Below are 576,716 nucleotides of genomic sequence, written 5' to 3' on the forward strand. Positions count from 1 at the left end.
TGAACCAACTTGTCATATCAGAAATAATCCCATTGTATTGGGATTGAATTTATACAATTATTTGGGGGAATATTAACATCTTCATACCACTCAGTGTTTCTCACTAGGAAAATATTATGTTCCTCTTCCATTCAGGTTTTTTTCCTATGGCCTCAGCAAAGATTTATAGTTTTCTTCCTAAAGGTCTACCATGCTTGCTTGTAAGTTTATTCCCAGATACTTGATGGTTCTGATGGATAACGTATATCAGCTTCTTCTTATTGCACTTTTAATTGATTATTGCTGGGTTTATCAGAGTTCTTTGTTGTAACCCACAGATACTAACTCTGACCAACATAAGCTAGAAGGAAACTGAATGGAAACAAACGGGGGCATTGGTTCAATTAAAAGGAATTGAAGAATCAGACTCAGAATATGGACTACTTTTATAATAATAGGAAAAGCCAATCTAATAAATGAAAGTAAAGTACATTAGTTAGGAAATTTAAAATGGGAACACAGTAATATCCTTATTATATAAATAACTCCTACAATTGGTAAAATTGAAAAACACTATGATCCCAAAAGATAGGGACAAAGATAAACATTTTACAAAGTAGAAAAAATAATTAACAAATATATGCAAACTTATTCAGAATCACTAGTAAGGAAAGAAATGTCACATAATGAGATACTTGTTTTTCATCTGTCAAATTAACAAAGTTTTTCCTTTGTTTCTTTGTTTGTTTGTAAATGATCCATTCTGTCAAAGGCATAGGAAAATGTTATTCTTATTCACTGCAGGTAAAAAATGAAAATAATATATGAAGTGTCAAAAGCCTTGGAGGTATTCAGCAATTATACTCAGTAATTGACTTGGTAGTTATATATTTGAGGGCTCTAGTTTTTGAAGGTGATCCCAAATATAGAATAGGTTTTATGTGCAAATATATTCAGTGCTATTTTATTCATAAAATATATTAAAAAAAATTGGGGCCGGGCGTGGTGGCTCGCGCCTGTAATCCCAGCACTTCGGGAGGCTGAGGTGTGGATCACTTGAGGTCAGGAGTTCAAGACCAGCTTGGCCAACATGGTGGTACTACATGGTACTTCTATAATATAATAAAAATATGAAAAAAAATTCCAGTGGTGCCTGTGTCCATCCACTTTGAACTTATTGCATTTTAAATTATTATTTCCTAAAAGCAAGGACCTCAGACATGAATTTTCCCATTTCCCTACCCTCTGCCTCTAAACCCAGTCTCTCTGTGCCATTTTTGGTGTTATTTCCCTTTTCAAGGCTAGCCTGTCTTCTCTGGAATTCTGCTCTGTCAATTTCCCCCAGTCTCCGGCATCTTTAATTTCTTCCTCTTCACTGCCTTCTTCCCCTCAAGCAACAATATACACAGTTGTCATCTTTCTTGAAACAATCATTATTTGACCCTGTTGCTTTTAATGCTCCTGATCCTTTTTCTCACCTTTTTACCGACCAACTTCCTTTCTTTCATTATCATCGTTTTTTTTTCTTTCTCACCCTCTACTCAAAACATATCCTTGGAAGGTCACTAGCAACCTTCTAGTTTGTAGATATTAAAATGATGAAGCTAGCAGGTCCTTCTACACCAGGCAAGCCACCTCTTGGGACAGATTCTGGCACTGCCATTTATTGACTGTATCACTTTAGACTGTCCTTCACAGGTCTCTGTGCTTCAGTTTCCTTACCTGTAAAATGGGGATAATATTGGAATTCTATAATGAAGTTATTGCGGGAATAAGTGAGTTAATTGTACAGTGCTTATAGCAGTGCCTGGCATATAGAAACAGTCCATAAAACATGATTATTGTCTCCATAACAATTCTTATCACTGCCACAGATGAGAAAAAGCTTCCCCAAAGTAAGGTGCCTTGCCCAACGAGTGGTCACACCAAGACTCAGGACCTGATTACTCTCTTCCGGGTCAGTCTTCTTTGCACCACATTCCTTTAAATTATTTTCTAGGTTCTCTCTTCCTTGACCCTTCTGTAGCATTTGAGGTTATTGATTTTTTCCTCCTTGAAATCCTACTTAACTTATGATACTACTTCATATGTCTTTTGATAATAGAGTTTCTCTTCTGCCTCCTTACATTTTTCCCAAAGTGTGGTCCTAATCCTGTGCTCTTCTGGTTTGCTCTCAGATTTATTACATCTTGGCTTCATTTATTTCCTCCCTGTGATATTTCCCTGCCCTGACCAGGATTACAGCTTTGTACAGCTCCAGGGGATGCCTTTTACATTCTAGTCTATGTGAATGCCACCCCCTAGAGTTACGCAGTACACAGCCTGTGTGTCTGTCCACTCTGACTCTGGTCCTGACCTCCCTCCTGACTTTCTATCCAATGTGTCAGACTTCATGTTAGACAGACATTTGGATGTCCTGTTAATACCCTCTAATTTGTGTGAAAAGTGATTGCCTCACCTTACCTCTCAGACTAGTGGCTTTTTCTTACTTCCATATAGAAAACTCCATTCCCCTAATCCTGAACCCCAGGATGATATCCTCCCTCCTAATGTCTTATCACTCATGCTTGAACAATGTGAGGCAATCAAGGTCTATTTTTTTTAAAAGTTCAAATTCATTATTATTATTTTATTTCAATAGCTTTTGGAGTACAAGTGGTTTTTGGTTACATGGATGAATTCTATAGTTGTGAATTCTGAGATTTTAGTGCACCCATCACCTGAGTAGTGTACACTGTACCCAATATGTAGTCTTTTATCCCTCACTCCCCCTCCCAACCTCCACCTCCTAAAGTTCATTATATCACTCTGTATGTCTTTGCGTCCTTGTAGCTTAGCTCCCACTTATAAGTGAGAACATACAGTATTTCATTTTTCATTCCTGAGTTACTTCACTTAGAATAGCAGCCTCCAGCTCCATTCAAATTGCTGCAAAAGACATTATTTTGTTCCTTTTTATGACTGAGTAGTATTCCATGGTGTGTGTGTGTGTGTGTGTGTGTGTGTATACACATATATATACACATATATGTGTGTGTGTGTGTGTGTGTGTGTGTATATATATCACATTTTATTTACCTACTTAGCCAATGGGCACTTAGGTTGGTTTTTATCTTTGCAATTGCAAATTTTTCTGCTATAAACACATGTGTGCATGTATCTTTTCATATAATGACTTCTTTTCTTTTGGGTAGATACCCAGTAGTGGGATTGCTGGATTGAATAGTAGGTCTACTTTTAGTTCTTTTAAGGAATCTCCATACTGCATATTGTTTTCCATAGAGGTTGTACTCATTTATATTCCCACCAGCAGTGTAACAGTTTCCCTTTTCACCACATCCATACCAACAGCTATTGTTTTTTGACTTTTTAATTATAGCCATTCTTGCAAGAGTAAAGTGGTATCTCATCGTGCTTTTGATTTGCAACATCCTGATTAGTGATGTTGAACATTTTTTCACATGTTTGTTGGCTGTTTGTATATCTTCTTTTGAGAAATGTCTGTACATATCTTTTGGTCAATTTTGATGGGATTATTTGTCTTTTTCTTGCTGATTTGTTTGAGTTGCTTGTAGATTACGGATACTAGTTATTTGTCAGATGCATAGTTTGTGTATATTTTCTCCCACTCTGTGCATTGTCTGTTTACTCTGCTGATTATTTCTTTTGCTGTGTGGCTTTTTAAATTAAATCCCATTTACTTATTTTTGTTTTTGTTGCATTTGCTTTGGGGTCTTAGCCATGAATTATCTGCCTAGGCCAATGTCCAAAAGACTTTTCCAATGTTATCTTCTAGAATTTTTATTGTTTCAGGTCTTAGATTTAAGTCTTTAATCCATCTTAAGTTGATTTTTTATAAGGTGAGAAATGGGGATCCAGTTTCATTCTTCTACATGTGACTTGCCAGTTTTCCCAGCACCATTTATTAAATAGGGTGTCCTTTCCCCAATTTACGTTTTTGTATGCTTTGTCAAAGATCAATTGGCAATGAGTATTTGGCTTTATTTCTATTGGATCTCTATTCCGTTCCATTGCTCTAAGTGCCTATTTTTATACCAGTACCATGCTGTTTTGGTAACTATAGCCTTGTAATATAATTTGAAGTCCAGTAATGTGATGCCTCCACATTTGTTCTTTTTTTGTTTGTTTGTTTTTGTTGTTTTTTTTGAGACGGAGTCTTTCTCTGTCACCCAGGCTGGAGTGCCATGGCACGATCTCGGCTCACTGCAAGCTCCGCCTCCCAGATTCACGCCATTCTCCTGCCTCAGCCTCCCCAGTAGCTGGGACTACAGGCGCCCACCATCTCGCCTGGCTAATTTTTTTGTATTTTTAGTAGAGACGGGGTTTCATCATGTTAACCAGGATGGTCTCGATCTCCTGACCTCGTGATCCGCCCACCTCAGCCTCCCAAAGTGCTGGGATTACAGGCGTGAGCCACCGCGCCCGGCCCTTGTTTTGTTTTTGTTTTTGTTTTTGTTTTTGAGATGGAGTCTCACTCTTGTTGCCCAGGCTGGAATACAGTGGCGTGATATCAGCTCACTGCAACCTCCGCCTCCCAGGTTCAAGCGATTCTCCTGCCTCAGCCTCCTGAGGAGCTGGGATTACAGGCGCCTGCCACCATGTCTGGCTAATTTTTGTACTTTTAGTTGAGACTGTGTTTTGCCATGTTGGCCAGGCTACTCTCGAACTCCTGAGCCCAGGTGATCCACCCACCTTGGCCTCCCAAAGTTCTGGGATTACAGCGGTGAGCCACCGCGCCTGGCCCCTTTGTTCTTTTTGCTTAATATTGCTTTGGCTGTGCGGGCTCTTTTTTGGTTCCATATGAATTTTAGGATTGTTTTCTCTAGTTCTGTGAAAAATGATGGTGGTATTTTGATGGGAATTGTATTGAATCTATAGATTGCTTTTGGCAGTGTGGTCATTTTCACAATATTGATTCTTCCCATCCCTGAGTATGGGATGTGTTTCCATTTGTTTGTGTCATCTGTGATTTCTTTCAGCAGTGTTATGTAGTTTTCCTTCTGGATATCTTTCACTTCCATGGTTACGTATATTCCTAGGTACTTAATTTTTTTCTGCAGCTGTTGTACAAGGGATTGAGTTCTTTATTTGATTCTAAGTGTGGTCATTGTTGGTATATAGCAGTGTTACCGATTTGTGTACATTGATTTTTGTAAACTGAGACTTCACTGAATTAGTTTATTAGATCTAGGAGCTTTTTGGATGAGTCTTTAGGGTTTTCTATGTATACGATCATATCATCAGCAAACAGCAATAGTTTGACATCCTCTTTTCCAGTTTCATTCTGTTTTTGAAGCCAGTACAAACCTAGAGAGAATGCTAGTTAAAGTCACCTGAGCTGCGGCTGGGGTCCGGGAACAGATGCTTGACTGGGTGAGACAAGCATCATAGTCAAGGGGACAAGGCGAACTGTAGTGACAGAGAAAGTCAGAGGTCAGAACCAGAGCCGCAGCGTCAGGGTCAAATCCAAGGCGTGAAGAAGAGGTATATGAAGATAGTGAGGCAAGGGATTGGTACAGGAACAGATGAGAAAATGGTAAAACTTACTGAAATCTCAGGCTGTGACAGAGTTGGGGTCTAATCATGAAAGATGCTGCTTATGTGGCATGAGGACTCATCCCTGGGTCTTCCTTTAAAATGTGCCTTACATTTGTCCCTACCCATTCCCACTGCCATTACCTTAATTCATTGCCTGGTGCATTTGCTTCCTTTCATGTCTCCTTGTCTCTAATTACATCCCTCCCCACCTCCATTAGATTAATTTTCTGAATTCCCTGCTTTGAGCATCCAGTTGTTACATCCTGGAGCAAAGAAACCCAAAAGAAATGGGGTCTGCGATATGGACTGGGGTAGTGTGTTTTTCCACTTTAGGGTTTGTTCGGGTGGCAGCAGCCTGGGCAGGCAGTGGGGCCCCCCGTGGGTGTTTAAATAAAAAGGACTGCCAAGGCATCACAGATGGGGGTCTTAAAGGGGAAACTAAGTAAGGAACCAGAGGCTTTATTCAAGGAGAAGACAGAAGACCCAATATCTCTAATGAGAACAGTGTGTAAGCAAAAGTGGAAGGGAGAGGGAGGGAGGAGATTCAGACACTGGGGTGATGAGGGATTCCAGGAGCATTCCTCTGTCTCAGCTGGCTTGTGTGGACACTGTCAGGCACGCATGACCTTCAGCATGAATGGCACCTGTGATGGGGAATTTTATGTATAAACTTAACTGGGCTAAGGGATGCCCAGACAGCTGGTAAAACATTATTTCTGGATGTGTCTAGAGGGTGTTTCCAGAAGAGGTTAGCATTTGAATCATACTATTTGTTTTGTTCTTCTACAAAACCCTGAGTAATACATCACCTAAATCGATACTGCGCTGTAAACCAAGGCTTAGAAACACCTGGCTTTGGGGCTTTTCACACTGGGCTCTAAGTCACTTTTTTTCAAAAGCAGAATGTACCAATATCAATACCCGCATGCCACAGGATGAATGCTCATGGAGGTCAGGTGTGAATCTCATAAGTAATCATGAGGCATATGGAAGAAGCAGTGTCATGACTGTACAGATGATGCTTTGCCATGCACTGTTTTTTCATTAGGTCCCTACAGTGCAGTTTCCTGCCTTGGACAGTTCCTGGTCAAACTGGGGACTTGGATGGATGCCAGGCAGCTGAGGGTACGTCTAGATAAGATGGAAGGTGATGGTACTCAAGGGAAAACAGCTGGCTAATGTTATTTAATTCATCTTGGCTCCCCTACCTGCATAAAAATACATAATTTTCCACTTTCATAAAACTTCAATATCTGAGTTTTTAATATCTGGGATTGCTTTTGAAGTCTCAAATGATTGTTCAACAAGCTAAGAAAGCAATGTCATGATGTATAGGAATATATATGGACAACTGTGTGTATTTCAGGCCACCAAACCTTAAAAAAGACAACCTGGGTAAAAAACAACAACAACAACAAAACAAACAAACGACAACAAAACAAAACAAAAACTGATTCTTGCAAGGACATCTAAGGTGACTAAAAGGCATGGCAGTTTTCGTTATGAGAACCGACTGAAAAGATTAGAGCTCTTCATCCTGAAAGGGACTCAGACTGCAGCCTATGAATCAAGAAGCAATGTGAAGGCTGGGGTAAGCACTCTTTGTCCAACAGACCCCTTGGTGAGGCTGCTGAAAGTGCCATTTGATGCTCGACAAAGCTCCTTTCAGAACACGGAAAGGTAGATGACAATTTACCCATTAGGTAATAAACAAGAACTGTTTTATTTCATGGATTGTGCAGACTGAAAATATAAATATGCTTGATAAGAGTTTGCAAACACTGATCAATGGTCCATAATGGGCACATTAGGGGAGTTTGGAAAATACTCCTGGTGTAGACTCTTGAGATCATGGAGATGGATTAATCTGACATTCTGGGTTGGGCAGATCAAACAGGTGACCTAGTGTGGCATTTCCTACATAATGTTGAGGCATCTCTTTGTATCTCTGGCATGGAAGTTGTAACCTCACTTCTTACCCTCTACATCTGCATTTTTATTCCGACACTTTTATTCTAAAATGAAAAGTCATTTAGGAATTGGGGTGCTGCTTTTTTTAATAGTAAAGTGGTTTAAAATATATATACTTCTTTATGCCTTTATGCTTGGTTGAGGGAAGATGAAGCCATCTTCCAAGTAATTGAAAAATTATGTTTAAATAGAATATAAGAATTGCCCGGTGAAAGTTTATTAAATATGCAGAGTCCAAGATCTGCCTCCATATCCTGAGATCCAGAACTCTATATTTTTGAGACAGCTCCCAAAGCATGCTAACACAGTTAATCCCAAGACCATGGTTTAAGAATCACTGAAAACAGAGGATTTCCTTCAGCATTGTTGCTAGCCCATACAGTGCCTTAGTGCAAATCAGAAAAAGGCACCCTTTCCTCAAGAAACTTGATTTCCGTCTGCCAGAAATTAACTACACAAATCCACGGAGGTGAACAGCCCTCCAGAGCTGGGCAGTGCACAGCCTGCACGCATGTATGCACCCTTGTTTTCTTTCAAGCTTTCTGTTGAAAGCTTAAGCGTCCTTTGTGCACAAGAAGCACCAGAGAGCAAGTGCATCTGTCCCTGGCAGGAGGCCCTGGCAAGAGGCTTCTTATTCCCTTTTCACCCTTGTTATCATAATTGACTTGTGGCCAAAGCATGGACATGAGCAGAGACACCTAGACAAAGAAATGGATAGGGGAACTGAGAGGAAGCTGTAGTTTTTTTAATTTAAAAGGTAATATGTCCATTAATAATAACTTATACTAATAATTTAAAAATAAAATAGTACCAAGATTGTAAGCATAGTGTTTACTTTTTAAATAATACCAATAATAAACCCCAAGTGTTACTTGAAAAATAAGTTGCCACTTTGACTTGACATTTTGGGATATTGTCCTTTTCTTGTTTTCCATCTACAAAATGGCAGCTTTCAGGGCAATTTAAAATACTTTATACTGTAAGTTCTATACACACAGTGGCAGTTTACATTTCTGGATGTGACTCTCTTTTCTTACCATGCAAGTTCCATTATGATTCTCTCATCTACTTTCCGTCTGTCCTGCCTTATTTCCTTCTCTTTCCCTGTGCTTTTCTCCTTTCTCACTAGTGACACACGTGATAAGCCATGTGGCAGTTTCAAAAACTGTCACTCAGTTTCATCTACTTTTCTCCATCCCTTCGGTTGTCACCTCAGCCATCTGCCATAATCCTATGCTTGGATTACTGTGTTCGGCTCTTCTTGGTGTCTCTGCCTCTAGTTGTTTCTTCTAGGCTATTCTGGACATCACAGAAAAAATTGTGTCCTAAAATAATGTTTTCAGAGTGTTCTTTTCTTGTTCAAAAGTTAATTGACCCAACCTATTGGCCCCGCCTTACCTGTCCAGCTTTTCTTTTACTGCCTCCTATTCTGTTGATTTTAGCAACATTCACCAAGTAAGTGATTTTATTTCTAGCTCAGTTCCTTTGCTCAAGTGGCTCTCCTTCTGAAAACAGCTCAGGGCAAAGATGTTTATATATATATATATAAACATATATATATATAAACATATAAACATATATATATGTGTATATATATATATATATATATATATGCACCATTCAATGGTGGCTGCCTAACTTGGCTTTGCATCAGAATTGCTGGGAGAAATTTTTTAAAACACACTACTGTTCACCTGCCCTAGGGATTCTAATGGGGTAGATCTGGGTGGGGCCAAGTCTCAGGAACTATTTATTAACTCCCCAGGTGATTCTGCTGAGCAGTTTCAGCCAGTGCTGGACTTGCAGCAAGTGTTTGGTAATTTCTCAGGAAATGAATGAATGTCACTCCCTCCCCGAAAATCTGCCAATGGCTCCCCATAGTTCCTAGGACATATATCAAACCCCTTGGCTTAGCACAAAACACCGGTCATGATCTGACCCTCGCCTATCTTTCTTGCTCTGTCTTATGCTTCTTCCCCACATTCAGCCTTTGCTGCATTCATTCTGGAGGTTCACTCCCCTGAATTCCCACAGCGTCCAAGTTTTTCTTATGGCATATCACTTCTCTTTTGCATCAGTCATCTGTGCCCAGGCCTTTTATCTCTTGCTAGGCTGTGAGCCTCGTGAGGACAGAGCTCTCTTTGATGCATCCGTCTCTCCCATGGTGCTAGCACACACACGCACACACACCACACACACACACACACACCACATATATATATTTGTTGCCTAAATGGATGCATTTCACTAATGTTGTCACTAATATATACTTGTTGGATGAATGAACACATTTCCCTTTCCTTTTATTGTCGATTTTCATTTTAGATCAAACCTTATTGTAGAATGCAAACGTTCTTTGCAGTTTTAAAAAAATGCCCCTTTTGATGGAATGTTGACATGCTTTTTAGCACATACTTTGTGTGTGAAACAGTAAATGAAGTAAACACATATACATTTTTCATTAAAATTGCCATTGTTGAATATATAACTGAGAGTGAAAAAATGGGAGCCTATATACATTTCATGGTATAATTATACCCATGGTAAGCATCCTGACAACATTAGGTATGTTTCCATTTGAATTCAGAATAAATTGTTCTTCAAATTTGCTTGAAACCTAGAATAGTGTTTCTCAAATTGTGATCTACATCAGGATCCCTTGGAGTGTATTTTAAAAACAAAAAATCTGGCCCCACCCCAGATGCCTCCCCAGTCAAAACCCCTGAAGGTGGGAATCCAGAATTTGTATTTTTAACAAGTTCCATACATGAGTATTAGTGCCAGGAAAGTTTGATACCCACCTGTCTAGAATTAGAGTAAATGCTTCACTGCATTAATTTAGTATAGATAATAGTCCAGATTTTAGAGTATTATCTTATTAATGAGAAATACTTATGTGAAGTTGTATTAAATTAAGGGCTAGCTTGAGTCTAAGATAAAGTAACAAGATAAAAAATCTTTTTGGTTTTCATTAGAATGACATCTACAGCTAAGTTTTTTATGCTTCTCTTGAAATATGAGGTACTTCCTTAGTAAGAAAAATTTTGGAAAGGTCCCATGAAACACACATCTCAGCAGTCTTTTCACAGCAGTTTAAGATTTTCAAAATATATCTGCTCAGGGATGGAAAATTTAAAATTCTTGAGACTTCAACTGTGTTTCTGACTTATTTAGTAGGTTTGTGTCACTGTTAAGGCATGAGGACACATTCTCCATTATGTGTTGTCACACCAGTAACAAAGGAAGGTGGTTAAAAACCCACGAAAGTGGTTTTGTAAACTCTCTATGGAATCCCCTTTAAGAGTTATATTAGTCTTCTTTTGGCCAGCTGTGGTGGCTAATGCCTGTAATCCCAGCACTTTGGGAGGCCAAGGCGGGCAGATCACTTGAGGTCAGGGGTTCAAGACCAGCCTGGCTAACATGGTGAAACCCCATCTCTATTAAAAATATAAAAATTAGCTGGATGTGGTGGCACAGGCTTGTAGTACCAGCTACTCAAGAGGCTGTCACAAGAATCGCTTGAACCCAGGAGGCAGAGATTGCAGTGAACCAAGATTGCGCCACTGCACTCCAGCCTGGGTGACAGAGTGAGACTCCATCTGAAAAAAAAAAAAAAAAAAAAAAAAAAAAAGAGTTATATTTGCCTTCCCTGGGCTGCCATAACAAAATACCACAAGCTGGATGACTTAAACAACAGAGATTTACTTTCTCATGGTTCTGGGGGCTAGAGGTCCACAATCAAGGTGTTGGCAAAATAAGTTTCTGGTGAGGGCTCTCTTCCTGGTTTGCAGATGGCTACATTCTTGCTGCATCCTCACATGGCCTTTCCTTTGTGCTTGCATGGAGCGAGAGAGATGTTTTGTGTTGCTGCTGCTTCTTATAAGGGCACCAATCTTATCAGATTAGGACCCCATCCTTGTGACCTCATTTAACCTTAATTACCTCCTTAAAGGCTCTATCTCCAAATACAGCCACAGGGAGAGTTAGGGATTCAACGTAGAAATCTGGAGTTGGGGATGAGGGAAGCACATAATTCAGTTCATAACAAGGGTGTTTACAATGCCATTGACCTTATTTTTCAGTCTTCCAACTCTAGGGGCTCACAGACTTATTCTTTCCATTTTCAGGGATTTTTCTCTTTCAAACTGGGCCAAACGATATCAGTTCTTAGTGGCCATAGGATCTTCCTGGGAACATCTCTATAGTTTATCTAGTTTAGTATGCTAGCTCATGGAGGTGAAGCCATGAAAAGGTCTGTTAGAGGACTGTGTAACTGTTTGTAAGTGGCCTCATTTTGTAGGCTTCATTATAGTGAGCCTTATTTGGAATTTCAGTGCAATGATAGAAATTTGGTTTTATTTATGGTGGGTGTTACTATTTTTTTTTTTTTAGAGATGGGGTCCCACGATGTTGCCCAGGCTGGAGTGCAGTGGTGCTGTCATAGCTCACTGCAGTCTCCAACTCCTGGGCTCAAGCAATGCTCCTGCCTCAGCCTCCCAAAGTGCTGGGATTACAGGCGTGAGCCACTGTGCCTGGCCCATCATTGATCTGTCTCATAGAACACTGAGTACAGTGACGATCACTTATTAGAATATTAACCCTGTTGGAGGTAGTATTAGTGAACATTTTATCTAAACACAAAAGGGCTAGCTCCAGGTTATTATCTGTAAATACAGTTATATCTAAAATAGAGCTGACCAATAGAATTATAATGCAAGTTGTAAATGTAATTTAAAAACTTTTGAGTAGCCACATTAAAAAATTATAAAGAAACAAATGGAATACTTTTTAAAACATTGTATTTAACTCAAAATATTATGATTTCAGAATGTGGTCAATATTTTAAAATATTCATGAGATCTTTTACACTTTTTATTTTTAATGTCTTCGAATTATGGTGTTTATTTTACACTGAGAGCACATCTCAATTCTTACTAGCCACATTTTAAATTGCTAGTGGCCACTGCATTGGACAGCATAGGTCTAAAATATCCATATGTAGATACAGAGGTCACAGTTTCAGAGCTGGAATAGAAATCTAGGATTTAGAAGATTTCATTTTTTGGTCACATTAAATACATCCGTCTTGTATACACTTCCATACAGTAGGGAATTACCCCTGTTGTTTTTTCTCCCTGTGGTAGAAAGGGTCTCCCTTCTAGGTGTCAGGATTATGACTTAAGTTCCTCCTGACAATCATTTGGTCAGGCGTCAATTCTGATAGGAACCTGTCTACAGTGTGTCTACTTGTCACCTTCCATCACAGGACAAGATGATTACACATGCTTATTAGGGAAGCCATGTTCTTCCAGTCCTGGCCATTGACCGATCCAAGGAAGGAACTTATTGAAAAGGTTAATGCAGCTTTCAAAAGAATCTAACAACTTGCTGATAGTTGTGGCCCCAGGAGATGATGACTCTTCATGGGCAAGCATATACTCAATATAAACTGCTTTGAATTTTTATTCATTTTCCCTAAAAATAAACCTCACCATCATTTGTTAACTTTTGGGAGCAATTTAGTCTTTTCTTTTTATTTGTCTTAGCCTCTCATTGTTCTAAGTTAGATTTTTAAATGTCAAGTTGCAAAATGTAGAAGGTTTGAGGTTCTTTGGAGGAAGATACTGCAACTGGACTCCTTGGCCATCTGTTTCAGGTGAAAACGTGTCAAATCTCATGCCTGAAGAGCTGCCTCTAATTCCTTCCTTGGTCTGCTGCAGCCCCTAGCACAGCAGCCTGCACATAATAGGTACTCCAAAGGTAGTTTTGAATGAATAAGAAAATATTTTGTAGTTTGATATCCCAGTTGAGCCAAAACTGGAATGCAGACATCAATGTATCAAGTGATATGAATGGGGAAAAGAGAAGTCCTTTTTGTATCTGGGGCTGGGGACAGAGGCAACAATGAGATGGAGGGGACAAGATGACATCAGGTCATCCAGGCCTGCTCAGGGGCCAGGACTAATCTGCATGAAGGAAAGGTCATTGTCCCCATTTTTGCACCTAAAGGGCTTGGCTCCAAAGGAGGGAGGATTGACTGTGTCACTATGACATCTGAAATATTTTGCCACAGGAGACAGAATCCTAGGCAGGGCAGCTTCCTTCCTGAGGAGCAGCAGGAGTGCCTATTGGAGGCTGTGGGACCCACAGCAAGTTTGCAGACTCAGTGGATGTAGAGAAGAGATTGGGTGTAAAAGTAGCAGAGCATGGGCTCTTAAATATGTCTGAAATACCCCCGGGGGTCCCAGAACAACTTGTAGTAGAAGGAGACATGGTCAAGGCACTATGGTTCTATGGTTAAGAAAGTCGATGGCAGTCTCAAATCACATAGATAAGGCCTTGGGATGTTAGATTTACAGTTCCAAAACATCTCAAGATCAGAGCTAATGCTTAACCCTCAGATCTCTACTCCTATCCATACCCTGAATTCCTACTCCCTTCTCTTTCTCTAATAACATAGACATTAAATAATTCATCACATAATTCATACTGTGTTAGGTATTAAAGGGGGTATCAGAATACAATTTTAAAATAAAACCAACAAACATGACAACTTCTATTAAAGGCCAGTAGTTGTTGAAGAAACACTAAAAAGAAAGTTATTATTTTGAATAAAAGAAGCTTACCAAGCTATGTGTGGCTTGGTAAGTATGTAATTAAAGATCCAGGGAGTTGCATAATTTTATTAAAATGGAACTGTAAATCAAATGGCTTAAACTTTTATAATGTCAAACATTGGTTGTTACAAATGAGGGTGTTCATTGAAGGCCATATAATGCCTTTATAAAATGTGTAGCAAGAAACTTCAGGAACGTACACCTGAACAAGTAGGCTGCAGCTCTTGAATTCTAAAAGGAATTCAATTTTAGCTCAAATAACATATTGAGCTGCTTGAATAACAAAGTTCCATAATTCTCATCAGAAGAGTGATTAACTTATATCAACAAAACTCACACACATAGACACACACACACAAACACATTTACATTTTTTAAGGTAGAATTGAATATGGCGAAGCCTGAATTGAAGGTTCTTTTTTTTTGAGATGGAGTCTAGCTCTGTTGCCCAGGCTGCAGTGCAGTGGCACAATCTCAGCTCACTGCAACCTCCGTCCCCGGGTTCAAGAAATTCTTCTGCCTCAGCCTCCCGAGTAGCTGGGATTACAGGCATGTGCCACCAGGCCCGGCTAATTTTTGTATTTTTAGTAGAGATAGGGTTTCACCATGTTGGCCAGGCTGGTCTCAAACTCCTGACCTCAAATGATCCCCCTACTTCAGCCTCCCACACTGTTGGGATTATAGGCATGAGCCATTTGTGCCCAGCCTGAAGGTTCATTTTTTTTTTTCTTTTCTTCTCTTTATGAGATGGAGTCTCGCTCTGTTGCCGAGGCTGGAGTGCAGTGGTATGATCTTGGATCACTGCAACCTCCACCTCCTGGGTTCAAGCGATTCTCCTGCTTCAGCCTCCTGAGTAGCTGGGACTACAGATGTGCACCACCAGGCCCAGATAATTTTTGTATTTTTATTAGAGACGGGGTTTCGTCATGTTGGCCAGACTGGTCTTGAACTCCTGACCTCAGGTGATCCACCTGCCTTGGCCTCCCAAAGTGCTGGGATTACAGGCTTGAGCCACTGCATCCGGCCTCATTTCTCTAATGAGGATTTGCTTTTGCTTCTGTCAGATGCTCTGGGGCATCACTGAGCCAAAAGCACCTGGTGTGAACTGTCCTAGACCATGCAAATTAATGTGAATATCAAACAGTGGGTGGGCAGGTTTGTACTTATGACTGTACCAGGTAAATTTTTTCTCCCTCACCCCGTGCAAGATCTGTGAGTGTGAGTTTTCCTTCAATGGTTCTTTTTTCCAGCAGAGATTTTTTTCTCTCTCATCCTCTTACTATAACCCTTTTAGGATTGTGGCTAATGTTTGGTAAGGCCTCAACTTTGACTCTCCATTCATGAAATTCAAGGTTTCTTATCTCCTGTGTTGTCATTAATCACGAGGCTCCAACATCCTTTTATTGGCAGATTCCTGAGAGTAGCCTGTGGTGTTTCCTTACTATGTGGTTTAAACTCTCTTTTCAACCATGGCTACTATGGATTTCCCTTTGTTGTACAAAGAGGCTTAGGGTGGACACCAGCAGTGGCACTTGGCAAAGGTGTTCAGCAGGTACACAGGTCCCGCTGACTCTCAGCACCTGGTGAAGACATGAGTTTGGTCTAGGCTATGGCTCGGCCACAGGCAGGGATGCTACCTCCCTCTACAGCAGTGAGTGAGAGGATAGCCTATCATGAGGTGGGAGTGGGGGTGTTGCCTTAACTTCCAAATGCTAACTGGGTGTAGAATCTATCTGGCAAGTTATTTCATCTCAGGCCTTTAAAATTATTATTGTATTGACTTCTACATGATATTTGTATTATCTTCTGCCAGTCTACATTTTGTTCCTTTGTAGGTAACCTGTTTTCTCACTATGATAACTCTGAATAGTTACACTTTATGTTTGAGGTCTACAATTTCACTGTGATGTGTATATTTCTTTTTATTTCTGTTTCTTGGTATCTGTGATCCCTGAATCTTAAAGTTCTTATTCTGTTTTTCTTACAACTCATATTCATCAATTCTGGAAAATCCACATTATCTCTTCAAGTATTTCCTCTTACCCATTTTTAATATTTTTTCATGTTGGAATTCTTAAGTTGGACTTTCTCATTCTATTCTGTCCTTTCATTTGTATCTGTTAATAGAGTGACTAACCATTCAGATTTGCCCAGGAAAAAGGGGTTTCTTGAGACGTGGGACCTTGAATACTAAAACCAGGCAAACCAAGGTCGTTGGTACCCTACTCTTCTCATATTTTCCATCTCCATAGTTGCTGTATTTTCTGTAATTGTTTCAGATCTACCCTCCAGTTCACTAATTGTCTCTTTAGCCGTGATTATTAGACATTGTAGTAAGTGTATTTTTTTTGCTTCTTCTTTTTTTAATACTTTAAGTTCTAGGGTACATGTGCACAATGTGCAGGCTTGTTACATGTGTATTCATGTGCCATGTTGATGTGCTGCACCCATTAACTCGTCATTTACGTTAGGTATATCTCCTAATGCTATCCCTCCCCCCTACGCCCACCCCAAGACAGGCCCCTGTGTATGACTTTCCCCTTCCTGTGTCCAAGTGTTCTTATTGTTCAATTCCCACCTATGAGAACATGCGGTGTTTGGCTTTTTGTCCTTGTGACAGTTGCTGAGAATGATGGTTTCCAGCTTCATCCATGTCCCTACAAAGGACATGAACTCATCCTTTTTTATGGCTGCATAGTATTCCATGGTGTATATATGCCACATTTTCTTAATCTAGTCTATCGTTGATGGACATTTGGGTTGGTTCCAAGTCTTTGCTATTGTGAATAGTGCCGCAATGAACATATGTGTCTTTATAGCAGCATGATTTATAATCCTTTGGGTATATATCCAGTAATGGGATGGCTGGGTCAAATGGTATTTCTGGTTCTAGATCCTTGAGGAATCGCCACATTGTCTTCCACAATGGTTGAACTAGTTTACAGTCCCACCAACACTGTAAAAGTGTTCCTATTTCTCCACAACCTCTCCAGCACCTGTTGTTTCCTGACTTTTAAATGATTGCCATTCTAACGGCTCTGAAATTGAGGCAATAATTAATAGTCTACCAACCAAAAAAAGTACAGGACCAGATGGATTCACAGCCGAATTCTACCAGAGGTACAAGGAGGAACTGGTACCATTCCTTCTGAAACTATTCCAATCAATAGAAAAAGACAGAATCCTCCCTACCTCATTTTATGAGGCCAGCATCATCCTGATACCAAAGCCTGGCAGAGAAACAACAAAAAAAGAGAATTTTAGACCAATATCCCTGATGAACATCGATGCAAAAATCCTCAGTAAAATACTGGCAAACCGAATCCAGCAGCACATCAAAAGCTTATTCACCATGATCAAGTGGGCTTCATCCCTGGGATGCAAGGCTGGTTCAACATACGCAAATCAATAAATGTAATCCAGCATATAAACAGAACCAAAGACAAAAACCACATGATTATCTCAATAGATGCAGAAAAGGCCTTTGACAAAATTCAACAGCCCTTCATGCTAAAAACTCTCAATAAATTAGGTATTGATGGGACATATCTCAAAATAATAAGAGCTATTTATGACAAACCCACAGCCAATATCATACTGAATGGGCAAAACCTGGACACATTCCCTTTGAAAACTGGCACAAGACAGGGATGCCCTCTCTCACCACTCCTATTTAATATAGTGTTGGAAGTTCTGGCCAGGGCAATCAGGCAGGAGAAAGAAATAAAGCGTATTCAATTAGGAAAAGAGGAAATCAAATTGTCTCTGTTTGCAGATGACATGATTGTATATTTAGAAAACCCCATCGTCTCAGCCCAAAATCTCCTTAAGCTGATAAACAACTTCAGCAAACTTTCAGGACACAAAATCAATGTGTAAAAATCACAAGCATTCTTTTTTTGCTTCTTAAAATTATATGTTTTATCAACCTTTTCTTTTTTTAATAATTTCTCAATTTTAACAATAGAATCTGTATTTTTAAACATCCTTACTATATTATCACATTTTATGTCATAGTCTCTATTAGGTTTTTCTATTATATAATGAAATTCTTAAGGCTGAATCTTACGATTTATTTTTCCGCAGACTCTAATTCATAGTGCATTATTTTCACATATGTTTTGTAAATTTAGATTTTGAGGCTCATTTTCAGAGAAGTTTGATCTACAGAAATCCTGGATAGTCTAGTTCAGGGGTATCTCTTTAGAGAGGTTTTGAATTTTCTTCTTTGAGGTGTCCAAGGGATATCAGTAGCCCAGGATTACTTTTTATGCTGATTTCTCAGTTTGAAGGGCTCCAGGAGTAGAGAGTAGTATAAATTTGAAGTCCATAGTCTGGGAATCAAAGGCCTATGGTTATAGATTTCTGAGGGAGACTTTTTCTATTCAGAACTCAGCCCAAAGTAAACTAGCTTTCTTATCTGGTGAATGGAAGCTTCGTTGACTCTTATTGGCAATATAGCTTTAGGCAGCTCTCTACATAGGCATAAAAACTCAAGCCCTTAGATTGCAAGCCACAGTGCCTTGACTGGTTTCATGTTCTATTTTAGTTTAAATGTCTGCATATTCCCATATTTTTTTGGCAGATAACAATATGATGATAACAACAACAACAATAATAATAAGAGTAGCTAACACTTGTACAGAATATACAGAATGGGCCAGATATTATTCTAAACATTTTAAACTTAATTCTCATATAACCCTCTGTAAGGCATGTAATAATATTTTCCCAACTTTACAGATGGGGAAACTGCCACAGATAAGTTAATTAACTTGCCCAAAGTCCCACAGCTATAAAGTGGCAGACTAGGTAACCAAATCCAGGCATGTGATTCGAAAGTCTATGTTTTAATCATTAAAAAACACTGCCTCTCAATTAGAGCGTTAATTTTTTTCAGCAATTCTTATATTTTCATAGTAATTTTCAGGTTATTTAAACTGCCATATTGCCAGAAAAGGAAATCCTAAATCTTGATCTTACCATTTTATCATACTCTAATTCTAACCTTTCACTTTCCCATCCTATTTTCAAGGGGATGCAGTAAAAATATATGTTTATTACAATGATAAATGACTATTTATATCTGAGTAATACTAAGGGATTCCCAAATAGAAAAATTTATTAAAGAAAATCCTGAATTTTCTAAGATGAGGATTGCTATTTAAACTTAAAGGAAGAGTGGAAGGATATACTAATAAGTGAAATCACTAAAGCTTTGGTAAAAAAATGAGGAGTTGCTGTAGTCCAGTTGCTATCAATGGATAGCCCTCAAAAGGCAGCCTTAGCATACATGAAAACTTGTTAGAGATATACATTATTGGCCTCACCTCAGATCTACTTACTAATTCAGAAACACGGGGGCTGGGGAAGGAGGAAGAGGGGTAGGGGATGTACCCAGAAATTTGTGTTTAACAATTTCTTGAGGTAATTCTGATGCACTGTAATGTTTGAGAACCACTGCTATCATCTATTTAGGATTTAATTTATTGCAAACACCAGTGTCCTTTATAGAGTGGGATGTTGTTTTACATGTGACCACAGTAAGTCTCCATGCATCATAAAGCGTTAACCCTCAAGGTGAAGTTTATTGCTTCTTGGGTGAAAACAGGGATATTAGATTCCCTTTCAACCTCTCCTTCCTGTTATGTTGTAGCATGTAATAGTTCCCTTTAAACATCTGGATGTTAAAAAAGGCATCCTTGCCAGTTAACTTAAAGGGAAAGTGAAAAGTTTGGAAATTAACCCTTCTTTTTTATGAAAAAGAGATAAGAACACCATTACTCTTAATGTCTTTTGCATTTCTATTTAGGAAGCAGTAGTTGAATCTCTGGATTTTTTATAGCAGATCAAAGATACAAGCTTTACGACTTTACTACCATAAGTACTGACTAAAAATAGATTATATACAGGCTGCCTGTAAAGTTTAACAGTATTTTAACTAATTGTCAAGATTGTTTCTCCAGCAGTTATTTCTAATGTCTATGTGTAAAATGTTTTTGATGTTGTTCTCTCGTTTAGCAAACATTTATTTATCACCCTGTGCCAGGCACTGTGCTAGATGCCAAGAATACAACTATGGCCAGGACTGACATGGTTCCTGTTACCACAGAGTTGACAGGTTAGTAGAGAAATAGACAAGAGCACAGGTAATTACAATACAGCATGACAAGTGTTATGATAGGTCAAATAAAGGGCACTATTGGAACTGTTCTCAATAAAAATGCAACATAACTGCTGTCTGAGTGATTTATTGCTCTTGATTATAAAATATGCTTGCAAGATAGAAGCTAACTCCTACTCATCCTTCAGAAGGCAGCTCAAATTGTCATGTACCCATATCCTCCAGTGAATTTTCCTTTCCACCCCACTACCCTGCCCCTTACACTTGAGATTAGGATCCTTTTCATGTGTGTCCATCAAACTTTATCTATTTGTATTACAGTACTTCTCACATGCATTCCAATGATCTATTCAAATGTCTGTCACTCTGCTATACTCTAAACTCTTGGAGGGCAAGGACTCCATCTTATTTGTTTTTGCAATTCTAACATGGTGCTAGCACCAAAACCCATTTATACTCTTTTATGGCATGCTTTGGGTTTGTCTGTTCACTATGGATCACTATTGTATTCTTTATCAGTTTAAATAATGTACTTTTGGCCAGGCACAGTGGCTCACGCCTGTAATCCCAGCACTTTGGGAGGTGGAGGTGGGTGAATCACCCGAAGTCAGGAGTTCAAGACCAGCCTGACCAACATGGAGAAAACCTGTCTCTACTAAAAATACAAAAAATTAGCCGGGCGTGGTGGTGCATGCCTGTAATCCTAGTTACTTGAGAGGCTGAGGCAGGAGAATCGCTTGAACCCAGGAGGCAGAGGTTGCAGTGAGCAGAGATCACGCCATTGCACTCCAGCCTGGGCAACAAGAGCAAAACTCCATCTCAAAAAAAAAAAAAAAAAAAAATATATATATATATATATATATATATATGGATATATAAAATGTTCTTTTTTTAAATTTTTTATTTTTTTTGAGACTGAGTCTCACTCTATTGCCAAGGCTAGAGTGCAGGAGTGCAGTGGCGCGATCTCGGCTCACTGCAACCTCCGCCTCCTGGGTTCAAGTGAACCTCCCGCATCAGCCTTCCAAGGAGCTGGGATTACAAGTGTGCGCCACCACACCCGGCTAATTTTTGTGGTTTTAGTACAGATGGGTTTTCACCATGTTGGCCAGGCTATTCTCGAACTCCTGACCTCAAGTGATTTGCCCGTCTTGGCCCCGCAAAGTGCTGGGATTACAGGTGTGAGCCACTATGCCTGTCCAAAAATGTGCTTTTTTATTGATCTTTTTGCTGCTAGGAACATGAGCTCATCATAACCCCCTTCCCTTAATATGAATACTTATATAGAACATGTGTCTTAATATTACCTTGAAATCAGAATCAGTAGCACTTGTATCTACAGAGAACAAAAAACAAATTTTAAGGGTTGGGGAGGGAATTATGAGAATGTTACCTGGTACAACATCACAACCTCACTTAGTGATTTTTTGACCTGGTTGATGGTCTCTCCATTTTTCTCCCATTCCACCCAAGCCTGTCCTTTGAAAGCAAGAAAACTAACCTAAGCTGCATATGTGGTGAGGTCTAAAATAAGGAAAGTATAAGATGCTATTGGAGTACCTCGCATGACACCTAATCCAGACTGGCTTCTTAGAGGAAGCAACATCTAATGTAAAATATGAGGAGTAAGGGAGAGTTAAGAACACCATTACTCTAGATGAAGAGGAGAAAGGTAGAGGAAGTTTATGCTATTCTGGTAGCTTTTACCTGATACCCAAAGTAAAAATTTAATTTTAGTTTATGGTTCATTTTACACACACACACACACACACATACACACACACACACACACACACACACACACACAGTCTTATATTTCCAAAATAATTATTCTCCAGACCTTTACTAAAAATGATACACCTTTGTGATTTTCTATCTTTTTCTATGTCATTTTTTTTTTTTTTTTGAGATGGAGTCTTGCTCTTTCGCCCAGGCTGGAATGCAGTGGCGCGATCTCCACTCAGTGCAAGCTCCTCCTCCCAGGTTCATGCCATTCTCCTGCCTCAGCCTCCCGAGTAGCTGGGACTACAGGTGCTCACCACCATGCCTCGTGGATAGTTTTTCGTATTTTTAGTAGAGATGGGGTTTCGCCATGTTAGCCAGGATGGTCTCGATCTCCTGACCTCATGATCCACCCACCTAGGCCTCCCAAAGTGCTGGAATTACAGGTGTGAGCCACCACGCCGAGCCCTATTACCATTTTTAAAAAATGTTTGTTGGGTTTACAAGGAGAAAGCCACAAGAAAATGTTACTCCTAATCTAACAGTAGGAAAAAGCCGGCTGGGCACGGTGGCTAACGCCTGTAATCCCAACATTTTGGGAGGCTGAGGCAGGTGGGTCACGAGGTCAGGAGTTTGAGACCAGCCTGGTCAACATGGTGAAACCCCATGTCTACTAAAAATACAAAAATTAGCCAGGAGTGGTGGCTCAGGCCTGTAATCCCAGCTACTCGGGAGGCTGAGGCAGGAGAATCTCTTGAACCCAGGAGGGGGAGGTTGCAGTGACCCGAGATCCCGCCACTGCACTCCAGCCTGGGTGACAGAGGGACACTCCGTCTCAAAAAAAAAAAAAAAAAAGCCATATAATCTACAAAATCATGATTTTTTTTTAGCTTATCAGAGAACTGAGCTATGAAGACAATCGGTTGAATTGAATTACAAAGTGTGACAAGCCTCTCTGATGGGAGATGAGACACACAAACTGTTTTATCATCTTTTTATCCAAACTAAAGAGGGGTGAATCATAAAAGTGGGTAATAAGAAAACAAGTTAAATTTTAACAAATTATTAAAGGACAAGTTAAGAATATCTGGATGCTCCAGACATGAGAGGAATCTGCAACTCCTGGCCAGCCAGTTTCTTTTTTTTTTTTTTTTTTTGAGGCGGAACCTCACTCTGTCGCCCAGGCTAAAGTGCAGTGGTGCAATCTTGGCTCACTGCAACCTCTGCCTCCTGGGTTCAAGCAATTCTTCTGCCTTAACCCCCCGAGTAGCTGGGACTACAGGCATGTACCACCACAGCTGGCTAATTTTTGTATTTTTTTTAGTAGAGATGGGGTTTCACCATGTTGGCCAGGCTGGTCTTGAACTCCTGATCCACCTGCCTCCACCTCCCAAAGTGCTAGGATTACAGGTGTGAGCCACCACGGCTGGCCTATAAGGCCAGCCACTTTCTATGAGTCTACTCTGGATGCCCACAATAAAGACTGGATGAGGAAAGCACAAGCAAACAGATGTGAAAGAGTCCCCTTGAGAAGCACAGGTATGTAAGCACTGCCAATGTTTGAGGATGCAGTAAGGGTACCAGGAGAAATGCATCCATGCTTTGGCCCCAGCATGATTATAAAGCAGTGATCAGCTGCTGACAGGTTACGGGAATGGACCCTACTTGTGCTGGAGTGAAACCGCCTTTGCAAACATGACAGTGAGAGAAATCTAACATGTCTAACATGGCTGACTCCCATCTTGCTTCTAGCCTCACAGGCTGGCTGTCTTTTCTCATTCATAGGGTATAGGCCAGCTAACCATGGGAAGAATTTAGTTTATAGTTTAACTTTGAAGCAAGGATTATAATAGTCCCTCCCTAAAACTGCCCCCCAACCCCATCCTTGTTTGGTGGCTGAAATTGCCTTTGTAAATCAAATGAAAGGCCACAGGATTAGGATTATGGGAGGGGCCTGAATTCTGCCAAAATGTAGGAATGGTTTCTAAAATCCCTTACTGCTTAGAAGTCATGTGGCCAGAGGTTACAAGATTTGTGACTCCTTCAATTGCTCCTATTGATAACATCACTACTGTAAAACCTAAGATTGGTGGGGTTTTTTTAAAGGGAGTCTTGTTCCGTCACCCAGGCTGGAGTGCAGTGGTGCAATCTCAGCTCACTGCAACCTCCGCCTCCTGCGTTCAAGTGATTCTCGTGCCTCAGCCTCCCGAGTAGCTGGGACTACAGGTGTATGCCACCACACCCAGCTAATTTTTGTATTTTTTAGTACAGATGGGGTTTCACCATGTTGGCCAGGCAGGTCTCAAACTCCTGACCTCAGGTGATCAGGTGATCCACCTGCCTTGGTCTCCCAAAATGCTGGGATTACAGGCATAAGCCACCATGCCTGGCTTAAGATTGGTCTTTTGAGATGTTTTTCAGACTGACTGCCCACCTCCAAACTTGTGACTCACCTCACCCAGGGGAGGACTGTTTTCCACACCCCTGTGATTGCATCCAGAACCAATCAGCAGCACCTATTCCCTAATCCACTGCCCACCAAACTATCCTTGAAAAACTCTAACCCCCAAGACTTTAGGGAGACTGATTTGAGTGATAACAGCCTCTCCTATGGGGCCTGGACCCATGTTAATTAAACTCTTTCTTTGTTGCAATACCATTGTCTCAGTGAACTGTTTTTTTTTCTGGGCAGTGGGCAGGAAGAACCCATTGGGTGATTACACTAGACTCTTCTGTGATATAAAGTAGGAAGGCTGCTCATGGCCAGCATCTTTCACTGATACAAATCTGCCCCTGGGGAGCAGGACACTTGCTCACGTCTGAGACCCCCATCTGATACAAGGCAGAATTTGCCTGCTATGTGGGGCGAGAGGCAGGAAACTCCTCCATGCTCTTGACTACGAGTTGGCAAACTATAGTTCATTTGGCCAGCTCAGGTTAGTTTTCTTGCTTTTGTAAATACAACTTTATTGGAACAGAGCCACACCTGGTTTTTTGTTGTTTTTTTGTTTGTTTTTGTTTTTTACTTATTGTCTGTGGCTGCTATTATGCTATGACCTAAGAGTTAAATAATTGGGTTGGAGACTGTATGGCCCTTAAGCCTAAGATATTTACTACCTGCCCCTTTAATAAAAAGATTCTTGCTCTTGACTCTGCTCTGAGGAAAAGGAAGAGCTAGTTTACTGCTGGAGGAAGGGAAGAAAAGCTGAGAAAGTCCCACTCCTGGGCTGGGCGTGGTGGTTCACGCCTGTAATCCCAGCATTTTGGGAGGCCGAGGTGGCGGATCACCAGGTCAGGAGATCGAGACCATCCTGGCTAACACGGTGAAACCCTGTCTCTACTAAAAAAATACAAAAAAATTAGCTGGGTGTGGTGGCGGGTGCCTGTAGTCCCAGCTACTCCAGAGGCTGACACAGGAGAATGGCGTGAACCTGGGAGGCGGAGCTTGCAATAAGCCAAGATCACGCCACTGCACTCCAGCCTGGGCGACAGAGTGAGACTCCATCTCAAAAAAAAAAAAAAAGAAAGAAAGTCACACTCCTGAAGCTCAGGTTCTCAAAGACCATCTAAGACTGAGGCTGGAAAAGAAGTGTGTTAGTCCGTTTTCACACTGCTATAAAGAACTGTCTGAGACTGGGTAATTTATAAAGGAAAGAGGTTTAATTGACTCACAGTTCAACATGGCTGGGAAAGCCTCAGAAAACTTACAATCATGGCAGAAAGTGAAGGGGAAGCAAGGCACTTTCTTTACAAGGTGACAGGAAGAAGTACCAAGTGAAGGGGGAAGAGCCCCTTATAAAAACCATCAGATCTTATGAGAACTCACTCACTATCACAAGAACAGCATATGGGAAACCACTCCCATGATTCAGTTACCTCCACCTGGTCTCTCCCTTGACACATGGAGATTATGGGGATTACAACTCAAGATGAGATTTGGGTAGGGACACAAAACCTAATCATATCAAGGAGAACCAAAAAACTATCTACCTGTATGAGCACTGAGTAATAAGTAAAAGCACTACAACTGGGATGAAAGTAAGGGAGCTCTTCTATGGTGCAGGAGATCAGGGCCTGTGAACACTAACAGTGGAGCCCAGGTACTGAGGAAAACCCTCCAAAACTCTAAATCTTACATTGAGCACAAGGTAGTCCACCACTGGTGCAATGAAACCCAATATTGTGAAAAGAAAACCCCACCTCAGCTCAACTCCCAACTAGGTTGACCAACTCTGCACACCAGTAACTCAACAGAAAAAGAGACTTGCCCAATTTGAGACATAAATATCATTTACCTTAATTTCTACTTTTCTTTTTTCATATTCAAACCAAAAATATGAGATGCACACAAAAAAGCAAGAAAAAAAGAATACATCTTCAGAATACCAAACAGTCAATAGAACAAGACCTAATGGTGACTGAGATGTTAGAAATATATAGATAATCATGACTGATATGTTGAAGGATCTAGTGGTACAATAAATGAATGAACGGTAGGGAATTTCAGCATAGAGAAGAAAATTTTTTTAAAAAAAAATCAAATAAGAATGCCAGTAATGAAAAACATGTTATCAGAGATAAGGAATTCCTTAGATAGGCTTATCTGCAGACTGGATAGAATAGAGGAAACAATCAGTGATATTGAAGCTATGTCAATAGAAATTATCCAAATGGAAGTGTAAAGATTTAAAAAAAAGACCGAGGAAGTGGGGGAAAGAACAGTACCTCCAAGAGTTGTGGGATAATTAATTGTGTTTTTAAAATAGCATCAAAAACCATTAATAGTTAGATATAAATGTAGCAAGAGTTGTGTATGACTTCTGCATGGCAAAGTAGAAAATGTAGATGAAATTAAAGAATAACTTTAAAAATGTAGAAATAGACAATGTTCATTGATTGGAAGACAATATTTTTAAGATGTCAAAATTCTCTCTAAATTTATCTGTAAATTTAGTGCTCTTCCAATAAAATTTTTGGCAGGCTTTTATGGTAGAAATTGACAGACTGTTTCTAACATATGGATAGAAATTCAAAGGATTTAGAATAGCCAAAACAATTTAGAATAAGGAGAAGAACGTTGGAGTACTTAACCTACACAATTTCAAGATTTACTATAAAGCAACAACAATCAATACTGTGTGATATTTGTATAAGGATAGACATATAGATCAGTGGAACAGAATAGAAAATCCAAAAATAGGACTATGTGTTCAGACAGCCCCCAATTTACAATGGTTAGACACAATTTTTTAACTTTATGATAGTATGAAAGTGATATGCATTCAGTAGAAACTGTGCTTCAAGTACCCATGTGACCATTCTGTTTTTCACTTTTAGTACAGTATTTAATAAATTACATATAAAACATTCAATACTTCATTATAAAACAGGTTTTGTGTTAGATGATTTTGTCCAACTGTAGTCTAATGTAAGTGTTCTGAGCACATTTAAGCTAGGCTAGGCTGGCTGGGTGCAGTGGCTCACGCCTGTAATCCCAGCACTTTGGGAGGCAGAGGCGGACAGATCATGAGGTCAGGAGATCGAGACCATCCTGGCTAACACGATGAAACCCTGTCTCTACTAAAAATACAAAAAATTAGCCGGGCATGGTGGCAGGCGCCTGTAGTTCCAGCTACTTGGGAGGCTGAGGCAGGAGAATGGCGAGAACCCAGGAGGCGGCGCTTGCAGTGAGCCGAGATAGCACCACTGCACTCCAGCCTGGGCGACAGAGGGAGACTCCGTCTCAAAAACAAAACAAAACAAAACAAAACAAAACAAAATGGTAGGCTAGGCTAAGCTATGATATTTGGTAGGTTAGGTGTATTAAATGCATTTTCTTTTTTTCTTGTACACATGAGGTCTTACTATGTTGCTCAGGCTGGTCTAGAACTCTTGGGCTCAAGCGATCCTCTCAGCTCAGCCTCACAAATTGCTGAGATTACAGGTGTGAGCCACTATGCCTGGCATTAAATGCATTTTCAATTTATGATATTTTCAACTTATGATGGGTTTGTCTAACATAAGTCAAGGAACATCTGTATATGATTATTTTTACCAAGATAATTCAATGGAGGAAAGGATAATTTTTTCAACGAATGGTGCTGAAACAATTAGATATCCATATGTAGATACACACATATATATCACATACATATATACATATGATCATATATATATATATATATATATATATGATCAGAGACCAAATGATGCTCTGAATGAGAATCTCCTTAGCATACATCTGTATATTTATTGGCCATTTGTTTATCTTCTTTGATGAAGTGTCTGTTCAAATCTTTTGCCTATTTAAAATATTGGGTTGTATGTCTTATTTTTAAGTTGTGTTATTTATCTATTCTGTATATACAAATATTGGCAGAGCAGAAACTTTTCTTTCCTTCCTTCTCTTTCTTTCTTTCTCTCCTTTTTCTTTTCTTTTTTTTTAATAGAGTTTCACTCTTGTTGCCCAGGCTGGAGCACAATAGTGTGATCTTGGCTCATTGCAACCTCTGCCTCCCAGGTTCAAGCAATTCTGCTGCCTCAGCCTCCTGAGTAGCACCTGCCACTGCGCCCAGCCTAATTTTTGTAGTTTTAGTAGAGATGGGGTTTTGCCTTGTTGGCCAGCCTGTTTTCGAACTCCTGACCTCAGGTGATCCGCCCTCCTTGGCCTCTCAAAGTGCTGGAATTACAGACATGAGCCACTGTACCTGGCAGAAACTTTTCATTTTAATGGAGTACAACTGAAAATTTTTTTTTTTTGAGATAGAGTCTCGCTGTATCTTCCAGGCTGGAGTGCAGTGGCATAATCTTGGCTCACTACAACCTCCGCCTCCTGGGTTCAAGCGATTCTCCTGCCTCAGCCTCCTGAGTAGCTGGGATTACAGGTGCCTGCCACCATGCCGGGCTAATTTTTGTATTTTTAGTAGAGACGTGGTTTTGCCATGTTGTCCAGGCAGGTCTCAAACTCCTGACCTCAAGTGATCTGCCTGCCTCGGCCTCCCAAAATGCTGGGATTACAGGTGTGAGCCACTGTGACTGGCAAAAAAATATTTTTTTTAAAAGGAAGGCTCATACAATTGATGTTGTAATTTAAGAAATCATTACCTAACTCAAAGTCACAAAGATTTTCTCCTATGTTTTCTTCCAGGAATTTAGAGTTTTAGACTTTACTTTTTGATCAGAATACCTATATCTGACCTTTCCACACAGACTGGGTTTTATCAAGCATGGCGGCTAGGTTCCGAAGATGAGCATCCCCAAAGGACTAGGTGGAAACTATATTGCCTCTTATTGAAACCTCCCAACAGGTTCTTCTTGTTCACTGTTCAGATAGAGGCAATTTATCAAGGCAGGGGAATTGCAATAAAGAAAGAGGAGATTACAGTTTTATTATTACTCAGCCTCTCTGCAAATTCAAAGGCTACGGTTCTTTAAAGATAGTTTGACAGGCGGGGGGGGGAGGGGGGGGGCTAAAGAAAGGGGAATGCTGATTGGCTGGGCTGCGGATGAAGTCATAGGGAGTTGGAGCTATCCTCTTATGCTAAGTGGTCCCTCAGTAGGAGCCACAAGACCAGAAGAGCTAGTTTACCACTTTGGGTGGTGTCAGCTGATCCATCGAAATGCAGGGTGGAAAAAATACCTCAAACACCAATCTTAGGTTGATATGGTTTAAATTTGTGTCCCCGCCCAAATCTCATGTCAAATTGTAATTCCCATTGTTGGAGGAGGAACCTGGTGGGCGGTGATTGGATCATGGGGGGAATTTCCCCGATGCTGTTCTCATGATAATGAGTAAGTTTTCACAAAATCTGGTTGTTTAAAAGTGTGCAGCACCACCCCCTTCACTCTCTTCCTCCTGCTCCAGCCCTGTAGGACATGCCTCCTTCCTCTTTGTCTTCCACTATGATTGTAAGTTTCTTTTTTTTTTTTTTTTTTTTTGAGACGGAGTCTCGCTCTGTCGCCCAGGCTGGAGTGCAGTGGCGCGATCTCGGCTCACTGCAAGCTCCGCCTCCCGGGTTCACGCCATTCTCCTGCCTCAGCCTCCCGAGTAGCTGGGACTACAGGCGCCCGCCACCACGCCCGGCTAATTTTTTTTTTGTATTTTTAGTAGAGACGGGGTTTCACCGTGCTAGCCAGGATGGTCTCGATCTCCTGACCTCGTGATCCGCCCGCCTCGGCCTCCCAAAGTGCTGGGATTACAGGCGTGAGCCACCGCGCCCGGCCGATTGTAAGTTTCTTGAGGCCTCCCCAGTCATGCTTCCTCTACAGCCTGCAGAATCGTGGGCCAATTAAACCTCTTTTCTTTATAAATTACCAGTCTCAGGTAGTTCTTCTTCTTCTTCTTTTTTTTTTTTTGAGAGGAGTCTCGCTCAGTCCCAGGCTGGAGTACAGTGGCACGATCTCAGCTCACTGCAACCTCCGCCTCCCAGGTTCAAGCTGTTTTCCTGCCTCAGCCTCCCAAGGAGCTGGGATTACAGGCATCTGCCACCATGCCTGGCTAATTTTTGTATTTTTAGTAGAGATGGGGTTTCACCATGTTGGCCAGGCTGGGCTCGAACTCCTGACCTCATGATCCGTCAGCCTTGGCCTCCCAAAGTGCTGGGATTACAGATGTGAGCCACCAAGCCTGGCCATTAGGTATTTCTTTATAGCAATGTGAGAATAGACTGACACATAGTTTTATAATAGTAATGTTAACTATAGTAGTAATTGGGAAGGTTAGTGATCTTGTGGCTCCTGGCTGCATGACTCCAGAGCCATAATTTCTAATCTTATGACTAAAATTTATCAGTTTACAAAGGTGGTCTGGTTCCCAGGCAAAGAGGGACTTTGTTTTGGGGAGGTGCTATTATCATCTTTGTTTCAAACTTAAACTATAAACTAAATTTCTTCCAAAGTTAGTTTGGCCTGTGCCCAGGAATGAACAATGGCAGCTTAGAGGTTAAAGGCAAGATGGAGTTGGTTAGGTTATATCTCTTTCACTGTTATAATTTTCTCACTATTATAACATTTGCAAAGGTGGTTTCATTATGACCTAGACTTGGAAGTCATATAGCTTCATATCCCCCATATTCCAGATTCAAGGGAAGGGGGAACATCAACCCTACCTCTTAATAGTAGGGGAATCAACATCACATATTAAAAAGTGTATGTGACTGGCTGGGCACAGTGGTTCACATCTGTAATCCCAGCACTTTGGGAGGCTGAGGTGGGAGGATCACTTGAGCCCCGGAGTTTGAGTCTAGCCTGGGCAACATAGTGTTACCCCATCTCTACAAAAAATAAAAAGTTAGCCAGAAATGGTAGTGCACACTTGTAGTCCCAGCTACTTGGGACGGCGAGGTGGGAGGATTGCTTGAGCTTGAGAGGTTGAGGCTGCAGTGAGCCATGATCATACCACTGCACTCCAGCCTGGGTGACAGAGTGAGACCCTGTATCACATAAAATAAAATTAAATTAAATTAAATAAAAATAAAATAAAATAAAGTATGTGAGATGGAACATCTTTTTGTGGCCATCTTGGAAAATATAATCTGCCACATCATTCTACAGTTTAAAAAAAAGTTGCTTTATCTTATGCCTTATATTTTTTATTTCTATTTATTTATTTTTATAGAGATGGGGGTCTCACTATGTTGCCCAGGCTGGTCTTGAACTCCCGGGCTCAAGTAATCATCCCACCTCAGCCTCCCAAAGTGCTGGGATTACAGGCATGAGCCACCATGCCTTGCCTGAACCACCATGCCTTGCCTTCTATCGCCAAGAAAAAAGGCATAATACTTGGTTAATCTCTTTAGATTTTGGAGATTATGCTGCCCCAAATGGTTTGTAAACCATTTACCATTTACCATGAAAGGCTGCCAGATTTGTTGAAGCTCAGAACAAGGGAAAGCTCTCTAGATAAACGAGTGATTGTGGCAGATTGGGCAACTATAGAGAACTTGTGGGAAAATCCTAAGAAGAATCACAACAGAGGCCCCTATGATTTGGAGGAAAGCCATGTACTCGTTGCCAAGTTACTATTATCCTTTTGAGAAATGGCTCTTAGCTTGCTAATCACCCGGATAGGAGCAGAAAGCCTGATCATTAGGAAACTAGCTGATCACATGACTTTAGCTGCTTATTGCAAAACAGTTTACCTGATATGCCAAGCCACAAAGTCCTCAGCAGCACTCCAGAATTAAGTGGTGAAGGTATAAGCAAGTATATTGAATAGGTCGCTTAAATTCCCATGGTGAAATTTCCACAACACTTCTGACCCACCCTTGGCCTACCTATATGGACTCATGAGTTGACGTAAAGATCTGCATTGATTCAAATTATGTTCTTTGGTCAAAAATTTGTTTGGCTAGGTGCAGTGGCCTATAATCCCAGCTACGTGGGAAGCTGAGGCGGGAGGATCACTTGAGGCCAGGAGTTTGAGACCAGCCTGGGCAATACAGTTAGTGAGACCCCATCACTAGACAGAGAGAGAGATTGAGAGAGAGAGAGAAAGAGAGAGAGAGAGAGATTGAACTTGCCTGATTGGAAACAAGCCTTGAGAAAAAGGTTATGGATGGATTCTTAGAATGGACTCAGATAATGTCATTATTTGTGCCCCACATGAATGGTCATCAAAAGATCCCTACTGCGGAAGGTAGGTAAGATGACTTATTCTATGGATAACAGATAATCTTCCCCAATTACCTCAGTGATAGGTAAATAATCTATTTGTGGCAGAGATGGAAGTGATACTTTGGCCCAATTCTCTTGGTGAGAATTCCTCTCTCTAAGGCTGACCTATGTGGCCATAATGAGTGTCTCGTCTGTCAATTGTAGCTTTCAATCCTAAACCCCCTGATGTGGCACCATAAATGTGAAGGTGAACGCCTGCTAGCAAGATGACTACATGGGACCTTTATCATGGAAGAAGCATTGATTTCCTATTTCGAATAAATACCTATCCTGAATATGTCTTTCTTGCCCACCATGCCCCTTCTCACCCATCACTGTGGGCTTATTGAATGTCTCATAAATTGTCATAGATTCTCATTTGCTACTGACGAAGGAACTCACATTACAGAGGGAAAAAAGTAAGGCAGCGTGCTAATGCCCACAGGAATTCTTTGTCTTATGACACATCTCATCAACAGAAGCAATAAGTTTACTTATAGAATATGAACAGCCTATTTTTAGTTACAACTCCAGCTGGGAGAAAAAGACCTCGTAAGGCTGAATTATGATTCTGCAGTATGGTCTGAGCCAGCAACCATATATGATGATGTTTTTCCTGTAAGTGAGTCAAGTAAACAAGGATTGAAAATGGGCATGAAGATTCTCACAATTACTCCAAATGCCCATTCATATAATATTGGCTTCTGTTCTCCCAACTCTGGCTATTTGTGGTTTAGAAGATGAGTGAAGCTTCCAGAGGACACAAAAATGGTTGTACTAGAATAAGAAGTTTAGGTTTCCACCAGGTCATTCTGGCTCTTTTCATCTGGGGCAAATGGGCCCAGAAAGAGATTCCAGTCTTGGCTGGGATGACTGATATTTATTATCAAGGGAAAATACGAATGCTATATATAATGGAGGCAGGGAAGGGTATGAACTAGGAGATTCCTTGGCATACCTGCTTATTTAACCAGGCCCAGTGGCTGAAGATGCCTACAATCTCATACAGCAGGAGGATTGCCCCATTGTGTAAATAACTTTCATCAGCTGAAGGTAAGGAAACCTGGAATGGGTAGGTTAGGAGGACTTTATAAAATTCAAAATATGGTGTGCTGACAACTTGCAGCAGCGATTGCCGTAGCATCTCTTTGGGGAAGTACAGGGAAAAGAGTATGTGTTTTGTGATCAAACTACAGATTGAAGTGAACATTTAAAATTTCTCTGGCCAGGCCGGGTGCGGTGGCTTATGCCTGTAATCCCAGCACTTTGGGAGGCCAAGGCGAGTGGATCACCTACGGTCAGGAGTTCGAGACCAGCCTTGCTGACATGGTGAAACCCCATCTCTACTAAAAATACAAAAATTAGCTGGGCATGGTGGCGTGTGCCTGTAGTCCCAGCTACTTGGGAGGCTGAGGCAGGAGAATCATTTGAACTTGGGAGAGGGAGGTTGCAGTGAGCCAAGATCCTGGCATAGCACTCTGCCTGGGCGACAAGAACGAAACTCCGTCTCAAAAAAAAAAAAAAAAGTTTCTCTGACCGTTGAGCATTCAAACTTGTTTCCTACTTTGAGAGCAATTCCACATTTTGTGAGTCTTGGTAGGTAGCAGGACCCTAACTCTCTCTCCAGAAGTCAAATTTGCCAAATAGTCCTTCTTCCCAACCCCAGCAGCTGGATTTCATGAGCAAGAAATCTAGGCTTGGCCAATCAGACTGGGGACTTAATTCTAAAATGAATCACGCAAATGGGAAAGAATGGTTAAAATATATTCCCAGTGGCAGTGGTTCCAGCACATTGTCTGGCAGTATGTTTACCTGTGGCAGGGCCAGCAGAAGCAGCATCCTAACCAAACTTGGATGTGACCTTGTGGTTCCTGCTGTCTGACTGCCCTTGGCTCCTGCCTTTTTTTTTTTTGTTTTTAGCCTTGTTCTTCAGTCTTCCTGTTGATTCTATGAGCTACTTGTTATTCTGCCAATAAATTCCTTTTCTGCTAAAATTAGCCAGTTAGTTTCTATTGCTTGTGACCGAGAATTTTATCTTTATGCTGCTTTGCTCAAAGTGCTTTGCACTTAGTAGTTACTGAGTAAGCAGTTGTTGAATGACTACATGGCTATCATTATTTACACCCTGCTGAAGTATGTTTTCTCTGGGACTAGATCCTTGATCTTATTTCATGTAAGACAGAAGAAAACTTATTTTATGACATATTAATATTTTCTGGGAGGTATATATTCTCTAAGATAAATGGTTCCAATACAAAATTTGCAAAGCACCAGGAAGGTAGTGGGCCTCTGGCACAATCAAGTGGAGTTTGGGGAAGCAAACACAGGACTGAAATCTTTAAATCTATCCTAAGCCAAAGCCTTCTTCCTAAGGGAAGGTCAGCTTGTTTTTCAGCCTGGTATTTGTTCACTGAGCCTTATCCACAGTGAAATTCAAGGTGGCAAGCCTCCCAAAGGCTTTACTGGGCCCTAAAAGCTTATGTTGAAGCCTCTGGTTGTGAGGATGTGCTAAGAAGGCTAAAAGGGACTGTTGGCTTCAGGATTTGAGGCTTGAACATTCTTGTACTCTAGGAATACGGTATCTTGTGATAAGTTTTTGTTGCTTCATGTTTTCTTCTTCCTTCTTATTCTCTCCCATCTTCTACAGCACATTATAATCCATTTTTTAAAGTTTTGATTTTCTTTTGTTTTCAATTTTATACCTTATTTTGTTACATTTATTCATGGAAAGTGTTATCTCTGATTACTTGACATTGCTTACATTTTATTTTCCTGGTATATTGTGCTTTTTAAAATAGAAATTTATTAATACACTGATTGTAGACACGGCGATATAAGACAACTTTTTTCAAAGTGGATCTAAATAGTTGAATGTTTCTGTCTGAAATTTACTAATTGTAATTGAAAATACTCTTATTGGGTAAAGCTTTTGGTGTGTCAAAAGAAAGATGATCTTACATGTAATTTACGTGCAGTTGTCACATATTATCTACCTATAATTCATCTGTAGTTCTTTTCACTGCTCTTATCATTTGGTACTCAGAATAGCAATCTGTAATAGTGTTTCTAAAAGCGTCTAGGAAATTTTCCATCTTGCATACATATAACATTTAAATTTAACTTTCATGTGGTTCTTAGGTATTCTGTTTTGGAAGAACATTATACAGTTCTGTGGTTGTTTTGCTATTAAAGCGTTCTTAACTGATTTCCATATCAATAGATTCTGTGCCTTGTTGTAATGTAAATAATCCCTAAAGATACAATATACTAGTGTTTGCTTTTTAGTAAACAACTCTATCAGTGACTTTTTTAAAGACCTGAGAAGGCTTATCAACATTATCAACATTATCAATATCAATGCCTGCCAGATTGTATGCATATCTTTACTCTTGGGAAAGCTTTGGTGGATTTAGCCTTTAGCATTCCTCCAACAACCAGATCTAAACAGCCTCATCACATGTTCAGACTCAAAATTTTTTTCTGCTTGTTTGTGGAGGGTCTTGTGTACAGACTTAACCTCCAATAAGGCAGGAGCAGTGCTTGTCTTGTTCATTGCTGTATCTCTAGCACTTAGCACAGTGCCTGGCATATGTTATATTCTTGATGTGTTTTTGAAACAAATGAATGAATATTAATTGGCTTAACACTTCCATTTTGCACAGAGAGCCAGTATGACATGAACTCACCTATTTGAAACAGGTCTCCTTGAGATCCCCAGTTTACTCTAGCCTGACTCCCTTCCTTATAGCCTAGAGGTATTGCTGATATTCTCTGAGTGCCAATGTGCCGATTCCAGACCATTTTGTTTGCCTATTATGTAAAATTTTTCTTCTGTTGAGCTCTATACCAACCCATTGGTATTATTATTATTATTATTATTATTTTGAGATGGAGTCTTGCTCTGTCATCCAGGCTGGAGTGCCGTGGCATGATCTCAGCTCACTGCCACCTCCGCCTCCCAGATTCAAGTGATTCTCCTGCCTCAGCCTCCCAGGTAGCTGGGATTACAGGTGCCCACCACCACACCCTGCTAATTTTTGTATTTTTAGTAGATGGGGTTTTGCTATGTTGGCCAGACTGGTCTAGATCTCCTGACCTCAAGTGATCCGCCAGCCTCAGTGTCAGGCCTCTGAGCCCAAGCTAAGCCATCATATCCCCTGTGACCTGCACGTACACATCCAGATGGCCGGTTCCTGCCTTAACTGATGACATTGTCTTGTGAAATTCCTTCTCCTGGCTCATCCTGGCTCAAAAGCTCCCCTACTGAGCACCTTGTGACCCCCACTCTGCCCACCAAAGAACAACCCCCCTTTGACTGTAATTTTCCTTTACCTACCCAAATCCTATAAAACGGCCCCACCCCTATCTCCCTTTGCTGACTCTTTTTGGACTCAGCCCACCTGCACCCAGGTGAAATAAACAGCTTTATTGCTCACACAAAGCCTGTTTGGTGGTCTCTTCACAGGGATGTGAGTGAAATTTGGTGCCATGACTCGGATCAGGGGACCTCCCTTGGGAGATCAATCCCCTGTCCTCCTGTTCTTTGATCCATGAGAAAGGTCCACCTACGACCTCAAGTCCTCAGATGGACCAGCCCAAGAAACATCTCACCAATTTCAAATCCGGTAAGCGGCCTCTTTTTACTCTCTTCTCCAATCTCCCTATCTCTCAACCTCTTTCTCCTTTCAATCTTGGTGCCACACTTCAATCTCTCCCTTCTCTTAATTTCAATTCCTTTCATTTTCTAGTAGAGACAAAGGAGACATGTTTTATCCGTGGACCCAAAACCCCAGCGCTGGTCACGGACTCGGGAAGGCAGGGACGCCTCTCTGATTATTCACCCAGGTTTCAGAGGTGTCAGACCACGCAGGGATGCCTGCCTTGGTCCTTCACCCTTAGCGGCAAGTCCCGCTTTTCTGGGGGAGGGGCAAGTACTCCAACCCCTTCTCTCCGTGTCTCTACCCCTTCTCCGCCTTTCTGGGGGACAAGAAACCCCCAACCCCTTCTCCTTCACCCTTAGCGGCAAGTCCCGCTTTTCTGGGGAAGGGGCAAGTACTCCAACCTCGTATCTGTGTGCCCCAATCCCTTATTTCCACTCCCCGACCTCTTATATCTCTGCACCCCAATCCCTTATTTCCACGCCACAACCTCTTATATCTCTGCGCTCCGATCCCTTATTTCCACACCCCAACCTCTTATATCTCTGCACCCCGATCCCTTATTTCCCCACCCCAACCTCGTATCTCTGCGCCCCGACCCCTTCTCTGCTTTTCTGGAGGGCAAGAACCCTCCCACCCCTTCTCCGTGTCTCTACTCTTTTCTCTGGGCTTGCCTCCTTCACTATGGGCAAGCTTCCACCTTCCATTCCTCCTTCTTCTCCCTTAGCCTGTGTTCTTAAGAACTTAAAACTTCTTCAACTCTCACCTGACCTAAAATCTAAGCGTCTTATTTTCTTCTTCAATACTGCTTGACCCCAATACAAACTCGACAGTAGTTCCAAATAGCCGGAAAACGGCACTTTCAATTTTTCCATCCTACAAGATCTAAATAATTCTTGTCGTAAAATGGGCAAATGGTCTGAGGTGCCTGACGTCCAGGCATTCTTTTACACATGGGTCCCTCTCTAGTCTCTGTTCCCACTGCAACTCATCCAAAATCTTCCTTCTTTCCCTCTCACCTGTCCCCTCAGCCCCAACCCCAAGCGTTGCTGAGTCTTTCTAATCTTCCTATCTGACCTCTCCCCTCCTCACCAGGCCGAGCTAGGTCTCAATTCTTCCTCAGCCTCTGCTCCCACACTCTATAATCCTTTTATCACCTCCCCTCCTCACATCCGGTCCGGCCTACAGTTTCGTTCCGTGACTAGCCCTCCCCCACCTGCCCAGCAATTTCCTCTTAAAAAGGTGGCTGGAGCTAAAGGCATAGTCAAGGTTAATGCTCCTTTTTCTTTATCCGACCTCTCCCAAATCAGTTAGCGTTTAGACTCTTTTTCATCAAATATAAAAAACCCAGCCCAGTTCATGGCTCGTTCGACAGCAACCCTGAGACGCTTTACAGCCCTAGACCCTAAAAGGTCAAAAGGTCGTCTTATTCTGAAAATACATTTTATTACCCAATCTGCTCCTGACATTAAATAAAACTCCAAAAATTAAATTCCGGCCCTCAAACCCCACAACAGGATTTAATTAACCTTGCCTTCAAGGTGTACAATAATAGAAAAAAGTTGCAATTCCTTGCCTCCACTGTGAGACAAACCCCAGCCACATCTCCAGCACACAAGAACTTCCAAACGCCTGAACCGCAGCAGCCAGGCGTTCCTCCAGAACCTCCTCCCCCAGGAGCTTGCTACAAGTGCCAGAAATCTGGCCACCAGGCCAAGGAATGCCTGCAGCCCAGGATTCCTCCTAAGCCACGTCCCATCTGTGCGGGACCCCACTGGAAATCAGACTGTCCAACTTACCTGGCAGCCACTCCCAGAGCCCCTGGAACTCTGGCCCAAAGCTCTCTGACTCCTTCCCAGATCTTCTTGGCTTAGCGGCTGAAGACTGATGCTGCCCGATCACCTCGGAAGCCCTCTAGACCATCACGCACGCCGAGCTTCGGGTAACTCTCACAGTGGAGGGTAAGTCCGTCCCCTTCTTAATCAATGCGGAGGCTACTCACTCCACATTACCTTATTTTCAAGGGCCTGTTTCCTTTGCTTCCGTAACTGTTGTGCGTATTGACGGCCAGGCTTCTAAACCTCTTAAAACTCCCCAACTCTGGTGCCAACTTACATATACTATTATAAGTACTCCTTTTTAGTTATCCCCACCTGCCCCATTCCCTTATCAGGCCGAGACACTTTAACTAAATTATCTGCTTCCCTGACTATTCCTGGATTACAGCTACATCTCATTGCTGCCCTTCTTCCCAATCCAAAGCCTCCTTTGCGTCCTCCTCTTGTATTCCCCCACCTTAACCCACAAGTATAAGAAACCTCTACTCCCTCCTTGGTGACCGATCATGCACCCCTTACCATCTCATTAAAACCTAATCACCCTTACCCTGCTCAATGCCAATATCCCATCCCACAGCATGCTTTGAAAGGATTAAAGCCTGTTACCACTCGCCTGCTACAGCATGGCCTTTTAAAGCCTATAAACTCTCCTTACAATTCCCCCATTTTACCTGTCCTAAAACCAGACAAGACTGGCAGGTTAGTTTAGGATCTGCACCTTATCAACCAAATTGTTTTGCCTATCCACCCCATGGTGCCAAACCCACATACTCTCCTATCCTCAATACCTCCCTCCACAATCCATTATTCTGTTCTGGATCTCAAACATGCTTTCTTTACTATTCCTTTGCACCTGTCATCCCAGCCTCTCTTCACTTTCACTTGGACTGACCCTGACACCCATCAGGCTCAGCAGCTTACCTGGGCTGTGCTGCCACAAGATTTCAAGGACAGCCCTCATTACTTCAGCCAAGTTCTTTCTCAAGTATCCCCCTCCAAAGCTCAAATTTCTTCTCCATCCGTTACCTACCTCGGCATAATTCTTCATAAAAACACACGTGCTCTCCCTGTCGATCTTGTCCGACTGATCTCTCAAACCCCAACCCCTTCTACAAAACAACAACTGCTTTCCTTCCTAGGCATAGTTAGATACTTTCGCCTTTGGATACCTGGTTTCACCATCCTAACAAAACCATTATATAAACTCACAAAAGGAAACCTAGCTGACCCCGTAGATCCTAAATACTTTCCCCACTCCTCTTTCCGTTCCTTGAAGACAGCTTTAGAGACTGCCCCCACTCTAGCTCTCCCTGATTCATCCCAACCCTTTTCATTACACACAGCCAAAGTGCAGGGCTGTACAGTCAGAATTCTTATACAAGGACCAGGATCGCGTCCTGTAGCCTTTTTGTCCAAACAACTTGACCTTACTGTTTTAGGTTGGCCACCATGTCTCCGAGCAGCGGCTGCTGCTGCCCTAATACTTTCAGAGGCCCTCAAAATCACAAACTATGCTCAACTTACTCTCTATATTTCTCATAACTTCCAAAATCTATTTTCTTCCTCATACCTGATGCATATACTTTCTGCTCCCTGGCTCCTTCAGCTGAACTCACTCTTCGTTAAGTCCCACAATTACCATTGTTCCTGGCCTGGACTTCAATCCGGCCTCCCACATTATTCCTGATACCACACCTGACCCCTATGACTGTATCTCTCTGATACCACACCTGACCCCTATGACTGTATCTCTCTGATCCACCTGACATTCACCCCATTTCCCCATATTTCCTTCTTTCCTGTTCCTCACCCTGATCATGCTTGATTTATTGATGGCAGTTCCACCAGGGCTAATCGCCACACACCAGCAAAGGCAGGCTACGCTATAGTCCAAGCCACTAGCCCACCTCTTAGAACCTCTCATTTTCTTTCCATCGTGGAAATCTATCCTTAAGGAAATAACTTCTCAGTGTTCCATCTGCTATTCTACTACTCCTCAGGGATTATTCAGGCCCCCTCCCTTCCCTACATGTCAAGCTTGAGGATTTGCCCCCACCCAGGACTGGCAAATTAGCTTTACTCAACATGCCCCAAGTCAGATAACTAAAATACCTCTTACTCTAGGTAGACACTTTCACTGGATAGGTACAGTCCTTTCCTACAGGGTCTGAGAAGGCCACCGCAGTCATTTCTTCCCTTCTGTCTGACATAATTCCTCAGTTTAGCCTTCCCACCTCTATAGAGTCTGATAACAGACCAGCCTTTATTAGTCAAATCAGCCAAGCAGCTTTTCAGGCTCTTAGTATTCAGTGAAACCTTTATATCCCTTATGGTCCTCCGTCTTCAGGAAAAGTAGAACGGACTAAAGGTCTTTTAAAAACACACCTCACCAAGCTTAGCCACCAACTTAAAAAGGACTGGACAATACTTTTACCACTTTCCCTTCTCAGAGTCAGACCTGTCCTCAGAATGCTACAGTGTACAGCCCATTTGAGCTCCTGTATAGATGCTCCTTTTTATTAGGCCCCAGTCTCATTCCAGACACCAGACTAACTTAGACTGTGCCCCAAAAAAACTTGTCATCCTTACTATCTTCTGTCTAGTCATACTCCTATTCACCGTTTTCAACTACTCATACATGCCCTGCTCTTGTTTACACTGCCGGTTTACACTGTTTCTCCAAGCCATCACAGCTGATATCTCCTGGTGCTATCCCCAAACTGCCACTCTTAACTCTTGAAGTAAGTAAATAATCTTTGCTGACAGGACTATGTTGAATCTCCTTAGGCACTCTAATTAGATGTCCCAGGTCCTCCCAATTCTTAGACCTTTAATACCTGTTTTTCTCCTTCTCTTATTCCGTTTAGTTTTTCAATTCATACAAAACCGTATCCAGGCCATCACCCATAATTCTAAATGACAAATGTTTCTTCTAACAGTCCCACAATATCACATCTTACCACAAAATCTTCCTTCAGCTTAATCTCTCCCACTCTAGGTTCCCACGCCGCCCCTAATCCTGCTCGAAGCAGCCCTGAGAAACATCGCCCATTATCTCTCCATACCACCCCCAAAAATTTTCACCATCCCAACACTTTACCACTATTTTGTTTTATTTTTCTTATTAATATAAGAAGACAGGAATGTCAGGCCTCTGAGCCCAAGCTAAGCCATCATATCCCCCGTGACCTGCACGTACACATCCAGATGGCTGGTTCCTGCCTTAACTGATGACATTCCACCACAAAAGAAGTGAAAATGTCCTGTTCCTGCCTTAACTGATGACACTGTCTTGTGAAATTCCTTCTCCTGGCTCATCCCGGCTCAAAAGCTCCCCTACTGAGCACCTTGTGACCCCCGCTCTGCCCACCAGAGAACAACCCCCCTTTGACTGTAATTTTCCTTTACCTACCCAAATCCTATAAAACGGCCCCACCCCTATCTCCCTTTGCTGAGTCTCTTTTCGGACTCAGCCCACCTGCACTCAGGTGAAATAAACAGCTTTATTGCTCACACAAAGCCTGTTTGGTGGTCTCTTCACATGGACGCGAGTGAAACTCAGGGTTCCAAAGTGCTGGGATTACAGGTGTGAGCCACTGCATGTCGCCCTTGGTATTATTTTCTACCTTCCTCATCACCATCTTTTTCTTAATCCTCTACATTCATTTAGACTTTTTGGTTCTTGGCTCATTGTCTTTCAACCTCACCCTAAGGCCTCCATGAATGACCCTTCCACTACTTTACTCTCATAGTTCTGTGCCTATTCAATGGTTAGGGCCTTTACTGCCTCTCTATATCGGCAACTCAGCTTGGATTGATCTCTGAGCTTTGTGCCCAACTGGAACAAACTGATATATCTGTAATTTCAACATCAGTCTCCTCCTCTCCAAACATGTCCTCCTATTCTGCTAGTTATCACTCTCTATTTCTTTTTTCTTTTCTTTTTTTTTGAGATGGAGTCTCACTCTGTCGCCAGGCTGGAGTGCAGTGGCGCGATCTTGGCTCACTGCAAACTCTGCCTCCCGAGTTCAAAGGATTCTCCTGCCTCAGCCTCCCAAGTAGCTGGGATTACAGGCGCCTGCCACAATGCCCAGCTAATTTATATATTTTTAGTATAGACGGGGTTTCACCATTTTGGTCAAGCTGGTCTCAAACTCCTGAGCTCAGGCAATCTGCCCACTTCGGCCTCCCAAAGCGCTGGGATTACAGGCGTGAGCCACCACGCCCAGCCTCATCTCCCTTTTATACTCTTTCTCCCAACCAGAATGAGTGGTACTGGGAAAAACAGTCACATAAAATTTAGGAATTAGGACCTCCACAAACAGAGGAATCCAGTCTTAGCTATACTCTCAAATCCTATATATCTGTTCTCAGCTTCTCCTCTTTCAAATCTATTTTAAAAGTTTACTTGTTTTCTAAGCCCCTCTCCTCACTTTTATTTTATTTTTTTAATTTCAATAGGTTTTGGAAGAACAGGTGGTGTTTGGTTACAAGGATAAATTCCGTAGTGGATTTCTGACATTTTGGTGCACCCATCACCCTCTTCCCCACTTTTAGAAAATGGCTGTGCTTGGCCAGGCGCGGTGGCTCACGCCTGTAATCCCAGCACTTTCGGAGGCCAAGGCGGGCGGATTGCCTGACCTCAGGAGTTCGCGACCAGCCTGGGCAACAAGATGAAACCCCATCTCTACTAAAATACAAAAAAATTAGCCAGGCGTGATGGCGGGCCCCGGTAGTCCCAGCTACTTGGGAGGCTGAGGCAGGAGAACTGCTTGAACCTGGGAGGCAGAAGTTGCAGTGAGCCGAGACTGCGCCACTGCACTCCAGCCTGGGCGACAGAGTAAGACTCAGTCTCAAAAAAAAAAAAAAAAAAAAAAAGGAAAATGGCTGTGCTTACTTCCCATGTTACAGAGAAAGTGGAAGCTATCAGAAATGAAGTTTCCTCAATCCTTTCTCTCTGGCATTTCTTTCCTCTCAAACACAAAGCATCTATTTCCAGTACATCTTTCTCCTTTGCCCTTCTTCCAGTTAATACAACTAAGTACTTGGGACTCACCCTGTGTCTCTTCAGGGGCTGTGTTGTCTCAATTATCTCCTCTTTTCTTCTGGTTCTTGTGCTTGGCCTACAAACTGGATCAAAGTCACACCCATTTAAAATGTGAAATACAAAAGTACCCCCCACCCCAACACTCCTTGGCTCTTATTCTTCCCTACCTGCTACCCTTTTTCCTTCTCTTCATAGAAAACTTGAAGTCTCCACTTCCTTGCCACTCTGAACATTTTGTTGTTTTTATTTTATTTTATTTTTTGAGATGGAGTCTTGCTCTGTCAGCCAGGCTGGAGTGCAGTGGCGCGATCTTGGCTCACTGCAACCTCCACCTGCCAGGTTCAAGCTATTCTCCTGCCTCAGCCTCCCGAGTAGTTGGGATTACAGGCACCTGCCACCACACCCGGCAAATTTTTGTATTTTAAGTAGAGACGGGGTTTCACCATATTGGCCAGGATGGTCTCGAACTCCTTACCTCGTGATCTGCCCACCTTGACCCCCCAAAGCCCTGGGATTACAGGTGTGAGCCACTGTGCCAGGGCTACTTATTCTTTTAGAGAGGCATCCGCCATCATAACACCCAAACTGCTTTTGCTAAGGTCGTCAGTGTCTTCTTAATTTCCAAAGCCAATGGTTGCTTCTTAGCACTTATCTTCCTTGATTTTCTTTGCTTTATTTTTGACAGTTAACCACTCTCGGGAAAATTCTCTTCTTGGTTTCTTATGATACTAGTCTTTCCTCATGCCCCTCCTAATTCTAAAAGAATCTTTAGAATTTGAGCATCTTTTCAAATATTGATGTTCCCTAAGATTTCACCCCCAGGTCTCTTCTTCTCTCACTCTATGTACTCTCCCCAGAATAGCCTCTTCTGTGACCAGAACTGCAATCACCTGTAAATCAATGACACCCAAATACAGGGACTGACTTGTTCTGAGGGGGTTAGAATCTAAAGTCAGCGTGAAAGGCAAAAATAAAACCGAGTTAAAATTATCTTTGAAAATCTTTAAAATTTCCTCTAAAATACTGTATACACGATTTTGAATGTATATACTATCAATCAAGAAATCCTACACAGCCAGTTTTCCTCCGCTATTGGAACAGAAGGTTGTTTCTTTAGTTAAACGCCAGATGAAGTTGTTGGCTTGCATTTAGCGGCCATGTTATAAGAAAAATATGTTTTTGTTTTTTGCCAAATGCATATAGTAGAGTTAATATAAGTTAACTAAGCACAGGAGATAACTTCACTGTATATATTTTCAGCTTGACCTCTTCCATGAGCTCTGGACTTATACACTAAACAACTGTCTATTGGATATCTCCTTTTGGATATTCCAATCCAGATTGTTTTAATTATATTTCTGAAAGCTGAAGAAATGAGATACCCACATTCCATTTAGCAAAGGCATTTATTGAAAGGATACAGGGATGTGACATGGGTGCAGCACACAGGCAAAGTGTTTTCATAACATCTTGACTGTTGCCCTTATTCCAGGCAGATGTCCTCTAGCACTGTCCAGCTGCCTATGCCCCAGTCTTCCCGCCTGGGGCCTTAGGCAGCTTCAGATTTGTGGAATCTCTAGGCCGAGCATTACACAAGCCGATAACCTCAGTCTGAATGGCCTTAATGAGACTAATGGAATTCATAAGGATCTGGGAAGGCATTGCAGTTCTTTATTTGTGTCTTTTCAAGTGCTATACTTCACCTATTGGCTGTTACATCACTCTCTGGACCATCTTCATGAGGACCTTATGACCAATTAGCCAAGTGAAATCCCAGCATTTCCCCATTTACCAGACTGAACATCTGACTTTTACACACAGCATGTGTATTATGTATATTAAGAACCAATATCAGAGATAAGTCTGTGAGGTGATGCATGTTACCTCCTCTTTATCACACCCATCAAACAGCATAAAGAATTAAAACCATCATAGTATTAAACAGTTAAACATTACATAAAAAATGTAGCAATACTCCTAACTGTGGGCAGCCTCACTCCAAATTCAGCATTCTGACAGCATGTAATTTTAATGGGATTGGACAGTTTTCATGGTATCCTCTTTCTTCCCTGTCGTTATTCACGTCTCATTGTATGCCTGCTTTGTATATATATATAGAAGGATGTTTCTTTCCATCTTTCTACTATCTATCCCTTCATATTTATACGATCAGCCCCTCATATGAGGAAGACTGAACCACAAAGGGGCATTCTCCATGGCCAACTCTGGACTGCAGAAGGTAGACACTGCCCATCTGGAATGTCCCATTATCATCCTTTGCTGGCATTACATTTTGGCTTTTTTCCCTTTGAAGTTGACCTCTTTTCCTCCATTGTTACTCCCTTTACAGAACAATAGGATACAATTTATACCCAGATGACAATCCTTTCTTTCTGTCCAAACATAGTAAAGATTATAAATAATTTGTTGTCATTTAAAACCACAGATATAAATTTTAATTTTTAAATTGAAGTTAACATTTTTATTATAAAATTTTTATTTTTAGTATTTTATTTCTTTATTTTTAATTTTAATTTTTATTATAAAATCATATCAGTGATAATACATTATTTTGCTTAACTCAAATACCAAAAACATATGAAGAAAAAAAAAAAATCACCCATGATCACCTGAAGTTAGAAGTTCGAGACCAGCCTGGCCAACATGGTAAAACCCCATCTCTATTAAAAATACATAAAATTAGCCAGGCATGTTGGTGGGCACCTCTAATCCCAGCTGCTTGGGAGACTGAGGGATGAGAATTGCCTGAACCTGGGAGGTGGAGGTTGCAGTGAGTTAAGATCCTTCCACTGCACTGTAGCCTGGGCAACAGAGCGAGACTCTGTCTTAAAAAAAAAAAAAAAAAAAAAATCACCCAAGATCTTCCTACCTAGAGGTCACCATGATTAATTTCTGATTATAACCTTTTACTGTTTTTCTACAAGACAATCAATGAGGTAATTCTTTAACACTCTGTTTTGTACCTGGTCATCTTTCCTTGTTAGAAAATACAGATTACACAATCACAGTAACGATTGTTGGTATGATTTCATTGTCTCTAGGTATCAATCCCTTAAATTAAAAAATGTATATATTTTGGTTTCCACAGCCCTGCAAAGCTGGGATTATTACCGATTCCACTTCATAGAAATATAGATCCTGAGGTTCAGAGAAAGTAAGTGACTGCCCAACATTTACATACCATGGAAGCGACAGGACTAAAGCTTGCCCTATGACTTCTTGACTTCAAATTGGTGCCCTTTCCACAGTATGTCTCTTGTCTCACTAATGAGATAATGCAGATGAAGGGGCTGGGCAAGTGCATATTATTGTTATTGCCTCAGGAGGCAACTCCTGATTTGATCTGAATCTAGAGCAGCTTCCTGAATTAAATCTGCCCAGAGGCTCCCAGGTTTGCAGACTAAACTTGTCTTTATGCAAAATATCATTATAACACACTAATATCAACATGCAGTTGAATCCTATAATCATAATTAATTCCTGATTAGTAAACATAGCCACACAACATTTAAGGAAACAGATCATTATTAAACAAGGACATTCAAGCCCTTACTAACAAAAGATGGACCCTGGAGCATGTGCATTGATCTTATCTCATTAACCCTGTGGTATTTTCTTTGCTGGATGGTGAGTGCAAAGTCCAGTACGAAAGAATATCTTGATGCATGGTACCAGGGAGTCTATCCTGGGGCCCAGAATGCACAGTGTGTTTGAACCAAACTTCTGAAGAATTTATGAGATTCTGTAGTTCTTTTACTGTCTAGATTATTTTCCACCAACTGCTTTCCAAATCAGTGAATTATGGATACAGCGTGCTGCAAATATCCTGTTGGACTCTTCTTTTCTGCATTGTCCAAATGTGTTATACATTCTTCTATCACAGTTTGCTATTGATCTACTTTATCATTTACTTCTTCTTGAGCCTTTCACCATCTTTCACCATTCTTCATTCAAGGTCCCTTTGGTCAAGATTTGGCTCATTTTCCCACGCCTGTGCCTACAAAGACCCTGGACTGCCCTTCCCTTCAGTGGTCCTGGACACTTCAGTGAGGATTAGGACTGAAAAGCCACAGGGGTGTAAATTGCCAGGCCATTATTAAAAGATAATTTCAGAAAAGGGTGAAATCATGACTTTCATACAGATATACCAATGAACATGTTTAAAAATTCATTTTACTCATATGAACCAGGCAAAATGGGATAGAACTGGTTTTTCCACTGGAGGGGTGGGGCAGCCAATTCAAATCACTACCAGACAGGATATAATTTACATATTTACCAATAACCTACAACTTAGCTCAATTGTAACAAATGTACCACACTAATGCAAGACGTTAATAAAAGGTAAAACTATGAGTCGGTTGCAGATAGAGAGATAGATAGATAGTAATTATCCATAATATCTGCTCAATTTTCTGGAAACATAAACATTTTCTACAAAGTAAAGTCTATTAATTTAAAATAGTGATATGATACTGCCAAAAAAAAGGGTCTATATCACAGTGAAGTTGAGAGAACTGATAACAGTAACAGCAGGGTGATTCAAGCTCTCCCTTACACTTTATTGTTGCCTTTAATACATATGAAGTACATATATGTTTTTGGGGTTTTGTTTTATTTTTATATTTTTAATAATTTTTGAGGTATAATTTATATACAATAAAATGCTCCCAAATTAAGTCTACAGTTCAATGTATTTTGATAAATGCATACACCCCATATGCTACCATGGTCTGAATGTCTTTCCCCAAAATGAGATCTTAATCCCCAAGGTGATGGTACTAGGAGACAGGGCTTTTCAACAAACTCAGAACCAGGTCCTCACTAGACACCAAGTCTGCTAGTGCCCTGATCTTGGACTTTCCAGCTTTCATATCTGTGAGACATACATTTCTGCTGTTTATAAGTCACCCAGTTTATGGTATTTTGTTATAGCAGCCCGAATAGACTAAGACAACATGTAACCATGGCCACAATCAAAATATTTTCATTATCCCAAAATGTTACCTCATACCCTGTGTAGTTAATCCTGTCTCCAATCCTCAGCCCTTAGCAACTACTCATTTATTCTAGATTAGCCACTCTAGATTAGCTTTGCCAGTTCTAGAAAATGGTATCATACAGTATGTATATGTCTGGCTTCTTTGCTCAGCATGATGTTTTGAGATTAATTCATGGTTGTATTTAGCAGTAATTAGTTTCTTCTTACTGCTGAGTAGTCTTCCATTGTATGAACATACTGTACCACAATTTGCTTCCCATTCATCTGGAAGGACGTTCAGATTGCTTTCAGCTTTGGCTCTTATGAATAATGCTTCTATGAATAATCACATACAAGTATTTTTGTGGATATATATATTTATTTCTCTTGAGTAAATATCTAGGAGTAGATATACATTTTGTGATCAATATGAAAATAAAAATTGTATTCTACTAGATATACATTTTGTGATCAATATGAAAATAAAAATTGTATTCTACTAGATATACATTTTGTGATCAATATGAAAATAAAAATTGTATACTACTAATATTCTATATTGATCACATTCCTTAGCTTAGAGCTTGACTTAGTTGATGATTCTAATTTAGAAACATTTTTGTTTCTGAATTTGGTTATTTTTATGTAATTAAACATGTTTGAAAATTATACGTTTTATTTGATTTTTTTTTTTTTTTGAGACAGAGTCTCGCTCTGTTGCCCAGGCTGGAGTACAGTGGCACGATCTTGGCTCACGGCATGCTCCGCCTCCCGGGTTCATGCCATTCTTCTGCCTCAGCCTCCCGAGTAGCTGGGACTACAGGGGCCCGCCACCATGCCTGGCTAATTTTTTGTATTTTTAGTAGAGACGGGGTTTCACCATGTTAGCCAGGACGGTCTCGATCTCCTGACCTTGTGATCCACCCTACTCGGCCTCCCAAAGTGCTGGGATTACAGGCGTGAGCCACTGCGCCCGGCCTTATTTGATTTTTAATAGTATACATATAATTACAGTATATAAAATTGGAGACTGTGACTTGAGACTTTGGATTCAAATATTTGTATGGAAACAGCAATGGAGAATTGTCATATTTTAATGACAATCTATAGTTATTTAATTATCTGTGCTGCCTTAGAAACATTAAAAAGGCCAGGTGTGGTGGCTCACGCCTATAACCCCAGCACTTTGGGAGGCCAAGGCGGTTGGATCTCTTGAGGTCAGGAGTTCAAGATCAGCCTGTTCAACATGGTGAAACCCCCTCTCTGCTAAAAATAAAAAAAATTAGCTGGGCATGGTGGCGTGCACCTGTAATTCCAGCTACTCGGGAGGCTGAGGCATGAGAATCACTGGAACCTGGGAGACAGAGGTTGCAGTGAGCCCAGATGGTGTCACTGCAGTCCAGCCTGGGTGACAGAGCGAGACTCCATGTCAAAAAAATAAAATAAAATAAAATAAAATAAAATAAAATAAAATAAAATAAAACATTTAAAGTCCCAAGGTTACTGAGAATTATTTGTAAAGGTTTTGATGTTAGCAAAGGATAAAGATAACGTAGAATTACAGCAGTGATGTCCTATAGCTAAGAATGCGTGGCAATGAGGCTAGCGCAGTGGCTCACGCCTGTAATCCCAGCACTTTGGGAGGCCGAGGCAGGCAGATCATGAGGTCAGGAGTTCAAGACCAGCCTGACTGACATGGTGAAACCCCGTCTCTACTAAAAATACAATAATTAGCCAGGTGTGGTGGCACGCGCCTATAATCCCAGCTACTCAGGGGGCTGAGGCCAGAGAATTGCTTGAACCCTGGAGGCGAAGAAGGTTGCAGTGAGCCGAGATCATGCCACTGCACCCCAGCCTGGGCGACAGAGCGAGACTCCGTCTCAAAAAAAAAAAAAAAAAGGATAGTAATGGGATTATAGCTTCTGCCTGTGCTTGAGTTTTTAGGATCTTATTCTTGAGAGTCTAGTTTGTACTATGAAGGTTAGAACACATTTCCAGAAATGATCAATTTGAGCAATCTGAGTAAGAGTCGGAATAAGTTGGAGTATTTCATGTAGTGAATTTTGGTATTTGCTTTGTCTCCAGTTTTTCCTTCTTTTTTTTTTGGAGACGGAGTCTTGCTTTGTTGCCCAAGCTGGAGTGCAGTGGTGCCATCTTGGCTCACTGCAACCTCTGCCCCCACCCCTACCCTACTCTCTGCCACCATCCCCACGTTTAAGCGATTCTCATGTCTCAGCCTCCCAAGTAGCTGGGATTATAGGCATGCACCACCACGCCCAAATAATTTTTGTATTTTTAGTAGAGATGGGGGTTTCACAATATTGGCCAGGCTGGTCTCGAACTCCTGGCCTCAAGTGATCCACCTGCCTGGGCCTCCAAAAGTGCTGGGATTACAGGAGTGAGCCACCACGCCTTGTGGTGTGCAACCTTCATGGTTGGACTTTTTAATCTTTCAAGCGTTTGAGGATAGTTGGGAACTATACACTGTATTTTAAATTTATCAGGGGAACCCAATGTTCTGCAAGGATCATTCTGGCAGTGGTCTATTATTATCCAGGTGCTTTTTTTTACCCCCATTGGAATTAGTTGAGAGGGCCCTATGTTCTTTTACTTTTGGGGATGTAGAAAAACTGCATGTCTATAGCATATCCTTCTGGGTTACCAGATTCTAGCCTTGTTCCTTGTCTTTGCAATATGAGTTCTGACAAATGCATAATGTCATATATCCACTATTTCAGTATCATATATCATAGTTTCACTGTCCTAAAAAATGCCCTATTCTCCATGTATTCATCTCTTCCCTCTTTGCCTCCCTTCCCCCAAACTCTTGCAACTACTGATCTTTTACTGTCTCTATAGTTTTGCCTACTAGTGTTTTTTTCTCTCACACTTTTAAGTAAGTGCTATGCACACACAGCTTCAAGACAAGTTTCTTATCTCTGCCATCCAATCAGATTACCTCCTCTAACTCTTTTATATAATTTATCTTTTCCTAAGAACCTCCTGGAGGGTGGTGGAAGAGATCTGCCTACTATAAGCTGCAGTAGAGATAGCTTTTGTTCCCTAGTATCTATTCTTCTCTTCTTTCTTTTAATAATAAAACAATCCCACCCTGTCAAGGTTTGACTGAGCCCATGGCTAGATGCTACATTTTCTTCCTTCCTTGAATATAGATGTGACCTATGGGATATGAGCAGAAAGGATATATGCATGCAAGTAATAAGAACTGACAAAATTGAGAAAATAAGACATTTACCATGGAACTTTAAATTTGTATCCCTTTATAGGACCATACTATTGAAAGGATATTATGAATTATATTTTAAAATAAATCCTGTAATTATATTTTGAAAGACACATTTATACTGCTTTGTAATTTTTGGTAATAAAAGTGTTTATTGGTTAAAGGAAAATGACTTTGAATGTAATGCAGTTTGTATAACCCTGTTTTGAATTAAAAAAAATTTACATGAGTATCAGAAAACTAAAACAAAAAACAAAAAAGCTGAAGTTTCAAGTTTTAGAAGACTCTGTGTGAAACATGAGCATTAAAGTATAATGGACAAACAAAAGCCTAAAACAATGAGAAAAAAGAATGGCCGCATCTGTAATCCCATCTGTAATCCCAGCACTTTGGGAGGCTGAGGTGGGAGGATTGCTTGAGGCCAGGAATTCCAGGTTACAGTAAGTTATGACCAGGCCATTGCATTCCAGCCTGGGTGAAAGAGCGGGAGACTTTGTCTTTAAAAAAAAGAATGGCCACAGAGCTGGAAGGAGAATCAGGGGACTGGGTTTTACGTAAGTGAAAGGAAGCAAGACTTTTTAGAAGTGAGCAACATGTCCAAATGAAACAGAGAAATCTAATAAAATAAGTATTAAAAGAATTTAATAATTAAGATATTATAAAATGGGTATGTCATGAAGTTATGAGATTAACTATGTACATATAAATCTTCTGGAATATAATAGGCGTTCAATAAATTTTGTGATCAATTCCTTGTTTTATTCAAAGAATACTTACTACTAGTTAGGAATATTGGGACTAGAAAATAATACCCCACAATGAAACTCTCAGAAGCAGCCTCAGAAGCAAAAGTTTTTCTCTGACCTTCTCCTGCCTTCCTGTCTCTTGGTCCCATTCTCCCCTGACACTAGCCATAGAAACTAGGCAGGCCATAGAAACTAGAACCTCTTTTCCCCAAAGCCAGTCATAAATCCTGGAAATATTACTTTAATTTTCTCCCGCCTTTCTTTGTAAAAACTGGCCATAAAGAAATTATCTGATCTACCTTTTTTGACTGTAGGTCCTAAGACCCTCATTGCAGAGAGGGTCCCGCCCTACACCCAGAAGGAAGGAATGCATGCCCAGAGAGTCCAAGAAGAATCTAGACAGACAGGCCTTGCTGGGTTTCCCCACTCAGGCTATTAGCATTAGAGCATACCCTTTTGTCCAATCATATTTCTACATGGCTGTCCATACTTTGTTGGATGTACAAATGAACATTACAATTTCCCCTGTATCTTTGGGTCTTCATTCTGAAGGTTCTCATGTATATATGCTAAATAAACTTGCATGCATTTCCTCCAATTACTCTGTCCTTTGTGAGTAGATTTTTCGGTGAACCTCAGCGATCAGAGAGGAGAGCTACAGGAGCCCTGCTTGAACCTTGAAATGCTATGATGACAGACCGTAGCCTTAAAGCAGTTTATAGTGTTGTAGGGTAAACACATAAACAGGCCAATATCATTCTTTGCCATGAGGGATATGATGAGAGGAAGTACATGGAGGTTAACTGAGTTATTTCTTTTAGTTTCTTTGTTTTTGGCATGTGAATTATGAAACTTTAAAACACCTCCAGTGCAAAAAAAATTTTTTTTAAATTAACATGGTGGTTGGTGCACTGTGTTTCTAAAATATGGAGTACAATGTAAAGCAATGCATTCTTTTTTTAAAAATTTATTGTTATTTTGAAAAATTTTTGTAGAGATGAGGTCTCACTGCCTTGCCCATAGCTGGTCTTGAACTCCTGGGCTAAAGCGATCCTCCTACCTCGGGCTCCCAAAGTGCTGGGATTACAGGCGTGAGCCACTGCGCCCAGCCGCATTCTTGTTTTCATCTGTGAAATACGTTTTTAAGGTAAATACTTAAAGTTGATGGAGACACCTGGTCTACTTAAGCTCTCATTCAGAACACACTGCCTTGTGCTTTTAAAAAAATTAAATGGATAATCTAAATTGGCAGCTACCAATTAATTTATATCCATAGTTGCTAAAAAATGTTAGTGTAAGTTCATTTTTATTAGTCGCATCATTTTGAGTTTTAAACTATTTCACATGCAGTAAAATTTATACCTCTTATGGGTTTTGTCAAACAGTGGTTTAGTCACCAACACAATCACGGTATAGAAGCTCTCAAGCTCCTTTTCAGTCACCCCCTTCCTCCAGCCCTTTGCCCTGGTCGCCACTGATCAGTATTCTCTCCTTTTAAAAACACTTATTATTTGGAAATAATTATAGACACAGGAAATTGCAAAAATACTACAGCACCTAGAGTCCCGTGTACCTATCACCTAGTTTCCTCCAATGGTGACATCTTACACAACTGTAGTACAAGATCAAAAAACTATGTCATGTAGTTTGAAGGCAGGTTTTCCTTTCACTTCTTCGCCTGCATTTTCTCCTTTCATTTCCAACAAATTTAACTCTGTTGTTAGAAGGAGCAGATGCTAGTTTTCTTTCAGATGTCTGCTATTTCAGTTCGATTACCCCTGTTACTCCTACATTTTTTCTAGTCTTTATCCCCATCGTTTCGCCCCAATTTAATTTTGCTGCTAGTTTTTTTTTTTTCTCCTCTGGGATATGTGCCACAGATGGTACTATTGTCAATATTCGAATTCCTAACTTCTCCCTCCATCCGTAAGTTTTCAAGGGGTAGCCGTGCTTGTGCTTAATTGTGGTGTTTACAGGACTTTTTGTAGCGTAAGCATGCTGGCATGGTTCCCCAACCTCTTAGGGGGATGCTAGTAACCCGCTCCCCCGTCAACGAGCCGCCTTTGTGCTCCGCGGAGGGCACCGCCTGCGTTGGGTTGGAGGTGGGGGTTGGCGGGGGAGAGCTGCCCGCCAGGCGAGGGGCGGGGCCTTGGCGGGGGTGGTCGCGGGCGGCGGGGAGGTCTCGCTTCCCTCCTCTCCACCCGCTCCCAGTCCCGGCCTGGGTCTCAGCCCCGCCCTGCCCAGAGCGCGCGGCCGATCACGTCACCGGCCTGCGCTAGGCGGCCCCCACGGCGCGGGAAGGCGCAGTGCGCACGCTCCGACTCGGCCGTGGCGGACCTGACTGAAGGAGGCCGCGGACCTGACTGAAGGAGGCCACGGCCACTTCTGGTTGGCCTCGGGGCGCGCTGGCTCGGCTCTTCCTCCGCCCTCGAGGCCCCCGCAGTCCCATCATTCAGTTCCGTAGGGTCACCGGCGCGGCAGTGGCCTCGCAGGGCGCTGGGTCCCTCTCCCCAGCTCTCCTCCCCCTGGCCCCGTCGCCCCGCCCTCGCCGGGCTGGGCTGCGGGGTCAGGGGCCGAGCGGAGAGGGGTGAGTATTCCCCACAGCCCTTGCCGGTTGTCTCCTCCCGGCTCTGCTTCCCACACGGTCCTTGCCCCACTCCTAGGACAGGGAGGAAGGGCACGCGCGGGTAGGCGGGAAACAGCCCAGTCCTGAACAAAAGGCCGGGGAAGCGGGTCCCCGCCGGTAACTGCAGGCCTGTGCTGGCCGCCGCGAGCGGGGAAGGGCGAGGACACTCCCTCCTCGGGGACCCGGTCCCCGTCGCGCACACGGTGTCACCAGCACACCTGGCCCAGTACCCAAAGCACCCTCGAAGTGGGTAGTAACTACTTTGTGTTTAAAATCCACATACTGATAGCAAATCTTTGGTTGAAACAGTATTAAATTACTGGGGCTTCCAGTGGCTGAGTCCAACTTAATTTGAAGTTTCAGATTAAGTATCAGGAGGAATAACTTGATATTTAGAGCCAACAGGTCTTTCTTTTTTTTTTAAACCTCCCAAAAAACCTATAAAATCAAGAATTGGCGGGGAGGACCGGAGAATGATAAAGGAATAGTTGACTGATTTATAGAAACTTTTAGTGGCGGTAAAAATTACAAAAGTATTGGAAATAAGGCAAAAGGACAGCATGTTTTTTTCAGAGTCAAAATGGAGCCTAACAGGCCCACCTGAAGATGATTTAGATGTCTAGGGGACTATATTTTGTTTGGCATGATGATATTGATTAGGGCCTAGGCTTTGTAGTTAACATCTTTTTCATTAATGGAGATGCAAATTATTTCTGAGTGGGAGAGAAAAAAATACAGTACTCCTAAAGGTTGTAGTTTTAGTGCCTTGTAGGATATTAGCCATTTTTCTTTTCTTTTTTTTGAGACAGAGTCTTGCTCTGTCGCCCAGGCTGGAGTGCAGTGGCACGATCTCGGCTCACTGCAACCTCTGCCTCTCGGGTTAAAGCAATTCTCCTGCCTCAGCCTCCCGAGTTGCTGGGACTACAGGTGCCCGCCACCACGCTCAGCTAATTTTTGTAAGTTTAGTAGAGACGGGGTTTCACCATATTGGCCAGGCTGGTCCGGAACTCCTGATTTTGTGATCCGCCTGCCTCGGCCTCCCAAAGTACTGGGATCACAGGCGTCAGCCACCGCGCCCGGCCAATATTAACCATTTTTCTGTCTAACCTATCAAACTTACCATCCTTTCTTCAGTGTTTATGCTCAGTTCCTGAAATGCTTTTGAGCACACTAAGCCATTCAGCTTGTTCCATTGTGAGTTTAATAAATCTTTGTCACAGGTTCATTTTGAGTCATATTTATAACTTTTGTTATTGGACAATGGTCTCTATTCTTTAGTGGCAAAAACAAGTTTATGCTTCTCAGGATGGAAGGACATAGGCCCTGTGTGGTACTCAAATACATCTTAGGACTCCAAGTAGAATCCTTTCTCATTGCTTCAGAAAGGTTAAACAGTGACCAGAGGAAATGTTACAGAACTTTGACCAAAAAATAAATCCTGAGTATTGAGAAATTAAAATTAAAGTCTTGCAAATTGCAGAGTTTAAAAATTGTTATTGATATTTTAAATTGAAGAAATTAGTGGAAATAGTAGTTCTAAATTGCATACATTTGAATGTGGAGTGTTAAAAGATTATTTCCCTTGTCTCCTGTTTTATTTAGGATAAGGTTAACTGAGATTTTGGTACATGGTGGGCCATTCAAGTTATGTATAATGTTTTGTGACAAACTACATGTCGACAGTAGTTCCTGATGCCTAATACATTTCTGAGAAAGGTAAAGCAGCCCTTTAGGAAAAACAAGGAGAGTAAAGCTTACAGAAGATTTCTTAAGATGGGCTTGATTTGATTATCTTTGAAACCTAGAGATGTGTTTGGGACCCAGGAGGTTGTGTTTGAATCATAAATATAATCAGGGAACCTTAAGAAAAAAAAAGCCATGGAGATCATTTGGTGATTATCTATTGAAAACAAATGTTTTCAGGGGACAAGCAGCCTGAGTATAATAAAGCAATTAGAAAGTTGGGGAATGGAGAATAGGAGAATAAGCTGTACCTGAAGGAATCTTAATTAGGGAATGGTTGCTGAAAACTGCAGAGACAAGACTTCTCTAATGTGCTTACCTGATCACATAGTTTTATAGGATCCAGGAAGAGGGCTTAGTAATAGGAGTGTAGCTTTGAAGCTAGGGTTATTTCATATCACTGTCATGTAACATCTTTCTGAGAAAACCTTTTTATCATCTCTTCTGAGCTCAAGAACCTACACTGGTTTCCTATTGCCAATTGTTTTAAATGGAATCTCCTTTGGGTTTTTTGGTTTCTTCTTTTGGTTTTTTAAGAAGTGGGGTCTCTAAGTTGCCCAGGCTGGAGTGCAGTGGCTATTTAGAGGCACAATTAGAAGGCACTACACAGCCGTGACTCCTGGCTCAAGCAGCCCTCCTGCCTCAGCCTCCTGAGTAGTGAGGACTAAAGGCGAGAGCTATGTCTCCAAGCTTCCTTTGAGTTTTAAGACTGTAAACTTCCTGCACCCTGTCCCCAGATTCTCAATATCCCTCAATCTATACTCTCCATTCAGGTTCTTTACTGGTCTACCTCATTTCAATCTGTTCCAAGGTTCACTGCCACTGCCCCATCCCTTCTATTTCTTTCTTTCTATATCCTCCTATAATTCAAGGATTAACTGAAATCTAACTACTGTAGGGCCCAGGCTCTGGTTCCAGACTTCCTTAGGTCAAATTACTACACTTAACAGCTGTGTTACCTTGGACAAGTTACCCTCTCTGTCTCAATTTCCTTATCTATAAAATAAAGAAAATCCTAGTAATTTACCTCAAAAAGTTGCTCTGAGGATTTGTTACTAGTTCTTAATACATAGTAATATATGCAATTTTAATTATTTTAATCCATACTAATTCTTTAAACAGTGGTTGTACAATTTATCACTGTTTTTTGTTATCCATTATTCTCTGATGTTCTTTTCAATGTGAATCTTTACTTAAAAATTTGATTACTTTGAGAAGAATGTGTATTCTGAAAAATAAAAAAATATTTGGTTACAAACTATTGAAGGCAAAGACTGTATTATACTTCTTTTTGAAAGTCTCTTAAACCAAGGCTGGGTACAGTGGTTCATGCCTGTGATTCAGCACTTTGGGAGGCTGAGGCAGGCAAATTGCCTGAGCTGAGGAGTTTGAGACCAGCCTTGGCAACATTGCAAAACCCTGTCTCTACAAAAAATACAAAAAATTAGCTGTGCATGGTGGTGCACACATGTGGTCCCAGCTACTCAAGAGGCTGAGGCGGGAGGATTGCTTGAGCCTGGCAGGTGGAGGTTGCAGTCAGCTGAGATGGTATCACTGCCCTCCAACCTGGGTGACATAGTGAGACCCCCCTCTCAAAAAAAAAAAGTGTCTCAGACCTCTCAGGATGATTTGGGGGCTCAGTGTAATATTTTTTTCTTCCCATCTTACTATCTAGTTTTCTTTTTCTTTTTTGTTTTTTATTGTACTTTTGTAGCTTAGAGTTTTAAATTTAAACTCAATTTTGTTCCAAAAGTATTTGAGGTAGCTTAAACTATATAATATATAATAACATACAAAATAAAGAGAATCAAGATCATAAAAATATGAAGCTTGAATAGAAAGATGTGATTAGGGTGAGTTATACTGAAAATATACTGTGAATGTTGTAGAGTTATTTATTTATTTATTTATTTTATCTTTTTTTTTTTTTGAGATGGAGTCTCACTCTGTCGCCCAGGCTGGAGTGCAGTGGCGTGATCTCGGCTCACTGCAGGCTCCGGCCCCCGAGTTCACGCCATTCTCCTGCCTCAGCCTCCCGAGTAGCTGGGAGTACAGGCGCCCGCCACCTTGCCCGGCTAATTTTTTTTTTTTTTTGTATTTTTAGTAGAGACGGGGTTTCACCGTGTTAGCCAAGATGGTCTCGATCTCCTGACCTCGTGATCCGCCCGCCTCGGCCTCCCAAAGTGCTGGGATTACAGGCGTGAGCCACTGCGCCCGGCCTGTTGTACAGTTATTAAAGGTAGGCCACAAAGTTCCAAGCTTCATGGTGGTCAAAGGAAAGAAGGAAACATATTTATTGCCCAGCAAAAACAGCTTCCTGTGTTAAAATAATTAATTGGGAGGCCATTGCCTGAGGAAGCTCCAGTGCCCTGGGTTCCTACATAAACAGACTTACACCAAACTCAGTGTAAATGGTTGTATTCTAGGAAAATGAAACTTTAGCTTAACCAATCAGAAACCATCAACTAACCTCTAACCACTGACTTTTACTGGAATGATCCAAGTAAGGCTACTCCACTTTGACCAATCACAGATTTTCTTGGCCTTGCTTCTGCCGTTCACTCTTCAAAAGCCTTCTAACTGTGTCCTTTTGGTGCAGCCCCATATTGCTTGCATTCTGGAGCTGACCAATTCATTAATATGCCTAGTGTTCCATTATTGGAACGCTAAGCTTGTGGGAGTTATTTATATCCTGCTCATGGTCATCGCCAAGGTCTGATTTTTCACAAAAAAAATTTGCAACCTCCAGCATAAATGGGTTAACCATTGTCTGCTTAAATAAACATTTTCTTGTTTTTGTTTTTTGAGACAGTATCTTGTTGTGTCGCCCAGGCTGGAGGGCAGTAGTGCAGTTATGGCTCACTGCAGCCTCAATTTCCTGGGCTCCAGCTATCCTCCCACCTCAGCCTCCCAAGTAGCTGGGACTACAGGCATGCACCACTATGCCAGGCTAATTTTTGTATTTTTTTGTAGAGGCGGGATCTCACCATTTGCCCAGGCTGGTCTTGAATTCCTGAGCTCAGGCAATCCACCTGCCTTGTCCTCCCGAAGTGCTAGGATTACTTTGCCTGACCTCAAATAAATCCTTTAAAATTTTAATGTGCCTTGGTTTATCTTTTAGCACCTAGTAAATATTTAGTGAGTGAAATGGAGATTGTGATCACAGATTTTAAAGGATACGCTGAGGCCCTAGAGTTAAATTCTCTAGACTTTGTTAATTCCTTACCTACTTCCCAGTATTTCTCAAAGGGAGCTCTACTGGCATTTTTACAGACAACTCTTCACTGTGTGGGATTGTCCTGTACATTGTAGGATGTTTATTTTACCTGGTCCCTCAGCACTAAATGGCAATGGCAAACTCTAACTTCTTTTTAACAATCCAATATGATCCCATTTATTTCCAAGCAGCCCCTTGAAGAGCGGGTTCCCCATAAAGTTGGGAACCATTAGACCTTATTTGCCCATACTCTTCTCCACCCGAGCTATGCTCCATCCACTGACATTTGTTTTATTTTTAAACCTTGCATTCTTTTCAGACCCTGTCTTTGCAGGAGCTCCTCAATCTTTTTGGAGTGACTTTGTCTCCACCTGGTTGGCCCTTACTCAAATTTCAAAATTCATTTCTTCAAGAATTGAATTCATGTGTTCAGAACTCCAAGTTTTGGAGTCTTCCCCAGTTTTGCCAGGAAGTTTGACATTCTTTTCTAGGAGGACACTCACAGCAAGCACTAGGGTATTGTAGGTACTGAGTGAATGAATGAAAAACTTGTGGAAATAGAAGGCACATTAGTCTCATCTCTGAACAAAGACTTTTGCAAGAAGAAAAATTTAAAGGGAATGTGCCTTTCATTACAAAAATGTCCAACCATTTCCTTTTTTTATTTTCCAAAATAAAAATATGGCACTTGGTAGTATATTTTAAAGACACTTTGCTCTGTAATCTGTATTCAGACTGGCACTGATTCTGTAGCTTCTGATATTGTGTTGGTCTTTTTTTTTGAGGCGGAGTCTTGCTCTGTCGCCCAAGCTGGAGTGCAATGGCATGATCTCAGCTCATTGCAACCTCTGCCTCCCAGGTTCATGCAATTCTCCTGCCTCAGCCTCCCAAGTAGCTGGGATTACATGTGCCCGCCACCACGCCCAGCTAATTTTAGTATTTTTAGTAGAGATGGGGTTTCACCATGTTGGTCAGGCTGGTCTCAAACTCCTGACCTCAGGTGATCCATCCACCTTGGCCTCCCAAAATGCTGGGATTACAGGCATGAGCCACTGCTCCTTTCTGTCTCTTCTTATTTTTTGGATACTTTTGGCCAAGGATACCCCATTATCTCCTTATTTCCTAATTCTGGATACTTGGCATATGTGCTGACTAGAGTTTGTTGTACTAGTCCTACTACCCACTGTTCAAAGGCAGCAAGAGAGTTTGAGCTGTGGATCAGCTCAAATTGTCATCAGTGGTGGAACATTTTTTCTTATGTGCTTGCAGAGTTTTATTAAAAAATTATCTTTTGATAAAAGTAATGATACTGGTATCAGAAAGATTGGATGTCATATAGATCTGTGGTTTTTTTTGTTGTTGTTTGTTTGTTTTAGAGACAGGATCTTGCTGTCTCCCAGGCTAAAGGGCAGTGTCACGGTCATAGCTCACTGCAACCTTGAATTCCTAGCCTCAAGTGATCCTCCTACCTCGGCCTTGCAAAGTGTACATCAGTTTGTGTAAGAAAGGTCCAAGAAGTGAACAGGCCTGAAAGTTGAAGAAAGGTACTATAAATGAGAAGAGGTGTATAGAATAAGTCCATTCAAATTTTTGAATTTTTCTTTTTTTTTTTAAGATGGAGTCTCGCTTTGTCGCCCAGGCTGGAGTGCAGTGGCACAATCTTAGCTCACTGCAACTTTCGCCTCCTGGGTTTAAGTGATTCTCCTGCCTCAGCCTCTGGAGTAGCTGGGACTACAGGTGCACATCACTGCACCTGGCTAATTTTTGTATTTTTAGTAGAGAAGGGATTTTGCCATGTTTGCCAGGCTGGTCTTGAACTCCTGACCTCAGGTGATTCTCCTGTCTCAGCTTCCCAAAGTGCTGGGATTACAGGCGTGAGCCACGGTGCCTGGTCTGAATTTTTCTTTTATTCATTTACAACTTAAAAAAAAATGTTTACTGGCTGGGCACGGTGGCTCACACCTGTAATCCCAGCACTTCCAGAGGCCGAGATGGACGGATCACGAGGTCAGGAGATCGAGACCATCCTGGCTAACACGGTGAAACCCTGTCTCTACTAAAAAATACAAAAAATTAGCTGGGCGTGGTGGCGGGCCCCTGTAGTCCTAGCTACTCGGGAGGCTGAGGCAGGAGAATGGCGTGAACTCGGGAGGCGGAGCTTGCAGTGAGCCGAGATAGCACCGCTGCACTCCAGCCTGGGCAACAGAGCGACACTCCGTCTCAAAAAAAAAATGTTTACTGTTTGCCTATCTGTTATAGATGCTAAGATACGAAGTGTAAATCAAATCCCCAGACATTGCAGACATTGCTCTATCATCTGGCATTTGTTGCAGTGGGTGAAGATGGCAGAGGCTACCCTGATTTTTGCTAATTGTAGGTAAACCTTTTTTTTTTTTTTTTTGCCTGCATCTTTTTTTCTTTCTAGTCTTTAAATTAAGATATTCCTGTAGGCTATGTTTAGGCATAAGTTTCTTTCCAGCAGCTTTGTTTTTTTTAGAAACATGGTGAATTCTTTCAATTTATAGGTAAATATTTTAAATCTTTTTTTTTTTCCATCTTAGAACAGTTTTTCAGTTGTACATTTGCTTATGATTGTAGTTCAGAAATTCCAGTTATTTGTAGGTTGGACCTGTGTTCTTTGTCCTTCCATCAAACAATATGCATTATTTTCATCATGGTCTTTTTTCTTTTGTGTGTTTGGAGAGGATCTTATGTGCTTATACACTGAAACACGAATGTGATTTTTTTCCAGCTTCTATACATCTCTCTGTTGCCTTGAATGTAGAATTTTTATCTCTACTGTTACGTGTTTGAATTTCCTTCCAGTTTTTTCTTATCCAGTTTCCTTTTTCATCTCAGCTGTTTTTCCTTCCTCATCTCTTGCTTTTAGAGGTCTTTCCCTTTCTCTTTTTCTTTTTAAAATTGGGAACATAGAGTAGATAATTCCTCGGTTTGATTTCCATATTCCTAGTGTAAGTCCATTACAGGAGCAAGCTTTCCCTCTTCCTGTTTATGGTAGTTCCCCTCTTTTCTTATGCAAGAGCTTCTTAAAGGTCTTGTGTTGTTATTAATGTTTTTGGTTTACTTACCTTGACAAAAGAGGGGCATGTTGACTGGTCAGAGTGACCAAGTGTTCCTTCGTCTCTCTCACTACACTTGGAAGCTGGAGGAATCTTCCTCTTTATGTTAGCTTGGAAAGCAGATGAATGGGTACAACGAAATTTATGAAGGATAGATCATTTTCTATACTTAGGAGAGGTCTTCCTTTCCTAGTGTTGAATCTTTCGGTCCTGTAACTATAATGAGGGGAGTGTTTTTGTGTGATTTGAAATAATTTATAGTTTTTTTTTTTTTAGTTTTTTGGGGTGTTAGTGGTGAGACTGTACTATGCTGAGAGCTCATTCTGTTCCTGCAGCTACCTGTCGCTCGCTGCACAGTACTCAGTGCACCTCAGGGCTTTACCTTCCACATCTGGCCATGCACACTGCACTACTGGGAGAGAACTGCCTTGAAAGAGAATTACCAGTGGAGCTAGAAACCAGGAGGGGAGGGGCAACTCAGGATCTGTTTCTCTGAAGGGAATGGGAGAGAGTGAAATGACCCTCTTTCCCCTGACCTAGTGATAGAGAGGTCAGAGCAAGCCTCAGCTACCAACAGAGATTCCTCATTTCCAGCCAGGTACAGTGTTGCCTCTCATTTAAACTTTGATTTGGAATATGTATTCCAATGGGAAGGCAAGGAGGGAGAATTGAGCCTGCTGGTCATCTGTTGTTAGGACTGATACGACTTCTCTTCTGATGTGTCTCTGTGCTATTTTATTGGATTGCCCAGGGCCATGCCTTCTGTGTCCCACCCAGGCTGCCAAATGTCTTGAAATCCAGGTCTTTTACCAGCCCTGTCAAAGTGATTCATCTTTTGTCTAGGGATCATGCTAATCTTTTAGCATGATTCCCTTTGAAAGTATCCCAGGTGCTAATTAAAAGTAATTATTTTGGGTCTTCAGAATCAGGTTATTTTTCTGGCCAAGGCCTAGGATTCCACATTTGAATTTGCACTGTGGGTGCTTCTTTGCTGTCTAAAATTTGAGGACCACTGCCTAAGGACCTTGCTAGGTAAGTGATTAAATTAATCTGAATCAATTCAAGCCAAATTGCCATAAAAGTAGTGGGTTGATGTTTAACTCTCCTACCTGATAGTGCATGTTTTTTAAAAAAGAGTCTACACTTAGAGTTATAAATAATGTGGAATTGTTGCTAGGAGGGACAAGTATTCAGGAAATTGCCTACTTTATTAGTCAAAAATGATTTTTAATGTTTAAATGTATGCATCGCATGTTCTGTGGTAATCACATTTTTGTAAATGATCTTAAGTTCTGGGAAATTCAGTTATATTTCTTATAGTGTTTTAGTCCTATTATGACTTTGATGTACATTGATTTATAGATTCATCAAATCAACGTCTCCAACTAAAACAATAACAAAGAATTAGTTCTACACACATTAGATTAAAAATCACATTAAACAGTATGGAGAGTGGTAGTGAAAAAATTGTTTTCAATTAAAAAGGATCATTTAAACAATGATTATATACAGTGTTAGAATTCACTAAGGCTGCTTTTCTGGAAAGATATATTTGAACAGCAGCAGAATAAGCTTCTTCTATCCTTCTAGTCTAAGGGCTAACTTACAGTTTGGAAAGACTACCCTCACTTGGAAAAACAGAAAATTATTCTATTTTTCCAATCTTTAGTCTCTGCTAAAGCAGTTAGAAAAAGGTTTTGATTGAATGTCACAAAACAAAAACAAAAACAAAACAACACAACTCTTCAGCCAGAGTAAGACTCAAGCAAAATGGATGTATTAACAACTTATGCCAGGCGTGGTGGCTCACGCCTATAATCCTAGTACTTTGGGAGGCCGAGGTGGGGTGGTGGGTGGATTGCCTGAGCTCAGGAGTTCGCAACCAGCCTGGGCAACACAGTGAAACCCCATCTCTACTAAAATACAAAAATTCAGCCTGGTGTGGTGGTGTGTGCCTGTAGTCCCAGCTACTTGGGATGCTGAGTCAGGAGAATCGCTTGAACTCGGGAGGTGGAGGTTGTAGTGAACCGATATCATGCCACTGCCTGGGCGATTCCGTCTCCAAAAAACAAAACAAAACAAAACAACTTATACTTTATGACATGAGGAGCGCTGACTCATTTCTAACCTACTTACAACTAGAAATGAGAGATTCATTGTTTTTTTTTTTTCCCCTTTTATTTATTTATTTATTTTTATTGATCATTCTTGGGTGTTTCTCGCAGAGGGGGATTTGGCAGGGTCATAGGACAATAGTGGAGGGAAGGTCAGCAGATAAACAAGTGAACAAAGGTCTCTGGTTTTCCTAGGCAGAGGACCCTGCGGCCTTCCGCAGTGTTTGTGTCCCTGATTACTTGAGATTAGGGAGTGGTGATGACTCTTAATGAGCATGCTGCCCTCAAGCATCTGTTTAACAAAGCACATCTTGCACCGCCCTTAATCCATTTAACCCCGAGTGGACACAGCACATGTTTCAGAGAGCACAGGGTTGGGGGTAGGGTCACAGATCAACAGGATAAGAATTTTTCTTAGTACAGAACAAAATGAAAAGTCTCCCATGTCTACCTCTTTCTACACAGACACGGCAACCATCCCATTTCTCAGTCTTTTCCCCACCTTTCCCCCCTTTCTATTCCACAAAACCGCCATTGTCATCATGGCCCATTCTCAATGAGCTGTTGGGTACACCTCCCAGACGGGGTGGTGGCCAGGCAGAGGGGCTCCTCACTTCCCAGTAGGGGCGGCCGGACAGAGGTGCCCCTCACCTCCTGGACGGGGCGGCTGGCCGGGCGGGGGACTGATCCCCCCACCTCCCTCCCGGACGGGGCGACTGGCCGGGCTGGGGGCTGACCCCCCCCCCCACCTCCCTCCTGGACGGGGTGGCTGGCTGGGCGGGGGGCTGACCCCCCCACCTCCTTCCCGGACGGGGCAGCTGACTGGGCAGAGGGGCTCCTCACTTCCCAGTAGGGGCGGCCGGGCAGAGGTGCCCCTCACCTCCCGGACGGGGTGGCTGGCCAGGCGGGGGGCTGACTCCCCCACCTCCCTCCCGGACGGGGTGGCTGGCCGGGCGGGGGTCTGACCCCCCCCACCTCCCTCCCGGACGGGGCAGCTGGCCGGGCGGGGGGCTGACCCCCCCCACCTCCCTCCCGGATGGGGCCGCTGGCCGGGCAGAGGGGCTCCTCACTTCCCAGTAGGGGCGGCCGGGCAGAGGCGCCCCTCACCTCCCCGGACGGGGCGGCTGGCCGGGCGGGGGGGCTGACCCTCCCACCTCCCTCCCGGACGGGGTGGCTGCCGGGCGGAGACGCTCCTCACTTCCCAGATGGGGTGGCTGCCGGGCGTAGGGGCTTCTCACTTCTCAGACAGGGCGGCTGCTGGGCGGAGGGTCTCCTCACTTCTCAGATGGGGCGGCCAGGCAGAGACGCTCCTCACCTCCCAGACGGGGTCGTGGCCAGGCAGAGACGCTCCTCACATCCCAGACGGGGCAGCGGGGCAGAGGCGCTCCCCACATCTCAGACTATGGGCGGCCGGGCAGAGACACTCCTCACTTCCTAGATGGGATGGCGGCCGGGAAGAGGCGCTCCTCACTTCCTAGATGGGATGGCGGCCGGGCAGAGACGCTCCTCACTTTCCAGACGGGGTGGCAGCCAGGCAGAGGCTGCAATCTCGGCACTTTGGGAGGCCAAGGCAGGCGGCTGGGAGGTGGAGGCTGCAGCGAGCCGAGATCACGCCACTGCACTCCAGCCTGGGCACCATTGAGCACTGAATGAACCAGACTCCGTCTGCAATCCCGGCACCTCGGGAGGCCGAGGCTGGCGGATCACTCGCGGTTAGGAGCTGGAGACCAGCCCGGCCAACACAGCGAAACCCCGTCTCCACCAAAAAAATACGAAAACCAGTCAGGCCTGGCGGCGCGCGCCTGCAATCGCAGGCACTCCGCAGGCTGAGGCAGGAGAATCAGGCAGGGAGGTTGCAGTGAGCTGAGATGGCAGCAGTACAGTCCAGCTTCGGCTCAGCATCAGAGGGAGACCGTGGGGAGAGGGAGAGGGAGAGGGAGAGGGCGAGAGATTCATTGTTTAGGATCAGATGAGAATTGAAATTCATCTTTTTACTGAGAGTTCACTTGAGTGACTGTTGTCACCTGTAGTCTGAATTTAGTTTAAGATAGCTTAAGTCTGGAAGAATAGGCAGTTCACATATCTAAGATTTTTCATTTGCAAAATAAGGATTATTCTTGCCATTATTGCTCAATAAGCCACAGTTGTGGTTATTTCCATTTTTAGCCATATTTTCATCCATCTCATAGGAAGTTCTGAGATTCAGATTTCTGCCTCTACTAGTTTATGAATTTGGTAGAGGACCAGAAAGTATTACAACTTGAAAACTATGTATAAAAATGTTGATTGAATTATATTTACATTTTTGAGTTGAAATATTCTTGCTTGATCAAAAAAACAATAATTATTCCATGATATTTCATTATGGTACATTATGATGAATCCAGTTGAGATGGATATATTTTTAATATACCATACTTCCTAATTTTGTAATCAAGCCATAAGTGTTTGTATTATTGTATGTAGCATCCTTCAGCAAAGCCTAGTCCTTAGATAATTTTAAAAGTATTCAACCAAATATCAATTAGTGTTTTGATGTTCAGTCATCTTGCTTGTAGCACAGTGCTGTTAATTAGATAAACTATGGCTATTGAATGAAATTTTATGTTTAAGTATTTTCAATAGTTAAGTAAATCTCAAGTAACTGGAGGGCTTAGGCTACTTTGTTCAGTTTTGTTACTAAGTAAGAGTTTGTTGGAGTTTTAAAAATATTACTAAGTATATTAGTGTTCTTTATGAATGAAAGTTAATTTTTCTTTGATTTGGTATCTTTCAGTATATGTCAGGATCATCATACAGTTGGAAAAATTTCCTCTGGCTACACCATATTAGTCTTCTCTTGCTAGTCTAGTTTTGCATTCTCTCTGATTGATGAAATGGGTTCTGTTACCATCTATGTAACGTTGATATAGAATCGGTATTGCCAGCCCGGATTTCTCTTTCCTTCTGAGTTCAAGGCACACCTCAAAATGCCTGCTAGACCCCTTTACTTGGACATTCCACGGGCATTTGAAATTCAAACTCAATATGGCCAAATTAAACCCAACTCTCTTCCCAAACCTGCTCTTCCTCCAGAGACCTCTGTCTTACTCAATGCACCACCACCTAAAGGCAGAAAGCTTGGAATCTTTTCTCTCCCCTGTCCCTCACCAATCTTTTCAGTTGTATTGTCCATACCTAGTTCAACAGCAGTTTATTTTTCTTAGAGAGACTGACTTTTATCGAGTCTTTCCAAGGCATTTGCTTATAGAAATAACAGTTGTCTTTTTTACTTTTTTTCTGAGACGGAGTGTCGCTCTGTCGCCCAGGCTGTAGTGCAGTGGCGCGATCTCGGCTCACTGCAAGCTCCGCCTCCCGGGTTCCCGCCATTCTCCTGCCTCAGCCTCTCGAGTAGCTGGGACTACAGGCGCCCGCCACCACGCCTGGCTAATTTTTTGTATTTTTTAGTAGCGACGGGGTTTCACTGTGTTAGCCAGGTTGGTCTCCATCTCCTGACCTTGTGATCCGCCTGCCTCGGCCTCCCCAAAGTGCTGGGATTACAGGCGTGAGCCACCGCGCCTGGCCACGCCTGCCTAATTTTTTGTATTTTTAGTAGAGATGGGGTTTCACCGTGTTAGCCAGGATGGTCTGGATCTCCTGACCTCGTAATCCGCCCGCCTCAGCCTCCCAAAGTGCTGGGTGAGCCACCGCGCCCAGCCCTCTTTTTTACTTTGATGTTTGGTTTGTTTAACGTTTAATTACAGTATATATTTATGATAGGAGAATAAGGTTTGTGAACACACAGTTAACTGATGGGAGCAGAGGCGCTTCGTGATCAGCATGCTGTAGACATGAGTCAGTGTCGATTAATCTGGCAAGTTGGTTAGATGGAGGTTGGATAAGAGAGTTTCTACTGTAATTATTTGTGTTTTTTATCTCCCTTTGTTAGAATATGAGCTCTTACAAGGCAAGGACTATATATTTTTTCATTTTTGTATACCTAACCTTTACTTATGCACAGTGCCTGCTACTTAATAGATATTCACTATGTATTTGTTGGATGAATGAACAAACTCTTACATAGATTATACTGAATTTGAATAATCAGAAATGACACTGGTTTAGGAATTATCTAGTATAGACAGATCATTGGCCTTGAAGCCAAACAGGGGTTTAAAATCCTTGCAGTTTATATGATTTTAATTCAATTGAACAAAGGCATCTAGAGTGTTTACTATGCTAAGCACCAAAGATATAGAAACGGGAATAAAAAAACAAAAACAAGCTGGGCACTGTGGCTCATGCCTGTAATCTCAGCACTCTGGGAAGCTGAGGCTGGTGGATCGCTTGAGGTCAAGAGTTTAGGACCAGCCTGGCCAACATGGTGGAACCCTGTCTTTACTAAGAATACAAAAATTAGCCAGCGTGGTGGCTTGCAACTGTAATCCCCGCTCCTCGAGAGGCTGAGGTGGGACAATCACTTGAACCTGGAAGATGAAGATTGCAGTGAGCCGGGATCATGCCATTGCACTCCAGCCTGGATGACAGAGCGAGTCTTCATCTCAAAAACAACAATAACAACAACAACAAAAATAAAAACAACAAAAAAATGGGGATAGGTGAGAAAGATAGAAAAAACAAAAATACTTTTTTATTTTTTTTGAGATGGGGTATCACTCTGTCGCCCAGGCTGGAGTAGAGTGGCATGATCCTAGCTAACTGCAGTCTTGAACTCCTGGTCTCAAGTGATCCTCCTGCCTCAGCCTCCTGAGTAGATGAGACGACAGGTGCACACCACTATGCCTGGCTAACTGTATTTTAGTTTGTATATAGACAGAGTCTTGCTGTGTTGACCAGGCTGGTCTCGAACTCCTGGGTTCAAGCTGTCCTCCTGCTTTGGCCTCCCAAATTGCTGGGATTACAGATGTGAGCCACCACGCCTGGCCAAAACCATTTTTTAGTGGCCTTGAGGCCATTCTACATCCCAAATTTTGGTTTATTGACAGAAATAAATCAATTGGCAGAATTCCTTTCAATATAATTCTAAAGTTGATGCTAATACTTAGTTTTTGTATTGCAGTTATCATTTAACATGGAAGAAGATGAGTTCATTGGAGAAAAAACATTCCAACGTTATTGTGCAGAATTCATTAAACATTCACAACAGATAGGTGATAGTTGGGAATGGAGACCATCAAAGGTAAGAATGGAAATGTTTGTTTTCTGTCTCAAAAGAGGATTTTTTGTTTTGTTTTGTTTTGGTTTGTTGACAGGTAAAACCTCCATAATTGAAATTAAGGTATGAAAACTGGTTTGATTTAGTAAAAGTCTTAAATTGAAGAATGTCTTACAACAGATGTCCATTTTCTTACTTCAACTATATATATTGATTATTATCAGGCTAATGAAGTATTATTTTGAAAAGTCCTTACGTAACCTGCTTAATTTAATAGATAAAAATTAGCATATTAATTATCTGAATGTAAACAGATGTTTCTGTGGTGCTTCAAATCATCAATCCTAAGTTAATATTCTTAGGAAACTACTTTCGTCTGGAGAGTAAAAAGACAATCTTGAAACCAAACCATAAACAATCACAAATTCTGAAATATTGAGGACTGTATTAATTGGGAATTTCCTATTAATATAAACATATTTCAAAATATTTTTTCTTTTTTGAGATCATCTCACTCTGTCCCCCACGCTGGAGTGCAGTGGCATGATCTTGGCTCACTGCAACCTCTGCCTTTGGGGTTCAAGTGATTCTTGTGCCTCAGCCTCCCTAGTAGCTGGGACTACAGATGTGCACCACCACACCTGCCTAAATTTTTTGTATTTTTAGTAGAGATGGGGTTTTGCCATGTTGGCCAGGGTGGTCTCGAACTCCTGGCCTCAAGTGATCCACCCGCCTCAGCCTCCCAAAGTCCTGGGATTATAGGCGTGAGCCACCACACCCAGCCCCAAATTTTTTTGTCTTTTTGAGATGGATTCTAGTTCTGTTCTGGAGTACAGTGGCGCAATCTCGGCTCACTGCAATCTCCACCTCCTGGGTTCAAGCGATTCTTGTGCCTCAGCCTCCCGAGTAGCTGGGACTATAGGCACACACCACTGTACCCGGCTAATTTTTGTATTTTGAGTAGAGACGGGGTTTCACCATGTTGGCCTGGCTGGTCTTGAACTACTGACCTCAAGTGATCTGCCTGCCTCCACCTCCCAAAGTGCTGGGATTACAGGCGTGAACCACCACGCCTGGCCCAAAGTATTTTTTTCTCTTGGTTCGATTCAGTAATAATGTAAAAGGCCTATGTACTTATTTCCACACTTAGAGTTAGTTCTCTGTCAAAAACTGTTTTTTTGTTTTGTTTTGTTTTGAGACAGTCTTGCTTTGTCACCCAGGCTGGAGTGCAGTGGCATGATCTTGGCTCACTGCAGTCTCTGCCTCCTGGTTCAAGCAATTCTCATGCCTCAGCCTCCCAAGTAGTAGCTGGGATTTTAGGTGTCCACCACCATGCCTGGCTAATTTTTGTATTTTTAGTAGAGACAAGGTTTGGCCATGTTGGCCAGGCTGGTCTTGAACTCCTGACCTTAAGCCACCCTGCCTCAGCCTCCCAAAGAGCTGGGATTACAAGCATGAGCCACCACACTTGGCCTCTGTCAAAAGCTTTTTAGAGTTCCTTGAAATCCCTTCCTTAGAGAATAGGTAAATTTTCTCTACTTAACATTTTACCCGGTTCCCGAAAAGTGATGAATCCTGATTCTCTGCTGGTTGGATATGTTTCCTGTATGCACTCTGAGGAACGAACAGTTTGGGTTGGATTTCCTATGATTCAGAACTGGGCCTGGGAGGCGTAGGTTTTGATCAGGTCCAGAGTGTCACTGGGGAAACAAGCCATGATTTCCTCTTGGGTCATGTGCAGGCTGAACTTTGACAGGGTGGTTTATGCATAGTTCAGAGGGAGGGTCGATGTGTTGTGGTAGAGTCCAGTCCCACTCTCTAAATAGTGATTAGACAGTTGATCAGCCCTCAGGAAGTCTCCCTCTCCAGGATGATGTGACTGTGCTAGCAACTTTCATTGGTTTTGTTCTTGGGTATATTTTATAGTTTTGTTTGCTATTATGTTTCAATTTTTTTTTTTTTTGAGACGAGTCTCGCTCTGTCGCCCAGGCTGGAGTGCAGTGGCACGATCTCAGCTCACTGCAAGCTCCGCTTCCCGGGTTCAGCCATTCTCCTGCCTCAGCCTCTTCGAGTAGCTGGGACTACAGGCGCCCGCCACCAGGCCTGGCTAATTTTTTTTTAATATTTTTAGTAGAGACAGGATTTCACCATGGTCTCGATCTCCTGACCTTGTGATCTGCCTGCCTCGGCCTCCCAAAGTGCTGGGATCACAAGCGTGAGCCACTGTGCCAAGCCTGTTTCAATTTTTATTCATCTTATTTTTTCTATGATTATTGCTGAGTTGAAACAACTGTAATTTTGTATATTAATTTTGTAACCATTCAGTCACCTTATTGAATTTCCGTATTTGTTTTCATGGCTTTTCAGTGGTTTCTCTTGGGTCTTCTAGGAATGAGGTCATCTGCAAACTAAGAGGTTTATTTTTTATTGTTTTTTAAATTGACTTCTTTGTGATAGTTCTCTCTATTATTTTATGCATTGACTAGAAAAATGTTAGGTGATGATGATAAATCTTGCCTTGAACCTGATTTAATATTAATGCTTTTGTTATAAAATGATTAAATAAAATATTGGTTGTTTATTCATTGAATGAGTATAGGTTTCTGACCCCTTTTGACCTGTAATAATTTGTGTGATTATTCCTTGGGGACTTTGCCTTTTCACCAGTTTTTTTTCTTTAAGAAATTTTTCTTTATCTTAAGCTGGAGGCAAGATGATAAAAATTCCTGTTAACCATTCCATTACCTGGCAGAATGTGGGAGGGGAAGGCTAGGGAAGGAGCTGGGACTGTGTATGCATTTGTGTTTGAAGGGTGAGGAGGCTGGTGCTGAGAAGGATCTTTAGTAGGGAAATTCTGTCTGTCAGAAGCTTCTCCACTGAAGTTGTAAACTAATGCCCCAGAACCAGTTTTCAGGATTTGTTTCTATTATTGACCTTTCTCTAAAAAGGGATGTGTAAGTCTAGCCTTCTGTTGGCTGCCACTGGTTGCTTAGGTAGGAAAGTTCCTTACCCTTTGGAGTGGGAGTTACACCCACTGCAATGATGAGCACTGAGATGGTATTGAAACATTACAATAAATGGGTCAGGCTTCCAGGGACAGATCAATAGGAAGACTGAGTCTGGAAATCTGTGGCTGACCAGAGTGCATGGCCTATTGCTAGGCTGGAAACAGGAGTCCAAGTGTTACCAGATCTTTTGATATTTTGAGAAAGGTTAAGCATTCAGATTTGGGTGGAGAGATCTCTGGATTTTTAGATGTTGGCAACTAATTAAAAAAGATTATTTTTCCAACAGTGAGGACCAAACGAAACATGTCAGTGATGCCCAATGGGATGGTCATTTTATGACCTCTGGGATTGGGTGTCTGTCTGGTATGACTGTGGTTTCTCTTCCAGCCCTGCCTCAGCACATGCTATTGAACTGAATTAGTGAAAGGGGCTCTAGGCAAAGCAGATTCCTGTGTTCTCAATTTGGGCATATTAGTATTTTTGCCACCTAATTTCTGCAATCCTGTGCCATTTTTCTAAAGGGAATTGTGAATCAGTCGCTTGGTTATATCCTTAAACCTTTCATTGTATTATGTAGCATCTCAAATCTTTTTCTGGTACTGTTTGGAGACAGTATTCTTATACTATTGTTTTGCTTTTCAGGCCTCAGAAATTTATTTTTTTTTAAATTGTTGTATTGATGTATAATTGGCATACAATAAACTACATATATTTAAAGTGTGTAATTTATTAAGTTTTGACGTATCTATAGACCTGTGAACCTTTACTAAAATCAAGAGTGAACATATTCATCACCCAATAAAGTTTCCTCATACTCCTGCTTTCCAATGCCTCCCTCTGCCCCTTTTTGCTCCTGAAACTTATTCTTAAAAAAAGTCTTGTTTACTTTGGGAGGCCAAGGCAGGTTGATTACCTGAGGTCAGGAGTTCGAGATCAGCCTGGCCAACATGGTGAAACCCTTTCTCTACTAAAAATACAAAAAATTAGCCGAGTGTGGTGGTGCATGCCTAAAATCCCAGCTACTTGGGAGGCTAGGGCAGGAGAGTCGCTTGAACCTGGGAGACGGAGGTTGCAGTGAGCCAAGATCATACTATTGCACTCCAGCCTGGCCAACAAGAGTGAAACTCCGTCTCAAAAAAAAAAAAAACTTATCTATACCTATGTATAGGGCTCCTTTATTTTATTTCATGTTTTTAGAGACAGGGTCTCTGCCACCCAGGTTGGTGTGATCATAGGTCACTGTAGCCTCAACCACTACAGCTCAGGTAATCCTCCCACCTCAGCCTCCTGAGTAGCTGGGACCACAAATGTGCATCACCATGCCTGGCTAATTTTTTTTTTAAATCGAGACAGGGTCTCGCTCTGTTGTCCAGACTGGGGTGCAATGGCATGATCATGGCTCACTGCAGCCTTGATCTCCTGGGCTTAAGTGATCCTTTCACCTCAGCTCTCTAAGTAGCTGGGCCACAGACACATGCTGCCACACCCAGCTAATTTTTTAATTTTTGTAGAGATGGGGGTCTCACTATGTTGCCCAGGCTGGTCTTGAACTCCTGGGCTCAAGCTGTCCTCCTACCTTGGCCTCTGAAAGTGTTGGGATTACAGGTGTGAGCCACCATGCCTGACCAAGGCTCCTTTAGAGTGTATATTGTCCCTCATACCTTCAGGTTTTATGGTCACTCATACAATCACTTTGGCACCATCCATTTTATTTTTATTTTATTTATTTATTTTTAAAATTAAATTAAATTTTTTTTTTTTGAGACGAAGTCTCTGTCACCCACGCTGGAGTGCAGTGGTGCGTTCCTGGCTCGCCACAACCTCTGCCTCCCAGGTTCAAGCAATTCTCCTGCCTCAGCCTCCTGAGTAGTTGGGGTTACAGGCATGCGCCACCAGGCCCAGCTAATTCTGTTTTATTTTTAGTAGAGACAGAGTTTCACCATGTTGGCCAGGCTGGTCTTGAACACCTGACCTTAAGTGATCTACCCGCCTTGGCCTCCCAAAGTGCCGGGATTACAGGTGTGAGCCACCGAGCCTGGCCCATTTTATTTTTTTTGAATTTGAACAGAATCCTGACAATATTTAGAGAACTGCTATAATTTAACTTTATAGAAAGGTGTAAAACATTACTTTTCAGGCAAAGTTGATGAGAAAAGCAGTGCGAATTAATGAAACATAAATTATTAAAAAGCTTAAAGTAGGCAAAATATTTTTAATATTTTTAATTTTTATATCTGGAGCTATACAGAATAAGAATACTTTAAATCAATATTTTTCAGTGAGGGTGGAATGCTCTTGACATCTAGGCAGGATAATTCTTGTTCCCCTACCTCTAACCTTTCCAAAATCCTCAGGAAGGTGGTACACTTGTTACACCCATTGTTTACCATGATGGTCTGTCAGATATTAAAGATAGTGGTTAAGAGCATGGTCTTCACAGTCAGACAGATCCAGGTTCAAATACCTTCTTTACCATTTACTAACTGGATTTTGGACATACTACTTAATGTCTCCAAACTCTATTTTCTTTATCTGTAAAGTAGGAATAACAATAATACTTACTTTATATGGTTGTTGTATAGATTAAATGTTATTTTGCATTCAAAGAGTTTAGCCTGATTTCTTTCCTTCTTTCTTTCCTTTCTTTCCTTTCTTTCTTTCTTTCCTTCCTTCCTTCTTTCTTTCTTTCTTTCTTTCCTTCTTTTCTTTTCTTTTCTTTTCTTTTCTTTTTTTTTCTTTTCTTTTCTTTTCTTTTCTTTTCTTTCCTTCTTTCTTTCTTTTTTTGAGGCAGAGTCTCGCCCTGTTGCCCAGGCTGGAGTGCAATGGTGTGATCTTGGCTCACTGCAACCTGTGCCTCCCGGGTTCCAGTGATTCTCCTACCTCAGCCTCTGAGTAGCTGGGTTTACAGGTGCGCACCACCAGTCCTGGCTAATTTTTGTATTTTTAGTAGAGATGGGGTTTCACGATGTTGGTCAGGCTGGTCTCAAACTCCTGACCTCGTGATCCGCCTGCCTTGGCTTCCCAAAGTACTGGGATTACAGACGTGAGCCACCGTGCCCAGCCTTAGCCTGGTTTCTGACACATAGAAAGCTGTGTCAGAATTTTTAGTTAGTTGTTTGAAAATTTCAGTGTCTTTTATTATAGAAATAATGCTATAAATGAAGTTGTAGTTTGGTTTTCAGAAAACTCTGTAAAAGTGTATTTAGCACCAAATACACTGTACTGGTTGATAGTATATTGTCTGAGTTTCTCTAGGATTATAAGGGGGAGCCAAAGAAGGAGAATTCTCTCTTCCTTTTTCAAGAGGAGCCTTGCCAAAATGTTTACCATCTTTTCTTTGGCAGCCCATAATCTCAGTGTTTCATATCGGCTGCCTCTACACTAATTCAGGACCATATAGCTTCTCACCTGAACCATTTCAATGGCCTGACAACTCTTCTCCAATTCATTCAACACATTTCTGTCATGGTTAATCCTTTAAGAAGTATCTTTGTAGAAGTCCCATTTTCTATATGATTTTTTTTCTTTGTTTCAGTTTGGGCTCTCTCTTGTCACAGAATAATATAGAAACTCCATCACAGAGTATTCCAGGCCCCGCATTGTGGCTTCCTGCTACCTTTCTAGCTTCATTGTCTACTCTAATTCATTTCCTTTCACGCTGTCTCCAGAGTCCTAAAAATGAAGGAAAAGCTATTTTGAAGAATAAGTAAGTAAACTTTTATCAGCACTAGAAAACAAAAAAATGTATCATCAAGGGATTATAAAGCTTGATGAATTTCTGAAAGGTAGAAAGAAGGAAAAATTGGACTGAAGAAAGAAACCAGATCCCAAAGCAGGGTTTAGAGAGGACTGTGGTGAAAAAGTGGAGGGTAGGGGAGCAGAAGGGAGGGCTCCAAGTGCAGAGATTGTGGATCCAAATGCAATTCTGAGTTCCTTACTCTCTGCTTATATAAGTTGTTTAGAAGTAAGCATATTAAGCTAATAAGCTTTAATTAAAGCCTCTTTTTTACTTAATTTTGGGTAATCAGTTTTACCCTTGATATCTTTATAGTCACTGCAGTTTTTAAGATTCTGTCTTACTCTAGCCTTCTTAGTTTGCAGAGGTGGTTCTTTTTATATTAGGAAAAATGTCAGGAGCAAATATGTGAATTATTAATGTTCTCCTAGAGTCACACTATAATCACATGGTCAGTGCATGTTTGTCATGGTGAATCATAAAAATACATCTAGAAGCCAAGGTGTTAGAGTTGTTTTAGTTCATCAAGACTGACATTGCATAAATGAGTCCCTAACATTCTTTGGACAGAAAGAATCCCAGGTGGTTCTCCTGCTTTTGTGCCTTCATGGATTCCTAGATCTGCTTTCTGTTCTAGAGAGCTGAAAAACATTGTATAATCTCGAATTTCACCTTGTTTTTGAGATGCAACCTTTGAGGATATTTTTCAGAAATTTCATGTGTGTGTATGTGTGTGTGTGTGTGTGTTTTGAGACAGAGTCTCACTCTGTCACCTAGGCTGGAGTACAGTGGCACGATCTCGACTCACTGCAACCTCCGGCTCCCAGGTTCAAGTGATTCTCATGCCTCAGCCTCCCCGGTAGCTGGGACTACAGGCATGCACCACCATGCCTGGCTAACTTTTGCATTATTATTATTTTTTTTGGTAGAGAGGGGGTGTCGCCATGTTGGCCAGGCTGGTCTCGAACTCCTGACCTCAAGCGATCCGCCCATCTCAGCCTCCCAAAGTGTTGGGATTACAGGCGTGAGCCACCATGCCCAGCCTGAGTTTTTAATGTTCTTTACCTACACAACTGAAAACAGTAGAGAACTTTAAGTCTAATATATCAATCGAGGCAAAAGATTTGCCTGTTTTGTGCTACCTTATGATTTCTCACTTTGTATTCCCTTTGAGCCCTATACTTCTTAAGTGTCATCACTTTCATTTCCTGTTTTCTACTCATTAAAAAAAGGGGGAAAATGTGCTAAAGTATTCACATAATTATATAAACACTAAAGTACAGACAAAAATGGTGGCTGAGGTGAAAATGATCTGCTGGCAGGCAATGCCACCCTGTAGAAGCTCAGAATGTCCTGTCATCAGCTGATGAAGAAATGTCCTAAATTGGCAAAGATAGCAATTTAAGTATCTTAATGTAACAATTCATAAATGTGTAGGTTATTTAAAAGTCCAGTGTATAAAACTTGAGAATTGCTTGCATGGATTTTATTTCTGGAGATAATTTGTGTTGTGGAGAAATTATATAGACCCAGAGAGGTGTAATTACAGAAGTTGTTTTCATAAATGGAGATTTTGATGCAGATCTAGATAACTAGTTGCGATTCTGCTGCGATTGCTAAATATTTGATTTTTACTTAAATTTAATTATTCACTTTAAATTTATTTTACTAAATCAATTTAGTTTAATTTACTTCACTACTTAATTTTTGCTTAACTTTTATTCTTCTTCCACTAATTTACCTTTAAAATGTTTACATCTACTTATGTTTTTAAAGTCTTCACAAGACCCACTTTACCAGTTTAGTTCTCAGTTTCTTTGTTTGTGATATGATGGTGCAGTTACTAAATTGTTAATGGTGCTAAGGTCAGTGCTTAGGTGCTGGAGTGCAGTGCAGTGGAGTGATCATGGCTCACTGCAGCCTTGACTTCCTGGGCTGAAGGGATCTTCCTGTCTCAGCCTCCCCGAGTAGTTGGGACTACAGGTATGTACCACCACACCTGGCTATTTTTAAATTTTTTTTGTAGAGATGGGGTCACACTATGTTGCCCAGGCTGGTCTCGAACTCCTGGCCTCAAGCGATCCTCCCACCTTGGCTTCCCAAAGTGCTGGGATTACAGGTGTGAGCTACTGTGCCTGGCTATGCCTAGTTGTCATTAATTGCCAGGCCATGCTCTAGACTCCAGGGCCCATGGCCTCTAGTGGTTGCTTTTCAAAGAAGCACATCAAAAGGACTATGCATCAATAGCAAATGGCAATCATATGCTGAAGGTAGGTTAAGTTTGCAACTGAAAGTAAAATTTGTAGACGGAATATCATAGTGGTTAAGACCTTGGCCTTTGGAACTGTTTAGAACTGGGTTAAATCCTAGATATGACTTGTATCCTCATGCAAGTTATTTTTTCTTTCACATCCTTAGTTTTTACATCTAGCAAATGTGAATAATAACAGTTACCATGTACATGATTATAAGGATAATGAGAAAACAAATATGAAAGTACTTAGCAGAGTACCTGATATACAGGAAGCATTCAATATATCTTAACCTATAAAAAGTAATAAGAAGTGAATGTGCACATGAAGGCTGCCAGTCTCGTGTCTGCCAGCATCCCTCTGACACCAGTGCTGGTGCACACACACACATGGATGCCAGTGACCCTACCCCCTCACCCTGTGCCACCATTGTGAACATTCACATGGAGGCCATCAGCCCTGCACCCTCCAGTCCCCAGCCACATCTAACAAGTATGCACCCTGCCACACTGCTGTTGCTACTAGTACGTGCAAATGAACACAGATCCCACTGCCACCGCCCAACGAAGGACTTTGGTTGGCATCACCCATTGGAGTGTTGTGGCCAGTGGTCTGGGAACACCTTGGCTCCTCCAGTGCAGCAGGTTCATAACCTTGTGGGGCCAGAGAACAAAGCTGAGGGCCCAATACCCAACCCCTCAGAATTAGAGCACACAGCTCAGGAGGGCTGAGGTGAGCCTTGGCCCCCTAAAATCTTCCAGATTGAAGGAACATCAGGCCACACAGGTGAGAAAGAACTAGTGTAAGAACTATGGCAACTCAAAAAGCCAGAGTTGTCTTCTTACCTCCAAACAACTGCACTAGTTCCCCAGCAATGGTTCTTAACTAGGCTTAAATGACAGAAATATAATTCAGAATACGGATAGGAATGACGATCATTGAGATTCAGAAGGAAATTGAAACCCAATTTAAGGATTCTTAGAAACACAATAAAATAATACAGGAGGTGATAGAAGAAATGGCCATTTTTAAGAAAGAACCAAACTGATCTGATAGAGCTAAAGAACTCACCTCAAGGATTTCAGAATACAATTGTAAGTATTAACAGCAGAATCGACCAAGCTGAGGAAAGAATCTAAGAGCTTGAAGACTGGTTCTTCAAAATAACTCAATTAGATAAACAAAACAAAACAAAAATAAAGAAGAATGTACAAAACCTTTGAAAAATATAGAGTTATGTAAAGAGATCACCCCTGTGACTCATTGGTATCCCTGAAAGAGAGGGAGAGAAAGCAAACAACTTGGAAAACGTATTTCAGGATATCGTCCATGCAAATTTCTCCAACCTTGCTGGAGAGACCAACACTGTATTTCAGGAAATGCAGAGAACCCCTGCAAAATACTACACAAGAACACCATCCCCAACACATAGTAATCAGATTCCCCAAGGTTGAAATGAAAGACAATATTTTAAAGGCAGCTAGAGAGAAGGGGCAGATCACCTAAAAAGGGAACCCCATCAGGTTAACAGCAGACCTTTCAGCAGAAACCCTACAAGCCAGAGGAGTTTGAGGGCCTATATTCAGCATTTTTGAAGAAAAGAATTTATAATCAAGAATTTCTTATTCAGCCAAACTAAGTTTCATAAGTGAAGGAGAAATAAGATCCTTTCCAGACAAGCAAATGCTAAGGGAATTCATTACCACCAAACCTGCATTACAAGAGGTGCTGAGGAAGGGCTAAATATGGAAAGGAAAGACTGTTACTGGCCACTATAAAAACACACTTAAGTACATAGACCAGTGACACTATAAAGCAACCACACAAACAAGTCTGCATAATAACCAGCTAACAACATGATAACATTGATCAAATCCACATATATCAATATGAACCATGAATGTAGACAGGCTAAATGCCCCAATTAAAAGGCACAGAGTGGCAAGTTGGGTAAAGAAGCAAGACCCAACTGTGTGCTGTCTTCAAGAGACCCATCTCACATGCAGTGACATCCATAGGCTCAAAGTAAAGGGATGAAGAAAAATCTACCGAGAAAATGGAAAACAGAAAAAAGCAGGGGTTGCTATTCTAATTTCAGACAAAACTGACTTTAAACCAACAAAGATAAAAAATGACAAAGAAGGATATTACATAATGGTAAAGGGCACAGTTCAACAAGAGGACCTAAATATCCAAAATATGTAAGTACCCACACAGGAGCACCCAGATTCATAAAGCAAGTTCTTAAAGACCTACAAAGAGACTTAGATAACCACACAATAATAGCAGGAGACTTTAACACCCCATTGACAGTATTAGATTGTTGAGGCAGAAAACTACCAAATATTTGGGACCTGAACTCAACACTTGACAAAGCAGACCAAAAGACATCTACAGAATGCTGTACCCAGAAACAACAGACTATACATTCTTCTGCATATGGCATATACTCTGAAATTCACCACACACTCAGACATAAAAAAATCCTCAGCCAAAAAAAAAAAAAAAAGCAGAAACCCACAAAATCATACCAACCACACTCTTAGACTACAGCATAATAAAAATAGAAATCAATGCCAAGAATATCACTAAAAAACATACAATTAATGGAAATTAACCTGCTCCTGAATGACTGGGTAAATAATGAAATTAAGGCAGAAATCAAGACATTCTTTGAAACTATTGAGAACAAAGATATAACATACCAGAATATCTGGGACACAGCTAAAGCAGTGATAAGAGGGAAGTTTACAGCCCTAAATGCCCACATCAAAAAGTTAGAAAGATCTCAAATAAACAACCTAACATCCCAACTAGAGGAACTAGAGAAACAAGAGAAGACCAACCCCAAAGCTAGCAGAAGATAGAAATAACCAAAATCAGAGCTGAACTGAAGGAAATTGAGATGCAAAAAAAGCCATACAAAAGATCAGCAAATCTAAGAATTGGTTTTTTGAAGGAATTAATAAGATAGGTAGACTGCTAGCTAGACTAATAAAGAAAAAAGAGAGAAGATCCAAATAAACAGAGTCAGAAATGACAAAGGGGACATTACCATTGACCACACAGAAATACAAAAAAAAAATCCCGCAGACACTACTACAAACACCTCTGCACACAAGCTAGAAACCCTGCAAGAAATGGATAAATTCCTGGAAACATACGACTTCCCAAGACTGAACCAGGAAGAAATTGAACAGATCAATAATGAGTTCTGAAATTGAATCAGTAATAAAAAGTTTACCAACCAGTAAAAGCCCAGGACCAGATGGATTCACAGCTGAATTCTAGATGTGTAAAGAAGAACTGGTACTATTCCTCTTGAAATTATTCCAAAAACTTGAGGAGAAGAGAACAACAAAAAAATAAAACTTCCAGGCCAATATCCTTGATGAACATTGATGTAAAAATCCTCAACAAAATACTGGCAAACCACATCCAGCAGCACATCAAAAAGCTAATCTGCCATGATTAGGTAGGTTTTATCCCTAGGATGCAAGGTTGGTTCAGCATATGCAAATCAATAAATGTGATTTGACACACAAACAAACTAAAAAAACCCAAAACCACATGATTATCTCAATAGATGCAGAAGACCTTTTGATACAATTCAACATTTCTTCATATTAAAAACCCTCAACAAACTAGGCACTGAAGGAACATACTTCAAAATAATGAGAGCCATCTACGACAAACCCACAGCCAACATCATACTAAATAGGCACAAGCTGAAAGCTTCCCCTTAAAAACCAGAACAAGGGAAGGATGCCCTCTCTCATCACTCCTATTGAACATAGTACTGGAAGTCCTGGCCAGAGCAATCAGGTAAGAAAAAGAAAGAAAGAGCATCCAGATAGGAAGAGAGGAAGTTGAACTATTGCTGTTTGTAGATAATATGATTCTATACCAAGAAAACCCTATGGTCTCTGCCCAAAAGCTCCTAGATCTAATAAACAACTTCACCAAAGTTTCAGGATACAAAATCAATGTACAAAAATCAGTAGCATTTCTTTTTTTTGTTTGTTTTTGAGATGGAGTCTCTGTCGCCCAGGCTGGAGTGCAGTGGCACAATCTCGGCTCACTGCAACCCCGTCCTCCCAGGTTCAAGTGATTCTCCTGCCTCAGCCTCCTGCATAGCTGGGATTACAGGCACCTGCCATCATGCCCAGCTAATTTTTGTATTTTCAGTAGAGATGGGGTTTCACCATGTTGGCTACCCTGGTCTTGAACTCGTGACCACAGGTGATCTGCTCGCCTTGGCCTCCCAAAATGCTGGAATTACAGGTGTGAGCCACTGCACCCGGCCAAAAATCAGTAGCATTTCTATGCACCAACAATATCCAAGCTGAGAGCCAAATCAAGAATGCAGTCCCATTCACAGGAGCCACAAAAAAGAGTAAAATACCTAGGAATACAGCTAACTAGGGAGGTAAATGAGCTCTACCATGAGAATTAGAAAACACTGTTCAAATAAATCAGAAATTACACAAACAAATGGAAAAATATTCCATGCTCATGGATAGGAAGAAATAACATTGTTAAAATGGCCATACTGCCCAAAGCAATGTACAGATTCAATACTATTCCTGTCAGTCTACTATCTTCCTATCAATCTACAATGACATTCTTCAGAGAATTAGAAAAAACAGTTTTAAAATTCATATGGAACCAAAAAGAGCCCAAATAGCTAAGGCAATACTAAGCAAAAAGAACAAAGCTGGAGGCATCCCATTACCCAACTTCAAACTATACTATGAGGCTACAGTAACCAAAATAGCATGGTACTGGTACAAAAGCAGACACAAAGACCAATGAAACAGAATGGAGAACCCAGAAACAAGGCCACACATATACAACCATCTGATCTTCAAGAAAGTTGACAAAAACAAGCAATAGGGAAAGGACTCCCTATTCAATAAATGATGTGGGATAACTGGCCTGCCATATGCAGAGAATTGAAACAGGACCCCTTACACCATATAAAAAATCGACTCAAGATCGATTAAAGACTTAAAAGCAAAAACTATAAAAACTCTGGATGATAGCCTAGGAAATATTATTTTGGACGTAGAACTGGGCAAAGATTTTATGATGAAGATGCCAAAAGCAATTGCAACAAAAACAAAAATTGACAAATGGGAACTAATTAAACAAGAGTTTCTGTACAGCAAAAGAAACTATCAACAGAGTAAACAGACAATCTACAGAATGGGAGAAAATGTTTGCAAACTATGCATCTGACAAAGGTCTAATATCCGGAGTCTATAAGGAATTTAAACAAATTAACAAGCAAAAAACCCAATCCCATTAAAAAGTAGGCAAAGGACATGAACAGACACTTCTCAAAAGAAGAAGACATGCACATCGCCAAGAAGCATATGAGGAAACACTCAACATCACTAATCATTAGAGAAATGTAAATCAAAACCACAATGAGATACCATCTCCCACCAGTCAGAATGGCTATTATTAAAAAGTCAAAAAATAACAGATGCTGGTGAGGTTGAAGAGAAAAGGGAATACTTATACACTGCTGGTGGGAATGTAAATTAGTTCAGCCATTGTGGAAAGCAGTTTGGCAATTTTCCAAAGAACTCAAAGCAGAATTACCATTTGACGCAGCAATCCCAATATCAGGATTCCAAATATATTCCAAAGGAATATAAATCATTCTGCCATAAACACATGAATGCATATGTTCATGGCAGCACTTTTCACAATAACAGAGACATAGAATCCTAAATGCCCATCAACAGTAGACTGGATAAAGAAAGCATGATACACATACACTATGGAATACTTATGTAGCCATAAAAAAAGAAAAAGATCATGTCTTTTGCAGCAACATGGATGGAACTAGAGGGCATTATCCTAAGTGAAGTAACACAGGAACAGAAAACCAAATACTACATGTTCTCACTTATAAGTAGGGGCTAAACATTGAGTACATATGGACACAAAGAGGGCAACAACAGACACTGGGTTCTATGTGAAGGTGGAGGGAGAGAGGAGGGTGAGGATCCGGAAACCACTCATTGGGTACTGTGCTTATAACCTGGGTGATGAAATAATCTGTGTACCAAACCCCTGTGACATGCTATTTACTTATATAAAAAAACCTACACAGGTACCCCTGAACCTAAAGTAAAAGTATTTTTAAAAAAGTAAAACTACCTATCGGATACTATGCTTATCACTTTGGTGGCAAAATAATGTGTACACCAGACCCCTGTGACATGCAGTTTACCTATACAACAAACCTGCTCTTGTACCCCGAACCTAAAATAAAAGTTCAAAAAAACGAGAAAAAAATTATTTCACGTGACCTAAGAACACAGTATTTTGACTATCCTTAATGGGATTTAATTGAAGGATAAATAGTGCTATAAAGAAATTGTAAGCTTTAAAAAATAACCTGGTTGTTAATAGTACTCTCAATATCTTATGCTTTTGTGATTGTTTTATACCTATTTTACAAAAATGCAAATAAGTACTTATGTATTTATGTTAAGGTCATCAGGAGCCAAGATTTACAATGTAAGATAAAAGTGATTAGTAGAAAATCAAAGAAATTAAAGTACCGTAATATTAATCTGCACTGGAAATATCAGTAGGAATGCAAACTACATATTTTCTAGCTTTGTCTACTGAAGTGCCCAGATTGTGATCTATAAATACCATTTCCCACAAAAAGGAGGCAGAATTTCTTGCAGGAATGGCTGACTCCAGGTCTGAGGGAAGAAGTGTACAAACTCCAGGTCTGAGGGAAGAAGTGTACAAACTGAGCCTGGGTTTTCTTATTGACTAACCAGAATGCAAAGAAATCAAAGACAAGTTAGCTAGTGTGGTCTTGTTAAAAGGACCTAAGAATTAACATTAAGAGGCTTCCATTGGTCAAAGATAAGACAATTTGAGTACCATAAATAACAATGGATGTAATTGTTTGAAACACATGTATCTTAAAAAACCATGTATTCATAATGTTAGAGAGAAAAAGAGCAGAATAGCCTTCCAATCCAACCCATTGAACATCATTGGAAGTTTATAGGACATCAACTCCTTGGTATGAACATTGGTAATCAAATGGAAAGAAATAAGTATTACCTTTTTCTTACATGACCTATTTCATGGTAACCAAATAGCCTGATTTGATGAGGGAAAGTCCTTCTCCCACAATTTTATCTAATAAATATAAAAGGATAGTAGAGGCTGGGAATGGTGGCTCATGCCTGTAATCGCAGCACTTTGGGAGGCCAAGGCAGGCGGATCACTTGAGGTCAGGAGTTTGAGACTAGCCTGACCAATATGGTGAAATCCCATCTCTACTCAAAATACAAAAAGTAGCTGGTCATTGTAGTGGGGGCACCTGTAATCCCAGCTACTGAGACAGGAGAATCACTTGAAGCCGGGAGGTGGAGGTTGCAGTGAGCCGAGATTGTGCTACTGCATTCCAGCCTGCTCTGTCGCCCAGAACAAGACTCCGTCTCAAAAAAAAAAAAGTATGGTAAAATTAAAAAATTATCACTTTAAGCCCCTAATGAAATGAATTAGGCAACAATAATTGGTGGATGAAACAGTTAGATGAAAGGTTGAGGGGGAATTTACAAAGGAGAGATTGAGCTATTACTACCTGAGCCTAGTGATCAGTCTTTGCATTACTAAAAATGGGGGAACCAGATATGATACACTTTCTGAAGTTTTATAACATGAATCACAGAGTACCCTGTATGAAGTATTTGCGTCCCCGAAGTTGAATCTGAATAGAATCAGTTATAGGAAATCAGGAGATGGAGAACCAAGGTAATTGACACTATGGGAAGCAAACACAACAATCCATGAATCTAAAGGACACCTGACCCTATTTCTTCAAAAAGTCAATGTTAGGATAAAGAAGTGAGGAGAAGGACTGTGTCTCAAATTTCTAGGATTAAACACTGGGTTTTTTGTTTTTGTTGTTTGTTTGTTTTTTAATATCCTATCCAGGCAGCAACCAGTAAGTGGTCCTAGGGTGCATGACGAGTATGCAGTTCAGGTCACGTGTGACTCACGGTGAGTCTGACGACTGCCAGCTGGTTCAGTGAGATGAGTCCACTCATCATGCACTTGGATGTCTTGACAGTGTCAACTTGCTATGAACGTTTCTAAGTGCTCACTTTCCTTTTCTGTATTTATCTTGTTGACCCGTAACAAAGAGTTGAGGACCAGTAAACAGTTTTTGGACTGGTAACAATTAATTCTCAAAATGGCACCAATTGAAAAATCACACTTGAGTAGCACTACCCTAGATTAAAAGAAATTCAAGAGATATACCCTAATGTAATATTTGAACTTATCTGGACCCTGACTCAAACAAATCAACTGTAAAAGGACTTTTTTTGAGTTGATTAGTGATATTTGATTATGGACTCATGTATAAAATGATACCAAGGAGTATAGCTAAATAAAACAAAAACAACCAAATAAATAGGGATAGATGAAGCAAATGTGGCAAAATCTTCAAATGTGTTGAATATGGATGATGTGTTTATGGGTTTGATTTTGGTACTATTCTCTTTACTTTTTTTGTATGTTACATATATGCTTCCTTTTGTCTCACAACAATTTACTCATGTTTTCTAAACTTAATTTATAATTATTCTTGTTTTCTTTTGTTTTGTTTTTTGAGATAGAGTCTCACTCTTTCGCCGAGGCTGGAGTGCAGTGGCACTGTGTCGGCTCACTGCAACCTCTGTCTCCTAGGTTCAGGCAATTCTCCTGCCTCAGCCTCCCGAGTAGCTGGGATTACAGGCATCCACCACCACGCCCAGCTAGTTTTTATATTTTTAATAGAGACGGGGTTTCACCATGTTGGCCAGGCTAGTCTTGAACTCCTGACCTCGGGTGATCCGCCTGCCTGTGCCTCCCAAAGTGCTGGGATTACAGGCGTGAGCCACCGCACATTTATAATTATTCTTTTTGGGATTTGTGCAACATTGAAACTCTACCTTGCTTTCTAGAAATTTTGTTTTGTTTGATTTTTGTGTTTCAGTTTAGGATCTCAGTTTTCAGTTCTGTGATTCCACCTTTCATAAGTGATTGATAAAATAATTTCCTATAGATTTTCAGCTTCCTTCTCTCACTTTTGTATAGCAGAAACAGGAAGAGAGAACGTTCAGATTGAAAACAAAATATCCTACTTTCTTGAGATTATATTTTATACAATTAATACTAGATCATTTTGTGTGTTAGTCTTTCAGAAGAATTAAAGAGCCTCTTCTCTCTGTTAATCCCTTGTCTCTTCTAAACATACTTGATTATAATTTGAAGTATACGTGGCAACATACCAGAAATATTTTATCTCCATTACAGTTTAGGAACCGCTTATTGAAAGGGCTTGTTTGCTAATTTATATATAGTAAAAATTTTAAATTTCATTTTATTCTGAGTATAAATTTAAACTGATTTTTATGATTTCTTCTTTTCAGTAGCTTTTCTCTTTCATATTACTTTCCTTAAAACCCTTTGCCATTATGCTAATACATTAAATTCATATTTTTAAAATGGATTCTAAAAATCTCCATATTTTACTGTATTTCATCTCTGAGTACAAAGCCCACCATGGACCTTCCCATCATTTTTGTTGTCCTGCTGAATTTCTTACTTTGTTTATTTGCACAGCAGATCTTTATTTTTAAATGTCTTATTATGAAACATTTCAAGCATACAAAAGTAAAGAGAATAGTATAATGAATTCCCGCATACCCATCACCTAGCTTCCACAATTATCGACTCACAGCCAGAGATGGTGTTTCAAAGCATCTGTGGCATATATGAAGTGATGTAATATATTTCAACCTAATTAACTTAGCTTTCTTTATTTTCCCCATATGTATTCAAATTATAGGCTGTTCATGTGTGCTCTGTACGTTTATAATTATATATTAAAATTAATGAATGAATTCAAGAAAAGACTCTAAAGCCATGAAATATTGTTTCTATAAATTTTTATATAGTTTTAAAAATTGTGGTAAAATGCACATAATGTAAATTTACCATCTTAACCACTTTAAGTATACAGTACGGTAGTGTTAAGTGCATTCATATTGTTGTGCAACCAAACTCCAGAATCCCCACAGCCCCTGGCAACTCCCCTTCTACTTTCTATCTTTATGAATTTGATTACTCTAGTTATCTCAGGTAAGTAGAATCATACAGTATTTGTATTTATTTTATTTTATTTTTTGAGACAGAGTCTCGCTCTGTCACCAGGCTGGAATGCGGTGGCATGATCTCGGCTCACTGCAACCTCTGCCTCCTAGGTTCAAGTGATTCTCCTGCCTCAGCCTCCCGAGTAGCTGGGGCTACAGGTGCGTGCCACCATGCCCAGCTAATTTTTGTATTTTTAGTAGAGATGGGGTTTTACCATGTTGGCCAAGGTGGTCTTGATCTCTTGACCTCGTGATCTGCCCACCTCAGCCTCCCACAGTATTTGTCTTTTAATGACTGGCTTATTTCATTTAGCATAATGTCCTCAAGGTTCATTCATTATTTCTACAAATTTTGATTTACAATTTTATGAAGGAAACAGCTAAAGAGAGAATTTGGAGTGAATTTCTATTAGATGATGACTTCTTGAATTACATAGCCTCGTTCTATTAGGAGATTACATTTTTATTTCTGAAATACATTATTAAACAGTATTAAAAATGCTTTCCATGTGTATTTGACAAGAGTAGTTTTCACCATGTCTCACATTTGCTAATATAAACCCAACTGAATATTTCTATCAGAATATAATCAAATTAGAGAGTAAGTAATAGAATTCATATTTTATTTTATTTGAGACAGGGCCTTGCTCTGTCACCCAGGCTGGAGTGCAACAGTGCAATTTCGGTTCACTGCAGTCTCCGCCTACTGGGCTCAAGTGATCTTCCCACCTCAGCCGCCTGTGTAGCTGGGACTATAGGTGTATACCACCACAGTTGGCTAATTTTGTAATTTTTTTGTAGAGATGAGGTCTCACTGTATTGCCCATGCTGGTATCAAACTCCTGGGCTCAAGTGATCCTCCTGCCTGGGCCTCCCAAAGTGTTAACGATTACAGCCATGAACCACTGTGACAGGCTGGAATTCATATTTTTAAATACAATTACTTTACTTTGCCTACCCATTTACTTTTGTGTCATATATATATATGCACACACATATATATATTTGTTGGAAATAATTATTTATTTTTACTTCAAAGGTGAAATATTAAGTATCCACTTAAAATTTTAATCTTTATAAAGACAATATGCTTATATAGATTCTTTCCTAAAATTTAGTTACAATTTTAAGGTTCACTAAAAGAAATAGATATTTCTCACAGGTTTTTTAAGAATAATATTGCTTTATTTGAGTGACAAATAAATACATTTGTTGTTGTGAAATACTTTTTGACTAACATTTATTCTTCCAGTTTACCTTATAGATCTTTCCATATCTCCTTATTAATCCTTTTTAGGGGGGTCATGAGCATGTTACTGCTGTGGTTTTAGTGTAATACTGTATTTGTTTAAGTCATCTGCTGTGAGTTAATGAAATATCATTTCTAGCTCCAGATGTCACTAGATAAAGATTAAATATATTGCATTCATATAATCTCTTGATGAAGCTAGAGTAGATTTTTTTTTCTTTACCTTAGGAGATTAGGAGAAAAATGCACTTGGAGCAGTAGGCTGTGTTTTTGTAATAAACACTAAATCCTAGTCAGTTATACTAGATTTTTCCATTCATAATTTATTGAGTGTTATGATTTGTCACTTAAGCATATGCAAATCTTAAGCAATAATTTCAAGAAGAACAGGTTGTATCACTTGTGAATTAAATACCTTTGAATACTATTTTTAAAGATTATCAAAACTATCTGAGAAGGAAAGCTATAATACTTCACAAATTTATAAATGAAAAATTTTAAAATGATAGTAATTGTGCAAGTTTAACAAATAAGAGCACATGCCTGGTTAACAGTGATGTTTTAGTTCAGCTGTATTTCAAAAAGCCTTGTAGGAAGTTATCTTTACACTGGTGAGTTTATCAAGCCCAGGATCTGACCCTCAGCTTTTTGGGTTCAGATGGAATGGAATGGAGCTGTCTCCCAAAAACAGACTCACATTAAACAGTGTCAAAGGACAGATTATGTCTATATCTAATCTGACTTATATATACTAGACATATATATTTTATTTGTTTATTACATTTATATATGATTGGATGTATATCAGAATCAAATGTATTAATTTATAATAAGTAGAATTGTCAAATGAACTGAAATCACCATCTCAGCATGATAGCTCATTTTTGTTTTGTAGGTGAACAAAACCATAATCGTATGAACCTAGAATGAGTTCAAATTTTTTCTCATAGTTGCATAAATGGAATATTTAATGGCATAATCTAAACGTGGCATTAGTACATCTTGCTCCACAGTATGGGTAGTCTTACCATTGAGGCCAAATTGTTTAAAGGGTGTACGGTTAAAAGACTCTTTCTCCTGAACAGTGTAGTGGACACTGCTGATGTTTGTTTCACTGATCTAATTTTTTAAAGTATTAATTACTGATTAATTGCTCTTTTGGTTGCCATTGAGTTCCAGTTAAATCTTGCAGGCTAGGGAACCATTTTTTTTCTCGTTAAGGTAATTTGCCTATATCCTCTGATCTATGATGAGTTAATTTCATCTTTAACTCAGAAAGAGTTTTCTTATATATATATATTTTTTGTTATTTAGTTTTTATTTCATAATCATAAACTTAACTCTGCAATCCAGCTAGGCATGGGAGGGAACAAGGAAAACATGGAACCCAAAGGGAACTGCAGCGAGAGCACAAAGATTCTAGGATACTGCGAGCAAATGGGATGGAGGGGTGCTCTCCTGAGCTACAGAAGGAATGGTCTGGTGGTTAAGATAAAACACAAGTCAAACTTATTCGAGTTGTCCACAGTCAGCAATGGTGATCTTCTTGCTGGTCTTGCCATTCCTGGACCCAAAGCACTCCATGACCTCCACAATATTCATGCCTTCTTTCACTTTGCCACAGATCACATGCATGCCATCCAACCACTCAGTCTTGGCAGTGCAGATGAAAAACTGGGAGCCATTTGTGTTGGGTCCAGCATTTGCCATGGACAAGATGCCAGGACCTGTATGCTTTAGGATGAAGTTCTCATCTTCAAATTTCTCCCCATAGATGGACTTGCCACTAGTGCCATTATGGCGTGTGAAGTCACCACCCTGACACATAAACCCTGGAATAATTCTGTGAAAGCAGGAACCCTTATAACCAAATCCTTTCTCTCCAGTGCTCAGAGCATGAAAATTTTCTGCTGTCTTTGGGACCTTGTCAGCTAACAGCTCAAAGGAGACGCGGCCCAAGGGCTCGCCATCGACGGCAATGTCGAAGAACACGGTGGGGTTGACCATGGCTAATAGTACACAGTTTTCCTCGGCGGCGTCATCTGCAAAGCCGCTTTCTTATATTTCTTGTCCTCAAGGTCTTGGAGAATGTTTCCAAGTACAGACAAAATTCTGATTATGAATATCTGTAAAAATGGAGGGGAAAAATAACCAATTATTTCACTTCCTTAATACAATTGTGATTATTTTGGCTAATTCCCCTCATATGTGGGGAATTTCGTTTTGGTACCTGTACTCTTAATTAGATAAATAAGTGTTGCTATGTTTTCCAATTGGGATTTTGATGGCTGTCCTTTTAAATTTATAAATTTGGAGTGAAATTATGTATCTATAATGTTGTCTTCCCTTTTAGGAACATGCTAGGTGTTCACTTTTTAAAGTCTTCAGTGAAGTTTGAAATTCACGGTTTGAATGGGGCTTTAATTAATTAATTAACTAATTTCTTTAAGTCGATCCATGATAGGATAAAATAGCGATAGATTTAGCTTTATTTAGAGAGACTGGGTTTTCCCCATTTTAAGGTCTAAGGTTATTGCTGATATGCAGGTAAGATATTGATTTTACTAGGTATATTTTGTAACTGGTTACCTTACTGAACTAACACTAGGTCTAATAGTATAAAAAGTAATTCTTTGGTGCTTTCCATGTCATCTGATATAATGAAAATATGGTTTCTTTTCCAATATTTATGGCTTCATTTTGGTCATATTGTATTAAAGCTTCCAGAACAAGTTGTGCACTATAGCAGCAATTGCTTGTGTTCTAGTTTTACAGCATTCTTTTTATGCACACAGTGTTCCTGTGAGTGTATAGGACAGTCTTATTTTCTTTATTTTACATAAAGATAGTTTAAGTAAATAAATAAACTTAGCACCAAGGTAACAATTGACTTGTCCAACTTGGAGCTAAAACTGAAATAGAAACCCAGGTCTTTGGACCACTGCGTTCCCATATTTCTGTATGCTACTTATCGTTTTCTAAGTAATAAATTTTATACAAAGTTTAATTATGTAAGCAGTCTCATGGATTAAAGTTCTATAAATCTCAAACTCAACATGATTAAAACTGAGCTGATCATTTTTTGCCCTCAATATCCACTGCTCCTTCTGAATTCTTTTTTTTTCTAGATGGCTCCACCAACCTCCGACTCAGGCCATGACCCTGAAGGTTTTACATTCCTCTGCCTCAATACATATACTGAATGGATCATTACATCAATTTATTCCATCTTTAAAAATCTCTCAAGTTGGCTTACCTCTGCCCTCCTTGCCCATCACCATTCTTTTTGTTCAGGCTATCATTATTTCTGCTCTTTGTCTCTAATCTTGCCCTCTGCCAACCTGCCTCTAAGCCTGCCAAGGTGATCTTATAAAATGCAATTCCACTCCATTACTCTCTGGTTAAAATCCTTTAGTGATTCTTCATTATTCAGGATATAGTTCAGTCTCCTTAGCTAAGCACGCAAAACTCTTGCTTAAAAAAGATTATTCTTTTGAGCCTGGCTTCGTTCTCTCAACGTTACATTTGTGCATAGCTTAATTGCTGATGATTGGTCAGAGGTTATGCTCAAACACCTGGAGCCAGTAGGCTTCTCCACTTCCTGATGGTTCTGTGTGGGTTGGGGAGCACATTCGAAGTTTAGGCAGTGTTCAAGTCTGCCCTGTCTTTTAGTTTCAACCATGTCCTCTGCGTCTACACAAAGCCTCCTCATCAGCCAGGATGTGTGGACAGCTTGGGTCCCCTTAGCTTCCCCTACACATGTGAGTGGAAGGCTGCCAGGGTTGTGTGTAGTTTCTCAAGCTTCTCTGTAATCCTTCATTTCCAGAATCTCCCTATTACTATTCCTATTATGGTGCTGGTTGGTTGGTTGCTTGTGCCAACTGGGATGACTACTACCTCAGGCTTGCTACAGAGATTGCTACTTTTACTGATGATGCTGCTGGATGGCATATTTTCATTTTCAGCTTCAGATCAGTTGAGCCTCTCTGGCAGTAAGGCTGCTGGTTTCACAGCCTGTGGTCCTGGTAGAACCACCATACTGACCCTCTGGGAGGGATGGGAGCAACCTCAGGGAGGAATGCCACAGACTCCCACTGTTCTTGCCTGAATTTCAACAGTTTTTCATGAATAAGTGCTTCTTAATATGTTATTTGCCTTTGGTTGATTCCCAGTTCCCTGAAATGGTTGTTTTTAACAATTTTGTTCAGTTTCAAAGTTGTTTTTTGAAGGGGATTTGTAGTCCTGCCTCCCGAGGCCACATGGTTTTAATTTGCATTTTCTAAAAACTAGCTCATTTGAGCATCTTTTCATATGTTTATTAGTTATTTGGTACTTTCTTTTGTGATTTTTATGGCTGTCTTTTGCCCATAATAACTACATATTTTTTTAGATTGAATCTATGCATCACTTAACTTCACATAGGCAACCCTGACCTCCCAAGTTTGGCTTAGATCCACTCCTCTGTGTTTCCATACAATTGGTGTACAATTCTGTATGGTGGTCATCTATATACTTGGCTAATTCCCCATAGTAGTCTGAGAGCTCCTTGACAGCAAGCACTATGTTTTTGTTTTTACTGTTTTTTTTTGAGACAGGGTCTCACTGTGTCATCCAGGCTGGATGCAGTAGTGCAGTCTCGGTTCATTGCAACCTCCACCTCCGAGGTTAAAGTGATTCTCCCACCTCAGCCTCTCGAGTAGCTAGAATTACAGTCATGTGCCACCATGCCTGGTTAATTTTTGTATTCTTTAATTAGAGACAGGGTTTCACCATGATGGCCAAGCTGGTCTTGAACTCCTGACCTCAAGCGATCCGCCTTCCGTGGCTTCCCATAGTGTTAGGATTACAGGGGTGATCCATTGTATCATTCTTTCATTCTTTTTTTTTTTTTTTTGAGATGGAGTCTCGCCCTGTTGCCAGGCTGGAGTGCAGTGGCACAATCTTGGCTCACTGCAACCTGCACCTCCCGGGTTCCAGTGATTCTCCTGCCTCAGCCTCCCGAGTAGTTGGGACTACAGGCACACACCACCACGCCCGGCCAATTTTTGTGTTTTTTAGTAAAGACGGGTTTTCACCATATTGGCCAGGCTGGTCTTGGGTGTGATCTGCCCGCCTTGGCCTCCCAAAGTGCTGGGAGTACATGGGTGAGCCACCGCATCCGGCCCATTGTATCATTCTTATGCCTTTGACTCCTCATACCTTAGCTCCCACTTGTGAGTGAGAACATACGATGTTTGGTTTTGCATTTCTGAGTTACTTCACTTATAATAATGGTCTCCAATTCCACCCAGCTTGCTGCAAATGCCATTATTTTGTTCCTTTTTATGACTGAGTAGTATTTGGGCTGGTTTCATATTTTTGCAATTGCAAATTGTGCTGCTTTGAGGGTGTGTGCGAGTATCTTTTTCATAGAATGACTTCTTTTCCTCTGAGTAGATACCCAGGTTGCTGCATCAAATGGTAGATCTACTTTTAGTTCTTTAAGGAATCCCCACACGTTTTCCATAGTGGTTGTACTATCTTAAATTCCCATCAACAGTGTAAAAGTGTTCCCTTTTCACCACATCCACACCAACATCTATTTTTTTTTGATTTTTTGATTATGGCCATTTTGCAGGAGTGAGGTGGTATTGCATTGTGGTTTTGATTTACATTTCCCTGATAACTAGTGATGTAGAGCATTTTTTCATATGTTTGTTGGCCATTTGTATATCTTCTTTTGAGAATTGTCTATTCATGTCCTTAGCCCACTTTTTGATGGGATTGTTTTTTTTTCTTGCTGATTTGTTTGAGTTCCTTGTAGATTCTGGATATTAGTCATTTGTCATATTTACAGATTGTGAATTTTAGATCTATCCTGCTTTCTCTTGCGGGCATTTAGTGCTATAAATTTCTCTCTACACACTGCTTTAAATGTGTCCCAGAGATTCTGGTATGTTGTGTCTTTGTTCTTGTTGGTTTCAAAGAACATCTTTATTTCTGCCTTCATTTAGTTATGTACCCAGTAGTCATTCAGGAGCAGGTTGTTCAGTTTCCATGTAGTTGAGCAGTTTTGAGTGAGTTTCTTAATCCTGAGTTCTAGTTTGATTGCACTGTGGTCTGAGAGACAGTTTGTTATAATTTGTGTTCTTTTACATTTGCTGAGGAGTGCTTTACTTCCAACTATGTGGTCAATTTTGGAATAAGTGCGATGTGGTGCTGAGAAGAATGTATATTCTGTTGATTTGGGGTGGAGAGTTCTGTAGATGTCTATTAGGTCCACTTGGTGCAGAGCTGAGTTCAATTCCTGGGTATCCTTGTTAACTTTCTGTCTCGTTGATCTGTCTAATGTTGACAGTGGAGTGTTAAAGTCTCCCATTATTATTGTGTGGGAGTCTAAGTCTCTTTGTAGGTCTCTAAGGACTTGCTTTATGAATCTGGGTGCTCCTGTATTGGGTGCCTATATATTTAGGATAGATAGCTCTTCTTGTTGAATTGATCCCTTTACCATTATGTAATGTCCTTCTTTGTCTCTTTTGATCTTTGTTGGTTTAAAGTCTGTTTTATCCGAGACTAGGATTGCAATCCCTGCCTGTTTTTGTTTTCCATTTTCTTGGTAGATCTTCCTCCATCCCTTTATTTTGAGCCTATGTGTGTCTCTGCACGTGAGATGGGTCTCCTGAATACAGCACACTGATGGGCCTTGACTCTATCCAATTTGCCAGTCTGTGTCTTTTAATTGGAGCATTTAGCCCATTTACATTTAAGGTTAATACTGTTATGTGTGAATTTGATCCTGTCATTATGATGTTAGCTGGTGATTTTGCTCGTTAGTTGATGCAGTTTCTTCCTAGCCTTGACGGTCTTTACAATTTGGCAAGTTTTTGCAGCAGCTGGTACCGGTTGTTCCTTTCCATGTTTAGTGCTTCCTTCAGGAGCTCTTTTAGGGCAGGCCTGGTGGTGACAAAATCTCTCAGCATTTGCTTGTCTGTAAAGTATTTATTTCTCCTTCACTTATGAAGCTTAGTTTGGCTGGATATGTGATTCTGGGTTGGAAATTCTCTTCTTTAAGAATGTTGAATATTGGCCTCCACTCTCTCCTGGCTTGTAGAGTTTCTGCTGAGAGATCCACTGTTAGTCTGATGGGCTTCCCTTTGTGGGTAACCCGACCTTTCTGTCTGGCTGCCCTTAATATTTTTTCCTTCATTTCAACTTTGGTGAATCTGACAATGATGTGTTGTGGAGTTGCTCTTCTCGAGGAGTATCTTTGTGGCATTCTCTGTATTTCCTGAATTTGAATATTGGCCTGCCTTGCTAGGTTGGGGAAGTTCTCCTGGATAATATCCTGAAGAGTGTTTTCCAGCTTGGTTCCATTCTCCCCGTCACTTTCAGGTACACCTATCAGACGTAGATTTGGTCTTTTCACATAGTCCCATATTTCTTGGAGGCTTTGTTCGTGTCTTTTTATTCTTTTTTCTCTAAACTTCTCTTCTCGCTTCAATTCATTCATTTGATCTTCCATCACTGATACCCTTTCTTCCAGTTGATCGAATCAGCTACTGAAGCTTGTGCATTCATCATATAGTTCTCATGCCATGGTTTTCAGCTCCATTAGGCCATTTAAGTACTTCTCTACATTGGTTATTCCAGTTAGCCATTCATCTAATCTGTTTTCAAGGTTTTTAGCTTCTTTGTGATGGGTTCGAACTTCCTCCTTTAGCTCAGAGAAGTTTGATCATCTGAAGACTTCTTCTCTCAACTTGTCAAAGTCATTCTCCGTCTAGCTTTGTTCCATTGCTGGTGAGGAGCTGCGTTCCTTTGGAGGAGAGGCACTCTGATTTTCAGAATTTTCAGTTTTTCTGTGCTGTTTTTTCCCCATCTTCATGGTTTTATCTACCTTTGGTCTTTGATGATGGTGACGTACAGATGGGGTTTTGGATAGATTGTGAAGATTTTCTCCCAGTCTGTGGGTTGTCTGTTTACTCTGCTGATTATTTCTTTTGCTGTGCATAAGCTTTTTAAATTGTCTCGTCTATTTATCTTTGTTTTTGATGCATTTTCTTTTGGGTTCTTGGTCATTAAATCTTTGTCTAAGGCATTGTCTAGAAGGGTTTTTCCAATGTTCTGGAATTTTTTATGGTTTCAGGTCTTGAATTTAAGTCTTTGATCCATCTTTAGTTGATTTTTGTATAAGGTGAGAGAGAGGCGAGGATCCACTTTGATTCTTTTACATGTGGCTTGCCGATTATCCCAGCACCATTTGTTGAATAGGGTGTCCTTTCCCCACTTTATTTTGTTTGCTTTGTTGGAGATCAGTTGACTCTAAGTATTTGGCTTTATTTCTGGGTTCTCTGTGCTGTTCTGTTGGTCTATAGGCTTATTTTTTACGAGTTCCATGCTGTTTTGGTGACTATGGCTTTATAGTATAGTTTGAAGTCAAGAAATGTAATGCCTCCAGATTTGTTCTTTCTGTTTAGTCTTGCTTTAGCTATGTAGGCTCTTTTTTGGTTCCATATGAATTTTAGGATTGTTATTTTCCAGTTCTGTAAAGAATGATGGTGGTATTTTGATGGGAATTGCACTGAATTTGTAGATTGCTTTTGGCAGTGTGGTCATTTTCTTTCTTTCTTTTTTTTTTTTTGAGATGGAGTCTTGCTCTGTTGCCCAGGCTGGAGTGCAGTGGCATGATCTCAGCTCACCGCAAGCTCTGCCTCCCAGGTTCACACCATTCTCCTGCCTCAGCCTCCCAAGTAGCTGGGACTGTAGGCGCCTGCCACCACGCCTGGCTAATTTTTTGTATTTTTTTAGTAGAGACAGGGTTTCACCGTGTTAGCCAGGATGGTCTCGAGCTCCTGACCTCGTGATCCGCGCACCTTAGCCTCCCACAGTGCCTGGATTACAGGCGTGAGCCACTGCGCCCAGCCCCAGCAGTTTGGTCATTTTTATAATATCAATTCAACCCCTCCAAGAGCGTGGGATGTGTTTCTACTTGTTTGTGTTGTCTATGATTTATCTCAGCAGTGTTTTATAGTTTTCCTTGTAGAGATCTTTCACCTCCTTGGTTAAGCATATTCCTAAGTATTTTATCTCTTTTTTTTTTTTTGCGGCTATTGTAAAAGGGGTTGAGTTCTTGATTTGATTCTCAGCTTGGCTGCTGTTGGTGTATAGCAGGGCTGTTGATTTGCGTATGTTGATTTTGTATCCTGAAACTTTGCTGAATTCATTTACCAGTTCTAGGAGCTTTTTGGATGAGTCTTTAGGGTATACGATAATGTCCTTAGCAAACAGTGACAGTTTGATGTCCTCTTTACTGATTTGGATGCCCTTTATTTCTTTCTCTTGTCTGATTGCTCTGACTAGGACTTTCAGTACTATGTTAAATAGAAGTGATGAAAGTGGGCATCCTTGTCTTGTTCCAATTCTCAGGGGGAATGCTTTCAACTTTTCCTTATTCAGTATAATGTTGGCTGTGGGTTTGTCATAGATGGCTTTTTTACCTTAAGATATGTCCCTTCTATGCTGGTTTTGCTGAGGGTTTTAATCATAAAGGGATGCTGGATTCTGTCAAATGCTTAACAAAAACTATTTGTTTTAGAAGAATTTAAGTAGTAAAATTTCTTTTCTTATGGAATGATCCATTGGGTCCAATATTATTATTAATGTTACCAGTGATATCTAGGCTGCTAAACTCACAGGTAAATTATTTGATCTTCTAGCATCACTTGACAGGATTGATCATTCTTTCCTCCTTGATATACTTTCTTCAATTGGTGTCCTTACTCTCTTAGTTCACCTTCTATATTACTCTTTATTCCTTTTCAGTCTCCTTTGCTGTTTCTTTATTTTTTCCCCACAGTCTCATAATATTAGTGCCCATGAGCAGTCCTATGTCTTATTCTCATCTCTAGCTAGTCTCATGACCATGGAGGTCTCATCATTTAAATTCCATCCAAATGCTAATTACTCCTAAATGTATATCCTCTGCCCAGATGTCTCTCCCTTAAGGCCAACTTCTTGACACTTCTACTTTGATGGATTCACTTAGATCCCGAAGCTAACATGTCCAGAATTAAACTCCTAGTCTCCCCGCTCCCAAACTTGTTCACCTACTACCACCCAAACCAGCCCTCTTTGAATTGATGACAACTCCATCCTTCCAGTTGCTCAAGCTACTGGAACTATCTTTAACTCCTTTATTTTTTTTACACCCCACATCTAATCCATTAGGAAATCCTGCTTGTTCCCTTTTCATAATATCCAGAATCATACCATCTGTCATCATCTTCCCTGCTACCACCCTGGTATAAACTATCGTCAACTCTTACTAGGATTACCTTCCTAATGATCTGACTGTTTTCACTCTTGCCTTCCTATGACATAACTCTTAAAATACAAGTCAGATTGTGTCACTTCTCAACTCAGATTAAAAGCCAAAATATTTACAATACACCATAAACTGTGCAGTTTGCTTCCTTCTCCACTTTCTTACTCCCCTGATTTCACCTCCTATTTTTCTTTCTTTCATCACAACTGTCCAGGCACGCTGACCTTGCTGTTCTTTAAACACTCCAGACAAACACTGCCACCCTGGGGCCTCTGAACTGACTGGCCCCTCTGTCTAGAACACTCTTCTTCCAGATATAGCTAAGTCATCCAGGTCCTTTGTGTGGTTGCTCACATGCCACCTCCTTAATGAGGCCTCCCTGCCTGCCCTGTGCAACATTTCAAACCATCTGCTAGCCACTGGCTTGCCTATCTGACAGCCTCACTCTGGCACTCCTGCTTCCCTTTTCCTACTCTGCTTTTTTTCATACTGCTATTTTCGTCTTCTTACATACTATTTAATGTACTTATTTATTATGTTTATTGTTTAATATCTCTCTTTCTTTGCCCAGTCTGTGAAGGTAGGAATCTTTGTTTAATTTGTTGATATGCCCAAAGCAACTAGAATATCTCTGAGTATATAGTAAGCACAAAAACAAAGTTTTGTTAAATGAGTGAGTGAGTATCTGATTTTCCAGAAAAAAATAAAATTCACAATTTGTCTGAAGAATTTTATTAGACAAAAGTTTTATTTGAAAAATTTTGAGAAATTAAAAAACAAGTCAGTATTCCTTTTTTATCCCTTAATTGATGAATTAGGATCCATGAAAACACCATAACATTTACATAAAAAGTTAATAAATATAATTCAAATAACCTCTTCAGGGCAGTCTTTTTAATAAAACCAGCATTTCAGTAAAAATGGATTTTTTTCTATAATGATATGCAGCATAGTAGAATTTAATGCATATTTTAGATTTAAAAATAACCATGTAACAGTGTGTTGAGTGGGACCTTTTTATCTTGTTCCAGAATTGCAGCTAAAGCCTCAAGCTGAAGACAAAAGACTCTAAGTAACTAATTTTCTATATTTGGATTGCTATGAATAATCTACTAGCCACTGGGGCCAGAAATCTGCCTACAGAGACTGCCCTGGGGAACCATTCCTGAAGAACTGAGAACCTCCACCCCGATATGAGAATGAGTTTCGGCAAAGGGGGAGTGCAGTGTTCTTAATGAAAAACCACTCTCTCCTCTCCCAGTGCCTCTCTTCCCTCTTCAAATAACCACTTGTAATGAGTTTGGGGTACCTACAGATGGGGAGGGAGGGAGGAGTGGTCATTTCATTGCTTAGTTGGGTGTTTGCTTAGCTGCTGATTTGCTCATCTGCTCTTTTCTGCCTGAGCAGAGGTACAGGGAGTTGAGAACAATAGTGGGGCTATGGAGGGGTTAGTGTTCAACCTGTTTAATATGATCACTTCAAAGAGTAGCCAGGCTTGACCTATTTTATCTCTTGTCCTGTTCTAGAAGGCTGATAGTCAGGTAAAGGGACCTCAGCAGTTGTAGAAGGGGGATGGTGACTGCCTGGATTAGGGAAGTGTGCCAGGGGTTGGTCTCCCTGCAGGCGCCTCTGAAGCGCCCATGCAGTCACCCCATGGGGGAGTTAGCAGCTGTGTGTCTGCCACGTGGAGAGATATTGACAACCAGGGAGTGTCACAGAAGCAACAGCAAACAAGAAGAGGACTGTGACTGCATCCAGTTAAACCAGTCGATGTCCCTCCTTCCAGTTTTTAAGCCATGGGCTCCTAGAAGTAGTGAGGGGCAGGAGGCTTTTCTGAGTAAGAGCATGCTTCATTTTGAGAAGCTTATTCAAGCTGCTGAGGTTATGGGTTGAACTACAGGGAGAAAAGGGCTTCAAATTGATTTTGAGACAAGTCTTCAGAGTAACAAAACTAATAGTAGGATTGAGTCTTAATTATCTGGAGAAGGATAGAGTTCTAATAATTGGAAGCATCTAAAAAGTTACGGACTGGGACCAAGTTGTTTTTAAGCATCCCTAATATATCGGTGAGATATTGCTACATAATAAACCATTCCAAACGTAGTGACTTAAAACAACCATTTATTATTTCTCGGAAGTCTGCAAATTGACTGGACAGTTTTGCTGATCTGTGACAAGTTCAGCTGATGTGCACAGGGCTTGCTTATGCATGTGCTGTCAACTGAGGGTTGGCTGGGGGCTGGCCTAGGATGGCCTCAGTTGGGATGATTCTGCTTGGTTCCATGTTCTGGCAGGCCAGCCTGAGCTTGTTCTCATGGTGGTGGTAAGGGTCTGAAGAGAGAAAGTAGAAATACTCAAGTACTTTTTTAGACCTCTACTTGAGCTTTTCAAAGAGGCCACATTCAGAGTTATTGCGAGAAGGCAATACCAAAGGACATGGATATAGGGAGAGAAAAATTGAGGTCATTAATGAAATCAGTCTGCCACAATTACCAGGTACAAAAGGGGATTCCACATAGGAATGTTAAGGACAATTACTGGAAAAAATAAAACCATTTCATGTTTGTACTCTGAGGAGTAGAGGTCCCTTATAAACACCTTACAATTGATTTGTATCACTTAGGTTCCTAAAACAGAGATTACTTCTTTTATAGATGTATTCTTTCCAATGTATGAGTTTAACAGAAGTCATTTTTTTTAATAACCCTGGTTTTAAAATTCAGGGGTCATGCTGAATTCAAATATATATAATCTCCACAATAACTCAGTAGGTAATGTGTAAATTTGTTGTATCAGAAAAAAGATATAGATAAAATGTATGGAATTTGGTATTGAATAGTAGAAGAAACAAGGAAGGTTGCAAGTGGTTGCATCTGGATAGGCTGACCAGGGTATGTGGAGGGGTGAAAGAGGGGCTGCTGACTTTTATTATATAGTCATCCCTCAGTATCCCTGGGGGGATTGGATCCAGGACTACCTTCCCATACCAAAATCTGCAGATACTAAAGTCCCTGATATAAAATGGTTTAGTAGTTGCATATAACCCATGCACATCCTCCTGTATACTTTAAATCATCTCTAGATTACTTACAATACCTGATACAGTGTAAATGCTATGTAAATAATTGTTATACTGTATTGTTTAGGGAATAATGACAAGAAAAAAAGTCTGTACATGTTCAAAGCAGATGTAGTTTAAAAATATTTTATCAGCCGGGCGTGGTGGCTCAAACCTGTAATCCCAGCACTTTGGGAAGCTGGGGCGGGTGGATCATGAGGTCAGGAGTTTGAGACCAGCCTGGCCAACATGGTGAAACCCTGTCTCTACTAAAAATACAAAATTAGCTGGGCGTGGCTGGGCACAGTGGCTCACGCCTGTAATCCCAGCACTTTGGGAGGCCGAGGCGGGCGGATCACAAGGTCAAGAGATTGAGACCATCCTGGCCAACATGTTGAGACCCAGTCTCTATTAAAAATATAAAAATTAGCCAGGCGTGGTGGCGGGCACCTGTAGTCCCAGCTACTCAGGAGGCTGAGGCAGGAGAATCGCTTGAACTCAGGAGGCAGAGGTTGCAGTGAACCGAGATCACGCCATTACACTCCAGCCTGGGCGACAGAGTGAGACGCTGTCTCAAAAAAAAAAAAAAAAATTAGCTGGGCGTGGTGGCGCATGCCTGTAATCCCAGCTGCTCGGGAGGCTGAGGCAGGAGAATTACTTGAACCTGGGAGGTGGAGGTTGCAGTGAGCCGAGATTGCGCCACTGCACTCCAGCCTGGGTGACAGAGCAATACTCCGTCTCAAAAAAAAAAAAATTTTATCTGAGGTTGGTTGAATCCGTGGATGCAGAGCTTGCTGATACAGAAGACTGGATGTATATACGTATTTTAATGCATGTTTAGTTTTTAAAATATGTGGTGTATTACTTTGATTAAAATGAGTACTTTTTTTTTTTTTTTTGAGACGGAGTCTCGCTCTGTCACCCAGGCTAGAGTGCAGTGGCATGATTTCAGCTCACTGCAGCCTCCACCTCCCAGGTTCAAGCAATTCTCCTGCCTCAGCCTCCCGAGTAGCTGGGATTACAGGTACCCACAATGCCCGTCTAGTTTTTGTATTTTGAGTAGAGATGAAGTTTCACCATGTTGCCCAGGCTGGTCAGCTCCTGACATGAGGTGATCCTCCTGCCTCAGCATCCCAAAGTGCTGGGATTACAGGTGTGAATCACCATGCCCAGCCAGTACTCTTTTTTTTTTTTTTTTTTAAAGAGGAAAGTCCATTTTCAAAGCACCATTAACTGTGCTGTTATTTACATATATCTCATTTAATTTAACCCCACAATATCTCTGTGAGTTAGCCATTATTATTTCTACTTTAGACAGGCATATAGGCTTAGAGAAAGTAAATGATTTGTCCAGGTTACATAGTATTTATGTTCGAGGCAGGGTCAAGACTGGAACCAAGGTGTGTCTGCCTCCAAAGATTATTGTCTTAACTCCTAACCTATAGTTTAATATTTGAATATTCATTAACTAAGTTAGAAGCTGAAGTTTTATCTATTCCATACCACCATTATGTAGCCAACACAATGGATCTGGAATATGTATATATACACACACATAAAATATATATATATATATGTATGTATATATATTTATTTTTCTTCTCAATGCTCCCCCCCTGCCCCAGCAAACTTTAGTTGCCTCTTATCAATGTGTAGAATTGAAACAAGAAAGTAGCAATTGGGCAGATTCTTCCAGTGGGAATATGATGACTATCCAGCATGACTAAATTTGTTCTAAGGAAAAAAGAATACTTTTATTTAATACTTTGTGTATTATATTAGGCGCTTAGATTTGAGATACTAGATTATAGTAGCACATATATTTAGATTTTTTTAAGTTTGCTTGTATTTTTTAAAAACACATGTAATCATGAGTGTTTCAAGTTATCAATATCCAGCTGCATTATCCTACTTTAGGTGTTAAATTTGATACAGATTTATATAGTAATTGTCTTTAACAGATGCTGTAGATATTTATTGCAAAATGTCATTGAAAAGACAGATTTAATATATTAGTTTAGTACACATGGTGATTTAAAGTTTAGAATACATTAAATAAACTGTGTCAGAAATTATAAATAAACTAAAATGAGTAAAATTATTCTTAAATTGCTAGACAAGTCTTCACATTTAATGTTACATTAATGAGTTTTGTACAGAGACTGTTTGGAATAAAATCCTTTTTCATCAGATGTTGCACATATGCTTTCACTGTTTGTTTTTCTTCAAAGTAAAACTTAATGAAACAGCTAATAAAACCCAGTTTTGCTCCTGATTCTTGAAAGAAACAAGCCCTTGAAGTGCACCCGCTGTTTATTCTTTTGCACTGGTTTTTGCTACTTTTCAGCATGTAAATTTTCCAGTAATGGAAAACAGTCAAAGCCGTAAACCTTTTCTTCCAAGTCTTATAAACCCAGTGTTTATTTCTTATTTGTAGAGCGATTGCACAATGGAGACATGCTTTGCACACATACAGAGAAGTTTGGTCTCAGATCTTCATGTGCACCTCCTGCTGACTTCACCAGGGTGTAGTGCATGTGCATTTAAATGGCTGTTTATTATGTAAATGACCAAGAACCAGAATAGGGGTTTTAACTAACCTAAAAAACTGAGAGGTTTCAAAGTAAAAGACATATATGAGACTGCAGCCCTATTACTCTCATAAACCTCAAAGTGTGTTAGACTGGTGAGTAGTTTATGAAAAAGGATCAGCTTCTATGCATTAGAAGTGTATAGATGGCAGATGTGTATGTATCCCAAGTGGCTCTTTCACTAACCATAGAGTATACTATTCTGTCTTCCAGCTTCTTTCCGAGATGGATTGTTCGACTCTCTTGACAGGGTAGAGGTAGATATTTGGGTTGGGATGAGAGACTGTATTCTAAGGCAGCATTACTCAAAGCGTGGCCTACACTGGTAACAGTGCAAGGACATCAGTACAGAAATGGAAAATTAGTGACTAAAAACTTTTAAGCAGTTTGACAGAGTAATTTCTATGTCTGTTTAATAAAAGAATTGAGGCTTGTAATTTGTATGTTTTGGATTTTTTAATTTCATTTTTTTCTAGTAATTCAGTTTTAGTGTTTTTCACAAAAATATGTCTATGACAGATTGGAAATAAAATCCTGATCTTTCACCACAGATGGTTTGAAAAGCATTTGGTCTAGGATAAGATTTTCAAATGTTGATTTTTGTCCCTTTGCCCTATAACATAACATTATGTATTGAAGTTTGACTAAAGAAAAAAGGCCATGATTTATAATTCCAGTACCCTGAGAAAACAGCCTGATGACCCTGAATGGTTAATAAGCTAAGGGCTGGGTGGCAGAACCTCAAGTAGAGATATTCTGTGTTTTCTGTTAAGGGCAGGTCCATATGCTGTAGTGACCACTGAGTGGAGTTGGTGTTGACATTCTCGTATGAAAATTAGCAAGTCTAAGCAGGATTTATGTCTGAAGGAGGTGAGCTGTTGCCAAATTGAGATTTTAAAAACTGGGACAGGTTTTTAGGTGGAGGAAAGGAAAGAACAGAGAAAATTGAGTTGTGTACTTTTTGAAAGGTAATGTAAGATAGTCAGGAACTTTGGACTGCCATGGGGCATTATGTGGGTCTTGACAAAAAGTGAAGATAGGAATGGGAAAGCATGAATGACAAGTTTCATTTACTTCTCAGTTTTACCTCGGATAGCTTAGTGCTACTAAAAATCATGAGGCATGCCTTTTTGCTATGTATTTTATTCATTGCTGATACCCGGACAAGCAATCATAATATAAAGCTGAGATTAATGTGTTATATAACATAGGGTCATAAAAATGTACATAAGTCATAGAAATAGAGGTTTAGAGTTAGAAGGTCATATAATTCACCTTGTTCCAGATATTGCTTCTGTTAAGGCTGCTTATGATGCATTAGCTTTTTTGTAGCTACTCTATGGGTTCTGCTTATGAGGGTGGGGTGTGCTAGAAGGGAAATGTCCTTCAGTATAGCATTCAAGAAACAGAGGTCCCAATCCATGGTTGAACTAGGATGAGATTTACCCAGATGATTGTCTAAGAATGTGCTGAGCCTGGGGGAGATAGGAGGCTGATAAGGGAGAAAGCTGAAAGTTGGGGATGAGATCAGAGCTTCTTAATTACTGTGCCGTGACATGTTACTGTGCCACAAATAGGCTATAGGTGGACTCAGTATGCCGGTAGTCATAATTAACAGTGTTTTGTACAGAAACTTATAGCAGTTGAAATATTTGAGTAGTATTTGAAGGACTTCCTATGTAAACACCCTAGATTCACTAATTATTTTGGACTAAAAAGCTTTAGGTGTAGCACCTGTGCCCTGAAAATTCTCTGTAGTAGCAGTACCAGGTATTACCTGCCCCTGACCTTGAACTTTGAATCATCCCAGTACATTTGATTACACATTTCTGATAAACTTGTCATCATCAGTAATTTTATTTTTTAAGATTATGGTAAAATATATATAACTTAAAACTCACCATTGTAACCACTTAAAATTTAAAGAAAAATTTTAATTTTGGTAAAAAACATGACAACTCACTGTCTTAACAATTTTTAAATGTATACAGCTCAGTGGCATTAAGTACATTCACATTGCTATGTAACCATCAGCACCATCCTTTTCCAGAACTTTCCATTTTCCCCACTGAAACTTTGTACCTATGAAACAACTACTCCTCATTCCCATTTCCTCCAGCCCCTGGCAACCACCATTCTACTTTATGTCTCTGTGAATTTGACTACTTTCGGTAACTCATATAAATGGATTCATATATTTGTCCTTTTGTGACTGGCTTGTTTCACTTAGCATAATGCCTTCAGGGTTCATTCATGTTGCAGCGTGTATCAGAATTTCCTTCTTTTTTAAGATCGAATAATATTGTATATACGTGCCGCATTTTGTTTATCCATTCTTCTGTTAATGGATATTGGGGTTGCTTTCATCTTTTAAAATTTTGTTTTTTAATGCATGTACAATATTTGTATTTTATTTCTATTTTGTTTCCTATTATTATTTTATAGTTTTGCTGACTTAGAACATATGTATAATTATTTTTATTGCTTTTATTACCACTTTCTGATACTAGGTGTTGCTAAGTAAAACATTGATTTTGTTACTTCTTGACTGACTTAGTTTTTGCCTTTGGTGTTAATAATTAGCCAAAGTTACATTCTTGATAGAATTTCATAATGGTTTATTATTTGTTTTTGGGAATTAAAAAATACTTTTATTTCTAAAAATCATGTAATAATTCAATGAAATTTAATTAAGCTGATTCATTAAAAGGCCTTTTACGTTAGAAAATAAATTTACTGGTGCTGGGTGCGGTAGCTCACGCCTGTAGTCCCAGCACTTTGGGAGGCCAAGGTGGGTGGATCATGAGGTCAGGAGTTCGAGACCACCCTGGCCAAGATGGTGAAACCCTGTCCCTACTAAAAATACAAAAATTAGCCGAGCATGGTGGTGGGTACCTGTAATTCCAGCTACTCGAGAGGCTGAGGCAGGAGAATCGCTTGAACCCAGGAGGCGGAGTTTGCAGTGAGCCGAGATCACACCACTGCACTCTAGCCTGGGCAACAGAGCAAGACTCCATCTCAGAAAAATGAATAAATAAAATAAATAAATAAATAAATAAATAAATAAATAAATTTATTGGCAGGGCATGGTGGTTCATGCATGTAATCCCAGCACTGTGGGAGGTCAAGGTGGGAGGATCACTTGAGCCCAGGAATTTCAGACCAGCCTGGGCAACGTAGTGTGACCTCTTCTCTACAAAAAAATTAAAAATTACCTGAGCATGGTGGTGCATGCCTGTAGCCCTAGTTACTCAAAAGGCTGAGGTGGGAGGATGGCTTGAGCTTAGGATGTTGAGGCTGTGGTAAGCTATGATTGCGCCGCTGCACTCTAGCTGGGGTGACAGAGTGAGACCCTGTCTCAAAAAAAAGAGAAAATCAATTAATCAAAATATTTTAAATCACACATGAGTATATGTATTGTACATATTTTTGAATATTTCAAAGTTTTAATTTTTGAAGTAAACAGATATAAATGATTACTTTTATGAATTTTGATGAAGTTTGTTTTAAAAACATTTTAATGAATGCAGAAAGTTCCCTAACTCTATAAATAGATTTTATGTAGTTGAAAAAGCCTATAGTCCCCATTAGTTCCTTACACTTAAAAAATACTTATTTTTTTACAGATATTGTTCTTACTTTTCAATCTTATTGAATAACTTTTCATTAAAGCTACAAAGCCAGCATATTCACAAAACAAACACAGTATCAAAAAAGTTAGTCACTAGTTAGGTAATGAAATGACAATCGTCTCAAATTTGGATGTATGTGCTCAGTAGCTCTTTTTTTTTCCTCAGCCTAAATGCCTTACTGGCAAGGAAAAGTTACGAGTTGAAGACAAGGTGCCAAGCAAACTGCACTGGCACCTCACTACAAAAACTCAGCAGGAAAAGATTTGAACATTTTAAGGTTCTGCAAAGCAACAAGAAAAACCAAAGCTCTTTTTGAGATTGGTTCCAACAATGTTAGATTAAGCTAAATAAACCAGTTACAAGGTCACACCATTAAAAGCTAAAGCCAAACTGTCTCAAACAAGGATAGAAGCCCTCATTTTACCACCTAGTGTGAAAATTGTTTGAGGCCAATAAAGAAAAGGAAGAAGTGGTACTCTCAATACTAGTGAATGTATTGACGTTATATTGGATGGGATAAAGATAGCATTAATCCAGATTATTATCAAATGAGTCAGGTTTTATTTCAGATTGATGAATCTATACACATTAGAAAATGCTGAATTGCTGTATGAGTTATGATTCCTAAAGAGAAATTCTTGGAAAAATATCAGTTCTTTGTAAAGAAGTACCAAAACAAATTACTGGGGATGAAATATTGAAGGTGGTAAATTCATACTTTGAAACAAATAAAGTATGGAACCAGGCTTGAGTTTGTACACTGATGGGTGACTGCAAAAAAAGGCATAATGGCTTCACATCAAGGGTATTGTGAAGACATTGAATAGGATTCAAATAATTCAATGTTTTATTGACAGAGAAACTCTTGTGTAATATACTTTTCCTGTGTAAGAGTTCCACACTCTGATGTGTCTAAATGGAGAATCTACTGCAACTGAGGCTGCTTCACTTATGTCTGTTTTCAGTTTTATGTATACAACTTTGCACTGTTTCATACTAAAGTGCAGTAGATGTCCGAGGAAAAGTTTTGTCAAAAGTTTGGGAACTAGAAGGAGAACTGGAACTTTTTTGGTAGACAGTTCTTACTTTGAGTATTTGTTGAAAGGTAGTTCTTGGCTTGAAAATTAGTTTAATTAGATGAATAAATAAACCTAATAGAAAATCACCAGGACCTTTCAATAATATATTCATATGTATTGATAAAGTTTATGGATTCAGAAATTAAGGCAAACATTTGATCTTGGAAATGTGAGGTTAAAAATGATACAATTGTGGTTAGGCTGTGTCACTGAATAGAAAAGAATAATTATTAAGACAAGTAGAGCAACATTTGTATACGTAAGGAAGAGATACATTATTGGTTTGAAATGTATGATTTCAATTGTATTCACAATTTATTCATATTGTCATAAGAAATTTTCAAATCACATTTGTCCATGAAAATAAAGGAAGATCTATTTGATTTACTGAATGATGGCACTTGTAGAGTACAATTTAAGTTTGAATTATCCAAATTCTGGTTAATGATGAGAAAGGCATTTCCATCATTTGGAGAAAAGTGATAAATATTCTCTACAGAGACAGAAAGTAGATTAGTGGTTGCCTAGAGCTGAGATAGGAATGGGGATTGAATGTAATAATTATACAATATAAAGAAAATGTATTTAAGGTTTTATACAAAGTTTCATATAAACACCACAAAATCCCCTCCAGTTTACCCTATTATTCAAATATGAATTTCTATGTATGTCATGATGGGAAAAGGGTTAGAAAACATTGGACTGAATCATATGACAACCAGAAGGCTGAGTCAAGAATGTCAATTATGACAGGTCCCAAATTCAGCAGCTTAAGAAAATTCAGAGAATGGAATAAAAAACAAGGACTGGGAGAGTATAACTTGTCTGTGTCTTATGACTTACTGATGTGGGGGATAAGGGTCAGCAGTAGTGGCATGATGGGTAGATGTTGCAGCATGACGAACCAGACTAAGCTGGACTAAGCCAATAGCTGTTCAGATGGCTTCTGAATTATGTGGAAGAATAAAGGCCTGGAAGGAGAAATAAATTATACTAACATTTTATATCTCACTCATGGGTATAGATCAAAGTAAGTTAACTCTTGGAACCTATTTTTTGTGAAAAAATACTCACTAGCAATTACTTTGTACTAGGATCTATTTGCCTATATTCTCTGAGCTTATCTTCACCTTGGTTAGTAATAGTACCAATTATAATTCACATTGGTTAGTAATAGTACCAATTTATAGATGAGGAAACTAAGGTCACATGTATTGGTGGCAGAGTTGGATATCAACTCAGGCAGTTTGTCCTTAGAGTCTGTGAAGTCTGTAGTGACACTAACCACCAGTCTCCTTCTAAATTCCCACCACTGGTCTCAAGGCAGGCTGTTCTTATGGCCTGAGGCTTCTTCTGTGTAGGATGTGGCCTACAATGGATGCTACATACAGTAGGGCCTCTTCACGGACTGTGACTTGGGTGTTTCTGGGCTTCATCGCAGTTGTTTGTGGGAAAGCTGAAGAATATGGTCTGATCTTAAAATGTTCTGGGAGAATATTTAGTCTGCAGCAGCCCATCATCTATGTAGCTGTGCTTAAGAATATGGTAGCCACTAGCCACATGTGGTTATTCAAACTGAAATTTAAATTAAGTAAAATAAAATAAAATAAAAAATTTTGCTCCCTAGTTGGATTAGCCACATTTCAAGTGGCTACTACCTACATTTTGGACAGCACAAAGAACAGTTCTATCATTGCAAATGATTTTATTGAACAATAACATTCTTACTTGTCCGCTTCTCCATGTCTGCCACATCAAAAGTGGGAACTCATTTCCTAGTAACTTCTTACTCCTCAGTTTTGCTAACTTCTCATTGGCCCCACTGATTCTGTCTTTCCTCATATGGCAAAAGATAGTGATACCAGAAAATAATATATTATTTTGGTGATCATTAGTTGCTGGTTCATACAAGATTTCCTTTCTTAAAACAGTTCTGCAGTACTATTGACCTTGCTCTCCTTACCTTTTCCTGCAAGTATAACAATTACCAACTAAATTCTATATAATCCCTACGTGACAGCCTGTCACATTTGGGCTCTTGTTGAACTTGATAGCATCTGTAGCTCTTGTGTCTTAAAATTGTGTGTTACTGTTAAGCAAGAGCTCCTGTTTTTGTGTAGTTGGATATTTTTTAGCCTACATTTAGGTTTTTATTTTTATTCATGATAGGTATCATCTCATTTTTGCTTGTGACTTTTTAAAAAATTAAATCTTAAATTGTTTACCTCACAATCATTATTATTATTATTATCATCATCGTTTTATACCCAGCTTTGATAAACAACATTCCTTTGTAGGTTGGTCAAAACTAACTTCTTATTTTATTTTTATTTTTTGAGAGAATTACCAGATGGGCAGCATGCTATAGAAGTGGTGAGTTTGATCTCAACCAAATCATTTAGAATGCTTTCAGAGGTGGGCAGTCATGTGAGTAAGGACTCCAGAAATCATATCAAATTTGAAGAACCTGACAATATTGAATGTGGAGAAAAATAGACTATTTTAGATATTCGAAGGACTGTGTTGAATGAGCAGTGTTGATCAGAAGGAAAATTTATTATATTGGGAGCAAATTTATCAAGGTTAATTATAAAAAAAAATGTGTTGCTAGTGTATCCAGAGCAACACACATAGGTTATCAAGACCTTGGAGCAACACCAGATAAGAAGGGTAACTGTAGGATGTTTCCATTCTTGGGGCCACAGAGGTGAAGTGAGCCAAAAAAACACAGTGGGAATTAAACAAAGTAGGGTTAAGTTTTCATTAAAGGCTGTGCCTGCATTCACCACTCCTGGTTGCCCTGGCAACGGGGCTCCCTTGCATGCTAATGACATTATAATGTGAAAAAACACATGCAAATGCAGTAAATAGTAATTAGAGTCAGAGGCATACATGGAGTAGTGAGCTCCACCTTGGGAAGGTCTGCGAAGAGCTGGTGATGGATTTGTACTGAAGACAAAGAAAGAGGTGGTAAAAGAAGGGCTTTGAGTTACACATAAAAGGGTTAAGTTGAGTCTGCATAAAGCACACTCTTGCATTTGTGTCCTGCTGATGATACCTGTTGTTTCTCCAGCAGAATGTAGTCAGTCAGAAGTCATGCTACTTGTACCTCCAAATTGTGCTAACTATTCTACCTGTTGGCAACACTGTATGGAAAGAATCTGAGCTGTATTTTGGCTTAGATTTGGAGCAACTATAGCAGCCTGCTGCTTGGAATGCTCTCTTTGCCTACGCTGGCAGGGCTGGGCCTGCCCAGACAAGGTAGTGGGACCAGAGTATGTAGCCAAAAGTCTGTCTTGGTGAAGAAAGAGAAGACTTAATTCTATGTTGCTTCAGATGAGACAAGTAGGACCAATGAGAGACTCTGGTTAGTATAAGGTGTAACTGACAAATATATGCTGTTTGCCCCTGGAAACGTGTAAGGAGATGATGGTTGACTGCCTGTCTCAGGTGTGATAGATATGGTTTTTGATTTGCCTGAATGGTTAGACTCAGAGTTTATATATCTGTGCTCAGTTTCATTCTTCCCTTTCTTTCATTTTATTCAGGCTCTTTTCTGTCTTTTCTATTTTTATTGTTATATATCTGTGTGTTTTTCTTGAAATTGCTAGAAAATGTTATATTGCCTGCTTCACAATATTCCAATTCTTTGATTGATCTTTTTGGTGTCAGTTGAACTATAGGTCATTGACTAAAAATTGCCATGAATAGCCATTCAAATCCATAAACTTTTACTGTTCTTTTTCCTCTCTCAATTAAAAAAAGGTTAAAAATTTCATAAGGAAAGCACATATGCTTTTACAAAAATTTGCATTCATATATTATTAAAAATTCAAGCAATATAGAAATATATATGATAAACTGTTTAAGTATCTTTCTGTCACCTTTCACCCTGTCTGCTAACTCCCAATCTCAAACTCCTCCTCAGAGATTACCAGTGTTAACAGTTTGGGATTTGACTTCAAAACTTCTTCCTATGCCTTTATATATATTGTTATTATATATTATAATATATACTATTAAGACATTATTAATGGCTAATACTTATTTAGTGATTGCTATGTGCCAGACATTGTTCACACCTTTTTAATATATTAATTCATCTAATCCCTTTGAGGGATTTTGAGAAAGGAAGGCCAAGAGGAGTTTAGAAACTTGTCCAAAGTGGCACGCGAAATTTATATGCCAGGAAATCTGTTTGGGATGGAGCTCATGCATTTTCTAACCATACTATCCTGCCTGCTTTAGTGGTAACATATACATATAGAATGATCATTCTTCAAGTAGCCTTTTTTCATTTAATATTTAAGAAGTCATTCTATATCAGCAACTTTCTTCTACCAGCTTTTTAAAATTGTTGTATTTTATTCTCTTGTTCAGATGCACCATAATATAAACATTCCCTTATTGATGGGCATTTAATTTGCTATTACAAAAGATAATTTAATAAATATCAATGCAATACAATTTTTATATGTACATATATATTTCTAGGGGAGTAGACGGTTCAAAATAGAATTGCTGAATGATAGTTTACATTTTGATAGATAATGCAAAATTGGCACAATTATTGCTCCTTTCTTCTTCTTCTTTTTTTTTTTTTTTGAGTCAGAGTTTTGCTCTTATTGCCCAAGCTGGAGTGCAGTGGCACGATCTCGGTTCACTGCAACCTCCACCTTCTGGGTTCAAGTGATTCTCCTGCCTCAGCCTCCTGAGTAGCTGGGATTACAGGTGCACACCACCACACCTGGCTATATTGCTCCCTTCTTGAAGCACCCTTCGCTTGGCATCTGGGATGCTGCCCTCTTGGTTTTCCGCCTGCCCCAGTGACTGTCCCTTTTTGGCTTCCTCTGCTGGTTCTCTTCATCTTCCAACAACTAGACATTGGAGTGCATCACTGCTCAATTTTTGAACTTCTCTTCTCCAATTAGACTCACCTTGTAGATCTTATTCAGTTACTTGGCTGTAAATACTATACAAACACACACACACACACACACACACACACACATATGTGTGTATATATACGTGTATGTTTGTACTATATGTGTATAGATACACATATGTATATATCTGTACTATATGTATATCTATACATAGGTATAGATGTACTATATATGTGTATCTATAAACATATTTATAGATGTATATATGTACTATGTATATATACTATATGTGTATATGTATGTGTACTATGTATATGTATATATACATATATAGTATATATACATACATGTATATAGTATATATGTATATATGTACTATATATATACATATATAAAATATACACTATATATATTGTGTGTATATATGTGTATATTGTATGTGTATATATATATCATATCATGATAGGCACTGGCATTTTAGTGCCTATCATGAACTTCAGGCTTTTGTATCCAACAACCAAATTGACATTCCATTTGAATGTCTGCCAGTCATCACAAATTTAACTCATTTTTACTACCCAGCCCCCAACCTGTATCTTCCACATACTTCCCTATGTCAGTAATCATTAGCTTCCAATTGCTCAAGACAAAAACCCAGTGTTACCCTGGACCACTCTTTTTCTCTTACATTCCATGTTTGATCCATTAGCAAATCCTAATAACTCTATCTTCCACATATATTCATACTCGACCACTTTTAACACCTTCATTGTACCACCTTAGCGCAGGCTGTCATCTTTTTTCACCTGGCTTCCTAATTAATGCCCTCTTAGAATCTGGTCTCTAAACAATAGCTAGAGTTATCCTTTTAAAATGTGAGTTCAGTCATATAACTCTTTTACTAAAAACCTTCCGGTGACTTCCTATTTAGTCTGAGTGAAAATCAAAGCTTTAACCATGGCTTCCAAGGCCTTCAGTGGTTCCTCTCGTCTTTCTTCTCTAATCTTTGTCTTCTATCATTCTCCCACTCCTTTATTCTGCTCCAGCCATCCTAATATCCCTGCTGTTTCTGTGGCGCCTCGGCCCTTCCTGTTCCCACTATCTGTTGTGTTCTTCCCCTAGATAGCTTTATGACTTGCCCCCTTACTTTCTTCATATCTGTGCTCAAATGGCACCTTATCAGTGAGATCACACCTGCCCACCCTACGTAAAATAGCATCTTCTCAACACTATCATTTTTAATCTTTCTTACTCGGATTTATTCATTTATTTGTTTATCTATTATTATTATTTTTTTATCTGAGATGGAGTCTCTCTCTGTCACTTAGGCTGGAGTGCAATGGTGTGACCTCGGCTCACTCAGCCTCCCAGGTTCAAGCGATACCCCTGCTTCAGCCTCCTGAGTAGCTGAGATTACAGGCATCTGCCACCATGCCTGACCAATTTTTGCATTTTTAGTAGAGACAGGGTTTCACCATGTTGGCCAGGGTGGTCTCAAACTCCTGACCTCAGGTAATCCGCCTGCCTCAGCCTCCCAAAGCGCTGGGATTACAGGCATGAGCTGCTGCACCTGGCCAATTTATTTAGTTTTATTGCACTTAAAACCACTTGTTCTACATATTTAGTTGTTTGTTGTTTATCTTCTTCATCCTGCACTCTACCCTGCCCTCCAGAATGTAAGCTCCATGAAGGCAAGAACTTGTCTGTTTTGTTCACTGCTGTATTCTTAGGACCTAGCACAGCACATTGCATGAAGTAAGTGCTCAATAATATTTATTGAATGAGTGAATGAACGAGTGAGAAATTGGAGAGCATTTCCCTCCAAACAGACTGTACTAATTTATACTCCTATCAAAAATAAATGAATATGCTCATTTTTCTCATATGCTCTATAAAATTGGATATTGCTGATTTCTAAATTTTTTTATTCTAAAAGATGAAAAGTTACATATTTTTAGATTTGCATTTTCCTTATTAATACTAATGTTGAGCATATTTTTATATGCGTATTGGTCATTGGTATTTCTTTTAGGCATTTATTGTTTATGTCCTTTGTTTTATTGTGAGTTTATTTTTAAATATTGATTTGTAAAAATAACATATATGATTATATATTATATAATAATATAAAAATATATAATCCTATATAATAATATATAAAAGAGTAAAATATATTATTATAGTATTCTTCATTTTCTATAGGTATTGCAAATATTTTCCCCAGTCTGTCACTTTTCTTTTAACATTGTTAACAGTATCATTTGTCATATAGAAGTTTTTAAGTTTTAATAAATCTTCCAGTCTTTTGCTCAGTGGCTTTGGGTTGGTGTTTTGCTCAGGAAATCTTTTACAACTTCAAAATTGGAAAATATTCTTTTGTATTTTCCCCTACACCTTTATAATTTTAATTTTTGTATTTAGGGTTTCAACCCACTTGGAACTTATTTTGGGGGGTTTTGTGATGTGGTAGTGTAGCTTATTTATTTTATTTAATGGTGAGCCAAATGACTTCATACTGATTACTGACCCATCTGTTTGTTCATCTCTGACCCCAAATCCCCAATTTATCATATATTAACTTCTAACATATATGGCCCTGTTTTCTAGAGTCTGTTTTCTAATTTCCTGATCTGTTTTCTTCTCTGTCACAATAACATGTTTTAATTTTTATGAATGAGTCAGGCACAGTGGCGCATGCATGTAATCCTAGAACTTTGGGAGGCTGAGGCGGGCAGATCACCTGATGTCAGGAGTTCGAGATTAGCCTGGCCAACATGATGAAACCCCATCTCTACTAAAAATACAAAAATTAGCCGGGCATAGTGGCAGGCACCTGTAATCCCAGCTACTCGGGAGGCTGAGGCAGGAGAATTGCTTGAACCCAGGAGGCGGAGGTTGCAGTGAGCTGAGATTGTGCCATTGCACTCTGGCCTGGGTGACAAGAGTCAGACTCCATTTCAAAAAAGAAATTTTTTTTTACAAATGCACTTTAGTTGATTTTTATATCTGTTAATTCTACATTTTTAAATTGTCTTTACTCCTGTGCATTTTCTTTTTCAGATACATTTTAGAATTACTTTACAAGTTTTATAAAAAACTTGTTGGGATTTTTTCCGTATTCTACAGTAAAGTTGTGCAGTTTTCTTGATATTAGGTATTTTCCTGGATATTTGACATATAACTCTCTTAATTATTCTATTAATTTTTCAATTGAAGGCCAGGTGTGGTGGCTCACATCTGTAATCCCAGCACTATGGAAGGCAGAGGCCGGCACATCACACGGTCAAGAGATCGAGACCATCCTGGCCAACATGGTGAAACCCCGTCTGTACTAAAAATACAAAAATTAGCTGGGCGTGGTGGTGTGTGCCTGTAATTCCAGCTGCTTGGGAGGCTGAGGCGGGAGAATCACTTGAACCAGGGAGTCGGAGGTTCCAGTGAGCCGAGATCATGTCACTGCACTCCAGCCTGGCAACAGAATGAGACTCTGTCTCAAAAAAAAAAAAAAAAAAAAAAAAAATTCAGTTGAGTCCCTTAGATTATTTAGGTGAATAAATCATCTGCAGTTTTATCACTTTTTGTAATAAGATCTCATTTACTTTTTTTTTTTTTTTTTTTTTTTTTTTTTTTGAGACGGAGTCTCGCTCTGTCGCCCAGGCTGGAGTGCAGTGGCGGGATCTCGGCTCACTGCAAGCTCCGCCTCCCGGGTTCACGCCATTCTCCTGCCTCAGCCTCCCAAGTAGCTGGGACTACAGGCGCCCGCCACTACGCCCGGCTAATTTTTTGTATTTTTAGTAGAGACGGGGTTTCACCGTTTTAGCCGGGATGGTCTCGATCTCCTGACCTCGTGATCCGCCCGCCTCGGCCTCCCAAAGTGCTGGGATTACAGGCGTGAGCCACCGCGCCCGGCCCCATTTACTTTTTATGTCTAATGTTGAACTGTAGTCATGATAGTGAGCATTCTTCTATTTTTCTTTGCTTTAATGGAAATGTTTATAATATTTAATCATTAAGTATGTATTTTTATTAGATTCTTTTCATCAGATTAAGAGAAATGTCTTATAGGTTTTTTCAGAGCTTCAAAAATTTGAGATTGAGTGTTGAATTCTATTCAAAGTTTTAACATCTATCAGTGTAATTATATGGACTTTTTCTTTTAATTCATTAATGTAGTGATTACATTGACAGATTTTCTAATGTTGAACCATCCTTGCATTTCTATTGTAACTCTTTCTTGATAATGAATGCATTATTCATTTGTGGATTCAACTTGATATTATCTCATTTAAGATTTTTTCTGCTACATTTCTCTTATTTTTAAATATAGTTTTTATTTTTCTTTCTTTTTAGTCTTTATTTAGTAAGATTGCTTTTGATTGCCAAAGCAATAGATTCTGGCTAACCTAAGTAACAACAGTGATGTATTTTCAAGATAAAGATTGTCTTAGCCTGAGTTTCCTCTAGAGCCTGAGATAAAGGTTAGTGTGATGATATTTATTTTGGAAAATAATTTCATGAGCCAAGAATACAAGACAGGGAGAGTAAAGCAGAGGAGGAAGAGTCACTTATAAATATGTGTTATTGAGTCCCTACTGGTGCCTGGTTCTTAATTCTTCTAGAATCTTCTGAGGAGACTCATGAAATAAGGCAGTCCATTCATGAGATGAAAGGGAGAGAGCATTTATCCATTGGTTTCCTTTGCTTATAGATCAAAGGTGGCCCCATAGTGTTTACTACCTGCAGTTCCAGATTATGCACATGTACTGTATGAGTGCGGAGTTAAGTGTGGAATTCCACAGCCAGAATGGCAGGGTCACAGTGTGAGGGTTGACCAGTTGCACATGTGTGAAGCTGGTTAAAGCCTCCATGGAATGGTAGTGGGAGCTGTGGCTAGAGTAAAAGGTAGAATTGAAAGGTTTTGGAATGGTGCTCAAGAGGTGTCCAATACACTGGGATTCTTCACACTCTTGATATGCGCTCCCCTGGCCAGTTCTCTCTTTCTAAGCTCTTCCGAGCAGAAGCTATATTCTAACATTGTAGCAAGCTTTTGTTGTTGCTCCCATACTGTCTCTCAAAGTTGTGAGAGCCTAGGTCCTTCACAAAAAGCTTTCTAATGTCTTAAGTAGAGCCTAATGTCATGTTAAAATATGTTTGACTGGATTTTTAGCTTTTTATTTCAATTATGATGTACTCTCTTCCTATATAAGTGATATTGTTTAATTAATTAATTTAGACTGAATCTTGCTCTGTCGCCCAGGCTGGAGTGCTGTGGCATGATCATAGCTCACTGTAACCTCAGACTCTTGGGCTTAAGTGATCCTCCTACCTCAGCCTCGTGAGTAGCTGGGACTATGGCATGTGCCACTATGCCTGGCTGATTTTTAAATTTTTTGTAGAGATGGAGTCTCACTATTTGCCCAGGCTTGTCTTGAACTCCTGGCCTCAAGCAGTCCTCCCACCTTGGCCTCCCAAAGTGCTAGGATTACAGGCATGAGCCACCGTGCCTGGCCCCCTTTTAGTTCCCAGGAAACAAACACCCTTCAAGCTTTGGGAAAAAGTTAGTCATACTCAGAAAAGGGGACATTTATTTCTTTGTATTTAGGGATAGAATGTTACATAGATTAGCAATATCATTCATTCCATGAGTCACTTTATTTCTGCTTTGTCATAAAAATAGGAGAGAAGCAGGGAATTAAGAAGAGAGAAGTTGGAAATATTGATAAGATTTTTTTTCTCTGATAAACTATAAGCAAAATTCATTCAAAATGGATTAAAGTTTAATCCATTTATACAGATTTATTATACATTTCAGAAATACTATAAGAAAATAGAAATGAATATTATTGTCTTTGAAGAAGATTTTCTTAAACTTTGAAATGAAATGGTAAAAATCACTTAAAATGTAGCATACAATTACGGTTGTAATCAAACTGTAATAAAAATTAAAGGGGAAATACGCATTAGGAAATACTTGTTAAAAAGTATGCAAGATAAAGATTAGTGTCTTGATTCTATAGAAACTTAAATATATTAGTAAAAAACATTAACACCCAAGTGTATTGCAAAGCAGATAATTCACAGAAGAAAGTATGCAATTCATGTTTCAGCTATGTCTTGCTTTGTAACAAACTATCCCAAAACTAGCCTCATGAAACAACAATTAAATTAGTTATATCTCATGATTTTTTTGGTCAGGACTTCAGCCAGGGCTTTGCTGGGCAATTCTTCTGCTTTATGTAGTGTTACCTGGGATCACTTGGTAGTGTTCACTTGGCAGCTGGGCTGGTTTGGAGGGCCTAAGATGGCTTCACTAACATGCCTGGTGCTTGACAGGACAACTGTTAAGGGTATACTGGGATCTTATGGGGTCGTGGGGCCTGTTTATGTGGTCTCTTCAGCAGGAGAGTTGGACTTCCTACATAGCTTCTCAGGGCTCCAAACACGAATCCAGAAACATCTGGTCCTCTTTAAGGCTAGGCCTGGAACTGGCAGAGGGTCATTCCCCTGGGATTAGCTGAAGTAGTCACAGGCTAGCCCATTTTCAGGGGGAGGGGAAATAAAACCCTCTCCTCTTGATGGGAGGAGTGTCACAGAACTTGTTGCCATCTTTAATTTGCTACAGTTATTAATAACAGAAATACAAAATAAAGGCAACATTGAAATACAGCTTTTGATACATCAAATTAGCAAAGAATAAAAACAAACTGTATAGATTTATAAAACAACCAGAATGATAAAAACCAGTCCTGGCATAGGTGCAGTGAAACAGGCATTCTCATGCATTACTGGTGGCATTGAAAGGCAGATTTTGAAAAGATCTTGGCACTATAAATCATAAATGTTAAAAATATCAATATTTGACTAAAAATTGTACTGTTTGAATTCTCAGGGGAAAAACTATTGGCAAGGATACACATTATTTGTGAAAAACTTATTTTAAAAAAATAGATTACAAAGTTGTATTTATAGTATGACTTAAACAATTCCTAAGAATTAAAAATGCACTAGAGGAAAATACATTACAGTTTAATCAGGCTTCTCTTTGTGTGATTAAATTACAGATTTTTTTCCACTGTGATTTTACTTGTTGAAGAAAAAAGCAATAAGTGTTTTATGACCTAGTATTCTAATTTAGAATAATTTCAGCATAAATCATTACAATCAAATGGATAGAAATATAAACCCCTTGTCATGGCCAACAAGTCCCTAGATGATCTGGCTCTATTGGCTTTTTTGTTCTTCATGTACACCAAACTCATTCCTGCCACAGGACCTTTGCAAAGTTATTTTCTGTCCAGAATTCCTTTCTCTTAGATCGTGGTGTTGCTTGCATTTTTACTTTATTTAGATGCCTTTGTTTTATTCAAATGTCAAGACTTATGAGAGGGTTTTTCAGGTTATTTATATGAAAAGACTGCTTTCTATACCTTTCCAGTAGCTATTCTATTTTAATCTTCAGTGCACTTATCACTATGACATAATATTATATAACTTCAACTTTACTTATTATCTATCTTCCTTCATTCCTCTCATGTTTTATGAGGGCAGAGACTATGTTCTGTTCGTGTTGTTTTCATTGTAAAAGTTACTATAGTTTAAATATGTTTTATTGTTTATGTATTTATTTGCTGTTTCCCATATCAGAATATAATCTTGCCAGGGCAGAGATTTTATGTATCTTGCTCACTAGTGGTTTCACTAGTACATAAAACATAATAAGCATTCAATAAGTATTTTTGGATAAATGAATGGGTTTAGGATTCATATAAAATAACTAGGTTTTTGAGATATTTGTGACATATTTACCTCTTGTCAAAACAGTGATACCTGAAAATTGGGAACAAACTTTGGTATATTTCAAGTATAAAAGACCTTAGAGTACTTAGGTAATAAGAGCGTTAAATGCTCAAAATTAAGAAAATAGAAAAAGGCTCCTAAAAAGATACAGAAATAGATCTAAACATATAGTATGTAAAACACATTTATTTTTATGAATACTTATTACAAATATGAAAATACAGCTGAATTGCTTCAGGTAAATGAGCTCTAGAAATCTTTGATGTGCTTAAAGTTTGATAAAATAAGAAATGATACTTAGAACTCCAATTACATGTTTTTTTAGGCCACTTATGTCTCACAGCTCACTATGCTCTATTGATTTTTTCAGTTTTTTTTTTGGTCTGTTTCATTTCGGATAGTTTCTATTGCTGAATTCACTAAGTTTACCTTCTGCAGTCCCTAATCTCCTGTTAATTATATCCAGTATATTTTTCAGTTTAGATATTGTATTTTTTTTTATCTTTAGAAGTTTGATTAGGGTCTTTTTAATATCTTCTATTTTTCTGCTCATTATTCTCATGCTTTCTTCTACTTTCTGGAACATGTAAGAGTATATTTATGATAGCTATTTTCATGTCCTGGTCTGTATTAGTCCATTCATCACACTGCTGTAAAGAACTACCTGAGACTGGGTAATTTATAAAGAAAAGAGGTTTAATTGACTCACAGTTCTGCAGGCTTATCAAGAAGCATGACTGGGAGGCCTCAGGAAACTGACAGTCATGGCAGAAGGTGAGGGGGAAGCATGCACATCTTCACAATAGTGCAGCAGGAGAGAGAGAGAGAGCAAGAGTAAAGGGGGAACTGCCACACACTTTTAAACCATCAGATTTTGTGAGAATTCACTCACTATCACAAGAAAAGCAATGGAGAGATCTGCCCTCATGATCTAATCACCTCTTACCAGGCCCCTCCTACAATTCGACATGAGATTTGGGCGGGGATACAAATCTAAACCGTATCATTCCACCTTGGCCCCTCTCAAATCTCATGTCCTTCTCACATTGCAAAATACCATTATCTCTTTTCAACAGTCCCCAAGTCTTAATTCATTTCAACATTAATTCAAAAGTCCAGAGTCCAAAGTCTCATCTGAGACAAGGTAAGTCCCTTCTGCCTATGAGCTTGTAAAATAAAAAACTAATTACTTCTAAGATGCAATGGGTATACAGGCATTGGGTAAATGCTCCCATTCTAAATGGGAGACATTGGCCAAAACAAAGGGGCTACAGTCCCCATGCAAGTCTGAAACCCAGCAGGGCAGTCATTAAATCTTAAAGCTCCAAAATAATCTCCTTTGACTCCATGTCTCATATCCTGGGCATGCTGATGCAAGGGGTGGGCTCCCATGGGTTTGGGCAGCTCCGCCTCTGTGGCTCTGCAGGATACAGCTCCCATGGCTGCTTTCCCCGGCTGGTTTTGAGTGCCTACAGCTTTTCCAGGTGCATGGTGCAAGCTCTTGGTGGATCTACCTTTCTGATGTATGGAGGACAGTGGCCCTTTTCTCACAGGTCCACTTGACAGTGCTCCAGTGGGGACTCTGTGTAGGGGCTCCAACCCCACATTTTCCCTCTGCACTGCCCTAGTAGAGGCTCTCCATGAGGGCTCCACCCCTGCAGCAGACTTCTGCCTGGACATATAGGCATTTCCATACATCCTCTGAAATCTAGGTGTAGGTTCCCAAACCTCAATTCTTGCCTTCTGCACACCTGCAGGCCCAATACCACATGGAAGCTGCCAAGGCTTGGGATTTGCACCCTCTGAAGCCGTGGCCCTAGCTGTACCATGGCCCCTTTTAGCCACAGCTGGAGCAGCTGGGACACAGGGTGCCATGTCCTGAGGCTGGACAGAGCAGTGGGGCCCTGGGCCTGGCCCACAGAACCATTTTTCCTTCCTAGGGCTCCAGGGCTGTCATGGGACGGGCTGCCCTGAAGATCTCTAAAATACCCTGGAGACATTTTTCCCCATTGTCTTGGTTATTAACATTCAGCTTCTCATTACTTATGCAAATTTCTGCAGCTGGCTTGAATTCTTCCGTGGAAAATGGGTTTTTCTTTTCTACTGCAATGGTTGGGCTGCAAATTTTCCAAATTTTTATGCTCTGCTTCCCTTTTAAATATAAGTTTTAATTTCAGACCATCTCTTCCTTCATGCATATGAGCATAGAATTTTAGAAACAGCCAAGTTACCTCTTGAATACTTTGCTGCTTAGAAACTTCTCTTGCCAGATACCCTAAATAATCTCTAGGGCACGGGCAAAATGCTGCCAGTCTCTTTGCTAAAGCATAGCAAGAGTGATCTTTACTCTGGTTCCCAGTAAGTACCTCATCTCCAGCTGAGAACACCTCAGCCTGGACTTCATTGTCCATATCACCATCACCATTTTATTCAAAAACCATTCAACAAGTCTCTAGGAAGTTCCAAACTTTCTCACATCTTCCTATCTTCTTCTGAGCCCTCCAAACTGTTCCAACTTCTGCTTGTTATTCAGTTCCAAAGTTGCTTCCTCATTTTCAGATATCTTTATAGCAGTGCCCCACTCTCCTGGTACCAATTTTCTATATTAGTCTGTTCTCACACTGCTATAAAGAACTACCTGAGACTGGGTAATTTATAAAGAAATGAGGCTTAATTGACTCACAGTTTGCAGGCTTACCAGGAAGCATGACTGGAAGGCCTGAGGAAACTTACAGTCATGGGGGAAGGTGAAAGGGAAGCAGGCACATCTTCACAATGACAGAGCAGGAGAGAGAGCGAGCAAAGGGGGAAGTGCCACACACTTCTAAACCATCACATCTTATGAGAACTCACTCACTATTATGAGAACAGCAAGGGGAAAATCCAACCCCATGATCCGTTTACCTCCCACCAGGCCCCTCCTCTAATTCAACATGAGATTTGGGTGGAGACACAAATCCAAACTATATCATGGTCTCTAATTCTATCACCTGCATATTTATGGGTCCAATTCTATTGGCTGATTTTTCCTTCCTGTTTCAGTCATATTTACCTATTTCTTCTCATGCTTGGTAATTTTTTAATTGAAAGCCAGACATTGTGAGTGCTGGATTTTTTTTTTCATTTAGATATTTTCAGACTTTTTCTGGAATGCAATTAAGATCCTTGGAATTGGTTTGATTCTTTCAAGGGTTGAATTGCGACGGCAAGTCCTGAACAGCGTTTAGACTAGGTCTGATTTGGACCACAGCTAAGGCATTTACTTTCTGAGGATACTACTCATTGCTGTGCATGTTAGGATGGTTTTCTATTCTCACTGGTGGGAATATGAACTATTCCTAGCCCTATGTGCATTCTGAGGATTGTGCTGCATACTTATTTTTACTGTTTCTTGCTAGGTATCAGTAGTTTCTTCACGTCCATGTGCAGTTTACTACTTAGTGAAAGACTCACAAAAGGCTCCTCTGAGGATCTTGAGAATTATTTCTTTCAGTGCCTCCCTTGTACTCTGCTGCACAGATTCTTGTCAATCTGTTTCTCCAAAGTCTGAACTCTGTCTCCCCAAGTTAGTAATACTCAGGGCTCTGTTTGGATATCCTATCCCTGTAGTGTGGCCTAGAAACTTTCTCTAGCGGGGATACTTATCAGGCTCACCTTGTTTATTTCTCTTCTCTCAGAGATCACTGTTCTGCGCTGCCTGTGTTCAGTGTTTGAAAACTCCAATTTTATATTTTATGTTTGGTTTTCTAGTTGTTTAATGTGGGAGGGTATGTCTATTTTGTTATTCTATTATGGTTAGTTGGCCAAAGAAACACTTAATACAGAAGTATTTGAAGGATACCCCATTTATGTGATGTGTAAAATCAACAAATACAATTTTAGGTTAAGACATTATATATGTGATCATATATATATATGATCATCAGTTTAAGGTCGCCAGTTTTCAACCTTAAAATTAGGAACACAGCAGTGGGAGAACATGATCAACTCATGGAACTGAAGGAGAGGAGATATTTAAGGAAGATTCCCTAAGGTGTGTATGCCTTTGGGGTGGAGTGAGGTGATGTGCTTCTCCTCCTTCTGCTGTTCTGTTGTATGCTTCTGTCTTGATGCAGAGGCAACAGCTTTTCTCCTTTTTCTGAGACATTAATGCCAAGCTATGGGAAGCAGGAGTTCTGATAGATGACACAGAGAAGGAGGGAATTCAGTATAAGAGCTTTAAACCTTCACAGACTTGGAGTGGAAAGGACTAGGAGGGCAGAGATTGTGACTCATTCTGGGAAATATGTCAAGAAACTTTTGTTACATTAATAAAAAAGGCTGAGTGGATTCTATCCTCCCTCTTTCCTTCCTTGTCTTCCCTTCTTGTCCCTCCTCTCTGCTAACTATGTGAGTTTGCCGTGTGTCTGGTACTGATCCAAGAAGTGAATATTGAATATTCTTTTTGGCAAGCAGAATGACCTCAGTAAAGTTTTCAATCTCACCATATCCAGGCTCCATGGATAAAAAGCAGTGATTGTACTACCGTGCAGCCTTCTCTCAAAGCTGTTAGTACCCTCTGCCTCATTCTTGGGTAAAGCCCTTTTGGCTTCCAGCAGTAGCCCTGAGAATCTGGCCTATTGTCCCCAGGTTGGAACAGCTTCTAAATCACTGGCCATCAGCTCTGTCCTACCTCAGCTGTTCTCCTGTGTGAGCTGTCTTCAGGTTAGATGAGACAGCTGTGGGGCTGCGTTTCTCCTACCTCTTCCTGCTTCTCCAACTGTATTGAGTTGAATAATGTCTCCCCAAATTCATGTCCACCTGGAACCTGTGAATGCAACCTTATTTGGAAATGGGATCTTTGCAGATGTAGTCAAATTAAGATGAAGTCATGCTGGATTAGGGTGAGTCCTAAATCCAATACGACTGGTATCTTTATAAGAAGAGGGAAATTTGGCCACAGAGACCCAGACACACAGGGGAGAAGGCTGTGTAAAGACAGAAGCAGAGACTGGAGTAATAAGTTTCCAAGTTGGCAACAACCAGAATCTAGGAGGAGGCAACAGCCTAAAGAGAGAGCACGGCTCTGCCAACTCCTTGATTTCCAATTTCTAGCCTCCAGAGCTGTGAGAAAGCAAATGTTTGTTGTTTTAAGCCACCAGTTTGTGGTACTTTGTACAGCCCATCCCAGGGAGGCCTTTGTCACTTCCCCTGTTCTCTTGACCCTACAGCAGGATCCTTTTCTGAGGAGTTAAACTGCTTAAGCTCAGGTATCCTTCATTTCACTAAAAACTGGGAAAGTTAATTAATTATTTGTACTGCTTTGCAAGGATAGTGCTTTGAAATCAAAGTGACAACTTGCTACCCTGATAATTTTTCTACCATCAGTACTATCAAATTTCTTTCCATTTAATAAAATATAAAATTACTTTAATCTCTTAATTCTCTTGAGTAATTTTCATAAAATAGCCAATGGTTCAAAAAGCAATAATTTATGAAAGGAATAAGATTGGGAGTAACTTTAAATCCAGAAATCAAGATGAAGAAGGCCAACATTTAGGTCATCTGTGTTTTTTTTTTTTTTTAAATTTTATCTACAGTATTGGAAAAGCAAAACTAAGCCTTTAAGAATAATTCAGTGAGCAAACAAACATAATATGGCAAAATGTCTCCAAACTTAAATTGGAAGCAGGAACAAAGAGAGAAAAAAAATAACTTTCGATAGCAGGCCCCCCATGTCCCCTCCGATCAGTTATAATATCCGTTGGCCATTCCCCTGGCACAAATAAGCAGGAGCATTCTCAGAGCCAAAACCAAATTGTTTAATAAAAAGTATGAGGGCACATATGAAGGTCTCACGTCTATGAACTGAAAATTGAGAACTCAAAATGGGCAAGTTGGAAAACCCGACAACAAACTATTATTAAAAAATGAAAGAGGGAAAAGAAAATGCTTAATAGTGAAACCTAACATTGTGGAGATAACTGTTAAAAGTAATTAATAAGGAAAACGGAACTAGTGTGTTTAAACTTACTTTTGATGCTTTGGCTCTAAGAAGGGGAAGAGACTTAGCATTATTTAAACTGTAATAATTCTTTAAAAACTTGCGTTTGATAAACAGGCTGTGGAAGAATATATAAACACATATGCATGTGTGCTTCTCCCCACATCAGGTCACCAAATTCCCACCTGTAACCTTTTCTAGCCTGACAAGTGGCTAATTTTTTCTGCCACTTATTCCTCGGGGCCTCTGTCCTTGCTGTGCTCTGACCTGCATTACAGGGATGGGGAAGCAGTGTTATACTACTCATAGGAAGTCAGGAAGGTGCTGGAGGTGAAAAGAAGGGGGACTTGGTAGGTTCGAGAGCTTCCAGGAAAAGGGAGTAGGAATATTGTAAGAAAACTAACTTCTTTTCTTCTAGGGTTTTTATGGTTTTAGGTCTAACGTTAAAGTCTTTAATCCACCTTGAATTGATTTTTGTGTAAGGTGTAAGGAAGAGATCCAGTTTCAGCTTTCTACATATGGCTAGCCAGTTTTCCCAGCACCGTTTATTAAATAGGGAATCCTTTCCCCATTGCTTGTTTTTCTCAGGTTTGTCAAAGATCAGATAGTTGTAGATATGCGGCATTATTTCTGAGGGCTCTGTTCTGTTCCATTGATCTATATCTCTGTTTTGGTACCAGTACCATGCTGTTTTGGTTACTGTAGCCTTGTAGTATAGTTTGAAGTCAGGTAGTGTGATGCCTCCAGCTTTGTTCTTTTGGCTTAGGATTGACTTGGCGATGCGGGCTCTTTTTTGGTTCCATATGAACTTTAAAGTAGTTTTTTCCAATTCTGTGAAGAAAGTCATTGGTAGCTTGATGGGGATGGTATTGAATCTGTAAATTACCTTGGGCAGTATGGCCATTTTCACGATATTGATTCTTCCTACCCATGAGCATGGAATGTTCTTCCATTTGTTTGTATCCTCTTTTATTTCCTTGAGCAGTGGTTTGTAGTTCTCCTTGAAGAGGTCCTTCACATCCCTTGTAAGTTGGATTCCTAGGTATTTTTACCATTCAGGACATAGGCATGGGCAAGGACTTCAGGTCTAAAACACCAAAAGCAATGGCAACAAAAGCCAAAATTGACAAATGGGATCTAATTCAACTAAAGAGCTTCTGCACAGCAAAAGAAACTACCATTAGAGTGAACAGGCAACCTACAAAATGGGAGAAAATTTTCACAACCTACTCATCTGACAGAGGGCTAATATCCAGAATCTACAATGGACTCAAACAAATTTACAAGAAAAAAACAAACAACCCCATCAAAAAGTGGGCGAAGGACATGAACAGACACTTCTCAGAAGAAGACATTTATGCAGCCAAAAGCACATGAAACAATGCTCACCATCACTGGCCATCAGAGAAATGCAAATCAAAACCACAGTGAGATACCATCTCACACCAGTTAGAATGGCAATCATTAAAAAGTCAGGAGACAACAGGTGCTGGAGAGGATGTGGAGAAATAGGAACACTTTTACACTGTTGGTGGGACTGTAAACTAGTTCAACCATTGTGGAAGTCAGTGTGGCGATTCCTCAGGGATCTAGAACTAGAAATACCATTTGACCCAGCCATCCCATTACTGGGTATATACCCAAAGGACTATAAATCATGCTGCTATAAAGACACATGCACACGTATGTTTCTTGCGGCATTATTCACAATAGCAAAGACTTGGAACCAACCCAAATGTCCAACAATGATAGACTGGATTAAGAAAATGTGGCACATATACACCATGGAATACTATGCAGCCATAAAAAATGATGAGTTCATGTCCTTTGTAGGGACGCGGATGAAATTGGAAATCATCATTCTCAGTAAACCATCGCAAGAACAAAAAACCAAACACTGCATATTCTCACTCATAGGTGGGAATTGAACAATGAGAACACATGGACACAGGAAGGGGAACATCACACTCTGGGGACTGTTGTGGGGGTGGGGGGAGGGGGGGAGGGAAAGCACTGGGAGATATACGTAATGCTAGATGACGAGTTAGTGGGTGCAGCGCACCAGCATGGCACATGTATGCATATGTAACCAACCTGCACATTGTGCACATGTACCCTAAAACTTAAAGTATAATAATAATAAATAAAAAAAAAAAGAAAACTAACTTCTTATACAAGTGAGCACAGTTGTGGCATTATTGAATGGCATTGAAAATTGAAAGCCCTAAGTGACATCAAAAAATGTTTACTTGAAAAACAGAGTGAAGGTATGGTGTAATTAGGTAGTAACCTAAGAAAGAAGTATTGGCCCCATTTTGGGTTAGTAACTAGAGAGTGAGTTCAAAAAGGTAAGAAAATAAAAACAAAAATTAGTTTAACACTTCATGGTTCTTAGAATCATATTTATCACAGAGTGAAAGGAAAGTTTTAATGAAGTTTTCTTACTCCTGATTTAGATCTCAGTCTCCCTAGTGAACTGTTACTTTTTCTTTCATGGATTGGGTTTTTATTTTATTTCTACAAGAAAAAATAACACATGATTTCATTTAAAAATGTTTAATAATACATAGAGATATAAAGTAAAGATGAAAATCTTTCCCTCCTTCTCCTCTGACCCAATTTTGTAATTTGTTTTCTATGCACATATAAATATATTTATACACATTTATATATGGGTTTATATAAATGGCATTGTTGTTCTATAACTTACTTTTCCACCTAACATATCAGTGACATCTTTCTTTGTAAGCATATACAGAATTACCTTATTATTTATAATAGCTATGTAGTATTCCATTGTATGGATGATTTTAATTTGCTTAATGGAACCCCTATTGATGATGAATAATCCCTTAGTTATTCTCATGGTTACCCCTGTAACTTTAAGTAATATATTTCTCCTTCCTGATTTCTCATCTTTGGACAATAACTATTGATTCCTGCTATAATAGATGAAGAATTTAGTTTATTACTTCTACCTCCCACATTCCTTCCTATTCTTCTTTCTGATTTTTGATTATATTATTATTTTTACATCATCAAGATTCATAATATTTAGATTCTATTCAGTAACTATAATTTAGTCCTCTGTGCTTTGTTTATAGGTTGATTCGAAATTTGAACCTAATAAAAGTATATAATGAGTCTGTTTAAATAAACAGATTCATTGCAGAAGTAAGTAGTATAATAGGGGGTATAATTCTCTGTACTATAATAGATGATATAATCCTTTGAAGGTGGTATAATCCTCTGTCACACTGCTGATTGATAGAGACTATTTCAAGTCAAAATCCTACAAATTCTTGGCTGGGTGTGGTGGCTTACACCTGTAATCCCAACACTTTGGGAAGTTGAGGCAGGAGGATTGTTTGAGGCCAGGAGTTTGAGACCAGCCTAGGCAACATAGCAAGACCCCATCTCTACCAAAAAAAAAAAAAAAAAAAAAAAAAAAAAATCAGCCAGATGTGGCAGTGTAGTCCTAGTTACTTAAGAGACTGAGGCAGGAGGATGGCCTGGGCCCAGGAATTAGAAGCTGCAATGAGCTGTGATCATGCCACTGCTCTCTAACCTGGGTGACAGAGTAAGACCCTATCTGTTAAAAAAACAATTCTACGAACTCTCTTTTAGTTTCATACCATGACCGCATTAAAAAAGCTCTTTTAAACTGTGCACGGGCAGAAAACCACCAATCAAGGATCAAGTGTCACAGTGTTTTTCTGTGGTTTAATTCCCAGCTAGAGAACAAATGTGTTCAGTAGGGATTCACAAATTAGGTCACAGAAATGAAAGCAATAATTGTGGATTATACCATGGAGATGGTGAATCGAGGGGGTGCTAGCCTCTATTGGGCTGAATGCATCCAGAAGGCTTAATTCTTTCCCAGAAGGACAGGCTCAGCTTCCTTAAGTGGAATTTAGTATCTGAGATGTAACTCCAGCCCTTTCCCCCAAGAAGTTCTGAGGTATGGGTGGACTATTTAATTAATGAGGTGTCATGTTTAATAAATCCCAAAATACTGCAGGACCAAGGGAAAATTAAAGACGTGCAAATTTCTTTATCAAAGATGAAATGTATTATCTCCTTATTTTCTTTCATTCTTGAGTTTTTGTCTAAATGAGCCAGAGGCTAGCAGTACTGATGAATCACTTTGACTAGAGCTGGTCACTCTTTATACAAAGTTACCTTTGTATATAACATAACCAGAGGCATCAGAGTTCACCCTGGCCAGGATCCTCTCATGCATCTGGAAGGTGTAACACTATGAGAAATTGAAGTCAGTGTTACTGGGATTGGGTGGATATTTGGGGTATGGGGAGGAGTCGTATTAACACATTCAGCATTGTGTTCTGGAGGATCTTCTACATCCATAACAGTTCCTTGCCTACATTACTTACCTTTAACTTTAAAAAATGGATGGATATTGGTTTAATGTCCGACCTACCTAGTATAAACTTTTCTACTTAGCAGTAGTTTCTAGTTTCTTCTTTTTACCCCAAGGTTAATCAGTTTTGAACAGCTACTGATAGTATTGGTTTGATCTTCTACAGCAGCAAAGAACAGTCACTTGAGATCTGTGGCCTAGGTTTGACCTATTCCTCAGGGCTCCACTGACCTTGAAGGCCTTGTTTGATCAGTGCTGGCATTGACCTAGAAACTTCAGTTGTCTTCCTCCTTTATGGACTTGTCAAGCCCTTCCTGCAGTTGATCATTCTGGGCAGTTAACTTGAGTTGAAGTCGTATATAAAATGCCTTATTCTGAAGTAGAGCTTAGACCCTTAGATAACCACCCATTTTCTTTTAGATGTGTCTAGAGAAGATCTTGTTAAACTCAGCAACAAAAGCCCTATAATTATTTTGTTAGCTGGATTCCAGCAGGCATAACATAGCTTGCTGGGTGGCATAGCCCTATGACAGCTTGTACTAAAACAGACCCAAACGTGTTCTATCAGGAAATCCTTAGATCTCCATCCAAAATGCAATCGGCACTACACTAGAAAACTTGCTTGTCTCTCTTGGATTCTATAAGACCTATAGGACATTTTCTCCTTAGAAGTTTAAGATTGGAATCTACTCTGGCAATGTGGTGGCCTGGAGGCATATGTGCAAAGGGCAATTAATTATTTGTTTAAAATGAAGTGCCATGTATTTATAGGCACAAAAGAGGTTTTACATTAAAAAGTTAAGTCTCCTTTCTAACCCTTCTACTTTCCTTACTCAAACCTTTAGAGGTTGCCAGTGATACCATGGTCTTGGGTATCTTTCCGGATATATTCAGTGTACACATAGCCTGTACAGTTACATTTAAACATATGGTAGCATGCATATATTCATACTGTTCTGCGCTTTAAAAAATAACTTAATGGTCAGCCTTGGTCATTACTCAATATTTACAGAACTCATTCATTATTTTTGTGGTTACATACTATCCCATTATTTGGACATAAAATAATTTATTTAGCCAATCTTCACTGATGGAAATTTAGGTTGTTTCCAACCTTATACTATTAAAATAATATGTTAATAATCATTTGTATGAATTTTATTTACTACATATGTGACTATATCCATAAGGTAAATTATTAGAAGTAACATTTCTGGATCCAAGGTGTGTGCATTTTAAATTTTGATAGTTTTTGCCAACCTGCTCTTCAGGGATCTTATGCTAATTTTAACTCCCCTGCCCCAGCAATGTATGAGAGTGCCTGCTTGTTTTATCCATGTCTTTGTCTATACATTCCCTTTCATACTTTTTGATCTTTGCCAATCTGATAGGTAAAAAATGTTATCACAGTTTTTAATTTGCATTTTTCTTATGGCTAACATTGAACATATTTTTATCTACATGTATTTCCTCTTTAGTAAACTATCTGTGTATCCTTTGCTCATTTTCTTATTGGGCTATTGGACCCCTTCCTGTTGATTTGGTGGAACTATTTATATTTTGAGGAAATTAAAGCTATTTTATATTGAAAAAATTAGTTCTTTTCTATGATATGAGCTACAAATGCTTTTTCACATTTTGATATGTCTTTTGACTTTATGGTGTTAAGAATTCGTTGCATGCCGTAGAATTTACCAGTCTTTTATGACTTCTGGGTTTTTATCATATTAAAAAATATGTGTTCTCCTATATTTTCATCTAGCATATTTGGGGTTTTTTTCTCATTTAAATATTTCTTATTTTGGTCTTAGGTGAAGGGCATTCTATTTAGATAACTGGAAGAGTTTTGGCTGTGAGGAAGTATTCTCTTTATAATGAAAGTTGTTTGGGTTATAACAGCTGGACATTTCTTATTAATTATTCTTCTACAGTGACAGAGTGAAGCATCATGCTTTGTGGTGAATGGACAGCAAGGAGACCTAATAGCTGAAGTGTAGTTGGACTTGGAGCAATTTTAAGTTACAAGACTACTGGCAGTTTCAGAGGGCCAGGTCAAGACTGGCCAAGTTGCCAGAAATTAGTTTTTCGGGCAGTAGTAAAGACCACTTCAAAGGCAGTCTCAGCATGGTCAAAGCTCCAAGAAGAGAGCATTAACAGAGGTGATTTTAGCATTTGGAGAACTCCAGATGAGCTATGGTGTTCATGAAGATCTTGAGTTGTTTGTGGACTTCTCTCCTGAGGTAGCTGCAGATTACCTGATTGACTCTGTTCATTGAGTTCAAAAGAGGGTCTCCAAGGAATTGAGTGCAGTGGTTCTCAACTCTGGCTGCTGTGCTGGAATCTGCTAGGTAGATTCTGACTTAATTGGTCTGAGGTGAGACACCAGCAACAGTTTGAAAACTCCACAGGTGGTTCTAATGTGCAGCTTGGATTGAGAACCATTGTTAATGTAGTCAGTTTGCTGTCTCTTTGAGTCAGGGATTGCAGTACATGCCTCAGTGCTTCCAAAATGTGCATACATATCACCTGGGGATTATGTTTTAAATGCAGAATCAGGAGGTCTGGGGTGAGGCTTGAGATTCTGCCTGTCTGTCTTAATGAGCTCGCAGCTTATGCTGTGGCTGGTCCCCAGACCACACTTGAGTGGCTTGAGTTTGTTACTTGAAGTGCAAAGCACTGGCCCACACCAGTCCACGAGAGTCAATAAGCCATGGTCCTGCTCTCTTGCAGAATTTGCTTAGTGTACTACAAAGAATACTCAGGTCAAGAGATCCGCTTTCCACTTCCTGCTCTGCCTCCAACTAATTAGTGTAAGACAAGTTTCTTAGAAGTGCTTTAGTCCTTCACCCTCTTATCTCTAAAATGAGAGGCTTGAATTGGATAAACTTGAAGGTTCCCTTTGTTTTTAAATCCTCTCATGCTTGTCCAGGATGTTTTCAGACTCTTTCTGGATCAGGTTGTTATGTGGGATGGAATCTGGATCCTGTAAAGACCTTGTCATCCCTTAGAGGATGGAGGCCTAGGCCCTGAGCTTATGATCTAGTGGGAGAAATAAAACTAACAAATGTTAAAAAATTAAAGAAGAGTTAAATGTTCAAGTGTAAGCTATGATAAGTACAAAAAGAATGCAGGGAAGCTAGAGAGGAGTGTTAATTGGAATGGTCAGGAAAACTTCATTGCCAAGGGGGAATTTGAGTTGACATCGTTTTTTCCTGGGCTGGGTGGACTGCAGGGCTGACAAGAGTGGTGGTTCTCCTGCTTTTGAGTTTGCTTGTCTCTAAAAAAGCATCCTTCAACAGTGAAGCACAAAACATATTTTTCTGCCTTAAATTAAAACAAAGTAGAAGAAACATCTAGTTCTGTGGAAGTCTTTAAAGGGAAATCAAAATCCAAAAAACTCTATATTTAATTTTTCAAGGCTAATCTTGACTGAGAAGATTGATACTGAAAAAAAATCACCACTACCAAATATAGAGCAAAAAACCCAGCGTACTTCCGTATCGATAATAAAAAAATGGTATTAGAAATTACCTAAAATGTAAGTAAATTCCTCAAATTATAAGTATTATTGAAAGTGACATATCTCTTTATCTTAACTAATTGGGAAAGAGACCAGATAATTTATTTAGATTTTATAACATAGGTGCACACGAATTTTTGACTCACCTCTTTTAATGTCAAAGGAGATGTATTTTGCATTGTTATTAGAATTTTACTAAATTTTATGTTCCCTTAAGAGGAGGTTATGTGACCAGGGCTCAGGTATTGAAAAATACAAAATAGAGCAGTTACCCTCATTTAATGAGCTATATTTAGTACACACAGTGCAGCTCCGTGTTCTCTGAATATCCTGAGAGTTTTGGTTTTTATCTCTATGGCTAGATCATTTTGAAATTGCAGACTTTGGGTAATTTTTCTCTCAAACACATGCTATTATAGTTTTACCGTATAGTCATGCTGCATAATGACATTTCGGTCAAGAACAGACCACATGTACAGTGTTCCCATGAGATTATAATACTGTATTTTTGCTGTACATTTTCTTTGTTTAGATATGCTTAGATACACAAATACTTACAAATTTTACACAAATTTTGTTACAATTGCCTGCAATTAATACAGTAACATGCTGTACAGGTTTGCAGCCTAGGAGCAAGCAACTATGTCTATAGCCTACGTATGTAGGAGGCCATACCATTTGGGTTTGTGTAAGCACAGTCTATGATGTTTGTACAATGACAGAATAGCCCAATGACGTGTTTCTCAGAAGGTATTCCTGCCGTTAAGTGATGCATGACTGTATATGGTAAATCTTTTATATAATCAACTATTGATTATCTATCTCAAGATTGACAATACAATAGAAATCTTCTATTTTTAAACTAATAAACACAAATTTATGTTACTTAATAGCAAAATTATTTTGGTTGCAAGTGACAGAAAACCCAACCCATTGGGTGAAGCAAAGAAGGGACTTTTTGGGGCCATGTAATTGAAAAATCTGAGATAGAACTAGTTTCAGATATGGTTGGTGTAAATAATGTAGTCAGAATGTGGTTTCTCTGTATCTCATGGTCTTGCTTTCCTCTGAGTTGCAGAGCCAACTTCGTTTAATTACATGATGGCTGCCAGGTTTTTTTTTTTTTTTTTTTTGTGGTCTGTCTGGCTCAAACCTAGTGGAGAAGAGAACAGCCACCTTTCCCAACCCCCCAAAACCAAATCCTGAATTTCATCCCATTGGCTGTGATGTAGATCATTTGTCCTCCAGAGTCTCTGGGGCCGGCAGTACTGATGGGCAGGATCAGAGATCTGTGTCTATCCCTGGAGCTGTAATCATTTGTCCTCCAGAGTCTCTGGGGCCGGCAGTACTGATGGGCAGGATCAGAGATCTGTGTCTATCCCTGGAGCTGTAATTAGTGTAACAGTAGCCAATGCTCCTCTAAGGAACCATTCCCTTCTCAATCAGGAGAATTGAGGAGCAATTGTTCCTTAGAGGAGCAATGACTACTGCTCCAAAAGAAGGAAGAATGGATGTTTGATGTGAAACAGTGGCAATGACAACAGTCATTACATATATCTTTCTCAGTTTAAGCCAATGTTAAATTTACATTTTTCTAAATACGAAGGTTTCAATGGTAGAAGACCATTACAGGATCTGCTTTGTGGTCAGATAGTGTAGAGCTGGAATTTAAAACAGTAATTCCATCTACAAAATGGATATCCTTAATGAAATAATTAAAAATGACAGTATTGGATATCTGATGGCCTACTTTCCAGGCAGGAATGATATTAAAAATATTTAGCAACCTGTGACAGAGGCATCAACCAATCAGAATGAGTTGGATCTAACCAATCAACAACTAACCAGTGCAGCCCCCTGAGTGAGAGCTGGCTGTTTGTCAGCACAACTTACTGGGAGGCATTCTTAAGGTGCTGTCAAGTGTCTTAAAAAATAGAGTTACTGTATTAGTTTCCTAGGAATGTTATAACAAGGAACCACAAACTGGGTGACTTAAAGTAACAGAAATTTATTCTCTCACAGTTCTGGAGGTTAGAAGTCTGAAATCAAGATGTTGGCAGGGTCCTGCTCCCACCAGAGGCTTTAGGGAAGGACCATTCCTTACTGCTTCTAGCTTCCAGTGGCTGATGGCAATCTTTAGCTCCTAGATGCACCGCTCCAGTCTTCATCTTCACATGGCTTTCTTCCCTGTTTGTGTCACTGCATCCAAATTTCCCTCTTCTTATAGGAAGATTAACCCCTTAGTCCTTATTATTTTAATTCTATTAAAATGTAAATGTTGGTATGACAATGTGGTGGGGAATTAATATTTATTGGCATGTATGTTTGTTCTTGGGGAGGTATTATATTCTTACACATGACTTTATTGAATTCAAAAAAGTGTTACCTTAAAAAAATGGAACTGGCCACAATTAGATGAACATCATTCATTAGTGTATTTAAGAGCAAGTACAAGAAACAGGAGACAAATACTGGTAAAGGGCTCAGAAACCATATTTTGTAAGGAGTATTTGCAAATGGTGGTCATTTCTTCAGCGCTTGGAAGAACAGCTGTGTGGAAAAGGGATTAGACTTCAGAGGGCAGAACTAAGTAAGTTAAAGGATGTGAAATACAGGACAAAACTTTCTTAATGTACAATGCACTAAAATGGAAATGACCGCTGTGTAAGGGAGTAACAAGGGCCAGTTCCTGGAGGTACTCAGGCAGTTGCTGAGATGCATAAGTACCTTTCTGGGACATTTTCATAGAGATCTTGCCTTGAGAAAGAAATTGAAATGGAAGCTTTCTTGCAGCTTCAAGATCTATTTCAAGTCCTAAAATTGTTCTCTATGTGTATGCCATGAAAATCAATATTAATTATGTGACAAGCTATTTCTATAAGCTTAAGTTTTGTTCTGTGATCTTGGTGCTATGGACTAGTCAGGAAAAAAGGGAAAGGTTTAATCTAGGAGGGTGGAAACATCATTAATAAATAAGAGAGGTAGGAGAATAAAACTTGCATTTATTGAGTACTTACTACGTACAGGGTGTTGGACTAGTCTCTTTATCCATATAGTCTCATTTAGTACATTTAGTTTTTCACTGATCAGTTTGGAACTTATGGGAAGTGGTTCTTAAAATGATGAATTCTTAAAATAATTGGCATTTTCTTATATATTTTTTGGTGATGAAACACAGGACTGTTCTGATGGCTACATGTGCAAAATACACTTTCAAATTAAGAATGGGTCTGTGATGTCACATCTAGGAGCATCTACCCATGGACAGACATGTCTTCCCATGGAGGTGAGTAGTTTAATGCATCATGTTCTTTTCAGTCTCCGTAAAGTATACATTTAAAAATGTATACTTTAATGACTCCATCGCATTCCATCCTATGGAAGCACCACAATTATATGGCACTCATATTGAAATAAAATACTTTAATTCTGTTAAGTAAATATTTTAAAAACTTCAAACTTCTTCCCACTGGAGAGAGATCCAATTGCCATTGGATCCTGGGCCTGTTGTAGGGGGAGAAGGAGGTATTTTCCTTTGTAATACTGAAAGCAAGAATTGTGGTAAAGTTATATAAGATCCACTCTGACTCCAGATTGTAGTGAGCCGTCATACTTTTGGTTTCTCTTGGACCTGAATACCACAGATGCCTTCTGTTGTCTATTGATTTTTTTTTCCAAGTAAAATTCCCTGAATATAGCCCTAGCCCCAGGCTGCTTAATACTTGATTGGAGACCTCTTTGCCTGCTCTGCCTTTAGCCCCTTTTCCCTTGAAAATATGCTGGATCTGGGTCTTATTCCTTAGGGGACTTTAACCTTGACTTGAAAATCTTGCTGAACCAAATTTTATTATGGTACTAATGACTGAGTGGTTTTCTGAGATATTTTCATTTTTCTTTTTATCGAAATGCAAATAGCCTTATTGTATTTCTTGTGAAAAAAATTGTATATACCCATTGTAAAAATAAATAATAGAGAAATATATAAAAAGGATTTAAAAATATCCCATATGTCCTTCAGTAGTTTACCACTGGTAACATTTTAGTAAGTATCCTTTCACATATTTCTATCATATACACACACACACACACACTTTTTTTTTTTTTTGCAATGAACAAGTATATCATGGACATCTTTCCATGTCAGTAAATGCAGATTTCCATAGTTCTCTTTAATGCCTCCATTGCATTCCATCCTATGGAAGCACCACAATTATATGGCACTCATTGAAATAAAATACTTGAATTTTGAAAGAGGATTGGTGAGGACCTAATTATTTCAGCACAAAAGAAGAAATCACTAGTGTTTGAATTCTGAGCATCCTGGGGAAATGAAAGAGGTGAATTTTTGTGTGTGTGCAGGAAGAACTGTTTCTCAGAACATGTTAAATCAGGCCCATTTGCCAATCAGACATCAGCCCCCTTGCCTGTATATGATGCTGGCCTGCAAGTAACTTTCACCTATTTATAATTAGGTTTGCAAGTTATTCTTGAGAGTATTGTGCTTGGTAATAAGCTAAGTGCCCCCAGATGGGTGCTTGAATCTTGATTACTGCTTCATGGTTCCAATAACCAACATCAAATTTGAAGCCAAGCATATTAGGAAGCTTTTCAATTCATTATATATTAACTTAAAAAAAGTTTTAAAAATTAACATAGAAATGGTGATTTTAAAAATGAATTACTAGTTTTTGCCTAACAAGTTGGCAGAGATTTGAAAAGCACTAAAAAGTGGTGTTGACAGTGTGAGGGAACTGACACTTTCTGGTTGATGTTTTAACTTCACAAAGTTTAAAGATGTGCACATACTATGAATAATCTAGTCCAATTCTAGGAATTTAGCCTCATAAAATATAATTTTTTTCAACATTTTTCATTTCCAACATTTTCCAATAAATTTGAAACATATGGAAAAATTGAAATAATTTTGCAGTGAATATCTATATACTTACCACCTAAAGTCTACCATTAACATTTTGCTGTGCTTGCTTTATTATATGTTGATCCCTCTGTCTATTAATACATCTTATTTTTTGATGCAATAATTTTAATAAAAGTAAATTGCACACAAATACTCATAAAATATTTGAGTACACAAAGATTTACCTGCAAGTATATGAGCCCTTATTTATAATAGGAAAAATGAAAACAATGGAAATATACAATAGTAATGGATTGGTTAATTATGGCACATCTCTAGATGGATACAGTCATTAGAAATGATATTCTAGGTGACTGTTTAATTACGCAGGTTAAAGGTTCATGTCGGCCGGGTGCGGTGGCTCAACGCCTGTAATACCAGTACTTTGAAAGGCCGAGGCAGGCGGATCACCTGAGCTTAGGAGTTCAAGACCAGCCTGGTCAACATGGTGAAACCCCCATCTCTACTAAAAATACAAAATTTAGCCAGGTGTGGGGGCTTGCGCCTATGGTCCTAGCTACTCGGGAGGCTGAGACAGGAGAATTGAGCCTGGGAGGTGGAGGTTGCAGTGAGCTGAGATTACATCATTGGTGGGTGACAGAGTGAGACCTTGTCTGGGAAAAAAAAAAAAGTTCATGTTAAGTGAAAAAAAGGTAGATTATGTGGTATAAACAATAGAATCCGAGTATGGTTAACATTCTTCAAACTACATTGACTATTACAATTTTAAATTATGATTCTTTTTAAAATTTATCTCTTCAAAGAGTGAAACCTATAACTCTTTTCTCTCACTCCCTTGAAATCCCTAAGGTTATTTTTGCTTGGTCCAGTGATTTCATTTGGAGTCACTATCCATCCTTGTAAGCTTCCATTACTGCTGTAGCTCTGGTAGGCATCCTTCTCTTTTTTTCCCAGGTAAGAGCAGAAGATTTTAACAGCAGAAGTTTAGAACAAGACAGCCCAGTACCCCATCTTTGTGTGTCTCCCAGCTTCCCCACCTCTCTATAGCAGAAACAGTAATTGGAAGATTACATATACATATACAAACATGTAATATTCACATAAGGCCTAGAAATAATTTCCCCCCTTCCAATCACATAAGATTTTCTTAGAATGTTTTTTTTTTCTTTTTCTTTACATTTATTCTTACTCTTTCTCTTCAGGAATTTGCTTTAAAAGTATATGTCCTTTATCTCTCCTTCTTGGTACTCCTCAGACTTATGCTTAGTGTTTTAAAAGCCAGATTGCTTCCTTAGACTGTAAACCCCATGGAGGTAAGATGACTCAATGAGTATCTGTTATTTGACTAAACCTTCAGGTTTAATTACCCATAGAACTAGCTCACTTAACAAATCAGATGCCTCTGTATTTTGATATAAACTGGATAATCTAGTGAATTACTTAGAATTGATTAATTATATGTGTATTATACATATATACTACATATACATAATGTATTATATATAATATATGTAATATAGTATATTATAAAAAAGTATGGGTGTATGTGTATATATGTGTATATACATATATATACATGTACACATATATATATATACGTATACATACATATACACACATACCTTTTTTTTTTTTTTTTTTTTTTTTACAGGCAGGGTCTTGCTCTGTCTCGCAGGCTGGAGTGCAGTGGCACAGTCAGTCATAGCTCACTGAATCATCTAATTCCTGGGCTCAAGTGATCCTCTCACCTCTGCCTCCCAAGTAGCTGGGACTGCAGGCATGCACCACCATGCCTAGCTGATTTAAGAATTTTTTTAGAGATGTGGATCTTGCTCTGTTGCCCGGGCTTGTCTCAAAGTCCTGGCCTCAAGTGTTCCTCTCTCCTCAGCTTCCCAAAGTGCTGAGATTACAGGCATGAGCCACTGTGTCCAGGCTGAATTCTAAAAGAGTTTATTTTCTACTAGAATAACATATTTTTTTTCAACAATCAATTTACATAGAAAAATCAACAATGTTTAAAAAGAGAGGTTTGCAGGGAGTTTTTAGTAGTTTGTGTTTCTGAGTTGTCACGGGAATGGAATCGGATGATAAACCCTTCATCTTCCAGTCAACTCCAGTGTTTTATTTTTAATATTTGGCAACTCATAGTAAATTTAGGCTGCCTAATTTACTCAGATTATAACAACAGCACAAGTAGAAGAAAGAGTGCTAGACTTGGAGATAGAAATTGTTTTGTAGTTCTCTTCGCCATTTACTAGTATTGTAACCTTGAGTAAACTTCAGTGTTCTCATTCAAACTGTGGGCCCTTCTTACTTCCTGTTTTGGTTGGATATAACAAGCGTACAGTGCTATTATTAATACTAATAATGTCACACTTATAATTATCTTTTTATGGTTATCTCATAATTATGCAAGAAGAAGCAGGATGTGAATGGAGAAACATGAAGGAGCAGGAAGAGAGCAGAGAATGTAACACTTCCTTTCTTTCCATATTCTATTCTTACCTTTAGACGTTGGGAATAATGAGTAGCCTCCAAGTTGGAAACTAACCCTTATTCAGCCACCACCACCAGTTATCTCAGAGAGTGGTACAGAGACAAGTGAGAGTGACTCTCACTAAAAAACAGTGGTAGACTAATTAGAGCATTTAAAGCATTCCATTTGAACTACATATATAATGTCTTACTTTCCTAGATCAACATTAGACAGAGATGTATTTTCCTCTTAAGTTCTCTCTTTCTTCATCATAGATTTGTTTATAACTTTTATTTAGTCAATAGTATAATTAGAGGTATGGCAATTTGAATTTTTTTAGTTTTTCATTTTAAAATACCTCAGATGGCCAGGTATGGTGGCTCACACCTGTAATCCCAGTGCTTCGTTATGCCAAGAGGGGAGGATTGCTTGAGGCCAGGAGTTTGAGATCAGCCTGGACAGTATAGTGAGACTCCATCACTACAAAAACAAGAAAAATTAGTTGGGCCTGGTGGCATGCACCTGTAGTCCTAGCTACTCTGGAGGCTGGGACAGACGGATTGCATAAGCCTGGGTGTTTGAGGTTACAGTGAGCTATGATCACAGCACTGCGCTCTATCTAATATGGGCAACAGAACAAGACTCTGTCTCAAAATAAAAACAAAAAAACCAAAAACAAAATACCTCAGAATTAATGTTTTATCTTAATAGATAGTACATTTGTGATACCAGTAGAAGATACTATGACAATTTAAGTGGAATGTAATTAGATAAGGAACAGCCATCTACTGTTTGTTTAAAAAATGCAATGAACTGCTAACAATTTTTTTTTTTTTTTTGAAATAGAGTCTCACTCTGTTGCCCAGGCTGGACTGCAGTGGTGTGATCTTGGCTCACTGCAACCTCTGCCTCCCAGGTTCAGGTGATTCTCCCGCCTCAGCCTCCCGAGTAGCTGGGATTACAGGCACCCATCATCATGCCTGGCTAATTTTTGTATTTTTGTAGAGACGGGATTTCACCATGTTGGCCAGGCTGGTCTCGAACTCCTGATCTGAGGTGATCTGCCCACCTTGGCCTCCCAAAGTGCTGGGATTACAGGCGTTGAGCCACCATGCCCGGCTGAACTGCTAACATTTTAAAAACTGAGACCTATCAGAGGGTAGAGGGTCAAAAGAGGGAGAGGATCAAGAAAAATAACTAATGGGTAATAGGCTTAATATCTGGGTGATGAAATAATCTGCACAACAGACTCCCATGACACAAATTTACCTGTGTAACAAACCTGAACATGTACCCTGAACTGAAAAGTTAAAAAAATTGAATAAGCAAATTTCATGAAAGGGATTGATTGTGCTCATGATAGATGAACTCAAAGAATAATCCTAATTTGTACAAATTATCAAATTTAGCTGTAAGTGATTTTACAGACTAGATTATCTATCATGAAAAATTATTGGTAGTTTTGTGATAATTAATAAGTTTTATAATCTTGTAAGCAACTGCATAAAACAACATTATTTTTCATTTCAACCATCGCTGATCAAAAGATACTTCAACTCTGCACTGAAGAGTGATAAATTCTTATTTTACTATGGTCCTTGGGATTCCAAAACAGGGTTTAGGTAAAATACATCATCTTTTGATCCTAAATATATGATGATCAAAAGTCTAAATTTTTTTTTTTTTACATTTTTCTTCTAAATTAGTTGTATTTGTAGATAGTTGAACAACCATACCAAAGATATGTAGATATGTGAATGGATATCAAACTTGAGGGAAGGGTTTTTGTGGAGTTAGAGAGTACTATTTGCTTAGCTCCCGATGTTTTTATTGGATGAAATATTAGATTAATTTTTTTTATCAATGACTTTAACAGGTTCTCTTTCAACACACATTTATGCCAGCATTAATGCCTTCATGTATTAACATTTTAATTCCCCCAAAATAATACTTATCATGGTCAATTACTTCTATTACATACCAGTTCATCTTACTAGTTGCTTTATTATCTTATTTAATCTTCAGAAAACTCTTATGACAATAGATATTAATATTAATATGGCAAATAAATGGATAAGATTAGTGAAGGTGGATAAAAACAGTTATAATAATAATAACAATAACAATATTATAATAAAGACAGCAGCCTAAGTTTATGGAGGACTAACTATAGGTACTGCACTAAGTGATTTGCATATATTAATTCATTTCAACTCATGATATTGATATCTTTATTCTCTTCACTTTATTATGAGGAAACTGAGACATGACACAAAGGTTAAACTTGCCTAAGGACAATAGCTAGGAAGTGATTATGTTCTGGCTTTTGTTAAGTTCTGGCTTTGGGAAACAGTAGTTCTTAAAAGTTAGTCATATTAATTAAGACATTTATTGAGAGTAGGTAGTATGATTTTGCATGTGACATTTCTGAATTTGTGAGATGAAAGTGAGATGCAGTTTTTGAACAAGATATTTTCTTTACCAGTGACCAACAGAAGTATGTTGCATCAATTTAAAATCCTCTAAATATAGGGCCGGGCGCAGTGACTCACGCCTGTAATCCCAGCACTTTGGGAGGCCGAGTCGGGGCGGATCACTTGAGGCTGTGAGTTTGAGACCAGCCTGGCCAACATGGTGAAACACCATCTCTACTAAAAAAATACAAAAATTAGCTGGGCGTGGTGGCAGGTGCCTGTAATCCTAGGGAGGCTGAGGCAGGAGAATTGCTTGAACCCAGGAGGCGGAGGTTGTAGTGAGCCGAGATTGCACCACTGCACTCCAGCCTGGGCGAGAGAGCAAGACATTGTCTCAAAAAAAAAAAAAATCCTAAAAATATAAATGAATAATTTCAACAGAAGCAAACATAATCGATGCTGGCTTGGGATATCTTATTTTATGTGACACTTATTTTCATAAATGGGTATTGATACTACCATATCACTTTATCAATTTATGATTTTTTTTGTATTTAATTGAAGACTTTTCTTAGAGAAATTGAGATATCATTTAATAGTAGTGAAAAACGTGATTTAACAATTGATCTACTTTAATAAACAGGAGCATATTGTCCTTATTGAAGCCTTATTTCTATACATGAAACGATAATTTACAAATAGAAGTGGGAACCAAGCCCTATACTTCAATTAGACAATTTTTGACGAAAATTAACCATTATTAACTCTTAAAATTTTTGTGGATATATTATTGCAAAATAGCTGCTAAACTTAAGTTTTTTTTTTAAGGTTCTAAATTAACTTACTGGCTAATGAAGACTAGAGAGACTAGAGTTGAGAAATAAGGTGTAAGTTTTTTTTAAAAAAATCGTGTCCAGCACTCATCCACTCAGTAAAAGGAAACAGTATCTAGTTAACTTAGATACTGATTTTTAATAATAAGTAGTAAAAATTATTAATGAATGCTCAGAAAGGGGAAATATCTGAAAGTATTTCCTATGTAACTCGTGTTCTAGCCAACATTGCTTTGTATTTTTTTGTCTCTAATGTCTTCATTTATGAAGTTTTGAGTCATTTTCCATAGAATAGAGATAACCTAGATTTTGTCTTTTGATTCACACAATTCAGCTACCTATACACACTGACTTTAAGTTGGTCAGTAATTTTTATATTATTGAAGTTTGTGTTCTGCTTGAAGTTCGATTACTGTAGTTCCTCATCCTTTTGCAGAGGTATCAGAGGTGGGTACCAAGCATATTTTATTTATCCATTTACTATCCTTATTACTTCAGAGCCTCAGGTTGCACCTTCAGATTACATTTTTAAAAACTATGAAAATGATAGAGTCATAAAAATGGCAATAATATACTAGTGGAAGAAAAGATTTTTGTCTTAGGGCCTTGTAGTTCACTAACTGGGATTTTCCTTAGACCAGGGCAGGTAGAATATTATAGAAAGTGAGGCCCTCGACAAAAAACAACCTATCATAAATTTCCTGAAGCATAAAACTGAGAATCAGTAACAGGAGATGATCTCAATTGCCAAGGAACATATTCAAAGAATGATGATCTTCTGAGGTAACCAGGCCTTGAAATACACTCATTTGCCCTAAGGATTTTATTAGGTGGCTTCTAGGATGAGTTCTATTTTATATGTCCAAAATAGACTCATATGTCAGAATATTTTTTTTATAATGGAATAAATGGTGAGCCACAGTTCTCAGTAAGCATTAACAATTTATCTGTAAAGCAACTGCTATTTTTGGACTGAACTATAGATGTATTGATAGATGTAAATGATGACTAAGAAGCATGATTACCTCTGTATTTGGGAATGTAATTTTAAAGCAGTGTTAAAATTCCAGGAAGTCTGTTATGTTTAATGTGCATAGATGCAAATGGAAGCATGTGGAGTAGTCAGTATTTATTTATTGAATGAATGAATCTAATGCTGACAGATAAATGGATTTTTAAAGGAAATAACTGTGAATGTAGCAGACCCCAATCCCACTTTTGTGTTTTACTTAAGATATTATTAAAGGGTTCAAAGACAAATTAAAATGTAATTTAATTTAAAGTGTAAGTGTATGCTATATAGTAGTGTGGTCTGTGAGAGGGGAGAGTATGGAATATTCTGAAAACCAGTCATGTCAGATTAGGATCTTTAATTCCAGTAAAACTGGGGATTATTGCACTAAATATACTATTTATTATACAAACTATATTTTTTTAACTAGTATATAACAAAAGTGTTTGTTTACTCATTCTTGAAACTAATCAGAAAGCAACATGTAGAGATGCGGCACTGAAACTATTTGAACCATCTAATGAAATTTGTGACTTAGGGGATCTTAAAGCAGTTTAGTGTTCTGCTATAAAGCCAGGAGTCTTAGATAGAGGCAGGGCCTTGCTTCATATTCTGCTGAATCTTCTTTTTACTTTAAGCCCTTGGTACCTGAGTAATAGCACTTTGCAAAATTCAGAGTGTGTTAGGTTCAGTAAGAGTCTGTAACCTAAATGGCTTCTTAAGGTTACTTCTATCTTTGAAATTGTCTGTGCTATATTCTCCTTGGCAAAGCAAAAAGAAAATCTACTTTTTGAAATAAATCAAGTTGACTAAATATACATAGGTAACTAATTCTCTTTTTATGTATTAAGCTAGTAGAAAAGCCTTTGTAAAGATACGTGCCACAGCCATTGTATTTTAACTCAGCAGTAAGTTATATCAGAAAGTTTTCTTTACATATAGTTGTAATTTTGAGGTATTTTTTTAAAAATCAAAAGTAAGATCATTTCTAGCAGCAGCTGTATACTTAAGAGGATACTGAGCTGATGTTTCTGTACAAAAATCGGACAGGCTTTCATTGTGGAGCATTTATGTCCAATTGTAAAGGTCTAACTTAGGAAGCAGTTGTTTCAGAGGAGGGCCATTTAATACATTATTTTAATTGCCCTAATTATACATTTTCCCCATTTCTTTTAATGAATTTGGGATGCTTTTCATAGCAAAGACTTGGAACCAACCTAAATGCCCATCAACGATAGACTGGATAAAGAAAATGTGGCACATATATACCATGGAATACTATGCAGCCATAAAAAGGATGAGTTCATGTCCTTTGCAGGGACACGGACGAAGCTGGAAACCATCATTCTCAGCAAACTAACACAGAAACAGAAAACCAAACACCAAATGTTCTCACTCATAAATGGGAGTTGAACAATGAGAATACATGGACACAGGGAGGGGAACATAACACACCAGGGCCTGTCATAGGATTGGGGGAGAGGGGAAGGATAGCATTAGGAGAAATACCTAATGTAGATGACAGGTTGATGGGTGCAGCAAACCACCATTTCACATGTATAACTGTGTAACAAACCTGCACATTCTGCATTCTGCACATGTATCCCAGAACTTAAAGTATATATATAATTCTTATCTGAAAAAAAAAAAGACACTTAATAGATTGTTGGGGGTTTCAAACTTTAGGTGGCTCTTTTTTCATGAAGAATTTCTGAGGAAGATATGTTGACTTTATAACCGAATCTAAACTTAAATATATATATATATCTTATATATATATCAAGTATATATATATATAATCAAATTTCAACTTAAAGTATATATATATATAATTCTTATCTGAAAAAAAAGACAATAGGTTGTTGGGGGTTTCAAACTTTAGGTGGCTCTTTTTTCATGAAGAATTTCTGAGGAAGATATGTTGACTTTATAATCGAATCTAAAATAAATGAAAGTGAAACCACTACTTAGAACTCTTTTCTGCCCCTTTGATTTTTTTTTTTTTGAAGCCAGTAGAAACTCCATATGTGGAGGGAGATACGTTACTTAGAACATATTACAGTAAGATTTGATCTCACAAAAGATTAAGTAGAATCTAAAATTTGAGTTTTCAAAATTATTTTATTAAGTATATTTACAATTTTATTCCTTAGTTAAAAAGATTAATTTAAAAATACTTTATGGAATGAAGGGAATTCCCATTAGCATAATTTTCTATGGAGGGCTCAAAAACAATCTTCTCATATATCCTAAAGGAATTCATTGTTGAAGTAGCAATGTAGAATCTCATGATATGAATGGCAAGCTTCAGATATTAAAATGATTGTTGAATTTTTTTGGTAGCTTGAATGAGATTGACTACTTGTCTGGATTTTTTTTTAACTGTTGGGTAAAGACTAACCATTGCATAGAGTATCATTTTTACATAAAATCATTGGCCAGAACAATGGCTTATATAGCCCCTGATATTTCATCCACTAATACCTGAAATGCTCACTATGAAAGAGACTTTATTAAAAATGCAGATGAATTATTTTGGGAAAAGGGAACAAAACATTTTCAAACTGGAATAGTGGTTCTGAACCCTGTGACTGGACTCTAAGCTCTGACTTGGTTAGATCACTTCCATCACAACTGTGTCCTTAGCATTTAGCACAGTGCCTGGCACATAAATGCCAGAAACTGATATCGCTTGTCTCTTGATTTTTCTGGGTTAGAACTATCTAGAATTTCTTCTCTCCTCAATATACTGCGAACTTAACTAAAAGTCAGCAATATTAGTATAAATATTTTGTCATTATCAGTTTATTATCTATTTTATTAAAGGATACTTATTAAATAAAGTGGCCAGGAATAATTTGTTAAAGTTTATTTCTGAATTTATGTGCTTAAGGGCAAATAATAATTTTACCTTAAAGCAAAAGGAAATAACCAAGGATTGCATTGTTAAAGGTTTTCAAAAGGGAGACATCAAAGTGTTTTAACAATATTGTTTTTGATTGCATAAATGTGATATGGGAACTTCAATAATGCTCTTCCATATGGTGCCTGCGAATTTGCTGTTTTGGATTGTTTGCTCTTAGCAAGTATAAGTCTTACGTATTTGTGATAAGCATTGAGAGAAGCTTCATGCAGTTCAAGCTAACCTCATAGGAGCCTTAGGATAGAGATTACATGTTTGTCTCAGCTACAGTTCAGAATGCATTGAAAAGACCCAGGAAGGCTGTCAAGTTGGCAATGGCACCTAAAGGCTGTCCCGATGGATGCCTGAGAAAATGCATTTTTTGGTCAGTGAATGGGAGGGTACAACAGCCTGGCAGACTAAATCTCGTCTCTATGCTCCAATTGCTCAACTTTAGCTTATTTTGAAGGAAAAGAAAAGTAGTAATCTGGAAGGGACAAGATATTTTTAGATAAGATTATTAAAATGACTATTGGCTATTCTGAAATAACATTATTAATTGTTCTCTTTCCAATAAGTATTTGTGAAGCATTTCACCCTCAGCCTTCCTTTAAGTTTTTTAGATATGAAAAAGAAGGGGAAAAATATCAATGTAACAATTATCTTAAACTCTGAAATTCTTCTCTCTGTCCACAACTTCCTTATTTTCAACTGTATTTATGCTTCTCTCTGAACATTCTTTGTATATTCTTTTTGTCTCAAGGTCCTCAATGACATCAGTCCTCTTTTATTTCTCTTGCTTTCTTACTTAGTCTTGACCTTGGCTACTTCAGCAATGCCCACAACAGTACCTAGGTTCCATGTCCCTTGGCTGTATGCTTCATGTTACACCTCTATTGCCACTTCCCAATCCTCTTTTACAATCCCCTCTGTCTTCTTTCTTTCACTCCCAGGTTTTGTGAATAAGTAATCTATAGTACCTGGACTTTTTCGTTATTTGTTCCAACTTCAACTCTTTTTCTTTTGGCTTCTACCAAAATCAAGCTATGGAAATTGCTTCCTTCTAAGTTACTAGTTACCTTACAATCACCACATCTAATGGCTTCATCTTTCTTGACCACGTTGTAACATTTGACACTACTGACTAAGCCCCTTCCTCTTGAAATTATCTCATTTTTGTCTCTGTGACACTGGTGACAAGGAATATATTTTTTATTCCCCCCTTTCTAATAGGTCATTTAACTGTTGTTCTATGGCAGTAGTTTGAACATCTCCCCTAACTCAGAGTCCTTGCAGGAGGGTTGGAGGTCAACCTATGTAAATCAAGATGAATCCAGAGAGGAGGCATGGGGCTGAAAATGAGAATCTGAATCAAGAGTCATGAATATAGAGCTGATCGTAGGGGATCTTGGGAAATTACCTCCAATAAAGCAGAAGTGCCCCCAGCTTTCCATTTTGACAGCAGGCATCCTGATAAGTCAGACTGACTTAAAAACACATGGTTGGAATCTGGCAACAAGAAACTTGGAGGCTGAGGATGGATTCCATGTCTCCCTCTGTCTACCTTATGAACCTATCAACCGATCCTGGCTTCCATAATCACTCAGCAGTTGGGAGAGAGGCTGCAGGAGCACACCTTGGGTGTTTCTGAGGTGGGATGCCAACTTCGAAAAATGTTTCTTCAAATCATACTTCTTTGATCACGCAGGGTATTGGAATTAACCTTACTGCCAGAGGTATCTAGTACCTTTTCCTCCATGTATTATACCTTGGGTCCTTGGGGATGGCTGAGAGAGGTGCACATGGTGATACGTGTAGAGGGTAGTGGTGGGAAGCAAGAGGGGCTCTGCACTAAGGAAAGTAATTGTCAGTAGAAGGTGAAGAATGTTAAGTTGTGACTTTAGATTGGGCTGTGAAATAGTCAGCGTTTTTAGCAGTTTGTCTGAATCTCCCCTCCAGAGGGGTATTAGGCTAGCTGTGCTAGGATATTAGCCAGGTTGCTTGTGTGCTGTTAGGTTCCTGAATCTGGGATTCCTGTTCAAGTTAGCAGGGAGTACTCAAAATCAGAGAGATAGAACAAGTCAGAATCCATTAAGGAAAGCTGAGTTTTAAACACCAGGAAGTGTCCAAAGAATTGGAGGGAGTGATGGTGTCAAGAGTTTGAAGTTAGGCAGAAGTAAGACTGCAGTGAGATTAGGTGGGGATAAAGTGAGGAGGATCCTAAGCGATTACCCTCACTAATTTCAAGTATGCTGGAACTTCTTTGCAGTTGATGGATGGATGGTATTTGACTGTGTCAAGAGGTTTGAGGGGTTAGGCAAAGCTAAGAGGTAGTATGAACATGTAGGTAGAAGAACCAGATGGAATCTGTAATTTTCATGCTTTCTTCTGGCCTTTGTCCTTGTCTATGTATTCTTTGTGCTAGTCTCTTGCTTGCTAGAGGTTATCTGCTGAGTCTTCCTGGATGGTATATAGCTGTTGCAGGGATTGTTTGGTAGCTACGGGTGACAGCTCTGCCCAGAGGTTCTGGGAAGCAGCTGAGTGGAAGCTGTAGTGTCTAGGGTTATATCTCTCCTAATCAGCTGCTCGTTCCTTCAGTGTAAGATCCATAGCTTATTTATCTTTGCAGCACTTTCCCAGGGGATGATTTTGAATGAATGACATACTGGAAGGTGTATTATAAAGAACAATGAAATTTTACTCTGTAGAAAGGCTTTTTGTGAACATAACCAATGTGACATTATTGCTCTACAATGGGCATTTTATGAAATAATGAAGAAAAAATTCAGAATATACATACATGCATCTGCTCCAAGGTATATTAAAAATGAAATTTTAATTGCCGTTTATCCCAAAGGACCAAAAGTGTCTTATTGGACACAAGATCTTTTTAAATAAAAGTCGATCCACCTTCCATACTGGAACTTTTACATATAAGATGATGTAGTTTAGTGTTCTTTTAAAAAATAATAAACGAATGTTTCAGGAAACCTGTGATAGACTGAATCAGGTGGAACTGATTTAATGTTATGGATAATTACATAATTAGTGATGTAAAAAATAAACCATACTATCTACTTGATGGACTGGAGCTGCTGTGAAGGAGGTACATAATTATATAATCAGCATCCTCCTCCTGTGCTGATTCTAGGTAATACTTTTTCTGACTTGTCTGAGAAGGGATCTCCTGTCTTATATTTCTTGATGTTATTTAAGTGAAGAGAGCTGAGTGTTCAGTAATTCTCAATTCATGAGCTAGGTCTATGTGAGAGCATCCACTGAACCCAATGACTTTCAAACTTTTTAAATATAAACCCATAATAAGAAATACATTTTACATTAAGACCTAGAACACTCCACACATGCATACCTGAAACCAAGGTTCATGAAACAATTCTTACTCTTTCTGATCTATTCTACTCAATCTACCCTGCGCTATTTTGTTTTTTAAAAATGCTGGTCAAGGCCCAGCAATTGATTTCAGAACTTACTAATGGCTCATGAGTCACATTTTGAAAATACAACCTTTGACCCTTAGTGGTTGCTAACATCAGCAGAAGGGATTTGGAAGGTAACATATGGGTCTGCCAGGGGCTTTGTGTAGCAGGTGGTGTGGCATGGTTGAAAGAACAAGGGCTTTAAAATTAGGGAAATTTGGTTTTACATCCCTGCTTTCCCTCCTTCTGTGTGACTTTGAAAATATTACTGAACCTCTTAAAGCCACAAATCTCTTATCTAGAAAATGGGATCCCAAATACAGGAGTTGGGAGGTTGGGAACTGGGAGCTGTATGTAAGCATGTATGGGTGTGGATGTGTGTATTAAATATCATGAAGTAAAACAGTTGGCTAATGCTGTGAAAGTAAAACACATATGTGGTAGGTGCTTCATTAAGTTTAATTTGCTCTCCACATCTTTCTCAACTACAGACACCTCAATTGGAGAAAGATGTCATTACAATCCCTACCTCGCAGGGTGGCTATGAGGATCAAATAAGATGGTGGGAGCCAAAGGTTTACAAATGTTCACTTTTATTAGAGTAACCTTAAGGCAGCTTTACTGTTTCAGAATAAATCTTTGTGTGAGTAGAATGGTGAGTCCTGCAAATGGTAAGTGACAAAACTAGAAAACAAAACTGGTTTTGAAATTCTGTATCATAACTGTTAGTAGCAAGACTTGTTTGGAGATACAGTGGTACTATGTGTTGACACTGAAATGCTGCTCCCAAAACTGTTGAAGGATGATTTATAGTGTTTATAGTGCCTATTATAAATCACAATATACATTTGAAGTTCCATATTCCATTCTATATAAAATTATTCCACAAAGAACTTTGCTTCATCAAGACCTGGAAAATGAACACGAAGACAACTAATTACCCTTTTGTATAAAATTTCTGTCAATTTTTCTTTACCCAAAGTAGAATACAGTATAATAATTTAATTGTAAGACTTAGAAAAACGTAAACGCCATCTCACAATGTGAAAACTTGGGATGGTGGGGGAGCTTTCTATTGTACTTTTTTATATTTTTATAAAACCCCTTTTTTCTTTAAATATGTTATAGTTTTTACAACTTCTGCAATAGTTTATGACTTTGAAATGCTAGTTCCTTTCTAGTTTTAATTTTGGACTTTTTTTGCCTGAAAGGACATTTTTTGGTTTTGTTACTATCTGTGCTCCTTTCTTTCATTCATCTTTTCTTTGGTATTCTACTGAGATTGTGATTATTTAGTGGTAACCTGGGCTTTGTTGGTTATGTGGAAGGGACATAAATCAGCCAAGGCAGGTATGAGGCAATGACAGCTACAAAGCATCTTCTCCATATCTCTTATTCTCCACGGTACCTAATCTCTGGTTGCTCCAAAATGATTCATTCTCACTTTAAGCATATGTTGGTTGATTGCACTTAATTTTTATGCCATTTCTAAGTTTCCAGTCCCTTAACTTGAATTAGAAAATCACCTAACACTTTATGTTAAGTTTGAGTCACACTTAGCGATAGTCAGGAGAAAGGACCTGGCTCCTTTAAGACAGAAGCACCTTTTTTCTCTGCCAGAAAGCTCATTGTAAAACTGAAGGACTTAACCAAAAAGGGTTTCAATGTAAATTGAATATTGATAGAGAAGGGAGGTTAATTGGCCTTAGTTACTTGGTTGCTAAGGTAGCATTTTCCTGATTGGGAGGAGAAACCCTCCTGGGTGTTGCACAGCTTCTTGTGGACCTAAGATGCTTTGTTTTATCTCTTGCTTTCTGTTTCTGAGTTGGAAGAGGAAAGAGCAGAAAGATATCATAGGAATGAAAAGCTGCATGAAGCAGATGGTTAGGCTCTCTCTTCGTTACAGAAAGAGAGAGAGCTAAATACTGACTAGCAACAAGCCAGTGCCAGCAAGGACTCTTTGTTTAAGGCAGACGGTTGGAAAATACCATAAGGGCAAGATATAAAGAGCTTGCTGGGAGGACATAGAGAGGTTAGACCAGAGTGTTTTCAGTGCCTGAAACATGTAGGCAAGAGAAATCAAAGGCTATTTTGAATGGCATCCAACATCTGTGTGAAATCATGGGGTTAAAATGTTTTCAATATGGTTAGATTTATTAAGAAAAATTATTTAGTTTGTATTTAGTTGTTTGTGTTTTGCAGGTTTTATACTATATTGTATGTTTAGCTAATTTAGAATTTGTTAATCTATAACTATTTCAACAAAATGTTATAAATATCTCATGTTATTGCATAGTTCATCACTTAATAATGAAAGTAACTTTGGAGTAAATAAATTACAAATTTTTATTGAAATATTTTTTCAAAGCAAAAATGTCTGTGTAGGTCAGGTGCGCTGGCTCATGCCTGTAATCCCAGCACTTTGGCAGGCTGAGGCAGGTAGATCACTTGAGGTTAGGAATTCGAGGCCAGCCTGGCCAACATAGTGATATGCTGTCTCACTAAAAATACAAAAATTAGCCAGGTGTGGTGGTGTGCACCAGTAATTTCAGCTACTCGGGAGGCTGAGGCAGGAGAATCACTTGAACCTGGGAAGCAGACATTGCAGTGAGCTGAGATCACACCACTGGACTCCAGCCTGGACGACAGAGCAAGACTCCATGTCCAACAATAACAACAACAACAACAACAAAACAACAGCAACAACAAAAAGTCTTTATAGATTGTCTATTCATATATGCTAGGCTCTCTGATTATACTTAAGTAGTTTGTAAAGTTAGTATTTCCACATACTGAATGATACTCCATTAACCCTAGGAGTTAGTGCCGATACTTATATTTTGCTTAATTTCATTTTTTTCCTTACTGATTCCTTCAACAAACATGTTTTTGGCTATCTTTTGAGCATCGGGTACCGTGCTGAAGGATACAGGCATAAAACACTAGGAAATAGTGACACACTTCTCAGGAGAGTTTGGAAAATACAAGTATTTTTACTGGTATTTTCTGATTTGTAATAAGTTTCTTAGGTCTTCTTCATTATGGGTATTGAATGTTATTATTTGTACTGAATCTTATTTAAAATTTTAATGGCAATTTTAATTGTAAAATCTTTTCAACAGTATTATTATTTTTGTGGACATATACTTAAAGAGAAGACTAGAATTTCTTGACTCCTCCTAAAACCTTGGAATGTCATAGGAGAATACAGAAATCCTCCTTGGTAACTTTTCTTCAATTTACCTTAGGTTTCATGGCCATGTAGTTCTTGTGTTGTGAGTGTAGCAGGAGGATCTCAGACAAAAAGCAAATGTGGTAATACTTTTGAGGGCCTCTGATTATAGTAATATTCTCAGGAAAGCTAGTTTAACATGGAATTATTTAAGTGTAGCCAGAGAGCTTAGTAAATGTAATGATGGTCATCAGTGATATACTAGAAGTCAGATAATATTATCAAGTAAAAAAATTCATAGAATAGTAGACTAAATTGGACTCCCTCAATTGTATAGTAGTAGGATAATATGTTAAATATGTGAAGAGTACTCAGTGGTCCTTTTTCCTTATAAATATTGAGATACAGGTACATTCTGGTTGTTTAAAAAAATTGTATGCTAAATCCACATTTTCAGATCGCCTAATTCTAATCTTGCTTTACAATCCATTGGTTTAGGCTTTTGGTAGCCATTGTAATTTGGATTGCCTTTCAAAGATTTGAGGTTTGGTAAATGATAGGTGTCTTCAGGGAGAAGGGAGAACAATAATTTTGAGATCCAGCTGGGCATGGTGGCTCACGCCTGTAATTCCAGCACTTTGGGAGTTCGAGGCAGGCGACGCTTCAGCTCAGGAGTTCGAGACCAGCCTGGGCAACATGGCAAAACCCCATCTCTATTTTAAAAATACAAAACTAGCCAGGCATAGTGGCGTACGCCTGTAGTCCCAGCTACACGAGAGGCTGAGGTAGGAGGATCACTTGGATCCAGGAGGCAGAGATTGCAGTGAGCAGTGCAGTGAGATCATACCATTGCACTCCAAGCCTTGGTGACAGAGCAAGACCATCTCAAAAAAACTTCACTGAAAAACAAAAAAATAGACTAACAAAATATAAGATTCAGTGTTAAAAGGTAAATATTTTATAGAGATTTTGAGCAGAATCATGAATAAATGAGAGAAACTAGCATTTGTAATAATAATATTTTGTGGGTTTTTGGATGTCCTGTTTAACTCAGTATCCATTACTTTATAAGTGTATTGCTTATTTTTTTGTAGCTGTAAAAGAGACTATGCTGAGCTCAGATTAAAAAATTTTTTTTTTTTCAGAACTCAACTGCTTCTATTAAGATATGAAGCTCAGCTAGTAAACTCATTAAGTAAAGACCCTAGGCAGTTCTCCAGTGCTGAGCCTGAAAGCGCGGTAGTGCAGACGTCTTTGCATCACCGTCATGAATGACCTTGAAGAAAGCCAGCACTTTATAAAGCAAAATCCTGTCTGTGGCACTTCGTTCTGATTTGATTGATGCTTTAGAAAAAGCTGTAAGATTTTCTTTTCTTTATAATGTGGGGTATATATTCTTTATACTTCATAGATTTTGCACTTGTCTGGAGTATTTTGTTGGCAGGTTCTTATAGGTTCTGATCTTTCACTGACTGTAGTACAAGTAAGGGATGAAATCACTCTCGTTTGATCAATTATTATTAGGGAGTAAGGTCTTAGTGCATTGGGATCATGGTTTTTAACGATGGAAAAATACTGACTTTCTAACTTAAGTGTAATATGGTCATTTTTCTTCGATTATAATTTTTCAGACATCTCAGTTGATTGAAGGTTCTTTAATACTGAGATTCTATGATTTATATTTTACAGAGGATATACATTCTTGTCTGGCCACTATCCCACGTACTTTCTTGGATGGTTAGTTCCCCTCTTTTTAGTTTTTTCCTTTCATATGCAGTAAAGGCTTTTAGTACACATTTTTGTATCCAAAGAAGACACCAGAAGTCTGAGAAGATAAAATGATTATTTTACCTGATTGGAGTTACTTGGGCATTTCCTGCAAAAGAAGCTATCAGACAAAGGCACAATCATTCCTATGACTGCTGTAACACTCCTATAGGAAAAGTGGGGAAAGCTTCAGCATTTTGGCTCTGGAAAATGTGTGTGCCAGGTGTGGTGGCACGCGCCTATAGTCCCAGCTACTCAGGAGGCTGAGGCAGGAGGATTGATAAGTCTAGGAGTTCTGGAATGTAGTGCACTATGTCAACTGGGTGTCTTTGCTAAGTTTGGCATCAATATGGTGACCTCTCGGGAGCAGGGGACCACTAGGTTACATAAGGAGGGGTGAACTGGCCCAGATTGGAAATGGAGCAGGTCAAAACTCCCATGCTAACCAGTAGTGAGATGGAGCCTGTGAATGGCCACTGCATTCCAGCCTGGGTGACATAGTGAGACCCTTCCTCTAAAAAAGAAAAAAGAAACTTTTAATAAACAAACCAAAAAAAGAAAGTGTGTATGAGCTGTATTGGGCCACTGGGGCTAGGTGTTTAGGGATTAACACAGGCATTGCAGTGAGGTAAAGGTGGAGTGCATATCAATTGTAACCTGGTGAATTGCAGAGGCTATTTAGAGTCCCCCCTCTACCAAGGAGCTGTGGCAGCCAGTGAATTCAAACTCCAGTATCATACCTCCATTGTTCAGGATCTGAACTTATTGCTTCTGATCTATGCATGCTAATGGGACTCTGAATTTTGCTTCTTGTTTAGCCCTCTTTTCTGCTTTTATGTGTACTTTGTCTAGTCTGAGTCTCCATGTGTTTCTAACCTCATTCTTGTAGTTTCATTCAGATTCTTCATCTGTCTCCCTTGGTGTCATTATTTGGTTTGATGCTCTTTGGTTATATCTGGGCAAAGCCAATTGTATTAGTCCATTTTCATGCTGCTGATAGAGATATACCCGAGACTAGGAAGGAAAAGAGGTTTAATGCACTTACAATTCCACATGGCTAGGGAGGCCTCACAATCATGGCAGAAGGCAAGGGGAACAAGTCACATCTTACATGGATGGCAGCAGGCAAAGAGAGAGAGAGCACTTGTTCAGGGAAACTTTTTTTTTTTTTTATATACTTTAAGTTCTAGGGTACATGTGCACAACATGCAGGTTTGTTACATATGTATACATATGCCATGTTGGTGTGCTGCACCCATTAACTCATCATTTACATTAGGTATATCTCCTAGTGCTATCCCTCCCCAATCCCCCACCCCACGACAGGCCCCAGTGTGTGATGTTCCCTTTCCTGTGTCCAAGTGTTCTCATTGTTCAATTCCCACCTATGAGTGAGAACATGCGGTGTTTGTTTTTTTTTCCCTGTGATAGTTTGCTGAGAATGATGGTTTCCAGTTTCATCCATGTCCCTACAAAGGACGTGAACTCATCCTTTTTTATGGCTGCATAGTAATCCATGGTGTATATGTGCCACATTTTCTTAATCCAGTCTATCACTGATAGACATTTGGGTTGGTTCCAAGTCTTTGCTATTGTGAATAGTGCCGTAATAAACATATGTGTGCATGTGTCTTTATAGCAGCATGATTTATAATCCTTTGGGTATATACCCAGTAATGGGATAGCTGGGTCAAATGGTATTTCTAGTTCTAGATCCTTGAGGAATCGCCACACTGTCTTCCACAATGGTTGAACCAGTTTACAGTCCCACCAACAGTGTAAAAGCATTCCTAATTCTCCATATCCTCTCCAGCACCTGTTGTTTCCTGACTTTTTAATGATTACCATTCTAACTGGTGTGAGATGGTATCTCATTGTGGTTTTGATTTGCATTTATCTGATGGCCAGTGATGATGAGCATTTTTTCATGTGTCTGTTGGCTGCATAAATGTCTTCTTTTGAGAAGCATCTGTTCATACCCTTCTCCCACTTTTTGATGGGGTTGTTTTTTTCTTGTAAATTTGTTTGAGTTCTTTGTAGATTCTGGATATTAGCCCTTTGTCAGATGAGTAGATTGCAAAAATTTTCTCCCATTTTGTAGGTTGCCTGTTGACTCCGATGGTAGTTTCTTTTGTTGTGCAGAAGCTCTTTAGTTGAATTAGATCCCATTTGTCTATTTTGGCTTTTGTTGCCATTGCTTTTGGTGTTTTAGACATGAAGTCCTTGCCCATGCCTATGTCCTGAATAGTATTGCCTAGGTTTTCTTCTAGGGTTTTTATGGTTTTAGGTCTAACATTTAAGTCTTTAATTCATCTTGAATTACTTTTTGTATAAGGTGTAAGGAAGGGATCCACTTTCAGCTTTCCATATATGGCTAGCCAGTTTTCCCAGCACCATTTATTAAATAGGAAATCCTTTCCCCATTGCTTGTTTTTCTCAGGTTTGTCAAAGATCAGATGGTTGTAGATGTGTGGCATTATTTCTGAGGGCTCTATTCTGTTCCATTGGTCTATATCTCTGTTTTGGTACCAGTACCATGCTGTTTTGGTTACTGTAGCCTTGTAGTATAGTTTGAAGTCAGGTAGCATGATGCCTTCAGCTTTGTCCTTTTGGCTTAGGATTGTCTTGGCAGTGTGGGCTCTTTTTTGTTCCGTATGAACTTTAAGGTAGTTTTTTCCAATTCTGTGAAGAAAGTCATTGGTAGCTTGATGGGGATGGCACTGAATCTATAAATTACCTTGGGCAGTATGGCCATTGTCACAATATTGATTCTTCCTGTCCATGAGCATGGAGTGTTCTTCCACTTGTTTGTGTCCTCTCTTACTTCCTTGAGCAGTGGTTTGTAGTTCTCCTTGAAGAGGTCCTTCACATCCCTTGTAAGTTGGATTCCTAGGTATTTTATTCTCTTTGAAGCAATTGTGAATGGGAGTTCACTCATGATTTGGCTGATTGTCTGTTGTTGGTGTATAAGAATGCTTGTGATTTTTGCACATTGATTTTGTATCCTGAGACTTTGCTGAAGTTGCTTATCAGCTTAAGGAGATTTTGGGCTGAGATGATGAGGTTTTCTAAATATACAATCATGTTATCTGCAAACAGGGACAATTTGACTTCCTCTTTTCCTAATTGAATACCCTTTATTTCTTTCTCTTGCCTGATTGCCCTGGCCAGAACTTCCAACACTGTGTTGAATAGGAGTGGTGAGAGAGGGCATCCCTGTCTTGTGCCAGTTTTCAAAGGGAATGCTTCCAGTTTTTGCCCATCCAGTATGATATTGGCTGTGGGTTTGTCATAAATAGCTCTTATTATTTTGCAATATGTCCCATGAATACCTAATTTATTGAGAGTTTTTAGCATGAAGGCTGTTGAATTTTGTCAAAGGCCTTTTCTGCATCTATTGAGATAATCATGTGGTTTTTGTCTTTGGTTCTGTTTATATGCTGGATTACGTTTATTGATTTGCGTATGTTGAACCAGCCTTACATACCAGGGATGAAACCCACTTGATCATGGTGGATAAGCTTTTGGATGTGCTGCTGGATTCGGTTTGCCAGTATTTTATTAAGGATTTTTGCATCGATGTTCATCAGGGATATTGGTCTAAAATTCTCTTTTTTTGTTGTGTCTCTGCCAGGCCTTGGTATCAGGATGATGTTGGCCTCATAAAATGAGTTAGGGAGGATTCTGTCTTTTTCTGTTGATTGGAATAGTTTCAGAAGGAATGGTACCAGTTCCTCCTTGTACCTCTGGTAGAATTCAGCTGTGAATCCATCTGGTCCTGGACTTGGAAACTTCTGTTTTTAAAACCATCAGGTCTCATGAGACTCTTTCATTATCACAAGAACAGTGCAGGAAAGACCTGCCTCCATAATTCAGTTACCTTCCACTGGGTTCCTCCCATGACACATGGGAATTGTGGGAGTTACAATTCCAGATGAGATTTGGGGGGGGGGACACAGCCAAACCATTTCAGCAATCATTCAGTTTTCTTGATAGACTTTAGCTCCTGCCCTCTAAACATCTGTCATATGAAGATAAAAGGGTAAAATCAGACTGGCTTTTTTCCTAGACACCTTGGCCACAATGATTTATAACAATTCATATATTCTGGAGTTCAGTGTGAGAAAGTTGTTGAAATATGAGAAGAGTAATTCAGAAATACCTAAACACCTACTTTCTTATATCTTCAAAATTTGTTAAACCCAGAAATATCTCAGTAAATAGGCACTTAGGCTCAGTTTCTTTTTCTTTCAATTACTTGATTAACGTAATGTCTCATGGGCAGCTTCATTTTAAAGACCCTCTTGAGAGTCTTTGAACTTGGTTAATTTATTCTAAATCCTTCTTATATTTTGTGGCTGATGGACTTTGAGATTTTTTTCCCTTTTTAAAGTATACTACAAATACATTGACACTAAAACAAATTCTCAGACATTTATCCAACTGTTAGTAATGTTTCTTTTTTTTTTTAACTGAACTAAAATGGTTAGAAATTCATTCACTTTCATGAAATAGAAACCATATCAGGAAATATGGAAGACTGGTGTTTTAGTAAATAGAGATATATTTATAATTTTTCCAGATAATTCCAATCATGGTTGTCTTAGAAACTATGTTTGTAAACTAGATAAACAACTATAGTAGAAAATTAAAAAATACTGGGGGGAAGGTTCCAACATGGCCGAATAGGAGCAGCTCCATTCTGCAGCTCCCAGCGTGAGCGACACAGAAGATGGGTGATTTCTGCATTTCCAACTGAGGTACCGGGTTCATCTCACTGGGGCTTGTCAGACAGTGGGTGCAGCCCATGGAGCAGGGCGAGGCATCGCCTCACCCGGGAAGCACAAGGGGTTGGGGAATTCCCTTTCCTAGCAAAGGGAAGCTGTGACAGATGGTACCTGGAAAAATGGGAGACTCCAACCCTAATACTGTGCTTTTCCAAGGGTCTTAGCAAACGGCACACCAGGAGATTATATCCTGTGCCTGGCTCGTAGAATCCCACCCCTACGGAGCCTCACTCACTGCTAGCACAGTAGTCTGAGATCAAACTGCAAGGCAGCAGTGAGGCTGGGGGAGGGGCATCCACCATTGCTGAGGCTTGCGTAGGTAAACAAAGTGGCCGGGAAGCTCGAACTGGGTGGAGCCCACTGCAGCTCAAGGAGGCCTGCCTGCCTCTGTAGACTCCACTTCTGGGGGAAGGGCATAGCTGAACAAAAGGTAGCAGAAACTTGTGCAGACTTAAACATGCCTGTCTGACAGCTTTGAAGAGAGTAGTGGTCCTCCCAGCACAGAGTTTGAGATCTGAGAACGGACAGACTGCCTCCTCAAGTGGGTCCCTGACCCCTGAGTAGCCTAACTGGGAGACACCTCCCAGTAGGGGCCAACTGACCCCTCATACAACTGGGTGCCCCTCTGACACGAAGCTTCCAGAGGAAGGATCAGGCAGCAACGTCTGCCGTTCTGCAATATTTGCTGTTCTGCAGCCTCCACTGCCAGGCCAACAGGGTCTGGAGTGGACCTCCAGAAAACTCCAACAGACCTGCAGTTGAGGGTCCTGACTGTTAGAAGGAAAATGAACAAACAGAAAGGACATCCACACCAAAACCCCATCTGTATGTCACCATCATCAAAGACCAAAGGTAGATAAAACCACAAAGATGCAGAGAAACAAGAGCAGAAAAGCTGAAAATTCTAAAAATCAGAACACCTCTTCTCCTCCAAAGGAATGCAGCTCCTTGCCAGCAACGGAACAAAGCTGGATGGAGAATGACTATGACGCGTTGAGAGAAGAAGGCTTCAGACGATCGGTAATAACAGACTTCTCTGAGCTAAAAGAGGATGTTCGAACCCATCACAAAGAAGCTAAAAACCTGGAAAAAAGATTAGACGAATGGCTAACTAGAATAAACAGTGTAGAGAAATCCTTAAATGACCTGATGGACCTGAAAACCATGGCACGAGAGCTACGTGATGCATGCACAAGCTTCAGTAGCCAATCTGATCAAGTGGAAGAAAGGGTATCAGTGATTGAAGATCAAATGAATTAAATGAAGCAAGAAGAGAAGTTTAGAGTAAAAAGAGTAAAAAGAAACAAACAAAGCCTCCAAGAAATATGGAACTATGTGAAAATACCAAATCTACGTCTGATTGGTGTACCTGAAAGTGACAGGGAGAATGGAACCAAGTTGGGAAACACTCTTCAGGATATTATCCAGGAGAACTTCCCCAACCTAGCAAGGCAGGCCAACATTCAAATTGAGGAAATACAAAGAACGCCACAAAGATACTCATCAAGAAGAGCAACTCCAAGACACATCATTGTCAGATTCACCAAAGTTGAAATGAAGGAAAAAATGTTAAGGGCAGCCAGAGAGAAAGGTCGGGTTACCCACAAAGGGAAGCCCATCAGACTAACAGCGGATCTCTCGGCAGAAACTCTACAAGCCAGAAGAGAGTGGGGGACGGTATTCAACATTCTTAAAGAAAAGAATTTTCAACCCAGAATTTCATATCCAGCCAAACTAAGCTTCATAAGTGAAGGAGAAATAAAATCCATTACAGACAAGCAAATGTTGAGAGATTTTGTCACCACCAGGCCTGCCTTACAAGAGCCCCTGAAGGAAGCATTAAACATGGAAAGGAACAACGGTACCAGCCACTGCCAAAACATGCCAAATTGTAAAGACCATCAATGCTAGGAAGAAACTGCATCAACTAACGAGCAAAATAACCAGCTAACATCATAATGACAGGATCAAATTCACACAGAACAATATTAACCTTAAATGTAAATGGGCTAAATGCTCCAATTAAAAGACACAGACTGGCAAATTGGATAAAGAATCAAGACCCATTAGTGTGCTGTATTCAGGAGACCCATCTCACGTGCAGAGACACACATAGGCTCAAAATAAAGGGATGGAGGCAGATCTACCAAGCAAATGGAAAACAAAAAAAAGCAGGGGTTGCAATCCTAGTCTCTGATAAAACAGACTTTGAACTAACAAAGATCAAAAGAGACAAAGAAGGCCATTACTTAATGGTAAAGGGATCAATTCAACAAGAAGAGCTAACACTCCTATATATATATGCACCCAATACAGGAGCACCCAGATTCATAAAGCAAGTTCTTAGAGACCTACAAAGAGACTTAGACTCCCACACAATAATAATGGGAGACTTTAACACCCCACTGTCAACATTAGACAGATCAATGAGACAGAAAGTCAACAAGGATATCCTTGTTGAACAATATCCTTGATGAACATGGAGGCCTGTCATGGGATCGGGGGAGGGGGGAGGGATAGCATTAGGAGATATACCTAATGTAAATGACAACATAACGGGTGCAGCACACCAACATGGCACGTGTATACATATGTAACAAACCTGCACCTTGTGTCCATGTACCCTAGAACTTAAAGTATAACAAAAAAAAAAGAAAATTAAAAAATACTAATGATACATGTAGAATATAGAATTGCAATAGGTACTCACTAAATTTACAAAAGTGTTATTCTATTAAGTTAGTAAAAAATGGGTATTTGCACACACTAGGTACAAAGTTTAAACAAGGCTTTTAGAGGAGGTTTTTCTATTTTTATTGAAAAGCTGTATTAAAGGACTATTTTACTTATTTCTAATTATCCCCTATTAGACCCTCAAAATACATTTAAAAGTCAAGTTATTTTATTTTTATTTGTGAATTGATTGTGGGTTTATTACAGTATACATTTTGGAATAATAATGGATTACAATAGATAATATTGAATTAAAACAAGAACTTAAGAATTTTAAATAAACATGTCAGTAGATGTCAAATTTAAAGTCTTGTATTTAAAAAATTCTTAACTGGGTCAATGATAGATTCAGTAAAAGGTGTTTGATTGACTTTTTCACCAAATTACCATTTCCCATTATTTACTAATTAAATTCTCAACCTTTATTGAATAAATACTGTATTCTTAGTATAGAGAAAAAATAATCAAGACATTATCCTTACTTTCAAAAAATGTTTTAAAAGCTACATATTTTAATAAACAATTGAGTGGATTCTACAAAGAGAAAATGTTTTCTGGTTACTGTTATTAATAAGCCAATCATAATTTATAATGAAATAATGGAATAAAATTTAAAATTACAATAAAATTAACAAAATAATACCATGAAAACAATAACAATAGCCAAGTAAATTAGTATAGTAATAGCTTTAGGGATATATTTGGCACCTCAGTTGGGATGAGTGGACTAGTTGGGACTGACAGGGCATCTCTCTTTCTCTCTACCCCTACATGGCCTCTCTACATGGCTATCTTAACTTTCTTCCAGCCAGTTTGAGAATATGGCTTTTTCAGGATAGTTGGACTTCTTAGCTGTGGTCTTCATTCTCTAGAGCACATAGTTCAAGAGACCAACATGGCAGCTGAAGGGCTTCTTATAACCTGTCCTTGGAAATCATGCATTCTCTTGGTCAAAGTGAGTCTCAGGACCAGCCAAGATTCAAAGGCAGGAAACCACACAAGTGCATGTGTATCTGGTTTGTTGGTAGAAGTGGGGGAGAGAATGAGGGGAGGCATCTTAAGAAATTAGCTATCACAGTGTATAATATTCCTTCATAAGTACATAATCATTTCACTGGATATTTCGTAAACATCAGTGTACTTCTAAAATTAAAATTCACATTAATTTTATGAGTAAAAATATTTTATAGCCAAAATATGCTTTCATCTGTATATTTGTAAGAGTTTTAGAGTCTAGATCGTATTTTGTTACAATGAGAAAAATGTCTTTTCAAAATAATTGCCTTAATGTTTTCATTTGAGTTCATGTTGAGTATCCACTGGGTGCAGGATATTGTCCAAGTCATTAGAGGAAAGATTCAGGGAATTATAAGAGCTTTTGACCTGGAACTCAATAAAATGTTAGTGTTTTAGACAGGGTTTATGCATCAAAAGTCAAATGGCAATTCACAGCAATGACATAAATTTTCAAGGAAAGGAGAAATAAACATGGTTTGAAATAATTTAGGAAGGCTTTGTAATAGAATTGAAACTAAGCTAAAGACTGAAGGATGGGTTATATTTTGAGTGATGCAACTTGAGTATATTGAGTAGAAGTACTCAATATATTGAAAAGTGCTATGTAATAATGGAAATTATTATTAATTGGGCTTAGGGGAATTATTATTAATTGGGCTTAGGGGATCTGTCTGAATGGAACAGATCCACATAAGCTATGGCTAGATGGTGGAGAGCTTTTGTAGGTGGCATCTGTGGCTTTTCCCTGTGTAGCACTCATTTTCTACTTTTCTGACTGTGTATTTCTATATTGTCACTTATTAATTCAGCAAATATTACTGACTTCATATAATACTCTAGATACTGTTCTATGTGCTGGTGATATAGTGGTGAACCTGACTGTCAAAGCCCTGCTCTCAGAATCTTCCCCTATCCACCCCAACTGGACACTAGTTTGATAGGACAGTTAATCAAAATACTTTGCCTTCCTCTGGCCCAGGGTGAGCACATGACTAACTTTAGAGTGGTACAGGGCTGATATCCTTAAAAATTTGCTGAGAGGGTAGATCTTATGTTAAGGATGATGATAATGATATCATCATTATAAATAAAGAGGGCAGGAAGAAACTTTTGCAGGTGATAGATAGGTTTGTGACATAGATTGTGGTGATGGTTTTATGGGTGTATACTTATTTCCAAACTTATCAAGTTGTAAAATATGTACAGCTTTTTGTTTACCAATTATACCTTAAGAAAGTGATTTAGAAACAAAAATAAGGAAGCAAAGAGATAAATAAATAAAAAGAAAGAAAATGGTTGGTGTTGACTCATTTCAGTGGTGTTGCCCTGAAGAGTATATTAGCTTTTTCCACTCACTTTCCCAGAGCTAACATGGTTCCTTCTTCGGGCATACTTTTTTAGTTTTTCTTTAAATTTTGGGATCTACCACTCATCTTTTAAATAAACTTTTTTTTTTCTGCTTAAGTTAGCCCCAGAATCAGTTTCTATTGCTTATAGACAATAAGCCTTAATATGGTATTATATGACTATTTCTTCTTCTGGGAGATATGAACTATATTAGGTAATCAGTAAGACTCTTCACAGATTTTGGATACAGAGAGAGTTATTTTAAAGAAGACTTGGATATGTATTGATAGGTTAGAGAAGGGAAAAATTGCAATTAGACTGACAAATTAGAAAATTGTTGAAATACCCAGGTATAAATAGTAATAAATAATTGAATTAAGGTGATTGCAGGGGAAGAAAGAAGTGATGAGGAAAAGCAGAGCTGGGACTAGGGTGAGGCAAGAGAGACACACTCAACTAGAGTGCGTTCCTCCTTACATATTGTGCTGTAGGTGAGTCTCTTACCTCATCCTAGTCCCAGCCCTGGAGATGACATTTAAAGAAAAAATTGAAAGGCTTCGTGTGACTGATTGGATATAGAAAGTAATCGTAATTATAATGAGACCTAACACAATGTGTAAGTACTATTCTCAGCACCTCTGCCTTCAACTCAAAATACCCATGTGGGGTAAGCTTTCTTCTCTCCATTGTCCTGTTGAGTACCCTAAGGGAAGCACAGTTAGAGGGCTAGGTCACTTAGGTAGTAAGGGAAAGAGCTGGAGTACAAGAAATTAGATAGACGGATTTAATGTAATTCCTATCAAAGTCTAATAAAATTCATTGTAGATGTAAACAATATTGTCCTAAAATTTATATGAAAAGGCAAAGGAACCAGAATATTTAGAACCTTTTTTAAAGAAAGAATAAAATGGGAGGAATTAGTTTACCTGATTCCAAGACTTACTATATAGCTACAGTAATAAAGATTGTGTGGTATTGGCTGGGCCTGGTGGCTCACGCCTGTAATCCCAGCACTTTGGGAGACTGAGGTGTGCAGATCACCTTAGGTCGGGAGTTCGAGACACACATGGAGAAACCCCGTCTCTACTAAAAATACAAAATTAGCTGGGCATGGTGGTGCATGCCTGAAATCCCAGCTACTCAGGAGGCTAAGGTAGGAGAATCACTTGAACCCAGGAGGCGGAGGTTGTGGTGAGCCGATATTGCACCATTGCACTCTAGCCTGGACAACAAGAGTGAAACTCTGTCTCAAAAAAAAAAAAGATTGCATGGTATTAGTGGAGGGATAGACACATACAGCAATGGGACAGAATAGAGAACCCAGAAGTAAAGCCACATAAATGTGTCCAAATGATTTTTAACAAAAGTGCAAAAACAATTTAATTGTGAAAAGAGAGCCATTTCAATAAATGGTGCTGAGCAATTGGACATCCCTAGGCAAACAAACACAAACAAAGAAACAAACATACCCTGACCTCAGTCTCACACATTTTACAAAAATTATCTCAAAGTGGATTGTGGATTTAAAGGTAAAATATAAAACTGTAAAACTTTTAGGAAGAGAAAAAAATAGAGAACCTTGGGATCTAGGATTAGCCAAAGAATTTTTGGATTTGAGACCAACAGCATGATCCATAAAAAGAAAAACTGATAAATTGAAATCCCTCAAACTTAAAAACTTGTGCTCTAAGATCCTATTAAAAGGATGAAAAGAAAAGCCACAGAATAGGAGAACATAGTTACAAACCACATATCCAAAAAAAGGACTAGTACTGAGAGTATATAAAGAACTCCCAGAACTTAACATTATAAAAACAGTCCAATAGAAAAATGAGCAAAAGACTCAAAGAGTCACTGAAGGGAATATATAGATGACAAGCACATGAAAAGATGTTTAACATTATTAGCTTTTAGAGAAATGCAAATTAAAACAACAATGAGATATCACTACACACCTATCCAAATGCCTTAAAAAAAAAAAACCCAAAACCAAACCAAACAAAAACAGTTATAACACCAGATGCTGGCAAGGATGCAGAGAAACTGAATCACTCAAACATTGCTTTTGGGAATGTAAAATGATATAGCCACTCTGGAAAACAATTTGGCTGTTTTTTAGAAAACGAAACATACAATTACCATATGACCCAGCAATTATGCTTCTGGGCATCTATCCCCGAGAAATTAAAACTTATGTTCACTCAAAAACCTGTACACAAATTTTTATAGTAGTTTTATTTGTAATAGCCCAAACTTAGAAACAACCCACATGTCCTTTAATGGGTGAATGGTTAAACAAACTGTGGCACATCTATTCCATTATTCTATTCAGCAATGAAAAAGAACAAATTATTCATACTGCAATTTGAATCAATGGCCAGAGAATGATGCTGAATGAATAGAGTCAGTCTTACAAGGTCATGTAGTGAATGATTCCATTTATATAACATTTTTAACATTATAAAACAATAAATTGGAGAACAGATTCCTGGTTGTCTAAATAAGGGGTGGGGATAGGAGGGTGGTGGGTGTGGCTGTAAATGGGCAACAAGTGGGATCCTTGTGATGGTGGAAATGCTCTGTATCTTCACTGTATCAGTGTATCAGTGCACTGCACTGTATCAGTGCAAATCATCCTTGTAATTTTGCAGTATAATTTTGCGAGATGTTGCCATTGGGAGAAATTGAGTAAAGGACATACCATATCTTTATGTATTATTTCTTACAACACATGTATATCTTACCTGTGTAAGTATAATCTCAAGATTAAAAGTTTAATTAGAAAATGATTTTAAAGCTGATAACTAGGAGGATGAAGGTGCTTTTTAATATAATTAGGAAAATTTCCCTCCTTCAATGCAGGTGATTTTAATAATCCATTGAAAAAATCCAATGAAATAATTAATTCACACAACCATGATGGTGTTTGATAAGCTTCTACACATCTTAAAGATATTTGTAATTTTACAGAGAGCTTACTGACAGAAATGAATTTCTACTTGATGTGATTTCAGGCAACATGACCAAATTGGTAGAACAGTATAAGAGATATTTTGGGGAAGGAATAATGCTTAGGCAGCCTCTCTTTTCTTGGGACCCCATCTAGGAGTCAGCTCTGTTCTGCTATTTCTGCCTTTAAAAAATTTGCTTTCTTTTTTCAAGAGATGGTATCTTTCTGTGTTGTCCAGGCTGGACTCCAATTCCTGGCTTCAAGCAATCCTCCTGCCTCAGCCTCCTTAATAGCTGGGATTACAGGCATGAGCCACCATGCCTGACTTATTTCTGCCTTTTTTTTAGCTTTTTTCCTCTCCAATTCAGTGGCTTCATGATACTCATAGGGGAAATTTTGACAATGGAGTAGAGCTAAAAGGAGGCAATTCAACTGTGATCATTTGAGTATATACTTTGCTTGAAAGTTAGGAACTGGGGTTCTCTTTTAACAGAGATCTTCTTAAACACTGTTAATTTGCTTTTTTGGTAGCGAGATCAGATTTAATCTTACTATTATAGTGATTTCCATAAAATATCCTCTTGCAGATTTCACTGTAAAGGACCAAAACTCCCAGGAGACCTGTATGTTGACAAAGTCATACCTGGAATTTAATGAGATCTATTTTTCCCCATATTTTTACAATGTGGAAAAAATTGACTTGAATCTTATCTCATATTTGTAGATTGCAGTGAAGACTTCTCAAGAAGCATTTTCAGTTGGATAAATGCTGACTTAAGGTCGTTTGGTTAATACATAGTCAGGGAGCTGTAGAAACCATATTACAAGACCAGGGTTAATTACTACCAGTAAAATCATATTACAGTGAACACAATACTGAAAAAGTTTTCTGAATAATAAGACTATTTCCACATCAAAATGTTGGAAAACACATGTTTCTGATTTTCTTCTTGAAACATAGAAGAATATTTATAATAAAGTATGCATATACTTCAAATGGATATATGGAGTTTTTTATATGAACACTACCAATTTAGTTTAATAGCTTTTGTATTTGAAGGTGGGTTTGAACATTTTTCTTTTGGATTGTCCCATTAAAGTATTCTCAAAATTTAGTATATGGTAAAAGTACTACTCAAATCAAGGGGAAAGAATGGTTATTTATTAAATGTTATTAGGATAACTATTTGGATAAACAAGATTGAATACTACATTCATATCATATGCCAATATAAATTAAACTGCTAAATATACAGAATTAAAATATAAAAGCACCAGAGGAAAATATAGGTTTACATTTTATAGTATGAAATGACAAAGGCTTTTAAAACATGATATTGATAACCAAAAATAGATATTTCTGGTATCTACTGGTATATAACAAACCATCTCAAAGCTTAATGGCTTGCAGCAACGTGGTTTACTATTTCTCAAGAGTCTGTAGACTGGTTAAGCAGTTCTGTAGGTCTCACCTGGAGTCAATTCTGAGGCTGCTTTCACCTGGTGAGTGGCCAGAGGTAAAGGGACTAAGAGGCTGCTACCTCTCTCTCCCTGCAGTGTCTTACCATTCAACTGGGTAGCCCAAGCTTCTTTACTCAGTGACTGGGTCCCATGAGACTGAAGGCAGAAACTGTGAGACTCCTGGAAGCTTATGCTCCAGAGCTCATGCTCACATCTGTCACATCTTATTGGTCAAAAGAAGCTGCAAGCTCAGCCAGATATTAGGGTGTGAATAAATAGACCCTACCTCTTGAGCAGCAATATCACATTGCAAAGGGAATACAAACATGGTGAGGCATAATTTACTGGAAGCCATTATCATCATTACCTCCTTTAATATCTCTTGATATCCAAATGTTCTACCTGAAAACAAGAATGAGTAGGTTTAGACAAATATTTTAGATAAATTCTTTACTATCTGACCTTTTGCTACTTGCTACCAGAAACTCAAGATCCCGATAAATTAGGATTATGTTGTAAGCTTGCTATGTAAATTTGGTGACTATACTTGCACTATCCTAACTCAGAAATACAATAGCTTTATCACTGACTTTAAGCAATTTGATTATGCTTGGTGTAGTTTTCTTCATATTTCTTGTTCTTGAGGTTCATTGAACTTGTTACATATGTGGTTTTATAATTTTAAACATATTTATCTCTCTCCCCATTTCTCTTCTTTGGGGACTCCAATTACACATATATTAGGCCACTGGAGATTGCCACATAGCTCACTGATGCTCTGTTCATTTCTTTAGTATTTTTTCTCTAACATTTCATTTTGGATCGTTTCTATTGTTATGTCTTCAAGTTCACTAAGCTTTTCTTCTGCAGTGTCTAATTTTTCTTTATTCCCTTCTCAGTCATTATAGTTTTCATGTCTAGAAGTTTCATTTGGCTCTTTTGAAAAATATCTTCAGTGTCTCTGCTTAACATGTTCAAACCTTCCTCTAGCTCAGGGGATGACAAATGGCAGCCCATGAGTCAAATCTGGTCTACCACCTGTTTTTGTAAATAGTTTTATTGGAACACAACTATGCCCATTTGTTTATGTATTTCTGAGTCAGTTTCAATTGATTAATTTTTATCTTCATTATAGCTCATATTCTTTTGCTTCTTTGCATGTATGGTAATTTTTTATCAGATGCCAGACATGGTGTATTTTTTCTTGTTGGATGTTGGATATTTTTGTCTTCCTATAAACATTTTTTGAACTTTGTTTTGGGGTACAGTTATGTTATTTGGAAATAGTTTGATCCTTTCAAGTTGTGCTGTTAAGTTTTTGTTAGGAGGGACCCAGCAGCCATTAGTCTAGGGGTTATTTTGCCCCATTACAGAGGCAAAGCTCTTCTGAGGACTTTGCTCAGTGCCCCATGACTTACGACTGGTGAGAACCCAAATGATTCCCAGCCTTGGTAAGTGTCAGATATTGTTTCCTCTAATTGTTTTGTATGATTCTTTTCTTGACCTGGGTTCTTTCCTTATACACATGAGCCGATCTGTACTTAGCTGAAGATTTGAGGGACTTATTTTTCTATGCTGCTCTCTCCAGTTTCAGCACCTCATCGCGGGAAGCCTTATGGACTTTGCCTCGGTTATACCTTCTTGCACTGTGGCCTGAAAACTGTCCAGGCAATAATCTGGATAATTTGGGCTTGCCTTGCTTTTTTCTCATATCTCAGGAATCACTGCCCATTTGTTGCTTGATGTTTTGAAAAATTATTCTTTCATATATTTTGTACAGTTTTTTAGTTGTTTCAGGTAGCAAGATAAATCTAGTTCTTGTTACTCCTTGGCTCAAAGTAGAAATCTTCAGAAGCCTAATTACTTCAGATGGCAAGTGATATTTGCATTTTACCATATTACTAATAAATAACAAATAATAATGATATATATAGGTGACAAAACGGGTACTAATACATTCTGTTGAGAATAAAAATTGTTACAATCTTTCTGGAATGCTATCTGGTAATATGTATCACAATTTAAAATAGTTATTTGATGTTGCAGTTCCAAATCTAGAAATACATCCTAAGCAAATACGCTCATAAGTTTTAAAAAGTATTTTTTAAATAAAAATATTTAAAAAGTGTTTAAAAAGTAGAATTATTGATAAAACCAGGAAATAACTTGAATGTCAATTATTAGTTAATTTTTGCATATGCAAATATTTATTACTTAAAAATCCTAAAATAATTACCTTTGCATGTTTTTGTAATTATTTCCTTAGTTGTTAAATATATGCATGCATATACATTGAGTATACCACTATTTTACTATTACAAATATTGAAGTGGATGTTTATTAACATGAAAAGATGTCATCAACATATTAAGTGAAACAGCAAGTTACGAACTAGTATTATAGATGATACAGTGGAAAATATACAAACACACGAACACATGCACACATACATATACACATATAATATTCCTCTGGGAAGTAGAATTAGAGGTGATTTTCATTTTCTAGTTTCTGTTCTTATATATAGAATATTAATAGTGAGCATGTATAGCTTTTATAGTCAGCTAAAAATTAAATAAATAAAGCTTTTACTACATTTTTAAAATGAAGATAACAGAAAAGAAATCTGTATATAGAAGGGTTGCAAAGTTCTTAGAAACTAGATTATAAAATGGAGATAAAACCTGTAATTTGTTAGTTGGGAAGTCTGAGTGGTGGGAAGCTGGATCTGAGTCTGAGCCCTCACTTTTGCCTTTGTAGGTAGGGTGATCCTAGGCAAATTATGTAATACCTTTCACTTTAATAGTTTTAAAGTAATTATTTGCAAATTATAATACCTCCTATTATTGTTATATTTATGTCACAGGTAATATAAACACTTGGCAAAAAATAGGGTATTTAAAAAAATTGTTTTACATGGGGGAATAAGAATAGTTTTTACCAGGCATAAAATCCACTTGGATTATGGGATGAGTTTATTATTATCATGGTGCAATTAGCAAATACTAATTATCTCTGTATGCACGCTGCCATCTTTAATTTCAATTAAGCTCAATTTTTGTCTAAAATCTGATCTTCAATTAAGGGAATCACAGAGTATTTTGTTTCATTTAATTTTAACCGGGAGTGGTGTGTATACTTGCAGCTGGTAGTTCTTCTTGGCCGCTCTTCCTTCAGTGTGTCTTAGCCCACCATTGTTCTGCTTGACTGCCCCATTCTGGCTGGGGAGGTGCACAGGCCTATTATATTACTACTGCAGAAGTCACAGTGACATTGTGGCCTTCCTCATATTTCTCTCTTTCTTACCACCCCTTTACTCCTAGGGATAAGCTGGCTCTGAAGAACAAGAGCAACTGTGTTTTTCTTAAAACAAGTTGTTATTAGTAGGAAAATTAACAGGCATTAATGATGAACTCTTCCAGTGAAAGCATTTTTTAACTCTTTTACACCCCTGTGATGGTCCAGCTCTGGAGACTTCACAGAGGCAGGCAGTCTATCAGCTTCTTTCCTTTGCATTAAATATAATTGCGTGCCACTAATACTGTAGGCTAGAAACTAGCATTTATTACCAAATACATCACTAATCTTTCAAATAAAAACACTGGCACATCAGCTATCACATGGATACCGTTTTATAGTCAAATAAAGACTCAAAGCATCAGTGCTACAGTCTGTCTGGGTTTGGAATATTTTTATGCACTGCTGTGAGAAAAGCAGGTGCACTCACACATCTATTTCTAAGATTTGTCTATTTTGTCAGATGATTTGGGTTTAAAATTTCTGCAGATGTCAATTTAAGCCATTTTTGCTATTAGTAGAACAGTTTAGAAGTTAGCTCTTGTAAGTCTCACAGATATATATTTCCTGTGGAATGACTTAAATCCAAAGTTAGCTCAAAATGAAACCCTCCCCCTCTGAATATTGCTGTTTCAGCCTCACAATCTTTTCCAGTCATAGTATCAATACTCCTTTGCAATTTCTTTTGCTGCCCTCTAGCCCTTGGCTTCACCTTCCATTACTGTATTTCCTTGATGAGAGCATGGACCAGGCTCTGAGGTATAGAAAGAAGGAGTCCATAGATTGTGGACTAGGTGGGCCAGCTTTGTCATTGAAGTCTTGAGAGTGCATAATGGGGCCCATCTGTCTATAATAGTCAGTGTCTGTTCACTGATATTGGCATCCTGGTGAGAAGTGTGAGCTAGATTGGTAATTTAGCATTTCATCCTAAAGCGAAAGTTTCTATGAACCAACATCATGTAGACTAATGCCCTTGCTTAACAAAAGAAGTCATCAACTAGTAATTCCATATCCTTTCATACTGTGCTCTGCCACCTCTCCACTGCCCCAATCCTTTTTTTGTAAAATCATCTGATCAAATAATATCTCCTGTCTTTCAATTACTTTCATATTATTATATTTATTTTTCTTAAATTACCTACAAGGAAATGTCTTCTCAGTTACCTCAAGGTTAAGGTCAATTAGCTCCATTTGCTTAGTAGTGTGTGCATTGTGAAGCAATAATATATCTAAATTAAGCAAAATTTAATCTCCCATAAAATTATGGTTCGTTATATCTAAAATATCTTTTGTTATATGTTTTGTAGAACAGAGTTTTTAGTCAACCTTGATTTTTTTGTTAAAGAAGGAATTTTCTTTCTTAAGGAAGAATGCTGTCTAAATACAAATTATTGTTATTGTGGATACTAATGACCTTTATTAAAAATTAAATTTTTTTGTATTGAAATTTAAAATTTAAAAACACCTTCCTTTTGCCAGAACCCAAATATTCCTGATAAAGATCAAAGGTCACAGAATTAAATTAAAATGATCCAGTAGTAAAATAGCAAAGTATTTAATAAATTCTTTTCACAATTGCTTAAATTATGTGAAAAGGTTTATCAAAACATCTAGGACCATCTTAAATTACAACACAGTATTTACTCAAAGAAGTCTCAGGAGAAGTCACAATAGATCCATCTGGAAGGATTTCAACCTCCGCAAAAAGATAGCCATGTTTAAAAACGAAACCCAAACTAGAAACACAAATCATTTTCCTCATTTAATTTTTAAATATATTTAAGTCATTTTCCATTGTATTATAGGTATTAAAAGTAATGGCAGAAACAGCAATTACTTTTGCACTGGCCTAATAGCTCAATTTTAATAATCAAAGATGCTAGCCATTAGGGTACAAATAATGGGCATATTTCTACTCTAGTAGAATGTTTTTAACTATTGTTTGTATTGGTCAAAAAACCAAAGCAATATTGTAAAATTGGGGTGTCATTTACCGTACCCCAAAAGCAATGTGTCTGAAAGAAATAATTCACTATGGTGTGTGCTTCAGAGGGATCTGGAATATGGAGCTTGAAAACTAGAAGGAAGAGAATGGACATCTTAAAACTATTTTAACAACAACAAAAAACGAGCAATAAACATGACATTTTAAAAAAAGGATAGACTGTAACTCCTAAGGAAATCTTGTTTCCCCCTGTGACGTTGAGTCTGTATTCTGCTGCAGTCTTAACCATCTCATTCAACAGTGGCCGCTTGACCATCTCATTCAACAGTGCCCAAGACAGTCATTTTTCAGCCAAGGCTCTCAAAAGCTAAAGCCAGGTAAAGGTGTTAGGTACTTTTAATTTAGATTAATTAATCAATTTTGATACATAGGAATGAAACATTTAAGTCTTTCCTTAAGTTTATTATTTTAATACCTAAAGAGATAGACTATATGGCAATAGTGAACTTAATTATTTAATTGAACTTAGCTTTAAACATTTTATTGTTAATATTGTTGTTGGGTTTTTTTTTTTTTTTTTTTTTGAGACTGAGTCTCGCTCTGTCACTCAGGCTGGGGTACAGTGGTGCTATCTCAGCTCACTGCAACCTCCGCCTCCTGGGTTCAAGCAGTTCTCTGCCTCAGCCTCCCGAGTAGCTGGGATTGCAGGCGCCCACCACCACGCCCTGCTAATTTTTGTTTTTTTAGTAGAGATGCGGTTTCACCATCTTGGCCAGGCTGGTCTTGAACTCCTGACCTCGTGATTCACCCGCCTCGGGCCTCCCAAAGTGCTGGGATTACAGGCGTGAGCCACTGTGCCTGGCCATGTTGGTTTTAACTACCACTGCAAACAAAGGGGTTATCGTTTATAGACTTCCATACTTGATTTGACTTGGAAGACAAAACCATTAGCTAAATGGGACTGGTAAAGAATTTTCAGGTCATTCAGAATTGACTAAGATTTGGAGAAACAGTCATAGCTGCTGGAACAATGTGAGTTCACAAGTGCTGCTGAATAGATAGTTCTTTAAGTGATCCACAACAAGTCAGCCTGACCCAATTACATGGGTCTTTGTCCAACTCACCCACAACATTTAGACTTGTTGGCAGCATTGAAGTAAAATAGAAATATGAACTTTATAAGATCAATAAAATGGCATTACATCTTGAATTTAATTTAGATTTAACCAGGGACTTGAACTGACATGAACCATGAACCAAAAGCTAGACAAAACTGTACTAATTTGCCAATCTTTCTTTTCCTACCAAAAGGAAGAGAAAAAGCTATCAGAGTGGTTCACACTGCAACCTCACCTAGATTTATATTTTCTCAGATTATTCATTGTAAAAGATACTAGATATTTGTCAGCCAAACTTGAATATAATATTTAGTTGGAAAAAACTTTACCTCTATAAAGGAAAGAATGGATGTGGTTTGTCCCTATTTCATGGTAGCCTGATAAATTTTTAAAAAGTACATCGATTGGATAAAAGATTGATAAACATATTGAATAATTAAAAGGAATGATAATTTAATTATTGAATAATTTTAGTTATGATGTAACTTAAGGGATATTGGTATAATTATTGAGAAAATATTTACTTTATCTTTTAATCAGAAATAAATACATTAATATATGTATATTTAAATATTTCTGTATATTATTTTTTAATCAATAGAATTACATTTATAGACACATAGAACTCTTATAGTGACTGAACCTACAGGAAATGAATAGTGACAATGAAGGTAATATCCAATGTTTGGCATTGTGTATATTAGACTGCACCTTTTGTTCAGAAAATAGTTACATAGCTCTTTTAAAGTCAATAATAATAATCATAAACAAGATAATCCCATCAGCACAAGTCAGTCTTACTCTGTATATTAATTTAGCATAGTATTACACTTAATGAATTATCATTAATCATAAATATGTTTTTACATGTGCATATTTAAGGTCTTTAACATTTGCAGTCTTGGTTTTTCTGAAGGCCTAAGCTAAAAGACATTCATTTCAAATCTGAAAAGCAGCATAATCAGTCTTCTGAACCTACTGCAATCAATATCTATGCAAATGGGGTGGTTATGGAATTTACACTGCTTTGTCAATCAATCACTAGTCAAGTTCCCACCTTACACTCAATGTACTAATAGATTTTTTTTTCTTTTTAAAGAGACAGTGATTTCTGATTTCTTTCTTTCTTTTTCTGTGTTTTTTTTTTTTTTTTTTTTTTTTTTGAGCTGGAGTCTCGCTCTGTTGCCCAGGCTGGAGTGCAGTGGTGTGATCTCGGCTTACTGTAACCTCTGCCTCTTGGGTTCAAGCAATTCTCCTGCTTCAGACTCCTGAGTAGCTGGGATTACAGGTGCCTGCCACCACACCCAGCTAATTTTTGTATTTTTAGTAGGGAGGGTTTCACCATGTTGGCCAGGCTGGTCTCGAACTCGTGATCTCAGGTGATCCACCTGCCTCGGCCTCCCAAAGTGCTGGGATTATAGGCGTGAGCCACCGCACCTGGCCCAGTGATTTCTTTTTTCTAAGTATTTGTTATATAAATGGGTGGTGGTGTTTTGACTGCCTCCCCATCCCCACGTTTTCCCTGCATACGTACCCATCTTCACTGTGTCAGCTCATACTGCCAGTCTCTCTCTAGGTGGTAGTAGTTGGGGAAGGTGGCTTCCTGAGCTCCACCTGCTGGGCTTCCCATGGCCCAGTAGTTGGCCCCTGAATTCTTAGAAAGAGAAAAAGATCTTTGGGAATTCAGAGGTGGTTGAACTAGCATCCCCAGAGCATTCATCATTTGCTTCTTGCCCACTAGGAGAGAGATCTTCAGTGTAGATCTGGGCAAAAGAAGGGCTCTGTCTTTTGCCTTGATCATCACCTAAAGTTCTATACTTATGTTAAAGAGAAAAAAGACTGAAATATACAAGGCAGGGAAAGTCTGGTGTAACAGCACTTCCAATACACAAAACAAAACAAGAACTAGTTTTTTTTTTTTTTTTTTTTTTGGCTGCCTGTAACCACAGCATGAGTCTTCAGTCTAGAGGACTGTTGAAGAGGCTAATGCATAAGGCTGTCTTGGTATGGGGTAAAAAAGGAAGTTAATAATTCCCCTGTTCTTTGAACTGGTCAGATTACATCTGGTGGATTGCATTGAGCTGTATTCTGAAACATTTAAGAAGGATTCTGAGTAGCTTCAACCTGTATAGAAGAGGATGACTCAGATGGTGAGGAAGCTGAAAATGTTATTTTTAAAGTAGAGAGGTTATAGGTAAAATGTGTTGTTGCTTTTCAAATATTAAAAACTTATCCATAGTCTCAGTATGTGAGTTAGGAATTAAGTTCCTAATTAAGTTGTGGATAACAAGAATATACACATAAGGGTTGTTCTCTTATATAAACAGAGTCTGGAGATAGTAAAGCAGCTCCATAAAGTCACTGAGTACTCCGACTCTGATATCCTTCATGTATGATTATTTCCATCCTCAAGATCACCTTGTGGTAAGTTGCTCAGACTCTTGCAATCACATCCTTTTTCCAGACAGCAGGCAGAAGGGTGGGTTTGGTGTGGAGGAAGGGCACGCCTTCTCTTTTTAAAGAAGGCTTTCCAGAATTCCCTTTCTACTCATCTTTTTTGGCCACAACTTGGTCTTGTGGCCATACCTGGCTGCTATGAAGGCTGGAAATGTAGTTTTCTAGCTAGGTGTATTGCCCAGGATTCTATTATTAGGGAAGAAGGAGGACAATGGATATTGAGAGGCAAATAGCTTGGTATAGCATGTCTAAACTCAGAAGGCAGAATGGATCAGTAGGTAGAAGTTAAAAAGAGTTACATTTTACTAAATATAGAGAAGAATTTCCTAATAGTTTCATCTGCCCCAAATTCAATGTGCTTTTTTAGAGGTACTGATGTCACTGTTGTTGAACATTCAAAAGCAGCTGGTAAATTGCTTATCAGGGAAGTTTTAGGAAGAGACCTGATATGTAGTTTTTTCCAATACTATGTGCCAAGACTATTTCAATATACCTATGCAGAAGCCATGCTGAGTTTTAGTTTGATTAACTATTCTTATAAGAGGTTTCGATAAAATAAGATTTCTGTTTACTACAATCAATAATGACAAATGTTCCGTAAAGTGAACACTTAGTACACAAGTCTTGTTTTCATATTGTGCAGATGCCAGCATATTCTTTTAATGGAAGGCACTGTTGAAATAAGATTCTGTGGACACATACTGACTTCACACACTTAGCAGTCTTTCTGATACATAAAGTTCTGTGCCTTATGACTTTTATTATAGAATAATTTGTTACAGGAAAGATTTGATCAGTTGACTCAAATTTCACTCAGTATAGCTGTGACATAGATACATTTTAAGATTTGTGGCACATGAAATGTATAGCCTCAGTCTTACTTTGTGGTAGATTTTTATTTTCCTGAGGTGTTTCAATTATATATGTTTCTTCAGAAAATAGTAAGATGTTGGTGTGGTATGTATTTTGGATTTGTATTCACAGTCCTCTAATTAAGAGATCTAGACATATTAGAGTTATGACTTTTTAAATTTTAGGCTATTGTGTCCTTCCCTGCCTCATGAGTCTGTAGTAAGTAGACTGAAAGTACTCCAGTACATACATCTAGGTCTGTGCTCATTCTTACTGACACAGATAATATTAAGTAAACACAATAGTTATTGAATGTCTACTCCAATAGAAACAGAAGGAGAAAATCTATTGTTTGCCAAATTAGAAAAATGCCATAGATAAAAGAAACATCATTTTCAAGATTCCAAACAGGTAAACCAAGTATCAGTAAGAACACAATGGCAAACACTGTTGAGTTGGGCTCTTTTAAAGACTTAAATAACTCTTCCAATACATAAAAAGACCAGCCACACATAAATTGGACTATATATATTTTCAAGGCATGCTTTTGACCATCCTTCTCACAGTGTTTTTAGCTGATACCCTAACTTTCTAATACTTATTCAACCATTTACAGTTCAGCTGTGCTTTGTGTAAACCACTGTTGGATCCTAGCTGGTTAATCCTCCTCTTCATTGGCATCCAAGCCTCATTTTCACCCAATTTTAATGCTTGTAGTTTGAGGAATCCTAACTTGATCCTCAGATGAAATGGTTAACTAATATAATATGCACTGTGTTGAACTGAATTGAGTTATGTTTTCTAAAGATGACAATTTATTTTTTTTAGGGTGGAGATTAGTTTAAAAAAAGGGGACTTGATTATTTGTCTTTTTCCTTCCATCTTCCCAACTCATCCCTAAGGAAAAAAAGGGCCAACTTTCTTCTACCACTTTTTATTTCTAAAACTTTGCACAAATAACTCATCTGGAGCTCAGGTTGTTTGTTTGTAGACAGGGACAATAATACCTATTATGTAAGGGTTATGACAAATTAAATTTAATAAATATGTTTTGATCTTTTTCTGTGTTCTTGGTCTAGTAAAATGTAAAATAATTTATTTGTAAAGCTTTTATGACAGTATCTGATACACATTGATCAAAAATTGTTGATTTCTTTTGTATTCTAAAATGAAGTCCTAACATAGCAGGGACCCCATTAAGCCAAAAGTCCTAGCCCTTTATTCCATGGACATCTAAGTTTAGCATCTCCTTGCTGTGCTTGCAGTTTTGGGATTCACTCTTACATAAACCTGTGTGCCCCTCTATCTCTTTTTCTACCACTTACCTGGGGCTTGTTAACAGGTCTATTTCTTGTCTTACCTCCTGCCTGCTGCTTCCCACTTGTCCTGTTTCCCCTGCCCCCAGGGACTTAAGAAACCCATACTCAGTTATGAATGTATGCCTTGGGTGGGTTTCCTTTAGAAACCCATACTCAGTTATGAATGTATGCCTTGGGTGGGTTTCCTTTAGAAACCCATACTCAGTTATGAATGTATGCCTTGGGTGGGCTTCAGTGGTTCTCCACAGCTTCTGCCTACAAGTGTTTTAAAAAGCTTGGTGGGTGTTCACAAAGTGATCCCACTCGTGCAACCAATTCCCAGATGAAGAAACAGGACTTTACCAGCACTCAGGACTCTCTCTTGACATTTTCAGTTACTACCTGCCCCCAACAGTCACTACAGATTGACTTGTTACACTACAATTTATTTTTCCTCTTTCTTCTTAACCTTAGATAAATATATCATACATATTCTTTCATGTCTGTCTTCTTTTGTTTGTAAAATTCATCAGAGTTGCATGTAGTTATTTGCTCATTCTGCTTGTTGTATCTAGTTCCACTGTTCAAATATACCATGTTTTGTTTATACATTCTACAAAATGATAGATGTTTATGTTCCTTCCATTTTTTGGCTATTATGAAAAGTACTGGTATGAACATTCTTATATATCTTTTTTGGCGAACATCTGTACATATTTCTCTTGTGTTATACCTGAGAGTGGAATTAATGGGTCCTTGTGTATGCATATGTCTACCTTTAATAGATTCTGCCCAACCGTTTTCTAAGGTAATTGTAATAATTTATGTTCCCACTTGCCAAATAGTTCTGAAAGAGTTTGTTATCTTTCCATAGGGTGAATGAAGTAGGTGAACTCCATACTGGAATTTTCTCATCTTCTCTCTTGAAAATTAACTGTCAGTTTTTAGGTCATGCTAAAATACTTTTTTTTTTCAGTTTTAGATGAAATTTTGTGCAATTATAAGTTATTAATATAAAAAATTGATACAACTAATTTGTTTTTCTGAACACTATTCAAACAACTGATTTAACATCCGATTTTATAGGTAAATTAAGTAGTAATGTTAACTGACCAGATTCTGTACTGGTTTTGGTTGTCATATTGGGATTAGCTGAAGGCAAGAGAAAGAGCAGAGAGTTACAATAATTTAAAACTCAATAGTTTTTTCTTAAACACCATTATTTAATTAAATTATCTGTCCAGCAAGGATCTGATAAATAATACCTTTAGAGACCTACTGATTTAAGGGGGAGACAACTTAAGCTTTATTGTTAAACCTATATATGAGATTATATTGAATTGTCATATACAAGGTCTTTTGTTATTATTTTCCAGGGGAAAAACATCTAGAATATAAAGTTATATTCATTTAAATGTATTTTTGTTTCAAAGTGTCTAGTATTTGTTGATGTTATAGGTGTTTTGAAATAAATGTAACATAGTTGAATTGGTTTTGTGATCAGTTTATGCTGCATCCATCTAGAAATCACTGAGTTATTGTGGCGAACACCTAACAATGTCAGTGTTTGATGTTACCACACACTTGCACATAATGACGTCAACAAAGCGGGAGCCTGGTTAATGGCTTTCTTCTCTACAGAACTTGTTCAGTAATTTGCTGTACTGGTATTGGTTAATAGGGTAAATTGATTACTGTAAGGAATGCAAAAAGCATAGATTTTATTGGATACTACTGTTTCCTTTTTGCAATAAACCACATCGTAAATTTCCTGTGTTCATTCATCATTGGGTTTATATTATGTTAAATGAAAATGAATCACATTTTCTGAATATTTTTTTCCACACTTCAAAATGTCTTTTTAGATATTGTCTGCCAGCTAATTTACAGCTCTGAAACCTTGTTGTATCATTTGGAATAGAGCATTTGATAATTTAAAGTGGAATGAATCATTGTTTGATGAAGAATTGCTGTTAAATCTTTTGGGATGTAAGAATTTCTTTGCTGCAGTCATATATGTAACTGTATATTTCAGTGAGAATGCCCTCTGAACATTAGAGGACATATTCATGAATTGAAATTCCAAAAACAAATCTAATGATTTGACAGCTCTGCTCAAAAACAGAAGCTCAGCATTTTAGAGGTTGCCATTTACTGAATGAGTCAGAGGGAGTCTGGGAATACCCTTCTGTACTCTGACTCTTTTCTCCCCACTCCTTTGTGCCTGGCTGCCATTGTCCTATGGCACCCACCTAACAGAGTGGCACCCAGTCACCAGCCAGGCTTTGATTTTGTCAGTTGCAGAGGCTAACAGTCAAGAATCTCGGCACAAGAATGCCAATAGTAGCTTACTGCAGTGGCTAAACCCTTGTTCTTGTTCACATGGAGATTTCTTAAGGAAAAAATGATTTCCAAGCTATGCAGAATGGACTAAAAATACAATTTTGACTTTCAAATACCTGATTTCAATAACAATTTTTAGTGTCTAAAAATTAAGAATAGAATTAATTTTGTTATACATTGTTTGAAAGTAACTATAATCAAATCAAATATATTGACTATTTTTCCTATTTGGCTTCTTCTGACTAAACTGTTGCATTTAATATTACAAGACTTCATTTTTATGGATAATCAAGAATGTGCATGAAACCTTAATTTCCAGCATAGAGGGTAATTGCTCAGTAATCATTTACTTTCTTTAAAACATAACTGCATTTAACTAAGAAAGTAAGAAAAAGAGCTATTTTTAAAAATGGCATTGAAATGGTGTATAAGATCAAACAGCGTATGAAAAATATACCCACCTTGGTGTTATTTTACCATCTTTTACCTCAGTAACTTAAAGTGGACCTTTCTAGTTCACTTGTTTAGTCACGGGATCATAGCAGCTTGCTCATCTCTAGTGGTATGAAGCCGTATTTGAGAGGTTGGGCAATAGAGCCCTACAGTGTTATGTGATTTGCTCAGTAACAGAGGTAGCTCCAGCATGCACACCTCTGAACTGCATGAATCCACTGCCTTTTCCACTTGCCTGTGGTTTACCATTGTTCTTTGTTTCATTTACCAGGGTGAGATCTCATTTAACATGTTTTAGATTACAGAGGTTTTATAGTAGAGCTAAAAGCATATAAAACAAGAATTTATTAGAAAGGACACCAATCTTTAACAGCCTCTGCTGGTCTCAGGTTAATCTTACTATGGTATCATTTTCTTAACAATGGACTATCATAAGCTATATCATAGCTCTTATACACATTTATGCAAAACAATTAAACTATAGTGTATGAATAAACATTCCCTGACCCCCACCTGATTTTCCTACCCCCTTCTATGAGCAAGCAGATGGCCATTTTAAAGTAAGATAAGTGGAGAAAAATAGAGAAGTAATAAGGGGCAATTTGAGCAGTCAGTGTACTGTGGTATCCGTGGGACCCTTCTCCAACTTCATGTGATAGCATGCAGTATAGAAAAGGTTCTTTCAGCAAGTGTTTAGGAAAATATGTTCCAAAAGATCTGCATAACATTAGTGTAACCAAGTGTTCCTCTCTCTGGCTTCCTGTTTTGGAATTAAATGCCTTCAGGGTACTCAGAATAACTCTGTTTAGGAACACAAGAAGAATTTAACCTCTTATGTTCCTAATCAATTTTAAAAATATATATATAGATTAAATAGAAAGCAAAAAGATCTTATTCTACTTTGCTTCTCAACAGTTTCAGCTAAAAATTAAAACTGTTTATACATAAAGTCGGTGGTTTAGTTAGAAAACAAAGGTATAAACAAGAATTCTGACAGGATTATTATCAGCAAAATTTTAAGATCAGTTTTGTCCCTGTAAACAAATTTCATAGACAAACCTTTTTACATGTAGGATTATTTCCAAAAGAACTCAGTGGAAAGTTTCTACTCTGGGTGTTTGCAGGAGATAAAGGGAGCAGCTAAGCTGAATTGATGTTTACTTCTTTGTGGTGTTATTGTTCAACATTCTTAAGTTGCTTCTGCAAAGCCAGCAGAGGGAGCACCAAACAATATTTTTGTTTACCTTAAAGCTTACAATGTATTTTAAAAATATTTTCTTTCACTTGCATTAAAAAATGTCTACAATGAATAATTTGTTGATTTTACATTTTTACTGTATAGTTTTAACTTCTCTGAAATTAAAAGACTTGAGGGGCTTTATTATGCAATTTAATTCTATAAACATTCAGTAAATGCTTACTGTTTATAAGACTTGATGCGTGATGGAGAGTCAAAGGTGAATACTCCACAGTCTCTATTCTTCAATAATTTATAATTTAGTTGGAGAGAAAGAAATGTAAATATCCTCTGTTTACAATGCAGAAGGATAATAAAGGTAGAATATGGGCTAATTCTTAATAAAAAACAAATAGGGATATTATGGAGAAGGTGACATTTGAATTGGACTTTGAATAAGAGGTTTCCAAAAATGGAAATTCTAGACTGAATGGAGCAGCATGAATGCAGGGTATACTTAGAGCAAGACAATTCTAGGCCTGAGGCTAGATAGAACCTGGTTGATAGAGGGGTTATGTACTGGGAGGTGAGGTCAGAATGCTAAGGTAGAGTTAGATAATGGAGCACCTTGAAATCCGTGCTAAGTGCTTTTGAGTTTATTCTGTTGTCAGAGGAGAGCAAACTGCACACCATTTCGAGGAAACAAATAATGTTTTGATTAAATAATACTTGTTTCAGTGTGAAAGCTTGCCTGGAGAACTGAGAGATTAAAGATTAGACATTTTTATACTAGGTAAGGTCAGACATTATATCATCGTGGATAATAATAAGAGTAATGGTTGTAGTAATACCTTTCATTTGTATTTGCGAGTATACATATATATACACATGCATACATATTTGTGTATCTACAGAGAACCCTAGACACCTATATATATGTGCATATATATACACACAGTATATGCAATAATACTGCTCTTATATAATATTTATGTACATATCATATATGTATATATGTGTATATATGTATGTATAACATGTGTATATATCTCATGTATATGTGTGTGTATATATCCCTCAAGATAATCCTATGATTTGAAGATATATATTGAAAATGTCAAGTAATATGTATATGAGGTCTCATAGCATAGTCAGAGCTGAGGTGGTACTCAAATTCTAGGTTGTTTGAGTCTAAGCCTGATATTCTTTTTATCATGTTATGCTGTTTTTGCATTATATGATGTCAGTGTTGATAGGAAGGATGGAATGTGCATCAGAGACATTACAAAGGTATAAAATATTTAAACACAAGGCAGAAAAAGGAGTTGAAGATAGCTCTCAAATTTTCAGTCTATGTGACTATGTGACCAGGAAGCAGGAATGGTGTTGCCATTGCCTCCATAGATGTAAGGGAAGGAACAGCTAGGGGAGTGGGATGGGAAACAGGCATAGGGGGGAAGATAATTCCATTTTGGCATGTCAGATTTGAGATCCTGAAGGCAATCTTATAGAAATATGTAGCACATACTTTAAATTTTGGATTTGGAGCCGAAGAAAAGTCAGAGCTACAACTTGAGAATCGATGATATATTTCAGAGAAAGTGTATAGACTAAGAAGAGAAATGAAATGAGAGCCTAACCTTGGTGGAAGACTACATATAGGAGGCTAAGGTAAGAAATAAGAGACAGAAGGAGCCTGCACAAACTCTGACAGAGATGAGAGTGGTCAGGGGAATGCCTTGTTCCTCAATCAGCAAATATTTGCATTCTTGCTGTGTGCAAGGCCTTTGCCCAGAGTATAAAAGAGGGTGCCATCGCAGAATCAACTGTTGTAGGGGACAGTATGGGAACTGAGGAGAGGTCATTAGATTTGTTCACTCAGGAGACCAGACTTCCTAAATATGCACAGAGCTTTAGTTGGGCACTAAAATACAAAGTAGACTTCCGCCTCATGACTCAGTTTATGAGAAGTTAAAAGATCCCAGAGAACTCACACCTTGGGCTGAAATCTGTGAACTCTTAACTTTGATATCCAAGAGAGTTGTTTGTGGATCAAACTTATTTTTTAGTTTCCAAAAGCTGTATAATGCTCTTGTAAGCCTGATTTCTTGTCTTTATTACTTTTTATTTGATTTTTTATGAGAGAAAAAAATCACTATTTTTTATAATGATATATGTTCACTATAAAAAATTCAAATGCAAAAGAGGGATTAAAAAGTTACCCCTCAAATAACCACAATACATTAGATAACCAGAAATAGAATTTTCTTCCCTTTCTAATTCTTCGCTCCTTCCCTTCCTTCTTTCCCCCCATTGATCTGCTGATCATACTATGCCTGTTATTTTATTTTTTAATATATATATATATTTTTATTATACTTTTAAGTTCTAGGGTACATGTGCACAATGTGCAGGTTTGTTACATATGTATACATGTGCCATGTTGGTGTGCTGCACCCATTAACTCGTCATTTACATTAGGTATATCTCCTAATGCTATCCCCCATCCCCCCACCCCACAATGGGCCCTGGTGTGTGATGTTCCCCTTCCTGTGTCCAAATGTTCTCATTGTTCAATTCCCACCTATGCGTGAGAACATGCGGTGTTTGGTTTTTTGTCCTTGTGACAGTTTGCTGAGAATGATGGTTTCCAGCTTCATCCATGTCCCTACAAAGGACATGAACTCATCCTTTTTTATGGCTGCATAGTATTCCATGGTGTATATGTGCCACATTTTCTTAATCCAGTCTATCATTGTTGGACATTTGGGTTGGTTCCAAGTCTTTGCTATTGTGAGTAGTGCCACAATAAACATAGGTGTGCATGTGTCTTTATAGCAGCATGATTTATATTCCTTTGGGTATATACCCAGTAATGGGATGGCTGGGTCAAATGGTATTTCTAGTTCTAGATCCCTGAGGCATTGCCACACTGTCTTCCACAATGGTTGAACTAGTTTACAGTCCCACCACCAGTGTAAAAGCATTCCTATTTCTCCACATCCTCTCCAGCACCTGTTGTTTCCTGACTTTTTAATGATCGCCATTCTAACTGGTGTGAGATGGTATCTCATTGTGGTTTTGATTTGCATTTCTCTGATGACCAGTGATGATGAGCATTTTTTCATGTGTCTGTTGGCTGCATAAATGTCTTCTTTTGAGAAATGTCTGTTCATATCCTTTGCCCACTTTTTGATGGGGTTGTTTGTTTTTTTCTTGTAAATTTGTTTGAGTTCATTGTAGATTCTGGATATTAGCCCTTTGTCAGATGAGTTGATTGCAAAAATTTTCTCCCATTTTGTAGGTTGCCTGTTCACTCTGATGGTAGTTTCTTTTGCTGTGCAGAAGCTCTTTAGTTTAATTAGATCCCATTTGTCAATTTTGTATGCCTGTTATTTTAAATAAAAAATATTAAAATCCTTTTACCTACATTTATAAAAAGGAAAAGAAACTAAAGGTACCTAATCAAATTGTAGAACTTTGAAATAAGTGCTTCTTTACTACACACAATAGTAGATATGGTAGAAGATCTGTCTGAAGTTAAGAAAAGAGATTATGATAAAAATTAACAAGTTTAGAGTTATGGTTTTAGGATACATGTTTCTGTTTAGACCATATACATTGATCTGTTTTGAAAGATGCTTACGTATACTCCACCTTCCTCCCTTTCCTATTTCTGTTTGTTACAATGGTATTTTTATTTTATCAAACTTTATAACATTTACATGGACTTAATTTTGTAATAAGTCCTATAGTTGTTTTAATTCTAATTCTATATTTAACTGGATTAGTCCTCACCATAATTTTTTTACCTTGACTTTTCTAACCCAGAATTTTAACTGTGACTCATATTTTAACTGTCTAGATTCCATCAAGTAGAATCCTCCAGGCAGGTCTCCTGGGTGACCATTTTGTGTTACGGATGTCTTCTGTTATGTGGTATACAGACATCTTGCTTATGCAGACTGCTCTCTAGCTGTGGTTTCTTATCTTCAGAACTCTGCAGATGCTGGTCAGTTATTCTCTGGTCATGAAAGTTGCAGTGGCTTGTGAGGCTGGACTGATGGTTCTCAGTTTTGTATGTGATTTTCGATTTTCTTTCCTTAAAAAAATTTTTCTTTTTTGGTGTCTCCATTCAATTTTAATGTTGTAAACATAAGAAAATGAATTAAATTGAAGCCTTATTTCATAGTGTGCCCCAGAATAAAATCCTAAATAGACTGAATAATTACATTTTTAAAGTGAAGCTGTAGAACTAGTAGATGAAAACACTGGTGATCCTCAAATCTTTCTACAAATGGCCTCAAATAGAAACTATGAAGGGATGATCTGTAAGTTTTTCTGCATCAAAAAGAAAAACCAGAAGACATTACAAAAAAACTAACTATTAATGTGAAAGGACAAATTACAATAGGTAAAATATTTACAGCGTGATAGATGATGGATATTTGTGTTCATATATCTGTTTTGTTCATGGTGAAACTAACACTACAAAAGAAAAGTGGTTAAAGGGCATACAGGGACAATTCACAAGTGGAAAAATTCAAAAGAAGAGAAAACTCCTACTCATTTAATATACTTTTGATAAATCAGAAAGAAATTTTTTTTCTGTTTTGAACACAGGTTTTATAATAAGTAGTTACATATGTTGGGTTAAATAAACATGAGCATCTCTTCAAGCTTTGAAATTCTGTGGTTTGGGGATGTGTATGTATTATCCTTGCTGTTAGATCATTTCTTCCTTTATAAGTCTCAGAAAGATGTCCACTGCATCTTTCTCCTCTTTATCATGCATAGCCCAGAACTTTGCAGGTGGTGATCCTGAAATACAAATTTAATGAATAACAATAATTTGAATTTTTAAAAAGATAATGTTTGTTAACCATTTTTAAAATATATTTGAGGGGGCTTTGAATCTTTTGTATAGGTACTGTAATTGTGATAGGACTTTTTTCAGATTTTGGGGGGTAATTTAGTCTTCTGTTGAGAATTCTGATTAATGCATTTTATTATTTGCATAGAAAAATTTATTATTTTGTATATCTCATAAATACCTAAATCTCATTTTCAAAATTCTATTTGTTAATTTTACTAAATGATGATATACAGTATTGTACTTTAAGACCCTGATTCCTATGAATTACAAAAAGAATTTTGTTTATTATATGCATGATTTATTGGACATTAGTGCTGTGATTATTAAGAACCTTCAGAATAATCGATTGTAGAATAAAATGACAAAACCATGGCATAAACATGCATTTTACATATATGTTTAAAGGTTTGTGATAATTGATCCATTTTGTTATGTTGATTTAAGTAGGGAAACTGAAGATTTTCTTAAATCAAGGTACATATTTAAAGTGATAGAATGATTTTATTGGCTTCATAACAGCAAACTTTGTTTGGAGAACCATATTGTGCAAGTGGTTAGTGATATTAAAATTGGTATCAGCCTTGGGATATCAGATGTATTTATTTTTAACTTTTATGCAGATATAGTTATTAAAATGTACATTTCAAGTACACATTTTGAGTGTCTTTAAAAGTATTTTTGAATGATTTCCATTTGAGAAGTAAGAAGCTAGGTTTGTTAGTTATTAATCCAAATATAGTAGTATAGCTTATTTTATTGATCTTTCTGTGATTTTTAAATTAGGAGTGAGAAAAGTCACAGACGCCGTTTGTTGACATATTGCAATCCATATGTGTGCTTTTTTGATAAAGAAGGTATAGCATATACTATTCCTCCAGAACGTTTAGCACCAGATTTATGATTTTTCTAATTTGGTTTGTAGCTTGCCAAAGAGCATGTGAGTGCATATTTGATCAGAAGCATATTTTGCCTTGAATCAGATGAAGAATACTTAATGAGTCAATGCTAAGAAGCAATGCAGAGAAGATTGCAGACTAGCAAACTAAAAAGGCTTTAAAATAGCTTAATGTAAACTATAATAGAGATAAAGTATTATTATATAAAAAGTCAAATTTTTCAGTTTTTCATGTTCATCCTGTTAATAAAATTATCTGCCATAACTATTGGGAATGATATTTTATATTTATGTGATGCAGTTCACATTTTCAGTGGGATGAAGACTTATTTCAAGTGTATTGTACTTATTCTCGCTTGGGAGCTGGAAAGATGCTAGTTCTACATTAGAGATGCCAATAGCCCTACTCCCTCTAGCAGGCCTTCCTCTAAGAATGAGTGCTAGAAATTACTACTTAAAATTAATTGGTTTTTTTGCTTGTTTGATAAGAAAAAATTATCTCTTTGTTTTGACTTGTATTTGTTTGATTATCAGTGAAGCTAGAAAATGTTCCTGTCTACTTAGCTGTGTCCATTTTTTCTTTCATAAATTACTTATCCTTGTTTTTTGTTCATTTTTCCCTTAAGGTACTCACTTCTTACTGGTTTATGAGATTTTTTATTTATTAAGGATGTGAGCACTTTGTTTTGTATGTTACAAATATTTTGCCTAGTTTTTGTACTTTGATTTTGTTTGCAGTGTTTTTTGGCATACATAATTTAAAAAATAATTATAGTCAAATCTAGTAATCATTTAGTCTATGATTTTTTTCTTTGTTGAGATTTGAAAGACCTGCATCAACCCTACATTATATAAATTTTCCTTCCTTGTGCGACTGTGATGTAAGAGGGAGTAATCAGGCAAAGGCTTTATGTTGCTTAGCTTAAATAAATTATAAGGAATTGCCTTTGTTGGACTGTGGTTCTTATTTATAATGACTTACTTACAAATATCTTATATGTATGATTGGCTGTTTTACCTCAGACTGGGGAGGGCTGTCCTGAAGCACAAGAAGTGTCCTCCCACATTCTGTTCTTTCTTCCTTGTTACTTACTCTCTGCCATGGTAGAAGTGGAGAAAGGGGAGAGAGAAATGAGACATGTTTCCAATGACACTGTCTTCTCATCTTCTCTACTGTGAGGAACACTTTTATGCACATAGAAATTATACTATGCGTACTAAACCAATTATTTGGTTTCCTGCCCTGCCCACAATAGCAATAATAATTTTTCCTAGTGTTCATTGTATAAAATTACAGCTATATTTTGAGTCAATTGAGGCTTTAAGGGTAGCTTGGGAACCTAAATAAAATTATTTCAAGATTAAAATGAGTTACAAATGAACTTTGGAAGGATAGCCCACCTGTAGGTTCTGGGCTGTTGGTCTCCCTTCTTGAGGAACCAAGTCTAAGGACCAGGAATGGGCTAGTTGGTCTTAGATGACTCTTGAGAGTCCCCAGTGATTCGGCATCTTCGGTTTACAGTGAGACTTGTTTTCTAAGTTCTATGAAGTGGGCGGCAGTCTGACTGATACATAGGTAAATCTCTGTGGGATCTAAGACAGCATTAGCCAATAGAATTTCCTGCAGTTATGTAAAATATGTACTATATGACTTCTTTACTGGTGAGAGAAATACTCAGTATTTTTACAGTACAATATGATCGCTACTAGCCCATGTAGATATTAAGCACTTGAAATGTGGCTAGTATGACTGAGAAACTGAATATTTAATGTTATTCAGTTTTAATTAATGTAAATTTCAGTTTAAATAGTCATGTGTGACTAGTGGCTATTATATTGAAAAGCACAGTTTTAGAGGTTTGTATTGAATGGAGTAAACCACAGAATTAACTAACTTTCTTTTTATGTGATAAAAATGTCATAGAATGCATAGATTTTATCTGGATCCTGTTTGGAAGAAATCAACGATGAAAAGTTTAAAAGGCGTTTTTGAGGCAATCTTAGAAAATTGAAAATGATTGGGTAGTAAGTGATTTTATGGAATGAGTGTTAATTTTGTTAGGTGTGATATCAATAGATTTATATTATTAAAGTACAACAGTGATGTTTTCAGATGAAGTTACATGATACCTAGGGTTTGCTTTAGGAAAAAAGTATTGGCTGGAGAGTAGATGAGATAGAATTGGCCAATGTTCACAGTTTTTGAGTTGGCTGATGGACACATGGGATTCGTTTTACTGCTTTTATACTTTTGTATGTGATTGAAAGTTTTTATAATAAACAGTATTGAGTTGAGAGAGCTCCTTGCAGGTCATACAGTCTCGCCTTTTGACCAGATTCATTTACTCAGCCATTAAATGGCAGAGGTAGGATTCAAATCTGTCATTTGGCTTTAAGTTTAATCAATTTTTTTGTAACATCATACTGTCTCATACTTTAAACACATAGTTCTACACCCCATCTGCTTCATGACCTTTGGCAAGTTATTTTGCACATTTCCTTCTTGTATGGTAAGGCCAAATTTGTTAGCAGAGCTGGCCACATAGATCAGCAGAGGCAAAGGGTAGGGTCTTTTATGGCAAGTTGGATCAGGCTGGGATTTCACTGGATTCAGATTCAAGGGCTGAATACAAGTAGTAGCTTGGGAAAGAAACCAGAGGAGAGGTAGCAGTAACAGATTCAAGAGAAGAAGAAGCAAGGGCAAGCTCCTAAGAGAAGTGGAATTGATACAAGGTGGGAATAGGTAAAAGGCTGAGAACACAGTTTGCGTAGAAAGTTAAGTGTGTTGACTGCTAATTCTTACTGGGAGATGGCTATACATTTCAAGGGCAATTTAGCTGACTTGGCATATAGTAGACTGACATTTCTCATTTTGAAATTCATGTTCCACTATGCTTGTCTCTAATCTAAAATAATTGTAATAATATAGAATTTTTGTCCAGAAGGGGCTGTTGAGGTCATATAATTCAACCAAATTATTTGTGTTATCAAATTCATATTGCATTTCCATATAGTAGTTGGCATTGAATTAGGTCCCATAAGGATTATAGAATTTCAGTTATATATGCTGTCAAGAAGATTTTGAGAGAATGAGCAGATAATAATTATGATTATTCAAGTAATATAACTATTTCATTAAATTGATTATTGGTTAAAGTAGAGAAGAATGATTTTATTTATTAATAAAGATGTATGAAACACAATTTTGAATTATATTTACACTTAAGTTTCTAGTCTCAGGGCTATTGTTGAGCAAGAATTTCTCCCATCAGTAAATGCACCATCGCATATTATACATTTTATATGTATATTGCAAATGTCTATGTTGTATATTTTATTTCAGGAGTGAGGGAGGGGAAATTTCAGCTATTAAGCTATCAATGCCTAGAAATAAACTGCTGAGTAGAAGGTCTATTATATTATTGCCTCACTAGGACCTAATTATTTAAAAGCAAAACAAAACAAACATCATCTGGCTACGCCTCCCGAATCCTATTTCAATCAGGATTCCAATGTCTTCAAGCCAATTTTATTTTTCTGAGACCAGGTATTAGAAGGGAAGATCTGAGAGAATGAAGGTGTGATATGGCTGGATACCAGGGTAAAACATCATATGGGTATTCTGATGTTTTTCTGCTTGTATTTATTTGCATTTTCTTGGGCTATTGGAATTTTTTTACTCTACTTCTGAGTTTTTAAGTCAAAACCTAGAAAAAGTATTTAAGTTTCTCATCCTGTACCCAAACTATTCTGTAGTCAAAAGCAACAGGCTCCCAAAGTCAATTTCTAAGTTTAATAGCATATTTTTATTTATTAGGTGCCATTTAGTTAGGACCACCGTGCTCATTTGCTCATTTGTTAATTAATTTAACAACTTACTATATGTTCTTATTGAGGATAAAAGGATGCATAAGACATAGCCCCTACCCTTATGCTGCTTTTATTTTAGTTGAGTAAACAGACATGGAAGTAATTATGATTGAGCATGCCAGTTGTTATAATGGAAGCATATGCAAAAGACAATGGAAACATTATGGAGCAAAGAATTAGGAAATGGAATGAGGTTTGAGTATGGACAGTTTTCACTGAGAAGAACCTTGAAAGAATAAATTTGAGCTGATTAGATTTCCTAGTATATTAATATTAGCAACTGTGAGAACCAGATTTTTAAAAATTTATGCAAGTCATCTGTCAATCAACTTTGAAGTTATTTGTGATTCCATTTCCTTGTTGTCTGCTTCAGATATTTTTTTGTTCTCCAACCTTTGATCTTTGTCTTGTCTGGTTTTGTCTTTGAATCCTGGTTGGTACTGATCCATTTTAGATGATTGACCTTACTTGAGCTATCTCCTGGCACTCTCAAAGTACACTATTCTTGTAACTACGCCGTCCTTGACCTATTTCAGCTTAAAGCAAGAGGAGTTTCATTCATATGATCTGGCCAGGACTCCAGAATCCTATTTCAATCAGGATTCCAGTGTCTTCAAGCCAATTTTATTTTTCTGAGACCAGGTATTAGAAAGGAAGATCTCCGAGAATGAAGGTGTGATATGCTAGAGACCAGGGCACAGGGGATTGAGAGAGAATATACTGAATATGAAAAGTCAAGTGATGGCTGGACTGTGATAACCATGAAAATATGGATTTGGGGCTTTATTCTTCAGGCCAAATGGGGCCTTTAAATGTTTTTTAGGAGGATTGTGGCACTATCACAACTGTACTATAGAAAGATAACAGAGTCATGATTGGGCCATAAGAGGAGATGTTGCTGTCAGAGAGACCAGTTGAAGAAACGAGATGCTGAAGCCTTGTATTGAGCAAGACAATAATGATGGAGAACAATAAATAAATCAGAAAAATTTCATAAATGGAACCAGTAAGAATAGGGAGCTAATTGGAAATTGATGGTAAAGGAAAGAAAAATATTGATGTTATTTTTGACTTTTCTGGTTTGGGTGATTGGACAGGTTATATTGCCTTTGTAATTACATGTGTAATTAATAGAAAAAATTAATTACACGTGTAATTATTTAATGGCTGTCTTCTTCACTAAGCTGAACCCCACAAGAGCAGAGTGTCTTTCTTGTGTGTGTGTGTGTGTGTATATATATATACACACAAATATACATATAATATATACATATATATACAAATATACATATAATATATGTACATATATATATATATATATGTATGTATATATTCCCTAGCACCTGACCCAGTGTCTGGCTATATTAATGTTCTCAACTAATAGTTGTTGATCAACCAACTAGTTTCATTTGTTTACTAAATTTTGTATTAATGACCAGGCACTGTTCTAGATGAACTTTAATACCCTTAGCTAAGACATGAAATGCATGAGGATGAGCAGGTCCAGTGAAAAGATAATGGATTATATTTTGGACATATTGAATTGAGATGCCATGGGACATCCACTTGGAGATATGAATCTATCTAAACTTCAAAACAGTGATCTTGTTTGGAGATTCAGATTTAGGATATAAGTGGATGCTGAAGCCATGGAGATGTTTGGAATTAATAGAATGAGTAAAGTGAGGCATGATAATGGCTGAAGACTGAACTCTGGGGAGTACAAGTACTTAGGAGGTAGACAGAGAAAGAGGAGCTAACAAAGCAACTGAGAAGGATGCCCAGGGTTTTAGGAGAAAAATCTGGGGATAATATTGTCATCAAAGAGAAAAGAGGAGAGAGTTCAAGGAGGGCAATGTCTTGGGATAGATTATTTTGGAAATTTGAATTCCTGAAAGAGTTTTAGGAAGACCAGAGATTTCTGGAATATTCTATCCTTTGTTTTGCCTCAGAATTTATGTTTGAACTATGTTAATTGATAGTCAAATTACTTTAACCTATGGAGATTTTCTACTACTTCAAGCCTATGAAATCCAAATAAAATTCCCTTTATTAATATGTTTCCATTTATAAAGCCTTAAGATTGTTTATTGCCTGACTATGAGAAGACAAAATTTGGAAATAAGTTTCTACTTTTAAATGCAGTGTATAATCTGTTTTTTCTACAGATTTTTGTGGTCCATTGCCCCTTTAACTTGAAAAAATTTTGCTTTTCAATCTTGATAACACTTTTAAAGCAATTAAAAGACAAATCAATTTCTAGCCATTATAAATGGTTGTTAATGCATAAGGGTATTATTATAACATTTGTGAACATACTGGTGTGTGTGGTAGGATGAGAAAGCTGTAATTGTTTGATTTGTAAGGCTTTATTACCATGTTTTTTCTTTTTGAGATGGAATCTCTCTCTCTGTGGCTCAGGCTGGAGTGCAGTGGCATGATTTTGGCTCACTGCAACCTCCGCCTCCTGGGTTCAAGTGATTCTCCTGCCTCAGCCTCCTGAGCAGCTGGGATTACAGGCATCTACCACCATGCCCAGCTAATTTTTATATTTTTAGTAGAAATGGGGTTTCAGCATGTTGGCCAGGCTGGTCTTGAACTCCTGACCTCAGGTGATCTGCCTGCCTCGGCCTCCCAAAGTGCTGGGATTACAGGTGTGAGCCACCGTGCCTGGCCTGAATTACCACACATTTTTAAAAAACAACAATAAATACCACAATCTTGTTTTTACTCTTCTGGTTTTATTTGGAAAAGCAAATTATTTTAGCAACAGACTAGGTTCCTTTACATTCAAACAGCAAGAAAGAACTAAAAAAGAGACAAAACAACAACAACAAACCCTTTTCTTTGGAAATAAAAACACTTGAAGAATTATTTGGCTGTAGGAGTCCACCATTTATTGTGTGTGTGTGTGTGTGTGTGTGTGTGTGTGTGTACGCACGCACATACCCGTGAAGATCTGTTTTGTAGCTCTGAATTTACAAATTGGAAGGGTTGCTACTCCTTTATGACTGATGGACTTCCTTGTAAATATACTCTGTCAATGTGTACTTTACTCCCACTGCATGATCAGTAAATTTGGGTTGAAAGATTGTTATTGACAGTATTTCTAATATAACCTAATGTTTAAAAAATGCTTGACTTGTTGCAATTATATGCAAAATCTTGAGTCTTCTGATTCCGTTAGTTGTTTTGTGTAGTAGAAACTTCCCTGGCCCATTGATAGTCAGGTTGGAGCCACTGATGTGTTTGGCCAGGTTCCAGGAAAGTCTTCAACAATGCCATAGTCTGCTCAGGTACTATTAGCCTAGCAGGCAGTTTCAGAGCCTGCTATACATGAAAAAAGTCACAAATAGATGGATTTGAACATGTATTTAGGACTAGTCAGGCAGGGAAAAACTATAGAAAGAATTGTTCAGATTTTTGATTTAGGCAAATCTTACCTGAAGTAGGATGGAAGTGACTTGATTAAGTGGAATTGAGCTAATAGCTTTTTCCCTGATTTCTTGATAGAGACTGATTTTGATGATAGTTAAGAGGAGATAAAAGAGAATCCCTCCTTTTACTTTTTTCTGTTTTTTTTTTAAGCCCCAGCCACTTTCCCTAACAAATCTTACTGTCTATATTTATATTATATTCTTCTCAAGGCAACATTCAGTCTCCTTTGGCTGAGCAGAAGACTAAAGACTTGACCTCAAAGGAACTGTTATTGCTTAGCCAAGATTTAGGAGAGGAGACATTAAAGTAATTTAGAGGTCAAGTGGCCTTAACCAGGGTAGGGAGTAGGGATGTTTACCCGTTTAGATTTAAAAGGTTCTAATATTTTTGACAGGAAGATACACATTTATTACGTTGCATTTATTTGAAAATCCTTTGAACTTTGCTTATAAATATTATCCTCAAAATATTTGTTAAATGAGTGAAATGATAAAACTATATTCAGTAATATGGGATTCAGTAACCCTACCATGGACCCAGGAATAAGGGTTAGAAGAACCTACGGTCTTTTTTCTTTAAGCAGTCATGATACTGGTTCTTTTATAGTTAATTCTTCAGTTTTGTGTAAAAGGAATTGTAACATGGGGAATTATGGGAACTCCTGAGGTGGTCATAGATAGCTTCAGTCCTGTGTTTTGCCCATAGGAGCCGCTAAGAAGGTGACAGAGGACATAAATGCCCTCTTCACACGTTTTCTATTTTGTCTTTTCACAGTTAGACATAACTGGATATCCTGAAACTTTACTGAAGTTGTTTGTCAGCTGAAGGAGGTTTTGGATCAAGACTATGGAATGTTCTAGATACAGAATCACATTGCCTACAAGCAGGGATGATTTGACTCCCTCTCTTCCTATTAAGATGCCCTTTATTTCTTTCTCTTGCCTGATTGCTCTGGCTATGACTTCCAATACTGTGTTGAATAGGAGTGGTGAGAGAGGGCATCCTTGTCTTGTGCTGGTTTTCAAGAGGAATGATTCCAGCTTTTGCCCATTCAGTATAATGTTGTCTGTGAGTTTGTCAGAGATGGCCCTTATTAATTTGAGGCTCTTATTCCTTTGATGCCTAGTTTATTGATAGTTTTAAACATGAAGGGATGTTGAATTTTAGCAAAAGCCTTTTCTGCATCTATTGAGATAATGATGTGGTTTTTGTCTTAGTTCTGTTTATGTGATGAATGACATTTATTGATTTGCTTATGTTGAACCAACCTTGCATCCCGGGGATAAAGCCTACTTGATTGTGGTGGATTAACTTTTTGATGTGCTGTTGGATTCAGTTTGCAAGTATTTTGTTGAGGATTTTTGCATCGAAGTTAATCAAGTATTTTGTTGAGGATTTTGCATCAATATTGGCCTGAAGTTTTTTTTTTTTTTTTTTTATGTCTTTGCCAGGTTTTGGTACCAGGATGATGCTGGCCTTGTAGAATGAGTTGGGAGAGGAGTCCCACCTCAATTTTTTAAGAGTAGTTTCAGTAGGAATGGTACCACATCTTCTTTGTACACCTGGTAGAATTTGGCTGTGTGAATTCATCTGATCCTAGCCTATTTTGGTTGATAGGATATTCATTACTGATTCAATTTTGGAGCTGTTATTGGTCTGTTCAGGGAATGAATTTCTTCCTGCGTCAGTGTTGGGAGGGTATATGATCTTTGACAAAGCTGACAAAAACAAGCAATGGGGAAAAGACTCCCTATTCAAAAAATGATGCTAGGATAATTGGCTAGCCATATGCAGAAGATTGAAGCTGTGCTCTTTTTTACATCGTATACAAAAATCGACTCACGGTGGATTAGAGACTTAAATGTGAAACCCAAAGCTATAAAACACTGGAAGACAACATAGGAAATACCATCCTGGACATAGGAATGGGCAAAGATTTCATGACACAGACACCAAAAGCAATTGCAACAAAAGCAAGACAAGTCGAATCTAATTAAACTTAAGAGCTTCTGCACAGCAACAGAAACTATCAACAGAGTAAACAGACAACCTACAGAATGGGAAAATTTATGCAAACTGCAAACTATACATCTGACAATGGTCTAATATCCAGCATCTATAAGGACCTTAAACAAATTTACAATAGAAAAACAATCCCGTTAAAAAGTGGGCAAAGGACATGAACAGACACTTTTCAAAAGAAGACATACATGTGGCCAACATGCATATGAAAAAATGCTCAATGTCTCTGATCATTAGAGAAATGCAAATCAAAACCACAATGTGATACCATCTTACACCATACAGACGGCTGTTATTAAAAAGTCAAAAAATAACAGATGCTGGCAAGGTTGCAGAGAAAAGGGAACACTTATACACTGTTGGTGGGAGTGTAAATTAGTTCAACCATTGTGAAAAGTAATGTGGTAACTCCTTAAATAGCTAAAAACAGAACTACATTCAATCCAGTAATCCCATCACTGGGTGTATATCCAGAGGAATATAAATCATTCTACTATAAAGAAACATGCATGCAGATGTTCACTGCAGCACTATTCACAATAGCAAAGACTAACCTAATCAACCTAAATGTCCATCAATGACAGATAGGATAAAGAAGATGTAGTACATATACACCATAGAATACTATGCAGCTATAAAAAAGAATGCGGTCATGTATTCTGTGGGAACACAGACGTAGCTGGATGGAGGCTATTATCCTTAGCAAACTAATGCAGGAACAGAAAACCAAATACCGTTATGTTCTTACTTATTAAGTGGGAGCTATATGACAAGAACTCATGAACACAAAGAAGGGAGCAACAGACACTGGGTTCTACTTGAGGGTGGAGGGTGAAAAGAGGAAGAGGAGCAGGAAAAATAACTATTAGGTACTAGGCTTAATACATGAGTGATGAAATAATCTGTTCAACAAACCCGCATGATATGAGTTTATCTATATAACAAAACTTCACATGTATCCCTAAACCTAAAATAAAAGTAAAAAAAAAAAAAGCATAATTAGATGGGTCCTTTACAAAGCTGTGAAGTTGACTAAGGCTTTTTGAAAGCTAGATATTTTGCTATATAAAGACCACCTTTAACATTTAGAAGTTGGAAATGGAGACCAGGCATGGTGGCTTACGCCTGTAATCCCAGCACTTTCGGAGACCCAGGTGAGAGGATTGCTTGAGCCAGGAGTTCTAGACCAGCTTGGCAACACAGGGAGACACTGTCTGTACAAAAAAAAAAAAAAAAAAAAAATTAGCCATGCATGGTGGTGTAAGCCTGTTGTCTCAGCTAGTCAGGAGGCTGAGGTGAGAGGATCACTTGGGCCTAGGAGGTCGAGGCTGTGATTAGCTGTGATTGCACCACTGCACTCCAGCCTGGGTGACAGAGCAAGACCCTGTTTCAAAACATAAAAACTAAAGTAGTTGGAGATGGAGCCTGAAAAATCTATTCCAATCCTAAACCACTAGTTAAACAAAAGGAAATGGTGGAGTTAAAAATGGGCTATCTACTTTTTGTTTTTTTCCACTTATATTCCATGGATTTTTTTTTTTTTTTTGAGATGGAGTCTCGCTCTGTCACCCAAGCTGGAGTGCAGTGGTGCGATCTTGGCTGACACTTGCCACCACGCCCGGCTAATTTTTTGTATTTTTAGTAGAGATGGGGCTTCACCACGTTAGCCAGGATGGTCTCGATCTCCTGACCTTGTGATCTGCCCGCCTTGGCCTCCCAAAGTGCTGGGATTACAGACGTGAGCCACTGCCCTTGGCTTTTTTTTTTTTTTATAATTTAAGTTCTGGGATACATGTGCAGAACGTGCAGGTTTGTTAAATAGGTATACATGTGCCATGGTGGTTTGCTCCACCCATCAACCCATCATCTACATTAGGTATTTCTCCTAATGTTATCCCTCCCATTGTCCCCCACCCCCAAACAGGACCTGGTGTGTGATGTTCCCCTCCCTGTGCCGTGCATTCTGATTGTTCAACTCTCATTTATAAGCGAGAACATGTGGTGTTTGGTTTTCTGTTCTTGTGTTAGTTTGGTAAGAATGATGGTTTCCAGCTTTATCCATGTCCCTACAAAGGACATGAACTCATTCTTTTTTAGGGTATTCCATGGTGTATATGTGCCATGTCTTCTTTATCCAGTCTAACATTGATGGGCATTTGGGTTGGTTCCAAGTCCTTGCTATTGTGAACAGTGCTGCAATAAACATATGTGTGAGTGTGTCTTTATAGTAGCATGATTTATAATCCTTTGGATATATGCCCAGTAATGGGATTGCTGGGTCAAACAGTATTTCTGGTTCTAGATCCTTGAGGAATTGCCACACTGTCTTCCACAATGCTTTAATAATTTACTCTCCATCCACCAGTGTAAAAGCATTCCTATTTCTCCACATCCTCTCCAGCATCTGTTGTTTCCTGACTTTTTAATGAACACCATTCTAACTGGCATGAGATGGTATCTCATTGTGATTTTGATTTGCATTTCTCTAAAGACCAGAGATGATGAGCATTTTTTCATATGTTTGTTAGCTGCATAAATGTGTTCTTTTGAGAAGTGTCTGTTCATATCCTTCACCCACTTTTTGATGGGATTGTTTTTTTCTTGTAAATTTGTTTAAGTTCTTTGTAGATTCTGGATATTAGCCCTTTGTCAGATGGATAGATTGCAAAAATTTTCTCCCATTCTGTAGGTTGCCTGTTCACTCTGATGATAATTTCTTTTGTGGTGCAGAAGCTCTTTAGTTTAATTAGATCCCATTTTTCAATTTTGGCTTTTGTTGCCATTGCTTTTGGTGTTTTAGTCATAAAGTCTTTGCCCATGCCTAAGTCCTGAATAGTATTGCCTAGGTTTTCTTCTAGGGTATTTATGGTTTTAGGTCTTTAATCCATCTTGAGTTAATTTTTGCGTAATGTGTAAGGAAAGTGTCCAGTTTCAGTTTTCTGCATATGGCTAGCCAGTTTTCCCAACACCATTTATGAAATAGGAAATGTTTTCCCTATTGCTTGTTTTTGTCAGGTTTGTCAAAGATCAGATGGTTGTAGATGTGTGGTGTTATTTCTGAGGCCTCTGTTCTGTTCCATTGGTCTATATATCTGTTTTGATACAAGTACCATACTGTTGTAGTTACCGTAGCCTTGTAGTATAGTTTGAAGTCAGGTAGTGTGATGCCTCCAGCTTTGTTCTTTTTGCTGAGGATTGTCTTGGCTATGAGGGCTCTTTTTTTGCTTCCATATGAAATTTAAAGTAGTTTTTTCTAAGTCTGTGAAGAAAGTCACTGGTAGCTTGATGGGAATAGCGTTGAATCTATAAATTAGTTTGGGCAGTATGGCCATTTTCACGATACTGATTCTAACTATCCATGAGCATGGAATGTTTTTTTCTATTTGTTCGTGTCCTCTCTTATTTCCTTGAGCAGTGGTTTGTAGTTCTCCTTGAAGAGGTCCTTCACATCCTTTGTAAGTTGTATTCCTAGGTATTTAATACTCTTTGTAGCAATTGTGAATGTGAGTTTGCCTATGATTTGGCTCTCTGTTTGTCTGTTATTGGTGTATAGGAATGCATGTGATTTTTGCACATTGATTTTGTATTCTGAGGCTTTCCTGAAGTTGCTTATCAGCTGAAGGAGTTTTTGGGCTGAGATGATGGGGTTTTCTGGATATACAATGATGTCATCTGCAAACAGAGACAATTTGACTTCCTCTTTTCCTATTTGAATACCCTTTATTTCTTTCTCTTGCCTGATTGCCCTGGCCAGAACTTCCAACACTATGTTGAGTAGGAGTGGTGAGAGAGGGCATCCTTCTCTTATGCCAGTTTTCAAAGGGAATGCTTCCAGCTTTTGCTCATTCAGTATGATATTGGCTGTGGGTTTGTCATAAATAGCTTGTATTATTTTTTCAGATATGTTCCATCAATACCTATTTTATTGAGAGTTTTTTAGCATGAAGGGGCATTGAATTTTATCGAAGGCCTTTTCTGCATCTATTGAGATAATCATGCGGTTTTTGTCATTGGTTCTTTTTATGTGATGGATTATGTTTACTGATTTAGGTATGTTGAACCAGCCTTGCATTCCAGGGATGGAGCCGACTTGATTGTGGTAGATAAGCATTTTGATGTGCTGCTGCATTCGGCTTGCCAGTAGTTTATTGAGGATTTTCGCATTGATATTCATAAGGGATATTGGCCTGAAATTTCCTTTTTCTGTTGTGTCTCCGCCAGGTTTTGGTATCAGGGTGATGCTGGCCTCATAAAATGAGTTAGGGAGGAGTCCCTCTTTTTCTATTGTTTGGAGTAGTTTCAGAAGGAATGGTACCAGCTCCTCTTTGTACCTCTGGTAGAATTAGGCTGTGAATCCGTCTGATCCTGGGCTTTTTTTGGTTGATAGGCTATTAATTACTGCCTCAGTTTCAGAACTTGTTATTGGTCTATTCAGGAATTTGAATTTTTCCTGGTTTAGCCTTCAGAGAGTGTATTTGTCTAGGAAATTATCCATTTCTTCTAGATTTTCTAGTTTATTTGCATAGAGGTGTTTATAGTATTCTCTGATGGTAGTTTGTATTTCTGTGGGATTGGTGGTGATCTCCTCTTTATCATTTTTTATTGCATGTATTTGATTCTTTTCTGTTTTCTTCTTTATTATTCTGGCTAGCAGTCCATCTATTTTGTTAATATTTTCAGAAAACCATCTCCTGGATTCATTGATTTTTTTGAAGGGTTTTTCATGTCTCTGTCTTCTTCAGTTCTGGCCTGATCTTAGTTATTTCTTGTCTTCTGCTAACTTTTGAATTTGTATGTCCTTGCTCCTCTAGTTCTTTTAATTGTGATGTTAAGGTATCAGTTTTAGATCTTTCCTGCTTCCTCCTGTGGGCATTTAGTGCTGTAAATTTTCCTCTAAGCACTGCTTTAGTTGTGTCCCAGAGATTCTGGTACATTGTATCTTTGTTCTCATTGGTTTCAAAGAACTAATTTATTTGTGCCTTAATTTTCATTATTTGCCCAGTGGTCATTCAGGAGCAGGTTGTTCATTTTCCATGCAGTTGTGCGGTTTTGAGTGAGTTTCTTCTTCTTGAGTTCTAATATAGATTGCACTGTGGTCTGAGAGACTGTTATGGTTTCTTTTCTTTTGCATTTGCTGAGGAGTATTTTATTTCCAATTATGTGGTTGATTTTAGAATAAGTGCTATGTGGTGCTGAGAAGAATGTATATGCTGTTGATTTGGGGTGGAGAGTTCTGTAGGTGTCTATTAGGTCCACTTGGTCCAGAGCCGAGTTCAAGTCCTGAATATCCTTGCTAATTTTCTGTCTTGTTGATCTATCTAATATTGACAGTGGGGTGTTAAAGTCTTCCACTATTATTGTGTGGGAGTCTAAGTCTCTTTGTAGGTCTCTAAGAACTTGCTTTATGAATCTAGGTGGTCCTGTATTGGGTGCATATATATTTAGGAGTGTTAGCTCTTCTTGTTGCATTGATTCCCTTTACCATTACATAATGCCCTTCTTTGTCTCTTTTGATCTTTGTTGGTTTAAAGTCTGTTTTATCAGAGACTAGAATTGCAACCCCTGATTTTTTGTTTTTTTGCCTTCCATTTGCTTGGTAATTATTCCTTCATCCCTTTATTTTGAGCCTATGTGTGTCTTTGCACGTGAGATGGGTCTCCTGAATACAGCACACCGATGGGTCTTGACTCTTTATCCAATATGCCAGTCTGTGTCTTTTAATTGGTATATTTAGCCTGTTACATTTATGGTTAATATTGTTATATGTGAATTTGATCATGTCAGTATGATGCTAGCTGGTTATTTTGCCAGTTAGTTAATGCAGTTTCTTCATAGTGTTGATGGTCTTTACAATTTTGTATGTTTTTGCAGTGGCTGGTACTGGTTTTTCCTTTCCATATTTAGTGCTTACTTCAGGAGCTCTTGTAAGGCAGGCCTGGTGGTGACAAAATCTCTCAGCATTTGCTTGTCTGTAAAGGATTTTATTTCTCCTTCATTTATGAAGCTTAGTTTGGCTGGATATGAAATTCTGGGTTGAAAATTCTTTTCTTTAAGAATGTTGAATATTGGCCCCCACTCTCTTCTGGCTTGTAGGGTTTCTGCAGAGAGATCCACTGTTGGGCTTCCCCGCAAAGGTCTGGTTACCCACAAAGGGAAGCCCATCAGACTTCCATTACCAAGCAAATGGAAGTCTGATGGGCTTCCCTTTGTGGGTAACCCGACCTTTCTCTCTGGCTGCCCTTAACATTTTTTCCTTCATTTCAATCTTGGTAAATCTGATGATTATGTGTTTTTGGGTTGCTCTTCTCAAGGAGTATTTTTGTGGTGTTCTCTGTATTTCCTGAGTTTGAATTTTGGCCTGTCTTGCTAGGTTGGGGATGTTCTTCTGGATAATATTCTGAAAAGTGTTTTCCAACTTGGTTCCATTCTTCCCATCACTTTCAAGTACACCAATCCAATGTAGGTTTGGTCTTTTCACATAGTCCCATATTTCTTGGAGGCTTTTCATTCTTTTTCTCTAATCTTGTCTTCATGCTTTATTTCCTTAAGTTGATCTTCAATCTCTGATATCCTTTCTTCTGCTTGATTGATTCAGCCTTTGATACCTTTGTATGCTTCACGAAGTTCTCATGCTGTGTTTTTAGCTACATCAGTTCATTTGGTTTTTCTCTAAACTGGTTATTCTAGTTAGCAATTTCTCTAACCATTTTTCAAGGCTGTTAGCTTCCTTGCATTGGGTTAGAACATGCTCCTTTAGCTTGTAGGAGTTTATTACCCACCTTCTGAAGCCTACTTCTGTCAATTCATCAAACTCATTCCATGTCCAGTTATGTTCCCTTGCTGGTGAGGAGTTGTGATTTTTTGGAGGAGAAGAGGCATTCTGGTTTTTGGAATTTTCAGCCTTTTTGCACTGATTTTTCCTCATCTTTGTGGATTTACCTACCTTTGGTCTTTGATGCTGAAGCCCTTCGGATGGGGTTTCTTTGTGGACAATCTTTTTGTTGATGTTGATGCTATCCCTTTCTATTTGTTGCTTTCCTTCTAATAGTCAGGCCTCTCTGCTGCAGGACTGCTGGAGTTTCCTGGAGGTCCACTCAAACCCTGTTTGCCTGGTTATCACCAGCGGAGGCTGCAGAACAGCAAAGATTGCTTCCTGTTCCTTCATCTGGAAGCTTCATCCCAGGGGGGCATCTGCCAGATGCCAGCTGAAGCTCTCCTTTATGAGGTGTCTGTCAATCCCTGCTGTGAGGTATTTCCCAGTCAGGAGTCAGGGGGGTCAGGGAGCCACTTGAGGAGGCGGTCTGTCCCTTGGCAGAGCTCAAGGGCTGCTGCAGGGAGATCCGCTGCTCTTTTCACAGCCTGCAGGCAAGAACGTTTAAGTCTCCTGAAGCTGCCCCCACAACTGCCCCTTCCCTTAGGTCGTCTGTCCGGGAGATGGGGGTTTCATCTATAAGCCCCTGACTGGGGCTGCTGCCTGTTTTTCAGAGATGCCCTGCCTAGAGAGGAGGAACCTAGAGAGACAGTCTGGCTGCAGCCGCTTTGCCAAGCTGCGGCGGGCTCCGCCCAGTTTGAACTTCCAGGCGGCTTTCTTTACACTGTGAGGGGAAAACTGCCTACTGAAGCCTCAGTAATGGCAGATGCCCCTGTCCCCATGAAACTCGAGCATCCCAGGTCGACTTCAGACTGCTATGCTGGCAGCATGAATTTCAGGCCAGTGGATCTTAGCTTGCTGTGCTCCGTGGTGGTGGGATCCACTGAGCAAGACCACTTGGCTCCCTGGCTTTAGCCCCCTTTTCAGGGGAGCGAATGGTTCTGTCTCGCTGGCGTTCCAGGTGCCACTTGGGTATTAAAAAAAAAGCCCTGCAGCTAGCTCAGTGTCTGCCCAAATGACTGCCCAGTTTTGTGCTTGAAACCCAGGGCTCTGGTGGTGTAGGCGCCCAAAGGAATCTCCTGGTCTGTGGGTTGCCAAGACCGTGGGAAGAGTGTAGTATCTGGGCCTGAGTGCACCATTCCTTAAGGCACAGTTCCTCATGGCTTTCCTTGGCTAGGGGAGTGAGTTCCCCGACCCCTTGTGCTTTCCAATTGAGGAGATGCCGCACTCTGCTTTGGCTAGCCCTCCGTGGGCTGCACCCACTGTCTAACCAGTCCCAGTGAGATGAGCCGGGCACGTCAGTTGGAAATGCTGAAATCACCTACTTTCTGCATTGATCTCACTGGGAGCTGCAGACCGGAGCAGTTCCTGTTTGGCCATCTTGCCAGCCACCCAAAATATCTTTATCTTTAATGAAGGGAATGTTTCTGGGACAAGTCTTTCTATAAACATAGGAAAAGTTGTAAAAGTAGAAAACATTCACAGTCAATCATCATGTCCTTTGCAGCAACATGAATGGAGCTGGAGGCCATAATCCTAAGCAAATTAATGCAGGAACAGAAAACCAAATGCTACATTTTCTCACTTATAATTTGGAGCTAAGCATCGAACACACATGAACAGAAACATGGGCACAATAGACACTATGGACTAGTAGGGGGTGGAAGGAGTGGGGTAGGTTAAAAAACTACCTATCAGGAACTACTGCCTGGGTCACGGGATCCATACTCCAAATCCCAGCATCAGACAATATTCCCATGTAACAAATCTGCACCTGTACCCTCATATCTAAAATAAAAGTTGAAAATTTTTGAAAGAAATGGCCACAGCAAAACATTATTAATTGGTATTAATATGGGAGTAGTCTGAATTTAAGGACAAATCTTCATTCTGGCATGTTATGTAGGAAATTCAGATTTATACTAGAAAGAACACTGAACTTGGAGTTTAAAGATAGGGGTTCATTTTCCAGTTCTGCCACATGGCAGAGGTTGAAGTGTGACTGTTATTTGTGTGACATTAAATAAGTCCTTTATCTTCTTCAAGTTTCTCTTTTCACATGTGTAACATGGGGAGAGTTATTCCTGGTCAGTCTATATTACAGAGTTTCTTCAAGAATAAGACAAAATGAGATAATAGAGGGAAAGTACTTTGGAATATTATACAAGATTTTTGAAAAGAATCCAACTTATGGAGGAGAGAAAAATATATGTAGTTTTATTCTACTTTTTTTTTTTTTTGATCACTTTCTAGCCCTGTGATCTAGGGTGAGATTGTCTGCCCTGTGCCTCTGTTTTCTCATCAGTAATATCTGGGAAGAATAATATAATTAGTTTTGTTAGTCTGTTTGTGCATTGCTATAAAGAAATGCATGAGGCTGGGTAATTTATAAGCAAAGAGGTTTAATTGGCTCATGGTTCTGCAGGCTGTACAAGAAGCATCCTGGCATCTGCTTCTGGGATAGGGGAGGGTGTCAGGAGGCTTCCAATCATGGCAGAAGGCAAAGAGGGAACAGGCATGTCACATGGCAAAGCAGGAATAAGAGAGAGAGAGAAAGTGAGGGGGAAATGCCACACATTTAACAAGATCTTGTGGGAATTCACACACTATTGTGAGGAGAGCACCAAGCCATGAGGGATCTGTGCCCATGATCCAAATACCTACTACCAGGACCCACCTCCAACATTAGGGATTATATTTCAATGTGAGATATGGGCCAAACCAAATCATTAGTCTTATTTATTAAATTAATAATGATTGAATTAATGTAAGAGTGTGTACTATAGTTCCTGGCAGTTGGCACTCATTGAAAGTTAACTGCCATTATTATTATTATTTTTTTTTATTATTATCCTTTAAGTTCCGGGATACATGTGCAGAATGTGCAGGTTTGTTACATAGGTATGTATACATGTGCCATGGTGGTTTGCTGCACTCATCAATCCCTCATCTACATTACATATTTCTCCTAATGCTATCCCTCCCCTAGCCCCCCCACCCCATTACAGGCCCCCGTGTGTGATGTTCCCCTCCCTGTGTCCATGTGTTCTCATTGTTCAACTCCCACTTAAGAGTGAGAACATGCAGTGTTTTGTTTTCAGTTCTTGTGTTAATTTGGTGAGAATGATGGTTTCCAGCTTCATCCATGTCCCTGCAATGGACATGAACTCATCCTTTTTTATGAGTGCATGTTATTCTATGGTGTATATGTGCCACATTTTCTTTAACCAGTCTATCATTGATGGGCATTTGGGTTGGTTCCAAGTCTTTGCTATTGTGAAAAGTGCTGCAATAAACATACGTGTGTGTGTGTCTTTATAGCAGCATGGGTGTATACTCAGTAATGGGGTTGCTGGGTCAAATGGTATTCCTAGTTCTAGATCCTTGAGGAATCACCGCACTGTCTTTGACAATGGTTTAACTAATTTACACTCCGACCAACAGTGTAAAAGCATTCCTATTTCTCCACATCCTCTCCAGCATCTATTGTTTCCTGACTTTCTAATGGTCGCCATTCTAACTGGCAAGAGATAGTATCTCATTGTGATTTTGATTTGCATTTATCTAATTACCAGTGATGATGAGCATTTTTTCATATATTTGTTGGCTGAATAAATGTATTCTTTTGAGGAGTGTCTGTTAATATCCTTCACCCACTTTTTGATGGGATTGTTTCTTTCTTGTAAATTTGTTTAAGTTCTTTGTAGATTCTGGATATTAGCGCTTTGTCAGATGGATAGATTGCAAAAATTTTCTCCCATTCTGTAGGTTGCTTGTTCATTCTGATGATAGTTTCTTTTGCGGTGCAGAAGCTCTTTAGTTTAATTAGATCCCATTTTTTAATTTTGGCTTTTGTTGCCATTGCTTTTGGTGTTTTAGTCATAAAGTCTTTGCCCATGCCTATGTCCTGAATAGTATTGCCTAGGTTTTCTTCTAGGGTATTTATGGTTTTAGGTCTTTAGTCCACCTTGAGTTAATTTTTGCATAACGTGTAAGGAAAGCGTCCAGTTTCAGTTTTCTGCATATGGCTAGCCAGTTTCCCAACACCATTTATGGAATAGGGAATCTTTTCCCTATTGCTTGTTTTTGTCAGGTTTGCCAAAGATCAGATGGTTGTAGATGTGTGGTGTTATTTCTGAGGCCTCTGTTCTGTTCCATTGGTCTATATATCTGTTTTGATACAAGTACCATACTGTTGTAGTTACCGTAGCCTTGTAGTGTAGTTTGAAGTCAGGTAGTGTGATGCCTCCAGCTTTGTTCTTTTTGCTGAGGATTGTCTTGGCTATGAGGGCTCTTTTTTTGGTTCCATATGAAATTTAAAGTAGTTTTTTCTAAGTCTGTGAAGAAAGTCACTGGTAGCTTGATGGGAATAGCATTGAATCTATAAATTTGGGCAGTATGGCCATTTTCACGATACTGATTCTAACTATCCATGAGCATGGAATGTTTTTCCATTTGTTCGTGTCCTCTCTTATTTCCTTGAGCAGTGGTTTGTAGTTCTCCTTGAAGAGGTCCTTCACATCCTTTGTAAGTTGTATTCCTAGGTATTTAATACTCTTTGTAGCAATTGTGAATGTGAGTTTGCCTATGATTTGGCTCTCTGTTTGTCTGTTATTGGTGTATAGGAATGCATGTGATTTTTGCACATTGATTTTGTATTCTGAGGCTTTCCTGAAGTTGCTTATCAGCTGAAGGAGTTTTTGGGCTGAGATGATGGGGTTTTCTGGATATACAATGATGTCATCTGCAAACAGAGACAATTTGACTTCCTCTTTTCCTATTTGAATACCCTTTATTTCTTTCTCTTGCCTGATTGCCCTGGCCAGAACTTCCAACACTATGTTGAGTAGGAGTGGTGAGAGAGGGCATCCTTCTCTTATGCCAGTTTTCAAAGGGAATGCTTCCAGCTTTTGCTCATTCAGTATGATATTGGCTGTGGGTTTGTCATAAATAGCTTGTATTATTTTTTCAGATATGTTCCATCAATACCTATTTTATTGAGAGTTTTTTAGCATGAAGGGGCATTGAATTTTATCGAAGGCCTTTTCTGCATCTATTGAGATAATCATGCGGTTTTTGTCATTGGTTCTTTTTATGTGATGGATTATGTTTACTGATTTAGGTATGTTGAACCAGCCTTGCATTCCAGGGATGGAGCCGACTTGATTGTGGTAGATAAGCATTTTGATGTGCTGCTGCATTCGGCTTGCCAGTAGTTTATTGAGGATTTTCGCATTGATATTCATAAGGGATATTGGCCTGAAATTTCCTTTTTCTGTTGTGTCTCCGCCAGGTTTTGGTATCAGGGTGATGCTGGCCTCATAAAATGAGTTAGGGAGGAGTCCCTCTTTTTCTGTTGTTTGGAGTAGTTTCAGAAGGAATGGTACCAGCTCCTCTTTGTACCTCTGGTAGAATTAGGCTGTGAATCCGTCTGATCCTGGGCTTTTTTTGGTTGATAGGCTATTAATTACTGCCTCAGTTTCAGAACTTGTTATTGGTCTATTCAGGAATTTGAATTTTTCCTGGTTTAGCCTTCAGAGAGTGTATTTGTCTAGGAAATTATCCATTTCTTCTAGATTTTCTAGTTTATTTGCATAGAGGTGTTTATAGTATTCTCTGATGTTAGTTTGTATTTCTGTGGGATTGGTGGTGATCTCCCCTTTATCATTTTTTATTGTGTCTATTTGATTCTTCTCTGTTTTCTTCTTTATTATTCTGGCTAGCCGTCCATCTATTTTGTTAATCTTTTCAGAAAACCATCTCCTGGATTCATTGATTTTTTGAAGGGTTTTTCATGTCTCTGTCTTCTTCAGTTCTGCTCTGATCTTAGTTACTTCTTGTCTTGTGCTAGCTTTTGAATTTGTTTTCTCTTGCTTCTCTAGTTCTTTTAATTGTGATGTTAAGGTGTCAATTTTAGATCTTTCCTGCTTTCTTCTGTGGGCATTTTAGTGCTATAAATTTTTCTCTAAGCGCTGCTTTAGCTGTGTCCCAGAGATTCTGGTACATTGTATCTTTGTTCTCATTGGTTTCAAAGAACTAATTTATTTGTGCCTTAATTTTCGTTATTTACCCAGTGGTCATTCAGGAACAAGTTTTTCATTTTGCATGTAGTTGTGTGGTTTTGAGTTTCTTCATCCTGAGTTCTAATTTGTTTGCACTGTGATCTGAGAGACTGTTATGATTTCTGTTCTTTTGCATTTGCTGAGGAGTATTTTATTTCCAGTTATGTGGTCGATTTTAGGATAAGTGCTATGTGGTGCTGAGAAGAATGTATATGCTGTTGATTTGGGGTGGAGAGTTCTGTAGATGTCTATTAGGTCCACTTGGTCCAGAGCCGAGTTCAAGTCCTGAATATCCTTGTTAATTTTCTGTCTTGTTGATCTTTCTAATATTGACAGTGGGGTGTTAAAGTCTCCCACTATTATTGTGTGGGAGTCTAAGTCTCTTTGTAGGTCTCTAAGAACTTGCTTTATGAATCTAGGTGGTCCTGTATTGGGTGCATATATATTTAGGAGTGTTAGCTCTTCTTGTTGCATTGATTCCCTTTACCATATGTAATGCCCTTCTTTGTCCTTTTGATCTTTGTTGGTTTAAAGTCTGTTTTATCAGAGACTAAAATTGCAACCCCTGATTTTTTGTTTTTTTGCTTTCCATTTGCTTGGTAATTATTCTTCCATCCCTTTATTTTGAGCCTATGTGTGTCTTTGCACGTGAGATGGGTCTCCTGAATACAGCACACCGATGGGTCTTGACTCTTTATCCAATTTACCAGTCTGTGTCTTTTAATTGGGGGCATTTAGCTCATTTAGATTTATGGTTAATATTGTTATATGTGAATTTGATCATGTCAGTATGATGCTAGCTGGTTATTTTGCTGGTTAGTTCATGCAGTTTCTTCATAGTGTCGACGGTCTTTACAATTTGATATGTTTTTGCAGTGGCTGGTACTGGTTTTTCCTTTCCGTATTTAGTGCTTACTTCAGGAGCTCTTGTAAGGCAGGCCTGGTGGTGACAAAATCTCTCAGCATTTGCTTGTCTGTAAAGGATTTTATTTCTCCTTCATTTATGAAGCTTAGTTTGGCTGGATATGAAATTCTGGGTTGAAAATTCTTTTCTTTAAGAATGTTGAATATTGGTCCCTACTCTCTTCTGGCTTGTAGGGTTTCTGCAGAGAGATCCACTGTTAGTCTGATGGGCTTCCCTTTGTGGGTACCCTGGCTGCCCTTAACATTTTTTCCTTCATTTCAGCCTTGGTGAAGCTGATGATTATATGTTGGGGTTGTTCTTCTCAAGGAGTTTCTTTGTGATATTCTCTGAATTTTCTGAATTTGAGTGTTGGCCTGTTTTGCTAGGTTGGGGACGTTCTCCTGGATAATATCCTGAAGAGTGTTTTCCAACTTGGTTCCATTCTTCCCGTCAGTTTCAGGTACACCAATCAATGTAGGTTTGATCTTTTCACATAGTCCCATATTTCTTGGAGGCTTTGTTCATTCCTTTTCATTCTTTTTCTCTAATCTTGTCTTCATGCTTCATTTCATTAAGTTGATCTTCAATCTCTGATATCCTTTCTTCCGCTTGATTGATTCAGCTATTGGTACTTATGTATGCTGCTTGAAGTTCTCATGCTGTGTTTTTCAGCTCCATCAGGTCATTTGTGTTCTTCTCTAAACTCGTTATTTTAGTTAGCAATTCCTCTACCCATTTTTCAAGGTTCTTAGGTTCCTTGCATTGATTTAGAACATGTTCCTTTGGCTTGGGGAAATTTGTTCTTACCCACCTTTTGAGGCCTTCTTCTGTAAATTCATCAAACTCATTCTCCATCAAGTTTTGTTCCCTTGCTGGCAAGCAGTTGTGATCCTTGAGAGGAGAAGAGGCATTCTGGTTTTTGGAATTTTTAGCCTTTTTGTACTGGTTTTTCCTCATGTTCGTGGATTTATCTACCTTTGGTCTTTGCTGTTGGTGACCTTCAAATGTCGTTTTTGCATGGTCATCCTTTTTGTTGATATTGATGCTATGTTCCTTTCTGTTTCTTACTGTCCTTCTAACAGTCAAGCCCGTCTGCTGTAGGTCTGCGGGAGTTTGCTGAGGGTCCACTCCATACCCTGTTTTCCTGGTTATCACCAGCGGAGGCTGCAGAACAGCAAAGATTGCTGCCTGCTTTTTCTCTGGAAGTTTCTTCTCAGAGGGCCACCTGTCAGATGCCAGCCAGAGCTCTCCTGTATGAGGTATCTGTCGACCCCTGCTGGGAAGTGCCTCCCAGTGAGGAGGCACGGGGGTCAAGGAGCCACTTAAGGAGGCAGTCTGTCTCTTAGCAGAGCTCGAGTGCTGTGCTGGGAGATCCGCTTCTCTCTTCAGAGAGCTGACAGGCAGGAACGTTTAAATCTGCTGAAGCTTCGCCCACTGCCACCTCTTCCCCCAGGTGTTCTGTCCCAGAGAGATGGGAGTTTTGTCTCTAAGCCCCTCACTGGGCTTATAGTTAAGCTGCCTTTCTTTCACAGATGCCCTGCCCAGAGAGGAGGAATCCAGAGAGGTAGTCTGGCTAGAGTGTCTTTGCTGAGCTGTGGTGGGCTTCACCCAATTTGAACTTCCCAGAGGCTTTGTTTATACTGTGAGGGGAAAATCACCTAGTCAAGACTCAGTAATGGTGGACGCCCCTGTCCCCAGCAAGCTTGAGTGTCCCAGGTTGACTTCAGACTGCTGTGCTGGGAGCGAGAATTTCAAGCCAGTGGATCTTAGCTTGCTGGGCTCCCCAGGGGTGGGATCTGCAGAGCTAAACCACTTGGCTCCCTGGCTTCAGCCCCCTTTCCAGGGGAGTGAATGATTCTGTCTCACTGGTGTTCCAGGAGCCACTGGGGTATGAAAAAAAAACTCCTGCAGCTACCTTGGTGTCTGCCCAAATGGCCACTCTGTTTTGTGCTTCAAACCCAGGGCCCTGGTGTCGTAGGCACTCAAGCGAGTCTCCTGGTCTGTGGGTTATAAAGACGGTGGGAAGAGCATAGTATCTGGGCCAGAGTGCACCCTTCTTCAAGGCACTGTTCCTCATGGCTTTCCTTGGCTAGGGGAGTGAGTTCCCCAACCCCTTGTGCTTCCCGGGTCAGGTGATGCCTTACCCTGCCTTGCCCTGTGTGGGCTGCACCCACTCTCTAACGAGTCCCAATGAGATGAACTGGGTACCTCAGTTGGAAATGCAGAAATCACCTGCCTATTGCGTTGGTCTTGCTGGGAGCAGCAGACTGGAGCTGTTTCCATTTGACCATCTTGCCCGGGGATCCATGGATTCTTTTTAGTATATTTAGCAGTTAAAAATATTTTTGACATATTTATAGAAAGTAGTATCAATAACATTATTACTATTTAAATTTTGGAATTTGTTTTGGTAAGAACAAAATTTGAAGCTATCTAATGAAGATTGAAAGTCGAGCTCTCCCTCCCCCTCCCCCTCCCCCTCCCCCTCCCCCTCCCCCTCTCCCTCTCCCTCTCATGCGGAGCCGAAGCTGGACTGTACTGCTGCCATCTCGGCTCACTGCAACCTCCCTGCCTGATTCTCCTGCCTCAGTCTGCCAAATGCCTGCGATCGCAGGCACGCGCCGCCACGCCTGACTGGTTTTGGTGGAGACGGGGTTTCGCTGTGTTGGCCGGGCCGGTCTCCAGCCCCTAACCGCGAGTGATCCGCCAACCTCGGCCTCCCGAGGTGCCGGGATTGCAGACGGAGTCTCGTTCACTCAGTGCTCAATGGTGCCCAGGCTGGAGTGCAGTGGCGTGATCTCGGCTCACTACAACCTACACCTCCCAGCCGCCTGCCTTGGCCTCCCAAAGTGCCGAGATTGCAGCCTCTGCCGGGCCACCACCCCGTCTGGGAAGTGAGGAGTGTCTCTGCCTGGCCGCCCATTGTCTGGGATGTGAGGAGCCCCTCTGCCTGGCTGCCCAGTCTGGAAAGTGAGGAGCGTCTCCGCCCGGCCCCCATCCCATCTAGGAAGTGAGGAGCGCCTCTTCCCAGCCGCCATCACATCTAGGAAGTGAGGAGCGTCTCTGCCCGGCCGCCCATCGTCTGAGATGTGGGGAGCGCCTCTGCCCCGCCGCCCCATCTGGGATGTGAGGAGCGCCTCTGCCCGGCCGAGACCCCGTCTGGGAGGTGAGGAGCGTCTCTGCCCGGCCGCCCCGTCTGAGAAGTGAGGAGCCTCTCCGCCCGGCAGCCACCCCATCTGGGAAGTGAGGAGCGTCTCCGCCCAGCAGCCACCCCATCTGGGAAGTGAGGAGCGTCTCCGCCCGGCAGCCACCCCGTCCGGGAGGGAGGTGGGGGGGGGTCAGCCCCCTGCCCGGCCAGCCGCCCCGTCCGGGAGGCGAGGGGCGCCTCTGCCCGGCCGCCCCTACTGGGAAGTGAGGAGCCCCTCAGCCCGGCCAGCCACCCCATCCGGGAGGGAGATGGGGGGGTCAGCCCCCCCACCCGGCCAGCCGCCCCGTCCGGGAGGGAGGTGGGGGGGTCAGCCCCCCGCCTGGCCAGCCGCCCCATCCGGGAGGGAGGTGGGGGGGTCAGCCCTCCGCCCGGCCAGCCGCCCCGTCAGGGAGGTGAGGGGCGCCTCTGCCCGGCCGCCCCTACTGGGAAGTGAGGAGCCCCTCTGCCCGGCCAGCCGCCCCGTCCGGGAGGGAGGTGGGAGGGTCAGCCCTCCACCCGGCCAGCCGCCCCGTCTGGGAGGTGAGGGGCGCCTCTGCCCGGCCGCCCCTTCTGGGAAGTGAGGAGCCCCTCTGCCCGGCCAGCCGCCCCGTCCGGGAGGGAGGTGGGGGGGTCAGCCCCCCGCCCGGCCAGCCGCCCCGTCCGGGAGGGAGGTGGGGGGGGGTCAGCCCCCCTGCCCGGCCAGCCGCCCTGTCCGGGAGGTGAGGGGCGCCTCTGCCCGGCCGCCCCTACTGGGAAGTGAGGAGCCCCTCTGCCCGGCCAGCCGCCCCGTCCGGGAGGGAGGTGGGGGTGTCAGCCCCCCGCCCGGCCAGCCGCCCCGTCCGGGAGGGAGGTGGGGGGGTCAGCCCCCCCGCCCGGCCAGCCACCCCGTCCGGGAGGTGAGGGGCGCCTCTGCCCGGCCACCCCTACTGGGAAGTGAGGAGCCCCTCTGCCCGGCCAGCCGCCCGTCCGGGAGGGAGGTGGGGGGGTCAGCCCCCCGCCCGGCCAGCCGCCCCTCCGGGAGGGAGGTGGGGGGGGGGTCAGCCCCCCTGCCCGGCCAGCCGCCCCGTCCGGGAGGTGAGGGGCGCCTCTGCCCGGCCGCCCCTACTGGGAAGTGAGGAGCCCCTCTGCCCGGCCACCACCCCGTCTGGGAGGTGTACCCAACAGCTCATTGAGAACGGGCCAGGATGACAATGGCGGCTTTGTGGAATAGAAAGGCGGGAAAGGTGGGGAAAAGATTGAGAAATCGGATGGTTGCCGTGTCTGTGTGGAAAGAAGTAGACATGGGAGACTTTTCATTTTGTTCTACACTAAGAAAAATTCCTCTGCCTTGGGATCCTGTTGATCTGTGACCTTACCCCCAACCCTGTGCTCTCTGAAACATGTGCTGTGTCCACTCAGGGTTAAATGGATTAAGGGCGGTGCAAGATGTGCTTTGTTAAACAGATGCTTGAAGGCAGCATGCTCGTTAAGAGTCATCACCAATCCCTAATCTCAAGTAATCAGGGACACAAACACTGCGGAAGGCCGCAGGGTCCTCTGCCTAGGAAAACCAGAGACCTTTGTTCACTTGTTTATCTGCTGACCTTCCCTCCACTATTGTCCCATGACCCTGCCAAATACCCCTCTGTGAGAAACACCCAAGAATTATCAATAAAAAAATAAATTAAAAAAAAAAAAAGAAAGTCGAGTAGGATATAGTAATTAATAACTTGTTACTTGAATTTTTTTTGTTATTGAAGCCTATCATGTTTTAAAGGATTTCTTGAACTGATACACTTGATTCAATCACAATCATTACTTATTAAGCTAATTAAGAAAATTACTTTTTGGGGTTTATCTTTGATGTGTCCTTTACTTAAAATATCTGTGGAATGTGCAGAAAATGTGTTTCCTGCCTACCACCCTCTTTTGGTCTCAGTCATAATCCTAGTTTGGAGAGGGTATAAAAATGAAGAAGTAATGCTAAATTATCATTTAAAAGTATCAGTCATAATATACCCAGAAAAGACTGAAGAGATGAAAAAAATAAGCTAAACTGGGCAAAATGCCCAGAGATGCCAACAAATATAGCTTACTTTAGATAAAAAAAAAAGGAAAATAATAATGAGTATATAAAATTTATACGTAGGATTTAGGAATTTTGTTCCTTTGCTCAGTGTAGTCTCCTTTTTGTCTTAAGGCTCATTCTTACTTATTTTTATAATCCAAAATTCTAACTAGGGGTTGCAGTTACACACACATACACACATACACACACACACCCATACCCATAAGGCTGTTTGAAAAAAAAAAAATTCCAGTTGCCCGTGGGATAGCCTCCCTCATATCATCTTCTCAACATGTATATAGCACTGGTTCTACTTTTTTGCCCTGTCACGTTAGCCTATTTTTAAGAAGCTTAAATTTTATAAAATGCAAAGTTATTTTCATTTTAATGCCTTGACTTACAAAATAATTCTCCTTCTACCAGTGAATGTAGCGTTACAGTGCATATTCTGGATTATATAGAGCTTAGACACAGATGAAGCAGTGAGAAAATGAATATGGGGATAAGCCTCTGAATTGCTTCATGTCTATTGAGCATCTATATGCCAGGTGCCAGGTGTGGTGTTATAAACACTACAGACAGCTTGTTTCCTCAAGCCAACAGGCTAGTGGACAGACTCATATATAAATAATGAAAATACAATAAAATAATTCCTCTCAGTAAGATATGTACTAGTACGATGTTTGTGTGGGAGAAGCAGTGTCCAAGTTTCCTAAAAAGTATTTGAAAGGTTTTCTAGTGGAGGCAGGGTTTGAGTTGAACAAGAAGGATGAGTAGGCATTTTCTAGGTGGGAATTTGATGGGAGCTCTTCTTGGCTGGGATGGCACGTATGTAAAGGCACAACAGTCATGAGACAGCAGGAGAACTACAAGTATGAGCAGAATGACAACAAAGGATGCTAAGAGGGGACAGGTGGAAGATAAGGGTGCACATATGGGCAGGATGGCTCCTACAAGCAAAGAGCCTCAGATGCCATCTTGGAAGTGAGATCGAATATTGACCTGTGTAACTGCATTGTCATGTGCTAGAAAGATACTGTGGCGGCAGTGTGGAGGGTGCGTGGGAGGTGGTTGAAATGTGAATTAGGACATCAGTAAGGACACCATTTTAATATTCCAGCCAAGAGATAATAAGGGCTTAACTAGGGGAGTGGCAAAGATTATGGAAATTGGGAAGAGATCACAGCAATACTTAGGAGGTAGAATCATTTAATTTGGTGATAAATATGGAGTAGAAGGGGAAATGAATAAATTTGGGATGACTTTTGGACATCTGGGTATTATGTACATGCCGTTGCTAAAATAGGGAATTGAGGAGGACAAGTAGTTTTGTTTTGCTTGATGAGATAATGACTTTAGTTTTTGTCTTCTATTCAAGAAAGAGGTCTGGGCTAAAATTTAAATTGTCAGATCTTTTGGCAGAGAGGTAATAGTCAGGCCAAAGGGGTGAATAAGACTATCAGCAATGGAGTGGTTGTTAGAGTCATAGAAGTGAATGAGGAGTGAGAACAAAAGCACGGAGGTGGAGCCAGTGCTGTGGGAACAAGCGAGGCCACCTTCACAGATACAGTCATTAGAGCTACTAGAACAAGTTAGAACATCTATGCCAAAGTTTTTATCAGGGCCTTCCTTGTGAGTAAGTGAGACCATCATTACAGAAAGTCAGAGATGTGAGGATGAGTGAAACTCAGTATAGACCTAGTTGCCAGAGCCGTGTGGGTGAATAAGCCCAGCACAGAACGGTCGTTAGAGTCATGGGAGGATGTTGGAGACACGAGAGTGTGGAAGGTGTTCTAACTGGGAGATTACCAAAGTGAGAACAGTGTCTGTGGGCTGAGGATGGCAGCCAGATTGCTCTGTGCAGTGAACAAGGGGTGAGGAAGTCCAGACTGAATGGAGGTCACTCTAAATGTTTGTGAACAAAAGGATAGATTTATGACAGTAGCTAGTGGGGGAAAACAGGGTCTTGGATGAATAATGTTTGTGTTCGTGCAGACTGTAAAGATGAGAGGCATTATAATACATTTCTTATATGCTGGGAGTCAAAGACAGATTGGAGACAAGAGGCTCAAAATGTAGAAAAGAGTTTGTTATCACTGTCTTCCCCTCTAGTTTTTTCTGCCAACACAGGATTGGTTCTTAACATATTTTGGTGGGAGACGGGATATTGACTTACAGTTTTCTTTTCTTGTACTTTCTTTGTCTGGCTTGTTATCAAGGTAATTTTGTCCTATAAAATGAGTAGAGAAGTGTTTATACCTCTTCTATTTTGGAAAGATTTTGTATAGAATTGGTATTTTTTCCTTAAATATTTTGTAGAGCTTTACCAGTGAAGCCATCTGGGCCTGAAGCTTCCTTTGTGAGAAGGTTTTAAACTACAGCCAACTTCTTTAAAGATATAGAGCTATTTAGAGTATCTATTATTCCTTTCATGAGCTTTGGTATTTGTTCTTTCATAGAATTTATCCATTTCATCTTAATTGTTAAATTTTTGGTGTACATTATTTATAATGTTTTCTTATTATCCTTTTAGTGTTTATAGCATTTTTAATGATAATCCTTTTTTCATTTCTGGTTTTGATGATTTTTGTCCTCTCTACTTTTCTTGATCAGTTTTGCTAGAGGTTCATCAGTTCAATTAATCTTTTCAAAGAATCAGTTTTGGTTTTCTTATTTTTTTTCTCTGATTTGTCTGTTTTCTATTTTGTTGATTTTGTGCTTATCTTTGTTATTTCCTTTCTTTTATTTGCCCTGGGTTTACTTTGCTCTTTTTAAGGTTGAAAGTTAAGTAACTGATTTAAGACCTCTTTTGTTATTCAATAAAAGGATTGTAGCTATAATTTTTCCTCTAAGCACTGATTTAGCTGCATTCCATTCATTTTATTTTATTGCATTTTTATTATAAAATTTTTAATATTTTATAATTCACTTTATGATTTTTAAATTTGACCCATGGGTTATTTAGAAGTATATTGTTTTATTTTAAAATATTTAGGGTTTTTCTAAATATCTTATGGTCACTTATTTCTAATTTAATTTATTTTGGTCAGAGATAGTTTGTGTGATTTCAGTTCTTTTAAATTTATTTAAGATGTCTTTTATTGTCAAGCATATGGTCTATCATGGTTAATGTACTGTGTGTACTTGAAAAGAATTAATATTCTACAGTTTTGGAGGGTACTATTTTATAAATGTTAATTAGGTCATAAGTCCTCTTTGTTTTGACTAAAATTTTTTTTAGCTTTTCTATAAATTGCTGAGATTAGGGTACTAAAATCTCTTACTATGATTGTGGACTTGTCTATTTCTTCTTTTAGTTCTGTCAATTTTTGCTTCATATAATTTTAGTCTCTGTCAGGCACATACACATTTATGACTGATGACTATTTGAAAAAATTGCCTCTTTTATCATTATGAAGTATCCCTGTTTATCTTCAGTAATACTCTTAATCTTAGTCTGTTTTATCTGATATTATATCTACTCCAACATTCTTATGGTTATTGTTTACATGATCTGCCTTCTTCTTCATACTTAGTTTTCTCTTGTAGGCAAAAACTGCTTTGTTTTTTAAAAATTCATTCTGATAATCTCTGCCTTTTAATTAAAATGTTTAGTGCATTGGCATTTATGTAATAATTAATATGATTGATTTAAGTCTATCATTTTATTAACTTTTTCTGTTACCTTGCTTTTTTTATATTTGCTGTTATTCCTGTTTCCTCTTTCCTGTCTTCTTTTGGATTATTTTTTAGAATCTCACTTTAATTTGCCTTTTGACTTTTTAGATACACTTCTTTACATTATTTTATGAATGATTAATTTGGTAATTAAGATATACATCCTTAATTTTTTACTCAGAGTTAATCTTATATACTTTATATGAAATGTAGAAACTCTGCAGTTATATTACTTCATTAGTCATATTCTTCACCATCCTTTATATAATAGTTGTCATATGTATTATATGTATACACATTATGAACCTCAGTGTGTACAGATGTACATGCACATTGTTATAATTTTTATAACAGTGTTATAACTTTTGCTTAAAACTGTCACATGCATTTTTTAAAATTTAAGATAACATTATAGTCTTTTTTTTTTTTTTGAGACAGAGTCTTCCTCTGTTGCCCAAGCTGGAGTGCAGTGGCCTGATCTCGGCTCACTGCAACCTCTGCCTCCTGGATTCAAGTGGTTCTTGTGGCTCAGCCTCCTGAGTAGCTGGGATTACAGGCATGCACCACCATGTCCGGCTAATTTTTGTATTTTTGGTAGAGATGGGGTTTCACCATGTTGGCCAGGCTGGTCTCAAACTCCTGACGTCAGGTGATCCTCCCACCTTGGCCTCCCAAAGTGTTGGGATTACAGGCGTGAGCCACCGCGCCTGGCCAAACATTATAGTCTTTAATATTTACTGTTTCCAGTCTTCTTAACTTATGCCTAAATTCAGACCTGAATTTCCCTGTGCTATTATTTCTCTTCAGCTTGGAGAACTTCCTTGTTTCTATAGTACAGGCCTGGTGGTAATGAATTGCCTTAGTGTTCCTTTTGTAGAAAATTTCTTTATTTCACTTAGATTCTTGAAGAATATTTTTACCAGATATAGAATTTTTTAAAGATATTTTTCTATGGCTTTTTGGCCTTCATTGTTTTTCTGGTGAGAAATCCATGGAAATTCTAATTGATGTTCCCCTATATTTAATATATTGTTTTTCTCTGGCTAATTTCAATATTTTCTCTTTAGTTGTGGTTTTCATTAGTTTGATTATGATGTGTATAGGTGTTGATTTATTCATATTTTTAGAGTGGTTGTCTAAACTTCTTGAGTCAGTAAATTTATTTTTTTGTCAAGTTTGAGGAGTTTTCTCTCACTATTTCTTTAAATATTATTTTTCTGCCTTATTCTCTAAACTGTTCTTCTAGGACTCCAGTTGTCTATATGTCTGATGTTCTGAAATTGTCCCACATGTCCCAAATACTTTGTTCATTTTCTTTTGTTTTTTTTTTTTCTTATCTTCAGATTGGACGACTTCATTTCATCTATCCTGTAGTTTATTCTTTCCTCAGTCATCTCCAGTTTGTTATTAATCAGATCTGTTGAATTTTTATCACAGATATTTGTATTTTTCAGGTATAAAATTTCCATTTTTTTGTACTTCCTATTTCTCTCTTGAAATGTCCTGTTTTTTAAAATCAATATGAATATATTTTTTCCTCAGTGAGCATACTTATAATAGCTGTTTTGAAGTTTTTATTTGACATTTTCAACATCTAGATAACCTAGACGTTGGAAATATCAACATCTACATATAAACCTCAACAGATTGAGTCACGTTCAATTCTCTGTTCTTTCTATGTTGGGTAATTCTTGAGTACATTTTGGATATTGTGGCTGTTATGTTCTGAAGGCTGTAGATTTCATTACATTCTTCTGAAGAATATTGATGTTCAGGAAAAATAACTAGGTGGTACTAGGTTTAATAATTGGGTGACAGAATAATCTGTACAACAAAGCCCCATGACACAAGTTTACCTGTGTACTCCTAAACTTTTTCTCTTTTTTCTTTTTTAAGGTGAAGTCTTGCTCTGTCACCCAGGCTGGAGTGCAGTTGCGTGATCTCAGCTCACTGCAACCTCCGCCTTCTGGGTTCAAGCAGTTCTCCTGCCTCAGCCTTCCGAGTAACTGGGACTACAGGGGTTCACCACTACACCTGGCTAATTTTTTGTATTTTTAGTAGAGATAAGGTTTCACCATGTTGGTCAGGCTGGTCTTGAACTCCTGACATCAAGTAATCCATCCGCCTCAGCCTCCCAAAGTGCTGAGATTACAGGCATGAGCCACTGTGCCTGGCCCTGAGCTTAAAATAAAAGTTAAATTAAAAAAAAAATAATGTTGATGTTTTCATTTTTGCAATCAATAGCTTAGTTAGACTCAAATTGCAAACTGTCATTGCCTGTAGTAGGCAGTGGCATAGAACTCAATTCAGCTCTTTTAACCTGAGTTTTAAGCTGCTTTCAGATTGCCCCACACATACATGGTTCAGGAGTCAGCCAGAGACTTGGGCTGAGTTTAAACATAGAATCTGGGGTTGTCCTCTTCTGGCTGTCTTCTTTCTTGGGCATCTGCATCATTCTCTAGCACCTATGGTTTTTCCAGGCTCTTTCCCCCAGTTTCCTCCAGTCAGAAAGATGGCAAGAGTTTTTGCTGCCTGCCCTCCCCCAGTCCTTGTGCCAACACCACCACCATTGCAGCTGCCTCCAGGGAAAAACTGCAAAAACCAAATCACTTGCTCCAGGTGTTGACTCCTCTTCAAAATCTATTTTTGTTAAATCTCCAAAGCCTCAAATAGGTTTTCTTCCTAGAATTTATATCTGTTATTTGTAGCAGGATTGGTCTGTAAGGCACTCAGTCTTCTACATCATGGGTCAGCAGATTACAGCCCTTGGGTTAAATCCAGCCACCTGCTTGTTTTATTAATAAAGTTTTGTTGGAACTAAACCACACCTATTTTTCTGTGAGTGATTTCATGCTATAATGACAGAGTTGAGTAGTAGTTGTGACAAAGACCTTATACCTAGAAAGACTAAATAAAATACTATTTGGCCCTTTAGAGACAAATTTTGGTGAACTCTGCTCTGTATCAAGAGAACTCACCTAATATTTTGACCTCTGATCCAGTGATCTGATTCTCTTCCAGCTGCCCACAGGCACAATAACATCATGTTCTAGAACATCATCTGGAATTGCGTCACTGTAGAGCACTTCTGTCTCAGGAGAAGCATTATCTCTTCTTTTTATATGCTTATACCACTTACTTCATCTCCTATTGCATCATGAAATCTGAATCTCTCTTAGCATCCTCATTTCTTTTTCTCTACTGACTCATTCCATTCAACATACAGATAAACCCAGATTGAATATATATTTCTAAAAACTCTTACTTTGACATTTATATCCCCTCAAGCTACCTGTAGTTTTTCTGTTTTTCTGTGTAACTTCTCATTAGGGTTATCTACTCTTAATACTGACACTTCCTCACCACAAGTTCATACCAATCTTTACAATTCTGCATTTTCTTCCAATATGCATTTGAAATTTATTTATTTCAGCTGGTGACAGCTGAAACATCTATCCAAATTGCCTCTTCAGATTATCTTTCTTCATTTTTCTGTAAAATGCAAGATATTGACCATGGTCTGCTGGAAGCTTTCCTTCTGTGATTTCCATGTCATTTTTATCTTTTTATATTTTTTCTGTGTCTATCAAGCTCTTCCCATTGCTGGCTCCTCTTTTCCACCTATCTCTGAAATATGGCATTTCTCAAGATTTTTCTCTGGCCTTATCTTCTTTCCCTATTAGAAATTTTCATCTACTTTAGTTGTTCCAGATATTCTTTTTATGCTAATGACTCAAATCCAAAATATATACGAGCTTTAAAGTTATATACACTTTAAACTCTAGTTCTGCCTCTTACTAATTGTGACCTTAGGCAAATTGTGTGGCCAAGATCTTTAGGACTCAGTTTGGGTAAAATAATAATGCCTTATCTCATAAGCTTGCTTATCATATTGGCAACCAGGGCAGCCCTGGTTGCCCCCAGTGGTAAGCTGTTTACTAATATACCCCGTATTTACTTTTATCTAGTTCTACCCCAGTGGTAAGCTGTTTACTAATATACCAGTATTTTCTTTCTGTCTCACTTCCCTATTCCCTTACTTGTGCTCCTGAAATCGCTTTCCAAATAGATTATTTACACTCACATCAAAGTCAGCTTCTCGGAGTAGCCCATTCTAACACATGGACCCCAAACAGAACTTGGATCTTGAATTAAAGAACAGTCTTTTTGCAGACTTTCATATGGTTATTAACCACTTTTTTCAAGTTTTAGAATTTATGTTAAAGTTAGGGCATTTTATTATAGTAAGAGGAACATGTTACCAATTTATTAAAACCACACTACTACTGTTTGTTTTTTTTCACTGTTTTGTTTATAAATACTACTCTGCTGCCCAGAGTCCTGTGCCTGCCTGTCATGCTGTAAGCCTACACTGACAGTTTGAAAATCTTGGCTATGATTTAAAAATTTTTAGCTGATAATGATTTAAAGTATTTCCTTCTATTCTCAGAGAAAATGCATATTCTCCTGGCTTGAAGACCTTTAAGGCACAAATAAATTGATCTCCAATGGCAAATTCTCTGTCTGTCCTATGGGAAGGTGGTAGAATGATTTGCTCTGGAAAGGCCTTTCTTGTACTGTCAGATTTCGTCATGTTGGGTATAAGGCTGAGTCTGACCTTTTGTTATTTATTGCTGTAAATGATTTTATGTTCACTTTCTTGCAAGTGAATTGCTTGAGTTAGAAGTTGAGGTTCTTGACACAACTTTTAATCCATTAAAAAAAGTTAAATTCATGTATAGAGGAACTGAAATAATTATGTTGTAGCTCCTTATCTTTTTTATGATACACCTATTGCTGTGGGTATAGTGCTCTAAAAACATCTGCTCAGTAGTCTGCTATAGAGGCACAAGAATGCTTTTACATGAATGCAATAAAGTAGCAGATGTTTCTTAATGACAACTTCTCAATTCATTTAGGAAACAAGTCAGTTCTGGAGTTGTTTTTTTTTTTTTCTTTCCCAAGTGTGTCAACTATGCAGGCTAATGATTCCAAAGAGGTTAGAACTGACAAATCAAGTCACTACGTATAATTTTTCAGGGTGCTGCAAGTTAGGCTAAAAGTCTCATTTAATAGCACTTTAATAAAATTAGCATTTTTCTTCCCATGCAAATAATTCTTTGCCATTATAAGTAACCAGGAAAATACATTAATTCAGTATTACCAGCCTAAGCTTCTTTTATTTTCTTCTTTGGAAACTTCTGTTGAATGTTGATTTATCATTAACATTGCAAATAGAAAAAGTAGTCCAATGCCCAGGCTTGGGAACAGGGAGACATGAGGGTCCAGCATTTGGAAGTCAAACATAGCTCCTTCCAGGAATAATTTCTGTCACCTCAGAGAAAGCGATCGTGAGGCACTGGTGATATCCATATCCCCCTTCACACAGTCGTCCACAGGGCTGGCCTTTCCTCAGTACAGTAGGCAATTACCCACAGGCTGTGTTCCAAAGGGTGCCAGAGAAGCCATTGTCACTGCCCCACAGACTGCAGGCTCTGTAACAGAAACTGCATGATCAGTGACTCATTAAGATTTCCATGTTCAGAGAACCTCTTCCTAAAAGCCAAAGAATCTTAGTAGGATTAATATATCCAGATTGTAACATTTAGTATTGGTAAGTTCATCAGGTGGCCTGTGAATTTCAGATCAGAGGGCTGGATTTAAGAGCTTTGTGCTGAAAGAGGAGAGCAAGGCCATGAAAAGCAAGATGTGGAAGATGCCAAGGATCAATTTTGCCTTCATAATTTTGTTTAATAATGGTCTTGGTCACCAGCATAGAGTCTTTAAAGTGAATGCATGCCCCCAGAGGGCTTGCAAAACAATCCATTGAGATGTGAGAAATAACATTACAACTATAATTTATATTTACTTTGATTTTGTGAAAGTTAGGCTCTACTAATATTTAACTTTTTGAAAATTTTAATATAATTTTTATTTTAAGAGAGATGAGGTCCTGCTATATTGCCTAGGCTGGTCTTGAACTCCTGGCTTTAAGCAATCTTCCCTCCTCAGACTCCCAAAGTGCTGGTATTACAGACATGAGTCACTGTGCCCAGCTACTACTAATATTTAAATGTGGATTGATGCTGGCATTGCCACTCTATGCATTTATCAGATAACCAGATGCCATAGAGGTTAATTATGCAAGGCATCTGGGACCTAGACGATAGGAAGGAGCTATCAGTGATGTTTTCACTCCTTTCATTGCATGTTATGCATTGCAGTTTACCTGTGCCCTGGATATCTGGGATGATATTATTCAATTTTAGTTAACATAGCTCTTACTTTTCAGACTAAGGGCTTTAAAAGTTTCCTGCAAAGAATCCCTGGAACAAAAAAAAAAAAAAAATGGTAAAAGGTAAAAACAACAGTCTAATCAGATCTTTCAAAAATTGGCTCTCCAAATTTAAAATTAAGATTATTTGAAATATGGATTTATATTTGCTATTATTAATGATGACCCTTAACCTGTGTGTATGTTGTACCTAATGACAGTATGAAGCAATCATTGACTAACGACTCATTGAAAGGCATCCAGAACTTGAATAAAACCTCTTACAGCTAGAGAAGGGGATTGAAATATGAGATCATGATTTACTAAGTACACCCAGTGATATACTTCCTCTTTATGGATCTGTAGATCTTTCTCATCTGTTGCAGCCATTAAAATCACCTATCAAAACAATGTAAAAAGACCTGAACCCAGATGTTTGAAATGCCATATTACAGTCAAGATTTAAAACACACAAAGAAGAACAAAAAATTACATATTCAATCAAATTGCTCTCATCAAAATACTACTGGCAAGAAAATGTCTGCACCATTACTAAATAAAATAAGTTTAGTTTTCTGTAGCATTTTATTTTCTGAATAGATTTACATATTTGGAACCCAGGGCTCTTTGACTTGGTGCAGATTAGGACAGGGTTCTTTATGAAGAGAAAGGAAATTACCTCTGGCTCTTTAGAGTCTACTTTGAATTAAGGCTGCCGCCCCAGGACTACTGAGCATATGGGATCTAGACATTTGATTTTTGGGTGTCTGATCATCCACGACTGTGAGCAGGACTGGCTGGCTGCTCAGCAGCACTGACTCTGAAGCGTGGAGTCCTGGGAAAACCAGGTAACAGTGTGCTCATTTGCCTGCTATTTACATCTGTCACATTTTGAGGTGCTAACTTTTCAATGGGCACCTTAAAATCAACATTTCTGCAACTTTATTCAATCACAACCACTGGCGCAGAAATCTAAGAGCCAAATAGGCAAGAAGCTCAATGAAGGGTGAGGGTAGAGGGCCAGCCAAGGCCTTTTGGTGCCTGAGCAAAGAGCTGGGTAGGAGGGCTACTTTCATTAGTACCCAGATCATCACCCAACTAAAAGAATGACCTTGAAATATTTTTCCTTCACCTTTGTCTTATCCTTAAAATTTTTATATTTTAGTGTATTTTATAATATACAAAATATATCATATAGAAATACATATTCATAATTGATCAAGAGGTAAATATACACATATTAGGGTTGAGTGCTTAACTTTTTTGACTCCTAGTGTCATGATAAAAAAAGTTTAGAGATCTCTGATTTATAGGATGAAAATGGCAACAGACAATTTATACTCATTCCACTTATTTATTTCACTTAACAAATATTGATTGAATGTCTACTATTTGCCAGGTACAGTTCAGGATGCTTGGAATACGTAAGTGAATAAGACAGGCAAAAGCCCTGCCTTCACTCACATTCAAAGGGATATGTGTGCTGTAATAGAAGCCTTTCCAAGTCTGCCAACTGGATAAGGCCTCAAGATGTATTCTTATATTCTTATAGCACTTGCAACATTATACTCAAATAATTGTTTATGCAATGTTTTTTTCTCCCACGCTCTCTGTAGTTATAAGTTCCTTGAGAGCAAACACCATATCTGTTTGCCAACAAATCTCCAGTGCTGGCACCATGCCTAGCTCATAGTAGATGCTCAGTGAACGTTAGTTAGTTGAATGTATATGTGTGCTGTCCATGCATATACAAGTGGGCACACATGTATAAGTGAGTTATTTGTAAAGCTGAGAAAAAAACTTGTGGGGCATTCTCAAGCAGAAACTATTGCTGGGGGCAACAGAAAGTGTAGGCAGACACTTTTTAGTGGGCTGCAGCAAGAGTTTATCGGGAAGAAGCTTGGATAATCAGAGGTGACAGGGGTGACAGATTCTAAGTGATTAGGCAATCTGGTAAACTTGGACAAAAACAGTTCCTGAAAATCTATCTGGGTGGGTGTTGTGATCATTGAACTAAAATAAGCCTTGGTTAAGGGTGATTAGGATACTAAAATGATCAGTGCTACATAAAACTGGTTTACACTTGAATGAAGCTGAAAAAGAAAAATTAAAATCTCACAAACAAAATTCATAGATTTGGAGGTAAAATTTTATGTACTTGGGGACTCTGTGCATTTTCTCTAATAGTATTTGTTGTAATTATAATTTTATAGCTCTTTGTGTGATTATTTTTTAATGTATTTCCTTATATTAGGACATAATATCTATTATTGTTATCTCTTCTATTCCCAGGCCCCAGGACAGTGTCTAGAGCAGACGATGGCAACTGTGGCCTGCTGCCTATTTTTTTTTTTTTTTTCTCTTTAGAGACAGGGTGTCACTCTGTTACCCAGGCTGGAGTGCAGTGTGCAACCTTGAACTCCTGGGCTCAAGCAATCCTCCTGCCTCAGCCTCCCAAAGCGCTGGGATTGCAGACATGAGCCACAGCACCTAGCCTGCTGTGTATTTCTGTACAGCTCACAAGCTAAGAATGGTTTTTATATTTTTATATGGTTAAAAAAAGAATTTAAAAAGAATAATATTCTATGACATTAAAATAATATGAAATTTAAATTTTAGTGTTCATTAATGATGCACTATTGGAACAAACCCACACTCATTAATTTACATATTATCTAGGCTGTTTTCATGCTGCAGTGGCAAAGTTGAGTGGTTTTGACAGAGACTTATGATGCCCAAAGCCTGAAATATTTACTATCTGGCTCTTTAAGAAAATGTTTGGACACCTTTGATCTAGAATATTTAGTGTATCCTATAACATTTTTTGAATGAATGTATGATTAATTAGTATACCTATGTGCCAGATATACACATTTTATACATTATCTCATTTAATCACAAGGGAAAGATGCCTTTATTTAACAAGTGAAGAAACTGAGGCATAGAGGGGTCAAATGACCTGTCCATTCCATGAGTGGCAGAGCCAGGGATTGAACCCACATCTAGCTCCAAATTCTGTGCTTTTTTATTTTTGCCTATATTATGCTTCTCTGAAGTCTATGTGTTTTTATCCGAGATTTTGAGTGTCTCCTTGAATCCCAATAGAAAGCTGAGAGCTTAATGTTGCTCTCATTACTGCTGAAATATTATAGTATTATTTAAAAGCAACAACCACATCTTTGTCCCAGCACAAGCATAGTGCCTGGCACGTCATAGATACTTGTGGAAATCTTAAAGGGATTCTCCTGGTAAAAACCAAGCAAAGAAACAAATAAATCCTTATTCATATCCATATAATCCAGAGACAGTTTTGAGCAAGGGAAGGAACTCATGGCTTACTGAAACAGTTCCTTGCTGATTCCTAGACATGCTGTTTCTTGTGCATGTGTGAGAGGGCCTGTGCTTTAGGATTCACAGTCCTCTAACATTCCTACAATGCTTGCCTCTTGGTCTGTTTATGAAGGCTTTATCATTTTCACTCTTTGGCAGAGAAATTTACTCAGTTCTGAATTTGAGTGTAGAAGTTTATTCATGTGCTGAAGGAACTTGCAGTTTATTCATCAAGACATTTAAAAATCTCACTTGTTTAAATTAGGGTAGTGCTATCTCTTACTTTAGAAAATGACTTTAGCCAAACTTCAGCCCATTGGATTTAATTATCATTGTCCTTTTAAGGCTCAGAATTTCTTAGACCCTTGGAAATGTAATGTAACATCCTAAGACAGGAAAAAAATGGAAAGGGGAAAGAGTTCACCAAATGGAGATACAAGTCCTTTAATAAAATTCTGTTTAGTGCTTGTAAAAATATAATAAAATGAAATTAAAGAAGGCCTTAAAATTAGGATTTTCAGGGGTAGGCAAACTAAGGTCTATGGACTACAGCTTGTTTTTGTAAATAAAATGTCACTGGAGTACAGCCACGTACCTTTGTTTACATGTTGCCAGTGGCTGCTTTCAGGCTGCAGCTGCAGAGACCTATGGCCCACACAGAAGCCTAAAATATTTACTACTTGGCCCTTTAGAAAAATGTTTGGAGATCTGTGGAACTAGAGATATAAGAAAAATTAGAGAAACTGGGCTTATTCAATATGGGGAACAAATAAATTTATTCATATTATATAAAAATAATGACTCTTTGTTCTTAATCTTCTGCAAGGATAAATCTAGTGGAAACTGATTTACTTTCTAGCAAGGTAACAAGGAAGAATTTTCTGGCTCTGGAGTTAAAACATAGACTGCCTTATAAGGCAAGTTTCACAGATTGGTGGTTACATGTGTGGTGCAAAATTTATTCCTTTTTGGCACTCCAAATTCCATTATTAAAGATTCCTTTTGATTAGGGTTATCAGCCACAAATCTACTGTTGAATATAATAATTGATAAAGGAGTAACATATTAAGCCACTAATGGCCATTAATAGTTTAGCAAGAATTAACTAACCAATTAGAAGGAAAAGGACAAAATGAAGGAAATTTTTATATAGGAGAAGATGAAGGAATGGGGCAATAAACTGGGAGTGGGGGGTGATAAGCTGAGGTCTTAGGTTAATGGAAGTGCATTTAGGCTCCCTCCGAGAGGAGACCAAATGAAGTAACGGTGGTTCTCAAAACATAGATGAGCAGCTAGTGAAGGCAAACCGGTTTATGGCATAATTCTGGGTCTTGGTGAATGAGTTTCCTGACTTTATAATTCCATAGACTACAAAAGTAAAGAATCACAAAGTAGACCCTCCATGTGTATGTGAGGCAAGACCTGCATAGCATCACCAGGAACACTGCTTATAAGGTGAAGTCTTAAAACCCATCCCAGAACTCCTGGATTAGAATTTTGGGGGTGGAGGCCAGGAATACGTCTGTTTAACATTTCTCACCACCAAGAATCTGATGGTCTTTGCAGGCTAGAAAGAACCCTGGACTTGGAGCCTGAAGGCTTAGTTTTGTGCCCTGGCTCAGTTTCTTACTTGCTGGAGACCTTGGGCCTTCCTCCTAGAGCAGAGGAACAAATTACATGATGTACATCAATAGGCTTAGAAAAACTGTAAACTGTTAGAGTTGATGCTGGCCTTTCTTATGTCACATGTAAAGGGTAACACTGAAGAGAAACACACTTGACCGACTTCTGAAGCTTGATAATTTTTCAAGAGGTCAAAATTTTCCCCTCTTCCTCTAGTTTGTCATGTTTTACATAAAGAATTTCTGATTTTCAAATCCATTATTCTGCTAATTCTTTTACTTTTAGATGTATAGAAATAAGTGATAAGTGCGATTAAGCATTATTACTATTTCCTCCTGCCAAAGAACCTGTGTTTTGTAGCATGGACTCTAAGAGATAGCCTCTTCCACAGTTCCACCTTTTACTTGGCGTGTTTGCTGGCTTCCCAGCTCCAGGCACTAGCTGTCTTGCTGTTTCCTATGCAGTCTTAAAAGAAACAGGGTCTAGGAAGCACAGTGGAGCCAGCTGTAAACATCCAGAAAACTGCCAGATGTGCTGTGGCGGGTTTCTGCATCCCCTCCCTCCTGCCTCGCCCTTGAGCATGCCTGCCTGGAGAAGAGGTTTTAATCCTGCACAGGAAACAGATTCTTCCTCTCAGTGGGAACCCACGTTGGCCATGCTGTTGCTAATTCACTTTGGTTGATGTAGCAGGGAGAGTAAAGAATGGCACCTTTTTACCCCCTTTTAAAAAAAAATCAGTAGTAGTAGTGATAATATTACTGGGAAGGGGAGAGCCTCACTAAGATATTATCCTTGGGATCATCTTATAACCACCCTTTTTTGTTTCAGTGTTGCCTTGGATGCTGTTAGACATATGTTGAACCCGCTGATATGTACCATATACAACATTTACAGTTGCTAAAAGAATTACGTTGCTTGCAAAGGTTCTTGTGACAGTCACTTACTCAGAAGCCACAGGGATTGTGGAAAAAGTCATTCTGGGAATTAAGATAGTGAAAAGACCACTCCACTGTATGATAATGAGCCTTGAAACAAACAAAACAAGAGCTGATTACTTAAGGTCCCACAGATTATTTTTATAATTCACTTTAAACTTTTTAATATTAAAATTCTTTATTTCTTGAGGAATTGATTTTTCAGTGGTTTATCAGAAGGCTTCATCAGTCGTTATCACTTCTGAAAATATTAAATGGCTGTTGGCTCAGGAAAATCAGCAAATGAAGAGTATATTACATCGCATCTTTCCATTGTGATGAGATGGTTTCTGTGTCCAGTCTTCAGTACAGCTAAGGACTGTGGACTGTCTTTGAACCAGTGATGTTAGGTTTGAACTAAAGACCTGACTGGTAGAAAACAAACAAATCAACTATCTTTTCCTCAAGGGATGTTATGAATAAAGCTCATTACTTACGTTTGCTCAGTAATAGTAATACAGATTATTAGTGATAGAAGAAAAGTTTTTCTTCCTTCTCTGTAGGCTAAATAGAGATATGGATCTCATTTCCAAGGCCCAATACACTATTTGGGTTTGCTTTCAATAAAATAGCTGTGAAGTGTCTTCAGCATGATCCCTATTTAATGGGATTTAGTTGTAAAGCTTAATTCGTATCAGATTTTTTAAATGAGAGATCACTGTCAACTTATTGTTAATTGAATTCAATAAAATCAAGGTTTCTATAATTAATGTGAACCATTTAATCTTTTAGCTCTTGAATGAATGTAATTTTCTAAATACACATATCTTCATGAAATAGCAACATTTTGAGAAAAATCAATATATTGTGACTTCTTTTTTCAATTACTCTTAATATCAAATGAAATACAGCTGCCCCCCCGCCCCCCATCTCTGTGGGTTCCGTATCCATGGATTTAGACAACCAGGATCAAAACTGTAGTTAGGACTATAGTGGTTGCATCTGAACTGAGCATGTATAGACCTTTTTTCCTGCCATTATTCACTGAGCAATATAGTATAGCTGTTTACATAGCATTTACATTGTATTAAGTATGATAAGTAATATAGAGATGATTTAAAGTATGGGAGGATATGTGTAGATTATATGCAAATACTCTACCATTTTATATAAGAAACTTGAACGTCTGTGAATTTTGGTATCCTCAGGGTGGGGGGGTTCTGGAGCCAATCCCCCGTGTATACCTAGGGCTCACTGTATACCCAAATCCTTTAAAAGTCACATAATAAAAGAAAAATAATAAAAATATTAACTAACTCAAAGTGTTACGATTATGATGTTCAGAACATCAGTCCAAATAAAGCATAGTAACAGTTAAGTGGTATACTACAGTACAAAGAGCAGTGGTTTCAGTGTCAGTAGATAAGGGTTGTAGGCCTTCCTGTACCCCTAACTATATAGTCCCGCTTTATTGGTGTGGGAGATATTTCAGTGGATGCCTGAAACCATAGATAATACTGAGCCCTATATATACTATGTTTTTTCCTATACATAGCTGTGACAAAGTCTAATTTATAATGAGCACAGTAAGAGATTAACAGTTTCTTTTTGGCATATCCAAATTTCCAGTATCACTACCCTTGTGCCTTGGGGCTGTTATTACATAAAATAGGGGTTACTTGAACATAAGCACTGTGATACCACAACAGTAGATCTGAAGACCCAGATTGCTACTAAGTGACTAATGAGCTGGTAGTGTCTACAGCATGGATACTCTGGACAAAGGATGATTCACATCCCAGGAAGGTGGGATGGCAGGAGATTTCATCACACTACTCTGAATGGCGCACAATTTAAAATTTATTAGTTTTTTATTTCTGGATTTTTCACTTAATATTTTCAGACCATGGTTGATCATGGGTAATTGGAAACTGTAGAAAGTGAAACTCTGGATAAGTGGGAGCTAGGTGGCATTGGGTAAGGCACCAACAGGAAGTGTATTGTTGTTTGTATCTGCAAGATGAGCATGTTGGACTAGGTGGAGTGATTCAGGTTTCTTTCACTATTAGAATTCTCTTCATTCTGTGTTCTGTAACATGGTATCAGAAACTTTTTTATCTTAATTTTTTATTTTAAATACTTTAAAATACTCCTTAAAGTAGATAGAACAGTATAATGAACACCCAGGGACCCATCTAACAATCTCAGCCATCACCACTCCATGCCAGTCATGCTCCTTCTATACTTCCATCCACTTACCCCTCTCCTGTATTATTTTCAAACAAATCCCAGACATTAGACTCTCTTTATTAACATGATCCCTCTGTCATCTGTATTATTAGCACCATGAGGTCTTAAAAATTTTATTTAGTTTTTAACAAGCCTCAAATTGCCTCACTGTTTCTGTGCTTTCCATTTTTTTATTGAAATTTTTTGAGATAACCATAGGTTCACATTTAGTAATAAGAAATAACAATCCCATCTACCCTTTACCCAATATCCCCCAGTAGTAACTTCTTCTAAAACTATAGTATAATATCAGAACCAGGATGTTGACATTGATATAATCCACTGACCTTATTCAGATTTCCCCAGTTTTACTTGTACTCATTGTGTGTGTCTGTGTGTGTGTATTTGGTTCTGTACAGTTTTATCACATGTGTAGGCTTACATATCCACCACCATGGTCAAGATACAGAATAGTTCCATCACCACAAAGATATCTCATGTTGCCGTTTTATAACTAGCTCTCTGCCCTCCAGTCCCCCAACACTAATCTGCGGTTTTTGACTTCAAAAGTGTTGTCACTTCAAAAATGTTATATAAGTGGAATCATACGGTATATAACTTTTGGAGATTGACTTTTATCACTTAGCATAATTCCCTGGAGATTCATCCAGGTTGTTGTGTATCTCAATTGTTTGTTCCTTTTTATTCCTAAATAGTATGGTATGGATGTACCACAGTCTGTTTAACCATGACCTGTTGAAGGACACCTCATTGTTTCAATTTTTTGGCTATTCTGAATAAAGCTGCTATGAACATTCATGCACAGGTTTTTCAATGCTCTGGGATAAATCCTCGAGTGCAGTTGGTCGGTTGTGTGGTAATTATATGTTTACTTCTATGAGAAACTGTCATATGGTTTTCCAGAGAGGCTATACACTGTTTTATATTCCAACCAGCAATGTATGATCTAGTTTCTCTGTATCTTCACCAACATTTGGTGGTGTCCACTATTTTGTTTATTTTAGCCATTCTGACAGATGTTTAGTGATATCTCAGTATAGTTTTAATTTATATTTCCCTGATGGCTAAGGATATTGAATATCTTCTTTATGTGCTTATTTGCCATTGGTATATCCTCTTTGGTGATATTTTGCATCTTTACTCCTCCATTTACTTCTTTTTAGTTGTTAGGATGGTGTGAGATTGCTGGTAAATTACCTATGAAGTTTGTTATAACATACTTACATAGGAGGAAACAGATCTTCAGACTGAAATAGAAAATATTGCTTACTAGGGTTCTCAGCTCTGTACTAGAATCTCCAGGAATACAAAAATGAGTAAGACAAGAACCTTAGTCTTGAAGTTCTAAAACCATCTGGCACTTTTAACTGGAAAGAGAAGCAGAATATGTGTAGAAGTCTGAGATTTCCAAATTGCATGACTTCAAGGAATGATATTTTAATGGGCATCATAAAGGTGACCACAAATGATGGAAAGATGCTAGCAGACACAAACCAAGGATTCAAATTCATCTAATATGAGTAAAGCATGCAGAAATGTCACTGCATGTAGATGACTGCCCAGAGCAACACTGGGTGACATAGTAGCAGTCCTAATTAGAGGACAAATACCCCTGGCTTTCACAACCCACAAAGGCACTCAGCTGCCAGTGAGAACAGTGACTGGAGTGAGACTTCTAACAGGATTTTCAAGAAGCTTGTTCTGTCCCCTCCCTCTTATTTCTTGAGCCTCCTACCTGTTCCAGAGAATATGGATCTATGCCTAATTGATCACCAGTTTCACATACCTGGTGTCAACCCCAGCACATTCCTGAGTGCTTAATTCGAGTTTGGGTGAAGGATATTTTTTCTAAAACTTGTATCTTAACTAGCAGCACTGGGTCTCAGGCAGTCTATTTCTGCACTTTTCTATAGAAATTAATGACCCAAATCCTTCGATTAAGTATGCACTTAAGAATTGCACAGTGATGGCCTAAGAAGAGAAATAGCTCAATAGAGAAGATTAGAGAATAAACACACACACACACACACACACACACACACACACACAGAGGTATGGTGACATTTAAAGTCAATGGAAGAAAGATGAACTATTGAAATCATCTAGGAAAATTTCTTACCTCACACTATATACAAAACAAAAATCAGTTGGATTAATGATCTAAATTTTAATTTTAAAACGTGTATATAGTAAAGAAATTTAACATCTTTATAATTTGTAAGACTGAGGTGGGGTACAGCAGGAAGCCTTCTGATGAAGACATGTAACTTAGAAGCTATAAACAGAAAATGTACAGATTTGACTACATAAAAGTAAAAAAAGAAAATCCTTTGTGATAAAAAAGTACAACAAATGGTTGAAAGAAAACAGAAAGTGTTTTTTATATATGTGTGTATATATGTATATATTTCACACATATCCTTGCACACCTATTTTTCTATGGTGCAGACATATATATTTATCTCTAATAGTTATTATTTCCGATGTACAAAGAGTTTATATAATTCAATAAGAAAAATGCAAATATTCAGAAAATAGGTAAAGAATAAAAACAAGCAAATCATGGGAGAATACAAATTACCAATAAACATATTGGTAAAGCTGCTCACCTTCACTAGTAAGTAACCAAGAAACTAGGAATTAAAACGATAAGAAATTGATACTTAAAAATTCATCAACAGGCAAAAATTAAAAACAATATTCAGTATTTATTGGATATAGGAAAAGAGCATTCTCAGACATTTTTGCTGGGAATATAAATTGATACAGCCTTTTTCTGAGGATGGAATTTTTGAGATTCAGCATCTCTTGAAATTTAAAATGCTCATATCCTTTGATACAGTGATTCCACCCTTAGGAATCTGCACCATAGAAAAAATAGAGGTATGCAAGGGTATATGTGCTGTGATATTCATTGCAGCCTTATTTGTAAGTAGCAGAAAACTATAATCAACCTAAAATATCTGGCAATATGGAAATGTTAAAAAAAAACACAACAGCAACTATGGTGTGGTCATGCAGTGAAATATAGAGAAGGCATTAAAAGGCACTAAATCTATAGCAGTGACTTGGCAGCACGTGGCAGGATGCCCACGAGTGAAAATATCCACTCTAGGAGCATATGTATGTATAGCAGGATTTAAGCAGGGGCGGGGGTGGGGAGGAGGTGTGTGTGTGTCTATGTGTGTATATGTATTTGTGTGCCAAAAATCAAAAAGTCTAAAAAAAATACACTCTGGCCTGTTAACGATGGTTACAAACCTGAGGTATAGGAGTGCTGAGATGAGGGGAATTTCATTTTTTCTTTTATGTACTTGTGCAATATTTGTAATTTTTACCACCAAGATAGAATTATTTTATAATATTAAGAAAGAAAGGAAATTATAAATGCTAAGCAACCCAATTATTGACCAAAAAGAAAGAATTTGGTTAAAAGAATTGATGTAATAGAAGGTACAGATACCTATGCCTAGTGAAAATTTAAAAAGAAAACAAAATAGAAAAATCTTTTTCTTGCTACTGTATTAATTTTCTGTATCTGGCATATTTATTTCCATGATTTCTTTCTGTTTATTTTATTATGTTTAATTGATGGTGTTTACTGGAGTTTAGTGAAAAATATTTTGTAAACATCTCCAGTTGTGATTTATCCATTGTAATATCTCCCCAGTGAACTGACTGTGAGTAGGGAATTACAGAATTATCTGTAAAGGAGATACAGATCTTGAAAGTAGTCTGGGGCTTTGCTTATCTCCACAGGAAACCTTATTTCATATTGATAAAGTATGAAATCTTTCCTTAGTTATTTCTGATTGTTCATTGTTGTTACTGTTTTAATGAGAGGTAGAAATGAGCTAAACCAACCTGCTTCATTCCTTCTAGTACTAATTTAATTTCAAAGGAAATTCTTCAACCCCAATAAATAAGTGAAAGTGGATGGAACCAGGGTCTGACTCAACATGTCCAATTAATTGCTTCTAAACAGTAAGGTACATTCTTTTAAAAGCCCCACACACAAAAATCAACCAGTAAAAAATGATCAGGTGAGAAGTGAGATGACTATCATCATCTCTGCTTACAAAACTCTGTTCAAGTTGACATTAATATTTGCCATCTACTCTATTATAAATCAAGATTTATTGTAGAAATATACCAAAGATAGCACAATAATGAAGAAAACAGAATCATCTCAGGTTTTGAAATATACCTAACAAATTCAACCTCTTGCAAAATAACTTTCTTATTCAAAATGGAACTGGGAATTGTTCAGCACACAATGAATCATCTTTTGGCAAGTACAATAGAATCTTTAGGGACATTTCACAGCCTCTTGTTCAATTGTTAGGATGTTTTTAGCTTTCACAGGTAGGGAAGAAGGTAGCTTATATAGCCATCATCTTGTTGCTAAAATTGTACAGTAAAGATTTTTCAGGCAATAGATCTTTTCAGATTTTTTTTTCCTTTTTCTTTATCCAGAGCCTCTTTGTGTCTCAAAAACAATCTGGAATTACTTAATGCTAATGTTTTCTGGTTTTACTATTTACCCAGGACTCAAATGTTAAACATTAATATGGGAAACTCCCTTTTCCTTGCCTCATAGCCTTATATTTATTTAACTGTTATTTTGTGAGAAGAAAATCTCCTCTTTTCCTCTCCATGTTAGTACTTTTCTTATTAAGAAACCCGTTTTCGTTTTGTTTTTGCTTTTTTTTAGGAGGCTTTCGAGCTACCCTTGGATGATTGTGAAGTGATTGAAACTGCAGCAGCGTCCGAAGTGATTAAATATGAGTATCATGTCTTATATTCCTGTAGCTACCAAGTGCCTGTACTTTACTTTAGGGCAAGCTTTTTAGGTAAGAACATGTCTGAAGCTAAAAGTAAATTTATAACATTTACATATAAAGCAAAAAGCATATTTGGAAAATTATTCTCCAGAGGAAAAAAAATAGAGTTAAAAATGAGAAAACTGTGGGTGAGGTAAGGTTTTACCACTAAATTTTCTCATGCTTCAGAAAGGGTATCAAGACTTCAGCGTGAATGATATCATCTCAGCCTTAAGTCTGATCTTCAGATTCTTGGCCTTTTGCCTGAAGTTGACTAAGCCCCCTGGCCCTTTTTCTTTTCTTTACTTTAAACAAGTAGGAACAACTTAAAGCTACAATGTTTATTTACTTCTAACTTTACAGTAAAAATTTATTTTAATCTCAGATGATCCAATTAACTCAGAAGCTCCTGTGCCTCCTTCCCCAAAAGCTAATAATTATTTTAAGAAATGTTTATCAATTAGCTTAAGCTGTATTTAAAAATAGCACTAACATTTCCTTCAGCCATCTATACATCTCCAATGCCTTAGCTTCCTGTGATGCTGTTACTCAACTCATTCCCCTGCCAAGAAGGTGGAATACCCTGTCTCCTTGGAGGCCTTAGCTAATAAAGCTTATTTAATCAGCAGCCACATGGCGTCCTCACTCTGCAGCACAGCCATGGCTTCCCGCTTAGAGTCCACTGCCTAAACCGGGTCAGCATTGGGATGTGCTGCCACCCAGGCCCAGGGACCAAGATGAGCCTCCTGTTCAGCCAACCCCTTGCCCTATTTCTCCTTTTGTATCTGGCCTTATCAGCAGCATTGTGCATTTTGAACAGCCTTCTGACTTTTTTCTGGATAGCTAAGACATCTGAATTTAGCCAATGATATTTTATTTTTAATTCAAAAGTAGCTTAAGCTGCTTGAATGTATGTTTGGTAGATTTAATCACTTGCTGTTATATTGTTTAATGGTCTCTAATTTTGCAGTGTTGGCAGTTTAACAAGCACTTAGGATTTAAAACACAAGAAGAAATTCTCATAGACTCCCTGGTGAGAAGATTTTAATCTGAGGTGCAGTTCCTAAGAACTGACAATTTGGGGTAAATTTTCAACATGGGACATGGGGAATGGAGGACACTGATAGTTCACTAATTCACAAACTCTTGCTGTGGATTTATCCATATAATTATTACAAGCCTTTAAAACACTCATTTTATGGTAATTATATTTGGTTTGGAGCCCAGAGGTTAAAGGAAGTTTCTTGTCAGTGAGCTGTGCTATACTAAAAAGTAGGAGATATATTTGTTTATTCAGGGGGAGGAAAATGTCTTTCTTGGTTCTGGTTTGCAATGGCTCTGCCTTCTAGATTCAGAGACAAGTCGAGGCTGCAGGTAGAGGAAATAAGACATTACTTCTTCAATACTGTACTTTCATATAATTAGTATTCACCATAAGCAGTTAATCACCAGAGAAGAGCTCCCAGAGACAAAACAAGTTGTTTAGCTTGTCAGCATTAGGGAATCAGAGGTGTTGAAACATGACTGCTTCTAGCTGGAAGTGGGTCTTGCCAAGGCCTGCTGATGAGCTCATATGTGTGCTTTGCTCTTATGTGCCAACAGCTCCCCTTACAGTACAGCACAGTAATTGTTCCTGCAAGTCCAATTATATTTTAATGACATTGGTGTAGTTTCTGTGATCCTTTCTTCACGATTTTCTATTCTTTTAAAAAAACACAATTAACATTCTTGGCTTCTATTTGTATACTTTTACAATGCCCTCCATTTATGCCTTATAAAGGTAAACCAAAACAAGTCATTTGTTTTTATGTAGAAGCATTCGCCCCCCACCACCACTGCTTTGTGTTGTGTAGAGTGGGTATTAGGAATTTAAAATTTTATTTTGGCCCAGAATTCATTTAGTGCTTGTTCAGGTACATTAAAATATCAAATTTAATTTTTGTGCAGCATACTGAATGTTTTCTGGTGGAGAAACATGAAGAATGGTTCTTTCTTTCCTTTATCATATTCTAATAATTTATTTTTTCTTTCCACCTAACTTAACCTCATGGATATTTTTAAAATGTATCAACCTTTACTCTGGAGTCACAATTTTTCATTTATTCCCCCCCCAGTCTTTTTTATTCTCCTTACTTTTTCCTGTGATATCTGATTACTCTGGCCCTTCATCTGTTTGTTAAACAAATCTCTGTCAGTGTGGTGAAAGGATTCCTAATGTCTTCCTCTTATTCCAGGCCCGGATTTTTCTTTGTCTCATTCTAAGAGAGTTCCGACCTAGAAAGAGGATGACTGTAAAATTTCTTGCCCAGGGGTCTTTTTTTGTTGTTGTTGCTTCAAAAATAGTTCACTTAGCCTTGTTTTTGACAGATATTTATAATTTCTTTTGCATTTGATTGTTAGTACAAATTAATTTCTCTGCTTTGCTCTAAATTTTCTCCCTGTACCTATTTTTTTAAGGAAAAGCAAAACAAGTAATAAATAGTTTCCATTTAAATTTACATTACCCTTTCTTGTATCAACTTGTTTAGATTTCAGAAGAAATCTTTACTCTGGTTCTCGAAATGCAAATCCCTTAGACTTTGAATTCCTTTTCTTTATATGGTCCAGTTTCCACCAGGCCAATTACTAGTAGCCCAAGACTCAGTTAACATGCCATCTATTCTTGTCGCTCCCATGTCATGTCATGTCATATCATATCATATATTCTATTATATCACAATTTGTACTATAGCAGAAATATTTGTTTATATCTATAAAATGATATGCTGGAACATAGAGCTTCAAGATAAAAACAAGAGTGAAGGAAATTGATACTGAGTGCCTACAAAGTGAGAAGCTTTATTTATGGCTTTGTGTGTATACATGTATAAGATATATGTATGTATATATATGGCTTATTCAGCTGTGGCACAGCATCAAGTATTTGTTAAGTGAAACGATAAAGAAGAATTTCTAGTCATTTAAAAAATACAGCCCAAGAATGGAAACATTGTGATGGTGCCTACTTCAACTGCTATGCCAGGTTTTGAAAGAGGAAGTAATTCTGTTGTCTCCAGGAGACCTAAGACCCAAACCATCTATGTATCTTTACTCTTTAGTCTGATACTTTTCAGAGACTATAGGAGTAGTGGACTTAGAAAAATAGAACATCCTGAGGACTCAAAAGTGGGTATCCAAACTAGCTGAAGCAGCTGTTCCACTTCTATAAACACGTATTTTTATTTAATTCTTGAAGGCAGACAGCCAAGTTGAGACAGCATTCTGCTTCTGCCTCTCATTTCTACTACTTTGGTGTACAGGAGCTCAGTTACCAAGTGGGCAACGTGGATTTAAGAGAAGAAATAAGCCCTTCCATCCCAATGTTCTGTTTTTCTCTAACTACTTTTGTCATTGTAGGTTTGGGAGAGGTGGTGGGACACAGTTAATACCCTTTGTCACTCAGGAGAGGGTGAGACATAATTGCACGTCTGTTGAGTAATAATAAATAGCCTACATTGGAATAGTGCCTTATAGTTTAGTAAATCCACTCCCACAAAGCATTGACATCTTCAAGTGCATGCTGTTTTTTTTTTCTTTTTTTCCCACTGTTTTTGAAGCATACCATATTAAAGAATTTTTTGTATCATGCCAAAGCCTTCTATCCATTCCCTACCATTCTTATTCCCTGACCTTTTTATGTCTCATTTTCCCTTTTGAGGGCTCAGCTTTGATCAAAAGCTAGTGGCAAATGTTACAAAGGTGGTAAAACCCTTAGGCACATACATAATGGCCTTTTGCCTTACCAGAGGCCTAGGCTTAAATATTTTCTCCTTACATTTAGCTAGAGATTTCTATATTTATTTCATCTTGAATTCTGATTCATCTCTTTCTTTTCATTTGTTCTCAGTCTCTATTGAAAAATGGACCAAGTGGTTCTTCTTATTTTCAAAACATTTAATTCTTTGGATGACATATGGGTTCTTCTTGGGAGCTGTTTTGACATATTTCTTTAATTAGTCAGCAGGGCTGCATTTGAATAGAGGAGGAATCTTTTCCTCCATTCAGCAAAGGAATGGCTGTCCTTTATGGAGACCATTCTATTATTGGCCCAGGAAAAAAGGGTATAGAATTAAAAATGTAGCCTAAATATTTCATGTGAAAGATTTGTCCACTTGTTGTAGGCCTGAAGGATGCTCATGGAGAAACAGGGCAAAAGAAATAATCAAAGAATAGTTCCTTCTCAAAGGCAGCATGAATCAAACTAAGATAAACGCCATGATAAAGAAAGAATAATGGAAAGTTTGGAATTAAAGCAGCATATAAATCATCAAGCAGGAAAAGGATTGTCTGTGGTTTGCAATAAGAGGACATCTTTGGAGTGCATAGAGGAGAATGACAGCAAAACAGGAAAGATGGGGGTTGGAGGAAGCCGAAGAATAAAAGTAGAATATCCATAGCTCTGTCCAACAACTTGTAGAGGACAGCCACAGGTTGGGTTTCTTGAAGAGGTTAGGAAAAGCACTGTAGAAGGGGAGGAGAGTGAGTGCCAAGCTATGGGGGCTGGAGGGCTGGAGAGAGCCCACCATATTTGGAGAACAGTGAAGGACCAGTTTGGAGTAGGGGCTAACTTAGGATGACTTACGGAAGAAATAGTTGAAAAGATATGTTGAGGTCAAATTATGGAAGAGATAATGGTTAGGAAGGGGTTGGAAGATATAAAGAAAAAGTGAAAGAGTTTGAGCAGAAGTGAATGAGACCAGAGGAAGGATGTCCTAGAAATTGTGCCTGAGTAAAACAGAAAGAAAAGGAATTGAAGGGTGAGAGTGAAATTTGGAAAAAAAAAAAAAAGGATTTGGCTTTTTCATTGTTGTTGTTATTAATTTTATAACAATTTAAAAACAATAACCTCTTAGAGAAAATGAAGAAAATGAGTTGGAAAGAACATATTTTCGGGGAAAGATGTATTATTGCAAGTACGGTAAGAGTTATGGTTAAGGCAGCTTGTTGAATAGGAAGAAAAATAGTGGATTAGAGAAGTATTTTAAGACTGGGGCAAAAACGACTCTAGTTAATTACTACAGTGAGCAGAAAATAGAAAATTATTTGACAGATAATTTAATTTAGAGTCTTAATTGTAAAGAATCTTTAAGAAAGTTTGTGTATTTATATTTATGTTACACATATGTTTATGTAGACAGTAAATCTAGCCAAGGTCATGATAATGAACCATAACATGAATTTTGGTGAATTAAAAAGAGATTCTAGGGATTGAAATGAATTTGAAGAGCAAACAGTGAAAGTTATTTTTAAGAATAATGAAAAGTTATCTAACTAATACAAATATATTCAAACTGAAAAGTCCAAATAACAGAGGAAATCTAGTGAGAATTATTTGTTGAGCCATGTAAATGTTTGAAATATTTTGGGGAATTAGGATAGAAGTCACATGCTGGGTTAGAACATATGATAGCAATAGAATCTCATTGAAAAATCAAGCCCTGTTTTGAAAATGTACTAAAGGAAAGGTGCTAAAGAAATGGGAAGTAAAACTACAGAGATAGCTAGTTAGCCAAAAGGTTTATTCTAAGCAGAATATTGCTTAGCCACATATACAAAAGGCAAGAGATTTTAGTTGGACCCAGAGGCTTGGGAGAGAAAATAACAAGGTAAGTACATTAATTTTATTAACCTGTAAGCGACTGTATTTTAGCTTTCTTAGGTGAATGTTTGTGCCATATGGAAAAAACATCTCTTTGCTTACTATTGGCACAATGAGCCCTGTTTGAAATACCTATTAAAATATACATGAGTGCCTACTGTGTGCACAACACAAATCTCATTAGCCTCTTTTTAAAATATGCTGAAACAAATCACTGCCTAACTTGTAACTCATGTATTGTTTTTCTGCTCCTTCAAAGTCATCAAAGCAGTATTCGAGTCTATATGTTAGGTGCTGTTTTGAGAAGGCAGAGACTGCATTCCATGAGAAGGAGACCAGGTTGGATGGTGGAAGTAAGGGTATTCAAAGTGCTGGTATAGAGTAATATAGTAGTAATAGGTCCATGATGTGGGGATAATGTTTGAGGAAAGCCAGGAATACAAATTACTGAGTATTAATCTCAAGAGTTTGGGATCAAAACCTCAGAATACTTTGGATAGGATTGAAAATAGAGTGTTGGCAGGGCGCGGTGGCTCACACCTGTAATCCCAGCACTTTGGGAGGCCGAGGCTGGCAGATCACCTGAGGTCAAGAGTTCGAGACCAGCCTGGCCAACATGGTGAAACCCCATCTCTACTAAAATACAAAAAAAAATAGCTAGGCATGGTAGCAAGCGCCTGTACTCCCAGCTACTTGGGAGGGTGGGGTGGAAAATCGCTTGAACCCTGGAGGCGGAGCTTGCAGTGAGCCGAGATCACGCCACTGCAGTGACAGAGCGAGACTCTGTCTCAGGGAAAAAAAAAAGAAAACAGAGTGTCTTCTGCTTTAGAACCAGCAGACCTTAGGCTGTAGATATCCAGCTGGTAGTATGGTTCTCAGATTTCTGGATCAATAGTGGTATCACAGGGCTGATGTCTCAGGTATCTTGTGGACCCAATGTTGCTTCCCTTGGGACCATTTTCTGATTCAGAGGTTCATCAAAATGGTCTTATATGTCCTTTACTAGGTTAAGTGATTCACTTAATTTAAATGGAAGGGTATAACATCACTTGCGTTATTCCATGTTTCTTAACACTGTGTGTGGACAGTTTAAGATGATTCATAATTGCTCCTTTATGTGCTATTGGGCATATGTTCATAAAAATAGATTGTAACACACATAAACTTTCTCATGTAATTAAAAACCATGTTAACATCTATTTTTTCTATTCAAGACTGCTAGACAAATATATAACATTTTAAGCTGATAATTTTGAAAATATTTATTAAGCAAGACTTTTAAACCATCTATTTGTGCTATATTAGATGTGTACCCCTGGTTGCAAATAATTTGATAAGCAGGAAAAGGCTTATTGAAGGGTAGATCGTAGAGTCAACTGAAGGTGGTAGAATGACAAGGCAAGGGAATATCTGCCTCCCTTTAGCTTTGGTGGTAGAAATGGGGCTCTGCCTCCTACTTATTTTGGAATTTATCTCCCAAATTGGAAGTGTGTTTGGATACTGAGAAATCACATATCTGCTATAGCTGCATCTGCTTAATGCTATGGATTTATGTGAGTATGAGGGTTTTTAAAAATATAAATGTAAAACATTTAATCAATTAATTTTATTATGATCATTCAGCCATTATTCTTAGAATGTGCTAATTACTCTAGAAATAATGTTGAACTTTCATCTGTTCATTCATTTGAAAATATTTATACATAAGGCATGGATATGTTTCTGAAATGCTGAGATAAATAAAGGAAATCAGAGATGGATAATACCATCAAGGAGCTTACAGTCTAGTGAGGGAAACACAAGATAGGTCTGAAATTCACTATAACAAGTAGAATATGTTAAGGACCATAAGAGAGGTAAAAGGCACCAGGGCTTGGAGAGCTATGACTACCTTGAGCTGTGGTGATCAAGAGAGGCCTTGGCTGGACATGGGATTTGTCCATGAGTGATAGGGGAAAGGGTGAGCCAGGCTTGGGAAGAAAATCATGAAAGGGAAAATTCCAGATACTCATAGGTTAGGCAGTGTTGATGGGGACCACTAGTAATAGTAGCAACAAGAACAATACAACTAATATGCATGTATAACTTTACACTTTACAAAGAACTCCTGTGCACAGAAACACATATAATGTAGTGGTGAAAAGCGCATGGTCTAGAGTCAGAAAACTTTAGTTCTGATTCCTAGCTCTGCTGCTTACTAACCTTATGACCTTGGGCAAGTTATTGAACTTTGCCATTTCTTTTCTTTCATCATCTGAAAAAAAAATTGAGTTAGCAATAATACTGATTTCAGAGTTTCGAGGATCCTGAGCTTATATTGGAAATGGTGCTTGACACTTAGTGCCTTTCAATCATGCTAGCCAAATTATATATCTAGATCTTCACAATAAAATTAGAAGGTAGTAACTATTATTACCCTCATGTGAAGACAAAAACTGCTCAGAGGGGTTAAATTATTTATTCAAGGGTACATAGAAAACTGTAGAGTTGGGACTTAAACTCTATAGCCCATTTTTCACTACATGACACTTTCATTCAAATAACTGAAATTTAAGAACCATATAGGTTAAATTAATTAATTGATGTTATATGCAAGCAAAAGAAAGTTGCCATAGTTCATATTTTTGGAATTTCATTTAGATTTCTTGAGCCCAATAAAGATACAAAGTCCTAAAATGCTTATAGGAATAAATAAAAGTTACAGAATTAGCCAGTATAGTAGCTGAAATGAATGTACGTGAACAATTGCACTCATTTCATATCACAATATAATTTTCTCACTGAAGCAAAAATGAATTTTCCCCTTTGGTGGAGCTTCATCTCTGCCTTACTGTGGAGTATGACATGAATTTTTATATCTTTCAAAGCTATGTTGAAGACAATATATTGAATAATGACATTTTTTGTTGTGAAAAATCTACTCTTTCCTTTTTATTTCTAATGGCCACATTCAGAACATTATTCTTAAACTTACTCTGAATTATTTGTACTCTCTCTAGTCTTCATTTTAGGAGTTAAAAAATGTTAGTGAAACCGTGCACAATAAGGATAAAGGTGACTCCAGCGTGCTTGCACTAGAGTTAGATAGTGCTGGTGAAATATCTCATGCTGTTATTGGCTCATGAAAACTAATAGCCCTGAGAAATTTAATTTAGAAAGCTGCACATTTTGAGTAATATATAGATTACTTGACATGTGGGTTATTATTCAATTGAGAGATTTTATATGAAAATGTCAAATTAAATGCTACTGGCAGTTGCTAAAGATTGTACTTTTTAATTATTCTATTTTTCACCTAATGTCTCTTCTTCTTTTGTCATTGACACTTTAGATTACTGACAGAACATTCCATTAGCTTAAATGTGTATTATCATTCCAAGTGATACAGGCACATAGTAGGCACTCAATAAACACTTGTTATATAAATGACCTCAATTTACCATGCTCACTATGTAGGTTACTACTGAAATTATTTTGGCTTCTACTTCTTTTTCAAGTATTCAAGAGATTTTACTGAGCTACACAGCCTCAATGTGACTAATGAAATTTCTAAGCATGTTAAAATTGGTGCGATTGAGTATCTTGGATCTGAAACGAAGGAGTTGTTGATTGAGTATGCTTATGTCTCCTCTGACTGAGGCCAGATGTAAAAAAATAGACTCTCTTAACATGGTTTAAAGTTTCTCATTGAAGATACTTTGAATTGAACATGCAGGCACATAATAATGTGTTTTATGTACTTAACCAAGTATTTATGTCCGTGTTTTAAGTTTTGAGTCTTCAGTTTTCATAAATAAGTGGATATGTACAACATTCTTCAGGTTTCTACTTTGTTTATATGATGCAGTTCTTTATACATATATAAATATCCCAGTTTGTTTCAGTGGGATTTCTCAAGTATCCATTTTGCTTTTGAAATAATTAGTCACGATCATATTTGAATGCATTTTAGATATTAATAATGTATGCCACGATTTTGAAGATATTGCTGATTAAGTTAGATCTTTTGTTTTTGTATGAAAGATCTCAAAAACTAACTTTTGTGTGTCTTTGATGATGAAGGTGTGAACTGTGACTAGGCAAACCAGTGACGAAGGCTTAGGGAACAGAAACCACATCATACCTCATTAAGTCATTGTTGTCATAGAGACAAAGCTATATTTACCCAGACCTTTTACAGTGTAAGTGGTCAGCAGAAACTGGAGAGATTTGCAGAGACACAGAGGAAAAGCAAAATTATATACTTTTGCCAACCATACTCTGATTACTCAACATATTTTGGGAACTGCTGGTTTTGAAACTTCTTCCAGTCCTTGTGGCTAGAAGTTGGAAGATGGTTACTTATTAAAGGTGAATTTGTTTGGCGACAACAAAATCATTTGGAAGCAAATATATGGAATAAAATAAGTATAATTTTTTTTCCTTTGATTTAAACCTATTTGGGACTAGTAAGTAATTAGTTACTTGTCTGGCTCTGAAGGCAGTTCAAAAGTTCAAAGGCAGTTCCATTGACAGAATTACAGCATTGTTGGAATAAATATTGGTTGAATTTGCTGAATAATCAGGTAACCTCCCTAGGTGACTGTTTTGAGGAACAGTGGTCTTTTGAATATTTAAGACCTGATATGCTTGTTTTAAAAACATGTAGTCCCACCAGGCCTAGCATGCCACCAGCAGGGGGTGCCAAACACAGAACTTCAATAGGTGCTAAAGAGACTGCAGTGGCCCTTGAGATAGCCGTTATGGGCCTAGAAGAAGCAGATATTTTAACAATGGTATTATAATTGCTTGTTGACCTTCCTCAGTTTTTTTAAGGGGGTTAGATTTTGGAAGTTGGAGACCATGGTTTGGAGAGGGTATTCATGGAGGTCACGACTGTCTAAGCCATCTCAACCAGTTGCATCATTGTGGATGTATAACAGACTTGCACTGTTATATTACCAATTTTTCCATTGGTTTCCTCATTTGAAGAGTCTACTTTTCAAACAAAGCTCTGGTTACAACAATCAAAAGCAAGCAAGTTGGTTTAGAAAGTTGGGGTGAGAAGAAAATAGTGCTTATTCTGAAGAAAAAGAAATAAAGCTTTGCCAGGCCTCATTGGGATTGCAGCTAAAGGACTCCACTGAGGTAAATACTTTCCTGGCCTCTTGTCTCTGCCCTTCCCTATATAGCCACATTTTTGTAAAGATGGAGTCTCACTTTGTTGCCCAGGCTGGTCTCAAACTCCTGGCTTCAAATAATCCTCCCACCTGGGTCTCCCAAAGTGCTGAGATTACAGGCGTGAGCCACTGTGCCCAGCTGTTGTTGTTGTTTAAGGTGATGAAAATGTTCTAAAATTGATTGAGGTGATGATTGCACAACTCTACGAATATAACTGAATTGTACACTTCACATGGGTGAATTGTATGTACGTGAATTATATCTTGATAAAGTTATGTGTGTTTTTTTTTAGTCATTGGCTTTAAGTGACGAATGTTAGTGATATGCATGTAGTGCTAGTGATCCCCTACCCAGCCCTGGTGGTCTTTCCACTGGTTGGCACCTCTCCCTGGAACGCTGTGCCTCCCAGTGTTTGCACACAAGTTACTTTCTCACTAAAGTCTAAAATTGCAAACCCACCTCTGGCTGGCACTTCTTAGCCTGCTTTACTTTTCGTTTTCACCATAGTATGTATCACCTCCTAAGATAATATACAGTTTACTTGTTTATTGTGTTTATTGTTTATTTTCACACACACACACGCACACACACACACACACACACCCCAAGGCATAATGTAACCTCCATGAAAACAAGGATGATTGTTTTGCTCACTGATGTATCACAAAGGCTTGGAACAGATGCCTGGCATATAGTAGGTGCCCAATTATATAAAACATCTACTTCTAAAATTAACTTCTATCCAAACCATTTACTCCATACTTACATTGTTGCCTGAAATACTTTAAGGAATAAAATTAAAATCATTACTGATTACCAGATATGAAACCCAGCATTCTTCTCTAGGTCTGAAAAGCTTTATGGTAATAGAAATAAAGTTAAGGAAGGCATTTTTTCATCATTTATCATTTGCTCAGTAAATATTTGTAAAGCATTTGCAGTGCCTCTGCCCTCAGAGGCAGCGTGGACCAGCAGGAAGAGCATTGGTGAGTCCTGAGATCTGGATTCAGACTTCAGTTCAGTCATGAACCGGCTGCATACTTTTGGCAGATACATATTTCGTAAGACCTTGGCTGCCCTATTTATAAAATTAGTGGTTATACTAGCTCTAACATTTTATTATCCTACTACAGGTATTTGTTTACTTCTAACTTTGACGTGTAAAAATTATTTTAAAAGCATGTCGTTCTGTAATTTGATTAGTTTACTATTTGACACTAAAGTTCTTAAGATCTTATTTGCCTCTTCCCACACCAATACACACACACACGCATGCGCACACAGACACACGCACACACATACACATATGCATGCATGGCATTTGCATATTTCAAAGATGCATAGTGCTTAAGAGCAGAGTTTGGCCCTACTCTGTAAATGTGTTCAGAAAACAATATAACACAGATACTGAAGGCAGCTTGTTTTTAACTTGTAGCTAAACATGACATTCAAATGTTAATTGGATGAATAAATCTTGTTCATTTTACAGACATGGAAATGTCAATGGAATAAAACTATTTATCACAAGATAATGGTCTCCTGCCGCTAGATAAATGCCAAGATGAAGATACTTATTGAAAATGTATCAAAATATTCTATTGCTATTTATTGAAAATAAAGGTTGAGGAAAAGTTCAACTTTTTAGGTCAAACATGAGAAATGCCCTGCTTATAATATTAGTATGGTACTATATCAAAGATGATATGCACGGTATAGCAACATGGGAAAATTCTAAGAAATAACAGTCTAGAAATGAATCTTTTAGGTTTGAGAATTACTGGAATAATTGTGTGAGGGCTGGGAGGAGATTCCTGATATTTATTGAGCTCTTATTGTGTGCCTAACACAGTCCTGGGTGCATTCACTAATGTAAGCCTCAAAAGAACAATACCCAGAAAGGATCATTATTCTCATTTTGCAGGTAAAGTTAAAAGCAAAATAATTTGCACTCACATGGAGAGTAAGTGCCAACACCAGGATTTAAAACTTAGTCCAGATTCCAAATCTAGTGCTTTTTCCCCCAACATCATACATTTCTACTTATACTTGAAAGTCTTAATACAGTGATTTTTGGAGCTCTTGAGTAGATTATTTTCCTTATGCTTTGTTGCCCTTGATGACCAAATACTTCTTTGGTCTAAATATTCAGTATATTGCTATGTGAAATATCTTTAAGTGATATCATCCATTAGCCCAAAAGAGCACGCCCATAAGTCTTGAGGGCCTTATAGCTCTGAATGGATCAAGTTATATTGGATTCTAGCATTAAGACACCTTCTTTCCAGTAGTGTATGGTTTGAAATCTTTAGGTGACTTCTTCTTTCTGCTTTCTTTTCAGAACTTAGATACCTATTTTTCCACTTTACTTACCTTGTGTATAATGTAAGTGCCATAGTGGTCTTTGTAAAATACATTGTTTGGGTGGATACAGAGGGATAATTGAAACAACTTAAAGAAAAAGAGCATTATTGTTCAATAAAGCTTTTACTGCCCTCTTCATGCCAACCCCGTTCTCTTGTCCTTCCCCACCCCAAGAGTCCCTTTCTCCACCTGCCATAGACACCAAGTGTTAATATCTCTCTTCCTTGGACCATCAGTGAGCTTCAGTCTTCTTCAGGCAGAGACCACTCTACTGTAATATACTTGTCATAGTTTCCTCAGTAGATGTTAGGCTCCTTGTTAGGAGAAATTGCGTGTTTTTCTTCTCTCTATTCTCCATGGTACCTGATGGAGTGATTTGGACATTATAGATACTCCATGAGAATGTGAAAGATGCATGGGTATGGCTTCTTTGTTTTAAGGACTAGAGTAAGTATGAAGGATTCAGAGTATTCATGGTGCACCTTTATGAATATGGGAGTCTGTTGGTTCCTTTGCCTGTGCTTGCATCTGTCAGTTCTCTCTAAAACACATTTGGATTTTATTTATTTTGTAAAATTCCTAGAGGCAATGAATGAGCAGACAATTTAAATGCTAGATGGATACAAAGCTGAGAAGCTTGAATGTTTAAATTTCCCTCAGGAAGAAAATAGTAATTCATATAGCACTCTCTTGATATATAAATAGCATGTGCACTGAAGATCTTTCTAAAAGTCATGATATTCTTCCAGGAGTTTTAGATTGACACCAAGCACCATTGTGTCACATGAATTACTAACTCAGTCTTTACCATGCACTTTCACAGATGGGAGACCTTTAACTCTGAAGGACATATGGGAAGGAGTTCATGAGTGCTATAAGATGCGACTGCTACAGGGACCATGGGACACTATTACGCAACAGGTTGGAGAGTATTGTCATTTTATTGTATGCATGTTATTGTATTCTTTCCCGCTGCTCATCTTTTCTGCTAGTTCCCTCTCCAACTCTTTTCCCTATTTCACTTGTCTATATCTTTACATATTTCACCTCAAAGACAGTTTCCTTAAAAAAAAACCTTCCCAGACCCAGTCTTGGTTTAGCCACCCTATTATAAGCTCTCAGAGTGCCCTATAATTATCCTTTAGAATGCTTATTCCAATTTTAAATTACATATTAGGATGATTTAAAAAAATTGATGTCTGTCTTCTCCACTATACAGATACTCCTTGACTTACAATGGGAATACATCCTGATAAACCCATCGTAAGTTGAAAATATCTGAAGTAGAAAATGCATTTCATACACCTAATCTACTAAACATGAAAGCTTAGCCTAACCTACCTTAAATGTGCTCGGGACACTTACATTAGCCTACAGTTGGACAAAATCATCTAACACAAAGCCTATTTTATAATAAAATATTGAATAGCTTCATGCAATTTATTGAATACTTGACTGAAAGTGAAAAACAGAATGGTTGTATAGGTATCAAAATATGGTTTCTCTTGAAGATGTATCACTTTTGCACCATGATAAAGTCTAAAAATTGTTAAGCTGGACCATCCTAAGTCTGGGACTGTCTGTACTGTGAGCTCTCATATAGGCAGACCATGTCTCTTTTATTCTTCATTGTACATGCAGCACCAAAACAGTACTTATCATGTAGTATGTGCTCAATAAAAATGTATTAAGCAAATGAAAATAGAAACTAAGTTGGCTTATATATTAAGAAATAGATGATTTGGCTTATGTAATCTATACTGTTTTACAGTTTTACTCATAAATACATTTGCAAAAAAGAAGAGCTTTTGATTAATAATATGGTTGCAATAGTGATTTGCAAAAGTAGAGAAAATAGATCTGCAAAAGTAGATATAAAAAGTAGATTTGCAAAAGTAAAGGAAATAGATCTGTCAATCATGTAAGTCATTACTGCCTTGCTAAAATCAGTAGTTATTTTGGAAATTTAAAACTACTCATCACCTTGCAACCAATCATCATCTCCTTAAAAATAATTTTTACTTATATCAAAAATATTATTTTTTCCAAGCTTCTGTTCAGCTAATGAAAGCTTCCTTTAAAAATGAGTTTATCAGTTATTAGAATTTTTATGCCCTCTTATGTGTTTGATCATAATGACAGTTTACCTCCCAATCAACATAAGAATCCTTAGCATCTTGTAAGTGGTTCTTTAACAATGACCATTTTCTAGGTTTTAATTGAGGACAAAACTAGCTTTAGGTATTTGTATCTTTCACACTGCCCCTCAAATTAATCTTTTCTCTTCCCACTGTCACCCTCCTAGATCAAGCCCTCTGACCTCACGTGGAACAATTAGTAAAGCCTCTTACCTGTGGTTTTCTGCTCCTTTCCTCTCTGCCCCTTACCTGTAGTCATATCTTTTTAACCACTGCTGTGCTTACTTACCTGTGCTCAAACCTGCAATAGTTCTCCGAGGGCCTATGGGATGTGGTCTAAATGCTTTGCCTGGGCATCAGAGGTTGCCACTCCCTGGTTCCAACCTGCTCTTCTAGGTTTATCTTCTACTCCTCTGCTCTATACAGCTCTTGCCAAATATGGTTATTCATCTCTCTATACTCCTCTTGTGCAGTTTGTTCTTGTGATCTTTTCTAGATCTAATGCCTTCCCTCATTTTTCTGTATGCATTACCTGTTACTACCTGTCCTCTCATACATTCCCTTCTCTGAAACCACTTCAACTCACAAAAATTGCCCCTCTGAAATCCAAATCTGTAGACCAGGCATTGGTGGTGCTGTGAAGAAGGATAATGTGAAATATGAGAAAACCAACCCTAAAGATTTGGCAAGAACATTTTATTTTATACAAACTATTTTGGATTAACCTTTAAGTATGTCAAGATGAGTGCTAAGAGTTCCAGCTTCTAGTGTCTTGTCAGTGGCCACAAACTGTACAAAAATTTGTATTGTAGAGTCCTTATCCACAAGACCCAGAAAATGTTTGGTTGTAAGAGTCAAGAAAGATGGCAAAAGATAGAGGAAAAATATATTCAAAAATATATGTGTATTTAACTTTACACCCATTTATCAACTCTTTCTCAATTCCATTATACTCTTGAATCCAGTTCTTACCATTTTCCTTTTCTGCCTCTAGCAGATAATTAATCTCCTTAATGCAGGCCTGTATATAGCACAATTTCTAGTGGTCTGTGATATTTTATATTTTAATTCCACGTGTCTTTGTTCTGACCCATGACATAAGAACAAGATTTTGATACAATGTTGACATAGATTTCTTTTTATTGATAGAACTCTTACATTGTTAAACTCACCACTGAACCAATCTGTATATAGATTATTTTTAATAGAATTGACGAATGTCTTTCATTTTATAGTTATTTCACTGTCACACAGCCTATTAGTGTACCATCTTTTTCCTCCCTATCGTAGTACGGTATTACAGATCAAATCCTATCACAACAAGCATTACTATTTCTAACACTAAGGCTGGGGCTCACTTAATAGGAGGGATATTTGATATAACCACACTACAACACAACTATAAAACTTAGGTGGTCCTTTGGAATTGATCTTATTGGGATTTGATCTGTGAACAGATATCCTACTTCTAATAACAATGTTTATTTAAGCTTTAAAATTGCTCATCACAGTGCGTGTCGAGGCATTACAGACCAAGTAGGGGAAACTCATTTGCAGCCATTGCACTACTTGGCATTTGAAAATCATCATGAATATTTCCTTTGGAGATCTTGGCTTTTAATCCCAGATTGGTTAATGGGTTGGTATTTATATCCTCTTCTTTGCTTGAGATCTTTGGGAGAATGGGTCTTCATTTTTTAGTACCACATACAAAAGAAAACAAGGTGTCCTCAGTGAGATGGAGGGGGAGAAGATGATACAGCACTAGGGAAGAATGGGCTGATAGAATATTGGTGGTGTTGAATAGTAGACACCGTTTTGCAGAATTATACTAAAGAATCATTAGCTTGCGGACTGAACATGATAATAATATGCTGTCCTCCAGAGTGGCTTAAAAACAAATGCAGCCTTTGCATAATATAAAATGCATTTCACTTCATTTTCAGGCCTGATTGTGCTCATATAGTTTGTTGCTCTTCATCTTTAGTAATCACACTTCTGTTCTTTCAGCATTTGTCTTGATGATAAGGACCTATTCATGTCAGATGTAAACCCCCTCTTTTGAAGATAAGCCACTCATAAATTTCATACATTTGATTATGGTGATTACTTACCTGCTTTTGCCCAACATTACAGACTACCTATTATATCAACCCTGTAGCCTAATAAAAAAACTTCTGAAAGAAAGTTAACAGGTACTTAGGTTGGATCTGCCTTAATTGTTATAGTGAGTGTTACAATAATGATCACTGGAAGGTGTTGGCTCTATGTTTTAAGAAAGGGATTCCTGTGATCTTGGCATGGCCTAAAGTCACAAAATAAAAATGGGTACCTTCAATTTCACTTTAAGATATGTGTGTTTATGTGCAGGGTGTATAGTGGTCAGATAAGTAATTTTTTCTTAGTGGATTCTTTTTTTGAACTTTATATTATGGAAAATTTTAAACACATACAAAAGTAGAGATAATTGTGTAATGTGCTTATTAGCTGATGAAGAGTTTGGTTTTTTCCATATCTCATACAGTTAGGAACTTTTTTGAAGCAATTCCTAGCATCATTTTATTTCATCCCTACATATTTAAGTAAATATTTTTAAAAGATAAGAGTTCTACATGAATGTTCGTATCAGTTTTATTTATAATAGCTCAAAATGGAAAAAAACCCAGGTGTCTTCAGTGGGTAGATGGTTAAACAGAGAGTAGCATACCATTACCATGGAATACTACTTAGCAATAAAAAGGGACCAATTATTGATATACTCAGCAACCCGGATGAATCTTCAAAGAATTATGCTGAGTGCAAAAAGGCAATCCCAGAAGTTGCAGAGTGTTTGATTCCATTTCTATAACATTTTTGAAATGACAAAATCATGGACTGAAGAACAGATCTGTGGTTGCCAGGTGATAGGGAGTGTGAATGGGAGGGAAATGGCTGTGGCTATTAAAGGCAACGTGAGGGAACCTTATGGCAGTGGAAATGTTCTGGATCTTCACTGAATCAGCGTCAGTATCTTGTTTGTGATATTGTACTATAGTCTTGCAAGATGTTACCATTGGGGGAAACTGGATAAAGGATATGAGATATCCTTTTGTGTCATTTTTTTAAATTTTTATGTTTAAAGTAGAGATGGGGGTCTTACTATGTTCCCCAGGCTGCTCTTGAACTTCTGGCCTCAAGTGATCCTCCTGCCTTGGCCTTTCAAAGTGATGGGATTACAGGCATGAATCACTGCACCTGACCTCTTTGTATAATTTCTTACAACTAAACATGAATCTACAACTATCTCAAAATAGTTAATTAAAAAAGGTAAGGACTCAAAAAAAACATAACCACAATTCTATTATCACAGATAAAATTATTAATAATTTCTTAATATCATTAAATAAGCAATTAATGTTTAAATTTCCCAAGTTCTTTTTTTATAGTTTGTTTATATCAGGATCCAAAATAAGGTTTACACATTAAAATAGTTAACATATCTTAAGACTTTTGGAATCTTACAGATTCTCATTCCTCCATCTCTTTTTTTTTCCTGGTAATTTTTTGTTGAAGAAACAGGTTGTTTGTTCTGTAGTGTTTTGCAGTCTTGATTTTTTTTTTCTAATTGTATTTCTGTGGTGTTTACTATGTTCCTCCCTGTGTTTTTTTATAAACTGGTAGTTAGATCTTGAGGCTTGATCAAATTCAGGCTCGATTTTTTGGCAAGAATACTTCATGGTTGCTTCTGGGTATGCCGTCGGGGGGACATTATGTCTGGTTATCCCTCTTTTTTGTGATGTTAGCAGCCATTGATGATTATTGCCTAGACCCATTAATTCATTAGTGATTGCAAGATGGTGATGTTCTAATTCTATCATTCATTATTTATTAGTTGGACTACTTCTATAATGACAAAGTTTCTCTCTCCATCTTACTTACCTGAGGTATGCTTTGATTAGGAAGGGCAGGATAAATGCTTGATTCTTTCCCTTTGTGAGCTAGCTTTCAAGATAATGAGTTGGTTCTCTAGTATCCTCCAAAGGTAACCAAGAACCTTAAAAAATATGTCTTTATGGACTCATAAATGTTTTGTATGTGTCCGTTCATAGTAGTGGTTATCTTTATTGATGTTCAGTTTACCTCATCTTTAGCCAGTGGAAGTCTGGCCAAAGACATTGGCTCCTGAGTCATTTTGATACAACCCATGTGGCTTTGATGGCTTCCTTGTTTAGTGGTATGACAAGTGGTTGCACATGCATGTTGTGCAATTCCTGCCCAGACTTGTTGGAGTCAGCCAAGGAGAACTGGTTCCTTTGGGAAATGGTAGTGCCTTTATCTAGGTGTTGGAGCCAGAGAGAGTGGATTTGACTTTGTATGCCACCACTTACTAGCTGCATGATCTTGGTTAAATTACAAAGATTCTGTGTCTTAGTTTGATTTTCCATTAGAGGTTACAGTAGCATCTACACAGAGCGAATGGGAAGACTAAATGAATCAATATATGTAAAATACGTTGTACATTGCCTAGCACATAATATGTAGTAAATATATTATGTAATTATTGTAATCATAATCATTATTATTTTTTCCAGGTAAACATAGTTATTTCAGTGATTTTCTCAGCCATTGAAGATTAAGCTATGCCAAATTTAGGATCCCCCCTTCCCACCCTGGAATTTATACTAAACTTCTGGACCCTAACCGATAATATCTACCCCAGGGGCTCTGTTTCAGGTCTGTGCTGCCTCTTTCTCCTCATCTCTGTCACCCTCGCTGTCTCTCTCATCAAACCTTTGCTTTCTAGGACCACATCCTGACTTTTGTGGGCCTTAGATACATTTACCTTAACGGACTCCTTTCTCCATAAAAAGGTATTAAAATTATATTTTATAGCTGCATTATTAGAGAGATGACTGTATTCATACTATATATTAAAATACTTTCTTTGACCTACAAGTTTATTATTTTATTTTTTAAAAAGCAATTAAAATATTTTCATGGATTCCTAAAGGTATTGTAGACCCCAGGCACCATGCCTACTCTGTCTAATGAATAAGTCAGCCCTACTACACCTCACTCTTTTCTGCTACCGCAACAGGGCTGCAGAAACATCAGGTGGCTGTCTGCAGTCCTTCTATGCTCAGAAAAGTCTGGCTGCCCCTCCTGTTTTACAGCTGCCTAAATATAATGATGATGATGGAAGGGACTTTTCTTCATGAAACCTACTGTGTACTAGAACCATATCCTCTCTATTCTCAAATTTCCAAACCACAAGAGATTCTATTGTGTTGTGTTATTTTGTACGCATGTATATGCACACACATGAGCACGTACACATACACATGCCCCTCTTGGGAAATGGCTTTTCAAAATTGCCTCTCTCTAAGCCCCTGCTTTCCTTCCCAGCTCTGAGGAGAGAGAGTTGTATATGAAACTCAATCTGTATCTTATCTCCTTTTAAATATATTCTTTCTAACACTTGAACTATGTGCTTAAATTTGGAAACCAAAACTTTGGAGGTTCTTTATTTTCTGATTCCATATGTCTGGGAAAGGAAAGTACAAGTGAATGAATGGGGTTGGAGGGATAAAAGTGGGAAGAAACTCGTTGATTATTTTCCTCATTTCGTCCTACCATGCAAGTATTTAATACTATATAAGAGTAAGTTTAAATGTTTGTACAGAGTGGAATAGGAGAAGCCTGTGCAGCACACATTTTGCATATCCCAAATACCACTGAGTTCCTTTTGAAGACTTCGGAATGCCTAAAACATGCAAAAACATGACAATTAATTTTAGTGGGTTTCATTATGTTTCCATGATAAATTTCTCAGGGTAAAAAAAAAATAAAAACACAACAAAAAAAACATACTCCTTAGGTACCTTTTGGTGAATAGATTGCTTTTGACTCTCAGTGATGCAGGAAGTCACTGGTTAAGGATTCTTAAATAATGAAGCTTGATATGTTGCCTGGTGATTTATAATGATGGCTGATAAACTGATGATTTAATTGTGCTTCCTCTAGTAATAATCTTAAGTGCTCAAGTGAAGTTCCAGTGATTGGCTTTCTTCTGAACTCAGTCTCCCTGGAGTCTTTAGGCATCTCTTTTACACAACATCCGATAACTGACTTTTAACTGTTTCTATTTTAAATAATACAAATCAATTAAAACACACAGCTGTTTAACAAAACTTCTCAGTGTTGGTATAGGTCTCAGTGGGTATTTCCTGATGGCTGATAATGACATCAATTTAGTGCACCTGGTAGTATCTGTGTGAACTGGAAGTGGTTTAATTCTTAAATGACGAGAAAATTAAGAAGGCTTTATGGATTGCTGCTGCTGCTGCTTCAGAATCACTGCCAGCTTCCTTTGCAGGCTTCCTTCATGGTGGAGCTTTATTTAAATGGGACTACAGATATCATGTGATTGTTTTCTCTGTAATTCACTGCTAATTTATTGAATCTGAGTTTCTAAGTATTAGCTGTGGGTATTAATAAGTCATTTAGGGGGCAGGTTTATGGCAGCACAATAAATGTATCTACCTTGCAGGCTTTTTGTAGAAACGTTCCTATGTTTTAGCAGTATTCAGTGATTCTGCCACACTTTATTGTCTCAGGAGTGTGAGATATACTCTGTTTGTTATATCCTTACTTTGGTATCTTCGAGTAATAATGACAGTTCTGTTTGTCTCTGTCTCTACTAGCAATTATTTTTAGATTATCAGTCTGTACATGCATTGTGACTTTTAATGTTTATTAAATGTTGATGCTATGGGTACCATACATGGTCAGGGTACTTTCCATATTCATTTTTTTTTTTTTTTTTTTCAGACAGAGTCTTGCTCTGTCACCCAGGCTGGAGTGCAGTGACATGATCTCGGCTCACTGCAACCCTCGCCTCCCAGGTCAAGTGATTCTTATGCCTCAGCTTCCCAAGTAGCTGCGATTATAGTCATGCGCCACCATGCGTGTATTTTTAGTAGAGAAAAGGTTTCTCCCCATTAGCTTGGCTGGTCTTGAATTCTTGACCTTGAGTGATCCGCCAGCCTTGGCCTCCCAAAGTGCTGGGATTACAGGCGTGAGCCACCGCGCCCAGCCAATATTCGTTTTTTTATCCATTCGGAAATGTTTACTGTCATTCATACTCCATTGTGCTTTTCCTGTTTGGGGAAACAAAAGCACATTTTAATGAATTCTGTTTGTTCCTTAGACTTCCCCTACATTAAGAAATATATGAAGAATGGCCAGGCATGGTGGCTCATAACTGCAATCACAGCTACTCAGGAGGCCGAGGTGGGAGGATTGCTTGAGCCTAGGAGTTTGAGGCTAGCCTAGGTAACATAACAAGACCCCATCTCTTAAAAAAAAATGGTTATTTGGGTGTAACTGATTTTTACCAGAAGTCTCCAGAAATCTCACCTTTAAAAAAAAGGCATATGGGCCAGGCATGGTGGCTTACACCTGTAATTGTAATCCCAGCACTTTAGGAGGCCAAGGCAGGTAGATCACTTGAGGTCAGGAGTTCGAGACCAGCCTGGCTAACATGGGGAAACCCTGTCTCTACTAAAAATACAAAAATTAGCCAGGTGTGGTGGTGGGCACCTGTAATCTCAGCTACTTGGGAGGGTGAGGCAGGAGAATCACTTGAACTGTCGGGAAGCAGAGGTTGCAGTGAGCAGAGATCATGCCACTGCACTCCAGCTTGGCAGCCTGGGCAACAGAGTGAGACTGTCTACAAAAAAAAAAAAAAAAGCATATGAAACTTCTTTCTCACTATCTTTCACTAAGTAATTTATTTTCTTTCTTTTTTTTGAAACTGTGTTTCGCTCTTGTTGCCCAGGCTGGAGTGCAGTGGCGCGATCTCTGACCTCTGCTCACTGCAATCTCTGCTTCCCGGGGGTTCAAGTGATTCTCCTGCCTCAGCCTCCCAAGTAGCTGAGATTGCAGGCGCCCGCCACCACGCCTGGCTAATTTTTGTATTTTTAGTAGAGACGGGGTTTCACCATGTTGATCAGGCTGGTCTCGAACTCCTGACTTCAGGTGATCCACCCACCTCGGCCTCCCAAAGTGCTGGGATTACAGGCATGAGCCACCACACCTGGCCAATGACTTATTTTTCTTAAAACTTTTTTGGCTTTACACCTTGGAGTGTTTGTGGAAAGTCCTAAATGCATATTGAATGCTATTTAGGCATTGGTATAACAGTGCTTTCTCATCCAGCTTTTACTTTCTAAAATTTTCTGACCACTAACCGCTCATTAAGTGTTTAATCTAAATAAAATGGGAGTTGATTTATTATTGGATTCCTATTGTATTGATTTCTAAGATGTTTTATCCCATTTTAATGGGAGCTTAAGATATATAGCTAAACAGGATATATTTCTTATAAATAACCAGGATGCTGGATTTGGGTCTTATTACTTCTTTAAGTTGAAGTTTATTTCACTACATAATAAAAACAAGAGGCTGGTTAATGTTCTTTGTTATGTGTACATCTGGTTGAGCAGAATATTGCTTAGCTTTTTACCATCAAAGTTACACTTTTGACTCAGCACATGCTTTGAATGTATACAAAGGCCTTCTTTTAAAGAATCTCCCAGCATTTCATTGATCCCTGGAATTACTATTTCTTGAAAAGGAACAGCTTATCAATACAAAAATAAAATACCATTTAAAATATTGAATAATTAATTTTAATATTATTCATCTTAGCACGTTTCATTTTGATAATTACCTACCATCAATTATTATTTTTTAATAAACATCTTAGTCCCCAAACTTCAAGTCTGAGGAATATTTATATTCTTATTTCCAGTTTTTGAGAAAGAGGTTAATGGCGGGTACACAATAAAGCAACAGCTTGGAGCAGGTGGAGAAGCCTGGGGGCTGGGGGTGAGGACCAGAGGCAGGCAGAGGACCTGGAGGGGAAATGGAACACAGGCTCTGCTGCTACACTTACCCGTGTATGTTTTGAGTCCTTAGTAAGGAGTATATGCTACCTCAGAAAGATGCTATTTGTTTTATCTTTTTTTTTTGTACAATAGTTGCTGTATACACATAATTCCACCATGCAGTTATTGCACATTATTTTCTTCCCACTTTCTACTCCCTTCAACTTCTCTTCTCACTTGTCATTTTCTCTGGTTCTCTCCCATGTCAGCTGCAAAATTCTCCATATTACATTTGCAGCCTGTATTTTTTAGTTAAAAAGTTGGTCAATAAATAGAGATAATACCAAAGTATATAAAGTAGTTGTGCCAGTTACATTTTTTTGTAAGCTGATGTTATTTTTTTCAGTATATTAATGCAGTGTTACTTCCCTTAGTCCAATCTGAATTCCAAAACTATTTCAAGTGGTTTGTATACATACATTCTCATATGCTAATAATACATACATATACTATAACCATCAAAGCAAGTGAATAATAACTAAATGGTGGATGGGAAAAGGCAGTTTTAATAGAAAACATAAACTAAGGAAAGATTTTGAGCTTTCTAAAATAACAAATAACAAGGGAGAGCCAATTAAATACATTGCTTTCATTCTGTTACAGAAGGAAACAGACAAGATTATCAGGAGAGACAGACTTTTTCTTGTATTAAATTCTAGATCGATCATTTCACAACTATGGAAAAATAGTCTTCTTTATAGATACCACTTAAACCAATTCCAAGAGATGGGGAGGGGTGATGCTCAGTTGTAGTTGTGTGAGAGTGTTACACTAATGTACTCTGTGTGTGTAGGTTTACACTGTTAAAGTCTTTACTGGCAGCTTACTGTTCAAATTCAGCCTACAGATGCTATTTTAAGTGTTTTGAAATGTTTTTTAACTTTGTTTTTGTTTTTTGTTTTTTTTGGAGATAGGGTCTCACTCTGTTGTGGAGACTGGAGTGCAGTGGCACAATCTCGGCTGACTGTAACCTCCGCCTTCTGGGCTCAAGCGATTCTCCTGCCTCAGCCTCTCAGGTAGCTGGGATTACAGGCATGCACCACTACAACCCAGCTAATTTTTGTGTTTTTAGTAGAGATGGGGTTTCACCATGTTGGCCAGGCTGGTCTTGAACTCCTGACCTCAAATGTTCCATCTGCCTTGGCCTCCCAAAGTGCTGGGATTACAGGCATGAGCCACTGCACCTGGCCGTTTTTAATTTGAATAACTTTAGACTGGATACTTGCTCCATAGTTAATCATGGGCACCTCCTCTCCCTATTTCCTCCTACTGTCTATTTCACTTATTTACTTTGCCTGCCTGTCTTCAAAAAGCATTTGAGTTTGCCTATTCTTGCAAGATGCAAAGAAAGAGCCTAGAGATTCTGTATGGATCTGAGCATCTCAGTACATATTTTGCGCTGTCTTCAAATAAAAGTGGTATGATCTGGGCTTAAAATTCTTTATAATCATTTTTTCTGATTGAAAAAATAATATATACTGAAAATTTTAAATAAAATACAAAATATCATAAAGAAGAATTATTCATAATCCCAAATGTTAAAAGTTACCACTGTTAACCTTTCAGTGCATAGCTTTCCAGAAGTTTATATATAGCTTTATCTATAATGTATATTCATATATATTATATATAAAAATACACATGCAAATGAATCATACTATGCACCCTTTTATTTTGAAATTTACATCACAGACATTTTTGCATCCCAATATTTAAATACATCTTCATTTTCCCTTTAATAGTTGTGTAGAATTCCGACCAGGCATGGTGGCTTATGCCTGTAATCCTAGCACTTTGGGAGGCCGAGGTGGGCGGATCACGAGGTCAAGAGATCGAGACCATCCTGGCAAACATGGTGAAACCCTGTCTCTACTAAAAATACAAAAATTAGCTGGGTGTGGTGGCGGGCGCCTGTAGTGCCAGCTACTTAGGAGGCTGAGGCAGGAGAATGGTGTGAACCCAGGAGGAGGCAGAGCTTGCAGTGAGCCGAGATCACACCACTGCACTCCAGCCTGGGCAACAGAGTGAGACTCCATCTCAAAAAAAAAAAAAAAAAAAAAAAAAAAAAAATGGGGAGAATTCCATTGTAAGGTAAGGTCGTAATTGTTTTAACCAATTTTATGTTGTGAACACTGAGTTTTTTAAAAATGTGCATTATAAACAAATTTCTAAGTGAACATCCTTGTATATATAATTGATGCAATTGTCAAATATTATTTGGAATAAATTCTTAGAAGTGGAATTGGTGAGTCAATGAATATTCACATTTTAAAGGTTTTGTTAGATATTCCCATATCAATCTCAGAAAAGATGTACTAATTCTAAGATGCCAGCAGTGTCTTAGAGTACTCATTTCTCAAAGTGCTCACTGATACTGATCATAATCATTCTTCTTAATGTGTTACAGTCTGATGTCAACCAGTCTTTTGATTGGAGTCACGTATCAATCAACTTAACACTGAAGTTACTGATAAATAGCTGAAATGTAGGTTTTTCTTGCAATTGATTGGCACATACATTTTAGACACTGGAGTAGTGGACCTACTGTCAGAATTAAAGGGTCTGATTTATATTCTTGCCAAAGCTGAACATTGTTTCTGCTGTCCAGAGTTGGTCTGTGGGAGTACCTGCCAGCAGGGCTGGGCTTTTCTTTGTAAAATTCATTATATTTGCATAAATGGTTGAGCAGAACTCCATGGAAGCCCTTAAGGTCTGCTCTTTTAAGCACGGAAATACTACTTCACACATATTCTTTCACTTAGTCTTTGAACACCGTTATGAGGTTGATACTATTCTCCACACTTTAGAGAAGGGGAAACTGAGACACAAAAAGATTAAGTAACATGTTGGAGGTCAGACATCTAAGTAAGAGAACTGGAATTAGAACTCAGATGCCATACTAGGGAGCTCACGTCTTTAACCATTATGTTTTACCTTCTCCCACAATAACAATCTTATTCTCAAAACGGTATTGTATTATTATTTTAAAGCAGAACTGATGAAGTTTTAGGTCATGAACCCCTTTTGAGAATATCAGGAAAGCTCTGGACTCTTTCCCCAGACACACAAACTATTGCAGCCCTAATCAGGAGTCCCCTAGGACTCGTCAGGACATCCAAATCCTTGGAACTTGTAATAGCTGTAGTGGATTAAAACTCAACTTCCAATCTGCCCTTCTTCTCTCATGCCCTTCCTGTACAGCAGACACTGGAAAGCTAATACACAGTTCTCACACGTCTCAAATAGGGGCCTGAATTTGGTTCAGGAATATCATAGTAGATGCATTTGTGCAGGATTTGGAAGGCAGAAGCATGTGGAAACTGCTCTTGTCAGAAGCATTTCTGGCATGGAGGTTGTCTACGTGACCTTCACAGAGGCTTCACTGTCCAGAGGACGGGGCATCCATTTTGCTGGTGGGAGTTGTAGCAGGTGTGCTGTGGCTCTGGAGGTGGCCACATACGGTCAGGTTTTTGTTCACTGGAGTGGGGATGTGATTCTAGAATGACAGATTCCTGACCTGAGAAGAGGCGGTAGGTTGGATGGTGTTCAGTTCTGCAGGATTGCTTCAGGAATTTTTCCTGGAAAGTCATCTAGAATTTGTTTATTCAGTCCTCTCTCCCTATTCAACTAGCCAGAGAGCTTCAAGTAGAGAATAGATTCTGGTTTTTGCAACTGAACATTGACTGATACCATATTATATAGCTTGACCCAAAGAGAGTTTCTTCAACAGGTTAGGGGTTGGGCTCTGGAGTCAGAAACACTTGGGTTCTTACTCAGGTTCTTCTACTTATTAGCAGTGTGACCGAGGACAGTTATTAGGCGTTTCACCTTCCTCATCTGCAAAATAGGAAATTATTTCTACATAAGGAATATTATGAGGATGATTCCAGTGGGTTGTTATGAGAATTATGTGAGTTAGTGCATGTTATTTGCTTAGCATTGTGGGGCACATAGTTGATACTATGAATATTTATTATCATTAATCCATAAATATCATGGAAAGGAAAAGCAGTGGACACAATTTCTATTCTATATAAAATAAAGCACTGCTGGTCAATAGAATTGTTGAGCTTCAGGTTTCCTACAGCTGTGCATTCACAGGCCAAGGCTTACAGCTTATTGAGGAGAAAGCTGACATAGTATACTTAGTACATTTACTTACCTACATAATGAATTGTGTCATTTTCATTCAAAAGAAGACTTAAAAAACTGAATTCTCTGGTAGTAAAATTTCTTTCTCAGGAGAGACCTTCAGCTTTAGATGATTAGTTGGATATGCTGTTTACTATGAGGTGGGGTTGGCAGATCACAATAGGTATGTCCCAAGGCTACAATGGCAGCAGAATAGCCCATCTGGGCCTCAGTGAGAATCTGCCTCCATAGTGCTTCTCCCCCAACCGTGCCATTAGCAGTTGCATTCTACAATCTAAAGTTGTTATTGGGCCTGTACCTAAACCTACAGCTTCCCATTGAAATACAGATGTATCTTAGTATGTCCTACAGTTCATCTAGAATTGGATAGTGTCAGTATTGTACTCAATTTTTTAAACCACTTGTTGGTGAAAGGAGTTAAATTGAATACATGTCTAAGTAGCTTCCTCTCATCAATAGGCTCATTTTCTGACAGATTTTCTCTCCTATCTCCATCCCTAGCCCTATTCAAATCATCTTTAATAACTGAGATTGCAGTGATCTGTCCTTCACAGCCTCACACGGCAGTTTGGGTTTTTCAAATTTAAACTTGTTCGTATACAGCTAGGGTAAAACCTCTACTGGAGGATAGTCAGAACAAGGCAAAGCCTTAGACTGTAGAAGGTCGCATATGGTAATCCATGTAGAGGTTTTTACAGCTTTCCCTCCCCTACCTCTACTTAAAGGTCTTCATGCGATCAAATTAATTGTAAGCAGCTGTTAAAGGATTGCAAGCAACTGTTAAAGGAGAAAATAAGTTTAAGGGTGAGTTCTATAAAATAATCACTTTTGATTCGCCAAAGTCTATCTCATTGGTAGAAATAAACAGCAAAATCAAATTATTTTTTACATAAAAAAATTAATTTCAATTTCTTCACAAGCATGTTTGACATCAGTTCCTTTATCGGATGATAAAGAATAGAAAGGCTAAATGATCAACAGTGATAGTTTCTTGGATATGCAAATGACAGTTCTCCTTGGACTTTGCTTTAGGAGAATTAAGTCGTAACTTTACACAAGTTTGGTGAAATGTTTTCCCTATTTATCAAGGCTGTCCCCACAGCTGTGGACCATGGGGGAACAAATTGTCTCACAATAGGTCTTTCTTCTGTTGATGAAGCTTTAATAAAATCATCATTTCTTGTACTCCTGTCTCAAGAAATTATTGTGTCAACTAACTTGCGTTTCATACTGGGTTCAGGAAAGCCCCATATGTGAGTGGAGACACATTGGAACTATTATTTGTGTGTGTTAGGGTGTGTGTGTGGGGAAAGGGACACATTTGGAAGAAGCCAAGTAAAATAGGTGGGTCTTTGGAGCCCTCTACCTTACTTCAATCAGAGTACCTCCATTTTCTTCTGTTTTATGGTATCTTAAGAGGTCTTATTTGCAGAAAGTGTTCTGCTGCTTTAAAATGTTTGTAAATGGCTAAGCTAGAGGGCACATCGCCTAGATGTTATTTGAAAGATTGTCAAGTTAAAGGCAGGCAGCTGACACTGACTTGGGTTTGGACAAAGGGAATTTTAGTATTAAGATATGAACTTAAATATTCCGGATTCAACAGGTCTATATTTTAAGAGAGTTATCGGGAATATGTAAGTCCATTTTGTTTCTTAAAAGTTGCTCAGAAAAAAAAAGTCTTTTGATCTTAACTGAGATCAGTGTGGCCAGGCCTACCTTTTCATCTGCTAAAATTATTTTGTTGAGTGATTGAATAAAAACAGTGCTTAGATCCCACAGCCTTGGATATTGGATAGTATGGATTTCATTCTTTCACAAGGAGGCAGTTTCTAACCTCTAAAAGTAGGGCCCAAAAAGAAGGTGATCAGGGCTTTTGAATTTAGTTCTTTTTCCTGGCATTTTATAGGAGACAGGCTTTTGGCCCTGTAGGTATGCTCTGGAACTCCCTTGGAATCAGAAAATGTAGCCAGTTAACTTGGAAACTAAGGAGCTTAAGTTTCCATCGCTGCCAATAGTGACTCCCTTGCTTCTGGGTTATTAAGCTAACCTAGCTAACTTGTACCTTTGATAAAGATGGCCAAACTGCACATGTACCAAAGTGGCTCAGGGAAGTCACCCAGGTCACCCCATCTTCCTTGCTTATTCACAGTCTGCTTTCACTCTTGTCTCATTGTTGCCTGGCTTCAAACACTTCAAGCACTTTGCTTTGTAACCTAGTGTTGACCCTGCTGGTCCCATGAACTTGGTATTTGAGAGTAGACTTCTTGATGCACAAGCCTGAGCTCTCTCTTGCCAACATTTGCTTTGATATTGGTTCCCTATGTTACTTGAAAAAAATTCCTCCTGTCTTTTTCTGGCTTGCAAACAATACTCTATCCCCAGACTTGGCAGGACCTCTCTAATCATACCAAACTCTTTTTAGCCAGAATTGGACAGAGACTAAAGAAATCTGAAGTATAGCATAACCAACCAGTCACTGAGATGGGAGGTTTTCTAAACCAGTCAAAAGACACTGGTGACTGTCTGGGTGATGGTTTGCAAATCTTAAGGGAGCAAAGTTTAGGTCATTGAGGGTCAGCCCAGAGGAGATCTTGGAGGGGTTTGTATGGGAAGGCAAAGACTATGTTTATCACGAGTTTACGTGTGCTCCCATTCCTTCCTCCTCTCAGTTGTTGGCAACCACTAATTTAACTTTTTTCTCTATAGAGTTGCTTATTCTGGAGATTTTATATCAATGAAATCAAACAATATGTGGCCTTTTGCTTATAGCTTCTTTCATTTGGCATGTTTTCAAGGTTCACCCATGTTGTAACACATATAAGTACTTTATTCCTTTTGACAGCTGAGTAACATTCCATTATAATAGATATATGACATTTTGTTTATCCATTCATCAGTTGATGAACATTTTGGTTGTTTCTACTTTGTGACTGTTATGAACAATGCTACTATGAAGATTTGTGTACAAGTTTTTATATGAATATGTTTTCAGTTTTCTTGTGTATATAACCTAGCAGTAGAATTTCTGGGTCATGTAGTAACACTATGATTTAATTTCAAGTAACTACCAAACTAAGTTTTACAGAGGCATCACCATTTTATATTCCCACCAGGAATGTATGAGGGTTACAGTTTCTCCCCATCTTTGCCAATTCTGGTCCACTTGGCATTATCTTTCTTTTAAATTACAGCTATTCCACTGGGTGTGAAGTATCCAATTGTGGTTTTGATTTGCACTTAGCTAATGTCTAATGATGTTGAGTATTTTTTCATGTGCTTATCAGCCATTTGTATTTCTTCTTTGGAGAAATGTATACTCAAATCCTTTGTGCACTTTAAAATTAGTTTTTTTTCATTGTCGAGTGATGAGAGTTTTAAAGTATATTTTGAATACTAGACCCTTATTGACTATATGATTTGCAAATTTTCTCCCATTCCATTGGTTGTCTTTTCCCTCTCTTGATAGCGTTCTTTGGCTCACAAAAGTTTTTTATGTAGGTAAAGTCCAATTTATCTATTTTTTTATTAGATTTATTTCGCCTTAGGTATTATATCTACAAAACTGTTACGTATCCTAAGGGCACAAAGATTAAACCCTATGTGGTCTTCTAAGAGTTTTATGGTTTTAGCTTTTACATTTAGGTCTTTCATCTATTTTAACTTATTTTTGTATGTAGCAATGAGGTAGGGGTGCAAATTCATTCTTTTGCATGTACTAATAAATATCCAGTAGTCTCTGAACCATTATTTGTAAAGACTATTCTTTTCCCACTTAATTATCTTGGCACCCTTGTCAAAAATCAATTTACCATAGATGTATGCATTTATTTCTGGACGCCAAATTCTATTCCACTGTTTCATATGCCTATCCTTTGTCAGCGTCACACTGTCTTGTTTACTGTGGCTTTATAACAGTCATTTTTTGAAATTGGGAAACGTAAGCCCACCAACTTTGTTCTTCTTTTTGAAGATTGTTTTCGCTAGCTTTGGTTCTATGCATTTCCATATGAATCTTAGCATCAGTTTCTCAATTTCTGCGAAAATGTCAGTTGGAATTTTGATATGGATTGCACTGGAGCTATACTTCAATTTGAGGAGAATTGCCATCTTAACAAGATTCTATCTTCCAATTCATCAATACGGAATGTCTTTCCATTTACTTAGCTCCTCTCAATTTCTTTCAACACTGTTGTATAGATTTTCAGGTGACAAGTCTTGAATTTTTTCATTAAATTTATTCCTACATATTTTGTTCTTTTTGATGCTGTTGTGAATGAAATTGTTTTCTTAATTTCATTTTCATATTGTTCTCTGCTAGTGTAGAAATACAACTGATTTTTTGTGTGTATTTTTTTGTATCCTGTAACCTTGCTGAACTCTTTTATTAGGTCTAATAGTTTTTTGTGGATTTATTAAGATTTTCTATATAAAAGATCATGTCATTATGGCATGTCTTGATTTTTGATGACAGAGAGAATACAGGTAATAGCATGTTGTCTGAAAAAGAAATTGTTCAAGAACTAAAATTCTCTAACCCTAACCAGCTTATCTATCTATCTATCTATCTGTCTATCTACCTACCTACCTACCTACCTACCTACCTACCTACCTACCTGCCTATCTACCTATCTGTCTGTCTGTCTGTCTTTCTTGGGAATATGACCTGTGCCTGTGTCCATCCTTTGGTATTTGGATGTGGCATGAATCCTATTTACATTACTTCCCATTGTCCTCTCAGTCGTTTTCTTCCCACCCACCTTCTCCAATGGTTAATTGCATCCTTCTCTGATTATACCTTACCTCTCTGTCCCATTATTTTCTTTCTTTCTTTCTTTCTATCTATCTATCTATCTATCTATCTATCTATCTATCTATCTATCTATCTATCTCTATAGATAAAATGATTTGTTCAACCAAACTAAGTTCTTTTTACTGTATCACATTCAGCAGTTCAGGTGACTTACCTCAGCTGAGTTTCAGTACCCTGAGAACTCTTTTTGCAAAGGACTGGAGTTTAGTAAGAAGTCCATTTCTTGATCTATGATGTTTTCCTCAATTCCTGGCTAATGCCTGGTATTGTGTGCCCTGTTCATGGAAAAATAGAACTCCTCACATACTTTAGAGTGAAATATGAGGGAAATTGAGAAGCATAGGAGGATTGGGCCTGGGGAAGGTTGACTAAGGGGATTTAGCTGGTAATGCAGAGTATTTTCCTTGAGATTTTCATTTAATTCACTTGCTTAATTGTAGGTTTTTGTGGAAATTTACTTTTTAGACATTCTTACTAAATAATATTAGACTACATAAAGAGGGAGTGGTATAAAAAATTTACCTTTGCTCAAGTGAGGTAGAAGGTGAGCAAAAGAAACCAGATTTGCATTTAATAAACAAAATAGAATGCTAAGTCGCCCAGGCTGGAGTACGGTGACAGGATCGTGGCTCACTGAAGCCTCCACTTCCTGGGTTCAACTAATTCTTGTGCCTCCACCACCCAACATGGTAGGTAGTTGGGATTACAGGTGTGCACCACCATGCCTGGCTAATTTTTGTATTTTTAATAGAGAGATGGGGTTTTGCTAGTCAGGCTGGTCTTGAACTCCTGGGCTCAAGTGATCTGCCTGTCCCAGCCTCCCAAAGTGCTGGGATTACAGGTGTGAGGCACCAAGGCAGCCAAGGATGTGCACTATCTACATGTTTTCTGTAGTTTTAGCCTTAACTGTAAACTCAGCCCCCAAAAACAGAGATTTTACAACCTGAATCTATGGTCTAAGAGGTTATTGCTCTCATTTTGCCACATTCTAAGGACAGGCCACTGTTATTATTTTAACAGAAGAAATTCCCGAAAGGGAACAGTACTTGGGATTGGGGGACTTGCCTGAAACTATTTAATTGCTGTTTTGCTTGACTTTTCACATTGACTCTTCTGAAGACCGAGCATCCTGATTTTTGTCAGTGAAGTATTACCTAATGTTTAGTATGATCATTTACCATTAGCTTCCTAGAAGGAGCATGATATACAGTAAACATTTCCAGGTACAACATTCAGCTTTCACACTGATACATTATATAGCTAATTTTCTCCTAGTTTTTCCTGAAAATGTTCCAGTTAAAAGCAGGCAGCTTCTTCTGATCATTTATCTCAGCCACAGGGAATCTTCAATGCAAAATGCTCATATTTATTTCTTTTTAAAGAGAAACCTGGTGAAAATTTTGAAATTTTAGTAAGAGTAATGAAGGATTTCTGCTGTTATTAAAAGAAAACAAGGTAAGGAATCTTCAAATTAAAACAGTATCACCAGTATTAATTGAGTAAACATTTTCCTGGATACATATTTACTGATTTTTGGTCGATTTTTCTCAAAACATGAAAACTACATTTATTTCTTGGTAGAATTTGTGTGCTTGTGAGAGATTGTCTCAAATTTTCTTTTTAATAAATTTCCCAAGTCTTGACAGCTAACTAGACTTGCGAGTCTTTAGAGATTGTCTCAAATTTTCTTTTTAATAAATTTCCCAAGTCTTGACAGCTAACTAGACTTGCGAGTCTTTAAGATGTATTGAAAGGAGCATAGACTTTACAGCAAGAAAGAGGCAGGATTCAAAGCTGGTTCTCCCCTTGCTATGTCTTGGGGTAAATTACCTAAAAACTATTTTACCTGATATCAATATAAGCATATTAGCTTTCTTTTGGCATTTGTCTGGTAAATCTTTCTCTACCTTTTAACTATTAAACTTGCTCCGGTTTATTCATTTCCTTGCATACAGAACATTATTTTAAAAAATTTACATACAGTAAAGTTTACCTTTTTTGGCAGACAGTTCCATAAGTTTTAGAAAAATGCAGAGATGTGTAACTGACCAAAATCAAGATACAGAGCATTTCCATCCTTCCTCCACCCAAATTCCCTTGTGCAGCCCCTTGTAGCCAACCTTTTCTCCCACCCCAAACCCTTGTTCTCTGTCCCTATTGTTTTACGTTTTTCGGAATGTCATATATGGATTTCTAGGCTTTTGAGTCTGGCTTCTTTCACTTAGCACATATATTTGAGGTTCATTTATGTTTCAGTATATATCAATAGTTTATAACTTTTTATTGCTGAGTAGTATTCCATTGTATGAATGTACAGCATTTGGTTTATCCTTTTACCAGTTGAAAGACCTTTGGGCTGATTCCAGTTTTTGGTGATTAAGAATAAAACTACTAAAAACACTCATTTGTAGGGTTTTTGGTTGACGTAAGTTTTCATTTCTCTTGGATAAATACTTAGGAGTAAGATTTCTGGTCTATATGATAATTTTTTTTTAATGCCAGACTATTTTGCAAAGCATTGGAAGCATTTTATACTCCCACTAGCAATTTCTGGGAATTCTAGTTCCTCCATGTCTTTACCGGCACCTGGTATTGTCAGTTTATTTATTTACTTTAACTATAACAATATATGTGTAGTAGTATCATACTATGGTTTTTGTTTTGCACTTATTTAATGACTAATGATGTTGAATATCTTTTCATATGCTTGTTTACCATTCGTATATTTTCTTTGATGAAGTATCTTTTCAAATCTTTCCCTAACTTCTTTTTTTTTTTTTTTTTTTTTTTTTTTTGAGGGACAGGGTCTGACTCTTTTGTCCAGGCTGGAGTGCAGTGGCACAATCATAGCTTACTGCAGCCTTGAACTCCTGGGCTCAGGAGTGATCCTCCCACCTCAGCCTCCTGAGTGGCTGGGATTATGGATGTGTGCTACCACTCTCAGCTATTTGCCCATTTTAAACATTGGATTTTTTTTAAATTAGATTCTTTTATATTCTTATTGTTGGGTTTTGACAGTTCTTTACGTATTCCAGATATAAGTCCTTTGGCGGATATGTTATGTATAAATACTTTCTCCCAGTGTATGACTTCTTTTTATTCTTTTAACAGTTTTTCACAGAGTGAGAGTTTTTAATTTGTATGAAGTCCAATTTATTTAAAAATACATTATTTATTTATTTATTTATTTATTTATTTATTTATTTATTTTGAGACAGAGTCTCTCTCTGTCACCCAGGCTGGAGTGCAGTGGCGTGATCTCACTGCAACCTCTGCTCCCCGGGCTCAAGCAATTCTCCTGCCTCAGCCTCCCGAGTAGCTGGGACCACAGGCACCTGCCACCATACCTGGCTAATTTTTGCATCTTTAGTAGAGATGGGGTTTCACCATGTTGGCCAGGCTGGTCTTGAACTCCTGACCTCAGATGACCTGCCCACCTCAGCCTCCCAAAGTGCTGGGATTACAGATATGAGCCACCTTGCCCGGCCTAAAAATATATTTTTTAAATCTACTGCACTTTTGGTATTTTATCTAAGAATTGTTTGCCTCGCCCAAGGTCACAAACATTTTTTCCTAGACATTTTATTATTTTTATTTTTAAGCTTATGTCTAGGATTTATTTTGATTTAATTTTTATGTAAGCTGTGAGGTTTATTTTATTATTTTGTATATGAATGTCCAATTGGTGCAGCTCCATTTATTTAAAATACTAAGCTTTCTTGATTCAGTTACCTTTGCACCTTTGTCAAAATCAATTGACCATATTTGAGTGGGTCTATTTCTGGACTCTCTGTTCTGTTTCATTGATCTATTTTTCTGTTCTTCCACCAATACCACATTGCCTTGCTTATTGTAGCTTTATATTAAATCTTGATAAACCCTGTCTCTAAAGAATGAGTCTTCCAACTTTGTTCTTTTTCAAGAAGGAACCTTTAACTTTCTGTGTAAATTTTTGAATCAGCTTCTGAATACCCACGAAAAATACTGCTGAGATTTTAACTGGGATTGTGTTGGATCTGTGGGTTGATTTGGAAAGAATTAACATCTTAATGAGTCTTCTAATGTGTGAATAAGGTATAACTCTCCATTCTTGTATGTCTTCTGTGCTTTCTTTCATTAGTATGTTATTGTTTTAAGCATGCAGATCCTGTATACATTTCCTTAAATTTTTATGTAAATATTTCAATTTGGGATGCTATTATGTTTAATATCTGTTAAATTTTCAAATTCTAGTTGTTTATTGCTCGTATATAGAAATACAATTAATTTTTGTATATTGTCCATAGGTTCTGAGACCTTGCTAAACTCACTTAGTAGTTCTAGGAGCTTTGTTATAGTTTGGGGAGGGGTTTTCTATATTGACAATTGAAGACAGTTTTGCTTCTTCCTTTCTAACCTTTCTCCTTTTTTCTTGCCACATTGCACTGGCTAAGACTTATAGAATGATGTTGAATAGCAATGATATGAGGGCCATGATGGTTAATTTTTTGTGTCAGTTGGCCAGGCTATGGTATCTAGATAGTTGTTCAAACATTATTCTAGCTGTTTCTCTGAAGGTATTTTTAAAATTAGATTAATATTCAGATCAGTAGATTTTGAGTAAAGCATATTGATGGGTGGGTCTCATCTGATCAGCTGAAGGCCTTAACAGAAAAAAAAACTGACCTCCCCTGAGCAAGAAGGAATTCTGCTAGCGTCTTTTGGACTCTTAAAAACAACTCTTCCCCCCTGCAGACTTTTGACTTGCCAGACATCCGCAATCATGTTAGCCAGTTCCTTGAAATAAATCTCTGTCTCTCTCTTTCTTTACCTGTATCTATACAGGGGTGAGCTAAGACTTTTATCTGTACACAGAATTGAGGGATCCATTACTCCAGCTATGTGCTCTCCAGTATTTCTCCCACACTCTAGGGATCTCAGAGGCTCCTTTTCCTGGGCTTCTCACTAGAAAGACAGGGCTTCTCTTGGAGTTTTAGCTTCCAGATCTGCTGTTCCATGTAGTTCCGTGTGACTAGTACTACTCTTGAGCAAAACAGCAAGAGAAAAGAAAGAAAAACAAACAAACAAATTAAAAAATGGTATTCTACTGCAGCCTTCAGGCCATACTGTTCCCTTTTCCAGTTCCCCTGGCCTGAAACACGTTTCTCTCAAGGGTTTAAGCTGCCATTGCAGTGCAGGTCTATGACAGGGACTACTCTTTGGGCAGGGGTATGAGAGAAGAAAGAAAGAAAGACAAAAGAAGTAATGGGGGGCTGGGTGTGGTGGCTCATGCCTGTAATCCCAGCGCTTTGGAGGCCGAGGCAGATGGATCACCTGAGGTCAGGAGTTTGAGACCAGCCTAGCCAATGTGGCAAAACCCCGTCTCTACTAAAAATACAAAAATTAGCCAGGCTTGGTGGTGCATGCCTGTAATCCCAGCTACTCAGGAGGCTGAGACAGGAGAATTGCTTGAACCTGGGTGGCAGAGGTTGCAGTGAGCCGAGATCGCACCACTGCACTCCAGTCTGGGTGACAGAGCAAGACTCCATCTAAAAAAAAAAAAAAAGTAATGGGGAAATTTTCCACCTTTCCAGGTTGTCTGGCCAGAAGTGGGGTTTCTTCCAGTGTTTGGTTGTTTACCCTCCCTGCACAGTTCCACAGTGGGGCAGCCATTGGGTCAAAGCCAGGAAATAAAAGACGAAAAACCAGGTGACTTACCCCCAAAGAGGTTATTTGAATTTTGGCTAGTCTTTCCAGTCTGCTACTATCGTTAACTTTTCAGAGTCATAGGGTAGTTGCTTTTTAAATTTTGTTTTTTTAGTTTTAATCGGTGGGAGAGATAGGCTGTGGTGGGTTTACTCCATGTTGGCTGGCACTAGAAGTCTTGTGTCCTTATGTTTAAGTGCTATATATATTTTTTATCTCATATTGTTGTACTTAAAAATTCCACTCTAGTTTTTGTCTGTAAGCCAGGGGAGTTTAATCTGTTTACCTTTATTATGATGACTGATATGTTTCAATTTTTTCCTTTTATCTTATTTGTGTTTCTGTTTGTTCTGTCTTTTTGATTTCCTCTTATGACATTCTGCTCCAATCTTAAGGAAATGATGTGACTCTTGTGACTGCTTTTTAAATCTCTAAAATGGAGATAAAAGGATCTAACCAGTGTGTTATCTTAAAAATGAAGTAAGATAAATATTTAACACTTTTATTGCGGTCCCAGGTATAATCAATTTAATTTAATAATATTCATTGAGCACCTATGAGGTACTCAATAACAGAATAGGTAAAAATTGCTGCTTTTATGGAGCTTATATTCTAGTGGGGGAGACAACAATAAACAAAAGAAGTAAATTATATTGTATGATAGAACATGAAAAGAGCTATGGAAATAAATAAAACATGGAAGAGGATAGGGAGAACACCATAAGGGTAAAAGTGACAATTTTAAACTGGCAATTCAGTTATTTTTGCATGTGGGAAGTAGTACTGCTTTATTTTTTGTATGTTTTATTTGTGTAGTGTTTTATATAACACCTTCCAAAGCACTTTAACCTCATATTTTGCTTTTATTCTTATACATTGATTCAACAATAGGGGCCAGACTTATACTAGACTCTGGGGTACAATGAAGAGCAAAAGCAGACATGAGTGATATTCCCGTGAAGTCTTTAGAGCATTTCTGTATTACTTCCATATTAGATGAAGTCAATAATGCCAGTTTATTTATCTTTTTGATAAATAATTTTTGTATTTTACAATGTACCAGACACCTATAGTAATTGCGAGGTTAGCAAGATAGACATGGTCTCTGTTCTCTTGAATCTTACAATTTAATGAGAAAACAAATTTTTAAATAAACAATTTTGGCATGTTCTGGCTATAGAATGGAAATGATTGGAAGGGAGCAGGACTGGAAGCAAGGAGAGATGAGTTAAGAGGGAGAAGTAACCCAAACAAACTAGGATGATGGCCTACATGGTAGCAGAGGCATGTGGAAATAAAGAATGATACTAGAGATAAAAAGAAGCTACATTTAAGAGGTGGAATTGACAGTGTTTGGGGAAATTGGCTTATGGATGATGCAATTCATAGATGAGGGATAGGATGAATTCCGTTTTCAAGATCCTAAGTTTAAAGAGTATGCAAGATATCTGAGTGGCATGTCTCTGAACCTCATGAGACATGTCAGGAATAGAAATGTAGAATTGGACGTTATCAGCAATAAATGGTAATTGAAGCCATGAGAATAGATAAGGTCTCTAGGCAGATGTAAAATGAAAGGAAAAAATAGCCTAAGAGATAATTTTGAAGCATATCATCATTTAAAAGAACAGAAGACTGCCTGTGAAAGGTACTAAGAGAGGGTGGTCAGAAGTGTACGAGGAAACACAAGAGATTCTTGAGCCCTGGAGGCATGTTTTTTGTTTGTTTGTTTGATTGCTTGCTTGCTTTTTAACACTGTGAGCCTATCCAGTGTTTCAGAGAAGTCAGGTAAGAAAAGACTGAAATGTGCCCATTGGGTTCAGCAACAACAACGTCATTTGTGTACTGTGGTGAGTAAGCAGAATGTGGTTTGATGCCTGAGCTGGGAGATGAGGGAGTTGACAGAGAATAAATATTTTTTTTGATGAATTGGGAGAGGAAGATAGGGTGATTCTTGCAGAGGGACATGGAGGAGAATTTTATTTTTCATTGTAATTTACTTGTTTGTTTTTAAGATGAGAAAGACTTTATTATTTTAAAAACTGAAAGGAAAGACAGGAGGAAGGGAAGATAGGAGGAAGAGAACTGAAAGAGCAAAGTCCTAGAAAAGGTAGGATGGTAGTGGGACAAGGGATGACTTCCATTTTAACAGAAGCTATAGACGACAAAATATGAGTATGGATTCAGATGTATTTTTAGTTTGGCAAGAAAGGACATTTTATGGTTTTTATTTTTTATTTTCTGTGAAATTGGACATGTGAAATCTGCTGTCAGAGAGAGATTTTATGGCTTTAGAACAAATGGAAAAGATTTGACTTCTTTCCATGGGGAGATGGAAGAGTAGACTAGAGAAATATATTAGGACAAACAGAAGGCATGGAAGCTACGCTTGAGATAGGCCAGATTATTTGATTTCTTAAGCAGTGCAACTTTGATGCATGTACAAAATAGAGTCAGCCAAATTTGGGATTTTTGCAAGGGGTTAAGATGGAAAGACAGTAGGCAAGGAAGTTGATACTATTGGTAAGAAAGTGGTTGGTGTGACAAAGAATAGAACCTAAGTTTAATAAGGAAGAGAGAAAGAGAGCTATAGAAAAAGGGGACTAGAGATCCCTATGAAGTCAAGGAACTGAAATCTTGAGAATAGTTGACTAAGAGATCTGAAGACATAGGATATTTGGTCTGAGAGTTGTTTTAAAGTGGGGAGTGATTCTTGTATTGATAAGTTTCTGAGTGTGGCTATTGGAGTGCTATGCTGACATGGAAGTCAAGAAAGAGAGGCTGTAGCGTAGGATGGGGCAACCACATGGATGTAAAGTCATCTTGGATAATAGTGAAACTTGAGATAGAAGGAAAGACTGTGAATCAAATGCTAAAATCTTGGAGAGAGGCAAACATAGTAAGCAACAGAAAGGAAGAGGGATTGGAAGGTATTATAGCTAGATGGCATGTATATCAAAGGAACTGATTTTTAAAAAACTTCTCACCGGGCGCGGTGGCTCACACCTGTAATCCCAGCAATTTGGGAGGCTGAGGCGGGCGGATCACAAGGTCAGGAGATCAAGACCATCCTGACTAACACGGTGAAACCCCGTCTCTACTTAAAAAAATACAAAAAATTAGCCAGGCTTGGTGGCATGTGCCTGTGGTCCCAGCTACTAGGGAGGCTGAGGCAGGAGAATCACTTGAACCTGCGAGGCGGAGGTTGCAGTGAGCCGAGATCGCACCACTGCACTCCAGCCTGGGCGACAGAGCGAGACTCCATCTCAAAAAAAAAAAAAAAAATTCTTATTGAAGTGTAATGTAAGAAGTATACAGATCCTTAATTATCACACAACTCAATGATTCCATCTGTGTAGCCCAGTCAAGAAACAGAACATTTGTAAAATTATACCTACTCCCAATCACTTTCTCTCCCTTTTTCATAGATGTAACAATTGTCTTGACTTCTAAAGCCCTATGTTAGTTTTGCCTGTTTTTTGAATGTTGTATAGATGAAATCATATTCTATACATTGTATTCTTTTAATTCTGGTTACTTAAACCCAATTTGTGTTTGTGAGAATCATCCATGTTGTTCCATGTAGTAGGAGTTCATTAATTTTTATTGCTATAAATATAGTATTTGCCAGTATTATAATACAGTATTTGATTTTATGACTATATCACAATTTGTCTTTCTACTATTAATGGCCATGTGGTTCCCCCTGCCCCAGGTTTTGACTGTGATCATTCTATGATCATGTCTTTTGATGCATATATGTATGTATGCATTTCTATTGGGTATATATCAAGAATAGAATTGCTGGGTCATAGGACATGCATATATATGTTTAACTTTACTAGTTAATACCAAACAGCTTTCTAAAACTGTTCTATCAATATATAAATTCCCATCAGCAGTGTAGGAATTTCAGTTGCTCCATGTTCTGATAACTGTTTGATATTGTCAGTCTTTTTAAATTTAGCCCTACTGGTGGATGCATTTTGGTGTATCATTATAGTTTAAATTTCATATCCCTAATGATTAATGAGGTTCATCTACTGTTTTGTGAAGTTCCTGTTCATGCCTACTGCCATTTTTTTCTATTTGGTTGCCTGTCTTTTTTTTACTGATTTATAGGAGTTTTTCACAAATTTGAGGTATGAGTTCTTTGATGGATGTATATATAGCAAATAGCTTTTTCAGCATGGTAGCCTGACTTTTCATTTCCTTTGTAGTGTCTTGATAACCAGAAGTTTTTAATTTTAATGTGGTCTAATTTAAGAATCATATCCTGTATTTTTTATGCTTTTTGTAGTTGTTTGAGATCATTGTCTACCCCAAGATCATGAAGACAGTTCATGTCCAATGCTGTCCAATAGAACTTTCTGCAAAGATGGAAATGTATATATTGCACTGCCCAATGCAGTGGTCACTAGTCACATGTGACTGCTGAGCCCTGGAAATGTGGCTAATGTGATTGAGGAGCTGGATTTTTCATTTTAACTGTAATAAATTAAAATAGCTACATGTGACTGTTAACTGTGTTATTGGACAGATTTGTTTTCTAGATATTTTTTAACTAATTTATTATGTTATTTAGATTATATCTATGAGCCACTGGGAACTAGTTTTAGTTTAGTATGAGATACAAGTCATATTTCATTTTTTCCCGATATGGATATCCAATTTTCTCAGCACTATTTATGAAAAAGATTGTGCTTTCTGCATTTCTTTGTCACCTTAGTTACACATAAAGTTTCCACATGTTCTTGGATCTGTTTTTGGATTCTCTGTTCCATTCAGTTGTTTCCTTGTGTCAATACCATACTATTTTTATTACTATAAGTTTATAATAAGTCTTGATATCCAGCAAAAAAAGTTTCCTAACTATTCTTTTTTTTTTTCCTTGCCTATGCTGGACTCTTAATTTCCATTTAAATTGTATAAGCAGCTTGTGAAATTTCACAAAATAATACCGGGACTTTGGTATTATAATAAGTTGGATCTAGAGGTCAATTCGAGGAGAGTGGTCATTTTTACAAAATTAACTCTTCCAATCTATGAATATGGTACATCCTCCATTGATTAGTTTTTAATGTTTTCTTTTAATATTGTTTTATAGTATTCTACTTATAGAACTGGCGCGTCTTTTGTTGCATTTTCTTAGCTTCTTGTTTTGTCTAGGGCCACCAGTACATTGTTGGGTGGAAGTGGATATGGGTATTCTTATCTCATTTCCTTCAGAGGGAGAACCTTCAATATTTTAAGTGTGAGGTTTGCATTAGATTTTCTGCTAGATATTTTTTATCCAATTAAAGAAGTTTTATCCTATTCCTAGTTGAGTCAGTGTGTTTGAGATGTTGATGTTTTAAAAAGATCAAATGCTTTATTGGCATCTTTTGAGATAATCAAATGATTTTTCTGTTATACTCCTTTAATTGATTTTCAAATGTTAAATCAACTTGTATTCTGGGGAAAAAATACAACTTCGTTGTAATATAGTATCCCTTTAATGTATTGCTGGATTTCATTTGCTAACATTTTGCTTGGGACATTTTCATTCATATTCATAAGAGAAATTAGCCTGCAATTTTTTTTCTTATAATGTCCTTGTCAATTTTAGAGATCAAGCATATGTTACCTTCATAAAATGAGCTGGGAAGGGATCTTTTTTTTTTCCTTTCCTCTGCAGGAGTTTATGTTTTGCTGATGTTATTTCTTCTTTAAATGTTTGGGAAAATTAATCAGTGAAGCCATCTGGGTTTGGAGTTTTCTTCTTGGAAAGATTTTTAATAAAAAACTTGATTTCTTCCATAGATATTAATCTGACTTATTTGAAGGTCGTCTTTTTTAAAAAAATTTTTCCTGGCTACTTTTAATATTAACTTCATGGTTTTTTTCTACTGTTATATATTGCTGTAGACTGAATGTTTGTCTTCCACCAAAAATCGTATGTTGAAACCTATGCATCCCCAATGTAATGGTATTTGAAGGTGAGGCCTTTAGGAGGTGATTAGATCATGAGAGAAGAGCCTTCAAGGTGGGATTAGTGTGCTCATTAAAGGGATCTCAGAGAACTGCCTGCCTCTTCTGCCATGAGGACATGGCAAAAAGATGGCCATCTATGAACCAGGATACGAGCTCTTAACAAGCACCATGTGTGTTGGTACCTTGATCTTGGACTTTCCAGGTTCTAGAAGTGTAAGAAACAAATGTCTGTTGTTTATAAACCACCAAGTTTATGGTATTGTTGTTACAGCAGTCTGAATGGACTAAGATATGTGTCTGCATATTATGTAGTCTTCATATGTATCCTCCCGAGATTCATGGTTTCCTTTTAATTTGTGGCTTGATGATTTTCATTGGTTTTTGAAAATTTTGGGCCATTTTTTCTTTAAATAGATTGCTTTTGCCCCAGTTTCTCTATCCCCACTTTTTGTGACTCCAGTTACAGGTATTTAGACCCCTTCACCATATCTCATATGTCTGCTATGCCTCTCCCACCCCACTGACTTTTGTTTCACTGTGCTTCATTCTGAATTTTTTTCCTGACCAGTCTTTCAGTTTTATCTTTGTTAATCTGCTCTGAAAGTCTTTCATTGAATTCTAAATTTGAGATGTAGTAGTTTCAGATCTAGAACTTTTATTTAGTAAATTTTAAAAATTCCACTTCCTTACCAAAATTCTCAAGCTTGTCTTGAGCACATTAATAGAAGTTTGAAGTCCATGTCTGTTAATTCTTTTATCTGGATTATGTGCATTGTTTCTATTGTCTGTTTTTTCTCTTGGGTTTTGGTCAAGTCTTTTCATAGAAATGTGTATGTAATAGCTTCTTTTTATTTAGAGCCAGATGTTGTGCATATAAAAAATTTACAGAGATACTTTAAGGCTCTGTGAAATGTTATTTTTCTCCAGAGAGGATTTACTTCTGCTTCAGGGAGGCAGCTAGCTTAGGGGCACTAGCAATTTCTGATCACATTAATCCAGCCAAGGATTGAGATGTTTCCAAGTTGGGTTTCAGTCCCTATGAGAGCTGATCTGTTTCCAATACCCTTACTTTTGAAGTGTAGTCTTTCCAAATCCCATCTAAAATCCTATGTGTTTACCAGGGCTCCTCTTCCTTGGTATACCCTGAACTTTCAGGATCAGTAATCTTCCAAATACCAGGCTCATTTCTCTGGGCTTCCCTTTTCTCCTGATTCTTTGACCCACAATTCCTCAGTGTTTTTGTAACACTCTGATGCCTTCAAACAGATTTTTTTTTCCCCAGCTTTCCTAGTTCCTAGTGGGAACCATGTTGGACATGGAGCTTATTTAAGCTGGGGCTTTTAAGGAGGTTGATGGCGAGGGCAGGGAACTTTGGAGTCTGCAGTGGGAAATGATAATACCTGCCCCACCTCAAGGCACTGAGTTTCTACTAAAGAGGGCTGCAAGGAAAATAGAGTCCTTAGGGGCTGTCAGGTTTTACTCAGGACAAGAATGTATGATATATGCTGAGAAGAGACTGAGGAAGTTGGAGAGTTTGGAGGCAGGGAGAGTTAATATAGTTTCTATCTTTCTTCCTTTCTTTCTTTAGGATGGGGTTGGTTGAACTAGATGACATCTAAGTTTCCATGTAATTTGAAATTCTAGGATTCTATTAAATGAGCTGGGCTTCCATTTAGGTTAATTTAGAAGTTTAATTAGAACTTAAAATTCCTCCTGTAGAGATAAGGAGGCTTATCATCATAAAGAAAACTTCTGGGTTTTAATTTCAGCACGATAGCTCCCAGTTGTAAAACACTGAATCGACTTCTTTCCATAGTGCATGATGGGATTCTAAAATCTTATGTCCAAAGGGAACCAGTTGCAATATTATCTGCTAGGAATTTACTACTCTGTGAATTATTATGTAGTACACATTTATGAAAACTGCCTCATTTCTTCCTATCTTATAGTGTATTATGATTTTATTATTTCTTATATATAATCTACAGGTTCTGGATTATTCTCTGCTCATGATGTAAGTGCCTCCACTCATCTAGCCCTACACGCCTGGGTACTTATATGTATTCCTGTCTGTCCTTTCTCTCCTCTGACCCTGTTTCCCAGTTCTCCCTTCCCTGCTATACTTTCCACTATGCTCTCTGGAATTCCTTTTCCATGGTGGAAAGGTTCCCTACATTCTCTTTCATTGAATATTTCTTTTAGCTATTGTCGTCAACTGAACTTTGGCTCTCTCAAGAGGATTCTGCTTCCCCTGCACCTTCTCTTTCCTGCAGATCTCAAGCTGCCATTCCAGGCTCAGGACTCCTTCATCCCTGTGGAAAATCTCCAGCTCCTTTGGGGCCTGGGCTTAACCCACTCTCCTGATTGCTTTCAGGTACTCCCTGCTTCTCACACTCCCATATTTCAACTCTAGCGTCCCCCAACTTCATTGGGTTCTTCATCCATTAATGCCTCTGCTTCTCACTGTTACCACCTCCACATCTCAACTTTCTCACATCTCTCTATGCCCAGTGTAGATTCTATGGCCCAGGCCAATAATCATTCTCTTTCAAACTCTTTAATATCCTTGTATCTCTCCCATGTTGTACCCATATCCAAGCAATTGAACATCTCTGGAGAAAAATCACACAACCCCCTTGTCAAGGCTCACTTCAAATGGATGACCATGAATCTCAACGGACATGCAAAACTGCCAAGTCATTCTATTCCCCTCCTCTAGTAATTCACTTTCTGTCTCCCCAAAGGCAATATTTCACACCTTTCCTTCTTGTGGCCTAAGCTCCTCTTTGCCTACTTATACCTCATAGTGAGAATAGATATAATCAGAAGAGAGCCACCTTATCTTCTCAGCATTATTCTAGAGCCTCCTGACTTCTGTACCCACACTCTCTGCCTTTGCTCTGTTACTATGGGAAAAGAGAAACTGCCCCTTTCCACTGCCAGCTCCCTCCCTTGTGCTCTGAATCCTAAACTCTTTCTTCTCAAGGATGACTCCTGAAGCAACACCCTTTCTCTCTTGCATCATTATGTCTCCTTGCCATAGGATTCTTCCCATTGGTATACAAGCACCTTTATTATCAACTATCTTGAGAAACTTTCCCTTCAAAGATTTTGAACCAGGCAGTTCACAGACAAGTACAAACAAGTATCTTAAATATTTGAAAAGATACTCAAGTTCACTAATAAAAAGAGTAATACAAATTAATACTACATGGAAGTGCCATTTTAAACCTACCATATTGGCAAAGATATAAAAGTTTGAAAGCACATAGTATTGGGAAGGGTATGGGCAAAAGGGCCCTTTCATACTGTGCCATTGAGAGTAAACAGATACAACTTTAATGAAGGTCAATTTGGTAAAATCTAGCAAAATTATTAAATTGCATATGCCCTTTGACTGGGCAGTCCCACTTCTCAAGTTCATCCTATATTGGACGTGTAAATGTTAGAGTACCCCAGGGCTTTGTCTTTGACCCTGTTCTCTTCTGTGTCTACATTCTCTCCCTAGGTGGTTCTATCCAGTTCCATGTTTTTAAATATCTTTAATATACCAGTGACTCTAAAGTTAGCCTTCAGCTGAGAAACTCCTCTGCACTCCAGGCTAGTTTATCTAAACCAGCAATACGATAATTTTATGGTATCTCAAACTTTCAGGTAGTCCAAATAGGATTGATTTTTTTCCTCTCCAAATCGTTACCAAGCCTTTTTCATTTCAACAAATGATACCACTGTCTTCCCAGCTTCTCAGGCCAAAATAACCAGTGATGCCTTTGATTTCATTTAGTCCTGAACTTTTTGCGTCTATTTATTTCCTGACTTTATTCCATTTTGAACTTAGTTTAACTCAAAGATACTGACTTTGTTCTTCATACACGAATTTCTCTCTTAAATTTCCCCTTTGGACCTGAAGCCAGTTAACATATTCCAGACTAAGAGTTGGTTCCTCTTGACCGTGGTCTTGGCTAGTTACCTCTCTCTTGCCTTGTCTGTTTCCAGATATCTCTCCTAGTCTTACCTGGTGAGCTTCCTTCCTCTGGCCACCACCTTGCTTTAGCTATTTGGGCAAAATGCAGAGAATGCTAAGCAAACTCTTGAGTGACTGATATGGAAGACTTAGAATGCCAGTGTATTAATTTAGAATGATGAACTGTAACTGCCAAGCAAATTGGAAAGCTTGTGTCAGCTGATAAGAATTCAGGAAGATTACTGGAAACCACCTTATAATGAGAATATTACCTGGTGAACCTAGAAGCAAAGCAAAAGAGTTAAATCTATCTTAAAGGTAACATCCAGCCTTGTGTGGCCAACTCCATGCATATTCCTACCAGTTCGACCAGTCACGCTGTCATCTTGTCTACTAGAATGTAGGGTGTCTAAGAGCGGAATTCATGTCTTTTATGCCTTCAATAAGTCCAGTGTTTAGCAGGTGGATAAGTACTCCAGAATTCTCTGCCCTGGATGATGCTATGGGAGCACTGCCTAAGTCTGCCCTCTGACTCCTATCTTTCTCTGATCTCTGCTATTATCTCTCTTTTGTTGATACATTCTTTCAGAATTATTCAAAGCAGAGTTGCTCTCTCTCGACTTTGGGCCTTAGATATTGTATACTAAGGTGACTTCTGAGCAAATGTGATCCTGACTACTTTGAGTTGATTTCACCAGTTTCATATGAGGCTCTGCCTCACCGTCATGTCCATGTACTACCTAAACTACTCATTGGCCTAACTGTGCTGCCAGAAACTAGAAGGGTAAGATGTCTGCTCATACCTGCTCATACCATGTGGACTTCCACATGGTAAACTTTGAACATTTCATAATTTGTAAATACTTAGAATACATCATAATCACAAATATTTAAATATGATTGACTTAAGACTTTTCAAAAAATGTAACTGATCTTCAGTTACATTTACAAATGCAAATTTGCCACTAAAGAATGTGCCACAAAATCTGTGAATAGAGTTAACTTTTCTCATAGGTGAAACTACAACCAAAAAAATACGCCTTGTAATTCGCTAAATGTATGATATTTTGTAAGCTTGATAGGAATAATTTAGTAGCAGCAAACGAAGACTACTAATTTACAAAAGATTTGCAGTTGCATTGTTGTTGCAACAATTATAATTGGTTTCTAATTATAATTACTATTATGATTAGGCTAATAGGATGAAGATTTTTTTAATATATGAAAATTTTTATTCAAATCTCATTCTTACGTTTATGTGTAAAAGAATTTGAGAATGAAAATAGCACTACCTGTATATGATTGGGATCTTGTTGTGCCTGAGAAGAGGACTTTAGGCCCCTTGCAGCAGGGAATAATTTTTCAGACTAGACTATAGCTCACCAGAGGCCTTCTGCAAGAGAGTGGATCTCTCAAGGTGGAGGGACTCTCTTACGAGGTGGCAGCTAACCCTCATTGAGACTCCCATGGGGAAACAAGTGCAAACTGGCAGCCAGGCAAGAGCATACAGGATAATCTTCTCCTGGGCCCAGAGGACAGGGATCATGTGTGTTTCATTCTCCACTGTATTACCAGTACCCAGCCAAGAGGAACTCCAGTGCACCTTGCACATAAGAGGCTCCTGTTAAATATTTACTAAATAGCATGGATGAAGACATGTATTTCAGAGCTTTTATTTTTATTTATTTCTATTAACAAATTACCTAAACTTAAATGATTTAATACACTTATAATCTTACAGTTTCAGTGGGCCAGGAAATCAGGCATGGCTTAGATGAGTCCTCTGGTTCTGGGTCTCTCACTGGGCTGACGTCATCTCAAGGCTTGATGGGGAAGGTTGGCAGGACTCAGTTCCTCACAGGCTCTTGGACTGAGAGGCCACCCTCAGTTATATGCCATGTGGGCTTCTCCATAGAACGTCTTACAATATGGTAGCTTACTCTATCAGAGCCAGGATATGAGAGGGCAAGAGAGAATGCCAGCAAAAGAGAGTGTTAGTAAGGTAGACATAACAACCTTTTGTAACCTAGTAATGGAAGTGGCTTCCCATCACTTTAGCCATATTCTATTTGTTAGAAGCAAGACAGTAGATCCAGCCCATACGCAAGGGGACACAAGGGAATTATTGAACCGTTTTAGAAAGCTGCCTACCAGACCTTGAGTTTTTTCAATGGTGATATTCTCAGAAAGAAAAAATTAATTTTTATATATCTTTAAAAAACACTTGAATTAAATGTCATGTTTGTTAAGAAACATCAGCTCATTTTGTCCTGAAACAAAGGCTAACACTGATAAATACAGCACCTGCATTGACCATATTTTAAAAATATTTCCAGGCCAGACACGGTGGCTCACACCTGTAATCCCAGCACTTTGGGAGGTTGAGGCAGGTGGATCACCTGAGGTCGGGAGTTCGAGACCAGCCTGGCCAACATGGTGAAACCCCATTCTCTACTAAAAATACAAAAAATTAGCTGGGCATGGTGGCAGGCGCCTATAATCCCAGCTACTCGGGAGGCTGAGGCAGAATAGCTTGAACCTGGGAGGTGAAGGTTGCAGTGAGCTGAGATCGCCCCACTGCACTCCAGCCTGGGCAACAAGAGCGAAACTCCATCTCAAAAAAAAAAAAAAATCCAATTTGTTACATTGTAATAAATAATGACCTTCTGAGAATTCAAAGACCCAAATACAAGGGAGTGTATTGCAGCAGGCTTAATCAATGTTTAGTGATGATAGAATGTATAATCGAAGAGCCAAGGATAGAAATCAAATTGCCTTTCTGCAGAAAGATCCTCAACAATTGAAAAACTGCTCTATAAAACTAAAGAACAGCTTGATGATTTAGAAAATAGAAACTGCAGAAATATTCTGTAGATCCTAGATATGTCCCCACTGCTTATTACCTTGTCTGCTTCAGAGTAAAAAGGAAGGGCAACAAAAAGAGATTCAACTTAGTGAATTTCGCTCTGGCCTGGAGCCACCCTGGCTTAAGACTATTAGCTAAGTATATCCTGGTCTAAAAATAAATCTTCTACCCTCTTATTTTCAAGTAACTTTCCTTTTTCATACCCAGACCAGAGAAGAGACATATATTATTAACTTACATCCAGACTTTGATAGATTCTTTAATGAATGGATTTTGATGTTCTGATATGGTAAAATTATGCATCACATCCACAATAATAGTATTGTTTTAAAATACCAGAATCAAGTAAGCCACCTGAGCAACTTGTGAGACTTCAAGCATGCTAATTAGGTATGAATAGAATGGGAGATCAATGACAGACTGGCAACACTTCAGCAAAAGCCACTTCTAGATACTTGCCTTATGACCAGGAAATGTCTTACACTAGCAATAGATTATTGTAATATGCCAAACCAATAAAACTCATGCTATTAGGAGTTTCATTAGATTTATTTGAGTCCACAGCTATAAGAATGAAGATGGTAGCAACAGGCCAGGCGCAGTGGCTCATGCCTGTAATCCCAGCACTTTGGGAGGCCGAGGTGGGTGGATCATGAGGTCAGGAGTTCAAGACCAGCCTGGACAATATGGTGAAACCCCATCTCTACTAAAAATACAAAAATCAGCTGGGTGTAGTGGTGCGTGCCTGTAGTCCCAGCTACTTAGGAGGCTGAGGCAGGAGAATCACTTGAACCCGGGAGGTGGAGGTTGCAGTGAGCCGAGATTGCGCTACTGCACTCCAGCCTGGGTGACAGAGTGAGACTCAGTCTCAAAAAAAAAAAATGACGATGGTAGCAACAACTATCTTCTCTTTTTACTTGAAACCTGTTTTATAGAAGCAGAATACTTAACCACTCTGTAAGAATGCTTAGGCCTATAGTAAAATTGGGAAGATCATGAGTTTTGCAATCAAACAGACATCAGTCTCAGCCCAGCCTCTTACTAGCTGTTTGGCCTTGGGTAAGTTACCTAACTCCCTTGGAAATTCAGTGTCCTCCTATATAAAATGGGAGAAATAATGGTGGTGATGGTGATGATGACCACAACGAACATTGTTAAGCATTTGTTATTTACTAAACACTGTGCTATTTATGTGCATTAGTTCATTTACTACTTTTATTACATAGTAATATTACATTTACTATGTGCTTATATATTATATTACCTTATAATTCTTATAAGGTATAAATGCAATCTTATCCCTTATATATCCTGTCATATATATGTGTATGTGTCAGAAGCTATTTTTTGCCACATGAATCTTTTGTGACAAATTGTAGAATATATATGCATATATATACACACACACACCCATATACATACACATATAGGGCATAATATTGATTGGCAGCAGTTTACACAGGCAACATGCTTTACATGCATTGTCTCATTTAATTCTCAAAACAGCTGGCCATGTGTGGTGGCTCACACCTGTACCCAGCACTTTGGGAGGCTGAGGCAGGAAGACTGCTTGAGCCCAGGAATTTGAGGCCAGCCTGGGCAATATAACAAGACCCCCTCTCTACCAAAAAAAAAAAAAAAAATTAACTGGGTGTGGTAGTGTGCACCTGTGGTTCTAGCTACTCGGGAGGCTGAGGTAGGAGGCTCGCTTGACCCCAGGAGGTCAAGGCTGTGGTGAGCTGAGATTGTACCATTGCACTCTAGCCTGGGCAACAGATCCAGACCTTGTCTCTAAATTAAAACAAAACAAAACCAAACAAAAAAACAGCTGCATAAGGAAGGTTATAACAGAACACTGTTCTCTCTTTACACACACACACACACACACACACACACACACACATCACACGTACAGGAATTATTTTAACCTATCAGTTACATGGTGGTTTCACAGGTTTCAACTTCATCAACCCAGAACCACAATCACAGATTTTGGCTAGACTCTGACTCTCATCTACTAGTGATAACAACAAGTTCCCTGTGGAAGTTTATAGCCCCACAGATTATCAGGGACCATTTTTGCTTTCTGTACCATGTGGTTCTTTCCTGCTACAGATTCAAAATGCTTTTTTGTCCATTCCTAATACTTTTCATTTATACTGATTTCTTTGATGAGAATAACCTTAAATTCATATGTCTTACTTTCATCCTAGGGAGTTTTTTTTGTTGGTACAGAATGATCATTGCTATTATAGTTTGCTTTTATTAAACAGGTTCAGTTGTTTTGGTACAGCAGCCAGGCGGGAGTGGTGGAGATAGACCCATCATCACTGGGATATGTCATTTTCCTTCATCTCCATTTACTAGCCAGATCTGGGGCTATTTTTACATGAATCCAGAGTCTCTGTGTTTTTTTTCTCATATGTAGTTAACAATCTGAATGACACATTCTTTATAGTACCACAATAATTCCGTCCATTACATCACTTAATTTATGGGAGTGCTAACACCAAAATCGATAAACATTATTTCTGAAATGTCAGGAGTGTTAATGGTGTGATTAAAAAAGAAAAAGATTCTAAAATCTCTCTGCACAGAGCTCTTTGATATACTGTTGTTGAGGCGCACCTAACCCAAGCTGTGATATGGAAGACTTAAATCATTAAGACTCTGTCAAGTTTAAAAATGTGTGTTGGAAGCTATTTTTAGCTGCACGAATCTTTTTTGCCATATTGTGGAATTCTGTTAGTGGAGAGAGGGAGAGACTACATGTCTCAGAGAAGATTGTCTCAGGTTGTTTTGAGACATATCAACAGTTGCTAAGGAACCGTCGCTAATGCTTCTGGGAAATTCTGTAATATCTTACTTAAAAATTGGGAGAAATTTTTACAGAGCAAAGCTTCTTAGACAAGGAAAGCATATGAAGAGTGATATTAGAGAACAGTTTCAAACTGGAAAAAGTATTTTAAAGTTTTCTAGAAGATTGAGTTTAAATGGGGTTTCATAGTACCATGTACACTGTAATCGCCTCTTGCAGAATCCTGAAAGCTTTCATTTACATCTGATTTTAGAACAAGTAGTATTTTAAAATCTGGTCACATTTGAGTTTATTTTCCATGATTGATGCTTTAAAATGGAGATTAGTACTTCTTTTCACACAGAGAATTAATTAGCATGCTAGGATGGCGGTTCCACTGATTCCCTTCTCTTCTGGTGAAAATCTATGTTAATAGGAAACATTTAATAGGCACTGACTGTTTACTAGGTCCTGCAGACACATAGTGTTGGCATGTAATGGTATTATATTATAACCCAAATAGTCCTCTCATATTAGCCTTGTCTTTGTAGCTAGTGAGACTTTCACATGCCACAAGACTGTGCTGAGGCTTATATGTTGCTTAGGAGTCAGACTAGGAGCCTAAAACCAATACAGCTGCACCATTCTGGCAAGGACTGTTGGGCCAATCACCAGCAACACCTTCACATCCATTAGCTGCTGCCCACCTGGCCACAGAGAGAAGACTCACCTCACATTCATTACTAACATTACTTTTAGCCAAGCCAATTTTAACTATACTGTTTGCTCTACATGCTTTAATTACTTATGGACTTATTAGAATCTGAGAAGGGAGTAGAAGTGATTTATTTTTTCCTCTTTCTCTCATTCACAAATATTAAAGGAGCACCTATTATGAGCAGTTGTTATGGTTAGTGCTGGGGATAGAACACAGCTAACACACAGTCCTTGCCCTCAAAGAACTTATATTCTGGTGGGGAGATGGCTGTGCAAACAAGCAATTGCAAAACAGTAGGAGAGCCACTGTAAAGGTATCTAAGGAGTTAGGAAGGAACAAGTGCAGTTTTTCTGCCTGGGAGAATAAGCAAAGGCCTCATAGATGGAGTAATCCACCAACTGAATCAGCATTTGTTGGTCATGCACATGGGGAAGGGAATAAGAGGGAGTGAGCAGTGCGTGCAGGGTCACAAAGACAGGACCAGCAAACAAATTCTAATCAGCTAATGCTGGTGGCTGGGAGCATGGCAGAAGGTCAGGGACAGAGCAGGACAGGTGGGCAGTGGAAGGCTTTTTTTTTTTGAGATGGAGTCTCGCTCTGTCACCCAGGCTGGAGTGCAGTGGCGCAGTTTCGGCTCACTGCCAGCTCTGCCTCCCGGGTTCACGCCATTCTCCTGCCTCAGCCTCCCAAGTAGCTGGGACTACAGGCACCCGCCACCACGCCTGGCCAATTTTTTGTATTTTTAGTAGAGATGGGGTTTCACTGTGTTAGCCAGGATGGTCTCGATCTCCTGACCTCGTGATCTGCCTGCCTCGGCCTCCCAAAGTGCTGGGATTACAGGTGTGAGCTACCGCGCCTGGCTGGATTTTTTTTAAATCACAAATGCAGTGTGTTTTAACTTCTCTCCCTCATGTACTCCATCTCTCTCTCTCTCTCTTTTTTTTTTTTAAGATGGAGTCTTGCTTTGTCGCCTAGGCTGGAGTGCAGTAGCGTGATCTTGGCTCTCTGCAAGCTCTGCCTCCTGGGTCCCTGATGTACTACTCCATCTCTCTCTTTCTCTCTCTTTTTTTTTTTTTGTTAAAGATGGAATCTCGCTTTGTTGCCCAGGCTGGAGTACAGTAGCATGATCTTGGCTCTCTGCGACCTCTGCCTCCTGGATTCAAGCAATTCTCCTGCCTCAGCCTCCCAACTGGGACTACAGGCACGTGCCACCATGCCTGGCTAATTTTTGTATTTTTAGTAGGGATGGGGTTTCACCATATTGGCCAGGCTAGTCTTGAAACCCCTGACCTCGTGATCCACCGTCCTTGGCTTCCCAAAGTGCTGGGATGACAGGCATGAGCCACTGTGCCCGGCCTTCCATCTCTTTTATGGTTTCTATATATACATGCTGTTTATTGACTTCAGGCCTTTGCTTCTGTGCTTCTCTCTGTCTGGAACACCTTTCCCGCCTGGCCTAGGTTTCCTTTCTCAGCTAGCATGGCTCCCTTCTGGGCCCTGTGATGCAATACCTCTGCATTTCTCTCTTTAGCATTCCCAGCTGGAAACTGTTGTTTCCAGAGAGATGTCAAGGCATCTCTCTCCTACTGAATTACAACCTCTTCTACAGTAGGGGCTATATTTTGTTTTGTTTTGGGAAACATTCATAAGTGGTTTGTAACCTCTTCATAACATTTATTAGGACTAATAAATGTTCAATGACATGACTGATCTGATAGAGCTCTTGAAAAACACTATGTACACTTTTTGCCTTCTGGTTGCAGATCAGGTACCAAGTGCAGTGATAATTTAGAAGACACCCATATGTTAGATAATCACAGGGACAGAGCAACCTATACACCGTGTCTTGGTGTGGCCACCATCTATTACACTGAGGCTTTTCCAGCAGCCAGGGAAGCCAACAGCCAAGACAGCATCAGACCATTTGATAGGACTCCGAAGCCACCATTTATTTGATAGGACTCAAAAGCCACAATGTAGAGATGGTTCAAGAATGTGATGCTGGCAATATAAGATATAGGCATGCAAAAATATATTTTGAAATGAGTAAAAATAATGATAGCAGCAACCAAATGCTACTTTCAGACTGTTATGTGCTAGAGGAATACAGAGGAGATACAGATGGCCAGCAGCCCTTGAGTATATTGTTAGCAAACTCAGCATTAATTCTGAGTCTGAAGCCCTGACTTTGCACTCCAATCAGAATATTAACCAAAGAAACGTTTTGCTAGTCTTTTAGTGAATATGTTAACAGAAAATCTTGTATCGGAGTTGCATTAAAGGTCATGCTTGAAGTAAGCCAAAATGTGATATTGATTAGTGCATTTCTTCCTAAGTTAAAGAAACAGAAGTTAGAGAAAATGTCTGATGGTTTGAAGAGTACTCTCTCCCCAGTGTTATAGAAAGAGCAGCAGCCTTCTTGATTTGTGATTTTGTGCTTGTATTTTTCCTCTGCCATGGCAAGACAAAGTATAGTTAGTGGTACACCAACTTCCCAATTTAATAATGAAACTAGTTAAATGGGAAGTGGTATAAAATAGTGATTAAGAGCCTTTGATTTTACAGCCAAACTGCCTGGATCAACTGTTGGCTTTTCCAAATTAGTTGTGAATACTGGAGCAAGGTACTGAGCCTTTCTATGCCTTAATTTCCTCATCTGTGAAATGGTGATCCTAGTAGTACATCCCTCATGAAGTTTCCTGGATTAAATACAATAGTAAATATAAACTATTTAGAATAGATCCTAGCACATAGTATGCAATCACACTGGCTAGTACTGTTATTAATGATCTTGTCTCAAATTGATGATGAACATAATTTCCATTAATTTATTCACCAAATTCCAAATTAACACTACTATGTGTTAGTATAGAACATAAGCTCAAATAACAAATGATGTTATATTTAAATAGAGAAAGATTCATATATGTATTTTTTGCCATCAAACAATCATCATTTGGTGGGCCATCTGGTAGTGATTATAGTTTTATGGAAATTTGCTGCTGAGGTAAATAGCTACCACGTGGAGATTGCCCCAGGTCTGGGAAGGCAGAAGACATTCTTCAGGATTTCAAAGGCACATCAGCTGTGCAGTTGCACAGGCATGAATGGAACTGTACATGCCAGGATAACAATCAGGGCATATTGTTCTTTCAGGTTTCAAAGAAAACAAGTATCATACTTAAGAAGTGTAGTCACACTACCCGTGATATAGTCCTAAGAATAGTGTTGTAATTTGTATGCCGGGTACTTGGTTTTAACAAGGCATTTAATTCTGTTAAGCAAGTTGGTAGGTTGGAAAATCTTTCAAAGGCAGGCTGTGTGTGGAAGTTTATAAGCAACATTTGTTTACTCTGTGAGGAAATGATGGTGAGAGTTATAGATGCAGACGAGAGATAGCAAATGCATTTACAGTCACTAATAGCACCAAACAAGGCTGCAGTTGTATGCCATTATCATTTGCTATCTGTTTTTTTGTTTGTTTTAAGATGTTCTTTGTTGCCTTCAAAGATTGCACTTCAGGTATTAACACTAAGATTAGGTCAGAAAAGAATGCATCCAATCTCTACTGTATTTAGATGGAAAAAGCAAATTATTATTTGGAATATAAACAATCTTATTACATATTGTCTGCATGCCAATGTCTGCACACTTGTGGCTCATAGTCACAATGATGAATAACAGTGGTTAGGTTGGTTTACTAAGTTGTGCATCACTTTGGTCATATTATCAATCCTTAAGCAGTGAAAGACTCTCCTAAATGTCTATAGATCGCCCTTGAAAGTTAGAGATAAGTTTCATCATCTTGGTGGCATCATCTTTTGCAATCAATCACCAATAACCAACAAATAGAGATTTAGTGGTGGTGTATATAAACAGCACTATGAGAGACAGCATTGTTCAGGAAACAGAAATCTATGGCATGGTCTTCTTTCCCCAAAGATGGGGCAATAATGCACAGATTACACAGAAGAATTAATCAATAATAAAAAATTACATAATGAAACAACCTTTATAGTCTTATATAGATGTTACAGGCACATATATATGATAAAGTGCTAGGTCACTGATAGAAATTTTAAGTAGAGAGTTTGTTTATTATGAACTGAAATGATTCTAGAAAGATTTGAGAATGAGAGAGAGAGGCTTGATACTATCTTAGAATATTTGGTAGATGAGGAAGGAAATGAGGGAGTATTCGAGATAGGGGGATGAACCCAGAGGTGAGGAAACACTAGTCATCCTGTGACTAGAGAGCAAACCAGAACAAGAATATAAAATGCATGTGAAGCCAGCCTTCTAAAAGTAAGGATTGCATACCTTTGGAAATAACCAGCAGTCGGCCAGGGTGTGACAAGGCAAAGGATGACCATGGGTCGACAGAATATGAGAATAGTAGAACCTTTGTTGTTGTGTTTGCTGCTATGTATTTAGGGCTTAGAATAGTCCGGGGCATGGTAGGTGCTTAATGAAGCCCCCACTCTTTTCTGTGATTAGGGGCAGTCTGATAGATGATAATGCTGGAAAAGTAGTTTGTGCCAGCCTGCAGGGAAAACAAGTAGAGGGCCATGCAATTGAAACTTTATTATATAGGTTTAGGATTTTTACCTAGAGGTCACAAATACCCAGGCTTCAGGGTTTATTTAAACCACATGCAACATGGGCAAAAGCCTGTATACATTATGCATTATTCTGAGGTCCATAGCTCTCATTGCATATTGAAAGGGATCCAGGCCCCCAAAAGGTTCAGCTTTACCTAAGAAGCAAGGGAGTAGTTAGAAATAATTTTGAGCAAGGGAGTGGCATAAAATTAGTAGTTGGGACTATGAATCGGGTATTTGCATGCAGGGGGAAGGAGAGAATAGAGGCTCTAAAACAAAGGAAAGCAGGTGGGAGGTTCTGGCAGGCTGGAGGGAAAGAGATGCTTGTGAAAGCCCACTGTGGAAGTGATTGTCTTCAAGGAGATAGAGTGAAAGGAGGGTGTTTAAAGGAAAGCTGTGCTGGAGGAATACTGACAAAATGCTTATGGAGAAGGTGGGGGAATGGAGGCCAGTGAAAGTAGATTCAGTTTCTAAAGAAATCCATCAGTCAACATTTATTCAAGCCTCTTAAATCTTCACCACTTTGGTGTAAGACTTTGAAGTAAGGATGATATTCCTGTCACAAGGGGAAGTTAGACCTTCCTTGAAATGCCTGATTTAAAAGATTGGGGTGTCTGCCTCCCATGTATTAAAAATAAGGACATCTATGTATTATAAACTACAAACTTACATGAATGCTGAAATTAAATTAGTTTCTTTCAAAATTGTCTGATTTCAAATTTCCAATTAAATTCATGGAAGCTGACATTTCTTCAATATTTTTGGTGCTCCTGTTCTGCAGGTATTTAGTTGACCAATAGGATAATTGAGTCCTTGCACCCTTTTAATGTCACACACTCCCAAGTGAAGAAATTTCAAATTTTATGGGTATTTCAGAAATAAGAGTCTCTCACTGTGTCAGTGCAAAGTAGTTTGGGTTGATCATATTTAATGAAAGAATATTAGACTCCTGAAAAATAACTTATGCCAGCACTGACTGTGTGGTCAAAAAATCTTATACCTATCCCTCAGGTAATACAAATATTTGGGGACCATAACATTAGGGGAATGCACATATTTGCTTTCGATCATTTAAGTCAGTAGAGAAAATGAACCTCCTGGGTTCTAAATTAACCCCACCCAGCTGTTTGCAGATCATCACATCTGGAAAGCAGGTCAAGAGGAAAGGAGATGCTCTCTGGAAAGGTAAAAGCATTTTGCTTTCCAAGCAGATTCCAAGTCCATCTAGCTGCTGCTTTGTAGGCAAGCCACGAATGGTCTCAAAATCAAAATGGCCTTGACCTCATTATGTGACAGAGAATGTGGTTGTAACAGGGCTACTGGCTATGGCCTCTGCTGCCTTAACCGATGCCAAAGCCCTTTACAGACAGCCTGGTGCCTTCCTTGCCGATTTCCACAATGGCAGGTACATTAAGGAGTGTCTCTGTGCCTACCGGGTGATGGATGGCTCTCTGGCGGTCTCTGGTGGTCAACATTATAAATGCTTCTAGAGGGAACGGGAATACTTGACTCCATTAGAGCAAATGCAAAAACAAACATTTGGAGAATTATGCTAACATTCTCTAGTGTGAACCTAAGTCTGATACTAACTTCTAGCTATGACTCAGATGGATCACTATGGTATATTGTTTATATGTAATATAGAGTAGCATCTTAGAGTGAGTTATACGTATTTAACTTCTTTAGTGGAAGAAGGTGAAGAATTCATCCCTTTAAAGTCAATTCATATTTATTCTTACTTTCTCTCTCTCTCTGTCTGTCTCTCCCCCAAATTCACATTTCTTTACTGGTTTTTATAACAGGCAGTTTCCAAGATGTGACTGTGTGTGTATTTGTGGGCATATTTAAGTAAGTGTGTTAACTTTTTGATTGCCAGCTCTCTGTAGATCTGAACATCAAACCTTTTAATTACCACAGTTATAAATGCCCATATTAGCAGCTTGCTTTCTTGTACCAATGAGTGAATTGGAGATAGGTAGTTGTTACGTTAAAGAGAGCTGGTGAATATGCTTCAACACATACATTTCCACACTGCATCTTACTAGGTACATGAGGGTTCTTTTTACTTCTTTTTTTTTTCTTTCTAATTCTTGGTAGACTATGTATAGTCAGTGAAATAAACATCACCCATTACTCAGTTCAGTCTTCCCTGAAGTATTAGTATTTCAAACAATCCTATTACCAAAAGATTATTTTGATACTTTATTAAAAGTCCTACAGCTCTAGCATTGCTATACTCAAACACAGATTTATGCAATTAGGATTATAATGGAAGCTTTATTACAATGATATATAACTTGTATCATCCTAATAAAAGTTTCTGTACATAGCAATACTTTAATAACATTGTTTCTGTAACAGTGATTCCTTAGTAATGGAGCTTCTCTTATAGCAACTTCATTATTAGGAAATGATTTCAGTAATAGAAATGCAAATAAAGATTTTGAAGGGAGCATTTTATGCATAGCACTATTACAGGCCTGCTATCTTTTCATGCATTACATCTAATCATTATAAACTTATGACGCAGATTATAATTATGCTTATTACTATCCTATTACACTTTAGAATTTGTATCCTTTCAAATTATTGAAATTAACTGCCATTTTAAAATTCAAGGGTTAAAATAATTTAAATTTTAATTAAATTTTGTTTCTAAAGCATTAAAAATGTTTCACAAAATCTTCTCTAATTTGTATTGTATTAGAGATTATGTGAACCAATGGCATTCAACCTGGAGTATGTGTACCCTTGGCGGTTGATGAAGACTTCCCAAAGATACATGGGCATGAGAGTTTTAAAGGAATTAATTTTCAGATCTTCTATTCCTATATGCCCCCTCTTGTAAAATCCATCTGCTTGAGAAGGCACCTGTGGTTGAGATTTTCCTTGTTCCCCTCCCCTTTTTTACTTTCTTCCAGTGTACAAAAGAAAGACATCTGACATCCGACATCCATCCCTTACCATGACATATTGCTTAGCCAGGGCACTGAAAAAGGAGAAATTTGACAACCCCTTTATTTAAGGTATCCCCAGGTCCCAATTCACACACATATATATATATTTTAAAATTTTATTTTATTATTATTTTTTTGAGATAGGATCTATCTGTCATCCAGGCTGGAGTGCAGTGGTGCGATCTTGGCTTACTGCAACCTCCACCTCCCAGATTCAAGCGATTCTCCTGCCTCAGCCTCCCATGTAACTGGGACTACAGGCGCCTGCCACCATAACTAGCTAATTTTTGTATTTTTAGTAGAGACGGGGTTTCACCAAGGTTGGCAAGGATGGTCTCGAACTCCCAACCTCAGGTGATCCGCCTGCCTCGGCCTCCCAAAGTGCTGAGATTACAGACATGAGCCACCACTCCTGGCCCCAATTCATGTTTTTAAGTCAGGATATATAGGGTAGTGGTTAAGTACTTGGGCTGTTGTGTCAGAGGTCTGTGCATAGATCCAGGTTCTTCAGTTTGCTAGCTCTGTGACCTGGATTAGTCATTTATGCTTACTCTATCTTAGTTTCTACATCTATAAAATGGGGATTATAATAATAGGTTATTGTGGGGATTAAATTGATTCATACACATATGAATAAAAGCATGTACTATATAAAAAGTATGTATGGGCTGGGTGCAGTGGCTTATGCCTGTAATCCCAGCACTTTGAGATACCAAGGTAGGTGGATTGCTTGAGTCCAGGAGTTCAAGACCAGCCTGGGCAATATAGAGAAACCCCACCTCTGCAAAAAATACAAAAATTAGCTGGGCATGGATGGCATGAACCTGTAGTCCCAGCTACTCGGGAAGCTGAGGTGGGAGGATCGCTTGAGCCTGAGAGGTCAGGGCTGCAGTAAGGAGCCATGACTGTACCACTGCACTGCAGCCTGGGCAACAGAGTGGGACCATCTCAAAAAAAAAAAAAAGTATGTATGTACTATTAAAAGTATGTATCAATACTATATAATGCCATTAACTCATGATTTCCAAAAATATTTTACTTTATATATTTGCTTATCAAATTTTATAATATATTTATGTTGTTTTGATCAATTGAATACTAGCAATGATTATGACAACTCAATCAGACATCTAAGTTAACATAGAACAAAATGGCCACAGGAAATTTTAAAACATAAACTCCTTTGTCTCTCTATTTTTTTGGTTATGAGAAGATGATCAATAAAAAGCTTTTAAGCATAAAATATACATTAGGATGAAGTTCTTTGAGAGGAGCACAATAGAGATATGAATTCAAGGAGAAATATATAAAATGTCCAATTGTATTGCATATATTTTTTAAGTGAATGATGATGGATGTTTATTTTCAATTGAATGCATTTAAGATAATGATGTAATATTAATAGTTGTATTTAAAATTGTCAATATGTACCGTGCATTGGAAATCATATAATTTGCAACTATTTAATGAAAACCTTTAGAGGTGAACTTGTGTACCTGGGGTATATAGATAGATGTTTTTTAAATTTAGGTGATGCAAACAAGTTCAGAGACACTGGAATAAAACACTGATTTACAGGAGTAAGGACATAAGTGAAAGTAGAGGCATAAAATTATCTTTATAATTTATATTTTCCTGAGTACCAGCTATAAGAACAATACCTTCCTTATCAAGTTGAGAAAGTAGGTAAATTATAGAAGCCTGAGGTTCCCGTGGCAGAAAGTCGATTTGACTTGTGTGGACTAACTTAACTGAAATATCTTCAGTGTTTCACAGAGAAGGTCAGTGTATAAAAAACACATGTACTCCCAATTTGATGAGTAATTCCTAGGAGAGATCCCTTGCCTTTGTAGGGATGCTGGATTTGTCCCTTGAAGTTTTTGTGAAACGAGCTATTTCTGAGTGGACCCCTCTCCTGAGGCAGAAATGGAGAGGCCGGATGGCTTGGATGCATGCTCTGAGACAATTTTACTTCATGCTGGAGATGGCAGCTGTTACAGTACTGGAGGAGCACTGGCTAAGACAGGAAAGAATAAATGAGCCTCTTAGGAGGAACATGCTAGAAAGGAACTATTTTCTACTTTAAAAAATAAGTGTTGAAGAACATGTGCATGCCCTAAGGTGTGTTTACTGCTAATTATATGAGTTTGACAGGCACAATTTTGATTTAAATTTTATTTCATGCCATGCTTCAAGTTGAAAGTTTGGATGCCACTTTCTTATTGGGCAAGTTTCATGTCAGTGTATCCACAATTGTAAACTGTAATTAATATATAATTTTGTGTGCTGGTTTTTACACTTAATATCATTTTTCAGACCCTAGCCAAGGAAAATAAAGCTTTTTAGAGAAGTGGTGTGTTAATGCTATAGCCATATTTTATACAAACTGGCACAGAATCTGAGTAAGTTGTGAGCTTTAGTTAATGTGACTTCTTATTTGAATGGCCCGTGAAGACCAAGGAATAGTCAGTCCTCCATGTCTGCAGGTGTCCATATCTGTGGACATGGAGGGCCAACTATACTAGCCACTTTACATAAGGGACTTGAACATCCATGGGTTTTGCTATCTGTGGCAGGGAGGTAGGGGGGTCCTGGAACCATTCCCTGTGAATACCAAAGGATGGCTGTACCAGCTCATTGGAAACTCACGTCATATAATGCAGGCCTGTTCGTATACAGATTGGAGCCTTGGCAAACTATTTTTGAAAAGTTACTGATCCCTGCACTGGTCAATCTGAAAAGGCATTATCCAAGGACATAATGTGGTTATAAACATTCAAGAAAGTTGCCCAACCCCATCCCGAGCCCTAACCCTTTGCATGTTCTCTTGCATCAGGTCACTAATTCCTGAAGGTTGCAGCCTACAGCCAAGTTGAAAGAAGCATAAGGGCTAAGCTAGTTGACTAAAGTCTTTATGGAGTCTATGTGATGTTTTTGTGAAATATTTCAAAGGAAGGGTTAGTTCTCACATTAAGACAGGGCTACTTAAAACAGTGAGGGACTAATAAAGCAGTTTGTATTGGTGGCAATAATGTAGTTTCATCTTTTTGGAGGGAAATGTGATCATACAAATCAACAAATACGAAATACAAATATTCCCACTGTTTTTATTCATTCCAAAATTTTTATTATAAGGAAATAATTCATAAAGAGGAATATATAGTATATATGCATAATTTATAATAGTATAAACTGGCTGGGCACGGTGGCTCACGCCTGTAATCCCAGCACTTTGGGATGCCGAGGCGGGTGGATCACGAGGTCAAGAGATGGAAACCATCCTGGCTAACATGGTGAAACCCCATCTCTACTAAAAATACAAAAACTTAGCCAGGTGTGGTGGCACGCTCCTGTAGTCCCAGCTACTCAGGAGGCTGAGGCAAGAGAATCGCTTGAACCGGGGAGGCAGAAGTTGCAGTGAGCTGAGATCGCACCACTGCATTCCAGCCTGGGCAACAGAGTGAGACTCCGTCTCAAAAAAAAAAAAAAAAAAAAAAAAAGTATAAAACTGGAAAATCTAAATGTCTAACCATGGAATGATGTAAATATCCATTATGATATATTAGCTAGATGGAAAATTATGTAATTAAAAGAAAGTTATAAGGACTATGTAAAATATGGAAAATTATATATGAAATAATGTCAACAGGTAAGAGGAATAATGGAGTCACAAAAGTATATATTCACTATGTGCATAACTGATAGATAGATAGATAGCTATTAATAAAATTTGAGAAGAAATAAACCTTTAAGAGGCCCTAGTCTGAAGCGTTCATGAACTTCGTTGAGTGTTGCTGGCCTGAAGAGCCACTGGGGAGAAAATGACGGTAAACTCAGAGCTCAACCTTTAAATCAAGGTTCATCTCATGAGTTCATGTAGAAATCTTTGGTACTAGTTTTCTTTTTGGGTCTTAGACTCTCTTTTTGGGTCATAGACTTTCTTGTCTAGAAAATACTGAACTAGATCCAAACTATTAAAAACACAATTCTTAAAATTTCAGCAGAAGTTGGGGAAATGTAAGAAATTGATATGATCAGGAAGTGGGATTAGACTATACTTTTTAAAAATCTTGACATTATTAAGTTGCTTAAAGTTTTAATAAAACACTTTTTAAAAATAAGAAGTTGTCATTCTTGTCCATATGTATCAGTTTATTTGTCTCCCCTAATACCTTACTTGCAAAACACCATAATACAATGGTTGTCTGAAAAGCTCTATTACTATGTTTATTTGTAGGAGCGTATGATTTCTCAATACGGCAGCCTATTAGTAGCATAGTTTTTTGTTATTTAGTTTTAAATTATTAGTATTCTAGAAAGTGGGGAAAATGCCTCATAGTAGCCAGGTTTTTATAGGGCAGATCTTTAACATTTTTCGTTATGAGAAGGAGAATCACATATTTTGTAATGGGATTATCGCATGCTTATGAGTTTTCTTCATGGAGTCTCTTTGGAGAGAGCTAAAGAGAAAAACTAATTTTAGCTTAATGAAATCACTGGGAAATCTGCTTCTGGGTATAAAAGGAATCCTTATATTTTCAAAGTTGGGTAAGAAGCAGAAAGGAAAAAAACTGTCAGGAGCTATAGCTGTAACTGGAGTATTAGAAATTTATACTGATTATATTTATCTAAAGAGAAGCATTATAGTATTTTAAAAATCATCTTGAAGATTCATCTCTTTTCTGTTGCTTTAAAATAATATTTGGCACCATTCTAAAAAGTAATGATAGGTAATAGATTGCTATTTTATTTTGTGTTGCTCATAAAATATCTTCCTGTGCGATAGTTGCCAGACATAAGTATCTGGTTATCAATAAATTAGGCTGGTTTTGTGAATGTATTCTTGGAAATCTTTGAATTTTCTGGTTGCTGATTTACAGGGGTGTGCCGCAACACACCTAGCTCAAAAGTGGTGTCCTTGGTTTAGTGTGTGTCTCAGAAATAGACTTAAGTCAAAAATTGTCACCATTCTGTAATGTAATGGAAGAAAAAAAGTAAAGAATTAATGCTTGGAAAGTGCAGGCTTCCAATTGTTTTACTTTAAGATAAAAATAGAATAAACGTACCACCTGAAAGTTGTTTCATACTGAAGTTCTGTATTTAGTCTTAGCAGGCTTGGCATTGGAAAAACTCAATTTTGTTCTTAGATCTGGACATAAGTCTTGGCTCAATCATTTATACATTCCACGACCTTGGATAAGCCATTCCTCCAAATAAATTTCTACAAAATGGGAAGAATACCTACTTTATAGAATTGTGAAAATATAGTTGGGTAATATATATTAATGCATAGCTTGGATTTTTTCTTAATCCCAATCTAATAGCAATCCCTGGAACTTCTAGTCACCAATATATCTCAAATCCATTTATTTTTCTCCATCTTTACTGTCTTCACCCTAATCAAGCCCCTTCTTTCTTGATACAGTAGCTTTCATGGTAGCTTCCTTCCTGCCTCTTTTGCTTTCTTTTCTCTTCTTGTCTTCATTCTCCACCCAGCAGCCAACATTTTTTTTTAAGTGAATAACAGATTCTGTCATAAAGCACTTAAAACTTTCTGTTGTATTTAAAGTAAGTGCAGGAGGGCAGCTTCCTTCTCTCCCCAGGGCTATCAAGCCACTGGACTCTGCCTTCCTTTCTAGCTTCAGGGTTTCTGCTGTCTTCTCTCTCTCCCAATATTCCAGCCTTACAGCCTCCTTTCTGCTCTTGAACACATCTAGTTCACTCCCTTCTAATGGTCTTTACTCTTATATCTTTCTGCCTGAAATGTTCTTCTTCAGGTTTAAAATATGACTTTGAAAGTATTAAAAATATACAAAAAGAATTAGGGCTGATGTCTTTACATAAGACTAATTAGGAAATATATCACTTGTTTTGGTAGTATTTTTCAGGTATATTTTCTTCATTTTATACATTCACTTTCTAGTTTTTCAGTCACTTGTGTAACATCTAACTAGATAATATTTTTCCTATCACATTAGACACCTATGTTATACCTGACTGAACCTGTACCTCTACTGTCTGACACCATCACCAATGTTCTGATCTGAGCCTAAAAATGACTAACGAATTGCCCTTTCAACACATTTCTTCCTTTAATAACCCAGAAGCAGTCTATTATCTGTTAATTTAAACTGAAAAATAAAAATTTCTGACTTCTGATTATCCCAGGAATATATTGTTCCTTCGTTTATATTATATTTGTGTGGCTCCAATTTTAAAATGTGCCTCTGAGGTCTTGTTTACCCTCTTACAGCATCTTAATCATCACTGCTTTAAACGAAAGAGTGAGAGTTTGAACCCATAATCACATGATGGCATTGCCAGCCCATGGGACTATCCCTCATGGACCTTCTAAGTTAAATGAACCAGTGCCATGTTTGAATTCCAGGTACAGATGCTCCATCATTTTGCAGTTAACATAGAGCAGTTCCAGAGAAGGCCCAGGCCCCTCTGCCCTCAACTTCCTTACCTGTCATCTCTCTGTCCCCAACTTTCTTACTATATAGGGGAGAGAAAAAAAACTTTTCTGTCTACCCTCTAATTGACTGCCTAGGGCCTGCAAATTAAATTGACAAAAAACAGATTAGCAGGAGAAAAGCCATACAAATTTTACTTGATTTAACATTTTAGTTTTTACGTGCCCTTACAGAAAAGGCATGGAGACTCAGAGGAGCAGTTAGACCCTGCAGCTTATACACCATTTTAACAAAGGGTGATACATTTGTGGAGAAGTCACAAGAGGAAGCAAAAGGGATTTGGGCTTCCAGGGGCACAGATTATAAGAATGTAAATATGAGGAGAAACTAATGGAAGATAAGGGCGATTTTAGTAAGATTTGTTTGTGCAGACCCATCTCAGTGCCAACATTCTGTGTCCGGTGATACCTGGATGATCTGTTCCAGGTATGGGAGACGGGAGGGGAACACCTTCACAAAGAGAAGTTTATGTCATACTTTTAGGCAGATGGGGGAGGGTAAAGAGCTCTTTCTGAATTTGCTGCGTTTGAATTACCTTTAGCTCAAAATAGTCCTTAAACTAAAGTAGCATATTGGGGGAGAGACCCTTCATCTGCTCTGTTTCCCACAGCCCTCAGCACTGAGCAGGTATCAGGGCCCACCCTGCAGAAGCAGGGCTTAGGGTACCTGGTGTGCAGGACCACTGCTGGGCTCATCCGTAAAACCCTGCCCTAGATTCGTACCTTGAACCCCATTGCCCATGTGTGCATCTCACACCCCAGACTACCTCAGGAAAGGGACAGGTAGAGAGACATGCTAGAAATTGAGTGTCATTTCCTCTGTGTATATTTGAAGGTCACGCTAGCTCTGAAAAGATTTGGAAAGTAAATCAGGGACTTTGAAATCAAACCTCCAAGTTAAATGACCTTGGGCAAGTTAATTGGCATCTCTAAACCCCAGTTTCCTTATCTTTACAATAATTATATGTCAACCTCTTAGTATTATTATTAGAATTTAGGGAGAATCCTAGTAAATGTTCAGTTCATACACTTGTTTGTGTGATTCCCTTTTAGAGGGAATACCCAGTCTAGCTCAGACTCACCTTCCCTGATAAGCTTATCACCCACACATTAGGTGCTTTGCTGCCTAATTCTTTCCTGCATTCTTTTTTGACAACAAAGTATTACTGGAGAAAAATGCAGCATTTATAATTTAAACTAATTATAAACATGTAATTTGTAGCCCATAGTATGTTTGTGCTGTTCCACTTTAATTACGCCCATCAGTTCTTCTCTCTGCTTTCCTGGCACGCCCCTGGAGTATGCATCACACACGTGAATTACCTGATCTGCACAGACTCCTAGGGGATGGGTGTGCCTCCTATTTTGCAGTGGCGGGGAGGGTGCTGTCAGAAACCACGTGCCTTGTGTTTCCTTCTGGAATCAGCTATCATTATGACTCTCTTCTTTCCTTTCCTCTATTCATGCTGGAGAAAGCTAGCCTTTTCCCCTAGGGAAGCAGGTGGTGCTCAATCTTTAGTGAGCATGAGCATTGCCTTGGGAGTTGATCACAGATTTGGAGTGGGTTCCAGGAAATGACATGGTCAACAAGCAACCCCAAATGATTCTGATGGTCCTGGGATCACACTGAGAAATCTGCTCTGCTTTTGTATTGCTTACTTCTCCTCAGACTTTACTCCCACTGTTTTCTTCTCTGTCTCTTTATCTTTAATCTGACATCCTTCTTGGGATTCTTCTCTATATCTTTGGACTAGGTTTTTTATTCTCAAAACAAACAAACAAAATAATTGTTTTTTCCATTGACATGGAGAAAAATGATTGTGGTCCTCTATTCTCCATTATCCACCACACTGTCACCCTCAGGTGAGGGCCGAATAAACATTCTTCTTTCTGCCCTTCTGCACTTGCAGGGGTTTGACTAGAGAGACAGAGAAATTGACAGTATCCTCTACTGACAGCACCTCCTGTCAGGCATTTTTTTAAAGTGGATGTTTTTACTGGAACAAAACATTTTAATGAAAACATTGACTTGGAACATAACAAGGCTTTTAAATAGAGACTTGGAATCCTTTTTGTATTCACTTAAATCTGTTTTATTTTTCTCTCTATGACGCTATATAAAATCTCATCAATATACAAAATCATTCTGAGCCTCAGATTTTCTCATTTTCTCTGGATGAGAGCTTTGATTAGCTTTTTACAAGTTCTTCATTAGTAATTGGCTTGCTTTTTTGTTTTGTTTTTGGCTGTTGACTCTAATAAGTTTATGTTCTATCAAAGAATTATTTGAGGATGGTCTGAAAGATGCTACTCTTGTTGTGTTAGGGAATATTACAATTTAAGACTCTTTATAAAACGCAACAAGTGCTATTAGGACTAAATGTTCATTTCTTCTTCTTGAGGCTGGTGGCTGGGGTGGGTTGTTCAGTCTTATCATCATGCCTGACCTAGTTGTGCAGCCGTGACTGTTTAATTAATAGACATTTACATAAGCTCCTGATTTTCCCCCAGCAAGCTTTATAATGGTCTTGGTGGTTATCTCCTTTTCACCCTGTGAAGTATCAGCAGTGCATTTTCCATTTTGCATATCAAAATACAGAGAGATTAAATTATGTACAACAAATTGATAATTGAATAAGTTTGGGAACTCGGAGTTCTGGCATATTAATAGTCTTGCTTAAAGCAACAATCTATATAGACTCTATAAATATATTCAGACACTGCTCTCTAATCCAGGAGCTGGAGTGGAGACTGTCAGAAGCCCAGGGAGGGAGCCCTTTGTAGATTTATGCAGGTGTGGGAGAATTAGTTTCTGGCCTCTCTATGGAGCCATGAAAGAAGGTTTTGTTAGTAGAGGAGGTGGTATCTGAGAATTATTGCTATGATGTCTGTAATTTTTAATAAAAATTCTAGAAAGCCTGGTGGTGTCTGTGTAGTATATGAATTTGATGAACTGTCTTTCTTTGGTTTTGTTTGTTTGTTGTTGTTGTTTAAACCACCTTCCTAAACACCATTAGACATTTCTTCCTAATTAACAGGCCAAAAATGTCAACAGGGGCAGCTAGAGTAAAGTGTGGCTCACTTGTCTTCCTCTGTTCATCCTAGAAATGAGGAGAAACTTGCTGATCTTTCTGGGTACTTAGGTGAGACTTTGGTTTCTTTCCCACATATTTTTTTTCTTAACATTTTCTCACATTTTTTTCTATGTATATTCTCATATACCTATGAGAGATGGAAATCTGAACTGGTATTTCTTCTTTCCCCCCTTTTTTTCCCCTTTTTTAAAACTATAAAGTACGATTGCTTGGTGTTCAAACCTTGCCTCTTTGTCTTGACTACTTTCAGAAAATTATTGGATCATAAAGGGATTGCCTTAATCATTTAACACCAACATCAACAAAACCAAACAAACAAAAATAGGCAATTTTTCTTCTCCAAACTTACCAAACTTCTCAGTCTTACCTAAAAGATGGAAGTTGGTACATCTCTCTTAACTCCTTTCCCATTAAACTTGGAGTAGGCTGTTTCTGGCTTATATTCTACGGCCACACTTTGCTTTTCTCCTCCCTGAGTTCTGCCCGTCCTTTAAGGTCTGGGCAAGATTAAATACCATATTTTTAAGAAGTCTTGGCCGGGTGTGGTGGCTCACACCTGTAATCTCAGCACTTTGGGAGGCCAAGGCAGGCGGATCACCTGAGGTCAGGAGTTCGAGACCAGCCTGACCAACATGATGAAACCCCGCCTCTACTAAAAATACAAAAATTAGCTGGACATGGTGGCGTGCACCTCTAGTCCCAACTACTCCGGAGGCTGAGGCAGGAGAATTGCTTGAACCAGGAGGCAGAGGTTGCAGTGAGCCGAGATCATGCCATTGCACTCCGGCCTGGATGACAGAGCGAGATTCCTTCTCAAAAAAAAAAAAAAAGTCTTTGCTGCCGTCTCTCTCCCCGAGTCAGAAGTGACCTCTCCTTTCTTTGAATTCCCATATTCCTGGATGTGTACCTTTGAGTAGCCAGGATCACAACCAGCCTATCATATATAACAGTTATTTCTGTAATCCTTGAATGGTAGATGCCCTAATGGAGTATGGGGAGGAGAGAGGAGATACCAAATTTCATTTGACTCAAGATCTCTCATAGCTCATGAAAATATACATCCTGCTATACAGACTTATGTTTCCAACCGTAGCCACACAACACAGTGTTACAGAAAGCATACGATTGAAGCCATACAGCAAGCATTAGATCTGCCTTAAGAAAATAGTGATTAAGTTTCAGGCAAGCAGGATCTTAAGGAGTATCATCCCAGGGAACAAGGTCTTTCCATCGATAGGGCCTCAGGCCTGGGCCACCTCTGCATCGAAGTTTTCCTTTATTTTACTGGTGAGCTCCTCTGTGGCCCTCAGGCACCTCAGATTGTCCTTGGAACACCCTCCACCTTATAGCAGGGAGTGTCTCATTTTTTGCTAGTGCCACTGTGATCCCTACATGGTCTTCTCTGGAAGTGTGAGGACTCCCCATGCCTTCCCTCCGAATGGTGAAATTAATTGCTGCCACAGAAGGAATCTTTCTTCGCAGCTTTTCCTGGTCGCAGTCCTATTACCACGCCCCACCCACCCGACCCCTAACCACTGCCCAGCCATCAGCCATCTCTGCTATTCTCACTAGGGATCTGCTTTTTCATTCAGGGGACAGGGCATGAGTATTTCACCTTTAGGAGTCTTTCTTCTAGAGGTGCAATTCAAGACTTGTAGTATTGCAGGTGCAGCTGGACTGTAAACCCCATGAATTAAGATAATTAGCTGCTGTTTTATGTATTTCTAGTACCTAAAACTAGAATGTAAATTCTATGAGAACAAATTTTGCGTCTGTATTTAGTGTGCAAATATTTGTAGTGCCTAGAAAAGTGCCTGGCATATAGAATGTGCTCCATAAATAAATGGATGGGCAGATGGATGGATATATGTATGAGTGTTTAGCATGGAATCTTACCCACAATAAGTATTCAGTGATGTTTACTGAATGCATAAGTAAAAAAACATATGGAGTAACAAAGGTGGGAGTAAAGTAGGAAGGCATATATTTTGGTAGTATTTGAGTCCGCTTCTTAGTCTGGGTAACATACCTTAGGGGGATACAGTGGTGTGGCAAGGAGTAGGCAAACTCACAGAATTAAAATATGCATCTTGGTGCATCAATTTTCCACAATGGTAAAATAAGATACTATTTTTTAATGTGGAAGCCAATAGATAAGAGTTTAGAATATATTGCATATTTGACATAATTTTTTAAAGTAAATTACATGTAGAGGGTTATCCTAACCATCTCCTCAAATCCTCTCCTTCGTTCTTAGATACACATTGGAAGAAATATTTGAGAAAACAGATACTGAAGTTTTTATCTTATGTTGGGACTTCTGCAATGTAAAGTAGGTTCTGTCTCCAGTTTTGTGCCAAGGAGAGAATGGTGTCCCTACAGTGACGTAGGGGCTATGGGTGCCCTCCACACAAATATTTCCCTTTATGGAACAGGCAGCATATGCCAGTAATAACTTACTTTGGCACATTAGGCTGTCTTTGTCTATGCGATAAATTCCACAAATATTTATTGAGTACCTACTAGATGAAAGGCACTAACCTGGATGCTAAGATGAAAATAGTAATCAGAATACTTCCTGTGCCCTCAAGGAATTAAAGAGTAGTAGAGGAAGACTTTTATAAACAGTCAGTTGCCTATATGGAACAGTGTGGAATTAGCAGTAGACTTAGGCATGGGGTACAGTGGGAACATAGATGGAGGAGACCTGATTGGTCAGGGATTAGTGGTGAAGGAGGGAGAGAGGATGTTCCAGGCAGAGAGAACAGCATGTGCAAAGGCCTGTAGGTAAGAAGAAGCAGTGTGTTTGGGGAACACCAAGTAGTTTAATGGTAAACTGTATATAAATATTGGGTCAAAAGCTTCTGCACAGCAAAGGAAAGATCAACAAAGTGAAGAGATATCCTACAGAATGGGAGAAAATATTTGCAAACTCTTCAATTGACAAGTGATTAATAATCAGAATATATAAGGAACTCAAGCCAATACCAAAAAAACCCCCAAATAATCCAATTTAAAAAATGGGTAAAAGATCTGAATAGACATTTTTAAAAAGAAGACATACAAATGGCTAAAAGATATATGAAAAAATTGCCCAACATCACTAATCCTCAGGGAAATACAAATCAAAACCACAATGAAATATCGTCTCACTCCAGTTAAAATGGCTATTATCAAAAAGATAGAAAATAGCAAATGCTGGCAAGGATGTAGAGAAAGGGGAATGTTCATACACTGTTGGTGGGAATGTAAGTTAGCACAGCCACTATGGAGAACAATATTGAGGCTCCTAAAAAAACTAAAAATAGAAATGCCATATGATCCAGCAATTCTATTGCTGGGTATATATCCAAAAGAAAGGAAATCAGCATGTGAAAGAGATATCTGCACTCCTATGTTTATTGCAGCACTATTCACAATAGTCAAGATAGAAAATCAACCTAAGTGTCCATAAAGAGAATGGATAAAGAATATGTGGTATGTATACACAATAGAATATTATTCAGCCATTAAAGAGATAAAATCTGTCATTTGCAATAACATGGATGGAACTGGAGGACATCATGTTAACTGAAATAAGCCAAGCACAGAAAGACAAATGTTGCATGTTCTCACTCATACGAGGAAGTTAAAATAATTGATCTCATGGAGGAAGTGAATATAGTGGTGGTTACTAGAGGCTGGGAAGGATAGTGAGGAGGGCAGATAAAGAGGGGCTGGTTAATGGGTATAAAAATAGATAGATGGAGTAAGATCTAATGTTTGTTAGAACAATAGGGTGACTTAAGAAATAATTTATTGGATAGTTCAAAATAACTGGAAGAGTAGATTTGGAATGTTCCCAACATAAAGAAATGATAAAGGTTTAAGATGATGGCTATACCAGTTACTCAGACTGACCATTACACATTGTATGTTTGTATCAAAATATCACAGGCACCCCATAAATATGTACAACTATTATATATCCATAAAACTTTTACAAAAGGAAATAACAAAGGAGAAAAGTTATAGATTTAATTATCTAACATTATATTCCACATTGCCAAGTCATCATGAACAAAATTTAAACACAAATAACAATCTGGAAAGAAAAAAAAAATTGGAGTATTTCAGCAACTTTCATGACAGCAGAGGTTATCTGTTTATTCATTGTGATATAACTAACATTTAACCCAGTGCATAGCCCACATTGATGGCTGAATGAATGAAAAAGATCAATATCCCAAAAGATGTTAAGTAGCTAATATAAATTGATAAGAAAATCTCCATAAAACCCGAATAGACAAATAGTCAAGAAAATGTGAAAAAGCATTCCACCTTAGTGTCATCCTTGGCTCTTCTCTTTTTCTTACACAGCATATCAAATCCTTTAGCAAATCTTGTTGGCTCTACCTTCAAAATAAATCCAAATCTGACTGTTCTTCCGCACACTACTGTTGCCTTTTACAAGTCATCATTATATTTTGTCTGGGCTACTACAGTAACCTCCTAACTGCTCTTTCTGCTTTCCCTCTTGCCCTTTTACAATATCAAGGTAACATTTTAAAATGTAAATCAGAATGTATCACTTTTTTGTTCAGAATCTTCCAAACTCTCCCCATCACACTCAGAATAAAATCCCAAGTCCTTTCCATGCATTATGAGATGCTACATGATCCTGCGTCTTGGCTAGCTCTCTGGTCTTACTTCCACTGTCATTCCTCTTCATTTCACCTGACCAACCACACTGGTCTTGTCATTCTTTGAACATTCCAAGCCCCCTTCTGCCCTAGGGTTTTAGGATCTTTGCAGCTGGTGTTCTCAAGGTGGAAATACTCTTTTCCCAAAGAAGTGCATGGCTTGCTCCTCTCTTGGTCAGGGGTCTGCTCAACTGTTACCTCTGCAATTAGGCCTTCCCTTACCAATTTACCTAAAATAGCCTCTCCCCCATCATTCTCTATATATTAAAATTTTTTTTCTCTCTCCTCCATTTGACTCTCTTTACCTTACTATGTACAAAACAGATAAAAAAAGAAAAAAAAACCTCCCCAGAAAATTTCTAAACACAGGCTTACCCTCAGGTCATGGAATTGGAACTCCTCCTAGGTACCAGGCAGAAGCATATATAAACTTCTTTGGTGGGATGCACTTTTAATGTTAAGCCTCAAAGAATTACCATATTTGTAGTCCTACTAAAAGGTCACAATAAAAAAAATACAGAATTCATAACGAGCCATTATGAATGAGGGCCAGCAGACCACAGACTAGTAGCAGACCCACAAATCCAGATACTGAAATTATTCAGTGCAAAAATATAAATATATTGAACATATTTTTAAAAATGGATAAAAATATTGAAAGTATGACATAGGAAGACGACTATGGAAAATGATCAGCAAATTTAAGAAATAATCAGATCTTTTAGAAAAGTATATAATGTCTATTCTAAAAAGCACATAAATACAGTTAAAGAGAGCATTAATGTATGAGAAGAATCTGAAGAATTGTATATATTGTAGCAAAAAACAAGAAAGAAATAGTAAATATGATAACAGGTTAAGAAAGACAAAGGATAGAGGAGGACTAACATGTCTAATAAGAGTTCCAGGAGGAGAGGCTAGAGAGAATGAAGGAGAGGCAATATTCAAAGAGCTGATGCTGAGAATTTTCCAGAATTGTTGAAAAGGCACTGATATTTAGGTTCAGGAAGCTCATTGAATCCCCCAGTGAAAAATGAAAAGAAATCCACACCTATGCACATTACAATGAAATAGTAGAGAGAAAGAGAAGATCTTAAAGCGAATGACAATTAGACTGATAGTCGACTTCTACCCAGAATAAATGGAAGCCAGAAGAAAATGGGATAATATAATCCAAGTGCTAAAAAAAATCATTGTAACCTAGAATTTTATACCTACAAAAACCTATTTTTCAAAAATGAGGGCAATATAAAGCATTCACAGGATTGGACAATTTACTACCTACAGATCTTCACCAAGAGGTGTTCAGAAGGACATATTTCAGTGACAAAGAATATTATCCCAGAATGAATGCTGACACATAGGGAAAAATGGTAAGCAAAAAGAATAGTAAAATGTGGGTAAATTTTAACAAACATTGAGCTATAAAGTACTAATAATACCTACTTTCTGGGGTTAAAAAATAGATACAGCGGAAATACTAGACAACAGTAGTACATAAATCAGTAAAGGGTGATCAGAGTATTAAGATACTTGAATTGTTTGGGAAAAAGATAAAGATACAGAATAATTGTACATTTTATTAAGTGAAATAGCTATTTTAAAATTTAAGAATAACCACTAAATGTTTAGGAATGTATTAATAGTATGTAATTTTTCAAGCTAATAAAAAGAGAAAAAGCAGTGAGAAAAAATTTTTAATCCTACGCTTAGTCAATCCAAAAGAAGGAAACAGAAGAGGAAAAAAGAAAAGGAAAGGAAGAAACATTAAAAATAGAATGAGTAAAATGTCTACAATAAGATGGAAAAAAAGTGAAATCAAATTATATCAGTAATCACAAAGCCTGTATGTGAACTAAACACCCCACTTATGAGACAGATTGTAAAGGTGGATATTTAAAAATCCGTCTATGTTCTTTTTATAGAAAATATCTTAAATATAAGGATGCAGAAAGCAAGAAGTCAAACAATTTTTTTAAATGAATAATATAAATAGAAAGCTGATGTGGCTATATTAATATCAGGTAAGAATCCTTTTTTGGCAGAAAGCATATTAGTGATAAACACCATCACTTCATATTAAAGTTTCAGTTCTCTAAGAAGATATACTTCTATGCATTTAAATATCACAGCTTCCGGATATATAAAGCAAAAACTGACAAACTGCAATTGACAAACAATAATGGACAAATCAACTGTTATAGGGGAGATTTAAATTTCTCTTAGAAATTAATAAGTCAAGCAAACCAGGATATACATATGGACAACACAAATAACTAGCTTAATCTAATGAAACATGTAGAACAGTGTAGCCAACACTGAAGATTACATATACTTTATGTATAGCCTTTTAAGTACTTATGGAAATATAAAAAATTAAGAAAAACAAAATAAGCCCAAACAAAAATATATGGAAGCAAATAATAAAGGTAAATGCAGAAATTAGTAAAACAGAGGACAAAGATACCTAAAGAGGATCAACAAAAGACACATATGGTAGGGACTATCACATAGTAGGGCCAACAATTAAATATCTGTTCAGTGAATAACAAGCAACTGAAAGTATAAATGTGTGTATAAAAAGGTCTGAAAGGAAATTCACCAGTGATTAAATCTGAGTTGGGCTGTTTGGGATTAGCTCGCTTTTATTCTTTATTCTTGGTATTGTCTGAACTCCCTGTGTGTATTGCTCTTATAATTTTATGAAAACACATGATTTTAAAATCAATAAATAGATTTTTGAAGGAGTAGACTAGAGGTTGGAAGTCAGGAACTATCTTAGACACCAGTTCTGGTCAGAGGGCATGAGGAGGTGCAGTGTAAGTGTGTGGTCTTAGGAGATATGGAGGTGCTCTGCCCCTCACTACATGGATGACCTTAAGCATAATCTCTCTAAGCCTGTTCTTTTAAGTGGCAATAATAAAGCCTGTCTCAAAGAGTTACTGTGGTAGGTGGCCATGTAAAGCGCTTAATACGGTGCCTGATACTGCAGATGCTGGGTAGTCATTTTCCTTCCCCTGCTTGAGGGGTTAGCATGAGGGAGATACCTGTCTCCATTTCTAAGGAATGTGCCCAGCGTGGAAGGCAAATTTGATCAGTCTGGAATATGAAACTGGATGAAAGCTTAATATGTGAAATTACATTTGTGCCCTCCCAAAGAACCAAGAAAATTAAGAAATGAACCAAGTAACTCATCATATTTATTACATGTAAGAATGAAGGTGCAGTATTATCATTTCCTTGTGATAGTCATATCTAATAGTTCTAAAACCAATTCACAGTATTCTTGTCAGACTTATTTTATGAGACATTTAACCATTGCTAAATTAAATTTCATGAGGAAATATGCCTATATAACTTCTCTGGAGTTACAGAGATAGAAATCTGACCCATCATTTCTATTTTCATGGAAAACCATTTAGCAGAACTTTGTTCCAGTAGAAGTGTTTATTAAGTTGTAAGCCTAACACAGTTCATTGCCTGTGTGCATTTCCACACGGACATTTTTCTCAGTGCAGATTTGCTCAGTTCATTACTACTGACAGCAGATGGTAGCACTTTCACATGAATTTACCTCCTGAATCGATCTAAGAAATGTCACTAAAAGGATCCCAATAGTTTTGATGTTCTTCCATCTCTGAAAAGGGTACGTTAAACAAATAAGGAGTAGAGTTTAGATTTTTTAAAAAACTCTAACACATAATTCCTAAACCAACTAATGACTGCTTTCATCTTTGATTCTGGCTGTCTGAAGGAAAAACGGTAGAAAATACAGATAATCTTTCTTGATAGCATAAGCCTTACAAAATCTCCATTGGAAAATAATGGCTTTTGGAGAATATTATCCACATTGATTGTCTGCACCGTTAACATGCCTCAAATTACTTGTAAATTCTCTACTCTACTTTCCGTGAATACAAATTGCTGGGCTTGCAGAATCAGCTGATTGAATGTGACTGAAAAAATAGTATTGGCTCAGGTTACTATGCTAACTTTGAATTCTGTGATTTCTGTGGCATTAAGATCTCCACAAGATTAACCACATTTTTCACTTACAGACCTATTGCCTTGATTTAGGCTTAAATCAATTTAAAATTATCAGAAGATTTAATGTTTGATAAATGAGTGAATGATATAATATATGAATTCTAGTCACATAAAGGAAACTTGTTATTTTTCTATATCATATGATCATTATTGCATTCTTCATAACTCAAGGGTTTATATTCAGTAGTCCTATATATTTAGAAACAAGGATTTATTTAGAATATTCTAAAAATTAATTTTCCATTTGTGTTTGAAAAGTAATTAATGATTTGGCTAATTTCGCCACAACTAAAAGAAACTGATACATTTTAGAAAGCATTGAGTGTTGAAGCATGTACAATTTAACCGTGTAAATTAATTATGGATGCTTCTGACACATTGCTAGAAGAGTGCTCATGATTAACAACATACTTAAAGGATTTGCTTCACAACAAGAAAAAGCTTTTGGGTTTCACATGCTCTCAAAAACATGCTTACTAATATTCTAACAACAGAGGCACAACTTAATACTGACCTTTTTTTTTTTTTTTTTTGAAACAGAGTCTTACTCTGTTGCCCAGGCTGAGTGCAGTGGCACAATCTCCACTTACTGCTACCTCTGCCTTCTGGGTTCAAGCGATTCTCCTGCCTCAGCCTCCCAAGTATCTGGGACTACAGGCGCCTGCCACCACACCCAGCTAATTTTTGTACTTTTAGTAGAGACAGGTTTTTGCCATGTTAGCCAGGCTGGTCTTGAACTCCTGGCCTCAAGTGATCTGCCTACCTCAGCCTCCCAAAGTGCTGGGATTACAGGTGTGAGCCACCATGCTCGGCCAATCTGACTTAATTCTGCTAAAAGATAGCAACTTTGGGCCAGGTACGGGGGCTTATGCCTATAATCCCAGCACTTTGGGAGATTAAGGTGGAAGGATCGATGAGTTCAGAGTTCAAGACTAGTCTGGCAACATAGTGAGACTTTATCTCTTAAAAAAAAAAAAAGAAAAAAAGAAAAAAAATTATTTAAAAAATAAAATACAGCAACTTTGTTCAATATGCTTTCATTTCTTTCCCCTTCCTTTGTACCATTATTGTCATGTATGTTACATTTATGTTATAAACTCAACACTAGAGTGTTCATGATTTTTGCTTATATAATCTTATGTCTTTTTTAAAAAATTAAGAAAAGAGAAAGTACTTAGTCTTTTTTATTCACCATTTATGACACTTTTCATTTTTCCCTGTAGATTTGAGTTACACTCTGGTATTATTTCCTGAAGGACTTTTTTTAGTATATCTTATAAGGCAAATCTGCTAGCAAGGAATTCTCTCAGTCTGTTTCCCTGGGAATATATTTATATTACTTTCATTTCTGAAGAATGTAGTAATTCTTGGTTGACAGTTAAGGTTTTTTCCCTCATTACTCTGAATATGTCATTCTGCTCCTATCTGGACTGATAAGAAGTCAGCTGTTTTTGAATTGTTATTCCTCTTTATGTGATGAGTCCTAAAGGACTCTCTTGCTGTTTTTAAGATTTTCTCCTTGTCTTTGGCTGTCAGCTATTGGACTATGATGTGTCTAGGTGTGGGTTTTTTTATATTTCTCCTTAGAGTTTGTTGAGCTTCTGGGATCTGTAGATTAATGTATTTCATCAAAGTTTGAAATTTTTAGCCAATATTTCTTCAGCTATTTTGCCTGCCCTTTTCTCTCCTTCTCTTTTTCAGATTGCGATTATCTGTATTCTGGTACAGTTGATGTTATCCCACAGATGTCTAAGGCTCATTTTTCTTCAATTTTTTTTCTCTTTTCTTCACATTGAATACTTTCTATTAATATACTTTCAAATCCACTAATTCTTTCTACTGCTGTCTCATATTTACTATTGAGTCCATCTAGTGAATTTTTTATTTCTGGTATTGTACTTTTCAACTCTAGAATTTCTATTTAGTTCTTTTTATAGTTTGTATTCCTCTCTTGAGATTAGCTATTTGCAGAGCCATTGTCATAATTTTTCTGTTTTAATTCTAGTTTTCTTTAATTCACTGAACATATTTATAATAGCTGCTTTGAATTATTTGTAAATCCAACATGTGAGTCTACACTCAGAGTCAGTTTTTAATAATGAATTTTCCCCCTGGTATGAACCACACTTTTTGGTTTCTTTGCATGTCACATAAATTCCTTTGAAAACTAGACATTTTAGATAATATATTGCAGCAATTCTGGATTCCAATATTTTTTCCTGAGGGTTGTCTTTTTCTTGTTGTTGCTGTTGTTTTTGTTTGGTTTAGTAATTTTCCTAGGCTTTATCTGCAGATTTTTTTTCCCTGTAAGTGTGGCCACTGATGTCTTTGCTACTGGTTTTTTAATTCTTATTTTTATTTTTTAGACTGCCTTCCTCAGGGTTATCCAGCTATGTCTGTAAAGCTTGCAGGTTGGCCAATGATTGGACAGAAATTATGCTCAAATACCTCAAGCCTATAATGCTTTTTTCTTTTGCCAATGGATGTGTACGTGGATTGGGAACACGCTAAAAACTCAAGTAGTATTCATATTGGCCTTAGCTCTTACTTCCTATCAGGCCTTCTTGTGACTCCACTGAACATCCCCTTCCCATCAGCTAGTGATGCCTGGAGAACTTATCTACCCCTTCTGTGGCTGTCTTATTTCCAGAATGTCCCCATTAAATTACTGGTAGTTTGCTGCTTGCCTCAACTGGGACTGCAACCTCTGGCTAGCAGAGCTGCAGCTTTTTTCTTTTCATTTAGTACCTATTTTGCTATTTTTATTGACAGTGCTGCTGAGCAATAGTTTTAGCTATCTGTTGGAAATCAGGCCAGCCCCTCTGGCTACACAGTTATTGGCTCTTATGGCCAGATTGCTCTGGTAAAACTTCTGTTGATGGAGTGTCTGGGGACATTGGGGAAGAGGAGGAGGGGATATGGAAGTACTTCCAGGCAAGAAGGCTTCAGATTCCCTCTGTTTCTAACTTGAAGTTTAGCAGATTATCATGAACTAAACACGTCTCAGATTTTATATTTGCCCTTGGTTGATTTCCAGGACCCAAAAATGGTTAGTTTTTGACAATTTTGTTCATTTTTATATTTAATTTCTGGGGAGAGGATTTGCTGACCTCTTTATTCTATCACAGCTGGAAGTCCACTTCTGTTGTTATTAATTTATAAAATTCTTCTAAAAGATTACATATCTTATAATTCCTATTTTAAGCTGATCAGCATATTATAGGCTTGATTCTTTTGAACCAAAAGCATTTTGCCAAAACAATATAATTTTTATTTTAAAATCCAATTTATTAATAAATTTAAACTTTTAATTTTTAAAGACCATCATTCATTTTAATATATTCTATTTAATTATATAAATATAAGGTCTCAGTATAGTAAAGGATAAAGAATTTTTTAAAGATGGCCAAACCTGCATTAAAGAAATGCTTAAGCTATTCTAAAAGCTCTTCAAAGGCATGAAAGTCTCAATTATTTTAAAAAGTGTTTTAAATGACATTGCCATGCATTTTATTCTATTAGAACATAACCTTAAATGCTAATATGACTGTTTTATGTTCTTTGAGGAAAAATGAATATTAAAATGTTGTAGATTACTGAAGTGTTTTTGAAGTACCTAAACTTTTATTTTAATTTAAATTCATTTAAATTATTTTTCATTAATTTGGTTTTAAACCTGAATACAAATATAGTGATAGTTCTAGTTGCCATATAGACCTAGACCTTTTACTAATTCAGACCTTTCTTCCTTTCACTTATAAACAGTTGTCAAATATTCCTAAACACTTAGATACTGGTCAGTGATGCTTTTAATATGCTACTTAATTTACAGGAACGTCCTATTTTTAGATTGAAATTTGGCTTTATTATAGGGTACCATAAGACTACTTTCTGAATGTCTGGCTGTTATTCTTTTCTGTTTAGATATTAATGGGTTAAATACTAATAGCCAACTAAGTGTCTGCTATGTGTCAGGTACTGTTCTATGTACTTCTGTGGTATTATCTCATTGAAGGGTCACAGTCAATCTCTGAGACAGATACTATCATTAGCCACAGTTACCAGATGAGGAAACAGAGACGTAAAATGGTTAAGTGACTTTCCCAATAGCTCACAGCTACCAAGTGGTAGAGCAGGACTTGATCTCAAACAGTCTTAACCATAGAGCTCATGCATGTGCTTACCCACTTGCTATGTGGAATGAAAAAAAGATGACTTATAGAAGTAAAGTCCATGTCTTTACAAAGCAGCATCAAATGAGCAGAGCTGCAGTGTGCCATGGTCCTAAGACTCCTCTAAGAAAATGGTCCCCTGAACTGTAAGTGCCTATCCACCTCTTAGATAAGAAAGAGATGCCAAAGGGAAAGTGAGTCTTGGAGAGAGTGGAGGCTGCGTGATTGAACTGATCCTCCCTATTAGGAGTGTTTCCGTCTAGTGGAAATTTGTAACTGTAGGTTTCATTTCATTAAAGTCAACATGTACTTTACATCAATAAGATTGGATTATACCTCTTTATTCCTTCCATTGGCAACTATGTAAGTCATCCCAAAAGAATTTAGACTACATTTATCTTTTTTAAATCCCAGCTTTCTAAACAGTCATTGTTTTAGTCCAGGATAATTCTAAATTTTTTTGCATTTTTCCTGCATATTTTCTATGCTCATTTCCCCCATAGGGTCATCTGCCCCCACATTCTGTTCCCAAATCTCTGCATGGTTGTTTTTTTCCTTGTCGTTCTGATCTTTGATTAAGTTTCACCTTATTTTAGTCCATTTAGGCTGTCATAACAAAAATACCATAGACTGGGTGGCTCAAGAACCAACACTTATTTCTCCCAGTTCTGAAGGCTACAGGATCCAGGATGAGGGCACTGGAAGATCCAGTGTCTGGTGAGGACCCGTTTCCTATTTCATAGATGCCATCTTCTCACTGTATCCCCACATGATAGGAAAAGAGTGAGAGTTACACCTCTTAGGGTGTAACCCTAAGAGGGATACACACATTCAGTCCATTGTATTACCTCTTCCTTCAGGCCTTCCCTTTCCAAGTCTAATGTCACCACAATCCCTCCAGAATCATGTTACCCTGTTGTGTTTCCTTTGTAGGGCTTATAATTATCTGGATTATCTTATTTATTCGTTCTGTGTGTTTATTGGCTGTCTCCTGCACTGAAATCTAAGTTCCATGGGATCAGGAACATTGTTTATCTAAGAGATGCAGTGGTCTCTATAACTATAGCTAGAAGTATTCTGGCAGACACATAAAAAAGATGATTGATTAATATATGTTGAATTGCTAAATATTAGTTTAAGGCAGGTAAGGGAAACCAGATTCAAGTTGGACAGGAGGACTTGGCATAGGCCCAACACATCAGGGCTTTGAGCCCAGGGCCCAGTTAGGGATGGGAATGAAGGTTGGGAAGAGAGCTGTAGAGAGGAAGCTGATGCCTTGCTGGAAGAATCAGGCGACTGGTCAGAGTCACCTGGAGATGGCACTCAGGGAGAAACAAATGCCAGGTGGTGCTAAAAATGCCAGATACATGCAATAACCTATCACTAGTGGATAACTCATCCCTCACCACCACCACCCCAAATCTCCATACCCAGTGTCACCAATACAAGAGGAATTGTCCCTTCCAGTTCTTGTGAGTGGATATGTGCATAAGCATACAGACATGAATGTTTGGAGCTGAGGGGTAGAGGCAGCAAGGACAGCCACATAATTCATCCCATCAACAGCTCTGAGTTCAGCTTCCCCTTGGGTTGGCTGAGAGAAGAAGCCAAGAGAAGAAACTAGGCATCCCCTAGTCTAAATCCAGCCTACAAGCCTGTTTTACTTGTCCCACTCCATGTTTAAAAATAAATTATGCCAACACTTAAATGTAGGAGGTTTAACATAAACTTCAGCTTTTCTAGGTTAGTTTCACAAATAGGGAGGTCTGGCATGCTGAACCTGCATTCCCACATGGGACAGTTGGCTGGAGCAGAGTAGCCAGCATGGCCTTGGATGGGTGCACTCGGCAGTTTCTCACGGGCCCCGTCATCTGCTGGTGTATTTAGCTGGCATTATCCCCTTAGGTCACCTGCTTTGTCTTCATAGGTATTTGAGTTTGCAGTGTTGGTATAATGGTTAATCCACAATACAAATAATCAATAAATGTATCATCAATAATAGTGTTTTTGTTGGTAGAACTTGTGCACAGATTACCCACTACATAGAAACCTCCTAGGGCTCCCCATTGCTTGCCAAATGATGTCCACGTCCCTAACTTGGGTATGGTCTGACCTATATCTTATATCCAATTACTACCTTATAAAAGAAACAGAGTTACATTTCAGGCTTTTAACTTATAAAAACAGCCCTGTAGGCTTGGGAGAGACAGAAGGAGAGAAATGAGGAAAAAGAAAAACAAAAACTCAGAGACGGAAAGAGAGAGAGAGACAAACAGAAGTAGAACAATTTAAATAGTGCAGGCCATCTCCTCCCATCCCTGGTTCTACTCGTGGAACATGTGCCCACTGGCACTGGATACATGTAGGCTTGAAACAACATGTTGACAAAATTTGTGTAAAGAAATATGCAAATGATTTTGAGTCTCTTACCATTGACAAAGAGGTGAATAAAATGAATTGTTTAGGTTGTCAAACTACTGAGCTTTGTGAACATCCTTGAAGAAAAACTGAAGAATAATGATAGGCCAAAGAGAAACACTGGCCAACAGAGAGGGAACTGATAAAATGCAACTACAGTTTATATTGTGTAAACAAAAATGGGTGCCCTGCTATACTCGACCATACTGCTTTATCAATGAATAGTCCTTTCTCACCAACTTCTTCTGATGTTTGGATTATAAATTGTTTTTAAAAATAGAAAATAAACCTGTATATTAATTCAATAACTTGGAATTTGAGACAAACCTTTATTTTAAAGGAGTAAACCAGATAAATTATTTTAGCCTTTTCAAAGTAACTCACACTGATCCTGGACCAATTCTGATTCTTACAGGAACATCCAATACTTGGGCAACCCTTTTTTGTACTTCATCCCTGCAAGACGAATGAATTCATGACTCCTGTATTAAAGAATTCTCAGAAAATCAATAAGTAAGAAACACCATCAAGATACATTGGCTTCTACTCTGATTTTAAAAGTGTAAATCTTTTTATGTGACTCTAAATGCTAGGCTAAAAAAGAAATATTAATAATAATAATGGCTAACACAATGATTTTTAGGATATGCTAGATGCTGTTCTAAGAGTTTTAGATACAGTAAGACATTGGATTTTTGCAGCATTCCTATGTGCTAAGTACTATTATTTTGCCCAATTTACAGAGGAGGAAGTTACAGAACAGAGGAGTTAAGCCACTCAAACAAGGTCACACAGCTAGTTAAGTGGTGGGATTTGAATCTAAGCATTTTGGCCTCAGAACCATGCTCTTAATCACTGCACTCTGCTACCTTAGTAAGTGCTGTAAACTGTAAGGGTAAAATTTGAATCATCAAGGGAAGTCAGGAGCCAGTACCTTACCTCATTCTTCAACTACCCTAATGAGGGATCCTTACAGGCTCTCTGGACCTTAAATTCTTGTCAAGCAATGGGGCTGGCATTCAGAAATGCTGAGATTCCAGGTGGTAGGTACAAATCTTTGAAGAAAGCCTCACTTTTGTTATTGTTGGTGACCAACTGATGTTCTACCATTCATCCAAAAACTACAATGGAAACGTTAGCATGGCCTGTATTTCACTTGTTTCCTAGGAATGTCAACTATATCACATCATGGCTGAGCATTGTAGGGCCAGTTGTTGGGCTGAATCTACCTCTGAGTTATGCCAAAGCAACGTCTCAGGATGAACGAAATGTCCCTTAACAAGGTAAAAGAAAAGCCTGGATTTAATGTTTTGCCGTTACAAAGATCAATGTCTCCATTGCATTTAGACTCATCCCACCAAATGCAAAATTTGCTTTCATCTTTAGTGGGCAAACCCTGACTTAATTTTTAGTTTTCCAATCAGTCCCCTACCAAGTTATTTAGGACAGGGATCCCCAAATCCCAGGCCATGGACCGGAACCAGGCCTCACAGCAGGAGGTGAGCGGCAGCTGGGTGGGCAAGCAAGCGAGCATTACCACCTGAGCTCTTCCTCCTATCAGATCAGCTGCAGCATTGGATCTGCATAGGAATGTGAACCCTATTGTGAACTGCGCATCTGAGGGACCTAGGTTGCGCGCTCCTTATGAGATTCTAACCAATGCCTGATGATCTGAGGTGGAACAGTTTCATCCTGAAACCATCTCCCATTCGGTCTGTGAAAATGGTTTTCCCTGAAACTGGTGCCTGGTGCCAAAAAGGTTGGGGGCCACCAATTCAGGAAATATTTTACTTTGCTGTAAGTAGCATGCACTCAGTGACAGGAATGGATAGTTTTATTTTAGTACTGATATTCTTAAATAAGTCTTTACTGCTCAGTTATTTTTCTTTTATTCTCTTGGCTTTTGTTTTATGTTCTTCAGATTCTTCTATTGAGTTTAGGAATTGCGGCACGAAGAATGCCAAGAGTTTACCTGGCCAGCCCTGGCTTTAATAGGACTGATACCATGGAATATTTCATCTCACCAAGATGTGACATGGATTATTTTTCCCTTGGACACAAATGTCTACAGCAACTGGTGTTTGATAGGCTGAATGTTTAGAAGAAACACTTCAAAGGGATACATCATGGCCAGGCATGGTGGCTCACACCTGTAATCCAAGCACTTTGGGAGGCCAAGGTGGGAGCATCACTTGATCCTGGGAGTTCGAGACCAGCCTGGGCAACATGGTGAAACCCTGTCGGTACAAAAAAATACAAAAATTTGCCTGTTTATGGTGGTGTGTTCCTGTAGTCCCAGCTCCCCAGGAGGCTGAGGTGGGAGGTTGGCTTTAACCCAGGAGGCAGAGGTTGCAGTGAGCTGAGACTGTGCCACTGCAGTCCAGCCTGGGTGACAGAGCCAGACACTGTCTCGGGGAAAAAAAAAAAAAAAAAAAGACACATCACTATAAATAGCAAAAAAACAAATCTAACTTATTAATACTAGGAATACCAACATTATTAGGGCACTTGCAGGTTATTCTTTTCTAGGCCAAGTACTTCACTTCCATTTGTCTGACATGGAGATTGAGGGAGAAATGTATTTGTGTGTTCATTTTAATGTAAGATATATAAAAATTAAATTACTGGATTTACCTGTCCCTGAAACTGGTGTTATAAACATGACCTATCTTAAGTGATTTTCCCACAATCAAACTCAGGAACAATAGATTATTTCTGTTTTACTCCAAAAGAGAGAGAGAGAGTGAGTGTGAGTGTGTGTGTGTGTGTGTGTGTATGTGTGGGTGTTTGTGTAGATAGTTGTAAAACAAAGAAAAAACACAATATTTTACTGTGAGATAATATGTTTTACCAGCAAAGTGTGGCATAGTAATTAGAAGTTTTCTAAAAAGCTATAGGAGATATTTAAACATTAAAATTTCTTTTTGACCTATAGTAATAAAACAATGGTCATTTTACCCCTCTGCTTCTCAACCCCACAGCTGCTCTGCTGTACTCTTTGAGGGCTCTTGAGCGAGTCTTCATGTCCCTGAGACTTATTTTCCTCATCTTTAATTTGAAACTAACAAGCTACCTCATAGGGTTGCTGTGAGAACCACATGAGATCATTAATGCATGATAAGATATTGTAAAGTATTATACGAATATTCATTAAATGCTCACCTTTCTTGTATATAATTGGTATTCACTAAGGCTGTAAATAAGTTTCATAGCCAGTTAAGTATTAAGATAAACCTAACCTGGAACAATTTTTTTTTTGGTTGCTTGTTTTGTTTTTTGCTTTCATTTGCTAGGAGCTGAAACGAAGATTAAAATGTCATTGGCTTTTTAGAGAGTCTAGATTAGTGTGTCTTTGAATGAGGGATATACTTAAAATCACCTGAGGATCGTTTACAGCTACAGATGCTGGGGCCACCTGACACAGTCTCTCTGGGGGTGATTCTGCTCTGGAGAACCTCTGGTCTGGATATACCTTTATTGTGACATTGATTTGTATTGTTTTGCTCTACTGACAGGCCTTTTCCAATCCATACAAGCTGAACTTGCTTCCTAATGTTTGTCTAGGCCTTACATGGATAGTAAGGAAGCTTAGGAGACATGTACACAAGGCAGCCCACTTGTAGGAAACTGCTTCAGGTGAGGACATCATTCACCAGTGGATCACCGAGCACCGTGACAGCACCCTCAGTCCACGTCTGCAGATTAAGAGCTGAACTCTCACAGAGAAAGTGGAAGTAGAGAAAGGGTTAATTCAAACTGCTAGAAAAGCTAAAAGTAAATTTTAAAATGCTGAGCTGCCCATATTCATGCTAGGATGAGAGCCGGCTTAAATGCTTGCTGGGCATTTTGGTATTTACCACTTAGCATGTTTTCAACTTCTGTGAGGGATTTTCCCCCCAATCTCCCTAATGTAAACACAGATTTCTCAGCAAGTCATTTCTCAAGCCATGTCATTTCTAGTGTAAAATAAATTATAATAATGTGTCATCTGAATGGTGTTCTTGTCTGCAAACATTAGTTATCCTTTGCTAACAGATTCTGAGATGAGAGTCTATCAGTTTGGAGCCAATGTTTAGTTTTTTTTAAAAAAAGTTAAAAATACAACTTTTTCTCTGATCAACAAAGACCTAAAAATTCATCAGTGGCAGAAAAAAGTTCCAAGGAGCTCCTGTAGACTGGGGAGGCCTTTCTTCCCAGATAGATCCATCTCCTCAAGCAGCTTGATTTCTTTCTAGAATTTTTTTCACTTAAAAAACTTCTAATTTTTGGTTGATAACAATTTCCATTTTTATAAATGCAGTTATGCTAACAGAATGTTATCCTGACAGTTATTAAACATTAGAAGATATTTGGTTTTGTTGAAGTAACTGTTCTTTCTCGGCAATATGAGGATTTTTTCTCCCTGCTTCCTCAAATAATGTACAACATCTATCAGAAATAAGGCTGGGTAAAGTCGCTTCCAGCTCACCTCCTAAATTCTGCTTCTGTGTGACCTTGGAAAAATTTCTTCACCTCTGTGGTCCTCAGTTTCTTTATTTGTAAAATAGGGAAATTCAGCTATGTGTCTTTTGCGACAACCGTGAATTTTTAGGTCTGTGAAATAGAAGTCCAGAGATCTAAACTGTGAGGCTGGTTAACTGCTAGCTGTGTGACTTGGGCCAATTTTCTTATTTCCTTCTTAAACTATTTCTGAAAAATAAAGCCCACAGTATCTATGCTGCTTACCTGACAAGGGCATAGAGAAGATCAAAATGATACATAAAACTGAATGTGCTTTAACCAAGGCAGTGAGACATGGAGTGAGGGGTGACAGTGGATAATGACCTGCTCCTTCAGCGACACTAGCATCCCTACTCCTCTCCACCTCATTGTATGTCTGAGCCCTCCCCAGTGCCAAGCGCTCTCTGATCTGGGGAGTCTTTTCCTTCACACCCTTAGCTGACTGTTGCTTATGCTGGTGCCCACCTGGAAGTGCTTCCTTCCCCACAGGTCTACCCAATTCCCACCCTGGTGTTGGTGATTCACTGTCACAAAGCCACCTCTGACCACCACAGACCCCAATCAGTGCTCCCTTCATTACTCACCATCCTTAGTCACTATGAGCTTTTAGCTGCCTCTCTTCCGCTCTAATTTCTCCCCAACTTGATAAGTATTAATTAAGTCATTTCAGGTGTTGGCCACTGTCCTTGATTTGCTGTGTTGCAGCATACACAGAAGAATGTCTGTGTGTGCCACCTAAGTAGAAAGGCTCTTGGGTTGGGAATTTGAGAGGTGGGAAAACTCTTTGAGGGACCAGTGGAGGGAGCAGTGAGGGGAGCAGAGGCTGTGTTGCTCAGCAGGTACTAGCCTACGAGCTAGAGGTTAAAAAAACAAAATTCCCCTTCCCCCCAACAAAGGCTTATTAAAATCAAGAGAAAAAAGGCCAGAACTGGGTTTTTGCATGTATTTCTCCTATGATAGGTATAGTGGTTTTTATTCATACTCCCAAAATATTAGGAAATAGAGCTCTGCAATGTCAAAATCAGCTCTTACATAATCCAGAGATATTCCAGTGAGGTTTTTTTAGGGTTAAAATTTAAGAATGAGAATATGAAAATATTCACTTAAGCAGATTTCCTCTTACATACTGAATCCTAGGCCAGGTGCCACAGATAGCAAATGGGGAGACATAAGAATGCCATAGTCCAGTGGAGAGGACACACAAGAGGAAGCTTCAGGAACAGTAGGCTGCATGCTGTGGGCAAGCACATGCCAAGGAAGGCTTTGCAGAAGAGGAATGTGAGTGGAGTCTCGAAAACCTTATGACTTAGCCAGGTCAAGAGTGAAGGAAGAATCTTGAAGGTGCTTGTAGGGAAGTGGTGAAGAATCAAGCTGGCTAGAGCAGGACTGGGGCCAGCTCGGGAAGAGTCTTTACTGTCACACTGAGAATTTGTATTTGGCCCGAAAACCACAGCCACTGCTGGGATTCAAATAGAAAAGTTAAAGTGATCACATTTGCGTTTAAGAAAGAACCTGTATTTTTAAATGGCTGCTGCATATAACTAATCATCCATACACTTTGTCAGGTTTCGTTTTGTTTTGTTTTTACTGCAGTGTCTTAGCCACAGGATTTAGAAGGTTGAGGAGCACAGCAGGGGCTGAGATTGTGCCAAAGACACTTCAGTTTTTACCTAGGGTCTTCCAAAACAAAACCTGCCAGTGTCCTGAAAAGCCTTGAATTCTGACTACTGAGTTACCTGGGGCAAGTCACTGCACCTCTCTGGGCCTCTGTTTTCTGATATATTAACATAAGAAAGTGTATTTGATTGAGTAAAATCAATTTATTGTTTTGTAACAAGCTTTTTTTTTTTTTTTTTTTGAAATAAGGTCTTACTCTGTTGCCTAGGCTGGAGTGCAATGGCTTGATCTTGACTCACTCCAGCCTGACCTCCTGGGCTCAAGGGATCCTCTCATTGCAGTCTCCTGAGTAGCTAGGACTACAGGCGCATGCCACCACGCCTGGTTAATTTTGCTTATTTTTTGTAGAGATGAGGTCTCACTATGTTGCCCAGACTGTACTTGAACCCCTAGGCTCAAGAGATCCTCCTATCTCAGCCTCCCAAAGTACTGGGATTACACAGGTGTGAGCCGCTATGCCCAGCCAGTTTTTTTTTTTTTTTAATGAAATAGAATACATAAAAAAGAAAATATCAAAGTGCACTACACATAGTAAGGGCATTATTGTTTTGTGAAACTTTGGTTTCAACTATATGTTTTATATATATATTTATATATATATATATACACACACATATTTTATATATATACACACACATATATTTTATATATATATGAAATCTGTGTGTGTGTGTGTCCACACACGCACACATGCACGTGTGCACTGGGTTGTAACATAGACTGTATTTCTAGTGCCAGAAAATAGAAATCTGAAAACTGATGGACAAATAAGCTTCCTTCCTATTCTAAGACTTGATTCTCCTTATGCTGCTGACCAGTAAGTTGCTGAAGGCTATTCTATTAATAGAAGGGTATAGGAAGTACTTAACAATTATTGTTTCTGCGGCACTTCATGTGCACAAAGGTGTTTGAAGCTACTCCTCTGGATTTTTACAGGGCTTCTCTATGGAAGCATTTTCACATTTTTATTCCTAAATCTGGTAGTTCTTTACAGTAATCCTGTGATCTCAAGCCCTTGCTTTAACTTTTGTATTGTTAGTAGTGACATCTAGTGGTTCTGTTGCAAGTATCTTGCATTCTAGACCATTGGAGCTGAAAGTGATTTTAGTGACCACCAGGTCTCATTTTGTAAATTATTAAAAATAAACTGAAAACTCACATGTATTCCTACATTCAAATCAACTCTATATAATAATAAATAAAACCTATAGCTGTGTAATGCTTTCTTGGATTACTTTGAAGCTTTTCAAATACCCAGAAGTCACTGTTGGTTATAACCATGAGGCAGAAATTTAACAAAGCATGCCCTGATAAATTAAAAGGAAATCATAGTTCAGTATAGCTACAGCCTTTGGTGCATTGTTATTTACAGGTACATGCCAGAACCTCAGGCTTTCGCATGGTGCCTGGTGTTTGGTAGCACTCACTAAATCTTTGTTGAATGTTTGAATATGTGGGTGATCACGAAGCCCTGGAGAAGAATCACAGAAGATGTGGGACTTGAAGGACAGAGAATTTGATAAGAGGCTAGAAAGCTAAGCTTTTAAGTTAGGGGCCATGGAAGGCCAAAAAGGGAACCATGAGTAGGACCCAACAGGGCACCTTTCAAGGTTTTAACAGAGAAAGTTGACTATGTGTAGTTGTTGGAGGACTCATTTGGAAGTGGTAAATTGGATGGATTAGAAGGAAGAGAAACTGGATAGAGGCCAAGAAGCTAATGTAGTGGTGAAGTGATGAATTTCTAAGTTAGGAAGGTGACAGAGTAAAGAGAAAGAAATCAGTGTCAGAGACATTTTGAGAACCAGAACTTGATGTGAAGAGAATGAGAAGACACTTGTTATGACTTGGTTATGGCTTACATTCTATACTGGGAGTCCCTGTCCAGGCCTGGACCGTCTTCCTTGGTCTCTGTTCTGCAGGTATCAGGGATTGAACTTGCTTTCTTCTTTCAAGAAGTGCCACCCACCCTATCCTGTGAGCAGATTTCTTTCTCCCGACCAGCAGCAGAGTGAGATGTAGTCTCCTCGTGCTGTCCTTCAGTAGCTTCAAAGAAACAGTCCCCAGGCCCTTTCCTGCTTATCCATAGGGAAATGGCTAAGTAAAATGTTGTACTATGTAGCAGTTAAGGGGAATGAATTCAATCTCCATGTATCAAAATGGGCACATCTCAAGAAACATTACTGAGTTAAAACAGAAAACAAATAGTAGATGTTAACTATGAGCTGTGTTTGAAAGTGTCCCCCCAAAAAGCATGTATGTGTTGGAAAGCTAATCACTGTTCTAACAGTTATTAAGAGGTGGGACATTTAAGAGATGATTAGGCCATGAGGACTCTGCCTTTCTGAATGAAATAATGCCATTGTTGCAGGAGTGGTTCCTTTCAAAAGGATGGGTTTGGCACCCTCTTGCTTACTCTCTCTCACCCATGTGATGCCTTCTACCATGTTATGAAGCAGTAAAAAAGGCCTCACCAGATGCAACCCCTCGATCTTGGACTTCCCAGCCTCTAGAGCTGTGAGCCAATAAAGTTCTGTTCATTTTAAATTACCCAGTCTGTAGTGTTCCATTATAGCAGCACAAAATAGACTAAGAAGTCACTATGCATGCAGCTTGATACTGTTTATATTTTAAAATGCACTAATACCATGTATTTTCTATAGGTACATATACTGCAAGTGTATGAAAAATATAAAAAGTGATCTAGAAGGAAGGACACCAAACTTGTAAAAAAGGTGATCCAAGACTTCTTTGATCACTCTTTGCAGGTATAGAGTGGGAACTTGGTTTGGAAGTAATCAAAGAAGACTTTGGCTCTTTTTGTAATGCTAGACTTAATCTATCCATAGAATGTAAAACTAGAAATTCCTTTTTAAAAAAAGATTTGAGTCCTCATAGATAATTTGGGAAACACAGAAGAATTTGAAGGAGAATATTTAAAAATCACTGAAGTGTATATCATCTAGAATAACTGCTTTTAAATTTTTTATGTATTTCCTTGTGCTAGTTTAAACATATTTAATTAGGAGCATCCTGTATATGGTTTTACATCCTGCTTTTTTCCACTTAACAATATATCTGGAACATTTTCTCATGTCATTTAATGTTCTTTGAAAATACTATTTTAAATGACTAGCTAGGATTTCTTCTATTCCAAAATGTACCAAATAATTATCCTATTGTTTGAGTTTTGGTCTTTTCTAATTCCTCACTGTTTATTTAACATACATTCATTTCAGCACTTTTTCGTGTCAGGAACTGTTCTAGGAATATAGTGGTCAGTAGGGCAGACAAAGCCCCTACCCTCAAAGAGCTTTCAGAATGTAATGCAATGAGCCAGGCGCAGTGGCTCTCCTGTAATCCCAGCACTTTGGGAGGCCGAGGTGGGCAGATCACCTGAGGTCAGGAGTTCGAGAACAGCCTGGCCAACATGGCAAAACCCTGTCTCTACTAAAAATACAAAAAAAATTAGACGGGCATGGTGGCGTGTGCCTGTAGTCCCAGCTACTCGGGAGGCTGAGGCAGGAGAATTGCTTGAACCTGGGAGGCGGAGGTTGCAGTGAGCCGAGATCGTGCCACTGCACTCCAGCTTGGAGGACAGAGCAAGACTCTGTCTCAGAAAAAAAAAAAAAAAAAAAAATGTAATGCAATGAGAAATGTAGGCAGAAACCTGTGCTCACATTTTGTTTCTTTAGGTTACGCTGTTAATGGAATTAATGGATCAAAGGATATAGGATCATGTCACTAAATTGTTCCCCAGTAAGGATATAGCAATTTACATTCCCAGCAGCAGTCTGTGTTTTATCATTTTCTTAAATCTTTGAAAATTATTTTACTTTGCTTTAATCACTGAATTAAACATTTTTCTCTTGTCTTGCTAAGATTTCGTGGATCCTCAGCTTCATTTCTTCTTAATATGTTATATTTTTCTTAGCATGTTAAATTTCATTTTCTCACCTTCTTCTTGTGACTTCATTGCCCCTACATGTCCATTGTGCTCCTATAAGAGCAGATTGTCCATGTTCTGGTTCAGTTTAACCAGAGAATATGCAGTTAAACAATTGGAATATGTATGTAATTTTAAAAAAATATTATGGAAAATTTCAAATATATGCAAAAATAGTACAATTAACCTTCACATACCTATAAATTGGAATCAACAATTACCAAGATTTTGCCATATTTGTTTCACTTAACCCTTTTTTTCTTACTGTGCTCAAATACTTTTAAGCAGTAACAGACTTTATGTCATTTGTTTTTACAGGTGCATACTGAACATTTTTATTTGATTTATTCCTTCCATTCTTAGATGTTAAAAACATCTTTGGGTTTTTGTCCTCTGCTTTTATGCCTGAGGGTGAGGCTTTGTGCCCTCTTTCTAATTTTTACAAATAGCATGGGAACTTTTCCCTAAAATGACCATAATTAGGGCAGCCATGAAATAAAAGCAGAATGTAAAATGTGCATTTTGCAGGTTCTGCAGACTGGATCATCTACAGAACTGGACAACATTGGGAACACTCATAAACCATGTCAAACCACAGTCCACTTCTCTCAGTTGTTCTCAACTGTGATTAAAATGGAAAATTATGTAATATGTGACTAAATCCTCATTGTTGTACAGGTTGAAATAGTAGCTGGCTTCTTGTGTTAGGAACTCATATACACAAATATACACACATAATTGGAAAATTCTGCATATAGTTTCAGGCGTTCCTAGTCCCTCTAAAATCCACCTATGGGCCAAACCCTATCCATCTATGGGAATCCTGGCAAATAAATTCCACTCACAATGGCTTTCTTTCATTACACACACACACACACACACACACACACACGCAGGAGGAAGATGAGTATGTTGATAAGGAGAAAAGTATTTAATTATAAACATATAAGAAAATGTGTAAAATACAGAACAAACAAAATCAACTATTGTATACTATAATTAAGATCCTGGAGAAATACTTGGAACCTATTAGGAACTTGTGGGGGAAAAGTTGTCATACTACCTGCAAACACACACGAACAGAGTACCTAAAGTTGTCAAACTGTATAGAAAAAAGAATCTTATTATAAGCTGGATAAATTCATAAAGCTATTGGAGAAAAAAGATATGACAAAATCTATTTAATACCAGTTTCCAAAGCAAGAAATGAACAAGACACGTTTTAAAAAGTAACAGTTCTCTCTACTGTTCTCAGCTGTGATTGAAATGAAAAATTATTTAAAGCATGTCTTACTTTGCCCATTATTGTACAGATTTAAACATTAGCTGGTTGCTGAAAGAGGTAAGTAAGCATTATAATACATCTGTTAGCATATACACTTTGAAATTTGGGTTTGCTCTGTATGTCCTACACTTTTAGCACAGCCAAGCAATGTAGCCCCTTGTTCTATTTATTTTTTTCTTTTTCTTTCTTTCTTTTTTTTTTTTTTTTTTTTGGAGAGGGAGTCTCACTCTGTTACCCAGGCTGGAGTGCAGTGGTGCGATCTCGGCTGACCACACCCTCTGCCTCCTGGGTTCAAGTGATTCTCCCACCTGAGCCTCCCAGGTAGCTGGGACTACAGGTGTGCGCCACCACGCCCAGCTAATTTTTTGTATTTTTAGTAGAGACAGGGTTTTGCCATGTTGGCCAGGCTGGTCTCAAACTCCTGACCTCAGGTGATCCGCCCGCCTCAGCCTCCGAAAGTGCTGGGATTACAAGCGTGAGCCACTGTGCCCGGATTTCTATTTCTAATTAACTATAATAAAAGAGTTTTAGGCCAGGCACGGTGGCTCACACCTGTAATCCCAGCACTTTGGGAGGCCAAGGCAGGTGGATCATGAGGTCAGGAGATCGAGACCAGCCTGGCCAACACAGTGAAACCCCATCTCTACTAAAAATACAAAAAATTAGCCGAGTGTGGTGGCGGGCGCCTGTAGTCCCAGCTACTGGGGAGGCTGAGGCAGGAGAATGGTGTGAACCCAGGAGGTGGAGCTTTCAGTGAGCTGAGATCGCGCCACTGCACTCCAGCCTGGGTGACACAGTGAGACTCCGTCTCAAAAAAAAAGTTTTAGAAGGCTAGATTTAAAAATTTCTCCCACACTGTGACTAGATTAGAGAACAGAATTCATGCCAACAATAACTTATTACCACAAATAAGCAGAGTAAAAGGAGCTGGTACTTCTGTGGCTAGATCTGACTAGTGACCTGGGGACTTTGATTTCCTCCTTACCCTCCTTACCATCAGAATTGCTGTTTGCAAGCTTCAGGTCAGCTGGAAAGCAGAGTGCATTAAGGAAGGAATTTGTGATGGTGCTCATCGCACACATCTGAGAGCTGTGTGTGAGTGGCTCCCTTGTTTTTGAAGATACACATCATATATTAGAGGCTTAAGTGACCATCTGAATGAGGTGGCGACTGGGCATGTGCATATTTGAAAATATTAGTTATTTGTCACTCATGGTTCCCTTCAAATGTGTCACTCTAAAAAACTATTTTCTTCTATGAGACAATTTATGCTTTAAAACATTTAATTGTTAAATGTTTTAATGGTTTGCTCTACACCTTCTGTGGTGACATTAGTGTGACAATAAGCTATAAAAATCCACTTCTCTTCCTCCGGTACTAACAAACATAATATCACTTTACCAAACAATAAGGACAAGATTTGTGTTAGAAACGAAGACTGCTCAGTATAACCAGCAAAGACAGTCCCCCAACTACAGTAGCATGAGAATGTGAGTTAATGCTTAAATAATCCACTGACATAGATTTTATAGGTTAAAATAAAGATTACATAAGTTACTGTTAGTGAACATTTTATTGTAATATGGTAATTTATTATCGTAGTCTCTTTTCTTGGCTTTATGCAAAGCCAATAAAGAAAAACGCTAGCTACTTTGACAACCTTCCAACAGATTCCAGGAATATTATCCACAGCGTGACCATTATGACCAATCCTACAACTAGACATTTTCCTGGAATGAAATACAGGAATCCAATACACATACAGATACACATTCGAATTTTTATAGCTGTCATATTAGAACTGTGTCTCTCAGTGCTATCAAAAAATAACATGAAAAGGCCCACATTTATCTGAGGTGTTGTGTGTTTAGACCTTCAAAATTTTTTTTCAGAACATCAGTAACTGGAGTGTTTCAATATTTTCATACAAACACACAGAAAATTTACTCCCCTTCGCAAAACAGAAAACAAAAACTCTTACTAAATACCCGGATAAATTTGTGCCTGAGTTTACTAAGTAGCTACCTGTAAGGCAGTGTTTATCGTTTTGCGATGGGGTGTTTCTGACAGGAACAATTCCATTTGGAGAATAGACTATTGTTTTGACTTGAGCTGTGCCAATTACTTGGGCAAATTTATTTATAAAATACTTAACAGCTGCCTTATTTGGGCTTCCAACTTCTAAGATGAGAGCAGTAATAACCACAAATGGAGAAAACAGGGGGTAGCTACATAAGAACTACCTGACAGATTTCTCATGGATACCCTCAAGATGGTTTCCCAGGGGAATTCTGATGTCACTGGGTTTGGGAACCACAGAACTAAGTGATCTCCTGATTCTTTTTGCTATAACAATTTCTGATTGGTTTGGGCTTTGCTAGGCAAATAAAGAGAATACAGATTAAATAACAGACTAAATTAACTTACCCATTTGTAAATTTTATATATACATATATATAAATACATTACTTTTTATTTATAAATAATTTAAGGCACACAAGAAGTTGCAACAATAGAATAGTTTGTGTATACCCTTCATCCAGCTTTCCCAAATGATAGTATCTTTCATAACCAGAGTATATTTTCAAAAGTAGGAAATTGACATTAGTCCAAAACTATTAACTACAGAATTTACTCACTGACCAATTTTTACATGTTTTTATTGTGTGTATAGTACTATGAAATTCCACTGCAAGTATTGATTTCCATAAATATCACCAAGATAAAGACACAGAAGTGTTTCATTCCCACAAAGAAACTCCCTCGTACGATCCTTCCTTTTATTGTCAGACTCTGCCCCCATTCTGAATCCCTAGTGATCACTGGTCACTTCTCCATTGCTATAATTTTGTCATTTCAAGAGTGTTATATAAATGAATCCATACCAGATACAACTTTTTGAGATAGGCTTCTGGTATCCAGCATACTGCCCTAGAAATTCATAGAAGTTGTTTTATGTAACAATCTGGCTGAATAGTGTATCATTTATGGATATACCACAGTGTATATATTGGCCCATTGAAGGGTATTTAGGTTGTTTCTATTTCTTGGCTGTCCAAATAAAGTTGCCATGAATATTTATGTACAGGTTTTTGTGTGGACACTTATTTTCATTGCTGTATTTCAGTCCTGTACCCGGGACTACAATTTCTGGCTCATGTTGTTAAGTATCACTTTTTCAGAGTGACTGTACTATTTTTCCACCAACAATGCATGAGAGATGCAGTTGCCCTCCTTTCTCACCAGTACTTGGTATTCTCAGCATCTTTAGCCAGGTTATAGTGATAACTTGTTGTGGTTTTAATTTGCATTTGCCTGATGGCTAATGATTTGATCATCTTTTCATGTGCTTATTTGCCATCTCTTTTGTGAAGAGACGTATATTTGCCCATTTTGTAATGGGATTGTGTTTTCTCACTTTTTGTTTAGAGAATTCTGTTTTAGATGTAAGTCCTTTATTGGATAAGTGTTTTGCAAATATTTTCTCCCAATCTGTGGTTTGTCTTGTCATCCTATTAACAGGATTTTTTATTTTTTTATTTTTTTTATTTTTTAAGACAGGGTCTCACTGTGTTGCTCAAGCTGAATTGCAGTGGCACAATCAGAGGTCACTGCAGCCTCAAACCCTTGGGCTCAAGCGATCCTCTGACCCTCTCAAGTACCTGGGACTAGAGGTGCACACCACCATGCCAGGCGAATTTAAATTTTTTTTGTAGAGATAGTGTAGCAGGATGAGCCGCAGACAAAACCTCCCAGACACCGAGTTGTAGAAGGAAGGGCTTTATTCAGCTGGGAGCATCGGCAAGCTACTGCCTTAAAATCTGAGCTCCTCGAGTGCACAATTTCTGTTCCTTTTAAGGGCTCACAACACTAAAGATTTCATATGAAAGGGTCGTGATTGATTGAGCAATCTAGGGGCTACGTGACCGGGGTTTCATGCACTGGTAGTCAGAGTGAAACAGAACAGGGAGTTTCACAATGTTCTTTTATACAATGCCTGGAATCTATGGATAACATTGGGTTCGAAGTCATGAGTTGATTTTTAACTACTAGGTTTAGGCCAGGAAGGCCCAGGGCTGATTTTAGGCCTGGTGCCGGGCTGCCTGTCTTTGATTTCACTTCCTTGTTTTTTCTCTTATAACAAATACTGAGTATAAAACAATATAAAACAGTATGAGAGGGTCTCTCTCTTCCCTCATTTCCCCCCTTTGAGACTCTCACTTTTTATTAGTGGGAGTTCTCACTCTTATTTTTGCTACTTATGTCTTTTCGTGCAATAGATTGATAGTGATTTTTATAGTACACTTGTGCTGAAGCATTTTGGTGAACTAAGGTAGTGATGAAGCTTTTTATCATTTGAAGAAGTACAGGTAGCAAACAAGGGAGCAGTAAGTAGGTTTCTATTACTATTGTAACTCCTATTGTAAGAGTTTTAAATCCTCTTAGTGCTGGGAACTACCTTCTAAACATGGCTTTAGGGTTGAATCTGTGCTACACTTGTATGGACATATGTGCCAGTTTTGTCATATTTCTAACTATGCCTTTTAACTACTTGCCTTTGATTATCTATGTGTAGACAGTAATTAGTAAGGTTAAATTTCTTATAGACCATTATTTCAGCTGCTAGCAAGTAGTCAAGAGCTAATTTATTTTGATAGATAGCATTTCTTATCTGAGTTTTTTGCTGGGCCAGAATAGTCAAGGCTTGACCAGTTTTATTAGTGATGATTTTTAAAACAGCTTGCAACCGTATGATTTGGTTGAGCATGTAAATGGGGGTCCAGTATCCCCATGATCTGTCTTGTGTCTAAGTGGCAGGCCTATAGTATTGTATAATTTTTTTTAGGGGGCCATTTATCATCTTTTTAATTACCTATGGCTATGCTTCGTTTTCCACGGGAAGCACAGACAGGGAAGCCTAGGAGTTCTCCTGTTTTTATGGGCAGTAGGAAGAAAGATGGTTTAATGGTGCCAATTACACAACTACCTGTCCACTGATTAGGCAGCTTAGCATGGGCTCTATGTCTACATATCCAGTATTACCTGGTGGGGGCAGTCCAGTCCCGGTGGAATTCTGGGTAGGCCTAGACAGTCTGCAACCTTGGAAATTTACTGAACGGATCTCTTTCTGTGTGGTTTGAACTCCACCGTGTAACTGTTTTTGTGGTACTATTATACAGTTTTTGTCCTAGGCAACTAAGTCATCCTACAGAATGAGTGAATTTTTTCCTTTTTCTAGCTATGCAATATTGTCCAATAATTAAGACTTTTAGAACCTAGAAATGATCAGGGTGATTCTTTTGGGCTGGGAATTCATCAGGAACTGGGTCTGTAGGCACTAATTCTTGGGCTTTTTATGGCCATTGATCTCTCATTACAGTTTTTCTACAAAAATAACATGAAGTGACATCTAGAGACTGGGCTACCTGCTCGGCTAATTGCAAAAACAAATTTTTAGTTTTTCCTGGAATCCCAGGTACTGGCACATTTAGTTCATCATAGAAAATCTGAAAGACTGGTTCTGAAGAGCGTTCTTGAACCTCTCCTTTTATTAGGATGCTTACACTAGGATCTAGTCCTTTTCCATCAATGCCTAATGTTACATATTTTCCTTTATTCCACTTTGGGTCTGAGGGGTTTGTAATTATCAATTCTAAAAGGTTGCAGCTCCCACTCGTGCAGGAGGGGCTGACTTTTCCTTTTTGGAGCTAAACAGGATCTTTCTTATCTTCTTTCTAAGTAGCCTAAATGACACAAGACCAGTATTGACATATCTCACATAAATATGATTCTTGACAGATGTACTTATTTTATGCTGTGTAACTTTTTTCCTAATCTAGAGAACTGCATCCTATCCTATGCTGTTTACTATTAATAGCGGCACAGGCATCAAATTTTAAGGTTACATTTTTGGGGACCTTTCTTTCTTCTGTTCTAGCTATTATTTTACTTGTGTCCCTTAGAGAACGACCAGTTCTTAGTCTTACTTCAAAGACTGTGATCATGGGAAGTTCAAAGGGGTCATAGCACACATTGGGCTGGTCACTTCCTGGATTACATACTTTGTACTGGGTGTTATTATACAAATAGGTTCCTTTTGGAGTTCCTAGGCATTCATAATAACTATAAAATAATAGGACTGTAGCAATCTTTTGTCCTACCTCAGTGACTTGATGTAAATACTGGGAACAGCCTTCAGTCTGAGAAAGGTCAGTTGAAGTCCTTACTGTACAACTCTAAATTTTAAGGAAAATGAGTCCCGCGATGCATTTCCTCATGCTTCGGCCGTGTGTGGACCAGTCAGCTTCCGGGTGTGACTGGGGCAGGGCTTGTCGTCTTCTTCAGAGTCACTTTGCAGGGGTTGGCGAAGCTGCTTCCATCCACGTACAGCTCCCAGTCTACTGATGTTTAAGGGTGGTCTTGGAGGTTGGGCCTACTAGAATAAACTAAGTCCAACACCTCTACACAGTTTATGTTTAACTGGGCTCTCTGATACCAGGAGTAAGATGGCAGGGTTAGGGTGTTGCAAACTTCAATCGTTATGTGGGGATTTTCACAGAGCAAGCTTTGGTATCTAGTTAGTCTAGCATTCATTAGCTAATGGTGTCCTTTGGTATTTATTAAAATCACCACAGCATGGGGGGACTTTAGGTTTTGTCTAAGAGTTAGCTTATCTGCTTCTTGTGCTAACAGGGCCGTTGCTACCAGGGCCCTTGGACATGGGGGCCAGCCTTTGGAAACCCTGTCTAGTTGTTTTGAGAGATAGGCCACTGGCTTTGGCCAGGGCCCCAAAGTCTGGGTTAAAACTCCAACTGCCATTTTTTTTTTCTTTCTGACACATAGAGTGTAAAGAGTTTTGTCAGGTCAGGTAGCCTCAGGGCTGGGACCGACATGAGTTTTTCTTTTTAACTCATGAAAAGCTCATTGCTGTTGGTTGTAATAGATGTAGTTTATCTAATCTACATTTTTATTGACTGTCATCTACTAAAATATTGACTTGAATCCTCTATTTGATTTCAAGCTTTAAATTGATCTGGTATTCCTTGCGGGGCTCTAATTGCATCTAAATAGATGTGAGAGTTGAAAGACCTATAAGGGGCTTCTCTCGCTTTATGATGTCTTATTTTTTGTTTTTCCTCTGGTTGATGAAATGCCAGGGTGAAAGGGATAGCCAAATGGACTAAAGCACAAGTGCCACTCTAGTTATTAGGCAGAGTGCCTAGTAAAGGTCCACCACAATACTACCATACATCTGCTAGGGGACGAACAAGGGCTGACTGATTGATAAGCTCTTGAAAATTCTTAAGCTCACTGCATCCCTTCAGGTCTCTAAGGAATGCTAAGTCTCTTCCTTGCTGTGACAGACACGAAGTGAACTTAGTGTTGGGAGATGGAAGCTGGATGGCCCTCAGGGGCTGACCCGCAGGGACTTCGGGATATAGCAGAGAGAGCTTGGCATGACTTTTTACTCCAGGCTATAGAGTCCCGGAAAAGAGCTACCATGCAGCCTATGCCTGGTCGACTAGAGGACCACCTTAGTGGAAGGGGGACAATCAGGGCCTCTGGCCTGCCATGTGCACAAGCATAACAATTGCTTTTGTTTAACGTGCAGATGGAATATTTGATCTATTTCAACCAGGCATTTGCATCTTGGTATGCTGTCTTAATTGCCAAAGTTTGTTTTAAGTCTTTAGCTTCTATGATCCTTTAGTAAAATGAATGTTTCCTGTAGCACCTATTTTTATTAGTTTTTAGACCAAAGAAAGCTAAACACCATTTTATATTTAATAATGCTTCTTGTATGATTTTTATACCACATAAGTTAAATTTTACCTTTATATTAGTGTTAATGTTAAACTTAATTTTAATAAAACCTTGTAGACATATTTATCCAATTTTTTATGTTTGACCATGTAAGATTTTATAGACTCTTTTTAACTTTTTATAATTTTTGTTAAAGAACAGGTTGATCCTTTAAGAAAAACCTGTTGCATTTTTAATGTCTAGTTCACAGAAAAACTGGATGACACCTTTTTAACTTTAGCTAATATGTTTACACACAGAATTTTCTTTACAATTAATGTTTTAAAACTTGCTTAAACTTTTAAAACAATTTTTTTAACTTTTTAATGTAGGTAAAAATCCACATTTTTATGCCCTTTTATAATCTTTTTTACCAAAGGTATATTTTACTTTTCTTATACACCTTGCACATAAACTGTTTTTTTAAAATAGTACTCAGGAGGCCTTATTACTTTTAAATTATACAACTTTTTTGCATAAATACTTTTTATAACTTTTTCTTTCACGACTTTTGCAGACAATTTTTCAACATGTCTTAACTTTCTGACTTATTACATTTTTTTTTTAAACAACCAGTTAATTTATTTCAGGACAAGAATTTACCATGTAACACTCTTTTTACATAAATTCTGCCTCTCCCCGTTTTTTTCCTTTTTTTTTTTTCTTTTTGAAGATAACCATTCCTTTTTTTTTTTTTTAAAGCGAACTTTCTTTATGTCTTTGAACTAGATTGTCTAAGGCCACAAGATTAGAAGTTACCATAATACATGTTACACTGTTAACTTTTAGCAAACTTCACTTTTGTTGAAAACCTTGTCAGTTTGGGATTTCAATTATCCTTTGCTATTAATAAGACTTTGTTTAGTCTAAATTAACTTAGAATTGGTATAGATGGTCTCTTTTTCTCTCTGCTGGTCTTTCCTTGCCTCTGCCAGCTGCTTATGCTGCTGTTCTCTTAACTACTGTGGTGGGGAAGGGGGTCTAAAACCAGCTGTAACTGTCTATGTATGGAAACTGGTCTGGGTGCCTTGGCTTACCAGTTACCTTGTGTCATACCTTTGAAACAAGAGACCTGTCCAGGCTTCCTTCTGATGGCCAACCTACTTCTAATGCTGGCCAGTCTATTTCACACAAAGTTCTAAGTTTTCCTGGTGTCATAGTAACACTGTAATCTCCCTTAAATCCTTTCTTGAAATTTTTCAAGATAGTTCCTAGTGGGGTGGGCTTACTTTGCACCTGACCTATGTTTGTTTGTTTTTTTTCCTGAGACAAAATACCACGCTCACACCACACACACACACCAGAAGACAAAGAACGGGTAAAGAGGGCACACACACACTGTTACCGTTTATACCAAACCAAAATCACGAAATTCAAAATCCGAGTACCAAAAAATTCAAGCCAAGTCAAAACCAAAACCACAGTATCCAGCAATTCAAGTCAAGTCAAAACCAGAACAAAAGTGCCAATGCAGGCACACCGTGGGTGATCAGGCCACGCTTCCACTCAGATGGAGTGGGGCAAGTTCCAAAGACTAGTTTTACCAAGTCAAGCCAAGTCAAAACCAGAACAAAAGTGCCAATACAGGCACACCATGGGTGATCAGGCCACGCTTCCACTCAGATGGAGTGGGGCAAGTTCCAAAAACTAGTCTTACCAAGTTTCAGATGTCTGGACTCCAAGTGCCAGTTCCTTCCCGGTTCCCGGTGTTCAGCCACTGTGTTAATCCTCCGCAGGGGCCTGCTATGTGCTGCTCTGGCGAGGCGTTCCACCGGGGCAACTGCCTACCCAGGAGCACTCTTTGGATGGCATCACTCAGGCTGGCCGGAGTCCCCCGCAGGGACGCTCCACGGGGCAGGCCTAAGTTGCCTAAGGGGCTGTCTCAGCCGTCCGTCAGTCACCTCGTTTCCTGGTCAGGGAACCAAGAAATGTAGCAGGACGAGCCGCAGACAAAACCTCTCAGAGTTGTAGAAGGAAGGGCTTTATTCAGCTGGGAGCATCGGCAAGCTACAGCCTTAAAATCTGAGCTCCTCAAGTGCACAATTTCTGTCCCTTTTAAGGGCTCACAACACTAAAGATTTCACATGAAAGGGTCGTGATTGATTGAGCAATCTAGGGGATATGTGACAGGGGTTTCATGCACTGGTACAGAACACAACAGGGAGTTTCACAATTTTTTTATACAATGCTTGGAATCTACGGATAACATCAGGTTCTAAGTCGTAAGTTGATTTTTAACTACTAGGTTTAGGCCAGGCAGGCCCAGGGCTGGTTTCAGGCCTGGTGCCGGGCTGCCTGTCTTTGATTTCACTTCCTTGTTTTTTTCTTAAAACAGGTACTGAGTATAAAACAATATAAAACAATATGAGAAGGTCTCTCTCTTCCCTCAAGAGTGTATGACTTTGCTGCCCAGGATGATCTTGAACTCCTGGCCTCAAGCTATTAATTTCTTCCCAACTCAGCCTCCCAAAGTGCTGGGATTACAGGCATGAACCACAGCGCCCAGCTTAACAGGATTTTTCAGAGAGAAAAAGTTTTTTAATTTTAATGAAATCCACCAATTTATCTATTTTTTCTTTTACGGCATGTGCTTTTGGTGTAATGTCTAAAAACTATACCTACGCCTAGGTTGTAAAGATAGTCTGTTTTCAGTTTTATAGCTTTCCATTTTACATTTAGATATATGATCCATTTTGAGTTAAGTTTGTATTACATGTAAGGTTGGGGTTCCTTTGTTTTGGTCTTTGACAAATGGAAGTCCACAACATTTATTGAAACTCTTCTTCCTCCATTGGTTTTAAGATAAATCCGTTGGCCATACTTCTGAATGTCTATTTATGGATTCCCTATCTTATTTTATTGATGTGTATTTTTGTCTCTCCTCCATGGATACATGAAGGAAAGGGCCTTGGACACAAGGCAGTGGGGAAAGGGGCTGGGGGGCCACACAGAGAAAGGAGAAGGCACTAAGATCAGGCTCAGCAGCTTCTGGATCTGAGGCGCCGGAGATTATTTATGGGTCAATCTGGCAGCCCCTGGGCCTCAGGTAGGACTGCTTAGCAGTGAAAAGGGCGTCCTGGGTGCAGCCAACAGGGTACAGCTGCAAGCCATTGTTGAAGGTGTCTTGACGTATCAGAGAAGGCAGGTAACCAGGCCACATCCCTGGGCGCCCGCGCTGTCCCACTCCCTTCCTGGTGCGCCCCGCCTCGCGGTCACAAGGGCCCCACCGCCCGGGGAGAGCTGCCCACCCCGCGCCTGACGCCCAGGGCCTGGAATCGCGCTGCAACCGCGGCCTCTTTCCCTGGTTCTGGCCAGGTGAGCGAGGCCTAGCAATCTCTCCCGCATCACAAAGGATTGGGTCAGTTAAGGCTCATCCGAAAGCATCTGTTGAGCCCCTGGGAACAGCTTAGCCAAATACTGACTGCAGCTACACGTTAGGAAACACTGGTACAAACCAACAGGCAGCCTTTCCGCCCTTGCGGAGGGAGAGACTAGCATCATCATCAAGAGATAAACCGAAGTGTGCTGGAAAACACACGAGCTCTTTAGTAAGAGCAGGCGACATGCAAGGAACCATAGTAACAGGAACAGAGGTCCTGAGGCTGGATATGGAACCCAAGTTTGAGGATGACCAACTGAGACCAGTGTTGCTGGAGCACAAAGTGCCAAGGAGAGAAATGGCAGGCTAAGGCTGGAATATGCAGGTATGAAGCGCAACCTGGGTTCTTCTGTGCCATGTGAAAGGTTCTGCTCTTGATCCTACGGAAAGTGGGCAACCAAACCAATTGTTTTCCAAAGATCCTAAACAATGTAAAGCTAGGCTTTGATCAAAGGGCTAATTAACCCATACTTACTATTTGTTAACAGGAGTTTCTTACATCAGATTTAAAGCAGAAGGCTCACAGCTTCATTTCAACCATGCCACTGTATCCATGAAAACTCTGAAACAAGTATTTGTGGACAGCAAAATCCACATGTACTCAATACCTAGCTTAAATTATCAAAACACAACCAATCTTGTCTCTACACTAAACCACTTCATTTGCTGACTAGTCTTTGAAGACATGAAGGTCTCTGACAACCTCATGAGAAGATACTGAAAACATCAGTCTTGTCGTATACCTTATCTCCCTTGCCTGGCATATACTTCCATCAACTAAATGATCCAATGCCTGTATTCTCCTAAACACATTAATGTAGACACATTACAACACAGATCCTGACACCTTTAAATAATAAACAGAGTGGGGAGCAATTTTGAGTTTACTATTTATCATCTTGGGCCCCTGTAAGATGGATACAAGAATGTGCATTTCCAAGGGTACCTAAGATAATCTATGTGCAATGAAATTTGGTAACTGAAGTGTTGCACCCGATATGGAAAATACCAAGAATAAAAAAGAAAGTATCTCACTAGAATTTCAGTGAGTTTTTGAAGTTCCCTTAAAGTTCTTAAAGTAATACTACAATACTGCACATTTATTCCAGATCTATCCCATTTTCTTATTCCACAGGATGAGGGAAACTGTGCCAGGTTACAAATGTTATTAACTCTAGAGAATCCTGAAACAACCCTGTCTTATTGTCTCCTAAAATTGGTACAGGTCCTGCGTTTGCTGGTTTAGGATAAAAAAAATAAGGGGGGGTGGTGGTGGTAATGAACATGATCTTCGTGGTGAGAACAGGGGACAGTAAGATACAAACATTTTTTGGCATATGAAAATTTATTACTACAGTGTTTTCACCATTAATATTTATGATCTTGGTCTTTCCTTCTTGCCTTTGTATAGGGCCAAAAGAGAAACATTGGCTACTTTGACAACCTTAAAGCGGACTCCAGGAATATCACCAACAGCATGACCTTTGCGACCAAATCCAGCAACCAGAACTTCATCATTTTCCTGGAATAAAATAAGAAGTTTATTTCTGGTGTTGGTGGCGATCACAAAAATACTTTCATGTGAGGAAACTCCCTTGCATCAGATAAAAATGTGAGGGAGGCCACCCCAAGAACAGAAGGTACGATAGAGTTGAAATACTCACCTCAATAAAGTTCAAGCAACCGTCATTGGGTACAAAGGCTGTGATTTTCTTGCCATTCTTGATCAGCTGGACCCTTACACACTTCCTAATGGCAGAATTTGGCTGTTTGGCTTCAACTCCTCTGAAATACAAAAGGCACAGCACTGTGAGCTGGCTTTCTGAAAAAGATTATCTTTTCATATTAACTAGAGAACTAATGAGAAACTGTTTCTATCTTTTCAATCTAACCTCAAATGGCTGAGCTGAAGTCCTGTGATGTCAACCTAGTTTTCTGCCAGTCTTAATTTCATTAGCACAATGGGGGAAATTTCTAGACCTTTTACAGTTATAAAAGTAGACTGGAGTGGCAGCGTGGGCCTGTAGTCCCAACTACTTGCGAGGCTGACGTGGGAGGATCTATGCCTAGAACGTCAAGATGGCCAGCCTGTGTGACAAGGGACCCTATCTCAAAAAAAAAAAAAGAAAAAAGAAAAAAGGTATCTGAGGTAAGAATTAGAAAGTCTGGGCCGGACACAGTGGCTCACGCCTGTAATTCCAGCACTTTCGGAGGCCGAAGCAGGCATTATCACCTGAGGTCAGGAGTTTGAGACTAGCCTGGTCAACATGGTGAAACCCCATCACTACTGAAAATACAAAATATTAGCTGGTGTGGTAGTGGGCGCCTGTAATCCCAGCTACCTGGGAGGCTGAGGCAGGAGAAATGCTTGAACCTGGGAGGCTAAGGTTGCAGGGAGTCTTGCGCTACTGCACACCAGCCTGGGTGACAGAGCTAGACTGTCTCAAAAAAAAAAAAAAAAAAAAAAAAAGTCTGGGTTAAAATGGCTCTACCATCAAATATGATAGAACTATATGAAATTATTATTTTAAAAAGTCAAAACCAGTCAAATACTGGCAGTTTCATGTCTCAATCTTAGGTGTATGACCTCAATTAATTCTGATGCAAGTCACTTCTCTTCACCTTAGTTTTATCAAGTCGATAAAGTTCAATAGCTGACACGTGCCATTTACTTATAACAACTCCCACAGTAAAGGTGTTTGTGTCCTTTACTTCATCATTGCTAGTATCTTCTCCAATTCCTTCCAGGCCAACGTTAAATTAAAACCTTAACTACCTAATTCCCAAAAACTAATTTTACCAACTTTTAAATAGAACAAACGCTTTGCAATTTTACCCCACAATGCCCAAATGAATACTACTACACAAAAACCTGCAATTACTTTCAAAACAAGAATTCGTAAGTTCATGTCTCGAATTCCTATAATAAACTAAAACTTGACGGGAGCAATGGACTTACACTTTTTCCAGCACGATTCCTTTTGCATGAGAAGCACCTCCAAAAGGGTTGGCCTTTAGGGCTGTGCCCAAATGAGCTTTCTTATACTGTTTATCATGCCACTTCTGGTCTCGTCGGTGACTACGGAGCTTCCTAGCAGTACGAAGTCCACGACACTTGCCTAAAAATTAAATATTTTAGTTCTTCCGTAAAAACACGCCATCTACGTGTTTCCCATCTTCTAAGACACTCGCCTCACCTGGAATAAACCCTTAAGCCGATTGGCTCTCGTACTATTTATTGGCCTGTGGGCCAAACATTTGGCCTTCAAGTTGCCCTGAACCGACTAATAAACGTTCGAAGAGGGCTCCGGAGAATGTGTTCTCCCGAAGGACGAGGCCCCGCTCGAATGCCCGGGAGGAAGCGCTGGCCTCCCTGCGTCCCTCGGTACCCCGACCTCGGCGGCCTCCACGCCTCATGGGCCCCTTCCGCGCCGGACCACGTGCCTCCTGGAGCGGCGCTTCCCCGGCCCTCCCCCATGGAGCCTCTCCATGGCATCCCCCGCCCTACTCTATTCGCATCCGCCCGCCCGTCCCCAAGACCCCAAGTCCCGCTTGCAGCGCCCTTAAACCGGCCACAACAGCTCACCCATCCTGTCGGCGCCACGGGCCTGAGCGAAAGAGAGAAGCACCGCAGGAAGGAGCCACAAGCCACCGCGAGCAAGCCCCGCCCAGCCAAGGACCCCGCGCCGCTGTCTGCGCCGCGCCTGACCCGAGGCTGGGGTCTCTCCTTTGAAAACGACGCGTTTGCATCACTTTCCTGAGCCAGAATCTGCGTCTTATTTAATTTGCAAGAAATTCAGAGATATCTAATTTGCATGGTTTTTTTTCCCCCTTTTTCTTTTGAATGCTGGAGACCGGAGGAACATGGACTACCAATCCCAGAATGCGTTTTATGGGACCCGCTCACCGCGCAGGCGCTCTTGCCCAAGCCACTGAGAGCGGGACGCGGGGCTAGGTCAGAGTAGGAAGGAGTCGCTGAGCTGAATCTTTGTGGAGTGGAGTGGGGCGAGAGTCCTCCGAGTAGTCTGGAAAATTAGACTTCTGAGCCTTAATTCATACTTATAAGCAGCTAGTAAATTGTAAAATATAGTGAAGCAATGTAGTGTAGTAACTAAAACCCCAAGCTTTGGAGCCAGATTGGGCCTTTAACCCTAAAGTTGCCGTTTATTTTGACTGGCGAGTCATTTACTTATAGATTTATTTATTTTTATTTTTATTTTTTTCTGAGACAGGGTCTCACTCTGTCTTCTAGGCTGTTGTGCAGTGGTGCGATCTTGGCTCACTACAACCTCCGCCTCCCGGGTTCAAGCGATTGTCCCACCTCAGCCTCCTGAGTAGCTGGGATTACAGGCTTCCACCATCACGCCTGGCTGATGTTTGTATTTTCAGTAGAGAGGGGGTTTCACCATGTTGGCCAGGCTGGTGTCGATCTCCTGACCTCGAGTGATCCGCCCGCCTCGGCCTCCCAATGTGCTGGGATTACAGGCGTGAGCCACCGCGCCTGGCCATTTAATTAACTCTTTAATACTGTTTCTCCTGTAAGATGAACTAGCTGTGAGAGGTTTCTGGGATATTGGTTCACTCAGCAAGGATGTTTAAAAATGCCTTCTATGTGCCAGACGCTGTTGTAGGTACCGGGAATATGGCGGTTAAATTAAGAGGGTGAAGGTTTCTGCTCTGATACAGTTTATATTCTAAATGTGAGAGGACAGACCAGTTAGATAGATGTAAATTAAATAATTAAATAGATGATTTTTACATACTGTAGAGCTATAGAGAAAATATAGCTGGATGGGTGATAGTGACTTGGGGATGGGGGTGGCTACTCTGGATAGGGTAGTTTAAGGTGACATCTCTGTGCAGATGTAGAATGGGCTAGTGCTTTCTAAGAACTGAAAGATCAGTGAAGAAGGGGAGCATAGTGACTGAGGAGTAGTGTGGCATTAGATGGGGTCTGAGAGTTACACAGGAACATGTGGAGCCTGTAGGCCATGGTAAAGCCTTTTTCTACTCTTCTGGTGATTTAAAGCCATTGTAAAGTTTTGAGCTTGGGAGTAGGTAGCAAAATAAGATTTATATTTTTATGGGGTTACTCTGGCTGTTGAGAGGAGAAAAAGACATGAATCTGGGAGGCCACTTGGGAAGGTATTGCAATAGTTCAGATGAGAGATGGTGATAGCTTGGACCCTCAGTGGAGACAGTAAAAAGTGGTTGGGTCAGATACACTGTTTGGTGGTAGAATGAACAGAATTTGCTCAGGACTGTAGGATGTGAGAGAGGAGTTAATTACAGCACTATGATTTTTGACCTCAGCACTTGGGTGAGTTGTAGAGTTGTGAGTTGTGAGTTGGGTGAGTTCCAAAGTGGGAAATACGAGGAGAGGAGCAAATTTCAAAGGAGGAAATGAAGAGTTCTGGTTTGGATGTGTTAAGTTTGAACTGTCAAACATCCAGGGATGTGAAGTGGACAGTTGGATATATGATAAGAAGCTGAGGAGTAATCAATGAATAAATAGTATTAAAACTGTGGCTCTAGTTGAGATAGCTTAGGTGATGACTGTAGGTAGAACAGAGATTAGAGTCCTGAGCACACCAAAGTTTAGTGGTACAGAAGAGAAGGCAGGTGAAGCAAAACAGATGAAGAAAGAGTGGCCAATGTTACACTCTGTTCAAAGCCAAGTGAAGAAGGGAGTGAGAAAGTGTGAAAAGAGATAAGATGAGGACTGAGAATTGCCTTTTGGACTTGAAAATGTGGAGATTACTGGTCACTTTGTCAAATGGGGACTCCATGGAGTACTGAAAGTGAAAGGCGATGGGATCGGAGTGAAGAGAATATGGGAGGGAAGGAAGTCTAGACAGCAACTATAGACAATTTTTGAAAGACATTTTTTATGTGCAGAGAAATGGCACCCTATTTGGAGGGGAATGTGGAGTTGGAGGGTTTTATTTTTAAGATGGCAACTTTTATGACATTTTTGTATGCTGATCAGGTTGAGAAAATTAAAAATGGGTTATTCAGCAGAGAAGGGATAATTGCAGGAGCAACTCCTTAAGTAGACTAGAAGGGTACCCAAGTGGAGGAGTTAACTGTAGGAACAATAACAGTTTATGTATGGTAGTAGAGTGACAGGTACAGCTGCAAGTAAATTGGAAGATTTGATGATAGGAAGTTGTGGAACTTCTTCACTTTTGACTTACTTTTTCAATTTTTTCAATGAAATAAAAAGCAAGGCCATCAGTGAAGAGAAAGAGTGGGAGAAAAAGGTTTGAGGAGAGAAGGTAAGATGTGAAATCATCATCAATGATAACAATATAAGCATTAGATAGTATTTACTATGTGCCAGATTCTATTTTTGGCTTATATTTATTAACTCATTTTATTCTCATAAGGAATTTTACTGAGGGACAGATAACGATAATTTTACTGAGGGATAGATATACAAAAACTGAGGCTTTGGTGAGTTTAACTTCCCCAAGATCACGTATTTAGTAAGTGGTAGAAGTAAGATTTTAACCCAGGTAATCTGGTTTTAGAATCTTGTATTTGACCCCTCTTATACTGCCTCCTAATCTAGAATGGTAGGAAAATGCATTGACAAGAAAATAGGTTTTTTGAGCAGTTCTGAGAGCCCATTTGAAATCTGTGTTTATGAAGTGACATCAGTGAGTTATGTGTATTTCTTCAGATTCACAAATACTGCATGTTTACACTTATATGTGGAATCTAAAAATTTTGAACGGATAGAAGCAGTGAGTAGAATGGTGGGCGTGGGAGTTTGGGGGATCTGGGGAGCTGTTGGTCAAAGGATACAAAGGTTTAGTTTGACAGGAGGAGAAAATTTTCGAGAGACTTGTTGAATAACATGGTGACTCCAGTTGACCCACAAACAATATGGGTTTGAATTGTGTGGGTCCACATACAGGCAGATTTTCTTCTGCCTCTGACACCCCGAGAAAGCAAAAACTCCTCTTCCTCTTCCTCCTCCTCAGCCTACTCAATGTGATGACCTTTATGATGATCCATTTCCATTTAATGAGTAGTAAATAAATTTTCTCTTCTTTCTAATTTTGTTATTAACATTCATTTCTGTGGCTTAATTTATTGTAAGAATATGGTATGTAATACACGTAACATGAAATATGTGTTAATAGGCTGTTTATGTTATCAGTAAGAGTTCCAGTCAACAGTAGGCTATTAGTAGTTAAGTTTTCGGAAAGTCGGAAGTTATACACAGATTTTCTACTGTGTGGGGAGGTCAGCATCCCTAACCCCCATGTTGTTCAAGGGTCAACTGTATAAATAACAAAGTTTATATTGAAAATTGCTAAAAGAATAGATTTTAAGTGTTCTCACCACAGAAAAATGATACAAAAGTATTTGAGGTAATGCATATGTTAGTTAGCTCTATTTAACCATTGTACAATGTACATATATATTTAAAATATGTTGTAAACCATAAATATACACAGATTTTGTTAAAGAATAAATAATTTAAAAATAATATTTAAAAAAGATGGAGCCACACAAAAAGTGATTACTCAATGAAATTGTGTCACTGTCTTACACTGAAAGCATAAATCAACTCTGGATAAATTAAGGGCTTAAATATCAACAAGAAAACTTTGAAATTCTTAATAGAGAACAAAGGTGAATATCTTTTTGAACTTAGGAAAGGAAAATGTTTCTACACATGACAAGAATGATAAATTTGATCATATTAAAATTAAGACCCTCTATTCATCAAAAACATCTGAAAGAAAGTGAAAAGACAAGTTCCATACTGAGAATTGCTATTCATAGCCACAAAACTTACAAAGGATTAATATTTTAAAAAATTTCTGGCCGGGCGTGGTGGCTCACACCTGTAATCCCAGCACTTTGGGAGGCCGAGGCAGGGGGATCACGTGAGGTCAGGAATTCGAGACCAGCCTGGCCAACATGGTGAAACCCCCTCTCTACTGAAAATACAAAAATTAGCCGGGTGTGGTGGCGCATGCCTGTAATCCCAGTTACTCAGGAGGCTGAGGCAGGAAAATCGCTTGAACTGAGGAGGCAGAGGTTGCAGTGAGCCGAGATCGCTCCATTGCACTCCAGCCTGGGCAACAAAGTGAGACTCTGTCTCAAAAGAAACAAACAAAAAAATCCCTTCTACAGAATAATATAAAAGAACAAATAATACAGTGAGAAAACATGACAAAGGACAGGAATAGACCAGCCATGGTGGCTCACATCTGTAATCCTAGCACTTTCGGAGACTGAGGCAGGTGGATCACTTGAGGTCAGGAGTTCAAGACCAGCCTGGCCAACATAGTGAAACCCCATCTCTTTACTAAAAATACAAAGAAAAAAAGAATTAGCTGGGCATGGTCGCGTCTGCCTGTAGTCCCAGCTACTCGGGAGGCTGAGGCAGGAGAATCGCTTGAACCCGGGTGGCAGAGGTTGCAGTGAACCGAGATCACACTACTGCACTGTAGCCTGGGCAACAGAGCAAGACTCTGTCTCCAAAAAAAAAAAAAAAAAGAAAAAGACATGAATAGGCATATCATAAAGAAGGAAACGTGTATGACCCATAAATATTTGAAGAGGTATTCATCATGTCTGATTATGATATAAATGTTAAACTTACTTGAAATTAGTTGGGGGAATACTTCCTCTTTTTCTGTTGTCTCTAAGTGTTCATATAAAATTGGGATGATTTGTTCCTTGAAGGTGTAGTCAAACATCCTGTAAAACCATTGGGGCCTGGTGTTTTCTTTATGGGAAGATTATTAACCACAGCTTAAATCTCTTTAATAGTTAAAGAAATACTTGTAAAACTGTAGGTTTTTTTTTTGAGTCAGATCTGGTAAGTCATTTTTCTGGGAATGTATCCATTTCATCTAAGTTTTCAAAATTATTTCATAAAGCTGTTATGATATTCTATTATGGGTATGTATATATACATATGTGTATATATATGTATATATTATATATTTGTGTTGGAAGGTTCCAAACTATGACTTCAGTTTCTTTAGTAGATGTAGTGCTATTCAGGTTATTTTTTCTTGAGTGAGCTTTGATGGTATGTGCCTTTCTGGGAATTTGTCCATTTCATCTAATTTGTCTAACTTATGGCATGAAGCTATTTGTAATATTCTCCTATTATCTTTTTAATATCCATAGATTTATAGTGATTTCTCATCTTTCATTCCTGATTTTGGTGATTTGTGTCTTCTCTCTTTCCTCTCTTGTTTCTTGGTCAGTGTATTAGTCAAGGTTCTTCAGAAAAACAGAACCAATAGAATGTATACGCATGCACACACATGCACACACACACGGAGGATTTATTATGAGAAACTGGCTCATGCAGTTGTGGAGGCTAAGAAGTCCCACAATCTGCTGTCTGCAAGCTGGAGACCAAAGATATCAGTTGTTTAATTCAGTCTGAGTTTGAAGGCCTGAGAACTGGGGCTGCTAACTGTGTAAATCTTAGTGCAAGGGCCAGATGAGATGAGATGAGATGTCAGGGAGAAATAAGGGGCAAATTCCTTCTTCTTCTGCCTTTTGTTCTATTTCAAGCCCTCAATGGATTGGATGATGTCTACATTGGAGAGGGCAATCTGCTTTACTGAGTCCCATGACTCAAATGCCAATCTTATCCAGAAACATCTTCACAGATACACCCAGAAATAATGTTGAATCTGGCCATCCCTAGGGCCAGTCAAGTTGATACACAGAATTAACCATCACAGTCAGCTAGAAGTCTAGCAATCTTATTGATCTGTTCAAAGAACCAGCTTTTTGTTTCACTAATTTTCTGTTATTTTTATTTATTTATGTTACTTTTTTTCTTTCCTTCCTTTTTTTTCAGCATGAACTATCAAGCAATCTATTGGTTTTTTGTTTGTTTGTTTGTTTTCATGTCATTTGGCCTTTATTGTTTACTTTCTTCTGCTTGTTTTGGACTTAAATTTGCTCTTTCTCTTTTTTTTTTTTGGTTTATTAAAGTGGAAGCTTAGATATATTTTTTTTAATTCTTTCTAATTTGGTCTTGAGGTCTCTCTCTGGAAAGTGGCTATAAAATGCATCCTTGCTGTGATGGGACTCCCTGATGGTTACGGATGCTTACAATGTACATTTCATGGGACACTTCTTTATCCTGGGGGATGGATGGCCTAATGCCTAAGTGTCTGACCCATGCCCAGGTGTCCCTTTCACAGTATGCTTGTTTTACTGGCAGACACCCTGTGGTTCCTTGTTGGCCTGTGTCTAGTTTTTTCCTACCAAGATAGCCTTTCTCTAGGAGACCCCTGACCAGGAAAGAAGTCTGGGTTTGTCAGCAGATGAAACACAGAGGAGGCAGCACAACAAAACACATCACATAACAGAAGCAGTTTGATTCCTTGACAGAGCCCAGAAAGAACAGGGCAGCACACCTTGCAGGGCCGTTTGGGACACACATGCTCAACCAGTGGGTAGGGGCAAGAGAGAGGCAGAGACAGAGGACTTGTGGGATTAAAGCATTTATTGGGGTCCAAAGTATTATCCAAGCAGGTTTCCCATGGGGAGTTTTCATTGGTGGGTTTAAAGCAAGCAGGCATGAGTTCTGTGGGGCCACGCTGTGACTGAGAGATGGTTACTGTGATATTTCCGTGCAGTCCGTGTGGGGTGTGGGGGTCAGTGGGGCATGTCCATGGGGCTGTATCTAGCTTCCCCATAGGGAGGTTGTCAACCGGAGGCAATTGTATCGGGGGCTATCTAGATCGACCACATTGAGGAATGGGAAGAAGTAGAGAAATGGAAACTGTGTCAAGTGTGACTAAGCCCTGCTCTGGCATGAGAAAGTTCAACTTATATTCAGAATTGATGCTGAGGTAACATAGCATTATAGAATTCACTACAGTCATTGATTTGAAACCTTCAGTCTTTTCTAATATATTTAATGCTCTACATATCCCTCTAAGCACTGCTTGAGCTGCATGCCTCAGGTTTTGGTATGTTATGTTTTAGTTTTAATTCAATTCAAAATGTTTATTAATTTCTCTTTTGACTTCCTTTTGAACCATGGAATTAGAAGTATGTTACTTATTTTCAAATATTTGGGAATTTCCAAATATATGTGAATTTTCTATGAACATTTGAAAAGAGAGTATATTCTGCTGATGTTGGGTGGAGCATTCTATAAATATTAACTGGCCCAAGATGGTTGATAGAGCTATTCAGGTCTTCTGCATCCTGTATTCAGGATGATAGCGACATTAAGTGGAGGGAGGTGAGGATCATATTTGGATGGTGGATCATATTTGGATGTTGGATTATGGCTTTCAGTAATGAGCTTAATTATTACATTTTTATACATTTTAAAAATCCCACAAATAAGGCATGAACCAATGGTCAGAGTGTGTTATGAGCCAAGGATTATGATTGCTATTTCTCAGAAAAGAAAAAAAAAAAGGGATTTAATTTTTGTTTCTTGGTGCATTAAATTTTGAATTTTTCACTTTGTGATGAACTTATTACTTAATTTGGAGCCGGAAAGGAGAAGGGACTATCCTTTGATATTGGACTCTAAAGTTCCCTACAAGAGTCCCCCAAAAGAATCTGCTTGGAGTTAGAGGAAAAAAAACAAGACCCCAGGGCTGCAGACTGGTGAGCCGGCAGGAAAGTAGAGGAAGGTGAAGTCAGAGAAGTGGGCAGGGCCAACTTGTGTCCAAACTGTAGGCTGGGATAAGAGATTGGGGTTTTATTCCAACTGTAATGAGAAGCACTGGAGGGGTTAAAGTAAGAGAGTGACAAGATCAAATCTACATCTTAAAATGCTCCCCGTGCCTGCTATAGAAGAACCATGACAGAGGGGCAAGGCCTCAGGTTATTTAAGGAGGGGGCTGCTACAATAGTCCAGGTGAGAGGGAGTAGGTAGTAATAACTTTGGAGGTGGAGAGATGTCATACTCTTCAGGATACATTTTGGAGTTAGGTCATGAACGAAAGAGCAAAAGAACTGACATCATCACTGTCACCATCACCACCATCACCTTTTCTAATATGTACTGAGTGTTATTTTGGTGCCAGACATAGGACTACTAAGCATTTCACATGCATAATATCTTTTAATCCTCAAAATAATCCCTATGTCATAGGTGCTATTAGCCCCATTTTACAAAGAGAAAAGGAGACTTACAGAAGTTAACTTGATTAACTTCTTTGTTTGTTGGTTTTCAGATTAGTAATAAGGCAGAATTTTGATTTTTAAGTTTAGAAAAAATTTTAATGAATGTGAACTAAATAAGGCACAAAATAGATGGAAACAGAATAGACAAACATCGGGAAAACTAGAGAGTTATCATTAAGATTAAAGTATTTTTATTGTAAGTTTCAACCTGCTATCTTTGGGTTACTATGGAGTATATGAAAACCAAGAGACACCATCACTAGAGAATCCTATTTGGTAGCTCTTGCAATGTGGGGGGAGTGGGAGCAGGAAGGAGAACAATTTTCCCTCTTTTCTGTTATCTTCCAAGTAGAAGGAGTTTAATTAATAAACTGGTTTCTGTCTGTCACTTTACTCATCCCATGCCAGGTAAGGATGTGTGACATCTGCATCACATTTAGAAAGAGTAGTCTAGGCATGTTCAGCTTTTCCTTTTTGAGACCCAGCCTGACCACAGAGCATGCATTTCTCCTTTTTTTTTTCCTAGGCAGGCCTTTTTCTCCCACCAACAGCCTAGTGCTGCCAGGATAGGCTGCCATGTCTGTCTTCTGCTGGGAGGTCTCAGTTACAATCCATTTTGCTCCTACTCTAAGCTTTCCTCCATTCTCTGTCCTGGCCTTGCACGCCAATAAAGGTGGCATTTGGGCCTCTGCTTGTCTTACCCCTTGTGCTATTTCTCATTTGGTTTAACATTTAGTTGGGGTAGAAAGGCATTTCTATTTGACTTCTCTCAGAGACACCCCACTCTCTCCAACCAAGAAGAAAGGTAGGTCTTCATGTATTAGATCAGTTGATGAGGAGATTTAGGTCAAGAGTGATCATGATTCTTAATAGCACCCTGGGCAGAGCTAGCCATTTTGGGAGAAGAGCCAAAGGTTTTTACAATGTTGACGATGAATACTGGAACATTTAGGGGGGTTGGGAATGATTCCTAGTACTTTAGCTAGAAAAAGGGAGGCAGCAGTTGCTATGGAAATGTGACAAATTAAAATAACAGCTTTAAGTGAGCATGAAGAAGCAGTGAGGGTAACACCGATGATTACGTGCTCTGTGTAACTACTCATGATGAATGTTGAGTGCTTCATTTTCCTGATTAAATTATTAAACACAATTTTTTCTTTATCCAAAATGAATGATATTTCTTTTCTTTTTTTTTTTTTGAGACGAAGTCTCGCTCTTGTCACCCAGGCTGGAGTGCAATGGCGTGATCTTGGCTCACTGCAACCTCCGCCTTCCAGGTTCAAGCCATTCTCCTGCCTCAGCCTCCCGAGTAGCTGGGATTACAGGCACCACCACCATGCCCGGCTAATTTTTTGTATTTTTAGTAGAGATGGGGTTTCACTATGTTGGCCAGGCTGGTCTCGAACTCCTGACCTCGTGATCCACCCACCTCGGCCTCCCAAAGTGGTGGGATTACAGGCGTGAGCCACTGCGCCTGGCCTGAATGAGATTTCTTATCCTCTCATTCTAGCTACTGCTTGGTGCAGTGATTATTTCTTCTCACATCTATTCCAAGGTAGAACTAAAGAAATAAGTCTGTGTTGCCATATGATCTTACTAATATTCAGAGCTGATCTTTAAAATCTGGTTATTATAATTAAACCTCTGTGCAGGATCTAGGGGGAGTTGACAAAGCTGTTCTTTGATGCTCTTTGTAAAATTCCTGGAAGGGAGGTATAATTTTAAGATGCATATTAAAAGTTATTCTCCAGGTGTTCTTGAGCTTGGCTGAGAACCAAGCAAAGGGAAATAAGCTTCTATTTCAGTAGAGACCTTTGAGTTCTAAGCAAAGAAAGATAATTTTTCTTACTAGGAAAAGAAAGATAATTTTTCTCACTGCAATGTGAGAAATGTGTTAGAATCTCCTTCCCTGGAGAGATTTCAGAACTGGGTAGATGGACCAGATCTGGGTTGTCTATGAGTTCAGTGGGGAAACAGTTGATCTTTGGTGATGGAGCATGGTAGAAGTGACTCTTGCAGCCCTTGCATTCCACAGTAAAATGAAAAATCATCAGGATTATTTCAAGATTATTCAAATATAATATGTAAATGAGTATAATATATAAATATAAAAATTCCTACCAAAATAAGCATGCAAAATGTCAGACACTTTATATTATTAAGACTTTGTCGCTTAAAGGGCTTTACTGTAAAACAGTTTTTTCCTTTAAAAAAAAAGAACAAGAGAGAAAAGGAAGGAAATAGAGGAAGAAAAAAGAAAAGAAGAAGAGAGGGGGTTCTGGGTTTGTATTGCTGTACAAAAGAACAGAAGCAATTTTTCTATGGATTTAAAAATTGCTTTTTGATCTCGTTGGTTCTAGCAATCATTACTAATTATGAGGATAGCCAAAATGAATGACTCTGTAGCCAGTTCATAGATACAGCCATTTCGCATACTATGGAATAGTGTGCTCATGTATGTGTGAATTTTAAAATTACTTAGATGGGTTTTAAGTTAGAATTCACAAACATATTTAATTATTTAGAAAATAATATCTTGGAGTTGTTACCAAGTAGTTGTATATAATACTCCCTTTGAAACTAAGTGTGCATGGCTGGGCGTGGTGGCTCATACCTGTAATCCCAGCACTTTGGGAGGCCGAGGCAGGTAGATCACCTGAGGTCAGGAGTTTGAGACCAGCCTGGCCAACATGGTGAAACCCCATCTCTAATAAAATTACAAAAATGATCCAGGTGCAGTGGCTCACGCATGTAGAGTCCCAAGCTACTCAGGAGGCTGAGGCATGAGAATCGCTTGAACCAGGGAGGTGGAGACTGCAGTGAGCTGAGATCATGCCATTGCACTCCGGTCTGGGCAACAGAGTGAGACTCCGTCTCAAAAAAAAAAAAAAAAAAAAAAAAAAGGGAAACTAAGTGTGCTGGCTAATTTATATCCAAATAATTCATTTTGCCCTTGTTATAAATGTGACTTCAAGGATAAGGCAACATCACATGGCACATATTCTCAACCTGAGTTTCATCTCAGTGTCTCTGTCAAGGTGGACACCACAGGTGCCTGGTGAGAGCATGTTTTGAGGCTAGTGGAGGCCTTTTCCTTTCCTGGGACCCAGGTCTGTGAGGCTCAAGCGTCTCTTCCTAGTCTTGCCTTGATTACCACACTAAAAGTGTCATTTAGCAAATCCTTCTAATAAAGGCTCTTTTGTACTTTAGGTAAAGAAACCCATATGAGAGTGTCTTGTCTATTATGTACCTACCACTTTGTCTCCTTCATTTAATCAGCCATTGCCTGGGGAAGAGGTGGGGCTGACCTCAAGAAAGGTCACTGGTTTGCTGGGTGAATATCCCAAAGGTGTTTACATTTCTGCATGTTACTGGGCTGGGAGGATTTTGGGGGCAAGGACTGTATTTTTCACTTTGTATTCCTGGTAAAGAATGTAGCACGGTGACAGTCAGTATTTCTTGAATGCACAAATTTGTTTCAAGAGCAGGCCTCCTGTCTTAGTTTAGCTTGAGCAGCCCAGAACACAATTAAGTGCTATTAATCTGGCATATCATCTGTGTTCCAAGAAGTCAAAGGGAAACCTAAAGTGAGAAACATGAACATTTAAATTAAAAGCACTTACAACTATTTAATGTAGCATCCTGATTCTAATTAATGCAGAAGTTAATTTGATGAAAATTGGCAGAAATCATGGCAGCAATTTTGCTCTGAAATTGATAAAGGGTTATACAGTACCTCCTGCTCCTTGGGGAATGGAGGGTGCTATGAACTGATGTAACCTGGATTTTGTGTGTTCCCATTTTCAAGTGGCAGAATTCTATGGAATACTTGAATTAATTGATTTTCCCATTATAATTGCCTAAAGACTCAGGCCTTGGGAGTCATAACCATGTGGCACAAAGTGGGAATTAATTATGTGGCATTTTTTGATAGGATCATTCATTCATTCCGTATATTTTACTGAGCACCAACCTGGGCTCCAGGTATGTATCAGTCAAATAGACATAGTATCTACCCTCATGGAGCGTGCCTTGTGATGAAGAAACAGCATCAATAAGTACATGAGAAAATAAATCTCTCAGTGCAAATTGTGATATGTGTTATGATGAAAGTGAATAGAATACACGGAGAGCTAGAGAGGTGTGAGGTGACTTCACAGAGAGAATAGTATGTGCAAGGTCACTTGGGTGCAATGGAGCTTGGCATGTTGAGGGTGCTGAGAAGCTGAGTGCGAGCCAGTGTGCCTGGAACATGTTCAGGATGAGGAGCTGGTGTTAAATGAGGCAAGAGAGACCAGCAGGGGCCACGCCATGCTGGGCTTTGTAGGAGTTACGTGGATTTGGATTTTGAATCACTATGCAAAGACCATTATAATTGATTGAAACATTTATGCAAGTTTTGGTCTGAGAGCGTTGAATGAATAGAGACTGTGCACCTGTTAGTCTTCTTAAGGTAAATATTAGAATTCTTAAGTTAGATCCATTTTTGTTCCTGTGGGAACACAATTCTATATGGTCATATGTGATTATGGGAAGATAGATTTTTGATATTCAAATATTCAGGTAACATATCATTTAGTTATATATAGTAAATAAAAAAATGAAGCAAACCCAAGTTGTGTCCAGTTGTAAAGAAGGCAGCATGGCTGTACAACTTCCTGTTCTCCTGTGGAGACAGTAGAGGGGAAATTTTCCATGTGCCTCTGCATTTTCTGCCTGTATTGTGAGCTAGTCCCTAACTGCTCTTTGTTCTGAATACCTTTTCTAGGATGTTTGTATAGGGAGAAGCCTTGAACGGTAGAAATCATGTCCCCTTTGTAGCAAAGGACAGGCTTGCTTATAGCATTGGAAAGTAGAGGTAGTATTTCCCCTCAGAGCAAAGGGCAGATAGGTTTACTACTCACTATAAAAAAATTGGGGCTCCGTAAGCTCAGGGTTTCTCTCCTGAGATGAAGCCCACTGTGTGTGCAAGTATCCATCTGGGCCTACCTACATTATTCCGAGGGGAAGGGGAGCTGACCAAATATACTGATGCTTGTGTCACTTGCTGTGCGGTGAGTAATAAAGTCCTTTTCTCTGACCCAGGAGTCTGTGTCTTCTGTCAGCCTCCATAAAACTGTCAGGGTAACTAGTTAGCTTCTAAGTGAATAAAATCTCAGACCCTTCACAGTTCTTCACAGAGGCTCCTCAGCAGTCCGAGCAGGAAGGTACAATGCCAGGCAGGTGACACCCTAGAGCTTTGCAGCCTCTAAGATGTCCAGTGAGCATTTCTTGTCACTGTGTGAAACCTACATGTGTGAAACCTACTGGCTACTAATTATTATGCCTTGAATATTCTTAACCAAGTGGGAGAATGTTTCAACAACAGAAAGAATACTATGTTACAATTTTAGGATCAGGACATAAAATCTATTAAAATGATACTTTATTTAAATTGAAAATATTGTGTGTGTGTCTGAAAATGTAACCCAAGCATATTTCCATGAAAGATTCTTTTTTTTTTTTTTTTTTTTTTTTTGAGATGGAGTCTTGCTCTGTTGTCCAGGCTGGAGTGCAGTGGCATGGTCTTGGCTCACTGCAACCTCCGCCTCCTGGGTTCAAGCGATTCTCCTGCCCCAGCCTCCCAAGTAGCTGGGATTACAGGCACCTGCCACCATGCCTGGCTACTTTTTTGTATTTTTAGTAGAGACGGGGTTTCACCATGTTGGCCAGACTGGTCTCGAGCTCCTGTCCTCGTGATCTGCCCGCCTCGGCCTCCTAAATGCTGGGATTACAGGCGTGAGCCACTGTGCCCAGCCGAAAGATTATTATGTAATAACTAGTAAGGGACTAACACTGTCCTTTCTCAGGGTTCACAGAACCATTATTGTCACAATGCAGGATCATCATTGGCTTGGGCTCTCACTTTCTCCTGACCAGGGCCTTGAGGAGTAGGCACTGCCACTGCTCCCATAAGAGAATACCAAGTACTGCTCTGGCAGCTGCAGGAGATGTTCTGTATCTTGCCTGTCCAATACAGGGGGCACTAGCCACAAGTGTCCACTGAACGCTTCAAATTTGGCTTGTTTGAATTGAGATATAAGTAGCATGGTGGCTCATGCCTGTAATTCCAGCACTTTTGGAGGCTGAGGCAGGAGGGCTGCTGGAGCCCAGGAGTTTGAGACCGGCCTAGGTAACATAACAAGACCCCCATCTCTACAAAATATAGAAATAAATAAATTTTTAAAATTATACGCTAGAGTTCAGATTTAGGGCAGAAAAAGAACATAAAATGTTTCACTAATAATCCTTAAAATTGAGTATGTTTGAAATGATAGTATTTTAGACAGGTTAAATAAAAATACTGTTAAAATTAGTTTCACCTGTTTATTTTTACTTCTTTTTAATGTGACTAGAAAATTTTAAATTCCATATGTAGCTCTCATTCTATTTCTATTGAACAATGCTGTTCTAGATCCTTGCTACTCAAAGGGCGGTTCTCAGGCAAGCAGCATCACCATCATCATCATCTGGGAGCTGGTTAGGAATGTGGTATCCTACACCCCACTCCAGACCTACTGGGTCAAAATTTGCATTTTAACGGAATCTCATGTGATTTGTATGCACTTTACACTTTGAGTAGCTGAGCTTCCCTAAGACTAGGACTGGCTGGTTTAGCAAACTAAAAATATAAGATGCCCAGTTAAACTTAATTTTCAAATAAACAATTAATACATTTTAAATATAGTATGTCCCAAATATTGCATGGAACATACTTATATTAAAATCATTTGTTATGTTTCTGACATTCCACTTTAACAGGTTATCCTATAGGTTATCTGTCAACATTACCTAAAACTAAACTTCTCTTATCCAGACCTGCTTGTTACTTGAAATTCCACAGAATCAGGAAAAGAACAGAAAGAGAAAAGGAGAGGTGAAGAGTAGAAGCTGGGGGAAATGAAAACGGAGAAGAAAAGGGAGTATGAGGAGGCAGTAGGAATTAGATGGGGCACGGAAAGGCCACATTTAAGGCCAGCGACCCTTTTTATTTTACAATTTTTGTTAGCAACTTTCTTCCTTATTCCTGCATTCTCCCACTTCCTCTAGTCATTCTGCTTTATTCTCCTCTTCTTATTTTCCGTTGGGGTCCCCTGAACTATGTTGGAAGAAAGTGGTGTGTGAGAGGAATAGGAATGTCTGCTCAGCGCCAAGACCCCAGCTTTCCTATAGTCTATCATCTCTGAAATTTTACTTACAAATAGCCCTTTTCCGCTACCAGTACTTTGTCTTTAAGCCATCAAGGTTCCTAAGTGCCCCCAAATGGTGGCACTTGACACTTTCGTTTTGGAGGATTTTCTTTATTGTGGCATTTTAATTGTATTTTTAAAAAATGTAAAACAACTCTTAGGAATTTTGTCGTTTGTTTTGTTTTTCAGGCTTTTTAGGGGAGTGAGGTGAAAGGAGAGGCCAGCAGGGAAGGAATAACAATAGGCACTCTATTTAGCTAAGCACTGAGTTAAGAAGAGGCTTTCATGGCCTGGCGCGGTCGTGGCTCACGCCTGTAATCCCAGCATTCTGCGGGGCCGAGGCGGGCAGACCACCTGAGGTCAGTAGTACGTGACCAGCCTGGCCAACATGGCGAAACCCCATCTCTACTAAAAATACAAAAATTAACTGGGCGTGGTGGTGCATGCCTGTAATCCCAGCTACTCGGGAGGTTGAGGCAAGAGAATCACTTGAACTCAGGAGGTTGAGATTGCAGTGAGCCGAGATCGCGCCACTGCACTCCAGCCTGACAGAGCGAGACTGGCTTAAAAAAAAAAAAAAAAAAAAAAAAAAAAAAAAGCCTTTCATCCATGATCCCATTTAATCTTCACAACAATTAAGTGTGCCTGTCCCCACTCTGCAGATGAGGAAACAAGGCTCTAGAGGGAAAATAACCTGCCTGGTGTCAGCTTGCTCACTGGTAAGCAGCTGGCCAGGCACTTCAGCTTCTGACTCCAAAGCCAGTGCTCCTCACCATTGCTATCCACACCTCTTGGCAAATGGAGCCTTATGAATTCAACAGGAAACTGTGAACTAGGACATATATGTAACTTTAGGGAAGTTCCCGAGATTTTTATTTATTCACTTGAAAAATATATGTAAAAATATATACTTCATAGATTTTGGGGAGAAATTAATAGCTTCCTGAAGTGTAGTATGAAATATATAATAGTATGACATATATGTAGTATGAAGTATATAAAATAAAGAGTCTTAAGAGTTACATGACAGTATCAAAACAATGCAAATTTCTAAAATGAGCTTAAGTGGCAAATATATTTTCTTTAAAAATTGGCTCCTTAATAATCTTTCCATGAGATGAATAATTAAAAACCTAAATATTTGTTTCACTCTATACTCTCAGCATTATCAGACCCCTCCCTTCCTCCCCTCACCATGGAATACATTCTGAGAAAGCTGCCCTGTTATTGGTTAAATATGCTGTCAGTCACATGGCATGAAAAGTACTGCCTCTGCTCTGTTTGCATTTATGAATTAACAGATTTGCTTGCTTTGAAGAAACTGATTCTTTTCTTGATGGGAAAAAAAAATCTTGTTTAGTTTTTCACTGATTTTTTTAGGTATAGGACTTTCACTAACCTTGGACCATATATTTGCCAGGAAGAATGTAAGGTGAGTAACTGCACATCTTTTAAAGCAATGTGTTTGTGAACTTAAATGCAAGTATGAAATTAGGTGGCTCTGTGATTTCTTTATGTTGTTTCATATCGACATTTACTTGTGATTCAAAATGAATAGGCTAGATCATACAGGTAGCTACAAAAATTATTGACCAGAGTTTATGCTTGAGGTAAAAATATAAGCTTTTTTATAAGAGGCAAGGGTTACTTGTTCAAAATATCCAAGAAACTTTTGTAGTATGTATCAAAGTATTTATCTGTGAGAAAATGACTCCTCAAATCAGTTTTCAGATTTCTTTTATACTTACAAGTGAATGTTAATTCCACAGTATCCCCTGCCATTATTATGTGAGAAAAGAGTAAGAAAAAAATTGAAAACCTCAGAAATATATATCCTGTCCTTCAAAGAAAAGGTGTTAAATTGTTTTAACTGTTAAGAGATGGCAATTAAATTCCTGTTTCTATTTCTGTTGTCCCTTTGGCTTCTTTATACGTCATATAAGGAACACTTAGAGGTTTTTCTATAAAAAAGAATATTCAAAATCTGAATAGCAATTAAGGTATGTCATGTCCCCCACTGACTCATTGTGTGCCATCTCAACAAATGCTTCAGGGAATTTAGTGTGAACATAGCAGACAGCAGCAAGCAGGAGAATATGGCAAAACTCGGGTTAAAGACTCCTTAGTCCACAACTGATAAAATCTATACATATAGACATTAACAATTTTTTTCTTCCATTGTTTCTGAGTCAATTGGTGCTTTCCTGCAGGTTCACTTTTGAATAGTGACTTCTATTCTTTAGTGGTTAAAGCCTAGTTCTGTTTCCCCACCTGGGTTACACAGAAATGCCTGATTTGTGTATTACACTAGTAAAATGTACACCAAGAATTAGAAAAATCCTAGTTCTGTTTTTAAGACAAAGTTAATGGGCTTAATTTTAGCTTCAGAAGCTTTAGATCTTAGAAATCACATAAGTCAATGATCATTTGAATCTAATATTATGGCTCATTAATTCATTATGAAGGAAACAACAGTTGTTGTTTTGTGTGTTCTTTCAAATAATGGATCTGAAATTTAAAATATCTTTCAACTCCCTGGGGCTATTCAATATTCTGTCTGTAGGAAGGAGGATTGTAGTTTAAGCTCGATACACGGTTTCTAAACATAGAGTGAGTAGGGGTCATTATTCTCACTTTGCACATTTCTTCCTCAAGTTGGGTTTATTCTTGATCCAAAAAGAAATCCTGTGTGACCTCCCATTTTCCACTTTGATTTCAGAGTATTTTCATCAATTTCTTAGTTCATTTGTGCATGCAACACATTTTAAAAATAATTGGTGCTTTTAAGTAGCAAGGCCCCATGCTAGATGCTGGGTCTACAATGGTGAGCACAACAGGGATAGTCCCTGGCCTCACGGACTAAGTCTAATAGGGAAGCCCTTGTTAATCAAATGATATATATTATTCCAAATAAACTTTGAAATGTGTTGTGAAAGAAAAGTATAGGAAGCAATGAGCACATACAACAGGGGGATTGGAACTTGCACAAGTTAGGGATTGTGTTCCTGAGGAAGTGACACTTACGCCATCATCTGGAGGAGATGTAGAAAATAACTAGGAGGATGGAGAACATTCCAGGTGGAGGGACCAGCAGGTGCTAAGGGAAAAATGGACCATGAAGTGTTCAAGGAACTGAATAATGCTAGAGTAGCGGAAGCAGAGAGAGAAGGGAAGAGGTGAAATAAGGCAAGCACAGCTGGCAGGCCGAAGTCTGCCTGGGTAATGTCTGGGTATTCGTGCCTCTTTCATATATTGTATTCAGTTACGTTTTAACCTGTACTACAAAGTCTGGAGTTTAGGTAGGTTAGATGATTTGGCTAAAGCATATCTCTATTATAATTTCATTATTACTTGGATGGGAACCTCACTTTTGTTGCTCAGGAAATTAAACTTGTACTCACAAGAGACTTAATATAAACCGTAATGCTAATTTATAAATTTCTAAAGGAAGACATCTTTTTAAAAAATTAAAATAGAAAAATTTATCAAAGTAATACATGTACATGGTTTCAAAAAATCAAAAGGTGACAAGACACATTAAAGGAAAAATTGTCTTCTAGTTACTTCTATAGGCAAACATTTTCAAATTTTTAGTTGTTTCTTCTGTTGGCCACTGCTTGTATTAGTCACCTTTTTTCTAGAAACAAAACAACCCCTACATTGCAGAAGTTTGCAGCCTCAAACATTTCTTTCTTGCTCCTCTTACTTCTGACAGCTACAGGCGGGCTGCTGTGACCCTGCTTTAGCTCTGTTTCCACTTCTCATTCCAAGTCCCAGACTGAAAGAGCAGCCCCTATTTGGGCATGCCATTCTTATGACAGAGGGAGTGGGGCAAGAGATGGCAGGCACATGCAGACACTCGCAACTTCTGCAGAACTGCCACACTGTTGCTTCTGCCCATATTCCATTGGTCTAATTAAGATGTATAGCTGAAACTGGAGAGTTCCGTGACCCCCCTTGCAGGACATGCAACAGGGGTGTGGTGCATCTGTTTGGCCACTGCCACATGTGCTCAAACCTTTTACAAGAAGGGGAGCATGCAGATGGGCAGGTGCAGGAACCAGGGCAAGTGATTTTGGGTTCTGGCCTCATGGTAGCATCTAGGCTTGGGTTCCTGTGACTCTCAAAGCCCCAGTGGGTGTGCTACAGTGCTCTTTTAGCTCTGCCATCTTCAGACAGCTTAAGTGTTAACCAGCTTAGTGCCCTCTTGGACCCCGGGTTTTTGTTTGGCATCCAGGAAGAATCAGGTCACACAGGGCTGGAAGGATGGTGAATGTGGGGGTTATACTGAGTGGTGGAGGTGGCTTTCAGCAGGCTGGATGGGGAGCTGGAAGGGTGATGGATTGGGGGATGATCTTCCCCTGGAGTTTGGCTGTTCAGCAGCTGATCTCCTCTCTGACTGTCCCCAGCCAAACTCCTCTAGATGTTCAGATGCTGCTTCTCGTCTCTCTTCTCTGTCATGCTGTTCTGCTGCTCTTCTGTTCACCTGTTCATCTGCTCATCTGCTTGTGGAGCCTGGGGTTTGGGGTTTATATGGGTACTGGATAGGGGGCCCTGGTGGGCCAAAAGGCAACATTGGGGTGCAGAAACAGGAATGCCTGTTCCCATTTAGGGCCGTGGGTTTCCAGGCTTAAGGGTGGGGCCTTTGCCAGGAACTGCCCCCTTCTATCCAGTATTTCCTCGTCTGCTGTTCATATAATAGCTAAGCCTGATGATGGGGCAGGAAGTATTTTCCACCCACAGGGAGGAACTGCAAGTCATATGCCCTAGGGGGATGCAAAATCCTCTCCCAGAGAAGGAAACAAAGACTGGGTAACAATCATACAATTCACCATACTGCCATAATATCAAAATAATATGCATAGGTGATTTCTCCATTTATACATGTTAGATTTTATAACAAGTTCCTTTATTATTGACAAAGTTCCTGTCTTCAATGTCCTCATCTTTCTTTCCTCCACCCCCCATCCCTCCAATATAGTTACATTACTACTTTCAGTTCATCAGTGCTTGCGTCAATATGACTATGTATATTGTTCACAGACAAGCTAGTTAGTAGAGTGTAATTTTGTTTCTTTCTTTCTTTTTTTTTTTTTTTTTTTTTTTGTGCAACGTTTCTTTTTCCCTTGAGTTAAAAATGGCCTTTTTGTAGTTGCAATTTCAAAACATGCATAGTCTTAATTCTTTTCACATATTCTTTCCTCTAATATATAGTGGTCTCTCAAATTCCCCTTTCACTTAGAGATCTCTCTGTAGGTCTTCCTTTTATTGTCCTCTTGCTCCAATCTGGATTGATTCTATGTCTGATGTACAATGGGTAGTCTTAGGTTTTGCTTCACCACTCTTCTAGTGAGATCTGCTGTTTATGAGAGCCTGTGCTTTCTCTTTGTTGGCTTTTGCCCTTACGTTGTGGGAGCATGTCCTCCATTAGCTTCTGTGAAGGGGTGAGAGAGGTGCATTGGCTGAATCCTTGCATGATTCTTGTTTTTTACTTCTGCAAGCTTAATAGGACATTTTCTTTATCCTTAGCTCCAAAATGATACAAGTACCTTAGCTCACAAAAATGAACTCAAAATGGATCACAGACCTAAGTGTAAAAGTTAAAATTTAAAAACTAGGAGAAACACAAGAGAAAATCTTGGTGACCTTGTTGAGCAAATATTTCTTTTAGACACAAAAACATAGGCCATAACAGAGAAAAAGAATACATTGGACTTTATGAAAATTAGAACTATTGATCTTTGAAAAAACACCATTAAGAAAATGAAAAAGGAAGACAGAATGCAATAAAATATTTCCGGTGTGTATCTCTGACACAGGACTTGCATCCAGAACATATAAAGAGCACTTATGGAGGTCAATGAATTTAATTTTTAAAATGAGCTAAAGATTTAAGCACACTTCACAAAAGAAACTATATGAATGCTCTATAGGCATAAGAAAAGATGCTTAGCATCATTAATCATCAGAGAAATGGATATTAAAATTAAACTTAGAGAAAATGTGGCACGTATACACCATGGAATACTATGCAGCCATAAAAAATGATGAGTTCATGTCCTTTGTAGGGACATGGATGAAATTGGAAATCATCATTCTCAGTAAACTATCACAAGAACAAAAAACCAAACACCGCATATTCTCACTCATAGGTGGGAATTGAACAGTGAGAACACATGGACACAGGAAGGGGAACATCACACTCTGGGGACTGTTGTGGGGTGGGGGGAGGGGGGAGGGATAGCATTAGGAGATATACCTAATGCTAAATGACAAGTTAATGGGTGCAGCACACCAGCATGGCACATGTATGCATATGTAATTTGCACATTGTGCACATGTACCCTAAAACTTTATAATAATAATAAAAAAATAAAATAAAATAAAATTAAACTTAGCTAGCAACCCACACCCATTGGAATGGTTAAAATTAAATAGATTGATGATACCAAATGTCAGCAAGAATGTTGAACAACAGGGAAGCAAAATTGATTGACAGCTTTTCTAAAAAAGTTACTTCTATTATGTGACTTGGTCATTCTATTCCTGTTTATTTATTCAAGAGAAACAAAAACATATTCACACAAACTCCTATACATTAATGTTCTTAAATCTTTATTTATAGTAGCTCCAAACCAGAATCACCCCAAATATTCATGACTGTGTGCACAGACAGATAAAGTATGGCATATCCATACAATGAAATATTTCTTAACACTAAAGCAGAATGAACTACTGACATATGCAACAACAGGCATGAATTTTAAAGTCATTACGATGAGACAGAAAGAAGCCAAATGCTAAGGAATATGTATGATTCCATTTATACGCAATTGTAGAAAATGCTAACTAGGCTGGGTGTGGTGGCTCACACCTGTAATCCCAGCATTTTGGGAGGCCGAAGCGGGCGGATCACCTGAGGTCGAGAGTTTGAGACCAGCCTGATCAACATGGAGAAACCCTGTCTCTACTAAAAAACACAAAATTAGCCGGGCGTGGTGGTGCATGCCTTTAATCCCAGCTACTTGGGAGGCTGAGGCAGGAGAATCGCTTGAACCCAGGAGGTGGAGGTTGTGGTGAGCCGAGATCACGCCATTGCACTCCAGCCTGGGCAGCAAGAGCAAAACTCCATCTCAAAAAAGAAAAAAGAAAAAAGAAAATGCTAACTAATCTAAAGTGACAGAAGCAGGTCTGTAGTTGCCTGGGGTTGAGGGTGGAGGGAACAACTCAGCTGCAGAAATGCAAGCGGAAACTCTTTTGGGTGTTGTAAGTATTCTGTATTGTTATTATGGCAGTGGTGTCATGGGTATGTGCCTGTGCCAAAACTCATATAATTGTATAATTTGCATGAATGCAATTTACTGTACATAAATTATATACCTCAATAAAGTTGATGAAAATGAATTGCATGCATGCATAAATTTATTAATAGCAACTAGTAGACATCATGGTCACCAATTTGTCATCTTCAGAAATTCTTATTAGATAACAGGGATCATATTACAGAGAGAATGGTGCATTTAATTTGTAATTGGTTCCATATAATTAATTCTAAAGCACTTTACTATGATACAGATTTAGTAACTCTTCAGCTACAATTATGTTTTGTATACATATCATGTAATATATATCTTTCTCTAATTATAAAAATGTTGAGTTTATATGATAGTGACATATAGAGACCTTATATCACAGGAATTGTTAAGTATAGAGTTTGCTTTGCATTCTCATATACTGTAGGTAAAACTTATGGAAAACCTAAAATATGCAATAAACAAACTGTTAAATCCTTAGGACATGTATGACAAAACTGGAGATTTAAACACTAATTTTATGTTAAATAATTATCAGTATTTTCTAGATGTAATTGTGCTGTTATTTTTAAAAGTTATTATCTTTTAGAGATATATACTGAAATGATATAATTTTTGATATTTTATTCAAACTAATATCACACGGGGGAAGAGGGTGTGCTTGTAGGTGAAACAAGATTGGTTATAACCTGATAATTACTAAAGCTGAATGATGGGTCCAGGTACATGGGGGCTTATTATATTTTTCTGTTTATATTTGTGTATGTTTGAAATATCCTGTAATAAAAAATGTGTATATCTTCTAACTTAGAAATTTCACCTCAAGGAATTTATCTTAAGGAACTTCTCATGGGTGTGAACAAACAATCCACAGTAATGTTCAATGCAGTATTGTTATAATGCTAATAAAATTGAAAACAAATACTTAAGAGTAGAAATTTGGTTAAATATATTATGATACATTTTAATGATATAATACCACATACATTAAAATGTGTCAAAAGTATATAATTACATGGAAAATATTTGTGATATAGTTTTAATAAAAAATTGCAAACTCTAAAACAGTATGCCCACAAAAATCCATTTTTAAACTGTAAAAAGTAAATTATATACATATGTGCTGTGTGTGTGTGTTTGTGTTTGTATGCATATAGAGAGGATATATACACACACAAACTCAAGGATATATATAATAATTTATATGCTCATAAGTTTCCAATATAACTTTTTGGTAATTGAGTCAGTCTTTTTTTTGAAAGGCTGGATGTTTTGGCTTTGATAGGTTAACAATGCAATGTAGTATAAAATTTCACTGTAAAATGTTTTATATGCTTTATTACTTTGTTATTTTATATTTGTTATTGGTTAAACCTTAGCGTGTAGCACATTGCTTGGCACATAGTAGGCCCCCCCATAATATCATTCAATGAATAAGAATCAGGTTTGATTTAAAATAATTTTTCTGGCTGGGCATGATGGCTCACACCTGTAATTGCAGCACTTGGGGAGGCTGAGGTGGGTGGATCACCTGAGGTCAGGAGTTCAAGAGCAGCCTGGCCAACATGGTGAAACCCCATCTCTACAAAAAATACAAGAATTAATAGGGTGTGGTGGTGCATGCCTGTAATCCCGGCTACTCAGGAGGTTGAGGCGGGAGAATCACTTGAACCCAGGAGGCAGAGGTGGCAGGGAGCCGAGATCACACCACTGGACTCCAGCTTGGGTGACAGAGTGAGACTCCATCTCAAATAAAATAAAATAAAATAAAAATAAATAAAATAATTTTTCTTTCTAAAATTTTTCTTTATTTTTCATTTTCTTTTTTGAGGAACATATGTTACTTTCTCTCTCTGTTAAATGCAGAGACAGCAGGGGAGAGACATATTACTGTTTAAATGGGAAATTCACTGTTAAGAAATGAACAGTTTTGGCAGGCTGTTTCTGCTCCTCTATTCTGAGATGTAATAAAGTGAAATATACTTCTTAAAATTTCGTGTAACATCTAAATTATGGATATTTATTCAGCATCTTTTAATTTTTTTTTTTTTCTAATTTCAGTTCTCCAACATCTTCAAATAAAGAAGTGGTTATGAGGAATGGTAAGACTCCAGTTGCCCACATGATTCCTTGTGGGGTGGAGAAGGGCTTTTTCTGTGATAGAATTCCCTGACCAGTGGTGTCTGTACCAGGAGTCACTCATGTGAAATCTTTTATACTAGTGCATCATAAATTATGAGCCAAAAGGGGCTCAAGCTTGATATATGTGACAGTGCTTAGCATTGCTCCCAATTACATTAATAAATGACATTTAGCATTTGGTAACCACATCATCATTTATTTGACAGATCAGAATAATGGAGATATGAAACCATTCCAGAATTTCACAACAATACCAATCACACAGGTATGGCTATGTCAGGAAACCAGATTGTAATCTAGCTCTAAAAAACTTAAAAACACATTTCAATCATGTCTGTGCTCTGTGAAAATATAAATAATAATTGTATTAATAAGTAACATATTTTTGCTTCAAATTTGGGTGGGGAAACATATTGTGGAATCTCTTCTTTTTAAAAGTCAACTTTTATTTTGGATACAGAGGGTCCATGTGCAGATTTGTTACGTGAGAATAGTGCATAATGCTGGAGTTTGCGGTATGAATCCCATCACCCTGATAGTGAGTATAGTATCCCATAGGTGGTTTTTTAACCCACTCCACTCCCTCCATCCTCCAGTCATCCACAGTTTTGATGGTTTGCATATTTATGTCCATGTGTACTCAGTGCTTAGCTCCCACTTATAAGTGAGAACATGTGGTATTTGGTTTTCTGTTTATTATGGAATCTTATAGTTGGGAAAAACCTAAAATACTTAATTTTACTTGCTCTCTTATATTTTCATTACAATATTCAGCTTCACTTTTGTTGCTATAATAATAATAATCTTTAGTTACTGATAAGCTTAAGTTGCTGCTCTCTATTAACTAATTTTTCTTTTATCTGTATTTACACTAGAGTAATTGGTGCAAATTTCTTTCTTTGTATTGTACATTTTGTGGGTTTTAATAAATGTGTAATGGCATGTATTTATCGTTACAGGATGTGAATTAGCTCTTTCATTTCTAGGAAGCCTTTTGTAACATAGACACAAATTCATCTCTTATGTTCTTTTTATTTGGTTAATTAGGCTCTCAACTACAATCTGAGCAAAGAAGGGCATTTAGAAAAAGAACCTTGGAATGCATTCAGCCATCATGGCCCAGTTAATGTCTCCATCAATGGAATTCCTTGCATTCTCTTCTGGGCCAAAAGAATAATGATTAAATTTAAGAATCAAACCTGGCTGGACCTTACAGACGAGCCATTTGGTCAGAAGGTAACTGTGGACCCTGACAACTCAAATTGCAGTGAAGAAAGTGCTAGGTAAGTTGATCTCTCAGTTTGAGGAAGCCCCTAGGGCTATTGCGTTCTGTTAACTCTGCATTCAACTTTTTTTGTCATTTCAGAAAAAAAAAGTAGGCTCCTTTGTATAGGACCCTGACACACATCTTTGAGGAAGTATTTACTGTCTAAAATAAAGGAACAAGTCAGAAGTTAACTTCAAAAATTGTTGGCTGGGCATGGTGGCTCACGCCTGTAATCCCAGCACTTCGGGAGGCCAAGGGAGTGGATCACCTGAGGTCAGGAGTTGGAGACAAGCCTGGCCAACATGGTGAAACCTCGTCTCTACTAAAATACAAAAATTAGCCGGGCGTGGTGGCAGGTGCCTGTAATCCCAGCTACTCAGGAGGCTGAGACAGGAGAATTGCTTGAACCTGGGAGGTGGAGGTTGTGGTGAGCTGAGATCGCGCCATTGCTCTCCAGCTTGGGTGACAGAGTGAGTGAGACTCCATCTCAAAAAAAAAAAATTGTTATATTTTCCCGGCAGTTTTCTTCTGAACCTTTTTGCTAATTGTCGGAATAACTTGTAGAAAATGAGACTTTGGAAAGCAAGGGTTCTCAAACTCGTTTTGAAAACAGCAAAGGATTCCAGGCTTGGTCTCAACTCCAAATGGTAGGTGTCAAACTACTTTTATTCTATCAGGGAAGAGATCACATATCCCAGCAGGGTCATACACATTCTAGTGGGTGACACACTAGCCAGGACAAATGCTTGACTCTGCGGAGGTAGGGGGCCGGGGGGTGTCAGTGTGCAGAAATAGTGGAATATTGCCTGTTTGCAAATGCGCAAGGGTACTTTTTAATGGCTAAATTCCAGATAATTCTTAAGGACATTTCAAAATGATTGGAATAATTAGTTTTGATTTGAGATAAGCAGATTAAACAAATAACATGTTTGAAGGGCAAATCAATTTCCAATGCCTTTCTCTGCTTTTCAGTCATCCAAGCAAAAATTTTTGCTTTTATTTATTTTGGTCCAGGGAGAGGAAATCTGGCATGTCCTGCTTGCTTTCTATAAACCTTCTTTCAACATTTGTTGGTAAAATAGATCCTTTTGGAAGATTCTCTGCATTTGTTCTGGTTTGGCTTAGATGGGTAGGATGCTTTATATAAAGCATAACAGTGTGTGTGTGTGTGTGTGTGTGTGTGTGTGTGTGTGTTTGTGTGTATTCTTTTTCTACTTTATGTACTTTAGCTGGAAAGATCCTTTTATTCCTGAACTTTACTTCTCACTTAAAAATTCTTGACAATGGGTAAAAATGGATTCTATTAATATACAATTGAAAGTCATATTACAAATCTTAGTATCTTGCTGTTCAGAATGACAATCTTTTAATAGGGATTTAGGGAAATGTACGTGGAAGCATTTAGAGTCCTCTCAGATTTGTTTATCCTGTTATAGCTCAACTATCCAAGGCTATCAAAGAGACTACGGGAGGCTGAGAGCTCAGAACCTTTTCCTGGGGTGCTAATTAATTCCCCACAGGGCTCTTTATTTGTGGTCAGTTGCAAGGAGAAAGGCTGCCTGCTTGGGGATAATCTTGCCTGTCTATGGCTGACTGGCTCTCCTTGATTCCATTTATCCTGACCCTAGGGCATCTGTGGGAGAAAATCAGGGTCCTACAGTTGTTTGTTTGTTTATTTATTTATTTTATTTCATTTTATTTTATTTTTGACAGAGTTTCACTCTTGTTGCCCAAGCTGGAGTGCAATGGCATGATCTCAGCTCACTGCAACCTCTGCCTCCCAGGTTCAAGCGATTCTCCTCCCTCAGCCTCCTGAGTAGCTGGGATTACAGGCACGTGCCACCACGCCTGACTAGATTTTTGTATTTTTAGTAGAGATGGGGTTTCATCATGTTGGCCAGGCTGGTCTCGAACTCCTGACCTCAGGTGATCTGCCCACCTCGTTCTCTCAAAGTGCTGGGATTACAGGCTTGAGCTGCCATGCCCGGGCACCTACAGGTTTTTCTTTTTTTTTTGCTGGGTTTTAGAGATCTTGTGGTTACTGGGAACCTAGAGACGGAAAGAATGAAAACTTGGCTTCTAGGCCCAGTTCTGCCAGTGAGCTTTGTGATTTTACAGGCAGGACCTGTAGGATCATCATCTGTCAAATGGAGATGATGGCATCTATTCATTATAGCTATGAGGCCTTGAGCATTTACTGTGGGCCAGGCACGGTGTGAGGTCTTCATAGGCACATGTCTGTTATTCCTCACAGTAACTCTTAGAGTCACAGGCAGTTATCACAGAGGTTAGAAAACTTGCTAAAGTCATGGAGCATGTATGTTCATAGAGCTGGGGTTGAAAACATCTTTAAAAATGACCATTTATCTTCTTCCTCTTGGCCCTATCTGACAAGGTTGTGAAAAACACATGAGGAAATATATGCATAAGCACTTTGAGATCTTGTCAAGTGCTGTTCAAAGTATTAATAGTAGTAGCATTATTTTCCTTCCTGACATCCCAATGATAACTAGAGTGAAATAGTGTCTAATTTCTTCAGTAAGCTTCGGGTCTCACAGGACACAAATGAAAGATTGGGCAGAACCTGACTGTCTTTTTGGTCACTGCTTAGAATTCTATTCAGGTGTGAGCCCTGAGTGTGCAGTGTCCACCTGCTGGAGTCCTGCACACAGAGTGTGCAGGCATCCTGGACAGCCTGCCCAAAGAGGAGCAACAGGAGGCTTCCAGGAAGGGAGGTGTCAAGAACCAGCTGCTGAGACCTAGTGGCTGATTCCTGTGAATTGCATGGATGAGCCAGATGCCCTTGTGGTGCTGGCAAGGAAATCTTAAGATCTTAAGAAGGAGAATGGGAGTTGCTGAAATAACAAACCGAAACAAAGACATAACCATGTAAGGTCAAAAGCACAGATTAAAAAAAGGTGACCACGTTTTAGCTCTTGGAAACAAAATGTTTAGAGAGAGGCAAATTGTTGGCAGACAGATTTGCTACGGAAGTCTTTTTAAATAGTGAAAGCCCTGCAAATACAGCATAATCCCAGCATCTGTGTGTATTTGGAATTTAGGCAATTATAGCCTCAAGAATTCAGAATCCATTTTACATGTGTGAGAGTAGAACACTTGAAAGAGTAAAAAGAGCTCCTTTTTGAGCAGCTCTTGTTCCAGGTTGTATTTCTCCTTTGTGTTCCCAATTGATGTCACAGTGCCTGATACTTAAAGATCCTCATGGCTGAGCACAGTGGCTCACACCTGTAATCCCAGTACTTTGGGAGGCCAAGATGGGCAGATCACCAGAGGTCAGGAGTTAGGGACCAGCCTGGCCAACATGATGAAACCCTGTCTTTACTAAAAATACAAAAATTAGCCAGGTGTGGTGGTGCATGCCTGTAGTCCCAGCTACACAGGAGGCTGAGGTGGGAGGATTGCTTGAGCCCGGGAGGTGGAAGTTGCAGTGAGTGGAGATTATGCCACTGCCCCTGAGCCTGTGTGACAGAACAAGACCCTGTCTCAAAAAAAAAAAAAAAAAAAAAAAAAAAAGGCAACAAATATTTTCATCATGCCCCAAAGTTACTGTGTGTTTCTTTGTAATGCGTCTTTCCAACCACTGTCACATCTCCAGATAACCACTGATCTGCTATCATTATCAATTAGTTTCCATGTTCTAGAATTTTATATAATCACATGTGTGTACTCTTTTTTAGTGTAGCCACTGTCACTTAGCTTAATGATTTTGATAATCTTCCATGTTACTGCATCTGTTAATGGTATTTCCCTTTTCATTGCTGAGTAGTAGTCCATATTATAGATGTACCACAACTTATTTATCTATTCACCTGTTGATAGAAATTTGTTTTTTCCCTCACTTTTTGCATAACTTTCCAAGTACAGTCACTATGAACATTCATGTACAAGTCTTTGTGGCAGCAGGTATCTTCATTTCTCTTAACTGTCATTCCAACTAGGAGTAGAATGCCTGGATCATATGGTATGTGTATGTTTACCTTTTTAGAAAACAGCCAAACTGTTTTTTAAAGTGGCCGCATCATTTTTCCTTTTCTCAAGCATTGTATGAGAGTTCCAGTTGCTTCACATTCTCACTAACACTTCGTATGGTCAGAGTGAGACTAGAGAAAGCATTTTTATATTTCTGCATGTTTAGGAATTTCTGAACAAATTTTTACTGGGAACTGGGTTAAAAGATAAGTGTTAGAGTTAGTGAGAGATTTACCTCTTGAAAGGAATGTGTTGTGTTCATGTATCAAGGGGTAATGAAACTCAAGGCCATAGAGACGTTCCAGGGGTTAGAAACTCAGAGAGGCTTATCTTATCCTCCCCTCGGAGATATTTATTTACATACCATGGGTATGAGACCTGCAGCCATTTGTCTCCTTATGGTGAGCGATTTGCTTCCATCCAAAGGCTAATTAAAGTCTTTCATCCAAAGACTAATCATCCCTCTTCTCTTCCTAAGGAGAATTTATTGACACTAGAGGAGCAAATGTTTCTCTCCCTCTCTTGGGAGGTGAGAAGGAAACCACGGTCTCTCTCCTATATAAGCTCCCAGATTCATAATTTTGGTGTTGCTCATCTGTATTACAAATCTCAATATGTGTAGGATGACATCTGGCTCTTCTCCTGCTGCCTGGGTGGAGGAGAATTGGATTAGAAGGGGGAACCAATATGGTTGTTCCCATGAGTAAGTCAATTCATCTGTCTTTGCTCTGGGAAATCTTATGTTTACTCTTAGGAAAACAGGAATAAATGTAGGTATTAAAAGCTTAAGAGTCAGTTTAAAAAGTGTTTTAGCCATTCTGATTCCTGTACTGTGTTATCTTTATTGTGGTTTTATTTTACATTTTCCGAATGTCTAATGGTCCTAAGCATCTTTTCATGTACTTATTGACCATTTGTATATCTTTCTTTAAAACATGCTCGAGTCTTCTGACAATTTTTATGATTTTTACATTGGGCTGTCTTTTGTTGAGTTGTTAGTGTTATTTATTGTATTCTGGATAGAGTTCTTTATGTATACGTGTTGTGAGTATTTTCTCCTGTTGCGTGGCTTGCCTTTCTTGTTTTCTTAAACAGTGTTTTTTGAAGAGTAAAAGTTCTGGATTTTAGTAAAATGCAATTTATCAGTTGTTTCTTTTATGGTTCATGCCTTTGTACTTTTTTCAGGAAACCATTGCCTACCTCAAGATTAAAAAAAAGTTCTGTACATTTTGTGTGTTAGGTGTTACGTGATCCACCTTGAGGTAACTTTTGAGTACATATGAAGTCAGGGTCATTCCTATTTTCATAGACTGCGTTGTTTCCTTTTCTTAGGTTGTCTTTGAAGCTTGGTGATGCTGGAAACCCCAGAAGTCTTGCTATAAGGTAGGTAGGACACCACTTTGGAGTATCGCAGTTTCAGCACTTCAGATTAGCTCTATAGAATTTATTCATTCCACATGTGCGAAGCAAGGGCTTGCTATATGCCCAAGCACTGTGACACATTGCATGCCACATCAACCTAATTAAACGGAAAAGTTGGTGCTGTGATATGATGGGATCCTATACTAATGCTTTCTTTCTAAAAGTTTCTACCAAAATACCCATAGTTCTTCCCTCTCCCCCACCCCCATGCCGCCTGCATTAGGGACTTAGAAAACTCCCAATCCTGAGAATGTAATATCCTTTTCTTCTGAGAAAAGAAGACAAAAGAAAAAGCTCTAAGGGCTGGGGCTCTGGTTTGAACTTATTTTCTATAGCTTCTTATAATGAATCACACTTACCATTTAACTACAGTGAAAAAGCCTCGTTACGTGTATTCCCCAGCAGACAATCAACAGAGGCCTACAGTTTTTTGGTGTTTAGGTATGAAAGGATGCATCTGTCAACAGAGACTTTAGCCAAGCAGTTAGGAACTGCTCCTGAGGTAGGGGGAGCAATTTGAAGGCTTTTTTTTTTTCTTATAAAAATACAGTGCTTCCCTTCCTATAAGACAAACTTGTTAGTGGAGATAAGTAGTTGTGTCTTTAACATTATTTGGAAAACCAGCAGGATTGTGCTAGGGCAGTCTTTCTTAAGCTTTGCTCTATGGGACACTTCTGCTCTGTAAAAATATTTATAAGATTTTATGAAAAGGGGATTCTGTGGTCAAATGTGTCTGGGAACGACTCTAAACCATGTCTTCCTCTTGGCAATTCACAGTGTAAATTTGTATGTTAAAGTTTCTGAGAAAAAATAATCTTAAGGAAGACTATTGCACTTTGTAACTTTGACTAACTCAGTGTTTCCTGTGTTTAATTTTGGAGAACCTTCTTCCTCAGAACACTTGTCTACATATCATGGGAGACTAGAGTTTCACTGATCATAATTTAGAAAATATATGTCATCATCTTTCAGAGCAACTTTACAAGTAAATAGAATCCCACAAGGTGACCAAACACACATGTCTGTTTGATCTAGAAATGGAGACTATTTTTGATCTGTAATTCCACTTTTTTCCAAAATGAAAAATAGCTTTATTATTATTATTGTTATTATTATTTATTCTGATGATAAAGGTATGTAGCAGAAACTGTCAGTACCCCGTGAATATCTACATGGTCCTTTCCATTTGAGAGCACTGTAGCCTACCTGCTGAACTTTCAACTCCCCGCCTCTCTTTGCCTAAAAGCTTTCTCTGGCCCACTGCCCCCAGTCCCTGGCCCAGCAGCCTTCAACCAATGACTGGAGGACACATACACACACCTCAGCTCCCTCCCCGTCAGGTGAGATAACTCAGCAGCATGTGCTGTGCTCTGGCTCCCAGGTTCCATCACGGCCATGAAGCCCTGCTTGTCCACATTGGAAACTGGCTTAATAATGTACCTCTTTTAGCTGCCTTCCCTTCCTCTGTCATTTCTTTTCTCTCCATTTTACGTATTTTGAATGACTAAACTCCCCTGAATATTTCTTATATTCACACCTGTGTCTTAGAGACTGCTTGCAAAGAAGCCAAATAGAGACAAGAAAAACTAATGAAAACAGAAAAATCAGAAAATATTGAGCTACAGAAAGAAGAAAATGAAAATCATCAATAATCTAAACACCATTTGTAATCACTACTAATGTTTTAATCTCTATCCTTCCAGACATTTTTTTTTAATGCAGTCACTTTTTTTTTTAAATGGAAATAAAATGATAATGACAAGTAAATTATGACTTTTTTCATGGCTGGAAAACAGTCCATTCCAAAAGAGTTAAGATTGGATTTGAAGCCCAGCTCTGACACTTACTCTCCAAGTGAGCTTATTCAAGCCCTTTGTGTCTTAGATTCCTCAGCTGTGAAGTTAGAATAAGGACATTATCTATTACATGGTGTTGAAGTGAAGATTAAACACAATACACATACATAACACAGAAGTTATTAAGAGAGCTATTACTATTATTTTAAACCACAATTTAGCAAATTCTTCATTGATGTCCATTTAAGTTTTTCTCAAATTTTTTGAATAATAAACACATAATCAAGTGTTGATTCTAAAAAAGGAAAAACAAAACAAAACAAACCCAAACTTTGTGTGTTTTTTCTTTCGTAGGAATTTGCACTGTCCACTTTGGGTGCTGCCCTGTCATTTGCTCTTTTTCCATCCATCCAGGGAAGGCTCTGCAGCAAAAGTGAAGCCTTTCCCCAAGCCCGTTCTGCCGCCTGACAAAAGAGGGCGCCATTGTACTGTTCATAGACGATGCCTTGCGTCAGTAAACGTGGGAAAAGTTCTTTAGGAGTAATGCTGTTTTTATAACCATTTTCAGATTCATCCTTACCAATTACAACAAGTTGTCCATCCAGAGTTGGTTTAGTTTGCGCCGAGTCGAGATCATTTCCAACAATTCAATCCAAGCAGTCTTTAACCCAACTGGCGTATATGCTCCCTCTGGTTACTCCTACCGCTGCCAACGCGTGGGCAGCCTGCAGCAGGACCAGGCCCTCTTGCTGCCCAGCGACACGGATGATGGGTCGAGCCTGTGGGAGGTCACTTTTATTGATTTCCAGGTAATAAACTAAAACCTATGCTCAATGCACCTGCGTTTTTGGTACCAAAAGAGCTCAGTGTTTGTTTAAAAACACCTGAAACAAACCTAGATGCTTAAGGAAAAGAGAAGTAGATGCCTTTAAAAGAATATTGGTGGTTTTTTTCCTTTGTCTTTTAAGGTATGAAGTAGAATAGGATAGAGAATTTTATCTCCCTGTGTCCCCCACCTCCTACCCAGGGCTTGCTTTTACATTCAGCTTTATCCAGCACGAATAATTATCAGTGAGGAATGCCAGCCATCTAAGCCCTAGTGAAGCTGTGGGTGAAGCCAGGGACTGACACTTCCTGGACTGAGAGGCCCTTCTGGGGAGAGGCATTGGCGGACAATTATTTTATTTCCTTCAGGGAGTGGCGCAGTGATCTTATCAGGGAAGATAAGAAGTACATCGGCAGTGTGAGTGACAGCTTTGGCAGTTAGTAGGAAGGGACTCAGCGGGGAGTCAAAAATATCCCAAAGATCTTGAAAGTATTTGGAGTAAGGAATGGGGTGTAAGAGATTCCTTTTCACCACCAGAATCTTAGGCTGAGAGACATTCTGTCAAGTTCCTCTATCCTGTTTACCTGTGAATGAAGCTTAGCTTGTTCCTACCACTCCCTGAAATAGTAGGCAGGGCTTTGCATGTACCTCTTATGGGCACATTCCAACCTTTTCCAAATATATGTGGGCATTGGCATATATGCATATTCTTCCCTTTCATCCTTCCCAAGCTTAGAGAAGTGTCGTGTGGATGAAAGGCAGTTTGGGGTAGGGAAGGAGCTCACATTTTGGAGTCAGACAGACCTGGTTTCAAATTACTGCTCAGCCACCAGGGCAAGTTACTTAACCTCTCTCAATTTCTCACCTATCTTTATTAATGTAAAGAATACGTGGCCTAAGATATGTGGAAACACTCAGGAGTGTGCCAGGCGTGGATTAACAATAATTGCTACCTGTGAGTGACCCGTGTGTGTTGGTACTGTGGTCGTTACTTTATGTGCTTTGTCTTCAGAACTTACCATAATGCTGCAAGGTGGTTTTATGAATGAGGTGACTGAATCTCCGATAATCACATAATTTTTCTAAGGAGTATAACTGGTAAACGGTAGAGGCAGAACTCAAATTCTGGACAGTTTGGTTCCAAGGATTCTTTTGTGTGTGTGTGTGTGTGTGTGTGTGTGTGTATAAAATGTTTATAAATATTATTTATATTATGTATGTGTATGTCTATACATGTGTGTATGCATGTGTGTATGTATACATATAGAGGAATGGCAGTGAGGATATAATGACAACAAGGAATATTTTACATATAATTTCGCCTATTTAGACCGGGGGAATTGATTGATTTATACCTCTACCTTGTTCCAGAAATGACTTAGTTGACTTATGGAAATACTACTTATGAAAAATTACTTTCAAAAATAGGCAAATCACTTCACATCCATTAGGATGGCTATTATAAACAACAACAAGCAAACAGAAAATAACAAGTGTTGGCAAGGACAGGGAGAAGTTGGAACTCTTGTGCATTGCTGTTGGGAATGTAAAATGGTGTGGATGCTGCGGCAAATAGTATGGAGTTTCCTCAAGAAGTTAAACATACAATTATCAAGGGATCCAGCAACTCTGCTTCTGGCTATATACCCCAAATAATTGAAAACAGGGACTTGAACAGCTTTCACCTGTGTTTATACCTACGTTCATGGCAGCATTATTCACAATAACCAAAAGGTGCAAGCAACCCAAATGTCTATCAATGGATGAATGGATCAACAAATCTAGTGTATATGTACAATGGAATATTATTCAGCATTAAAAATGAAGAAAATTTGGGGATTGGGCGTGGTGGCTCATGCCTTTAAGCCCAGCACTTAGGGAGGCTGAGGCAGGAGGATCACTCTTGAGCCCAGGAGTTTGAGACCAGCCTAGGCAACATAGTGAGACCCCCATCTCTACAAACAATTTTTAAAAAAGAAATTAGCTGGGGTCGTAGTGGTGTCACCTGTAGTCCCAGCTACTTGGGAGGCTGAGGTGGGAGGATTGCTTGAGCCCAGGAGGTCGAGGCTTCAGTGAGCCAAGACTGTACCACTGCACTCCAGCCTGAGTGACAGATGTCTCAAAAAAAATTAAATTTAAAAAGAGGAAGGAAATTTGGATACATGCTACAACATGAATGAATGTTGAAGACATAATGCTAAGTGGAATAAGCCAGCCACAACAGGACAAATATTGCATCATTTCACTTATATGAGGTACTTACAGTTGTCAAACCCCGAGATGGAAAGGTAGAATAGTAGTTACCAGGGACTGAAGGGAGGAGGGAATGGGCAGTTAGTGTTTAATGGGAGTAATGTTTCAGTATTGCAAGATGTGAAAGCATTCTGGAGATGGATGGCGGCAATGGTTGCACAACAATGTGAATGTACTTAATATCCCTGAACTGTATACACTTAAAATGGTTAGATGATAAATTTTATATCATATATGTTTTATAATAAAAAAACAAAAAATTTAGCAAAGACTTGGGGGTAGAGAAACACAAAGGAAGAAAATGTCAGTTAGAGCCACCAGTGAGGTTAATATACAAAACCACGAGACCATCTGTCTGCACTGGCTGGAGGCGGCACAAGAATTTGGCTCTGAAGTTCTGGAGCAGCCAGTATGAGAAACACTCAGTTACATGTTCACAGGCTCCCTAAGACTACTGCCAATGTGCTTGGGATAAGCACATTCATCCCTGGTGGTGTGAGATGTATACATCCTCATCAGCATTCTTATTATAAACACAGCTTTCAGGGGGACAGATGGGCCTTGTTGAAACCCCCTTCATGTGAAGAGATGGCAGAACACAAGCTCAGTCCAGGGGAGAGGAGGTGATGGTGATGGTGGCTGAGGTATGTGTACAAAAGGCTGCTGTCCACATACACAGCTCTGCTGGCCTGGCTTATGGTGGGAATAGAGCATAGAGCAATGTGGCCGGTGCGGCAAACTCGAGTACTTGGGTAACTGGTGAGTTGGGCTGGGACCATGGCAAAGGGTAGCCTTCATCACAATGAGCATTTTACAAATTCAACTGCAGCTGATTTTTGCTTTGTAGGAATGCAGGGCTGGTGTTGCTGGATCTTTTCAATAGAAGCTAGAATGGTAGATTCTCACAGGAAATTTTCAGGATATTCCGAGTACTGGGTCAAACAAAACACACCTGTGGGCTAGAAACAGCATGTCTGTATAACCTCTAGTCCAGGAAATGGGTGGACAATGTATCCTTCAGGCATTCTCCACACTTACTGTTCTCAAACAAGTCTTGTTAAGAATTAAGTGGCAGTTGGCTGGGCGTGGTGGCTCACGCCTGTAATCCCAGCACTTTAGGAGGCCGAGATGGGTGGATCACCTGAGGTCAGGAGTTTGAGACTAGCCTGGCCAACATGGTGAAACCCTGTCTCTACTAAAAATACAAAAATTAGCAGGGCATGGTGGCAAGTGCCTGTAATCCCAGCTACTTGGGAGGCTGAGGCAGGAGAATCGCTTGAACCCTGGAGGTCGAGGTTGCAGTGAGCTGAAATCCTGTCATTGCACTCCAGCCTGGGCGACAAGAGCAAAACTCCATCTCAAGAAAGAAAAAAAAAAAAAAGAATTAAGTGTCAGTCAACCTCAGGACGTTCTCCTTGGCTGGAGTTGCAGAATCAAGTGAGGTCCTCTTTTGTCATGGAGGAGCTCGACTCTTCAGGCACCAGTCTCAAGAGAAGGTCACTTTGTCTCTTTATAGGAGGTGTGGGGCAGGGATCCCCGAAGCCAGGACAAGAGTCTCCTTCAGGATCTGCTTTGGGTTCAATCGAGTTGGGCGAGCAAGGCCCCTTGTGTCTATGGAGTGATGGGCGGCCTCAATAATTTTAGCATGGGACAATGCCAAAGTGCTCACTTAAGCCATCAAAGTGAATTTTCAGTAAAGCACTCATGGATAGTTCAGTTGTCTGATGTACTCTTTAAAAACTGAGTAGGTGTCTGAATGAGGAAATGCTGTGTAGGGTCATACTTTTAAAGCCGGCTGGACAGGGAGCTGTCTTCCACAAGCGATGGCTCTTGCTTTAAAGTAATTGCTCTATAGTCCTGTTTCATTTTGACAGTATTAGATATCAGTGCCAGTTCTCAATTTGAACCTCTCTTCCTTTCAAGTAATTATACCATTTCATCTGCACACAATGGAAGCTTTACTTTCTATTTGGTTGGTGCAAAAGTGATTGCGGTTTTTGCCATTAAACGTAATGGGTAGGATGCAAGGAGGGGCTGGTATCCACCTCTTCCAAAAATGGGACAAAGCCTGTATGATAAAACCAATAGAGAGAGAGAGAGAGGGTAGGGAGGAGGAAGAGACAGAACCCACCAGGAGCTATGGAGTATGAGTCTGACGCCCACTGCCCAGGTTTCAATTACACCATCACAGCATTTACTGTTATGTGACTCTGGGCAAGTTACTTAATTTTTCTGTGCCTCAGTTTCCTCATCCATAAAGTAGGAATAAAATAGTAACTTACTCATAGGCTCTTTGCCTACTAAACAAGGTAGTATATGGTGCACAAAAACCTTCAATACGTGTTAGCTTTTATGATTATTATTTATGTTTTACCTCATTAAGGATCATGACATCCCCCTTCAAAGACTCTTCCTCATTCCTGTCAATAGAATCAAAGGCAGAGGAACGGAGACTTAAAATCTTTGTGAAACTTATACTACCCTTATAAAATTTTGAGTGTGCTTTGAATTTTAGAGACACCACAGCAGTTGTGGTTTTTACATGAACTGGAATATTTCTAAGGATCAGATTAAAAGAACTTTTATCTCAGAGCCTTGAAATCAAGGTTTTATTTCAGAGTCTTGAATTTCATGAGCCTCCTAGTTATGACATCCATGCATCCCAGAATTTCTGGGTCAGTCTTGTTTTAAGATTGAGTTGCATTGTCCCCATAAGCACAATCACATTTGTCAAATTGTGTGGTTAAATTATTCAGCAAATATGGTGATAGTATATTAAATTTGGCTACCTAGGGGCCAGAACTGCCAGCCCAACTGGGAAGTAGATCCTAGGAGAGAAGGGATGTATCACTTCAGCTCCTTCCTTTCTCCTGCAGATCCAAGGTTTTGCCATCAAGGGGGGACGATTTACCAAAGCCCAAGACTGCGCCTCCTCCTTCTCGCCAGCTTTTCTGATCGGCCTGGCAATGTCCCTGATCCTGCTGCTGGTGTTGGCCTATGCCCTGCACATGCTCATCTACCTGCGGTATCTGGACCAACAATATGATCTCATCGCCTCTCCTGCCCACTTCTCGCAGCTGAAAGCTCGAGACACAGCCGAAGAGAAGGAGCTGCTGAGGAGCCAGGGGGCTGAATGCTATAAACTGAGAAGCCAACAGATCAGCAAAATCTATGTTTAGCAGCACAGGCTGGCCCCCACCATGTCCACAGTGGGCTCCGAAAGTTGTCTCTGTTCTGTGCTATTTGACTTGTGAATTACAGATTTTCACCAAATGGCTTGATTACAAAAAAAAAGAAAAAACACAAAAAGGAAATAGATAATGAATTCTTTTTGAACCATCCACTGGCCTACTTAGGTAGACTTGGGGCAATCAAAAAAGGCATCTCAGGGATCCCACAGAGACAAATATGACTGTTAGTTGCCTCAAAGTACCCTGAAAGCAAAGGGGTATTTCAAGTACGGAAAAAGAGAGAGAGAGAAGAAGAAGGAGGAGGAGGAGGAGGAGGAGAAGGAGAAGGAGGAGCAGGAGGAAGAGGAGGAGGAGGAGGAAAGGGAGGGAGGGAGGGAGAGGGAGAGAGAGAGAAAGATTGGCAACACAGAGAAGGGAAAACACACTTGGTCCTCCTTGCCTGTGCCAGTTTGGATGTGACAATTATAGAAATAATAAACCAAGATTATCTGGAAGTTCATAATTTAAACTATTTTGTAACATAATTTGCATTTCTAGATATTATGTCCCAATTTTGTTTTAAAAACAGTCTTTTTCTCTTTCATAGAAATGTTGAGGGAGGACTCAACATGTGGCAGAGCACTTTATTTAAGGACCTTCTTGTCCTTTACTGTGCTGTTCAGAAGCAGTACAGCTCCATCTGTGAAGTAGGGGTAATAGTCATGGCCATATTTTACCTTTCCATTTGGGAAGGGGCCAGGGTTGTCTCACTTGTCTGATTTAGACCTCCATGAGCTCTCATAGGTCCACTTGGAATAAACAGTAGAGCTAAGCAATAACAGTGTGCTTGCTATGCAAACACAGCTTTGAGACATTCCCCTGATCTTCCTTCCAATGAGATAGTGCCCTCTAAATGCTTCCTGAATAGAAATTCTGGAGCCACCACTGATGTTCTTACCATTGCTGTCTTTCATATGCATTCCTCATCATCCTTTTCAGCTCTTGGCAGATACTGAAGATTGATTCAACCTTCATCCTCACCAAAGCGTCTCTAATAATATACCTTCTGTCTTAAAGAGATCTTAAACATAAAGATGACATTGCATTTTCCCAGGTAGGGTTTGGTACAGGACCTAGGTTCTACTAAGAAGATACTCCTACACAAAACTTAGAATGCAGACAGGAAACATGTGCAGTGGAGGGTCACACACAGAGCAAGAAAATCTTCTGGGCAGCTGTCACGATGAGTCTGCTGTCTAGTCCCATCCTAGGTGGTAAGCAGTAGATGATAATGACAGTTTTCTGATGGGACAGTCTCATGTTGAGCATTTATTTTGGCTGCAATTTTCTTGGTTATGAATGTAGGTTTGGTTCTGGCCCTCTCAGAATTCTGTAAGATCCCATACTTTATAGTAAATTTCTTTCTGTTTTAATAACAGAGTTGATTCTGTAGTCTGCAGTGAAGAATCCTGATTTATGTAGTTGTTAGTACCAAGAGGATTGCAGGGAACAGACTCTCAAGAAAATGCAAATCTATGATTGATTATCCAACTCCATTTGGCTTTAAACCAGTGGAAACTGTCAGCCTTAGAGAATGGTATTCAATAATAAAACAGATTTTTATTGTGGTTCCCTTGAGCATCCACTGGTGTTATAAGTGGTTGTTTGCTAGGTTACATGTACGTGAAGGGTAAACATAATGTATTGCTCAAACTAGGACACTTTTGAAAGAGAAAACGAGTATAGTTAACAATTCTCAGATAGCAGACATAAATAGGATGGTGCCAAGCAAACTGGGATAGATAGTCACCATGGGTATGGATGATATGCTGCAGGTTAGACTGGCTCTTTCTAACTGTGCCCAGTGGCTTACAGTCTGGGAAGTTTCTATGACTCATCTAAAGAGATTCCTTATATCTTGTCAAAGGGCCGGCGTGGTGGAAAATCAGACACAGGTCAGATCCTGCAAACTGCTTACCTGCATTGCAGGTGAAATTCATAGCTTTGCTGGATCTCTTATATGAACACAAGCATAATGATCACAAAACAGAAGAACGCTGACAGGCTAAGAGCAGTGGCTCATGCCTGTATCCTCAGCACTTTGGGAAGCCAAGGCAGGAGGATCGCTTGATGCCAGGAGTTCAAGACCAGATTGAGCAACATAGTGAGACCCTGTCTATTCAAAAAAAATTCTAAAAAGTTAGGTAAGGTTGCTGGCATGCACCTATAGTTCTAGCTACTTAGGAGGCTAAAGCAGGAGCATTGCTTGAGCCCAGGAGTTTGAGGTTACGGTGGGCTATGATCATATCACTGCATTCCAGTCTGAGTGACAGAGTGAGACCTTGTCTCTAGAAATAATAAAATAAAATAGGCCAGACACAGTGGCTTATGCCTGTAATCCCAGTATTTTGGGAGGCTGAGGCAGGAGGATCACTTTTGCCCAGGAGTTCGAGATCAGCCTGGGCAACACAGCAAGATCCTGTCTCTACAAACAACAACAACAAAATTAGCTGGGCTTGGTGGCATAAGCGGTAGTCCTAGCTACTCAGGAGGCTGAGGCTGGAGGATCACTTGAGTTCAGAAATTTGAGGCTGTGGTAAGCTACGATTGTGCCACTGCATTCCAGCCTGAGTGACAGAGTAAGACCCTGTCTCAAAAATAAAATAAAATTTAAAATAAAAAAAGAGGGGAACGTTGAGAATAGAATAGTGACTTTTGGGAGGATTTAACTTTTTAAAAATACTGAACTCCCAAATTCCACTAATTTTTTTCTTGTTAGCAGAAGCAACCCCTGTGAGACAATGCTATTCCTGCCTTGCTTGAAGACACTGTGATGACCTCACCAGAAATAGTTGTCTTGCCAGGGGGTGTCAATTTTCCTCATTGCCTTTAGGCACTTAGAGTCACATTCTGGCATATACCAGGGAACCAATTGTAAAGTCAAATCTGTGATAATCAAATTGCAAAAATAGTTTTGCTAACTTACGCCACAAAAGATTTGGGAGATTATGTATGGTAATGGATCTGGAGTTGCCAGCCCAGGGAATGAGCTGTATAATTTTAGACTGGATGAATTTTTTGGATATGGGTTCTCTCACCAGGGATTTTGGATTAAATGTGCTGGTTTGAGCGGCTGGAAGTGTTCCTAACAGTTTGCTCTGTTTGTTGTTTAAAACCTAGATTCAACAGTGGCACACACTAAATGAAGTAGAGGGATCAGTCATTTCTTAGTATTAGATAGAGAAAGAAGAGAAGTGCAGTAACTTAAATGATTGGGATGTAGGAATGGATTTATCATGCATGAACAGCTCTCCCTCCCCATAACTATTTTTCTCTGTAAAGGCCCGGAGGACACTCCCTTTGTCATAGCACTGAGGAACACATTGGGAACGTGGCATCAGCACTTTTGAAAAGTGCTCTGGTGGCTGTCCTCTGTAGGCTATGGGTGGAGGTAGATATTACCTTTGAAACAGAATGCTTAGTTTCCATAGGGATGCTGAGACACTGGAGTGGCAGAGGGTGAGTAGCAGCCCAGTAACCTTAAAAGGCTGATGGGCAGGAGTGTTAATCAGATTAGATTAACTTTGTTAATGGTAAATTGGTCTTTGACATCTGTGGCTGCACAATCCACTGATGTACCCTTTGATCCGCATAATAACAGTGTTGATGATAGAATCTAGATCTGGTATAAAAAGCCTTACTCGAACCATCATGGTAGATTCCCAAAGCCGAGTCTGCTCATAACTTGAATCTCTTCAGTGAAAAAGAGACATCTTAAGACATCTTTATGTCTGATGTTGAGCATTATTATGAACAATTGTATGCTTATCCATTAGGTCTTCATCTTTTTGTATCACTTCTGGTATGTTCCGATCTTCAGGTAAAGAACCTACACTATTCATATGAATACCTTTACTATAAACCCATTAGATATGTGATTATTGCTCAGTAATTGTTGGTGCTGCAGAAACATAGCCTAAGAGCTGTCTCCTTGGAGATCTGTAACAAAATGGCAAAAAAAGTGATGTTTGACACAAGTTGGAGTTGAAGGAAAGATGAAAGCATGGCAGAAGGAAACACATATGCAAAGTCTAGGCTCTGTCATGTGTGGAGAACTATGAACACATGTGTGTGGGTAGGTAGATAGAATGTGTTTAGAGGAGTTAAGAAGGAGAAGCTGGAGATGAAGAGAGAGACCAGATCGTTGTGTTCACCTCAAGACTTAGAATCTTGACTTGAGGTAATTGAGAGGCCCTTAAGAAGATTTTGGAGGATTTCAAGCAAGACGATTACATGGTGTGGAAGTGTGAATAGAATAGGGAGAGAAGTGCTGATTAGGAGATTGTTGCAATAGCTTAGGCAAAAAATATTAGGACCTGAACTAACACAGTGGGATGGAAGGTAGAATCTAAAAGAGGTGTTAGGAGGTTGGCAACCAATTAGCAAATCACAAATGAATGGTAGGTGTCTGATTTGGGGTTGTGAGGATGGTGGTGTCAAGCTCTGCAATCAGTGAGAAAACAGGTGAGGGTGGGAGTGGGAGGCCCCTGGAGTCTGACAGTAGAAGTCCAAGTAGGCAGTTGGTTCTGTGGATCAGGGGAAAAATAGAGAGATCTGGACCAGAAACAGAAATTTAGAAATGTAGCAGATGCTGTCAGTATTCCACCCATATTGCTTTGGTAGTTACCATTTTGGTGTATTCTGGCACATCTTTCCATTGTCAACAACTGTCCTCAGGGGCTTCTCTACCTATGGTCACAACAGGCTGGAAGGGGTAAGGAATTAATGCTTTCTGGGAGTAGCCCTCAAAAAATGACTCTCAGGGATTGTGTGCAAATGCTGCAGCTCATTTGCCCTTTGCCTGGGATAACTCTAGAGTATGTTTTACGCTGTTCCCTGGAGCTTCCCAGCAGGACTAAGCTCTTTTCGCCCATTGTGGAATCTTGCTTAATAATGTTTACTTTATGGGCTCCTTTCTCTTCCCTGTCTCCCTTCCCCACTCCCCTGATGGCGTTTCCAGGCATCACTGCCAAAACAAATGATTTGCATCTACATCCCTGTTTCAGGATATACTTCTGGGGAAAACCAAACTAAGACAGGTAGTAATGGGCATATGGGGAAAGTTGAAAACTAGGTGGTAGTGAAGAAATAAATGAGATCACCTGAGAAGAAAGGATAGGTTGATAACAGACCCCTGGGGAACACTATCATTTATGGAGTAGGACTAGAAAGACAAATCTGTAGATTTAGAGTAGGAGAAATCAGAGAGGAAGAGAGCAAACCAAGAAAGAGTAGTGTCCCAGAAATCAAAGGAAAACAGGATTTCAAGATGAAGGAAGTAGTCAACCATGTCAAATGCTGGAGAGAGATCAAGTGAGAAAAGAACTAAGGAGTGTTTATTTCCTGCATTTGCCCAGTAGGAAGTCCTTGGTGAACATCGCACTCCATGGAAAAGAGGGAGTAGAGGGAGCTCAGGATATTTATCCCTTGGGGCTCTCCCAGAGGGAATGCTTTCGACTGGGTTTCGACTGGGTTTCATCCCTTCTCTGACGTTCACTGTTCCTTTCAAGACAGCCCCCTCCACATTCTCTCCTTCTGCCTTTCAGTAACTTCTTCCCTTGTTGCTTTCGACTCAGGGATGGTTACTCCATTGCTACTAGCCCCAGGTCACTACACTATCCCTTGTGGTTCTCCTACACCCTACTGGGACCCTTATAAAAGGTTCTTGTTTAACTAAACCCCACTTAAATTATCCTAATTTGAGGGTGCCATCTGTTTCCTGTTGGAAACAGACTTACACAGGGGTTTAGACAAACTAAAATTTATTTGTTGCTTTGTTTTACATCTAGCAGTTTTAGAGTTTTTCGGAAAGGATTTAAGGCAACCATTTTAATAAGATTTTAATAAGATGGAAGAAACTTGAGCATATTGTAGGGTAAGGCATTAGCGATGAGGTGTTTGTTTTGCCTGCTGCAACATTATGAATAATGCGGTTCACATGTGTAATACACTCCCACAGAAATGGCCACACGTTGTTACCCTGTATCCCAATTTTCGGGCTTTACAGCATTCTGTTCCTTTGAGATCCCTGATGCATAAATGTCCATGGGTAGCTGAGATAGGCCGTGGGCTACGGACAATTCCCAGATAGCAAACTAGAGCTTTCTCACTCAAAAAAGCATTGCGGAATATGAGAGTAATATTACAGAGCAGCTCTGGAATACTCTTTAATTTATATAAACAGTGTAAGAAATCAGGGCTAACAAGCCACATGGTGTTACACCCCACCAGGCTGACTGCCTCTGCAGTTGGGAGCCCCTGCGCTGGTTGGAGGAACCGGGGAATAGGGAAAGGTTAAACAAATATATACTAGAGAGGGAAGAAAATTGGTGGAGCTAGGTCCTCAGAGGAACCAGAGTGTTACAGGATCCCCTTCTTGGGGGCGGGTGAGGAACAGCCACTTGCTCTTCCTCAGAGGAGACACCAAAGGGACACAATTTTCTAGGCAGGATACTGAGCAGCTGTCCTTCTGCCTGTGTCCCTGCCTGTGCCTTCCATGCCTTCACACCTCAAGGTCATGATTAATGAAATGAATCGACCCACATTTCTGTGTAACTCATTGAGATGACTTGCCTTTATTTCAGATTTCTTTCAGTGCGATAGAACTTGTAATGTTTCTATGTGATGCTGTTAGCTCCTGAGATCAACATTTTATAAGACCCAAATGGTCCAGAGCAAAACCTCTAGTTCCAAAGAATTGGAATTTAAAATGTGGTTTGAATCTTCTGAAATTTTTATTAAGGAAAAATAGGGCAAATGTAGGTGATCAAATTAGTTGTTATATTTGTAACACATGTAACTCTGATGCTGGCTACCCGATGTCCCCAAATCCTCTGACCTTCTGCGTCAACCTTTAGTTTACTCTCCTATAAAGTGGCTTGAGCCCCTTTCGTGTGAGAAGTAAGTCTGCTCCCCATCGTAGCTGGGCATCGGCAGGAGGGTGGACCGGGTGTGCGTGGCAGTGTCTCACATTCTCACTGTGCCTTCTGGTTCTGATTTCCTGCCTCTGGTGGTTCTCAGTTACTTTGCTGGTGGCTTCACCTTCTCCCCTGGCTCTCAGTTATGAGAGCAGCTGCATGATGTTGGCATGAGTACCACAGATTTTCCTAAAAGTTGGGGAATTGATAGGATAATTACGGCCTGAGGCAGGAAATCATTCCCAGTTCTCTTTTCGTGGACATTTAATGCGAATCCCTCTCACAGAGAATTTCTCACTGGCCATGCTTGTCTCTTGGCCCTGAACTTTCACCCTCTTGAGGATCTCTCTTTTTCTTCCCCCAAATTCTTTATGCATCCCCCAGTCTCAGAGACCTAAAAACCTTCTCTTCCCAGCCCACCATCAGAGGCTTCCAAATCTTCTTTCTTTATCATGTCGAATGCTTTGATTCTTCTTTATTGGAACTCTGTTATGTAGGTTGAATTCTAGGAATCTCACCTTTCACAACCAACATGCTCGGTATGGCATTGTTCTTAAAGAGAAGAGCCTTTCTCCATCATAAGAAGATTTTTTTTTTTTTTTTTTTTTGCCACCTAGCTCGAACTGCAGCATAACAACTCTTCATGTATTAACCCCCTTCCCTTCTCTCCATCCATCCATCCTGTTTTAGATCTGAGATAAAAATGGTTTTACAATGTTAAAAAATAAAATACGTCTAAAGTATCTATAATTTAGGTCATGAAAGATACATATTATTTCTTCAGTGTAAAAGTTGTCACAGAAAAACTTAGAAATGTGAAGAATTTTTTTTTTGTAAAATACTTGGCTGTAGAATGCATATTATTGCAGTTTTTGGTTAAGGAGCTAAATTTTATTTCCAAGAATTTTAAAGTGATAAAGTGTTTCCCAAAATGTTCATCTTTAGCCAGCAATGACATCAATTCTGAGCAAAACCCATCTCTGTCTTAAAATTTTGTTGTCACATTTATGTGTGACATTGAACTTAGAAACCTACTCAATGTCTCAATGTTCTCCTCAAACAAGGCACTTTCCATTTCCACTTCAATGAATCATTCCAATAAGATCTGAGACTTTCTTTACATGTTAGTAATTTCCCTGCTCTTTGGGAAGGTCCAGGGTCCAGAAAAATGCACTGATGAAGATTTTGATGTTCTAGCCTCTTTCTTGAGCTCCTTGTACCCTCAGCTGCGTCCCTCTTCTTGTTGAGGATGTGCATATTCTGAGACTGAACCTGATTTTCCAGGACAGCCCTTCTTCTTAGAGTGGTATTTTTGTAATACAAACTACAATGAAGACTACATTGGCGGAATTCACTTCATGTTTAAATGCCTGAGGTCAGAACTCAGGACTTGTTTTCTTCGTTCCTCTGTAGTTTGCATCTATTTCATCCTACAGTTGCAAAAGGGTCATTTGATTTGTTTTCTGGGGTATCAGCTCTGAACTGACCTCAAGTGCAGCTAGAGCTCTGCAGGGCCAGATGCAGATTTTGAAGCATAGATTATTTTCCTTCCTATAGAAGGCCCTCTCTAGGAGAATGAATATGAAATTATGAGTATAAACTAGGTATGAAGGTGATTCTCTGTTAAGAAAGAGAAACAAATCACAACTAGTTACAAATTTTGAAAGTTGACTGTATTCAAAATAATTTTGAAAGTTGACTGACTGTGTTCAAAATAGCTTATTTTCAAGACTTTTCCAAAAAGATCATAATGCTAGGGACCCTTCCAGGGCCATGGAAGGAGCCTGTATAAATGTGTGTGTGTGTGTGTGTGTGTGTGTGTGCATTATTTTTTATATCAACTTTTATTTTAGATTCAGAGAGTACATGTGCAGGTTTGTTACATGGGTAAATTGCGTGTTGTGGGGTTTGATGTATGAATGATCCCGTCACCCAGGTAGTGAGCATAATGCATAGTACCTGATAGTCTTCGAACCCTCACTCCCCTCCCCTGCAGTAGTCGCCACTGTCTATTGTTCTCATCTTTGTGTCCTTGTTTAGCTCCCACTTATAAGTGAGAACATGTGGTATTTGGTTTTTGGTTCCTGCATGAATTCCTTCAGGATAATGCTGTCCAGCTGCATCCATGTTGCTGCAAAGGATGTGGCTTCATTCTTTTGTATGGCTGTGTAGTATCCCATGGTGTATATGTACCACATTTTCTTTATTCAGTTCACCACTGATAGACACCTAGGTTGATTCCACGTTTTTGCTATTGTGATAGTGTTGTGATGAATATACAAGTACAGGTGTCTTTTTGGTAGAACAATTTATTTTCCATTGGGTATATGCCCATTTGCTGGGCCAAATGATAGTTCAACTCTTAGTTCTTTGAGAAATCTCCAAATTGCTTTCCACAATGGCTGAACTATATATATTAATTTTGGAATAGAGATTTAACATTATACACAATTGTAGTAGCTGGTTCAATAGTCTCTGTGAACCTATCTTCACGTCTTACACTAGAATTTGATGTCTGCAGTGCAGGCCTTTTGGAAGGGAGGGAGGGGATGTAAAGTGGGGGAGGGCAAGGACATCCTGTGCATAGTAGGATATTTAGCAGCATCCTTGACCTCTACCACTAGATACCCAATACCTAGGAGCATCCCCTCCTCCAGTTGTGATGAACAAAAATGTTCTCAGGCACTGCAAATGTCCTCTGGGAGACAAAAACCACTCCCAGTTGGGAACCACTGACATAAGTCCTTTGCCTGTGGATTCACAGCTGTGAGGACCCTAAAGTGGCTATGTGGCAGTCTCAACTTCCAGTTGAATGGAATTGTTGTTTTGTCTCTTGGTGGAAGCATTCCTCTTTCTTTGTAACTAAGAAATCAAAACCAGCCAAGCCAAAAGTTGCAAGTATGGGAAGCAAAACCTTTGCTAGTGAATCATCAGGGTATTAGTGAGAGGGTTACTTCTATTTCCATCCCTTAAGTCTCAGATTCATGAAGCCTGGTTATGGGAGTCAGGTTGCTATAACTTTTGGCCAGTTCTACTTACAATCTCATTTCTTCTCCTGCTAAATATTATAGATCACTTACAAACTTACAATTTAGCAAGGATCTTTTGTTTGTAAAATTAAGACAACCCCTCCCCCACCTCTTCCAGCTCACCTATGTAAAGAAAAATTAGTCTCAGGGTATCTCATGGATCTCAAGGTCTGGATCCCAAGACCCAGCTAGGTCTTCTTGAATGACTGGATGTGGATTTGGAATACAGTCTGGAATGAAGGGTGCTACTTTCTCTGCCTTGGTGTCTTCCCATCTATTTCTCTTTGGCATAAGATCTCTCATGGCTTTTGCATGTTTGCTTCCTCTCTTCAGCTCTCTGTTAGGAACAGGTCCCCAAATCTGGCCATAAACAGGCCCCAAAACTGGCCATAAACAAAATCTCTGCAGCACTGTGACATGCTCATGATGGCTATGACGCCCATGCTGAAGGTTGTTGGTTTACCAGAATGAGGGCAAGGAACACCTGGCCCACCCAGGACGGAAAACTGCTTAAGGTGTTCCTGAACCACAAACAATAGCATGAGGGATCTGTGCCTTAAGGACATGTTCCTGCTGCAGATAACTATCCAGAGCCCATCCCTTTGTTTCCTGTTTTAGTTAATCTATGATTTATAGAAACAATGCTTATCACTGGCTTGCTGTCAATAAATATGTGGGTAAAACTCTGTTCGTGGCTCTCAGCTCTGAAGGCTGTCAGCCCCCTGATTCCCACTCTGTACTCTATATTTCCATGTGTGTGTCTTTAATTCCTCTAGTGCCGCTGGGTTAGGGTCTCCACGACCTAGCTGGTCTGGGCAGCTCTCTGCCTGCACATGGGCTCATTGTGCTCATTCTAAAATGGCAGCCTTAGTCTCTGCAGGGCCTTCCAGCTCACCTCCCACAAATCCAAATTCCCACTCAGAGGGAATCCCATTGGCCCACTGTGGTCAGTCAGGTGTGCCTGAGCAGTGATTGGCAAGGTCAATAAAAATGCCCTCATCTTGGCATTGGATATTCCTCTTTTATAAGAACCAGAAGGCTGTATTGCTTTTCTTCATGTCTACTGTTGGCAGAAGCCACATTGTTGAGTTTCTGGAACTTCTTTTCTACCCAGTCACCAGTAGAGTTTTACCTTTGCTGTCTAGTGGCCAATCAGCTTCTGTGCCTTCCATTGGAGGAAAATGAATGCGGGTAAGCAGTAAATTCCTTTTTCTTTGAGCTAACAGGCTGGGGCGGGGGATGGGGAAGACACTAGCTCAGGGCTGTTTCATATCTTTCTGGTGCTCCTGGTGTCCCAAGATAAAGGAATTATACCCTCTCCTTCTTATAGAGTTGCTTCCAACAATGACCATGACATTCTGTTTCACGGCTGGGTCTATCTTCCTTTTTCTTTGGCAGGGGTCGGGGGAGGGGAGGGCGTTGTTTCATTTTACCACAATCAAAATCTAGAAGTCTGCCGGTTAAGATGACCTTTAGTGGCAATATATATTTATGACTATTCTTCTGGATTTTATGGACCAAACAACTTTCAAAACCAAATCTAGATACTGATGTATGGTTACCAGCTCTATATTTTGCCACATAAGGCCATTAGAATCTCCCATATCCAATTGTCATCATTGAATGTTAGGTTGAATGCTAGCAAACTGTTGTTTTTGTAGCTCAAAAGCAGTTGAATATTGGCAGTTTCCTTTGATTCAATCTAATGTAATAAAGCATATTCTAACTTGAGAAATACAGGAAGGATATACCTTACAATAAAAGACTAGCTCTTAATACAAAGTTGTTTAATTTTATGAAACATGCGCTATACTTTCCTTAATTTTCTGATTTCATCATGGACCGTGACAACTTCATCCTGCCATGGTACTTGTTTTTGGTGAATCTTTTTTTGAAATTCTGGTCTAGTGAAACACACATGGGCGACCCTCTCAAGATCATTCTCATTTCTTATAACTCTTTTTTCCTAATCTGAGACAGGGTGCTGGCCTTCCCTTTGTCCAAAGCCACGTTTAAAGAGGAGTCAGGTTCTCTGAGATCCTCTGAGGCTGTTGTTGGGTGAATTCCTCACTTGCACCAAACTTAGGTATTTAAGGGACATGCCTGCCAGCACACAATTTATTTTTACACTCTCCCCATAAAGAACTTGATCACATTGACAAAAGGAGCCCCAGTCACCTCCTACGGTTCCTCAATGAACTATGCAGGAGTTCTACCAACCACAAGTTAAGCTGATTACCTTTAGAATCATCTTTTATCATCATCTTTGTGTATTTTGCACTACTTTTCTATCATCTCAGGCAACTCCCCCATCACCCTCTATTTTCTACCCAAGTGATCTTCATCTCTCCTACAAGCTAAATCCAGACAGATTGTATAACAAACTGGCGTTGGTTATTAAAAACATCTTTTTAGCTCTTGGCATAACAAGCAAAACCACTCCTGATGAAAAGAAAGCCTGTCCCATATGGTTCTCAAAAGAAGTACAATTTTTTGAATTTACTGTACATGTGAAAATAATAAACAATTTGCATTTCTTTCTTTTTCTAGTAATTCAGACTCTAACCTGAGGGTCTTTAAAGAATGGATTTAGTAATTTCTACATTGTACCACTTTCTGAAATATTACTGATTTTCAATGAAGTAACTAAGCCCTAGCCAAATGTTTTAGTTTATTTCTTTCTCTCTCTCTCTTTTTGTCAATCTGTAAATGCGTCAGAAAAACGTTTACTGTAATGTTAGACTGTGCATGTGTTGGCATTAAAAGTGTGGTTTTGTCCTTACAGGGAATCAAATAGAAGCAAAATTATAGTTAATTCTTGGTTTCTGTGGTAATGGGGAACAGACTGAGTTTGTACCAATAACACTTGAAAAATTTATTTTAGAAATTAGGTTGAACTTTGTCCTTCACTAAACTTTTGCCAGAAAATCCACATGCAGTCAAGTTGTTCTTCTTTCTCTTCTTCCTGGCTCTGCCCCAAGCTGGGGTAGGGAAATGGCCAGCAGGAAAGAAGGGTGGAATCAAAAGACCTATGCCCAAATGTCGTGGTCCTGAGGTGGTTCTCAGCATGTTGACTAGAGTTATTTGTGGGAAAAGGAAACTACTCTGTAATAAACCAGGATGATAGCTTCCTACTCTTTCAGTAGGTGTCTTGCCTTTCCTTGTGGTTTAAGAGAGATCCCCCAAAACTCCTGTTATCTCCTTTCTAAATTCAGTTTCTAGTTAGCAATTGAAAGAAAGCAGTAGAAGGACTTTAGAGAACTCTGAGGCCTCTTTAAAGATATTCTTTCAAAAAATGATTTGAAGTATAGCTGAGTGGGAAAGATGCCACCACAGAGCCATCTACTTCTAGCCAGTAGCCTGCAAGAGAAAGGGCTTATTCAATGTAGTTTAGTCTCTAACCTTTTGGGGGGAAGGTAAGCTCTTTATGGTCTCACGGCTCCCCTGGGGGTTTTCTATAGACCCGAAGGGGCGGGGCTACGCTTATTCTGGATCAGTAATGTGTCCTATTGCAAACAACTCACATGCTGACAGAGACACAAGTGCACTGCAGTCATGGTCTCCAGATGTGATGCTCCAATGGTGTAAGCCACTAATTTGTCCTGGAGCTATTACTCTTATCTGTTGAAGAAAACTTAGAAAATGACTTTCAGTTAAAAAAGAATTGCTGGAAAACTCTAACTCTTTGCTACTAATAGAAGTAATCCTGGCACAATTCTTCAAAAGCTTTGGAATATATATATATGCCTCCAAATATATATATATCTCCCCTATAATATAATAATATATATGGGATTATAGTAGGGTTGGGAGAAACCCTAATTAGCTACATTAGAGGAACTCAAAATACAGAATGAAATGATGGTTTTAAATAAGGCTAGATATCATAATTAGTCCCAGATGGTTCCTTTGTAGTCAGGAGAGTTTTACCAAACAGCCACATTTGTTTTTTTTGAATGTCAAAATAGAAAACGAATTAGGCTCCTGCACTGTTTCTTAATACAGCTTCTCTGGGGCTTTGCTTTGTAGGCCTTGTGACATGCCCATTGAGACAAAAAGATTGTGTTCTCCATGATACACTCTTCACAAGGCAGCAGATGTTCTCAGAAACAATGTCTATGTCCTTGGAACCAAGAGTTTCTCTTTCCTCCTGGCTTTCTGCATTTGCTTTTGGTTATGGAGAACATTTTCTCTTTCTCTGGTTCATCTGTTTAGGATGCTCACTGCCCTTGGGCAGCGGGTCTCGTAGGTCTCAGGGTATCATCTCCACTTGTGAGAAAGCAAACTCATCACCAGACAGGGAGCTCTGACTCCCATGGAAAACAGCCAGGCAGATCAGAGACAGGCATCTTCAAGTAAATCCTGTTTGCCATGGAAAACAGGGAAAATCAGACCAAAGAAAACCCACAGCTGATTGCCAAAGAGGGTGTTGTCTTCAGTTTTTTCCAAGAGACATCAGTTGTTCCTTAATATTTCCAATAGAAAACTTGACAGAAAAAATAATTTGTTTCCAGTTCTATCCTACTAACAAGTTTTGCCCATTATGTTACCTAATTGCTTGCAGTCATCAGTAGGGAAAATGTAGACACACCCATTTTTTTTTTTTTTTTAATAAATGACTCTCCCAAATCTGCATTTATTTGTTGGGATCCAGAGTTCCTTTTTAAAATCTTCAAAATATTTCCATTTTAAGTAGATGGATTAACACACACAATCTGTTTCTTCCTCACTCAAAGAAAACTAGTGATTCATTGCTTTTCCATGAGCTAGTACTTGATTTAGAACAGGATGAAGCCAGCCTTATCTCCCATCATGTGGATGTTTAATTTCTCAAAGTCCATGTGACAGTTACCATGAGTAGAATAGGCATTTTGTATCTAGTCAGATTCGTTTGTATTTAGAGTGAAAGATATATGTTTATTATTTAATATTTTGGTGAATAAACAATGCTTTTTCTTCTCTCTAGATCAACATATTTATTTTGTATATTCTTTTATTTTCAATGAGTAATATAATAAAATATAACCCATTTTATAATAAATGTTCTCCATAGCTGACCAGTGAATCACAATAAAACTAAGTTTTCCCGTGGAACAAAAATTACTCATTACATGTAACTACCAAATTTTTAGAAGAAAATGGGCTTTGCCCAGATCATGTGGAACATGCCAGCCCTTTGTTTTGTATGGAATTTCTGGTGGAATAAGTGAAAATATCTTTCCCCTTTTGAAATATCTGGATAATTGCTAAAATTCCCCTCTTTTTTCTTTAGTGAACATGAAGTCAAAACCTGGATTTTGAAATAGAGATATATATTTCACTTACAGATATAAAAATGCCCAATTTCTGTTTTTAATCACCTCATAATTCTTATTTTTCCTATAGGACATCTTTGCTTTTATAACAAATTTAAAGAAATGAACAGTACATAAACATTGACCAACTCACAATTTTTTATAAGCTTAACGTCCTCTTATTAATGTCAAGGTGATATCAATTATGTTGTCAGGAATTATCAAATGCCTGTGTAGCATAATAGCATCTAAATATTAGTGCACATATTAAATTAATTATGTATTGTATTAATATTCATACATTTGGTTAACATATCATGCATACTCTTGACTTCAGGCTTTGTGCCTATAAATTCATGCAGATTCCCATAGCTCTGTTGTTATATATTTTTTTAATAACTTCTTGCTGGAGCTGATTTCACAATCTCAGCATTTTTGGGGGCTTAGGAACACTAAAAATTTGATATTAGAAGTGTGAGAAAATAGACAAACCATTTAAATTAGTTTTATGGTATCTAAGACTTCAAATGCTGTGAGACAAAGCAAGCATGCAGTGTCTGTTATTAATGCTATAGAGCATTTGTCATCCTTAAAACAGACATCTGGAAGAAGTGCTGTTAAATTAATTTATTTACTCATTTATTTGTCATGTATTTAACAAATGCACCTTGAGCACCTACTATGTGCCAGATACTCTGGTAGGTGCTGAGACACGTTGGTGAGGAAATTCAAATGCAGGTCTTGCCTCAGGGTCTGGTGGGATAATCACTCACTCTTATTGAACATCACATCTCCAATTGCCTTGGAATTCTGACATTCCATGAATCTATGAGCCATTCAGTTGTATTACAGCATCGTAATCCTGGTTTACAACTTGTCAATTAGGCAGTTTGCCTACATATTTTCCTGCCTTCGGATGCCAACTGAGCTCTAAGGTTATCTCCCGCTTCTTAAAGGCTCTCCCTCTGGTTTTCTGATTTGATTTATTTATCTGTGACTTCTAAGACACTGGAGTAGGCCATGCACTGATGCCAGTATTGAGTGCCAGGAATTATGGTAAACTGCTTCTGGAGATGTTTAGGGTATGTTTCAGGAGGTCGGTGACTTTCGTTGCACCTAAGAATCTTGTCTTTCATTAGTGGATAAGATAGTAAACATAACCAACCGACATGGTAGTTAGGGTCATGCTGACTGCAAGTTTGCCTCACCTTTTGTAAGTAAGCACAGAGCCATGGATGAGTTATGCTGAGGAACTGGGTTGCAGGAACTTCTATTTACCCACAAGATAGTTTAAAACATTCAAACTGAAGTTACAATCCCCATGCTCTCTTCCTCAACGAACAGACATTCTTCTAGTGGAGACGCCAACCTGATTCCATCCAAAGCCAGTCTCATTCCTAGAATAGCTAACAACCACAGCTAAATATTTCCCAAGTAAACCCAGCTAAGAATAGTTCCTTATTTCGAGAGCTCTGACACAAGAAACTCAACACCCTGTTGGAGTCAGATAAGCTGAACTTTTTTCAAGAGCTTTGTCAAAGTGAGACTGAGGAGGATGGAGCCTGAGAAAAATCCAGACTGAGCCTTGTTAGACTTTCCACATCACCTATAAGGTGGTATCGAGTGAGGCTGCATTAGACTCAAAGTGCCTTTAGGCATGACTAGATGCTGAACTGACTGTCAGTGCCTTGGGCACCAAAAAGATTGACATTAACTCTGACCAACACTCACATTAAACATTCATTCTTAATATTTTGCAGTTCTTAAATGTTAGTACTGTCTGACATCTCTCCCACTTGTTCTACTAAAAGTTGCTGGAAAGCCGAAGCTCTGTTTTGCTTCTTTAAGCCAGAAAGACATGTTTATTTCTTAAGAGGTTCAATTTATGAGGGCTTATTATTAGTCCCAAAATATATTACTGGTTTGCCATTGATATGGTACTGGATCTCCTTTTCTTTCTTTTTTCTTTTTTTTTGAGACAGCGTCTTGCTCTGTTGCCCAGGCTGGAGTGCAGTGGCAGGATCTCGGCTCACTGGAACCTCCGTCTCCCGCATTCAAGTGATTCTCCTGCCTCAGCCTCTCAAGTAGCTGGGATTATAGGCATGATCCACCATGCCCAGCTGATTTTTGTATTTTTAGTAGAGACGAGGTTTCCCTGTGTTGGCCAGGCTGGTCTTAAACTCCTGACCTCAGGTGATCCGTCCGTCTCAGCCCCCTAAATTGCTGGGATTACAGGCGTGAGCCACCGCACCCGGCCTAGAACCCCTTTCTTAAGGACCCTGAGTGGGCAAGTATAAAAATCATCCCATTCTTATTAATGAGAAATAGAAGCTTAGATGAGTACTGACTCATGGTTCATATTTAGCAAATGACAGATCTGGGACAAGACCCCAGGTCTTTGGATTTCCTTTTGTCATGTTCCCATGACTCATGCCATGCCCACGTGCCTAAATGTCCAAGGCCTGCTCACCCCAGCTATTCTTATTCGTGTGTCTGTTTTAGATTGGCAAGGAAAAAAAGCTTTCTAACTTTTCTAGGAATGGGTCTCAACCCACAGCATAATATTTGAGGCAAATATCCTAATTTTCCCCAGTACCAAAAAAGATCATTTTTATATTTCTTATACAAGTCTCCATATCCATAAGCATGTCACAGTATTCTTTGACTAAGGCACTGACTCTATTGTTTCAGCATGGCTGCATTTGTTTAACATAAATGGTTTGCATTTAGACTGCCTTGCGCTTTCTTCTCCGGCCTAAAGTATTTCTTCCAAGCTAGAATGCTTTTTCTTCTTTGGCATCCATTAAAAATCATTGGCAACATGGCCACGTTCCAGAAACACTTCTGTAATGCCAACCACAGGAATTGATGTCTAAAAATAAGAATTGAAAAATAGGTTTAAGTTAATGCCCAGAAAGAAATATTGCCATGTGTCTTTACTGAAATTTGGTAAAATCCATACTAGAGAAAAGTGTGAAATACATGAAACCCTTATTGCTGCTTCCTGTAAAAACCTTGGCAGAGTAGTTAGTGAGAGCTCATCCTTTTTCATCTGTCTCTCTCCTATTAGCCACTTTTCATTCTTGACTTAAGGTTGTGTAAGTTCAGGAGAGATTCTTACTCTGTCTGGAACCCATAGCTGAGCAGGCTTCCTGGGAAGAAGCTGGGCTCCTCACTAACTAATGATGTCCCAGCTCTTGAAGTTTCTGTTTTCATTTGGCCATCATTTGTTGCTTCCTTTATGGAAATGATTAAACTCAGCAAATGATGAAACATGAAATCAAATAGTGTGGGCAGTTTAAAACTGGTTTGAAATACAGTGTGGAAACTAAAAAAAAAAATTAATATTAACTATCTGGGATCTACCTACTCCTTCCATCTAAAATTCCATTTCAGTTCATTCCATGAGAATAATTATACCCTGAAATAAACCATTCTTATTTGTCTTTTATAAGTCTTTACTCAGCTTTCCCCTATATTTTTCATCTTACTTCTGATTTTCAAACACACAGTCCAGTGATAAAGCCCTATACGCAGTCCAATCACTTATAACTCATGAAATGCATCATATGTTGCCAGTCCTTTATTTCTTCCTCTTTCCCTCCCTCCCTTCCTTTCCTTTTTCCTTTCCTTTGTGCACACAAACTATAAGAAATTCATAGGGCAGGCTGCTAGGAATTAGCAATAATTACAATGACTTTTTCTAGAAGATGTAAAAATAAAAATCAGGCTGGACCCAAAGATGAGACAATAGACACATTTAATTTGTAATAATGACTGACTTTTCTTTCTTATTGCATTTTCAAAGCTTTTTATGTGGTTGGAGAAGTGTCATGGACAGTCAGTCCAGAGAATAATAGGACAATTTCAAAGCTATTCTTCCTCCTCAATAGTCTATAAACCTCACGGCACTGAATTTCACAACCTAGCCCAGATTTACATTTAGATGAACAGATTCAGTAACTCCTCCGGGTTTGGGATGTGTCAGCCTTATTGGTACTTACTAAAAGGAACTTTAGTTTCTTTACTTTCTAATGTCATGACTGTGTTGTCTACTGTGGATTACTGTTGATTTATACAAACATAAAACTTATTTTGCTACAGTATAATTTTGCTCTGAGTCTTTTGGACTCATATTTTTGGTAGACCTTCTCTTGTGTGCACAAATTATGATGTCACAAAGTTATGGATTTTAAATGTTGATGGTAGCTCTTAGGATGTATTGGTATTCTTTCTTTCTTTTTTTTTTTTTGAGACAGAGTCTCACTCTGTCACTCAGGCTGGAGTGCAGTGATGTGATCTCAGCTCACTGCAACTTCCACCTCCTGGGCTCAAACTATTCTCCCACCTCAGTCTCCTGAGTAACTGGGACTACAGGCATGCGTCACCACACCTGGCTAATTTTTGTATTTTTAGTAGAGACAGGGTTTTGCCATGTTGGCTAGGCTGGTCTTGAACTCCTGGGCTCAAGTGATCCATCTACGTTGGCTTCCCAAAGTGCTGAGATTACAGGGGTGAGCCACTGTGCCTGGCCTTTTTTCAATAAGACAGTCTTAGCTTTTGTCCTAGGCGGAGACTAGACAAATCAGCTTTCAAAATGTTGAGTTTCTCTCACCAATGACATCATGCTAGGACCCATTGGATCAAAAGGAGGATTAACAAGTCTATATGGTTCATAGCCTCTTATTTTATTTTTAAAATATTTTTTACCCTATTAGACACTTATTATTTCATTTTTCAAAATGGACAAAGGCTTATATAATCTTGCCAATATGCTAAAAATAATTGTCTTTAAGATAATGAGCCAGGCATGGTGCCTCATGCCTGTAATACCAGCACTTTGGGAGGTTGAGTTGGGAGGATTGCTTGAGCATAGGAGTTAGAGACCAGCCTGGGCATCATAGTGAGACCCCATTTCTACAAATAATTTTTTAAAAAAATTAGTCAGGTCTGGTGGTGCATGCCTGGAGTCCCATATACTTGAGAGGCTGAGGTGAGAGGATTGCTCGAGCCTGGGAGGTCGAGGCTGCAGTGAGCCATGATCGTACCACTGCATTCTAGCCTGAGTGACAGAGTGAGACCCTGTCTCAAAAAAAAAAAAAAAAATCCTCCTGTATATTCTGCAAGTTTGCTCAATTCCCATGAGCTTTTCCCGTTCTTGATCATGTCATGAAAAAGATGATTTTTGCGAATCTTTCTATCTCCATGAAAATCTGTATATGTCTGCCATATGGTTTCTTATAAGCCCAGGCAAACCTCTGTAGAGCCAAGCCCTGCAAGCCTGTCTGGTTCACATGCCTCGATATGACCTTGCAGGCTCTGTTCCTTCCTTTGCTGTTGTCAGCACTTTCCCAGGGGCTGGGGAAGGTTTTGAAGCCTCTGAATGTGAAATCCTTGAAGATAATTCCAGGGTAGGAGATTATGTTGCCAAACATTTCCCAGCAGATGCAGAGCTGGGTGGTGTCCTGCAGATTTCCAAGGTGTTGTTATCGGGGCTTTCTTGAGGAGCAGCAAATCCAACTGTGGCAAAGACAAGGCACAGTTGTTTTTCCAGGGAAATCTGTCCAGCTTCCTGTGGCATGCCTGACTGTCTGGGGTCACCATGGCTACATGTGTGCTCTGGGGAGTGGAGCGCTTATGCCAGTCACAACAAGCAGTATCTGTCATGAAGGAAACACACAGAGGCCAGTTTTGATGGCTTCTTGTCTTCACTGACCATCAACATGTTTAGAATGGTTTATAAAAATTTAAAAATTAGCCAGGTGCATTGGTGCATACGTGTAGTCCCAACTACGCAGAAGGCTGAGGTGGGAGGATTCCTTGAGCCGAGGAATTCAAGGCTGCAGTGAGCTATGATCACGCCACTGCACTCCAGCCTGGGTGACAAAGTAAGACTCCATTTCTAAAAAATGAAAACAAATTTTTTAAAAAGAGAAAGGTGTATAAACCAAGAACTTAGTCTTTCAAATGAAAGTACAACACCTGTGAGTTGCTTCTAGGTTCTGAGTACTTAAAGATGATTTAGTATTTTATTATATTTGCCTGAGCCATTTTAGATCTCAAATTGGATATATTTTGAGGTCTCAGTTTATTCAGTCCAGTGCATTTGGTATTGTAGCCAGAGGCTTAGATCCCAGTCCTGGGAGAAGGTAGGAGGATGGGGAGGACCAGGGGAAGGAGCCTGAGGAGTCAGTGCTTTCGTGTTCCTCCTGCCCACTCTGAGGTCCCCTTACGAAGGAGCCTGGACAAGGGCCTGGGAGACGGCATACAATTGGACCTCATGGGTGATCTGTTGCATTGTTTGCACTCATTTGGTGAACTGAGCATGTGACTTGTCAGGAATATTTTTCTTCAGTGTTGTAGCATGTGCCCAGTAAGGGAAATTTAATCCATATGTGTCAAAGATTCACTTACACTGAAATCATTAAAGCACTGTTCTGAGTTTTTTGATGTCTAACAAGTCTTTTGGCTTTTTCCAAGCAGTTCTAAGTCCTTTGCCAAGAGCAAGCCTAATCCCGAGCACCAGAAAATTCAGACTTTCTCCCTGAGTTGAAAACCCTTTCCTCTATCTCAGGGAAAAATTCCTCAGCAATTCAGCATTTACCTGCCCCCATTTCTGAGTGCCTCAGAGGAGCAGAGCTCTGGAGGGGGAAAACACGATACGGCCTGATTTACACATCTGGCCCCGATCTGGGTCTGTTTTCGAACTTGGCAGGAGGGACAGGATGCATTTGACTTTCATCTACCTCTGCTTCACTGGAGATGTTGTGGGGCATGAACACCAGGCGTTTCTGAGTTCATGTGGTCGATGGACATGGAATGGAAGAAGCCTCTTTTCCCTGAAAGGACTTAGGACAAAATAGTAAAGAGCATCAATGCGCAGAGAAGAAGTATGGCATTTCTCTTCTTTCCAAGACAAGAGCTACTCAGTCCCTGTTGGAGCTGCATCTTACCAACAGCCTTTCATCCCCCACCTCACTAGTAACTGCAGTTGCCTCGATTAGGGTTAGGGCTGGTTCTAGGGTACTGCGGTGATGCAGTGAAGGCTGCCTCTGGAGGGAACCTCTTTCAGTATCTCCCCTTGTTCTTCTTATTTTTTGGCACATTTTCTGTACTCCTACCCTTAGTAATCTTTTCTCAGAAACTGTCCCAGGTCCTTCCTGTCATTGAGGAAAACAGGAGATAAATAAAGTCCTATGAAGTTGTTCCTGAGAACATGCTGCTTCCCCAGGACTGGTGACCATTGGATTATGTCTTTTTCATTTCTATGTCATTTCTGGTACAGTGCCTGGCCTACAATTGGTGCTCAAGTAATGTTTGCTGAATAAATACGGTATCTCTGTACACAGGAGAGTCATGCGACCTCCAAAAGGCTGAGCCCTTGATGGTGAAATTTCAGCTGCAGACCTACTCTCAACAAACATCCTGGTCTTTCTGTATTTCTTCTAGTGGTTTCATCCATTCAAACCCAGAATGCACATCAGAGCGTACATAACTAAATGGCAGCCCACGGGACAATGCTTTTGAGTGGAAGTTTTTCTAATACTCTCCAATCACCACAGAGAAGTCAAAGGTGATCCACCGCTCAGGACAGAAGGGGGCTGACCCTTCTCTGCTGCTTGGCTCAGGCTTGTGTTGAGACAATGCACGAGGCCATCTCTTGCTTCCTGCAAGATTCTAGTTTCTTCTTTCTGTTGAAGTTCTTTCTTCTGTAATGTGAAGGCTAGACTAGTACAGTTGTTCTATGCATTTCATCTTATATATACTTTTTCTGAGGCTATTCAGACTTTAGAAAGGATCAGGTTTCCAGTTATTTGGAAGAGGGACACAGCCAGATAATTTCTGGGTCTCCTTGCTGGTCTCCCAGCTGCAGTTTTGAGAACTCATGAGAGCCAAATTGGTCTGTTTTATGTGGTAATTACTGGTAGCCTCCAACAGTTAGAAGGAAGTGATAACTGGATCTCTCTTTCTTCACACCCTAGTTTCCAGGTGTTACGTACCAGTGAAAGTAAGTCTCAGGCAGAATTCTAGTATATAATTGGATGTTTATTAGTAAGCAATCATGCAGTCTGCTCCAGTAAACTTGATGAAGTCTTTGTCCTTTTAGGCACTTGGACTAGTACCCTGCATGAAAGTTCATTTCAAGGCAAACAGAACAATATTCTTGGAATGGGAGGAAAAAGCTTCGAGTTTGAACAGGTAACAAAGTCCATCACGAAGTGGTGGAAGGCTAGATGAGACCTAGGGTCTCACACTGAAGCTGAAAGTGGCGGAGATTTTTATACTGTGTTCGTGCAAAGGTTGAGGTGCCTGCATACAATTTTTCATCTGACCACATACCTGGAGCACTTCTTATTTTACCCATGAAAATTTATTTAACATCCTTTATGCTAAGCAATGTTCTGGTGCAGATTTGGAAAGCAATCTTTAAAGCTGCTTACAGCAGCCTTCTTTGGGATAATTCTAGGTTAGGACATTTTAAATGCTGATTGCCCTTTGGGAGTTGAGGTTAAGGTTCATAGAGACATATATAGCCCTGTTTACACAAAAATATTCTTAAAGATACCATAATACAGTATTGAGAACTGATAGTCTCTATGCTTCTATCAATAAAGATATGATTAGGGTCCTTCTATGTATACATAAAGGACTGAAATATCAAACTAAAAACCATTTGTAAGAAATTTGAAAGATGGTTTTGGATGGTTTTTTACCTTAGCGACAAGCAATACACAAAATTATCTCAAGCAGCTGCTGTTTATAATATGTTTATTTTAAATAAAAAAATTGAAATAATATTTTTAAAATAAAATGATTTATTGATGTAATCAGCTTATTATTTACTACATAGTTAACACAGGTATTTTTAAGAGTCTTAAAATATTTTTGAATCAGTTACTTTCATAGTTTTAAAAATTATGTAATGTGACACCTTTGTGAAGTGATGATGTATTTGTATAAGAAAATTCATTTTAGTCACAACAGGGGAATTACTCATTTAACTCAGTCAAGCACAACTCTTACATTTGTTAGCAATATAGTAATTGTATTCTCACTTAGAAGATGGTTTTATTGTCATTATATATTGAGATTTTAGATATAGAACTAATTGCTGTCATATCTTGCCAAAAATTGACACATTTCCAAGCAATCTGCATTATTTATTCATAATTTGAGCATTTTTTCTAATATAAAAAGGTCTCCCTTTTACCAGGCACACATAAATTCTGACCCCAAAGTACACTGATGTATGGATGTGATGGTTAAATATGGAGGCGGGACTACCGCTTCATTCATTCTATAATTCTCCCTAAGTGTCTACTATGTTCCAGGCACTATGCTGAGCACAGAATTGAATGTGTGGGCACAGCAATAAGCTGGCAGGTGTGTCTCCAGCCAGCCTCGTGGATCTACAAACATACCAAAGAGGAGGCGCACACTGGTGTAATGGGCCAGATGACAATCTTGTGTCTTCCCACTCTGAGTTCCACTGTGAGGTTTGGGGTTATTTTGTGAACTTTGTTTCCAGGGGGTGTGTGTGTGTGTGTGTGTGTGTGTGTGTGTGGTGCAGGGTTGTGGGGGGATGGGTAAAATATTACATCAATTAATTAATTCTGTATGTAAAATAGTATATACATATGATAACATACACAAAGATAGGTGAAACAATCTTCTACGTGCTGGGCATTACAGAAGTCTCCCTGGGGAATCACACCCAGTTTCTTTTTTTTTTTTTTTCTTTTTTTTGAGACGGAGTCTCGCTCTGTCCCCAGGCTGGAGTGCAGTGGCGCAATCTTGGCTCACTGCAAGCTCTGCCTCCAAGGTTCACGCCATTCTCCTTCCTCAGCCTCCTGAGTAGCTGGACTACAGGCGCCCGCCACCACGCCCGGCTAATTATTATTATTTTTTTTTGCACTTTTAGTAGAGACGGGGTTTCACCACGTTAGCCAGGATGGTCTTGATCTCCTGACCTCATGACCCGCCCGCCTCGGCCTCCCCAAGTACTGGGATTACAGGTGTGAGCCACCATGCCCAGCCCACACCCACTTTCAAAATTTTAATTGCTACTCAAATACAGATGTTTCCAAAGTATTAATATGGTTCTGATTTTCCCCTAGAGATTTGGACTTGCATATACAAATGGCAGCTGTCTCCACATGGCCATCCCTCAGGTACCTCAAATGCAAAGTGACCCAGGGAATCCCATCTGGCCCATTTAGACCTGTGTGCCTCACTCTCTTTTCAGTTGATGGTGCATCAGTGCTGAGGCAGAAACCTGGGAGCCATTCTGGACTTTCCCCGCTCTTTCAGATCCACAGCCAATCCAGTGTCAAGTCCTCCTGATTCTAGCTCCTTGATCCTTGCAGCCATTGCCTTCTCTTTATCTCTGTTATTTCTGCTGTAGTGTGAGCCCTCGTTGCAGATCACCCTGAGAATCAAAAGAACCCCCTGCGTGATCAGTTCCCTTCCATTTATCTGCCGCAAAGTCAAACTCCACACAACCCAGAGAATAACTTCCTAAAGTAACAATCCAACCAGGCCCTTCCTTGTTGATATTCCTTCAATGGCTTCATATCCATGATGGCATCACTTTTTCTACTGTGGGTAGGGACCCATCACTGGGTTATAAAGTCAGGTTAGTCCTCTGTGACCAGTTTTAAAGAAAAAATTTAGGATAAATTAGGATTGAATAGTATAAAAACAGATAATTTTTTTACTTTTTAATTTTTTTGTAGAGCTGGGGTCTCCCAAAGTTGCCAATGCTGGTCTCCAACTCCTGGCTTCAGGTGATCCTCCCACGTCAGCCTCCCAAAGGGTTGGGATTACAGGCATGAGCCACCATGCCCAGCCCAGATGATTCTTATAAGATGAGAGTAAGTAATGTTTGCAAAATTTTTGTTTCAGGTAGGTGTGTGTTACTGGGTAGCTACGAAAAATTTATTTTCTTTTTAAACTAGGAATCCTGATTTTATTTTAAAAAGCTATTGATGTAAACCTCAAAATTTCCTACAGAAATACACTTAGAGACTGAGGGGGATGAATGCAGTCCCCAGGGAACGTGGGACATCTTGTTTATAAGTGAAAACATTTTCCTCTTTTATCTTCACAGTTTTCTAAAATTTTATATTCTGCTCACTAATAAACCTACATTTACCTTATTATAAACAGAATTTTAAAAATTACTTATCTTTAAATATGTTTCTTCACCTAAGGCTTTGCAAACTCCTGCCACACCACCCGGGGTCCTCATTCCCTGGTCTCAAAGCTAGACCCAAGTGTTAATGGTCAAGCTGCTTAGTGCAGGTCACCCTGCTTTCTGGTGGCTGCCCCTGGCTACTCCACAAGGGTACTCCTTTACCTGATACTTTGGGTTGCAGAAATACTCTTTGCATCTCTTTCTATTCCTCCATGACTCTTACCTTCTTTCTTTTGTCCTTGCTCCAGTTCCTGGATAAAATGTCCAGCTTCCTTTCCTTCTCCAGGCTAACTCTTCTTCCTGTGTCAGAGCCCTGCTAAGGAGTCAGTTCCCCTACAGGAAACCTCACAACCCTTCATACTGCTGAGGGGGCCATATATTTGCACTACCCTGTACCAAGCTTGCATAGGCGAGATTATAGGGAACACAATTATATTTTAAAAGTTCTGGTTGCTGGTGACCTGGCCTCAGCCAGGCACAATTTGACATTTATTTCCTGGCATGCTACGGCAGTGGAATGTTATCTTGGGATATTGATTTGTGTTGTGCTTGTTGCATGTTCCATTTCCCCATTTAAGCAGGCGGCTGGCAAGACTTTGGAATCTTTACCTCAGGGATGATAATAGAAACTGCTCAAGTGGAATCTTCCTGCCTTTTGTCCAGTGACTGTGTCAATTGTCCTGGATGGGATGGAGAGGAAGGGGTGGGACAGTGGAGGGTACCTTTGTGGACAAGCAAGAAGAGAAAAGAGAGACTCCCCAAAGGGGACAAGGGTAATAAAGCTTGGTAAATTTGGGCAGGGCCCTGGGCCAGCAGAAGGACCTCAGAGATAGGACAGGGAGTGTTGAGGGGGCTGGGCCCTTTCACAAGGTCTCCAGCCTGGCCAGAGGCTCTTGATCCCCAAGAGAGGCCAGGAGATGGCAGAGCTGCTGGCCGTGATGGGATCCTGTGGGCCGGGACATCAGGTACTGCAGCAGAAATCAGATGGATGAAGAATGCCTTCCTGATGTCCCAGGGCTGTGTATGGCCCAGCCCTGGCAGGCAGGGAACCCCAGCAGGACTGTGACAGCATTTTCTGTGTACTGAAATTGGACTCAAATTGATTTAAAGAAAATAGAAAGGCTGGGCATGGTGGCTTATGCCTGTAATCCCAGCACTTTGGGAGGCCGAGGCAGGTGGATCACCTGAGGTCAGACATTCGAGACCAGCCTGGCCAACATGCGAAACCCTATCGCTACTAAAAGTACAAAAATCAACTGGGCGTGGTGCAGGCACCTGTAGTCCCAGCTACTCCGGAGGCTGAGGCAGGAGAATCACTTGAACTTGGGGGGCCGGAGGTTGCAGTGAGCTGAGATCATGCCACTGCACTCCAGCCTGGGTGAAAGAGTGAAATTTTGTCTCAAAAAAAAAAAAAAAAAAGAAAAGAAAAAGAAAAAGTGGTCCCTCTTACTTACCTAGCTTTGTGAGCTAATGTGGGCTACGATTCACATCTGTCATATTACTGATTTTGGCTTTATATTGAATATTTTGTTGTTGTTTTCGAATGGATAGCTGACATTTATATACATAGCATCTTATGTGCATAGACTCATTTAATTCCCACAATTCTTACAAGGCTGGACCTATTGTGATCTTTATTTTGCAAATGAGAGAATAATGATAGAAACAATCTGTCCTAATTTCCAGCTAATAAGTGGTGGAATCAGATTTAAACCCAGGCCGACTGGATGTGGAGTCCAGTTACTCCCCGCTCCCTCCTCCCACCTCCCTGTGCTGTGTTGCTGGTAGATGCTGCTTCTTTGAAGACCATGCCATGTGTTTCCATTTTCTTCATGGGGCTTAACTCAGTGAAGGGCATCAGAGGTGATCAGCAAACATGGGTTGATTCTCTGGTTGTTGACATAGGAATTTGCTTTCCTGTGGAAGGAGCCTGGCCTCTCTGCCCTGGATCTGCCGGACATTGTCTGGCTGAGAGCAGAGGGTGGTTAGAGCTGTGCTCTCTTCAGCGCTATGCTCCTTCTCCTCCACCTTTTCTGCTGCCCGCCCAGGCTTGGGAGGAACAGCTGGTCACCTTCAAGCTGTCTGTGTGTCCTCCCTATGGTTTTGGTCTTTCAGGCTCTGTGAAGGGTGACCGGGTCCTGGAACTCAGTGTGCCCCAGTCACGCTTTACAGTGTGACATGCTTTACAGTGCGACTCCCAAGAGTGGTTATGGGATGAGCCCCAGGGGACCCGCTGATGAACAGCAAAGACGTTGAGGGCTGGCTTGGTGACAGAGGGAACCCTCTAGACAAGTCCTGATTTTTGTTGGAAGACATTTAAAAGTCTCTTCCAGTGCAGAGAGACAAGGCCCCTGTGGGAGCCAAATTCCCTCTCAAACTCATGGTTTTGTTTCCAGGAGAAGAGGTCACTTTCAGCTTTTGTAACTTTAATTTGAAATTAAATGTGCCATTGGGACAGAAGCACTCTGTGCTGGGGCTGTCTTCATAACAAGGGTGACAGTGTGAACTCTCATGGCGCTCCACACCAGGGCCTAGCCAGGGCGACAGAGTTGTGATTCATGCCATCTGGGGCCTGCCGTGCTGTGAACTCCAGGAGGAAGCTGCGTGACTGAGAGCTTTTGTAGCTCAGGGGCTGGAGGATGAAATCTGAACCATTTCTGTTCCCTTGCCTTGTTCTCATCTGAGCCCAGGCAGTGGAAGGAGCTGAGGTCTGGGAAACAGTCGAGCAGGCTGTTTCTGGCAGGCTCGTGCTAGCTTCCCACAGGACCACGGGTCTCTTTCTGCTGTCCCTGTCAGGCTGACCCCAACCCACCCAGTGTCAGGAATGTCAGACCTCCTCTCAAATTGAAAGCAACTCCTCAAACATGAATAACCGCAGGCTGAATTGGCCTTTCCCGGAAGATTCGACCTTGGCAGTTTGGGGTTTTGAATTTGGTGGTTTCTGAAAAGCACACATGCAGCTGCAGAGGAGGGGGTGGGTCTATGGCTGCTCCATGCTGAGCATCCGATCCTGCTGCCCATGTGCTGTGGCCCGCTCCTGAGCCAAGAAGGAGAATTATTAATAGGCTGTGTCTCTCCAAGAGTTGCTGGAGAGAACTAGCCATGCACTATTCTTCTGGCCTTTGCTTTAAGTTTCATATATGTTGAATTGTACAAATCTACCTCCCCACCAAATGTCCTTAGAGGGCCAAAGATGGCCTTTGTTTCTTCATGATAACATCGCCTTTCTTTTTTTTTTTTTGAGACACGGTTTCATTCTGTCACCCAGGCTGGAGTGCAGTTGTGCATTCATGGCTCACCACAGCCTTGAACCCCCAGGCTCAGGTGATCCTCTCACCTCAGCCTCCCCAGTAGCTGGGACTACAGGGGCACACCATCAAGCCCCGGGTAATTTTTGAAATTTTTATAGAGACAGGATTTTACCATGTTTCCCAGGCTGGTCTTGAATTCCTGGGCTCTAGTGATTCCTCTGCCTTGGCCTCCCAAAGTGCTGGGATTACAGGCATGAGCCACCACACCCAGGTACTTGTTAAGCCTGAGAATAGAATTGCTGGCCCTCCTTCTATGTAAGCTCCCAGTCTGTCTGCAGAGGCCAGCCTTAAGGTTACTGTTTCTGCTGCTCAGATGGCCCCAAGCAGGGGGACTCCAGGTGTGATATTGGGTACATTGGTCATCCCTCTGCCTCCCACCTGGATGGAAACAGTCTGAGAGCCCTCTCTGTGGCTTGGTTTTAGGCAGGACCTTAGGACTTGTGGGTGAATTGATGGGGGAGATACACACTTACCTATGTCCTCTTTCCCAGCATGGGACTTGAATGCTGCTATTGGTGCACATTTCTGCAGACGTGTCTCTGGCTGTCAGGATGCAGAATGTTGGTAGGTCCAGTGTGGGGGCTGCCAAAGGCGGTGTCATGTGCTCTGTGGATTTTTGTGTGATTATAATGGTCCCATTTGAAGTTTTCCTGTTTGTTGCAGTAAAACCTCTCTTCAGTGTCTGTTACCTTTCTCTATATTCTTGGTGAAGGAGAGAGATAGTAATAAGGGGCCTAAATGAGGTAAGAAGAGCAGATGCTGTTCTCTGCTTCCTCCCTGCCACCAACATTCCTTCTGCCCTGTTTTTCCTGGCCAGCTGTGCTCTGGGCAGTCCAAGCCTGTGAACCAGCCACACCCAGGATCTGTGGTGGAGCTCAGTCCCAGACTGTTCTGGAAGAGTCGCCCAGAGGAGCCGTGTGGTCTCCCATTCAGCAACAGAGTACGGGATGGTCTCTCTGAAGGGCAGAGGGTCTGAGCACTGTCCCCTTCATGGCATCTAAGGCTGAAATGCTGAATGATGCAATGAGAGGATTCTAGGGGAGAAAAGGAGCTGTACATGGGCTTGATTCTTCCCTCCCCAGCTGGTGGACACAGCACCAGAGGTGGAGCTGGAGGGCCCTCCACTGACCCACATGCACTCCACTTTGCAGCTGTGCCCTGGGACACACTTATAATCTCAAAGTGTTATGAATTCCAACCACTGGATTCTACCCTACTTCTGACATAATCTTCTTGGGTTGATAGTAGCCTGTCTCATTACCGAGTATTTCTTCTTATGGGTAGCCCTGGTTAGTCATTTTCTTTTAACTTTTTGTTTAAAGAAGACCTGTAGATATGAGCTTTTTGTCAGAGATGATCTCTGCAGGCCTGAGTCTAAACTGTTAACCCTCTCTCAGAGAATGAGTGCTGGCTCTTGAATTTCAGGCGCTTTGACATTTACTGAGGGAAAGAAGGAGAATGGAAGGAGTGAGCATAAAGCGCTGACCTGAGTGGAATGGCGGGTCGACTTGCCAGAGCCCCGAGATGATTATACTCTCCCAGCTCTAGGACAAGCTGTCCAATTTCCCAAAAACCAATTTGACAATTGTCGAGTGACCAATTTGCTGAATTAGAAGAATTTACTAATTTACCAAATTGCTTATTTCTTTTATGCATTTCTAAAGACTTGAGCAATTGGCATGGGCTGGGTTGGCAGGGCCTGAAAGGGTTTGGAGCAATGAGTCAGAAGCAATGGTCTCTGGGAACAACCCTGTAGGTGGCGCCACTCTCTGGACTGAGAGGGGCACTGGGTGGATGGTGGAGAGTTAGGGGAGGCTTTGCTGCAGAGATCCGAGCCTTGCTGACTCTTCAGTTCTTGTTTTTAAAGCAATCCTTATTTTTGACCACCTTTTTTCCTTAAAAGTCAGTCAGCTCACCACTTTTGGATTCTTCCTTGACTTCCTGGCCGTACATACTTCCCATCCTCACGCTGCCTCACTTGTTTGGCTCTTCATCTCTCTCCTTCTCCTCCTTCACCCTGGAGCAACACCGGAGGCCTCTCATGTCCTCCCGTGGAGAAGTGGGAGAACAGCACAGCCCTTGCCTTACTATTTTGTTCTTACGACCCTCAGACCTTCAGGGGCTCACTTTCTCCCACAGCACTGTAGCCAAAGAAAGGTTTCTTTCCTAAGAGGGATTATGGTATCAGCTCTTCAAATACCATTAAATTTTTATTTTCTACACATAAACACATTCTTATGGTTTTGGAAAATGGAAGCAGTATAAAACCAAAATTTTTTGCAAACTCAGTGTGATAGCCTTCATATATTAGGCATTCAATGAATATTTTAGTGATTAACAAATGGGTGGTTTTTAATAATGAACCTCACCCTGTTATAACCAAATACTCGTGTCAGAGAAACTAGCTTGCTTTTATATCAAGATTATGGCCCTGGATTTTGATAATGCCACAGAAATATTGTCAAATGTTGTTCACTCGGCTCTGCTCTTTCCAAGTTGAGGTGAGCTAAGGGAGCCAACCAAAGTAAGGTTGGTTTCCTGCTCCTTTTCCCCCCCACTTAACCCTTTGCTTAAAAAGCTCTCCGAGGCCATAAACTACTAGGACACAACTCCCTATTAATTAGCCATTTATAACTATGTTTCTGTTGATTTTTTGGACCAATCATTAATTTGATAGGGTTATAGGAAGTCCTATGCTCCTGTAACTGAGAAGACACTGTCTAAGTGTGGGTCCAGATTGAGGAGGTCCTTTGGGGTCTGTTGCTTCTATCATTGGCCTGACCCACGCTGTCTCTCAAATTCAGACCTCTCAGAAAAAGGAAGAAAGGCTTCATCCGCAGTGGGCATTAAAAAAAATCATAAACATCTATTCATGGTCTTGGAATTGAATCTTAAGGCAAAGCAGGATCTCAGGTAAGATTGACAGATGATGAACTGGCAGCCCACACCCCATTCCTGTTGATATGTTCTACCTCTTTCTATTACTGGGGTGTGATTACTTCAAAGCCAGGAAGAGCTGCAATCTAATTTTAGAAGAATGCCCTTCTTTTACACGTTGGTGAGTATATATCTTAATATATGATGTATATATCTATATAATTTTAGTAGTTGTATAATAAAAATTGGGATAGGTAAACAAAAGAGAGCAGCTGAAAAGTCTACCTATAAAGGCTTCAGGCTAACATAGTTACTTATATTGCTTCTACCACAAATCTGTGGGGATGATTTTTATTTGTTGGGAAGGGTTGTCTCTGAATTTCCTGTAAAGTTTGGCATTTTAAATCTTTTTTTTGACTCTTCTCCTGTTAAATATATATCTTGGAAACTTGGCTGTTTCTGTTTCCTGAGCTTCACAGCGAACCAACAAACCAGCAGTAACTGTAATCCACCTCTTAAAATTTAATCCCTTGGGACAGTCCATCTCAATGGCAGAATAAGAAACACTCTCCTGGCAGAATAAGGGTGAAGATAAGCCTATTCCTGTACTTATCTGGGAGCACATGTAGGTATGAGTAACAAGACCAAGAGCTGCCAAGGGTGAAGGAAGATGTAGGAGCCCATGGATTGCATGAGGGAAATATGGATCCTGTGAAGGGCAAGTTGGTTTCTTTGTGTGGACGACCCAGATAAAGCAATGAAAATGGATAATAAGGACAGTAAGGACAAGTGCCTTCCAAGGCATTAAGGCAAATGAGATTGTAGCATGGATACAGAAGAGAAAGGAGAGAGAGAAAAAGTAGATGGAAAAGTAAATGACTCAAACCTTCCATTACTGAAAGTTCCAAATGTTTCTTTAATGGCAATCACCAGATTGTAGGCCTTCATTTTTCACCGGTCAGCATTCCCTCATCTTTCTGTTCATAACAAATGTGAGTTCCTCTTCTGACCACTAGAGGTCTCTAGAGAATCACGGATCAACATCTGAAGCCTCATACCCTCTTGCTATCAGCCACTCTAGGAGGTGGAAATGTTTATTTTTCCAACATGAATAGTCAGTCACATAGTCACAAGAGATCCAAGGCCTGAATCTTAAATTTCTAAAAATTAAAAAATGCATATAGCTGCTTCAGTGGGTAGCTGCCTACTCAACTTCAAGCTGGCACTGACCATCATCCCTCAAATATGTCCCTTGCTATTTTGATGGTAGAAATTCTGCTATTACACAGAATAACAGCACTGCTTCTACTAAAAAGGCAAATGCTGTGGAAGCCTAATTTATACAATCATAATGAGTTATTTATACGATAGTATGAGTGACTCCGTTGGGCCTTTGCCATTGTGATTACGAAGGATGACAGATCAGGGTTGGTGGGGAGATGAGGAGGGCAATGAAAGAGGAGGTGAAGACAAACTTCATCTACTTCACACCATTGCAGAGGTCTGACCCCAGGTCCTCTTCCAACTTCCTGCCCCTCAGTAAGTGCTGTGGGTGTGTAACCCAACTCTGGGGTCAAGTGAACAAACTGCCCTCAACTTCCTTAAGGCTTCCTGTTCAAGACGATGACTTCCAGACTTTACTGGGACACTGATATTATCACCTCTGGAGTCCTTGATGTGACTCTCTTCCTGGTCATATGGACTGTAGCTATTTTGGGCGTGTCCAACATGTTTGATAGTGCCGGTGATGACAAGTGTACATTTCAACATTCCATTATTTAGAACACGCATGTAATTATTTGTAATGAATCACTGATGACATCTGGAGAACAATGAAGTCCTCTTTTAATGTTTGGATGATTAGCTATCGGAAATTTTTACTTTGATGGTCTTTCATTTTTATCTCAAGGATTTTGGATATTAGTTCCTGTTGCACTCTGATGTACATTAATTTTTCCTACATTTATCTGTCCATCAAACATTTATTGAGAGTCTATTAATTTCCTCTTACACTGAAGGCTCTATAAATATGAGGATGAATAGGAAGAATAGGGCAGGGTTCTCAAGAAGTTCGTCAGTTGATAGAAGGGCCAGATATGTTGAGGCAGTTACGAAGTGCATGATAAATAGAGAAGTACGAAGTGCATGATAAATAGAGAAGTACGAAGTGCATTGGGACTAGGAAAAAAATAAAGAAATACTTCTAGAAAAATAAAGTCCATTTTCTCAGCTTGTTTGAAAGCCATCATCTGTTGTTGTTATTATTTTTCATCAGGGGACAGTAGTCTGATAATTCACCTTGATGCCTTTGGTATATTTTTTAATTGCTTTTAGCTCTTTTAAAAGGTGCTTACCACAGGGTTGAAGGGTAGAGTATATGTAAGGCAATGTGGCTAGAGCCTACTGGTATAACCCATTCCAAAGGAGTGACCTCTTATCTGGTCAAAGGAAGACCAGTGGCCAGTAGGGTTGCCTGTGTTTTCACAGTGGATATCCTGGAGCTCCTGAAGTTGGTACTACTGGAACACAGAACATTCCCTACTGAAGAGAATGTTATAAAGTGCATATGTTCTTTCTTTCTGCAATTTTCAAGGATTGTGCACATCTCTCAGTAACCTAGCCTTCTTTTGAAGCCTTGCTTACAAGACAGAAAATTAGGTGAGTGGCTGAGATTTAGAAGTGCGTATCTACCAAGGGGGAGAGAATAAACTGTCTTTTGAGCAGAGAGGTGGCGCGAAAGCTCACCAACTTCCTGGGTCCAGTATTCTCAGGAGGCCATCTCTTCTGCTGAGGATGGCTTCCTGCAATGGGCTGTGGGTTTGTTTTATCTCTGACCCAAAATAGCATTTGTATTCAGTTCTCTCAATGGAGAGAGTGGAGAGAGCAAATTTCATTTCTTCATTATGCAAAAAGACACATGTATTTATAATGAACAACTCCATTTGGCTTTTTACTTTTAGGTGGGCATAGACTTCAATTGATGCCAGATCCTCCTTTTTCCTTGGAGAATCATGCTTGTACTTTCTTAAATTACATTTATCTACCCTTCTGCATTTTCTTTACTCTGATATTCTTTTTGGAAACTTTTTTTTTTTTCAAACCTCCAAACCACAAAGTGAAACAACAGGGAACATGTTCTTACAACTGGGAAGTCAACATGACAGACATGTTTGGATGTCTGTTATATAGCTTGCTGTAGACCCATCTATTAATAAATAACTGAACGTGGCCGGGCGCGGTGGCTCACGCCTGTAATCCCAGCACTTTGGGAGGCTGAGTCGGGTGGATCATGAGGTCAAGAGATCGAGACCCTTCTGGACAACATGGTGAAACCCCGTCTCTACTAAAAATACAAAAATTAGCTGGGCATGGTGGTGCGTGCCTGGTTCAAGAGATTCTTGAACCAGGGAGTTGGAGGTTGCAGTGAGCTGAGATCGTGCCACTGCACTCCAGTCTGGTGACAGAGCGAGAGACTGTCTCAAAAAAAAAAAAAAAAATTGAACGTATATGAAGACTATAAGTAGGAAACTTACCCACCAAGAATTAAAAAAGAATGAAAAGGCTTTCTGAATCCAAGCTTTAACTTATTTTCAAAGCACTAATGTAGGCCAGTGGACATTTGTCACATGCAAGATGTATTAGGCATTGTGAGACCAGATTATGGAGAATGTGGGAAGCTAAGACTGACAGTTGCCAGGTTAGCATCTTCATGTTCCCTGAACAGAGGAAGAGATGTTGAGGTTGTCATGACATCACTCACAGAAGGCTCTTGCATCACTTTCCTCGTCTCCCTTTCATTACTAGTAAGACTTAGAATCCCAGAGGCCTTTGGTTTGCTTTTCTGCTTCTATGCTTCAGGGGACCTGGTACCGTGTAGTCATTAAATGAATGCCCAATAAGGCCCAAAGCCTGGAATCATATTTGCATCCTGTTGACATATATTTACATAGGTTGCTATCATTATCTGTTTTTGATCACCCTAAAGGGGCTTTGGAAACACAAGTATTATACATCATAATTTTTGAGGAACAATATCTTTCTTTGATGGCTTTGAATTTGGAGGTCTTAGAACCAACTTGTTATGGGTGAAAATTGCAAAACCTAGGTGTGGGGTTGGGGGGAAGTTGGAGAACAGAACAATGCTATTGACAACTTGATATTCCAAGAGCAGAGAAAGCTATTTCAGGATATGTTTTCTCGTTTTGGACATCAAATGCCTATCCAAGTTCTGGAAAATGTGGCTCAAGGGTTGCATGGGTCCTGGGCAGCTCTTGATCTGAAGTCCCTCATCCTGGCCTTTGATCTCCCACTCCTTTACTGTTGCCAGGATGGAGGGTGATGGAGTTGAGTTCACATCAGCATTTGAAGTAATGCGGTCCTCATACTGTCTTCTGCTCGAGTTTACTCAGGTTCATTACAGGGGTGGGGTTAGAGGGCCATTTGTCTTGGGCCTCAGATTGAAGAAGGGCCTCAAAGCTGAACTTTAAAATCTTTCTCCAAAACATGGTGTGCATATGGTTATTAAAATTATTATTGGGACAAAAACATTTATTTGCTAAATATAAATGTATGAAAAATACCATAATTTTTGTAGCAGTATTTTAACACATTTTAAAAAATATATTAGAAGTGTCCAAATGTGGAATTGGCTCAGATGTCTCAGCTTCTGAGAAGCTCAGAATTTACCACCAAACAGCAGCCAACGTATGAGGTCCCTTGGGCTTTCGTCCCATGCCAAATGACCCAGCTGATAGAGCCTAAGAACAGATTAGATTCCCTACAGATCCTGATCTTTGAGTATGTACTTCAAAGTGGGGTTTTTAACATCAGTTTTTAAACTTTGCTCTGCATGCTTGTAGGACACTAGCATATTTTGACTTATAAGAATTAATATTTTACCCATTGAAAAAGTACCCCTACTGGGCCACATTTTTAACTATTTAAATTGGGAGAAAAAAGCTGAAATACCCAGAGTTCATGGAGAAAAAAGTGAAATAGGATCTGCCAATATCTGTCAGTACTCCATAGGAACAAAGCAGTGGAAATGAAACTCAGTGTTTGGGCTGTGCATGTGTGCGTGTGTGTATGTGTGTCTTTGTGCAGTTGGCAGATCAACCCTAAACAGGCCTCGTGTGGCTGAGGCTCATGCATTCACAAATCCAGGTGGTGGCCTCCATTTGCAAAAAAATTTCTTTGTTTTGCCATTCTCTGGGCAGAAAGTACTGCCAATAATATATGAGTAATATCTGGGGCTCATTTCCATTTGGATGTGGAGACTTAGGTCTCTAAAACTTTCCAAAAAAAATGTCCGATTGGGCCAGTAGGGAAAGCCATGATGCAACCTTAGTGGACTCATTTATGCTTTGATTGCCATTTCCTGTAGATATCCATGTTTATACATTACGAGGCATAATGTGCTTCATCTTATTATGTGCTATTATTTTAATTTTTCCAATGATAAAATAATGCATGCTTTTTTGTAGAAAATTTGGAGAAATGTATCCTATATAGAAGCTTAAAGGAAGTATGTATAATCTCAGCAAGCAGTGTTATCTCATGCTGACTTAATTCTAAAAGAAATTTTGGTAATTTTTGTTAATTCTTTGTTAATTCTATGCAAATCATTCCATTGAAAATAATAATGACAGAAACATCAGAGTTTTAGGTTTGATCATCAAAACCTGTTTACTGTGAACCTAAAATACAACAGGGACCTGTTGGGATGCATCTAAATTCCAAAGGTCATGTGGATACGTCCTCAAATCTTTTGTTTCTGTTTTAAAATGACAGTGATGGTAAATATTTATGGTTGACTGTGTATCATTGCCCTACATTTTTTATGTGAACCAACTATTTTAATAATTACAAGAATCTTAAAGGAAAGTGCCATTGGTAGAGTCCCATTTTACAGATGGAAAAATTGAGATGAAAAAGATTAAGTAACTTGGCCAAGGTTACAGGCAACTATGCAGTAGAGGTGAGTCAGCCCGTCTTCCAGAAACCCTGAGCATCTTCCCTTCTAAACTTGAAAGTGTTTAGTTTCTTCAACTAAGGGCATAACCGGGTCAGTCAGGATGTATTTGACCACATGAAAGGGCAGCAAAACACATCTCTTTGCTTTGATTTCTGTAGAAACATGTCCCCTGTGTTAAGTGGTGACAAGCCTCGTGGGGGTTTTGCTCAGGCGACAGGCTGGAAATGCATGTGTGGCAGGCGGGCTTGTGAGATCACATCCGAAGCTGGCTGGACTCAGTTCAGTCCTTTGGAGTGTTGATTCAGATGACGGGGGGAAGAGGCGAACCCCTCTTCTTTGGCTTAGAAGATTACGGATCTGTAACTTCAAAAGCTGTTTGCAATTTTATATTCACGTCTCGCTGCCAAGGTGCTTGTCTTATCTGCAGTCTGTTGGCTGGGGCCCTTGTGAGTAAGCTGGGCGGTTTCCTCCTGCATTTGGAAGGAAGTTGCAGGGTCAAAAAGGGGGGTGGGTGGTGGAGAGGTGAGTGTGGCTGAGAGGATGACACCAGCGGAAACAAGGGAAATAGTCTGGGAGGAGGGCCAGACGAGCAGGGTGTGTCAGAGTGAACTCAGGGAGAGGAGAGGAAAGGCCCTTTCCTAGTCTGTGCTGATCTGGGAGGACACACCATCTAAACAGGAAGAGCACAGAACAGAGATTCATCAGACAGACCTGCTTGGGGTTCTTGCTTGCTGGTTTTAAGGCTTTGTGACCTTGGTCAATTTACTAAACCTCTTTGGCCCACCTTCCCCTTCTGTACTGTTTGCTGTATGGTCTGTTTTTTGCTAAGCTCAGGTGGTAATGTTGCCCTCAATACTCCATGCCCAGCTTGTTACAGAAGGAAGAATGCTGGTCTAGGAGACAGGAGATCTGGGTGGATTTTCTGTCCTTACTCTTCATCAGCGATCTGACCCTGGGCAAGATTAAGAACTAATGTGACCCCCAGTTTCTTAATCTGTCAAGTGGGTATAATAATACATACCCTTTTAACTTCACAAGGTTTCTGGGATGCTCAAAGAAGATCAGGTGTTTGAAAAGATTTTGTAAACCTAAAAGGATTATACGTTGAGCTGTTCTAGATGCTGGGTGAAATGTGCGACTGAACACACAGTACTGGTGGACTGCTGGGTTCTCACTCAGGGATGGCAGAAAGGTTTCAATTTGTGAGCCAGCCACTCTCATTGACTGGGAGTGGCTGCCTGGACCTCCTGAGCTTTGGCTGCGTTCTGAGGGAAAGAGTGCTCATGTTGATTATTAATGTCTGTCATGGACAAAGGGGTAGGAGAAGTGGTTCTTGGATTGTGCGTTTGCTCTTTCTGTTCCCGCCTAGTGATTTCTAAATTCGGTTGCTCATTTAGATTCTCCTGGTTAAAATGCCCCATCAGGCAGATTTCCCATTTCATAGGCCTGGATGTGACCTGGGGTGAAGGCAAGGAATCTTCATTTTTTAAATAAAGCTTTCCTTGCTGGTTATTTTGATAGTTGTGCAGGTGTGGAGAGGTGGAGCAGGCATCGAGTCACATGGGAGCTCCAGGTGAGTCTCATGGAGCTCTGAGCATTGGAAGAATGGAGCACAGAAGAGTTAAGCAACTTTTCTAGACATGGTCGTAAGTTTGAAAAATGTAGATCAGGCCTGTGGTTTCTAGTAGGTTGCCTAACTCTTTCTTCATTAAACAAATGGGTTGTATTGTCTGTTATGATGATTCTCCCACTGGCTTCAGGCCTGATTATTTTTCCTTGTGGTTCAGACAGCTGCTCCAAAAGAGTCAGATGCTGAGATCCATTGTCCACCCTGGCTCCTGCTCTGAATTGACATCAGTTTGCAACTAGCAGTTTCATAAATCAAGAAAAAGAAGAAAGGTAAATTAATGACTGTGTTAACTAGAGGGGCTCTGAATTTCTGCTTTACATGTACTCATTTTGAATTTCACTTTTATTATAATGAACTTGCAAACACAGCATTGCAATAGTATATGCACCTCCCAAAGATGCTGGGAAATAGCTGATATTTCATCATTTGAGGACAGTTTGTGCCTGCAAGTGGCAGAGGTGCAGGAGGAGACAAATAAAAGGGATGCCTACATCCTATTTCCATGAATTTCTGTCCTCTGAGCTGAAAGACAATTTACAAGTTGGCTGATAAGACCTTGAAGAAAGAAGATATTTTAAAACTTTAATTGAAAATCCCCATTCCTTCTCATTGAAGAAGCAAAAGAAGAAACTATAATGATGGACACTCTGGTGCTAGTATCAGTCATTTTGATCACAAGACGTGGACCAGCCCACCTTGGAGCTCACTGTGGTGGTGGCCTGGTCCTAATGCAAGTCCTAATGGAGCTCTTGGAACTGGCTGTAGCCTTTGCTGAGCAGGAGCAACTATGTCTCTGGTTCTTAAGGATTGAAAAGGTAAGGTTGCAGTTCTGGATGCTGGCATTACTTCAGGGCAACACACACACACACATACACACACACACACACACTCAGTACTGTAAGTCATCCTTTCTCTCGTAGGGGAAGATGTGTACTTTTTTTTTTTTTTTTCTTGAGATGAAGCCAAACTGAAGAAAAACGAACAGAAAAAAGAATCACAGGCCCACAGCTTACATGTCATTCATACAGGCAGGATTCAGGGCCTCGGCTTCTGCCAAAAGAAAAAGACATTCTACACCCCTATTTCTTAATAATAAATAACGATTTCTACAGCAACAAATGCTTTTAACTCTGCCCCCATCTCTGCTCTATGAGCCTTGAAGGCATTGCAGTTTGAGACCTGCGAGTTGGACCTTTGTCTGCCTGTACTTTCTGAGAACTCATGTAAGAATGAAAACACACACATATACACACACACACAAACACAAAAAACAACAAACACCAAAGCATTCTGACATGAAACTCTGGCGCCCATTTCTCTGAGGCAGTACATCATTTTAAAGCTTTTAATTTCTAGAGTAAGGAGTACATTAGTTGTGCCAAATGAATATTCAAATTGCAGGTACTCCAGGATTTATGCTGATTCTAACTTTGAGGGTTGCACTTTTGAGTTTAATTTTGTCTTGTTTTAAGCATGGGAGTGAGGGGAAATACAGGAGTGCACAAGTAGGCAAAAGGGCAGGCATGATTGATGGCCATAGAAAGTCCTGACAAATTTGTAGTCAATATTGTTTGTCTAGAGAGGATTGTGTGACAAAAGAAGTGTCAGCAGCCACTGAAGTCTCATTCTTCAGGACCCAGCCTCCGAGTTAGAATAGGGGGCTTGAGTGAAATGCCTGTCACGCTTAATTGGAAAAATCACTCCAGATGAGTGAGAGAGGCTGACAGTTATGCATTACAGAGAGAATTTAGTGTGTCTTACAAGGTTGATACAGGCACCAAAAGTGACTGGCTTTAGCTTTTCCCTATTAGGACGGCCACTAGAAGGATAAAACCCAAGAAAAGAAGCTACTTCTTGCTTCAGATTCACAAGTGCTTGTAAAAGACTTCCACCTTCATTACTTTCATTGTCACGCCGGTCTTTACCTCAATTCCTTTTTTTTTCTTAGGTTTTCATTCTGTCCTGGCTTTCTTAAATACCAGGGACAATTTCACTGGGCATACAGTGGAGAAAGGGAAACCATAGACTTACTCATTCTCTCTCTGTCTCACTCTTTCTCTATCTCTCTCTCTGTCTCTCTCTCTCAGTGTGAATGTTTGCCTGTCTTTGTGGAATTGGTAATGAACATTTCCAGCCATTACTTCCAGTGCACAAAGGCTAAACTCACTTTGTCATTTGATAATTTGTTTATCTGTCAGCATCTCTCACCCTGAAATGATGAGGCTTTGGGAGAGCTGTGGTTTCTCATCCAGGTGAAGTCTGAGAGCCTATGGTTCTATAAGGGCTAGAGAGTTTGAGAGCGGAGATGGATAACTTGTTCTCTGAGTCCTGGGAGCCCGCTGTTTCAGGGCTAGCACCACCAACATTTGGATGCTTGGGTGCAATTTGGTCATGGGTCTCTTCAGTTTAATTTTCATCTTCCTGTTGGGTGTCTCAGCATTTGTCTCTGTGATCGCATAGATTTTTGAGAGGCTGAGGACGGCTGCTTTGCCTTGAAGCTTCTGAGCCTGTTTGGCCTCCAAGACTTCAGCCACCAAGTTGTTACACAGCAGTGCTTCCTTTGTGTTGTCCCTTGGTGATGTGTTGTGGTTGGTGGCATTTATGAAAAGGATGTGGCCTTAAAGACTGCTTAATTCCAAACTTGCATAATTCAGGCCATATCCTGAACTCAGTTTTACTGTTCATTTGGCCTGCCAGCCTTAAAATTCTTTGATCCTCAGAAAGAATTTAAATTTGAGGCACTTACATTACTTCACATTTTGAGTGTGAAGAGACTATATGAATTTTTCATGTTACACTATTTCGAATTTGTGTAAAATATGGCCATGTTAGAATAGTCTATTGGGGTTTGTGACTGTTAACTCTTACAATTCTTAAAAGTATAATCTAATTCATGGAGCTAAGTTCCTAAATCCTACTCATAGAAATGTGAGTGTAAATCTTTTGTAGATGAGTGGGTAAGCTAACAAGACTTGGAAAGTATTTTGAGGTAAATGTTAGGGCTATTATTAATATCTTTATATGGCACAGCCTGAAATGCCTCAGTAACAAATTAATTTAGTTGAATTCAATAAAGATTTATTTAGTACCTACCAAGGGCCAGCCCAGCAGAATAGTAGACATTGGAGCTACCACATGGATCAGGAATTGAAGTCAGTGAGTTGAACTCGAGGACCCAAGAATGGTAAACTCAAGCCAGCCATGTGTGACCTTTAACATTGCAGAATGTATTTATCTTATTCTCTTACCTTTTAAACTTATTCTTTCATGAAGAAACACATAACACTGCCAATTGAAGTGAGGAGAAATGTAAAAGTATTTCAGACATTTTTGAGAATGCCCAGCGACAGCATGGAAAGTCTCTATGAATTTTTTTGTTCACGTTTTACCATAACACTTTTAATTTTCACTGTTGAGGCTCCATGCCACTTCTAGCTGTGTGTCTTTGAGCAAGTCATTTAACCTGTCTGTGCCTTCATTTTCCCTTCTGTTAAAAATGAAGAAAATAAAAGTGACTATCGCTAAGGGTTGTTTCAGGGATTAAGTGAGTTCACATTTGTTAAACTCTCAGAACATCCTGACATATTCTAAATATATGGTACACTACTTTCGATAAATAATATCTTTAAAAAATGTCCTCATCTTTTTTTTTTTTGGTTTTATTTATGTATAGTATGCTTACACAATGGGATCTTTGTCTATGATATCGAAGACTTTCAATGGCAGCTCATTGTCCAGAATGGCAGACATTCTGGTCATTGTCCAGAAAGTTTTAGAAGGTGGAATTTAATGTATTCTGAATACAGAACTCAATCCAGATATCAAATTGCCTTGGTGAGATTTACTTCTCTGGTTAAAGTATGATGCAGGTAAAGTTCCAATCCTGATTAATGCAGTTGTGGTCAAAGTTTAATTATATTTTGGAAATGTAGTATTTAAGTGACATCTATCACTTAAATACTATCATAAATGCTGAGTCCCATGGTGGTATTGATGGACCTGAAAATATATGTTTTTTCAAGTGCTTTTACAAGTGAAAAAATGTAGCTAAAATGTTATTTCTCTATTCTATTTAAAATTAGGTTTCTTGGAAAAGCTTTCATTTTCTGAAATAAACATCCCCTTGAGCCTGGTGGTATGTATAAATATGGATTCACGAAATGTGGGTTTGCTTAAAAACAAGATATGCCCAACGAACTTTGCTTCCTTTTTTGATAGAGTGGGGAGACTGCTGGGGAGGGGAAATTCCACAGACAAAATGTGTCTGGATTTCAGGAAGACGTTTGATAGAGTCTCTTATGACGTCCTTGTGGGAAAGATGAAGGTACACGAGCAGAGTGACAGTGAAACTAGGAGGCTTCGTGGCCAGTTGGACAGGGATATGTGAAGGGCACTGAATTCCAGGTGGTGCCACTTGGGAGGGAGGCTGCAGGGCTGTCTGTGGACCTCACCTTTTTGGCCATCTTGACCTGAGGTTTGGATGATCTCAATCGTGAGGAAAAATTAAGAAACCATATCAAATAAGAATATGAAGTTTAAAGTAAATAAATCCTTCATTTTAGTCCAGAACTTTAGTGTGCATTTGTGCTGGGGGGAAGATCTTACTTTCTGTGGGAGAAAGGCTGAGGGTTTTTGTTGGCTGTGGGCACCACATGAATGACCAGTGTGAAGCAACTGCTGTAAGGATTAAGGATGCCTTTTAATTAGAAATGATTTTGGTAATAAGGAGGCTGTAGTCCCACTATGCCCTGCTATAGTCAGACTACATTTAGGGAGTTTTTCAGTACTAGCTATCGCATTTCCATTTTGTGGGGAGAGTTGCTACACAGCTGGAGTGAACCCGGGTAGTGAAAGGCCTGAAAAGCGACTTAAACAAGGAACCGTTGAAGGACCTTGGGACAGTTTAGCTAGACAAGAGCAAGCTGGGAAAGTGGATTAGTGAGCTGATATCTGGTTTCAAATATTTAAAGGAAGGTCAAGTAGAACAGGGAGCAAACTGCTGCATCCCTCCGGTACCAAATAGGGGCTAACAGGGGTGATTTAAGCAATGAGAGCTGTTAGATAATAGAATGATTTGCTCATTGTTTGGATGAATTTAAGGAGAGGGAACAGGAAGGCTGTTTAGGAAAGTTGTGGACGTCATATATCCGGAGGGCTAAAAGCATGGGCTTGGGAGCCGAGCAGATTGATGCTTGAGTTCTGGCTTTGCTAGTGGCTGAGTGACCTTGGGCAATGCATTTAATATTTCCATGACTCAAGTTTCTAATCTACACAATGCAGAAAATAATAGCACCTTTCTCCTGAGGTGGCTGTGAGGATTTAAATGAAATAATTCATGTGAAATGCTTATATTACCTGGCATTGAGTTAATATTCAATAAATGACAGGTATTGCTATGACCAGTCCTGATGTGAGGGAGGGCTAAACTAGATACTCTCCTTCCCAAATCTTATATTTCATATTTCTGTTCAATGTAGGGATTAAAAGGGACAAATGCATCTAGGTCATAGCCCTAGAGAGCCTTTGATTGCTTTCCCCCCCTTTGTTCTACTCAGTGCTCCTTTCAACTTCTTGAGGCGTGCATCTTGGGGAAGAAGTGTCAATCTTCTTTTTCTCAAATACATGTCACTAAAAATAAAGTGGCAGTGTACTTGAGAAGGTGCGCTCCATTCTGAGGACCCAGGGAGTGTGCTTTTGCTCATGTTCTTGGGAAATGGTAATCATATTATGCAGAAAACCAGAAAAGGATATGCCTAAATTCAAATTGTGTCAGAGATTTTTATGCCTACCAATTTGTTATTGTTTCTATGCCTTGTATTAATATAATATGACTTGAATAAGTATTTAAATAATTGTGCAATTAAAAAGAATTATATTCATTGTTAGAGAAAAAAAGGCAAATGCAACAGAGGCGGCATAACCACACATTATGTTTTTATCCAACTTCCTGGTCGAATCCTGCCACGGTTTGCTGACAGTATGCCCACGCCACATTTTTTGAGAGAAAAAACCATTTCCAGGAGCCTAGCTTTTCTTCATCCTTTCCCACAGCCACCTCCTGCCTCTAAAGTGCTTGAAGACACAGTAGGAAGGCACCAGAGGGCATTCTCAGACCATCTATTTTCAAGGAAATACAGCTGGGAAGTACAAAACAATTCTCCACTTCGGCCAGTTTTGGATGAAATGGTGGTTTCTAACACACACTCAGAAACACTTGGAGTCTGAAAGCTGCCATGCTAAACAAACTGCCATTCAACCTTGGGGTATCAGCAGAGGCATTTGACTGAGTGATCCCAATTCACAGGACAGTCAACGTTGTCCTCAGAAGCTGGGCAGGCAACATGGGCAAGCAGAGAAACCTGCCTGAAAATCCAGAGATGTGGGGCTCTTGGTTCCAGCATTAACTGCTTTTTGACCTTCAGCAAATTACTTTGTGCTCCAAATCTTAGTTTTCTCATCTATAAAAGGAAGATACGAAAGAATACATGAAGATCATTTTGAAGTCTAACTCTCAGTGGTTGAATTCCTTTCTTTTTTTACTCTCCCTCCCTTCCTTCCTTCCTGATTAAAGGAGAAACTGGGATATACTAATACTGTGTTTGGAGTAGGTCTGCTCTGACCTTCTAGTGCTGAAGAGACAGTCTCTGAGGATTGGCAACACACACTGCTCATTGTCGAGTTGAAAGTTGAGCACTCAGGCTTTGAGTGGCTTTCAGGTTTATTCAGGCTTTTCTGACTGGGGCATGCTTACCTTCTTCGTTGGAACAGCCATGGGACGTATATAGTCTAGCATCTTGGAACATTGACTCTACACAAGAATTCTGGAGAAAAATATGACATTTTTAGTGTTAAATAGAGATATTATGGAACATAGGTTAAAATTTTGCGTGCATTTTTACTGTGAAAGAAGACTTTAAAAATGTGGGATCTGTAGTTGGATGCTTTGGGCTGTACTTTTGTATCTCCTAAGATTAGAATTATCTCTTTGTATTATTTGGAGTGTATTGGAGGGAAATTTTAGGAAAGCTTACCCCTTGGGGTACGTTTTGAATGTGTCTCAGGCTGGGTTCCCTTGAAGCAGAGCCTGAGGCAAGCATTTAGCTGCATGCAATTCCCTGAGGGCATGGCATATTCTTTAGGGGGAAAAACCTACTAATAAGAGAGAGATGCAGGAGAGGAAAGGGCAAAGAGCTGTACAATGATGTCTTCTCAAGGACTGTGATCTGATTCATTGTGTGCGTGTGGGTGGGTTCTGATGAATGATTCACACCACAGAATTGACTCACCTTGAGGCAAGGGGACTGGAATTTTGTACACCCATATCAGTTGGTCATTATTTACAGGTAACCATAGGTGAAGCCTGAAAGGCGACAGTCTTCAGTCAGGAGGCAATTCCCCAGAGAAAGGAACAGCTATAAGCTGTATGTAGTCATGGTGTGCTAGAGTCAGCTCACCACAGCTCACGAGTGCTGTGTGCACATCACTTCCCAAATGCCCTTTCTGTGACTTCACCCTGACAGCTTGCAATCGGCCAGGACAGAAGCATTACATCATGAAAATCAACAAAAGCTACAAATCCCAGGCCTTACACTCCACAGGCAGCCAGATGTTAAACGTTTACCAGCATGGCCCTGGCCAACCTTCTCTGTAGCGAGAGGCTGGTGTCCTAGCTGGTGAAGGGGATCGGAGGAGGGCACCAACAGCATCTACTACATTGGAGTTACAGAGGATTTGCCCACAAATGATCTCCCCAACTAATTCGTCAGTTGGCAAAGCCATTCCTTTAGGGGTTGCCTTTCCTAGCCGGAAGAGGAGATGTATATACTATTGAGAATCATAGAACCAAGAGTCCACCACACTCCAGTCAAAACGACTGATTATGTTTTATAAGTGCAAGAGAAGGGCAGAGAGGAGGTGAGGAAAGTGTGTCATCGGAATTACCTGCAGTAAGGGGCAAGAAAGGGCTTATATTGCCTGAGGACAGAATTTAGAATAGCATTGATGCTATAGTATTTTTTTGAAGATTTTTTTTTCTCAGAATTTATTATTTAAAACACTGCACTTGACTGACTTCATTGATAGTTAGACTTTTTATTGTAAAATATTTATTGAGGAAAATTTCAAATATACATAAAATATATCTACAGCTAATGAAGAGTATAATAAACCCTCACCCCTCAGATTCAAAAATTATTAACTTATAGCCAATCTTCTTTCATCTATATCTCTACTCACTTCCTCTTGGGAGCATGGGAAGTTTTGGAGACTTAGTTAATTGGATAAAAGTTGATTGTGGCTAGAAAAAAGCCAGAGGCTGGCTGTGATAGCTTACGCCTATAATACCTGGACTTTGGGAGGCCGAGGTGGACAGTTGCTTGAGCCAGGAGTTTGAGCCTGGGCAACATGGTGAAACCCTGCCTTACTAAAAATACAAAAACTGGCCGGGCGCGGTGGCTCATGCCTGTAATCCCAGCACTTTGGGAGGCCAAGGTGGGTGGATCATGAGGTCAGGAGTTCAAGACCAGCCTGGCGAATATGGTGAAACCCCATCCTACTAAAACCACAAAAATCAGCTTGGCGTGGTGGCACGTGTATGTAGTCCCAGGTGCTCAGGAGGCTGAGGCAGGAGAAACGCTTGAACCCGAGAGGTGGAGGTTGCAGTGAGCCGAGATCGCGCCACTGCACTCCAGCCTGGGTGACGGTGCGAGACTCCGTCTCAAAAAACCAAACCAAACAAAAACCAAAAACAAACAAACAAATAAAAATGCAAAAATTAGCTGGGTGTGGTGGCATGTGCCTATAGTCCCAGCTACTCGGGATGCTGAGGTAGGAGGAATACGCTTGAGCTCGAGAGGTCGAGGCTGCAGTGAGCCATGATTGTGCCACTGCACTCCTGCCTGGGTGATAGAGCAAGGCTCTGTCTCACAAAAAAGAAAGAAAGAAAAAAAAAAAGGCAGATTTGGGGAATTTACCAAGGACTGTGGGAAAGGATTTGGTAGACGGAAGACACAGCAGCTAATGGACCACTTTCCCTAACCTATTAGGATCTACTAGGAATCATTAGAAGATATATGAAATGCATTACATGAGACCTGTATTCTGATTAACCTCACAATTTTTATCTCCAGCTCTTCCTAAAATGAAAAACCAGTGATGAAAAGAGAGTTACAAATTTCCTATAAAAGGAATTCAGTACGTCTTTGCTCTCTGAATACTTCTTTTTCCCCTGGGCTTTCTCTCTTCAGGTAGACAAGAGAAAAATGTCAAGACGATTTCTGAGTACAAATTCTAAATGATATTCCATCCTAAAGCAAGGCTTGTTGCCTCCATAACAAGATAAGAATCTTAATTCTTATTTGATGGGCAAAGAAATGTTATTAGAAAACAGAAGCAAGCTTGGACCTTCTTGTGACATGGACTTACGGTGATGGATTATGCCTATATACAATATTCATTTTTCTTTTTCTCTTTCCTTTCACAGTCTTTGTTGATTTGAGATAAGAGATGGCTTCTCACATTTTTCTAAGAATAACAGGTTTCCTTCTCTGCTTTCTGGCCATTCTACTTTCCCTCTTACTGGTTGCAATTCCAAAGATAACACACATGTGAGTGCTTGACAATCTGGAGTTGAAAGAAGTTGTTATGGGCCTCAGGAAGCACATGTTTGAAAAATTAATTAATTCATATGAATTAATAAACTAGGGAAAGCTTGGTTCAGTCATAATATATTTATCACTAGAACCTTCTACCAAGGACAGTTGGAAGCAGACAAATGACTTGAAAAATTAGACCATTGGGAGCTTCAGAAAACCGGTGCTGAGGGAAGAGTAGACACAGCAGCAGAGAAACAGCTCTGTCTAGATAATTGTCTAGCTAGTTTCTTTCTTTCTTTCTTTCTTTCTTTCTTTTTTTTTTTAGACAGAGTCTCACTCTGTCACCAGGCTGGAGTGCAGTGGCACGATCTCAGCTCACTGCAACCTCTGCCTCCCAGGTTCAAGCGATTCTCCTGCCTCAGCCTCCTGAGTAGCTGACACTACAGGCTCGTGCCACCAAGCCCAGCTAATTTTTTTGTATTTTTAGTAGAGACGGGGTTTTACCATGTTGGCCAGGATGGTCTCGATCTCTTGACCTCGTGAGCTGCCTGCCTCGGCCTCCCAAAATGCTGGGATTACAGGCATGAGCCGCCGCACCCAGCCTTGTCTAGCTAGTTTCTAATAAAGTGGCTGAAGCTACTTTGTTGGAACTGCCCAAGAAAGAGCCCTGTCCTTTATTCATGTGGGGAATCTGAGAAAGAAGCTCCCGAATGCTATAGACAAGTGCATGAGCTGTTTATTGACAGAGGGTTTTCACTTGCCAGTTGCATGGAAGAGGTTGTTGACAGGTTGTGGATAAAAGGCAGAAAGTAAAAGAAAGCATTCTTTCCTAAGGGATGGTTATGAATGAAGATTGGAAAAGGCTGTGCAAGCATCGATTCCTACAACTCATCTCTTCTAGCTAGTAAATCTTGAAGATGAATTTAAGTTTAAAATTGACCATAAGCTGGCTGAATTTCTGTTGAGGTTTTTCCACAGTTATTGGGAATCAGACTTAATTCTTTCAGTGGGTTTCTTGGCCTCTTTACTGGAATCCATTTTTCATTGTTTCTTTTTCTTTTTTTTTTTTTTAATTTTTTTTTTTTTTTATTATACTCTAAGTTTTAGGGTACATGTGCACATTGTGCAGGTTAGTTACATATGTATACATGTGCCATGCTGGTGCGCCGCACCCACTAACGTGTCATCTAGCATTAGGTATATCTCCCAATGCTATCCCTCCCCCCTCCCCCGACCCCACCACAGTCCCCAGAGTGTGATATTCCCCTTCCTGTGTCCATGTGATCTCATTGTTCAATTCCCACCTATGAGTGAGAATATGCGGTGTTTGGTTTTTTGTTCTTGCGATAGTTTACTGAGAATGATGGTTTCCAATTTCATCCATGTCCCTACAAAGGACATGAACTCATCATTTTTTATGGCTGCATAATATTCCATGGTGTATATGTGCCACATTTTCTTAATCCAGCCTATCATTGTTGGACATTTGGGTTGGTTCCAAGTCTTTGCTATTGTGAATAGTGCCGCAATAAACATACGTGTGCATGTGTCTTTATAGCAGCATGATTTATAGTCCTTTGGGTATATACCCAGTAATGGGATGGCTGGGTCAAATGGTATTTCTAGTTCTAGATCCCTGAGGAATCGCCACACTGACTTCCACAATGGTTGAACTAGTTTACAGTCCCACCAACAGTGTAAAAGTGTTCCTATTTCTCCACATCCTCTCCAGCACCTGTTGTTTCCTGACTTTTTAATGATTGCCATTCTAACTGGTGTGAGATGATATCTCATAGTGGTTTTGATTTGCATTTCTCTGATGGCCAGTGATGATGAGCATTTCTTCATGTGTTTTTTGGCTGCATAAATGTCTTCTTTTGAGAAGTGTCTGTTCATGTCCTTCGCCCACTTTTTGATGGGGTTGTTTGTTTTTTTCTTGTAAATTTGTTTGAGTTCATTGTAGATTCTGGATATTAGCCCTTTGTCAGATGAGTAGGTTGCGAAAATTTTCTCCCATGTTGTAGGTTGCCTGTTCACTCTGATGGTAGTTTCTTTTGCTGTGCAGAAGCTCTTGAGTTTAATTAGATCCCATTTGTCAATTTTGGCTTTTGTTGCCATTACTTTTGGTGTTTTGGACATGAAGTCCTTGCCCACGCCTATGTCCTGAATGGTAATGCCTAGGTTTTCTTCTAGGGTTTTTATGGTTTTAGGTCTAACGTTTAAATCTTTAATCCATCTTGAATTGATTTTTGTATAAGGTGTACGGAAGGGATCCAGTTTCAGCTTTCTACATATGGCTAGCCAGTTTTCCCAGCACCATTTATTAAATAGGGAATCCTTTCCCCATTGCTTGTTTTTCTCAGGTTTGTCAAAGATCAGATAGTTGTAGATATGCGGCATTATTTCTGAGGGCTCTGTTCTGTTCCATTGATCTATATCTCTGTTTTGGTACCAGTACCATGCTGTTTTGGTTACTGTAGCCTTGTAGTATAGTTTGAAGTCAGGTAGTGTGATGCCTCCAGCTTTGTTCTTTTGGCTTAGGATTGACTTGGCGATGCGGGCTCTTTTTTGGTTCCATATGAACTTTAAAGTAGTTTTTTCCAATTCTGTGAAGAAAGTCATTGGTAGCTTGATGGGGATGGCATCGAATCTGTAAATTACCTTGGGCAGTACGGCCATTTTCACGATATTGATTCTTCCTACCCATGAGCATGGAATGTTCTTCCATTTGTTTGTGTCCTCTTTTATTTCCTTGAGCAGTGGTTTGTAGTTCTCCTTGAAGAGGTCCTTCACATCCCTTGTAAGTTGGATTCCTAGGTATTTTATTCTCTTTGAAGCAATTGTGAATGGGAGTTCACTCATGATTTGGCTCTCTGTTTGTCTGTTGTTGGTGTATAAGAATGCTTGTGATTTTTGCACATTGATTTTGTATCCTGAGACTTTGCTGAAGTTGCTTATCAGCTTAAGGAGATTTTGGGCTGAGACAATGGGGTTTTCTAGATAAACAATCATGTCGTCTGCAAACAGGGACAATTTGACTTCCTCTTTTCCTAATTGAATACCCTTTATTTCCTTCTCCTGCCTAATTGCCCTGGCCAGAACTTCCAACACTATGTTGAATAGGAGCGGTGAGAGAGGGCATCCCTGTCTTGTGCCAGTTTTCAAAGGGAATGCTTCCAGTTTTTGCCCATTCAGTATGATATTGGCTGTGGGTTTGTCATAGATAGCTCTTATTATTTTGAAATACGTCCCATCAATACCTAATTTATCGAGAGTTTTTAGCATGAAGGGTTGTTGAATTTTGTCAAAGGCTTTTTCTGCATCTATTGAGATAATCATGTGGTTTTTGTCTTTGGCTCTGTTTATATGCTGGATTACATTTATTGATTTGCGTATATTGAACCAGCCTTGCATCCCAGGGATGAAGCCCACTTGATCATGGTGGATAAGCTTTTTGATGTGCTGCTGGATTCGGTTTGCCAGTATTTTATTGAGGATTTTTGCATCAATGTTCATCAAGGATATTGGTCTAAAATTCTCTTTTTTGGTTGTGTCTCTGCCCGGCTTTGGTATCAGAATGATGCTGGCCTCATAGAATGAGTTAGGGAGGATTCCCTCTTTTTCTATTGATTGGAATAGTTTCAGAAGGAATGGTACCAGCTCCTCCTTGTACCTCTGGTAGAATTCGGCTGTGAATCCATCTGGTCCTGGACTCTTTTTGGTTGGTAAACTATTGATTATTGCCACAATTTCAGAGCCTGTTATTGGTCTATTCAGAGATTCAACTTCTTCCTGGTTTAGTCTTGGGAGAGAGTATGTGTCGAGGAATCATTGTTTCTTTTTCACTGAAATGTCATGATGTGAAAGTAAAAACAATTTGCAATCAAGGTACATGAATATTTCTGACTCTTATCAAACAAAAAATAGAATAGTATTGAACATGTGCATGTATTTGTGTATGTTAGCAGAAATTGAACTATTTTTTAAAATAGACTTCTTTAAAAAGACTTTTTTAGAGCAGTTTTAGGTTCATAGCAAAATTGGGAGGTATCCTATATATCCCTGCCCCGCCGCATGCATAGCTTCTGTCATTAACATCATCCATTAGAGTGGTACATTTCTTATAATTGATGAACCTACATTGATGCACCATAATCACCCAAAGTCCATGTTTAGACTAGGGTTCACTTTGGGTCTTGTACAATCTATGAGTTTTGACAAATGTACAATGATATGTATCTGTAGTATCATATGGAATAGTTTCAGGATTTCATTTAAAAATACCTTAATTCTTATATAACTTTTGTTCTCTCAGGCTGCCCCTAACTTGTCCCTAGACCAAGTATGGTAACTGCATGTTACAATATGCATATAAGTTCATGTTATAAAAAGTGCAATTAGATCACCAATTTTTGTAAGAGAATGTACTTGGTGACACCGAGGGGAAAGAATTTTGAAATGCAAAGTTGTTACCCAAAGCAACAAAATCCACTGGCAGAATGAAAATGTTAGTGTTCACTTAGCCCAAGTGGAGGGCCCCTTAAATTCAGGATCATTGTTGGGCATTGATTCTGAGTAGAGGCCAACAGACACGGGTCTTCGCTCTTTTACAAGAACCTCCTTTGGGTTCCTTTGGAACTTCTGTGACCCAAGTTCTTTTAAAAGGAGAAAATATAATCACCTGGGAATAAGTTCCAATCAACCTGATTCATATTAGCTTGTCTTTCAGGTAGAACAAGCACCAGTATCTTTACTTTTCCCCAGTGGTATAATAAAAGGGGATAGTCTCAGGTAGCCTCCGTGACCAAACCCTAAATCTTCTTTGACAGTAGATAATGTGGCAATGGCCTTAATCGTTCTAAAATGTTAACTGTGCAATGAGTTTATGATCTAAAGGCAGAATGAAAGGAACCCAGATTTCTAATTTTGCACCTAATTTGTTGCGACAGGTATAAAGGGGAAATAGAGGATTAAGATTAAATGAAAGATAGAAAAATGTAGATTAGGGAAGTGCTGGGATATTAATTTCAAAAAACAAATAGTTAAAAACATGTGAAGTGCTGCTGAATGTATGTATCAATTCTTTTGTCCATTGGCAAGTGTATCAGTGGTAATCAATCCCCACATGGCACAGGGCAGCACCGTGAAGGAAGAGCCTTGGCTCTGAGGCTCAAGAACTAGCAGAAGTACATCTGGAACTAGAGCAGATGCATCCTGTACCTACCCCGTGGGGTTGCTGAGAGGACTAAAGGAGATAATACTGTGTGAAAAAAGTACTTTGTGAGCTACAAAGCTCTAGCTAAATACTAATTATTATTTTAATATAAGAATTGGTACTTATTCCAAAAGATCTTTTGATAAGACTAACATGAATGAAGCAAACTGCATATAATTAAATTTTAAAATTTTAAATGGAACTATATAGATGGATGATTTCTAACTTTTTTTTTTTTTTTTTGAGATGGAGTCTTGCTCTATCACCCAGGCTGGAGTGCAGTGGCGCAAGCTAGGCTCACCGCAACCTCCCCTCCTGGGTTCAAGTGATTCTTCCTGTACTTTTAGTAGAAACGGGGTTTCACCATGTTGGTCAGGCTGGTCTCGAACTCCTGACCTCGTGATCCATCTGCCTCAGCCTCCCAAAGGGCTGGGATTACAGGTGTGAGCCACCTTGCCTGGCCTAGATGGACGATTTCTTTTCTTTTCTTTTTTTTGAGATGGAGTCTCGCTCTGTCGCCCAGGCTGGAGTGCAGTGGCGCGATCTCAGCTCACTGCAAGCTCCACCTCCTGGGTTCACACCATTCTCCTGCCTTAGCCTCCCGAGTAGCTGGGACTACAGGTGCCCGACACCACGCCTGGCTAATTTTTTGTATTTTTAGTAGAGACAGGGTTTCACCATGTTAACCAGGGTGGTCTCGATCTCCTGACCTCGTGATCCACCCGCCTCGGCCTCCCAAAGTGCTGGAATTACAGGTGTGAGCCACTGCGCACAGCCTAGATGGATGATTTCTATAGGAGACTAGGGATGAGAAAAATCCAGGTAAGCTGGAGTGCTTTGCAAATGCTCAATGGAAGAGAAGGGATTTGAGCTTGTCTTTGAAATGTGAATGGAATAAACCAGGAGAATAAACCAGTGGGGTAAAGGCAGGGAGAACTTTAAGGCAATGTAGGTAGAAATGGAGAAGGTGTGTTTTGGGACCTTTGAAGAAACAGTATTCATTCATTCATTCATTTGTTTATTCATCCAACAATCCTTTATAGGCTCCAACTCAGTGTCAAGTGCTGGAGACACAAAGGCAATAAACCAAGGTCTCTGCCCTTAGGGAGGTCAAGTCTGGTGCACACGTGTTGAAAGTGCTGAACAGGACAGCCCAGGTGGGGGTGCAGATCTCCAGGAAAGCTATTCAGTGAGGAAAATTGGGCTTGTACTGTGTGATTATGGTTAAGGAACATGAGAGGAAACTTGTAGAGCCTGAAAAAACACCAAAGTGAAAATTAAGGTTTAATTTTTATACTGTTATTAACATAAAATTAGGCACATTGATATTGTAATAAGTTTATTTGAACAGATAGCAATTCATGAATTGGGCAGCACCAGACTGTAAGCAGTTCAGGGTTCCCCTGAAGGTGTGAAAAGATAAACTTTTATAATGTGTTTTTGAAAACAAGACAAAGAAAAGATTTCATTGGTTAAAGTGGAAAGTCCCTAGCTAGAGGTGAGTTGGTGGTTTCTGATTAGTTAAGCCTAAGTTTTGTTTTACTGCTTGCAGTGAGTTAGGTTTCTGTTTGCTTATATAACCCAAGGTGCTGGAGCCATCTCAGCCTAATGGCTTCGCAATTAATTGTTTTAACAGAGTCCAACTCCCGACTATCAGTGGGCCCTCGGATTTGTTGCCTAAATTTTCCCATCGTTGGTTTCTTTAAATGAGGGAGTCAGTGTAGATGGTATGGATAGTCTGTGTCTTTCCTTGATGTATTGCTAATGTGAGGATTTGAGGTACCCAGTATCAAGGGAAAAGGGGAAGGGTAAAGAATTAAGAGTATAAAGAAAGAAGTGCAGAGAACTGAGAAAAGTTTAGAAAACAGAAGAATGAGGAGAGCAGGGATCAGTGGGTAAAAGCCACAAAAAGATTATTCCAAAAAGAATAGGGAACACACTCAAATTAAAAGTAGTAGACGACAAAGACGGGGGAGAAAGTGGGTCCTATCAATAGTGGGTGGCAGCTGCCATGGAATGGAGGCTTGAATGCCTGCTCTACTAACTGATTACTGAATGATGTCAGGCAACTCACAGCCTCACCTGGTTGGTATAAAGGTTTCCGAAGATAATACAGCAAGAAGCACCTGGCACATAGTAGGACTCAGCAAATACTCAAATACATTTCACCTAGGAAGATGTGATATATTTTAACTGTAAATACAAATAATTAATGAGGGTAAAACTAATTAGTGTATGAGTTTAAAATAAGGGACTGTAAATAAAGCAGAGCAAATGGAAGACTGGGTGGGGTAGTTGTGTGCACTAAAAGGTCAGTGTTTCAACATACTAAGGGTTGTTTATTGTGTTTCTTCATTCTCCAAGGCAGTGATATTTACTGATGAGGTAAAGCTAATAAGCATCTATTTGATTTTCCTGCCAGTAGCACCCTGACGTTGCCCACCTGCTGTTTCCCCCTCTGAGGTCACTTAATTAAGGAGTATTTTTTATGTGACACCTCATTAGGTCCTCCAGGATGCCATGCGTGGGAAGCTGTTCTACAAGGGCCCTCATATACCCCACACGTGCTAGGGCTGCCTGGAAGAAACACTCCTAACCCAACAAGACCCTGCATTTAGCAGCCCTTTGAAGGCCAGATCTGTGTGGCCACAGGCCTGGCTCTTGGTCCAAATAGCAGCTGCCGTGGTTGTCCTTTGGGTTAAGACATGACAGTCATGAAGAGGTGTGGGTTTGAGGGACAGCAGATCATAAAGCACTGTAGCCACAGCAATGGTTTGGTGATTTATGTCTGTGTGACTGAGCCAAGGGGCTGACAAAGGAAGAGATATTCTATTCTGGCATTTTATATCAGAGGGAACTGGAGATCTATAGATGCTGCTACTTGTGGGCTGTGAAAAGCAGGGCTTTTTTTTTTTTAATTTGAATTTAATTAGGTTGTTTTAGCTGAAACTGGAAGTCAGGAATTGAATCAATGTCTCCAAACCTAGTTTAAGTAATAGAAGAATCTATTCAACCTGGCTCTGTCTGGAAAGCTTGGACTTGAATTTTTTATTTTATTAACAACTTTATTCTCTGCTATTTGCCAAACTTTGGTTCAGGCATTTTGCTGAGTTGAGAACTATGGAAATTTGTTGTAATTGGAGGGGAAAGAATCACATGTGGTTTCTTCCAAACCTTTTTCCAATTCTTTTGTTTTTTTTGTTCCGAATTCCATGGGAAAATTACTCAGAACGGTTATTTTCTCCTTTAATGATGCAACAATGCTTGGTTTGATTTGCCTGTTTTTATTTTCTAGCTGCATTATAATTACATTTTCCCACATGACTTATTTTTTTCTTCCAAATTAGTAGATATAAAATTCTGATGGTTCTTTAGGGAGCTAATCTTCAGAGATTCTCTTCTTGGGCTATCCTTTGTATGGGAATAGATGATGCTGGACAGCCAGGCCCCTGCCTGCCCGCTTAGTGGCAATCCATCACCCCAGGCCTTTTAATTAGCAGTTGCAGGTGAATCACTAATTGGACCTACATTTGCATACGTAAGCCAGAAATTTGCAGGTTTACGTTTATAAATCTTAGTCACACAGGCAGGGCAGAAATATTAGCGTTCATCCCTCATCCCTTATAATTGCCTCATCAGCTCTTTACAATGGATTTTCCTATCTTGGTACTTGTAAGTGGGTGAAAAATGACTTACTTTATTAATTTGTTAGAAAAAAGAGGTGTTTTTTGAAGAAGAAAGGAGTAAGAAAAAAACAAAGAAAAAGCATTTAAACAGGGCTCCTTTAGGCAGCAGCAGGGAGACATGGTGCTTGAAAACTAGCAGCTGGTTTAATTTTTTTATTGCTTTGAGTTTTGCGTGTGTGTGTGTGTGTGTGTGTGTGTGTGTGTGTGGCATTAGCATGGTGAGCAGTAGCAAAGAGAAGGCTCTTAAGGAGTTTATACTTTTCTGAGACAGTGAAGGCTTCCTTACCTTGAGCCCACATTGACTCTCACCTTCAGGAGCCTGAGGAAAATCCAGGCTTAATGTTGGATTTAATCAAAGGGTCAGTCTATTTTCAGAACTCATCTTAATGGAGTGGTCCCGGCACATGATCAGAGATGATGCTGTGGGCCTTCAGGTGGCTACTTTGCTGAGCAAGGTTTATGATCCTCAATCTGTCTGGAGGCAGGGAAGCTCCTAGCTTCTGGTCGTTTCTAAGACCATCCCAACTGGTCATTCAGTTAAGGACATTTCAACCATAAATACTATTTGCCAAGGAACTGCATGTGTCAAGGGCTAGACTTCTCATGATAGAAAACCTACATCAATATCAAGTCCTTGGTCTGCCACACAGCAGGATGGAAGTGCAAAGGCAATTGGTGTGACAAATGTATTGGCTTAGTTAAAGAGAAGGCTCTAAGTTATGTATTTAGTTTCATACAAGAGAGAATATCACTATTATTTTTAAGGCCATGATCATAGGCCACAGGGTTCTCGGGTCAATCCAGGGTGGAGAACAATCAAGTAGGTATGGGCAGTCATTACAGGCCTGTCTGGCTTAAGTTACCCCCAGCATACTTTCTCATACCAGGCCCCAAATGCCCGCTCTTCCTTGCACGTAAGTCAGCTAAAGTGGCTTATATTTTTATTTGAGATGATTACAGTCCTCCAATTGGACCTTGGGTGACACTGCCTCTGCTTCTCTCCTTGCTGACTTCAGGGCTCACTGATGGCTGCACTGATTTTATTTCTCAGTCTTAGAGACTGCCTCCTTTGATATGGCATGATGTCACTTTTCCCATCATTATGTAGGTAATAACATTTTCCTTCTCCCAGTCAAGTTGGTTTTGCACTGCGTATTCCAATTTATCTCTCCTCTCCCTTCCTAAAGAAGCGGAGTTCTTGCTTGCTGGGGATGGAGACAGGGGAAGCAGAGGGAAAGCAGAAAAGTCGCATTGTGTATCAGCTTTTGTTGTAATATGTCGTGTAACAAACACCACCAGATCTCAGTATCTTACATAGCCAGACATTGATTTTTCATTCATCGGTTTGTGGTCAGCTCTGGTGACTTCATTTCAGGCTCTGGGTCAAGTTCATGTCTGTTCTATGTGTCTCTCATTTCAAGGCTACTTGGAGCTTTTTCTTTTCATGGCAGAGAGCAGATAGAAGTGAGCATAGGAGGCCAAGTGAAACTACACAAGCACATTTAAAGTGTCTGCTTGGTTGTGGGATACATTACATCTGCTCTCATTGTTCTGGTCAAAGAAAGTCACATGGTCAAGGCCAATATTAATGGGATGGGGAAGTATATTCTTCCCACAGAGGAATGGTCAGAAAGGAGAGAGTGTATCAATAATACAACCTACTCTTTATAGCTGTGTTTCAATACAGAGTTTTGAAAAATTTAGCAATTATCAGTCTCAGGGAGAAGTTCTGGGCCCTAAAGAATTGGGAAAGAGAAGAAATAAGATTTATGATTTGTTGTTGCTATTATAAATGGGGTCATATTAGTCCGTTTTCATGCTGCTGATAAAGACATACCTGAGACTGGGCAATTTACAAAAAGAAAGAGGTTTATTGGACTTACAGTTCCATGTGGCTAGGGAGACCTCACAATCATTGTGGAAGGTGAAAGGCACGTCTCACATGGTGGCAGATAAGAAAAGAGAGTTTGTGCAGGGAAATTCCCCTTTCTAAAACCATTAGATCTTGTGAGAATTGTTCATTATCATGAGAACAGCAGAGGAAAGACCTGCCCTCATGACTAAATTACCTCCCACTGGGTCCCTCCCATAACACGTGGGAATTCAAGATGAGATTTGGCTGGAGACACAGCCAAACCGTATCATTCCACCCCTGGCACCTCCCAAATCTCGTGTTCTCACATTTCAAAACCCAATCATACCTTCCCAACAGTCCCCCAAAGTCTTAACTCATCTCAGCATTAACTCAAAAGTCCACAGTCCAAAGTCTCATCTGAAACAAGGCAAGTCCCTTCCGCCTATGAGCCAGTAAAATCAAAATCAAGTAGTTACTTCCAAGATACAATGGGGGTACAGGCATTGGGTAAATACAGCTGTTCCAGATGGGAGAAATTGGCCAAAACAAAGGGGCTACAGGCCCCATGCAAGTCTGAAATCCAGAAGGGCAGTCAAATCTTAAAGCTCCAAAATGATCTCCTTTGACTCCAGGTCTCACATCCAGGTCACAATGATGCAAGAGGTGGGTTCCCACAGTCTTGGACAGCTCTGCCTGTGCCTTTGCAAGGTACAGCCTCCCTTCTGACTGCATTCATGGGCTGGCGTTGAGTGACTGCAGCTTTCCCAGGCACACGGTGCAAGCTGTTGGTGGATCTATCATTCTGGGGTCTGGAGGATGGTGGCCCTCTTCTCACAGCTCCACTAGGCAGTGCCCCAGTGGGGAATCAGTGTGGGGGCTTGGACCCCACATTTCCCTTCCATGCTGCCCTAGCAGAGGTTCTCCATGAGGGCTCTGCCCCCGCAGCAAACTTCTGCCTGGGCATCCAGGCATTTCCATACGTCTTCTGAAATCTAGGTGGAGGTTCCTAAACCCCAATTCTTTGACTTCTGGGCACTCACAGACTCAACACCACATGGAAGCTGCCAAGGCTTGAGGCTTGTACCCTCTGAAGCCACGGCCCAAGTGCTACATTGGCCCCTTTCAGCCATGCCTGGAGTGGCTGGGACATGGGGCACCAAGTCCCTAGGCTGCACACAGCACAGGGACCCTGGGCCCAGCTCACAAAACCACTTTTTCCTCGTAGGCCTCCAGGCATGTGATAAGAGAGGCTGACATGAAGACCTCTGACATGACTTGGAGATGTTTTCTCCATTTTCTTGGGGATTAACATTTGGCTTCTTGTTACTTATGCAAATTTCTGTAGCTGGCTTGAATTTATACTCAGAAAATGAGATTTTCTTTTCTATTGCATTGTCAGGCTGCAAATTTTCCGAGCTTTTATGCTCTACTTCCCTTATAAAACTGAATGCCTGCAAGTAACTCTTGAATGCTTTGATGCTTAGAAATTTCTTCTGCCAGATACCCTAAATCATCTCTCTCAAGTTCAAACTTCCACAGATCTCTAGGGCAGGGGCAAAATGCCACCAGTCTCTTTGCTAAAACATAACAAGAGTCACCTTTGCTCCAGTTCCTAACAATTTCCTCATCTCTATCTGAGACCACCTCAGCCTGGATTTCATTGCCCATATCATTATCAGCATTTTGATCAAAGCCATTCAACAAGTCTCTAGGGAGTTCCAAACTTTCCCACATTTTTCTGTCTTCTGCTGAACCCTCCAAATTGTTTTAACTGCTACCTGCTACCCGGTTCCAAAATTGCTTCCACATTTTTGGGAATGTTTTGAGCAGTGCCCCGCTCTACCGGTACCAATTTACTTTACTAGTCCGTTTTCGTGCTGCTGATAAAGACAAAACCAAGTCTGGGTAATTTACAAAAAGATAGAGGTTTATTGGACTTACAGTTTCACATGGCTAGGGAGACTTCACAATCATGATGGAGGGTGAAAAGCATGTCTCACATGGCAGCAGACAAAAAAGGAGAGTTTTTACGGGGAAATTCCCCTTTTCAAAACTATCAAATCTTGTGAGACTTATTCATTATCATGAGAACAGCACAGGAAAGACCTGCCCCAGTGATTAAATTACCTCCCACTGGGTCCCTCCCATAACGCACAGGAATTCAAGATGAGATTTGGGTGACGACACAGCCAAACCATATCAGGGGTCTTTCAGAAATGCAAGTAAATTATTTGAGTTACTTTTAAAGTTATTTTTGTTTTCTGGACTTTCTTTTCCTGAATGTAATATTACTCTAAAGTTGGACTACATAGATCCCTTGGCTTTTATTGCTTATACACATACTGATTAAAATTTGGTGCTAGACCTGTGAAGAGTTTGAAGTAAGTTATTACTGTTACTCATTTGTTTGCAAATGTTCTCATTCATCTGGTAAGCCTATGTTGTTTGCTATCATGACTATTTACTCCTTGGAAAAGGGTATGTGATCTTTATTGGCATATCAGTTTGGATGTCTCTATGGAGTTCTGCACAGCAGACCATTGGCAAGATTCTGATTTATCATAAGCTTTATTTATCACACAAGAAATGCACAACTCTGTGGACATATTGGATACATGTGCTATCTGAGTTTCTTTTAAAATCAATGCTGTGTGACAGTTTTTCCCAAAAATGATTAACCAACTTGAATCAAGAATTCCCCAATTATATTTAATTTCAAATATTCAAAATATCAAATATTACCTTTCGGTATATTTTTCAATTTGAAAGTTACCTTGTACTGATGAAGAACTGGTTAACATTGCCTACAAATGGATTTCTGCTACACTAAGTGTGAATAACAGCTGACTCTGAGTTGGGCTAATTGTGAACTAATTCAAATTGCTGTGTCACTGTGGGTGATGAGGGGAGGTGAAACTTGTCTTTTTCCTTCTCAGCAAATTATTTTTATAAGAATAGTGATACTTTGGATATGATGTTTATTTCCCATGAAGAACCCACATTACTTGATAAGTAGATTTGTTTTTTCCATCAAACAGTCTCTGTTTCAAATTAAAACAGCTTCTTTATTCTTTTATAGTTATTTAGTAAAATGATGGAGTGTAAATAAATTTTCGTGAGTCAGTTGGATCTAATAATCAAAGTAGTAGGTTTTGGACTCATAAAGACCTGGGTTCCTTCCCAAATCTACTCCTTTGATATGACATATTTTTGGTAAATTTACTTCATCTCTCTGTGCTCAGTTTCTTCCTCTGCAAAATGTGGTTAATAATAGTAACTAATGCTAGGTGTGGTGGCTCACACCTGTAATCCCAGCTCTTTGGGTGGCCTAGGCAGGAGGATCGCTTTAGCCCAGGAGTTAGAGACCAGATGGACAACCTAGTGAGACCTTATCTCTACAAAAATTTTAAAAAACTTAGCTGGGCATGGCAGTATGTGCCTGTAGTCCTAGCTGCTCCAGAGGTTGAGGAGTGGGTATTGTTTGAGCGCAGGGGTTCAAGGCTGTAGTGAGCTATGATTGTACCACTGCACTTTAGCCTGGGCCACAGAGTGAGACTAAAAGAAAAAAAAATTAACTATTCAGCAAGGTTTGTTGTGTGGACTAAGCGAGGTTATTGCAAATTGCTTAGCATAATGTTTTGCTCACAGTAAATAATAAATATTAGCTATTAATATTATTTGTAACAGTGTTATTAGTGTAATGGATAATGAATGGGTATGTGAACATGAGAGACAAACATATAAATCATTTGGGGTAAAATTGGCCTGGGGTTTTAAATATTCCTTTTTCTTTGTAAGAAAAAGAAGAATTTTTTTTGAAAAATCAACACTGAGAAATGCCAATTGTACTTTGTTAACTGACCATTCTATGTCAAATAATTTTTTTGGTAGTACAAAATTTTAACTTTTTTCTTTTTTAATCTTTGTTGAAGTTATCTGGAAACTCTATCTGGGACTTTTGAACATATGGGAATTGCAAAAACTCTTTGTGCTTATTCATGGTTTATCTATTCACTTTTATTCTGCACTCATCCCTATTATTGAAATCAGTGGTCCTCAGCCCTGAATGTCCTTTATTTTAATGTTTTTATTTTATTGTAAATTGACAATTTATAATTGAATATGGATGTACTGTAGAATCACCTGAGAAGCTTTTGAAAATTCTGATGCCTGAGCCCCTTTTCTGAATATTCTCATTTATTTGGTTTTATGTTGTTGAGAATCTCTGGACTAGATCTCATTTTTGGAATCTCTTAACCACTTTCTTCTCTCTTTTCTTCACTATATGACCAAAGTCTCATCTTCTTTACAAAGCCATCCTTTTCAGCTAGGAGGACCAAGGTTACACTGCAATTCCAACTCCCAAATCTCAGTGGATGTAAAAGAACAAATAGCAATGCATGTGCATCCCACAGGAGTGGAGGGGTTCTACTCCCTGACACCTTCACTCCATATGTCACTGTTACATTTGCTTAAGGTATTTGGGTCAGAACTGGCCACCTGGCCACACCCAACTTCAAGGAGAGAGAATATGCCAGCCTATCATGTTCCCAGAAGGACAAACCAAAACATCTGTGAGCTACCACATTTGATGACACCTTGCCACACTTTGCTCTCCTCTTCTGAATTCCTGCTGCACTCATCTATACCATATCAAGATCGATCACTTCATTGTGTGCGATTTTGAACTTTAGATCTATTTTGAATTTTCCAAGGACAAGACCTTGGAAATCATGTGGTCTAACTTCCTAGCTGACTTTGGTCCTTAAAACAAAGAAGGATTCCAATTTCTTATTTTTAAACAAAATCATTAAAACAACAAATGTTGTCAACTCATTTTTTTTTTCTCAGTGAAAGACAAAACAAACTCAAAGTTAGAATGGAGAGCTACTGGGAAGAAATGCATTTCTGCATCTAGCTGCTTCAGAGTGCATTCCTTATTTAGATGGGGCCTCATGTGTCACAGTACATTTCTGAAATGGTTACCTGTTTCCATTTGGTCTTGTGCCTACTCGTACTTTAGTGACATTAATGGCTACTAAGGAAGTAAGACTTTTGGAGAAAATGATATTCTAGTCATTCCAAAGTTGTATTGAATACATTTTTTTTTGCCATGAAATAGCCTTAGGAGATCTGCTGGCTAATAAACCAGACTTGATAATCGCATCATGTGTATGGCAGAAATTATGCTTATTCCCCAGTGAAATAAGATTTCTCAAGTCCTGGTAGAGGCAGATGAATTTATCATTCTGAAACAGCAGGGTGGGTCATAGCCTGGGTGGCAAGCTTTGTAAATATTAATGGAGATTCCAAATTCCACTGTGTCTGCAGTAATTTAGAAGCAGTGTTAGCAGCGAAGGGTCAAGGGCAAAACAACAACAACAAAAAATGATGTGGGTGGGACTTGGATCTCTTTACTGTAAGAAAAATTCTTCTTTTTTGGAAAATTCTTTTTGTCTCTTCAGTGTCTGTGGCCATCTGAAAACGTCCACATGATGCCAGACCATGCTTTACTCTGAAAATCCACCGATAAGGTTATTTGACCTCTTTCTCTCTAATTTCACAGTGTCAGTCTTTGAGCTGAATAATTTCAAACAGATTTGACTCCCAAGAGACCTTTTTCTTTGTGGAGCAAACCACGAAGAAACACTTGAATAGTGGGTGAAATGACGAATACTCTAAACCTCACAAACTATTAGGAATCAATTTCTCAAACATCATACCTAATTATTCTCCCTCCCCCATTTCAATTCAGGAATCTCAAGGTTAAGGAAAAGCAGCTGAAAAAACAGTATTCTTGGTTGGGTTCATGTACTGCCCATTTTTCGTTTTTTTATAACTGTAGGATAGAAAGGAGAGAAACTTCTAAAATCTGCCCCTTTAATTGCCAAAAAAGAACACTCAGAGAAAGAAAAGTTTGTGCTATTATGCAGAGATGATAGTGTTGGCAAGAATCATAGAGACGCCTCTTGTTTAGTGGTTCTCAAAATGTGGTCCTCATGGGGACACCAGGGGTTTTCTGAGTTGGGAGGGACGGAAGAAGGAAGGGCAGGTGATTCAGCTGCTGTGGTGGCCCCATGGCCAGGAGGGAGAAGTGGATTCCACAGAGGCTTCAGTAGAAGGCAGAGAACTTGCAGGTGATGCAAAGATGTGTTTGTGAATAATCACACCGGGTATGTCAGTGCTGTCCTAGTATTTGTGCCTGTGGAGGTGCAGAAGCAGCAGATGACAGTGAATGGAGGGCACTTGGAATTAGAAGGCAGGAATAGGTAGTTTCAGTGCTCAGCGGGGTGGGTAGTCTTTGGGCCATTTCAACAGGTCCAAGATGTGTAGAACAAATAGTTTAAGAATTATGCATCAGTCTAGGCCTTGTTCTGTGTGTAAAGTTATTCAAGACAGTCATCTGAGATAATTTGAAGACCAAGAATAGGTGCCACATCCACACTTTGTAGGAAGTTTAATGGTTGAGCTCCTTTAGAGTCAAAATTCATATATAATATGTCATATCTATCATGTAATTTCAAAATTCGTATATAATATGTCATATGTATCATGTAATTCCTGCTGAAGTGTAAGACTCCATTTCTTTTGTTAGGTACGTTGAAGATGGAGAACAACTGATGTCAAGACACATTTTGGTTGTAAGGGACAGAAGTCCAACTCCAACGAGCTTGCCAAGGATGGAACCTGCTGGCAAACATAACCAAACTTTGGGAAGGGCAGGGTATGGTTAACCTCAGGTTTCTGGAAGCAGAGTGTACAGTGCTGTGCCGTCCCTCTTCTCTCTGCTTCTCTCTGCGTATTGGCCCTATCCTCTCAGTGGGGCACCCTCCCTGAGCAGCGAACAGCAGCCACAGGAAGCTCCAGTGTCAATGCCTCCCACAGCTTTCCAGAGAAGCAGCAGCCTCTTTGTTAGCTCCGTATCAAAGACATCCACAGGCAGGGCTTTGTGTGACCCAGTTTGGGTCACGTCTTTATTTGGGGCCCGGAGGAAATGGATACAATGACTACAGCCCATCATAGAACCTCATGTTTAGAGGACCAAATTTCCTCTCTCCAAAAGTGAAATGTTGTCACTGTCCATTCAACTGATGAAAATCTTCCTTTTCAACAGAAAAACTATCATGATGTTGTCTGTTGGGCTTCAGTTTCTTACAGCAGTCATCTTAAGAATTAAACTGGTATGGATAATCTGACTATGAACTCCTTGAGGGCAGGGACCATATTATATAATACTTCTGTGTCCTCTGCTATTTCTTAGCAGAATTTTGAAAATGTGCCAAGTGTTGACTTGGTTCGATCACTTGTGAGAATGGAGGGACCCATAATGTTAATAATCAATGAAGGTTGTTGGAGTTACTTACCCAAAACCTTATGAACTTAGCCTTCCCTAGCAGATTTAGTTTCGTAATTTGTCCGGTATAAGCAAACACTAAAGAGGGATTGGGGAAAGTTGTGAGTTGAGTAGTTGGGAAAAAGGTAGTTTGCAGTTTTATTTACGTCTCACAGCTTGACATTTTTTGTTTGCCTTGGAGGGGGTACTTTTAAAAATTCCTCTTTTGAAAACAATAAAATCTTAGATTTTGGATAACAGATATTTCTGTACTATATACCTCACTTAAGATTTTCAAAGTAATGTTTAAAAGTGCCTTTTATATTTTTTCATACCACATTGTAGGGAAGGCCAGGGTCATTTTTTAACACTTAACTATGCTCAATACCTCCTCACCACTATAAAGTAAGGTCGAATGTTGGTTAAAGCAAAGCTGTCTGGAATCACCCTGTCAAAAGTACTGATTTATAACCTTGCTACTCACATTTCTTACTGTGGTGCCCTCCCTCTTGTTGGCTCCTGCATCTTTGAAGTACAGGGAAAATGAACTAATATGGCAGCTCCAATATGCAGCTAATCCTGCCAATGATGTCTCCCCTGGAAGTGTTTGAGAGAAGAATTTCTTTTCCCAGTATGGATTTATGTAAACATTTGTTCCATTCACGAGTAGCACATTAATGCCTAATTCTGGAAAAAATACAAAGAAAAAACCTTTTCTGCCTGTCTAGACAGAGTCTTGTTAGTGTACGTCTGATCATATGGGTACTCATGCCGGTAATATTAATTGGTGGGAAATGAGCCAAGGAAAGACAACCCTATCTACCAATTAAATTTACTGAGCTTACAGGGTGGTTTATAAAGTCAACATGCTGGGCAAAGCTTACATCTGACCAGGGAAATTGTTGTTTTCTGATCCCCAGTTGGCCGTCAGCCACCTCAAACACGAGACAGATGTTGGCTTTACTAGGGTCAGGGTTATCACAGGGTGGGATGAATAGTCTTTGGCTCTGGGGTTTGCTACTTTTCCTTTGCTGATGAATAAGAGCAAATAAAATTATTTCTGAATGCCTTGGGGGTGGGGTGGGGGTTAGTGTTCTAAAGCTGGATAGGGCCACCGCATACCAACATCCCAGGGACAAACTTCCCATGTCTCAGACGTTCTTAGTTTAGTTTGTTTGATCTGAGGTCCACTGATTCCGTTATCTCAAAGGGCAAGGGTTAATGCCTTCTCATAAAGATAACAATGATAAACACAAACAAGGTATTCACTTTGATATATTGGTTTCTTATCCAGGGATCAAGGCAAAAATGTGGGAGAACTGAAAACACAGAGTTTGAAGTAGCATCAAAGTAATTTGCCAGTTTTTGAAGTAGGAAGTTTTTTATTAATGTTTTTTTTCCAGTGGAATTGAGGTATATAGTAGCGTGAACTAAATGAAGGCTGTGACATTGGGAGGTGTATTTTGTGTTTGCTGTGTCAAGTGTGTGTGGACTGCACATGGGATTCCTATCCACTTGTGTTTGTCCTTGGGATTGGTTTAGTTTCCACTAGGTGCTAAGGAAACTAGCCATGCACCGTCAGCTCCCCCAGGATGAGAGCCACACCCGAGAGAACCCTGTCTGTGGGAAGGTAGTTCTTGCGGGGTTGGGGGGCAGCAGGAGGGGTCCCAAGTGCTGGGACTTCGGGATCCATGTTGGGGACTGTCAAGAAATGTCATCTGACACTGGGCAGTGTGGGGAGAAGCAGGAGGCTGTGAATTAGTAAAACTTTGGATGCACTTCTGGGAGAGGAAAATACACATGCACCCTTTCACAAGGCTGAAAATACATAGCTACATCGGTATAATTTATTCTGGGAATTGCCTATTAAATTGTATTCCAGACACCAGGTTATATTTGGTGGTCTACTAGAAAATAGTATACTGCTTATCTATTTAAGGCTAAAAAATCTCCCAGATTGCCTTTTAAGCCTACAATTGCCTATGAAAATAAACAGATATCTCCCTCCTTGCTTGAACTGCCTTTCCCATCTGCTCATTCTGGAATGCTCTTATAAAAGTTATCTGCCTCTCTGACCACAATAATATTTCAGATTCTTTCCTTGGTCAATGGCGGCCCCTCTTGTCACCTCATCCACGTTGTGCTCCAGACTTTGCCTCTCTTTGGCTTCATTTGGGGCTTCTGGGGCCAGGACTCATTCCCCGCCCCGCCAACCCTCTCCTTGCACCCTGAGTGTGTGGTCACCCCTGGGCCAGGCCTCCTTTTCCCTGAAATCCCTCCTTCGTCTCCCTGGAGACATCCTCGATGTCCCTGTTGTCTGTCACGCTGTGCACCGATTCCCTTCTTTTGGGTGCCCCCTTTGCTCCCACACACCCAGTGCTCAATAAATTGAGGGCTCCCAACCCCTGACCTTTTCCAGCTGGAGCCTTTCCACCTGGCCTGCGCTGTGTAATTGTGCTTGCGTGCCCACCAGGCACTCTCTTATTATCTCCTCCATTTATCAGGCATGATGTTTTGGGATCATTTTTGCCTGTTTTTTTTTTTTTTTTTTTTTTTTTTTTTTTTTTTGCTTCTTCTCAGCCTACCTGAATATGACTTTGGCATTGCCATTGATGAAATGCAGTGTGTGCTGGATGTGAGGATCCAACTCAATGCAGGGCCATTCCCTCTTTGTGGACAAGGCCATGTTTTTGCAGTGAAGGGCTTGAGGACGTGGGTTATGCTCTGGTGAAGCTATCGGGGAAGTCATCAATTCAGGCCAAGCTCCGCCCTCCATGTGCTCCTTCAGGAAGTGATTAAAACACTAGAACTGACAGTAAAATGAGTCATTAGGTTCACAGAAAAGTTAGGCAGCAGCGATGTAGTTATGGAACCGCAGGTCATAGCTTTTTCTCATTTTTCTTTTATTTTGTGGCATCGTTGCTGTTTTGTGGAAAATTTTCTTTCTCGAAGTTGTCCAGCTGTGAGTCAGTTTCTTTGCCTGAGAACATTGTCTGCGGCAGCAGCAGAGCTATATTTTTCCTTCAGCCTCTATCACTTTTTTTATCCCCGCAAAGGAAAAAGTTAGCTACATTATCTGACTTGTGGATTTGATTTTGGGTTTGTAATTGGCTGATGAAAGCTCTCCTGACTGGCAGTGGGAGGGAAAATAGGAGAGGAGAAGAGGATTTCCATTGGGAAGCAGTGGTCCCTACTGCCCAGAGGGGCCGTAGGTAGTGGTTGCCCTCAGTTTTGCTGGGGCAGTAGTTGAGTTGAACATGCACAGTCCCTGGGTTTTCTCCCCCTGGACTGCCCTATCCTTTAAGAAGTAATGGACTGAGTGTTGACTCTGTGCTGAGTACTGTTATGTGCTTTATGTATTCTTTCTGTCCTTCCAACAACCCTGTGAGGTAAGAATGAGTGCCCCTATTTGAAAGCTTTCTTACGGAAAACTAAGGTTTAGAGAGGTGAAGTGGTTTGCTCAAGATCACACAGCAAATTAGCAGGAGACCTGCGTGACATACTCTAGTTCTGTCCAGCATCAAAGTCATAGTGCTCCCCTATTTATGCTACCTCTTTACCTTGCTAACCTGTACATAACTGAAGCTCAAGTTCTACTATATCCACCTACCTCTCTCTGATAATAACAACCCAGAGATATTAATAGTGTTCTCTATTTACTCACAGCACCCAATTAGTATTTAATGACATTATGTTTTATAATATTATAATTTAAATGACTATATGAATATAGTTTCTCACTTGACAGCCACTTGAAGACATGATCATGAATTAGGTGTATGTCTACTTACAGTGCTCCGTTTAAAGGAGGAGGGAGAATGACAATGGGCTTGAGATTTGACAAAGACAGAAATAGCGTTCGCTATAAAATAGAATGAGCCCAGAGCAAGCTGTCAAACTATAAATGGACAGAAAATGAAATGCAACAGGAGGTTGTGAAAGAAAGATAATTAACACAAGGTAGAAATATGTTTGTAAGAGGAAAGTAAAATTCTGAAAAATAAACAAGGATAAGTGGCTTATTTTTGCTGAGATGACAAGATGAGTATATTGAAAGTATTCAGCAACATATCTTGATTTTGTAGTAAAGTTTTGTTTCTTTATATGAAATCTGTCTAGCTTTAAATTTATTAGCTTTAAAATTATTCCTAGAAAAATCTATAGAAATGTATTGAAAAGAGGAGACTGTTCGCTATTATTTAGTTTACAACAAGCTTTAATTAAATTGATCTAGTAATTTGAATCAATTTTGGGTATATCTGGAATACATTTTGGTATATATGCAAAGCATATATATAACATAAGCATGATGACATATAATTTAACCTATTTAAAAGATTTATTTTAAAATCCTTTAAATAATTATTAGCATATATATTCACATATTATTATTCATTAATATAGTTCATGTTATAGTTGAAAATACTAAAGCATATTTTAAAATTATGTAATTAATATTGTTGAATACATTGGAATGATATTACTGCTAATTTGAATGAATGATAAAATCATCAAATCAAAAATTTTCTGAGTCCTGCTATGAACGAAATACTGTGGCAAATGAAAAGAAACATGATTTAGCTAGGGATGGTATTTAACAGTAATTACATTTAAGTAATAAGAAAAATTGCAAAAAAATTGCAGTTGATACGAACATTATCAACGTGATCAGAAGATGGAAAGAGCATTGCAGGTTGAATGGATACAATTCATTCAGGGGCTTTATGGAGAAGCACTTTGAACTGATTCATGAAAATCGTAAATGTGGGTCAGGTAGAGGTGATGGATACAGTATGGGGGCCACTTTGGCCGTCTGTCAGTAGAATATTTTAGCATGAATTAAGATTTCTGTAGGAGGGAGTGAGAAGTTAAATTGGGGCCATAATATGGAGAACTTTAAAAGTTAGGGTAATACATTTAAACAATGAAGAGTTATTGAATGTTGCAATGGTCATTCCTTACCAGATGGTTTATCTACCTCCACTCAAAGTACATCTATTGAACATCAGCTACTTGTAAGGCACTGTACTGAGTGTTATAAGAAAATAAAATTAACAATCACAACTTCTGCCCTCAAGTCATTTGCAGTCTACAGTAGATACATATAGTTTATATTGGAGAAAATATGTGTACATGAATGACTATTACATAAATCAGAATATAGGTAGAATTATGAGATGTAAGTGTAAATCAAATATTAAGACACAACAGGAGAAAAATAATTAATTCCAGCTGGGAGGATCAGCAATGAGCAGGCATTTAAGTTGGTCATTGAAAGATGGGGGCAACTTTGACAACACCTTCTCTCTATGAGGGGAACATGCTTTTTAAATAGGAAAACCAAGGACATAGGGGTAGGAAATTGCAGAACAAATTAAAGGCCCAGAAAGTAGTTTAACTTGGCTAGAACCCAAAGTATTTAAGGAGGACAAGTGGGAGGTATGGCCAGAAATGGAGAATGAGGCCTGGACTTGAAGGGGCTTTAACGCCAAGCTAAGAAGCTTGACTCTTTAAAAAAAAAAAACCTTCCCTGGCATTCTCATAAGCACCTCCAGGGATTCATGTCCTGGTAATTGATATACATATGGTGAATGATAAGAACTGTACTTTTGGGAACTAATAGGAAAGGACTGTGAGTGGGATGAATTGGGGAGATTACAGGCAGGAAGAACTTTGGGAGCCGTCATAACAGTGCAGGTGGGTCTATGAGGATTAGAATTAGTAAGTTCTTAATTAACCTCTCATCAGTCCGCACTTTCCATAGGGGCAATGAGAATATTAAATGGGAAACAGATTTCAAAAAGCTTTGCAGGGTATAAGAAGGTTCAAAGACTGAGTAGATGTGGGGATCAAGGTTAAGGAGAAATTAAGGATAATTTCATGATTTAAATCCTTAACTAAAAGATAATGTCCATTTAAAATTAAATAAAACATGAAGAAAGCAGAATAGAAGAGTTATTCTGGTTGCTTGGAAAATAGTGCATTTGGGTCCAAGATTTCAAAATGGCAGTCAAGCATGTTTATTTACTCATCCTTCATCTCTAATCCCGTTGAAGTCACAGTAAAGTAGTTAGGCTAGAAATTCATAACAACCAGGAGAAAGGGAGGCAGAGGTAATCAGCAGATGAGAGTTTTAACGCATTTCTGGATGATAGAACAGAGAGAAATGTGAGAAGAGAGAATGGAGGAGATAGGACTCATGAACATGTGGAAAGTGGAATGGAAGATCATCCAGAACTAAGTAGGCAGATGTGGGGTGCAGGACATGGAAGCCATGGATGAAGGTTGGTCTATGCAGTGCAAGGGGTGCGTCCTTCCCTACCTCTGTGTATGGAGCTGCCGGGAGGCCTGGAGTTGCCAGAGCTGCTGGGAGCAGTCTCTGGCTGGCAGCAAAGTGCCCCTTTGAAAAATCACTTTTTCAAGACCATCCTGGCTAACACAGTGAAACCCCGTCTCCACTAAAATTACAGAAAATTAGCCAGGTGTGGTGGCAGACGCCTGTAGTCCCAGCTACTCAGGAGCCTGAGGCAGGAGAATGGCGTGAACTCAGGAGGTGCAGCTTGCCGTGAGCCAAGATCACGCCACTGCACTCCAGCCTGGGCAACAGAGTGAGACTCCATCTCAAAAAAAAAAGAAAAAGGAAAAAGAAAAATCACTTTTGATATATTTAATGGTACGAAAGAGGTTAGCAAGCGGTGCTCTGAAGAAAACCTGGAGAAAACTGAGGTTTCTAGTGAACTACTGTTCTCATCCTGGCAGTCTGAATGCCCACTCAACATTTAAAATCCTCCCAGCCCATACTCTTGCTGATGACCACGTAATTTACGGTCATTCATCCCACTCAGGGAAGGGGCCTATCTGAAGCTAGTATAGAGGAAACTCCTACAAGATATCTAGAATAACATACCTAGACTTTCATTCTTAAATATGAATGGATATTCAAGATACCAAACACTAAAGAAAAAGCAGTAGTAAGAAAATAAAATGGTATCAAAGTTAGCAAAGAAGGAAAAAAAAAAAAACCCAAGACAAGCAAATATATGTTATATACATATAAATATAAACATATATGAAATGTATAAAGATACATATTGACCCGAGAGGAAATAGAGGTAAGTTAGGAAACAGAAGAAATCTTCAAAAAATTCTATTTTATTAGTATTGGTATTCATATTTGAGAAAGTATTACATCCATAAAACAAAAGCAGAATTTCATGAAAAAAGAAGTAAGCAAAACAAGAAATTACTTTTATAAATTATAAGTGATTGTTGAAAAATAAAACTCGAAGAACATCAAGTAAAAACAAAATCAGCAAAATATGAGATAAGATATTATAAATCTGAAAAACCCCAAATCAGATTAATAGGAATTCCAGAAATGGAAAGCAGAGAAAAGAGAGGTAGAGAAATTAACAAAATATTGGAAGAAAATTTCCCAGAGCTTAATTTAAGATTAGGAGAGCTCACTAAGTAATGTAAAGGACAGTCAGAAATACCCTCACAGCGATACATTCTTAAAGAAATTGCAGAACACTCAGGATGCAGATATGATCCTAGGGAAGTGTTTAAAAAGAAAAGTTTATCTAAAAGGCAAGGAGAATCAGACTGGTATTAGGCAGGCACACTGGGTGTTAGAATATAACAGAGTAATGCCTTCAAAGTTCTGAGGAAAAGTTATTTTGATATAAAAGTTCCATACTCAATCTATGAATCAAGTATTCGAGTAGAATCAAGATATTTTCAGACATGCAAGGGCTCAGAAAATTTACCTCCCAGCTGCACATTTTAAAGAAGATATTTCTCAATGATGGCCAGATGAGAGAGAGACCCAAGGAAGAAGTCACAGGTCCAAGCCACGTGTGAACATAGGAAAGCCAGGCTGAGCGCTGTGTGGAGGCCCCACAAGCCATTGGTCCATGTGTGAGGAGGAGGGCCTAGGACTGTAGGAGACATGTCCCTGGGAAAAAGTAGATTTTGTCATATGGTTGAGAGTACATTTCAGGATATGGTAGAAGTATATGTTTCTTCAATTTACAAGGGAAAAACAAGATAATTAAACACCTCCTCCCCTCTGTCCTCCAAACTGAACCAAATATAAAAAGTATAAGAAAGCCATGGTTCAAATAGGAAGCTAACAAAAATGTGACGCGATATAGAACAATTGAGGCCACATGATAGAAGAGAATCCCTTTGTCTGGGATGACAGGAGTGCTTCCTTGTGCTGCCCAGTGTGGTGACATGACACTATCGAGAAGGACAGGTAAACCAGTACATTTCTTGGCTTTGCAGTAAATAACATTTAAATAGTCATAAAGGCATGAATGGTGTTTATTGGTTTTTGAATTTTTAGAATTGATTTATGCACCAAACATTAAAGATAATTATGGTTATAGTACAGAAGATAAATTATAAAATTAGAGGTTTAGATAATGGAATTTAGAAGAGAACAGGGGGCAGGAAAAGTGGAGGAAAGGGCAGGTGTGCTAATATCTTCATCACTGAACACACTGAGAAGTCACTAGATCATGTCAAAAGTTGACAGAATAAGACATAGAGGTTTTTAAAATATTTAAATTTCATATGTGACAAATAAGGAAATTGATAATAACTACAACACGTAGGGAGAATGGGTGAGTGATGGATTGAGTGAGCTAAATGCTCATCTTTTATAAGCTTATCTTTGATAGTTAAAGACGTAAACAACAGCAAAAGTAAAATCAGAATTGTTAGAAGTGCTTACGTCTAGGGATCAGGTGGTGTGGGCCATTTATTTTATTTAATAGAGTAATTTAGTAAAATTGAACAACTAAAAACCAAAAGAAAGACAATACCAGTTTGATGCAATGGTAGATAGGTCGGAAAAGTTTCTTATAAGAAAAATAGAGAGATTTATAAGACTGAAATCTGCCTGTTTACTAGGCTATGACTGATGATATAGACAGCAGGCAAAAATCTCTCGTAGGTGAATTCCAGTGGTAAAGTTTGAGGATCAGAAAACGGAGTTAGAGTACCGATAAAAGCTAAACTTCAAGGTAAAGCCATTTTGGGGTAGTTAGTTGCTTTAGGAAGTGCTGCATTGTGTAGTAGTTTCTTAAGGATGTGGTGGCTCCCAGTTCAAGGACTTTGAAAAAATTTTCTTTTTCTGATTATAAAAGCAATAGATGTTCTTGTAGAAAATTGGAGAATTACAGAAAGTATAAAGAGGATTCAGCCTAATGAGTGTGTGGCACCCTACCACCCCCAGCCTTTTTTTTCTCTTCCTTGAAGCACCAAATGAAATAAACTCCCACCTCCATTACCACCCCCAGGTAAAAATTACCCCGCAGTAGGGCAAAAATCAGTAGTTAGGATAAGTGAAGTAGTTTAGCCTACTCATGGTATTCCCGAGCCACCATCCAAACTTTCTAGACTTGGAACACACCTCCTCCTACTGCCCTGTTACTACTTCAGCTGTCACCAGAGAAATTCGCTAACATAGACTCAGGTGTTGCTACCTCGCAGAGGTGATGCAGCGAATTAAACGCTTCTCAAAATTTAGTGTGTATAAGAATCATCTGTGGAGCTGCTCAAATAGTGCTGATTTCTGTAGCTTCCATTGGCCAGAGGTGGGGCTGAGAAATCTGAATTTCTAAGCACTTGCTACTCAAGTGTAGTCCGTGGATCAGCAACGCTGGCATTACCTGGGAGCTCGTTGAAAATACAGCACCTTGGGCTCACCCTAGACCTACGGAATCAGAATATGTATTTTAACAAGATCACCAGGGGATTCGAAAAGCACTGGGGTAGGTGATCTTATCATTGTTCTAGGTATCATTTTTTTGGTCAAACACCATCTAGCTGGTCTTAATTAAAGCACTCCACTCAGAGTCAGTAGCAGTGATTTCTCACCACCATCTCTTCTCCCTTCTTCTTTTCCTCTTTGGGGAGCTTTAATCTTTTCACTGACATCCAGGAAGACGGTAACCATAACATTTTCAGGTTTAACTTAAGTCAGTATCAAAGGAAGGAGGCCCTGAAGACACCTGTGGACTTCGTAGGATGACGGGTCAGCTGGAATGGGGGCGGGGGGCACATTCACACAGGAGCAGCTCACAGGGACCCGAGGGTCCTTTTTCAGCTGGGTCCTCCTTAGATCACTACTGGGGAATATATTAGATATTGGTCAAAGGCGGTTATATGAATGTTTAGCAAGATCTGTGGCATTTTGTGGTGTTTTTGTGCATGCAGTGAGTTAGTTGATGAGGTAAATTAGCACTTGTTCTTAGCTCCCAGCCCCAAGAGAAAGGAATCTGTGAGGAGAAAGAATTCAAGTCCACAGCTGAGGGGATTTTGGTAGCTGATGCACACTTAAACATCCGGGGTATGACTTCTAGGACACTGATTATTATGGGAAAGATTCATGCAGGCCAGAAAATGTTTCAGTGGGACTAACATTTTTGAAACTATAAAATAGAACCCTTTCAAACCCTTTGATCTAGTTTGTTTTTTAAAGAGAAAATTTGGAGTTATGTTTTCTTTACATATTTTGCTTCCTTTGAAATTTGATTGAAAACAGTCTGGGTATGTGTATGTCAAAGTTGTATTTTATTCATTGTTGGTTTGTCTCTTGCCCCTGGGCAGAAGTATGCGGGATTCGTCCTGCCCAACAATAGGAGATGCATTTTCTACTCAAAGCATTCTTCCTAGGCATGGACTGTAGACGTTATTGTAGCATGTGATGATTCAGTTGCTTAGCACACAGTTCATTCCCTGGCTGCTCTGGAGATGGGGACAGCGTGCTTGTATTGGGTTTGAGCCAAGTCTGAGCCACGTCCGTCTGCTCGGGGCTGGCCGGCTGTGCTGTAACTCTGGTCAGCACTGGTTGTTACTCTCCTAGTCATCTTTTTATCTTCCTGGGTAATCTCGGGCTTAATTTGGTTCCTGCCTTTAATACTCCCATCTGGCTTCTTTCTTTCTTTTCTTTTTTTTTAAAACATCTGTCTGAAGCTTATATAGTCATCCTCATGAGCACTTGGTTATTTAGAGTAATAATTCTCTTCTGTGTGGACCTGGGATCCATGTTAACTCCTTATATAGAACACAGAATAAGTTAGCTGCAAGTTTCATGTAACTCTTTAGACGCCTTGAGAACGTTCAGGTCATTTTCTTCTTTGGTCTCTCTGGTTGGTTGGTACCTATTCAACAAGCTACTTTGGGGAGCAAAGAGTTTGTGCCCCCTCCTGCAAATATTAACCATCTCTGAAGATGATATAGTCTTTGGAAGAAGATATAGTTGTGTAGGCACTCTAATCAAACTGATACAGATAGAAGTAAGATGTATGTAAGTTCAATGTTAGATTACTTCTCTGGAGGCATTTGTCTTTTTATAGTCTATGCCTTTGTTATTAAGTATCATCTCTTGGTTTTTCATAATTTGTCTTGATACTTTTATTGAGGGATTAATTTAAGTGATCATTGTAGGTAACAGAGTTTGTCTTTCATTTACTTGGTGTTAACATCAGTGGCTAAATTGATCAACCTCAGGGCTTGCTTTAAAGCAGAATGATAAGTAAAAGAGGCATGTGGAACTTTCTGAAGTGGAGAATGTGCCCGATATGTTGACTGCATGGATGGTTACAGGATAACTATATATATGTGTCAAAACCCATAAAATTGTACACTTAAAATTGGTGAATTTTGATGTACATAAATAATATCTCAATAAAGCCGATTAAAAAGAAACATAATGCTAAGTAAAAATTACCCAAATCTGAGATTTTCCTACAACATTTTGGTTTGTTGTCCTCCAAACCACCCAAAGTTACATTCTTCCCTTTGCTCCTTAGATATTATAGTCATGATATCATCATCCACTAATGGTCACAGGTGATAGGGTTTCAGAGGCTGGACAGATTCACTGGATTTGTGCTTATTTGTCTTGGAGAGATTAGATAAACTAGCATAAGGTGGATCCTTGTAAACTGTTACTCTTACTAGCTAATAGGAATGGTCAGAGGAGCAAACCATTCGTTGATGATTACATATCTGCATGTATTAATACAACAATTCTCAAATGCCTACTGTGTGCCAGGCTAAACACCAATAAGTGTGCCTAATTTGCATTTCTCTGGCCCTACTTCATTAATCTATGGCCTAGGCTTGTTTTCCTGAATCAAACTAGTTTGGTTTTGCACTTCTCATTTGTCTTCCTTGAGTTAAAACAAACAAACAACAGACAAACCCCAAAACTTAATTGCTTCTCCTGTTTTAAAAAAGTGGTTGTGCATTGCTTTATTTGTATCACTTTGCATATCTGTTATCTCCCAAATGAGATGGTAAGGTCTCCGAGGGCAGGTGCCGGGTGTCCCCCATACACCAGAAAACAACGCCTTGTGTAGAGTAGGTTTTTAATTCATGTTCTACCCTAGCACTTGCATGCCTCTATTATTGCATTTACCACACTTTACTAAATATATCTTTGTGTTTGAGACCTCGTGAAATTATACACTCCTAAGTGGCTTGACTGACTGTGTGTTTTTATTCATTATTTTCTCAGCATACAGTACTGCACTTTGTAAGACATTTAAAAACCTTACTGACAAAGCAGGTTTATTAATGTAAGGGATGCTGAAAGACCCAACTAACCAAAATATTTACCCTTTTGTTCTTTAAATGTACTTGAAATCCCAGACTTCTTACTTTTGTTTTGTTACTGTACTGTGACCTATTTGGGACCGTATGTTATCTGAGTGGAATGATACACTAGCAAGCTAACACAGCCAGATTTAGTTTTTGGTTCAGTGTTTTTCAAATTTTTTGGATGGTAACCCATTTTAAGAAAATCATTTAACCTGGAACCAGGAATATAAAGATATATTACATATATGCAGATATATGTATATACAGAAGCCGTACTTACCCCCTTAGATTTACTTATTGTAGTGATATACTGTGATATTTTCTTCTCTAATCTGTTTTATTCAATTTCTATTTTCAAAAATACAGGTTGTCAAAACTCACCTCATTGATTTCATGACTCACTAATGCAGTTTGAAAAACACTGGCTCTGTTTATTGCTTAATCCATTATGATGATCACACATCTATCTATGCTACGTATGGAGAGGAAAAAAAAGAATTCTGAAATGTAGTTCTGGATGTTCAGTGTTGCTAGAGGAGTGATGGTTAGTAGAGGAAAGACCTGTGGGCCCCTGGATTAGATGAAAGAGGGGCATTCAAGGACAAAGGGATGTGAGAAGAAGGGGCAGCAAAGACAATTTCTCTTATTTCTCATTGGGCTGCTAGTCCAATGTACAACTATCTTTCCAAATGGACTGTGAACATTTCTAGGGCACTAACTACACATTATTCATATCTTCATTGACAAACAAGGGTCCTGGGCTTAATAAATGTTTGCCAAGTTGAAGATAAAATAAAGAGCTCATAATGATCAAGCACCTACGATGTGCCACATAGGCATGTGTGGTAGATGCTGTTGGTTTCTTGCTTGGCTTCCTTTACCTGCTTTAAAGATTGATTGTTAATACAGCTACCCTTTTCTCTATAAAATTACCATCTGGCTCCTCTGGTCTCTTTCTTCCCCTAAATCTCTAACCAGTGACCAATGGCCAACTGACTACAGAATACAAAAGTCCAGGCCCCTGCCTTAAGATGGGACCAATCTGCAATATAATCTGTGTTCCAGAACTCTCCATGGGGTCAGGCTGAAGCTAGTCTCCAGCCGAGACCACATCTTGCTTAGCTTTCTTCCCTTGCCCATTCTACTTCTCTTACTCCCTCAAAAAATCACATTAACGAGAATCCCCACCTCAAGCTTTGCTTTTAGGGAATCCATCCTAAGACAATATGGTTCCAAGCAACTTACAGTATTGTCTATTTAGTCCTTAGAGCAAGCAACTCTTGGAGAGAGCCATTTATAAATGAGAAAACTCAGGCACACTGTGGTGAACTGAGATCCACAGTGAGGCAGTCTGAGAGCTTCTTGGCAAAGCTCTTAACCATTACATGAACTGCACCCAGCATCAAGTTTGTGTCTGGCTACCAGGACACATGATGATTCTCTTGATGGGTCAATGGGCACTTGGGTAGAGGTGGTTGGTTCCCTAGCGCTGCATATCGAGCTGTTTACTAGTACTATTGAATGTATGTATAAGAGTGTTTAAAATTTTGAAAAGTATAACATAGAAATATTTATTAGTTCAATCCAAATTTTGTGGGTAGATGAAGGAAATCTCATCTTCTATCCTATCAATTTCAGTAACAGAGAACTAATTTTAAACATAAAACTAACGTGATAGATGATACTGGTGTATGCTCACTTTTTCATTGAACTTGACTAATCCACAGGCATTTGATTGAAAACCTGCCGGTGCTAGTGGTTGGAATCCAATTTGCAGTAAGTCACTTATTCACTGCTAAGGTTAACAGTTTCTAAGCTACAGAGAGATGAGGAAAACATTCGCAGTAAATTACCATTCTCTTTTTGAAAAACATGATTCTGGCTTTTTTTGTTTCATGTATTAGCTGTGTGGTTGCTGCTACCTGCTATTCTGTAACTAGATTATCAATCACTGTGGCCAACACCAAATAAATATACTGATCACAGTTTAGACACTTTTAGAGTTTTCTTTTTAACATTGAAATTTGGAATATTGAGCACTTGGTTGTTTACTGCCTACAGTTAATTAGAGGAGTAGTGGTTAAGCAGTTTTTGTATCAGACCATGTTTCCATTTTCTGGTTGTGTGGTGCAGGGTATGTTATTCAACATATCTAAGCTCAATTAGGTAATCTTTAAAATGAGATAATATTTTCTGTTTAATAAGATCGTGATAATAGTTCAGTAAGATAATAGATGTAAGGTGCTTAACATAGTACCTAATATGTAGAAGGCACTCATTAAAAGCTAGATCTTCTTCTTCTTGTTATTGATATTTGTTGTATTTTAGCCACCATCATCCATTTTTTTTCTTTTGGTAACACTACCCTCATTTCCTTTTGGGGACTGACCTTTCTTCTGTTGTGGGGAGTCTTGGTGGGATTATCATTAAAGGTGGTTTGACCTTTCTTAGCTGATATATGCTGTAAGAGAGGCTGTTAGAGTCTCTTTTCTGGGACTCTGCTGCCTGAGAGGGTAGATACAAGGAAGGAAGCTAAACAAACATAAGATGGCTGGAGCACATTCATCCATATGGCAGATCTGATGAGCTGCGAGAACTCAAGAGTGGCTCTGTCTCTACTCTTGCTGAGCCTGCTTTTTCAGGCCTTTGGTTCTCTAAGCCACATGTATCTTTGCAATGAATTGCCATTTATTCAAATTACTTGGAGTAGGGCTCTGTTTCTTGCAACCAAAGAATGCAAAATGAAATAAATATTAACTATATGGATATGATTAAGGCCAATTTTTCAAGGCAAGAAAATTGTGCTGTGAGTCTGAAATACATTATTTCTTGGACCTATGATACCATTAAACTTATGACAGTATCAATGAGCAGCAAATAGGACTTGCATTGTGGTAAGATTCCCACTCTTGTTCACTGATGTACCCTGAGTACAGGACCTGGTGCTCAGTGAACATTCACTAAGTGAATGGAGGAATATTCTTAGCCTGCCTTCTTAGGTTACATCATTCTTGCAGTTCAAATGATGTTCTGATTCTTTTGTAGTGGGTGGAACTTTATTATGTAGAGCTTCTTTTGAGGATGGAGTTCAATAGTTCTTTAAATGTATTGCTTCACGAATCCTCATAATGATTCCAAGAGATAGGTGTTTTAAATTTCCATTTTAGATTAGTTAACTGATGCTCAGATAATTTAAGAAAATTGCCTAAGGCCACACACTTTGTAAGAGGCAGAGCCAGAGTTTGAACACTGCTGTGCCCAATATCAAGACTTTATGTGGTTTTCAGTACCTCTGAATTATCCTCTTTATTTCATACCCTTTTGCTTCCTATTCTTTTCTTTCACAAACTTGTCTGGCATCCTATTTTTGTGCACTTCTTTGGGATAAGTACAAAGAATGATGTTATGACTATCAAGTATACAACTGACATCTAAACAAGTATCTTAAAACTTGTACAGCCAAATGAGTATTGTCCCTCTTGAAGCGGTCATCTTGGGAAGTTGTGCTCTCTAATGCTTGATATATTGTTTACAGGCCTGCCTCCCATTCTCTCGAATGCTCTTAATGTGGCAACTCATTGTTTTTTGGGGTGAGATTTGATCTTGAAAACAGCCAAAGGCATTTGGAGGGCAATCTAGTGAAGTCATGCTGGAACGGACCATTTTAAATGAAAAACGAGGTATGAGCATAAGTGTTGAGAGTGGGCCAGTGCGTGGCTTTTGAATTGTTTTGAAGGCTGTTCTCCACTGGGGATCCCTAAAGTCTTTCCTGTCATCTAACAAATGTGATGCCCTGTGCTAAGCCCTGAATATACAGAGACAAGCAAGACGGGTATGAGCTTGGTCCTCCTGGGGATCCCAGTGTAGCACCGAACACGGATATAACAACAAATGATGGGTTTTCATTACATTTGTGACACATACACTAAAGAAAAGCCCAGGCTGTGATGAGAACCCATCCCAGAGGAGTCACGGAAAACTTCTGAGTAATTGCCATTTAAGCCAAGGAGGGCAGGGCAGTGTTTCTTAACCTCCACAAGACTGACTTTTGAACCAGATAATTCTTTGTTGTGGAGGGATTCTCCTGTGCATTATGTGATGTTTAGCAGCATCCTTGGTCTCTGCCAACTAGAGGCCAGTCAGTAGCAACTCCCTCCAGCTGTGACACCCTTTACAAATCTCCAGACATCATTAAATGTCCCCCAGTGGACAAAATCACCCAGAAAAAGAACCACTGGTGGAGGTGAGAAAGGAGTGAGAATATTCCATGCAGAGTGAATAGCATGTGCAAGGCCTCAAGATGGGAAGGAAGAAGACAGGCATTTTTGTGGAACTGAAGGAATGCTAGTGAATTACTGGTGAGACAGCTGTGATGTTGGGATGGTTTGTAGCCTCCTTGTAATGAAGACAGTTGTCCCTGGCCTATTTTAAAAATAGTTCAATCTCCTACTCTTATGCTGCATACTTAGTCTCTGCCCTTATCTTTCTGTTCCTTTTCTTTTCTTCCTTACTTCCGTATTCTTTCTTCCTTCGGGTTTTCTAGAGTCTACCAGACAACTTAGGTGACAAGAAGTATGCCGGGTCATGCTGAATCCATTCATTGAGTATTCAGGCAAATATTTTAGTAGCAGCCTTTTCCTCAATTGGTTTGTGATCTTATAATAAACTGAGCCCACTTTGAGTTAATTAAAATGAAAATAAAAGCATACTGATAAGCTGGGAAAAATCCCTGTAGGGAGAGGGAGGCATCTAAACCAGAGGTTATAACAAAAAGGAGGGGGCTGCCCTGTGCGTGTCAGGATGTTCGGCATCACTGGTGTCCACCCACTAGATGCCAGTGGAACCAGGGTATTTACATATTTTAACACAATAAAACAACTTGTTGATGTTGTTGAATGAGGAAAACAGCTATCTCCCCTTAACTTTCTGGCTGTAGTAAAGGAAACAGGCAGCACAGGCACTGTGGGAAGCATGTAAATTACATGTGGGAGTCGATACTAATCCCTAAGCCCTAGGAGGGACCAGGGTGGCCAGAGCTGTCAGGTGGTTGCCTTTGTTCGCAGTCTTGTCAGCTTATCCCAGGGTGCAGTATAAGTATAATCATTATCTCTATTGTCCATACTGTGAAAACATTAGAAAGCAATGCTAGGTAAGCAAACTTGCTAGAACATTATATAAAATAGTATATATTGGTCTTAAATGAATAGTCTTGGGCTCTTTCATTTCTAAAAGGTTTTGTGTTACAAGGCCACAATTTAGCAGCTCTTCTCAGATACAGTTATTCATATTTTAAGTATTTTATTCTAATATCATTCACATGGATGACAATTTAGTTGTCTGCTGTTGTTGCCAGAGCACTGCTTCTGGCATACTACCTTTGATGTGACCCATTGCTATTTGTTTATTAGAAACCACTTTGATACTCAGATGAATGGAATATTTCCTTTCATTGGAAAAATAATCAACTTTAACTTGCTTTTTCTTAAAGGGATGGGTTTTGAACCTCTGCCAGTTATTTTTGGTTGCTGTAATAAGTCTCAAAGACCATGAACCTCTCTGTTTAAAGACTGTTTAAAGTCTTCACCAAGACTTTAAGCTTCAAGAGGAAGCAGCCACTTTTCTTTTGTTCATGTAGCATCTCCATCGTCCAACAGACATACAATAGGCTCCCTGTAAAAAATGGGTTGAATTATAATGGTGCTTTGTCTGTTTGTGTTGGCGTAAAAAATACCTGAGGCTGGGCAATTTATAAAGAAAAGAGGTTTATTTTACTCATGGTTCTGCAGGCTGTACAAGAAGCATGGCACCAACATCTGTTTCTGATGAGGGCCTCAGGAAGCTTCCACTCATGGTGGAAGGCAAAGGGGAACCAACATGTGCAGAAGTCACATGATGAGAGTGGAGGCAAGAGACAGGGAAGGTGCTAGACTCGTTATAACAACCAGTCCTTGAGGAAACTCTTGTGAATACTAATAGAGTGAGAACTCACTTGGTGCCCCCAATCCCAAGGAGGGCATTAATTTCTTCATGAGGAATCCATCCTAAAGACCCAAACACCTCTCATCAGGCCCTGCCTCCAACATTGGGGATCAACATCCAAACCATAGCAAATAGTCATTAATTTAGGAAAGTGGAAGAACCTAAGTAAAGAGGACTCTAAAAAGGATAAACAGGGAGGTGAGAGGAATTACATTCTTTTACTGGATATAGGATATTGTCTTGGGCGATTTTTACTACCCCCTGAAAAGTTTGGCTGACTTCAGCTCATGTTTGGCTGACTCCAGCTTAGATGTGATAAGAATTTGGTTATAGTTTATGAAGACTAAATATACATTTGCTATTTTTAAATTGCTTATTTGTACTGAATAAGTGCCCTACCACATTGTGTGAATATGAAGTTCACAGGCTGGTATTCCATATCAGTCTATTCATACTTGGTTGGCTATGCATGTAAAACGATTAAGGGGGGGTGAGTCACCTCACAGTAAGAGAAGAAAACCTTCTTTACTGCTGTCAGCCTGAATTGTTAAGAATGACCTTCTAAAGGTGGAAATTGCCCTCTGTGGTATCAGGCAGGGTTGGCGGTGGGGACTGGCAGCCCCTTCCTCTTCTGCTCAACTTGAGTTTAATTTCTTAGCCAGTTTGTTTCTCTTCATGTTTCACTGCTTTCCCACCCTCCATCTCAAAACATGTTCGAGACAACAGATAATTTTGGAGTGGCTTTTATATTTAAGGGCAGGCCAATACTAAGAACATATTAATTTAAACAGTAGCAAATCAGCATTTTGTGAACATAAAAGGATTACGTAGGAAGTTCTGGCCATGCAGTCCAAAGCTTTCCCACAGGAAGGAATGTATGTTGTGTTGAGGAGAATGTCTCTCTGAAATACATAAGCACAAGTCACTGGTGGTTAGTGAATCACTCCCAGTCACATTCATGAACAAAACCCTCTAGGTTGGGCAAAATCGGGCAGGATTTCAATTTAATTCCACAAACACTTGTTGAGCAAGACCTGGGTTTCTGTTTGCTCTGCCCCATATATATGAATTGTTCTCCATTCTGTGTTGAGGTAATGTGAGGAGTAGAGAAATTGCTTTAGACAAACATTACTGTTTGGAAATACTCGACCTAAGTGGATTCAGTTACTTTCTGAGAGTTCAGCGAGGTTGGAATGAAGATTGTAATTTGAGTTGTATATAAAACAGAGAAAGAAAAACATTTTGCCAACTCTTGCATTCATATATATTTTCCATCCCTGACATGATTATGTTTTTATATTTCCCCAATTAGATTTTAAACCATTTGTAGGGAGGAAACTGGGTTTCTTTTAACAAGGTCTCCCAGGCACGTACCGCAGGGTTAAGTACCTTACAGACTCTCGGTAAATACTGACTGCCTGAGGGGAAGTGAATATTCCCAAGGGTGTTTCCTTAGGGCTTGGTATTTTCCGTGAGAAGCAGACCTCGTGTGGAAGCGTTGTTCCTTTAAGTTGGGATGGTTTCCTGAAAGGTTTCAGCACAATGACACTGATTAGCTGCCAGACTAATTGCTCACCACCACCAACCTTGTTTCGTAAGCAAACTGGGCCCGAGGGTAAAATAACATGCACACTGAGCCAAACTTTCCAACATGTGCTCCTAACCCTTCCCCCTTGAATTCAGAAAGTGACCTTTTGGTGAACAAATGTTCTTTCACCTTCACTGTTTAGAAGTTGTTAACACCGGGCCAGCGACGTGATTGATGCACGTGCTTTCCCCTCCTCTGGAGTAGGTTCCACTGTTTCCCCCTCGGAGCTGTGAACTTTTATATTGTTTTCCTTTGATAAGGTGGCTGGGTTGCCCATAAATTTGAATGTATGTTTTAATGACCTGGTGGTTGCTGAAAGAGTGTTATTCTGCTTTGTAGGCTTCTGGCTTTTCTTCTTCAAGGCACACTTCTGGCTAAACGTTTTCTGAACATGGCCTTCTCTTAGTAATCTGTTTGAAAAGTCTGTGATTTCCCACCCTCCCCCCGCACCTCCACAAGCCCACCTGGGTCTCTTGTTTGCAGTTTAATTAGTTTAATTCTCAGGCAAATGAGAAATCTTTTTTGAATCTAAGGATGCCAGATCTTTAAAGTCAGTTCTTTCAGCAAGCTTCAGTTTTCCAAGTAGAAGAAACATCAGAAAGGATGGAAAGATCAGTGCTGATAATTCTTAGTTATTTTTAATTTTGGGGGGTGGGGGCGAGTGTGGAGAGTAAGGGTAAATCCTTCCTCAAAGCCCAACATTGCAGATACCAACAAAAGGGGAGATGGAGGCAGTAGGGAAGAGTGATTAAAGGTACCAACTAGGAGGTTAAGTGTGTGACTTTGGGCAAATTACTTATCCTGTCTGTGTCTCAATTCCCTTTCCTATAAAGTGGAAATTATACTAATAGTACCTACCTCACAGGGTTGTTATGAAGAGTAAATGAGTTAATATATACAAAGTGTGTAGGCCAGAGTGCCCGGTGCATTGAAGGTGCTACGTGAATGTTAGCTAGTATAGATTCTCCAACAATTCTGGAATCCCAACAGTTTTGACATCAAACAATGGTTATTTTTCAGTTTTTTAAAGTAATTTATTTGATGGCAGAACTAACCTGAACTGTTGAGAATATTTTTGTCTTGATTTCATTTAATGTGAATATAAGTTTTGCTATGGAAATATTAATGTGTTTGATGTGGGGCCTGCCCCAGTCTACCAGGTGGGTTATAGATATACGGTATATGCACCATATTACATTTACAACATCAGAAACATGCTGAATTCTGAAACATATCTGACAGCACAGGTTCAGATAAAACACTGGATGTATGCCGAGATAGAAAAATATATTGGCAAAAATACTTCCTATTTATTACCTATCCTGCTTCTTCTTGGTTATACCCCTTGGTGTTTTTCTCATAGGACTGAAAAAAAAAAATAGAAATTTCACAGGCTGTTATTTTATTTGTGAATATTTATTGAACCCATACCATGTGCTAAGCAGTCAAGGTCCTCTGCTGTCAGGGAGCTGATTGGCCAGTGTTAGCTATATATTATTAAGGGCCTACAATGTAAAAGGCCTTAATCTAGATACATTATTCACATAATCTCTAGTTCTAACAATAATCAGTTCTACAAATAAAGGAAAAATGCTCTGAGGCATTAAATAACCTGCTCAAAGCTAGTCACCTATTCAAAGCAGGTAAATGGTTGAGCTGGGACTTAAATTCCAGTCTGGGTGGCTCCATGGCCTGTGCTCTTTCCACTTTACCACATTTGCTCTTGCTAAGAGCACTCAGATCTAATGGCTCTTAAAGAGAGTCTTGTAGACTTTAATCTCTTTCTGACATGCCACGTTATGTGAGGCCTGACAAACAAGAAAAGCTCACTGGTGCACTTGACCTCCCTGGAAAGGTTGTGTCACCGTGTGCAGGGGACACGTCAGCAGTCAGTGGACAAGTCAGGCAAGTCACAGATGAACATTATGGAATGGGGCATACATGAAATACTGGAAACTAGTTTGTGTAACAACCATTTGTAATTCTTATGGAAGTAAAATTTATATACCATTGAAATCACAGATCTTAACTGTCCAATTCAATGAATTTTGGTAAGAATTCCACACCTGCATATCCACCACCCCAGAAAGTTTCCTTGACTTCTTCCAGTCAAACCTCACCCCTTAGGAACCACTGTTCAGATTTCTTTTCTGCGTAGTTTAGCTTTGGCAGTTCTTGAGCTCCATATAAATGGAATCAAACAGAATGCACTGTTCTATAAATGGCTTCTTTTGAACTGTCTACTATTTTTAAGACACATCCAAATTGTTCATGCATCAGTAGCTCATTCTTTAATATTCTGTGTAGTATTGCACTGTCTGAATAGACCACAATTTCCATTTTCCCGTTGTTGGATATTTGAGTTGCTTCCAGTTTGGAGCTATTTAATAAAACTGCTATAAACATTATTGTACAAGTCTTTTATGGATGAAAATTTTAATCTCTCCTGGGTACATACCTAGGATTGTAATTGATGTATATGAATTATAATAATATATAATTTTCATAAGGCAGATGTATATTTAGTTTGACAAGAAACTGCCAGTTTTTTTTAAAGAGCTTGTTTACATTTAATACCATCAATATCTGAGAGTACCAGTTGCTCCACATCCTTGGCAATTAGGTATCAGTCTTTTAAATTTTAGCTATTCTAGTGGGTGTGAAATGATAAATCATTGCAGTTTTTGTTTGTATTTACCTGATAATTAATGATGTTAATTAACTATATTTTTATGTGCCTATTGGCCATTTGTATATTTTCTTTTGGGAAATGATTCTTCAAGACATTAGTTCACTTTTTGCTGGTTGCATTTTCATTGATTTCAGGAGTTCTTTATATATTGAGATAATAGGTCTTTCTCAGATATATCCATGTATGGCAAATATTTTTTTCCCTGTTCTGTAGAAAACTTCCAAGTTGGATTTTTAAATCTCTAATTTCCTAGGTGAGATGACCTTGGGTTTTGGTTCCTGTCTCATGCTGATTGTATTATTTGTTAGGATGGTTTCCTCTTTCTAACAAGTTTATTTGCAATTTACAACAGGAGGAACATTTGCAAAAAGAAGCCCATGTTGCTTGTGGCCCCCAAATTATTCCCTTTCTAGACACTCCTCTGAAGTTATAATGAAAATATGTGATTCCTTCTTCAAAACTGCTTTGTACCCTGTTTAGGATCATACTTATTTAATTATGTAAAATAAAAATTACTGGACAAATTAAAAACACAATAGCTAAAAACTTTTATTTTTCCAAAAAAAGAGACTTTTAGAAGGGTGTGGTAATTGTTTAGAAGTTTTCTTAATTATAAAAGTAAAACACATTTCATGTAATGTAAGTTGGCAGTTTTTTTTTAGAAAAGGAAAACTGAGTGCTGAAAGTTAAAATTAAAGTTAAAAAGTTATTAAAAAGCAAATAAACCACTCATAGATTTCTGACTTTCAGGATTAATCTGTACTGCACTTTTGTTCGACAAAGTATGCTCTATTTTTTTCTGAAGGTAAATGTATTAACAATTCAGGAGATATCACTGGAATTGGCTCCTGCTCACATAATTAAGCCAGATCCTTCAAAAGGCTGAGAGGGAGAATTGGGCTCATTAATTTCTAACATCAAATCTACTTCATATATGTTCCTGTTCGAACTCTCACCTAATTTAAGAGGATCAAATCACAATCTAAGGTCACAATTAGGGGAAGGAAGCATGAGTTTCAGCCAAATTTTATCCTCTTGGGTTCATACTAACTGCAGCGATGAAGCATTTTTCCCATTTGGAGAGTGGCGAAGTTGGGCTATTATTCAAAGAATTCTCTCCTATCCTCTGGATCCAATCCCTTCAGAAAGAGGTCACATCTCCAACCCAGGTTTCCTAGCTTCTTTGGCACATTGCTGTTCGTCTTAGTGACTTTTTCTTAATTCACAGGCCATTGCTTCTGTTATGGGGTAAACTGTGTCCCCTCAAAATGCATATGCTGAATGTGACTGTGTTTGGAGATACAGTCTTTTAAGGGGCTATTAATGTTAAAATGAGGTCATTAGGGTAAGCCCTAATCCAATGTGACTGATGTCCTTATAAGAAGAGAATATCTGGACACAGGTAGATGAACAGAGGGAAGACCTTGTGAAGACACAGAACGAAGATGGCCACCTGCAAGCCAAGGAGAGAGGCCTCAGAAGCAACCAATCCTGTCACCTTTGATCTTAGATTTCTAGCCTCCGGGTCTGTGAGAAAAATGCAATTCTGTTGTTTAAGCCACCAGTCTGCGGTACTTGACTGTGGCAGCCCTATAGCAAACTCATATAGCCTCTAATGGACCATCACTCCAATGCTGTGAATATTAAGTTCTACTAGGTTCAGGCAGACCCTGAGCTAAATGGCAGCCTATGTATTACTCAAAACCTCAGAACATTTACACCAATCACTTCTTTTAAAAAAATTCTAGTCGATATTTTAAAAAAAATACTTATTTGATGGTTTCGAAATATTACATTAAGTTTGGCTGGGCGTGGTGGCCCACACCTGTAATCCCACCACTTTAGGAGGCCAAGGTGGGCGGATCACTTGAGGTAAGGAGCTGGAGACCAGCCTGGCCAACATAGCGAACATCCATCGCTATTAAAAATACAAAAATTAACCAGACATGATGGCTGGCAACTGTAATCCCAGCTCCTAGGGAGGCAGAGGCAGGAGAATCATCTGAGCCAGAGAGGCAGAGGTTGCAGTGAGCCGAGGTTGTGCCACTGCACTCCAGCCTGGGCAACAGAGTGAGACTCAGTCTCAAAACAAAAACAAAAACAAAAACAAAAACAAAAATACAAACCAAAATATTATAGAAGTTTGGATTAATATATATCTCCTGAATTCTACCTGATTTTATATAAAATGTAAAATATCACATTTATTTTAGAACTTAAAAAAAATCTTTTTTTGAGACAGGGTCTTGCTCTGTCACCCAGGCTGGAGTGCAGCGGTGTGATCGCGGCTCACTGTAGCCTTGCCCTCCCAGGCTCACGTGATCCTCCTACCTTAGTCTCCCGAGTAGCTGGGACTACAGGTGTGCCACTACACCTGGATAATTTTTGTATTTTTTGTAGACATGTGGTTTCGTCACGTTACCCAAGCTGGTCTCAAACTCCTGGGCTCAAGCAATTGCCCGCTTTGGCCTCCCAGAGTGCTGGGATCATAGGCGTGGGCCACCACGCCTGGCCTATTTTTGAACTTTTAGAATGACAAACAAAAATCTTTCTTTAGATGTTTAGCTGTAAAATTATTTTATTCCTGGGAGAAGTTGCTGAACATTTCTGTGCCTCAATTTCTCCTCTAAAATGGGAGATAATAACAGTGCCTAGCCTAGCTCATGGAATTTTTGGGAAATCAAATAAGATTTTTACTCAGAATAGTGTTGGCACATGATATTTATTAGATAAAATACTTTGGAATCATACTGATTAGAAAATCAGCTCGGGAATACATGTGTATACATACACACCATTTTTTTTCTTAATATACTTATTGTGTTGAGTTAAAACCAGGACAGAGGGAAAAGTTTTCAAGGTGTGAGAACCCACTCTGAGAAGCGGTGGTGTTTCCTGTTTGTTTTCAGCACTTCTGAGTGGCTGGCTTCAGGAGAGAGCTTCGGACCCATTCATTAGGGGCCACAGGTGTCTTTCTGCTGCTCTCCATCTGGGCTCCATCACTGGAGGAGGCACCAGGGGACCACTCCTGGGCAATGACTTTTGGCCTCCTTCTCTCCCCCTCTTGCCCTTTGCTTCCTGAAGCCTCCAGTTTATTAATATGAAATTGAGGGAGGTCATCTTCTCCAAAGTCAATACAAATTGGCTGGTCGCAGTTCTTCAAATGTGTGGAAGCTTCCTCTGCTCAGAAACGTAGCTCTCCTTCAGGGAATTCATTAGAGTTGATAGCTCTTTAAGGAGTACACAATTTCTGGGAAGTATCCCTATTAGCCATTCACCCCCTCAGAGTTTGTTTCTGAAATCAGATAATGGCATTTTCTCCTCTGATACCTCACTGCAGGAACTGGAGGGTGCAAGCAGGCAACGAGGCTGGAGAAGCAGGCCTGAGCAGCAGAGGAGGCTGAAGGGGCAACGGGCTGTGGGGAAGAAGAAACACAGCCCTGGGAACTTAGAAGGGAGAGCTTAAAGGGGCAGCAGGCCCTTTATACATGCTCTCGCGATAATACTGTTTAAGGTTCTGTGGAACTTTGTTGTTGCCTAATAGGGACCGAGTATACCAGTTCCCCTCCCCATTATTTATTTATGGGAGCATCTCTGGCCTGAGGCCCGGCACTGCTGGAGGTGGAAGCTACCCTCCTCAACCTCATACTGTGTTTACCTGCCCTCCCCGTTTCTCCATCAGCCCCCACCCTGCTGTGCCCACCTCATCTCCTTAGTTCAGGACCTACTGTTGGTCTTACTTAGCCAGCATCAGGGTTCCCGCTGGGATCCCACATTCAGACTTGTGTTCCCTCCGCTAGAAGTGCTGAGCTGTCCTCATCTCTTTGCCTTTTTATCCTCCAGAATCTACACAGATGTCACCTCCTTAGGGAGGCCTTGTCTGAGTCCCCTGAATGGGGCCAGGCTCCTCTCTCTTATAGCTCCCAGCAACCACAATCCCATCCTTCCCAGTGCGTACCTCGGCTGGCAATGACACATTTGTCATTGTCATTAATATCAGTAGCTACTGACAATGATATTTGTCATTGTCATTAATATCTACTTCTTACGCTAGACTGTAAACCCCGTGAGGGAAGACACATCTGTCTTTTCCAACATTGTGTCCCCAGGTCAAGTATAATGTCTGACATGAAGTGAACTCTCCTTAAATGTTTGTTCTAAAGACTAAACGAGGGCCCCTTGGGGCATGCTTGTTCTTCCTCTGCCTGACATCTAAACAATGAAGCTATCTTCACCTTATAAGGAGGCTGGCATGCACACGTGAACTAGAGTAATTCCGAGGAGCAGACCAGGTGTTTCCAAGGCCTCCTGAAGCTCTGGCCCAGGTGACTCCTGTGCCCATGAATCTTGGGAACATGCACTAGGCATGGCGGTATCATAGGTGGCAGGGAGCAGAGGAACTGGCTCTCCATGGGTCTCCTGGATAGTGGCTATGGAGAGCACAATCATAGTTTATGTGTTTATAAGACCAGTTCAGAGGAGCAGAAATTCATTAGATGCGACTTTGGTCATTTCCCCTGTAATTTCAACTGTGACTTTCTCCCATTAGGAAAGACTATAATAACCTAAAAACCTTATTTGAGCTGATTGTACAATTGTTGACAAATGATGCAAGCTTGCATTTTCTCTGAATTTTGCACATTTCTAGTGTATTCATGACTTTATATGGATGTAGCTCTAAGGCTTTAATAGAATGTCTTATTTCTCATTCCTGTGGTTAGTAGAAATAGAAAAGCAAAGTCTCACTTACTTTTGTACTCTATTGCGAAATTTTGATGATTTATTTTAAATGAGGCTGATTTTTTTTTCATGACCACAAAACAACTGCCAAACCTCATTTCAATGTGTCAGATGCATGAATTATAATGATGAGAACTGCCTGCGTGTCTGTTACCTACAAAACTTGTGTTTTATAAGCATTAAAAAGTACCAGTGAGAAACTGGAGTTTTAGAGACACTTGCAGCTATTTGGCATGTTCTTTCCATTTTCTGAGATTGGAAGTCTGACTTTTGAGTGCTAAGCATGAGTTTAGAGTGCTCTGTGCTCCAGAGTGAGGGCATGGGCAATGGAGACTGGTCTAAATGGAATGATTCATGGTCTACAGATTTAATATTTAGGGAGTAAGATATAATTACATCAATGAAAACCAGAGACCTTATCTCCTGGTTAAAATGAATTTCATTTTATTGAGGATCTGAGGTTCATAGTCTATCCTAACATTTCATATTTGGAAGAGGCTCTCTAGGTCAATGAGAGTGTACCAGAAAGATACTAGATCAATTCCAACTCTGCCATTCCCTAATTATGTGACATTGGCCAAAACACATTTAACTCTCTACTTCTTACTTTCATTTGGAAAATGGGAGTTGTAAAATCTGTCCTAATCTACCTCACAGGATTTGTGGTGATGACTAAATAAAACAATGTTGGTAAATTTCAAAGGTGTGCAAAGGTAAGAAATTGTTTCCCTATATCTTGTAGTTTTCTTTTTCTTTTTTTTTTTTTTTTTTTGACATGTAGAGTCCTATTTCCTCAACCAAGTTATAAGCATTCTAAGACTTAAAAATTGGCCATAATTATTAGCTGGGGTTCAGTTACAGAGGCAGAACAACTAAAAAGGTGTAATATGTGAGGTTTGTTGTCACAGGCATTTAACTTTACACAATTGCAGGAGCTGATTAGGGAGTAGTCTTTGTGTCTGTTGCTGCAGCTTTAAGTCCAGAAAGTAGGCCACCTGGAAGGGAAGATGGGCATAAAATGGAGGTGAGCAAGAACAATTGGAAGCCACAGCACATATCGGAACTCAAGTCCACCTTGCTATCTCCCACCATGATGTGTGTGTCACATGGGAAAAGTGGGTGCCCCTCGTCATGGAGCTAAAGACATAGCTGGCCCAGAAATTGAAGAAGCTGATGGAGGATCCAGGTGGGGCATCTGTAGGCCCAATCTCTTCCCTGTGCTTGTGTGTTAAGCCAGAAGATACATGATAATGTACCTGTGCTGCAAAAGCATCTTCCTCTACCCTTTGAAGGTCAAAAACAATATAACTGCTTTACTTTCTTGCTCTAAATCTTGTGCAAATATATCTATCATGGCACATCCTGACACATGAAACACAAATGAGGCAGCTACTTGCTACATCATTTGTGGGACCAGTGTAAAATGAAAATGTGGGAGCCCTTTATGCAAAAAAGCAGGACAACTGCACTTTCTTTTGCATTCTCTCTCTGGACCTGTCATGGTGTTTATTATTTACCATTTAATGTCACAGTCCCTAACACGTGGGATACTTGGCAGGTAAACACAGACCTCATAGGCAACTTGGGCCCTGACCCTGAGTGCATGCCTGTCTCCACTCTGCCATGCTCTGTGCCCAGGACCCCACTGGTTTGGAGGGAAGTAACAGTCAATATGGGTGGAAGGAGAGTGGGTGGCTGAGAACCAATCAGGGAGGTGGGAAGGAAGTAAGAGGCAGGACCATGCATGAGCCAATTCTTCAAGCCTCCAGAACATGCTCCAGTATCTCACTGGACTGCACTGATAGAACATGAATTGAAAGACAATAAATATTCCCATACTGAGTATTAAACCAAAAGCACAAGGCCCTCCTTCTGAGGACAGGTCACTGGGCATTTGCACTGTTTGCATGTCCATCAAGCCAGCCCTGCCTGCAGGAAGGGCATTCTGGAAAAGGCAGTTCAGCCTAGCCAAGCTGACATATTACAAGCTCATGACACCCTGCTCACTGCCTATCTCCTGCACTTTTCTCAAAGGGCTATCATTATGTGTTAAAGCAAATATAACAGAGGGCTATGAACACAGCCTTGTTATTTTTCTGGGGTAGTCTCTCAGACATGGACACACACCACATTGTGGCATTGCTACTAGTGTTTCCCAGCCACTGTTTCCCTGAGGACCAAGACTTTTTTTTTTTTTTTTTTTTTTGAGACAGAGTCTCACTTTACCCAAACTGGAGTGTAGTGGCATGATCTTGGCCCACTGTAGCCTCTGCCTCCTGCGTTCAAGCGATTCTTGTGCCTCAGCCTCCTGAGTAGCTGGGACTTCAGGCATGTGCTATCATGCCTGGCTATTTTTTTTTTTTTTTTTTTTTTGGTAGAGATGGGGTTTTGCTATGTTGGCCAGGCTGGTCTCGAACTCCTGACCTCAAGTGATCCACCCACCTTGGCCACCCAAAGTGCTGAGATTACAGGCATGAGACACTGTGCCTGGCCGAATCAAGACTTATGATGTGACATTGTTAATGATATGCTATTACTCACCTGTGTCAATCCTTTATAATTGAGAGATATTTCGTTTTACAGTTGGATTCCACAGGCTGATGGGGATATTTGCATGACTGAATTTTTCATTTCAACAATGCAGTCTTTAAGATTTCTCCGATGGGATGTTGCAAGATACATGCTGAGCATCTTGTTGAAGGAGACAGTCCCCTGTGGAGCCCTACACCTCTACCTGTCTTACTGGGTATGCCAAAATGCAAGGCCCTGGTTGCTCTCTACCTGGGCCATTTCTCAAGGTTGTGTTTGCAACCAGAATCCTTAAGAGATGAGGTAATGTCTCCCTCTGTGACAAAGAGCAGGCTGCTACAAAAGCAGCAGATTCCCCATGTTCAGCATTTGTATTCATTTGCTAGGGCTGCCACAACAGCGTATCAGAGACTGGGTGATTTCAACAACAGAAATTTGTTTTCTCATAGTCCTGGAGGCTAGAAGTCCAAGATCGAGGTATCAGCAGCGTTGGTGTCTTTTGAGGCTTGCAGATGGCTCTCTTCTCCAAGTCTTCACATAGTCTTCCCTCTGTACCTGTTTGTTTCCAGATTTCCTCTTCTTAGAAATACACAAGACACACTGGATTAGGGCCACCCTAATGTCTGACTTAACTCAGTTACCTCCCTAAAAACCCTATCTCCAAATACAGCCACATTCTGAGGCACTTACGGGTTAAGACTGGAACATATAAATTTTGGGGTCACAGTTCAGTCCATACCAGTGTTCCTTCCTGTAACTCAACTTACTGCCCTCCGTGTCAGCACTGTAGGACTTGAGGGTAAGAAGAACTAACACCATAACACTGTTTGCTGTGCTGTGAGTAACAAGGCCTATTGTTTTGAACTTAGGTGTTTGGTGTCTTCTAGCATCAAGGAAACAGTAATATCCTAATAATCAGATTATAGACAGGGCAAAATAAAATCCCAGACCTGATATACCTTGCATGTGGCATCAAAAACAACATTTCCAGTAGTATCTCATGACGGATCCAAATGTAACAGTGGGAGTGACTTTAATAGTAGCCTGCCTGTTGAGAAATCACTACTGGTCCTATTTTTTTCCTTCTCATTGGAGTGAAATTTGTCTCTCAATCTTCCATCCCTACACAAGGTATTTAAGCCTTTCACTTTCTCGTCCTAGGGTGTCCATGTGTCTAGGACCCCTGAATAATGGCCTGTCTGCAGCAGGACAGGGCGCAGACAAAACCTCTCAGACACCGAGTTAAAGAAGGAAGGGCTTTATTCAGTTCAGAGCTTCGGCAAGACTCAAGTCTCCAACAACCGAGCTCCTCGAGTGAGCAATTCCTGTCCCTTTTAAGGGCTCACAACTCTAAGGGGGGTCCACATGAGAGGGTCGTGATCGATTGAGCAAGCAGGGGTACGTGACTGGGGGCTGCATGCACCAGTAATTAGAACGGAACAGAACAGGACAGGGATTTTCACAGTGCTTTTCTATACAATATCTGTAATCTATAAATAACATAACCGATTAGGTCAGGGGTTGATCTTTAACAACCAGGCCCAGGGTGTGGCGCCGGGATGTCTGCTTGTGGATTTCATTTCCGCCTTTTAGTTTTTACTTCTTCTTTCTTTGGAGGCAGAAATTGGGCTTAAGACAATATGAGGGGTGGTCTCCTCCCTTTCCACAGATGGTGAGTTGCTGATGGGCTTCACTGGAGAACAGCTTCTACTGCACTTCATTCCCTCCTTCTTGTGGCAGAAGAGTTTGTTCCCTCACCCCTGACCTTCAGGAGCCCTCTTCCCTCCTGTATGCTTGCCTCCCTTTTGGGTCATAACTCTGTCTCATCTCCACCCTTCCCTAACTTTATCTAGTCTCTGGGACAGGGAAACTGGCTTCGTAAGCAGGAGTAAAAGACTCTTCACCTTGCACTTGGCGCAGCAGTTTCTTTGGATGTTTGTTTTGGCTTTTGTGGAGGAGGAATGCTCTCTTAGGAATGCTCTCTTCTGGTGCCCATGAACGAAAAGAGGAGGAGGGATGTGCACAAGGACAGCCAGATAAATATCTCAAGCTATGATCTTCTATGCAGCTTTGACATTTCCATGTCTTTCAGAAATGAAAACAATAGTTGCTAATGTAAATGCTATTCCTAGCACACAGGCAGAGTGCTCTAGACAAGGTCAGTTGCTTTAGAAATAGAAGCCTCAGCTCAGATTCAAAGATACTCAGATCAGATTCTGGACCACTTTGAGAATGCGTTATTAAAAAATGACCAGACTAAATGTCAGAAGTTCTGATAGGAGGCCTTGTTACATGGGATTTTAGTAGCAACAATCTCAAATGACTAACAAGTGCAGAATTTATAACCCAGTCTAGGTGTGGTGCTTTGTTCTAAGTGTTAGATAAGCACAGCATTGGTAGCCATCTCAGCCCATGCTCTATGGTCCCCCAAGTTGGAGGTAATTAGACTTTGGTTACGATGGCATCTGAACAGGCAGAAAGACTGTTGGCAACATTTTCTCACAAAGCCATATGCCAGCATCACTGGAGTGACTGCATCTCCAAGGACATGTGTGCCACTGTGGGAGGACACCTAAGCTGTGTGTAGAGGGAAGCCACTTCACTAAGAGGCCTCCACCCTTCAGAGTTAGAGGATGGTGTGAAACCTCCCGCCAGAAAGGCTGGTAGAGAAGGCCTTCTAAGTTCTGAATTTAATCCTTTCTTCTGTCTCCTGTTATCCTCTGAATTGTGACCCCAAAATTCATATGCTGAAATCCTAGTTCCTAATACATAAAAATGTGATCGTATTTGGAGAGAGGGTCTTTAAGGAAGTAATTAAATGAAAATGAAGTCATTGGGGTGGGCCCTAATTCAGTGTTACTGGCATCCTTAGAAGAAGAGAAAATCTGGACACAGATAGGTACAGAGGGAAGGCCACGGGAACAAGATGGCCACGTGCAAGTGCAGGAGAGATGCTGCAGTAGAAATCAACCCTGACAACCTTGATCTTAGACTTGTAGCCTCCAGGACTGTGAGAAAATAAATTTCTGTTGTTTAAGCCACCTGGCCTGTGGTATGTTGTTGTGGCAGCACCAGCAAATTAAAGACCACCCCCACCCCCACCCCCATTTATACTCCAAACACATAAAATGATAGATAAAATAGAGCAAGAGGTAAACTAGAAATATCTAGCCATGTTTTAAGATAAGGTAAATATCTCAACGGATGAGATTTGCAAAATAGCCTGAGGGGCTAAAGCTGTGTGTCTGCTGGATGTCAAGTCAGGTAGCAGGCCGTGAATCTAACATGTGAAAGGGTAGGAATAAAAACACCCTTTCCAACTCACTCAGGTGGGGACCAGAGCCAAGCTCACTGCTTGAAGCCAGGGCCTAATGTGATTCATCCACCTGTGAGTGGGGGCTGCTAACAGAAGCTGTTACCAGCGACTACCTTATGCTAATTACTACATGCCTAGTGAGCGGGAGATGGAAGGACACATGTAAGGCAAACGTACATTGCCTTGAGATTAACATTTGAGCCAAAATGCTCCAGTTAGATCTGTGATATCTCCAATGTCATTAAGAGACAAGAGCTTCAAAGCCTCATTTCCAAGTCTCTTAGTTCTAGACTAGGAAGTCAAGGTCACTGCAAAACTGCTTTACAGGAGGAAGGGAGGGAGGCAGAGAGACAGAGAGAACTTCTCACTCAAGGAGAATCTGCAAACTAAAATCCCAAGCATGTAAAGAAAATTAACACCTGAACTAACAGCCTATCCCTTTAAGAGTTGAAAGGAGGACACTGTTAGGTCTTTTGCTCCCTCGCAGTGGAGTTTTTGCATGATAGTCTCTTCCATTCACTATTTCAACCTTGTAGTCTGGTGGCAAGATGAAAACTGAGGGGGACTGCTTAAAGACTCTTCATAAGCTGTCAGCTACTTACTGTTCTTGCAGATAAAAGCATCTTGCAACAAAAGATCTTATTTAAAATGTACCAGTGGCATGCTTTCCAGGATGCTACTGTAGACACCCAAAGAATCATTTCCTTGTATAGAAACTTGACAAGAAAAATCTTCTGACATAGATTTTTTTTGTTGTGTTTTACCCCTGAATAGTAACCAGATGTACAAAATGATAGAAATAGCTTGGAAACGCTAATTATTGGAAATGCTGTACTGGTGTCAAGAGCTTTATCTGGGCCAATTGATATATGGTGATAAACATAGCCTTCCATGGCTGCCCAAGTATTGTGTACCTAAGGTTAAGGGAGGAGACCACCCTTCATATTGTCTTATGCCCAATTTCTGCCTCCAAAGAAAGGAGAAGTAAAAAACTAAAAGGCAGAAATGAAATCCACAGACAGCCCAGCGCCACACCCTGGGCCTGTTTGTTAAAGATCTACCCCTGACCTAATTGGTTATGTTATCTATAGATTACAGACATTGTATGGAAAAGCACTGTGAAAATCCCTGTCCTGTTCTGTTCCGTTCTAATTACTGGAGCATGCAGCCCCCAGTCACGTACCTCCTGCTTGCTCAATCGATCACGACCCTCTCACGCAGACCCCCTTAGAGTTGTAAGCCCTTAAGAGGGACAGGAATTGCTCACTTGGGGAGCTTGGTTGTTGGAGACGTGAATCTTGCTGATGCTCCCAACCCAATAAAGCCCTTCCTTCTTTAACTTGGTGTCTGAGGGGTTTTGTCTGCGGCTCGTCATGCTACAAGGTGATGGTGGTACCTTTACTACTGGATTCAAAGTGATCATGTAGCTTGTGAGTTCCTGTGGTGTATGCAAGACTGATTTAAAGTGGGAGTGCAGTCTCTACCTCAATGAAGTGTTGGTTGTTAAAGGTTTACTTCCTCTATGCCTATTTTAATGCTCCTTACTTATTAGCTGAAACTGAAGGAATGCATTTGGCCAGGATCCCAAATTGCCAACTCATTCATCAGTCATTGCTTCATGTTCCTAGGAGGCATGTATATCAAATACTGCACCAGACGCAATTACTGAATAGCGAGTTATAGAAATCTCATGAGATAACTCTAGGACCCGCTCTGCTGGTGTCTCAGCAGAACCACACATAGTTGAGAGGATTCCTTTTGCCTCTCCAGACTAAGGTGTCTCCTTGGTCCCTCTCTTCTGGATTCACTCCTTATCTTAGTCTTCTTGACACACACTGCCATTCTCCCTAATGAAGAGGTGTAGAAAAGTGAGTTCAAATAGAGAATTTCCCTGTAAGATCTAGAATAGAGCTGGATTAAGTGGCTTACTTCCTAATAATAAAGTTTCCAGTGGAAAGGTGACACCAAGATATTTTCCCTTGGAAGATAGAAAAATGCCATCCCAAAGTTTACAAACATGGATGTCTTTTAAATTTGAGATTGTAATTTATTTTTGCAGAAGCTTAACATTTTGATGGGAAAAGCCACTTGAGTTAGCTCTTTTACTTAAACACATATAAGGCAAATACCTTTTTTCACCCTATCATTGGGGAAAAAACTAGAATGCATTCATATAACACAAACTAGATGCTTTAGCATCTAGTTAAATGTTTTGTTTAGTAATTGGAAGAATTTTGCCTCTGCAAAATTAGGTATGGTTTTCTCTTAAATTTGGAGTTAGGCCACTCTGTACTTGAAATTATAATTTTTTTTGTAGGGGGGAGGTACATATGTGTATATGAGTTTGTGTTTCATAGCATGTGTGTTATTCAGTTGCTTCTAGGAAATTGGAAGTAGGACTTTGATTGTGGCAAAGGCAACATACAGAATTGGTCTTCTTGCCTAATGTTAGAGGTGAAATCAAGATTTTGACTAAGCTGGTATAAGACTTGCTAGGCTGGATTACTGGTATCCTACATTTGGTGTTATCTCAGATTGACTAATCCACACTTTGAAAAATACATTCTCAAACTTATGGATTCCTACAGGGTTTCTGGCCTAGTCTTTGACGTCAGATCAAATGCTTGGGTAGTTAAGCAACTCCAAGGGAATGGCTACTCCCAAAGCTCAATATCCTAGGAAAAGGCTACTTTTGGATAAATACAAGACAGCCTTGGATTTGGAGGACAAAAAGATGCTATTTTCTTTCTAGGGCTAGTGAACTCTGGGGCATGGGGATTAGTGTGGAGATAGGGCAGGAGCCAGATAGGGAGCTGGCCCAGGAAGCACCTCTGAGGTCATATTCAGACCTGCGGACTCTTGGAGTGATAAATTTTAGCAAGAATCATTAATTTACTCTGGTTTGCTTCTATTATCTCCTAGCCACAATTAAGTATTATTAAAAGTTACCAGCTGATCTCTGGTGACTGAGGAGCCCTGGTGCATGTTTCAGGACTGACAAAAGTGGGAGAATTTTCCCCTCCCTGAGGCCAGAATAGGAGGACTGGGAGCAGGCACAGCAGACGACAGTTGAGTTCGGCAGAGAAGCCTCCCATTAGGGTGTGGTTAGAAAGGACAGAGTGTGACAGGACAACAAGGAAACTCCACTAGAGGAAGCTGGGGACTTTGGCTAGGGCAGAAATTAATGAGCATTCTTGGAAACTGCTGAGCTGATCTAGGCCTAGATTCCAGGAATTGGGGTAATGGGAACTTATGTCATAATAATTTGGGAATACAAAAGAAGTGCAAACTCATTTCCTAGTCACGGGCTGGCGAGGAATCATGAGGTTACGTTGATTACTCGATTTGGAATCTCATCCTGCATGTCTTAGGTCTCCCAACAAATGAGGGGCTTTCCTTTGTGGGAGGAGGCCTAGGCCCTTCTGCTTGTTCCAACTGCATAGAAAGGAGGAAAGAGAAGAGCTTTAGAAAGGGAGAAAATGTACATGCAGGAGTGGAGAAAACTTTTTTTTTTTTTTTTTTTTTTTTTTTTGAGACAGAGTCTCGCTCTGTCGCCCAGGCTGGAGTGCAGTGGCGCGATCTGGGCTCACTGCAAGCTCTGCCTCCCGGGTTCACGCCGTTCTCCTGCCTCAGCCTCCCGAGTAGCCGGGACTACAGGTGCCCGCCACCACGCCTGGCTAATCTTTTTTTTGTATTTTTAGTAGAGACGGGGTTTCACCACTTTAGCCAGGATGGTCTCGATCTCCTGACCTCGTGATCCACCCGCCTCGGCCTCCCAAAGTGCTGGGATTACAGGCGTGAGCCACCGCACCTGGCCGAGAACACTTTTAATATTGTATTTTCCTCCCACTAAAGATTTTAGCTTCTAGCGCTCCTTAGCCATGATGTACTGAGAACTGCATTGAATCTGTGACCCACTTCAGACCTTTTCCTCTGTGGGTGACATAAGCTGGCTAATGTCAGACATCGAGGCCACTATCACCTAGTTCTTTCTGTTGCTGATGCCCTTGGCCCCTGTGGTCCCTCGCCTGCTTCTGCCGCCATGTCTGCATCACTCACTCACTTTCTCTCAACCAGGGCCCGGCATCCATTAGGCACCATGAGCATGGTGTTGAAGACCCAGGGATTTTCAAAAGCTTACAATGATGATTAAGTCATGAAAAAATCCTATTGCCTCCAAAATACACCATGAAAAAAACTGACTAAACAAACAAAACCTTCAAAGTAAGAAATAATAAATCTTGAATTAACAGTCCATAAGTCTTCTTTCATCACTATATATAAATTTCTTTTAATGTGGGGCATAGCTGCATTTGAAAACATTTGTTGTTATGTAAGGTGGGTGTGGTTTCCAAAACTGAGAGCTCTTGGGGTCTATGAGGGCCTTAAAATAGAAGCTAGTTTTCCCTGCCCCATTTAATCTCTTACCTCCCCTCAAATCTTTTTCATATTATCCTGTCATCCTCCACCACTCAGCTTTTTTTCAGCTAAACAGCTGGGATATCATCCAGCAGAAAAAATATAATAAAAGCCCAGTGAAGAAAGAAATGCATTTTCTTCCCAAGGCCAAAGTCCCTGGTGCTTAGAGGACTTGTACTACAGGACACCGACTTGAAGCTCTTGCCATCTGGCCTGGGGTTAAACAGGTGTTCTGTTGAAAGGCAAGTAACTCAGGCTGGAGAGAAAAGTGAGATGCTGCATGGTTGATTTCTTCTCAGCCAGTCCCCCGTGAGCAGGATCCTTTTTCAACCTGCACCTGCATCTTCCATCCATCCAAAGCTGGGGTCGTGTGGGGATTGGAGCAACTGGTTGCTGTTTTGCAGTATCCTTGGGGGCTGGACTTTCCTGGTACCAAGAAGGCACTTTCCCTTTTTTGATCATGGAGGGCCCGATTCTAAATATGTAAAACTGAAATATATAAAAAACTGGAGAGAAAGTTTCTGAATTACATTTTTCATCAATTCTTTAGATTTGCAGTTACTGTTTTGGGTGTGGGTAATACATGAAACAGGTAGGGCTTGGATATCTGTCCTTTCTAATCAATACGTCATTCTGTCTAGCTCCCAGGCTCAGGAAGCAGAATCTCAAAGCCCCCTTGGGGAACTGAGTATTTAGGCTGGAAGATGCAAGTTGTGAAATACGAACCATAGACGAGTCCTGGCAAGGTGGCAATTTTTAGCAGTAGAGCATTAAGACCAATAAGCTTAATCTGAAGTACGTTGTATTAGTCTGTTCTCACACTGCTGTAAAGAAATATCTGAGACTGGGTAATTTATAAAGAAGGGAGGTTTAATTGGCTCACAGTTCCCCAGCATGGCAGCATCTGCTTCTAGGGAGTCCTCAGGGAGCTTTGACTCATGGTGGAATACAAAAGGAAAGCAGTCAAGTCTTATATGGCCAGAGCAGGGCAAGAGAGAGAGAGGGAGGGAGGAGGTGCTACACACTTTTAAACAACCATATCTTGTGATAACTCATTCACTTTTACAAGAACAGCAGTGAGGCCAGCTCTGGTGGCTCACACCTGTAATCCCAGCACTTTGGGAGGCTGAGGTGGGTGGATCACCTGAGGTCGGGAGTTCAAGACCAGCCTGACCAACATGGAGAAACCCCGTCTCTACTAAAAATACAAAATTAGCCAGGCGTGGTAGTACATGCCTGTAATCCCATCTACTTGGGAGGCTGAGGCAGGAGAATCGCTTGAACCCGGGAGGTGGAGGTTGCGGTGAGCTGAGATGGCACCATTGCACTCCAGCCTGGGCAACAAGAGCAAAACTCTGTCTCAAAAAATAAAAAAGAAGAAGAAGGAGGAGGAGGAGGAGGTGGAGGAGAAGGAGAAGGAGAAGGAGAAAAAGAACAGCACCAAGAAGATGGTGCTAAACAATTCATGAAGGATCCGCCCCCATGATCCAATCACTTCCTGCCAGGCCCCACCTCCAACACTGGGGATTACAATTCAGCATGAGATTTGGGTGGGGATACAGATCCAAACCCTATCACACATGAACCACTGGAAAGTGAAAAATTCACCTGGCACTATGTCAACACCATCACTCCAAGTCCAGTGTGCTGGTGCCAAAGACGGATCATGGTCTGTCTACTTGGCCTTACTCCAGTCCTGGCCTGATTTTATATCCCATTCCTGTTAGTGAGTCATAGTTCAATGGTTGTTGTCATGATCCCCAAAGATCAATGGATTGGGACGTCAGGTGACCTGGATTATGGCCATTAATTAGTGGAAGGATTTGGTGCAAAACCCTTAATCCTTCTGTGTATAAATTTCTCATCCATCAAATGAGCACAGTCATACAGTACATGTCTTACAGAGTTGTATGAGAGTAAAATGGGGTAGAATACTCTAGAAACTTTGGTATAGATGTAGGAACATCCTGTGTAAGGGAACTGTGGTCACATGGAAAAATAATGAGGGGAGGGACCAAGGTCCTAGTTTGTGCTTTGCCATTCACTAATTGTTGAGTTTAGTGCTTCATTTTAGCTGGGGCTCTGGTGCCTCAAGTGTGCATAACCATTATTATATCTCAGAAGTGTTGCAAAGGATAAATGAGATACTGTAAGTGAAAAGGTCCTTACGGACTACAAAGTGCTATGCAAATGTTAGTTAATCAAAATAGTGATTAATTTGGTGCATTGCTATTCTCAAGCTGATTAGCTGGCTTATTTCGCTTTAATTAAACATTTTGGTTATTATAGTCCTGATAAATCTCAGATTTATTGAATGTTGGATTCACAAGGCTGGCCTCTAACATGTTCCCAACCACACTGGGAAGAGGAGAAAGCAGGACTGCTGTTCCTGGTAGCCCTTTCCATGTGCAAGCACTCTGTACAGGTCCTTGGGGATGCCAGCATGTTCCAACACTGCCCTTTCAGCTGCTTTTGCAACTGGAGGCTCAGAGGTGGGTTCCAGGAGGATGGTCCCATTGATGCTTGGGAATGCTGTGTTTGGCATCACTGCTTGACTTGGGGATTTCTGTTGGAACACTTGACCACAGCTTCCTGGAACTTGCCTGCTGTCTGGCTGGATGCAAAGTAGGGAATCAGATTTAAAATGTTTAGACAAAGTCAGGATGACAGAGTCCCAAACTTGTTGGCCTCCAGGTCGGGGGGCATGACTTTTGTTTTGCTTTGTGGGGTGCTTATCCTTGGAGTTCTGTGGGTTTTCTGGAAAGGCATTGCTGGGTGGGGACCAAACCACTGAGTGGACTTCCTGTTTCCTTGTGTTGTGCCCTTTCTCCTCTGGCTCATCAGAGGCCACGCTGTTGACATCAACAGTGTGCAGGGAAGAAAGCTCAAGATTGCTGCTCCTGCTCTTTTTCCCTTTCACCTGGCTTTGCTGCTTCGAGATTTGAAGTATGCTGAACTTCAGTTCCAGATTGTTAAGGCTGCAAATGGATAATCTTGCTCTCGGGTCTGAGAAGCAAAGCTCTATACGAAAACTGCCTGTTCTATCTTTCCATCTGTTTAGCCCCACAATAATCCCACAGAGGGAAACTGTAGCAAGTTGGGCAAAAAAAAAAAAAAAAAAAAAAAAAAGCCACTATTTGTCTACACGTTAAAATCTCAGAAGCCCCAGCAATTTCAGGAAAGATGTTCTAGGGCTTCAAGCAGGGCTTCAAGACAAACCAGTGGTCATGTTAATGGAGTCATGGGCCATGTGCAAGTAAGAGAAAGTCAGAAATAAACAAGTAGAAGTAGTCATTTCCCGAAGATAGATGATTGCCTATATTTATGTGACTTCAAGCAGAAGAATAATGAAAGCAGGTTCTCTTGTTCTTATATCTTACCGAAGACTGGAATAAAAAATATCTGAGGGGTTGAGATTGGCTTTTTGCTTATAGGCTATAGTACAAGTGGTGCAGCCAGAATGAGTAGTGTTTACAAGAAGTTAGTCAATTGCCTTTGGTTGATTTTGTTTCTGGTACAGTTTGCTGTCTAGTCACCATGTAAATATCTTAAATAAGAAGTGCTGAAAACAAACAAAACAAACAAAAAATGAGAAATAAGGCAGGAACCAGGAGCTCAAAAATTCACAGGTTTATTGCAAATCCATGAAGGGATACAAGACAGTTATACAAGGATAGATTTTTCTTCCTCTTTATATCATGAATGTTCTTTTTAAGTACATTTAAATGTGATTTTATAGAAGAAACTTATATGATCTTTTCTCTTTGGAGAAGAGTTGGTCCTTGATCTTCCTCTTTGCCTCCCTAAACTGAGAGCCTCTTCAGAGGGTATTTAAGTTGGAGGCGACTCAACATTGGGAAGACTTGACATACTGCCTCAGTTGGTCAGCTGCAGGTGTCATGGGAGCTAGAATCGTAGGCGTTGAAGCATTGTAAGGGGAAGCTGATTCCTTTCACTCCTACTGGAAAGCTGTTCTTGGAGTAAGAAATAGGAGTGGCAAGGGGTTTTGATGTTGAAAGGTATCTGTAGAACAGTTGCCCTGTTTTCTTGGGTTGACCACATTTCCCTCAGGTCAGGCTGTGAATCAGCGAGAGTTGGTTCTCATGCTGTTTGGACTCAAAGAGCCCCTTTTTGCTCTGCTGATAAGAGATAGAAGCAGAGAAAGCAGACCAGAACCAGAAGCACATCTTGAGGACAGCCTGTTCTCTCCAGTTCTTCCTGCAAAAGAGAGAAAAGTAGGAAAGCATCTTCTTCCTCTTTTTAGATGGACTAAACATGGTGATAAAGGCAGTGAAGTTTCTGGTACTGCTGTTGGCAAAGGGGCAGCATAGTACAGGGAACTCCTGTGGTTTCTGCAGGGCAGAAGCTATTGTCTAGAAAAGGGGTGCAGTGGTAACTTTCAATGATAAGTATATGAACTTTCTTGTCTTCAGTTGGTGACAGAGGGCAGCGCCCAGTAGTGAAGCACAGAGACCATGAGAGCAGGAGAAGAAGCTGACTTGTACAAAACACTCAAGCCATCTAAAACAGACTCCTATAGATGCCACATCCACACACAGGTAATAATGGGATTTGAAACTTGTACAAAACACCTAGCTGTGTGTAAAAGGAGGATGGTGCTGGCAGAGGGCTCAGGCCTTGGCTTGTGAAGGACTACATTTAGCTCTGAGTAACTGGAAAAAGGAATCTCAGTGCGGCTGAGGCTCATCAAACTATCATCATCATTATCATCATTGTCATCATCATCATCATTCCTTCTATAAATAGTTCTCTTTGTTCTGTGACAAATAGTGTCCTAAGTGTTTTATACATATTATTTCACTTTTGGTAAATGTAGAAACAGACCCATATAGAGAGAGTTTCATCCAATTTCTTGTATAGCTTGTATGCAGTAGTTAGAGTTTGAACCCATGACACCTGGTGGCCAGGCCTGGGCCTTTGGCAACCACGATGTGCTACCTCTGAAGTCATGTTATGCAGCCTTATATGAAGGAAGGAACCAAGAAGTTTCCTTTGTGCAGGATTTGGGACTTTTTCCAATCGTCACCATGCAGTTTATCTTAAGAAGTACTGAAGTACAGTCTCCCTGGTTGGAGGCTGCAGTCTATGAGAGGTAGGTGTGTCCTGGGACCATCTTGAGACTGCTGCTGAAGGAATGCAGGACCCACCTTTGTGTCTAACTGTTGCCAGTGAGGAAGTGAGAGACTGAGGTGATGGGGGAACTTTGTGTTCCAAGTTTCTTTTTTTGGTTAGGATTTTTTTTTTTTATTATTATACTTTAAGTTTTAGGGTACATGTGCACATTGTGCAGGTTAGTTACATATGTATACATGTGCCATGCTGGTGCGCTGCACCCACTAACTCGTCATCTAGCATTAGGTATATCTCCCAATGCTATCCCTCCCCCCTCCCCCCACCCCACCACAGTCCCCAGAGTGTGATATTCCCCTTCCTGTGTCCATGTGATATCATTGTTCAATTCCCACCTATGAGTGAGAATATGCGGTGTTTGGTTTTTTGTTCTTGTGATAGTTTACTGAGAATGATGATTTCCAATTTCATCCATGTCCATACAAAGGACATGAACTCATCATTTTTTATGGCTGCATAGTATTCCATGGTGTATATGTGCCACATTTTCTTAATCCAGTCTATCATTGTTGGACATTTGGATTGGTTCCAAGTCTTTGCTATTGTGAATAATGCTGCAATAAACATACGTGTGCATGTGTCTTTACAGCAGCATGATTTATAGTCCTTTGGGTATATACCCAGTAATGGGATGGCTGGGTCAAATGGTATTTCTAGTTCTAGATCCCTGAGGAATCACCACACTGACTTCCACAATGGTTGAACTAGTTTACAGTCCCACCAACAGTGTAAAAGTGTTCCTATTTCTCCACATCCTCTCCAGCACCTGTTGTTTCCTGACTTTTGAATGATTGCCATTCTAACTGGTGTGAGATGGTATCTCATTGTGGTTTTGATTTGCATTTCTCTGATGGCCAGTGATGATGAGCATTTTTTCATGTGTTTTTTGGCTGCATAAATGTCTTCTTTTGAGAAGTGTCTGTTCATGTCCTTTGCCCACTTTTTGATGGGGTTGTTTGTTTTTTTCTTGTAAATTTGTTTGAGTTCATTGTAGATTCTGGATATTAGCCCTTTGTCAGATGAGTAGGTTGCGAAAATTTTCTCCCATTTTGTAGGTTGCCTGTTCACTCTGATGGTAGTTTCTTTTGCTGTGCAGAAGCTCTTTAGTTTAATTAGATCCCATTTGTCAATTTTGGCTTTTGTTGCCATTGCTTTTGGTGTTTTGGACATGAAGTCCTTGCCCATGCCTATGTCCTGAATGGTAATGCCTAGGTTTTCTTCTAGGGTTTTTATGGTTTTAGGTCTAACGTTTAAGTCTTTAATCCATCTTGAATTGATTTTTGTATAAGGTGTAAGGAAGGGATCCAGTTTCAGCTTTCTCCATATGGCTAGCCAGTTTTCCCAGCACCATTTATTAAATAGGGAATCCTTTCCCCATTGCTTGTTTTTCTCAGGTTTGTCAAAGATCAGATAGTTGTAGATATGCGGCATTATTTCTGAGGGCTCTGTTCTGTTCCATTGATCTATATCTCTGTTTTGGTACCAGTACCATGCTGTTTTGGTTACTGTAGCCTTGTAGTATAGTTTGAAGTCAGGTAGCATGATGCCTCCAGCTTTGTTCTTTTGGCTTAGGATTGTCTTGGTGATGCAGGCTCCTTTTTGGTTCCATATGAACTTTAAAGTAGTTTTTTCCAATTCTGTGAAGAAAGTCATTGGTAGCTTGATGGGGATGGCATTGAATCTGTAAATTACCTTGGGCAGTATGGCCATTTTCACGATATTGATTCTTCCTACTCCTGAGCATGGAATGTTCTTCCATTTGTTTGTATCCTCTTTTATTTCCTTGAGCAGTGGTTTGTAGTTCTCCTTGAAGAGGTCCTTCACATCCCTTGTAAGTTGAATTCCTAGGTATTTTATTCTCTTTGAAGCAATTGTGAATGGGAGTTCACTCATGATTTGGCTCTCTGTTTGTCTGTTGTTGGTGTATAAGAATGCTTGTGATTTTTGTACATTGATTTTGTATCCTGAGACTTTGCTGAAGTTGCTTATCAGCTTAAGGAGATTTTGGGCTGAGACAATGGGGTTTTCTAGATATACAATCATGTCGTCTGCAAACAGGGACAATTTGACTTCCTCTTTTCCTAATTGAATACCCTTTATTTCCTTCTCCTGCCTAATTGCCCTGGCCAGAACTTCCAACACTATGTTGAATAGGAGTGGTGAGAGAGGGCATCCCTGTCTTGTGCCAGTTTTCAAAGGGAATGCTTCCAGTTTTTGCCCATTTAGTATGATATTGGCTGTGGGTTTGTCATAGATAGCTCTTATTATTTTGAAATACGTCCCATCAATACTTAATTTATTGAGAGTTTTTAGCATGAAGGGTTGTTGAATTTTGTCAAAGGCCTTTTCTGCATCTATTGAGATAATCATGTGGTTTTTGTCTTTGGCTCTGTTTATATGCTGGATTACATTTATTGATTTGCATATATTGAACCAGCCTTGCATCCCAGGGATGAAGCCCACTTGATCATGGTGGATAAGCTTTTTGATGTGCTGCTGGATTCGTTTTGCCAGTATTTTATTGAGGATTTTTGCATCAATGTTCATCAAGGATATTGGTCTAAAATTCTCTTTTTTGGTTGTGTCTCTGCCTGGCTTTGGTATCAGAATGATGCTGGCCTCATAAAATGAGTTAGGGAGGATTCCCTCTTTTTCTATTGATTGGAATAGTTTCAGAAGGAATGGTACCAGTTCCTCCTTGTACCTCTGTTAGAATTCAGCTGTGAATCCATCTGGTCCTGGACTCTTTTTGGTTGGTAAACTATTGATTATTGCCACAGTTTCAGATCCTGTTATTGGTCTATTCAGAGATTCAACTTTTTCCTGGTTTAGTCTTGGGAGAGTGTATGTGTCGAGGAATTTATCCATTTCTTCTAGATTTTCTAGTTTATTTGCGTAGAGGTGTTTGTAGTATTCTCTGATGGTAGTTTGTATTTCTGTGGGATAAGTGGTGATATCCCCTTTATCATTTTTTATTGCGTCTATTTGATTCTTCTCTCTTTTTTTCTTTATTAGTCTTGCTAGCAGTCTATCAATTTTGTTGATCTTTTCAAAAAACCAGCTCCTGGATTCATTAATTTTTTGAAGGGTTTTTTGTGTCTCTATTTCCTTCAGTTCTGCTCTGATTTTAGTTATTTCTTGCCTTCTGCTAGCTTTTGAATGTGTTTGCTCTTGCTTTTCTAGTTCTTTTAATTGTGATGTTAGGGTGTCAATTTTGGATCTTTCCTGCTTTCTCTTGTGGGCATTTAGTGCTATAAATTTCCCTCTACACACTGCTTTGAATGCGTCCCAGAGATTCTGGTATGTTGTGTCTTTGTTCTCATTGGTTTCAAAGAACATCTTTATTTCTGCCTTCATTTCATTATGTATCTAGTAGTCATTCAGGAGCAGGTTGTTCAGTTTCCATGTAGTTGTGCGGTTTTGAGTGAGATTCTTAATTCTGAGTTCTAGTTTGATTGCACTGTGGTCTGAGAGATAGTTTGTTATAATCTCTGTTCTTTTACATTTGCTGAGGAGAGCTTTACTTCCAAGTATGTGGTCAATTTTGGAATAGGTGTGGTGTGGTGCTGAAAAAAATGTATATTCTGTTGATTTGGGGTGGAGAGTTCTGTAGATGTCTATTAGGTCTGCTTGGTGCAGAGCTGAGTTCAATTCCTGGGTATCCTTGTTGACTTTCTGTCTCGTTGATCTGTCTAATGTTGACAGTGGGGTGTTAAAGTCTCCCATTATTAATGTGTGGGAGTCTAAGTCTGTTTGTAGGTCACTCAGGACTTGCTTTATGAATCTGGGTGCTCCTGTATTGGGTGCATATATATTTAGGATAGTTAGCTCTTCTTGTTGAATTGATCCCTTTACCATTATGTAACGGCCTTCTTTGTCTCTTTTGATCTTTGTTGGTTTAAAGTCTGTTTTATCAGCGACTAGGATTGCAACCCCTGCCTTTTTTTGTTTTCCATTTGCTTGGTAGATCTTCCTCCATCCTTTTATTTTGAGCCTATGTGTGTCTCTGCACGTGAGATGGGTTTCCTGAATACAGCACACTGATGGGTCTTGACTCTTTATCCAATTTGCCAGTCTGTGTCTTTTAATTGGAGCATTTAGTCCATTTACATTTAAAGTTAGTATGGTTATGTGTGAATTTGATCCTGTCATTATGATGTTAGCTGGTTATTTTGCTCGTTAGTTGATGCAGTTTCTTCCTACTCTTGATGGTCTTTACATTTTGGCATGATTTTGCAGCGGCTGGTACCGGTTGTTCCTTTCCATGTTTAGTGCTTCCTTCAGGAGCTCTTTTAGGGCAGGCCTGGTGGTGACAAAATCTCTCAGCATTTGCTTGTCTGTAAAGTATTTTATTTCTCCTTCACTTATGAAGCTTAGTTTGGCTGGATATGAAATTCTGGGTTGAAAATTCTTTTCTTTAAGAATGTTGAATATTGGCCGCCACTCTCTTCTGGCTTGTAGGGTTTCTGCCGAGAGATCCGCTGTTAGTCTGATGGGCTTCCCTTTGAGGGTAACCCGACCTTTCTCTCTGGCTGCCCTTAACATTTTTTCCTTCATTTAAACTTTGGTGAATCTGACAATTATGTGTCTTGGAGTTGCTCTTCTCGAGGAGTATCTTTGTGGCATTCTCTGTATTTCCTGAATCTGAACGTTGGCCTGCCTTGCTAGATTGGGGAAGTTCTCCTGGATAATATCCTGCAGAGTGTTTTCCAACTTGGTTCTATTCTCCCCATCACTTTCAGGTACACCAATCAGACGTAGATTAGGTCTTTTCACATAGTCCCATATTTCTTGGAGGCTTTGCTCATTTCTTTTTATTCTTTTTTCTCTAAACTTCCCTTCTTGCTTCATTTCATTCATTTCATCTTCCATCGCTGATACCCTTTCTTCCAGTTGGCTCCTGAGGCTTCTGCATTCTTCACGTAGTTCTTGAGCCTTGGTTTTCAGCTCCATCAGCTCCTTTAAGCACTTCTCTGTATTGGTTATTCTAGTTATACATTCTTCTACAGTTTTTTCAAAGTTTTCAACTTCTTTGCCTTTGGTTTGAATGTCCTCCCGTAGCTCAGAGTAATTTGATTGTCTAAAGCCTTCTTCTCTCAGCTCGTCAAAGTCATTCTCTGTCCAGCTTTGTTCCGTTGCTGGTGAGGAACTGCGTTCCTTTGGAGGAGGAGAAGCGCTCTGCGTTTTAGAGTTTCCCATTTTTCTGTTCTGTTTTTTCCCCATCTTTGTGGTTTTCTCTACTTTTGGTCTTTGATGATGGTGATGTACAGATGGGTTTTTGGTGTGGATGTCCTTTCTGTTTGTTAGTTTTCCTTCTAACAGACAGGACCCTCAACTGCAGGTCTGTTGGAATACCCTGCCGTGTGAGCTGTCAGTGTGCCCCTGCTGGGGGGTGCCTCCCAGTTAGGCTGCTTGGGGGTCAGGGGTCAGGGACCCACTTGAGGAGGCAGTCTGCCCATTCTCAGATCTCCAGCTGCGTGCTGGGAGAACCACTGCTCTCTTCAAAGCTGTCAGACAGGGACATTTAAGTCTGCAGAGGTTACTGCTGTCTTTTTTTTGTCTGTGCCCTGCCCCCAGAGGTGGAGCCTGCAGAGGCAGGCAGGCTTCCTTGAGCTGTGGTGGGCTCCACCCAGTTCGAGCTTCCCAGCTGCTTTGTTTACCTCAGCAAGCCTGGGCAATGGCGGGCGCCCCTCCCCCAGCCTCGCTGCCGCCTTGCAGTTTGATCTCAGACTGCTGTGCTAGCAATCAGCGAGACTCCATGGGCGTAGGACCCTCCGAGCCAGGTGAGAGATGTAATCTCGTGGTGCGCCGTTTTTTTAAGCCGGTCCGAAAAGCGCAATATTCGGGTGGGAGTGACCCGATTTTCCAGGTGCGTCTGTCACCCCTTTCTTTGACTTGGAAAGGGAACTCCCTGACCCCTTGCGCTTCCCAAGTGACGCAGTGCCTTGCCCTGCTTCGGCTCGTGCACGGTGCGCGCACCCACTGACCTGCGCCCACTGTCTGGCACTCCCTAGTGAGATGAACCCGGTACCTCAGATGGAAATGCAGAAATCACCTGTCTTCTGCGTCGCTCACGCTGGGAGCTGTAGACCGGAGCTATTCCTATTCGGCCATCTTGGCTCCTCCTTCTGTGTTCCAAGTTTCTAACTCCTGCCTCAGAGCTGTAATGAAAATGGAAGTTTGTGTCTTCACAGAACCAACCGATGCTTGCCTTGCTGTGACTCGCTGTGAGCCAATATAGGTGCAGTTACGTGCATTTTAAACTTTTTTGTTCTACAGATGTCTGTTCAGTCTTCCTGTGGTAAGACTAATTTCTTTCCTAGAAGCATCTCAATACTATCATGTTTCAAATCCCATTATTAGCTGTGTGTGGATGTGGCATCTGTAGGAGTCTTACGGTTTTAGACGGTTTAAGTCAATATCATTGTGCATGAAAATTTAGAATTTTTCTAGCTCCCTGGTGCAGTTCCTTTCTTCATAACATAATAACCATCTTTATCCTTAACAAATTTTTTGCCTCAAACTCCATTTATTTTGATATTAACATAGCTATTCCAGTTTTCTTTTGATTTGTATTTTTCCAGTATATGTTTTTTATTCTTTTAATTTAAACATTGATTTGTTCTCTTGATTTAAATGTGTCTACTCTAAAGAGCACAGAGGATGATTTTGCTCTTTTAATTAAATCTAGCAATCATTTTATATGGACAAGTTTAGTCCACTTATTACTGAGGGATTTTGATTTATTTCAATCATATTGCTTTGTCTTTTTCCTGCCTTTTCTGTTTTTCTTTTCTTCTTATATTTACTGACAAATGTTATTTTATTTTTGTCTAATGTTTTAGTGCCATTTTGTATTCCTGTTGCTTTATTAGTTCAGGTTCTCCAGAGAAACAGAACCAATAGCATGTGTGTGTGTGCATGTGTGTGTGTGCGTGTGTATATACCCTCACCCAATATATGAATATATATATGTGTGTATGTGTGTGTGTGTGTGTCAGCCTCCACAATTGTGTGAGCCAATTCCTTAAAATAAATCTCTCTTTCTCTCTCTCTCTCTATATATATGCCAGCCTCTACAATTGTGTGAGCCAACTTCTTAAGAAAAATATCACGTTTTCTCTCTCTCTCTATATGAGACATATGTCATATATATATAACACATATATATAAAATATGTCAGCCTCCAAAATCATGTAAGCCAATTCCTTAAAATAAATATCATTTCCCTCCCCCCACCATCTGAGAGAGAAGCTGAAAAGTCCAAAATCCTCAGGGTAGGCCCACAGGCTGGAGACCTAGGGAAGAGTTGCAGTTCGAGTCAAAGGCAATCTGTTGGAAGAGTTTGCTTTGCCCTGGGGGAAGTGAGTGTTTTTCTTATGTCCTTCAGCTGTTTGGATGAGGCCCATCTACATTATGGTGGGCAATTTGCATAGTTCAAATGTTAATCCCATCCAAAGAAAATACCTTCATAGAAACATTGGTGGAGTTTGACCAAATACTTGGGTACCATGGCCAAGCCAACTGACACATAAAATTAACTATCACAATTTCTCATTGGTTATTATTATTATTGGTACTTTGTAGAGTCTGAGATTTGTTTAGATTTACCTACATGTTTACCTTTTTATTTTCTGCATGTAATTCACTTTTTTTCTAGACTTAAAGTACTGAACAAAAAATAACTATCAAACCCACAATGTCTTTTTTTGCCCAGACATGCTATTGTGAGTTAGAGACAATATGAAGACATTTTATCAGACATTTCAGAAAGTTTACCCTTACCAGAACTACTAAAGGTTTACTTCAAAATGAAGTACTTTGAAAATTATTCCATGACTTCAGGATTTTAGTTTATTTTAAAAAGCCTGCTGTTAGCCTAGCTCTTGCTTCCATCCCTTCTTCCTTTTTGGTGGGTAATCCATTTTTTCTCTCTAGCTGCTTTAAGATCTCTATTTCTTGTGTCCTATGGTTTCACCAAAGTGAATTTAGATATGAAAATTTTATTTATCATACCTTGAAATTATTATGCCTAATGTGTCTAAAAATCATGTTTTTGATCCATTCTGGAAAATTCTGAAAAATTTTCAGATGTTATTTTAAATGTTGTCTCTCCCCTAATTCTCTCTCTTTTTTTAAAAAAAATTTTAAGTCCCATGGGACATGTGCAGGATGCGCAGGTTTGTTACATAGGTAAACGTGTGCCATGGTGGTTTGCTGCACCTATCAACCCATCACCCAGGTATTAAGCCCCCAGCATTTTTCCTGATGCTCTTCTCACCCCTACCTGGGCCTCCCCTGACAGGCCCCAGTGTGTGTTGTTCCCCTCCCTGTGTCCATGTGTTCTCATTGTTCAGCTCCCACTTATAAGTGAGAACATGCGGTGTTTTGTTTTCTGTTCCTGCCTTAGTTTGGTGAGGATAATGGCTTCCAGTTTCATTCATGTCCCTGCAAAGGACATGATTGCGTTCCTTTTTATGGCTGCATAGTATTCCGTGGGGTATATGTATCATATTTTCTTTTTCCAATCTATCATTGATGGATATTTAGGTTAATTCCATGTCTTTGTGAATTGTGAATAATGCTGTAGTGAACATATGCGTGCATGTATCTTTATAATAGAATGATTTATAATCCTTTAGATACCATCTCATGCCAGTCAGAATGGTGATTATTAAAAAGTCAAGAAACAACAGATGCTGGTGAGGTTGTGGAGAAATAGGAATGCTTTTACACTGTTGGTGGGAATGTAAATTAGTTCAACCATTGTGGGAGACAGTGTAGTGATTCCACAAAGATTTAGAATAGGAAATACCATTTGATCCAGCAATTCTCTTTTTAAGATTAGTTATTTTGGATCTTTTGTCATTCTTTCCTTCGTGATTCTTAACCTCTTTTTTCATATTATCTCTTTGTATTGCTCTATGCTACCTTTGGAATTATTTACTCATATTTATTTTTAGTTCACTTTCTTTCTTTGATACGATTCACTGGCAGTTTGAAACGATTGAGCTTTTAATTCCAATGCCTTTTACTTCTAGAAGCTCTATTTTTCTTTCAATTATATCCATTCTTTTTAGATATTGTTTTGTGTATTTTTCTTGCTCTTAATTTCTCTTTTAGGTATTCTTTTAAACATGTTAATTTTATAGTTTCCTTCCTTTTAATAGTTCTAGGATCTAGCGTTATTGGAGTTTAATACTGCTCTTTGCTGTATCTGCTTCAGTGGTTCATTCTCAATTGTTTCCTTCAGTGCTTTGTAATTTTGGATTGTAAGAAATCTTAAGGCGGGCTTTGCTTGAAGACTTATCTGGCCTGTGTTGAAAGTATGCCCCTCAGGACTGGTTCTATGTCTGTTTATGCCAGGCATCCCAAGGGTATCATTGTCCCTGGGTCTATTTATATGTTATTTCTCACCTGGCAGATTCTGGACCAAGCCAGAAGTATAAATTTGAACCCCAAACCCAAGTGTGGCCTGCCTAGGGTTTGGCCACTTATGTAAAGTGGCCACTTACGTAAAGTCTTTTCTTTCAGGAAAGACCATTTCACTCACTCAGATCCCAGGCACAAATAGACAAGCTTGCTTCTTATTTCCCTAGGCTAGTGTAAGAATTTTTTTCTAAAATACCTTTTCAGTTAAGGTATAGATCTTCCAACTTTATGTGAAGGTCTTAATTCCACTGCCCTACCTGTTCCTATGCAGAGATTAAAACTTCAGCTCTTTGGATTCCTGGGGCTGGCAAATCATTCCAAGAATTATCACTATGGTTTTTACTTTTTCCTTCACGTTTGACCCCTAGAGATTTTCTTTACCGTTTTTGTGAAATCAGCTACATATTTAAATATTTTTCTTTTTTTTTTTTTAAAAAAAAGCGGGAAGTTTTTGTGATTATTTAGTTACACAAAATTGCTAGAAAGAGAATTATAAATGACTCTGTAAACTCCTACCGTGACTTTCTGCTGGTCAATAGAGCAGGATGATGCCTCATGTTTCACACCACTTTAGAGACTTTGCTGGCTTTTCCTAAATGTACTCTTTCCACAAAGATGCATGTTTGCCTGCCTGTCTTTCTCCCTTTTTCTGCCTCTATCTCCAAGAAAGATGAATAGAGATAGAGGCAGAGAGGCTGGATGTGGTGGCTCACACCTGTAATCCCAGCACTTTGGGAGGCCGAGGCGGGTGGATCACGAGGTCAGGAGTTCAGGACCAGCCTGGCCAAAATGGTGAAACCCCGTCTCTACTAAAAATACAAAAATTAGCCGGGCCTGCTGGCAGATGCCTGTAATCCCAGCTGCTTGGGAGGCTGAGGCAGAGAATTGCTTGAACATGGGAGGTGGAGTTTGCAGTGAGCCGAAATTGTGCCACTGCACTCCAGCCTGGGCGACAGAACGAAACTCCTTCACAAAAAAAAAAAAAAAAAAAAAAAAAAAAATCATTGTTTTCTCCAGTAACCGGCTGGCCTTTCTCATCTTGTCAAAGCTATTTTTTTTTTTCACCTTAACAAGTTAACATAAGGCTCCCATTCAGTAGATCAGAATCTCCCAGTAGATCTAAAAGTTGCTTCCTGCTGGAGCAAACTTTCTCCTGTTCTTTATTTTTCCTTGAATCCTAAAGACAAGCTGAGCACAGTTCTCAGTGTTGTCCTGCCTCTGTTTCTAGAGAATGATGGCTGTGACCAATTCAGAGTCATGTCAGTCAACAGCACAAAGAGTACAAAAAGAATGCTTTTTGACATGAATATACTGTTCAATTCCAAGAAAAAAACCTCAAATGCCCATGAACTTTAGAAACCGAAGTTTAGGTCGGTTGCGAAAGGTATTTCTAAGTGACCCTCAAGGTTTATTTTTAAGTAATAAATTGCTTGTTTCAGAATCATGTTATTCTGAAACTGAGCAAGTACAGAAGCCATTGGGGAAATTGGTGAATTCACTAGATTTTGGCAGAGTACGTAGTTCTGTTGCAATCTTTACTTTTGCTGCATTAAACATCAGGAAACTACTTTGTATATGCTGAGCTCTTCTTCTGTTTGCCAAGAGAAAAGTTTCACAAGTAGAGCAGATGCATATCTATTAATTTATAGCCAAGAGGTTAAAAAACTTAGGGTCTGTTATGTCTAAAGCTCATGTTTTAAATGTGAGAGATAAGTTACCAGTTCCTATAAAATAGGGGCATATTTAGCATAGTCAATTTATTATTATTATTTTTTTCGAGATGGAGTTTCACTTTTGTTGCCCAGGCTGGAGTACAATAGCACGATCTCGGCTCACTGCAACCTCTGCTTCCTGGGTTCAAGCGATTCTCCTGTCTCAGCCTCCCGAGTAGCTGGGATTACAGGTGTGTGCCACCACACCTGGCTAATTTTTGTATTTTTAGTAGACATGGGGTTTCATCATATTGGTCAGGCTGGTCTCGAACTCCTGAGGAGGCCGAGGCAAGGACAGTCAATTTCTGATTATCATTTCTCCATGAATTCCCCACTTACTTCTTCCTATATTAGGTGATTAGAAATTTTGTTCAAAATATTTCTGGAACTCGATTTTTGTAAACAACTGTATTTGCTCTCTACATCCATTAGCCTTTTCTCACCATTTATGTTGCTTACTGGTAGGTATCCTCCAGTATCTATTCTTCCATCCTCCTCCTCTACCTGCTTTTCCTTCTCTTTCTTTTAGTATGACAAACCATGCATTTAGCTTGGCGTGTGGCCAATAGCCAGAGATTACATTCCCAGCCTCCTTTGAGGCTAGGTATGGCCAATGGGATGTGAGCAGAGGTGATGCAAGCATCTCCTGGTTCATGATCTTAGAGGGACTTCTAGACACTAAGGGTACCCAAAGATCTTGCAAGAGACTACAGAGAAAAAGAAGAAAGAAACAAAGGCCCATGAGTTGCAGGAAAGGGGCAAAAGTTTTAGAGACTTTCTTAGGAGAAGGCAAAGGATTTTACAGAGTCTTTTGATTTATATTTATAAACTTTGAAATATTCTTATATACTTTTATATAGTATTTCCTTGTATATAATTTTTTTTCTGAAAGAAATTACGTATAATTTTATTTTACATAATTAGACAACTATAGTATGGTGGGATAAGGTCTGTAACACAAGTATGAACCAACACTGCAAGAGCAGAGGAGGGGAGAGCAGCCCAGACTGGTGAGGCTAAGGAAAACTTTCTGGAGAAAAATTAGCTCAACTATGAAGAGTGAATAATCTTATCCAGGAGATGTCCCCATGCAATCAGTGAGGGGAAGGGCGCTCCAGGTAGAAGGGACAGTGTAGGGAAAGCCATGGCCACAGGAGAGAGGATGGAGAATTCTGGGAACTGCAAATGATGCATTATCATGAGGACATAGGGTAGGAGTAGGGGAGTAAAGGTGGTGGAGGACAGGGGAGAAGGCTTTGTATGCTATGCTAAGGTGTTTGAGTTTTATATGAAGTCTATGAAGATGGAGGGATTCTGAACAAGGAAGTGACATGATTGGATCTACATTTCAGAATGGCCATTTTCTGGCAGCATTGTGGAGAATGTACAGACAGGCCCAAAGGCTAGAAGAAGAATTTAAAGTATTATTTTGAAAATCATTCCTAAGGATAAAGTTGTAAGATATCTTCATGAAAAAAGGACTTTGTTGATTAGATTCACAAAAGAGAGAGCAAGATGGTTGTAATGATACGAGAGTCTGCTGCATTTTTTTTTCCCAGACAAGAGGGGAGCTTGATATCTTTCTGCTACATAATTATGAGAATCTACCCCTTTGAGATGCTACCTCTTTGAGATTCTTTCCCAAAGGGCCAACCCTTTTTCATTCTGTGTCATGGACTTCTTGATAAACTGCAATAAAGTTTCTCAATGTCTTTATCCTTTTAAGAAGTGAGGACTTCAATGTGACCTTATGCATGTGTCTCTCAAGGGTATTGGGAGGGGAGATGGGAAGGTTTTTACTGTCTATCTTAATTTACTGTTTGACATTATTGATGCTAGTTTATAAGCCCATACCCTAAGGTGTTAGTTAAACATTTAACGCCAAGATTATCTCCTATTCCTCCAAAAATGGATCAATTAGGTATCTTATTTTGGCTTGGAAATAAATGACGAGGTCACAACTCTGCATATAGTATGACAATTTGCTGAGTATGTTTCCATTAGCTAGAAAGACTTTGAGGGCATGAAGAGTAGGCACTTTTTGGACTAACACCTGGTGTTATGTGAGCAGTGGTGTTGCTCTAATTTATTGAATGTCACAATTCTGTAAGGGAACAAAGAACTCTGTTAGGCAGATATAACCTGGGACTATTGCCAAATTGCTTTCTGTGGTGGATATGAAAATCAATGAATAGGGTGGATGTGCAGCATAATCAATGGAAATGTGCTTGATGATGGTCACTGGTATGTAGCCCTCTTGCAGGTATATTCAGGGAAAATTCTACCTATGACATACTTGTAGAAGTACAAGGTGAGCCAACATTTTTGCTGTATGTTAGCTGGCATTAAGTAAGAAAACACCGCTGGATTTTTTGCAGAAAAAAGTCACTAGACTCAGAATTTTGGAAGATGGTTTTAGTCGTTTTCTGGATATCTGCACATAGGAGGAAGTCAGGTTGAATGATCACCCTACTGTTTGTCACACATCCAATCACAGGCTATCTTTATATGTGAATACAACCTAAGAATAACTCCACATCCCAAAATGGCTTTGTGGTCAGCAGAAGAGATGGGACCTTGGACATTTAGGTAGGATGATACTGTGACATTTAACAGAGGCATGTAAGCTAGACCCGAAGTCACAAGTTGGGAAACCTTAAAAACCATTAGACTGTAATCCTAGCACTTTGGGAGGCCGAGGCGGGCAGATCATGAGGTCAGGAGTTTGAGACCAGCCTCGCCAACATGGTGAAACCTTGTCTCTACTAAAAATACAAAAATTAGCTGGGCGTGGTGGTGGGCGCCTGTAATCCCAGCTGCTCAGGAGGCTGAGGCAGGAGAATAGTTTGAACCCCTGAGGCAGAATTGCAGTGAGCTGAGATCGCGCCATTGCACTCCAGCCTGGGCGACAGGGTGAGACTCCATCTCAAAAACAAAAACAAAAACAAACAAACAAACAAAAAACAAAACAAAACAAAAACCGTTAGAAAAGGGAAAGGGATAATCTATACTTGGAAAAGATCATAGTGCTTATCTGTTAAAACAAAAGGAGTCCTAACTGTTTTCCAGCCGAAAGAAGGGAGAGTATAACACTGAAGATTGCAAAGGGGTGGCAATATTTGTTCATGGCAGTAAAACATTAGAAGTCTTTTGTTTTAGTTGAGATTTTAACTGCATATGTGATATGAAGTTCTTCTAACGTGGCAGTTGCTTTCTTTTGTAGAGGCTTCCAGGTCCTCAGAGGTTCCTGGAAGAGCTCAGTGCCAGTCACAGGACCAAACATTGCAACCTGAGATGCAATCTCAGGGGTGACCCTCTTTAACTTCTGGTAGACCTCCCCCAGGGGTCTGTAGTATACTTCCCAGCTGTGACCGATTCCTATCAGTAGGTTTCCTGGTAAGTGGAGTAGGGTTGGGGAAGCAGGGGATAATGGAGAAAGAAAACTTTTCTTCAGCCTTGTATTTCTTTTAATATTCCTCTTTGATTGAGGTTGATTTTCTCATTTGGTTCAAGAAAGCATTAGCTGTGTCCTCATTTTGGGCATATAGAAAAATTTTCTTTTTACAACCTAGATTCTTCCTTTGAGTTCATGACTTCTCTCCCTCCTTCTAGCAACAATTTTGGGCAAAATGAGGTCAGCTTGGTTTATAGTTTTAGAAGGAATTGCTGATAAAGTGGCCCTTGGTAAGTCACCCCCTTCTTCCTGTCACGATAATGGTCTTGGCATCATGAGGGCTTCATCGCAGAGTTTTGCAGTGGTAACCGGCTGGAGAGAGGATAGAGACAGACAGGCATGCAATATGCACATACATATGAACACATGTAATTGAGGAATGAAAACATATATTAATAAATGTGCCAGTGGTTGGACTGGTGGATAGTTATATGTTAGGAAGTGGGTGACTTCTGACAAGTTTGAAATTTAGAGCAAAGCTTGGGGTCAGAGACAGTATCCCTGTAGCCAGGACAAGTGGGCTACTGGCTTGGCCCTGTGCTTCAGAAACTCTGGGCTTTGGATTCATGTTCTCCAGCTTTTCTAAGTGTCCCTCTGGTGCTTGGGAGAGCTGGAACTGGCAATGTACTTATGGGTGGGGTGATCCCAACTAGATCACTCCATTGCCCAGCAGGGTCTTTCTTTTTTAGAATGGTATGAAATTAGGCCACCAGAAGGGTGCTAACAGGCTGATTTTTGGGCGACTCAAGTTGTTTATATAAACAGGGATAGGCAAAAACCATTTACCCAAGCCGAGTGGCCCTGGCTGAAGACACAAATGTGGAAGTAGTTTGTTAATAAAAATCATAAATATAGATGAGATCATCCAGGAGTGAGTGTGGATAGAAAAGGAGCTCACACTTTGGGGGTTCTGGGGTTGGCATGTCTGTGTTCTTGACTTCCTCTGTTGCATGCTTTCAATTGAGATCCTCTCTAGTAGTGATGGGAGGTTCTGCTTTGTCTAGGAGGGATTTTCTTACACAGATGGGCTGCCAAACAAAAATGAGACCTTCATAGCAAATGCAGGCAGGCACAGAAGGCCATCTTCATGTGATTGCCTGGCCAGATGGCTTTTAAGTTTAATTATTTCCTCTCCTCATTTAATGTGGGTAGACTGAGCAAATATAAACCAGCTTATAGGTATAATTATTTAGATAAACCACACTAAGTTATTACTATTGAGAACAAGGGGAGAGGTTTTATAGGGGAAAGAATAGGACAACGAATGTGTATGACTTGGAGGGGGCAGAATGGGGGCTGATTTATTTGGCTTTTCTATTCATTTCTACTTATTTCGGTCTATTTTACTTACATGATTTCCTGGAGCCTGGATTTATTATCTGGATGGACCAAAAACAACTGAATATCTAACGCTTTACTTTTGGTTTTGTAGATATAGAACTGGCATTTTTATCTGAATATTTTTAAACATTAGCCAGTCTGCCATTCTTCCTTCAATTGTCTGGAAGTTTTAGTTTTGGATCAGAATTATCAACACTTGCTTGAATTCTTTCCTTGACTGCTTATATGAAGTAAACACCTTTCCATTTTCCTGGTTCCTAGCATAGGGACTTGCAAAAAAGGGACCTCAATTAGGGTTTACTGATGCTCTTACCACAGTTTGGTAAGAATTAAGCACAGAATAAGAATTGGAGAAGGACGATTTTCTACAATTTACATGTATGAAAGCCCAAAAGTTAAAACAATCATCCTTCCCAATGAACGCATAGCTGCTTGAATTAAATAGGTCAAAAATATTTTCTTTGAGGCAGTGGTTTTGTATGAGATGCAGCTAATTAGAACAATTTTGGCTTTCAATTCAGTGAAGTTGGTACTCTGGAATAATGCTCAAGGAGTTTCCATGTCAAACAAAGCATTTGCTCCTGATGAATTTACCCTTGGCTTCCTGTGCCTGTTGTACTCTAAGCTTTCCAAGATGACATCTTAGCACCAGCAGGACAGGGAGATTTACTGTATGTGAGTGAATCTATCCAGAGTTGTCTGGGAAACATTAATCACTCCAGGACATCCCTCACTGTCCACTAACGGGTCACACACAGAAAAGATCTAATGGGCCGCTCTGAATGGAAAGAAAAGCCACAGAAGAACATAATGTAGGTTTTTTATTTTTCCTGAGATAGGAGAGTAAAGGCAACTGCTGACAGTGTTCTGGGTGTGATCACAGGCAAAGAGGAGAGCTTGGTGTTCCAAAGTCCAAAGGATTATATCCTCAGACAAGGCTGATCGAAGGCAAGAGTGTAGGTGAAGGAGTGAACAAGGAAGAAGAAAAATGTTGTTGGGAGAATGGGACTGGGATGCAGTCAGGGTCAGATGCCACATATATTTAGACTCTAGATTTGCTGCTTCATGTGTATACAAGTTGAACTAAACACTCTTGATAGCTATAGGATGAGCCAGTTATTGACCTACTATGAGCTGTGGGCTCTGCCTGACTGGTCTTAGTGTAAGTGGGTGATGAGGTAACCAGGTGTCCATCAACCAGGCAGTGTGCCATATGATCCCCTGTAATTAAATGTATTCTTTAGTCATCTGTGTTGGTGCTGCCTTGTTGTTGTTGTTGGGGTGTGTGCGTGTATGTGTGTGTGCATGTACGTGTGTGTATTTGAGTTACCGGTCTGTGTGGAGCCTGTAGAAGCTTCATGCAGCATTAGGATACCCAACATCTAACGGCCTTGGAAGGAGGCTGTGTATCTACCAAGGGTGGGAGATGGGGTGGGGAAACAGTTTTCTTCATTTACAGTTTTGCCTAGGCTGGCTTTCACCATTGGAGGTCAGTGCTCCTGGGATGAGAAAGTCCTGAGGTAAATAAGCTTGTGCTATTAAAAGAAATTTCTTCCCAAGGGGATCTTTATTCATTTTTGGATTTTCCTCTTGTAATTCTCCAGCTGAATTCCTTTGAGTTGAGATATAAGGAAAAAAGAGGTAGGAAACATCCAAAAGTGAGCTTGGGGAACAGTAGTTTTGCAACTTATTAAAAAGAGGACTTCTGGGAATGTTGTTCTGCTGAAATAAACCCAACCCTGTTTGGCTTTACAGAAAACATGATCTTTTCTTGAACAGATACTCTCCCCTAGCAGTTTAGAAGACTATTAGCTTCCCTTTCTTTGCCCTTTTAACTGGGGGAAGGTTGTTAGGTTGTCTTTGAGTCCTGGTTACTCCTGCAAATCCTAATGGACCTTCCACATGGAAAATGCATAATTTCTGAGTGGGGATTTGGGAACATAGGCATCTTTTTCAGCCAAAGAATCACATCAAACCTGGCTCTGAGAAGCTTGAAATATAAAAATGAGGCCATATTCCTTCCCCCTTTCCTTACCCATTTCTTTTATGAGATGTATAGTCATATAGTCCTTTTCCCTAGGCAGGTGATGTGTTGGAGGGAAAGTTGATGGGCTGTTGTTTATGAGAGGTTTTGTCTGAATCCTGACCCCATCGCTTATTTTTGATGCAAAGTAGACACCAACCCCTCTCAGCATCTGTTTCCTCATCTGTAAAATAGGGATCATAATATCTGCTTAGTTGTGTTATTGTGTGGATTAAATGAGAGAGCGAGAGAGAGAGAGACAGAGAGAGAGAGAGAGAAAGACAGAGACAGAGAGAGAAGAGAGACTGGATAGAGAAGGGCTAGGAATATGGACTCTGGAATCAAACTGCCCAACATCTAGTCCTGACTCGACCACTTGCTAGCTGAGGATCTCAGCCAAGTCACTTAATCCTTCTTTGTCTCCCTTTCTCATTTGTAAAATGGTGATACTAGTATCTTCCTCACACGTTGTTGTAAGGAATAAATGTCATAATATATACAGAGTGCTTAGAAGCCTGGCACATAATAAGGGTTGGCTGTTGTTATCGAAATGGTGTTCACATAGGAACACGTGAGCAGTTCAGGAGGTGTTGCTCAGCTCCTGTGTTGGTGATCTGTATAGGATGGTGTTCAGTACAGGATGGCTGTTAGAATTATTATTAAACCGATAGGTTTGACTTTTCTTGCTCATTTGAGTAACAATAGCCGTTTCACAAAGACCCTCTTTTGCTCAGAATTTCCACCAGGATCAGTCATGGATTTTCTTCATCCTTTGCTCCAGATTACTGTATCTTGTGTGTGTATGACCTCATCTCTCCTGCCTCTGATTAGGAGTGGCCTCTGCCTTCCTTTCCAGGATCATATCGCAACTGTTCTCAGCGTCCCATTTCTAAGTGTGTAGGCAATGAACCCCGCTAGCTTATGAAGCCGCGTGTTATTGAAACATGTTGCTCACACTTCTGTCCCTTGCTTTCTTCATCCCTCCTTCCCTCTAAGCCCTATTTGTCCCCTTATGTTTTATGATGCCTCTGTCTAATAAGGGAACTTGAAAGGCAGCCCCTCTGGTATTTCCAGAGCTCTATTTTGCAGGTAAAAGGCAAAGATTACTTTCTACTGCACAATTAGAAGGAAGCCAGCACATAAAATCGTCCATTCATTGATTCTAGCTGATTTGTGGTCCTTATGCACCAGCCACATATTTCAGTACTTTAAACTGCCACTTCTTCAACACTCTATTCCCTTGGCTATGTTACCTTTAGTTTATTAGGAACCGTGTAGGAGGTTAGTGAGAGGCAGTGGAGCCACTGTTCCTGGAGTAAACACCACCCAGGAGTGTAAAGGTCCATTTTACAAAGGCAGGGGGAGGGCTCACACTTTACTCTCTTCCAAACAGACTCTAGCAACTCCAGCCATTCAGAAAGAAGACCTGGATGCAGGGAGATAATGTAGAAGATAGAACTGGGGAAAATTCACCTTGCAAATTATGACAAAGGAGTCTTTCCATTTCCTTGGTCTGCTTTGGAAAACAATGAAGCAGACAGTCAAGAAAGAAAATGTTCGTGTTGAGAAAATGAAAACACCTTACATTTGTGAAGGACAGAAGGTTACTTATTGGGGGCTTAGGCAAATCACTTAATCTCTTTGAACTTTATTTTCCATCTGATAAAATGAGAATAATATTGGCTGAGCTCACTGAGAATTAAAAATACGTATACGTATATATATACTTTACAAACTATGAAGTTCCATTTAAATGTAAGAAACTATGTTTTTCTTTCTTTTTTCTTTTTCTTTTTCTTTTTTTTTTTTGAGAGGGAGTCTCGCTTTTCTGCCTAGGCTGGAGTGCAGTGGCGCGATCTCAGCTCAGTGCAACCTCTGCCTCCTGGGTAGGTGTCTCAGTCTCCCGAGTAGCTGGGGTTACAGGTGCGTGCCATCACGCCTGGCTAATTTTCTGTATCTTTAGTAGAGACGGGGTTTCACCATGTTGGCCAGGCTGTTCTCGAACTCCTGACCTCGTGATCCGCCCACCTCGGCCTCCCAAAATGCTGGGATTGCAGGCGTGAGCCACTGCGCCTGGCTGAAACTATGTTTTTCAAGGTGCTTTCCAATATTTAATGTGTTTTGCTTTCTCTCATTTGTTAATTTAACAAATGTGCCAAGGACTCTGCAGGATGCTAGGGACACTGATCTGGCCTTGCAAGAGCTCATGGCCTGAAGTGTGGATGTGTGTATCAGTTGGGTGGGCTGTCTGTGGGGTTACAGACACATACAGAAGCACTTAAATACTTGGGAAATGCAGAGTATTATGCTTCTCACAATTATCCTATTTTACAGGTGAGAAAATGTTGAGGCGCTACAGACTGGACCTCAATTTGAGTAGATTTCTTGGCTATTAGTGTGGTCTTTACTATCTCATGTTTCCTCTTGAGTTTGGGCTGTAGTGAAGACCCAGGAGGACAGTGGCTGCCTGGCTATAGGTCTAGGTTGGGGGTGGGTGGTGGGGATGGAGTCCTTCTCCCATAAGTATCTCCAGAAGAGCTTTCTAGTGTGTTTCAAAAGGAAAACAGCCAGAAAGTCTTCAGCAACATAATCTCCAGAGAGCACTCCCAGTTGTACTAGTCTCTGAAAACATACTAAAATCGGCCTCTGTCTCCAGGTGTAGTAACTCTGTAACCAGGTTGTTCTGAAGGGGCTGGGAGAAATGCCTCTTCAGGTGTCTCAAAACAAGTAGATTCTCTAGGGATGCAGAGCTGGACTCCAAGTTGTGGCCAAGTTGGTTTCTAGGGAGTTAAAACTCACCTATACAGTTATTTTTATGTAGTTATGTGTGTGTGTGTGTGTGTGTGTGTGTGTGTGTGCGCGCGTGTGTGTGTGTGTTACAGTTTTCTCACCTGTAAAATTGACTTAGTAATTATCTGCTTCAAACTCTCATTATCTCATCCTGAAAACTAATTTTTAAAAAAGCCATTTATTTATATGTCCATAATAGCACTCCTTACTTAAAAAATTTCATTATCACCATAATAAACATGAGAAATTATGAGACCAACTTATACTGCTCCTTTATTGTTTGATAACATCACAAATAATAACTTTGTGAACATAAAGGAAAAACAAAATAAAGCATGAGATCAACTCAAAATTGCAACCTGCATCTTTGCTCATTCCAGAGAAAATTACACTAACTTTATCAATACAGTCATGCATTGCTTAATGATGAGGCTACATTTTGAGAAATGCATCCCTAGGAGATTTCATCCTTGTGCAAACATCATGGAGTGTACTTCACAGATCTAGATGGTGTAGCCCACTGTACGTCTAAGCTATATGGTATAGCTGATTGCTCCTAGGCTACAAGCCTGTACAACATGTTACTATACTGACTATTGTAGGCCATTGTAACACAATGATAAGCATTTGTGTGTCTAAACATTTCTAAACAAAAAAGATACAGTAAAAATATGGTATTATAATCTTACAGGACCACTGTCATATATTTGGTCCATTGTTGAGCAAAACATTATGCAGCATGTGACTGTAGTTTTAAATAGCAATGTAGATGAAAGTCTTGTGTTTTGGGCCTGAGTTGGGACTGGAATGCTGTGAGTCCTGAGTAAACGTAGTCTTCAAGTTTGCAAATGATACTTAATATTTGTTAATAATAAAATGCCAAGAGGGGATTAAATGGTAGATCTTTTGTGTACTATGTGCTAGGACTTCTATCCTTGCATCCTTCTAATGTTGATACTGGAACCTATTTAGGCCCCATCTCAGACTCAGCTGAGTCTTAGAGAGTAATCATTGTCTTTTGCAAAGGGGTTTGGGAGGACTATGGGCAGTAACTCCTGAGATCAGCATCAATGTAGGCTTGAAGCTATTGCTGGTGTCACCTTAGTGCCAGTGCCCATTACTTTTGTTGATTTTTTGGCTCCATTTCTGTATTACAAGGGGCTGGAAGCCTGTGAACTACATTTATTTTATTTATTTATTTTTTAAATTATACTTTAAGTTCTATGCTACATGTGCACAACATGCAGGTTTGTTACATAGGTATACACGTGCCATGTTGGTTTGCTGCACCCATCAACTCATCATTTACATTAGGTAGTTCTCCTAATGCTATCCCTCCCCCAGCCCCGACCCCCTGACAGGCCCTGGTGTGTGATGTTCCCACCCTGTGTCCATGTGTTATCATTATTCACCTCCCACTTATGAGTGAGAACATGCAGTGTTTGGTTTTCTGTCCTTGTGATAGTTTGCTAAGAATGGTGGTTTCCAGCTTCATCCATATCCCTGCAAAGGACATGAACACATCCTTTTTGATGGCTGCATGGTATTCAATGGTGTATATGTGCCACATTTTCTTAATCCAGTCTATCATTGATGGACATTTAGGTTGGTTCCAAGTCTTTGCTATTGCAAATAGTGCTGCAATAAACATATGTGTGCATGTGAAATTTATAGTAGCATGATTTATAATCCTCTTGGTATATACCCACTAATGGAATGGCTGGGTCAAATGGTATTTGTAGTTCTAGATCCTTGAGGAATCACCACACTGTCTTCCACAATGGTTGAACTAATTTACAATCCCCCCAACAGTGTAAAAGTGATCCTATTTCTCCACATCCTCTCCAGCATCTGTTGTTTCCTGACTTTTTAAAGATTGCCATTTTAACTGGTGTGAGATGGTATCTCATTGTGGTTTTGATTTGCATTTCTCTGATGACCAGTGATGATGAGCATTTTTCCATATGTCTGTTGGCTGCATAAATATCTTCTTTTGAGAAGGGTCTGTTCGTATTGTTTGCCCACTTTTTGATGGGGTTGTTTGTTTTTTTCTTGTAAATTTGTTTAAGTTCTTTGTTGATTCTGGATATTAGCCCTTTGTCAGATGGGTAGATCACAAAAATTTTCTCCCATTCTGTAGGTTGCCTGTTCACTCTGATGGTAGTTTCTTTTGCTGTGCAGAAGCTCTTTAGTTTAATTAGATCCCATTCGTTAATGTTGGCTTTCGTTGCCATTGCTTTTGGTGTTTTAGTCATGAAGTCTTTGCCCATGCCTATGTCCTGAATGGTATTGCCTAGGTTTTCTTCTAGAGTTTTTATGCTTTTAGGTCTTACGTTTAAGTCTTTAATCCATCTTGAGTTAATTTTTGTATAAGGTGTAAGGAAGGGATCCAGTTGTAGCTTTCTACGTATGGCTAGCCAGTTTTCCCAGCACCATTTATTAAATAGGGAATCCTTTCCCCATTTCTTGTTTTTGTCAGGTTTGTCAAAGATCAGCTGGTTGTAGATGTGTGGTATTATTTCTGAGGTCTCTGTTCTGTTCTATTGACCTATATATCTGTTTTGGTACCAGTACCATGCTGTTTTGGTTACTGTAGCTTTGTAGTATAGTTTGAAGCCAGGTAGCATGATGCCTCCAGCTTTGTTCTTTTGGCTTAGGATTGTCTTGGTGATGCAGGCTCCTTTTTGGTTCCATATGAACTTTAAAGTAGTTTTTTCCAATTCTGTGAAGAAAGTCATTGGTAGCTTGATGGGGATGGCATTGAATCTATAAATTACCTTGGGCAGTATGGCCATTTTCACACTATTGATTCTTCCTATCCATGAGCATGGAATGTTCTTCCATTTGTTTGTGTCCTCTTTTATTTCGTTGAGCAGTGGTTTGTAGTTCTCCTTGAAGAGATCCTTCACATTCCTTGTAAGTTGGATTCCTAGGGATTTTATTCTCTTTGAAGCAATTGTGAATGGGAGTTCACTCATGATTTGGCTCTCTGTTTGTCTGTTATTCGTGTTTAGGAATGCTTGTGATTTTTACACATTGATTTTGTATCCTGAGACTTTGCTGAAGTTGCTTATCAGCTTAAGGAGATTTTGGGCTGAGATGATGGGGTTTTCTAAATATACAATCATGTCATCTGCAAACAGGGACAACTTGACTTCCTCTTTCCCTAATTGAATACCCTTTATTTCTTTCTCCTGCCTAATTGCCCTGGCCAGAACTTCCAACACTATGTTGAATAGGAGTGGTGAGAGAGGGCATCCCTGTCTTGTGCCAGTTTTCAAAGGGAATGCTTCCAGTTTTTGCCCATTCAGTATGATATTGGCTGTGGGTTTGTCATAAATAGCTTTTATTATTTTTAGATACGTCTCATCAATACCTAACTTATTGAGAGTTTTTAGCATGAAGGGCTGTTGAATTTTGTCAAAGGCCTTTTCTGCATCTATTGAGATAATCATGTGGTTTTTGTCTTTGGTTCTGTTTATATGCTGGCTTATGTTTATTGATTTGCATATGTCGAACCAGCCTTGCATCCCAGGGATGAAGCCCACTTGATCATGGTGGATAAGCTTTATGATGTGCTGCTGGATTCGGTTTGCCAGCATTTTACTGAAGATTTTTGCAGCGATGTTCATCAGGGACATTTGTCTAAAATTCTCTTTTTTTGTTGTGTCTCCATCAGGCTTTGGTATCAGGATGATGCTGACCTCATAAAATGAGTTAGGGAGGATTCCCTCTTTTTCTATTGATTGGAATAGTTTCAGAAGGAATGGTACCAGCTCCTCCTTGTACCTCTGGTAGAATTCAGCTGTCAATCTGTCTGGTCGTGGACTTTTTTTGGTTGGTAGGCTATTAATTATTGCCTCAATTTCAGTGCCTGTTATTGGCCTATTTGGAGATTCAACTTCTTCCTGGTTTAGTCTTGGGAGGGTGTATGTGTCCAGGAATTTATCCATTTCTTCTAGATTTTCTAGTTTATTTGTGCAGAGGTGTTCATAGTATTCCCTGAAGGTAGTTTGTATTTCTGTGGGATTAGTGGTGATATCCCCTTTATCATTTTTTATTGCATCTATTTGATTCTTTTCTCTTTTCTTCTTTATTAGTCTTGCTAGCAGTCTATCAATTTTGTTGATCTTTTCAAAAAACCAGCTCCTGGATTCATTGATTTTTTGAAGGGTTTTTTGTGTCTCTGTCTCCTTCAGTTCTGCTCTGATCTTAGCTATTTCTTGCCTTCTGCTAGCTTTTGAATGTGTTTGCTCTTGCTTCTCTAGTTCTTTTCATTGTGATGTTAGGGTGTCAATTTTAGATCTTTCCTGCTTTCTCTTGTGGGCATTTAGTGCTATAAATTTCCCTCTACACACTGCTTTAAATGTGTCCCAGAGATTCTGGTATGTTGTGTCTTTGTTCTCATTGGTTTCAAAGAACATCTTTATTTCTGCCTTCATTTGGTTATGTACCCAGTAGTCTTTCAGGAGCAGGTTGTTCAGTTTCCATGTAGTTGAGCGGTTTTGAGTGAGTTTTTTTTTTTTTTTTTTTTTTTTTGAGACGGAGTCTTGCTCTGTCGCCCAGGCTGGAGTGCAGTGGCGCGATCTCGGCTCACTGCAAGCTCCGCCTCCCGGGTTCACGCCATTCTCCTGCCTCAGCCTCCCGAGTAGCTGGGACTACAGGCGCCCGCTACCACGCCTGGCTAATTTTTTGTATTTTTAGTAGAGACGGGGTTTCACCGTGTTAGCCAGGATGGTCTCGATCTCCTGACCTCGTGATCCGCCCGCCTCGGCCTCCCAAAGTGCTGGGATTACAGGCGTGAGCCACCGTGCCCAGCCTTGAGTGAGTTTCTTAATCCTGAGTTCTAGTTTGATTGTACTGTGGTCTGAGAGACAGTTTGTTGTAATTTCTGTTGTTTTACATTTGCTGAGGAGTGCTTTGCTTCCAACTATGTGGTCAATTTTGTAATAAGTGCAACATGGTGCTGAGAAGAATGTATATGCTGTTGATTTGGGGTGGAGAGTTCTGTAGATGTCTATTAGGTCTGCTTGGTGCAGAGCTGAGTGCAATTCCTGGATATCCTTTTTAATCTTCTGTCTCATTGATCTGTCTAATATTGACAGTAGGGTGTTAAAGTCTCCCATTATTGTAGTGGGAGTCTAAGTCTCTTTGTAGGTCTCTAAGGACTTGCTTTATGAATCTGGGTGCTCCTGTATTGGTTGCATATATATTTAGGATAGTTAGCTCTTCTTGTTGAATTGATCCCTTTACCATTATGTAATCTCTTTTGATCTTTGTTGGTTTAAAGTCTGTTTTATCAGAGACTAGGATTGCAACCCCACTATTTTCGTTTTCCATTTGTTTGGTAGATCTTCCTCCATCCCTTTATTTTGAGCCTATGTGTGTCTCTGCACGTGAGATGCGTTTCCTGAATACAGCATACTGATGTGTCTTGACTCTTTATCCAATTTGCCAGTCTGTGTCTTTTAATTGGAGCATTTAGCCCATTTACATTTAAGGTTAATATTGTTATGTGTGAATTTGATCCTGTTATTATGATGTTAGCTGGTTATTTTGCCTGTTAGTTGATGCAGTTCCTTCCTAGCATCGATGGCCTTTATAATTTGGCTTGTTTTTGGGTGGCTAGTACCAGTTGTTCCTTTCCATGTTTAGTGCTTCCTTCAGGGGCTCTTGTAGGGCAGGCCTGGTGGTGACAAAATCTCTCAGCATTTACTTGTCTGTAATGGATTTTATTTCTCCTTCACTTATGAAGCTTATTTTGGCTGGATATGAAATTCTAAGTTGAAAATTCTTTTCTTTAAGGATGTTGAATATTGGCCCCCACTGTCTTCTGGCTTGTAGAGTTTCTGTGGAGAGATCAGCTGTTAGTCTGATGGGCTTCCCTTTGTGGGTAACCCGACCTTTCTCTCTGGCTGTCCTTAACATTTTTTCCTTCATTTCAACTTTGGTGAATCTGACAATTATGTGTCTTGGAGTTGCTCTTCTCGAGGAATATCTTTGTGGCATTCTCTGTATTTCCTGAATTTGAATGTTGGCCTGCCTTGCTAGGTTGGAGAAGTATTCCTGGATAATATCCCGCAGAGTGTTTTCCAACTTGGTTCCATTCTCCCCGTCACTTTCAGGTACACCAATCAGACGTAGATTTGGTCTTTTCACATAGTCCCACATTTCTTGGAGGCTTTGTTCATTTCTTTTTACTCTTTTTTCTCTAAACTTCTCTTCTTGCTTCATTTCATTCATTTGATCTTCAATCACTGATACCCTTTCTTCTAGTTGATCGAATCGGCTACTGAAGCTTGTGCATTCCTCATGTAGTTCTCGTGCCATGGTTTTCAGCTCCATCAGGTCATTTAAGGACTTCTCTACATTGGTTATTCTAGTTAGCCATTTGTCTAATCTTTCTTCAAGGTTTTTAGCTTCTTTGTGTTGGGTTTGAACTTCTTCCTTTAGCTCGGAGAAGTTTGATCATCTGAAGCCTTCTTCTCTCAACTTATCAAAGTCATTCTCCGTCCAGCTTTGTTCCGTTGCTGGTGAGGAACTGTGTTCCTTTGGAAGGGGAGAGGCACTCTGATTTTTAGGATTTTCAGCTTTTCTGCTCTGTTTTTTCCCCATGTTTGTGGTTTTATCTACCTTTGGTCTTTGATGGTGGTGATGTACAGATGGAGTTTTGGTGTGGATGTCCTTTCTGTTTGTTAGTTTTCCTTCTAACAGTCAGGACCCTCAGCTGCAGGTCTGTTGGAGTTTGCTGTAGGTCCACCCCAGACCCTGTTTGCCTGGGTATCAGCAGCGGAAGCTGCAGAACAGCGAATATTGCTGAACAGCAAATGTTGCTGCCTGATTGTTCCTCTGGAAGTTTCGTCTCAGAGGGGTACCCAGCCGTGTGAGTGTCAGTCTGCCCCTACTGGGGGGTGCCTCCCAGTTAGGCTACTCGGGGGTCAGGGACCCACTTGAGGAGGCAGTCTGTCTGTTCTCAGATCTCAAACTCCGTACTGGGAGAACCACTACTCTCTTGAATGCTGTCAGACAGGGACATTTAAGTCTGCAGCGGTTTCTGCTGCCTTTTATTCGGCTATGCCCTGCCCCCAGAGGTGGAGTCTACAGAGGCAGGCAGGCGTCCTTGAGCTGTGGTGGGCTCCACCCAGTTTGAGGTTTCTGGTCACTTTGTTTACCTACTCAAGCCTCAGCAATGGTGGGCACCCCTCCCATAGCCTCACTGCCACCCTGCAGTTGGATCTCAGACTGCTGTGCTAGCAATGAGTGGGACCCTCCGAGCCAGGTGTGGGATATAATCTCCTCATGTGCCATTTGCTAAGACTGTTGGAAAAGTGCAGTATTAGGGTGGGAGTGACCCCATTTTCCAGGTGCCATTTGTCACAGATTTCCTTGGCTAGGAAAGGGAATTCCCTGACCCCTTGGGCTTCCCGGGTGAGGTGATGCCTCACCCTGCTTCGGCTCATGCTCGGTGGGCTGTACCCACTGTCCTGCATCCACTGTCTGACAAGCCCCAGTGAGAGGAACCCAGTACCTCAGTTGGAAATGCAGAAATCACCCATCTTCTGCGTCACTCACGCTGGGAGCTGTAGACTGGAGCTGTTCCTATTCAGCTATGTTGGAACCGCCACTCTCACATATTATTTTAAACATAATTTTAAATGAAGGTATAACTGACCACTGAGATTTTTCCAACGATGCTTATTTTTTTTAAAAAGATTCCCTTCTTATTGAACATTTAGTTTTTATACAGTATCCATCATTATTATTAATATTGTAATAAACTTCTTTGGCTATAAAGATGTTTCCATATTTTAAATTTTGGTCTTAATGAGGCTTCATAGATGTGAATTACTGGCTAGAACATAGAAAATTATAATCCAAGAAATGGCACTTGGAGAATGGAATGTGATTCATTCCTTTAAGTTTGCCCAACGTGAGGCTATGGTAAAAATTCTGAAGCCAGATCGCCTGTGTGCACATTTGGCACATGTGGCTCTACCCCTCCCTTGTGACCTGGATTAAGTTACTCATTTCTGTGAACCTCAGTTTCCTTATCTGTAAAACTTTTGTAAGTTGTCCTGAGGTTTAAATAAGCTAATATCTATAAAGTGCTTACAGTCATGTCTGGCACATAGTAAACAGTATATAATATTATTCAATGTTATTTTATTAATATAAAACTGAAGCTATAAACAAGAAGTTGAGCTGAGATTCTGGAAGCTTTGACCAAGCTGACAAAAAAAGTGGATTGGAGGCTTTTAATGTGCTTCAGCCACTTAAAAATAGCAAGATAGTGCATAAAGATCAACTCTGTGAGCTTTAATTCAAGAAGGAAAATGGGAATCCACCAGAATTGTAAAGGACACCCAGATCCTTGGGAATACTGGTAAACAGCCCTTGTGATGGCATCTGGCTGATAAAAGTGACTGAAACGCCAGCATGTGAGAGAGGCAGTGAGCCTCCCTCTGTGACTCACCTTTCCACTGGGGACCCAAGCAACCCAGGTAGAGGGAGGGCATCTTGTTTCTCCAAAGCCCTGGAGCTAATATGGTGAGTGCCTTGGAGATGCTGTGAGGGAAAGACGTAGGGAAAAGTTGCAGACACTAACCCCAGACCTGGGACTGACCGCAGGATGTCATTTTGAATTTAGGCATATACAAAGTCAGCCATTCTTTGGTGACCTAGCAGCATAGCTGCTTGGCATTTTAGTCTTGGGCCAGAGACTAGAGTGCCTTCTCTGGCAGGATAAGGGCCTTCATAGCCAGAACTGTGAAAAGCACCTCAGTAGTAGGCTGTGGGATGGTGCTCTCCTCCATCGCAGGCCAGGGATAGAAGGAGAGCTGCTATGGCTGAAGTTTCTCCTCGGTGATGAGATTTGCAGGCAGGGCCAGATTGGCAACCTGGAACCTGTCTGCATGTGCCATTGCTGGTTGTCCCAGTCTGCTCCCTTGAGATCGAGGTGCAGTGGGGCTCTCTCTGCTCCACCCCCAGGCAGAAATGTAGGCATTTGGAATGCTCAGTTGCCTGGAACAGCATGAGCCACCCCACCCTTCATGGACATAGACCCTAGTACAGTGAGGCACTCTCTGCTCCACACCCAGGCAGATCTCCAGGCATTCAGAGCACCTACTCATCTGGATCAGCAGCTTGGCCCACTCCACACTTCCTGTGCAAAGGTCCTAGTGCAGGGAGGCCCTCTCTGCTCCATGCCCATGTAGATCTCCAGGCATTTGGAGCGCCTGCTCTCTTCAATCAGCAGCCTGAACTGCCTCACCTTTCCTGTGCAGAGATCCTGGTGTAGGGCAGGGGGACCTTTCTGCTACATGCCCAGGCAGATCTCCAAGCATTCAGAGCACCTGCTTGCCTGGTTCAGGCTTGGGTCATCCCACACCTCCTGTGAAGAGATGTTGGTGCAGAGGGTCCCTCTCTGTTGCATGCCCAGGCAGATCTCTAAGCACTTGCAGTACCCACTGCCCTAGATTTTAGGAGTTTAGGCTGCTCCCATCCCCATGTAGAGATCTTGAGGCCAGTGGAGTTTCCCAGTTCCACGCCTAGGCACAGTACTGGGAGCTTGGTGGCTGGCACTGGATTCTCCCTTGGTGCTGGTGCTTGTGTCTGCCCTTTCTGGATCTGTAGGCGAACCTGTCTGGTTCTGCCCTACCTGTCATGGTCTCCGTTCCCCCAGGGCTGAGCAGGGAGCTCAGATCACTGTCTACTCCATGGATCAGCCCATTGCCTGAGACAACGAAGAGCTTCTGCCCGTAAACAAGGATCAATTATATACCCAGCTGCATTGGCCATAGTCCACTCTTAGCTGTAAGCACCATCTACTGGCTTGTAGGTCAGACTGCACAGCCCAATATAAAACCTGGCGAAAGAAGTGCACAGAGCTATAGAAGCAAAGCCAAAAGATCCTACACAGCATTCTCTACAGTTCCGCTCCCTACAGAGGGAGGGAAAGGGAAAAAAATATAGAGAAAGAAAAAAAGGAAAAGTCTTACCTGCATGAAAATGATTATGAAAATTAGAAGGGCAAGTATCTTCAGATGAGAAGGAACAGTGCAAGAATTCTGACACCATGAAAAATCTGAATGTAGTGACATCACCAAAGGATTGCACTAGCTCTCCAGCAATGGTCCCTAACCAAAATGGAAACTCAGAAATAACAGATAAAGAATCTAAATCATGGATTGGAAGGGAGCTCAATGAGATCCAAGATAAGGTTGAAAATCAACAGAAAAAAACTTCTAAAGGAAGAGATAAACATCTTAACAAGAAATCAATTAGAGCTTCTGGAATTAAAATACTCACTTAAAGAATTTCATAATACAGTTGAAAATTTTGATAGACTGGACCAAGCAGAAGAAAGAATTTTGGAACTTGAAGACTGGTCCTTTGCACCAACTCAGTCAGATAAAATTAAAGAAAAAATATTTTTAAAAAGTGATGTAAGTCTTTGAGAAATATGGGATTTTGTAAAGTGACCAAACATACAAACTGTTGGCATTCCTGAGAGAAAAATACGCTTAAATACATAGTTCACAGACCCTATAAAGCAACCACATAATAGAAACTACAAAGCAACCAGCTAATAACTTCATGATAGGATCAAAATCGCACATATCAATATTAACCTTGAATGTAAATGGTCTAAATAACCCACTTAAAAGGCAGAGTGGCAAGTTGAATAAAAAAACAAGACCCATCTATCTGCTGTCTCCAAGAGACTCATCTCACACATAATGACACCCATAGGCTCAAAATCAAGGGCTGAAGAATGACCTACCACACAAATGAAAAACAAAAAAGAGCAGAGGCCACGATTTTTATATCGGATAAAAGAGTCTTTAAACCAATAACAGTAAAAAAAGGACAAACAAGGGTATTATATAATAATAAGGGTTCCTAAATATATATGCATCCAAAGTTGGAGTACCCAGATTCATAAAACAAGTACTTCTAGAACTGCAAAAAGACTTAGACAGCCACACAATCATAGTGGGGGACTTTAACACCCCACTGACAGCATTAGACACATTATCAAGGCAGAAGGCTAACAAAGAAATTCTGGACTTAAACTTGACACTTGACCAGTTGGACCTAACAGACATCTACATAATGTAGATGTTGATGTGCTGTTGGGTTTGGTTTGCTAGTATTTTGATTGTCCACCCATCAACCACAAAATATACATTTTTCTCATCTGCACTTGGAATATACTCTCAGATGAAACACATGGTTGGTCATAAAGCAAGCCTAAATATATTTTCAAAAAAACTGAAATCATGCCACCATACTCTCAGACCATAGTGGAATAAAAACAGAAATCAATACCAAGAAGATCTCTCAAAACCACACAATTACATGAAAATTAAACAACTTGCTCTGAATAACTTTTGGGTAAACAATTAAATTAAGGCAGATATACAAATTCTTTGAAATAAATGAAAACAGAGACACAGCATACCAAAATCTCTGGGATGCAACAAAAGCAATGCTAAGAGGAAAGTTCATAACACTTAAACGTCTACCTTAAAAAGTTAGAAAGATCTCAGATTAATAATCTAATATCACACCTAGAAGAACTGGAAAAATAAGAACAAACCCAACCCAACTCTAGCAGAAGAAAAGAAATAACTAAAATCAGAGTGATACAAAGCATCAGTGAACCCAAAAGATGATTCTTGCACAGCATAAACAGGATCAATAGAATACTAGCTAGGTTAACAAAGAAAAAAGAGAGACGATCCAAATAAGCACAATCAGAAATGACAAAGGTGACATTACAACCGATTCCACAGAAATACAAAAGATCCTCAGAGACTATTATGAACATCTCTGTGTATACAAACTAGAAAATCTAGAGGAAATAGATAAATTCCTGGAAACATACAATCTCTCAATATTGAATCAGGTAGAATATGAAACCCTGAACAGCAATATTGAGTTCTGAAATTGAATCCATAATAAAAAACCTACCAACCAAAAAAACTCTAGACTAGATGGAATCACAGATGAATTCTTCCAGATGTACAAAGGAGAGCTGGTACCATTCCTACTGAAACTATTCCCAAAAATCTAGGACCCCTCCCTAATGCATTCTATGAAGCCAGCATCACTCTGATATCCAAACCTGGCAAAGAGTCAACAACAACAAAAAAAGAAAACTATAGGCCAATATCCCTAATGAACTTAGACACAAAGATCCTCCACAACATACTAGGAAATCAATTCCAACAGCACATCAAAAAGTTAATTCACCATGATCAAGTAGGCTTCATTCCTGGGATGTAAGATTCGTTCAACACAGACAAATCAACAAATGTGATTCACTACATAAAAAAAATTAAAAATAAAAACTATATGATCATCTCAATGGATGTGAAAACATCCCTTCATGAGAAAAACCCTGAAGAAACTGGGCATCAAAGGAACATACCTCAAAATAATAAAAGCCATCTATGACAAACCCAGAGCCAGCATCATACTGAACAGGCAAAAATTGGAAGCATTCTCCTTGAGAACTGGAACAAGACAAGAATGCCCACTCTCACCACTCCTATTCAACATAGTATTGAAAGTGCTATCCAGATAAATAAGATAAGAGAAATAAAGAAAAGTCATGCAAATGGGAAAAGAAGAAGTCAAACTATCTGTCTTCATGGACAATATGACTCTATACCTAGAAGACCCTAAAGACTCCCTCAAAAGGCTCCTGGAACTGATAAACGACATCAGTAAAGTTTCAGGATACAAAATCAATCTACAAAAATTAGTAGCATTTCTATACACCAATATCATTCAAACTGAGGGTCAAATCAAGAATGCAATCCCATTTAAAATAGCCACAAAACAAAATACTTAGGAGCACAGCTAACCAGGGAGGTGAAAGATCTCTACAAGGATAACTACAAAACACTGCCAAAAGAAATAATAGATGACACAAAGGGAAAAACATTCTACACTCATGGATTGGAATAATCAATATTGTTAAAATGGCCATACTGCCCAAAGCAATCTACAGATTCACTGCTGTCTTATTCCTATCAAACTACCAATGTCATTTTTCACAGGACCTGAAAAAACTATTCTAAAATTCATATGAAACCAAAGAAGAGCCCAAATAACCAAAGCAACGCTAATCAAAAAGAACAAAGCCCGAGGCATCACATTACTCAATGCCAAACTATACTATAAGGCTACAGTAATTAAAACAGCATGGTAGTGGTACAAAAACAGACACAGACCAATGGAACAGAGTAGAGAACCCAGAAATAAAGCTGCATACCTATAGCTATTTGATCTTTGATAAAGTTAACAAAAATATGTAGTGGAGAAAGGACTCCCTATTTAATAAATGGTACTGAAATAGCTGCTTAGCCATATGTAAAAGAATGAAACAAGAATACTACCTTTCACCATATACACAAATTAACTGAAGATGAATTAAAGATATAAATGTAAGACCTCAATCCATAAGTATTCTAGAAGAAAATCTAGGAAACACCATTCTGGACATTGGATTTGGGAACAAATTTATGACTAAGTCCTGAAAAGCAATTGCAACAAAAGCAAAAACTGTCAATTGGGAGATAATTAAATGAGAGAGCCTCTGCACAGCAAAAGAAACTATCAACAGTGTGTAAACAGACAACCTATGGAATGGGAGAAAATGTCACAAACTATGCATCCAACAAATATCTAATAACCAGAACGTATAAGTAAGTTAAACAATTACGCAAAAAACAACCCCATTAAAAAATGGGCAAAAGTCGTGGACACTTCTCAAATAGAAGACATACAAGCAGCCAACAAATAAATGAAAAAATACTCCACATCACGAATCATCAGAGAAATGCAAATCAAAGTCACAATGATATATAAACTCACACCAGTCAGAATGGCTATTATTAAAAAGTTAGAAAACAGGCTGGGCGTGGTGGCTCATGCTTATAATCACAGCACTTTGGAAGGCCCAGGTGGGTGGATCACCTGAGGTCAGGAGTTTGAGACCAGCCTGGCCAACATGGCAAAACCCCATCTCTACAGGAAAATACAAAAATCAGCTGGATGATATGGTTTGGCCGTGTGTCGCCACTCAAATCTCATCTTGAATTGTAGCTCCCATAATTCCCTCATGTTGTGGGAGGGACCAAGTGGGAAATAATTGAATCATGGGGGTGGTTTCCCCATACTGTTCTCATGGTAGTGAATAAGTCTCACAAGATTTGCTGGTTGGGAGGCTGAGGTGGGTGGATTACTTGAGGTCAGGAGTTCGAGACCAGCCCGGCCAATGTAGTGAAACACTACCTCAACTAAAAATACAAATATTACCCAGGCGTGGTGGCATGTGCCTGTAACCCCAGCTACTCAGGAGGCCAAGGCAGGAGAATTGCTTGAACCCGGGAGGCGGAGGCGGCAGTGAGCTGAGATCATGCCACTGCACTCCAGCCTGGGTGAAGAGCAAGACTCTGTCTCAAAAAAAAAAAAAAATAATAATAATAATAAAAGAAGTCAGAAAACAACAGATGCTGGCAAGGCTGCAGAGAAAAGGGAATGCTTATATACTGTTGTTGGGAATGTAAATTAGTTCAGCCCCTGTGGAAAGCAGTTTTGAGATTTCTCAAAGAACTTGGAACTACCATTCAACCTACTGAGTATAAATCATCCCACTACTGAGTATAAATCCAAAAGGAAATAAATCATTCTACCAAAAAGACAAATGCAATAGTGTTGCATGTTCATTGCAGCACTATTCACAATAACAAAGATATGGAATCAATCTAGGTGCCCATCAACGGTGAACTGGATAAAGAAAATGTAGTGCATATACACCATGGAATACCATGCAGTCATAAAAAGAATGAAATCGTGTTCTTTGCAGCAACGTGTATATGGTTGGAGGCCATTATCCTAAACAAATTAATGCAGAAACAGAAAACCAAATACTTCATGTTCTCACTCAGAAGCAGGAGCTAGATGTTGGGCACTCACGGACATAAAGATGGCAACAATAGAAACTGGGGATTATGGGGTTGGGTGAAAGGGTTGAAAAACTACTGGGTACTAATTATTTGGACCCAAACCTCAGCATTGTGTAATATACCCAGTTAACAAACCTGTACATATACTTCCTGAATCTGAAATGAAAGTTAAAAAAAGAAGGGATTATCCTCCAATTGTATGTCTTTTAGAGTACCAGTTCTCATAGAGGAAATCCAGGAAGAGTATATTAGAGCTGTGTGAAGTACAGAGGGCTCAACTTGTGGAAGGTTTTACAGTTTCCAAAGTCTTTTGATGTTGGTATTCCCAGACACCACCTCTCCCACCCGCCCACAACATTCTTGTGAAGTGTAGGTCATATTTGGTCTATTTTACAGACAAGAAAGCTGAGGCTTAGAGTCATGGAGTGACTGAACAAAAATCCATAGTTACTAAGTGGAAGATCCATGACCTGACTTCAAGTCTTCTACCTGCTATCATAACAGTTGATGACATTACAGAATGAGTCCAGACAAGCGGAATATGAATGAATTTATACAAATTCTCGAACAATTGAATAAAAAGGCAATTTTAGGATAAATGATAGAAAATATTCCTATTTGTCTATAAAAATGGAAAATGCTAAATGTCTAATTCCCCACAGGATAAATTCTTGAAGAAATTCCATAAATGTCATGGCTTCACATCAAAACACTTCAATGGCAAAATTAATTGTCTCTAAATCCTTTGTGTGATGGTTACATCATAGGGTTGGTTTACCATAGGTCAAATCCACTGTGGTTTTTTTTTTTTTTTTTTTTTGAGATGGAGTTTTGCTCTTATTGCCCAGGCTGGAGTGCAATGGTGTGATCTCGGCTCACTGCCCTCTCCACCTCCTGGGTTCAAGCGATTCTCCTGCCCCAGCTTCCCAGGTAGCTGGGATTACAGGCATGCGCCACCACACCCGGGTAATTTTTTTGTATTTTTAGTAAGACAGGGTTTCACCATGTTGGTCAGGCTGGTCTCAAACTCCTGACTGCAGGTAATCCGCCTACCTCAGCCTCCCAAAGTGCTGGGATTACAGGCATGAGCCACTGCGCCTGGCCTGCCACTATATATATATATATATCGTATATATATAAAAATATATATATTTATATATAATATATATTATATATTATATAATATATATAATATTATATAATATATAATATTATATATTATATATTATATAATATTATATATTATATAATATATTATATATTATATAATATATTATATATTATATAATATATTATTATATTATATGTTATATAATATATTATTATATTATATGATATATAATATATTATTATATTATATGATATATAATATATTATTATATTATATATTATATAATATATTATATATATGTATATATATGTATAATATATATGTATATAATATATTACATTATAATATATAATATAATATTATATTATATATAATATATTATATATTATATCATATAATATATTATATATAATATATTATATAATATAATATGGTATATTATATATTATGTAATATATTATATATATTATGTAATATATTATATATAAAATATATATAATATATATAAAATATATAGATTATATTTATATATTATAATATACAATTATAATATATTATATATATTTTAATATACAATTATAACATATATATTTTAATATAATTATAATATATTATATATATTTTAATATATAATTATATTATATATATTTTAATATATAATTATATTATATATATTTTAATATATAATTATAATATATTATATATATTTTAATATATAATTATAATATATTATATATTTTTTAATATATAATTATATATTAAAAATATATATATATTTTACAGCAGAAGTTATTGCTCCCAACTTACATAGGTAGTAAGAATTGTTCACACCTGATGTGTTTTATACTAAATTAGATACAGACCAAAGAGCTTTTATTAATTGCTAAAACTTTGAAAATTTATACCTTTCTGGGAGAATCGGCAAGTAGGAAAACATAATAGCAATTTAATTAATTAATTAATTTCATTAGCCTTCACAGAGCACTTTGTATAGAGTGAGGCACAGAGTGGCTGGTGAAAGAACTAAAGGTGACAAATGGAGGAGTTTTCCAGGCAGTGAATCGGTGCATCTTTCCAGATTATGAGCAGCAGAGCCTGTGGTAGGTAACACTGCTCTGATTCTATGCCTGATTCTGTCTTTATGGAAGAGCTTAAAATTGGTTTTGGAAGAGCGAGTGTGTGGACATAAAGTTTTCATTTGGTTTCATTTTCCTGAAACCAACTTAATTCTGATGTGACCTTTCCAACTGAAACGCTGCTCCCCCGCATGGCCTCAGAGAGGCCCAGCATCCATCTGTGTTGTATTAAAAGGAAAGACAAACAGTTTTGGACTTCACATTCATGGTGGCTTAGTTTTCAACAGAAACGGAAGATTTAAACAAAAGGTTTCTTGTAAGGAAAGCCTTTTCTCCTTTATTGTTAGATATTATAAAAATATAAGCTTTTCCTCAAGTTGATGTCATTGTACTCCCACTCTTAATAAAAGAAAACAGAATAGAAAATTTAAATAGCCCTGTATCTATTAAAGAAATTGAATTTGTAATGAAAAACCTTCCCGTAAAGAAAAGGAAATAAGACATGACTTGATGAATTAACATTTTGCTTTCAGAAACTGGTTTGTGTATTTTGGCAGTTGAATAAAATTCTGCTAAACTCTGGAGCAAAATGAAGGTCCCTGTAATGGCGGCTAAATAGGGATGTGGCGATTCCCTGAATGGGGACGCTGACTGTATCACCCTCACAGAGGGGCCTATTCCAGACTTAGCTTACACATGGCTGAAATGGTCAACTAAAGGGTTGTTTTGTTCCATTTGATCGCTTTAGTGTGTGAAGATACAGTTCAAGCGTCATCAGGAAAAAAAAATGTGTAATACAAAGAAAAGTAGTAAATAGAAAATTGACATCTTGAACGGTGACTGAGTCTGTGAACTCCAGCCCTTGCCACACATGAGGTTCAGTGAAGGTCTGGGTTTGCACGATCTGGTGGACTTTTGGAAGAGCCATTTTCTACACCCTCCATCCGACTTCAGCCTTTACCTCTATGCTGAAGATGTCCACATTTAAAGTTCATTTCTTAGTCTTGCCCTCAAGATCCATTTTCCTGTGGCATATATTTTATCTGTCACAACAGACCTTAAAATCAGGATGTTTAAAACTGAAATTTTCATTTCCTCTCATAACATTCTCTCTTCTCAGTAATAGCGTGTCCATTCTTCCGGTCACCCACATTTGGAAATCTAAGCATTCCCCCTGCCATCACCTTCTTAGCTGACTTCCAGGCAGCTGTTAGGAGAGTAGAATACACTGGCATCTGCAGATCCTTGACATTTCCTGGGAATGGATTCCTAAGACTTCCAGAACCTGTAGATATTCAAACAGTACTATAATAGATTTTTGTACCATAAATTGCAGCAAAATTAAACTTTTGCTACTAAAGACAAAGAAAACAAAAAGCCACAGTATAGAGAAAAGACTGAGCAATCAGCTGATCTTACTCACTGGCTAAACTATTCCTTCCAATGTAATGTGCCTGAGCTAAGCTACCAACTTAGCAAAATGGTATATTACAGGGGGCCCTTGGAGATGTAACTTCTGGGCTTCGCTGAGTATTAGGACTCTGAAGGTCCGTGAAGTTTATTAATTTTGTTAGGCCAATATAACAAAGGCATTGCATGAAATGACTCCAGCCATTGCTCCAGCCAGCACAAGAATTGTTCAACAGGGGAGGCATTAAACTTCAATGAAAGTGGAAAAGGCAGTTAACTTGTGGTGTGAGGATATGCACAGGAGACACACAACTCTTAATGGAAATGAAAATAAAATGTTGAAAAAGCCAGAAGCGCATGTAAATATTTCTGTGAAGGACCAATGAAATTGTTTCAAATTTTCATTTATATGTTAGTACTTTTTGGGGAGAAATTATATGTGAAAGGTGCACTGTGACTGGGATTTTTGACTGTCTGGAGATGTGTTCTCTCAGAGTGCTAAGGAGCTACAAAACTATATGTTGTGAATCTTTGAGGTTGCTCACAAGTATTAAGATCTATAATATTTCAAAATAAATATGCATATAGCCACATATACATATATATATGTATAAACACACGTACATAGATGTACTTATATACTAAATGCATGTAGATTTCCTTGATTCTTTTGGTGCTCTTATGTGTCATAGGTGAAAATTCTCAGTCAATCCTACAACCTAGCATTTTGATGTGTATCAATCCTAACATGAAATAACTAAATTAATCCTTAGGCCCCCGTTTAGACTCCCAAACATTGTAGATGTTTATTTTCCTTGCTAAAAATTGAATTTAGCCCCCCATTACACTTCATGAAGATTAGCAGATGGTAATTGCTTCCCAGTTGAGTTGGGTTGGGTTTGAACCAATGACATTTTTTTTTTTGAGTCTCTTTATTCAGCCATTTGCCTGGTTAAAATCTCAAAGTTGAAAAAAAAACTCTTGAAAATACTCCATGGGTTGTCTTGATCGTTAAGTTGCATGTCCCAATATAAAATCAATTTATAGAGCAGCTTTGCTAAGTGTTCTTTTACTCCTGATGTTTTAGAACAGTTTTTTTAAAAAACAAGTTTTATGGTAGGAATTCAGAATGACTTTCCAAATGTTATGTAAAGTGGTAGGCAGGATAGGTTGTTTTAGTCTTGATATTTTATTTAAGTGCTGTTTTCTATAAGCACTTAAAAGTTTATTGTGCAGGGAACTGAGTTCCCCAAATGAAGCACGGAGTAGTTCCAATGAAATTTACTGAGAATTTCAGGCTACTGTGAAATCTCAGTGTCCTTTTAAAAATGGAAATATGAGAAAACTACTGTCATGGTGGTCTTTAAGTTTTTCCCTTTGGCCTGAGCATTTGCCATGGGAATAAAGAAAAAACAAACACAAGAAGACTTATTTTCTATGGCTTGTCAATATGGATATCAGAAGCTTGATTGATTTGTGTGGGGATCAATTAGGTCATGTGTAAAAGGCTGATGGATTTCTAGACCTTGTTGCTTCAAACATTACATAAACCAGGTTATATCCTTCCCAGAAGCTGTAGTCTGGTTACAATTCAAGGTCTCTGTAATTAACTCATGACCCAAACTTCTTTCTGGTGGAAAATAGTGCTTTTCCTTTTCTCAGTAAGAAAGCACACTGGAATGATGAATTTGAGTAGATCCACTGAACAATAAGGTCTTCCTAAGCTGATCTGTCCTATATCTGCTGCTACCAGTGCTGACTCATGGCATCAACTCTGGCAGCATTTCCTTCACTGCACCTTTCCATCTAACTGATCCTTGAATCTTCCTTTTTCATTTCCCCTTCTCTCCAGGACTCATATCCCTCCAGAGGCCCGCTACTTAATCTATCAGAAGCTCTGTAAACTCTATATTTAGTATAGACTCTGTCTGGTTTACTTATCTGTATTTTCGCTATCATCCCCCTTGTTCAGGACAAGGGTGTGGGTCTTTGCTTCTCTCCTGGGCCAATACTACGGCTTTCTAATTGGAATCCTTGTTTCCCCTCTTGTGCATGCAATCTATTCTTTACACAGAGCTAGTCGTCTTTTTTTTTTTTTTTTTTAATGTGCATTGTGAATGCAGCTGGAGGCCATTATCCTAAGCAAATTAATGCAGGGACAGAAAACCAAATACTGCGTGTCCTGACTTAGAAGTGGGAAGTGGGAGCTAAACACTGGGTACACATGGACATGAAGATGGGACAACAGACACTGGAGACTACTAGAAGCAAGGGAGAGGGAGGAGACAAGGGCTGAAATCTGCCTATTGGGTACTATGCTCACACCAAGGGTGACGGAGTTATTCATACTCCAAACCTCAGTGTCATGAAAATACCCATGTAATAAACCTGCACACATACCCCCTGAAACTAAAATAAAAACTGAGATTATAAAAAAGTACATCAAATTATATATCTCTCCTGCTTTCCACTTCCATTTAGCTTAAAATTCAAATTCCTTAACCTTGCAAGATTTATATCCTATCTCAATCTATGCCTCTTTCTTCTTGGACCACTGTGCTGTCTACTCTGATTTTTTTTTTTTGACTTCTCAGAAACACTAGACTTAAATCTAGACCTGTGTACTAGAGTTTCTCTCTAACAGAGACTATCTCTCTGTTCTCAACCTCCTTCCCACCCCATATATTTATTTTATAGCTTCCCCTCCTTGACATTCAGATCATGTCAAATGATATAGCCCCAAAAGTCTTCCTTTGACCACCCAGTATACAGTAGCTATCAAGTCACTCTCAGACAAATTATCCTATTTTAATCATTAACATCATATGATATTTTAAAATCTATCAATCTTCTATTTATCTAATCTGTCATGTATCTTTTTATTGTCTTCTTTTACAGAAATGGGTTATAGTAACCTCCATGAGAATATGAATCTATCTTTAAGGTTCAGTGCCTAGAACTATGAGCTTGGTACATAGTAGGTGCTCAATAAATGTTTGTTAATAAATAAATAAACTTGTGGCATCTAGGCTAGTTATGATTCATCAAAGCTAGAAAGATGGGTTTGTTCATTTTTCTGCCAGGATCAAACAACCCTGTTATCGCAATTTTTCCCCAAAATACCTCCATTATTATCCTTTATTCTCTATTCTCACTCCACACCCTGATCTAACTCCATGTCACTTCCAGCCGGGAATCTGTTACCAGCCTCCTATTTAGATTTTATAACCGTAGGCTCTTAATTCTTCAATAGATCCTGTTTTTATCATATTATTGCCATGAAAAAACATTAAAATTCTGTAACAAAAAAAGGATTTATTAAAACACTATTAAAAGTGTGAAGGCAACATTGAAAGAGAACAAGGAAAAGAAATCACACTTAACCAATATTCTAATAAGATTGTCTTTCCTTTCTTAGTATTTATGTTCCAATCTATCCATTCATGAGTTATTTTTACATGGCCGTACATGTGAAAATAAGTGTGCACACACTTTTGTTTTCTACATTTTACTTAATAGGTCATAAACAGTTTCATGTTACTTCGTAGTTTCCCTATTTTGCTTGTTATGGTCACATAATGCTTCATTGATTATGTTCATAATTAAATGTCCAATAACAGGGAATGATTGGACTATTTCCAGTTTTTTCTTAATGTAATATGGCTATGAATGTTGTTCAAATGCCTTTTTTCTTTTCATTTTTTTTTTTTGGAGAAATTCAAAGTGGTAGGATTAATGGGCTATTGGTTATGATCATTTTGTCTATCTGTCTATCTATCTACCTATCTGTCTCTGTGTATGTATATATATTATATATAATTATAATATACATGAATATATTATATATAATTATACATCAGTATATAATATATGATTATAATATACATCAATATATGTTATATATGATTATATATATCGATATATAATATATAATATATTATATATTATAATATATTATATATTATAATATATTATATGTTATATATAATATATAATATATTATATATAATATATTATATATTATATATAATATATAATATATTATAATATATAATATATAATATATTATATATATTATATATATTGATATATTGATATATTATATATATCAATATATATGATAATATGAGATATATTATATATCAATATATATTACAATATATGATTACAATATACAGATATATATTATAATCATATATTATAATATACAGATATATATTATAATCATATATTATAATATACAGATATATATTATAATCATATATTATAATATACTGATATATATTATAATCATATATTATAATATACTGATATATATTATAATCATATAATATACTGATATATATTATAATATACTGATATATATTATAATCATATATTATAATATACTGATATATATTATCATATATTATAATATACAGATATATATTATAATCATATATTATAATATACTGATATATATTATAATCATATATTATAATATACTGATATATATTATAATCATATATTATAATATACTGATATATATTATAATCATATATAAAACTAACATATTATATATGATTATTATATATAGGTATATATTATATATGATTATTATATATAGGTATATATTATATATAATTATAATATATATCGAAGTATGTATGTCACCAATACCAATAAGATTTTATTGGAATATAGAATGTGAACAGATGTTTTAAACAAATAATCTACCCTTACAAAAATACATGGCATTATTAAATAGTTAATAAAGAAATCTTAAAGTGTGATATGGTAGACACCTCTAGTTCTAGCCTAGGTGTGTGAAGTCCCCAGAGCTGTGACATGGCCCTGCAGCTGGGGTGAGGGGACTGCCTACAAACCATGTTGGTGATGAGTCCCCAAAATGAAATCAGCCCTAGTTTTTTTAAACAAATTCTAGCTTTCTCTGCTAACATGAAAGTTAGCACAATGAATCCACAATACACACACACACAGTATATGTGTGTGTGTGTATATATATATACATATATATATACTGAATATATATAATGTATTGTCTGAACACACGGTATATATTAAATATATAATACATATATATATAGTGGTTTTGCATGAGTGTATTACTAAATTCCCCTTCAAAAGTCTTATACAAATTTTCAATGCTATAAACCATGTATAAATACAATAATTTCTCCTGAAACTTGGCTAGATTGGGTTTCCTCTGTAAAATTTTGGCTAATTTAACAGTTGAATTCTGGTTTTCATTTGCAGTTCTGTTTCTTAATTTTGAGTTGTAAAGTTGAATGTATTTCCATATGTTTCTTTCTTATTTGTTTTTCCCTCATGTGAGTTCAACTGTTCACACATTTTGTCTATTTATTAATAGAGGTCTTGGTGTTATTATATATTTATATTAACCCTTTCTTGAACTAAATTTTTGCCATACTTGTCTGCTTCTATTTTCTAACGTGGCTTCACCTTACCTCCCAGCCCCATTGACAACTGCTCTACTACAGCTGGTCAGGTCAGCTTTGCTGACTTGCCTCCACCAGGTTTCGGCAAGCTTGGTGTTTATTCTTATTGCTGCTCATGTTGCAATCTTGCTTCCTTCGATTTATGTAGCCATTTTATCCCTTCTTTTCTAAGTCTTTTTACATCCACAAAATTCCAGTTGATGAAAACTTCCTTAACTTCACTCTGTTGACTTCTTCTCTTATAATCTATAGCAATATAGCACTTACAATGATAAAATCCAAGATTAGAGACCCACAGAGCATCTCTAATAGAGAGATGCATAAACAATTGACAAGATTCCCACTTTCTACTTTAACACTCCTTTAATGGTGGCTCATTCATAACTTCTCTCCCAGAGACTTAGGGTAACTAAAATCAGGTCAGAGTGTGTGGAATCACAGGTGACAGATCAAATATGATCTATGCAATGGAGTCCTTAGGTTTTTATTGTTTTAAATTGTTATCTTTATTGTAGTATTATTTGCTCATGATCAGAGAAAACATACATTTGTGATGTATATTTCACAATTTGTATAATTCATTTAATGTAATAACATTATATTTCCAATAGGTGAAACACATTTTTTTTTTTTGCCTCTGGCAAAGTAATATAGCTCATTGGACTATTGTGGAAAGCCAATAGTGGTATGTGGAGTTATATCCTTTTTTCACCACTGCACTGTTCCCTGATACTACCTTAATTTATGTTTTAACATTGGATTTAGTTTTGCCTTCTTATACATAATGGAAACATATCTCCTTCATTTTTTAACACATGCCAATCAGCCCTTCAAATATTTGCATATAATTATCGGTGTTCTATTTCCAAGACCCTTTTTCAGGTTCAGCAGCTCCAGTTTCTTCAACTAATCTTTGTATATCATGATCTCCAGTTTTTATCCTCTCTTTCTTCTTCCTCTGGTCTTTCCCTCTTCTCTCTCTCTCTCTCTTTCATTTAAGGGATATCTTAAAAGAGTAGTACCCAAACCGAGGAAACCATTCTAGTCACAGTTAGAGCATTACTAATTGTACCAAAAATATGGCATTACTCTTTTTCCTAAAAATTGTGTAGTTCAGGACAGCATGAGAGGCATTTGTTGAACACTTTCTCTGATAAACATTGCGCTAGACACTGTTGTTTACATGGGTTTCACATGTTACTTATCTCTCACATTAGGATGTAAGCACTTTGACAGTAACCAAACAATGATCATGTTTGTGACATCCCCCTTCATATTGTCCACAGGGCTGAGCCATGTAAGGTGCTCAATAAATACTTTCAGATTACTTGCTCATTTCTTTGAAGCTGTTGTGAGCTCTTTTAGAGACTGTTCAGAGGACTGACATAATATTGCATGTTGCTTTCTTCACAAATGCCGTCAACCAAAAGGATGGACATTGTTTTCCCAAGAATAGAACAAGAAAGGGAAGCCGAATCTAGAAGGGAATTGAGGAAGAGTCATGTGAATGAAAACAGACCACTTTAAACTAGCCTTTGACTTCTAAATTTCAAAGATCAATCTGTAAAAAGGACTCAGCACATCTTTTTTTTTAATTATTATTATTATTTTTTAATTATACTTTAAGTTTTAGGGTACATGTGCACATCTTAAAAAACAAAAATTTCCTGAAAATGAGCCAAATCATCTTTACTAATGTGAAAGTCTTCTATCAGTACATCCTGTTGTTTATGGTGTATCCTGTCATTTACAGTTCTTCTACAAACAACATAGAGAAGGAAAACTACAAAGACTGCATCTGGAGCAGTTGAGCAAAGGGAACATGTCAAATTATGACAGGCAAGTAGAAAATTCCTAGGTCAGGGAAGCCTGTGGTCACCTGGTCTAGCCCTCTCATTGAACATTTGAAGAGTTTGAGACCCAGAGAAGTAAAATGACTTGACATAGATCATACAAGTAGGAAGAAGGGGTAGAAATAATGTAGGATACAAGTATCCTGACTTCCATATAAATGTTTTCTTTAAAGTACATTATACTGTTTTCCATGTTTTATTTGACAATAATTTCTTATTTAACAATAAAAGATGTATAGTCTAATCTAAAAATCTAAAATCTCTCTAAAATCCAGTAATATCTCACTGTTAAAAATGTTCTAGCTATGAATGCCAGGCAGATCTGAAAGCCATGTATCAGACCTGGTTACTGTTGTGCTTTGAGGGTCCCTAGGGTTACTTGACCTTCATCATTGAACCTCAGGAAGCAGACAAGGGCTGCCACTAATGGCTTGTAAAACAGAAGCGGCCACACACTGTTGCTCAATAATTTACAAACTGAATTGGAAAGTGAGGCTTCAATAAACTTTAACTGTGAATACTAATGGCTGGATTTTTATAAGTTAGAAAGCACCCAGATACAGTTGGGTGAACATTTAGAGAATAATTATTTATTTCATAGGTTTATACAAGTTCAGAGCGAATGATTTTCTCTTAGGGAAGCTGTGCAGCTGGGTTTTAGTTTTTTAAACTGGATGACTGGACTTTTTGTCTGTCTCTGGTATTAGTTTCCTCTTAGCTTTCAAATTAGATGATAGAGTAATCAGGTAGATTATGGACCAGCCATACAGAAGAAATAAAAAAATATATAAGATGGTATTTGGCTTTTGGAGAAAGTTTTCAGTCAGATCTTGTTGTTATGTATATATTATTTGGTTTTCCATATCAATGCTGAGGATTTTCCTTTTTAAAATAAAAATTGTGCTGGGCATGGTGGCTCACGCCTATAATCCCTATACTTTGGGAGGCTGAGGTGGATGGATCACTTGAGGTCCGGAGTTCAAGACCAGCCTGGCCAACACGGTGAAACCCTGTCTCTACCAAAAATACAAAAATTAGCTGGGCATGGTGGTGGGTGCCTGTAATCCCAGCTACTTGGGAGGCTGAGGCAGGAGAATTGCTTTAACCTGGGAGGAAGAGTTTGCAGTGAGCCAAGATAGTGCCACTGCACTCCAGCCTGGTGACAGAGTGAGATGCCATCTCAAAAAAAAAAAAAAAAAAATTGAGTTCATGAAGAACATGAAGAACAAAAGAATTAGTTTCTAATAGATTTGCTGATGGCTTTCAGCCTCTCTTTCTGAAAGGGGCCAGCTTACATCACTTAGTGTTTGAGGTGGTCTGAGGTACTCACAGGAGAGTGGTGACCTGGGATACAGGCCCCCTTTCTGCTCTTGTCACTGAGTGGACAGTCTAAGCTTGTACAGGTCATGTGATTTCTCCCCTCAGGCTCAGTTTTCTCGTCAGTAAGTAGGGTATGAGCACTGACATTCCAGCATCCTCTGACCCATTGGAAGAGCCAGCTCATTCCAGGCAGGCAGGTGCACAAAGCTGGACCCCAAACATCTGAATGACTCTGACTCTGAATCCTGGAGTACAGTAGGCTGTAGGGAGCTGGGCTTCTCATCTCCTGGGCCTTAGAGGGAGGAAAGAGACTGTGATCCCATTGACCCTTGGGAGAATGGTTTTCTCTTATACATCAATGTCTTGGTCTTGGGGATGCCAAGGGTGGAGAGCGGTCATTGTCTTTTTTCTCATATCTCCAAAAAGTAAATATGTTCTGTTTTTTGTTAATCATTGAGTTACATGATAGAGATGGAAATATCAAAGTTGAACATGCTTTTTGTTCCCCAAGGTTACTGATTAATGTTTTACATTATCCTCAAAGGCAATTTTTAAATTTAAATTGAAGGGATGAACATGCTTTTTATTTTCACATTGTAGTCCTCTACTTTCATTGTTTTTCCATAGCTAATGTCTCCCATTGTTTTAGCTTCTTTCTTTCTTCCACTTTGGTTTATTAGAGAAAATCTTGGTCTCCCACACCTCATATCCACACTTCATATTAGAAGACCTTGAACAGCTCTCACTGATGGCTAAAGAGAGGAAAATGTTTCTTGGCACATTGTTAGCAGCTAATTAGAAAAGGTTTTGTTTTAAGTCTAGGAAAGGCACTAGATAATGATTCTACAACTTTTATTCGAAGTTATGTATTAGAGAAATTTTAGCATTACTCTAAAGCAGATGCTATTGGAAGAGAACAGCTTTGTGTAGCTATCAAGTACATTTTGTCACTCAGGTTTCATTTTCAGGACTACATTAAAAAGGTCTCCATTTAAGCTACTTTGCCTTCCTGGCAGCAGCTAGTTTATACATGCTAGCCGTGGCAGTCCTGATAAAGTTAAATGTGCCTTGGATGTAAGGCAAGGTAAGGGGCTGGGAGAAGAGGGATATGGGGAGGTGATGGGGTAGATATTGGAGTTTCGGGACCAGAGTGGTCGAAGAAAACTGTATTAGTGTGCTAGAGCTGTGGTAATCATATGCCACAGACTGGTGGCTTAAACAACAGAAATTTATTTTCTCACCATTCTGGAGAATGGAAGTTCAAGATCAAGGTGTTGACAGGGTTGGTTTCTGGTGAGGTCTCTCCTTGATTTGCAGAGGGCTGCCTTCTTACCATGCCCTAACATGGCCTTTTCTCTGTATGTGTGCTCTGAGAGAGAGAGAGAGAGAGAGAGAAGAGATCTCTGGTGTCTCTTTCTCTTCTTATAAGGACACTAATCCTGTTGGATTAAGGCTTCACTTTTATTACATCATTTGACCTTCATTATCTCCTTAAAAACACCATCTCCAAATGCAGCCACACTGCAAGTTAGGGATTCAACATAACCAGGACCCATATAGCCACCCTGGCCTCAACATTCCCTTGCAGTCGTGCAAAGGTTGCCATGGCTCTGTCAGTCAGTTGTAATCTAGTTCAGGGGTAACAACCAGATGTGCTTATGTTGAAAAACCACACCTGGGGGATAACCATACCCATGTAAGGGACTAAGGCCAGGTAGCCTTCAAAAGTCTCAGGAAATCTTCAGGATTGGAGAAATCCTATGTGAATTAGAAATCCTGGTCGGGCATGGTGGCTCACACCTGTAATCCCAGCTCTTTGGGAGGCCGAGTTGGGCGGATAACTGAAGACCAGCTTGGGAAACATAGCAAAACCACATCTCCACTAAAAAATATAAAAATTAGCCGGGCCTGGTGGTGCATGCCTGTAATCCCAGCTACTCAGGAGGCTGAGGCAGGAGAATCGCTTGAACTCGGGAGGTGGAGGTTGCAGTGAGCCGAGATGGCACCACTGCACTCCAGCCTGGGAGACAGAGCAAGACTCTTTCTCAAAAAATCAAAACAAAACTATAACAAAAAGAAATCCTCATTCATTTCCTGATACCTACATGCCAGGATGAAGATGAGGAACCTCACCAAGTGACCATGTCAGTGGAGGTGAGCATTCTAGAATAACCATTTAGAGTGTGCTGCACCATGCATCTAGTTCATCATATTGCTTTCCTCCTATTTGCCCCAAGTTTGGGACATCTGTTAATTTCAAATGAGGCCTTTTCATTGACTCCATGCTTTGTGGGTGACTGATTACCTCATTGAGGGTGAGTTTGAGATTTAGTAATTCATTTTAGAAATAGGTGGTGGGAAATTAATGTCTCTTTTAGAATATGTGGCAGCTAATTTATATAAATCATTATAACCTGCTGAGCATATACGTCAAGGTCTCCTACAGCCAAGATGTTAGATACTGCTAATCAGTCTTTTGACACTTGGGAGATGGAGACAGTCAATCTATATTTGATGATGATTACTTCAGATATATGATGCAAGGCTTTTGTGTTTTCATCTAGATTTTAAAAGTATTACTGAAATTGGGCTATAAAAGTGCCTCTCCTTGAAATAATAAAGTCCTGTTTATATGATATTCACAGCACATTCCTTCAATGACTTTTTGGAGCAAACCTATTTCTGGAGGTTCAACATTATCTTAGGATAACACTCTCAGAAATAAAACTTTGATCAAGCATTAATTCTTTGATTTGACACACATATATTGAGTGCTTATTCTGTGTCAGGCACTGTGCCTAGTGTTGACAAGAGCAGACAGACAACTTGCTTATTTTTGGAGCTTACATTTTCATGTGGAAATAAACACTGAGCAAACAAATAAATACACAAAAGAAAGATCCAACAATAGTTAGTACTATGCAGATAATTAAAACAGGGTGATTTGAAAAGTGGTCAAGGGATGTCTTAAATGCTTAAGGCACCAGCGGTGCACCAATCAGGGGAGCGGTGTGGCAGGCAAGGAGCCCAGCAGACGAGAAGTTTCCACAGCTGGGACAAGTGTGGTGTGCTTAAAGAGCTGAAAGAAGGACATTGTTGCTGGACACAGAGGGTGAGAGGAGAGAGTGGTATAAAACAGTGATGGTGTTGGAACTAGACTCTGTAAGAGAAGTGGAGAGTTCAGATTTTGATCTAAGAACTGTGGAAAACCACTTGAGGTTTTTGAAATACCACTTTTCCTGCTGGCAGGGAGAAAGGATGGGAGAGGGACAAGAGTGAAAGCTGCAAGACATGCCGAAGATTTTTGCAAGAGGTCAGGCTGCGGACGAGAAGAATGGTTTAGACTACGGTGGTGGAATTGAGACTTGAAAGAAAGTCATGGGTTTAGGTTGCATTTGGGTTATGTGTGGGTGGATGGTGGCATCTTTAACTGAGCTGGAGAAGGCAGAGAGAGGGGCAGGATTAGGTGGGAGTAGGGAAGGAGTGGAAACCAGGATTTATGTCTTCCTTCATAGAAGGCATTCCTCCCCCAGTGTTTGATATTTTAAAAAAATCTTAAATTGTTCTTTTCAAAATGGCTTGCTACTAATCAATACTCTTGCTTTAAAAAGCAATTTAAATGTATTGGCTGTGCTCAGGTGTTTTATCCTCTTTGTAAGCGTTAAGATTATTGTATCCAACTACACCTTGTATTCCCTGTCTACCAACATAAAATGACAAATGACCTCCATTGAAAATTCAATTAGAATGACATTATCTTTATTAATTTTGAGAAAATTAATCTTTTTAATATGCTGTCTTCCCATTAATGAACATGAACATGGTGTATCTCTCCCTGTGTTCAAATTTTGTGTCCTTTAATATAATTTTATAATTTTCTTCATGTAGGTCTTGTGCTTTACTTGTTAAATTTATTCATAAGTATTTTTTAGTACTGTTTCTATTTCAAACTTTTTTTAAAAAGCTATCTTCTTCCTTTAGGTGATTATAGATAAAATGAAGAAAAAAACTATTTCTTTTTTTTGGTATTTATCTTGTATTCTATGACTTACCAAATTTTCTTATTAATGCAACTAATTTTTTTCATACCTTAGATTTTCTAGTCATTCAGTTATATCAACAAAAGAGACATTTTTATTTCTTCTGTTCTATGTATACCAGCTATTTAATTTTTTTGTATTTATTAGAACTTCTGAAACAGTGCTAAATAATAATAGGAATGACTAATTTTAATTGAAATTATTTTAGTGGCTCATGATTAGGAATATACTGTTGTTTTTTGTTTTTAGTGAATTATCTTGATTCTATTAATTTTATTCTACTGATAATTTTTATCACTAATATTTGTTGAATTTTATCAAATACATTTTTCAGTATTTATTGATATAATATTTTTTCATTTTGTAGGTATGATAGGTTATATTGATAAAATTCCTGAATATGTTGATATATAGATTATGTTGATAATAAGTAGTTCTTGGTCACACAATGTATTAATCTTTTGATATATTGCTGAATACTATTTGCTAATACTTCATTAAGCATTGATATACAGTCGGATAAATCAAACTGGACAAATATGAATAAGGACATAAATGAAAATGAAAAATAAATGAGGATATAAAGAAATGTTAGGCCAGGTGTGGTGGCTCATGCCTGTAATCCCAGCTCTTTGTGAGGCTGAGGTGAGGGGATCACTTGAAGCCAGGCATTTGAGACCAGCCTGGGAAACATAGGGAGACACTCCACCCCATCTAAACAGAAAAAAATTAAAAACTAGCTGGGTGTTGTGGCACACACCTGAGTCCTAGCTACTCAGGAAGATGAGGTGGGAGGATCACTTGAGCCCAAAAGTTGGTGCTACAGTGAGCTATGATCATGCCACTACACTCCAGCCTGGGTGACAGAGTCAGAGCCTGTCTCTAAGGAAAACAAACTTAAAACTTTGTATTTAAAAATTTAAAATACAGCTTATAAACTGGATTGAGCAGATACATAGAAAGACCCTTGTAACCCTCAAATATAATATACCTTTTCAAACTTATAATATTTGAATATTTATAAAGATTGATTTTGTACCTGCCTATGAATTTCAAAAATGTCAATATTTTACAGGCTACATTTTTCTTCATAATCTAATGAAATTAAAATGAATAGTTAAGTATGGTAAAAAAATATCTGAAAAATAAGAATCACATTCCCTGACAACCCTTGAATCAATTTTTAAATCAAAATTATAAACTCTATAAAAGCAATGAAAAGGAAAACGCTTTATACAAAAATCGATGGAACGTAGTGAAAGATGGATTTGGAAAAAGTTTTGTCTTATGTGCTTTCATTTTTAAAGAGATGAAAAAATCTTTAGAAAGCACCATAAGAAATTAGAAAAAGAGCACAGATTTTCAGGATTTATACTTCATCACCTCTTTTTCTTTCCAATGTCCATCTTTTTGCATTTCTGTGCCGTGCTTTAACATATATCTGCCATATGGTCTTCCAGACCTCTAATATGTGTCTGTAACTTCTCCTTCAATACATCCACTCGTTATTACAGTAGAAATTACAAGATGATTTTCTTTATGTTCAGAAAATGTTCCTTTGTGCTGTATTTGAATTTGTTTAAGTCCCTCAAAGAGCTCTTTTAATTTCCCTTCACTTATGCTTCAGCCATTCTACTGAGCTGGGGTTCCATCCATTCTAACTGATTTTTCTCTTTGTTGAGCTGGCATGCAGTCTTCTGACTCTGGAGAGGAAGACAGATCTGACTAGGTAGTGGGGGAAAGTGAGTTGTGTCTGGGCTTCTCCTTCTCCTTCTCCTCCTCCTCCTCCTCCTCCTTTAGAATTGTCTACTCTCCTTTGACTTAATTACATCTTGTATTAGGCATTTTGTTTTGTGATAGACATGGCAAATGTGACCAGCCAGTTTTCACCAATGATGGAGGCAACAATGTTAGGGACATGGTAGAAATTAACCATGGGTACTAAGAGAGAAAAGATCATAATACATACAAGTGGTATTTGGAGGAGATGGAAGGTCGGCGTGTGTTAGATAGCAGGTAAAGCACCATGGCAAATGTGGAACTTGAGATGGCAGGTTATGAAGAAGGAAGGAATAAAGTGAATGGGTGGAGACAAGTAGTCTTATGGAGAACCATTAATTCCAGGCTAGATGCTCTTGATCCTAGAGGCTTAAGAATATTTCTTTAATGTTTTGGTTAGGTGTTATAAAATCAACATTTAACAATATTAGTAAGATGGCCTGGAGTGCAGTGGGAATGAGATAAACACGTCTTATGGGTTGAAGAGGAGGACTCCAAGTTGCCTGTAAGGAATAAAACTTCGTAGCTCATGAATTCCATTATTTATATCTATATTTTCCTATTGAGAAACATCTATTTGATTTTATTAAGAATATAGTATTTTTATAAACCAAAATGGCATAGGAGAGGAGTTCATAGCAAGCCACTGTGACTGGAAGTGGTGACTGGAAGCGGGAGCCAGCGAGGGGAAGTGGATCTTATCCAGGGTGAATAGGAAAACAAAAGGCATTTCTAAAGCAGGGTAAAAAGAAGCGGAAAGTGGGAATCCAAGGAGAGCCATTAATTACAGGCTCTAGAGATGCACGAGGACCGCTTACTTTCCCAGGCTTGGGTTTAGTATTGAGCTGGTTCTTTGGCTGCCAGCTCCTTCTCTGATATCAGAAGGTTTTCAAGAAAGGATATTGGTTTTCTTTGAAAATAAATATACTTTCACGTATTCATATCACAGGAAAGAGAAAAGTATCAGGTCATAAAGCATCAAAGAATTACTTTATCATCTGTCTTACTCTATGAAGGGTCTTCAAAAATTTATGGAAAATGCATATTATGAAAAAAGGATTGATGGATTTCATTTTTTTTTGCAACAAAATAAATGCATACTAACTTGTTATAACATGTCTGAACAGCATCTAAGGCACTAAGAGGGATAAAATACCAGTTTAATAAGAGTCCCTCGGGAGGCTGAGGCAGGAGAATGGTGTGAACCCGGGAGGCGGAGCTGGCAGTGAGCCGACATTGCGCCACTGCACTCCAGCCTGGGCGACAGAGCGAAACTCCGTCTCAAAAAAAAAAAAAAAAAAAAAAAAAAAGAAAAAAAAAAATTAGTCCCTATCAGAGCCACATAAGTTCTACTAAAATTGAAGCAAGAGCAAACATCGAATTTATAGTCAATCTTGGGTGGAAAAATGATGAAATCTTCCTTGCTTTGTAGAAAGTTTAGGGGGACAATATCCTAAAGAAATCAGCTGTTTATAAATGGATAGTTTTAAGAGGAGACCATGAATGGAGCTGGAGGCCATTATCCTTAGCAAACTAATGCAGGAATAGAAAACCAAATACTGCATGTTCTTACTTATAAGTGAGAGCTAAATGATGAGAGCACGTGGACACATAGTGGGGAACAACAGACAATGGGGCCTATTCGAGGGTGGAGGGTGGGAGGTGGAAGAGGTTCAGGAAAAATAACTAATGGGTACTAGGCTTAATACCTGGGTGACAAAATAATCTGTACAACAAATCTCCATGACACCAGTTTATCTATATTACAAACCTTCACATGTGCCTCTGAACTTAAAAGTTAAAAAAGAGATGGGATGAGACAGTGTTGACAGTGAAGCCCACAGTGATAGACCATCTACATCAATTTGCAAGGAAAAAATTAATCTTGTTCATGCCCTAATTGAAGAGGACCAACGACTAACAGCAGAAACAATAGTCAACACCATAGTCATCTCAACTGGTTCAGCTTACACAATTCTGACTGAAAAATTAAAGTTGAGCAAATGTTCTACTCAATGGATGCTAAACCCACCACACCCAGATCCACTGCAGACAAAATCAGAGCTTTCCATGGAAATTTTAAATAAATGAGAGGAAGATCCTAAAGCATTTCATTGAAGAATTGTAACAGGAGATAAAACATGGCTTTACCAGTACAATTCTGAAGACAAAACACAATCAAAGCAATGACTACCAAGAAGTGGAAGTGGTCCAGTGAAAGCAAAATTGGACCAGTCAAGAGCAAAAGTCATGGCAACAGTTTTTTGGGGATGCTCAAGGCATTTTGCTTGTTGGCTTTCTGAAGAACCCCAAAATGGTAACATCTGCTTATTATGAGGGTATCTTGAGAAATTTAGCCAAAGCTTTAGCAGAAAATCCCCCAGGAAAGCCTTACCAGAGAGTCCTTCACCATGACAATGCTCCTATTCATTCCACTTATCAAACATGGGTGATTTTGCAAGAGATTTGATAGGACATCATTAGGCATCTATCATCTTACAGTCTTGATTTGGCTCCTTCTGCCTTTGTTTCTAAATCTTAACAAGTTTTTAAATGGCTCAATTTTTCTTCAGTTAATAATGTAAAAAGACTCTGTATGCATGGTTCCATTTTCTGGACTCTATTCTGTTCTATGGGCCCGTTTTCTATCTCTGTACAAATACCACATCATACAAATTACCATAGCTTTATATTATATTTTATACTTGCCCTTTGGTAGAGTAAGACCCTCATTTTGTCATTTTGTTCTTTGTCTTCAAGAGTATCTGTTTTATCTATAAACTATCATCATCTCTTCTTTTTTCCCCCTAGAAGTTAAGGGACAATCAATCTGTCATTTTTAAAGCAAGGTGACCTAGAATTTAATCTATCACTCGTTACTTTTTAAAATCATCTATCACTCTTTAAAATTCCTTATTTGTAAATGGGAAAATTAATAGTATCCTCTCAGATGATGGATGTTAATGCATTTGAACTTAGCAGTTAGGATTGTAATCGCACACTGTCTGGGTTTGAATTTCTACTCTCCCGTTTACAAGATGAGACCTTGAACAAGATTCTCAACCTTTTGAAACCTCAGTTTCCTCATCTGTAAAATGGGGATAATACATTATTTTTTAAATATGAGATTATATATCAACTTAACCACAGTATTAGTATATAAACAATAAATAAATGTCACTATTTTGATTTGTTCTCTATTGAAGTCATGAATCAAGATATGGAGGTGGGAAAACTAAAGGCATATACAGAGGTTTTGTGTAGGAAAAATAATATGGCAAAGACAGATGAAAATTGGAGAACAATAAATTAGAAAGGAAGATGGGGTCAGATTATAAAAGATATTCAAAAGTTGGTGAACTTAGGGAAGAGAACAGACTGGTAGAAAGCATTTATTATTTGGTTATGGCTTTTCATATTTATTTATTTCTCTACTCACCCTGGTGAGATTTGATGATTATAGCCATTTTATACATGACATCAAACAACTTAGCCAAGTCATGCAGATGGTAAGTGTTTGAACCAGGGTGTGGGCCTGTGTATGATTCTAAATCTTTTGTTCTTCTCTCTGCGTAAGGCAGAAAGAGTTTGGGCTACATCATAAATGTTTTAAAAAGAAGAAAAATGTAGTAAAAATAGTGTTTCACATAGATGGATTCGGCAGTATGTGCAGATTGTCATGTGAGGTGTGGCTGGGAAGTGACACTAGGGGCTCAGAGGTAGAAGGGCCAGGCTGACTATTTCACACTTGCGGAGACAAGGAAATGAAGGCTTAGATGCAGGCAATGGCAGCAGGGATGGCAAGAGAGGGCATGCAATCTATCAGATACTTGTCCTGCTTGTCCTTTGTGCCTTGTCCGTTAACACTGGACTAAAGATATGTCACCTATTCAGTTAATGCCTTTTGATTCACTAAGCCTTTTATTTCAAGATTCCTTTTGAACTGAACTTTATTTGAAGTGTCTTTTAAAATTTTATTTTCTTCTAAAAGGCTAGCTTACAAGTGATTATACAAAAAAAAGAAAGCTATTAAACTAAACTATACTAAATCCTAAAATATTACTAAATACAACACTAAAATCTGAAAAGTATTCATAATTTCATGGAGGGTGAATTATAAGAAAATGAAAATTTGTGTATAATAGAGAAATACCTTTTCAGTATTTTTAGATCTGTAGAGTATTTAGGGCATTTCGTTAGTTCAGATGTACCAATACTTTCCATTTGAATTAAAAAACAGAAGTTAGATTTTTAAGGGGAAATGAACACTTCCTTGGTTTGTAGTTCATTTTGATGCATGTGAATTTGTAGAATTTTTTGCCCAGAAGACAAGCAAAGCAAAATAAGCTGTGGTGACTCCTCTTATATTCCCTATTGTTACAGACAAAAGCAAGGAAAATCTCGCGGACTCATTTTGGTTTTAAATAGTAAACCTTCTATGGAGCTTCTGTAGTTAACTGCAGATAATCAAAACTAAACCGAAAACCAACCAAACAAATAAATAAAAAAACTACATTAAATTAAAACATGGATGCTAATAAAAGTACTTAATCTTTCAAAAACCAGTTAGTAGATTTCACACCATATTTATTATGTTAATTAATTGAGCCATTTTCTGAAATAAAACATTTTTAGTGTTCAGAGTTATTAATGATTTCATTTCTTTCTTTCTTTCTTTTATTTTCTTTTTGAGATGGGGTCTTGTTCTCTTGCCCAGGCTGGAGTGCAGCGGATGCAATTGCGACTCACTGCAGCCTTGACCTCCTGTGCTCAAGTGACCCTCCTGCCTCAGCCTCCTGAGTAGCTGGGACCACAGGCATTGTGCCACCATGCCTGGCTAATTTTTGTATATTTTTTTGTAGAGGTGAGGTTTTGTCATATTGCTCAGGCTGATCTCAAACTCCTGAGCTCAAGCTTGGCCTCCCAAAATGCTGAGATTACTGAAAAAACCAAAACCCTAGCTTCAAAGGAGACTGAGATAGGAATAAAATGTAAGATGATAACTACATTTCACTTTCTTTTAAATAATATTATTGCAAAAGAAAATTAATAAAGACCAGAGACCAAAGGTTGAGTTCTGAGTGGGGAAGTTCTGCTGCAGGTAGGGTGCCTGACCCAGCGCTCAGAGCCCAGTCCCTGGGGAGGAGATTTGAGAAGGGGAAATGGCCAGCAGGTCTTTCAGAGCCAGAAGACCATCATTTCTCTCCCACGTTGGGAAAGCAAGGCCTGTGGGTGTTGCGGATTGGTTGGAGCTCTCTGGGCTCATATCTTAGATGAGCTCTGAGCTGACTGGAGGTGGGCTCTTGTGTAAGTGAGGAGTGTGTCTCACTCAGGATTCAGGATTCCAGCTGCCTCAGCCATGTAGGGGAGGGTCTCCAGTCAGGAGAATGGCACACTGTCTGGTCTGCCTCACTGTTAGCTGGCTAGACAGCTGGTTGAGATTTGTCATGATCTTAGTATTCCTTTGCATGCTTCTTCATGAGGGAACAGCGAACTTTGGATAGTTTCCACATTTGGATAGAATCTGACTACTACCTATAATCTTTCATGTTTCTTTTCTTTTTTTTTTTAAGACAGAGTTGTCACTCTGTCGCCCAGACTGGAATGCAGTGGCACAATCTTGCCTCACTGCAACCTCTGCCCCCCAGGCTCAAGCGATCCTCCCACCTCAGCCTCCCAAGTAGCTGGGACAACAGGCGTGCACCACTACATACAGCTAATTTTTGTAGTTTTAGTAGAGATGGGGTTTTACCATGTTGCCCAGGCTGGTAAGCCACCATGCCCGACCATGTTTCTTTTTCTAAATTGGGTAAATTGTATTTTTATTACCCAATTTTGTGACTATAAATTAAGAGTATAAGAATCATATAGTTACAAGTCAATGAACAAAATTCATTGTCCATATTCAATGAACAAAATTTAGAAAACACAGATATGTAAATTTTTTTTTTTTTTAATTATACTTTAAGTTCTGGGATACATGTGCAGAATGTGCAGGTTTGTTACATAGGTATACACGTGCCATAGTGGTTCGCTGCACCCATCAACCCATTATCTATATTAGGTATTTCTCCTAATGCTCTCTCTCCCCTAGCCCCCACCCCCTGACAGGCCCCGGTGTGTGATGTTCCCCTCCCTGTGTCCATATGTTCTCATTGTTCAACTCCCACTTGTGAGTGAGAACATGCGGTGTTTGGTTTTCTGTTCTTTTGTTAGTTTGCTGAGAATGGTGGTTTCCAGCTTCATCCATGTCCCTGCAAAAGACATAAACTCATCCTTTTTTTATGGCTGCATAGTATTCCATGGTGTATATGTGCCACATTTTCTTTATCCAGTCTATCATTGCTGGGCATTTGTGTTGGTTCCAAGTCTTTGCTATTGTGAACAGTGCTGCAATAAACATATGTGTGCATGTGTCTTTATAGTAGAATGATTTATAATCCTTTGGGTATATACCAGTAATGGGATTGCTGGGTCAAATGGTATTTCTAGTTCTAGATCCTTGAGGAATTCCCACACTGTCTTCCACAATGGTTGAACTAACTTACACTCCCCCCAACAGTGTAAAAGTGTTCCTATTTCTCCACATTCTCTCCAGAAACAGATAAGTAAATTTTAACAGTGACTATAAAAATCAATTGCTTCTCCTATCTGTGGAATTCCTACACATTTTCACTTTCCTCAGGTCACTTCAGCCCAGCTTCTGTCTCCTGCACCTCTTCCCCAACTCCCCTCAGTCTAATTTATCAAGGCTGTCCCATTTAATGCTCCACCTACGTTTACCAATGTTTAGCAAGGGTCAAAGCCCAAGGACTAGATCTATGTAGTGGATACCAATTTTTTTCCCACTGTTACTGAGATTATGGGCTAATAAATGACACACAGCAAATAGGTAAATGAAGAGACAATTTCATAATTACAAATTGCAATGACTGCTGTGAAGGGAAAGATCCAGGGGCTATGAGTGGAGTAACTCTGTAATTCATTATCCAAACTGGGGCACTCTTGAGAGTGGAAGGAGGCATCATTAAGTATTATATTGGAAAAACAGGTGAAAACCAGACTATGCCAGGTAAGTCAGGATCCATGGTCACCATTCAGGAAACTGGACTTTCATTTGACTATACAGAGAAGAGAGACCCAGAGGATCAGGACTTAGCCATGCAAAGAGTCTCAAAAAGGACAATCTGGGCAGAGGAACAGAGAATCAAGAAAGTTTGTGAGTTCGAGGAACTGCAAGAAAGCGTGTTTGGAACAAAATGATCAAGGCATAAAGTGATGTCAGGTGAGGCTGAGGCCAGATCACTCAGGGCTGTAGATCAAATTATGCAGATTGGATTTTTTATTTCTAAATATAGTATTTGGCCAGTGAAATACTTTATTAAGCAGGGAAGGTGATAACAACTAGAGTTTTTTTTTTTAAAAAGATTATTGTGCTTATTGATATAGGAAGGATTTCACAATTCATTACATGAAAAAAATTGGACTGCAGAGTTGTCTGCATAATATGATTGCATTAGTGTGTTTGTTTGTGTACATGTTAACATATACATAAGCAAACAGATAGCAGATGGCCTGGAGAGACCTTTAGCAAAATGAGATTACCCATGCTTAAAAATGTTACTTATCTGTATTTTCTAAATTTTATTCATTGTATATGAATTATACTTGTGATAATATTTCTAAACTGGGCAAAACCAAAACCAAAAGGTTGCTTTGATTACTTTTGGAAAATAGACGGGAGAAAAGTCCTGCATCTCATCTTCTCACAGCTCTTCTGGGATATCGCCCATCAATTATTCTTCTTCTAGACTACAGCTTTAATCTCCATTTTTCAGGCTCATTTTTCACTGAGAATTCTCCCAAATTGATTTGTCCTACTCTAAAAGAATCCTTCCATCTACTTCACCTTCTCCCTTCTTTCTCTCTACCAAATGTCTTGAAAAGGAGCAATCTGTACTCATTGCTTTCTCTATCTCCTCCCATTGACTCCTTTTCAGTAAAGCTTTCATTTTCCCATTCTCCTCTTTCCTCCAAGGTCACCATTGCCCTCCTAGTTGCCAAATTTGATGGCAATTTCTTGATTCTTATCTTGCTGGAGTATCTGAAATGATCAAATATCATTTTAAAAAATGTTTTACTATAGAGAATTTCAAATATGTACAAATATAGAGAAAATATTATTAATAAACTCTCATATATTCTTTTGGAGAAATGAGGCAATCCTGGCCCTGACCCCTCTGTACCAATACAGAATAAAGCAAGAGCACAATTTATTATTGGGTAAGCACTAGCAGATTTATGTACATAAGACGGCACAAAAATGACTGCAGTCTGGACAGAATTTCACACAAAGTTATACAGTAAAGTAGGAGAAAGAATAGCTAAACTCTTTTCATCTTCTTGAGAGATAAATGTTTGCTCCTTGGGACTGTCTTCTGTATACCTCCTGGGAGACTACTGAGTTAAATTCATAAATAGGTGCTTACAGTTCCAAGGGTCAAAAAGCCTACAACTTGGCAATAAAAACCAAGAGGTTGGGCCTCTTTGGGGTGGATTATGTTTTCAAGGAGAGAAGAGTGAGAAGCAGCTGCCTTGTCCTGATTTCATCATGTTACCCTTACAATCCATCATCTTGCTTCAGCTACGATCACAGCATGGTCTATCTTATTTCATCTGTACTTCCACTGGTTTCTCCCAGACCCCAAACTTTCCACCATTGTGTTGTAAACATTTCTGTATGAAACTTCTAGATATTGTCTAAAATTGTTACATGTAAATACAGTACATTCTGTAAACTCCCCAAACATCAATTCATTAATATAATCAAACATTCAGTATTCACATGGTCCTATATTTTTGTATCCCCCCTTCTCTGGATAATCTAGAATATTCCTCATCTCCCAAGGAGTTTGCATATATTCTTCCCCTCTACCTTTGCTTCTGCTTGTTTTTCTGTCTGGAACATCCTCCTTTGTCTCTGCCATAGGTCACCCCCCAGCCTTCAAGACCTAGCTGAAATATCTGCATCCCTCTCTTTCAGATAGAAGGTACTAATCCTTCTTTTGAACTTTCACAGCATCTTTGTAACAGGTATGCATCCTAGTCCCTACATCCAGAGGTGTGAGAAATACCACCTTATTGCCTTTAATTTAATTTGATTTCAACTCTGAACCTACGTGATAGGGCAGGAGTCCCCAACCCCTGAGCCACAGACCAGTACCAGTCTGTGGCCTGTTAGGAAGCAGGCCACACAGCAGGAGGTGAGCAGTGGGTAAGTGAAGCTGAGCCCTGCCTCCTGTCAGATCAGCAGCAGCATTAGGTTCTTATGGGAGTACGAACCCTATTATGAACTGTGCATGTGAGGGATCTAGGTTGCATACTCCTTATGAAAATCTAATGCCTGATAATCTGTCACTGCCTCCCATCACCCCCAGATGGGACCGTCTAGTTGCAGGAAAACAAGCTCAGGGCTCCCACTGATTCTACATTATGGTGAGGATGTAATCATAACAGAAGTAAAGTGCACAATAAATGTAATGCACTTGAATCCTTCCCACCCCTCTCCCACATCTGTGGGAAGATTGCCTTCCATGAAACCTGTCCCTGGTGTCAAAAATGCTGGGGACGGCTGTCATAGGGAATAGACAGTAAATTCCACCTCAATCATTATTGGAGTCCCTTCTGCCTCTCAGCATCATACCTCTCCATTCTTTCATCTCTTCAATTTCCCAGAAGATGGAGAAGTACCTTTAATCTCCCTCTCATAATATCCCTGATGACTTTATAGTCTTGGGTCTTGGTGGCCCCTTGAGGTTGAGAAGTTCTTTCCTTCCAGATGGCATGTGAGGCTCAGGAATCCTTGCCAAAGCTGGCAACTCACTGCCGAAATTCTTGCTCTCTTATCCCAGGAAGTAGCCAGCCTGACTGAGATTGCACCATGAAGCACAGCATGGGTACCATTCACCTCCAGGAGCCACAGTCCTCTCTCTCCTTCCCATACCACTCCCCTGGTATGTCTCTCCCTCTTGCCTGCCCTTTAATAACTCCTGGTGTTAATCTCTTCCAAAAGCTTTCTAACTTACAAAAGACAGCTCTTCTTTTTGTTCCTGCAAAAATAATTCCCCAAGTTGCATGGTACAAATTGGAGTGATATCATGAGGCTCCACATTATGTCATCTTCCTGGGACAGGTGTGTTC

General features: G+C 39.2%; 2 protein-coding genes, 1 long non-coding RNA gene and 3 pseudogenes across 36 annotated transcripts, besides 20 other annotated features; 3 read left to right on the forward strand and 3 right to left on the reverse strand.

Moving 5' to 3' along the window:
• Positions 54,997 to 55,554: an enhancer, noted in NCBI's record as "NANOG-H3K27ac-H3K4me1 hESC enhancer chr5:81267375-81267932 (GRCh37/hg19 assembly coordinates)". NCBI's record gives its function as "activates a minimal SCP1, AML or CMV promoter by ChIP-STARR-seq in primed H9 embryonic stem cells {active_cell/tissue: H9 hESC(primed)}" and the evidence as "EXISTENCE:reporter gene assay evidence [ECO:0000049][PMID:30033119]".
• Positions 55,125 to 55,454: a silencer, noted in NCBI's record as "silent region_16148". NCBI's record gives its function as "represses an Ori minimal core promoter by ATAC-STARR-seq in GM12878 lymphoblastoid cells {active_cell/tissue: GM12878}" and the evidence as "EXISTENCE:reporter gene assay evidence [ECO:0000049][PMID:35858748]".
• On the forward strand, positions 55,464 to 339,574 carry ATG10 (autophagy related 10). 14 transcript variants are annotated; one of them, NM_001131028.2, is made up of 9 exons: positions 55,464 to 55,747; positions 59,634 to 59,768; positions 71,000 to 71,119; positions 141,936 to 142,043; positions 247,840 to 247,978; positions 261,931 to 262,028; positions 336,003 to 336,100; positions 336,755 to 336,870; positions 337,509 to 339,574. In NM_001131028.2, exons 3-8 carry the CDS (start codon positions 71,012 to 71,014, stop codon positions 336,864 to 336,866), a joined length of 663 nt encoding a protein of 220 aa, NP_001124500.1. In that variant the 5' UTR covers positions 55,464 to 55,747; positions 59,634 to 59,768; positions 71,000 to 71,011; the 3' UTR covers positions 336,867 to 336,870; positions 337,509 to 339,574. The 14 variants fall into 14 exon arrangements, with proteins under 14 accessions (NP_001124500.1, XP_047273756.1, XP_016865433.1 ...); XM_047417798.1 differs by lacking the exon at positions 55,464 to 55,747 and adding an exon at positions 56,050 to 57,502; XM_047417800.1 differs by lacking the exon at positions 59,634 to 59,768 and having other exon boundaries at positions 55,464 to 56,032.
• Positions 55,555 to 56,110: an enhancer, noted in NCBI's record as "NANOG-H3K27ac-H3K4me1 hESC enhancer chr5:81267933-81268488 (GRCh37/hg19 assembly coordinates)". NCBI's record gives its function as "activates a minimal SCP1, AML or CMV promoter by ChIP-STARR-seq in primed H9 embryonic stem cells {active_cell/tissue: H9 hESC(primed)}" and the evidence as "EXISTENCE:reporter gene assay evidence [ECO:0000049][PMID:30033119]".
• Positions 55,625 to 55,864: a silencer, noted in NCBI's record as "silent region_16149". NCBI's record gives its function as "represses an Ori minimal core promoter by ATAC-STARR-seq in GM12878 lymphoblastoid cells {active_cell/tissue: GM12878}" and the evidence as "EXISTENCE:reporter gene assay evidence [ECO:0000049][PMID:35858748]".
• Positions 63,515 to 64,072: an enhancer, noted in NCBI's record as "OCT4-NANOG-H3K27ac hESC enhancer chr5:81275893-81276450 (GRCh37/hg19 assembly coordinates)". NCBI's record gives its function as "activates a minimal SCP1, AML or CMV promoter by ChIP-STARR-seq in naive H9 embryonic stem cells {active_cell/tissue: H9 hESC(naive)}" and the evidence as "EXISTENCE:reporter gene assay evidence [ECO:0000049][PMID:30033119]".
• Positions 64,151 to 64,445: a silencer, noted in NCBI's record as "tiled region #409; K562 Repressive non-DNase unmatched - State 15:Elon". NCBI's record gives its function as "represses a minimal TATA promoter and a strong SV40 promoter by Sharpr-MPRA in K562 cells {active_cell/tissue: K562}" and the evidence as "EXISTENCE:reporter gene assay evidence [ECO:0000049][PMID:27701403]".
• Positions 65,743 to 66,300: an enhancer, noted in NCBI's record as "NANOG-H3K27ac hESC enhancer chr5:81278121-81278678 (GRCh37/hg19 assembly coordinates)". NCBI's record gives its function as "activates a minimal SCP1, AML or CMV promoter by ChIP-STARR-seq in naive H9 embryonic stem cells {active_cell/tissue: H9 hESC(naive)}" and the evidence as "EXISTENCE:reporter gene assay evidence [ECO:0000049][PMID:30033119]".
• Positions 66,301 to 66,856: an enhancer, noted in NCBI's record as "NANOG-H3K27ac hESC enhancer chr5:81278679-81279234 (GRCh37/hg19 assembly coordinates)". NCBI's record gives its function as "activates a minimal SCP1, AML or CMV promoter by ChIP-STARR-seq in naive H9 embryonic stem cells {active_cell/tissue: H9 hESC(naive)}" and the evidence as "EXISTENCE:reporter gene assay evidence [ECO:0000049][PMID:30033119]".
• PPIAP11 (peptidylprolyl isomerase A pseudogene 11) lies at positions 92,831 to 93,576 on the reverse strand (annotated as a pseudogene).
• Positions 106,504 to 109,305: an enhancer, noted in NCBI's record as "VISTA enhancer hs1432". NCBI's record gives its function as "enhancer in: limb[10/11]" and the evidence as "EXISTENCE:transgenic organism evidence [ECO:0001131][PMID:17130149]".
• On the forward strand, positions 161,868 to 162,165 carry RN7SL378P (RNA, 7SL, cytoplasmic 378, pseudogene; annotated as a pseudogene).
• Positions 356,451 to 356,745: a silencer, noted in NCBI's record as "tiled region #9633; K562 Repressive non-DNase unmatched - State 18:Pol2". NCBI's record gives its function as "represses a minimal TATA promoter and a strong SV40 promoter by Sharpr-MPRA in K562 cells {active_cell/tissue: K562}" and the evidence as "EXISTENCE:reporter gene assay evidence [ECO:0000049][PMID:27701403]".
• On the reverse strand, positions 356,761 to 361,795 carry RPS23 (ribosomal protein S23). Its single transcript, NM_001025.5, has 4 exons — positions 361,761 to 361,795; positions 361,134 to 361,293; positions 359,839 to 359,959; positions 356,761 to 359,696 (listed from the first exon to the last, which is right to left on the reverse strand). The coding sequence occupies exons 1-4, from the start codon at positions 361,762 to 361,764 to the stop codon at positions 359,550 to 359,552; spliced, it is 432 nt and encodes a 143-aa protein (NP_001016.1). The 5' UTR covers positions 361,765 to 361,795; the 3' UTR covers positions 356,761 to 359,549.
• Positions 357,008 to 357,127: an enhancer, noted in NCBI's record as "active region_22735". NCBI's record gives its function as "activates an Ori minimal core promoter by ATAC-STARR-seq in GM12878 lymphoblastoid cells {active_cell/tissue: GM12878}" and the evidence as "EXISTENCE:reporter gene assay evidence [ECO:0000049][PMID:35858748]".
• Positions 357,477 to 358,171: an enhancer, noted in NCBI's record as "OCT4-H3K27ac-H3K4me1 hESC enhancer chr5:81569855-81570549 (GRCh37/hg19 assembly coordinates)". NCBI's record gives its function as "activates a minimal SCP1, AML or CMV promoter by ChIP-STARR-seq in naive H9 embryonic stem cells {active_cell/tissue: H9 hESC(naive)}" and the evidence as "EXISTENCE:reporter gene assay evidence [ECO:0000049][PMID:30033119]".
• Positions 357,936 to 357,985: a silencer, noted in NCBI's record as "silent region_16150". NCBI's record gives its function as "represses an Ori minimal core promoter by ATAC-STARR-seq in GM12878 lymphoblastoid cells {active_cell/tissue: GM12878}" and the evidence as "EXISTENCE:reporter gene assay evidence [ECO:0000049][PMID:35858748]".
• Positions 358,172 to 358,865: an enhancer, noted in NCBI's record as "OCT4-H3K27ac-H3K4me1 hESC enhancer chr5:81570550-81571243 (GRCh37/hg19 assembly coordinates)". NCBI's record gives its function as "activates a minimal SCP1, AML or CMV promoter by ChIP-STARR-seq in naive H9 embryonic stem cells {active_cell/tissue: H9 hESC(naive)}" and the evidence as "EXISTENCE:reporter gene assay evidence [ECO:0000049][PMID:30033119]".
• Positions 361,786 to 362,115: an enhancer, noted in NCBI's record as "active region_22736". NCBI's record gives its function as "activates an Ori minimal core promoter by ATAC-STARR-seq in GM12878 lymphoblastoid cells {active_cell/tissue: GM12878}" and the evidence as "EXISTENCE:reporter gene assay evidence [ECO:0000049][PMID:35858748]".
• ATP6AP1L (ATPase H+ transporting accessory protein 1 like (pseudogene)) lies at positions 362,091 to 402,247 on the forward strand (annotated as a pseudogene). Of its 20 annotated transcripts, none has more exons than NR_172119.1 (12): positions 362,091 to 363,168; positions 364,401 to 364,452; positions 374,259 to 374,308; positions 375,280 to 375,378; positions 378,934 to 378,985; positions 386,928 to 386,968; positions 387,215 to 387,273; positions 387,469 to 387,546; positions 388,056 to 388,291; positions 393,598 to 393,648; positions 396,052 to 396,292; positions 401,439 to 402,247. The product of NR_172119.1 is annotated as an ATPase H+ transporting accessory protein 1 like (pseudogene), transcript variant 14 (transcript). The 20 variants fall into 20 exon arrangements; NR_172108.1 differs by lacking the exons at positions 374,259 to 374,308; positions 375,280 to 375,378 and adding exons at positions 388,375 to 388,745; positions 388,840 to 388,922; NR_169870.1 differs by lacking the exons at positions 374,259 to 374,308; positions 375,280 to 375,378 and adding exons at positions 388,375 to 388,745; positions 388,840 to 388,922 and having other exon boundaries at positions 387,469 to 387,523; positions 393,575 to 393,648.
• Positions 376,940 to 377,742: an enhancer, noted in NCBI's record as "OCT4-NANOG-H3K27ac hESC enhancer chr5:81589318-81590120 (GRCh37/hg19 assembly coordinates)". NCBI's record gives its function as "activates a minimal SCP1, AML or CMV promoter by ChIP-STARR-seq in primed H9 embryonic stem cells {active_cell/tissue: H9 hESC(primed)}" and the evidence as "EXISTENCE:reporter gene assay evidence [ECO:0000049][PMID:30033119]".
• Positions 377,743 to 378,545: an enhancer, noted in NCBI's record as "OCT4-NANOG-H3K27ac hESC enhancer chr5:81590121-81590923 (GRCh37/hg19 assembly coordinates)". NCBI's record gives its function as "activates a minimal SCP1, AML or CMV promoter by ChIP-STARR-seq in naive and primed H9 embryonic stem cells {active_cell/tissue: H9 hESC(naive and primed)}" and the evidence as "EXISTENCE:reporter gene assay evidence [ECO:0000049][PMID:30033119]".
• Positions 435,735 to 436,934: an enhancer, noted in NCBI's record as "P300/CBP strongly-dependent group 1 enhancer chr5:81648113-81649312 (GRCh37/hg19 assembly coordinates)". NCBI's record gives its function as "activates an origin of replication core promoter dependent on BRD2, BRD4, P300/CBP, MED14 and CDK7 cofactors, with strong dependence on P300/CBP, by STARR-seq in HCT116 cells {active_cell/tissue: HCT116}" and the evidence as "EXISTENCE:reporter gene assay evidence [ECO:0000049][PMID:35650434]".
• Positions 440,028 to 441,227: an enhancer, noted in NCBI's record as "P300/CBP strongly-dependent group 1 enhancer chr5:81652406-81653605 (GRCh37/hg19 assembly coordinates)". NCBI's record gives its function as "activates an origin of replication core promoter dependent on BRD2, BRD4, P300/CBP, MED14 and CDK7 cofactors, with strong dependence on P300/CBP, by STARR-seq in HCT116 cells {active_cell/tissue: HCT116}" and the evidence as "EXISTENCE:reporter gene assay evidence [ECO:0000049][PMID:35650434]".
• Positions 448,637 to 449,836: an enhancer, noted in NCBI's record as "CDK7 strongly-dependent group 2 enhancer chr5:81661015-81662214 (GRCh37/hg19 assembly coordinates)". NCBI's record gives its function as "activates an origin of replication core promoter dependent on BRD2, BRD4, P300/CBP, MED14 and CDK7 cofactors, with strong dependence on CDK7, by STARR-seq in HCT116 cells {active_cell/tissue: HCT116}" and the evidence as "EXISTENCE:reporter gene assay evidence [ECO:0000049][PMID:35650434]".
• Positions 489,109 to 490,811, reverse strand: LOC124901019 (uncharacterized). Its single transcript, XR_007058845.1, has 3 exons — positions 490,747 to 490,811; positions 489,690 to 489,824; positions 489,109 to 489,202 (listed from the first exon to the last, which is right to left on the reverse strand). It is a non-coding gene; the product is annotated as an uncharacterized LOC124901019 (long non-coding RNA).
• Positions 490,812 to 576,716: the final 85,905 nt, after the last annotated feature.

This window comes from Homo sapiens, chromosome 5, assembly GCF_000001405.40.
Source record: "Homo sapiens chromosome 5, GRCh38.p14 Primary Assembly".
Classification (NCBI taxonomy): domain Eukaryota; kingdom Metazoa; phylum Chordata; class Mammalia; order Primates; family Hominidae; genus Homo; species Homo sapiens.

What these genes read in the sequence shown, in the direction of transcription:
- ATG10 (XM_047417800.1), top strand. Translation starts at nt 71,012, where the DNA reads ATGGAAGAAGATGAGTTCATTGGAGAAAAAACATTCCAACGTTATTGT. An exon ending in GGGACACTATTACGCAACAG is followed by an intron (nt 262,029 to 336,002) that starts GTTGGAGAGTAT and finishes TGATTCTTACAG; the next exon opens with GAACATCCAATACTTGGGCA. An exon ending in AATTCTCAGAAAATCAATAA is followed by an intron (nt 336,101 to 336,754) that starts GTAAGAAACACC and finishes CTTGTTTCCTAG; the next exon opens with GAATGTCAACTATATCACAT.
- RPS23 (NM_001025.5), bottom strand. An exon ending in GGAATCGTGCTGGAAAAAGT is followed by an intron (nt 359,960 to 361,133) that starts GTAAGTCCATTG and finishes TTTGTATTTCAG; the next exon opens with AGGAGTTGAAGCCAAACAGC. An exon ending in GTTGCTTGAACTTTATTGAG is followed by an intron (nt 359,697 to 359,838) that starts GTGAGTATTTCA and finishes ATTTTATTCCAG; the next exon opens with GAAAATGATGAAGTTCTGGT.